The sequence below is a fragment of the Notolabrus celidotus genome, chromosome 8 (assembly GCF_009762535.1).
Source record: "Notolabrus celidotus isolate fNotCel1 chromosome 8, fNotCel1.pri, whole genome shotgun sequence".
In the NCBI taxonomy this organism is placed as follows: domain Eukaryota; kingdom Metazoa; phylum Chordata; class Actinopteri; order Labriformes; family Labridae; genus Notolabrus; species Notolabrus celidotus.
In genome coordinates this window covers 18,924,146-19,376,762 of record NC_048279.1, presented here as the reverse complement: position 1 = coordinate 19,376,762, position 452,617 = coordinate 18,924,146, and the positions used below count along the sequence as shown (strand labels likewise).

The window sequence follows — 452,617 nt, the reverse complement described above, 5'->3', positions numbered from 1 at the left end:
AAGCCGTTTGAGCATTTATTCCATATCCTTGATATCAAGCGTCAGTTCCCTGCACTAGTGAGGTCTTTTACAGCACTAGTTAACTAGTTGAATGTTGAAACCCTCACTAGTTAACTAGTCGACAGCAAAAACTCCTACATGTTGACTAGTTAAGGCCAAAATCTTTACTTTACTAGTTAGATGGATTTTAACATTACTAGTTAACTAGTAAGGGTTTCAACATTCAACTAGTTAACTAGTGCTGTAAAAGACCTCACTAGTGCAGGGAACTGACGCTTGATATCAAGGATATGGAATAAATGCTCAAACGGCTTTCCATACACTGTTAAACAACCTGTACACTGACTGCTTTACATTGTATCGAAGTGTCATTTCTTCAGTGTTGTCCCATGAAACAATATAATTAAATATGTGTAGGATTGTGAGGGGTGTATTTACTTTTGTGAGATACTGTATGTAGCTATTTCTCCCTCCTAAAAATCCACCTTTACATATTTAATACGCTGTGGATGGAAGAGTCTTGGACTTTTTACTCGAGGAACAGAAGTCATATCTCATTATAGAAATGTTCTGCTTGAAGTAGAAGCCATGCTTTTGAAACAATACCAAAGCTGGAGTATAAATTTTCATGATCAAAATACTATATATTCAAAAAGTGATTTTTACATTTAACAGAACAGCTGATTTCAGAATATACTTTACATTATGTGCAGTGGGTAGCGCTGCTGCCTCACAGCTAGAAGGTTGTTAGTTCGAATCCCTGGCCGGGCAGGTGCCTTTCTGTGTGGAGTTTGCATGTTCTCCCCGTGCATAAGTGGGTTCTCTCCGGGTACTCCGGCTTCCTCCCACAGTCCAAAAACATGCTCACCAGGTTAATTGATCACTCTAAATTGCCCATAGGTGTGAGTGTGTGTGTGAATGGTTGTCTGTATCTCTGTGTTAGCCCTGTGATAGGTTGGCGACCTGTCCAGGGTGTACCCTGCCTTCCACCCGAAGCCAGCTGGGATAGGCTCTAGCCCCCCGTGACCCCTAACGGGATAAGCGGTCAAGATAATGGATGGATGGACTTTACATTATTAGGTTTCAACAACTGATGCTTTTATGAGTTCATCGCTTCAAGATTGCGGCTAGAACATGAGGAGTCACCACAAGGTTTTCAATACATTTATATACAGTGAATCAAGACATTAGCAGCCCTCATGCCTTGACAGTCCTGTTTGAAGAACACAAAGAGACAATTATTTTAGGTTTAATCCCCTTTAACATGATTCATTTAAACTGTTCTTTACTTTGAGAAAACCTGTCCTATTTGGTAGAGCTAGTTTATGTCACATAAACTTTAGTCATAGTCGTATACTGTGTTGATGAAACCAGATTTCCTGTCTCTGAGATTTTAGCCTATCTTGGTTGGAGTGAATTTTGCACAGGGGGAAAATCCTCAGTCTGCCACAAAGACTTAAGCTCCTCCCCCTATTAGGAAGCCAAAAACTCTGAAATGTCTTCACTTCCTCTGTCCACCCACATCCTCCCCATTCCCGTTTGTCATGCGCTCTGCTTCTGCACAAGAAAATCAAAACAAGGTGGGTCACTTCATGTTTTTCTGTATTTCCCTACATTCTTTGAGATTTCTTTTACAATCATGCATACAGCAAGTTTTTGAACAAAACCCAGTCCCTCTGTTTCTTTATATCTGGTTAGTAGACTGTCATTTACAGACTAGGCTGTTGAAAAGATCTGTTTATATTAACTCTTGTTTCCTCTCACATGACAAACCCAGATTATAGTCTGCTGACAATGGAGGGCATTGAGTCAACAACTAGAGAGAGGACAACAACAAAGGATGGTAATCAGGATGCTGACAACAAAGTGCTCATGTCCAGCAAGCCTCTGCATCGCTTTGTTAGCAAGCAGCCAAGAGCTCTAGGGGTAATGTAACATTACATTCAAGCTCTAATGTTGGAAATAATTTCATGGAGATACAAGTACAATGAAACTGTGGGCACCTTAATCCATCCTTCTTCTTCTTCTTCTTCTCCTCTTAGGTTGTCATTGTGATCTTTGGCTGTGCAGAGCTCCTGGTGGGATTTCAGCTGTCCAGTGAAGTCATAAGGAACTCTAGCATGATCTACATCCCCTTTTGGCAGGGAGCTCTGGTACTTTATATTTAAAAGGCTGGTTAGCAGCTAGATATGTTGAATTTGGAAAAATATTGTACTTGATAGGCTGTATCACACACAATACCACACAAGCTCCTCAAAGTCCATACATACGGGTAACATGATGGGAAACATACTTATTCCCATTTGTGAAAAGTTGCATGCCAAAAATGATGCTATTCTCATATATGTATAATATGTGAACCTGCAGCTTTGCTTAGCAGCCTCAGCAGAGGAAAAGATCTTGCGGACTCAGTCTAAGGCAGGGGTTCCCAAAGTGTGGGTCAGGACCCCCTTGAGAGTCGCGAGACACAAATGGGGGGTTGTGAGATGGCATCCAGAATGTTTTTTTATTATTATTATTATTATTTAAAACAGTATATTTTACCCATTATAGTAAAAAATATTGACAAAAATAGTAGCTAAACTTGAAATAAAACCTTGAAAATAGAAAGTGTAATGAGTTTTCTGCCTTTCTTTTTGCCAGATGACTCCTAAGTTTAGGGTTAGTGAACAGGTAATTAAAGGAAAAAGCATCAGTAGCAGTAGGTTAATTCATAACGGCACAGGAAACACAGACATATGGTCATATAGGTAGGCAAATTTTCTGTAGACCAGCTAAATGAAGCCACATTAAATCCCTTTGAGGGACAGCGGGGGTCGCGAGTCTTTGGCACCTATATTTTGGGGGTCATGGGCTGAAAAGTTTGGGAACCCCTGGTCTAAGGTATCCAGCCCTATCCAAATCAGCAGCCCTTCTAAAGCTAACTTATTACAACATGATGTCCTGTTTTTTTTACTCAGTTCAGAAACTGAAACATTATAAAACAACTATTTATGATATCATGTTACATGGGTTATGAGCTGGACTGCTTCTTGGCTCTTAGCAGTAACTTCCACGAGTATTCACTTAATGCCTGTACACCATTGATTGTCAAGAAATAATTAAATCACATAAACTTTAAGGAGTACTGTTCACTGTCCAATTGGGGCTTTATTGGTTTCAATTGGTTACTCCTCACGCCGCCATGACAGCAATCTTGACAGGTAATCAGTGACACACATCTCAAGAGGTCATCAAAGTACGTGATGATCTTTTTTTTGTCTTTTTTTCAGTTTCTTGTTTGTGGAAATCTATCCATCTACACTGAGATACATCCATCCAAGAAAATGGTAGGTGTATTATGACTCTACTTTCCCGTTTCACTTTAATTCCCATCGCTCTCTTCCTTTCTTAATGTCCCGGTTATCCTGATGAACTATTTCTTGCCAGGTGACGGTGTGTTTGTCCATGTATGTTGTTTCCCTCCTGGGAATGGTAATCTCTCTTGGCTACAGAATAGCCTGCATCGACAGATACACTGACACGACCCTATGGCCACACCATTATGAGGATCCCTGGGAAATTGACAGAGTGGTGAGTGAGGTGCAGCATTTATATTAAGCTAATAGGGGGTGCAGGTTTTAACAATGTATGGCTAACTTTCCTGTCAACTTTTTTTGCTCTGAAGGAACAGATTTTAGGAGTTGAAATTGTACTGCTTCTCTCCTCGCTGTGTGTGACAGTGCTTCTCATCTTCCTGAGTGCCATTGCACGCTTGGCTCTGAAATCCACGCACACTCAGGTTAGATACATTTGACATTGATACCAATTCAAAACGGGCTTCTCCCACTGAAATCAAAAGTATTTTGATGGATCAAGCAATATAGAAATATGAAAGCGAATTTCAACGGTCTGTGGTGGACACCAAAAATAGAGGAGGTAACATGTTTTGCTAGTAACGCAATATCTGTTGTTGTCTCTTGACATCAGTTGTGTGTTTTTGTGGGTTACAATAAACTCGAAATAGACTTGTATGTCCCCAGTATTATCTTATATCTAACAAGAAAAGTCTTTGCTGAGAAGCCAAATTGAGGTTAATTTGTGAGACAGATGGCAGCCATAAATATACAATTAAATGGAAATGTGACCAGTAGAATAATAAAAATCCTAACAATACATATGAGATCTTGTGTTAAAATCCAATTTTATAGGAACTTAACCATCTGATAGCTGTTTTAAACCACATAAATATGTGTGTCATTGATGATTTTATAATTTTGTTGATTTTTCCCACACTTGTACCACTTTCTTATCCTCAACAGGTTATTATCCAGCGAATCCCAGCACCACAGAGAGACACAGCATCAAACTGAGATCAACCCCCTTTGGTCTGTTAAGTCTAACACTGGTTTTCATGCGGTACATTTACCCTGAAAATTATGTCGTATTGTACATTATATTACATGCTGGTGTTACAGTACCCAAAGACAACAGCAATATAATCATGCAGAAATGCCTCTCTTATTTCTTACACTTACTTCACTATTTTTAACTGTGATTAAAAAAAGCAAAACTTAACAAAAAAGTACAACCCTAATCCCTAGAAAGTTCAGCAATTCCAGAATAAAGTTCCTGAGTGTAAAATTGCAAACTATTTGGGGATTTCATCAGCTACAGTGCATAATATCATTAAAAGATTAAGACAATCTGGAGAAATCTTTGTACAAAAGGTACAAAGCCCAAAACCAATGGATGGTTGTGATCTCCGTGTCATCAGGCAGCACTGCATTAATAATAACAGACCTGGCTCTGCAGTGGAAATCCCTGCATGGACTCAAAATCACATCTGAAACACATTGTCTGTGAACACAGTTTGTTACTGCATCCACGAATGTATGTTAAAACTACCATGCAAAAAAGAAAACATATAAAAACAGAATCTACAGACTTCTCTTGGCCTGTGCTCATTTATAGACTGAGGCGAAGTCGAAGATTGTCCTGTAGTCGGAAAAAACAAAATGAACATTCTTTTTGGAAATCATGGACACTGCATCCACTGCTCTAAGGTGGACAGGGACCACCTAGCTTGTTATCAGCACCCTTTTCAAAAGCTAGCATCTGTAATGTTTTTGGGATCATGAAATGAAAAATACAATAAACGAGAGCCCAATGAGACAGAAACTGTGGAGCAGCTGAAATCCTCAATTAAGTAAGAACGGGACATATAATGAGACTGGTTTCCTTTGTCCCCTAACGTTAACTAAGTTTAAAAAGAAAACAAGATGCAACATAAACATACACTGTCCCAACTTTCTTGAAATATGTTTCTGTTATCAAATTTAGTTTTCATACAACAATAGCATTTAAAAGTTTCAACATTTGACTATTGCTGTTTTTGAATCTGAATGGTTAAAACGAGTCACAAACTATAAAAATATTTTTGTATTGACATTTTACACATCAACTTTTTTAGAATCTGGGATGTGACCTTCATTTGCAAGGCTTATGTGCCCCCACTGTTTGTGTCATTCAGTTGTCTCAAGCAAAACAACACTGTTTAAAGGTACTCATATAAAGAATAAGTCATCTAATGGTTAATATTAAATTGATAATTCAGTGTTTTTAGATTACACCGGTTAAGCCTTATGGTAGCCCACGCCTCCATATTTACATCAGCATTGCTTTGCATTAGAATGAAAGTTTAACAGGATTTTTCAGCCTGTCTATAATTTGTGTATTGTGATCACCTACTGTTGGCCTTTATCTCTTTTGTGATAATGTCTGATGAGTGCCCATGTCATCTGCATTATTATTACAGTTTGAGTAGTATAGCTCCTGATATTTGCAGTAACGGTTACCAGGGAGGTACAACACAGGTTTGGCTTGCACTTTTAGCTGTATGTGGTGCAATATATGAAATGTCTGTCTTTATTAAATAAAAAATGAAAATTTGCTTGTATTAATGATGTATCAGACACCTGCACAAGTGAAACTACTCAGATTTAGTATACTATAGATCTATCACAGTTACAACTTTACTTGCAGTCAGTCTTTCCCCATGACTGTTGTGCAAGCTTACTGGTGTTATGCAAGTTTTGTGATTTTTTTCCACAGAAAACCTCTACACTTTGACTTTGCAGATTGAACTGGCAGGTTTGAGTTAGGATGTTTACTGTTTTTAGAGGACTGCTGCTTTATGCCCACAACCATGCTGTCACTGATTTAATGGATTGATACATTACTTAAGTAGCAACTCTGGTGTATGGCAAGACATTTCATGTCATTTATTGTTGGATAAAAGCCATTAGGACTGGGCACTTATCCTAGAACTTCTCACCTTCCATGTAACATGAAAAACAATGAGATATGAAAACCAAAAAACTGCAGCAAAGCCAATACAATTTTGGTCTCTTAATTTATTTCCAGTCATTTGACTGAGTAGACAAACAGTAGTTCAACATTTCAACAAAAGTCTTCCCCTGGTGTTGGCAGCATGGGGAGGAAAATCCAGCAGAGGCATTTCTTTTGGTCCCATTTGGTCCTTGTGCATCGTTTATGTTCACATTATTTAATAGACGTAGCTAGGGGTGTACAATGTCTGCATGGAGGCCTGGTCAGCTGAGCCGGTGGGCTTGTATTCTCCTTTGGAGGCCAGACCATTGATCTGCAGGGGAAGACACAGGGGCAGAGTGAGGGCAAAGTCAAATCTGTGTTAATGATCAGCCAAGTTACTTAACCACATTAGTGGAAGACAAAGACACAAAAAGCTTTTAGAATAAATAATTTACAGTCGGTATAAAGCAGGGTAACACGAGATAAGACTCATTTAAGAGATAGGTTTGTGCACAGTCCAGAACTAGAACTTGATAAGCACGTTTTTAATGATTGTCTATTCATTAGTATAGCCGTTCACACCCTCTGAGATTACCTTGGCCCTGTTGCAGAAAACTTCCCGTGAGGCTTCCTTGTTGGCAGCTTTGCCCTGCCAGGCTGCAAGAGCAGAGGCCTGAAGTGCACGGCCATAAGAAAAGGTCAGCTTCCAGGGGCGATGGAGGGGCACCTGGTTGATTGCGTTCAGGTTGACGGAGGCCTCCTCCTCGCTCTGACCACCAGACAGGAAGCAAATGCCTGGAAAGACACAGAACATGCTGCCTCACAGTAGGAAATTGCAAAAGGTAAAACAACTCTTCACTTTTTTTAAAACACTGGAAATGTAAATGTGGTCTGTGAACGCTCACCTGGAACAGCAGCAGGAACAGTGCGCCTCAGAGCGGTCACTGTAGCCATGGCAACCTCCTGAGGGGTGAACTTCTTAGTGCAGGAGTGTCCAGCCATGACCATGTTGGGTTTGAGCAGAGTGCCCTCCAGGTACACGTGGTGGTCAGACAGAGCCTTGTACACAGCAGCTAGAACCTAGACATGAGTGGGCAGCTTTTATTAGAGCATTTACTTTAAAGTATCATGTGATGGGAAGTATTTTGACTGGTACACCAACCTTTTCTGTGACATACTGACAGCGCAGCAAGTCATGCTCGCCATCAGGGAGGATCTCTGGCTCCACAATGGGCACCAGTCCATTCTGGTGTTGAACACAAATGTTAATTCAAGATCGTTAAATCCCTACTAGAAATCTGCCCCACACTAAATTCTCAGTACGGCTGTGCACACACCTGTTGGCAGATACTGGCGTATCTGGCCAGAACATTTGCGTTCTCTGCAATGCCGATAGCAGATGGGCAACCATCTGAGATCTTCAGCACACACCTCCACTTGGCAAAGTCACAGCCGTCCTTCTTGTACTGAGCACAACGCTCTGACAGGCCATCAAGACCTGAAGAAAATCACACACAATTTTGTTACAATATTAAGACATCACTTGCTTGGCATCATACTGCAGAAATGTTTAGATATTTGAACTAGGAAAGCTTGCGTTGTTTCTTTTTACCCTGTGTGGTTGTCTCTCCATCTGTTCCATTCAGGCCAGCTGTGCCTTTGTCCACCTTGGAAAAACAATACAAAAAAATATCAATTGATAAACAAGCGTCAACAAGACCTAGCAATGTGCACATCTCAACTTGGCTCCTTACCTTGATGCCGACAACAATTCCCTTGTCCTTGATGACCTGGGGGAAGAGCTTGCCGCTGTCTGATTTCTGGTAGAGTGTCTCGTGAAAGAAGATGATCCCACCCACGCAGTTAGCGATGGAGGGATCAGAACCGAAGAGGATTTCCCGGAAGCTACGACGGTTCTCCTCTGTGTTCTCCACTTTGATATTCTGGAGACGCTTTCCCATGGTTCCTTGAGAGAAGAGGATATAGATAAGATATACTGTCAAACTTTGCAGCTACCTCTTTACACAGAACAGTATTTTTTTAGAATAATAGAGAACTTATGACGCACCAGTAGATTCATCTGCAGCCAGGATTCCCTTCCCTGGAGCCACGATCCTCTGAGCGATGTCAGAGAGCTCCTTCTTCTGCTCTGGAGACAAGGATGGGAACTGATGAGTCATCCTAAGAGAAAGGAAAAACAAGTTATTGCACAGGTGATTACAAACTACTCCATGTGGTAGTAAGTATGAGGAAGAATCTGTTTTTTTCCATAAAAACAATGAACCTCTGCCTCCTGACTTCCTGCTTCTCTTGCAACACCTCTGTAAATATTTGGCTTGCATGACAGACCTTTGCCCTCAGACTGATAAGTTCTGTAAGTTCATAGTTCAAAAAGGGGGTTTGCTGCATGATGACTTCCCAATAGTTTATGCAAAAGACACACACACTCAGCCCAATACATAGGCTAAGAATTAAAGTCACAAGCAATAATTGTACACTAACAGCAGGTTGACATAAATGGAGGTGTGCTCCCTCTCAAATATTTGCACAAACACAAAGACACCCACTGGCATTTAAGATCCTGTAAAATACACATGTAGACTTTTTAGGTAAAAAGCTTCCATATTTAAGTTAGAAAAACTAAAATCAGAATGAATCAATGTACCTCGAGCACATGGATATGACAACATGTTAACTTAGTTGTAAACTTGCACTGTAAATCAATCAAAAGTTGCAAGATTAATAAATTCGCTGCACACTTATACACATGTGCAACTCCGGAGACAAAAAGTCCTACTGTTTCAGAAACAATGAAAAATGCTCACTCCACTGTTTATTAAAACTGTTCAGCTACAGAAAACGTACAGAAAACTCAAAACTTCAAAAAGCACAACTTACTTGGAAGCTTGTTCAAACAGCGATGGCAACACAAGTGACAGATGGCCTCTAAAATCCTCCACACGGCGATGGGACTGATTGCGAAGGCCGAAAAGTCAGCACAAAGCTGTATTTATGGCGTGTCCCGAGCTGAGGAGGAGGTGCTCGTGATGTGGCGGGGCGTGTGTCGCCTCGGTAACGCAATTGGCCTGAACACGCAGACAGGGGCGGTGTTAGCAGCGTGGAGCTTCAATGCACTATTGTGGACTTTAAGCTCATATTCAGCACCACGGGCGGATGGGATAAAAAACAAGAGGGAACATTGTGTGTCGTCTGAAACAAGTTATAAACTCGAACTGTGCATTCGTGCACTGATCGAGCCCGCCCCCCTTTATAGATCATGATCTGTTGCTTGACTTGCTTGATGCAATGTGAAATTAAAGCCTGGCCTGCTGCAAAGTTGCAATTCTGGTTTCTTTGTTTCCTTTGTCCTGTTGAAAGTGTAGATTACAACAGATATGGCTGGTTGCTTCATATGGGTGAAATAAAAGCGCAAAAATGAGGATGTGATTTCATAACTACCACAATGCTAAAAAAAACTGTCATGTGTATTCCCTTTTCTCTGTGAAATGAAAATTTGCATTGCAACTTTTAATTCTGTTAAATGTGTCTTTATAATGTAGCTGTGACTATTTAGTTTTATTATGCATGTGTCCCATTTTGGCACTTTTTATTGCTGCTGCAGCAAAACCAATTGCCCCTTGCAGACAAAGTGCTAATAATGACCTTGAGGGTTACACTTGTTCATGTTCAAACATCAGACAAATAGGCTCTTACTTAAAGAACACTTACACTACAGATCACTGCTCTCTTGTTTAGATGAATTACATCACTCTGCTAGTGCTGCAGAGCAAGCACTGTATGTTTTTTCCTCAATGTGAAACATATTTTATAACAGCATTTATTCTGTTCTGTACCAGTGTCATATTTTAGATTTTAACCCATGTGAAAGAGCAAACTATTGATGATTTTAAAGTCTTGATAAGGTCTGTCTATATTTCAGCAGTAGAAAAATGTATTAACTTTTATTTCATTTCATTCTGACGTATTTGAATTCAGATTAAATGTAAATCAAATCATGCATTTCATCATTGTGTGACCACACTTCAACACATTTTTTTTTGCCTGGTTCATTTTAATGTAAAAATTGTGCCACACATTTTACAGCCTAACCTGCTTTTTCATTGTTTCTCAATTGCCTGCGTCACATTGCCAGCCCGTCATGTATAAACAGGATTCATATCGATTACTGAAAATGGCCAAAAAAAACAGGGGGACAATACCCTCCCTGGGTTGTTTGTAATGCTGTCACTCTTCCACGAGTGACCTCAGCAGGTATGGGTATTTGAACCTTTGGGCTGGAGTTGATCTATAACTCACAAATAATCACAAGCAGGCTTTTACGCAACTTGGACTCTGTACCATGTACTCTTTCTTTAATGGAGCTGATTAGACATCCGTCTCTGTCCATGAATTCTTTGGCACACAAACTGACAGTGAAAAGTCAAGACATTGCAAAATGTTGCCCAGACATGTTTTCTAACCTCCACCCATCAAGAAACTATGAGAACACTCTTTAGGGAGGTTGGTTTCTTGTTTGGTTTGATAAATAACATAATTTCTCAAAACACTGCAACTGTCAAAAATGTATGAACCAGTGCAAAATGCAATCCACTATTGCAACACTAAATATCTCGACAGTTAGGTGATGTTGCTTTGTTAAGGGCATTTTTGATTTGTCCAAGGAGTTTTAATAAAGTAAGTCATGCATGTGCATTACAAATGGCTGTCTCAACTTAGCTGCAGGACTTATTTAACATATTGAGCTATCCAAAATATATCATTTAACTCCCTCCTCCACATACTAATACTACTCAATGTGCTTTACATCAAAACATTAAAAGCATTGGAAACATTCAGACAAGCATAAAAGAGCACAATTAAAAGGACAAATATAATAAAACAGAAAAGAAAAGGATAATTAGAAATATATTAAAAGTACATTTAAAATTTGCATTTAAAGCGAGTTAAAATGAGCTAAGATAGGAAGGCAGGCAAGGAAGTGTTAATCTTTGATTTAAAAGAGGTGAGAGTTGGAGCGGACCTGCAGCTTTCAGGGAGTGTGTTCCAGATATGTGGTGCATAATGACTAAACACTGCTTCACCATGTTTCGTTCTGACTCTCGGGACTGAAAGCAGACCAGTACCTGATGACCTCAGAGGTCCATATGGTTCATAGCAGATCAGCAATGTATTTTGGGCCTAAACCATTCAGTGCTTTATAAACTATCAGCAGGATTTTAAAGTCTATTATCTGACAGACAGGAAGGCGGTGTAGAGATCATAAGAACTGGAGTTGATCTACTTTTTTTTGGTCCTTGTAAGGACTTGAGCAGCAGCATTCTGTATGAGCTGCAGTCGTCTCATAGACTTTTCAGGGAGTTGTTTTTTTTAAACCTATCTTGCAAAGTGTCCTGTTTGAAATTCTAGTTCTAAGACCAGTTGAGCTTTTGTTTACATTGTGCTCTACTGGTGCATTTGGCAAAAATAAGCAGCTTTTTTTATAGAACTAACAGAGCAGTAATCCATGGGAAAGTTGTAGGTTCGATCCCAGCTCCAGTCCTCCGGACATGGTAATACCATAGGGCAGGGGTGTCAAACATACGCCCCGGGGGCCAACACTGGCCCGCCAGAGGTTCCAATCCGGCCCGTGGGATGACTTTGCAAAGTGAAAAATTGCAGAGAAGACATTAACTGCAATTTTTCAATAAAAGTAACTACTATTTCAAAATTTGTCCTCTGGGGGGAGCGCACCTGAACAGCTCTCCAAGACTTTCTGTCTCAAAGTGAGGAAAAAGAATATTTGCAGTTTGCATAATCTGGTTGAATTTCCTAGATTTTGTAGAGCATTTCAAGATCAAATCAACAAAAAAGTTTACGTATATGTAGAAGCGGTAGATCCACCATTTTCAGAAGCAGCCTCATATCGTGCATGTGCTTACCATACATGTGGGTGCGCTCAGCAGCACTACACCCCTTCATAAAACACTGTCCAGCAAGCAAACTGTTCATGCTGGAGCTGAGGGGTCCAACATAGTCAACTTTACCTTCTTCATTATTATAATCTCTGTTCTTTTGCAGTAAACATTACACTCTGTGTCAGGTGATTAGGACACCTGTGTGCTCGGTGTGTTCGCAGCAGGTTCCAGTGCTTAAGAATATAATATTTGGCCCACTATGAGACTCATGATGGAGAAAAATACAACAGCTGTTTTTGTAGAAAGATAGTTCATGAAATGTGAACATTTTCAGAATGTACTTTTTTTTGCACTAAAACAAAGGCAAACATTTTTAGTTGTCATTATTTATAGGTTATTATGTTATGATTTTACTGGTCCGGCCCACTTCTGATCAAATAAGGCGGCGTGTGGCCCCTGAAGTGAAATGAGTTTGCCACCCCTGCTATAGACTGTTAATACCATATACATGTTTCCCTCCAGGCCTCCAGGGGGCGCATGTTCATCTGAAGACAGTCCTCCTGTCCGTTGGCTCTTCCGTTTCCGTGAGGCAAGAGCCGCAACAACACAGCCACAGACAGGTTTAGATTAAGATTAAAACCATTTGAAGAATAATCGTAAGTATTCAGTGAAGTATTGTCAAATCAAAGGTATTTAAAAGTGAACGCATTGATCTGTTGGATCCAAATCCTTCTCACTAAAGAATCAACGGCTGTTAGAGCTAGCATTAGCACCTCTGTTAGCTTGAACTGAAGGATTTGATGAACTTGTTCGAAACACTTTAAGTTGTTTTATTATCTCAGTACTCGGGCAATGGCCTGGGTTGCAGAGTGAACATATGTATTTGACACGTAGCTTATCATCCCTTCCTCTGAACCTCACAGTTCTCTTCATCCTTCACAGTCTGCTCCTCTCTCTGTTTCAGGTGTCTGAGGATGTCGGGGCAGAAGCGTCCTGCTGATCCGAGCGGTTCCTCGTCCTCCGGTGCGCCCCCCGAGAAGCGGAGGGAGAGGGAGGGAGAGGACGGGGGTCCCGGTGTCAGCGCCGGGGGGAGCACCGCGGTGGAGACAGTCATCAAACTGGGAGGAGTGTCCAGCTCAGTGAGCCCTGTTTTTATTACTCACCCTGGTTCTAATATGTCTATTCACAGATAAGTTTTATTTGTCTCTGTGCAAATCACTCATGTTTGAAATTTGTGTTTTCCAGGAGGAACAAGACATCAAAGCTCTTCAGGCAAAGAACCGAAAGTTGGGGGAAGCTCTTGATCAAAGACAGGTAAATCAATACTTCAGTATGCGTTCACTCTTCTTCACACACTCTTATTAGGGGTGTGTGATACCACACATTTGGGTTTCGATCCAATACCAAGTAATACAGGGCCAGAATCACTGATATCAATCCAGATACTTTCTATTATTAAAAGTATCTTATGTACTTCGATGTATTACATGCGTGTCAAACACAGGACAGTTTTTAAAGGCAAAAAACAAATACTCTGCCTGATGCATTTCCCTCCTCCTCCCTTCTTTTCTCTTGAAACTCAGAGTTCTTTTTTACATGGATTTTCATATGTTTTAACAAATTGGTGGTGTTACAGTAGCGAACAGCCTTCCTGCACATATCGCAGTTCGCTACATTTTCAGTGACAGCTGTAAAATAGCTCCACAAGATGCTCCTCTTACTTTCAGCCATCACGGCATGCAATGCATGTCTGATTGGCACCGTTAGTCAGGGTGTGAGCTGTGGCGCGATGCACAATGCGTTTGTTCGTTGTTTGAGGTCACAGGACAGCAGCAGTGGAGAAGCAAAGAGTGCATGCACTAAGTGTGTTCACGAGAACAGAACGTTGTTTGCACAGACAGCTCTACTCTTTGATGAAATGGATAAAATGTAGAAGAGAGAGACTGAAACTGGTATTGGTCCTATTGACGCTAGAATGGATCTTCAAAAACGAGGCGTAGTATCTGTAGTATCGATATTTTGGGATCGATCCCCCCACCCTTGACTCTTATGCATGCTCCATTACTGTCCTCCACAGACCCTCTAGTCCCATGTACAGACCCGGTGCTTGACTTGTGACTTGTAGCATGTATATATGATGGATGTGTTGTAGATGTTAAATGTTGTATGGTTGTTGTATGGTAAGCTATACATGAATTGCCTTTCTTGGGATCAATAAAGTTGTCTGAATCTGAATCTGAATTTTGTTTGGATAAGACTCATCTGAAAACATTTTGGTTTGCAGGTGATTGAGGATGAACTGCGAGAGCGTATAGAGAGGCTGGAGACCCGCCAAGCTACTGATGATGCCAGTCTGCTGATTCTCAATCGATACTGGAACCAGGTACACAAGTTTAGACAAGGAAGTAGAAAATGCTTGTTCCTCAAATAACAGGCTCAGATTCCCCTAGAGTTCAAACTGTCTAAATGTGACTCTATTCTCTCTGCTTCAGTTCGATGAAAACATCAAACTGACTGGCAGACGTTATGATCAAGCGAGTAGCGAGCCTGAGAAACCTCTGGCAAGTGAAGGACGGAGCCTGAAGCCAGAAACTCCAGAACCTGATGGCGACTCGAACCAGGAGAGAGCAAAGGACAGAGGTAAAGACAGAACTGAGGCATAATTATAACTGATTGTTTTATGTGATCAATAAAACAGATCGCCAAACAAAAATGGTCTGCGTTGTTGGTTCTCGTTAAGGCCACCAGGGAGAGACAACAAACTCCTTCTTAGCCACACTGGCGAGCAGCAGCAGTGAGGAGATGGAGGCTGAGCTCCAAGAGCGGGTAGAGTCCAGCCAGAAGCAGGCTAACCATGTGGTGGAGATCTACGAGTGTCTGAAGAGTATTGTGGATAAACTGAAGACTGAGCGGGACTCTGGAGCAGGTGAGATGAAACAGAGGAAAGGCATGATTATATTGCAGGAACAGGGCACAGCTGAGACAGAAAAGTAGTAAGGAAAAATGTGATAAAGCACCTAAAATGTGTTATTGTTGCTTTTCTTTCAGAGGCCAGTCTGTGGCAGATAGCCTCCAAACTAAACACACTCCTGACCAGTGAGAACGAGCGGCTGCAGCAGCTGACAGAGGACCTCAAGCAGAGGCACAGTCAGATGACGAGTGAGGTACTGCTGCACAATGTCCCTCTTCTGAGGTCAAGCTGACATTAACAGTTATCTGGAAATAACTGGGACCTGAATACGTTCCTCCTAGATCTTATATTTGTCTTTTTACCTTGTCCAGTCCCGGTCTCTGGGTCGTGCAGCTAACAAAGCAGACCAGCGTATCGGCGAGCTACAAGTTCTGATTGATGAGCTCCAGTGGGACATGGAGAAGATCCGCCGCAGAGAGAACAGACTGAATGCACACTTGAGTGAGATACTGGAAAGGGTGAGATAGTATTCTCTATTTTTATGTATGTGTCTCTTTGTAAGTGACAGTCATAGGCACGCTTCTTTATGCCAATGTGAAGGTAACACTGTGTTTTATGCTCCAGGTGAACAGCAAAGGCTATAAAGTGTGCGGGGAGGCCAGCAGTGTCTGTGGAACCATCACAATTAACAAGAGAAAGGTACTGTTTTCATTGAAGTCTTAATGGAGGGGGTGAAAGATGCGAGGTGATGTTGTAACTTTTCTTTTCACACCTCACTTCACACTAGCTTTGTCCCTCTTTTCCAGTTTGAAGAAATGAACAGTGAGATGGACGAGAGCAGAGAGCTGGCAGATAACCGTCTCATCGAGCTGCAGAAGCTCCAGCAGGACCTGCAGACTGTGCACCAGGAGAACAACAGCATGAAGGTGAGGGGTTTTTCAGTAGTTGGATCTTTCTAAAAAGATCTGTTATTGGGTTACTTTGTTCAAACATTTATTATGGCATCCTGTCAACAAATGTATTAACGCGTCACAAAACTAAGACCTTCATTCTTATGTTAGATGTTTCAGTAAACTACACACTGCTATAACTTTACCGCCATAACACTTTTTTTTTTTATTACCAAAAGTTAATCCAAGCTGGTTGAAGTATCACAAACATTCTGACTTCCTCAGTCTAAAGGGATAGTTCAGGGGTTTTTTCAAGTTATTTTTTTGGGCATCTCTGCCTTTATTGGATAGGAAAGCTCGAAAGAGACAGGAAATGTTGGGAGTGTTTTGAAGTTGGGTTGTATGAGGTGCCTGTCAGTAGTCAGTGTATCAGCCACAGGGGGTGCAGGTCAGCTCGGCCCCTTTGTTCAAAGAAAGAGTCCAGTGAACCGGAACAGAAGCTAGGCTATGAAGCTTTACCATCCTGCCAGAAAGCCCATTCATTTTTGCATTGTTCATGAACGCAGCACATAGGTGTTCTTCGCCTGCAGCACACTGATCAGCTAATTGGGTCTATAATGTACGAATCACTGATATGTTGGGAATTTTTATAGTATTGAACCGCAGTTTGACAGAATTTAAGCACCAAATACCTAAGATTATTGAGTGTGTTATGTCAGTGCAGTCTTCAACAGCTAGCATTGTGTATTTTAATAAGATAGTTGTGTTATTATGCAACAAATGGTTTTCTGATTCAACTTCTGAATATTGAAGAAAGCAGTGGTGTAAAGGAACAAAGTAAAAGTACTTTGTTACAGTACTTAAGTAGGTTTTGGGAGTATCTGTACTTTACTTGAGTTTCTATTTTTTTTGCAACTTTCACTTTTACTTCGCCACATTAAAAAGAAAAAAATAATACTTTTACTCCCCTACATTTATATTGTCACCGTCATTACATGCTACAAAATAAAATGTGAATATAATTGTCTCATGATGTAAGGATTAACAGGACTGTGCGTGTTCTAGTGCGAATAACTGGAGCTCTCAAATCAAGCTATAAGGGACAGAGGGAGCAAGAGGTGAAGTAGGGAGGAAGGGAGGGAGGAAGGAAGAGGAGAAGGGAGTTGAGGGAGGGAGAATTAAACTTAATAAAGCTTGTGAGAGAAAAAACTATTTCTAGCTGTTTTGTTTCTTTGTACTTTTACTTTTGATACTTAAATACATTTAATTTGAGCTACTTTTAAGACTTTTACTCAAGTGCTTTTTTTAATTGGTGACTTTCACTTTTACCTGAGCAGATTTCAAGTAAGATGTCTTTACTTTTACTCAAGTATGGCTTTCAAGTACTTTATACACCACTGGAAGAAAGTCAGTTAAAAAAACAGCAGCGATCAGTACGACAGGGAACTGTGGTTGCTGAGCGATGCAGACCGCAGCAGTCTGTGATCAGCTGGTGTGCTCTGATTCAGAAAGGTCCTGAGGTACTGCTGTTACCATTATTTGTGGGCATGGACTCAGAGTTTACACACCTGTACCACCAGGTAACTTTAAATCTCTCCTGCTCTCTTGTTAGGACAGAAGTGTCTCATTCTCTCTCTGTAAACTCCCACTCTTACAGGTGTTCCTCTTTTGTCCAGTACACGGCGTGTTGTCGTTGCTGTCATTCATTTTTTAGTTTGGTTGTATTTTTATCTCTTTCAAGCCTGCAGACCTGAACAGCTGATTGGTGCACAGCAGGCAGAAGAACACATAAGGTCCACTCCTGAGAATCGTGAAAAAAAACAAACGGGCTTTCTGATGGAAAAGTAAAGCACTAAAAATGTTCCAAATAGAGTTTACGTACACTTGCTCTGAGAAGTGCTTTGGCTGTAGTTTGTAGACAGAGTCGACCCCGTCTGCAGCGGTTGAAAACCTAGCTGAACTATCCCTTTAAATGCCAATCAGGAAGATCCCCCTGATCCATATTTTGGCACCTTATTGTACTCATTGTTTGTGTTGTGTCCCTGTTTCTTGCTTGCTGTCATCTCTGCGTCTTTATTTATTTCCCCTCTCTCTCTGTTCAGGCCGAGCTGATGAGTCGAGCAGAGGGTATGGTTAAAGACACTTCTGAGTACCGCTGTCTTCAGTCGCAGTTTTCTGTTCTCTACAACGAGTCACTGATCCTTAAGGCTCAGTTAGATGAGACACGCGCCCGACTTAACACTACCAGAACGGCGAGGCTTCGACAGCTGGAGCACATGGAGGTAAGTCTTTAGTGTTTCCTCAACAGGAGCATTCCTGTCAAGACTCGGTGTAACTGCCTACAAAGCTTTAAAAAGACTGTAAACTTCTTCACAGCATTTTTTTAATAAACACAATTTTGCTACTATTTGAAGTATTACCGTCACTGTTTCAGCCACATCGTTTCTTTTCTCCACAGTACTATAATGCCATCTGAGTGGAGCATTAGCACCACCTGCTGCTTTTCTATTAACCTTCTGTTTTATTCAAACAGCAGTCTGTGCAATAGAAATGTGCATAACTAATGCTTAACACTTAGTACTCTCTTTAATTTTTCCCCCACATTTCAATTGAGTTTTGGCAAGTGTCTGTCTTTGTGACATTTTCTCTCTCTCATCCCAACATGAGAAGAACGATGAGGTGGCTCTGCAGAGGAAGGTACGCACGGAGGTGTTTCAGCTGGAGGACACTCTGGCTCAGGTCAGGAAGGAGTACGAGATGCTGCGTATTGAATTTGAACAGACCCTCGCTGCCAATGAGCAAGCAGGTAACTAACACGTTGGAGCAGAAAATTCAGATTCATATCAGCTGTTTCATTACAAAAGAAAGTTCACATCCTGTTTTGCTCTGAACCCTTCCTCTACTCTCTCAGGACCCATCAACAGGGAAATGCGTCACCTGATCAGCACGCTGCAGACGCACAACCAGCAGATGAAGGGAGAGGTGGTGAAATACAAGATTAGACTGAGAGAGACTCAAACTGAGCTCAACCAGGTAGGTCCCAGAGATGGAAATAGAAATCATACAATCGGTGTAGCTCAATGCATGTGATGGTTAAAGACGGACAGAACACAGCAGCACATTCTTATCCTGTCTCTTTTAGGTCCGGGCCTCAAAAGGAAATGCTATTCTTCAGTCGCAGTCAAGCACGGAGATGGACGTAAAGGATGAGACAACCTCTCCTACTCCAGCCATCTCTGGAGATCCTGCGATCAAGACAGATCCTGACAACGGCTCCTCAACACCCAACAGCACTGGTGACTAACACCTATTTCACTCTGTTGGTGTTAATAAAAAGCACAATCCAGATTTTTGTTCCTCTCGTTTAGAGTGTCTTTATTCACCTGAAGACATACTCTGAATGTCTTTGTTTTATTTTCTTTCTGCAGGAGCCTCAGTGAAAACGGAGCCTGGACTAGAGCCTGAAGGGACAGTAAAAGAGGAGGACAAAGAGGAGAAAAAAGAGAAGGATGAAAAGAAAGACAAGGAGGTCTTAAAGAAAGAGGAGAAAGACCGAGAGCGAGAGAAGGAGAAGGAAAAAGAGAGAGAGAGGCCGACCCGCAGCAGTGGGAGCGGCGGCGCGATAAAGGAGGAGAAGGAGAAGCCGGGGAGCAGCGGCCAACCAGAGGAGACAACTGGGGAGCGCCCGTCGATGGTTGGAGGATCAAAGAGGAAGGAGATGGAGCAGCTGAAGATCGTCAGGGCAGAGCTCAAGTGAGTCCCATGTGTGGAGGTTGATACTGTTACCCTCTTTGATCTGAATTTTAATTTTTTTCACTCCAACAGGACTTTTACTTGTCCTGCAAGGGGACAAAATATGTGTCACATCTATATTAGTAATAGACCGATTATCGGCCGGGCCAATTATCAGTGCCGATATTCGGCATTTTGACGCATTTTTAAAAATCCGACGGCCGATAAGAGATCAATTTAAAACTGGGTTATTTTGGCTCTGATGCAGCCGCACCACCAGGTAACTCCAAGAAGAGCATACACCTAAACAGAAGTGAGTGCTCGGGTTGGAATCTTTCAAAATTCACCAAATCACGTGGCAGAAATGACACCGTCTGCAGAAACAATAGCCTAGCTTGTGTTCCATTTCTCCCTGCAGTTTCTCATCACAGGAGACGAGCTGAGCAGCATCCGTTGTGGCCCCTACAATTACTAGTGATTAAAAACTCAAATTACCCCACTTAAAAAAAACTGAAATATCCCTTTAAAACAAAGATAAGTGAAGGATTAACATTTCAGTTATATTGAAATTTTGGAAAACTTTATTCACTGTTGAAAACTTTAGGGAGCTATCTATTTTTTTAAGTTTTCATTTAACTTAATAAGACATGCTGCTGAGCCTGGGAGCTCCCTGCACTTTGTGTTAGAATTTTAAAACAAAGATGTTTATTGTCTAAGATAAAAAAAAAAAACTCAACATGTTGCAAATCCGAAAAGCTGTTTAATTAACATATGCTTAAAGACATTTAAAATAAGTTAAGTGTTGGAGTTTGTATTATTCAAGATTTTTACGCCAATATTTCCCCTTTTACTGCAAATGAATATCGGATCCAAATATCGGTTATCGATCTCCTTGACGACTAATAATCGGTATCGTATCGGCCCTGAAAACACCATATCGGTCTATCTCTAATCTATATGTTTTAAGACAATCAGGTTTCTATGTATATCACACTGGGCAAAGAGGACGCTTTTCATTTTCATTTTCATTTTCAACCCCTTGTTTTTCTTTCCAGTATGAGTTGTTTTGTTTTCCTTGATGCTATGGTTACAGTTTGTCAGGTTCTTGCGTCCAATAAAAATGCTCACCACAACACTTATAACAGAAAGCTTCTGTTCTCTGATACAGCGAGGCACCGGCAGTGACTCACATGGATTAAAAGACTCAACCAGTGTAAACAAAAAACACAATCTGTGAGAAATTGCTGCAAAAGACCTAACAGCCTGCAGCAGGATTTTCTCAATTATTTTTATTAAAGGTCTTTTCAAAACCAGTATGCTAAGTTCTCACACAGCTCTGACTCTTGTCTCTTTCTGTTGATGTCTGTTTTGTGATTCTTATGATGACCATGACTGCACAGAAAAGCTCAGGAGTCCCAGAGGGAGATGAAGCTGCTGCTGGACATGTACCGCTCGGCACCAAAGGAGCAGAGAGACAAAGTCCAGCTCATGGCTGCAGAGAAGAAGTCCAAGTCAGAGGTGATTATAAACACTGCAAGCTAGGAAATGTCTCTTCCTCAAGGAGGTTTTGTCTCAAAGTGTTCAGAATAATGTGTGATAATATGTTGATTCCAGGGGGAGGAACTGCGGCAGAGGCTGAGAGAGCTGGAGGAGCGAGAAAGGAGGGAGGGCAAGAAAATGGCAGATGAAGAGGCTCTGAGGAAGATCCGCTCTGTGGAGGAGCAGATTGATATCCTCAACAAGAAACTCTCTATAGCTAAACAGGTACAGTCGCTTGTCATTTTTGATTGAATGTACCTAAAACAAAAAGCCCTTCTGTGCTCTCTGACACACCGTCCTCCCCTCTGCAGGAGGAGGACGCGCTGCTGAGCGAGATGGACGTCACGGGCCAGGCCTTCGAAGACATGCAGGAACAGAACATTCGTCTGATGCAGCAGCTCAGAGAGAAAGATGATGCAAATTTCAAGCTGATGAGCGAGAGAATCAAGTCCAACCAGATACACAAGCTGCTCAAGGAGGAGAAGGAGGAGTTAGCCGACCAGCTGCTCACCCTAAAAACCCAGGTGAGCCTTCATAAGCTGCAATGTGTGAGAATGAGGGCTTGTATGCACTTGTTTTGTCACACAACAGTCATCTCTTACTTTTCTACTTTGCATTGTTTTTTTCAACAAAATCAACTTTTTGAAATAAAGGTCTCAAACAATTATGTCCTGCACAAGCTCTGCTTCATTGTACTCTACTTCCAGGCCTGCTCATTTACTTTATTTAATATGTTTTCTCCTTGCTCTTCTGTGTTTTGTTAACCTTTTTTTCATGTTTATATTTATGGGGATAAAGGTCGATGCCCAGCTGCAAGTGGTGCGGAAGCTGGAGGAAAAGGAGCGCCTCCTGCAGGGCACGATCAGCACTGCAGAGAGGGAGTTGGCACTGCGAACACAAGCCTTAGACATGAACAAGCGCAAGGTAACAGGATGTTCTGTAACAATCAGCCACAGCTGCAGAGTCACTTGTTACCCCCCCCAAAAAATGAACAGAATCTAACCTGCACAGACTTGCACTACTTAAGAAAAAGTGAACTAATCATGAGTTTACAAATGATTGCATAGAATGAGAGGACTAGTGTCCCTTACATTCTTGTTTGTCCCTCAGGCGCAGGACTCTGCTTTGCTGTCGGAGGAGGTGCGGACTCAGCTGGAGCAGGTACAGCAGAAACTGAACCTGGTCAGAGAGGAGGTTGTAGAGAACAGCATCTCCCGGGAAAAAGAGTCCTTCAATGCCCGACGAGCACAGGTGACACATGTACCCCCAAGTAGACTAAAATGATAGTTCAAATTGTGCTTGAGATTACAGCCCTTCTGTATCCTGACTGTCTGTAGACTGAATAGCTGTTGCCACTTTCTGCTTATTGTCCTCATCACTAATATTTTCATTGTGAAGGTCTGTGAAGGTCCTCAGTCATCCAGGTCATGGTAATCCAACGCTTGATCCGTAAGGCAACTGGACTGGTAGAAGTTCTTGAAGACGTTTCACCTCTCCTCCCAAAGAGGAACTGAAGAAGCCTTTTGGCAGAGGAGAGGTGAAACGTCTTCAAGAATTTCTACCAGTCCAGTTGCCTTACGGATCAAGCTTTGGATTCATTGTGAAGCTAACCTTTTCAGTTTCATGTTGTGCACTCACACTGTAATAGGAAGATACAGCGAGCTACTGCATAGACTGCTAAAGGGCATCCATAGGGTCTGTTGACAAATGACTGCAAGCTTAGGGAGAGTGACTGGTTTGACTTCCAGCTGTTTGCTGTGTTTCAGGAGGACATCTCCAAACTCAGGAGGAAGATTGAAAAAGCAAAGAAGCCAGCAGAGAAAATCAGTAGCGGGGATGACATCCTTAATGAAGAAATCAATGACTATAAGGTTAGTTTCTATGAAACTGAACATGTTGAAAACAGACCGATTCCTGTTGTTCTTCAAGAAAATCCAGAACCGGTTCCTGCAAAGCACCAGGGGGGCTTTCTCTGGAGTAAAGGGCTCAGTAAGACTGCAGAGGGTTTTCTCTTATTTGAAAGTTTTATTCTACAGATAATTAACTTCAAAGTCACTTTCAACACATGTTGCACAAGAGAACATAACACATTTGGTAACTGTGCTTATTTGCCCTCAAGATAAAAGTTGGAAAGACAAAAAAAAGATGAAATTTGGAATAGAGGATCCATTCTGCTCTGATGACTCTTGCTCAATAGAAGCTCGAGCCTGCAGCTTGTTTGCTCGGGACAACACAAAAACTCAGGAGCCGTTAATATGCTGAACTCTGTCTTGTCTGAGCAGCTGCAGTGAAACGTGGACTGTACAGGAGGTTTTGGCACCCTACAAAGAATTAATCCCACACATTATTATAGGAAGAACAGTTACTTAAGCACTATTCTTTGCAATAGTGTTTCTTCCTGTCTGTAACCTTTGTGATAAGACAACTAGTTGCTCTTTTTATGTTGCAACTTTTTTATTTTCAGAAAAAGAGAAAGGTGCATTACAAATTCACGGTCAGAAAAAATATAAAATCCTTCCCCCCAACACCCTGAACCCCATCCCAGTCCTCTTCTTTCATAATTAAGACATTAAGAGAGCTGTATACTTACATAAACATACCTACACACCTACATGTGAGTATTCATATGACATACAAACACACCAGTGTACCATGTTGAAATGAAAAGGTATAATTGTACATACAACCATGGACCCATTCACATACCCGCACTCACCCATCAGCCTACATACATATAAATATATATCCACGCCCACACAAAGGCATAGCTACAGATACCTGCATGTTCCCGTACAGTGAAAGAAATAAAAATATAAATTAATAAATAAATTAAATAAATAAATGGAAGTAGGGATAAGAGTTAAACAAAGTGCTGTTAGGCATTGCAAACACTCTGGGGGCTCAACAAACAAACAAAAAAATAATAACAATACATAAAAGCAAGATCCAGGCACCAGCAGCACCCCGCATCCCCATCCACATTTTACACTTACCGATGCAGCGAATCCCAATGTGGCTGCATGGCGGGCCTAGTTGCAGTTTTTAATAGACAGATATGGACCCAGCCTTTTCTTGTCAAACTACAATTTTCCAGAAGTTCACTCAACAAATACATCATGCTTGAATAATGTATTTGAAAGCATATAAATCAAATGATGCTAACATCAAAATGAAAGGGGTAAAGTCTGTCCAACCTTCTGTTATTTGATGTGAATACATGAAGTCGGTAGTTGCCAAAAAGCCTGTCGAGTGACACTTGGTCACACAAACTGCAAAGACAGCTTTCAGCAGGGCATCAAACAGGTTGATGGGACTTTGAATTAAATTAAAGGTGACATATCACGCTTTTTTCATCAATATATATTGGTCTAAGAGGTCCCCAAAACATGTCTTTAAAGTTTATGCCCAAAAAAACACTTTGAAATCAGATTTTGGCATGCCTGAAAAGCCCTCTTCTTCAGCCCTCCTCAGAACAGTCTGTTTTCTCTCTGACCACGCCCCCTCAGGAAGTGGATGTGCCCTCGGCTCTCCAGCACGTTGATCTAATGTTTACATGTTGGCTGAATAGACACGGCTGCTCACAGACCCGCGTTACTTCAACCCTCTGAATCTGATCCAGAATCTGGTCCTGACGGAGAGGCGCCTGCAGCAGGACCTTTCTGAAGGATTGGTTACAGATTTAGTGTTTCTTGTTGTTTTATTTATCAGTATGTCGACGTGTGTCTTGGTACACAGCTACGAACATGTAGCTATATGGCTATGCTAACTAGCGCTAGCACTTTTCCATGATAAATAAAAATCATCCACTAGATCTTCAAATCTGCAGACGTGGGGAGTAAAACCAACCTCTGCCAGAAAGGCAGCAGGACCTTTCTGAACGATTGGTCACAGATTTAGTGTTTCTTGTTGTTTTATTTGTCAGTATGTCGACGTGTGTCTTGGTACACAGCTACAGCTACGACATGTAGCTATGTGGCTATGCTAACTAGCGCCAGCACTTTTCCATGAAAAATAAAATCATCCACTAAATGTTCAAATCTGTAGGCGTGGGGAGTAAAACCGACCTTTGTGTTTATTAAGACAGCCTACAACTAGCATGCCTCCCTCCTAAGCTCCTTGTTAGCACACATTTGTGCAGGGAATGAAAAACGGAGGAGGGGTTTAGTTGTATTTTATACAGTCTATGGGCTTAACAAGCTCCGAGCTCTGACTCCGTGACAGACCGGATATTGTTGTGACGTAACAAAAACACAGAAGTCTGAAACGGCTCGTTTCACACACATTTACAGAAAGGTGGAGAAATCAAAACAGGGGCAGAATGGATTTTTTTCATTCTCGGGGGGGTTTGTAGACATGCCAGGGAAACATTTTTCAGGTAGAGAACCATTAAAAAGTCGATTTTGCATGATATGTCACCTTTAATGTAAATGTATTTGTCTGATTTTAAAAAAAAGAGACAGTGTGATCACACACTTTAACACTCAACTGTGTGGAGACTTGTCACATGAAGTGTTATTAAAGTCAAGTCCATACCCAGAAGTGTAACACCCTGCTGTACTGTAAGGATGTGTGTTTTTCTCTTAGCGTGGTCATGGAGATTCGGTCAAAGCTACATCTGGGTTATATTCAGCCTTTATCTCCCGTGTTGTGTTTTTCTGGACAGTTGAGCTTCAGGATATTTGAGTCCTGTCTTTGCAATCCATTCAGCTCACGTCCAAATGGCTTCTCAGTTTATTGTTCAACCACTCTCTCTCTCTCTCTCTCTCTCTCTCTCTCTCTCTCTCTCTCTCTCTCTCTCTCTCTCTCTCTCTCTCTCTCTCTCTCTCTCTCTCTCTAGATCTCTCTCTCTCTCTCTCTCTCTCTCTCTCTCTCTCTCTCTCTCTCTCTCTCTCTCTCTCTCTCTCTCTCTCTCTCTCTCTCTACGTCTCTCCCCAGGCACGTTTAACATGTCCCTGCTGCAACTCTCGAGTGAAGGATGCAGTCCTGACTAAGTGCTTCCACGTCTTCTGCTTCGAGTGCGTCAAGACACGCTACGACACTCGGCAGAGGAAGTGCCCAAAGTGCAATGCTGCCTTCGGAGCGAACGACTTCCACCGCATTTACATTGGCTGAAGCTGCTGTGATATTAAACACTGCCCGGAGCAGAGGACTCCCCTCTCTCTGAACATGGAACTCCCTCTCTCCTGAGTGTAAAAGACACTACGAGTGTGATATCTGCGGCTGCAGTGACCCTCTGAACTGAACACTTTTAAGTGTGTTCTTTAACAGTGACTGAATTCAGCTTCTTTATCCAGTATTCACCACTTTACTGTGCATTCTCAGAAACCACTGGAGAAGGAATGTAGAGACCTGAGATTCTGCAAATTTGCATCACATTCCAAGTGTGTGTGTGTGCGTGTGTGTGAGAGAGAAGCGAGAAAGGCAATTAAACAAACCAACTTACAAATAAGAAACATACAGTTAAAAGAACTGTAGTGGATGTATGTGTATGTTGACGTGTGTACTGTTTGTCATTGTTAAATTTTTTTTACTTGAGAGCTGCCTCTTCATGCTCTGAACTGTTCAGAAATCTGTAACACCTGACTTGATGCTGTTTTTTGCTGTTCTTCTAGGTATTAAACTGAATTCTGAAGGGACCATGCTGCTTTGAAATTTTCTTTTTATTTAGAATGACCCAGTACACAATTCATTTCCGTTGGAATTCAACACCTCGGTATCACAGTCTTCCTTTAGTCTGCTTCAAATATTTTCCATTGTAAAATCACCCCCTTCCCTGGGAATTGGGAAAGGTGATCGTACATAGTCTGACTGTTTTTTTTGTCCATGTTGCCTTTCCAAGGTTTTTTGTTCTTAAAATCATTCTATTGCAATAACATAAACAAAAGAACAGGGGAGCTTCCTTCTTGTGATTCTCAAAAATAAAGCAAAAGTAAGAGTAGCTGAAGAGAGCGGGCTGTCACAAAGTACAGATTTAAACTAAATCAGATCTTAGCAGTTTCTCATACTCGGAAAGTTTTACAGGATTTGGACAAAATGGACCATGTGGCACTCTGAGAGAAAATGACAGTTTTTCTATAATGTAAATCTAGTACACAATATTAATCCCATCTTCAACTGTGGGTGGTTCTATTTTCAACCATTTTCTTGTTATGGCTTTTTTACTTGCTGTCAATAGTATACCAAGTAATTTGTTGTCATTAATATTCTAATTTTCAAATGATATATCACCCAGATACAGAGTTTTACACTTTCACTAGCAAGGACCACACCAACAACAGAATGAGATTTGAAATATAGTTTATTGATTACGGATTATTGTATTGATCGATATTGAACTCGTCGCTTTAGGGAAGCTTCGTAGGGGATCCGCCGTAGCACCCGGGCACGACGAACCCCTCAGGGCCCTATGGATAAGGAGGAGAGGAGCAGAAGGAGAAATGGAAGGGAGGGAGGGATTCAGAAACGAGAGCGAGAAAGAAGGAAATGGTCAGGTTTGAATTTATGGGAAAACGGAAGAGGCGCGGTTGAGGTGTGGCCCTGCTCCTGAAATTTTTATATCATCACCACTAAAAGAAATCTTAACACCAAACACGTTCTGTATATGAATATGGATCTCTTCCCAATAAGCTTTAGTAAAGGTGTTTTTTGACAGCAGGAACTTTACCCCTGAACTATGTGTGTTTCGACTGGAGGAACCAGGGTCTAAATTTGGTTCAGGGGTAGATAATCTCCCCCCTGAAAAGCCCCTGCTTGAGGGGTAGTACTTTTCAAAGGTCCTGGGACTTTCAGTTGAACGTTACAGTGTTTGTGGAGTTTACACAGTTGTTGAAACACAGAGGGAGTTCCTGGGAATGCATACTAGTTTAGTTTTTTATTAAGATTTCAAAATATTATTTAATCTAATTTTTTTCTCCATATGTCACTGGCCTGATTTGCACTGGACTTCAGCCCACGGTCGAAACACAGACAACAATGGGGGGCCTTTTAGTTCAGGGTAAAGTACTTCTGGGGGCTAAAAGACCCCCGAACTCTTGGTCAAAATGCACCTTTAACCTTGCAGTTCCAGAATATATGAAAGTGGCTGGCTCCATCACTCCCACAATCTCTAACAAGCATCTCCACCACCCTACAGAGCCGTGTGAAGTGGCTTTAAGTTGGGGGTGCTGTAGTAAGAGGTGCTTTTTTTTTTTCTTTTTGGCTTTAGGTTACTTATGCAACTAATAGGCTATAGCGTACATACATTTTATTTTTGTTTATCTGGTTTGAATACAAGCTTTCAAGAGAACTTTTCATTTTAAATTCACAAATTGCAACTTCCATACCCAGTTGTACAGCAAAGTGCATACAAGTCAAACCTGGTAAAACAGGCCCAAAAGACAGTAAAGCGCATTGAACAGAACTTATCCAAATAGGTTTAGTTTTTAAGCAGGCACACACACAGGGCCCATGCATCGGGTTCTTTTAAAATGAATGATTATTTAAAATTGCTATAATTATTTCTCAAATCTTCCTCAGGCATTACATTTTCAGAAAATATACAATGGGGGAAAAAAAAGATTTATTGTGTTAATTAATGTATTTGTTTCAACTTATTCATGCATCCAGAAAAAAAAATATGTGATGCCTTTTCCAACAATGGGTGCTGCAGCACCCTCAGCACCCCTACTTCCCACGGCCATGCCACCCTATGTCACTTTTTAATCTTAAATATTTGCCAACGTATTAAAAAAGAATCTTAACATTTGACCAGGAGCATTAAACCACATGTCCCAGTGTGCAAATCTCTTTTTTATCCGTGTGCAGAGCGTCCTCCTCCTCCTCCTCCTCCCCCTCCCTGAAGATGTAGACGTGTTTGCACACTGGAAACTGTCGGTAGGAACGCTTGGAGGAAGGGAGCGTCATGCGGGAGCAGCGACAGGGGGTTTTATTTTTTTGAAACGTTGTGAAACATAATCCATCTCAGCAGCAGCAGCAGAGCATTTGATAGAAGCTCGAAGACAAAGAAGCAGCAGAGTTGCTCAGTGTGGAGCTCAGAGCTGAATAAGAGGCTTTGGGAGGACTCGTGCTCGGTTCAGCGTCACCGCGTGTTTTTTTTTTTACCGTTTTATTTTTTTTTTTTCGCGTAAAGAAAACATTTTTTGCAAACCCTCGTGCGCCCTATTTTTGCGCACGAACTACTTTCTGCTGCGTCTTCACTGACAAAGATCACGACCGCTTCTGGATCAAAGCCTTAAACAGTTTCTTACCAAATATAGACACTGTTAATGCTAGGGGGTCCTTGACGGAGCGGAACGGTCCTAGCTGCCAAAGTTTATAATTAAATTCTCAAACCATTTGGAGTTATTGGGTTTCTTTTGACAACTCAATTTGCGTAATTAGCAAATTAACTCTTGTGTTAGTTATTGAAGCAGCTGGAGTTGATCTTCCAATTTGTCTGCATATTGTGGTAGTACCCTGTTGAATTGAATGCGCTCTGACTGCTCTCCACAGAAGCCATTTTTAAGTCTTTAATTTCCTCTGTAGTCATTCACTACTCCACCAGCATCGGACTGCCGGTGCACATATCATTTTGAAGCACACGTATATATTTGTTCCTTTTTGTTCCTAAATCACCAACAATGACTCTCTGTGCGTCTGGGCGCGGTGGATATGCCATGGCTGGGTTTCTGTTGGTCCTTGTGTTAGTGGTTGGATTGGCTGCAGCTGAAGCTGAGCAGACCAAGTCGACCTCGCCGGTCACCCTCCGGACCCTGATCACCGGGTCCTGCCAGGAGGTGCAGCGGTATGCGGAGTCGGTGCTTGGAAGCGGGGTGATCCGTTCAGTGACTGAGGTACGAAAAGGGATTCATGGTTGTTTCTTTGCAACAGGAAGTGGCTTCCTCTCCGTTTTTCCTGTTATACTGGCCTTTTGGTCTAACGTCACTGTTTCTCTATTAATAACGGAACCTCACTAATCTTAAACTTCTAACCCTTTCATCTCTCGCCATTTCTTCACCCCTCACACACATTCCTCTCCTCGTGCCCCTCAACTTGTTAATCTCTCCCCTGATCCCCTCATTTACTCTGCCCTCATTTCATGTCTTCTTATATCCATGCATCACTCCCTTCAACCATACACACACTTTTCTGTCTCCCTGCTTCCACCCTGCTGTGGCTCACTTTTCCCCAGAGTGCAGTGTTGTATCTTGAGTCATTTCTGGGTCAGGAGAACGTCTATACAGTGGCTATGGTAAGGAAAAAAAAAACCTTCTGGGTGTCTCCATGTAGCCTGCCCTGAGTCCTCTCATGTGGCTTCGTTTTAGCTCGTGTCACCCTATAGTTTAGTGCTGAGAGCAGCAGCATGTCTGTGGTGCAGCTGTGGCCCTATGAGTTTTTCATACTGTGGTGATTGCATGAGAAGCCCTAGTATCATGCAGCTTCTGAGCTTGAAGTGATAAGAGTTTGTTTAGTGATGACAAGTTGACTGAAGTTGTTCAACTTGACTCACTTGGTAGCTGTGAATGCAAAGTATAGGGTGTGTGCATGATTTATGAAAGTAAAACCTATTTTATGACTTCTAAACTGAAACACAACTCTCATTCCAGATTCATATCTAGTATGATGCATCTTTCTAGTTTCTCACTATATCTTTCTGGGGAGAAGTTGAAGGACAAAATAGTCATTTAGTGACTTTAATGTTGCGCTTGAGGCAAAAAGTTCTGAAAAAACAGCCTTGTAACATTGAAACATTGTCTAACTCTACAGAACAACTTTTCTTTACTCTGCCTGTCAGGCTTTTAGTTGCTCTGTTTAACTCCTTGAAGCGGTCAGTGTGGTTTTCAGAGAGTTAACGACTTTTGCCTTAAGCTTTTTTTTTGATCCAGCACCTGGGAAAGTTTTTTAGATAATACTCTGCACTATTTCAGCATCATCAAGTTAGAGTTAAATTGCATCAGCAAGTATGGGTAAGCATAGTTTGACATGCTGTCCACACAAAGACATTCACAAAATGTTGCATTTTCAGAAAATATAAAGCTGAAAACAATTGTGGGAAAGTCATTACTTTTTCTTTTGCTACTTTACACCTTAAAAGTCTTTGGCTACATCTTCCTGCCTTTGATTCTAAAGGAAATCAGTCCAAATAAAATCATGAACTTGTTGCATCAGTTGTTAAATAAAGCCTCAAATCCTGAAATGATTTAGTGTGTCATCACTGCTACAGAGTGACAGATGCCTGACTCGTGCTCGGACATACTACTCTGTCCCCATGTACGTTCCAGCGTTTAGTGCAACAGGTGCAGATAAGAAACTTGTCCAACTTACTGGGATATCCTTGACCTTGTTTGACAAGGCTACAGTGTGTATGTGTGTGTGTTTTTTGTGTGTGATTTAGGGAGGTGGGGGGTGGTGAGTAGTGACTGTACAGGAATAGAGAGGGGGCACCGTCCAGCTGTCACTCGCATGCACAGCTGTTTGTTCAAGTCAACAATGCAGCACTTCTTCTGTCTTGAAGAAGAGTTGTGTTTACAGTAATCTTCTTTTTCTTAAAATATCAGTCTTGCTGCTCTTAAAGAAATGACTTATTTTATGCAATGTATTTGACTGTGCCAGCATACTTGTGTGAGATAAAATTCCTCTCTGCATGGTTGTTAATGTGATCAGAATGCTGCTCATTTGTATTCTCTAAAGTAACAAGCCTCTCGACCTTCACTGCAGTTTTTCGAGATGGTGATCCGATTCCTGGCTGAAGGAGCTGCCAGTGGCCTGAACGTTATTGCCGTATACGTCACAGAAATCCTCAGGGTCACAGGGTTCGATGGTAGGTATCAGGATATGTCTGTATTCAGACTTCAATGCATGCTCTACTATTATACTCCCTGTATGTGCAGGATCCTGAAAATAAGAGAGGATCTTTTGCAATATAAGTCTGAAGCACCAGTGAAAATATGCAGACTTGCCACTCCCTCAGGGAATTTGTCTGCCACTCCTTTTTCAGTGTCAGTAGTTGCTACTTAAGCTCTCTGTGTAACAAGGAGGTATTATCAAGCTTCAGTCCTTTATAAAAAGAAGCTTAGCTTTGACTTCCTCTCTCTCCCACAGCTGCAGTGCCCCGCTTCACTCCGGAGGGTGTAGCAGCCATCGCCCAGTGGGGTCTGTTGGCCCTCATTGGCTACTGGGTGCTGACCATCATTCTGCGTCTGTTCCTCTGCGTGGCAAAGCGGGTGTTCTGGGTAGTGAGAACCGTTTTGGCGCTCTGGCTTTTTGGACTGATTGTGACTGACAAGACCGCCACAGCAGAGATCACGGCGGTGCGAGTGGGCGGCCTGGTTCTTGTATGCGTTGTGTTGTCTCTGCTCACTTCAGCCTCTGAAAAGACTTCTACAGTTGAAGACCGCCTGAACTCCCTGGAGGGCCGAGTGAAGGCGGTGGAGAAAAGGAAAGGGGAGTAGTGACCAGAGAGGGTGGAGGGAACAGGCTTTAAAATGGACAAAGGTGATGGCAGTGTTGGATAAGAAAATAGAAACACTGATTGTTTCTGTATGTGTGTCAAACTGTTTTGGGAAATAAAGTAATCTGAGGGATTTTTATTCAGAAATTCTCTTTTTTTATTGCTTTTAGAAATTGCCAAATAATTATAATATATGCCAAATAACACTTGAAATATTTGAACTGATAACTGTAATAAATCACAAAGGTATTTGAAGGCTGCAATAGCAGGACTAGTGTTCAGAGGTCAGATCCTAAAGTGTCTAGCATGATCTTTTACACAAACGCACTAAAAAACGAAAGTTAACATAATTCCATCAGAACCTCTCAAAAAGTTTTCAGGCATGAGGCACTGTGAAAAACTTCATGACACATGGATGTACACTAAGTGACATGACCCGGGTAAAATTCAACTTTACTTTTACTCAACCTGGATAAGAGAGAACAGATAAGAGATGGAGCTGAGGTGGGCTTTAAGCACCCTGGCTTACACTTCCATTGCGCCTGTCATCACGCCTATAATTTAATAAATCTATGAAAAACTCTTAGCAGCAATTTCTTTAGGATGGATGGGTATACATCAAGTGGCAACCTCCGGTCTCAAACTATGAAGCCCATGTGGAAGTTTTATAAACTGCAAATCATTGAGAATCCGCTTGAGGCTGGCTGCAGAAACACCGGAAACCACATAGACACCCATTCAAAAAAGGACGATACTTGCAGCATTAATAAACATGTTTACAGCCTCTATCGGCACACACTGTACGGGGGGGGGAATTTTTTTCTAACGCGACGGTTCAGAAGATATAAGATCACAAGTTTTTACCCAGATCACATGACTGACTTGACTCCCGGTCAGGAACACATAGCTATTGGCTAGGAGGCTCAAACTCTGCCTCTTTACGTCTGGTGCCTTGTTGAGTTACGCATTACCAATATGGCTGCCACCGACGATAGGCTTCAAAACAGCGCTCAGGAACAGATGGGTGACGTCACGGATACTACGTCCATATTTTATACAGTCTATGGATATACATGCATAAAATCATCTGAAGCTGTTTGTATTAATAAAGACATTAATTATCCAACGCATTTTTCTAACAGGCTGTAACACGTTTAATTTTACTGTGAAAATTAGCGTTTTATCATGCTATTAGTTGATATTCGTTGTCTTTCTGAATCAGCCTCAAGTGAACACTCTAGAATCTGCAGTTTTTTGCCCTTCTGCACTGGCTTCCTTTTCTCCACACTATGGTTTCTGTCTGCTGTTTATCAACCATTGTAGTTTAGTTTAGTGTAACTGAGGTAGATGGAAATGTCACTAGTTTTGGACTGTTTGAGACATAAACAAATCTTTGGTTATATTAAAAAACTTTGACCTGCTGGTGGTGCCTGAGGAAAAACAGGACCCCTAAAATAATTCCTTGCGTTGCACTTTTAAGCACATGTAGGCTAACATTTGTTATCTTAGTTTGCACCAAATTGAGCTTTTAGGCAGCATGGCATTTCACTGAATGCTATGCTATGCCAGTGTATGCAAGGCTTACTATACTTTGTTTCAGTATAGAAAACATGTTTATGGCTGAAGGCATCTTAGATGAAATTAGGCTCTATCATAAAATTAATCCACATGAAAGCATTCAATCTCTCTCATGTATCTCTGTCAATTCACTACACAAATCCAGTATCTTAGTCCAGGCTGACCGGACTGGTGGCCTGTGTCTCTTCAGTCCTCTGTGCCTCTTCCCTTTCCCTGTTGCTCAGTCAGCTGGAAGCTTTTTTCATTCTCTGGGTTGACACTAATGATCCTCGCCCCCACTGCCACTCCAGCCGAGTGGAACAACCTGACCTGAGAGCCAGAATTATTCCTGCTCGCTCAGCCTGCAGCAGCAAATCTCTCTGCCCTCCTACTCTCTGCTGCTATGGAGCGCCAACTGAGCCAAATATGAAACAAACTATGTCAACATCTCCCTGCATCATCAAAATAACAGAGGGAGATGTTAGTTTTACTCTGGGCTTTAATTTTTGTTTGATTAGGGTTTTATGTTATGCCTACACATTTGTCAAAGAATTGTCGCTTGACTGCAGTTGCGCTCAGCAATGCAGAGATTTATACATCATTGTTTTGTTTTTCAAGCCTACACTGTTATAGTTTTTTTTCCCTCTCACTGGTTCACAGCTGGTTTAAACGAAGAATCCTTAAAAAGTAGTTGGCATACATAGTGAGTCATTTTGCAGATAAAGCACCAGTTGTTTCCCTCAGAAGTCAAGAGAAAAAAACCTCAGTAAAAAAGAGAGTACATAGGGGCGCTAGTGGCCTGACGGTCTAAGCGCCCCACATACAGATGCTACAGTCCTCGTCGCAGGGGTCGCAGGTTTGATTCCCAGCCGGTCGACCATTTCCTGCATGTCTTCCCCCGCTCTCTACTCCCCACACTTCCTGTCTCTCTTCAGCTGTCCTATCACATACAGGCAAAAATCCCAAAAATGTAACTTAAAAAAAAAAAAAAGAGTAAATTTTAGACATATGCTCATCATGTGGCCAGGAAACTTAGTTTTCCCTTAGCACTTAGCAAGTTCTATTTAACTTGTGAATTAAAAACTATTTGCTCACAAAAACCTGAAATAGGATTAACTATGTGAGGCATGAACATACACAAACTCATAAATCAGTCATTGTGGATTTACCTGTTTGAGTTTGTACGGGCCAAATCCAGATTACAATGTCAATGATAAATGCTGTTTGTCTTTGTCTTCATCTAACCTTCCAAAAGAAAGAGTAAAACACACTCATAATTGTACACTCATTACACTTTGCATTAAAATGTTGCTATTGGGGTGGTGACTTGGCCTAATGGTTAAATTGCGCGCCCATGTAGCGGGTGGGCTGGGTTCGAATGCGGCCTCCCCTCCGCATGTCAGTCCCCCAGTTTCTCACACTACCCACTATCCTCTCCTCTATAAAAAATAAAATAGATAAAGGTGTAAAATGTTGCTATTCCTCAGACTCAATTTAGATTAGGGTTCACAAAACTACAGCTCTAAATTAATCAAGTGAAAGCTTTCAGCTGCAGGGATCTGTTACTGCTTTCGCGCTGTATTATGTTTTGTACAGCTGCTCAGATTATTAGGAGATTTTATAACAACACCTAACCGTAAACCCCATATCTACTTTGATTTGAACCTGGTGGAGAGGATTACCAAATATGTAATTAATCAACTCAGTAATTAGATTAAATTAACTTCAGATTACTTAAATTTAAAGCTGGGGTTGGCAGTCTCGGAAAACTAGCATGAATTTGAATGTAGCATTTCCTCAGGACTCCGTCTAACCCCTCCTCCCTCAGAGCTCCTCCAAAACGACGCCCCCCCCCCCCCCCCCCCCCCCCCCCCCGCTCACATGCACGAGCGCCGCTGACTTGCGACCATATGATGGTGACTGACTCAAAACCGGTCCTCACAATAACATTATCATAGTGAAAGTTAAAAACACAAACAAACATGGCTGCTGTTAGTACTGACAACTGTCATTCTATCATTATCCAGTTGTACCGTTGAGACGATATCAGGAGAAAAGTTATAACACATATAATACTGTAACAGCTCTACTGTTTGTTGAACGTGTTCAGTGTAGATCCTCTTAGTTCCTACAGTGTTGACAGTCAGTGAAGGCATCAGGAGAGGTGTAGTGTGTGCACAGGAGAGAGGAGAGACAAGAGAAGTTCTTCATTCATTCAAACATTGATTGTTGCTTTGTTGGTTGTCGTGATCACGGCCGACAGTGACCGGTTATTAAAGATCAACGTGTTCACGAATCGGCTCGTCATCCCTACAGCGTCCGGACAGACGCTACGAGACATATACATTTTCTGTAGGACTTATTGAATGTCATTAATTCTTCTGCTTGTCAGAGCCCCCGTGGGGAGAGTTTTTTAGACTCTGATCCGGACTACAGTCCTGAGCAAAGCACCTCATCGGGTCAGAGGGGACAGGCCCGAGGTCGAGCGAGAGGGGCAGTCAGTAGAGTCAGGGGAAGCAGCGGCAGGAGACGGGGAAATGTACGCGCAGGAGGCGGGCAGAACGGCAGGACGGGATTTGAATGGTTTACATTTTGGGACCCAAAAAAGGCTGATTGGTTGGTGTTTTCCCAGGTTTACTCTGGCTGTAGATAGTGTATTTTTTCACTCTTTTTTAAGAACACATTATATATTGAATTCCATCAGGACATAAAGATCATTTTAACCAGTATAACAAAAAGTGTATCTAAATCTGATTACCAACCCCAGCTTTAATGTTTTTATGTAATAAGATAACTGATTCTTTATCACTTTTTTCAAAATATTGTTTTAGTTTTCAGTTCAGATTTAGTTTCCATGTTCAAAGCCTTTTTAAATGCATTTAGCATTTAATGTTTCACAGGCTTTTGTCCAATGCATGTGCAACCTACAGCACAAGAATGAGGACTTGAGTTTTTCAGGATCTCTATTGTTAGCAAATGTGTGAACAAATATCCAGTACAGCAATCAGATTTATGACTGCAGTTTATTTCTTGTTTTAATGTCTGTTGAGCTGACTGTCTTCAGTGAACTAGTTGGTATGGTGTGAAAGAAGAATCGCTGTGCTCGGATGAGCTTTTGGCTGTGTGGCAACATGTCGGCTGGGCGGAGCCTGTAACAATGTCACAGATTTACAAGCACGTTATGTTTTCTTACTCAGACATTGATACATTTGAGAAAGAAGTAGAAAGACAAATGATGTAGTAGTGGATTATTAGTTTTAATGCACTTGACACAGTCTGGATATACAACGATGTATATATAAAGTGCTCAGTTATCTAGAACATCTTTTTAAAGGGTTTTTATTATATCCATGTTTGTATGAAAGGGTCCAGTCAGTACTGAGAAAAAACTGTTCCTGTGTTATGTATACAACAGTCATAAACAACATGCAATTCAAAACATTCAAAGGACAGAAATACAATAAAAACACTGAAAACTACATATTTGAAATATGAAAACCTTCAAATGCAGCTCTGTTTGGTGCACGTGATAAAAAAAAGAGACACGCTGAAAGAAGGAAATTGCAGCTCTTGGAAGTTTAGAGGAAGTTTATGGCTTTCATTTGGTGTTTTTGTGACACATCGGTGTTACATAATGCACTTGAGGCACATTGTTGATATGAAACTGGAACTAGTGGTGTTTTATAATTCACAATCACTGTAATATAGTTGAAAAAACATACATACACGAGTGACTCCTGAGAAACTGAAAAGGTTTCAATTCTTTAGTGATATATAAATGTTAGGAAAGAATATATACCTTATCTGAAGTCTATTCTTACTGAAATACACATTACTACTAAGTGTTATGCAAGCAGACCACATTATAGAAAAGACTGCACCAAATTAATCTCAATTGACTTGTCTGCTAGTTAAAACAGTGAGTTTTGCAAAGTCAAGGCAACTTTATATTTATATCATCCCTGAAAGAAATCACAGTCAGCAATAAATGACACAAAACCCTTAAAGTAATCCATTCAGTACAATAAACAACTGAGGAGATTACTACATTTAGAGGTTTTACCTAGTCGCATGAGGTAGTACAATTTTTGAGACATCTCTCACCTCTGAATTTAGAGTGCTTACATTTTATCAATACTCGTCCTCTCAACCATGGCTTTGGCTCATGATCTTAAAGCAGAGTCTCAAGATCAGCTCATGACACTTGTGGCTTAACAGCTGATACCTTAAGAGATAAATCGACATTACAAACAATGAATCTGCTTTGAACGCTGTTATAATATTTGGCACAATGGACCAACATAGATTATGAAAAATATGGAGAACCAGATTTGTCAGTGCTTGAGGAGTAAATGTCTCTTTCTGTTTCAGTTTCCAGTTAAAATCGAGAAAATGTCAGGAACATAGTGTTGAATTTGGGAGAGCCCTTTCTGACACATTAGAAGTTGTTTGAAATCCCTCTCCTGTCTATACAGTAGATGAACAGGGAAAGTCAGCAGTTGGTTAGCCTTAACACTAGAAACAGGTAACTTGGCTCTCTACAGAAGTAATTTAATTTGTTATTATCACTTCTCAGGCTTGATATTAAACTTTTACATTATTTTTGTCTAATTAATTAAACATTAACATTTTCTGTTCACTCAAAATGTTGAAAACTATTCATTAACTTTCAGGTCGAAAATGACAAACAAATTTGAGTGCCTCTTGAAATCAAGGCTTTCAGCGGAAGTTGAGTTTGTCTGAAGTATAAACATAAGAGAAAGGTGACTCTGAACTGAGCGGGGCAGATCCGATGGAGAGCTCAAACCGTGGTCCAGGGTCTTCAGAGGGGACAGGGGGAGTTGGAGCATCCACCTGTGCTGCTGAAGCAGTGACCTGGAGAAGGAGACAGAGATTTTACTATGATTGATTCATTGATGGTATTTTATCTACATGCCTTGCCTACTTTCATCCCCAATTCTCATAGGTTTACAAGACACCATGGGTACAGTTGTACTAGTCCTACAACTCATTACAATGTTGCGTGTTCCTTTTACAAACTGGTCTTAAACACTGCACTTTGGCTTTCCTCCCAGGCTTTGCAGATCAAATCTGCAACAAAAAGGTTCCTCTTCTAAAGCACAACCACATATTTCATGATCATCCAACCAGAGAAAATCTACATTAAAGGGAAAGCATTTTACTAGAAAGTGCATCCCTGAGGCCATCATAGATGGGACAGTAAAACAGAAAAATTAATCTCATTCTCAATGTCACCTAACTCAGATGACAGACAATGTCTGTCTTCCCTGGAGTGGCATTAAACCGACTGGTCTCTAAAGCTAATGGTTAAGTTCCTGAACACAACTCTGCTCAGAACGATCTTTGTTTCCAGAAGGATTGCAATTGCCTGGATTAAAGGGTCGACACAATCCAAATGGTGGATTGTAGTAGCACAAAGTTCTGATTTCATTTTGGTGATGCTTTTGTCCAAAGTAATGTACCTCAGAGAGTGTAGAGCACACATGGAAGGATCTAGACAGGAGCACCATCAGTAAGTGCCACAGAGCTAATGCATTTTTTTTTTTCAGGCAGATAGTTATTATTTTTTTTTTTAATCACTATCCTCAATATCATCAATACCATCAATCACATTAAATACAAAGGTGTTCAGGAAAGAGCTGGATCTATAAGGCTACGTCCACACTGCAAGGCTTAATGCTCAATTCCGATTTTTAGTTAGCCTGTTCACATTACCATCTATAATATGACCTGTATCTGATTCCAGTGTGAACTGTTTGCGGCTCCGAACTGCCCCGCATGCGCAAAAGAACAGTAACAATGACGTCACATGCAGCTGTTTCACAAACATAAACATGGAGGAAGTTAGTATTTTCGCCTTTGTTACAAAGTTTTTGTGCAGAGGGAGCTGGAGAATGAATGACCAGGTGCGGTATGAACCCTCAAGCTTTGCTTGTATGGAAGTGTCACCCCATATATTTATAAGATGCAAGACCTCGCGGTCCCTCCATTGACTATCCTCCATTTTTGCAAGGCTACTGCCGCACAGTGGTGTTTCAAGACCAATTTTACTGGGGGCCAGGCTGGGACCAAGGGTGCTGTCAGAGGGACACATTCAACCCTGACAAAAGAGACTGAGAAGGGCGAGGACTGGCTGAGAACAAACTGGCAAAACATCAGTGCATCCCTCTGTACTAGACATGTATACTACTGTGTACTAGATCAAAATGCAGACTGACAGCAGCTGTTTGGCTGTTTACACTCAACATGAGTCCCTTAGCGCTCTAAGGAACTGGAACCAAGTGCCACATGCATGTGTTCCGTCTGTAACATCGGCGTGATACTGAAGCTTTTTTATTGTATAATATTATTTTGGTGTGGAGGGGGGGCCACAGGGGGGTCCAGGTTTAGTTTTACAGGGGCACTGGCCCCTGTTGGCCCCTCCCCAGAACCGCCACTGCCGCCGCGCAGAATTGTGATGTGTCTCGCTATAAAGTGGCGTGAAAGTATCAAATGCACATCAAATCCGCCTTGGCCGTTCACACTGAGCTCACATTAAAAAAAATCTGATCTGTATCTGATTCAGGACCACATATTGAAGTGGTCTAAATCGGATTTGAAAAATCAGATTTGGTCCAGATTTGAGTGTTCACACTGCCTCTAAAAAATCTGACCTGTTCACTTGACCCCAAAAAAAATCAGATTTGGGCCACTTTTGCCTGCAGTGTGAATATAGCCTAACTTTCTCTTGATGGTTGAAAGGGAATCTGCAGATTGAATGGAGGTGGGTAACTCATTCAGCCACCGGTGAACTACAGAGGAGACGAGTCTAGCTGGCAATTTAGGGGCCTGTTGTGATGGGAGTAACAGGTGTCTGTCTTTGGCAGAGCATAGTGGGAAGGAGGGAGTGTTAACATGAATAAGGGAGTTCAGATAGGCAGGAGCCAAAATTTGACGTGAGAGGTAAATGGCAAGTGGACGGCTACAATAGCTTAGTGGGAATAAACTATACTTTTCAAAGAGAATTCTTTTAATATGAAACACTCAACAACTGTTAATTAACAGACTGTATTATAGGATTCTCTTATCCCCAGGTGTCTCTGTGTTTTATACACTTTTAAATGATATCTTACATTGTGTGCTGCTAGGTGAGATAACTTTGGAAGTCTATAGATACTGGTATATATCTGGAAGGCCAGCTCCAACTTATAGATTGTTAAAAGTGCTTCTAATTTTGGACTAAAAAACAAATGGAGTGGCACTGACGAGGTGCTACATCACAACAAAATCTAGTGTTAAAGGTAACTTGTCCCTGTAGACACAACAGGAAAAGATAGCACATGCTTGATGCATACATTTATGTATACTCATATGACACTGCATGTTAAGGCGGGGAAGTTTGACGGCTAAAAAAGAGGTTTCAACCTTTTGAGGGGGGAAAAAGTTACTTTTTGAGCCTAAGCACTTTTTTGAAGCACTCAAAATGTCAGTTAGATCGTGAGAATAAGAACATTAAAGTCCACAGGGGGTTTGTGTGCATGCTCAGACTAATCAGGTCATACCTCGGAGTAAGCTGGTGGCGCGCTTGTTGGAGGATTGTGTATCTGCAAAGTCAAAGGACATGAAACTTGTCAATGGAGAAGAATGAAACCACCATAACTGTAACATGGCCCTTCTTGTTATTGGAAACCACTTGTATGCATCAAATTGTACAATTAATGCACAGAAATAGTTTGACTTTAATTTAAACATTGCCGTTCCTGCGGTAGAAATTCACTTGTCTTTGTCTTCAGTTAAGATAGCAGAAGAAGTAATATATATTGACACACTTTCAGATGCAGTAATATGCTAACCTAGAGGACTGTTGACTGATTTCTCTGATACGAGATATAGTAAAGTTTCAGGCATAGACTGTATCAATTATGGGTGTAGTCTTACATCACCTATTGGCATTTCAAGATGCACCCGCCTGTCAGTCAACCCAGCCACCTCCCCAAATGGGGAACTCTGCATAATGCTTAGCCCTTAATGGATGAGTTATTAAAGCTGGGGTTGGTAGTCAGATTTAGATACACTTTTTGTTATACTGGTTAAAATGATCTTTATGTCCCGACGGCAATCAATACATAATGTGTTCTTAAAAATGAGCGAAAAAGAGCTGCTATCTACAGCCGGAGTAAACCTGGGAAAACACCAACCAATCACCGTTTTTGGGTCCCAAAATTTTAAACCAACCAAATCCTGTCCTGCCGTTCTGGCCGCCTCCTGCGCCTACATTTCCCCGGCGTTCACTCCCCGTCCCCTGCCTCTGCTTCCCCTGACTCTACTGACTGCCTCTCCCGCTCAACCTCGGGGCCTGTCCCCTCTGACCCGATGAGGTGCTTTGCTCAGGACTGTAGTCCGGATCAGAGTCTAAAAAGCTCTCACCACAGGGGCTCTGACAAGCAAAAGAATTAATGACATTTAGTAAGTCCTACAGAAAATGTAGATGTACTGTAGTGTCCGTACGGACGCTGTAAGGATGATGAGCCGATTCGTGAACACGTGGATCTTTAATAACCAGTCACTGTCGGCCGTGATCACGCCAACCAACAAAGCAACAATCAATGTTTGAATGAATGAAGAACTTCTCCTCTCTTCTCTCCAGCTCACACACTCTGAGTCTACACCTCTCCTGATGCCTTCACTGACTGTCAACACTGTAGGAATTAAGAACATCTACACTGAACATGTTTAACAAACAGTAGAGCTGTTACATTATTATATGTATTATAACTTTTCTCCTGATATCGTGTCACTAGTACAACTGGATAATGCTAGCATTACAGTTGTGAGTACTAACAATAGCCATGCTTGTTTGTGTTTTTAACTTTCACTATGAGGACTGGTTTTGAATCAGTCACCATCATATGGTCATGAATCAGCGGCGCTCGTGCATGTGAGCGGGGGCGTCGTTTTGGAGGAGCTCCGAGGGGAGGGGAAGAGGGGTTAGATGGAGTCCTGAGGAAATGCTACATTCAAATTCATGCTAGTTTTCCGAGACTACCAACCCCAGCTTTAAAAGATGTATCCCTTACGCTTGGTTTGACTTTTCAACACTGAAAGTTGTAGCTTGGTTTTGGGCCACATGAACATTTTTTTTTTAGGAGACAAAGGTCATCATATGTTCAATTCGAAGCCTATAAACTTGTTAAGTTTTATCATTAAAATTAAAGCAGTGATATTAATAATGATTCACACACAAAAAAAGACCTGACAGCAAGTCTACAGTACAGGTAGAGGTTACTTCTTCAAAATACAAAACAATTGCTTACCAGCGGGCGACACGGACTATAAGAAGGCGGAGCGGGGTATAATGGCTCAGAGGGCTGACTGATCTGGTCTCTCCTTGGTCCTACAGGCTCTCTGTTATACTGCAGTTTAAATGAAACAGAAGCACAACAAGAGGTCTTTAGTTTACATTATCGTATTAAATAAGAAGTGTCAATGATCTTTAAGGCAGAATGTGTTCACCGTGGGGAAATTGGTAGCAGAATCAGCATCAGAATCAGGACTATCAGCATCAGGACTATCAGCATCAGGACTCTCAGATCTGTTCTTCTTAGAGGAGCCCTTCTTACCGTGGCACCTCTTGCAGCACTTCACGCAGCAACAGCAGAAGGCCACAACAAGGAAAGCAGTACCACCAATAGAAATGTATGTGGGTGTATCTAAAACAACGGATGCTGAAACAATTCAGAAGATGAGTGAATGTGTTAATAAGATATGAAACATCTGCTGCTTTGCTTTCTGCATCTCAGATCTGAGGTTATCCTGCATTTCTCTTTTTGTATCTCAGGAAATCTAATTCAGATATTAGAAATAAAGATGCAACCCTAAAAACTCCTGTGATGACACATTTTCTCAACTTTAAGACGGCTAAAAATTGATCAATGAATACTGGAGATATCAAAAGTTCCAGACCTGCTTACAGTTTACACAACTTGCAAAATAGGTGCACTTTTTAAAAGATAAGAACAAACAAATACCACAGACTGCATAAGTTTTCACTCATTGTGAGGTCAAAATATTTAGAGCTCCCCCTGCTGACTGGCTGCAGTATAGGTAAAAAACCCTGCCTACCCCACGTTAACAGATAGAACGTTGGGCAAGCTATAAAATTTAAGTACACACCAAATGTTTTTTTCTCAAATATGGTTTCCATCATTATAATTAGTCCTCAATATGCTGTTGTATGTTTATTTTTGTTTAGTTGGAATGAATCATTCAATTTAAAAAGGGGATGTGACGTCATGATTGACAGCTCTGTTGACCAATGTAGGCTCCTGCAGCATTCTTTACTGGATTAGCAGAGTAACCGAGGAATGACGACAGAAAAGGTTACAAAAACTAACACAAAGGTCACTGAACTTTCTGTAGCCATAGATGTCTGCTTCACATCAACACAAGAATCTGTTCTGAGGCAATGAAGTGACATGCATTCTATATACAGTCAATGATGAACACCTGTAAAAACATAGGCAATGTTGTTTTTCTGTCACTTAGCGGTCTTAATGCAGCTGAAAGAAATTTCTGAATCTTTGGATTGATAATGAAAGCATAAGCTATTAATAAACACAATAATGATTCAATCTGAGTCATCAAACACATATTTTGAAACGTAAAGGTTCCTTACATTCAACTTCCAGTGTCAGCACAGAGGCCTTGTTGTCGTGCTGATCCCTGATCTCAAAGCGGCCGTTGCAGCCTGCATTAACGTGTTCAATTGTAATCGAACAATAATATTGCCCCATGTTAATGTCAAACCCTGAACAATCGTGCTCATCTTCATACGTCATGCTCCCCTGAAGAGCTATTGGAATCTCATATTCATCGTTTGGATAGAAGTAAATGTTGCAGAACTCTTTTTTGAGATCGAATCCGAAGGTGAGGAGGTCACCAGATTTGAGAGTTTCAAATCTTGAGAGTGCTGGAAGAAAAAACACAAGACAGAGGATTTTAAAAAGATCTTTCAACCAAAACTCCCACCATCTTATCCCAAGTTGTTTTGTTCCAAATGTTGTCTTTTACAAAGCATGACAGCTCTCATCATGATTTGAGGAATATGCTTTCTTGTTTGATGCAGAGAGCAGGATGAGAAGATTGAAACATTTGAAAATAGCTTATCTGGCTTGATGAATATGGGTGTGAAGTTACAACACCGCCTAGTTCCAAGTTTGAGGTTTAGTCAGGAGTCAAAAAACAAGATAAAGCTCCTTTATGAGGGTGAATTTTCTTTTACTTGTACAGGCCAGAAGTTTCCAGTCTTTGTGCAAAGCTACGCTAACCAGTATGTGTTTATATTTACTGACTACAATATAGGAATGAATCAATTAATTTAAATCTCTGATAAAAAGAAAGTAAAAGAATATCAAAATGATGAGTTGTATCTATCAATTCACAACAATAATAACAGATTTCATTGACTGTGAGATCCTTCCATGTTCTAAAATGTGAGAATAATAACAATTTTCTTATTTTGGCCACATGCACTAAAACCTTATGCAGACTGGCTGAGAAAACTTGGAATCTGCCTCCTGTTCCTAAACTTCCACAATCTGAAAATGAGTATTAATAAATACAAGCGTCAAGTATAAACCTAAAGCCCCTCTTACTGTAACAGGGTGAATCTACGCTGGCTGCAGCTTCTGTACACTGAGAAGGAATACTTTGATTACAATAAACAAGATATGTGTAATGATTAAAGTGAATCTTTCAGAAAAAAAGTGATTTACTGTCATTTTTAATTACATGTGAGACTGTAGAGTGAAAGCCTACTATAGCAATTTGATCAGAGCTATATTTGATATTATAAAGTAAATCTCTTATGTAACATTTGATTTGTAATATTTTGAGTGTTAGTGGGCAGAAAGGATTCATAGACTCCATTTGGACCTGCACATTTTTAGGTTAGAAGTTTTAACTATCCCAGTCTTGACCCTCAAGGGCCATTTAACCAGGAAAGCTAGATGGACGAGACATAATCAGGTGATACTCTAGTGAAATGTTACTTTCAGCTCATAAAAGAGCAAGACTGTCTTGACATAGGAAATAGCAGGAAACAACATGAAAAAATAACTTTAAAATTAAGAAGTAGCCTCACATATGACCTCCAAGGTCTTGGTAGACATATGATTCTGATCTTTGTCTCTCAGTGTGTAGATGCCGCTGTCTCTCTGGGTTACACTATTAATCAAAAAGTATGAACCCTCCAACTTAGTCCTGCTGTCCCCAGTGGCTGGAGGGTCATCCCGGTTCCACAGGATCGTCACAGATGAGCTGTAAGGTTTAATGTGCTTAATGGTGTGAGTCCTCCTTTGTATTCTTATCCTGTATGTTTCCCCATAGTTCACCTCATCGTACGAGAGGCCTGCAGAGAACAGGGGAAAAAGAAAAAGAAACACTTACTACAACCTCGTAAATACATGTTAACAACATGATCTTGGTGCAACTTGAATTCCTTAAATTTGAGCAGAGCAACCTTGCTTGAAGTAACAAACTACAACATTTTTAAATGGATGTACTTAAACCACCACGACATCATATGTACTAACTTTACCTTCACAGTACTGCATGCCATAAATGAGTACCACAATCAGCTGTTTCATTAGTAATTTAACCAAGTGTACTATAAGTTTTAAAAACGGTCTTCTTTCTAACTGCAAACTATTTTTTTTTAATCACAAGAATAAAGATGGTGACCTTCGATATATCCAAGCATCCAATGTCCTGTACAACTCATAAAACTGTGACACCTAACCTTTTAGCCACAGGCGTATCAGCTAAGTCAATGTACACTTAAACATTTCCCACATGCATTATTTTAATAATATATGAAAGTGATAAATATAAAATGATATAGATAAACATTATTTTAGAAAACTATACTGACAGAGATGCTCAATTCCACTTGTTTTTTATGTAAGCAAGCTAGTTTATTATCCACTTTTCCAATTAGGGTAGTTATCTGTTATTTATATCTAAAAACTATTACCCTTAGATCCCTGCTTCAATATTTGTTCATTTAAAAAAAATCAAATTTAACTTTAAGCGGATATGGCAACCTTTCATTGTACATCTGCTTGGGCAGCTATGAGATTTTAGTACTGTAGCTCAATTCTTACTCTACCATAGGATTTTAGCATTAGTTACAAACAACTTTTGTATTGTTTATTTACTGATACTTTCTATCTTGCTCTGTTTTTGTTTATGTCCACTCTTTATCTCCCTTCACACTCATACTTGTCTCTTGGTCCACTTTAGACAATATGGGAAAGGGACATTGACAAAATATTAACCAAAAAAAAGTAGAAATGTGTATATTTGTATGTATATGTATTATTGTATGGTTATTATTATTGTTGTTTAATTGCTTTATTTGACTTATATACATTTTATTTTATTTTTTATTTTAACTCTCTCTATGTGTGTTTGTTTTTGTCTTTGTTTTTTATTTTAGGGGGGATGTTGACTGTCCAGTGTTATATCTCTATTTGTGCATTTGTACACGAAATGTTAGTTTTTTTATTGTAATTGTGAAAAAGCCAATAAACAAAGTTTAAGGTGGTTAGTTAACTACTAGAGGATTAGGGCCACTGAAAAAAATAAATAATTTAAGGTCAATTTTTTTTTATTATTATTATTCTGAGAAAAAAGTCAGAATTCTGACTTTAATCTCAGAATTCTGACTTCAATCTCAGAATTCTGACTTTTTTCTCAGCATAATAATTAAAAAAAAAAGTTTGCCCTTAATTTTTTTTTTTCAGTGGCCCTAATCCTCTTCCGTACCTAACAAAGATATTAAACACACAGCTAATGATTTCAAGAGTTAATAAATGTAAGACAGTAACTTGATCTATTTTATTTTTAATATACCTTAGATTTGTTTTCCACCACTCTTACAATTGTTGCATTTGATCAGCTTGATACATTGTGTAAAAAATACACTTTTAATTACCCCAAGAGTAGAGCTCTTATCATAATATGTCTTCTTACCCTGCCAGATGCCAAGATAAACACTTTGAAATCACTGATTAATTAAGGTTAGGAACCATTACACGTTATCCTCCCTGAAGCTCGTAAGGCCTAACTACAGCTATATAGTTGCCTTATTACTGCAATCTGTCAACGTTACCACAATGTATGAACAATGTTACTTACTTACCGAGTATTTATACGCGCACAATGTTATTTTCACTCACCTAAGGAAAGGGAGGCACCCAGCAGCAACAATACTATCATCTTCTGCAGTAGCTGTAAACACACAGCCTCGTAAAACGTCGTCGACCAGATCAACACACCATACGATACGTTTGTAGTTCTTTAAGTCATTCCTGTCACCAGGAGAATACACGCACTGTCCGACACGCACAATAACTCAAGGTCGCAGAATAATCCCCGTTTTGAGCACACTTTAGACCAGGTTTAGTCAAGACGTGGTCTGTAACTCGGACCATCCCAACAGGGCCAAATATTTTTTGTCTGCAAAGCCGGAAGCTGCAGTCTCAGGACCCGCAATTCAGGAACCGTATCTCGGGGACACACGTGTTGTATCAGCTGTTACTGTGAGGTAAAGGGTTGGGGTTGCAGACCCTAAAGATAGCACACTTACACACTTTGGACCACAAAAAGCAGCCATTGGGGGTCCGGTGCACTGGGGGTTGCCATCGCAAACAGTCTTTGAATTGCGGTCCCAGAAATGCGGTCCTGAAACTGCAGCGTTTGGTCTGCGGACAGATACGTCTACTCGTGGTGAGTTCAGGGACAGTCGGAAAACACTGCCATACGCCCTAAGAGATAAGAGATAAGATAAGATATACTTTATTTGTCCCCCATTGGGGGAAATTATTTTGTTACAGCAGCTTACAACATGGGACAGGGGAATACAACAATGTACTAACATATTTAAACATATAATAACAATAGTAATAGCAATGACAAGGGTAAAATATTATAAAATAAAATAAAATAAAATAAAGTAAAATAGAATCAAATGGAATAAAATAAAATAAAATAAAATAAAATAGAATAGAATGAAATGAAATAAAATAAAATAAAATAGAATAAAATATGGCAACTATTACAGATGTATACACACTATGTACACTTCTATCTGATAAATAGATAAGGTAAGTTATTGCACAATAAAAATTGCATCAGGTTATTTAAAAACAAACATACACAGTATGAAAAACAATGCGATTCAGATGGATACAGTAGTTATTTGTGAATGTGCCAAGTCACATAGTAACTTCCATGTAGTGGAATGAAAGATGAGAACAGATGATTAATGGGACATTGTAATGCTGGTGTTAAACAGTCTGATTGCAGATGGGATGAAGGACCTGCGGTAGCACTCCATCCTGCAGGGTGGGAGTCTCAGTCTGCTGCTGAAGGAGCTGCTCAGGGACCCCACAGTCTCATGCAGGGGGTGAGAGGGATTGTCCATGATGGATGTCAGCTTGGCTAACATCCTCCTCTCATCCACCTCTTCTATGGAGTCCAGAGGACAGCCCAGGACAGATAATCACATAAACGTGATGTAAAGTGTCCACCTTTGTGCTGGGCGATATCACACTTTTATGATTCGATACGATACCGATTACTTTTTTGGCAATTTATTCGATAACCGATACCAATACTTTCAGTCATTTTTTATTTTTTATCATATAAAATGCAACTATCGAAAGACAAGTCCCATGACAAATCAGAATCAGCTTTATTGGCCAGGTATGGTTGAACACACAAGGAATTTGACTTGGTAAGCTGTGCTCTCTTTGTACAAGAATAAGAATAAAAATAAAAATATAATAATAATAATAACAACAATAATAACAATAATAACAATAATAATAATAATAATAATAATAATAATAATAATAATAATAATAATAATAATAGGCTAAATACTGTTAATTTAAAAACTTTAATAAGCAAATCCTTTGGTGGCCTTTTTTAAACAATGAAATTAATTTAGAAAAACACATAAATAATAAATAATCATCATCCTCTATTTAAATTATCTGAGTGGAAAGCTTCAAACAGCCTCTTCACCATGACTACTGTTAAAATGACACTGATCATGATGTCTCTGAATTTGTCGGTACAAAACTTTGGAGTAAGTTAGCCTAAAATAATCAGAAGTGACACATGCGCTTTCATTTCGAATTTATCAATTAATATCAATATTTTATTAGAGTGATCGACACTCAAATGAGTAGCGTGTAAATATGGATATATCGATACCACAGAATCGATACGCCCACCACTAGTCCACCTGAGGCCACGTACACAAACTCCAAGGTATTCATCTTTACAGTAAAATTAAACCTGGCACAAAAAAAAAAGTCAGTTTTGGTCTGAATAACTCATGGCTTTACTCACACAAACACTGTTCAGGGGGTGTTTTTTGCTCTTATAACTTAATAGTTCTCTTAGGGATATGGTTAACTTCACTGATAGGCAGGCACACTGTAGTAACTAGAAAGTAGGCTTAAGGCCTGCCTCAATTTCCCCTTTGTGCCTCCTGCTTGCGTGGGTGATCGATAGACAGGCGACCACCAGCTTCAAAACTGTAGTCCATGGTGACCCACTTCTCACAACCTCACGAGAACTACCTTACATCGAGAGGTCTAATACAAATTCACATGTGTAATGCTCATTGTCATGTCAGTATTTTAATGACCCAAAATACACAATTATAATGAAATTACACAAACCCAAACTCTAAGTTATGTTGTACATCTAGGTCTATGTAGGCTATGTCATGGCACTGTGGGTAGACATGATTACAGTCCCTTTTTAAGGCTCAAATTGAACAGCATCCAGAAACTTTGCAAAAAGTGCTATAAAAGGCTTCACATGCTTTTCTGAAGTGACATTATAGGATCACTTCCCACATAGTCAAGATGTTTTATACTTACCCCATGGCTATGCTTTATGTATAGAAGGGCCATAGGCGGACCCTGAAGCATCCATGGTCTGAATTTCCTGTGGATTCATTTCCTCTCTTATCTTTATTTTACTTAGTGACACCATACCACATACTTTTTAAATCTTTTTTGAAATGTAAAGCTAATGTATAATTACTCATATTTAATTTCAGTGCACAGAGATAGCTGTCTCATATAAAACATGTTACATTGATTTAATTATTGCGTGATTTTTCATAAAAACAACTTTCAAAAGAAACTGAGACTCAGAAATCAAACAAATACGAATGTCACATCACTTCTTATAATGTAAAAATAAAAGTCATTTAGATACATTCATACATGGCCCTTGTTTTAAATGCACTTCTTAATGCCACTAAGCAGGTTTGTAGGAACTTATTCTCGTATGTGTGGATATCAAACATAGGCTGATATCACAGTTCATTGAAGGACTGAAATGTCTGTGTTCAATTTGCTCATAAGGCACAACGCTGACTTGATCTCACTTGAGTTTTCACAGTGCTCCAGACAGATAGTTGAGTTTGTCTGAGGAATAAACACCACAGGCAGTTGAGTCTGAACTGAGGGGGGGAGCAGAGGGGCCGGTCAGTCCTGTCAACTCAAACCTCGGCCCAGGGTCTGAGGAAAGACAATCAGAGCCGAGTGAAGGTGCTGGAGTGCCTCCTTGACCTCCCAAAGGTTCAACCTGGAGAGAGAAATGGACCAATATAAAGTTAATAATGTTTGTGTTGGTGAAACAGGCCCTAAATAGCAAGCATTTAGAAAGTTTTTATGTACCTCAGGCTGCAGGCTGTTCATCACTGTGTCGTAGTCCTGTACAGTAAAAGATGAGTATCAGTCAGGGGTGATTGAAAAGAAGGATGAAAAGCAGTATTACTGCTGAATCCATACTGACCATACTAATAAACCAAATTAGGGATCAAAGTTATACCACAGTCCCACACCTCTCCTACATCCCCTTGCAACTCTCAAAGTCCACCCACAGGAGGTGTGCCTCATAGTTTGAAAACTTAAGTTTTACACCTACTGGTGGCTCAAAGGAGTAAGCTGCAGTGTCTCCATAAGCACCCAGAGGCACTGGCTGGTAAGAGTGACTCTGGCCTGAAGATTGGTTCTGATTCTGCAATTGGAGCAAGGATATTGAATCCATAATGGCAACACATTATAAAAACACTTAGCCTGATTGCCTTCTTGAGGATGAACTTACGTGGTAATACACAGGAAGTGCTGTTTCAGTCTGATGAGCAGCCTGGGCATTATCAGAAGACCTCCATTTCTCAAAGCATTTCCACGCACAGCAGAAGCAGATAACAGTTAAAGAAATGTATCCAACAACAATGCCAAAAATAAGCAATGCAGAAAGAGGAGCTTTAGGAGACGTCGGAGCTGTAAGGGCAGGAGAAATGAGAGGAAGTGGAATTATGATTAGATTACCAGTAAATCTCTCATCTTACTTTTTCTTGCTGTGAGTAAAATAACTTGTGTCGCTCACCAGGCTGTACCTCCAGCAGCACTATCAGACCTAGGTTGTTTTGTGGGTCTTTGAATGTATAGGTGCCAGAGTCTCTGGTTTCCAAAAGAGTAATCTGCATGCCATCATGTAACAGATGAACTCTCCCATTAAATGCCCTGGCCTCTGGGTTACTCTCTGTGACCACAATGCCTGCATTTACCAGGTTTATGTATTTCCTCTCTTCCTCGAGTTTAACATCTACAGTCCAGGCTGAATCTGCTGAAGGATATCTGATGATGAGCACCTCACCCACATACTTTTCATTTCTTAGAATTTTCCCTGGAAGTAGTAAAGAGATAATTGTATAACAACAACATTTAACAGATATATAACAGTCTAAAGATAATATGTAGCATTGATTAAGATCCTGTAATCACCTTCTACTTTGATCAGCGTCCTGGACAGCAGCTTTCTGTCTTTTCCCCTGAAAAAGTAGTAACCACTGTCTTCCTGGGTGACACTGATTATCTCCCAAGAATCACCCCTAACTTGTCCTCTGCCTCCCTGACTGGTCTGAGGGTCTGAGCTGTTCCACAGGACTTTTGGCAGAATATCACTGAGATGGGGCGCAAACTCCAGGAATTCAGCCTGCCGTGGAATGTTATAGTAGTAGCTTTCTCCATAAGACTTGTTGACAGAGTCTGTACAAACTGAAAAAAGTCATACCAGGAAAAAAAACAGGGTGAAGTTTTCAGTAGAAATGAATTTATCAAAGATCAATACCCATTTTCTGGGTGAATAGAGCCTTTTAATACCCAGTACAGCTTAATGTTCTCACCTGTAACATCCAGTCCAAATGCATCAAATATAAAGTCATGAATGAAAGAGACAGAAAAAGTTCCATTATCTTCTTCTGTCAAATCAGTCAAATAAATAGAATTTGTGGAAATTTTAAGACGTGGGTCCTTTGCCTGTATATGTCAAAAAGCAAACAAGACCATTGATTAATTTCAAGTTCGGATTCCTCTATTTCAAATCTGTTTTGCTCTAAACGGGCGCTGAACGTTGTCAAACTTCAGATCTTTCCATGCAAGAATCTCATTCTAACAAGAAGTATATTTGAAATGATAGCACAAGATGCCACTCACCACACCATTATCCAAAACTAGTGTCCTGGATCCTCCTTTGCTTGGAGTGAAGTACAACTTTCCAGTGAAAGCAGGGGGAGTATACAACAATGGAAAGGCATACCTTCCGCCACGGCACACCTCTTTACGAGGAGTAGAGACAGATGAACCTTCAAAGGGAAAGATACTCATGAAGAGGCATGTCAACACAGCAATCAAAAGGGTAGGATAGAGTGAAGCATGACATTACATTCAACCCTGCCATGTTTTTGAGACACTTTACTACAACCCTAAATTATAAGATTTGAGATGCTATGTAAAATGTTGATAAAAACAAATGGTTTGCCAATATTCAAACACTGTTATTTAATAAAAAACAGTACAAATACAACAAACACAATTTAAAAACTAAAAGATTTTACTGGTTTTTTTTTATGAAAAATGTTTGCTAATTCTAATGTGATGCCAACAACACATTCCACCTTGAGAAACATCTCCCAACTAATTAGGTTAATTCTCAACAGCTTAGCTACATGGCTGGGTATAAAAAGGGGCATGCCAGAGAGGCGAGGGCTGTTTTCGAAACCACCTGCTACAAACTACGAATGTAGTATGCAGTACGTACTGCATGGCCAGGCTGATAGCGAAACTACTTATTTAATAGCATCCACTTATAATTTAAAAAGTAAAGAAGTGGTTTATAGTGAATTGAACATTTTTTAATGACGTGAACATACATTACTTATTCTTTTAACAACACCCTGTAAACGTTTGAAGACCCATGAGACCTTTTTTCTGGAATTTTGAAAGTCGAAAGTTGTCTCGTTCACGTTAGAAAATTTTAGCTATTCAATACTTTGGGTTCTCCTTTGTCTTATTTTCATGTCATGATGCGCCAGATGTTTTCAATAGTTGATAATTCAGGCCAAGCAGGCCAATTTAGTACCTGGACTCTTCCAGTAAAGAGCCAGGCTGTTATACAATCATAATGAAGTTTGGCATCTTCTTTCTGTATTATGCATGGTCTTACATGAAAAAGGTAAAAGGCGAAATTTGTTGCACCAGAACCTGTATATATCATTCAGCATTAGTGGTGCTTCCCCAGATGTGCAAGCTACCCAAGCTAAGAGTTTAAAAAACAACATTTTTTTATGGTCAGTATTTTCCTTTTCAAGACAAAATATAATTCTAGGATAATGCTTAAGACACAGTGGCGGTTCTAGACCAATTTTATTGGGGGGTCCTGGCTGGGGCCAAGGGTGTTGTCAGAGGGACACATTCAACCCTGGCAAAAGAGACTGAGAAGGGCCTGGGCCGGCTGATCAGTGCATCCCTATATACTAGACATATATACTACTGTGTACTATATCAAAATGCAGACTGACAGCAGCTGTTTGGCTGTTAACACTCAACATGGGTCCCTTAGCGCTCTAAGCTTTTTTTATTGTATGATATTTGTTTGGTGTTGAGAGGGGGCCACAGGGGGGTCCAGGTCCAGTTTTACAGGGGCACTGGCCCCTGTTGGCCCCTCCCCAGAACCACCACTGTTAAGAGAGTTAGTGTCTTGAAGAGAAACATATCCAAACATAATATTTTTATATATTAACGGTCAAAAAAAAAAATTAGAAAGAGACTAAAATTCGTTATTACATAGGCTATGTACAGTACCGGTCAAAAGTTTTAAAACACCCCAATTTTTCCACTTTTTTATTGAAATCCAAGCAGTTCACGTCCATTGAATAGCTTTAAATGGTACAAAGGTAAGTGGTGAATTGCCAGAGGTAACAAAAAAAAAAGGTAAGATCACCCAAACTGAAAATAGGATGTACATTTCAGAATTATACAAAAAAGGCCTTTTTTTCAGGGAACAAAAAATGGGTTGCTGTTCTGCAGAAATTTAGGTTAGTCAAGCCTTTAAAGTTGGTGCTACCAATTCTTACAGGTGTCCCAACTGTCCTTGATTACTTCCAAATCCCACTGTCTGCATAAAATTAGTCTTGGAACACACTGCGGTACCATACCCTCTTGAGCAATATGTGAACAGTCTTGTACTCTAGAAAGTAATGTGTTGCTTATTAAATGGCAAGAAAAAGGTGATAAGGTGGCTACTTCGATGAGCCAAAAGTTAAGACTACATTTTGGTTTATTAGTTGATTCCATGATTTATTTTTTTAATTCAATTGTTTATTTGTTTGATGTTTTCATTTCAGAGCACAATAGGACATTGAATTGCATAAAACTTGAAAAATTGGGGTGTTCTAAAACTTTTGACCGGTAGTGAATATTACATTATTATGCACATTTGTCATCATTGTCATCCCTGAATCCTTAGCACTGCAGCTGGACGGGTAGAGGACGTGCTTCAGGTGTGATGCAGAACAGAGCTAATATAAACACACACACAGAATGCGAGATGACACGCAGAGAAGCGCTGAAAACAGACGTGAAAATGTGCTCATTATATTAGGCTATAGCTTTGTGCAACAGTTAGAAAATAAAATCTTGTCCCCCTATGTTTCGCAACAATCTTCTTCCACTTCCTCTTCATTCAAATTGACCCCAGCTGCGTTTAAGTCACCAAATCTCCATCACTCGCTTAACAAGTAAAATATCATCACATTCCGTGGCTGATTCATTGACATTAAAGTTGACAGTGGAACTTTAATGTTACACTGTTTCAATCGTTGTTTGTTCTCCGGAGTGTGTCTTTAAGATATATCCACATCCACAGCGAGACATGCTTCACAAGTGACACACTTTGATTTTACACGTTGTATAGTGGTTACATCGGCCTATGTCACCTATATCATATCTGCATTGTACTATTTTTAAGTAGCTGCATGCGTTTTACTCACCGAGTAAGACACAGAGAATAGTCAAGCTCGACAGTAACATGTCCTGCAGAGAGAGCTGAGTGTGTGATCCACACAGCACTTTCACAGTCATCTACAGCTCTAACGTTGCTTTAAACCAGGAAACATTAGGGCTAAATTTAATGTTCTATACAGAAGGACTTAAAGTGAACTAATATCAGGTTGTCAAATAACTGCAAAGTCCCACTCTTCAACAATACGCTGTGTTTGAGTGGTCACAGTAAAACGAAACTGGGCGAGGTTTCTTGGGGCGTGGATTGTGCCCAATATGGTGTATAATATGAGCGGTGGATTATGGGCAAGCCATTTACTAATGGTGGTGGCCAACTGACAGGCATCCCAAAGGCATCCATAGCAAGTGGCAAGTGGTAAGAACTACTGCGGTTCTTCAGTGCCCGTGAAGAATAGGATAAGATAAGATAAGATAAGATAAGATAAGATAAGATAAGATAAGATAAGATAAGGTAAGATAAGATAAGATAAGATAAGGTAAGGTAAGGCAAGATAAGATAAGATAAGGTAAGGCAAGATAAGATAAGGTAAGATAAGATAAGGTAAGATAAGATAAGATAAGATAAGATAAGATAAGATAAGGTAAGGCAAGATAAGATAAGATAAGGTAAGGCAAGATAAGATAAGGTAAGGTAAGATAAGGTAAGATAAGATAAGATAAGGTAAGATAAGGTAAGATAAGATAAGATAAGATAAGATAAGGTAAGGTGAGATAAGATTATGTAAGATAAGGTAAGGTAAGATAAGGTAAGGTAAGATAAGGTAAGATAAGATAACATAACATAACATAAGATAAGGTTAGATAAGATTATGTAAGATAAGGTAAGATAAGATAAGATAATGTAAGGTAAGATAAGTTAATGTAAAGTAAGGTAAGATAAGATAAGGTAAGATAAGATAAGATAAGGTAAGGTAAGGTAAGGTAAGGTAAGATAAGGTAAGATAAGGTAAGGTAAGATAAGATAAGATATTACTCTATTGATCCCCCGGGGGGGAAATTCAGTTGTTACAGCAACCCAGACAGAAGTATAATCAAGAAGAAGTTTCAATAAGTAAAATAAAATAAAATAACATAAGTAAAAATAAAAATGGATAATTAAAACTAGAATACAATTTAGATATATACAATGTTACAATGGAATTTAGATTAAATAGCAGTAATTACAGGCAGTATTAAAAATGTTTCAGTAGTGACAGGTTGACATGGTGTGATTATGGTTGGTAATGACAGATTAAGCAATACATAAAAATAAATATGGGTATGTAATATGACCGTGAGTTGTAGTAAACAATAATAATGTAATATAATAATAATAAAATAATGTAATATGATATAGTATAATATATAATAGAATAGGCATTACGGTGAGAGGAACAACAGATTTTATATTGTCAAAATAAGAACAATTTGAAATATTGTAATGGTTGCTGCCCAATTGAAAATGACATTAAAACCCCACAGCCCTGGTCAAAAGACTTGTGTAAAATCACTGGTTGACTGACTGGCTCGATATCAGAACAATCTAGTGTGAATTTTTAAAAGCCTCCTGAAATATAAAAATGTGCAACAATCCTGGTAATCATTTATTTGACATTAAAAATAAATCGTAATTTCCACTGTAACATTTTGGACTCAGACTGATGAGAGAACACTTCAAAATGTGATGTGTTCCTATATCTGATGTGGGTTTTTTAAAATAAAAGCAATTCCGAGATAATTATCTGGACAATTCAGAAAGACAGAACAGATTTAGTTTAATTCAGATTTTTTTTCTCATAATTCTGAGATAAATACCTTGTTAATTCAGAAGAACAGAGTTTTTTTTTCCTCGTGTGAATGCAATACGCTACCGTAGAACATGGAGTATATACAGTACATCAAAATAACACACACAATTACACAATCTCACCTGCACACACACACATTTTAAATGTGTTTATACTGGTATAGCATATAGGTATAATAACACAGAGTAGGGCTTAACAGGTCACCTAATCTTACTTTCAATGCAAAGATAGTTGTTTCACATCTAAAGAATGTTACACTGTTTTGTTGACAGAGTGGTTTCACAAAGCCAACAGAGGAGCCTACAATAGAAACATGAGCTTTTACAAGACCTAGAAAAAACATATACAAAGATAAAAAGTTTAGAAATAAAATAGACAAATATCATATATATCACTTCTCATCTTGACAGTAAAAGGCACTTAGATACAATGCTTATAAATAAAGGTACATGCGTCATATTATTTTATACAAATGTATAACTAAAAGTAAAGCTGATATCAGTAGTACCTGTTTTTTCAGGTGAATTCAGGGTGTAATCAGGGAAAGAGTCCAGCTATTCAGTTTGTCCTTGAAGGAGAGAAATGTAAGGGAGGTATGCTTTTAAATAGGCATGAGTCAGGTCACTTAAAGGGTGGTAGTGATTGGGAGTTGCAGGTAGACTTGGGAGGAAAACTTATAGTGTCACAGGAGATTGTTTCCACTAATCTGAGGCCTGACATAGTTGTGGAGAGTTTATTATATAGAACTAACAGTGGCTTGGGAGGACTCACTGGAGGTGGGGTGTAAATATTTAGAAACAGACTCTTCTTGCTTTGTGTTGGGTGGTGGCAGCTGCTAGGGGCCAGCTAGAGTAGGTAGTATGGGTGTTGTCACTACCTGGAGCTTGCATATACGCAGTCTGGGTCTGTTGAGTGTGGCAATGCTGTATGGGTTGGGTTATTAAATTGGGGTGTTCTGCTAGTGATTATGAAGGACAGCGGGAGTGGCAATGATGGGGGTTGCTCTTGGATGCTAGAGCTGTTTGGCCTCTCCAAGGTGTTGTGGGCCCAACTAATCCAAACATCAGCGAAGGGAGGAGCCCACTTGCTAACCCCAGTGATGTGCTGGCTCTCGCTGCCCATCTGTCCTTTCAATCTCCGGCTTTCCGGGACATGAGGAGCCATGGGGTAGGCTATTAAATGTATCAGTAAAGTACATAGTGGGGTGGGTTTCTTCACTGAGCACTGATTCTTTCTTTCAGCACAAGTATCTTGTGTTTATCTCAAATTCCCAGAGCCTTAAGGCTACAGTAATTTTAGTTCAGTCAGACAACTCACGTTTACTTAATAAGTTTATTGCAGCATACAGTATTGTGTTTGGCGTGTGGGCTCCGAATTTCATTACTCCTCGTAGATTATTTAAATGCAGACATTAGGAGCAATGAGAGAGGACTAACCCCCCCGGAGCCCGCAGGTGGAAGCCGGGGAGGAGGTGGGGACAAACTTCACACAGCACTGAGCAGAACAGCAGGAGCACTGCAAGCAGAGGCAGAGACAGGAGGCTTGCCGTTTAAATAGACCGCCGAATGGGGATGTTGAGATCAGCTGATGGAGAGGTGGTGACGTGTCAGTATGATGAGCGCGGCTCGAGTTGTCTGCCTGAACTAGCTTGCAGGCAGCGCTCCATTTTAAGTCACCAAATCTCCATCACTCGCTTAACAAGTTCAGTTTCAACTTCTTTTACAGACTCCTTTCTCTGTTTTTCTATTTTCTGTACCCTTTTCTGGTATGATGGGGGGTGAGAGCTAGCATGGAGGGGGGTAGTTTGAGGATGTCAGAGTTAATTGTTAAGCCTCCCTGAGGATTTCGTGTCCCTTCACAGCCTCCCTATGAAGGGAGGAGCACACTTAATAACCCTGCTGATGCACTAGCTCTTGATACTCAATATATCCCAATCTTTTGTTATGTTTGGGTTGTGGGGGACATTGGGGGCCTTGTGGTATAGGTTACATAGCTTATGCCTAAATATTGGGATTAGGGCACAATGGGATGGGTTTCTTCACAGAGCTCTTATCCTTTTTATTAAAGCATGAGCACCTTAGGTTTGTTTCAGATCATCTTTGACAGACATTTAAATACATTCTCAACATTTAGTCAACACATTTTAATAATCAAATAATACAGATATTAATAACAGATGTTAATAAAAACTACAGTATAGAGTTTAACAGAGTGAACTTGAGTTTGTTTTTACCTGAGAACATTTTTTTTAAAATTGCTGCCATAACTTTTCAAGTTTGGATTGATAGACTTAAAAAAAACTATGTTCTAGTGTCAATCTTCACTTTTTTGCTCTGAACAACTTTATCAAAATGTGTTTAAAAAGGTAATACTTAAGTAGCATTAAACTTTTATCCCACTACACTTTGTTTAGGTATTTATATATTGAAGAGAGTCCCAACTTCACCCAATAAAACATTTGGTCGACCTAGTGTTACTGATGTCTTTAACAGCCAGTCCACATGATCCTTCTTAATGCAAACCTGGACTTATTTCCTATATCATACATAGGCTGATATCACAGTCCATTGAAGGACTGAAATGTCTGTTCCAATTGCTTACAAGGCACAACACTGACTTGATCTCACTTGAGTTTTCACAGTGCTCCAGACAGATAGTTGAGTTTGTCTGAGGTATAAACACCACAGGCAGTTGAGTCTGAACTGAGGGGGGGGGGGGGGTGCAGATGAGCCGGCCAGTCCTTTCAGCTCAAACCTCGGCCCAGGGTCCAAGGTAAGACAATCAGAGCCAAGCGTAGGTGCTGGAGTGCCTCCTTGACCTCCCAAAGGTTCAACCTGGAGAGAGAAATGGACCAATATAAGGTTAATAATGTTTGTGTTGATGAAACAGGCCCTAAATAGCAAGCATTTAGAGAGAGTTTTTATGTACCTCAGGCTGCAGGCTGTTCTTCACTGTGTCGTAGTCCTGTACAGTAAAAGATGAGTATCAGTTAGGGGTGATTGAAAAGAAGGATGAAAAGCAGTATTACTGCTGAATCCATACTGACCATACTAATAAACCAAATTAGGGATCAAAGTTATACCACAGTCCCACACCTCTCCTACATCCCCTTGCAACTCTCAAAGTCCACCCACAGGAGGTGTGCCTCATAGTTTGAAAACTTAAAGCTGGGGTTGGTAATCAGATTTAGATACACTTTTTGTTATACTGGTTAAAATAATCATTATGTCCTGATGGAATTCAATACATAATGTGTTCTTAAAAAAGAGCCCCTCTCGCTCGACCTCGGGCCTGTCCCCTCTGACCCGATGAGGTGCTTTGCTCAGGACTGTAGTCCGGATCAGAGTCTAAAAAACTCTCACCCCGGGGGCTCTGACAAGCAGAAGAACGAATGACATTCAGTAAGTCCTACAGAAAATGTATATGTCTCGTAGCGTCTGTCCGGACGCTGTAGGGATTACGAGCCGATTCGTGAACACGTTGATCTTTAATAACCGGTCACTGTCGGCCGTGATCACGACAACCAACAAAGCAACAATCAATGTTTGAATGAATGAAGAACTTCTCTTGTCTCTCCTCTTTCCCTTTCACACTCTCTACACCTCTCCTGATGCCTTCACTGACTGTCAACACTGTAGGAATTAAGAGGATCTACACTGAACACGTTCAACAAACAGTAGAGCTGTTACAGTATTATATGTGTTATAACTTTTCTCCTGATATCGTGTCACCGGTACAACTGGATAATGCTAGAATGACAGTTGTCAGTACTAACAGCAGCCATGTTTGTTTGTGTTTTTAACTTTCACTATGATAATGTTATTGTGAGGACCGGTTTTGAATCAGTCACCATCATATGGTCGCAAGTCAGCGGCGCTCGTGCATGTGAGCGGGGGGGCGTCGTTTTGGAGGAGCTCTGAGGGAGGAGGGGTTAGACGTTAGTCCTGAGGAAATGCTACATTCAAATTCATGCTAGTTTTCCGAGACTGCCAACCCCAGCTTTAAGTTTTACACCTACTGGTGGCTCAAAGGAGTAAGCTGCAGTGTCTCCATAAGCTTCAACCTCTTGATAACATTGATACTGACCAAAACGAACAATGTGATGATTGTCAGGCAAGCTGCAGAGATCTAAGGAGTGTCTTATTGCACATTTTCTTAGATGAGTTAATGATAATGATGTATTTTAAAGTGTCAATATGATCACATTTGACTAGAGACTGAGAGAGAGACACTGCAGGTATTTCTCAAAAATCCCCGTCCCACCTGTGTTGATTACTCTGTGTGTATTTATTTTCCCTTAGGATCACCTCTCTTGATCAATTAATTTGAGTTTTGTTTGTGACTTTTTCTGCATCTCCCAGTGTTCTTAATGATCTCTAGTGTTTCTTGTGAATCTCAGTTGAACTTAGGACTTTGTTGCAGACATCTTTTTAAGATCTGCAATTTGGGTCCTCCATCTCTGTTTTTAAAAAAACGTGAAAAATACCTCCATAAGAGTTGTTTTTTCGTAGTTTGCATACCTACATTGTACATCCCATACTTCTCCTACATCCCCTTGCAACTTTCAAAGTCCTCCCTAAGGAAGTGTGCCTCATAGTTGGACAACTTTAGTTCTACACCTACTGGTGGCTCAGAGGAGGAAGCTGCAGTGACTCTAGGAACACCACGATTTCTTGGCTGGGAGGAGTGATTTGGAGCATGTGCAACAGAGTAACCCGGGCCTGAAGATCGGTTCTGATCCTGCAATTGGAACAAGGATATTGACTTCATAATAGCAACACATATTACAAACACTTCGTCTTATTGCCTCCTTGAAGATGTTCTTACGTGGTAACGCACAGGATGTGCTGTTTCAGTCTGAGGAGCAGCCTGGGCAATATTAGAAGAGCTCTTTTTCCCACAGCATTTCTTCACACAGCAGAAGCAGGTAACCATCGTAAAGAAAATCCCAATGACAACACAAACAATAAAAAACGTAGAAGGAGATGCTGTAAGGGCAGGAGAAATTAGTAGAAGTGGAATTATGATTAGATTACCAGTAAATCTCTTGTCTAACTTTTTTCTTGCTGTGAGTAAAATAACTTGTGTTGCTCACCAGGCTGTACCTCCAGCAGCACTGTTAGACCTAGGTTGTTTTGTGGGTCTTTGAGTGTATAGGTGCCAGAGTCTCTGGTTTCCGAAAGAGTAATCTGTACGCCATCATGTAACAGATGAACTCTCCCATTAAATGCCCTGGCCTCTGGGTTACTCTCTGTGACCACAATGCCTGCATTTACCAGGTTTATGAATTCCGTCTCTTTCTTGAGTTTAACATCTACAGTCCAGGCTAAATCTGCTGAAGGATATCTGATGATGAGCACCTCACCCACATACTTTTCATTTCTTAGAATTTTCCCTGGAAGTAGTAAAGAGATAATTGTATAACAACAACATTTAACAGATATACAACAGTCTAAAGATAATAAGCAGCATTGATTAAGATCCTGTAATCACCTTGTACTGTCATCAGCGTCCTGGACAGCAGTCTTTTCCCCTGAAATCGTAGTAACCACTGTCTTCCTGGGTGGCACTGATTATCTCCCAAGAATCACCCCTAACTTGTCCTCTGCCTCCCAGACTGGTCTGAGGGTCTGAGCTGTTCCACAGGACTTTTGGCAGAGTATCACTGAGATGGGGTGCAAAGTCCAGGAATTCAGCCTGCCGAGGAATTTTACAGTAGTAGCTTTCTCCATAAGTCTTGGTGACAGAGTCAGTACATACTGTAAAAAAAAAAAAGTAATAGCAGGAAAAAAAAATAGTGAGGTGAACTTTTAGTTGGTTAGTTTAATGAGCCCATTAAATACCAAGTACAGTGCAATGTTCTCACCTGAAACAGTCAGTGTGATTACATCATATGCTAATGGGTAATCATGACCATAAGATATGGAAAAAACTCCATTATCTTCTTCTGTCAAATCAGTCAAATAAATAGAGGCTTTGGAAACTTGAAGCCGAGGTACCTTTCCCTGAATATGTCAGAAACAAAACAAAAAACATCGATTCAATACAAGTTTGGATTCCTCTCTTTCAAATTTGTTTTGCACTAAACAGGTGCTGAACTTTGTCAAACTTCAGATCTTTCTATTTAGGAATCTCCTTATAATTAAAAGTACAGTTGAAATGATAGCTGCTCACCACACTCCCATCCAAAATTAGGGTCCTGGGTCCCCCTTTGCTCGGAGTGAAGTATATCTGGTCCTTGAAAGCAGGGGAAGTATATGAATATGGAAAGAGATACCTTTTCCCAACGCACCCCTTACTTGTAATAAGAGTAACTGATGAACCTTCAAACGGAAAAATACACATGAAGAGGCATGTCAACACAGCAATCGAAAATGTTAAAAAGTTGTACAACTGAACCCACTCGGAAAATGGAGATAATGAGGCAATTTAGAGCTGGTATAAAGTTCAATAGCTCCTGCCACCAAGGTTGAGATGAAAATATACTAGCATGCAAATTAGTGCAAAACACAAAGCACAGCTGAGGTTGATGACAATGTAATTTAAGTATTAAACATTCAACCCTGCCAAGTATTTGAGAGACTTTACAACAACCGTAATTCTGTAAGATTTGGGCTGCTGTGTAAAATGTTGATAAAAACAGAAGGTTTGCAAATCATTAAAACCCTATATTCAATTAGAAGAATGCAAAGACAATGTCATATCAGAAAACAAATTTACATTTGTTTTTCTGTTGTTTGTCTGTTCTGCTTTGTCTTTTGTTTTATTCTATTTGTATTTTATTTTATTTTTATTTTATTGTATTATCATTATTTGTGTGTCTTTATTTGAATGTTTGTAAAAACGAATACATTTCAAATCATAATTTTTTTTTTTCTTAAATACACATTTCGCACCATTGTCATGAGTCGTATGAGTAGGCTCCCTCTTTCTCCGGATAAATTAAAAGTATAATTCTGCAGCTAAATAGCTTATTGTATAGGGAAAGCTTCAGACGCAGGACGGAGCAGACACAAACACACACAAACACACGCACACACACAGATGCGCAGAGAAGCGGAGCAAACAAACGAAATGTGTTAAACTCTGGGTCTGAAAATTAATTCATTACAGAGTTTCCTTTTGTGAAACCGTTAGAAAATAAAATCTCATTAGGTAGTTAATTAATTGATTAGTTTCTCTAAAATGACGCGCTCTTCCTCCCCTTCCTCTAAAACTACTCTCTCTCTTTCTTTTTGCTTGCAACCGCCTTCAGTAGACTATTTATTTTTTAATACCTATTTTTAACCTTCGATCGGACCCTTTCGATGCTTTCGATTGGGAAAATTAAATAATCATCTGACTCTGACGCTGACTCATTGCAGGAAACATCCACATCACACGCCCTGTTTGGGTTGGTCGCTGCCTATGGTCGCAGCACATGTGAAATGTGTAACTGAGTGGAGAGAAAGTCTCGATGTGATAGAGAGCGAGACATGCTGCAAAAGCGAGAGATGTTTGATGTTACACTAAGTACAGTACAGTGATAACATCGGCCTGGCTAGTCTGGCTTATGTCAAGTTAAAAGTCACCTGGGTTATATCTGCATTGCACTCTTCTATGAAGCTGTATGTATTACTCACCGAATAAGACGCAGAGAATGGTCATGCTCAACAGGAACATGTCCTGCAGAGAAAGCAGAGTTTGTAATCCAAACAGCAACAGCTCTAGTGTCGCTTTAAACCAGGAAACATTAAATTGAATATTGTACACAGCACTTTAAATCAGTTTGTCAACTCACTGCAAAGGAATTCTACTCAACAGTACGTTTGCATCTGTGTTTGAGTGGTCTCAGTAAAACGAAACTGGGCGGGGTTTACTGGGGCGTGGAAATGTGTGTGTGCGCGGGGGTTAAGATGTTCTTTGAATATTACATTCCAAACCTTATCTGTTACTTACAGGCACTATGGGGAGTTTTTAACCAGCTGAGAAACAGACTGGAACCGACACTCATGCCTCTTTGACCTTCAAAAGCAAACAAGACTATGAACAACAACACTGATACCTTCTGAGGGGGTAGGTGTCAGACCACATGCTTGACATTTGGCTTTAAAAACACCCTTTTTTGGGCTGTTTTTATGGCAAATAATCACATTGAGTGATAAATCTGGCTTTTAAAAGACATTAGGGTGAGTTTTTGTTGAAAACACTACTTTTGCATATACAGAACAAGAGATAAGAGGTATCACTTTGTCCACAAGGGGGCGCCAAAATTGTTATAAATCTAAAGTTCCTCACAGCAACTTTAAAGAATAGTATCACATCATCTGAATGTTAAAGACCAAATGTTCTTCTTTCATTGATAGCCTAGTTAACAAAAAATGATGTTCTTTGAATATAACACTCAAAACCTTGTCTTGAAACATAATCAGAACTTGGAATGTTAGCCAATGTGGTGGGAACATTCCCTGCTAGCTGGGATGTCCTGCAGAGGGCGAGCAGAAGTTTTTATTTACACAACATTGTAACAGGTATTATAGCCTACCGTGCTGGAACTGTAAACAGTATTCATAATAAACACAAACTTACACTATAGGTTGTCAACTCACTGTAGAATGGAGTTCTTAGTAATGACTGACTTTGATAAACTAGTCGAAGACAGAGAACTTGCTGGTCAAGCTTTCCCTGACACTCCCGGCGTCACAACTGCGTCACATTTGCGCAAAATACGCATACACCATCTGACCATGGGGCGCCGTTTGTAAAGTTGTGCACACCGAAAATAACGAGAGGCACCCTACTGCAGGCAAGATGGCGCCGCCACAACATCCACACCGGAAGTCCACACCGGAAGTCCATACCGGAAGTCCATACCGGAAGTCCATACCGGAAGTCCATACCGGAAGTCCATACCGGAAGTCCATACCGGAAGTCCATACCGGAAGTCCATACCGGAAGTCCATACCGGAAGTGATTCTTTAACCCCCTCTCTACCCAATGCCGGATGCTTCGAACTGGAAGTTTCTTCTTCGTGTAGCGTATTGATTGCATTAGTCTGTCGCTGCTAAATCAATTAGCAGAAAGCTAATTGTGATAGAGAGAGTGAGTGAGAGAGATCCCGCTGTGTATGAAGAACAGAATAATGTAGAGTGTTAGTGTGTGTGGGGGGAGGGGATGAGAAGGAAAAGACTGTAAGTAAGAGGGAAAATACACTCAAGCTGTACACAGAGATCTATATTCACCACAAAAACAACAGAGGCTCCCCAGAAATGTGTACTGTACATCTATCATCAGTGGCTGACAGTGGTGCCTCAAGTTGAAATATTTTAGTCCTAATATTTTATGTTGATTTGGAGTTTGTAATAGCAAAAGTGCATTGTTCTTTTTCAAGTACAACATTATCAATACAAAAGGGTTAAGACATCATACATATAACATTAAAAGAACATAAAATAAAGTATAATTCTACATTTCAAGTAGGGGTTGGATGGAAAGAAACAGTAGCTATGTATACATTTGCAGTTTTTCTAGTCATTCTAATTGAAGGTTCCAACTTCAATGTTTTCATGGACGCCAAATAAAGTGATCTTGTTAAGACATTGGTGTACATGCATCAAGCATTCAATCTGAATAAAACTGTTTGACAAGCTCAGTGTGTTTACGCCCATCTAATGTCTCAAAATAGAAGGAGAAACCATTCCCTCCGTTTGTTCTTGTGGTTAATGAACACCCCTGTCACTGTGTCATTGTAACGTGTTACAAATTATGTTAAAAAAGAAACAGTCACCACACACCTCTACATTTTCCTCCTCCACTCGCCCCTGCACCATAGATAACATTCTGCTCTTCTCTCGTGACTGTGGATCTACTCTGGATCTGTATTTCATTCATTCATTAATCTATACATGTGATCACATAGGCAGACAGCATGCAAGGTAATTTGGAACAAACACTACAGCAAACTGTACTGAGGTACAGTCAGGCTAACACAACATAAAATAGCATATGACCCAGACAAAACAAGAGAGGCATATGCAGATGTCATCACGGCAGCATCATAATCAGCTTTAAGTATTTCAACACACACTCGGAACAAAAGGCTGTGCATGGCTGAGACGTTAACACTATAACTTAGTGATTCGTGCAGGCTTCTAAGTAACTTCTCAAAACAGTAAATTCTCAACAGCCTATACACTTTTGGAGTCAATCAACTAGTCAATAATACTGATACGATTAAAATGTAAGTGCAAAAAAGTTCATAGAATTACGCGTAAACCTACCTGTTTTTGAAGGCTTTTATTTTGCGTTCACGTTCCTGTTTTTCAAGGCTTTTATTTTTGTAACTTTCGGTATGGACTTCCGGTGTGGGTGTTATTGCAACGTTTTTAGCTTTGTAACTTCCGGTATGGACTTCCGGTATGGACTTCCGGTGTGGATGTTGTGGCGGCGCCATCTTGCCTGCAGTAGGGTACTCTTGAAAATAACAGCAACATTTCTCCACATTTAGCTCCAAAACATCATAAAAATGTAGAGTGCATTTTTTAAAAGTTACTTTTTTGTCACATTTATAGGAATATTTTTGATCTTCTTCACATTTCATTTTGTTGTGAAAAATATATTAAGTTAGAATCATTGTTAAATCCAAATGCTAAATATAAATCTAAATATTAAATATAAATATAAATGTTATATATATAAATCTAAATGTTAAATATAAATCTAAACGTTAAATTTAAATGTAAATCTAAATGTTAAATATAAATCTAAATGTTAAATATAAATCTAAATGCTAAATATAAATCTAAATGTTAAATCTAAATGTTAAATGTTAAATCTAAATGTTAAATGTTAAATCTAAATGTTAAATGTTAAATCTAAATGTTAAATGTTGCTCTGCGATCCTAAATATTTAGCTAATATGCAGATTCAAACTGCCGACTAGCGGAAATAACAAAATAAAAGCTTCAAAAAGAGATACAGGCTTAGCAATAGCAACTTAGCTTGTCCGTACCATAGACTGGGTCAGTTCTGTCTCTGAGCGTTGATAAATCTCCCTATGGCCTCCAAAACTGCCTATCCAGCATTTGTACAGCGGGCAGTCCGGCTTTTATTTTGGTATTTCCACTAGGCGGCAGTGTGAATCTGCTTATCAGCTAAATATTTGGGATTGCAGAGCAACATTTAAAGCTGGGGTTGGCAGTCTCGGAAAACTAGCATGAATTTGAATGTAGCATTTCCTCAGGACTCCGTCTCTCCCCTCCTCCCTCAGAGCTCCTCCAAAACGACGCCCCCCCGCTCACATGCACGAGCGCCGCTGACTTGCGACCATATGATCGTGACTGATTCAAAACCGGTCCTCACAATAACATTATCATAGTGAAAGTTAAAAACACAAACAAACATGGCTGCTGTTAGTACTGACAACTGTCATTCTAGCATTATCCAGTTGTAACGGTGACACGATATCAGGAGAAAAGTTATAACACATATAATACTGTAACAGCTCTACTGTTTGTTGAACGTGTTCAGTGTAGATCCTCTTAATTCCTACAGTGTTGACAGTCAGTGAAGGCATCAGGAGAGGTGTAGAGAGTGTGAACGGGAGAGAGGAGAGACAAGAGAAGTTCTTCATTCATTCAAACATTGATTGTTGCTTTGTTGGTTATCGTGATCACGGCCGACAGTGACCGGTTATTAAAGATCAACGTGTTCACGAATCGGCTCGTCATCCCTACAGCGTCCGGACAGACGCTACGAGACATATACATTTTCTGTAGGACTTACTGAAGTCATTAATTCTTCTGCTTGTCAGAGCCCCCGTGGTGAGAGTTTTTTAGACTCTGATCCGGACTACAGTCCTGAGCAAAACACTACATCGGGTCAGAGGGGACAGGCCCGAGGTCGAGCGAGAGGGGCAGTCAGTAGAGTCAGGGGAAGCAGCGGCAGGAGAAGGGGAAATGTACGCGCAGGAGGCGGGCAGAACGGCAGGACGGGATTTGAATGGTTTAAAATTTTGGGACCCAAAAAAGGCTGATTGGTTGGTGTTTTCCCAGGTTTACTCTGGCTGTAGATAGTGTCTTTTTTCACTCTTTTTTAAGAACACATTATGTATTGAATTCCACCAGGACATAAAAATCATTTTAACCAGTATAATAAAAAGTGTATCTAAATCTGATTACCGACCCCAGCTTTAACATTTAGATTTAAAATCTAACATTCAGATATATATTTAGCATTTATATTTATATTTAACATTTATATTTATTTTTAACATTTATATTTAACATTTATATTTATAATTAGCATTTAGATTTATATTTAACATTTAGATTTATATATAACATTTAGATTTATATTTAGCATTTAGATTTAGATTTAACATTTAGATTTAGATTTAACATTTAGATTTAGATTTAGCATTTGGATTTAACAATTATTTTTAACTGAATATATTTTTTTCACAACAAAATTAAATGTGAAGATCACAAATATTCCTCTAAATGTGATAAAAAAAGTGACATTTAAAAATTCATTCTACATTTTTATGACGTTTTGGAGCTAAATGTGGAGAAATGTTGCTGTTATTTTCGGTGTGCACAACTTTACAAACGGCACCCCATATCTGACAAGCTATAGTTCTCCGTTAGAAGTGTATCTATCTATGAAGGTCCCTCACCTAAGCACCGAGTGTGTTATGACTGAAAATAACCCGCACCAGCCACAATATGTTTAAATTCATTGGAAAGAAAGGGGATGACCTTGTTACTATAACTTTATTATGAGGGAACACACGCTAAAGGCTGGGAACACAGATTGATAGTGTAGGCAGGTGGTATTTAAAAGAAATTTTCATTTGTTTAGGATGTGATGGGCTACCGTTTGTTTAGTAGATATTTGTGCAAACTATCTACTTTGTGTCATGATTTTTTTTTCTTTGACCTTTTTAAGTCAGAATCAGCTTTATTGGCCAGGTATGCTTGAACACACAAGGAATTTGACTTGGTAAGCTGTGGTCTCTTTGTACAATAATAATAAAAAAAAAAAAAATAATAATAATAATAATAATAACATTAATAATACTAATAATAATAATATCAACTATAAACACAAAAGGACAACAAGTAGGCATTACTAATATGTACAGGCTAAAATAATCTGATAATAGTGCAGTGGTGAGTAGTGCAGAGGTAGTTTTACATTAAAAAATGTATATGTAGATGATAGTTGAATAATAAAATAAATGAAATATGTGGAGAATTGTTGCATTGTACATTAACATTTATATTTACAGAGAGTATTGATCTGACAGATATGACACTGTTATGGTTTAGTATTCATCAGAGTGACAGCTTACTTAAACTTACTGAGCTTGTTTCTTTTTCACTACTTTACTTATGACTCTGATTCTGGTTGTGAATTTACTTTGGTTGATGGTCAATATAGCATATACATGATATTCCTACGCTGTGTTATTGCTTCTTCTTAAGTAACATAGGCTACATTTTCAAATTCTGAATTTTTATCAATACATTTTGGCATTTTTTTTATAGTTGTTGTCTAGGCTGTTTTGTTATTAAATCTGCAATATTTTCAATTCAATTTTGCTTTATTGGCATGAACAAGGACATGTTATTGCCAAAGCACATAAATTCATACACATACATTACATATATATCCACAACACACTACATATATAATAAATATATACAATAAATCTGCAATAACTGTGTCGCCCAAAAGTTTGCTTATCTTGGAGCTCTATGTACATCTCTCAATTTAGAATTAACTTAAAATTAAGATGCTGGAAAACAATGTTATTTCCACATGTGAGCACCTGTTCTCGTTTTTTGACCTCCGGACAACATCTAGCCAACAGTCTAATATTTGCAAACGGCTCATCAAGAATACGCCACTTTGCCACAGTGTTCTTCTTTGCGCCAAATGCGTATTTCCACCAAGACACCTGTGCAAGTAATGCAACATGTGACGCATCTTGCGTAGGGACGGCTGAGAATACAGTCTGCCATCACCATCAACATAAGAAGGGCAACCAATGCCCATGCGCGCTCTGCAGAGGACGTTGTTATCCTCTTTTACCCATTCACGCAAACATTCCTTAATATCTAGGAGTGGATTTATCCTTCACACATCCTGCAGGTGAGTTCAGACTAGATGCGTCACCGACTGTTATTATTGTAACAATATAAACAAATGGAGGCTGAGCGGTCTGCTTGATTGATGTATGTTGTTTATCGGCTTGGAAACAAATTTGACACCTGCGTGGACTTAAGACAGCCCACGGGGCGTCGTGAATCAAAGAATGTTTATTTCTCCATGGGTGTACATAATATATGTTCACGCGCTGCAGAAACATCACCACAACAGTGTTTGAGCTCCCCCTTGTGTGGTATGGTGACTGATTATGACTGATGATAAATTGGTTGCCTAGCGGGTTTGTTTTCTGAGGAAGGTGGGGATGAATGACTATCTCTCGTGTGGATCTGTGTCCTGTGTTCGTGGATGAAACTATGTGGTTTGTCTCCACAGGAGAAGATGTCCTCCTCTGTCATGTTCACTGCCCTTTATGCCCTTCCTCTCGCTTTGGGTGAGTTCTTGAATATGATAGTGGTACCCCTTTAAATAATGCATCCTCTGGTTGCAATGCATATTAGTCAAAGGCCAGAATAGTAATTCATGTGACATTTGAAATACAAATTTAAAATAAAAATAAAAAAATAATTAAGGTTTGTTTATATCTGAATGTCCTATATTATTCTGTATGGTTAGATGATCTATTGCTCTTTCAAGGAAGTCAGAGGTAAGCCAGGTTTTCCCACCCCAAAGATAATAAAAAATTGCACTCTAGATTTGGGAGTAGGGAACCCCCCCCCCCCATTTATTATGAGTAGAGCAGCCAAGCAGGATAGGTACAGCTATAGTTAGTAGAAGTGTGACTAACCTAAAGGCAAATCATCTGGAGTGGTGGAGAAAATCAAGGCATTTTATAATCGGCATTAGAAGAGAGGATATACTTGAAAATAAAAGAGGTCTGAGAATTAGTCCTTGGGGGAATCCGTAGTGAAATTGAACAACGAAAGATTATGAGATAAGAGAAAGTTACAGAGGAAGTTCTTTTTTCCCAACATTGTTTTTATTGATTTTCAACAACTTTAGACATACATTTATAATTATTATTATTAAATTAATGTCTCACGGAGAGATACCGCAGGTCTTTTCTTCCTGCAGTGGTCAGACTCTATAACCAATAATATATATATATATATGTGTGTAAGATATGCTTATTTTTTACCTCTTTAATTTTAATTCCTAATAACTTTTTAATAATGGGTACTTTATAGGCTTTTGTTTGCTTTATATATTTCTTTTGCACTGTCTACTTTGTTACTGTGACACTTGAATTTCCCCGTTGTGGGACGAGTAAAGGACTATCTTATCTTATCTTATGAACATTCATACACATATCTTCACATATATGTGCATAAATACAATACAGAAAACACACACAAAAATCCAGGGTGCATTAAGAAAGGACATAGAGGACTAAGCACATATTACATACACACAAAAAACAGAGGAAGTTCTGATAAATAAATATAACCACAGCAGATTTTCAGCAGCTCCTGGGAAATTATGGAAGTTAGCAGGTTATTACTGTACAACTTATCAACTCTTTACCAATGTAGTTGTTAACTTCACAAGTGTATTAACATGGTTTCCTAAGTTAAAATACATCAGTTTGAGCCAAGCAAAGATCTTGATAACACTGATTGTAATCACATTAATTCTGCTCTCCCCACAGGTTGGGTCGTACTGGGTGAGTCAGTTCAGAATTTCATTACTTATCCCACACCTACAAAACATCCTCATGAAGAGGTAAACAACTTTTTTGCTGATTTCAACAGGTGAAAGAGAAGAAGGACAAAGGCTATGTGCGGGGAAGGAATTTCGTCTGCCTGTCTACTCTACATCCAGAATAGTGACTTTTACACCAAACTCAGAGGCAGAGAGACGCACCTTGCTGGAAAAAACCACGGTGAGTGGAGGTGTGAATCCCTGCTTGTGATTTTGGTAGTTTTCCGTGTGTACAGATTACCAAAACCTTTGACTATCCAACTGCAGGTGAGGGACCCACGGTTTGAGTGGACCAGAGATAAGATGTTGGTCCTGAAAGAAGTGACTCATGATGACCAGGGACTTTATTCTATCAAACTGTCGTCAGGATTCACCTACGAGACTGTTCGCTTGACTGTTTCAGGTGAGGAGAGTTCCTACTGTTTTTAAAATCCATCCCTGTGTTCTGCACAATGCACCTGCAGCTTTTATTGGCCAATAGGTAATGTGATAACACTCTGTTGCATGTATGGTGTCTTTTATAAAAGTTAGTAAAAGTATTTTAGCAAAGTATATATTTTTGTGATTTATTTAGCATTTTTTTTATTTTTGGAGTGATCTTTCAATCATTGTTGCAGTTGGAGCTTGTTTGAACTGCCTTATTTTTAGTTACATAGGTATTTTAGTCTAGAGGTTTCTAATTTAAGGGTCCAGGCCCTCCAAAGGGTTTCAAGATATTTTTGTCGTACTGTAATACTTGCTTGGATTACTTTCACTCCTAAAACCTCAAACAACCATCTAAGTGAAAACACACAATTGATTAAGAAAGGATATCTGCTCATTGTGTCTCTCTCTCCCACTTCAGAATGCATTAAATCTTACTACAGAAACTATGGAGAGAAATTTGAATACAGCATCCCTGAAAATGGCTCCTTACTGGAGTTTTTACCCCGTGGTGCTCCACCTGAGGCCATGCCTGTTGTGCTGTGGAACAAGACAGATCCTGTGACCAGCAATGTGGGCCGAGGACGGCTGCTCCGGGGCGGAAAGGTCTGGGTTGCTGAGAGAGTGACACAAGCGGACCAAGGCAACTACACTATCAGAGACGACAGGGGCAAAGCCATGTCCCGCAGCACCCTCACTGTGCGGGGTGAGCAGAAACAGAGATCATGAGGACAAGTTTTAGGAGGCTGACTGATGAATGTCTGTCACTTAAGGACCCTGTCAACTGTAACATTAATAAATATGTTTTTCTCTTCCACCTGACACCCTCATTTTTCCGTCGTCCTCCTCTCCTGTCCATGATCCTGCTGCTGCGGTTGCAGGGCACTCCTTCAATGTAACTTGTTTCCCCAAGGAGTCTCTAAACCTGCCCCTCTTTGTTCCTGTCCCTCATGCCCATCTCATTTTCACCCCCACCCGATATCCTGACGAATCCTCCCTGGGCCCCTTTGACCCAAAGCCTCCCCGAGGCCCTGTGCAGCTGATCCGTGAGGGCCACATAACAGACTACGACATCCGCTACAGGGGCCTCATCTCTCTGGGCAGAAACGGCAGCATCAATGAGGTCGTCATAGCGAGGCTGACCTCAAGGCATGATGGGATCTACGAAATCAGAGACGAGAATGGCAATTTGGTTTCCTCCACCTCGTTGCAGGTGATTGGTGAGTGTCCAAACATATTTTTGGTTTTTGTATTTGAATTTATTCTTTGTCCTCTAAGTTGTCATTCACTCTGGTCTCTGTGTCTCTGCTTTCTCTAGAAAAAGGAAGCAGATGGCGAGCTCTTCTCAAGTCTATCACTGTCCCTTCTGGCATGTTTGTGTCACTGGCTGGTTTCATCCTCTTCATGAAGAGATATCCAAGCTGTAGCCTCTCGCATTTCATCGCTGGGCTCAGGTCAAATCGCCCGCCAGCAAACAACCCCCCAAGGGTCAACATCCAGGTGAGGAAATCAGGAGAGCCTGATAAGTGGCCCTTAGCCCAACATATGTTAGCCCTAGTCCCAAACCTATAATATGAGAGTTACTGATACGTTATCAAAATTGATATTTTTAAATCTCAATTGAACATAACTTTAAGCTCCAAATGCCTAAGATTACCCAACGGACACAGTAATGTCTGTAAGGTTTGTTATTTCAGTGTATTTTGATAAGGTAAACATATTGTGCAGACCATGGGTTGTGTCATGCAATAACAAAACATTAAAAACCAAAAACTTTCTTTGAAGACAGATTGGTTTTCTGATTTAACTTCTGAAAATTGAAGAAAGTCAGTAAAAAAAAAAAGCTGCGCTCAACACAGCAGGGTTCTATGATTGGTGAGTGATGCACCAATCATATGGTGAGTGATGCAGACTGCAGCTGTATGTGATCCACTGGAATCTTCTGATTCAGAAAGGTTATGAAATGCTGTTGGTACAAAGTCCCACTTGTGACAACAAGTAGTTTTCTCGGTTCATGGACATGGGCTTGCAGTTTATACATCTCTACCACCAGGTAAATTTGAACCTCTCCTGCTCTCCCATTAGCACATACATTTATATACCTCTTTCCTTTGGTCTGCTGAGTCATGTTCTTCCTCTGTAAACTCTTGCTCATGAAGGTGTCCACTTTGTGTCCACAGTAAACAGCATTGTATTGTCACTAATTGAATCAGTTTTTTTTGGTTTAGTTCTTTCGAAGCCCACAATCCATCTATCTGATCAGTGTGCAGTAGTTGGAAGAACATGTGTTTGCCGCATCACCGAGACTAGTGATGGCAAAGTAAAGCACTGAAACAAATTCCAGTTATCTACACTTACGCTGACAATAGTGCTTTGGTTCAAGTTTGTCAAAATTAGCCAAATTACGTGTAAAGCTGACCTCATCTGAAGGGCTTGATAGCCCCGTTCTGTTTTACTTCTCAAACTGCTTTTTTCACAAAGGAGCTGAGCTGGGATCCTCAAGAACCTTGTACAACCCCACTTAAAACAAACTGAACTACCCCTTTAATGTAGCCAGGTGACCAAACAAGTTTTCAACCTTATTAAAAATATTTTCAAAATCGTGTAAAAAACAAAAACTGTGGGTACATCCATGAAAAGGATGTATGATATAAATGCCTAAAGCATACAAAGAAAGTAGTGAATTGGTTCCACCAGAACAACAAACAGTAGAAGAACGTTGTTCTAAAGCTAAATGAGGGATGACAAACAAATACATAGTACTTAAATGTGCTCCAGAGTTCTCATTGTTTCCTCCGTTTTATTCTCTAAGGCTGTGTTACAAAACCAAATTACTGCTGTGAATTTTATAAGTTGTGTGTGTGTTCGTCTCTGCAGGATTACAGCCAGCCGAGCCCTCAGCCCTCAGGCTTCTACGGTCCTTCCCAGCATCCTGGAACACCAAGAAAGTGGACCCCGAGAGCCAGTCCTGCTCACACGGTTCGGCGAATGAACTTAATCAAATAAGTTAGCAGATTTTGTCTCCTCTCTCAAAACTGTTAAAACAATGTGTGATGCTGTTTGTATTTCAAGGTTTACAGCCCTGTTGCGGGAGAAAGTCCACAATCTCAGAACCAGGAAGCAAACAGATTGACACCAAGGAGCTCCCCTTGTCATAACACAGCTACAGAGGTAAAACTGCTATTAAGCTGTGTGTTTGTGTCGCAGGTTAAAACAATTCTAAACTTGTGCTTTCTTATCTTGGTAGCAGGACACATCCAATGAGGAAGAGAGAAGGATTTCCTTTTCAGTGCCCGGAGCTTCAGACTGCCTCCACTCCTCTGAGGACTGTGCTCAATTCCAGATCAAAAAAGATGGAAACAAAGAAAGATGGAGCAAGTCACAGGAATACTTCTCCACACTGCCCCTAGACACAGACACATCTGAATCTTGCAGTGTTTACACTTCTGAGAAACTGAACTTCTTATAAAAAGAAGAAATGGAGACGAACCAAGAAAAAAAGACAGATAAGAAGATGAGAAACTACAAAGACGATTCTCCGGTTGGATGACATTGATATGGAAAAGGAAGACCTTGCTTGTGCCTTTTGCATCTTGGCCTAGATTTACTGGTTTGGTACCAATATTGCATGCCATCTTAGCATTTGCCTTTCTGTCTCATGTTACATCATTCTTGACACTGCTGACGGTGCTCCTGAAATTTCCTGCTGTTTCCTACCTCCAGACCCTCAGGACCAATATTATATCTGCACTGTATTTACTGAGTATGTGTACGTTGGTGTGAATAATGTGATCTCTAGGGCTACATAGAAATCCGAGTTATCATACAGACATGTGCAAAAGGGAATTTTTACTGTACAGTTACAGAGTTGTATTTCTCCATCCACCATGACAACCATTCCTCACTGAAACAATGCTTGGTTATAACGTCTATGTTTGTACTGCAGTTTCATGAGTTTTGCAAAGAAACAGTGAATTATCCCCTCAAGCTAATCCTAGTACTAGAACCAGTTATATAAAGTGTTACATATTCCACCAAATACTGCAATAGCCTATTATTCACTGAACTTTGTGTACAGGATGATAGGATGACGACCAACTATTCTAGTGAAAAAAAGAGGTTCAACTGCTTCTTGTGATATTTTTGGATTAGCAATATGTGTTTGTTCTAATAATAAAATGTATCTTTAACACAAACATGGCAGACTATCTTCTTTCCCAAGGCACTGTATACCTGGCTTTCTCTAACATCTTTATCTGTGTTGTGTGATCTTTGATAAATATTCTTTTACATTATGCTGAGGAAAGTTGACAGCTTGCCATCTTAACTTCATTGCAAACTGTGCTTACTTCTTCATAAAGCACTCGAGAACCTGTAAAAAATATATTTATATGATTTTAGAGGTTGCAGACTACTCACAGAGGATACAACAACACCAAGAAGAATTCTGCCTGCCTCAGAAACAACTACAGGATTAAGGAATTCAAACTCACTTGAGGACCCTGCATCAAATCAGATGTGGATTGACGACGAATGGAAAGAGCTTCTCAACTTGTGTTCTGTTCTTATAAAACAAGTTCTGTGACCTAAACATATGAGAACAGACTGATAACCCCCAAAAAGAGTCTGGAATGTATCATGACATTATTTTATTTTTCTCCTCTTTTGGCCATGTTCATCTTTATATACTATTAACCATAGATTATTAAATCAAATAATACATAGGCTGTATACTTTTTTTAATCTGTTTTTTGAATGAAAGCTAGTATTAAAGAATCTAATGACTTACTTTTACCCACTGTCCTTTTCTAAAGCACAGTGTGTGCTCAAAAACTGTCAACTTTAATTTTAGATGAAAAAAAAAAGATGAGAAAGCTTGTTTGAACATTTTTTAAAGCTGTATAAGAATTCAGGATACAAAACTGAGGCAAACAAGCCTGCGCTCTCTATTCTTTTCTTCTTGATAATGGGTGTTGTCAAGGGAAACACAAAAAAATAGTAGTCAAAATCAGAACCAGAATCAGAATCAGAAATACTTTATTTATCCTGTGGTGGGATATATTTTCTCTTTTATAATTGTTTTTCTTAGTGTTTCATTGCAATATGAAAAATTTGCTCAGGGATAATGAACATTTTGTTATATATAAAATTATGTAAAATCTAAAATTGAATCATCCTCTTTGTGATTACAAAGCAGTTTGTTCACATTACATGATCTATCTTTGAAAAAAACAGCTGTTGTATTTTTCACCATGATGAGTTTCATAGTTGGCCGAATATTTGACTCTTTAAGCCCTGAAACCTGCTGCCAACACACCAAACACACAGGTTACCCAGTCACCTGACACAGTGTGTAATGTTTACTGCAGAGTAACAGATAGATTATAATAATGAAGAAGGTAAAGTTGATTATTTTGGACCCCTCAGCTCCAGCATGAACAGTTTGCTTGCTGGACAGTGTTGTATGCAGGGGTGTAGTGCTAGTGTTGGTAGTTAGTGGATCAACTTATAGTGCTCTCAAAAGTCTTTATGAATCTCAACCTGATTATGCAAACAGCAAGTAATCTATTTTCTCACTTTGAGAAAAAAAGTGCTGTTCAGGTGCGCTCCGTCAGCACTATGATTGTATGTTACCCCCAGAGGACAAATCTGAAATAGAAGTTACTTTTATTGAAAAAATGCAGTTAATGTCTTCTCTGTAATTTTTTCACTTTGCAAAGTCATTCCACGGGCTGGATTGGAACCTCTGGCGAGCCGGGTTTTGCCCGCGGGCCACATGTTTGACTCCCAGAATTAAAGAATTAAAGGACTTGTGTCGCAGCAGGATGCAGAAAAACTCGTCCATGCATTTATCTTTAGCAGACTAGACTACTGTAACGGGGTCTTTACAGGACTCCCTAAAAAGTCCATCAGACGGCGGCAGCTCATACAGAATGCTGCTGCTCGAGTCCTAACAAGGACCAAAAAAGTAGACCACATCACTCCAGTTCTTAGATCCCTACACTGGCTTCCTGTCTGTCAGAGAATAGACTTTAAAATCCTGCTGATGGTTTATAAAGCACTGAATGGTTTAGGCCCAAAATACATTGCTGATCTGCTACTACTTTATGAACCACCTCGACCTCTGAGGTCATCAGGTACTGGTCTGCTTTCAGTCCCGAGAGTCAGAACGAAACATGGTGAAGCAGCGTTTAGTCATTATGCACCACATATCTGGAACAAACTCCCTGAAAGCTGTAGGTCTGCTCCAACTCTCACCTCTTTTAAATCAAAGACTAAGACTTTTTTATTTGCCACTGCCTTCCTATCTTAGCTAATTTTAACTCACTTTAAATTAAAATTTTAAAGCTGCTGTGAGGAACTTTTCTTTTGTATCGATTCTGGCGCCCCCTTGTGGACAAAGTGATACCTCTTATCGCTTGTCCTATACATACAAAAGTAGTGTTTTCAACAGAAACCTCATCCTGTTGTCTTTTAACAGTCAACTTTAACAGGCAATGTGATTATTTGCCATGAAAACAGTCAAATAAAGGCTGTTTCTGAAGTGAGATGTCCATCATCTGGTCTAACACCTACACCCTCAGGGTGGTTTCAGGCATTAAAAATGTCAACAGAGAAGGTGTCAGTGTTGCTGCTGATGGTCTTGCATGCTATTGAAGGTCATAAAGAGGCATCAGCATCATTTTCAGTCTGTTTCTCAGCAAGTTCAAAACTCCTCACAGTGTAATTTTAATATATTTCTAATTTTCCTTTTCTTTTCTGTTTTATTATATTTTTCATTTTAATTCTGCTCTTTTATGCCTGTCTGAATGTTTCCAATGCTTTTAATGTTTTAATGTAAAGCACATTGAGTTGCCCTCGTGTATGGAATGCGCTATACAAATAAAGCTGCCTTGCCTTGCATTAACTGATCAGAGCAGTAGTGTACCTCCGCCGACAGTAGTTGGCAGTAGAGTGCCAGTTGAGCTTGATAGAGCCGAGCCCGGAATGAAAGCGTAGAAGAAGAAGAAGCCCGTTTGTAGCGGCAATGAAAGGACAGCGTGCCTCTTCTAATCTAAAGCAAACATAAGTAAAGTGTCCATCTGTGAATCTAACTATCAATACAGTACACCACTAAGTTTAGTTCATCTCCAGCAGAGACTCACTAGACTGCAGCGGGAAGATGTCCTTGTTTTGTGCAAGTAAGTGAAGTTGACTTCATTCATATGGCGGAGGCTAATGCTACTAGCTCATGTAGCTAACGTTAGCGGCCATGCAGTGCCGCCTTCTACACACGACACTCCATCGTCTGTCTACAGGGTTATTCTGTTGTTGGTATCATGGAGGTTCATGTTGTTTGTATTTTACTCAGTTTCCAACGAGGTGCCGGAGCACCCGTGCGTCTCTCCGGTGTCCAACCAGGTGTTTGAGCGAAGGCTGATCGAGAAGTACATCGCAGAGAATGGGACGGACCCGATGAACGGACAGCCCCTGTCTGAGGAGCAGCTCGTAGATATAAAAGGTAAAGGAGGAACACCTCTTCTTATTATGGGAGTTTGGTAGGAGTTACATCTACCAAATGTAGATGCAATCGTATTCAGTAACCCTGCAATAAGCACTCATATGATGGTTGTAGTGTTAATTCAGTTAAAGGCACTATGAGGAGTTTTTCACCAGCTGAGAAACAGACTGAAACCAACACTGATGCCTCTTTATGACCTTCAAAAGCAAACAAAACCATAAACAACAACGCTGATACCTTCTCTGTTGTAATTTTTAATGCCTTAAACCACTCAGAGGGGGTCGGTGTCAGACCACATGATTGACATTTGGCTTTAGAAACATCCTTTTTCATCTGTTTTCATGGCAAATAATCACATTGAGTGATACATCTGTCTGTTAAAAGACAGCAGGGTGAGGTTTTTGTTGAAAATACTACGTTTGCATGTACAGAACAAGAGATAAGAGGTATCACTTTGTCCACCATGGGGCGCCAAAATTGATATAAATCAAAAGTTCCTCACAGCAGCTTTAAGTTACACCTCCTTAAAAACTTCACGATTAAAGGGATGTTTTGTAAAAACTACTCGTTTAACTTTCGCTGGATATAATGGGAGGCAGGCAAAATTGATCAGTGCTGTATTCGTACTTTTAACCTGGATTGAAACAGTAATAGCTAAAGAAAGTAATACAACTGACGCCATTTTCATCACTGTGCAAACACTATGCACATTGTTGCTATCATTAAATCATCTAATAATGTATAGGTGTATTTCACCATCTTTAAGATAACTACTCCATCCTCCCACGTGATGCTAGAATGTATTTATTTTTTCTTTTAGAAAATTCTGTTCATTCATTTTTCTTCATTCTTAATCGGACCAACAGTTTACAAAACACCATAGAGTACAAAAACAAAGAACAAAACCATGCCATGACAAGGAGAGTTGCACCCACAATCTTCAATGTAACATACACATCTTCCCCTTACACCTTACTCACACATCAACAGGTGGCTGACATTTGAATACAGATGAAGTACGAGTATCAATAAGTTACATATTGTATTGACTGGACTCTAGATAGGCCATCCAGGGGTCCCAGGTCTTGTGAAACAGCTGTGGGCTACCTCTGATGGAATAGGTTATTTTCTCCAAAGGAGAACAGGAATTGACCTCATTAATCCATTGAATAATGTTTGGAGGATCTACATGATTCCACTTAGACGTTATACATTTCTTGGCAGCTGTAATGGATAGGCTCACAAAACCCTTTAAGCTTTGGGAGGGGAGCTTCAAGTCGGTCAAGTCCCCTAGCATTACTATCACAGGTGACAAGGAAATATTCTGCAATAATACTTTCTCAAGAATGTTCTCAATTCCCAGCCACCACTGTCTTAACTTATTGCAGGACCACACTGTATGTATTAGCATACCAATTTCCAGTTTACATCGAAGGCAGAGAGGGGATACATAGAATGCATATTTTGTATGAAGGCATCAAATACACCCAACTGAAAAGCTAACAAGTGAAAGCTGCCATCTTAGCGTAGAAAATATTCACTTTCAAGATATTTCCCCACTATATATGTACTTATTATGAATACTTACATGACACTGCTTGTTCCTAAGCATGAGCAACTTTTCTCTCTTTTAGTGTCCCATCCCATTAGGCCAAAGGCTCCATCAGCAACAAGCATTCCTGCCATTCTCAAGTCTCTTCAAGATGAGTGGGTAAGTGTTGTTTACAGTGAGGATTTTGTGGAAGTGAAATACACAACAAAACACACTTAAAGTTGCATGCGACTTTTGCCACCATCACCCTTTAAAAGATAAAGATGTTGGTGGTGGTAAAGCGTAGGTGTAACAGAATTAGGGCTGTCAACGAATATTCTAAATTCGAATATATATTCAAATATTTAAAAGAAACGGAGATTCGATTGTGAACATTAATATTCGACTGTGGAAAAAGTGGGTGCACTGCATTACGGGACAGGTCACAGGAGTCACACATTCACAGCGTGAAGCAGATGGCAGAGAGAAATCTTTCCGTCCCCAGATCCTCAGTGGGCTCTGAACGCGTCTTTTCGTCCGCTAGGAATATTGTGAATAAAAAGAGATCTGCACTGGCCTCTTCACATGTGGACTGTCTTGTGTTTTTGGCAAATAACCTGTCAGGCTTAAGACCTTACATTGACAGTGGACTAAAAGAGCCCGACAATCAGTGACACTGGGATAAAATGCAGTTTTCCTCTCTTTTTTTATACAAGCGCCAAGAATGTAAGTGGACTACTTTTTCGTTTTTACTTTAACTTCAATTAATGTTATTAATATTTGCTTCAATCACTGAATGAAGCCTGCCTATATTAGGGACAAGAGTCGGGACCTTTAATTGCTCACACAAGTCTTGCTCAGCACTCACTCAGCGCACAGAGAGAAGGGGGGCGAGCGAGCGAGAGGTCTACGGTCTTAAAAGTGTAACGGTATAGGCCATTAGGTCATTTACTTGTTTTGTAATGTGTAGGTATGTTTTAGGCATGTTAAATATGAAATCAAAATACCTATACAAGTAGTTATGTCTGCTTGTATTAGTTTGTCCACCTGTTATTGACATAATGCGCAAATGTAGATATTCGAATGGTTCAAACCTATGTTGTTTTTTTTGAGGGAATATTCAAACGTCATTTTGGAGCAATTTTGACAGCCCTAAACAGAATATAACTTTATTTTAAATGGAAAAAGTATTTGTTTTAGAGAGTTGATCATTGCAAAAGGGCCTGTAATGGTGAAGTGTTGCTTACTTTGTTTTGTTCTTGGAAGATATCTGTTCAATTGTAAAGGAGGTTTCCTCACGTAGTTGTCATCTTTTCTTCTGCTCCAGGACGCTGTTATGCTTCATAGTTTCACTCTGCGGCAGCAGCTGCAGACTACTCGCCAAGAACTGTCACATGCCCTCTACCAACATGATGCCGCTTGCAGAGTCATTGCTCGACTTACAAAAGAGGTCACTGCTGCGAGAGAAGGTGAGTTAACAGCAGTTTGTGTCTGCTATTGCAGGGCACAAGTCCAGTTGTAAAGCACACTAAACAGTTTTATATGATCATCAGCTCGCTGCAGAGTCTCTTATAAGACAACACAAGTGCATCTTGTGAGGTCATGTTTTTATTTTGGGGTCTGTTTCTCCTCTACAGCTCTTGCTACGCTCAAACCCCAAGCTGGATTGGTTGCCCCTCAGGCAGTCCCGGCTTCCCAGCCTGCTGCAGCCGTGAGTGACAGACTGTTGATTAAAGTTGACAAGATACTGCCAAGAATTGCCCATCATAAACCTTTTAACAATACTCTATCCAACATTTGCTGTGTTTGCTTCTGTGTCTCAGGGTGCTGGCGGAGAACCTATGGAGATCAGTGAACAGGTTGGAATGACCCCAGAGATTATCCAGAAGGTAAGATTTTGTGCTTTTCCTTCATTGTTATCTTTATTTGGCTTTGTTTACAGTTTTTACTTTAATATTGAGATGTTTCAAAGCTGTTTCTGTTTCCTGTTTGCAGCTCCAAGACAAAGCTACTATCCTCACCACAGAAAGAAAGAAGGTATTATTTCCCCCTTTTATCAGCTACATTAAGTGCATTTCTGCTGTAATATTTTTATGTTGTTTAAACATTTGTTCAGTTGTTGTTGTCTTATGCTATGTAATGCCATATTTAACCGCCCCTGTCCCTTTTCAGAGAGGAAAAACTGTCCCAGAGGAGCTGGTTAGAGCTGAGGATCTCAGCAAATACCGCCAAGTGGCTTCACATGCTGTAATTATACATTTCTGTCTATCTGAGTAAAATTGTTCATCTAATATCACATGGTTTGAACAATATGAAGTTTGTAGAGTACACATTTTCACGGTGGTCTCTCTTTGTTGCCTCCAGGGTCTTCATAGTGCCAGTGTTCCTGGTATCCTGGCTCTGGATCTGTGTCCCTCAGACACCAGCAAAGTTCTCACTGGTATATTGATTCTACCCAAGGCGTAGCTCATTTTTCAGTTTCTAAAAGGTTTCATGAGCCGCATTAAAATGTACTTGACGTTGACTCTTTTTTTTTTTTGTGCAACAGGTGGAGCTGACAAGAATGTGGTGGTGTTTGACAAGAACGAGGAACAAATTGTGGCAACACTCAAGGGTCACACCAAAAAAGTCACATCTGTCATTTACCATCCATCCCAGGTAAGCTTTGTTTTTAGAAATAAACCAGCCAGTCTCTCTTTAGTAAATAAACTCTTTTACTCTCCAGACAAAGAAAGGTGTGTGAAAATGTCAGACAGCTGTTATGAGTGATCTGTTATTCATATTTTTTCTTCACTCTCTTTTCACTTGCTTTCCTCTCCAGTCCGTGGTCTTCTCTGCATCTCCAGACAACACCATCCGTGTTTGGTCTGTCACCGGGGGCAACTGTGTGCAGGTGGTTCGTGCCCATGAGGGAGGTGTCACTGGACTCTCCCTTCATGCTACTGGGGACTACCTACTCAGTTCCTCTGAGGATCAAGTACGTGAGCAGGATGAAAAACACAGGCAGACCTTGGGCTTTATTTCAAGCGGATAGTTCACATTAGTTTTTAGTGGGGTTGCATGAGTTACCTGTCTGAGTGTATTACCCTGGGGGGATCAGAGCAGATACGTCTCCAAAAAGAGCGTACACTTTCAATTAGAAGGCAAACTGATGTGGTAGAGTTGACCTCATCTGCAGGGGTTGGTGGCTTTGCTTCTCTTCTTGTTCTTTAGCCACGTTTTCAACAAAGGGTCTGAGCTGATCAGTATCTCCTGTGTGTAATACAGACAGTTACCTCATACAAAACCACTTAAAAAGGTCCCTCTAACACTAAAATACATGCAATTTTCTCTGAGTTATTGAGCCACTACAAGAACTTCTTCCAACTTTGTTATTCACCTCTCTGCAGTACTGGGCCTTCTCTGATATCCAGACTGGAAGAGTCCTTACCAAAGTCACTGATGAAAGTGCAGGCTGTGGTGAGTGTCTATGTAAACATGTGTCTTTTACAGTGTGAAGAACCCTCCTCTCCTTTTTCTGGTGTTAATGTGTTTTTGCTCCATGCAGCTCTCACTTGTGCTCAGTTCCATCCTGATGGTCTCATTTTTGGAACTGGTACGGCTGATTCTCAAATCAAGATCTGGGATCTGAAGGAGCGCACCAATGTGGCCAACTTCCCAGGCCACTCTGGCCCTGTCACCTCCATTGCTTTCTCTGAGAACGGATACTACCTGGCCACAGGTAAAGGATACTAACAGCACTTTTACGCACAGTTGCTGCCTACCTGTCCTCTAGGAGTGGAGTACCTGCAGTACAACGGTTCTAAGGACTTTTGGGAATACCAAAAGACACCAGACACTAGCCTACAGCTTCTTTAAATACTCCAAGCACCTTCAGCTCTTTTTTTTCACCAAATAAACCTAATATTGTATATTTATGTGACTATATTTTAAATGTGGTGACATACTTGGCTGCTTTTGTGCTCCAGGTGCCCAAGATAGCTCTCTGAAACTGTGGGATCTGAGGAAACTGAAGAACTTCAAGACCATCACTCTGGACAACAACTATGAGGTAAGAAAATGAGTTACTTTCTCTTACAAAAGGAGTAGTTGACTGTTTTGGGAAGTAATTTTGTTCCTCAAAGTTCGATGATAAGATTAGTAATGTTTTCACTGATACACACCAAATTATAGGCCAGAACCAACAAACAGTTAGCTTCATGGAGCAGACACACTGATAGCTATTTGTTGACTGGTTACAGTCACATCATGAAGTCTTACTGTCAAGAGAGAGACTCCTAAAATCTGCAACTCTTTCAAACTTAAACTTTGTGCATTTAAATATCTGTTAGTGTGAGGATTAAACAAACAAGATTTAAAAAATATCACACTGAGGTGCTGAGAAGTGACTGCATAGAACAGGGGCTAGCTTTTCTCCACTGTTCTTTTTTCATGCAAAACTAACAACCCTCTTGATAAAGCCTCATGTACACAGACATGAGGAGGTGTTTATCAATACGCCAGCAAATAAACACACCATGTGACATCACTGTTTAAATTTCTTAAAGCTTTAGTCTATTATATCTTTATGGAACACAATTGTGCTTGACCAGCATATTAAGTTGATTCTCCTAAAGCATGTCATCAGACATAATTGCAATACCAACCATTGGGGGAACACTCACCTTTTGACACTTTGAATCCCTTTTTCTTTAACAGGTGAAGTCCCTTGTGTTTGATCAGAGTGGTACCTACCTAGCTGTAGGAGGATCTGACATCCGTGTCTACATTTGTAAGCAGTGGTCTGAGGTCCTCAACTTTACAGGTGAGGCGAGGGGGTCATACTACTTATATCTCTTTCCACTGTGAAGTGTGAATTTCATAAGATGTCGACTCCTGGAAGTAGCTCATCTATTAAGTTGCTTTTTCTCTCTGATTGCAGACCATTCAGGATTGGTGACCGGTGTGGCCTTTGGAGAGAACGCTCAGTTCCTGTCCTCAGCAGGGATGGACAGAAGTCTCAAATTTTATAGTTTGTAGGAAAGGGTAAATCTAGTGTGAAGACAGGAAGATAAAGAGGATGATTGATAGTGGCTACCCTATGTCTGAACACTTGCTCTGTGTGAGAGTAACTTGTCCCCAAAAAGAAGAGAAAAAAAATCACTGCTAACTTTTCTTCATTAGTGTGTCTGTCCTTTTCCAGAAAAAAGATCCCATTGAACCGTCTGCTTTATAAAAACCACAGCTGCATGATAAGAATATCGTGTTTGTTGGCATTGTTTGTCTAAAGTGTAAATGATGTGAAATAACAAACAAAAGCCAGTCCAATGCTATGGTCAGATTTTCCAGCAAATACAACTATATTGTAGTATTTTCTCTAAGGTGTGTGGGGGTCTCAAGTTGAAATAAAGCTCCATAGTGGTGGTGTACGCCATAGAGAGCTGTAAGTGGTATGGCCATAATCAGCTTTGCTTCTTAATGTAGATCAGTCACATTACAGATTCCTTAGTTTAAGATGGTGGTAACAGTACAATATAGTTAAAACAGGTGTGAGGTTTTTGTTCCTCTGTGAAAAATATTCTTGTTTTACCCCCCCCCCCCCCTAATTTCATTTCCTGTTTCATTTGTTCCATTTGAGGTTTTTTGTTTCTTTATTCAATTGTATATTTCTCATACTTGCTATTTTATCCTTTGCAACTCTGCCCTTTTACAATAAAAAATCTTTTGTATTTCAATTGGTTGTTCTCCTACTGTATGATTTACGTATGCCCTCTTTAAAATAATTCCACCAAATAATTCTGTATGGAACTTTATAGGATGTGTGGTAAATCACTGTACTGTTGTGCAATTTGACAAAATAAGTATTCATAAGGGGAAGCAGCTATTTTTAGACATTCAATTCAACACTACTTTTTAGAGAAAAGAGAAACCTTATTCTAACTAGTTCAAAGAAGCTCTCCTCTCCTTTGGTTCTTCCACATATCACATACGAGTAAATAAATACTTGGGGGGCTCATCAGATGCAAAAGATTAGGAGCTAATTTTGTTAGGGTTTAAAAATATTTTCACATTATGGATTAAGGAAGTATTTAACAACCTGAAACTTCAGGGGATTAGATGCACAGTAAAGGGCTCTTCTGAGAGGTTTCATAAGATGTGGGACCCTTTCCTGGATCATGCAAAGACAATTATCTTCCTGGTTATTCCCCAATGAAACCTTACTTTGTTCTGCTCAGTTCTTGACCCGGCCCGTGTCCTGTTGTATTCCTTCAACCCTGATTGTTCGAACATGAGACGACTCGCTCACTGTCACATATAAGGTTTGACCAAGCCGACTTATCTCCTCTTCACTTATTGTTTTATTTTATTAACACCTTTTTTTTGTTGAGTTCTTCTTCTTATTATTACCATAGTATGTTGTATATGTGTGTATGTGTATAGGTATGAATGTATTTGTATACATATATATTCAAGATTCAAGAAAGCTTTATTGCCAAGTGAGCTTGCACACAAAAGGAATTTGACGTGGTGAATGGAACACTGGTACTTAACAAGACAGTAAGGACAATAAATATATAAACCTAAACATAAATCCAAAAATTGTAAATAAAAATAAAAATACTATCTGTAAAAATAAAGATATGGAAGTACTTTTAAAGACATGAAATAAGTTAAATTAGCCTAAGCCAGAGTGCACATGTGGTAGATGAATATAATAATAAAATATGTTATGGGATAAATTACAATATTGCACATGGTTATGAGGTATTGCACCGGAAATCAAGGATATATCAGGAGTCTGTAGTGTTTTACAGTATTTTACATTATTATTATTATTGTTATTATTATTATTGTTATTATTGTTATTGTTATTTTTTTTATGATAAGTGTCATGATATGATATGTCATGATATGATATGTCATTATGTGTTCCCAGTGGCGGAGCCAGGGAGTGGCCAGGGGTGGCCATGGCCACCTCTGAAAACTGATTGGCCATGGCTGTGGCCACCCTGAAATTCTGAAACATGATTGGCTATTTACCATGTCAGAGGCATTACTCATTATCAAATCAGCTATTGTGTTTCAGCAAGCAGCAGAGACAGTAGTTTCTGTGAATTTGAATATTATTTTTGTTGATGCTTTGACTTTGCACAATCATCTTCATTTTGAGTCCTTAAAGAGTTCAGTTCAGCAGATTTAAATGTTTACACTCTGTCAAGTTACATTTTTAATGTTAACGTTAGAAATCTACAAAAATGTAACATTTGTTAAATTATTTTATAAAAAGAAGTTAAAGTACATGTGATTATTGGAGATCACCCTCCTAGGTTTGGGGTAAGCCCCTAATGTTTTCCACGCCTGGGCAACACTTCAACAGTCAGTGCCCCAGTTTGGCCACCAAAGTCAAAACTGTGTTGCTCCACCACTGTGTGTTCTTGCACATGACAATATGACATTGTCAATTACAAGGTTTTACAATGTTACAATGTAACAATGTCATTTAGCAGAAGCTTTTATCCAAAGTGACGTACATACGAGAACAAGAACAACACAAGCAAAGATCTAGACAAGAGGAAACAAGATCAGTACGAGTAACAAAGTGCTTCAAGTCCATGTGGGTGCAGGTACTGCCAAGCAGTGTAAAGGCAATGCACAAAAGTAAGTAAGGAATTTTTTTTTTTTTATATAATAATAATCAAATAAGGAACATCTACAATGAAGCAATCAAACCATTTAAGACCTTCCATTATCTTCATCAACAATTAACATCACCACAATAATGACCAAAGTACCAAGTGCTGGGTCACTCAAGAGCTGAACACAGATTCCCAGAGTAGAGCAGGACAGTGAGAGTCAACTGTAGCTGGAAGTCAAGTCAAGTCAACTTTATTCACATAGCACATTTAAAAACAACCAATGTTGGCCAAAGTGCTTTACAAGGTATAAAGTAAAAAGTACATGAAGACAACAATAAACAACAACATAGCAGGATATTACTGTCCGCTTCACGAGGAGAAGGCCAAAGAGAAGAGATGGGTCTTCAACAAAGATTTAAAACACTCAACAGAGGGGGCCGATCTTAATTGGAGTGGCAAGCCATTCCAGAGCTTGGGGGCCGCTGCTGCAAAGGCTCAGTCCCCCCGGGTGTTAAGCCTTGTTTTAGGCACATCCAGGAGCAGCTGGTTTGTTGACCTCAGTGCTAGGGCTGGGTTGTGAACATGGAGGAGATCAGCCAAGTAGGATGGTGCCAATCCATTTAGGGCCTGGAAGACATGATCTGCCAGTGGGGACAACAGTGGAGAACAGTCTAGCTAAGTGCATAGTGCTTCCTAAAGAGCTGGGTCTTTAGCTGTCTTTTGAAAGTAAAGAGGGACTCTGCAGATCGAATGGAGTTGACCAATTCATTCCTCCATTTAGGGGCAACAGAAGAGAAGAGAAGTTTTAACATATTTGTCAAATTCTGTCAGAAAAGTTCTAATAAACAAAGTCCATTATAATAAATAAATAATGTTTTCACATTAGCCATGTTATCTGTTGTGTCCTACACATGTACAGTGACTGTAATGTTATTAGGACTTGTTTTTCGTGAACCAGACATGAGAACAGCCCTACTCAGTCTTAAATGAGAGTCATGCCGCGCTTCATTACTGTGTTTTGACAATTGTTGTTAAGTAAACCAGTAACTGCACACGTGATATCTATTAACCGAGCGTAGGAGACAAACATACTGTAACATGTATCTAATGTCGGACATAGAAAGTCACGAACATGTAAGTGTTTTAGGTTATAATCGGTTATACTGCCATTTAATTCAGGGACTCTGGGGCTCAGATAGACAGCGCTGCGTCAGCCGCCGTCACGTGAAGACCCAGTAACGTGACTCAAACAGGAAGTAAAGTCGAGCTGATGAACTTCTCATAAACACGTCTGGTTCTCCGGTCATCAGTCACCGGTCTGACCCTCGGTGTGGTGCTGGACGGGCTGAAATACTGCGGTTTGGAGTCCAGTGGGATTTAAGAGGCAGACAGGTGAGAAGTTTTAGTTTTTAGAGACATGTTGAGCTCAAATGTATCTGATTTGTACCTCTGTCCACTTTGGACGGACCACAGTTAATGAAAGCCCAGCTGTGGTACTTCTTTTCCCTTCTTAGAGGAATCCTCCTCACCAGACCAGACCAGACTACTAACACAGAACTACTCCTTTGGTTTGGTGGACTATAGTTCAGCTTTTATTAACAGTGCGTGCAACTAAAAATGAAACTTAAACCTATGTCGTCCTCTTATTCTGAAAACCTCTTATTGTCCTTTTAATGCTTTTATTTACTTATCAATTTTTATTCATTTATTTATATTTATTCATTGTATTTATTTATCCTTGAAAAACCTCTCAACAATGATTTACTGGTCTATTGTCCCACCACTTCATTCTGTTTAATTGACGTGTATTCCTCTTAACCCCTTGCGTTGCATTTTGTTTTGCATTGATAAAGTTCCTCCTCCCTGTCGTTCGAAATCTGTGCTTTGTTATTTGTAAACATTTATAATATAAATAAAGTTATTGTCTATTTCTGATTATTGCCCGGTATGCTTACACTGTTGACTGTCATTGGAGAGTGAAAACAGCACAAGCAATGTAACAAAAAAAGAAACATTTAGAGGATTGATCATCTCCAAATATTATTTAGCTGTTCTCTATTAATTAACAAGCAACACCATAGCTTCATGACAGTTATGGATAGACAATGATTTAGTTTATGCACAGATCTATCTACGCTGGAGTCGATAGAACACAGACAACACTGCTCATATATAATAAAACTGTATTGTATTATGTTTTATTGTATTTTATATTTAAATTTTAGATATTTAAAAGCTGGAAGAGAGAAACAGCATCTCGTTTTTCCTGTATGTCTAGTGTATATACAGTGAAAATTGACAATAAAAACCTTTGAATCTCTTGAATCTCACAGAAAATGAAAGTGTTTATTGAAGCTCGTGGTTATCTTTTGGGTTTGGAGTTTTTGGTTGAATAAAATATCAAGAGGTTTTGCTTAAAAAGCAGTTTTAAAAATGGTAGCTGAACTGACTGGATATTTCTTTATATTGCCATATTTTTGAAGTGTACTGTCAAGGTATTTCACCCACAGATGAAAAACTGATCTTTAAAAAAAGCAGAAGCACTCCTCTGCAAGACTGGAAACCCCACCTGGTCTACATAGTCAGGAGAACATGATGCTTCCCCTTTTTACAGTTTCCATTTATGACCTTTTGTTATAAAACCCAGAACCTTTTTATGTTGAGACTAAAAATAGGTGCTGTCTGTGTCGCCTTTTCCTCCACAGTTTGCTGCCTCTCTCCTCTGACCTTCTCAATAATATCCCTCCATTCTACTTTAGCAGCTATGGGCTCCATGTTTCGCAGTGAGGAGGTGTGCCTGGTGCAACTCTTCCTGCAGTCCGGCTCGGCCTATAACTGTGTCAGTGAGCTTGGAGAGCTGGGCCTGGTTGAGTTCAGAGACGTGAGTAGTGTAAACTTTTGCTCAGCTCATGATCTTGTAGAGAAAAACTCTGATTCTAATTCAAATTAGTCAGCTGATGTGTAGCGAGAATGTTTTTCATGTGCTGCCATCTTGCCCACATCAGTGCAATTTTCCAAAGGTGACACTGGATTGTCTCTTTTTATCCTTTTGGCTCGTATTACAAACCATGGATCATTATTATTACTCTCATGACAATCATCTGCCCTTTATTTGTACCAGATACAAGATAACCAACTGTGGTTAATATCTTGTATCTGGTAGAAAAGACACCTCATTAGTCACTTTGAAACCTGCTGCATGTATAAATATAAGCATAGATGATATGGTTATTTTGAATCTCTGTGAGCCACAGATACATTTTCCATTTCTCTCATTGTCATCAGGTGATCATGAGTAACTGTGTCCCTCTTCCACCCCCCTCTCTTGTCATGTTGTAGCTGAATCCTAATGTGAACGCCTTTCAGAGGAAGTTTGTTGGCGAAGTTAGACGATGCGAGGAACTTGAGAAAACTTTCAGTAAGTGTTGATCCATTCCTCCCTTCCTGTAGTTTAGTGAGTGTTACTGTGTTCGTTATGATTGCATTCTAAATTTGCTCTCTCTGACCTCCTTTATCTACCCTTCAGCATTCCTGGAGCAGGAGATCAACCGCTCCCTGTCCCCTCCATTGAAGGGCCCCCTCCCTCCTCCTTGCCCTACACCTTTGGCCCCCCAGCCGCGCGAGCTCATCACCATTGAGGAAGAATCTGAGCGGCTGGCCAGAGAGCTCAAAGAGGTGAGTGCCTAATACAATCAAGGCTGATGTGATGAATTGAAGAAGAGCCTCTGTTGTCTCATCAGTACACTATCAGGGGAGGTTATCCTCAGAGTGGAGGACAGATTTTTCTAATGAAGTGTGTCTGTGTGTCATAAGGTGTCCAGAAACAGAGACAGCCTCCGGGCCCAGCTGACCCAGCTCTGTCAGTACCGAGGAGTCTTGACCAAAACACACTCTCTCACAGCCTCACAGGTGATAAAAAAACTACATTGATGCAACAATTCCTGCATCCATTTTTGCATATTCCATAATTGTTGTGCTGTAGAGAAACAAGTGCAAATGAAAACTGCTTCAACTTGTTATTCTTCCTCTCCAAGGCTCCGCCCCCTGTATTGGAAAGTCAAGGCCTGTTTGATAACCGCCAAGATGTCCATCTGAGGTAGATTTCATTTTCTGAAATGTTTATTCAGGACCTTTTTTATGTTCTCTCCATTAAACACACATTTCTCTTTTCTTTATCTGTTCACTCTCAGTTTTGTGGCAGGAGTGGTCCATCCTTGGAAAGTCCCTTCCTTTGAACGGTTGTTATGGCGGGCGTGTCGTGGTTATATCATTGTGGATTTCAGAGAAATGGAGGACCGACTCGAGCATCCGGACACGGTGTGAACTAGGAGACAGAGTCTCTGATGTTTGATCACACATAATGAGTTTTCTTGTAAGTGTTTTATCACATTTGTTCACTGATTTTTCTTTTGCAGGGTGAAATGGTGCAATGGACAGTGTTCCTCATTTCTTTCTGGGGAGATCAAATTGGACAGAAAGTCAAGAAGATTTGTGATTGGTGGGTAAACCTCTGCATCAGTTAGATTTTTGTTGGTGATTTCCACACTGCACCTATGTGTTGAATACGTTTCATTTCCCCTCATTGCAGCTTCCGCACACAGACATTTGCCTACCCTGAGAATCCTGCTGACAGAGAGAAGATTCTTCAGGGGCTTGAAGGTAGAATTGAGGATATCAAATCAGTAAGTGTAGTGCTTATTTATTTATATTTATGTATTTTATTATGAAGTAAACATGGTTTCTACAAGCTCAGCCTCACTCCTTTCTCCTCCAGGTGTTGTCACAAACCGAGGCCTTTCTGCAGCAGCTGCTGATGAAGGCGGTGGCTGTCCTGCCCCAGTGGAAAGTGCGGGTGCAGAAGTGTAAAGCAGTTCAGATGGTACTGAATCTCTGCAGCCCCTCAGTCACTGACAAATGCCTGATCGCAGAGGCCTGGTGTCCCACCGCCAAGCTGCCTGAGCTGCAGAGTGCTCTCAGAGAGGGAGGGGTAAGACAGACACAGAACTGTAGATGTAAAGCAACAAAAGGAAGTAGCCGGTTTCACTTTTACTCAACCTTGTTCTCCGTCCTCAGAGGAAGAGTGGCAGTGGGGTCGACTCTTTCTACAACCGCCTGCCGTCCACCACCCCTCCCCCCACACTGTTTCCTATCAACTCTTTCACAGCTGGTTTCCAAAACATTGTTGATGCTTATGGAGTGGCCAGCTACCGAGAAGTAAATCCAGGTTTGTGGGCACACAACTGAATAAAAAAGCTTCTTCATTCAGACCTTAAAGATGTTCAAAGTAGAAACCAGAGCATGTATATCTTCATTAGAGTTAAGTCTTTCCTCTGAATGATTTTGCAGCGGTGTACACCATAATTACATTCCCATTCCTCTTTGCTGTGATGTTCGGGGATGTGGGTCATGGGTTACTGATGGCGCTGGCTGCCCTCTGGATGGTCCTCGAGGAAAAGGACCCCAAACTGAGGAACAACACTAATGAGGTAATTTCGTATTTTCTTTAGAGAAAGTTAAGAAATGTTCCCCTACATATCCTACAGTTGCTCCCTAGGTATATTAAGTTGACTGTAATCAGGTTTGCTTTTGTAAGTAGCATCATTCACACACTTTAACCATGTTTTCCAGTGCTCAGTGAAATAAGTGAGACGTTTCAACACAGCTTTAAAAACGTTTTTAACTCAAAAAGCCGTGGCAGAGATCGCCAGTTTTTGGGTTTAAACCGCGACCCTGTTAACTGGAGACTTTCAGCCGGATGCATCCCTCATAAACGTCTTTACATGATCATTAAATATCTGATGAGGATATTGAATCTTAAAACTCCCTCTGTGTTTCAACAACAGTGTAAACTCCACAAACACTGTTACATTCAGCTGAAGGTCTCCAGTTTACAGGGTCACTTTTAAAACGGTAACACCGGGAGAGACGCATTTGCGGTGGGCTGAGAGAAGACTACTGTTACAAGCTGCTAAATCAAGTGAATCACAGCTTCTTCTTTTGAAAAGTACATACAAATACAAAACAGATAGAACAGATTAAAGAAAGAGAAATCAAGTGAATCACAGATGTGTGTGATGTTATTGTGGACGACAGGCTGAATAAAAACACTGCGGTTAATCTACCAATCAGACACGTTCAGCATTGCAGGCCCTGCCCCCCAAAAGCCCCGGGCCTTTGAAAAGTACTACCCCCCCCAGGAAAAAAAGCAGGGGCTTTTTAGGGGGGAGATTATCTACTCCTGAAATACTTTTTCGCCCTGGTTACGTCGGTTGAAACGCACGCTGTTCCGGGGTGAAGTTCCCCCGGATGAAAAACGCCTTAAGAAACAAATGCTGCAGACACGGAGCTTTATAAGCTACAACAGATTTTTTTGTTGTGCCACTTTAATTTTTAAAGACCAAAAACCTATGTAAGACGTTTGATGAACGAAAGGGTGGAAGTAATGACATGCAAGAAATAAATCCTTCTGTGTGTCCAGATCTGGAGGATGATGTTTGGAGGACGGTATCTTATTCTGCTGATGGGACTCTTCTCAATCTACACCGGGGCCATTTACAACGAGTGCTTCAGCAGAGGCCTCAGCACATTCAGCTCTGCATGGCATGTCGGCCCCATGTTTGAGAAGAACATATGGAAGTGAGAACATTACACACCTTTATTCTGAACTTAAATGTGTTTGTTGTCCGAAATCTGCAGATCCTTCTAACCTCTGTGTTTTATTCCTTTCAGTGCAACAGTCCTCGCAGAAAACCAGTACCTGTCCATGGATCCTGTTGTTCCAGGTGTTTTTAACAGCCCCTATCCATTTGGCATTGACCCGGTAAGCATACCGTTCAAACATTTGTCACCTGTCCATTGTCTTTAATGCACTTACCTTGATTGACACAGCAGCTATCTCAAATGTTTCATGTGTTTTATTGTCTCAGGTCTGGGGTCTGTCCAACAACAAACTAACTTTCCTGAACTCATACAAGATGAAGATGTCAGTCATCATTGGTGTCATTCATATGACTTTTGGAGTCTGCTTGTCATTCTTCAACCACTGGTTTGTAATCCCCTATTACTTTTTTAATCTTCTTCTTTAAGTGTTTCTTCAGACTTGCTTTTACACGTCTTTTGGCCTTTGTCTGCTTCTTGTTTGTGTTTTTTTAGGCACTTTGGGAAAATAAGAAACATCTTCTTTGTGCTGATCCCCGAGCTCTTCTTTATGGTCTGTCTGTTTGGCTACTTGGTGTTCATGGTGGTCTTCAAATGGATTGCCTACACTCCTACCCAGTCCAAAGTCGCCCCCAGTATACTTATCCACTTCATAGACATGTTCCTCTTCACAGACAACGCTGAAAACCAACAACTCTACACAGGACAGGTGTGTGACTCGTATCTCTAAAGGCAATATCACTCTTAAAAATCTTCTTGTACTTGCTGGACTTAATTTTGTGTGTTAGTTTGGTGTAGTAGAATACCCATTAAGATGCCTGAAACCTCATTTAAACTTAGAAGTTACTGGAGTGCCTGCCATCCATTTTCTGGCATTACAGCCTGTGAATGCAATGCTGTTTGGCAGATTTCTTTCAAGCCTAAGATACCAAAGCTTCCTGAAACAGCACCTCATGTAAACACACCTTAAAAACATCATCTTAGTGTGACACATCAATCTTGAGTTTGGTTTATGTCTGAGGCTATTTTTTTACACTATATTATTGGAAGCTGAAACACCTGACTGTCAGAAGCTTAAAGTAGTCAAACTGTATCACTTACATGCTTTGGAAAAAGCTCTTCATAAGTTTCAGTATATGCGATTTGCTGTACTCACAAACATTCAAATCAGAATCAGCTTCATTGGCCAGGTGTGCACACACAAGGAACTTGACTCAGAACTCCAAATTAGCTTGCTCAAGCTGGCATGTGTTTATTAAAAGCATAACAGCCTGTCCTATAACTCTTCTGTCTCCTTGTGTAGCTTATAGTGCAGAAGATTCTGGTGGTTATGGCCCTGTGTTCTGTCCCAGTCCTCCTGTTTGGGAAACCCACTTGTGAATACATCACATTCAAGAGAAGGCGGCGCTACATGGTGAGTTTGTGTTTGACTGAACCCTTTTTAGGATTCTTTTAAAGTTTGGTTTATTTCTGACAGATTTTTTATTCCCTGCAGCAACAGGAGGAAGACAGACGTCCGCTGGTGGCTGATGATGGCTCCATCAATGCTCGCCAGGGAGATGTGGAGGGAAGTGCAGTTGAAGAGGAGGTAAGAGAGTTAGAATGTGTAACTTTATTCTTCAATCAAATTAATTACAGCCATGGGAGTTACTGCCATGATTCATATGTTTGAACTGGTCATTATGCAGGAGTTTGATGCTGCAGATGTGTACATGCATCAGGCCATCCACACCATAGAGTACTGCCTGGGCTGCATCTCCAACACTGCCTCTTACCTCCGACTCTGGGCTCTGAGTTTGGCTCATGCCCGTAAGTAGCACACACACGCGCGCACGCACACACACACACACACACACACACACACACACACACACACACACACACACACACACACACACACACACACACACACACACACACACACACACACACACACACACACACACAAGATACAGGCACAGACAGACTTCCTCTTTGGTGATGATATATTTTCTCCAGCCAGTTATTCACACACACATGATATACTGTGTCTATATATATATATATATATATATATATATATATATATATATATATATATATAATTTATTTTTTTGTCTGTCTGACAATGAGTAATTTGTGTCTTCACAGAGCTCTCTGAGGTGTTGTGGGTTATGGTGATGCGCATTGCTCTGAAGTGGGAGGGCTATGTCGGATCTGTTGTTCTCTTTGTGGTCTTTGCCTTCTTTGCAATGTTGACCATCTCCATCCTCCTGGTGATGGAGGGACTCTCTGCTTTTCTGCACGCTCTCCGTCTGCACTGGTAAGGACGGGAGGGGGGGGGGGGGGCAACAGGGGAAAAAATGTTTACAAAAAAACAAAATCAAATTACTTAATATTTGTAAAGGCCTTTAAAATTGTATTAATTGCCTCTAAACCTGATTAGCTTTGAAAAAGCCGGATTAATAACTAGGCTGAATATCTGTTTTAAAGTGGAGGGGGTTTAAGCCCATTATTTGATTTATGAGCACACAATAACATGACTTCTTACATACAACCCTTCTATTGAAACTGAAAAATGTGTCTGCAAGTTCCCAAGGCTTCCTTCCTAAAACAAGACTAAAGATATACATTTTACTTGAAGATGTTGTTCATGAACAACTTAATATGAAATGCAGTCTCAACTTAATCACCAATGAAAAATACACCTGTGTATTTCTAAAATTAACAGCAGCTTAAGTAACCTTAACTGTACATATAGAAATCTTCATCTTATCACTTAATTCTGCTTCACATCAGGCTCTATGCTATAATTTAACTTTTTTAATTTAACATCTACACATTACATGTTGATACAACCTGTGAATGAATAAACAAGTGAATCTAGATTCCGATTCATTATAGGACTTTTCTGTTTTGTGTTTTATTGTCCACTCATAGATCACAATGTTTGTCAAAGGGTCTTTTTTCCTGACAGTAGTAACATGCAAAATGAGTATTTTCTCTTCAGTAATGTCGATATGAAGTGTGTGTTGAACGTTGTCTTTGCCTTTTTCTGTTACAGGGTGGAGTTTCAGACCAAGTTCTACAGTGGAACAGGCTACAAGCTCAGCCCTTTCTGCTTCTCATCTCTTATTAATGCATCACCTGCTATATGATCAGCCAAACAATTACTTAGGATTGCCAAATGGTTATGTTAACTTATGTTTACCTGACCCACACACATCAGATTTACTGCCTATCTTAATAATGGTCCTCGTTGAGATTTGAAACTGTTAAATTCACTTGTTAAGTGATCATGATGATATCGACTGTAGAATGAGAATGTGTCCTTAAATTATGAAATTATAATGGCATAATATGAAATGAACAAATACACTTTTGTACCCCCTTGCTCAGTTTTCACTATCAGTGTTATGAACTGTTTTCTGATGACTCTTTTGTAGCTCAAACAATGGTTGGTAATTATTCAGTCACCTCATGAACATTTATATTTTAGGACTGAATTATGAAAAGGGAAAGCACATCAATGAATATGTTGCAGTTTAAGGGATTATTAGATTGTTGAACCGTTTCACTGTGCTTTAATAAGTCAGTCCGAAAGGTTTCTTCATATGATGGCTGGGAATAATCTGAATGATCTTCATGAGCCAAAGATACTTCTCTTTCATTGTCTTGTCTTCCGAACACAGCAGATCTTTAATGCTCATTTTTTTCATGTGCCTTACCTAGGCTGAGTGCTTGTATACATTCAGCCTTTTGGACGCATCTTAACATCCATTGTTGTGCCATTATGATTAGGACATGAATCCTTCTTTTCTGACTGCACTGTCAAATGGAACAAATATGAACTGAAATTAAATATGATTTTCTTGTTTAGTCTTTTGTGGAAAGTCATTTAATTTATTGTGTGTGTTTGACTAATTGATGAAATGATGATAGAAAATGTGTATTCAAATCCTTAACTTGATGAAAGTACAATCAGTAATGCCCCAAATGTTACGGTTACAAGGCTGAAACCGAGCATTCATAGACTTGCTTTAATTTAAGTTAATCATTACCATCAACATATACTAAATCTATGAAGTTAGGTGGTGTATGTTGTTTTTCTTATTTTACTAATTTATCAAGTAATGCACTTGGAGGGTATTTAAATGTATAAACCCATGTTAAGCTAATCTAAATCACAGTGCTATTAGGTAATCTGGTTATACATACAATTTTTACACCGGTGGATCTAAACCAGTGGTTCCCAAAGTGTGGGTCAGGACCCCCTGGAGGGTCGCAAGACACTAATTTGGGGTTGCAAGATGTCTTCCAGAACTGTTTTTCTTTTTTAAATGAATTAAAGTTGCTTATTTTACCCATTATTCTAAAAAATATTGACAAAAATGGTTACATTTCAAATAAAATCTTGTAGAGCTAAAACTGTTTCATTAGTTTTCTGTCTTTCTTTGTTGCCTGATGACTCCTAAGGTCAGGGTAAGTGAGCAATGAATTAATTGAAGCATCAGTAGCAGCAAGTTAATTCACATCACCACAGGAAATACAGACAGGTGTGCATGTCGGTGCTTAATTTTCTGCAGGCCAGCTTAATGAAGTATGAAACAACATTTAATCACTTCGAGGGGGGGTCGCAAGTCTTTGGTACCCATATTTTGGGGGTCGCAAGCTGAAAAGTTTGGGAACCCCTGAACTAAACAATAGGAAATACAGTTGGGGTAGCATTCATCATACCTGTGTTAAATTGAATGTCAAATGAAAGGGTGAAAGGGTTAGTAATAGCCATGCAGTATATACAGGGGAGCTCCTGGCTATTCTGCTTGCTCTAAACCAGCCTTAAGCTGGATAGAGGAAGAAAAGCTAAGTAAGGTTTTAGTTGGTTCTCAATAGTAGCCTACACTTCCATAAGTACAGAATGTGCCACCAGGTACCAGAGATGATGTAGTCCTTGAAATAGAACTTCATACAGTATCTAGAATCAAGAGATCTACGGGGTAGAGCTCCAGTATGGATTCATGTGTACATTGGAGTGAGAAAATAATTAGCAGATAATAATAATAATAATAATAATAATAATAATAATAATGATCATTTTTTTTGTAGATCACTTTTCAAAAAAACAAGTTCCACAGTGCTTTACATGGGCAGCAAAATAAAACAGGCAGATCATAAAAACACACAAGTCAAGATAAAGAAATAAAACATATTTAAAATACATAAAATTCCGCTAAAAGAACTGCAAAGGAATACAATTATTTTAAAATATATTTCTTAAGACGGTTAAAATAAAATAAACTCAAATAAAATTCAGATAAAATCCGGGAAGGCTCTGCGATAAAAGTATATTTCAAGAAAGGATCTAAAAGAGCTCACTGACTCAGCAGACTAAGATAAATTTGCAAAAATCGCAACAAAGAAAACAGAAGTGTGTATGGTCTGAAAGTACAGCAAGACTAAAATAGAAAATAAAAACATTTAAAGCTGCTGTGAGGAACTTTTGTTTTGTATCGATTCTGCTGCCCCCTTGTGGACAAAGTGATACCTCTGATCTCTTGTCCTATACATGCAAAAGTAGTGTTTTCAACAAAAATCTCATCCTGATGTCCTTTAACAGTCAACATTATCAGGCAATGGGATTATGTTCCATGAAAACAGTCAAATAAAGGCTGTTTCTGAAGCGAGATGTCCATCAGCTGGTCTGACACCTACCCCCTCAGAGCGGTTTCAGGCATTAAAAATTACAACAGAGAAGATGTCAGTGTTGTTGCTGATGGTCTTGTTTGCTATTGAAGGTTATAAAGAGGCATCAGTATCATTTTCAGTCTGTTTCTCAGCCATTTCAAAACTCCTCACAGGGCCTTCAAGGCAGATGAAAAACTGGCAGAATGTGTGGGATAAAAGACATGATGGAAGTATTTCATTTTACAGAATACACGGGACTCTATGGGAGGCTGTAGTATAGTAAAGCCATACGGATCATACTCCAGTCCAGCAGGTGGCGGTGATGCACCTATGAGATGTTTGTTAGTGAGGTAGTTGTTGTCAGAACCTTTGAATCGCTGGTGCTTGTTTCTGTCAGTGCGGTTTTGACTGAGGCACCAAATAGTAAACCGGATGTTGTCCGAGCCTCAAAGATGGCGCTCCACATGTAACGGTGAATCCTGAAAAGATCCCGAATTAAACAGTATGTTTTAGCAGTTAGAAGATTATATGACTTCCCCTGGTAGTAAATAATATAACTAAGTTTATTAGTTAAACACCCGAGGAGGAGAGGATGGCATTGAGTGATATTTGTCGCAGTGCGCGTCTGGTTCTAGGTCAAACTCTACGATGTCGTTCTCTGATGTCTCCAAAGCAGACAGGTGAGTTCAAGGGAGTCACACTTAATACTGCATGGCTGACCTTCGCCCCCTTAAACATTTTGGTATTCAGATAAATGCACATTTGTTCAAACCGTGACCTGGTTTGACACAAATAGCGAAGATATATATCTGGACTACAATAACTATCATCAAGGTTCATCATTTTGTTTAGAATCCTTCATTTCTTTTTGTCCCCAGCTCGTTGTCTGAGTCAAGCAGCCACACAGCCGAAGCCCAGTGCGGATGAAAATGAATCCGTGAATCCGACCTTTGAGAACAGAAACCCCCGGAACCTAGAGCAGCTGGCTCTGGCGGTCAAGGACCGAGGTTGGAAGACCTCCTGGCCCCGCCAGGAATTCTACCACAGGTCTGTGTGCTGAGAGGATACATCTTATTTATTTATTCATGGTTTATTGTTCGGGACTAGGGTTGCAATATTCCGGAAACTTTCCATAGGAATAAACCCGGAATTTATGGGAATACACTGAAATAAATCAGGAATTTACTAAATTGAAGGTTGGCTCTTAATAGTGAACTCAAATATAGTTGGGGAAAATATATTTTTGTATAATCCTGACTAAAACCCTCTAATACAAACAAATGTAAGGCCTTTGGGGTCCAGAAGGTGGAGTGGAGGCGTAAAACTCCACAGCCACCCACTAATTATACTATAAAGAGTAGACAAACTAAGGAAAAGGCCTCCACTAACTGTAATCTGAGAAAAAGCTCTCCTGAGAGATCAATCCTCTTTTTAATTATCCTTTTGCCACCCTCCTTTCCTCCACAATACATCCACACTCTCTCACAACACACTCTTCAAACAAAACCCTGAGGAAACAACTGAAGGTGTTGTCTTCTCTGTTGCACACACCTAAGTGAGGAAAAGGAGCTCATTTTATTGAGCAGCCAGGCTGATGAGCTCAAGCTGGCTGCAATGAGGGCAGGTGCTCTCAATGATGGGCTCGTTAGGAGCCCTGGCGGTCACAGACTACCTCCATCTGTAACACTTGGATATGATACCTTTCAATTAAATTACCCTCAATTCCCATACATTTCTGCAAATTCCCATAATTCCCATAATTCCCATGGAAAGTTTCCAATTTGGAATATTTCCAAAATTCTACAGCTTAACTTTCCATGGAAATTTACCTGAAACTTTCCGGAAATTTAACGGAAGTTTTCCACCTCTTTGCAACCCTATTAGGGACAGATACATTATACATAGACAAACTGTGAACAGCCATCCCATGCAAGTATCATAGTGTTTGTAGCAAATCCTAATTTGCAACACCCGTCCCTTAATGTGACAGCTCTGATCATGACATGAAGTTTGGACATGGAGATCTCTGCAGACATAGACTGAATGTAATGTAAATAAAGCCACCAATATTGTAGTTCATTGGATAGAATATTTAGAATCGTTACACAGGGTATTGCTAAGTCCACCTGATACTAATATATTAATATTAAGGGGGACCTGGTAATCAACTACAAATATTAGACGTTTTATAAGTCTTCCATGCCAGACTTTAATCTGGACAGCCCAGTATTCTTTCAACAGTTATTTCTCTCTTCTCTGCAGGTTGGTCTTTTCTCGCACCCAGCACCATGTGACCGCAGAAGTTTTTGCCAGCGGCTCCACAGACCCAATTGTTTCCTGTTCAACCAAGGAGTGGGCGGTGAAGAAGGAGCTTCCCTCCACGAGCTGCGTGGCTGCGTGTCAAGCTGTGGGCGAAGTGCTGGCACAAAGATGTCAGCAGGCGGGCATCACCAGGATGGTGTACAGGGCAATACCATGGACATTTCGCTCTGATGCTGTGAGTTCATACTGCACTGATTGATAGGCATGTCTGTTTTCCTCTGATGTCATCACCTGCAACATGTTCCTCTCTCGTTCTTTCACAGGTTCAGTTTTTCAGGACCGCAATGAAAGAGGGAGGAATAACCCTCAGTGAGCCCAGAAGAAAATACATTGGTACCTGAGTATTAGTGGCATCCATCACTGCACCTCTTTTGTTATGTTGTCTTATTTTTCCCTTCCTGTTTATTTTTTGCAAATTATGACTATGCTGATACTCACACAACCATTACAAGACTCTATGAAGAAAATCACAATGATAATAAAATAGTTGTCTGTGGAGGATTAAATGTTTGTGAACAAAATAGTTCTCTTGTGTGTTATTTTATTAAGAAAGAAGACTGTTTGTTTGTGTATGAATTTTTAATTTTTCTCTCTGTGTTCGTCGTAAACAGGAGAGGTGCAGACAGTGCAGAGCTTAACATAGACAGATGTGGATGAGAATTTAAAAATGGATCATTTTAATTCTAACACAGCATGATGTTGGCTCAGGCAGTGTGAACCGTGTGAACAGTGTGTGTGTCCTGGGATTATAAAGTGCATGTTTTCTTCAAAAGTGATCATGCAGATTAAATGTAAACTAGCTTGGGGTTTATCAGTTTAAATTAAAAATATTCCACATCAGCATCTCGTGATCAGATGTCTTCTGACAGTATGTTGAATAATTACCTGGACCCATTAAAGGTGAATATAAATACATGACAAAAACCCTGAACAATTTGCTCCCACATTTGTATAAAAACATAACATGCACCAGAGTCCCCAGCAATTATGTGTCGGTACATATACTGCATACATATATAAATGCATTATGCATACATGCAAAACCTTGGGAATCACATTATGCTGCAATCAAACTGAGTGAGAACAGCAGAAGGTACAAACAACATAGCCTCCAAGGTGGAGTTCAATCGTTAAAAACTGCGATCACAGAGTCATGTTCGTTTCTCAGGTTGAAGGCACTCATACAGCCCTGGTGGATTAAAAAGAAGATACATTGGTTCCTAATATACTGATACAATAACATCTTTTAAAATTACATATAATCATCAGCACATTGTAATACATTATTTGGCAAACAGACTCATGCCACAAAACTGGCCCTGACTTGGTCCTCAACAAACACAGCTTGGATACAGAGAAATCCTCATCTCTGGGAAATGAGCAGAAGACTTCTGATAAGAGAGAAAGAAGACATTAACAACTGTCTACCCTGAATCAGCAGCATACAGCATCACATTCTCAGAGGAAAGTAAAGAACAACAGTTGTTTGCATAGGTATCTCTGGAGTGGCAACATGAGCTGAAGAGGAGAACGAAGAGAGCTGCGTCATGAAGGGAGAGAACGATCGGACATGTATGTAGTAATATATATATTCTGAAAAAAGTTTATATAAAACATAACACTTTGATCAGCAGTGAACCATCAGTTCTATTAATTATGAACAGTGATATGCTAAACATAAATTAAAGCTCTTATCTGAATAATGTAAAACATTAAGCCAGAGCAACATCAGTGTACAAAAAACCTTGGCATGTTAGCGGAGCACATTTTTCAGGTGTGTTCTCCTTCATCAAAGGTGTATTCTCTCCTTCCTGCTCTCCTACTGCTTTGTTCTCTTTAGGGTTTGCTTTGTCCACTCTTTGGCAGGCTTCTTGGTTCAGGGGAAACATCCACACATGCTCTCTGGTGAATCAGACCCCGTTTTCCCTGGCTACGTCTCCTCTGCATCGGAGACCGCCTCGGACTGCCAGGGAGCTTCAAACAGAACACAATGTAAAGGATTTCTGAGTTAAAAGAGCTCAGCTGGAATCAATGTGTACTGATAGTGAACTGAAAGCAACATTGCAACATTTTGTGAAGAAAATATCAAAGAAAATCAACAGGCAACTATTTTGATAACCAATTGTTCATTGGCAGTTATTTCTTTCGGAGAAATTGAAGTAATTTTTCATTTTGTACTCTGTGGACACACAAAACTGAAACACTGTAAATCCTCCGAGTCCGGACCCTTTAGTACGACCAGGATGACAATCCACAGAGTCAAAGAAGGACTTCAGAAGAAGTCCTTCTTTGACTCTGTGTAGGCATCAGCCATCTTCTTTGGAGTAGTCTGCTAAGGGAGCAGCATCTCTGCTGCTGACAGGAAGAAGCTGAACAGACTGGTGAAGAAGGCCAGCTCTGTCCTGGGCTGCCCACTGGACCCTGTGGAGGTGGTGGCTGACAGGAGGATGATAGCAAAGCTATCTTCTCTGATGGACAACACGTCACACCCCCTCCAGGAGACCATAACAACACTAAGTAGCTCGTTCAGTGACAGACTTTTTCACCCGCGGTTTCTCACGGAGAGATACCACAGGTCTTTTATTCCTGCAGTGGTCAGACTCTATAACCAATAATATATACTGTGTGTGTATATATATATATATATATATATATATATATATATATATATGTGTGTGTGTGTGTTGTAGATATGCTTATTTTTTACCTCTTTAATTTTAATTGCTAATAACTTTTTAATAATTTTTACTTTATAGGGTCTTGTTTGCTTTATATATTTTTATTTGCACTGTCTACGTTGCTACTGTGACACTTGAATTTCCCTGTTGTGGGACGAGTAAAGCACTTTCTTATCTTCTTATCTAATCTTTTATGAGTGCAAAAAGGGCTGGGCAGCGTGCCCTCATCCTGATGGCACTAAATCTTATCCACATACAGTTGTGCTCATAAGTATACATACCCTGGCAGAACTTATGGTTTCTTGGGTAGTTTCTGTTGTCTTTATGATATAAAAAGAGTAAACACAGTTGTTTGATAAAATTTTTGCTTCACCCAACCACTAACCATGAGTGAAAAAAAAGATTTTTCTCGTATCATTCATATTCTCTGAAAAATGGCCAAAAAATCTAAAATTCTGCCAGGGTATGTAAACTTATGAGCACAACTGTATATGATGAGCTTGATGAAAAGGAAGTGTATTGTGGAGTCAATTTGCACTGGTGTTAGTAAATTAGGTGTCTTTCGAAATGAGGTTTGCATAGAGAAGGACATTTTGCTCCTAATGAATGCATAATGGATCAATCAAATATATGCAAAAACACTGGTGCACAGAGACGCTGTCTACTCGCAGGGCAGTTTGTGGAGCATTTAACCCATAGAGCTTCCTCTTCTGAATCAGACCCTCACTTTTTACTAAAATATGAACAATAATACATCTCAAGATAGAGAGACTTTGATAAAAAGGTCTGCCTCTAAGACAAGCTTGCTTTATATAAAGGTTCATCGTAGAGGAGCAGTCAATAGTTTGTTCAGCACAACTACAAAGAGCTTAAAAAGCAGACTCAGCATTATTTACCTGTCCTTTATCCTCATCATCCAGTTCACTGATGGACTGCATGAGGGAGAAGAGGTTCATTCTTCCGCTGCGATTTACACTCGAAGCCACCTTGAAATTAAAGACAGAAAATAAATTGTAAAGTAGAAACAAAAAAAAGACTGAAGTGGTTCAAAAAGCTTTAGATGCAGTGTTTGTTTGTTTCTGTGTGCTCACCTTGTCTGGGTCATTTACTGTTATAACAGGATTTACGTCCACCTGCCCAGGTCCCTGGTTGGTATCTGATTTTGGTTTTGGGTCTACAAAGACCTGGACGTGTGTAGGAAGACACAACTATTAAAAAAGATCTACAGGGTGTAAAATACTGGTAACATATCATTGGTGTATTTATATACCTCTGTGTCTTCTGCTGAATCCTCTTTTTCATCTGAAATCTCTACATCCTCCTCTTCAGAGTCAAGTTCTTCATCCTCATCCTCATCCTCATCCTCGTACTCCTCTTCTGGCTTTTTTTCCTCCCCTTCCCCTTCCTGATGCATTGACCTTTGCCTTTGTTCTCGAGACTTTCGCCTCCAGAGAACACTGTGACGCTGCTGGCTGGAAAGATGATAAAATAGAGCACAGTCATCACATGAGCCAAAATGTCTGTTTATTTAAAAAAAAAGGAAAGTACATGTCCCCCTATGTCACATGACACATCCCAGCTGATAGATAGAAGCCTGACCTTGCACTGAGGATACCATTGTAGGTCTGGAGCTGCTTCATGAAGCCTTCATTGGGCTTGATGATGGAGCGGCGGTCTTTGACATAGGACAACGCAACATCCAGATTCCAGCGCTCCTGCTTCATGGCGTATGCTATAACCGTGGATGAAGAGCGAGAAACGCCCATCTTACAGTGCACCAACACTCCCTGTCCACTCTTCCTGTGAGTCACACAGATAAAAAGATCACTCAGGGGTTTCGGTGACTTCAGTTGAAAGACAAAGTGAAAGGATGAGGGTGGAAAGTCAGCTGATAACCTGCCTGTATCTGCTGAACAATAAAAGGGGCATTTCGACCGGAGGATCTTAACCCCTGAACTATGTGCATTTCGACCGACGGACCCAGGGTGAAAAAGTACTTCAGGGGTAGATAATCTCCCACCTAAAAAGCCCCTGCTAGGGGGGTAGTACTTTTCAAAAGCCCCTGCTTTTGGGGTAGTACTTTTCAAAAGCCCCGGGGCTTTTGGGGGGCAGGATCTGCAATGCTGAACGTGTCTGATTGGTAGATTACCCGCAGTGTTTTTATTCGGCATGTCGTCCACAATAACATCACGCACATCTGTGATTCACTTGATTTCTCTTTCTTTACTTTGTTCTATCTTTTCTGTATGTGTGTGTACTTTTCAAAAGAAGATTGATTTAGCAGCTTGTAACAGTAGTCTTCTCTCAGCCCACCGTGAATGAGTCTCTCCCAGTGTTACGGTTTTAAAAGTGACCCTGTGAACTGGAGACCTTCAGCTGTATGTAACAGTGTTTGTGGAGTTTACACATCTGTTGAAACACAGAGGGAGTTTTAAGATTCAATATCCTCATCAGATATTTAATGATCGTGTAAAGACGTTTGTGAGGGATGCATCCGGCTGAAATTCGGCAGCTAACAGGGTCGCTGTTCAAACCATAACACTGGCCGATCTCTGCCACGGCTTTTTGAGTTAAAAGGATTTTAAAGCCGTGTTGAAACGTCTTTGCTACTCGCGCTTATCTCCTCTCACGTGTTGATTCAGTGAATCCATCTGTGATGAAATATAGCACAATCTAAAACAGCGCGAGTTGAGTCTCTTCCATGCTAACAGGCTAACTGTTGTGATACCTGCCTGTCCGTCTGCTTCTATGGTGTCATCTGTGATGAATGGCATTCGTCTTGTTTTACTGCCCTCTACTGGTCTGGTGGTGTACTGCCTTTGCTTTTTTTTTCTCCATACGTCACTGGCCTGATTTACCCAATCTACCCAAACCTTTTAGTTCAGGGTAAAGTAGTTCTGGGGGCTGAAAGACCCCGGAATTCTTGGTCGAAATGCACCTAAAGTGAATCTTGTGTGTAAATGTTGTGTTCAAAAAATGCGATCAAATAATCTAGAAGCACTGTTAATCAGTTTTTTCTCAGCTGAAATACTAATATCAAGAAGTGTACTACTTCCGTTTGCAAACTAAGTGACTCAAAAGTGTAAAAGTAGAGGTGAAATAAAGTGAGAGTTTCAGGACAACCTTGCACTGTTGATGAACCTGTATGTGTGTTCCCAGTGAGGCAGCAGGTCTGTGGCTTCAACATCATACACTCTGATGTTCATATAATTGAAGGACTCTGGGAAAAAGTTGTCAATCTCCCTCGTCACATTCAGGATATAGCCAATGCTGGAAAACACACAGACATGAGAACAGAATTATGAGCTACCAATGCCATGAGTTGACGCACAGAGCTTCATGAAGTATCACAGGTGGAAACACTGACTTGTTTTTCTGCAGCTCCTCAAAGTTAGCTGCGTTCCACTCAGAGCCCTGAAAGCAGACAACGACAGAGAGGTTCAGTCGAGGGCACAGATGACAAAAAGGAAAAAAAGAGTCCACAGTCATCTTCCCTATTGCTGTCAGCACACATCCCTCACAAAGAGGAAGTCACAGTCACATGAAAACATCCTGGTGAAAGCAAGATTCAGCCTCGAGTTGAGTGAAGCATAAGGAAAGATTCTCACCACATAACTTTCACTGTCTTTAAAGCCAAACAATCGCTCACCAGGTAAAGGTAGTCGAATATTTTGGAGGGTTTGTCCATCTGAGCCATGGTGACCAGGATCTCATTATCTATGTATTCCTTATAGGGTCTCATGTCAAAACCAATCCTGGTCTCCAGGGTCCTGTGCACCTACAGCAGCAGAGGAAGGATCAGATCAATACTGGCTTGCAAACATTTTATCATTCACTTACTTCAGACATACTCTAGTAAACTCTTCTAGCAGCCAACTTCCCCTTTCCACTAGCATGTCTCACCATTTTAGACGTGAGGTTGTCCAAGTCTTCAGTGCTCATGATGTCTCTCAGGTGCTCCTTGATCAGCATTTCATTGGAAACTCTCTCTGCAGACCTTTTCAAACAAGAAAAAAAGAAAACTTGGCACCAGAAGACGTGTGGAAACTTAAAAAGGACACATTTATTTGATTTCAACTTTGGGGCATTTCTCTCACGTCTGTCTATCACTGTCCTTGCGGACCGACTCCAGGTCGTTCATGACCTCCCACTCATTGAGGCAGAAGCGATCCGACTCGATATGTTGCTGGTAGTGTTGGGCCCATTCAAGGCCATTTCCTGGGATCACTACTGCCCTCACTGCCCGCTCACAGCAGCCATGCAACGCCTGCAGCACTGACCTTACAGCCATACAGATGGTAAGTGTTAAAACAATGGATAAAGCATTTTTAAGAACTTTAAAACAAGTTTCAAGAAAGTTTGTACTTTTAAAGTTGGGCTAAATGAGGCCTTATTATTAGTCAGTGTATTCATACAGCTGATGACAGTCACTACAGGACCTATTGGAAAAGCCGACTGCTATGGGGCGCTGTTTGTAAAGTTGTGCACACTGAAAATAACCGCAACATTTCTCCACATTTAGCTCCAAAATGTCATAAAACATAGAGGGAATTTTTAAAAGTCACTTTTCACATTTAGAGGAATAATTGTGATCTTCTTTACATTTAATTTTCTTCTTCTTAAATGTTAAATCTAAATGTTAAATGTTGCTTCATGATCCTAAATATTTAGCTGATAAGCTGCAGTGTGAATTTGCATATCAGCTAAATATTTAGGATCGCAGAGCAACATTTGATATTTATATTTAACATTTAGATTTATATTTAACATTTAGATTTATCTTTAAACCTTTAGATTAATATTTAACATTTAGATTTATATTTAACATTTATATTTATCTTTAAACCTTTAGATTTATCTTTAAACCTTTACATTTAGCATTTGGATTTAACAAAATTTTTACTTAATATATTTTTCAAAAACAAAATTAAATGTGAAGAAGATCACAAATATTCCTGTAAATGTGATAAAAAAGTGACTTTTAAAAATTCACTCTACATTGTTGTGACGTTTTGGAGTTAAATGTGGAGAATTGTTGCTGTTGTTGTTTTGTTGTTTCAGTGTGCACAACTTTACAAACGGCGCCCCATAGACTGCTATGTAAAGCTGTACACAGGATTGTGACAATAGGTACTTCAGTCACTTAGAAAAGTCACACTTGAAGAATTAAAATCACTGTAAAGGTAATGTGTAGTATTAAAGGTGACATATCATGCAAAATGGACTTTTTAATGGTTCTTTACCTGAAATATGTGTCCCTGGCATGTCTACAAACCCCCCGAGAATGAAAAAAATCCATTCTGCCCCTGTTTTGATTTCTACACCTTTCTGTAAATGTGTGTGAAACGAGCCGTTTCAGACTTCCGTGTTTTTGTTACGTAACAACAATATCCGGTCTGTCACGGAGTCAGAGCTCGGAGCTTGTTCAGCCCATAGACTGTATAAAATTATACTGAATCCCTCCCCCGTTTTTCATTACCTGCACAAATGTGTGCTAACAAGGAGCTTAGGAGGGAGGCATGCTAGTTGTAGGATGTCTTAATAAACACAAAGGTCGGTTTTACTCCCCGCGTCTGCAGATTTGAAGATCTAGTGGATGATTTTTATTTGTCATGGATAAGTGCTAGCGCTAGTTAGCATAGCCACATAGCTACATGTTCATAGCTGTAGCTGTAGCTGTAGCTGTAGCTGTAGCTGTGTACCAAGACACACGTCTACATACTGACAAATAAAACAACAAGAAACACTAAATCTGTGACCAATCCTTCATAAAAGGTCCTGCTGCCTTTCTGGTAGATGTCGGTTTTACTCCCCACGTCTGCAGATTTGAAGATCTAGTGGATGATTTTTATTTATCATGGATAAGTGCTAGCGCTAGTTAGCATAGCCACATAGCTACATGTTCGTAGCTGTGTACCAAGACACACGTCTACATACTGATAAATAAAACAACAAGAAACACTAAATCTATGACCAATCGTTCAGAAAGGTCCTGCTGCAGGCGCCTCTCCGTCAGGATCAGATTCAGAGGGTTGAAGTAACGCGATCTCTGAGCAGCCGTGTATATTCAGCCAACATGTAAACATTAGATCAACGTGCTGGAGAGCCGAGGCACATCCACTTCCTGAGGGGGCGTGGTCAGAGGGAAAACAGAGTGTTCTGATGAGGAATGAAGAAGAGGGATTTTCAGGCATGCCAAAATCTGATTTCAAAGTGTTTTTTTGAGCATTAACTTTAAAGACATGTTTTGGGGACCTCTTAGACCAATATATATTGATGAAAAAAGCGTGATATGTCCCCTTTAAGAGTCAGTTGGCAGAACAGAATTGGTAGAAATGCAATATATTAATATTCATAGTTTGGTTTTAGAGTGAGCTTTTTGTATCTACACAAGAACCAGGTCCCGGTGCATGGAGGCTGGCCTTTTAAACGTTTTTGTACTAAGTGAGTGGTTGACCAAAATGCACCAGTTAGAAGTCGAAGAAGAAGAGAACTGTGCGCTAAATAATTTGTATTAGCAGGCATTTTTGATAGTGAAAACATGACAAATGGAAGACCACACTTATCATGCAATACAGCAGCTATACGGCACACACTGTACGTGGGGTGACTTTTTTTCTAATGCGACGGTTCAGAAGATATTAAGATTACAAGTTTTTGCCCAAATAAGGACATGATTGACTTGACTCAAACTCCGCCCCTTTACGTCACACTCTGCCTGGTTGAGTTCCGCATTTCCAATATGGCTGCTGCCGTCAATCAGCTTTAAAACAGCGCTCAGGAACAGATGGGTGATGTCACGGATACTACGTCCATTACTTATACAGTTTATGGTTTAAAGGTGAAAGATTATGCTCTTTTTCATCAAAATATATTGGTCTAAGAGGTCCCCAAAACATGTCTTTGAAGTTTATGCCCCCCTAAAAAACTTTGAGATCAGATTTTGGTATGCCTGTAAACCCCTCTTTTTCAGCCCTGCTCAGAACAGGCTGTTTTCTGTGTCTGTGCCTTTAAATGAGAATGAGCTCTCTGACCACGCCCCCTCAAGAAGTGGATGTGGCCTCGGCACGTTGTCTAATGTTTACATGTTGCATGCATAGACATGGCTGCTCACAGACCTGCGTTACTTCAACCCTCTGAATTTGATCCAGAATCTGATCCTGACTGAGAGGCGCCTGCAGCAGGACCTTTCTGAAGGATTGGTCACTGATTTTGTGTTTCTTGTTGTTTTATTTGTCAGTATGTCGACGTGTGTCTTGGTACACAGCGACGAACATGTAGCTATGTGGCTATGCTAACTAGCGCTAGCACTTTTCCATGATAAATAAAAATCATCCACTAGATCTTCAAATCTGACATGGGGAGTAAAACCGACCTTTGTGTTTATTAAGACAGCCTACAACTAGAATGCTTCCCTCCTACGCTCCTTGTTAGCACACGTGTGCAGGTAATGGAAAACGGAGGGGTTGAGTTGTATTTTATACAGTCTATGGGCTGAACAAGCTCCGAGCTCTGACTCCGTTACAGACCGGATGTCGTTGTGACGTATGAAAAACACTGAAAACTGAAACGGCTCGTTTCACACACATTTACAGAAAGGTGAAGAAATCAGAACAGGGGCAGAATGGATTTTTTTCATTTTGGGGGGTTTGTAGACATGCCAGGGACACATATTTCAGCTAGAGAACCATTAAAAAGTCGATTTTGCATGATATGTCACCTTTAAGCTCAGTGCTGAGTGCCATAACATGGGCATTGGTGTTTTAACATTGACACATGGTCGTCAGCGTTTTCACTCACCACATGGTCTGCATGGAGACAGGCTTAAAGATTCTGGTCTCCTCAGCTGAGGTCACACTGAAACCACTGTGAAGAATCGGAAAGAGATATGAGCAACAATAGTGTGTCAGAGGGAGATAAAGGAGGAAGTGAGAGTGTACTACTGATAAGAAGCTTTGCTGGACAGACACCAAGATTATTCATGTATTCAGTGTAAATTAGCGACGTTCTTGTGAAGAAAAAACGAAGGATGAACATGTGAGGGAGAGATATTAGCACGGTACGAGGTGTGAACTAGCTTCATGTGGGTGTACATGCTGAGTGTGTCATACATGTCACACCAAACTATCACAGCTCATTAGTTGAAACAAGGCAGATCAAATGCACTGGGTTAGCCTTTATGCTTTCACAGCTGTTAACTTCTCACTGTCACAGCTCCTTTTCTATTTCCTCCACCCAGAAGAGACAGAAAGAAGGAGTTTCTGCACTTATAGCAAACACAGTGGTGAGAGGCCACGAGCCAATGAACATCCTCGACCATTTCAGTCAAACAATAGGCAGTGCTAAACCAAAAGTAACTCTAATAGAGGCTTGTAGTGGACATTTGGGGACACATGGTTGAACTGAACATCTGGTACTGAAACAGAGAGAGGGGAAAACTAAGTCACTTTCATTGCATTGCAAAAACACATGATCCCCTGCTTATGTAAGGGTTCTGAGGGAGCGATAGGAGCAGTTGTAATTTATTAAGAATGATTCGGCTCCATAAATAGACACATTACTCAGTCACGTTATCTCTGGCTGCTGTCCCAGACATCAGACTGCGCCGTCTGTGCTGCAGCCTTTTAAAAACCTTTTGCTTGTGCTTAGATCTTTTTTTTAAAAATGACTTCTTACCCATCCCCGTCCAGATAAACCTGTGTGTCGCTCCATACCGGCAGGACCAGGCCGATGGTGCATTGATCACTGCAGAGAGGAGAGGGTGACATAGTAAGACACAGAAAGCTGTTTATCTTGTCAAAGCCGAACCAGAGCTTATTAACCGAATGGACTTGTCTTATCTTGTGTGTTCTTTGTGATACATTACACCAGAGTCTTGGTTACACAAACCTGTCTGAGTTGGGGAAATCTATGCCCAGCAGGATGCTCTCCTGTTTGTTTCCAAGGGTGGAGATGACGATCAGATACCTGACTCTGACTGGGCTGACAGACTCCAACTGCACCGCCTGCATGACAGAGTGCAAACAGCAAGCGGGTTAGAGACTGAGAGTAAAATAAGGAAGGGCAGACATTTAGAATCAATACAATCTAAATGCAACAAGTTTTCTCTGAAGTTTTCCATTAAAACAAATAAATCTGTCTGATTACACACACTGAACAAAATCCTGTCCCTGGTGTTTTTCTTGGTCTTCCAGGAAAAGTAAAAAAGTAAATATACTTCCAGAGAAACATATACATATTACACTGAAACTCTGATACTGACTAGAATCCACTTGAAGGACCATAACGTTATCCTTTTGACATATTATATCCATTTGGCCCCACACATAATCTTCTGACATCCATGAAGCCTTTGCGTTCAATTCATCTCTGGGTCATCAATTACATTTAAGCAGGGTTACATCAGGACATGTTCCCTGACTTTCAGAGCTGACTACATTACCTGGTGCATTGTCAGAATTGGTTTTTATGACATTTGCTGCCTTTTTATATTATGATTTAGATTTTGTAAATAATTTCAGCACATGCAATAATACAATACAAGGCACAAAAGACAAAACCTGACTCCAGAAACTGCCTACAAAACATACTGGTCAACATCATAATGAATAAGAGGCTGTGGACAACAACAGTTAAATGCTGCTTTGTAGTTCTAGCTGAAACTTGCAAAGCATCCATCGTAACTCACTGATGTGGAGTGAAAACTTTTAATTATGTTGTCATGGTCATGTTGTCATACATATCTCGGAATATGACTTTCTACCAGTGATGTCCCTGCCACATACTGCACTTCAATCTGCATAAACAGTATCAAACAATAATAAACTGATATTAAATACACCAGATGGGAGATGGTAAGCATGCTGCGTGCCTGCTATAGTGCATTAATACAAGCGAATTGTATACACAATTACATTTTTTTTACGATAGCTTAAACACGATTTTGAAAACAGGGCCCATTTTGTCAAAACACTACACACAGTTCACACAACCACACACACAAGTAGCAGAACACCTCAGATCCTTTGCAAAATGAAACACTGTTTCAAAAACTATACACTAATTTATCAAAACCATATTTTGTTATCATACGAAACACACATGTTTCATAAAATGTAAATGATGAACATATCATAAAATAAATTATAGTTTCATCAGTCTGCAGCGTTAGTCTTGTGTAGTGTTTGGTGAATTTGCACTTTCTCTGTGCACTTCACTTACAGTACTCTTATCACTGAGAAGTAGGATTGCTAAAATGAGAATGAAGTCATATGACTTCATTCTGTTTGAACCAGTTACACACTGCTGTTGACAACCTAAAACACTTTCAGCAATTCTACTTCTCAGTGATCATAGTACTGGAAGTGAAGTACACAGAGAAAGTGCAAATATACAATAAATTCACCAAACACTACACAAAACCAACGCTGCAGACTGATGACAATATCATTTATTTCTCTCTCTATACTCAAATCAGTCAACATGTCAACATGGAGAATCACAACAAAACATGTCACAATTATCATGCTACTACACGTGCATAACACTGTAAGCTCAGCAAATATCAGACAAACATGAAATACTGGATCCAGTTGCAGGTGAACTCACCTGCTGCATTGTTATAATGCTTAAACCTGATTGGTGTGTCTACAATTAACTAATCGTGTGTTTGTGCACCGGATGGCTGTGTTTAACCAATCGGCTCATAGGTGTGGTCATTTGACAGTCAGTGCTTTGGAATTGCAAGGAAGTGACATCATGATATACTACTGTGTCTAATGTATACAAGTGTGTTTAGTGTTTTGCAAATCACTGTGTGAAGCTGACATTGTGCTTATAGTGGTGCAGATCTGGGCCGATGTTTTGCTCGTTGAGTGTAAGGTTTTGATAATTGTATAATACTTTTGATTTTAGTGTTTATTCAGTTGTAAAAAACTGTAAGACTTTATGAGCAATGGTAACCGCCTACATGTGTAACTATCTGGACTCTGCTGGACGTATAAATGCTGCTACCTCAGGGGAACCTCTCCAACAGTCTGAACCAAGCCACAATGCCCTTTGCCAAAAACTGTCAACTCAGCTTTGCAGGATGGAATTCATGAAATGTAAGGAAGCGTGAGACCAAGAAGAATGTGGGAATATAAATTACTATTGGTGACCCGCTGAGCAAATGAATGACTGTAACTGTGAGCAGAAACTATGAAACTGATCAAGCCACAAATGAAGAAACATCATCTGCATGTTGCACCATTGCAGATATCTGATCCACCACAACAAAGAAGTATCAACACCAGTGCTTGAGTGAACTCAGCGTTGTGAATTTATGACCTTTGTATGAGACATGCTAAAACATGCTGATGGAACAAAGTTACTCCATTAATAAAAATTATTTCTGCACAACAGTTCAGAAGCCTTCCTGATCTTATTATGCAACATGCACACAAACGTAAGTCCTTACCAGCTTGATGGTATCTTCTGGCCTGAGCAGTTCCACCATGGCATGAATCTGCTGGTGTCGTTTGTCGGATGCTACATCACCCTCCTCTGAAGGAGACGTTAGAGGAGGAGACGTCTCCTCATGGAGGCGCTCCCTCTCACCTTCTTCCAGCAAAAGGACAGCCCCCTTCACGAGGGCAAAGCTCTCCCTTCAGATGGGAAGAGATCAGTTAAGGAAGGGTGGACTCACTTTGACAGACAGCAATATAAATACCAGACAAATGCACATCTACCTTTTCTGGAGTCTTCCTCGTCTTTCAGCGCCTTCATCCTTCATAAATAACATTTAAAAGAAATACAAGAAAGTCTCATTAATAAGACGCAAGACTTAATGTAATGTGATTCAATTTTAAGAACAAACCTACATTATGCTATGCTTTTTCTGTTTAAGGCTGATCATTTTTCAGATATATTTTTTAGGTCTCAAGGCCCAACTGCCCCTAAAATGTCTATTCTGCAGTAACTGACAAGGAGTTGACACATCACAATAAAACCTCTCACTAAGCTGATACTGGAGTTTGAATGCACTAATCAAGTGGGAGAACTTTTTAAAATATTTGATCTGTTGCTACCAAGATGATTTATTCATTATTTGTTTACAACTTGATAAAGACAAAGTGTTGAAACGCTGGAATTAACTTTGTAGGAGCGTTGGAAAGAGTGTGTGTGATGTTTTTCCTGTTGAAAAATGTTGACACAAGAGACCGGAAAACATGTTCTGTAATTTCTGGGGTGAAATGTGGTGCAATATAGATAAGATGCAGTGGAAGAGTGAAGTGAGGAGACAGATATAGAGTGACATGTGAGCAAAGGGAAGAAGGCACTAAGGAGGGAGAAAAAAATATATTGAAGTCAAATTATAAAGTAGTTTGAGTGCAGGAAGGGGTGGGAGAAAGAAAGAAGAGAGAAGTAGCAGCAGTAGTAAAAAAAGGTTTACAGAGAAAGAAACTGGAGACAGTAACTTTACCTGTTACGCAACTGACAAGTCCAGACAGAGTCAAGAAAAAAAAAGAAATTAAAGAAGAGAAGTGGGCAGGAGACAGTAGAGGAACAATGAGGGTTCGAAGGAGAAAAAAAAGGAGAGAGCACAAGTTAAAAAATTGAGTGATTAGAATTTGTGACAAAATATGCAAAAATGAGACCAACATCTGGTCATTTATGGTTTAGTTGGCAATGATGACAGCTGTGAAGAAAAGCCAGTTAAAGTCATGACAGAGACAGTGAAATGGTGAAACTGTGTTCATGTATGTGTGCATATACAACTACAGTGACAGTGAGAGTTTAGAGTCACACAAGATGATTAAATCACCTTGATGACCTCATATCTATTCAGTCTGTCAGCTCATTAATGCAATCACATTCCTTAACACAACAGGCCCTTCATCCTTAAGGTGACAATATAACAAAGGCACAAATTAGGATCCAACTGCTCTTCGTACAGAACTTGGGTCCTGTTAAAGGCTTTTATAGTTCTGCATTAGTCCTTTAAAAAAACAAGTTCATAATTTCACATCCGATTACATGATATATCATGTCCAACTTGTTTGTGTACAACAGGGCTTCATGTGGCTGAACTCACAGGAGCGCTGGAGATAGAAGGGAGCCTGTGCAGGGTCAACAGAGCCATGGCACAGTACAGGTATGTGTCCAGGAAACCTGCAGCTGCAGGCAGGCTCAGACAAGCTCTGCAGGTTCCTGAGCCAGAAGTGTGGTGAGGGCGGGGCCAATGCTAGTATTTTTTTCTAAAAAAAAAAACACATGGATATTTGATTACACCCAAGAAATAGGCTTAATACCAGAGATTCCAACTTATGAGTCATTGAATGTGAGCAGGGAATCTGATGAATGGAAGGTAATAGTTTGCATTGTTGATGTTTGGTCCAGCAGGCGTAGGGAAGGGCAATATAACAACATATTACTGAACGTGGGATTTATACACGCATACTGTGTATCACATTAGCAATTTGGCCATGTCTATTTTTATTAAACCAGCAATACTTGTTGACATCACTGGTTTATCAGGCTCAATATATGTCTTGGTATTTAAGGAATTGAGCTCCCTCCCTTAATAACATAAAAATAACACATTGGATCCAGTCATCTAATATCTAAAGGGGTTACTCAATAGGCTTTCAGGATTTATATGAAGACATTTTCATAACACATACCAAGCAATCCTGATTCAGGATATTGGAGATATTAGACAGTTTGTTTATGAAGTAGGTAAAAGAGTGTGTCTTAAGTTAAAGTGTAAAGAAATGACACAAACTTAGAGACATTTCCTTCCTGATTAGATTTTTAAATCTGCAGAATCAAACATGTTGTAATATGTCCATAAATGGTTTCTTGTGGACTGCTGACCAGCATTATGGCATGCGTGGTGTGGTGACGCCTTCATTAGCAGCCAGTAGCCTATATGATATGGTTTCAGCTCACTACCTGGAGATAACACGCTGGTTTGTATTACAGTTTTTAATAACAGATGAGCAAACATGAAAGAGTGGTTTGATCCCGTAAAACCGGCTGAAACAAACCACGGATCGCTTCAGCAACAAACCACATACAACAAGCTGTGTCGCCTGTTACACGCAGTCCAAGCTAACAGCTGACGCCTCTGCTGAGTCCAAAAAGACAACATCCGAACAAGAATTTCCACCAAATCTCGATTTCTCACCTCTCTTGAAGACGGTCCCCGCTCTGATTTCCTGCTTCAGGAGGCGACTTGTTTGTTGCCAAAGCCGTGAGAGCTTCTTATTCCGCCCTCTTGTTGTTTTTGAGGGTGAGGACTTCACCATTTACAGCTCAGCGCTGCCCCAGAGGAGGTGGAGAGTTTACACCACCACACAGAGCTGAAGCACGAGTACTGAAAAATGAAGAGCAATGACGTCATACGCAAGGCAAGCTTAAGCTACGTCGACCCGCAGTGATCACACAAGTGAAAGTAACACAAGAAGATTCTCCTAAGTAAAAGTACAGTTATTTTATAGTAAATACTGGAGCATCATTGTTTTCTTAATAAATATCAATATACAGTATATGATTCATTTTAAACGTGAGTGGTGAACTTCATTAAAATAATGTGGCTGGTTGATGTTACTGTAATTCGTATTACTTTAGGCGGATATGAAAAGTTAGCTAATAATTTTACGTTCAATTAATGAGTCCTATAATAAGTTTTTTTTTTACTATTGATTAAAAAAAAACTCCTATCAGTATGGAAGATGATTAGATGCCACTGGAAAAAAAATAAAAAATAAGGCCAAATATTTTTTATATTATTACTGTCAGAATTCTGGGATTAAAGTCAGGATTCTGGGATTATTATTATTATTATGAGAAAAAAAAACAAGGTCCAATTTTTTTGTCATATTTATTATGACAGGTACCGGGGTGTCTGGAGCACACAGGTGTGGTCACCCAGCTAATCAAGGAAGCCCGGGAGAACAAGGGGGACCTGGTTGTGCTGTGGCTGGACCTAGCAAACGCCTATGGGTCTATACCCCACAAGCTTGTTGAAAAAGCACTGAACCGGCACCATATCCCAGGCAAGTTTAGGGACCTCATTTTGGACTATTACAACAGTTTCAGCCTGAGAGTCTCTTCTGGGTCAACAACCTCAGAATGGCACAAGCTTCAGAAAGGGATTATCACTGGGTGTACCATCTCAGTGATACTTTTTGCGCTCGCCATGAACATGCTGGTGAAGTCCGCAGAGGTTCAGTGCAGAGGGCCCCTCACCAAGTCTGGACTCCGACAGCCACCCATCCGGGCCTTCATGGATGATCTGACAGTGACCACTACATCTGTCCCAGGGAGCAGGTGGATCCTGAAGGGCCTCGAGGAGGTGATCACCTGGGCTCGCATGAGTTTCAAGCCAGTGAAGTCGAGATCACTAGTGCTGAAGAAAGGGAAAGCCATCAACAAGTTCCACTTCACACTGGGGAGTACTCAGATACCATCTATCACTGAGAAACCTGTGAAGAGCCTGGGAAGGTCTTTGACTGCAGCCTGAGAGACACTGCATCCATTCAAGCCACCAACCAAGAACTGGAAGCCTGGCTAACTGCAGTGGACAAGTCCGATCTGCCTGGCAAGTTCAAGGCCTGGATTTACCAACATGGCATCCTCCCACAAATTCTCTGGCCCCTCTTGGTCTATGATGTCCCAATATCCACAGTGGAGGGCTTTGAGAGGAGGGTCAGCAGGTTCCTACGGTAATGGCTCGGACTACCACGGAGCCTGAGCAGCATCGCTCTGTACGGGCAGAACAACAAGCTGAAGCTCCCGTTCAGCAGCCTGAATGAAGAGTTCATGGTGTCCCGTACTAGAGAGGTGCTGCAATACCGGGAGTCCTGTGACCCAAAAGTCTCCCAGGCTGGGATTGAGGTCAGGATGGGATGGAAGTGGAAGGCTGTCGATGTCGCTGAGGCACGGCTAAGGCACAGGGTGCTGGTGAGCACAGTGGCTTGTGGAAGAGCTGGCCTGGGTAGCAGCAAAACACCTCGCTACAACAAGGCACAGGGAAAGGACAAGAGGTCGCTGATCCAAGAGGAGGTGAGAGCAGCAGTGAGAGCAGCAGTCGAAGATCAGCGAACAAGCAGGATGGTTGGTATGCGGCAACAGGGAGCCTGGGCGAGATGGGAGCAAGCCATGGAGCGCAAAGTCTCATGGACCGAGCTGTGGAAAGCTGAGCCCCACCGAATAAAATTCTTAATCCAGGCTGTCTATGACGTTTTGCCAAGCCCATCCAACTTGTTTTCCTGGGGCATGGTTGAGTCACCAGCGTGCCCTTTGTGCCTGAAGAGAGGGACCCTGGAGCACATCCTCAGCTGCTGTTCAAAAGCCCTGGGCGAGGGGCGCTACCGCTGGCGCCACGACCAAGTTCTGAAGGCCATAGCGGACACCATCTGCAGTGGAATTAACCACTGCAAGCGCCTCCACCCAGTGAAGAAAATCTCTTTCTTCAGAGCTGGGGAGAAGCCTAAATCAGCTGCCAGGACCACCTCCTCTGGCCTGCTAGCAACGCCGCAGGATTGGGAGCTGAAAGTTGACCTGGGGAAGCAATTGAAGTTCCCAGAAACTATTGCCAGAACATCGCTAAGGCCAGACATAGTGCTGATCTCGGAAACCTCCAAGCAGGTCATTCTCTTGGAACTCACTGTGCCCTGGGAGGACCGCATTGAGGAGGCCAATTAGAGGAAGAGGGCAAAGTACACCGAGCTGGTGGAACAATGCCAAAGCAACGGGTGGCGAGCAAGGTGCGAGCCCATTGAGGTGGGATGCAGAGGGTTTGTGGGCCAGTCCCTATGCAGGGCCTACAATATGCTCGGCATCACAGGGAGCAGTAGGCGAAGGGCCATCAAGTCGGCCACAGAGGCAGCAGAAGTTGCCTCAAGGTGGCTGTGGATCAGGAGAGGAGACCCGTGGGTGGGGTAGAGCTACCTGGACACAAGCCGGGGCTTGATCAACCCCGGCTGGGTCGCCTGGTTGAGGGTGTCTGATTGTTGAAAGACCCGAAACACCCAATGACCCCAGGTTACATCACTGATGATGTGTCCAGGTGCATCACAAGTTGATGTATTTCACATTATCAGAAAAAAAGACAGAAGAAAAAAGATTAAGGTAACATTTTTATTATTATTATTATTATTATTATTATTATTATTATTATTATTATTATTATTATTATTTTGACTTTAAAATTAGAATTCTGACTTAAATCTCAGGATTCTGACTTTTTTCTCATAATAATAATAGTAATAATAATAACACTAATAATAATAATAATAATAATAATAATAAAAATAAAATAAAACCTTCTTTTTTTTACTTCTCCTGTGGCCCTAATCCTCTTCCGTATATCAGGATTTAATTTTGAGCGTCTATAATATTTCTCCTGGTCGAAACCATATTTTCACCTATGATTCTCACAAGGAAGACTTGTAATTATGGATTTACAAAATACACTCAGGCAGATATTATATTTCTAGAAATCTAGAACTTAATTTCTCCTTAGCAAAATTAACAGATAGCCTATGCAATTTTAAAATAACCACTTATACTTTTGGGGATTTCCAAAAATAGATCTGACCATAAGAAATGCTATTATGGATGTCTACAATATATGCTTATTTATGATAGGTGTCTGCTTGGAATGAGAAATAAAATAAATCAAACCATAAAGCTTCATTTTACCCAGTCGGATGATAGCAATTTTAAGGTATTTCACAACTTTACTTAAATAGTTACATTCCATGCTACTTCACTTCATTAATTTGATACCTTAGGTGATTTTTCTAATATTTTAACTCATGGTACTATATATATATATTTTTTTTAATAATTTTTAAATTTCAAAAAGCAGGTAGAAATCACAGTGTAGTTACATACAATGGTTTTTGTTTTTCCTAAACATACATGAACAGGAACATCCCTCCCTCCCCCTCTCCCTCTCCCTCCCGCAAACCTGTTGTACAGTGAGACAGACAAGTAGAAACATACATATATATATACATAATAACCACAGTGACAGCGACTTCCAAAAAAAGGAAAAAAAACAAAAAACAAAAAACAAAGAACAACCAGTAAAGACCGACATGTTTAAAATAACAATCATAATAATAATATAAAATAAATAAAATACAATCAAAATAAAGTAAGATACCTTAGGTATAAATAAAAAAACACATGCAAACAGTGATGTTCTGTGCAGAATAGTTGTGCAAATACAAAAGGTTACTAATGTATGGCATAAACTACTACCGAAAACAGTGGGAGTTGATTGTTCATGCCTTGGTTGACAGCATGCTTGGACCTATTGGACTAGGTTCATGTTGGGTCAATTCGCCGGCGGACGGGCCGAAGTGAGCTCATTGTACAAAATTTTGATTAAAAACAAATTATTATTGTTCATTTATTTAGTAATCCATGATATGAAATGGTAAGGATTGGACTAATCCATTGGTTACATAAATATAACACAACTTTCCTAAAGATTCAACTAGTAACAACTCCACGCATGCGCAGTATTGTGTTTATAAAGAAGTACTTCCTGATGTCTGCAGCAGCTTGTGAAGTGTAGTTTCTCCATCAGTTATCGTTGTGTAGACGCTGAAGGTTAAAACGTGGCGGTACCTGTGTGTGCAGAGTGTGTAGACGTCTTACCTTTCCACAAAGTAACTTGTTTTCTGTCCGAAGAGGATTTTAATCAACTGTTCTCCGTTAAAGTGTGATGCAGACAGTTGCGAAACTTATGAAGGTTTTCGTAACGAGGCGCATCCCGCAGGAGGGGATGAAGATCCTGTCAGCCTCTACAGTGTATGTGGTGTCAACTTACTGTTTGTAGTCTATGGCATGGCAGCATTTCATCACTTACAGCAGACATCTTGTCACAGTGGGGCCCTGTCTAACCATTCACCTGACAGTCCAGGAGTCAGTAAAGTTTTGAGATCTTCATAATGAAGCACTGCCATGCCTCAATAGTTAAAACAGTTCATACTGCTTGTCTTATTGACTGAATCTGTCCATCCCATTTATTTTGAAACAGATGTGAGGTGTCTCAGTGGGACTCGGATGAACCTGTGCCCAGAGAAGAGTTTCTCAAAGGCGTGCAGGGTGCTCATGGTATCCTGTGTATGCTGTCAGAGAAGATTGATGTAGAGCTTCTGGATGCTGCAGGTACTCCTCATCCTTGTACGGTGGCCCTGAAGTGCAAAACAAAACGGCAAATCAGAAAATACTACGGCAATTCAGAAAACACTACGGCAAATCAGAAAACACAACTGCAATTCAGAAAACACTACGACATTGACATGACCGGACCAAGATGGCGGCCCCATAGCTCATCAGCGCCAATAGGTAGTAGCGGTCGATGCGGCGTCTACTCTTTATTATGTCTATGGCTGATTGGACTGGTCTATCCTTTGACCTGGAATGACATGGTTTACATGTTTTCCAAATATGATTTGCTGTGTTTTCTGATTTGCCGTTGTGTTTTCTGAATTGTCGTAGTGTTTTCTGAATTGCCGTGTTTTCTGAACTGCCGTTGTGATTTGCACTTCAGGGCCACCATATCCTTGTGTAGAGCTCTATCAATGAGCTGATTAGTCATTTAATCAGCCAATTTATTTAATTGTGATTGCAGATTATTAAGAGCAGACAATTAAACTAGTGCTGGAAGTAAGAATTACTTTATATTCACTGTTGATTTAATTGTTTATTATTTTGTAACTAAATGATTGGATGAGGAGCATAATATATATATAGAAATTGAACATCTATATTTCTTTGATCCAAGGAGGAAATGTAGAAGTTGTTTTTTTAATCAAAATAACAGTCTAAATTGCTTTAGGATGTACACAGTGAAATATTACTCACCACTTTTGGAAGTTTTATTGAGATATTTCTTCATTATACGTTAAGGGTTGTGTTCTGTTAAAGACGATCAAAAGAGACACATTTAATTGACTCGGATTTGAGACAAAGTGAAGATACAAAAAATGGTGGGATTGAAAGCAGGGTGTTAGTCTTTTTTTCTTGCTTAGCCAGGGTTTAAACTCTAATTTTAATCACTTTGAAGAGACATGACAACTCACAAAACAAGCTTTTTATCCACACTGAAATGAACAGTTCTGTGACACAGAAAATTATTTTAATTTAATGATGATCAATCAATATTAAGTTTTTTATTAGTTTTGAATAGATTCAATTATCAGTCAAACCATAATCAGCTCTTATTAAAACATATCAAGCAGCAGTAAGACCTCTCAGTCATTGTTTGTTTCTTTATGGCTGTGTTTTTGCTGATCTTTCTATAATTCCAGGGCCAAACCTGAAAGTCATCAGCACCATGTCTGTGGGATTTGACCACTTGGTTCTTCATGAAATCAAAAAACGGTAAGTCAACCTTAACAAACAAACAAACCTTTGACCAGCAGCATGAAGAGTGTAACACAGCTTTTAAGTTTTATAACTCTGTGTTTATAATCAGTGGAATACGTGTTGGATACACTCCTGGTGTCCTGACTGACGCCACAGCAGAACTGACTGTAGCGCTGCTGCTCGCCACCGCTCGCAGATTACCAGAGGCAGTGGAGGAGGTCAAAAAGTCAGTAGCATTAAGTTACACATTTACCCAAATTAGCATCTACTTTGATAGTGTTTGTGTTTCTCTGGTTATGATTGATTTCACTTTGTTTGTCAGTGGTGGCTGGACCTGCTGGAAACCTCTCATGCTGTGTGGTTATGGACTCTCTGGCAGCACCGTGGGAGTGATTGGGCTGGGACGCATAGGTTAGTGCTTCATTTACTTTGGAATATCCAATTTATGATCATAGGATATTTAACTAATAGATGTTCTTGTCTAGTGTTCTTGACAAGTATTGTCTGATATTATTTTCCAGATCACATGGTAAATAAGTTGTGGGGTATTTACTTTCTTTAGGCATGGCCATTGCTCGCAGACTCATGCCATTCGGAGTGAAAAGGCTGCTGTACTCTGGGAGAACAGCCAAGGCCGATGCTGCTGAATTGAATGGAGAGTTTGGTAAGAAAAACTTTAAACCTTAGGGGAAGATTAAAAGCATCGTAGGAAATAAAGAACGTGCAAGACGAAGATGTGAAAATACAATGATTTGATGAGAATATGAAATAAAAAAGGATGACACTTCTTTTTATCCTCTTTTCTCTCTTTTGAAAAGTTCCCCTGGACACACTTGTGGCTGAGAGTGACTTTATTGTTGTGTCCTGCTCCCTGACACCAGAGACTCAGGGGATGTGTGACAAGGCCTTCTTCAGCAAAATGAAAAAAACAGCAGTCTTTGTCAACTCAAGCAGGTAGACTCTCAAACCAATGCAAACCTCAGTGTGCAATATGGGAAAGGCAGAGATGTTTTGACATTGGAATACTGAGTAGCCCTTAGACCAGTGCAATTGATATCATGTAGCAGCTGTAGGCCATAGTACAAACACTGAGTGGATGTGTAATAACTGCTTTCATTGTTCCGTGGTCTGGCCCAGTTTACTGAAGAAAACCTAACCTTGAAACAAGTTGAGCAACTCAAATGAAGCCTAGCTAAAATAAGCTGCACCTTAACTTAAAGAATGTCCCAATGTGCTGCATTCAGAGGTGTTTTACTTTCTGCTTTCATCAGCTTTAATAATATCTATCTAAACAAATAAAAAATGACAGCCTTTAAGTTTGATTGAAATGTTCTAGCTATGCCTGACTTCACTCTGCTCGCAGACACTGTACTTCTTTTCCGTTCAAAACAGCTGTTGCTAGTGGCAGCCTTAACATAAGTTGTATATTTTATTGCTTGCTTAAGTGTATTATTTGAAAACAAAGAAACACACATGAAATCTTTGGTGAGCTAATTAATTTCCTAGTTAGGTTGGTGCATTGACAGGTGTGCTGCCAGTACTCAATGACTCAGATCCATCTTAGGCAGTGTTTGATGTATTTCTGATACTGGTACATGTTAGTATAACTTCTAGGAAAAGCAATTGGTTTTGGAAATATTTCCGCTGTCATTGATTTCTACTTCAAGCTTTACTGTTAACATACTCATGGACTCAGATGTATGGATGTGGTTTTAGGGGAGCTGTCGTGAACCAGGAGGACCTGTATCAAGCTTTGAGCAGCGGACAGATTGCTGCCGCTGGGCTGGATGTCACAACACCTGAGCCACTTCCAACAGACCACCCTCTTCTTACTCTTAAAAACTGTGGTGAGTAGGAAGGATGTGAAATATTTAGACATGACACTTTTCTCACTTTGCCTCCTGATTTGACAAACCTTGTTTTCACTTGTCTTGTGCAGTGGTGTTACCACACATCGGCAGTGCCACCTACTCCACCAGAGGCGTCATGGCAGCTCTGTCAGCTCAGAACCTGCTGGGGGGTATACAGGGCACAGAGATACCCACTGAACTCACTTTCTAGTGCCACAAAACCCTGCAGTATGTCAAAAACACTATATAGGCTTTATTTAGGTTGAGAGCTGTATTTGAACCCCAAAGCCTTACTAAATGTGTAAGATTAGCCTTTGACTTCTTAATCCACACTTTATTCTGATGCTAATACTCCATGTTTACTGTAACAAAACAGTTTAACACTCCAGTTCTGTGTCAAATTAGAAACTATGAACAATAAAAACTGATGGCTTAGCTCTTTCATTTTCTTTTAAAAATTCCTCATGCTCATAGATTTAAATTTATTCTCATCACTCTTGATACGGCAGTCAGATTATTCTCCATTCAAAGAACATTTTCAGTCTGTTCACATAGAGCTGGGTGATATTAAAAATGATGTTATCACGATAACATTTTCCTTATCAGTCGATATAGATAATTACCATGATAAATATCAAATCATTATTTCATTTAAATTTGAAGGCAGATTTTTACCCTTGAGTGAAAGTTGAAGACGGCTTGTTAGCTTGTATCTGGATTTAGTTCTCTGATAAGCTTCATGAATCCCTAATTTTTAACGGTGCTAAAAGGAAGTCTTTAATGTAAGATAAGACTTTTTTGAAGTTTTAGTTCGTAGATTCTTATTTTTCTCAGGTTGAGATCATTTGATTTAAATTTACAACAAACATCTTTAAACCCACCAACCTACCTCTTACTCTGCGACATGATTGGCTGTTCAATGCCATCGTCTTAGTCTGTTTAATGTTAGGTGGCAGCTAGCGTTTAAGACACATTAGCACCCCCTCTCTTTCCAGTGGTTTGGGGGTGTAACTATAGGTTTAAATACATCACATTTTTATCAAACAGTTGTTATATGTATATTGAGAAAAATTATATCACAATACTTATGGTTATCGATTTATCGCCCAGCCCTACATTTACATCAGTTCGGCTACATATGATTTGTTTCAGTGCCACAATAAGAATTTAAGAATTCAAGTCTTCAATTAAAGAACATTAAAAAAAACATGTTAAAAGCAAACTGCACATCATTTCAGAGTGAAATCAATAATTAATAAAGTAATTAAGTTTGATGGTGAGTTCATAAATTTGCAGATTTTTTTGAGTTTTTTTCTCAAAGTGAATGAAATGTTTGTCAAGTAAGTGCAGGTCACAGCAGGCTGTCTGGGAATGACTGATCGTCCTTCCAGTTTAAGCAGGTGTTCTTTGAGTGTTTGTACAGATGGGAGGACTGACTGAAGCGTTTGCCACACTTGGGACAGGGATACGGCTTTTCTCCTGTGTGGACTCTGATGTGCTTCTTGCAGTCAGTTAGGTTCATGAAGGTCTTACAGCAGATTTTGCAGGCGTACTTCTTGTCTCCTTCCACCAGCAGCACATGGTCTTCAGCTGCTGCTTTCTTGCACTTGAACAGAACATCGTCTGAAGCTCTTGTCAAAGACGGTCGCTCATCTGAGGGAGAACTGTCTGTGCCTGCTTCAGACCCGGGCAGGACTTTAGGGGCAATGCGACGGAAGGTTGTCGCCCCTGAGCTTTTCCCGGCCCAGGGTTGGACGTGGGAGGTTTCTAGTCCGAGGCTGGGCCTGATGCCACTCAGAAACCCTGCAAGGGAGTTTGGGCTGGGCTGAAGGATTAGTGTGTCACTGAAACTAGGGCCCTGAGTTGGAAGAAGCTGCTGCAAGGGGACAGGGAAAACAAGTGAGGAGGAGGAAGGATCAGAAGACTGAGAGGAGGTGTTTGCTTCTTCTGAGTTTTGGCAAAGCTGGTCAGCATCTCCAGCAGTAGTTGTCGCATCACTGGCGGTGGCAGCAGCAGTCGCAGCAGCAGTCGCAGCAGCAGTGAGGCTAGCTAGACTGTCATCTTCTTCCAGAGCTCCCATCACACTCTCTGCGCTGGGATTAAGGAAGCAGGAAAAGGCAAGTTCTGACAGGCTGTCAAGGCCTTCACCGACTACTGATGTCTCACCTAAATCTCTCTGCGAGTCAGACTGAAGATCTGAGCACAGCTGGGATTGTAAGGAGCTAACATCTGCCTCTGATGGGCAGGCAGCAGCCATTTTCTCCTCATTTAGTTGTGTAGTCAAACTTGCATTGCAGTGTTGTAGAGGAGAGGGAGGAGAATTAAGCGCGATTGTGTCTAAATCTGGGGAGTATGTGCTCAGATTCTCCCTTTTCACTTCAATTTTCAGCATCATTGGCTCCTCTCCCTCTTCAACCCCTTCTTCTCCCACCTTCACTTTGACTACAGTGTCTCCATCTGTGTCTCTGCCCTTCTCCCACACACCTACACCTCCTGTGCTGCTGTCTGACTGGCTCGGTAGCTGTATCTCCTCCGCTTCTCCCTTTGTAGCTTCATATTTCTCCTCGACTTCCTCCTCTGCTTTACCTCGGCCCACCCAGAGATCATCAGACAGGGACAGAAGCCCCTCTCCTCCATCCCCTGAACTGATGGTGCTTCTTGTCACAGTTGGTGAACACTCTTTGTAGTTCCCCTCCTGCAGTCTGCAGGACCTCTTCCTGCCACTGATCCAGTCCTCATTGGACTTCCTCTTGTGCCTTGTGAGTGCTGAAGTGCTTTGTTCTCCGCCGACTTCTCCTCTCATCATCAGGTCTTCAACCCCACCAGACTGACTAACCTCCACGCCTATTTCATCCTCATCATTGCCCTCCTCCATGACAGATGTGACCTGCTTAAACAAACTGGCCATTTCAGAAGGATTTTGATGCTGTTGCTGCTGCATTGACCTCCATCCTTTAGGTGGTGATGCAGGGAAGTTTTTCCTGGACAGGTGGAGCTTGCAGGCCTTTACCACAGCGTTGAGGTGCAGGTGCGATGCTGCTAGGAGCACATCCATAACGTTAGAGGCCTTCAAAGAGAGACTTGATGTATAAATCATGTCCAATAAAGTGGAGAAGGCCTCAGGTGTTACCACTTCTGGATCTAGGTTCATTACACTAAGACCACCGTCTCCGCCTGTGTCAGCTCCACTAGGTCCTCCAACTTCATCATCACTGTCACTAGAGCTAAGCAGAGCCCTGAAGTGGGAGCTGCATGCTGCAAGGATGGAGCGGTGAGCCTTGAAGCTCTGAGGTCCAACCACCACCAGACAATCACATAGCTGAGCATGGAGGCGCTGGTGGTTCAGTTGCTTGAAGATATGCTGGAAATGACCTGGAAAGTCCATACTAAGAGGTGGACAATATAGCTTTTAAATATTTAGCTTTATTTGTGTTGCTGGCAGCACAATAGCACAATGAAGGTCTTGCCAAAAACACACAGGCTATTAATGGTCAGCTTCCTGTTGTCCTCGTCTCATCTGGCAGACTGGTCTGTAGCATTTCACAAAGCCTACCTCTGGTGCGATGTGGAGCCGCTCTATGCCTGTTGTTGCCGGGTGTCCTAGAGATGCTCTCTAGAGTATGGGCGGGCCGGTGCAACAATAACGCGGAAGGATGCGGAGCGGGCTCGGGCTTTGTCTCCACGAAACAGCCCGGAAATCTGTGCAGCTTTTCCCCCCCACTGCGGGAGCTCAAAGGTAATGTTGTGGAGCGTTTCTAATGGGCAAACTATATTACTAAATCGGAATTTACACAAAAGAGGACCGGTTGAGCAATGACTATCAGTGCCTCCATCACTTCACGTCTTTCCAACCCTTGAGAAAAACAACACTGCTCCCATGTGGTAATCTTGCTGAACTGCATCTACTTTTGAAGTTAAGACCTTTTTATTTACAGTCTATGGTTAAGACAGGGGTGTCCAAACTTTTTTCAAAGAGGGCCACATATGATGTTGTAAGAATACCTCAGGGCCAGTGGCTCCTACTGTGACTTAGCAATCATAAAAGTTATATATGAAATCTCTATTTAAAGGCCCTGTGAGGAGTTTTGAACTGGCTGAGAAACAGACTGAAAATGATACTGATGCCTCTTTATGACCTTCAATAGCAAACGAGACCATCAGCAACAACACTGACACCTTCTCTGTTGTCGTTTTTAATGCCTGAAACCGCCCTGAGGGGGTAGGTGTCAGACCAGATGATGGACATCTTGCTTTAGAAACAGCCTTTATTTTACTGTTTTCATGGAAACTAATCACATTGCCTGATAAAGTTGACTGGTAAAAAAACAACAGGATGATTTTTTTGTTGAAAACACTACTTTTGCATGTTTAGGACAAGAGATAAGAGGTATCACTTTGTCCACAAGGGGTACCAGAATTGATACAAAACAAAAGTTCCTCGCAGCAGCTTTAATAACAATTATTTTGATTTTTTTCTCAAAAAAACATTATTTAGGAAGTCCTCAGTTCTCCACAAGCCATGTAAAAATTAGCAAACTTTATCTTCTTCTGGAGGAAAAAGTTTTTCATTCGGGTCGGGCAATGTGGGAAAAAATATTGTATCATTGTTTTCCTACGGCAGGATCACAATCTGGATTTCATCACATTTCTTTTTCATGTTGTTTTTAAGACTTTTCTGACCAGCAGACAACATTTTAAGAACAAATAATTATTTTCCTGAGTTCTGAACAATTTTTATGCACAAAGTTTTTCCCTTTTCTGTACAATTTCATAATTTTGACATAAATTTGGACATGCCAGGGTTAAGACATCTTGTGTCAATCTTTTAATCTAATTTAATCAGCTATCATATTAAAAAAACGACAGGCTATATTTATTGGGTTATATAATAACAAATGAGGTAAATAACACTTGTACATTTGGAAGGGAAGTGCCTAGTGTCCAAATATTATAATATACTGGTCTCAGGTAGCACTGAAACCACTTCAGATAAATTAGATGTATGGAAGATAGATATAAAGGATCATATTGATGAGACTGAATGGAATGATGCGTGTCTGAAAGCACAAAATCCGACCATAAATACAAGATATAAACTACTTCAGTACAAGTGGTTACATAACCCCTGTCAAACTTCATTATATGTCTGCCAGTATACCAGACGGTTGCTCTAAATGTTTGGATGAGAGAGGAACTTTGCTTAATTGTTTGTGGGAATGCCCAAAAATTCAGATGTTTTGGAGGGATGTTGTTGAATGTTTGTCAGAGATGTTTGGTGTCAAGGTCCCTTTGAATGTTAAACTTTGTGTGCTGGGAATATATACGAGGGACTTTGGGCAGAGTTCAGGACAGACCAGGCTCCTGGACTTTGGACTTCTTCAGGCTTGAAGATCTATGAAAATGTGGATAGAGGAGCTTTCGGGCAGCGTTGGACTGGGGAGACTGACATGTATTGTCACAGGCAAACTGAAGGACTTTATTCAGCTCTGGGAGCCATACATTGCTATCATCAAGGATGTACATGTGGACTTTCTCTAAAAGAAACTGTGGGAAACACAATTGGCTAATTTAATTTAATTTATTTTGCACACTTGCCAATTGATTTTGGTACAGGCAGATGGGGTAGGTGTTTTTTGTGTGTGTGTGTATGCTGGATGAGTCTTTGTCTATGTTCTTGACTGCTCATGGGTGTCAAAAATGTCAATACACATATTGTGAAAAAAAACCAAATGAGGTAAGTAAAACCCAGTTAAAAACGTGTTAACCTGGTATAAAATTACAAATCGTTCATGTATGAGAAAAGGGCTTTGGCTCGATCGCTTACCAACGGGACCTTTAGTAGTTCAAATGTTAAACTTAATATCATCAGGATGCTTACACCAGTTCAGGATTAAATCCTGAGCTGTTTTCTTGCAGATCTATGCTTCCTTAGCAGCCATGATTGGTGTGCAAGACTGGAAAAATTAGTATGATTTTACTGCAGACAGCCTCATTACAGATACAATAACAAAATGAAACCATCTTTGAGAACTGTTGGCTCTGCTATAAATTTGCACTAAGTGTTTTATATACTGAAATTAAGTTAAAAGCAGGAAAAGGACACTTTGTTCTCTTTGTTTCCTTTTTTTATTTGTGGTTGACTATTTATGAAAATCAGCAAAAAGTTGAAGCCTTCCAGTGTTCATTGTTGTTGCAGGACTGAACATTTTCAAATGCAGTTAGACAGTTTCCATTCAACGTCTGGAGGACTGAGCAGATTTTCTTTCAAGTAAAAAAAAAACATAAGCATTGAGTCCCATTATTGTGGGAGCATGGCAGGCATACACAACAGTCAAACTTTGCATTTCACAGAATGTTGAATAAGACAGGCAGACACACTAAACAGATCAAGACTAAATATATGAACAAGATGTTTCCCCAGGTGCAGAGATGGACAGGTGCTGGTTGTCGTCAAATCATTTTCAGTAATGGCTCCTGCTGTCTGCCAATGATGGCCCATACTGTGTCTGATGGAGCAAACTCAGTTGATGGAGGAAGAACGAAATGAATGCTCTGCTCATATGCTGTCCAGCTTCTTTAAGACATATGGAGCTGTGAAGGCAAACAAAAGACATATACCATTAATTTGTTACCATTGCATCAGGTTAATCAGAACAGTCTGTCACAAGGTCACAACTTACTGGAGCCTATGAGTGTATAAGATTTCAGTGTGTATGGTCAGTTTTCTTCTCTGTACTTAAGGTAAGACAGCTGTTGTGATGTTTGTAGACTAATGCATATTACTTAATATACCATAACCTACATGTAATAGCTCATCTTTCCTCTCTAGAGTGTAAACTTATCAGATGCATGTAGTGAACACACAATGCCCGAAAGGCTCACAGGGCACACTTTTCAATGTCAGTACTGGTGTTGTTAGTGATCAGATAAACGTGAATGTCATATGGTTGTGTCGTTACTCACTGGCTCTGAGAAGGGCGACGTAAATAAGAAAGTTTCGTACAGATGAGATGACGTCTTGTCGCATTTTCTTCTTCATCTCCTCTGGGTCCATTTTAGGACCGAGTCCTTCAAGTTTGAACATTGTAACTCTGGTTCGTCTGTCTGCCTTTCGTGAAGCAGAGCGTACCGTTCCAAGAGCGTGTATGAAATAATCTCAACCGGAAATACATACAACGGAAGTGACGTTTACCTGCGGAAGTGACGTTTACCTACGGCATACGCAGATGGACAAACCGCACGAGGACACTAGAAAGCGAAAGCTAAATTTGGCATCGTGAAGGCTAAAGTAGGAACCATCCCAGCTAGAAGGGAATGTTCTCACCACATTGGATAACATTAAGTTATGATTATGTTTCAACACAAGGTTCTGAGTGAAATACTCAAAGAACATCTTAAGGATGTTTATGGATTAAAATAATGTTCCTTTTTTGTTAACTATAAATGAAAGAAGAACAGTTGTCTTTAACATCAGAGGATGTTTTGATAATATTCTTTAGGTAACAGACAAAGGTTTTGGGTGTAACATTCAAAGAGCATCTTAAGGATGTTTATGGATTTAAATAATGTTCCTTTTTTTGTTAACTATCAATGAAAGAAGAACATTTTTCTTTAACATGCAGAGGATGTTTTGATAATATATTTTAGGTAACAGATTATTTAATGTTTTCTCTTAAATGCTCCCATAATGTTACTTAATAACAAAGATGCACCATTCTCAAAGCAACATGTAAAAAATGTTTCAGGATGTTTCTGATGCCTCAAATCACAAAATGTTTTATTTAAGAATATTCTGGTGATATTTAATTAGAACAGAGATAGAATGTCTTTAAAATTCAAAGGATGTTTTGACAACATTCTTTGCGTCACATATTATTGAATAAAGAAAACTTCCCCCTGAAAATGTTTCAAGAACATTAGGGCACTGTTGCAACTTCACATTTTATGAACGTTTTTAGAGAATGTTACTAGAGAGCATTCTTTGAACACAAAGCAAACTTCCTGCTGAAAACATTACAGAAACATTCTCTGTAACATTAACAGAATGTGTTTAGAACAGAACATTGCTAGCTGGGATGGCAAAACGGCTCAAATTTAGAGCCATAAATAGGAAAGTGTTGTAAAATGTGTTCGTTTTGTAGAATTTGGCACAAGTTTAGTATTCTACTTTTAAAAGTTGTTTCATATATGTCTTCAAATATATATTTAGTTGCAACGGAATCCCAGGTCATATCCCTGTATAATAACTTTTCACTTAATTTTTTTAGCAGTTCGTGCAGTTCAGACAACAGGCGTTGCTTTGAAGCCTGATCACACCGAGCAGATGTTAAAAAGATAAATCAAAGCAGAAAACAGTTTTTTATTGACCCACTTTTCCCGATGGTTAGTTTTGATGGTATCCCTAAGCGTGCACCATGACAGTTTGACACAGGGATCAAAGTTTGGTAGCAAGGTAGCAGGAATACTTTGATTTGATATTGTAATTTAGTGATGCTGACTTGCTGAAGGTGTCAATTAATTGAATTACATCAAATTGAATGCTGAAACAAAAACTGGGCCTTGGGGGACCTTTCAGCTCAAGAACAGTGTCCCACTTTGTGGTATCCAGCCCTGTTTGTCACTGGCTTTTGAATTATGGTGGTCATTGAATTGCACATGTAAATTAGACTGTAAATCTCACTGAGCTGTATTCAGGGACATTAAAAATGAACAAATTGGTCAGAGATACGCAAAAAAATATTTAAAATGCAGAATAGTTCATTTTATTTTGGTTTTAACAAGCATTAAGCATTCAATGTATAAAATTTTAACTGTGGAGATAAGCACAAGACATAAATAGTTAAAAAAAAATACTATTAAGATAAGATAAGATATTACTTTATTGATCCTGGGGGAAAAATTCAGTTGTTGCAGCAACCCAGACATAAGTTCAATCAAAAAAAAGTTCCAACTAGTAAAATGAAACAAGTAAAAAATAAAATGAGGTAAATAAAGATAGAATACAATTTAGATATATACAATGTTACAAATAGAATTGAGATAAATACAAATGTTACAAATGTAATTTAGATAAATACAAATGTTACAAATGGATTAAATAGCAGCAATTTGGTTGACAAGGTGTGATTATGGTTGGTAATGACAGATTAAGCACTATAATAAATAAATATCGGTATATAATATGACCATAAGTTGTAGTAAACAATAATAATATAGCATAATATAATATAGCAAGATTCTACTACTACTACTACTACTACTACTACTACTACTACTAAGAAGAAGAAGAAGAAGAAGAAGAAGAAGAAGAAAAATTGTAATAAACATGGGCTAATAATTATTTATTTAATTATCCATTCTATTTTTTTGGGATGTCTCTCAGTGGATGAAGCTGTCCTTGCGGAGGAGGGGGCTGGGGTCCACCGGGCTGACAGTAGAGGAGGCAGAGAGCAGCGCGAGAGAGAGAGCGCAGCGAGAGAGAGAGACTTATCGAGGGAGGAGGGGGTGGGTTATTTCTGAGCTCAGGGCCGAGGATTAGGCAGAGAGCAGTCCCTGTACGATGACAGCATCCAGCACATAGTCAAACCCCCCACACATCCACATCACCATCACCATCCGGCCTGGGGAGGACGCCGCGGATATTTCCCAGAAACAGACGTGATTCAGCCTGAAAAATCTCTGCAATCAGTGACATTTTCTGGATTCACGTTGCCATTCTCCCGGTCCGTCTTTCTCCTCCTCCGGACCACGAGGTGAGTTTTGTCGGTGTATCCCGGTGTTATTGTCTGATGAAGGAGCGCCCGGTTGTATACTGAGCCGTCTGCCTGCACCTTGCATCGTTTCCTGCCATTTGATTTTCATCCCATCGAAATGAATAATTGAACCGATGGTCGTTTTTACTCCGCCCGCAGCCCATAGGCTACTCGTGTCTGAGGGAAGCGGTGGGGAGATTTAAATCCGATTAAAATTAAATTTAAAAAAAATTGAAGCAACAAAAGACTGACCTTTTTCTTTGTTAAGCCTTCTGGTTTCACTAGCATGGCTGCGGTCACTGATCAGAATTAGTGTTGGGTCAGTGCAATGCTGAATATTGATTCTTTTAAGGGCATTTATAAAGCATTTATGACCGATAGACACAGTCGATTGCTGTTTTTTTCCACTTTCACACCCTTTATTACTCTTGTTTGGCAATATTAATCAATATTTTACACAAACACAGCCTGGAATTGGGTCAATTTGGCACCATACTGAATGCGTTTCATCTACGTGTTCACTAACTCATGTCCTATGCTGTGGTAGTGGAGATCCATGCGCAGTGAAATCTCCGTCACCGGCTACAGTGTGGAAATGAACGGACTAAATCCTGACGGATCAGGGGGATGCCAGGAGTCTGGGTAGTAAAACACGCACATCATGAATGGGCGTAGGCGATGTGCAGACACGTCGGGACTGTCCTCGCTCCCTGTTTTCTGTGCGCGTATTCTTTGGCCAGCAGTCCTTTTTTCCTGCGCCCTTCCATGCCGTGCCAGGCATGACAAGCTCAACACAACTAGACCGGAACAATGCGTTTTGCTGTTCTGGGGGCTTCATTTAATGCATGACATGATTTAATATGATCGCCTATTGCGGGTCCATCACCACGTGTATTTACCACAGCCTTTACTGTGCATGAAGACATCATTTATGATCATCATTCAGTATTTTTTTGCAACATCTTATGCAGCTGCTTTGTGTGGTAGATACAGTGAGACATATGACTGAATGAACGAATGAATGAATGAATGAATGCATGCAAGTGATCTGCAGCTTATCTGATTTTGCTTTTGGATGCTCAGTGTTTTGTTTTCACTCTTAGTCTGCACAGTATGTGTGTGCCTATACTGCTCAGCCCCTGCTGCAGGCTCTGTGCTATGACTCAGGGATGTATGCTACTACAACATGTGATGAGAGATACTGCTCCGAGGTCAGTCTGCCAGAGGAGACACACGCCGGCAGAGTGTCCACATCAGGACAGACTTGATGCCTGGCTGCGTTAGCCTCGATCTGCCCTGCTGACTGCTCCTCTGTCCCACTTACTGCAGCCAGCCAGCCAGCCAGCCACCCAGCCAGCCAGCCAGCCAGCCAGCCATCCTCGTCCTCTCTCCTCCTCTTTGGTCATGTCTCCAGGGCACGCTGTGTTGCTGGGCTGGTGTTCACTCGATCCAGTCCAACGCTTTGACCCCTTGATCTTTGGGGTCATCAATAGCTGCTCAGGTGATTCGTATTGTTGCAGTTATTGGCTATTGGAATCTGTTGATTTTTCAGTATTGGTTTGTCTCTGCATGTGTAATCAATGGATTGGGGGTGTTGGATGTATGAATGTGCAGTAGATATCAGGGTAAAGGAAGGATGTACATGTGTGTTTTTCTCTGAGACAGCACCCGTATTTCTCTAGCAGAGGAAAAAGGAGACGTGACCTCATTGATGTGACAGCTCCATGGTGATGGCACAATTGACTGGCAATGACGCCATAATGTAGGCCAACTCTATTTCTGCACATTGCTACTGTAAAATGTTAAGACAGTGGAAAGAATTGGCCTAAGCAAAGCAGCACTGCAGAACCAGGTTTATCTTCTTCCATTCTTTGCTGTAATAGAAAATCTATAAAATCATACTGCAGCTGTATATGTAAGTATTATTCCAGAGCCCAGAGGCCTTCTGTAGCTGCTGGCTTGCTGTCTGCACTCTTATTACTTTTACTTAAAGATAAGCCTACTATTGTATGCTTCTTGAAGGATCACTAAGTTGAAGGAAATTGGCTCAGACAGCACCAGAGGAGGCAGACAGTTTTCCAGACTTGCAACATCTATCACTCTCTAACATCCAAAGACTTTTCCCAGACATCAAGATGTTCCTCAAGCTCACTCTGTCTTGCTGTCTGTCTCTCTCCAGAACCATCAGAACTATTGATAAAGATCTGTAACACAATGAAGGGAGCGAGCGCACTATTAATCTTCAAAAAGACTCATTATTTAACAGTTCACTGGGGAACTCGAGCCTTGCCAGGTCGCTGATGAAAGGGGAAATAAAATGAGCAGTGCTCAGTAAGTCCTGTCTTCATAATGCTAATGGAATGAGATGACAGGCTCAGTGAAAAACAGGAAATGTGCTGAAGTGTGGGAGACATGTCACAGTGAAACAACCAGAAAAAGACAACAAGCATGATGACAATCAATGGACTAAACCTCATCCAAGCAGCGGTTTGACATTTGACTTTGATAGAGCTTTTATTATCATTTATTAGCATCTGAAACCAGATTTTATCACCCAGCACCCCTTTAGAGACACAACAAATACCTGTACTATAAAAACATTTAAGCTGTACCAGCTGTTTTGCCTAATAATAAGGAATGAACAATCCGAATTAGTGATGATGTAGTCTGTGAGATCAGGCCTTAGCATTGCACTGTTATATGATAATTGAATGTCAATGTGGATGCTTTGTGGAGATCTTGTTAACCTTAATAAACATATTGAAACAAAAAAAGCTGTACCAGCTAACTAGAGAGACTTTGCTGAGGCACAGCATTGCTTTTGGCTGAATGCTAACTTCAGCATCAAGCGGCAACCTCCGGTCTCAAACTATGAAGCCCATGCGGAAGTGTTATAAACTGCAATTCATCGAGAATCCGCTTGAGGCTGGCTGCAGAAACACCAGAAACCACATATACACCAATTCAAAAAAGACAATCTTTGCAGCATTAATAAACATGTTTACAGCCTGGTACAAAAAAAGGCTTGGGTCTATATAGCTAATTTCTCTATGGCCACACACTGTAGGGGGGAGTGAATTTTGTTCTGACGCGACGGTTCAGAAGATATTAAGATTACAAGCTTTTGCCCAAATAAGGACATGACTGACTTGACTCTTGGTCGGGAACACATAGCTGTTGGTTAGGAGGCTCAAACTCCGCCCCTTTATGTCACACTCTGCCTTGTTGTGTTCCGCATTTCCAATATGGCTGCCGCCGTCGATTGGCTTCAAAACAGCTCTCAGGAACAGATGGATGACGTCAGGGATACTACATCAATATCGTATACAGTCTATGTTCAGCATGCTAATACATTAGCTCTTGGTAATTAGCCTAGATGTAAATATGTTGAACAGCTAAGGTCGATGGAAACGTTACTAATGATGCAAAGGATAAGTAAATGGATTGCTAAATTTAGCACAGTTTAGCCTTAAAGAGAGAATTGGGGTTTAAAATCAAATGACAGAACATCCAATAGTTGTCAAGAACTTTCATTAGAAATCATAGATTTGAACCTGCTGCTGGAGAAAATCTGGATCCCGATTACATAAAGATACATTCTCTGGGAACCATGAATGTCAGCTCCTCAAATGTTGTGACAGTCCTTCATGTAAATGTTGATGATTTTACTCAATGAATACAATATTTTATCCAAAGCTATTAGATTTCAGACCAGAAATATCTGTTTTAAATGATGAGCTCTTAGAAGTGAGAAAAGAGTGGGCAATCCAGAATGATGTAATGAATCAGCTCTATGAGTCGTCACCTTCAAGCTGATGAAAAACAGAAGTTAACTCTCTCATGCCAATGCACAGAGATCCAATTCAACAATTCCTTGTGTTGTGCTTTAGATTTTTGATTTATAGTGATGTTGCTGTGGGGGAATTATGATGTCTGACACTGTGGAGTAGTATCCTTTTTAACGTCCTTATTTTGATGTCTGACAGTTAGAACAGATGCTAAAGAAATCTTCATATAAGAAGTAACTATCCGACTGATTTCATGGCAGTCCATCAACATGCAGATCACCCCAACACTAAAAACTCTGTTTTAGAATAGTGGCTTTCTGAAAAGACACTTTATAATTCCACACCCTGAGTTTCTGAAAGATGAATCTGTGTCACTGAGAACCCGAGGAGTCTGGTTATTAATGCATAAAGGAGAAGTCTCAAATCAGCAAGTTTTTAATATCTTGAGAGCAGTGGTATGATCTTATGATTTTTCTTTCCCATTCTTTCAATGTTTCATCAGTTGATTATTGTATAATCTGTTGGGATTATACAAGTTCCTGTTAAGCGTTAATGTAGGGTTGTTTTTGTTACCCTCTTCTAAAGACTGTGGTACTATTCATCTTGAGTATAAGTTATGGTACAAAGAGGAATATGAATGTATGGAGTATTAATCATCTGCTCTACTTGTTGTTCTTCACTTTTACAGCTTTCACATTCATGAAATCTGAGGTAATCCAGCAGCCTCACATAAACCTGAATTGCCCCCCGACAAACACACACAAATCATCCAGACATTCACACACTGTATTTTTTTGCCAAGTGTGCTGCTGTCGGACTGAATGTCCACTGAGCTGTGTCCAAATTTGTCGGTAGCAACTGTGAGCCAAAATGAATTGTCGAGTTGCTTAACCAACGCCTGCTGCTGCTCCTGCTGCCGCTGCTGCTATGCTCAGCCACGTTCAGTGCAGCTGTGCACGGTGTGTCATATTCAACTTGAGGGGAGTGTGTGTGTGTGTGTGTGTGTGTGTGTGTGTGTGTGTGTGTGTGTGTGTGTGTGTGAGAGAGTGAGAGAGAGTGATTGGAAACAAGATGTCGAAAGCCGCCAACTGGTCCTTTCTAAATAAAAGCTGTTGTCCTGTGAGTGAGTGCGGCTTCTGCTGGAGTCTGGTTTCCAATTGTGTAATGCTCCACTTCTTATCATATTATGGTGAGTGTGTGCATGCGTGCTTTAGTTTTTGTAGAAAGCCCTGGCCTCCAGTTATTAATGTGAACAGCTGATCGACAATACTTTACAGACAAATTCCCCCCTGTCAATCAGATTGTCATAACCATTATCTTGGATTATATTAACAGCTGTATCTGGACATATTTTCCTTCTGTTGGGCCTGGTCCAGGTGTGTGTGTGACCTGCCGTGGCCCGGCCTGGTCCAGCAGTGCTAATTGGTCTGTTTTCTATCCAGCTGGCTGCACAGAAGCTGCCAGTTCATTGGCACCTCTCAACCCCCGAAGAGAGAGAGAGAGAAAGAAAGAGAGAGAGAGAGAGAGAGAGAGAGAGAGAGAGAGAGAGAGAGAGAGAGAGAGAGAGAGAGAGAGAGAGAGAGAGAGAGAGAGAGAGAGAGGAGGACTGCCTCTATGAACTGCATGCAGGCTCATACCAGGAGACAGGATTGAATAACTGACTGTTTGGACCGAGACAGAGAGGCTTTGTGTGGGGAAATGAGAAGGGAGGTGGGAGCATTGTCTCAGTAAAATGAGACATATATATTAAAAAAGAAGGATTGTTTACCGAATAGGTCTTCAGACATAATCTTTGTCACAAGTGGATGAGTAAGACGGTGAAATAAGGAGAGGAAGTAGGGTGAGTGAGAGTCCAGGCTGTCTGTATGGCCTGTTGATGAGCTGTGTTTGTATGCTGGCAGCTTGGGGACGAAAAAGGCAGGACAGGATTCACGATTGCTATTGATTCTGAACCAGATTAGGAGCAGACTCATCACCAGTTCACAGACACTCAGGCTTTACTGCCAAGGATCAAATGAAAATGCTGTCAGGGCCAATAGAACGAGGGAGAGCAATCTCTTAATTTAAGGCAGCCTGTATTTCAGGAATAAAAGCAGCATGAGAAACGGGAATATTGCTACACGTCCAGTGTTTCTTTAATTCATGGAGAGTCGACCATACATCAGTGTCCGCTGTGTGGCTTTGTCTGCCCTCAGTTGGTGGAGGAATGAGTCATTGATCAGATTTTTCTCCACTCCCCTTTTACGTCTCACTGTAGATACTTTTGTTCCTTCTTTAAGTCCCCCTGCAGCTTTACTCTGCGATTCTTTGCCGCTGCCCTCTTCACCCTTTTTAAAATTCTCCCCTTTCCTTCCCCCTGCAATATCCTGCCTTTTCTCTCTTTTCTTTGCTTTGACCAGTTTTCTTTTCAGTATCCCTTCCCCTTTTCTCAGCCCCCTTAAGAGCCCCCTCCCCTCTCTCCACCCCCATACGTCTCTCCTGTGGCTCTCTCTTCTTCTGCTCTCCGCTCTTCTTCTTGCCTCTGTTGGCAAAGTGGCAGAAGGCCTAGCTAGCTGCATTAGCGCCATGCATTATTCATGTGCCTTGCAGTCTGTGTGGGTCTAGGTCCTCTGCTGGCTTTTCACCGGGACACATGGGCCTTGTGAAAGAGCTCTGTGTGCTGGACACTGGGCCTGATGGAGGAGCTGCACAGATGGGACTATCAATTCCTTGATTTGTGCTCCCTCTCTTAGATGAAAGCTTCAGGGAGTTTAGAGTTTACTTCACAAATCAACATTCAAGTGCACAATGAGGCGGTTTCCTTATACAAGATCAAGACTGTTTATTCAGTGTCTCTCCTGATCCAACAGCAAGGCTTTTCACAACAAAGTGTGTTTTTCTCCCCAAACCAGAGGTTGGCTAAGGTTTCAGCCATATCTGCCCCTGATGTTCATATGAAAGACTTGGCCTCGATTATTATTGGCTGAGATCTCCGTCTGCCTGGCAGCGTTTGTCTCTCCCCCACATCCGGATTCACAGGCTGTCCTCTGCTTTTAGAGCGTGCCCCAGTAAAAAATGTTAACTGAACTGGGCGGTATGAAATTTTAATTTAGACAACCAGACAAAGATGGAGTGCCTTCTCTCTGCATTGCCATGCAAGAGAGAGAGAGAGAGAGAGAGAGAGAGAGAGAGAGAGAGAGAGAGAGAGAGAGAGAGAGAGAGAGAGAGAGAGAGAGAGAGAGAGAGAGAGAGAGAGAGAGAGAGAGAGAGAGAGCCTTGGGGACCAGAGGAGGGGCCTCTTGAAAAACCACAACCACATAGCTGGTTTGAACTCGCATCTGCTCTGCTTGACATACTTATGTGCTCCCTCCGAAAACATCAACAACTGGAGCAGCCCTCTCACAATAAAGAGGTTAAAAAACCACGGCAGATACAGCTCATCGGATGTAATCACATTAGAAAGCCTGTCGCTCACACCTCATTCCATTTATATACCTGCCGTGTGGTTATGGTGAATCTTGTTTATGGGATGTGATAGGTCTCCCTGATAGGGCTGCTCTGCTCTGCTCTGCACAGGTGGCCGCAACCAGATTGGGATTGGCCCTGATGATCACAAGGAGCCCCCTCCACCTCTTTTCAGCCAATCCTGGAGGGGCTGCAGCGCTGATGTCTCAGAGGGCGAGAGGGTATTTGTGTTCAGGAGTCCTGAAGAGACAAGCCACATCACGGTGAGTCACACTCTCACAGTCTTTAGATAAAAATGGAGGAGATTGTGCTGCTTTCTGAAAAAACAAGGGGGATGATTTGAGCTTCTGAGGTTAGATTGCATTTTGAATCTCATAAAGGCTTTTACAAATGTATTCTTTGAAGCAGTAACATACATGCCTGCCTTTATATCTGCTTTCTAATATGTTGTAACAAATTAACAATGAAGGGTTGTTGTTGTAAAGTGTAAGAATAGTAAATCTCTTGAACATTTCTTGGTTGTGCATGTGCATGATATTAAAAAAATGTCTGTCTGCACTACCCAAAGAGACTGTCATTTGAGAGGACTACCTGACTCGGCAAGGACAGTGAGGTGAGAGAGAGGGAGAGGAGAAAATGAAAGACTGTAGACAGACTGAAGCAGAATAATAGCAAAAACTGTCACCTGACTCAGCACTAACTACAGCCATACAACACATGCACACCTTTACACCTGCAGGCGTTGTGCACATCCAAAATGACCACACCATCAGCAGTCCAGACAAGCTTTTGGTTCTTAATGACGCTGATTGCTCTCAACTATTGAACCAGGGGGGTTTATGTCAATATTCAGACTCATCTCCTCTTGTGCAGCTGTCAGCTACCTCCCCTCACTCATCCCTTGTCAATCTGTCTCAATCCAGATCAGCGAGAGGTGCTAAAGTGACACCCTGACCAGTGTGAGCCTATGTTAAAGGATGGGCTCTAATCCTCTTAAAGGACAGACCTACAGTGTTTGCTTTACTAATACTGAGAGAGGTTAGTCATCACAGTGAACAGAAGCAAGATGAAATCATGCTGTATTAGCTGCTGATCATTAAAAGAATCTCACAAATGTGATTTTACTCACAGCAGCACTGTATAACATACTGCATTGATCGCAGTGCAGGGTGTATTGTTTCCCCATAACTCAACTCTTTAAGTACAGTGAAGTAAAAGTGCTCTAATGAGTTTACCATCCTCATTTATTGGACACCAGCATGTTTTAAGATGCCCCATAGAGCTGTGGCAGGTGGCCAGAAAACTGTTCTGTTTATAAAAAGTCTGCATCCTGCAGAAGTTTCCTCTTTATTTCAGAGAGCTGATCAAACTCAGCTCCCTGCAGCTGGCTGCCTGGGCCAAGTTACGAATCATTAGGTTTCAGGAGGTGATTCATCATCATTAACTGTATTGATCAGGTCTGGGTCACAACTTTTCTCATTCCTGTTAAAGTTTCCTTCACATTAATCGGCTGTATGGGATCAAATTGTCCAATACAGTGGTGGAAAGGGGATGAAAAACATCACACAAACAGATTTTTTTTCAAAAAGAGGATATTTCAAATGATCCGAAGAACCTCCGAGATCTGATTCTGAACATGATAAAACTCTGTCAGAAAATCATCAGAGGCTCTACAAGCTCAAAGCCAGCATATAGATTGGCTGACAGAAACAAAACACAGTTGAGCAGAGTCGTAAGTCTTGAGATTTTGGATGCAGTTCAATGCTGACTAGCTTTGCCTCTCTGGGGTCCGACTGAACCCACCATCCTTCATTATGTCCTGAGCTCCTGCCCAATAAAACAGCAGCATAAGCAGAAATTTCACAGCTGCAGAGTTGTGGGAAACATGCAGATTTTAGCATATTTAGGCTAAAGTTCTTCATGATTTTTGTTTGTGTGCTATGGTGCGGTTATGTTTTGGATTTAGGTCATTTATGCAAATGTGTGTGACATGTGTTGTTGTTCCTTCTGACTACACTCCTCCCCTCTCTTTTCCTCCCTCTGGCTTGTCTGCTCCCTCTTCACATATCTGATTATTCATCGTATTCAAGGCTGACTACATGCTCTGAATATAAAAACACAGCAGATGAGATGCTAATTCATCCTGAATGCACAGCCCCAAAATACCAAGCTAAACTCTGAACAATTTCTTACTTGTTTTCTCCCTCCAGATCCTTTCATCTTTTTTCTCTGTCTTCTTATCGCTGTTCTCTTTTCTTGTCGGGATTATGTCTGTTACTCATCCTTCTCTCTCTCTTTTTTTGTCTTTTTAGATAAATGGAGGAGAAGGAGCGATGTAGGAGCAGGTCTCCAGCTCGGAGGGCCAGTCGGGTGCAGCAGGTGGTGGGCACAATAATACGTCGCACCAGAGAGTCATTAAGCAGGTAAGTTTAGGACATCTTTGTCAAAGTAAAACATGAAAGATAATCCCTATGAAGTGGTTCCGAAAAAAATTCTGTATTTTACATTTGATTACATTTTGTTTGAACTCATGCGTCATTTCTTCTGTCAAGAGTAGGGAATGACTAGAGAGTCCTAAGGGAGAAAGTGAAGTAGATTTTGATGAGGAAACAACTGAGTGTGCAGTAAAAAAAGTTGGCACCACACAGCTAACAGTAGCAGAAAATGCCAACCCCGCACAAACTGCTGTGTCAACAACAAACAAAACATCTTATATAGTACAAAACTAGACTCAAGTTTGGGGTAGAAAACAGCATCATCCATTTCTAGGACTGCTGCCAGATTTTGTTGCAGGGAAAAGAAGAAATATGGGATGTGTGCTGTATATTATACCAAACCCTTGCTTTTCTATTGAGGATTGTTGTAGCAGCGAAAAGTTGTGTTTAGTCCTCAAATATAAACAGCTTCTCAGGGAGATGAAAAAAATATATGATAAAAGGTGAAAGAAAAAGTAAAAACTGAACAAGAGTCTGTTTCTTAGCTTGGCTTGATAACCATTTTCCTTCCTCACACCCACCAGAGGCTTAACACATAACTAAGTACATATTCAAACCTGACTGTCCTTCTCTCACACGCAAACACTCCCAACACTCAACCACAACTATGCGTTTAAGAACCCTTCAGTCCCTTGTTGTCCACTGCATGGTTACTCAATCTCAGCAGACGACGCAGTGCGCAGAGAAGCACTGTTATTCAATCTTGGGAAAAAGTCTCAGAATGTCACAACCAGCTGAGCAAGACAGTAGGCCTCAGGGAGAGGAAGTGACTGGTAGATTTAAACACAGTATGTACTACACAGTGTATATACGTTCCCAGGGTGCATTTGATACATAGGGGTTTATATGAATGTGACTTTTCTCTCCCTCTGGAGTTGACCTCTGTAGAAGAAATACCAGTAACGGCTCCTTAGCATGGTAATACATGTTAGCAGCCAAGCTAACAAGAAGATAAGATATACTTTATTTGATCCCCCATTGGGGGAAATTCATTTGTTACAGCAGCTTACAACACGGGACAGGGGAATACAACATTGTACTTACATAGTTAAAAATATAATTACAATAATAATAGTAATAATAGAATAAAAATAGAATGAAATAAAATATGGCAAATATTACAGATATATACACACTATGTACACTTCTATCTGATGAATAGATAGTGATGTAAGTTATGGCCCCGATATTTGCACCAGGTTATTAAAAAAAACCATACACAGTATGAGAAAACAGTGCGATTCAAATGGATGATTGACAGAATAGTTTGTCGGTGTGAATCACAAACAATGACCTGGGAAGACAGAGACATATTGCTAAGTCACACAGTAACTTCTAATGTAGTGAAATGTAGATGATAGCAGATAATTAGCGGGTAACTTAACGGGACATTGCGGTGCTGGTGTTAAACAGTCTGATTGCAGATGGGATGAAGGACCTGCAGGGTGGGAGTCTCAGTCTGCTGCTGAAGGAGCTGCTTAGGGACCCCACAGTCTCATGCAGGGGACGAGAGGGATTGTCCATGATGAATGTCAGCTTGGCTAACATCCTCCTCTCACCTACCTCCTCTATGGAGTACAGAGGACAGCCCAGGACAGAACTGGCCCTCCTGACCAGTCTGTTTAGTCGTTTCCTGTCCCTGTCTGTGCTCCCTGCTCCCTAGCAGACCTCTACATAGAAAAGAGCAGACGCTACCATATTGTCATAAAAAGTCCGTAACAGAGTCCTGCACACCCCGAAGGACCTCAGTCTTCTAAGCGGGTGCAGACGACTTTGGCCCTTCTTGTACAGGACGTCGGTGTTATGTGACCAGTCAAGTTTATTGTTGAGGTGAACACCCAGGTATTTGTAGGTCTCCACCCTCTCGATGTCCAACCCCTGGAGGTTAACCGGTGCAGTCTGGGGTGTCTTATAACATGAATTAGAGCTATTGCTGCTCAAACAATATGGTGGCTTCCTATAAAACACCAATTTTATGTCTATACATGTGGAGATAATGGTCCTCGGATCAAATTATTTGGTGTTTTTTGAATTTTCCTCTGGCATCGGCATCAGAATAACTCTTTTTTTTTTTATTTAGGGAAAGATGTTGCCGTCTTTTAATATACAAGTCTTAGAGGATAAACTGAATGAACTTTTGATATAGCTCCTGTCTACGTGTGAAAAGCAATGATTAATATGCAAATGTTAGCATGCCATGTACAAATGTGCTACAAAATAATTATGTTATTAATATAATTTTGAGCTTGTTAGCATACTGTGCGCATGTTAGCACGTCAGCATATCTTTGCCAGTGCATAACATCTGTTTTTGCATCCCTAAAGACTCATTAAAAACAGTGTGTTAAGATTGTTGTACTGGAGGAATTATAACAAACTGTAGAGTTTTGATGAGTCTTAGAACTAACATGCAACTATTTTCTTTACTTTGGAGTAAGATTTTCACAACAAAAGCAAGATTTTTTGTGTTTCACAGCAGAGTAATGAAAGTTGACAGCTAGGAACACATGAGTCATCTATTATGCTCTGCATGATTTTTCATCTCCTGTTGACCAGAGTACTGTAGTCTTCTGTCAGGTAACCTGTGACTCTCTCTGCCCTTCTCAGAGAGCGCTTACTGGGTGATGGGAGGTCACAGCGCTCCAACAGTCTGTCCAATCAAAACTTTGTGGCCAAGCTGTCGCTGCAGATCACCAGGGACCCGGTCCTGGACAGCAGCACGGGACATGGCTTCACCCTCACCACAAATGCACCCCTGCTGGTCAGGGACGTCGTTGCAGGTACACGAGGCGTGTCTGTGTTTGGGAAATGTTTTTCTTTGCAGATTGGTGCATTTTGTTGTCCTGCTTCCTCTTTAAATAGCAACCTGCATTATGCAATAATGGAGTGGTTTTGATCCTAATCCTGCTTTGTTCTTATTCAGGATATTATTTTTATATCTACCAAGAAAAATACAATTATTAACTACTTCTACGTAGACGAAAAAATGTATTTATGTAAGAAAATATCACATCATCGTGACTTTTTCAAGTGTCTGATCATTTGTCTGCATTTGTTTTTTGATTTCTCATCATTTTAGATTCTCTCACACACACACACACACACACACACACACACACACACACACACACGCACACACACGCACACACACACACACACACACACACACACACACACACACACACACACACACACACACACACACACACGCACACACACACACACACACACTGAGTCTCTCCTGGCATTCAGACTGTAGGGCACAGTGCCAGAGAAGCCCTGGATATAACACAGCCACCTGCTCATCCTTTCTAAATTCAATCACTTTTCATTTATGCAACAGATACATGACAGAGAGCAAGAAAAAGCTATAATGAGAGAGGGAGGGTGAGAGGGAGAGAAAGAGGGAGAAAGGGAGGGAGAGAAAAATGCTGATCCATTACTTTTGAATCTATCTACCTGTAAAATAAGCTTAAAATGCTCCGAGGACGGTCCCATCCTGCCAACAGCTCTGTAATTGGTATATGGTGCCAAAATAGAGAGCGAGAAGGGGAGAGAAGGAGAGAGAGAGAAAGGTGATAACAGAGGACGAGATTTAATAGACAGACAAGATGCCAGCAGGCAGACCCAGCAGGGAATAGACCAAAGACCAAAGTGTAAACATGGCCAAGGAGAGCAGAATAATGAGTGTGAACAAGTACACAGTGCAGGAAGGTAAAGGTTTAATTTTGTGGGGGTGGGGATGTAGGGGTGATGCCTGGTTGGGGGATGAGTCCTGATTGTGTTAAAGCGAATGTGATGGGGACGTAGAGGAGAAAACGAAGAGAAAGGAGGAAGGGCAGGGGTAGTGAAAAACGACATGCATCAGAATATTGGCCGAGCTGACATGAAAGCTCGATAGGGAGCTGGGGGTGGGGTTGGCATGTCTGGCAAGAGTCAGGGAGTGTGCAATTGTAGCATATGTGCATGTGAGTGCATGTTTGTGTGTATGATGGTGTCAGTGGGTCAAAAATCAGGGACAGACGGGGCTTTGCAAGGCAGACAGTTTGTGTGAACGTATGTGTGGGCGTAGGTGTTTACACATTCAAACATTTTGTCTGTTTATATAGTTCCTGTGTGTTCATGTGTGAGTGTTTATGTGAAATAAAGTAGCTGAATGTGCTGTGCTTCAGCCTGTCTCTTCAGCCTGAAGACAAATGAGTATAAATAACTGGAGAAAGAAGAGCAGAGCTGAGCTGAGGTGGACTAGACCCAGAATATCTGTAACCCCTTGCATCCTGGAAGGCTCAGCAAAACACTGCTGAGTCAACCATGTTGAATAACCATATGTGACATATTGATGTGTGTGTGCGTGCATGTATGCATGCATGCCAGTGTGCCCACGTTGGTGTTGGTATCTCCTTTTATGTGGCTGAAAGTGAAAGCCCACGCGTGTAGCTGCATTTTGGTTTTATGCAAGCAAACACTGTTTTCATCATGTTCATATGGTGTTTGTGTGTGTTTGTGTTTGTGTTTGTGTGTGTGTGTGTGTGTGTGTGTGCAGGTAGTCCTGCAGATGGGATACTGTACCCTGGGGACCAGGTGCTGCAGATTAATGATACAGTGCTGGAAGATTTGAGTGATGAAGAAGTGGAAAACATCTTAAGGTGAGGAGAATCTTAACCACCATATCTATCTATCTATCTATCTATCTATCTATCTATCTATCTATCTATCTATCTATCTATCTATCTATCTATCTATCTATCTATCTATCTATCTATCTATCTATCTATCTATCTATCTATCTATCTATCTATCTATCTATCTATCTATTATTGAACCTTGCAGAAGAATGGTTCTCAGTTTCTACACCTGGGTTGGTAGTTCCTGTGTGCCCGGTCGGTACAGTCACTAAATGCTCTGTCATGGCTGTTTTGCATTTCTCAGAGTGTGAGAAGATGATTAATGTGTGAGAGGATGTGTGTGAAAGAAAGGATTAGCAAGTTAAGGCCAAAGGTCAGAGGAAAAAGTGCTTACTTGACAGCAGGAAAGAAAGATAATGATCTATGTTCTCTCTCTCTCTCTCTCTCTCTCTCTCTCTCTGTCTCTCTCTCTCTCTCTCTCTCTCTCTGCGTTTTATTTTGTTTCTCCACCTAGGGACTTGGAGGATTGTATCACTGTGACTATCCTACGGCATATGACAGTGAGTACAATGGAGACATTGATAGCCTGCCTTAACACACAAGCACACACACACTCACATCCATCATTTTAACCTCTCTGTGGGTTTTCAAGCATGTGACTTTAAGCTCTGTGAGGATCTTCTGATTGGAATGGCTGACAGAGTTTTGCTGTTTTATTGCATCTGGGGCCCTCAGTGTCAGAGTAACTTATACTGTGCCATTGCACTGGTTTGAGTCCAACAACTGTGGTTGATATGGTGTTTGTCTTTGTTTTGAAGAACCCCAAGTCATCCATCATGTCAGCAGAGAAGAGAGCTCGTCTGAGGAGTAATCCAGTTAAAGTGCGCTTTGCAGAAGAGGTGGTGGTCAACGGGCACACTCAGGTAGGGAAATCTTGTTAAACACAGAATAACAGGAGTTGTGATCCACTCGTGAACAAATCTGATTTCTGGATCTCTCACACTCTCCATCAGTCTTTATTTGGTGTTATAATGTGAGCAATCATGTAGTCTTTTTATGTTTTATATGTCCTTGTTTGATATTGATTCCTGTCCAACCACACACTGAAAACTCGCTTCTCTCCATTAGGGAAACTCTCTTCTCTTCCTGCCAAACGTCCTCAAAGTCTATTTAGAGAACGGGCAGACAAAGGCCTTCAAGTTTGACAACTCAACCACTGTTAAGGTAATTTGACTGACCAGTGAGATTTGTGTGTTCATCACAAAGCTTTGCCCGTTCCTTTGTTTCTCATTTCAGGCCCTCACTAAACTCCAGTTTCACCCTACATGAGTCTCATGTTTCACCTGTAAGATCCAAGTTTATCAGAATTTTCTACAACACGGGATGCTGGCTTGACATTGAACCCTTTACAGCCAACTTTTTCCTCCGTGTTTCAAGTAAAGTCACTGTATTTTTTTAACTATTGAACTGGATGAGAGGATTCTAGTCAGATAATGAGCTAAAATTAGCCACAGCTTAAGCTTCGGCCCTCAAAGAAATTATGTGGAGTGTGTGGGTTTGTTTAGGACAGGAGGACATCTCTACAGATAAGTACGCCTCCAGTATAAAACTTATGCTGAATGAAAGAACCAAATACACAAATAAAGCACATAGAATCAGTCTCAGCTCTCCCACTGAAGGGTCACACAGAGGACATACTAAGGCTGTTTTCGAAACGGCCTACCTACGAATGCAGTATTTTTTCAGGCATTTTTCTGTGAGTCAAGAGAATCAAAATACAGTCTCAGTGGTCACATCAAGAATGTTTTCTTTTGACTTTTTAGCAGGGACAGGCTAAATTATTTAACTTAAGATATTACACAAGCAAAAGTGTTAAAGGAGTGAAGGAGTGAAATGTTGACGATTTTAACACTTGGTATAACCCTACTGACATCTGATCGACTACATGAATTATTTAAAGACTGAAGATGTTTTGGCAAAAACCAAAGACTAGAATGTTTTGAGTTTTGTCGACTAAAACTAGACTAAAACTATAAAGGGCTGAAAAGACTAAAATGTGACTAAAACTAACAGGCATTGTCGTCTAAAGACTAAGACTAAATCTAAAATAGATGCCAAAATTAACACTGGTATGTAGTATGACTGTTCTGTTGGATCTGTCATGCAGTATGCTGGGCCAGACGTCACTGGAACAGTTTTGGAAAGCGGAAGTAAACAACGGCCAAGCTGATTCAGAAACTGCTTCTTTATCATCCACTTATGATTTAGAAAATTAAGAAGTTGTTTATATGTAATCTATTAATTTTCACAGTACCTAAGAACTGAGTTCCCCACGTCAAAAAAGAAGAAAAAAGAAAAAGCGGAACGAGACCTGTGCATTATGGGAAACAGTACGCGAGGCAGACTGGTCCAATACATACTGTGTACTCATCCGGGTAGCTTTGGCATACTGCAGATTTTGCTCTTGTTCACTTACTGCTTCCTACATACTGGATTTTGGCCAAATCAGTATGTACTGCTAGTATAGTAGGCGGTTTTGAAAACAGCCTTAGTTTATACCCCACAATGCTATTACTGCTGCATTTCTCTCTGTATACAAAGATGCAGAAGTAAAGAAACTTTGAATGATATATTTTTGACTCATATAAAACCACTGTCCTTGAAGAGGCAGGCCTTGAAATTGGATGATGCATCTTGTTTTGGTTTGGCCAAGACATGGCAGCATCAATCTATGCTGCTGACATGTTTGTCGATACCATTACCATACCACTGTTTAATCATTTATATGACAAACACAAGCTCAATAAGGTGAACACACTTTGGTTACTGGAGTAAATTCAAACTGTGAAATAATTTTATTTCCTCTTCATTCTCCCTCCAAAATGTTTAAAGCACTGCCTGCATCATTTTCCTCTAAAGATTATGTTTATTGGCCTCCTCGGTTTGAGCATTATGAGAGCAAGTAACAGAACAAGTCGTGAAAGGTTTCCTAGAAACTAGTGGGAGTATTTTTCAGTTAAGCACACCACAAATTATGGTGTGATTGCCGCAAGGCTGTGAGGATGTGGGCTGACTGTTCTTAGTGGTTCTTTATGGTGGAGTAACACAAAGTTATTAATTATAATACCTCTGGAAGCAGAGTTATGAAAGATTTAAAAGTAAGCGAAAGAGTTCACTGCAGAAATCCAAAGCAGCGTGATTTTGTAAGGAATGCAGAGCTGGATAAGATGATTCCCTCTGGATATCATCTTTAAGTCCAGGAAGATACATGCAGAGAGGAATATGTATTGTACTCAATTGATATCTTAATGAAACATAGGGTATGCCACGGAATCATGACTCACTACCAGTAGGCTCATGTCTAATATTGTCTACATTAGGCAGGTTTTATATTTGTGTTTCAGTGTATATTCACAGTTGGAGAATCAGAGAGGAATCAGACTAGACCACCTGCCATCTGCAGAGTGGAATGAAACATGTTTGTCCGAGGGGGTCTGAACTGTTGTTTTTCCATCATTCCAGGACATTGTTCTGACGCTTAAGGATAAACTGTCCATCCGGGCCATTGAATACTTTGCGCTGGTGCTAGAGCAACAGTACAGCATCACCAAGCTACTGCTGCTGCATGAAGATGAGCTTGTACAAAAGGTGAGGAAAGACTGATATGTATACATTAACCATACTAGTGGACAGTGGTGGACAAAGTACACAGCTTCATTACTTAAGTCAAAGTATAGATACTCCAGGTCAAATATTACTCCAATGCCAATGAAAGTTGCTCTGTCAGATTATTACTTGAGTTAAAGTACTGAAGTACTTGCTTTTAAAAATACTTAAGTATTCAAAGTACTTCTTAAAAATCTCAAAAAGTTGTATTTTCTAAATGCAGTCAAGAATACATAGGAGTACATTCTGTTACATTATGTTTATCTAAAAACCATTACTTGAAATCTCTAAAAACTATACCATGGAATAAAAACAGAAACTAAGTTACTCCAAGCACAGACAACTTAGTTTGAAATGTTCATCTGGAATGAAACAAATGTTACGTAGCTCAACACACTTTCTCAGGTTGGACAGTGAATTTTTGTATGTTTGGGCAGAGTGGGAAACAGGGAGAACATTTCAAGCAATACGTATCATTCTTCATTTCAAAAACCTCTAACACGGGCTGAAGATATGGTCATGGTTGCTCAGGTGGAGAATTATAGCCATCATTACCACCTCTAAATGAACTGCCTGATCTGAGTGAAATGTGCTCTGTGTTTGCTCCACGTTCAACCGTGGAGACGCACGATATACAGGTACGACTAAACCACTGAGACAAATAGAACTACACAAACACATTTTACTGTCTTAGGGATCAGATTTCAGAAAAGAGATGGAAATTCATGAGCTGACTTCAAAGCAAAAGTAATGAGTAACTAGAGCACTGGTAGAAATGTAGTGGAGTAAAAAGTACAATAATTATCTTCTGAATGTAGTGGAGTAAAAGTAATAAGTATCCCCAAAAAAATAATACTCAAGTAAAGTACAGATACTTAAAAAATTTACTTAAGTAGAGTACTCAAGTAAATTTACTCTGTTACTGTCCACCACTGCTAGTGGATGACTGTCTAACAGTTGACTTTCTCCCATGCTAAGAATGGATGCAGCGTTGTGATCTTTGTATCTCTATTTCTGTTTTCATCAGGTGGTACAAAAGAAAGACTCCCATGACTACAGATGTCTGTTCAGGGTGTGTTATATCCCGAAAGATCCCACAGACATGCTTCAGGATGACCCCACTACTTTTGAGTATTTTTTTTTACAGGTAAGATAAGATGAATCCTTGTATTTACGGTCCTTCTTTCTAGACATTATTTTTCTGATTTAACCCTCAATCAGAAGTTGATCCTGTGCTCCTGACACACATGTCGGAACCAGGACACTCATTGAGTGTGAAAACTTCAAAACTTGCACAGATGTTTTAGATATGATATTAAATGAATGTCCAAATAGCTGGTGCATCCCTTGAACCTTCCCTGAAACAGAAAATAATCATGACCATTTATTTTCCTATGAACATATTTTGGTTAAACAAGGACCTTAGTCACCTCCTGCATACACCTGACAATGTTTTTTCATTATAAAAGCCTAGAGCAAAAGCTTGGCTAATGTTTTCTCATACAGTGAAGAATGAGAAGCCACTCATGGCATATTGATTTGTTGTTTCAAGAGAGTTCTTGGCCTCCAGCTGCTTTTGTTGTTTTGAAATGGCAGTGAGGCTGTCCCATTGCTGTGTCTTATAAAGATACTTACAATCTATGCATACTGTAATGATGAAAAATTATGAATTGTTCAAGAACATATTAAAAAACATAGCTCTTTAGCTGTAAATTGGCTTTTTTAAATGCTCTGAAGTGCACTACTATAAGTTATTTTTGATGTCTCTGATGTTTGATGTCTGTTTCCAGAGCGTTGGGGACGTGCTGCGGGAGCGTTTTGCAGTCGAAATGAAGTGTAACACTGCACTCCGCCTGGCAGCCCTGCACATGCATGAGAGATTAGATAGTTGTGGACAGACCAGGGCCTCTATCAAGAGTATAACGTGAGTCAAGTTTGTGTGCACATTTCACTTGAAAGTCAGGCAAGTAGGACATTTTGTGTAGGACATTGTGTGTAGAACATTGATTCCTGCACTCCTCTTTTAAAGGATTTGTGTAATTGTGATCATCTTGAGATTTGAGCTTGTTCCACTGCTGCAATCATTTTAATTAGAGATAAGTGGACATGCTTTGTGCCTAATCTGTTAATGTGATTGGAAAGTGTGTGTGTGCACAAGAGTCTGTTTTTGCCCAAATCCATTTTTCCAAAAAAACACATCCCCAGCATACCATAGATAAGTATATGAGTCAACAATACTCTTTATTAAGGACATAGGCTTTCTTCACCTCAAATTAAACTAATGATGTACTCAAAAATTAAATAAGAAAGCATTCAATAACAGCTGTTTTTGTCACAACTATTGACTGTGAGGAAATAAGTTATAGCATATGTCTACTATTAAATACTTATTTTTCATTTTCAAGCTTAAGTACTGTTAGCTGGCCTCGCTACCTAGAAGACAAGGCCTGAAACCGAGTAGTGTGTACATCTGTCATCATCATTCTTCATTTTACCATGGTGAAGCTCCCCAGTCCCCACATTACAAAGTGCACACTACTGAGCCCAACGCTTGATCTAGCGAGCTAGCAGAAAGCTATTGTTAGTCTCATCCTCAAATCATTATATTTGTATTTTATATTTTTTATAGAAACCCAACAAAAGGCTGGGAAGGCATGACACATTTGGATAGTAGTCAAATGTTAGATCTAAATTTTTGTTGTATCTGTTGGCTAGGGTTGCCAACTTTCTCACTATTAAATAAGGGACAGGTGCACGGTACCATGGTGGTGTGAGCATGATGTGTGAATTCAGCGTATATTCATATTCTGATTCAAGTGGAAATGCAGAAAGCCTGTATATTCGCTTAATCCTTACTGTATCATTATGTAACCTCATATGAATAAACCTCAAAGAAACCACAATTTGGCTCTTTACATCAAAAAACAGGCAAAAGAAAAATTAAATGCAAAAGAGGAGGATGACTCGCCAAATGTACTTTCTTTTTGCTCTTGACTGACTCAAGCAGTCTTTTGTCCTTTTGCACAGCCAGAGAGAAGTCCTTACATGACAAGTCACAGTTTACAGATATTTGAAGTTAATTTTTGATCAGCTCTGTGCTGCATCTGTTTCTTCAGTCTGACCATTTAATGGCCATCAGAAAAAAATATCCTCTCCACACTGTTTTGCAGGACTCGGCGCATTTGCGCTGTATACAACTGATGCGCGTGAGGGGGCCTGTGATTGGATGACAGCCGTGTGATTGGCACATGATCTGCCATTGCCATTTTATCTGATCTGGGATCTGTAGGCTGTAGTCTGCTCTATTTACAAGAGTTAATAGTCAATTGAGCCAATTTAGCCCAATATACGGGATGTCCCGGCTAACGCAGGACAATGCAGGACAGTTGGCAACCCTACTGTTGGCCAGCGTTTGCTATAATGTATCAAAAAATAGCTTGCTATGAAGCTAACATTAGCTTTGTCACGCATAGCGTACAACAAATCCACACAAAATTTGACTTTTAGTCCTCCAGGCTCCCTTCACCTTTTCCTCTCCCTATGTAATAGGGGTTACATGGGGGATTGTAGTTCTGCTCATTTTCAGTTTAAGCATATCATAGCATGGTTCTTGTGTGATGCTATTCCTGTGTTGGTGTGATTTCAGGAAGGAGTTTGGCCTGGACAGCTTCATCTCTCCAACGCTGCTGAGTAACATGAGGGAGAAGGATCTGAGGAAAGCCATCAGCTACCACCTCAAAAAGATCCAATCCCTGCTAGAACCGCGCCAGAAGGTAGAAACAGGCCGATTAATACGTGGATTGAGAGATGTAAAGAGATTCATCATGACAGTTTTGTAGAAGCCTTAGGGTACTTTTTAGATGACACTAGCAGTGACTGCTAAGCTCCCTGAGGTTTAAAGTGGTGTAAGAGGAGAGGAGTAAAGAAACTGGTGGGTAGGAGGGTAATTATAAAGTAAATAGTTTATGGGCCTGGATAATGTTTCTTTGAAATTGAATGGAGCATATTTCCCTGTTGAGAGCATTGTTTTGGATAGTGAGTCAACTGTTTGTCTCTCTGATTCTCATTCTCTTTTTTATTATGTCCACTGTTGTACTGTAGGTAATATCTGCTAGTCAGGCTCGCTTGGCCTACCTCACTCAGCTAGGAGAGCTCATTTCATACGGGGGACGATCATATACAGCTACGATGATGGTAAGGGTTAAGAGGCATTAATCATCATACTTGTTCGTGTTGCTTTCCTTTTATGGAATCTAATGTTATCCTCTCACATTCTCACCCACTCAGCTTCAGGACAGGGAGGTGTTGGTCAGCCTGCTGGTGGGAGCCAAGTACGGGATGAGTCAGGTCATCAACCACAAACTAAACGTCATTTCTACACTGGTGGAGTTCAGCAGCATCAGCCGAGTGGAGCTGCTCTCAGAGTCGGACAAAGTCAGCCTGCTGCGCATCTCACTGCATGACATGAAGGTATGGAAGACACTGTATTCATTGAAGTATTCTTTATGAGCGTGGAGGCACTTACAAACTGACACAGATACAAAAATCTATATTCACTCACAACATCTAAGCTGTAACTAATGCTTGAGCAAAAATAGGTCAACCATTTCTCCTCCAATACACAAACCAGTCTAAAGCCTAAGGGGGAGTGTGGTATCTATATAAAGCTAATTCACTGTACTCAAAGGTGACTCTCTGCCTTCTTTCTCCCACTCCATCGCCTTTCCTCCTCTACCCTTTGGCCTTAATTACTGCCACTTTACCTTATCCTCTGAAATGCCCTCCCCCTTTCAGCCATTTGCCTTACTGATGGACTCTCTGGCAGCCAAAGACTTAGGGTGTCTGCTGGGAGGCTACTGCAAACTCCTTGTGGATCCAAGTGTCAGTGTCTTCCGTCTGGGGCGCCCAAAAGTGAGGGTGCACCGGATACCTGCTGAAGAAGGTGTGTGTGGGAAGTTCGCCGTAATAGAGGGCGTGTGCTATGAATCCCTATCAAGTGAGCAAAAACTGTTTCACTTAAAATCATCCTTTTCTGGCTTTGGCCTTTTGATAGACATTTATCACATCTCATGTTGATACATGTCACCAGCCAGTATGGGTACGGATAGAAAAATCAGACCATCATTTCATCAGAATTCAAACTATTCTGTTCTAATGATGGACTTACTTATTAACATTTGTCTGGTGTTTGTGCTTTTTTATGGTGTTATTAGGTTATGTGTCTCGCTGCTGTAGTGACTCAGATGACTCAACAGATGAGGATGACCCGATGGATTCTCAGAATTACAAACGCCCAGACCCAGCAAGTCAGGACTGGGAAGAAAGGAGGAGAGAGGAGGAAGAAAAGAGGAGAGAAGAAGAAAGAAAGGAGAGAGAGGACCATAAAGGCAAACAGGAAGTGAAGATAATTGTGACAACGGAAGGTAAGGAATATGAGGGTGAAGAGGAAGGCGGAGCAACAGGAAATGGTCTGTGTAAATTCAGTATTATGGATGAAGAAATGAACCTCGAGACCACCTGGTACCACACAGACCCACGGGTCACCAGCAGCTTCTCCAGCTTGTCCAGTGGCTCCTTGAGTGCTGCTCTGGAGGAGAGCAGTGCAGCAGGAAAAGCCCCTTCTCGTCTAGGTGCACTCCGTTCACAACCCACAAGTGAAGATTTACCTAGTTTGGATGTTCACCACCCTTTCCTCCTGGAGCCAAAACGCCACCAAGGGCCCCTGCGACCCACTAACCTCAATTACCGTGGCAATGACAACTCTTGTCTTTGCTTTGCGGAGCTCTCCAAGGCTGATTTCCTCCCTAGCCCGCCTGAGGCTACTAGTGATGATGACGATGACGATGATGATGAAGAAGAAGATGATAGAGGAGTGCAGGAACTCAGACGCATTTCTAAGATCCCAAGTTCAAGAGATTTAAGAATGATTGACAGCGAGCCTTTTGACAGATCACCCATTAAACAAAAGAAAAAGGTCCCTCCTCAAGTCCCATTACGTACTAGTTCAATTCCTGGACACAAAGGACAGGCTGAAAACCGTCTCTCCAAGGATGAAGAGGCTCTTTTCCTGACACCGTCACCAAATCCCAGACCAGGTCTTTCGATCAAAGACAATGTTTCGGACTCTGACGATGAGTTTTTTGATGCCCAGGAGAGATTTACTCCCCCAGTTCCCGATCTATCAGGTTTGTTAACATGATTGCTATGACTTTATGAATGAAGTCCTTTATGTTTTGTGAAGATCTTATGTCAATGGTAGTTTTGTCCCAACATTAAACATGACTGGGAGCTCAGGTTATTTCATTAAGTGAGGGAAAGATTTGCATAAATCCATTGATGCCTTTCTTTTTCTGTCCTTTCCTCTTCATCTGTCTTTCTCTCTTATAGATGCTGAGCTTGCTGACCGGCGTAATGCCAACCGGTTAAGTGGAACCTGGAATGGTCTTCCAGTTGTCCCAGGAAAACAGCCACCATCACCCCTTGCCAATAAAGTCCAACCTTCCAAAATCAAGACGGAAGTCAAGACAGGTAAAGGTCCCACAAATCAACCTACCAACCAACAACCCAGTCCACCAAAGGCACCTCAGAAAGTCGAAGTTAAGGTCAAACCACCGTTGGCACCTAAGCCCCAGCTGCCTCCCAAACCTCAGATCATTCCTCCTAGATCCCCCCAGCATGGGAGATCATATGCCCACTGCAATGGGGATGCCTCTGGATGCCTGTCCTCTGAACTCTTGGAAATGGAGCCAGACACCATGGAATTTAAGTCTGTCACATCAGGGGCGGGTGGACTGCCGATCTCGTCACCCTTGATCACAGCCGTGCGATGCAGTAAGCAACCAGCACCTATTAAAACATCATTAACTGAGGAAAAGACCAAAATACAAGATAAAAGCCCCAAAAAGAATAAAGATCTGATGCATAAGAATGGCACACATCTTGTTTCTGATGATAAAGTGTTCATTACTGATGAAAAACATAGCCCCAAAGTTGAGAGGAAGAGCAATGGGACTGCCCTACCTACAAAAATGTCTCCAAACCTTTCATCTATTTCACGATCAAATTCAGGTACAAAGCTTTCAGTTCCTCCTCCAGTGCCCCCCAAACCCACTTCTCCTATGAATTTCCATCCACTATCACTACCTGCTAGTTCACCTGTGTCCCCAACCGATCCAAACAAAGGGATCTTCAAGGACAGTGCCAGTCCACCAAATGGACTCCATCCTTGGAGCAGCCGCAATGGCAATATCCAGTCAGCACCCCGGAGGGTTTCCCTGAGTCACGAAAGCCTGTCCCCCAAAAATACAGATGCACCTCTCACACTAACAACCTCTCTCACGTCCACCAATTCCAAAGGGGTTGGGGGCTTACAGAGCAGAGAACCTGGAAGGTCTGGGTCCGGGTCGGATCTGAGGACGAGTTCTTCCAGTCTTGGCGGCAGACTACCAGCTTCTGCTCTGAGAGGGAAGATCCAGGCTTTGCCTTGGTACATGACCCGTTCACAAGAGATTTTAGGAACTTTGGACTATCCATCCACTAGCTCCATCAATGGGGATACATCTGGCTTTGGCTCTGGTTTGTCTGTTGCCAGTGGTTTATCAGACCTAAACAAGACGCCTGTTAAGGAAAAAGAAAACGTGACCTTAAAATCAGGAGGGAAAGGGAATATTTTAGAGGATGGGGCTGCAGTTGTCATAGCGACCATCAAAGAGGCCCAGGAAGTGACCTCACACATGAAAAAGACCAATGGGACAAATGGCTCCAGCCCTGACCTGAGTTTTAAAGACATTAGTGCACACCGTGGTAGTGTTTCATCCGAGCAGCCACAGTCACGGACCCATTCAGCAGTGGGGGTGGGAGGTGTGTCCAACATGCAAATTGGAGGAGACTCCCCAACCTCTTCGCTTGCAGATAGCACCCCTCCAGAGCAGCACCGGGAGGCATGTGGCTGCCGCACTGTTTATGCCAACTGTTTTAGTGGAGACATTGAGGATGGTATAAGCTTTGACGAAGAGCTTACCGTTTACGAGTTCTCCCGACGCACACGCCCAAAACCTGCCAAACCCGCACCAGCCCCTTCTCCTACAACACCTCCACCAAATCCAAACCTCCTGTCATTGCTGAAGGACAACCCTCGCCCACTCTCCACATTCTCCACTGCCTCCTCTGAACTCAGTCCTCTAGTTTCCCGTCCAGTGTCACCAACAAATTCACTCGGTTGTCCTCTTCGGTCACTTACCAATAAGAACTATGGTGGGCTAAAGGGCGGATTTGCCTCCCTACGCCAAGATATAGATCAACTTCTACTGGTTTTAGAAAGGGGAGCACTTGAGCAACAAACATCAGGTCAAGACTCAAAGCAGGGTATCACAGGCATACAAGTAGGGCCTGACCTAAATCACAATGGAACTGAAAGCAGTACAACCCCAGCACCCGGCCAAAACTGTACTGGGACAAACACTGCTGCTATGACGGAGGCTGAAAGGAGTCTTCTCCAGGCAGAGGCTCGACGATTGGCATCTGGTTGTCAGCGGGCAACACGTGTCGGTTGGGCTCCTGATGAAGCACTACGTTCGTTATCTAACAGCTTCAGTGCCCTAGTTCAGCTGTCAGCAGCTTGCCTGCGAACAAACCCGTGCCCTGGCTGTGACATCTGTCAATATGAGAGTCTGGATCAGAGGGATGAAGATGTTGACAACCTGGAACCCATGGACAAGCTAAAGGAGATCGTGGGTCTTTACCGGGAGTTTGTTGGGGCTGTTGAGACAGCTGGGACTGGTACGGGGGTTGGGGGTAAAAGCATGGGCTTCATTGGGTCAGGACAGGGTCAGGGAGAGACCGATGGGGTGAGGCTACTCGCCAAACGCTGCACAGTACTCATCTCTTCTGTATTCGCACTCACACAGCTCTTCCGGACACGTACACTAGACACCCCAGACACGCCTGGACATGTACCTCTCAATTTTTGACCTGTGAACCTTACCCACTAACTCACTGACTCTAGAAGTGATACAAAAGGAAACAGCACAGAGCAATCTGGTGTGTAACCCCTGTGTTCTTGTACAGTAAGTGCCATGCACACCACAGCACACGAACTTTAACCTGTGTTACTGTATTACTCACACGGAAACACTTAAAACAAGCAAAACCCTGAATGAAGAGAGGAAACTTCATTGCTTTTTCTCTTCTTGGAAGGACTATGCATTTGTACATATGGATTTTATAACTGTCTTATAGTTATCTTATTTTATGATACTATATGTGTATGTATGTAAGGATGGTTTACCCATGTACGTATTTATTTATTTATTTTTACAATATTTGCACCATGGTCTGTGACATGCAGGTCTCTCTGGTGGAAAAGAAACTATGGATGTCACTGGATTTTTGTTTCTACCTTCTCTTGGAGACAGTATTAAGTTATCTTTTGCTGCTTTAAAATTTTCTCTACTCCTCAAGGTGTAATCTGTAAATTGTCATATTTCAAGTTTAGTAAAACGGTATGTTTTACTGACCAAATACAGATGATACAGTTTACTATACACTTACAAAATACAGTAATTAACTGAATTGTTTTTTATGTGCATTTATTGCACCTTTTAAAGGATTTAGTTTTTCAACACTGCAGTCAAATATGAAGGGGATATAAAACTTTACCACAACAAAAACCAGGGAGCGCACTTTGACTGTTACAGATTGCACCTTTTTATGAGATGTACCCTTGTGTACTGTGTTTTTTCTATCCCTTCTCCGGTCCTGAATCACTTTGAGTGAATGCTTTTTGGAAATTTCTCCCATTACCCAAATGTATGCAGTATTCACATTAATCTAGTTTTCATCCAAAGGACATAACACATACACTATATTTTCTGGGAATGCCTGGATGAGGCCCGGGGAGCCAAACAGGGGACCTTACTTATGTAGTTAAAAAAGGTTTTTGACTCGGCACAAGGGTGACTGTTAAACTATGTCCAGATGTAGCAGAGATCCAAAGTCTTAAAACACTGAGCCACAACTGTTCCCCACAAGAAATTCCTCTTAGGTCACACTACCGTATTAATATCATACTGACTGACAGATGGACTGACTGCTGTATGCTGGGGTTAGAACTGTAGATATATATTTATATCTTTGTGTCCTATTCCGTCTCTACTTTCATTTATGGCTATGCAAACATTAACTATTCACCCCCACAAACTGTATATGTTTTTTGTGCTAACATTGAAAACAACTATGGCTGCATTATGTTTGTCTGAATATAATGGGTGCTTTCTTTGTTTGGAATGTTGGCCTTTGTCTTGTTTTGGGAGAACTTAACTGCATTTTGGATTGCAACATTTTGCAACAAGTTGCATGGCATTTGTCAATATGAAGACTCCTGTCTATACTGATGTCTGTGAATTGTTTGTAAAAGGATGACGTTGCTTGATCAGTTTGCTGATGTACAGTGTTCACTAATCAGCTTGTCCATATCACATGAAGCCAAATCATTTAGTGAGTCATCCTATTTGGAGGATTTACATACGCCATCTCAGACATCAAGAAGGTAATGAAGACTCAATGCATGTATGATAAAAGCATTAGCTGAAGAAGGGACTGATTTGTGACGAGGTATATTTAATCCTCCAAATAGATGACAGTTGGAAAATTTGTGGACGTGGCCATGCTACATAAATGTGGAGAGTCTGTCTTTTGAGATTTCAGAGCTTCCAGTTTCAAGTCCAGCAGCAGTGTCCTTGACAGCACCAACATCAAGACATAGGTCTCAGGAGCATCTCTTGTCGTTCACCATGCAGGCCCAAACAGGGAAGAGAGTGCCTGTGTCACCTATTTGTTCTGTTTCTGTATTTTTAAATTGTACCAACAGCTGTTTGTTTTCAAAGAGGACATTGTGTTTCTACAGTACATGAGCAGTCACTTTTCCATACCCTCGTACAATAAAGTCTATGTACCAAGAAAATGTATTGTTTGGGAATAAATTACACATTGACCCAAACAATGGTGAACGTCTGGATGTCTTGGTTTAGTGTATTCACTACTTTGATATACCAACTTCAGGTTCTTATAAGCCAATCCTCTGGCCAAAAGAAAAATAAGACAGAGATAGGAAGATAATTTACAGCCATCACACTAAGGGGCTAAAAAGGAAACAATTTGTACACAACACTTGCATGTCGTAGATTAGGATTGAAGTGAGATCTCTATATTTCCACAAAGTCAAGGGCTGTTTTCAAAAACCGTCTACTATACTAGCAGTACGTACTAGGGATGCACCGATCCTACTATTTAGGTCCCGATACCGATATCCATACCCGGGCTTTGGTATATGCTGATACGGGTACTAGCCGATCCGATCCTGTTATTGATTTAACAATCTCTATTCCTTAATGTGAGGATAGAATCATGATTTGGCAACTTCAGGCTTTTCTGACTTGATGGTGAACTGTACCTGGGTTCCAAGTGCTAAACCAGAGGCTGGAAATTTCAAGGATCCGGAACAATTAATCCGATAACCTGTACGTTTCTTCACAATTTGAATCCATTAATAGAAGGTGTCTTCCTTCTTTGCAGTAGGCTACAGCTGACATAAACTTCTTCCTTTGGGCTTCCATTATATTTTTAAGCGTGACTGCCATCCGTTGAAACATTACCGATGCACATGTTGCCAGTTTCCGGCAGGGTTGTCAGCTAAAGAAGCATTCACCTAAACTGCAGAGTCTCTGTAGTTATCCTCCATCATGCTCTACTAGGCAAAAATGCACAGACCGGTCATCGCTGATGACGTAGGAGACGCACATAGCTGATGTAAACACAGAAAAGCATCGAACTGAGATGAATAGATCTACCATATGGATCGGCACTATATATCGGCCCCTTGTCACCGATATCCGATCTAGCTTTTTTAGCCCAATCTAGCTGATATCCGATACCAGGATCGGATTGGTGCATCCCTAGTATGTGCTGATTTGGCCAAAATTCAGTATGTAGTAAGCAGTATGTGAACAAAAGCAAAATCTGCAGTATGCCAAAACTCCCCGGAGGTCTACTGATTCTGGAAAATTTCACGGTATGTATCGGACCAGTCTACCTCACGTACTGTTTCCCACAATGCACAGCGCTCGTTCCGCTTTTTCTTTTTCTTCTTTTTTTGACGGCAGGGAACTCAGTTTTTAGGTGCTGTGAAAACTATTAAATTCCATATAAACCACTTCCTAACTTTTTAAATCATAAGTGATGATGATCCCAATGATTACATGTAACAATGGGGCCTCTTTTCTTTCTCATCTGGCACTGGGAATGTCTCAAATAATAACAGACCCAGCTGAATTACAGCAATTTATGCTATTCCTATTTAGAAAAAAAAACATCCTTTTGAGGAGCAAAATTCAAACATTTGAAGTAAAATGGTGCTCCGAAAGATGTTTGTGAGGGTTAAAAGTAACAGTGGGTGAGTTGAGGCTTTGGAACTGCAGCAGCTCAACTCTGCCTGATCCAAAGTCCACATGTCAGATTGCCCTTAATCTGATCGTTATATGCAGGCTGACTTTCTTGACACAGAAATCTAGAAACTCAGAATCTGCAATGTTGCAAATGTAGAAAAAGACGGGGTCTGACAGCATAGTGCTGCTGTGTTAGATATTTCCATAATCAAATATATAGTGGAAACAACACAAGGGGGAGTAAAAAGGGCAGTATGCAGGTCAGTGCAACATACTGTGTTAGATTAAGTGTTAAGATAGTTCAGCTGGATTTAAATACATTGTTCTGAAGGTAATTTTGTGTGGGTGTGATAAAGAAGGGGATTATGGTGCATATTAGGTGAAGGTATGGTCGTACAGAAGAGAGAGTTCAAAGTGAAACTGAGACTTCAGCTTCAAATTAAGGTAACTCTGTTACTTTTATAAAACATCATGTCTTTTTGCATTAAATTTAACTTATTGAGGAAATTGGTCAATTGAAAAATATAATCAGTAACACCCCCAGTACAAGTACATCCATATCAACACGTTTTAATGGGTTGACTTAAACATTTCATTTGTTTGCAACTGTAGATGAAGTCAGTGACTTGTGCTTTTGAGAAAAAAAAAGGTTAAAATAAACAGTGTAATTTAATATCTGTGAGGTTTCCCCCTTTCAAAGCCTCCCTGAATACAAAGTTCTTCCCAGATAATCCTGAACACATTTCATGAAACAGCACACAGCGGACTGACAAAGAAAAAAAAGAATTGAAGAAATAGGCCAAGTGATCCATTTACATGGCAGCTTGAGCTTTTTGTGCCAGTGAATATTACCCTCTGCGCCTGTCTTCTCTCAGCACCATTACTGTTCAGTCTCTCTCTCTCAGTGTCCAAGCAGCATGCCTTTCCTCTTCGGGCTGTTGTACCCAGCCAGAGCGGCTGCGTGGTGACTGCGTCTACTCAAGCTTGAAATCTGAGCCCATTATGTCAACAGATGTTACAGACAGGGAGGAGAGCAAGCGTGAGATAAGGAACATTATAAAAGAGTAGGCAGTGTGAGAGAGAAGGATGTGTAAATCAAGGTGTAAGATTTCTTTTTTTTTTTCTTTTAAATGGGGGGACTCAATAACTGAACAATAACTGAGAATTGAACAAAAGCAGAGGCAGCTCAATGTCAAATTTACAGGATCTTTTTCTGAGACTGCAAGGGTTTGTTCAAAATTTTTAACCCAACACCAAAAGCAAACATTTTCTGTGGGATTATTTTCGTTCTACAAAAATCAAAATTGTTTCTCTCTTTCACAATAAATTATAAAAACAGACAAGACCTGGGTGTGGCTGTTTGTTTTACTGACATATATGTATATATATACATATATATATATATATATATCAATGGGCACTTCTCAAAATTCAAATAACACATACATCCTGCCACACAATTCATAAAATAACCAAAACAAAAAGCTTAGACAAAACATTTAAGTTCCAATTGGCAAAGATGAATCACGTGACTGGAGAAACCATTGAAAACAGCCAGCCTTTGTCTGATACTCAGCATTAGCAAGACCTATGATCATTTCAGTAATTATTATTAGTATTATCTTTTTGATCTCAACAACGTATGGACCAACTAGGTAAGGATGAAGCAAAAAAAAAAGCAAAATAAAGCAACCAACACCTGACTTGAGAGTAATACGTGGGGTATTTAAATGGTCAAAAAGTACAAAAGTGTTTTGAGTTAAGTGGCAGAATACAACCTCAGAGAGAGTGTGCTCTTGGTCAAATAGACACACATACATTGTCTACAGAACATCACAGCACACGGCAAATATGAAGAAACAGCATCTCCTACAAAACACTTTATCCAGTCATGTAACCTTTGCTTGTAACTGTGGGAAAAAAAAGCACTGGAGTTCAGTTTGTACTCCTGAATTTTTTAACACAGAGCAAACAAGGGTGTTTCAATTGGACCCCGGCACAAGTTTTATGTAGGCTAAAGCGTATATATTGTGTTTTAAACAGGAAATGGTTACGGTATGTGGCAGGTTAGTTTGACTCAAATTGAGTGTTGGCCCCCAACGGTCAGAAGTGCAACTTTGCTGCTCTCTCTCAGTCACAGAACCTAGCATCCACAACACAATGCAGATACCAAGTGTATCTACTTTACTTTATGATATCCTTTCTTCACAAGACGGACACTATCACTCTGCACATGTTTTCCCTTTAAATACTCTCTTTCTTTAGATCTTCATTTTCTCATCTCCAACCCCCGTCTCATAAGAGCTTTAACAGCAGCTCGTAGGTGGCGTTGATGATCCCCCAAGAGAGCAGTGAGCGGTGGTAGTTGAGATGAGCTCCTCTGAAGAGCATGACCACACTGCTGCCTCTTTCTCTCCACACTGTTAGCAGCACCTGTCCACAAGGCTGGAAGGCTCCACCCACCTGAGACTGAGCACGGGACTTAACAACATTTAATGGATAAAACATGATGCCAAGGGCCGCCCCGAGCAACCCTCCACAAACAAAATCATTCACCATGTGACCTGCCCGGCTCTTGGCTTCTGGGAGCTGCTCCTTAATGGGTCCACGCAGCCCAAAAAAGAGCACATTGCTCGGGCCATTACGGAGGAGAATAGGCACGAGGCCACGGTACCACTCCCTGATACCATGCTCTGTCAGAAGAGTTCGGAAGGTGTGAGCTGTGTTGTTGAAGCGGCCGTGGTGTCGATGGTCTTGTAGGAGAGTCTGCACACGCTCAAACGGTGTCAAAATTGCCTCTGCAGTTCCAGCTAACGCTGCAGCAAAGCTTCGTGTGATCAGCTCTGGCACGCCGCTGCCGCCTGCATAGTCCAGTAAGACTCTGGAGAAGTCCTGGTACAGACCAAACATGATGGCCACTGTAGTGCTCTTTTGAAGCAGTGGGGGCAGCAGGCCCCGGTAAAGATTTCTCAGCCCATCCCTCTGGAGCTGTCGTACCGCCTCAGTGGCCAAAACACCGTGAAGCTGCTGGCGGAAAAGCACCTTCTGGATGGGGAAAGTCACCATGATGTTGCTGAAAGCTGCAACAGAACCACAGACATAATGCTTCCCTTGAGGGCCCAGCTTGGCACTAAGGGTATCAAAAGGCAGCAGGGAGCGCCCTCCTTTGGTCAGGGCAGCCTGAGGCTGAGGGGTCCGGGCTGACTCGGAGTCCATGGTGCTAACAGCCATGGAAGGCTAAGTGCCCTACAGCCTATTCCTCTAGCATTACATCAGCAATGCACCCTGCAAAAGAAAAAGGAAGCATCAGATCAACTTTAATTCACTTAAAACATGTTCCTTCCATTATTTGCCTTCAGGTAAAAGTATCACAGTACGAGGAGACAGAAAACATAAAACAACAAGAAAGTGATGACTTAATGTCACAAAGATCCCAGAATGAAAAGAAGAACAATTTGGTCAAGAACAAATGAAATTCAATTTGGAGTCCATTTAACACAAAAAAATACATTTCAAGTAAAAAAAAAAGCGATGGATACAATCGTCTGATTGATATTCTTAAAAAAATATTGAACACATTTGCTCAATTGAAAAAAAAATCCATAAATAAAATGAATGCTTATTGCTACTAAATTAAGCAAGTATTTTCTTAAATCTCAATTGATACATATGATTTTTTAAACAAGTGTGCTTTTGTTTGAATCTCTGCCAAAGTATTTTTTTGGTTGAATTTATCATATAATATTTTATTATATACATTTAACGGTTTGTATGTGCTACATATCGTCAACAGGTTTAACTTAAACCTCAGCTGTCTGCCTTCGTGTTACATAAAAAAAGCTGCCCGCACCAGCTACTGATAAGAGTTATTACACAACTTAATGGACTAAAATGGAGGAGGACGAGTAAGCTGTTGGTGGTAGAAGACAGCAGGACTCATGATTTAACATGTAAAAGTACTGTGCTCTGATAGATGCAGTGTTTAAATAGTACAGAAAATGTGGGCTCTATCTCCCACATACATTTAAAAAAAAAAACTTAAACAAAGCAACCAGCAATTAGAATAAAAACAGGAATCTTGCTGATAGATTGACTAATTGGCTGGCCTCATTGTCCACCTTGGTTAAAATGTCTCATAGACTATCAAAAGTACAACAGTATGTTTACTACATACCCTAGACACTATTAAAAACGAAGTAAACAACACACAAAGGTGCAACTTGGCAGTCTAATACAAAAAGCAAGTCATCAAAGAGTTGACTAAATATAGTTTAAGAAGGTGTCCATTGAGGCAAAGCAGTGAGGTCATTAGAGGTCACAGTACGTGACCCAATCCCAATATAACACTCCTGGAGTTCTTCAACACAATTCCAGGTCAGTGTGACAGAGCAGACGCCTCATGGGTAATAATAATGTGTGAGAGCTTGTTCTTGAAATGAAGAGAAGATAAAATATGTAATAATACAGTTGATGGGGACAACTTGAACATTTCAAGTGTGTCCTTATTTAACTTTAGGAAAATTAGTCATCTTGTTTTTTTTAAACACTGTTTTATTTTGCTGAGTCATTTCAAGAAGCAAGGAGAAAATATCTAATCTTCTATATAATTCCAAATAGAGAACAATTATGCAGTCCTAAAACAACGCATAGGAGTACAAGAAAACAACCCAATTACATAACCCAATTATTTCTCAATGGCCAAATCTGAAGCACACACGCCCTCTACACCGCTCACTCAGGACTCAGTTGTCATGTCATGCCTCTTGTCCTAGCATGACTTCGGTCAGTAATCTGAGACAGAGATTAAGGCATCATTTTTATTAACCGGTTAGCTACAAAGATAATATAAAGTACCTGATATGAGTCACTGAAAACACAGCCAGGAGAAGATCAACAAACATCGATGGGCTTGCACGCTTAATGCATTAGCTAGACTAGCCCGATTAGCCCACTGAGCTAGGTCAACAGTTCGTAGTCATCGGGCCTCCTCGGCTGTGTCCGGAACAATCAGCTATCTCTCTGTTTCACGTAAACAAGCAGGACAGGCAGGAGAAAGGGGTCATATTTATTGGCTGCTTGCTACTGTTTAAGATGCTATAATTGTTAGCTGTCTAGCATGATCAGAGTCAAAACGGACAAGCCCTGTTGGATGATTGGTTGGAGACTTCCTTGACAGCCTCCTGAATGTCAAGAGGCAAACAGCGCCATATAATTTAGGTTACAGTTAAGCTCAGAAATCAGTTTTACCTGCTTTGTACACCCGTCGCTGTCCCGTCCCTAGACAGGAAGACTGCAGGATTTCACAGGGGGGAAATTGAGACAACACTGTAGGTCGTCTCTGGTCTGCAGCCCCAGCAGCAGCAGGTGACAGAAGCAGTGCATCTTGAGCGCATGCGCTGTACTGCAGATTTGAAAGTATCCGGATGGGGTAAAACTGATTTCAGAGAATCAGAATCAGAATCAGAATCAGCTTTATTCGCCAAGTATGCTTGAACACACAAGGAATTTGACTTTGGTAAACTGTGCTCTCTTTGTACAAGGCAGAATAGGAATAAGAATAAGAACTACAATAAAAAAATAAAATGAAAATATAATAACAATAACCTTAGCTATAAATACAAAGAAACAACAAATAGCTTGACTAATATGTACAGGCTAAAATAATATGAGAGCGTCTTTCAGAATATTATCTTTTTTCACGATATTTACAGAGGATTATATAGATAGGGAAACTTTTTCAGATGTATGGGACTTTAAGAAGTACGCTTAAATGAATGTTTTACGCCTTGTTGTGATGCAACTCGCAATCTAGTATTGTTTGAACGTTGGTCGTAAAGCAGGTTCAACCGTCGTTTTTACGACAACGCTGTGACGTGATTGTCGTAATTTAAGATGTGTGGGTAAAAGGGGGTTTAGCTTTAAGCAGTATTTTTAAAATGCTTTAAAAAACTCTCATTTCATTTCCTATTACACGCCTATTGCATGATTTAATGTAAGGGAATAATGCTGTGATTGATTTTAGCACAGACGTCAATTTAAAGGCATATAGCCAGCGCTAAATCACTGAATAGCCATGTAACTAGCTAACTAATTCTGCACATCACGGATAGCTTTAGCTTAACGTTAACCTATCAACAGAGACTTTTGCGTTTATCTTTTAGCCTGAAGTGTTTGGCACTGAAAGCTCACTCACTGTAAAATGTCAGCTCAGAAGGACTGCGAGTTTTTGGTGAAAAGAGCCCGGGAGCTGGTCTCAGATGATCCCTGTGCAGCGAAAGCCTGGCTCATAACTGCACGAACCCTTTACCCTGCTGATTTCAACATACAGGTAAGGTGTTATGTATCCTGATAAGGAGGGTGGGACTAGGAGAGTTAAACTGATGTCCCCCCATATATTTAAGTACTAAGTATTAAAAAAAATTATACTTTTACATTTCACAGTATGAAATGTACATAATTGAACGCAATGCAGAGAGGACCGCTTCTGCAGGGAGGCTGCTGTATGACATGTGAGTTTCTCTCTGTACCATTACTGCTAAAGCCAAGTGGCTTCTATGGAGTTTGAGCTGTCAGTCAATTATTTGTGAATCTTTCAGGTTCATCAACTTTCCAGATCAGTCTATTGTTTGGCGAGAGATCAGTGTTATTACTGCTGCCCTGCGGAGTGACTCTCAGGACAAACATGCACAGTTTTTACGAGGTAAGTGGTTTTAGTGCCTTTTTAGTAGAAAGAATTCACAAGTATACATTCCCGCAAACATGGTGAGCATGTATAATGAATATCTTGTAAAGCTGTCTATTGCATGACATTCTAAACATGTGGCTCTGGTTTTTATTGTTGAACAAGGATAAGATGGATCCAAAGGAGGATCTAAAGAGGATCTAAAACTGTCTGACATGATATCTTTGAATGCTTTTAAGCAGTCCTTAAACGACTTGGAGGCTGAAGCATCTGTCTGTAGATGTTTTGTTTAAATGTCACTCATACTGTTTTTCTGGAGGTACCTGTTGTGTAGCTGTTGTATGCGTCTGCTATTTGTATTTATGTCTATTGTCTATTTGTAACTCTGTAACTGTGCTGCTGCCTATCTTGGCCAGGACTCTCTTGGAAAAGAGATTTTAATCTCAATGAGCATTTCCTGGTTAAATAAAGGTTATAAATAAATAAATAAATAAATAAATAAATAAAAGATGAGCACAGTTGGTCCTGTTCAATTTTTTGTAGGACATTTTGGACACTAAAATCTGCATGGCCCACTTCATCTTTTCCTTGTTTCATCCATCTAGCTCCGTGCCTTCACAGACAGTCGTGATGATCTGTCCCTCGGTCATGTAGTGGTGCTCTTGCACCACAACTGGCCTCAGGGCGAGATGTTGTTCTAAAAGACAGTAGATAAGATCTGTCAGCAAGCAATCTTGTCTATTTTTCCCTAAGCATGAGTGTGTTGCTTCCCCCAGGTCTTTTTGAGACACTTCCTGGTCGAGTGCAGTGTGAGATGCTACTCAAAGCCACAGAGCAGTGTTTCAACACATTGGAGAAAGCAGAGATGCTGCTCCTCCTGCTTAAACGCTTTCCAGAGTCTGTGGTCCAACATGGCGTACGTACCAATAACATAGCATGTTTACATTGACATTTGAACCTGGAGTTAAACAAACTAAAACATTCACACGTGATTTTCTGCTGTATGAAAAGGTAAACCTAGGTGAAACCTTGTTAGAGGCGGAGGCTTCAGAGAATGTGGAGACACCTGTTAACTGCTTCAGAAAGCTTTTTGGTGAGTAAATTACCAGATTAAAACTTAGCAGCACTTTCTATGTCTATACTCTACGACTCAAACATCTTTCTCTCTCTCTCACTATAGTGTGTGATGTCCTTCCCTTGGTCATAAACAACATGGACATGCGCTTGCCTGCCAGTCTTATGCAGAAGTACATGCTGAAAGCAGCTGAATTCTACATTGGCTATGTCACCCGTGGACCCTCACCTGATGGGCAGATACAGGGTAAAGCATCACTTAGTGCTTACCCAGTGATATCACTTGAAACAGCAGTATTTATACTTTTCTATCAGTAGAGTCTTCTTCTACATTTTCTTATTTTTCCTGCCTGCCCATTGCCCAACAGTTATTTCCATTCCTCTGCCATTCCTTTGTTTAAGGATCCCAAGAGGGCGGTTCCCTGAAGTCACCCACTGTGTCTCGTGGGTCCCAAAGATACGTGATTGACGGCTTGTCGGAAAAGTCGTCAGTTGTAGGAGAACCTTGGGAGAGGCTGTTAGATATCCTCGCTGTGGTTGGAGCACGCTGCGAGTGGCAGGGAGACAAGGGACAGAGGTAATCTATAATGAGCTTGTCAGTCAACCAGGGCAATACAGCAATGTTTTACAGGCAGGGGAATTCTGCCACAACCATTCATTACATCATTCTAATGAATTATTGTACAGTATATTATGTGCTCTTAACACATATTACTGCAGTCTTATACAATATTTGAGCATTAGTTCAACAGTGCAAGTTTGCTCTTATTGTATGTTACAATATATCAGATACGTTAGATATAGGAATAGAAAACGTATATTTAATCAAACATTTCTAACAAAATATTAAATTGAATGATTTTGGTATTGTAAAATGTGTAAAGACAATTCCTTCATCATGTCTTTGTAAATTAGGGAGATTGTTACTTCATGTTTTTAAAAGGCCTGTATTTTGTTTGTTTATTTGTTTGTACATTTGGCTCTAGGAGTTATGTTGACATGCTGCAGAGAGTGAAGGAGCTTTGTCGCTACCTGCCTGGTCTCGAAGGAGACACAAGATCCCGCTGCTGCAGTCAGGTGGTCATCTGTACAGCTCTTGTCCTCTTCCGGAGCGCCTTCCTCTACGTATCGGCTATACAGCCTGCATTGTTCCAGGGTAAGACAATATTTGCACGCTCATGTAGTTTCAGCCTGATTTCCATCTCTGCTATCTGCACGTTAGGGCTGTCAAACTGTTAACATTTAATTCACATTTAATTGCAGAGTTTCCATAGTTAATCGAAAGGTAAAAATGTCATTCTTTTTTAATTTTAGTGTGTTTAGTGTGAACCCCTCGCATAGTTCTCGGCCATAGTCGCAGAGGTCGCCAGCTCAACTCCCGGCCGGTCGACCATTCGTTGCATGTCTTCCCTCACTCTCTAGTCCTCACATTTCCTGTCGCTCTTCAGCTGCCCTATCATTAAAGGCAAAAATGCCCAAAAACATAACTTAAAAAAAAAAAAAAAAAAAAAAGTAAAGCGCTTCTTACCGTTGTCTTGATTAAGGAATCAAATGATCTTGGTCATAATGGTTTCATATATGCAGTTGTTGCATGCAGTGAGAATTATTTTAAGCAGACCGTCGTCCTCCACAATGTTAATCAACCTGCAAGTTCTAGCCGCCAATTAAGCTTTCCCTGTTGAAAGTTTGTTGCTTGTAGAGTTACCCAGGCGTCTCCATTGCAAACTATCAAGAGTGGCCTTCATTTGGCAAGGGGAAGGAGGCCTCTGCATCAGCTGTGCCCTTGGCCAGCAGGTGATACTTTAGACTCTATGTACTCTGGTGGTTACTCAGTTCACGTGGACAGTAAATGTAAATATCCTTGGTCTTGTCGAGAGAACCATCTGACAGAGCTTTCAAGCTGATCTTCCCATTTTAAAGGACCTGTTTTTACTCAAGGTGGTTTGTTTCTGTTTGCCATCCACAACATTACTGCTGCATCACTTGCAGAGAATTTGAAATTTGCATTAATGTGTTATTGACGCGTTAACTTTGGCATTCCTACTTTAAATGAAAGATTATATCCAATGATGTGATTATGCTTTTCAGGTGTAAACGCGTTGAGTTTGGGGCCGTGGATTCTTTTGGAGGATCTTAGTTTGGTGTATAATGATTTGGAGGTGGAGAGGGGAGCAGCCAAACATGCTCATAAGAAACGCAAATTGGCCGATGGACGAGAGAAAGCAATGGTGAGCACGGATCAGGAATGATTGAGATGATTTTACCTCATTATTGTGAGAGCTAGAAAAGGTTGATTGATCACTTAAAGTGTGCTTCACTTGTGCCGGTGAGTTTATTCAGTCTGTGTGTCTGTAGAGCTCAGATGACGAGGAAGGGTTGGGAAAAGGTCGCGGCCGACACATTTTAGTGAACAAGACTGAGATGCCAAGCTGGTCAGAGACTCTTGACAGCTTCCGCACTGCGAGGGAAAGCTGGGACCTTCTTCACTCGCACGATGGCTTGGAAACAGGTTAGTACCTTCTTTTCACACCGTTGCTGTCCTGCACTCATAGACAGGATCCAGTCATCCCTACAGAACTGTATAAACTAGCAGTGCATAACTTATAGGAATGACTAACGGTGTGGGTCTTAATCATATGAATGTTTCATTATACTTCTGCAGAGTTCAAAAAGATCTGTGGCTCCTGGAAGACGGACAGCTGGCTGTGGCTCAGAATATTCCTCACAGACATGATCATATACCAGGCAAGAAAGAGTTATGATGATTCTATTATGCTTTTGTGACAACTCACTGTATGCCATTTTGTCCTTAGACTGTATTTTTAAAGTTTTTCATTCACTTATGTTGATTGCATAAAGCTTAATATGTCATTGAGGTGAAATGAAGAAATTACAGAAGAAGCCAAGAACCCTTTGTAGCAATTCACACGTCTTATATTAGTTGTAGGAACAGAGTAGGTAAACTTGTTGAAAATTGCTTGTGGATACATTTGAAAAATTTAATGTAACAGTGTAATAGAATAGAATAATATGGTGCATTTGGACCAAGAGTTCCGGGGTCTTTTAGCCCCCAGAACTACTTTCCCCAGAACTAAAAGGTTCCTGTGCCCCCATTATTGTCTGCGTTCGGACCGCGGGCTGAAGTCCCGGGTAGATTGTGCAAATCAGGCCAGTGACGAATGGAGAAAAGAAATTATATTAAATAATATTTTTAAATCTTAATAAAAAACTAAACTAGTATGCATTCCCTGGAACTCCCTCTGTGTTTCAACAACTGTGTAAACTTCACAAACACTGTTACGTTCAGCCGAAAGTCCCAGGACCTTTGAAAAGTACTACCCCCCCAAGCAGGGGCTTTTCAGGTTGGGAGATTATCTACCCCTGAACTAAATTTAGACCCTGGTTCCTCTAGTCGAAACACACGTAGTTCAGGGGTAAAGTTCCTGAGGTGGAAAAACACTTATAGAACAGCAATGTATAATTGAGTTTACCGATTGGGAGAAAAATGTTCTAAAAAAAAATCTTCCAAACATGCCATCTTAAACTGTGTGTGTGTGTGTGTGTGTGTGTGTGTGTGTGTGTGTGTGTGTGTGTGTGTGTGTGTGTGTGTGTGTGTGTGTGTGTGTGTGTGTGTGTGTGTGTGTGTGTGTGTGTGTGTGTGTGTGTGTGTGTAGGGACAGTACCGTAAGGCCCTCTCCAGCCTGCATCAGATGGCTGCAGTTCAGCAGCCTCAGCCTGGGCAGCAGAGCCCCTTGGGTCAGGCTAGTCTGGAGCACCACAGGGCTCTCATACAGCAGGCCTCCTGCCATTATGCACTGGGAGAGCACAGGGTAAACAGCACATACACATGAACACACATAACATTTCTGTTAGCTGTGTGTCAAAAGACATGCATACATTTTCTGTCCCTAATTTTGGTTTTTTTTTGCTCATAGTACATTGTGTTTTCAAGATTGTTTTGAGTTTAACTCTCTCTTCTTCTTCTGACATGTTGAGATTTATAGTGTCTCATTAATTCCAGCTCGATAGATTGATTTTAATAAATTTGGCAACTGTGTGTTTGCTCAAGCTATGTTGCTACAACAGTTTAAGGAAGAGTTATTGTTTTACACAAGAAGAGTTTGCTTTGTGTGCCATGCCTGAAAAATACATTAGTAGCATCAACTGGCCTGCAGATGGCGTAGCAGTTCCAGTGAAGAAAGATTTAATTTCAGTTGAGTAGTAAGATAAAATGCTGACTTTTCTTAATATAATGATCAATACAATCCTCCTGATTTTCTGATAACTTGATTTATATTTTTATGGCTACATTTGTCGAATATACAGTATGTTGCAAAATATAAGCCGAAATGTTTGTAAACAACAAGTTGTGTGTGTAACTGACCTGCTTTGTTTACACACATGATGAACATTGTATAATGTGCTGTATCAATTACTCAGATGGCCTGTGAGAAACTGCTCGATGTGGTCAGTGGAATAGTGCCTCCGAGCCAAGAACCAACAAAAACCCAAGATGATCAGAGTAGAGTCAAAACCAAATCAAGGAAAGGTAAAACAACATTCAGTTGCTTATTTTGGACTTTTGTCCTATTTCAATGTGTTTTGTAATATTGACCTAACTTAAAATGTACTTTGTGTATAAGGTGTTAAATGGTTTAATTTGGACAAAAAAGTGGATGTTGTGTATTCACATTGACAACCTGTAAATCTGTTTCAGTGTTACAAGAAAACAAGTTCTCTTTGCAAGTTAGATATGAACGAGAAACACCTGCCTTTGTTTAACCTGCTTGTTAATAACATCATTAATCACATGACAAAGAAACATATATCTGAACAGCCTGGTTTTTGTCATCCAGGTAATGACCTGAGGTTGTTGCCCTGCACCAGCAAAGCTGTGTTACCTTTCTGCCTCCAGCTGATGCTGGCCTGTTTCAAGGTAATGTAGCTATTGAAGTCTGTGTAAATGCATGACATTCTGAGCATGTGTCTCTGGTTTTTATTGTTGAACAAAGATAAGATGAGCACCGTTTGACCTGTTAAATTTTTTGTTGGACATTTTAGACACTAAAACCTGCATGACCCATTTCATCTATTCCTTGTTTCATCCATCTAGCTTCGTGCCTTCACAGACAGTCGTGATGATCTGTCCCTCGGTCATGTCGTGGTGCTCTTGCAGCACAACTGGCCTCAGGGCGAGATGTTGTTCTTAAAGGCAGTGGATAAGATCTGTCAGCAAGGCAGCTTCCAGTATGAGAATTTCTTCAACTATGTCACCAGTATCCTTTTTTGTAGCCACCCACACAGCAGTATTATTGTGATGTGTGCTGGAAATCTCCTGCTCTCTTTTCAGTTTTCTTCTACTGTACATCCAAAGCTTGATCCGTAAGGCAACTGGACTGGTAGAAAATCTTGAAGACGTTTCACCTCTCCTCTGAAAGGCTTCTTTAGTTCAAGCTTCAAGAATTTCTACCAGTCCAGTTGCTTTACAGATCAAGCTTTGGATTACCATGACCTGGATGACTGAGAATCTTCACAGACTTCTACTGTACATGTGCAGAGAGTAAAAAAAGTGAAGCAAAGAATGATTTACATACAGATTGGTTCATCTTGCTAACTTTCTTTGTATTCTCTTTCAGTGGATTGTATTTTCCATAAATTTATGATTGTTGTCAGACATCGATATGCTGGAGGAATTTGCGTACCTACGTACTCCAGAAGGAGGGAGGATTCAGCTGGAGCTGCTGCCCAATCAGGGAATGCTCATCAAGTAAGATTTTCTCATTCCAAAATGTTTTAGTTTGCATCGTGACTCTGCACACTCCCGTTTTTGTTCCTGTTTTCAAAAAGAACAGTGCAGTTTTTTGATAAACTAAGTAGACATGGCCTGTGGGGAAAACTGTACTTTGAACTGAAAATGCTGTACAGGAGTGGGCATAATAAAGAGAAGGGCTTTCTGCTCAAAATAAACCTTCTATTAAACTCCTTCATTCAGTGCTGTTTAAGTAAAAACAGTTCAATGCACCCTGACTGACGGAGAGTTGTTGAATGTTGCTGTCCCTCAGGAACCCTAGTCCCGCCCTGGGGGTGGAGTTAAATACCCTTCTGCTACAAGGGGTGCAGACCATGGACAGGTACCCCAGGCCCCTCCTCCCACAGTCCCATCCCTCCTCCCTCCTCCCTCCCCCCACACCAGTCACCCTTTCTTCATTCCCTACTTCAAGGCTTGTCATCCCCCTGGTTTTGATTTGGGCCTGTCATTTTACATCAAGAGTTAGTCGTTCTTTGATTTCCTGTTGGCGTTTGTTTCTTTGAGCCATTGCTCGTCTTTCTGTGGTCATCACTGTTGTTGTTGTTGTTATTTGCAGCTGATGTCAGTCTTTTTGTGCTGTCGATTTAGTTTTCTGCCTGTTCATAACACTTGATCTCATTTCATTTGTGGACATAATGTGTGTGGTTTTCTTTATGATGTTGGAATTTTGTTGTTGTGTTATCCTGCCTGGCAGATTTAAATATATGTAGATAGCATCACTATGTTTTTGGAACATTGTACTATAAGTCTTTGTATATGATAAATAACACATTTCTGACATTCTGTATCTTTCTGTTTACATTTTTGACTTGTTTTATTTTTTCCAGACATCACACAGTGACTCGTGGAATCACCAAAGGAGTGAAGGAAGATTTCCGTCTGGCCATGGAGAGACAGGTGTCGCGCTGTGGAGAGAATCTGTTTAGTGTGCTTCACCGTTTCTGCATCAACGAGAAAATCATCATCATCCAGTCACTGCCTTGATGCTTGCCCTGTGACCTTTGAACTCTTACATAAATGATATTCTAGATATGGTTTGAATACAGCTAAACTGACTTCATGAGGCTAATGGTGACTTTTCAACACAGGACACATTTCCATCTCTCATCTTCACCATCCTACACTTATGTAAAAGAAGTCTCAATGCCTTAAAAGAGTTCATATCTCTTTTGAAAGAATCGAGAAGAATACTCTTACAGTTTTACTGTATGTGTTTTTGTCTTCACCAGAACAGGTGCTAAACCTCATTTGGAGTGGTTTAACCATATTGCGACATTATGTCTGACTCTGTGTTGACAAAAAAAACCCGTTCATTTTTTACTTTGTTCAGTAGAGTTTATTGTTTTTGTTACACACTTGAAAAATGTATTAGTTTATTTACATGTTTGAATTAAATTCCCACTCAGTGATTTACAACATCGGGTTTATTTTATTACAAACTTACAAGAAAAAGTAGTTATTTTATTACTTCTGTGTTCCCTCTCAAACCTTCCCCTCTTTTCCGTTCACACTTCCTCTTATCATTTCACATCTGTGTGAACCCCCTATCAAAGTTAACCCTCTAGCTCTCTGACGGGTGCATCTGGCAGATCAGCCTGCAGAGCAACCCTGAGGTTAGCCCAGAACAGCCTGTGCTTAGCTCTATCCTGAGGCCACTCCAAGTATGTGTGTCGGCCCATCATGGACTTGAGCTGGTTGTACTTTGATGGGATCAGATATTGAGGCAGCGGCTCAAGCAGCACCAAGACAACACTGTCCAAGCCCTGAGTGAGGCGCTGGTGACTGGCGAAGTACAGCTCATAATGGCACCACTCGCTTTTCACAAAATGGGCAGAGAGCACAAACACGGAGCGCCGGCTTTTCTCCACACAGGTGATGATATTCTCTGTGATTGCCTTTCCAGGCACAAAGTGTTTTTCGTGATGGCAGATTCGAAGCCCTCCAGCAGGGCCCTCCAGGTTGGGGAGAAGAGAATTGTGCACCCAGTTTGCATCATGCTGGCTGTAAGACACAAAAGCATGAAACTCAACGCCCACCAGATCCTCAGGTCGCACTTGTCTTCTTCTGGCACGGTGTTTGGCTCTGGTCCACTGCCAGATCATGCCAATATACCAGGGAACATCCAAACGGTGGCAGAGGGTCATGACTCCAATAATCAATGCCACTGATGGGCACACAATGGTGGCAACTAGAAGGCTGACACTGCAGGAGACCGCTGGGAATGAGATTTGTTTCAAGGTGGAGTTTCTGTCAACCTCTGGATAGGTGCAGAGATAATGAACTGGCCAGCCCAACAATTCGATTCCTGAGTGACTTTTCTTCTGTTCAGAATTGATACCGAGACTTATGAAACTCCTCAGAGCGCAGGTGCAGGTGAACGGGTTATGACTAACATCCAGATATCTCAGTTTGGGGCAGCTCTCCAGCTTGTTTACAGACGGTGCATGGAGGGAATTAAACCTGAGAAGAAGCATATTTAGATTGGGGAAACCGTTGCACTCTGGCAGGTCCCGCAGCCTGTTCAGATTCAGATTCAGATACAACAGCTTTGACAGATTCATGATGGACAGTGGTACCACAGAAATTTGGTTGTTCTGGAGGTCCAGTGACTCTGTTCCTGTTGGTAGACATTTAAAAACAGAGTCTGTTAAGCCATTAGAAGAAAGATTCAAACCGGTGATGTTTGGTGGCCACACACATTTTTCCAGACCATCATAAAGTAGAGAGTTGAGGCTGAGATCCAGATCTTTCAGTGATGTCATGTGTCTCAAACGTTTGCTGATCAACCCAAGGCTCTTCAGATTGTTTCCTGGCAGAATCAGTTCACTAACTTTTTCCAGATTCTCACATTCGATAGTTTCTTGACCCTCCACTCGGGAGAAGATGGAGTCAGAGAGAGCACAAAATGAGCCGTCCAGGTGGAGGAGATTACTTTTGGACTGTGGGCAGGTAATGTGAATAATTGGAGTCTCAGTGATTGCTAAACTCTCCACCGGCATGTTGACAAAGAAGTTGTATACAGCTTCTTGTGAAAAGAAGAAAGACGTCACCTCTATCCGCCTCGCTGTGAAGGACTTCATCTGAGATGTCTTGGCCACATCAGTGTCTTTGTTTGGCAGATCAGACATGGTTGCATCACAGAAAGTAAAATAAGAAATAGATGTATTAAAAATTATATTTGCAGCTTCAGTAAATTCTGTCCAGGTGATTGATATTTTGGTAAAATGAAGACGAGACGTGAGGATTTTTGATCTATTTCCCAGCTCACTGCGTATAATATCATAGCCTTTAGACAAATTTATCAACTCCAATTCACCAAAAAAGGACAGAGCATCAGCTAACAGACCACGGTCAATTGTCGTATGACCAGCGAAGGTTATCTGAAGCATTTGGGCATCAACATATCTCAGGCTACCAGCCTCATAACTCAGTTTATCCTCCAAGGAAAGGCTCAGGGTGTGTAGTTTTACTGCAGTGATGCTTTTAAAATCATTCGTACGGATGTTCTTTGCGCCAAGTGCTAATCTCTCCAGATGTACCAAGGAGCTGAACTCACTCCCGAGTGTCATTGTGAGAAACTGGTTGGAGGTCAAATTTAGTACCAGGAGATTCTCAGTGTGGAGCAGGTACCGTTGACACGATAGGTTCTGCAGCCTGTTGTGTGACAGGTCCAGCTCTTCCAGGTGAGGAGTGTCCAGGAACGTCTCCAGATCGATATTCTCCAAACTATTCCATGACATGTTCAGGTACTTCAGCAGAGAGGTGTGTTCGAAGTCTCCATGGTGAAGCTGCTTTATGTGGTTGCTTGAAAGGTCTAAAAACTCAGCAGTGTATGGAAGATCCTTTGGGACTGAGGAGAGGTTTTGGGATGAGCGGTCAACGAAGATGTGTGGGAAAGAGCCGCCAAGCTTGAGACCCACAAGGATGGCTGCTGCACATAGGGCAGCAGCCACAGGCTTCATGTTTGCCTGGATAAAAATGAGAACATAGGTGTTATGAATGTCACAGTCTCTTAGGTCTCAGCTTATTAGGTAAAGCAGTTACGTTGCGGGTCAAATTGATCCATTTTAAATAAAAATAAAAATAAAAAATGTTAAAATTATTTTTTCGCTATGAAACTTAGCGTGAACAACATAGAAAATGAAAATGGTTCATTTCACACATTTGCAACCCCCCCTGCATGTTTATATAACATAGTTCGTGGGTCAATTTGACCCTGCAGTCAAAGTGAAGGATAAAAGGGGTCAGAATTGTTAAATATTAAATGTTTCTTTGCAACTGTGTGACATATTTCGACCCAATCACTTCCCAATGTACATAAAAAAAGTTTTAACATGAATTTTCATAAAAAACGAGTGAATTATCCTCATTGAACCATGATCTGTGAGAATTAAAGAACACCATTGCACTAAATATTGATTTAAATGGTTAGTAATGGAGTTAATAATAAGATTAAAAAAATGTTTATTGGGATTTTTTGGGGTTCTGACACTTTTGAATCATTAAATATGCCCCGGTTCAAGTTGACCCAGGAACATTATTGTTGTCCCTAAGAAACAAACATAACAGGAGGGTTAAGCAATACAGATGCACCTCATTTTTTGACAATATTGTGAAAAACTTGATTTTTTCCATCAGTTATTTAAGAAAAAGAACGTTTTCACAATATTCTAATTTATTGAGATGCACCTGTAAAGTCTGATTCCAGTCCTGAACAAGTGATTTTGTTTTAAATTATCAATCTGAACTTATAACAAACAGCAAAACAGTAAATGAAGAGCAGTACAAATATTAACTCCTCTGATTGCATTGGGTGGATTAGCTAAACATTTTAACTAAAATAGAATCAAATAGATGTACAGACTTACTTTCCACCACTGATCATATCGTAGGGTTCAGGCTGTGCTGTGTTTGAACATACTACGCTTTAAGAACACGTGATGTGGACAAAATAAGGGTAATAGAATCATTTTTTCTGCATGAGTGTAGATTTTTTGCTCCACTTTAAATCAAAATCAAGTAAATAAAACCCCTAAATAAATACATAAAAATAGCTAAATTTAATAAAAATCCAGTCACAATACAATACTTAGAAGACCTACTCACCTGATCTGAAGTTTGAATTTTTTTCAGCAGAAGATCTGAAACTGATAAGCTGACTTTTAAACAGCTGTTTGCTTGAAGTCCATCAAATTGGAAAACTGTCAGACTGAATGGTCTCTATTCATAGCTGAAGAACTGTGTGCTTTAAGTCCATACAAATAACTGTTGTACAAATTGTTAAAGGTTAGAAAAGGTTAAAAAAAAATTGCACCAAAGGCAACCAGCAGCTTCTGCATTTGTTCCTCTCTTTGTCTCATCATATGAAACCTCAGTATATGTTTAAACTCAGTGCTGAGGGGGTGGAGTGAAAGTAAGTCCAGTCACATTTTTATCTTCTACATCCTCTTTTCACTTCCCTTCTAAGGAAACGGCTGCACATCTTCATGTTTGAAACTATGTCAGTGTAGGGAATGTGAAATATTACAGTGTAAACAATGATTCTGATTTATAGCCAGAAAAACTCAAACATTTGACTGTTTTTCTTTTGATCTCTTATTTGGTTGACTGCTTTAAAGATGTCTATTTTACCACCATGATGAAGACGCACTGTTTGATTTAACCTAAACCTATTTTATAAAGAATTTTAAAATGTTTATTTGTGTGGATGTGTGTGTAATAGACATATATCCTCCTCACAGTCTCCATACATTTCAGGTCAGTTTATCCTTGTGGTAATCACTTTATAATTTCAGTGTTTGAAATTGGTTTGAGTTGGTGGAGGAAGGGCCTGTACCTGGCCCCTCCTCAACCAACTCTCTACTCAGGAAATATAAGATACCATGGCCTTTTTGTGTCCTCTTTGCTCATGCTTGGGATGCTGGCTGCTGTGGTTGTGTAGCTGTATTCAACGATTCTGGCCCCTCTGTTCCCTGATAAAAATATTCCTCTTTAAAGCCTCAAGATGATTGGCTGTTTGCCTTGTCAGAGGTGGGGTTTCTGTTAAAAATCTATAATTTGGGATGAGTTAAAATGCTGACAGTCCTTAAATGAAGAAATGTATTTATTGGGATAAACCCCTTGAGATGTGCCATCTCGTTTTAACTGGGGGGTAAGCTGTTTTAAGTCAAAAGGAATATAACAACTGTTTAATACTTTAATGAAAGTAGGTTGTGAAGACAGAAAGTGTAAATGTTATTTATGAGTAAATGCCCTGGCCCCCCCTACCTATGTGAGAGCCTCAGTTGGGCCACCCCGGTCAAAAAGTTCTGGACACATCCCTGCTCTCTACGTGTGGCCTCAGCTCAGTTTTCTTTAGTGTTATTTGGGGGAAATGGCAGTAATTGTTTTTTTGGGTCACTGAACATTTTCAATTTGATCCTAGGCTTTTTTTTTTTAGATGATATGTTATAATAAAGAACCATTTTAATTCCACCATTAGTTTGGTTTAGTTTTCAGTTGTGTAACCATTTTTCTCTTTCTTTATGGTGCAATTCACATTATTCAATTCAATGAAATATTGCCTCACAGTTTTACAAGAATCAAAGTCTGTCCAGTACTTCTTGGGGTGAAAGTTGCTTGATTTGGTTGTCCGTTCAACTATTTAAAATCCCTACCACCCTTTGTCACATCTGTATGAATGCAGTTATGAGTTACATAAATGACAAGTTACAAATGAAGCTTGTTGCTCTGTGGGCGGTAGATGTCCGTTTCCAAACTCAATTACCTTAACTCCATAACCATGTGAAGCCCAGCGTTTCCAAGACAACCACATTGTTTACTCCAATCAGCTGTAGACCCCGCCTTTAATCACTGAGGATGAGGAAGGAGCTAATTGGTGGTGTTTGACCTGCTCTAGGGTGATTGAGAAGCTTCAATAAAAGACAGACACACAAACGCGTGTGCACACACTTCCCATTAATGTGTGTGTGCTGGCAGCACTTCTATTTCCTCGGGGCAGTGCTCGTTACTCACCTGCCAAGTGGAGCTAAATCCAATAAGGCGAGATGTGCTGGTGTCACTGCTCTCACCTGGGGTTGTGTGATCAAATACTGGGAGATTGATGTGAACCTGAGAAGCTTCTGGCTATAAGATAATGATTAAAGGCTGCACTACATTGAACTGTCCTTACTTCTTTTGTAACCAAACGCTGTAATTATTACACATTTAATAGATTATATTTCTTAACTCGGAGAGGGAACTTCCTTAGTTTCAACATACAAAAATAGGACAAACAATCTGCTTGTGTCTGCAATGTGAACTTCTTCTTAGTTATGGAGCCCAGATCAGAGTACAAGCTAATTATTGACACAAGAACTTTCTGTACAGCAATCAACAGCATGTTTATAGCTGTGTGTGTCCTCTCAGGAAAAATGCATAGATAACCTGTGTGTCACTGTGAGTGTTGTTTCTCTCCTCTTGTATACGATTGAATATTCCTGATATAGCTAGGTTAAATAATTCTATAGAAACTTCTTAAAAGTATGATTTCATTGTACAGTTGAGTGTGGACAAGAATCAACCTTTGTATGTGTGAACATGATGTAGGGAGGGGCTGAGTGGGAACACAAGTACACTGAGGGAGAGATAGTGAAGTCTGAGCAGATCGTCACATGGATTATGCGGCACCTCCAAGCTTCAGATGTCGTTGCTTTCTTCTTCGTCCATGGACCTCTCACTTTCCAAAAGAAGATTTCTGATACTTATCAGAGAGATTACTCTGGCTGACATTAGCTAGCTCCTTCAGGTGGATTTCTAAAACAAGACAGGCTCCTTCAGTATGCTGGACCATCCTTCACCTCCTCTTCAGCTCCTCTCACTCTGCCTCCTGTTTCTGGTGTCTAGTGTGAACAAGGCAGCCTGTTCTCCTGGAGAGGGCAGGAGGATTTGGCAGCAGCCCAAGACGGGCCTCTTCATCAAAGACCAAGCTTTCCTTCATGACAATTTCCCTTCAGAATTTCTCTGGGGGACAGGAACGTCTGCTTTCCAGACTGAGGGAGCCTGGGATCAAGAGGGGAAGGGTGCGTCCATCTGGGACCATTTCACCCACTCAACTGCCGGCAGTGATTTGGCAACTGAGACTGCAAATGTGGCAAGTGACAGCTACACACGCTGGGAAAAAGATGTAGAAGCGCTGGAATATCTGGGTGTAAGATCATATTCTTTTTCTCTCTCTTGGCCCAGACTCTTCCCTGATGGGGATGCAAAAAATCAGCCTAATATAGAGGCCGTGGAGCATTACAGCCGCCTAATAGAGAAGCTTCTGGAAAAGAAAATTGAGCCGATTGTCACTCTCCATCACTGGGACCTGCCACAAGTGCTACAAGAGCGCTATGGAGGTTGGAGAAATGACACACTGGTTGACTTGTTTAAGGAGTACGCTGCATTTTGTTTTCACACATTTGGGAGCCGCGTTAAATTTTGGATCACAATGCATAATCCATACCTGGTGGCTGTGCAGGGGTACGGGACAGGTGGGCATGCCCCTGGGGAAACAGGAGGTCCAGCTGGCTCTCTCATTGTGGCCCACAACCTGATCAGGGTAAGTAAGACAGGGTCAGTCAGGGTCTGTGAATCTGCAGCTAAATACAATCTATGTTCTGCAGTATTTCTGCAACCTTTGAACCTCTACAGCACTATGATGTATGATAGTGAGTGTTTGCATCTTGCAAATGATTTTAGGTCCCATGACAGCACAGCAAAGACAGAGTTCACCAATGTTGCTCTGATACTTTGTTGCAATAAAACAATAATACATTATTTCGTACACTGTAATATATAACAGATGCAGCCTAAACACTCCGTTTTTGTATCACCTCCATTAAAAGCAGGTCATATTTTTACTATATGACAAGCTTGTGATCAGTAAACAGAACACTGAGAGATTGAGGTCGGAGTCCACCACATCAGCACTTTTGCACCAGAGGGAAACAGTGTTCAACAGGAAGTCGTGGAGATATGCTTCAGTGATAATCACTCATGTTTATACAGCATAGCACAGGTGGTGTGTTTACAGCTAATGCTGTGCTGATTGCATGAGCTATTTCCTATTACTCAATGTCTTTATGATTTTACTGTCTTACTTCAACAAGAAGAAGAGGCATATTTGGCCTCAGGGGTTTGTTTCTGCTTGTTAGTTTGCAAAATATCACTACACCATAACTGAAAATAAATTAGGATAAATGATTTCAAATCCAGGTAGAGCATCAGATGCTCCATTTCTTTTGTAACATCTGAGAAAATCGTAACAAATTGCAATAAAGCATGCTTGTCTCTCAAGCTTTCATTTCAAGTGCATCTTGACGAGTGTGTGCACTGTAAGACTTTTCAAGCTGGTTTAACTTGGAAATGTAAGTTCCCCTGCTACCTTGAAAATGTAAGTTCATTCAACTTCAAAAGTAGCTTTGCCTTAAATCCAAAATTAAAGTTCAAAAAGTTGATTTAACTATAATGTACTAGTTGTCACAATATTGTAGTTTAAGTTATATATGTTAAATCACTTTTGATATTTCATTGATTCAACTTTATACTGCAAGTTAAAACAATGAATTATAGAGTTTTATTGAAGTTATAAAACTTGTCTTACCTAGTTGAAACCACACACATTTCTCTGTTGTTTCAATGTAAATTTCAAGTTTTTCTTAAGGTTAAATAGCTTGACTAATTTTTTTCTTACTTGTCTTTATAAGCTAGGATAATTTCTGTTTCTATTTTTTTTTTAACTTAGCTGCATCAGCTATTTTGAAAAATGATTGTAAGTATGTATACCAGTAGGCTATTTTAAAATCCACGAACCACCAACATTGTGGTTTCCAAGCTAGCATTATTGACCGTGCAAACTAGCTGGTATCAGGTAAAACAGAGATAGCTTCACAAAGAAAATAATATTGTGCACCCTTTAACGTTTTTTTTTTTCATATGATACAAATGTTAAAGGAACCAAACCAAAAAGGTTGTGAGCAGGATGGCAGCCGCAGAAGAATTGGCTTAACTTAAAAGCCTCCAACCTTTCCATTCATTAAACTATCAACAGCACAAATTGCATACTCCTACAGCCAAATGAAAAGTGTAAAAGAACATATTAGAGAGAAAATAAATTAACCTTAATAAATAGATATAAACTTATATCAAAATCCCCTATTCCCGCTTCTTTTGTTGTTTTATTTTTTAAACTTAGAACTTGAAAAAGCTAGTTCATTGAACATGACAAAATATCTAAATCATCCAAACAATTAATTCTTGCAATTTTTATATTCTAAAACTCATATAGCCTAGTTCAAAGTTTAAAACTTCTTCAGGCTCTTTGAGTTAAAGAAAAAACATTAATGGATATAACTTATTGGGGCTATAATATTTTACAGTGTGTAAAAGTTAGACACATTCAGAACCTTACACAGTGGCTAAATGCACAACACCACAACTCTAAAACAAAATTCAGTCATCATTAACTCATTTTTTCATACATGAACTTTCCTTACTGTCAAGATGCAAAAGTCCTGTGTAAACAAAATGCATTGTACTGTAGAAAACTGTGTCTGCTGTGATTTCCAGGCACATGCTAGAGCATGGCACACCTACAACACCCACTTCCGTCCGGCTCAGAAAGGTCAGGTATCCATTGTCTTGGGATCTCACTGGGTTGAACCTGAAAGGGGGAAAGCTACGGTCGATAATGTTGAGTTCTGCCAGCAGTCCATGGAAGCTGTCCTGGGCTGGTTTGCCAACCCAATCTTTGGTGACGGGGACTACCCGGTCTCTTTAAAAGACAAACATGGAACCCTCCTGCCCTTATTCTCCCCTGAGGAGAAGCTCTGGGTGCAAAACACTGCAGACTTTTTTGCTCTGTCATTCGGGCCGAATAACTTCCGTCTGGGCCAAGGCATGGTGCGGAATGGGCAGACGGTGACCCCTGACCTGAGGCGCATACTGGGCTGGATAAAGCTGGAGTATGGGAGCCCAAGGGTGATGGTTGCTGAAGGAGGTTGGTTTTCTGAAGCCAGTGTGGGAAGAGAGGACACGGTGATCATTTATCTGATGAAGAGGTTTATCAACCAGGTCCTGCAAGGTAAACAAAAAAGGGTAAAGACATAAACATAAAAAAATAGAAATGAAATTGACCTCTTGTTTTCATGTATTTTGTTTTTCAGCTATCAAGCTAGATGGTGTGAAGGTGTTCGGGTACTTTACCTGGTCCTTGGTGGACGGATTTGAGTGGAGTTATGGATTCACTGTCAGGCGTGGCCTTTTCTACATCGACTTCAGCCAATCAAACCGAACAAGGATCCCCAAAACCTCTGCTCTGTACTACAGAGGTGTTATCTCAGATAATGGTTTTCCCAGGGATGACACCTCCAGAGAGATCACAGGCCGTTTCCCCTGTGAATTTCACTGGGGAATCGCTGACTCTACTTTACAGGTAATAAGACAAAATCTGCCACCACTAGAGAGGAATTTCCCAGCAGAACGAATGCTAAATCTATAGCGGTGTATTTGGACTTTGACTTTCTTTTTTCTCGTTGTTATTGTAGGTCCAGTTCTACCCTTTATCACCACAGTTTATTGACCCACGTCTGTACATCTGGAACCTCACAGGAGACAACTTATTGTATCCAGTCCCAGGGGTGACAATGCCAACCAGACCAGCCCAGTGCACAGACTACCTGGCTATTCGTGGTCGTCTTCGCTTGTTTGCATCCACTGGGGCTTCTCATTATAGCTTTGCCCTCAACTGGTCTCTGATTTTACCCCAGGGAGACCTCTCAAATGTGAACGCTGCAGGTCTGAGGTAGAAATACACAAACATGGACTGTTTCTATTTCCGATCTTTTCTTACAACTAACCTAAAACATGTAAAAATATCTGAGTCTGCTTCTCATTTTGTCGACAAACATCATCCCCTGGTTGTATAACCCGTTATCATTTTATTATTGCATCTCAAAGGTACTACCGCTGTATCCTGACCGAGCTCAAGAAGCTAGACCTGGTGGCTGTCGTCATCCTCTACTACCCCACACATAGGGCTCCAAATCTGGGCTTGCCTGGGCCTCTGCATGCCTCCGGTGGTTGGCTTAACTACAGCACAGTAGAAGCCTTTCAGGACTATGCCGCACTGTGCTACAAGCAGCTAGGATCCTGGGTCCCTTACTGGATCACCATCAATGAGCCAAACAGACTAGTAGATGTTTATTCCAGTGAGAAAGAGAAGCATCAGGCTGCTCATCATCTACTTCTGTCTCATGCAAAAGCGTGGAGGATGTATGAGAGGGAATACTCATGTCAACAAAGAGCAAAGGTATCTCTTGCGCTACATGCAGACTGGGCTGAACCTGCTAACCCTTCGCTGGAGTCACATTCAGCAGCAGCACAGAGATTTCTTTTGTTTGAACTTGCTCGCTTCTTAGACCCATTGCTGGGGACAAAATATGAGGAGGAGCATCACAAAGGGGACTACCCACAAGAAATGAAGTCATACCTGGAAAAGAGAGCACAAGTAACGGGCCTCCCTGGATCCCCTCTTCCTAATTTTACCAAGACAGAGAGAGAGGAGATTAGGGGGGCATTGAGTTTTATCGCACTGAACCATTTTACCACTCGTCTTGTTTCTCCATATCCACACACACAAGCTACGTTTCAGCACAAACAACCCCCTGATCATGGCTGTCTGACACTTACTGATCCCACCTGGCCCTCCTCTGATCGGGGGCAGGCCATAGTACCCTGGGGCCTGAGGAAGATCCTGAGCTGGGTGAGCCAGAGATATGGAAGAGAGCTGCCTATCATCTTCACAGCCAGTGGGGTTGATGACCAGGCTGCTCTGGAGGATAAAGTCCGGCAACGATTTCTCAGGAGCTACCTTCAGGAAGCACTAAAAGGTGGGACGCTGGGAATTATTCACTGGTATCACAATATCCCACATAACAGGAATATTATATTTATTTAATTTAACATTCTTGCATTTTTTGTTGTTTATTTTTGTAATTTTGCAATTTCTCATATTCTGTATCAGGTTGTTCTAATATTGTATTGGTGTATCCTCCAATATAGCCTAAAATGGAGGTATCAAGTACACTAGTCTTTAGACTAATTCAATACAATAATAAACTAGAACCCAACAGATATTTTGTTTTGAGTCCAGAAAAAACACAACATCAGCCACCCTAGAATAAGAGTCCAAAGAGGGTAAGGTCATAGACCATGGAACAGATTTCGTTCATCCATTATGGTGTCCACACTTCTCTGATAACTTAAATTTCCCAGCAATTCTGAAAAAGAAGCCATTATAGTGGATACACAATGACCTCTTATGGCACCTGACAATTTGCTCGGAACAAACTCTGCCAGATAAGGATCACTTATTCACTTAAAAAGAACTCTGTTACAGCTAATTAAAGATAGAACAGTGTACATGGAACTATGAACAAGAACCAGGGTGGTCACCTGCCACTGCTGTCAAAAAAACATCAATAACCAGTCAGAAATTAAATAGTTAAATTACAAAACAATATTACCAGTGAGATCAAATAAAATCTGCTCTTTTGGGGGTAACAAATATAATCCAGTTGTTCTAGAACCCAAAATTAAACCAGTGGAAGGTAAATTATCATGTGACAATAACAAGCAACACAATAGCAGTCTGGAGGGATACTCGGTGAGGGCCCATAACAAAGCATAGGCAAAAGAACTGAAATTAAACAGAGATGTAACTCGTCTAATCGCAGCAAACCCTGAGGCAAATTCATTGCATGTGAAAACCTTCTTGGCATTAAATCCTATTCTGGATCTGTTTCTCATAGGAAATGTGCCCCTGCTATTCAGTCTCTTATTCATCATAGATTTTCAGTGTTAACGGAAACAGGCCCCTGCACAGGATGTTGACACAGAGGCACAGTTTTACAGGCGATACAGGTTTTATAACCATAAAGGATCAACCATAAAAGCCGGACGTAATGACAAACCATAAACAGTAACAGTTCCAGTGTTAAGCTCAAACTTGACCTTTTATTGCCCTTGGCTTACCTGTACTTGTAAATGTGCACACAGTGTTTGAGTGGAGAATGAATGAATTAACTGTATGTCATATGTCTCCTTGTGTTTGTTTTCAGCTCGTCAGTTAGACAGAGTTAATCTCCAGGGCTTTTACATATGGAAACTGCAAGATCGACATATCCCCCAGTATGGCCTCTTTACCTCACAGCAACACAACTCCAAAGCCAAAGCCTCCATCACTGTCTACAGAGAAATCATCACTCGTGGAGGTTTCCCCGAGGATAACACCACTCAGACCTGCAGGCTCAGAGAGCTGCAGGAGCCCTGCTCTGTCTGTGTATGGATGTTCAAAAACAAAGCGTTGCTGGTGTTTGGTGGCTGCCTCCTGATAACAGCTGTTATGTTTGTAGCACTCGTCATCTTTGTCTTAATCACCAAGAGAAACCAATCAAGAGTGAGTGGGATGAACAGGAAGAACAGGAGAAATGAAACAGTCTCTGTGTGCTCATGTCCACCTGTTAAGTATAAACTGTATAGACACTGACATTGACTGAAAGAAGTGGTGCATGTGGATCAATAATAGAGAAGATCAGTGGTCTGTAACTATGGCTGTTCTTGTGCTTGTGACAAATATATAATCAGTTTACAAACAGTTATTGAGTGGAAACTCCCCCCATCCATTTTGCTGAAAATAAATAATGAAATGAAGGGTTATAGGAAAAAACATTTGTAGAAGCTAGTGATAACAGAAATAACTGAGCCAAAAATAGATTTTCTGAATAGAAAAGACATTTTGCTGGATCCTATATTTCCTTTATTCTTTTTTTTTTTTAAGTCAACATTTGATCAGATGAGTTTTATGGTTGACTTCATAGGTGAAATGTTTTACAGAACTGCTCATATGACCTATGAAGATAATATGTCCATGCCATCATTCTTAAATGGTAACAAAATGAGTCAGTAATAATTACACTAAAGTATGTATTCAATATAATAAATGATATCGACTTGTGTTTTTAAATCTATGGTAGTTTGCACAGTTCAAAATATATATTGTAATTTCAAGCAGTGAAATGGATGGATGGATAGATCCACATCATTTAAACTTGAAACATATTTTCTATTTGACAGATTATATACATCTCCCTGTGACAATGATGCCCCCTAGTGTCATAAAATAAAATAAAACATGGTTGCCCTCATCCAAAAAAGAAGAAATATGTGATTTTGTGTTTCTATGTTATTTTGAGGACCATTAAGATAAGTTTGCATTTTAATAAATGATACAGTGTTGCTAGGTGTTAAGCCGACTTTAGCCTTACAAATGTGGAGCTGACAACTGCCTACATCTTCATTATTTTGAACATGTAGCTGTAAGTTAATTGTTATTCTCAGGTACTTCTCTCCAGGTTTCATGGTCACTTAATAATGATAATAATAATAATAATAATAATAATAATAATAATAATAATAATAATAATAATAATAATAATAATAATAATAATAATAATGCATTTTATTTACCATGCACTTTACATTCTGAACAAATCTCAAAGTGCTACAGGACATATTAAAAAGGCAGTAAGAATAAAAACAGGGTTAAAAACAGACAATAAAATGCAGACACTTGTTAAAAGACACTGTGGTTAAATAAAACAAGTAAAAGCAGCAGGGAAGGTCAGATAAAAACTTAAGAAAAGGGGATTTTCTCTTAACGTATGTTTTACCCTTGATATTTTCAAACCACCAATGCCATGATTTCGATCATTTATTTTATTAAAGTGTATATCACTAGCAGACCCTGAAAGGAATTGTAACAGCACAGACACTGGTTTTACTGGGATCATTGGATGGTAAGGGAGCTTTAGTTTAAATAGCCAAGCAGGGGCGTTGTAGTGGGGGGAAAAGTGGGACTGACTACCTAGGGCCCAAGAGGGGAGGGGGGCCCTTAATGGGACTGAAATAAAATATGTTTTCTACAACGCTTTTCTTTTGCTTTGTTATAACTGCAATAAGATAACTAAAATTGTCTGATTAAATAAACAAACATTCAGAATTCCTTTCTGGAAAAAAGGTGAGTCTCTACGTTTGGACCACAGCTGTCTGTCAGCAGCAGGCAGCTCCTGGGGGGCTGAGTGGACAGCGGCTGCGGAACAGACCGTGAGCCTTGATCAATCAATGTGGATGCACAATTGATAAGTTAAAAATGCATATACAATGGGCTCATAGTGTGATTTAAACATATGTCTATGCATAAAAACGCTTGTCATTGTCATATTTTCATAGCATCAAGTGTGGCTGAATCTGATTGAAAGTAAACTGTAGGTTTTTAGAGTTTTATTTGACTTCATGAGGTTAGATTATACCAAATAATGCCCCCTTGTTGTATTCAACTAGTCACTTGGCTTCAAATAATCTTGTCAACAGAGGTGGTCAATATTGTGCAGTTACATTTGGAGAAATTGTAAAAAAAAAAAAATTTTCTTTATCTATGCATTTATTTATTTAACCAGGTAAGAGAATCATTGAGATTTAAAACCTCTTTTTCAAGAGTGACCTGGCCAAGATGGCAGCACAAAATAGGTTACAACCATAGACTGTAAATAAAGGTTACAATACACAAGCACACAAAACAACACAAATAGAATACGGTCACAGTTTCACATGGTTACATGATTACACAGTGCAATCACAAGATCCAATAGAGCATGTTTCTCTGTTAATATTGATATGCAGCTTAGATTTGAGTCAGTTAACCAGGATAGTTTTAAGCATATATTTTTATTTAATGCAAATTAATATTATAGCAGCAATGTTATATTGTGTAGGGTTGGCTGTGGTGATGGGGACCACTGAGATATCTTTTCAGGGGGCCCAGAATTCCTGGCAACACCCCTGTAACCAAGTCCTGCTGCTTACAGAGTATTAATAATAATAGTATTGCATTTTTGCAGCATGAACAGATGAACCAATAGGAACACAGTATTCAGGATGGCAATACAGATCACATGACCCCATCTCCTCCAGACTGCATGCAGTTTGGTATTAAAATATTTTAGTTACATATTTGAGATGGTACATGTAAGATGATCTATCGTAACGATTTAATCCATCACTACTCCAAGAGGGACTGACAGCGAACATCGTTTCAGCTCCAACTCAGAAAGGACACAACAAGACAGTAAGGCAGTATAAGGACACAACAAGACATTAAGGCAGTAAGGACACAACAAGTGTACACAACAAGACAAGACAGTAAGGCAATAAGGACACAACAAGACATTAAGGAAGTAAGGACACAACAAGGCAGTATGAACACAGCAAGACAAGACAGCAGGGACACAACAAGACAGTAGGGACAGGAAATGACAGTAAGGACACAACAAGACAGTAAGGACACAACAAGACAGTAAGGACACAACATGACAGTAAGGACACAACAAGACAGTAAGGACACAACAAGACAGTAAGGACACAACACGACAGTAAGGACACAACAAGACAGTAAGGACACAACAAAACAGTAAGGGAAATAAATATATAAACCTAAACGTAAATCCAAAAATTCTAAATAAAAATAAAAATATTATCTGTACAAAGAAAAGTATATAAGTACTTTAAGACATGAAATAAGTTAAATTAGCCTAAGCCAGAGTGCACATGTACAGAGCATCCCACATTAAGCTACAGCAGCAGCAAAAAGAACATGAGCAATGAAAACAACAACAACAACAACAAACACAACAACATCAACAAAAACATAAACAAAAGTAACAATTACTACAACGACGATTCTAGAAATAACAATGATTGTAGTTATTTTTCATTATTGTTATTATTATTGTTATTATTAGGAAAACAAAAAATATGCTAAGTAATAATAGTAGTATTGCATTTTTTTACAGTCTATGATTTTTGCAGCATGAACAGATGAACCAATAGGAACACAGTATTCAGGATGGCAATACATATCACATGACCACATCTCCTCCAGACTGCATGCAGTTTGGTATTAAAATGTTTTAGTGCCATCAACCATTGTGTTGTTACATATTTGAGATGGTACATGTAAGTTGATCTATCGTAACGATTTAATCCATCACGATTCCAAGAGGGACTGACGGCGAACATCGTTTCAGCTCGTTGATCTCAGGTTGTGTCCAGAAAGTGCAGAGAGCTACTGAAAGCAAAACAAGCTAGCTGCTCACGTTAGTCAGGTCGGACGGACGGCGGCGAGGCCCCAACCGGACGGGAACACGGGGGAACCATGGCCAACATCGCAGTTCAGAGGATAAAACGAGAATTTAAGGAAGTGATCAAAAGCGAAGAGGTCAGTTCTCCCAGTTGTCTTGTATTGATACAGCTCTACTTTTATCTTTCTTCAACTACGAGGCTGAATGTGGATGACGCGTCCCTGGCTCAGCTGTCAGCTTCCTAATCACCAAGCTGCTAGCTTTCTGCTAACTGAATCAGACACGACAGTGCATCTAGCTTTATAGATTGCTGTTTAAGTTGGCTGCTGTGATACCACTGTAGAAAAGGCAAAGCGAGGATGTCATTGTTGGCAGCAAAGCACTTGAGAAATGAAGATAAGTAATGTAGCGTCGTAGTGCTGCTAACATAGCTTTCTCGCTTGTTATGCCACCAATGGAAACCAAGCTAGCTGCGTTAGCAAAGACAGATCACCGTGTAATACTTGGTGTTTACTCTCATATTTGTCCTCCTGGATCGACATTATTCTTTACAACCATGTCAAATTACGTTACACTGCCTATTATATGTAATCCGATGTTTGCAACAAGTTGAGGTCAACTTTTGGCTCATGCCGCGGGGGGTGTCAACTTATGCTGCATCGGCAGGTTTGAGTTTGACAGCAAGCAAGCTTAACACTTCGTAGTCTGCCTGTCTCCTTAATCAGGATTCAAGATTCAAGAAAACTTTATTGACCAAGTGAGCTCGCACACACTATAAATATGACGTGGTGAATGGAACACTGGTCCTTAACAAATAGACAGTAAGGACGCAACAAGACATCGAGGATGCAACAAGATAGTAAGGACACAAAAAGACAGTAAGGACACAACAAGACAGTAAGGACACAAGGCAGTAAGGACACAACAAGACAGTAAGGACACAACAAGACAGTACGGACACAACAAGACAGTAAGGACACAACCAGACAGTAAGGACACAACAAGACAGTAAGGACACAACAAGACAGTAAGGACAGTAAGGACACAACAAGACAGTAAGGACACAACAAGACAGTAAGGATATCAAGACCGTAAGGACACAACAAGACAGTAGGGACACAACAAGACAGTAAGGACACAACAAGACAGTAAGGACACAACAAGACAGTAAGGACACAACAAGACAGTAAGGACACAGCAAGACAGTAGGGACACAACAAGAACGTAAGGACACAACAAGACAGTAAGGACACAACAAGACAGTAAGGACACAACAAGACAGTAGGGACACAACAAGACAGTAAGGACACAACAAGACAGTAAGGACACAACGAGACAGTAAGGACACAACGAGACAGTAAGGACACAACAAGACAGTAAGGACACAACAAGACAGTAAGGACACAACAAGACGGTAGGGACACAACAAGACAGTAGGGACACAACAAGACAGTAAGGACACAACAAGACAGTAAGGAAACAACAAGACATTAAGGACACAACAAGACAGGAAGGAAACAACAAGACAGTAGAGACACAACAAGACAGTAAGGACACAACAAGACAGGAAGGAAACAACAAGAAAGTAGGGACACAACAAGACAGTAGGGACACAACAAGACAGGAAGGAAACAACAAGACAGTAGAGACACAACAAGACAGTAAGGACACAACAAGACAGGAAGGACACAACAAGACAGTAAGGACACAAGACAGTAGGGACACAACAAGACAGGAAGGAAACAACAAGACAGTAGGGACACAACAAAACGGTAGGGACACAACACAACAGAACAAGACAGTAAGGACACAACAAGACAATAAGGAAACAATAAGACAATTAGGACATAACAAGACAGTAAGGAGACAGTAAGGACACAACTAGACAGTAAGGACAATACATATATAAACCCTTAACATAAATCCAAAAATAAAAAAACTAAAATACTATCTGTACAACGAAAGGTATAGAAGTACTTTTAAGACATGAAATAAGTTAAATCAGCCTAAGCCAGAGTGCACATGTAGTAGATGAATATAATTATAAAATATGTTATGGAATAATTACAATATTGCACATGGTTATGAGGTATTGAACCGGAAATCAAGTATTGCACATGTATGTGATATGTCATAATGACTCTATCCCATTTCCCTTCTACAGACTAGCAAAAACCAGATAACAGTGGACCTGGTTGATGAGAACTTCACAGAGCTCAGAGGGGAGATAGCAGGGCCACCTGACACGCCATATGAAGGTAAGGAAATGCTAGCTTAACCTTCCTCTGTCTGCCTACCAACAGGCGTGGTTGCACAGTTATGTGATTTTGGAAATCACTGCAAGCAACTTTTGTTTTTATAGCAATAAAGCCGTACGAGTTAACTGTTTATATAGCCTTCACATACTCTTTCATTTTCATCAAAGAAACTTGGATGAGTCATCTTTATTTTGCATGTTTGATAATTATGATGCATCTCCTTTTCTTCCAGGGGGTAAATATCAACTAGAAATTAAAATTCCAGAGACGTATCCATTCAATCCTCCTAAGGTAGGAAGTCATTACTTTTTAGTCACTGATAACCAATCTGTTTTCTTGTGGATATTGGCTTCATAATTTCACTTGCTAATGATTTTCTTATCTCTCAGGTGCGGTTTATCACAAAGATCTGGCATCCCAACATCAGTTCAGTCACAGGTGCGATATGTCTGGACATACTCAAAGACCAGTGGTGAGTGAATGTGGGCCAGTATTCCTTGAATTCCTTGTATACCATACCTCCACTGTAAAATACTTTCTAGTCCTTCCAAGACTTCTTTACAAAAGACAAAGCTTTATCTGAGTTGTTGTTTTCATGCTGACCTCTGACTACAAAGCAATTCTACTGTCTGTAATTTTAACTTTATATCTGTGCCAATAACTTGTGTGTACTTATACAGAGTCATCATTTTAATTATGAAACAGACTTAGTTAATCTGTGATTATTATTAGACTTTAAGATGATGTAGTTAGCATTGGTTGTTATTATTAACCCCTCTTGTCAAAAACAATGATTATTGTGTTCAAACACATTTAGATGGAAGGTATTTAAACCTCAAACCATCATAATAAATACTGAACATATTCCCCTGCCACTCACAAACAGAACTATAAACACATCTGTATGAGTCCATGAGGAAAGTCGGCCCTAACTTGGTGCTCCATTAATCAGTCGCCTGTATGTTCTTAAAGGGCGGCTGCAATGACGCTGAGGACGGTCCTCCTGTCACTACAAGCCTTACTGGCAGCCGCAGAACCAGATGATCCACAGGACGCAGTGGTAGCCAATCAGGTTGGTGTGCATTCATGATATTTGGGCTTTGGTGGTCTAAGTTACTTCAGATATGTATTTATAGTTTTACCAGGGGGGAAACAAATTAGGCTCCAAATTCATAAAATTACAATTTCTCATTTATTTACATTTTTCAGCGCGACTGCCATCCGTTGAAACATTAGCGCTGCACATGTTGCAAGTTTCTGGCGGAGTTGTTAGCAAAAGAAGCGTGACATGCACCATAACCGCAGAGTCTCTGTAGTTATCCTCCATCATGCTCCACTGGGCAAAAATGCACAGACTGGCTGTAGCTGATGATGTAGGAGACGCACATGGCTGTTGTAAACACAGAAGAGCATAGAACTGAGATGAATAGATCTGCCATATGGATCGGCATTATATATTGGCCCCTTGTCACATATATCTGATCTAGCTTTTTTAGCCTGATCTAGCCGATATCCGATACCAGGATCGGATTGGTGCATCCTTTATTTCAGACTCTCATAAACTCTCATAAATTGGTGTGACAACTGTTTTTTTTTGTTTTTTTGCAACTTTAAAGCTCATTTTTTTGTTGATATGTAAACTATGTGTGACTCACTTGTGTTTGACCCTGAACTGTCACCTGAAATTCCCTCATACAGGTGCTGCAGTGCATTTTGTGCTCTTCACTTGTTCCTAGTTTCACGTAAAGCAATAACGATTGCATTGCTGGTAAAGACATGTTGTGAAATATCATGTGTAGGCAGCAAGTGTGGCTGTTTGCCCCACTCCACTGGACACATTGTAACACCTACATACTATTTGCTTAACTCACAGTGTAGTAACAGTCATCTGTCACTGAAACGGCCCACAGCCCGGTGAAACACATTCAGAGGAGTAAAACAAGGTTAGATAAGATTAAGTGGGTGATGGTTTTAGTTTTTTTTAAATAGCCCTTCTGGAAAGAGGTATTTTGAATCCAACTGGCTATGAAGCTGCAGGGTTACCACGCATCCTGGAAAACCTGAAAACTGGTCAACTGTTTTCCAGTACTGGAAAATGGGAGGAAAAGTAAAATGGCCTGGAAAATCACAGATTGTCCTGGGGAATTATTCCAACATGACTGCGTGCGACCTGACAAGGTTAAAAAAAAAGAAACACATCCCCATTCAACATTTGTGGCCATTTTTGTCATTCAGTTATATTTCAGTCAATTTATGCACTGATCCTCTTAATATTATTATTTAATTATTTCAGTAAGGCAGCTTCCAGAGTCCTTTGCTGGTTCTTTTGTTTTTTACTTAGCTCATTTTATATTTTTTGAGAAAAGATAAGCTGAGATGAGAGTTGGCCATCATTGTTACTTGGTTGCACTAATAAAGTGCTGTACATCTGTGGTTGCATTGTTCTATAATTAATTTGCCATCATTTTTAAGTATGTAAGCAATGATTTCATGGATAGCCATAGACTGCACATCTTTCAATGTAGACTTCCACTGAGAGGAACATATTAGACTATTTAGGAACTAAATTAGGAACTCAATTTAGACTGTCATACCAGCTTGATCATCACTGAAAATGTCCTGGAAATGTTTTGGAAAATGATCTCTGGAAAAGAGTGGGAACCCTGAAGCTGTGTTGTTTTTGTTTTCAGAACTGTTTTAATGCTAGTAGCTTATGATAATGGAAAATCTACACCTGCATTACATTTAAAAAAAAAAAAAAGTGCAAACACAGCATGGAAACAAAAAGCTGGGCCTGGCAAACTTCAGCTCTACAATTTTTTTCTCTCAATGTAGCAGCAGCCTGAACATTTTGCAGTTATTTTATTGCCATCTGTTTTGGAGCCACATAGACAAAATGGTCTACATAATGTAAGTGAGCTACTTTTCCGGTGCATGTGTGCAGGGAAATCTAAACTCAGTGACAGACACAATGTTTACTATGCAGACTAACTTGGAGTTTTTTTTTTACATTTGTTCACCGCACAGTACAAGCAGAACCCAGAGATGTTCAAACAGACAGCGAGGCTCTGGTCTCATGTTTACGCAGGCGCTCCCGTCTCCAGTCCAGAGTACACACGTAAAATAGACAAACTCTGTGCCATGGGCTTTGAAAAAGTAAGAATCTTTTGACTTTGTTCTCAAGTTTTGTGCATTTCACACAGCTGAATTCTGCAGCATATTCAAATTAAACTGTTGTTTCATCTCTTCCCAGAATGCAGTAATAGTGGCGTTGTCGTCAAAATCCTGGGACGTGGAGACAGCAACAGAGCTACTGCTCAGTAACTGATTCTCAACACCCTATTCATCTTCCTCTTGATCCCTATTTCCCCCCTCTCATACATACATACATGCCCTCTCTCCTCCAAATTTCCAGCTATCTCAAGTCGTCTCCCCCCGTTTGCCCCCTTCTGTGACAAGGTGGAGTCCTCACCTCCACAAACTCCCATTCATCCCCTCAGTGTGGCATCTCTCCTCCATGCTCATCATCTCTGCTGTACCACACTCCAATCAGTCGCTCTGTGAGCTCTTATCTGTGGTTTTCTTAGGTTCATTCAACATTCCACTCCGTACTACAATCAGAAGTGTCACAGGCATCTCTCTCTCACCTTCAAGAGCAAATGCCAGACTTAACGACCCTGCCCACACCCGCCAGCCTGCCAGCTTTTAGGCTGCGTCCAGGAAGCTGCTGTCAGCGGCTTATCCTTGCCTATGCAGTGCATTTACTTTTCATTCGTGGAAACCTTTAGTAGGAGATAGTAAAGACATTCTTGGAGGCTCTTTTTGGCCTTGGTCATGATTTTAATGCTCTGTTGGGCTGGTTAACTAAACAGGAATTGAGCCAAGTTCTAGGAAAATTGAATTTTTAAATTAGTATCGCTTGTGAAATGTTCTTCCATTGCGTCAAACACTACAGAGATAGAGTGTGCATAATTAGCTACTAAGTGGAACCTTTTGAATCGTTTTTGTTACTATGTCACTGGGAGATTTTTATGGCACAAAAGAGGGCATATATTTTCTTTAATGATGTGGACATTGAAATACAATTTTGTAAAAGTGAAGTGAGTTTTATTCAGGCACCAAATGGGATGAGGCTCCTTCCTTGTTCTGTAAACCAGCTCGTAAAGTGTCACTGAGGTGTTCAGACAGTACCAGTTTTAAGCCACTGTTGTAAGATAGTTATCTTACAAACACAAAGCTCTTGCAGCAAACTCCAGCGCCCATCCCTACACTTGTCATCAACAAAGCATTCTTCACTCATCCCTTCCTCATATTTTCAGAAAATAAATCATTTGTTTTTGCCCTCCTGCAGGAACACATTCGGATTCTTGTTTTTAAACAGAAAGCGAAACAAAAAACATGTTCAGCAGTAACAAAACTTGTCAGAAGTCTGGATGGCAAAAGATCAAAACCAGTTTGAAAAATATTGCAGCATCTTAACGACGCCAACGGATAAATATGTCAAAATGATTCATCTGTAAATAAAGATATTAAAGTCTGTGTAAATTAAAACATTCTACCTTTGTGTGACCTGTCTTTACAGCACTATGTGAACTGGAATAGTTTCTGAACAAAGGAATGCAAACAACGACAAGATATATAATGTCCATGGTTATGAAGTCAATTATGATACATTTATTGATGATGGTTAAAATATTAATAAGAGAGAAACAGTTTTTGGATGTGGGGGTTTATAACAAATGTGGTTTGAATAAATTTGAATAAAAACTAGGGCAACACTTTATTTTTCCAAGACTAACAGAAATTGAATCTATAAGGAATAACTTTACCATTGAAAATGGAGCAAGCAAGCCAGGTAAATAATGTGCATGCTGAAGAAGTGGAGGACAGATTATATGTATGGGGAATAAACTTTGCTGTACATTTGTACTTTAACTTGGTACAGTGCTAATACTGGCTATTACATAATGTTCTGGTTTAGAAAACACTTTTTAGAGCCTCAAAAAGGAGGTAACACAGGCTCTTTTTGTAGCGTTCAGATCACCTTGTGTACGGTTCAGCATGCTGAGAATGAACAACAGACAGATGGCCTGTTTGGTAGCATGTTGTGTGATTCGGAACCTCTCCAACAAACCCTGGCAATAATCGGGACACCTTTCTGTCCATACACACGTACATACAGAAAGAACAAACACATGTATGTTAATATTTTTCCAAATAACTCAGGAACAACTTAAATACATGGAAGGACTAACAGTATGGCTGGTGATTTTACTAACTTATGCTGCACAGTGAATCAGTCTGTGTGACATAAGCTAATTTTTTTATCCGTCTAGATGTTGGCATATCTTGCTTGTTTATCTTCCATCTGGAACTCCTCCAAGCACCCCACAGTAGAGGGCTGTTCTACACAGGGCAGAATACATTAGACTACAAATTATATAAAGTTAACTTGTTGCATTATTAAAGCACTGAAGGTCTAACAGACTTCACTACATGATATCTACTTTGATGCACTTTGTTCAAGCCATGATACAGGATATTTCTATACTTTGACCCACTGGGAGATAAAGATGACACCCACAGTGTTGCTGCAGGGAATTATGTCATCTGTGATGCAACAGCAGAGTTAAAGTGGCCTTACTCTAAATTATTTACCATGATGTAACTAAGACTCCTAAATACACCTCACTTATATGTGACTTTGTTCTTTTGGAATATTTACAGGGAACACATAATCTTAGGGAATTATCTCCTCTTTTTCCCACTCTAAATTTCTGTTCAGAAACTAAATGACCCATGGCATGGTTTTTTATACCCTTGTAGGCTTAGAGAATCCATAGAAATCCAGGGTAATTTATAATCAAACATTTATTGGTATCAGTCATACACCTCATCCTAAAATCATCTATTAGTGTTACTCTGTAATCCTTGTGATTGTTCTCAGTCTATAAAGTTTCAAGTTTCAAGTTACCTGATAGAAAATATTTTAAACCATTCCGTCTGATCAAAACTAAGGAAAACATTTCTAAACGAATAAAAAGTACATTTATTTCAGTGAAAATTACCGTACTTTTTAGTTTAGTTTTTTTAGTTTTTTTAATATATATTTTATTTTGCTTTTCATATTTAAACACAAACAGAAAATAGATTTATATAAAGGACAGAAAAGAAGAGAAGGAAGCCTTCTGTATGAGGGGAGTTAATATTACAGAATAAAAACAGACAGTAGGTAGTTCCAAAATAACAATAAAAAATAGAAAAACAAAACAAAATATTAAAAATAAAAATAAAAATAAAGGTACAAAAATAGACAAGAGACAAAAATGCATCTTCGTCTCAAAGGTGATATTCAAGACATTCTCAATATGGAGATTACTTATAGAGATTTTTAGTCAAGGTTACATTTTTTTATTTATTCTGGATTTAAATCTAGTCAAGACTAGAGTGCCTTTGTTTGGCAAAAAAAGAAGAAAATGTGTCTTTGTAATTAAGGTGTTGTTAGAGCAGGTCTACCTTTAATTTATTTCCACATCCAAATGCTTAACCACACTCTTAATTAGACACAACTGCATTTTATATAAGTGAGTTATCATTCCTCATCTTTTCTCCATGTCACTCTGGTATTACTATTTGTGGAAGCAGCCCAGCAGCCCACCTGTCCTCAGGCGTTTGATTGACAGGTAAATAGCCCATTGTGAGGTGAGACGATGGTTCGCGGTTATCCTGTTTCTCTTGGTCTGATGCTGTTACGTGATAGCCGGAGTTTTATTCCGTGTCTGCAGACATGTTGCCTCCCCTGCCAAGCTGTAAGAGCTGCCTGACCGCAAGGACGACCGGATGAGATGGTGCCCTGCTATCTGCAGCTGAGTTCAACTGGGGTTGAACGGGCATCATGTCAGGCCTGATAACGGATGAAACCAAAGGACCATTAGATTGCTAGACGCAGACATCTTTTACTTCATCTTAGACGTTTTTTTTAAGTGCTGAAGATGATTCAAATGATCTGTCTGGTGATGCTGCTTCCTGAAGGTGAGTCTGACAATCTTTGTAAGTTGCTTACAGACGAAGGAGACACATTAAGATGTAATGATGTAACTTGTTACTCAAATTTTAATCTTGTGCATATATGCCTTTCTTTCTCTTACAAAGATATGTAGGAGTTGTATCAATATTGACTGTGATACTGTGTGATTACTATACTACTCTGTCTTGTAAGTAAAGAGCTGCATGTATCTTTTGCTAAATGTTCCTAAAAGGAAAAATACTTTTGTTTTGTACTTATTTTGAACTGTTTAGCAAAACAATTTAAAGAAACTTGTGAAAGTTTGGACATTCTTATCAATACATCAATACTATTAGCCAGCCAACTATCAAGATAAGGGCCATAACCACACTGAAACAAAGTTCCCATGCACTTCACCGACTGAACTTTTTCTCCAGGGTCAGCCAAACAACAAAAAACTACTTTTATAATAGTTGGGGGTTTTTTTTATAAGGAGAAATATATTCCTGCACATTTTAGATTTAGATTAGATTTAGATTCAATTCATTGTCATTGAGCATGTCACAGGTACAAGCAATGAAATATAGATTGCATCTAACCATAAGTGCTTTAGCAGTAAGTTAAATAACATGCATAATACAGAATATACAAATATGACTGAAGAATAAATGAGATATAATATGTATCTACATGAATGACTAGACTATATATGTACAGTAGTGCAATAGGGATTAAAAGAGATTTAAATTTTAAAGTTTTTACATTTTACAGTTTGCGCAGAATGAATGAATGAATGTACAGGATGGAAAGTGCAGTTAGTGGTGCAGTGGTGGTTCAGTCTGGAGGTGGTTGTTAAGCATGTTTGTGTGTATATGTTAAATTTGGCATTTATAGTCTTCACATATGACATCAAAACAAGCGATAACAAATAATCATATATTTTATACAATAGTTGAGCTGCACTATAGGACGTGTAAAGACTTTTAAAATAAAGTGTATTCTTCTTGGTTTTGCCACACAGCAACAGAGTTATATTTTTACACTTCTGCATGTATAATAAGTACAGCTGCATAACTATTTTTAAAGACCTTTGTTTGCTTGTCACAATGACTAATGAACCCACCTTTCCCCTGCAGTGGCTCACTCTGCTCAGGGTCACTTTGCTCACAAGCTCCTGAACGATTTGATGGAGAATTATTCCAGTGCTCTGCGGCCTGTAGAGGATACAGACAGAGCGCTCAATGTCACCTTACAGATCACCCTCTCTCAGATCAAAGACATGGTGGGTACCTGCACATCGGCAACATCCCTAAATTTAAACTCTTGCAGCATTTCATCATAAACAATTTATACTATGGTGAGAAATTAATCATTGAAATAACACGTTCTTCAAACATAACTTTCCCTACCCTCATGAGATATTTGCTGATTATTTTTCCTCTTAGTCATAGATCTTGTAAATGATCACTACAAAAACAAAGTATATTTGCTGTAGTGTATGACTGACAGACCTCCTGCTGTACAGGTCAGGGCAAGCCTACTGTTACTCTGCCGTCTCAGGTTCCTGTTCAGGTTCAGTGCTGTGCCATCCCACGGTGAAGAAGCACTTGTTTGTGCACGTGAGTTTGCAGTATGTGGTTGAAAACAGGATGCGGTACACAAGGCTGTCAGTTTGTCAGGTTTGAGGAGACAGACAAATAACAGGAAAACATGTTAGCGTGCTGTATTACCCAGAGTGCCTGTGCTTTAAGTGAAGCTCTGGAAGCCGTCTCCTCCCACCTCCGCCAGCCTTCAACTGTACTTATCCACCTGATATTGACAGACAGGTCTGGATTTCAGCTGTTGTGATAATCTGAAGCCTGTTAGCCCCAGTGATCCTCCTCGGGAGTTAATGAGCAGCAGATTGGAATCCAAGAAGATATGTGCTATATACAATAATACTAGTGTGTAGGTTTCTGTGACTATAGTCTTGTTATGTAAAGTGTGTGTTTGTGTGTGTGTGTTTATGAATGAAGGATGAGAGGAATCAGGTGCTGATTGCATACCTCTGGATCCGGCAGACGTGGCATGACACGTACCTGAGGTGGAACAAGGATGACTATGATGGACTGGAGGTGATCCATATCCCAAGCAGTCTGGTGTGGAGGCCCGACCTCGTCCTCTATAATAAGTACGCCCGTACGTCAGACACACATGCACGCACACACACACATTCAATCTATAATGATCAGATCTTTCTGTTTCATATCATTTTGTTACTGCAGCATCATCTTAAATTACTCAGCATGCTCACCCTGCCGGTGTTTCACTCTTCTATAACAACCTGTTCCCTATACATCCTCCCTTTCATAGAAAAGTCAGGGATTAGAGGAGTGTGAAATCAGATCTATTGTACTTTTTGAGGCTGTAGTCTGGATACTATAAACCTCTGAGGTTTAGGTTTTGTTGCAGGACTGTTACATCAGCCCATACTAGAGGGTAAGGTGTGTCAAATACAACTCAGTGTCTCATGCATACAACATGAACAATAATGAACTCTAACGAAAACCACTCTCCCCTCAGTTTCATCAAACAGACTTCAGGTCCTTTTCTTCTTATAATAACACTGAGACAAACAACACATGACTTATTGATCTATGTGAACATTCTCTCCTCCTTCAGAGCTGACGATGATTTCTCAGGGCCAATGGACACCAACGTGAGACTGCGCTACAACGGAGAGATCACCTGGGATGCTCCTGCCATCACCAAGAGCTCCTGCGTGGTGGACGTCTCCTACTTCCCCTTTGACAGCCAGGAATGTAACCTGACATTTGGCTCCTGGACCTACAATGGAAACCAGGTAAGAGATCGGATATACATTCAGTCTTTCCATGAGACTCTGTCTTTGATAATGTTTATGTGTGGAGGCGCTTTTCCTCCTCTACACCTACTCATCCAGAACCATGTTCTCAGGTAGACATCATCATGGGCATGGACAGCGGTGACCTGTCAGACTTTGTGGAGAACGTGGAGTGGGAGTGCCACGGCATGCCAGCCACTAAGAATGTCATCATGTATGGCTGCTGCTCTGACCCATATCCAGACATCACCTATACCGTGCTCCTTCAGCGCCGATCCTCCTTTTACATCTTCAACCTCCTCCTCCCATGCTTCCTCATCTCCTTCTTGGCTCCTCTGGGTTTCTACCTGCCTGCAGACTCTGGAGAGAAAGTTTCCCTTGGAGTGACGGTTCTTCTGGCTCTTACTGTGTTTCAGCTGATGGTGGCAGAGAGCATGCCTCCATCTGAGAGTGTGCCCCTCATAGGTAAGAGTGTTCTAGATAGATAGATAGATAGATAGATCGATCGATCGATCGATAGATAGATAGATAGATAGATAGATAGATAGATAGATAGATAGATAGATAGATAGATAGATAGATAGATAGATAGATAGATAGATAGATAGATAGATAGATAGATAGATAGATAGATAGATAGATAGATAGAAAGAAAGAAAGAAAGAAAGAAATGAGAAAGAAAGAAAAATACTTTATTCATCCCCAACAGGGGAAATTTGGGTGTCCAGCAGCATACAGCGTGTGCCATGCACAACCAAGCACTCTCAAAGTCAGGCAGTACAGTAAAAAACATCAACAAGGTAAAGTGAATAAAATAGGTTAAAAGCTACTATCAGTAGTATTAATAAAGTGGAGGAGTCGGTCACTGCGGCTGCTTTGCTGAGCGACCACAGTGTCATGCAGGAGGTGACTACTGTTACTGAGGATGGACTTTATCATGCTCCTCATTCTGCTCTCCACCAGTTCTCCAACAGAGTCCACCACTCTCGACAGGGTGTTAAAGCTAGCAGCTTGGCTTTAGGAGTGGCAGCATATGGCGGTTGTTCCTCATTTAGAATGAAATCTGTAAACAGCAGTGAGACAACTTGTCATAAAACTTTCTTGACCTTAAGGCTGACTACTCGCCATATTACCATTGCTATCATTTTTCATGATGTCATACTCGTGATGAGAAGCTAAATTGCTGTCATGATGTTGTGCTGCTTAGTCCCAGAGTTGGAAAAATCTATATCATTTCAGTTCCTCTTAAATAATCAGCAGCTTAAAATACAATGAAAAGATTAAATTTAGAAGGCTGTATTGAGCCATTTTCCACATTATATCATTATTAACCCTCCTATTATGTTGCAGGTCAAATGGACCCTTTTAAAAGTCTATTTTAGGCAATATATGTCTCCAAATCAGCTAAATGCAGCATAAAAATCTGGGCAGCATGTGACTAAGAAAAACAATGTAAACAGTTGATTTGCAACAGCTAACATTAACATTCAGCCAATTAACATAACCTGGACATTTTTAGCCAACATCTTGAATCAGAACTCTTGCAGCACTTTTTAATGACAATGTTAGCTATATATATTAATAAATACTGACCTTAACCTTTGTCTTACGGTGGTTTATGGATTATTTTAAATGCTGTTTTACCTTAAAATCTGGCCTAATGTCCTAACCTTTCACTTTCTATGGTTTAAAGTGGTTTTAAGTTGTGGTAAATTGAGAAACAGTGAAATCATACACATTTGGATTATCCCTTACAAATTTAAGATTTAAAACCATGAACACATTGGTTGAACATCATAACAGTAATTTAGCTTCTAACCCTTGACATTGGTCACAGTACATATGCTGCTGTGTGAATATGGTGGATTTTCTTTTTCAAAGGAAACCCCCCTTTAGGATTAACTGCCATAACTTTGTCAGACCTTGTGTCTCCATTAAGTTTTTGTTTATAAAATATGTAAGACAATCTCCCAAAAAGTAATGACTGTGCCCTCACTTCAAGCTGCACCTTCACCTTTGTGTTATCATTCATTCTCAAACACAAGCGTGTCTAGACAGCCAGCAAAGATAGGTAGAACCTCTTTGGTGACATTCCTGGCTAAACCAGTTGTTCAGAGTAGGATTGTGGTGTCTATTAAAATACATTGAAATGTTGAGAGGTCAATTCTTCAACAACAAACTCCTCTCCTGTCTGTTTTTTGTTTCTACACAGGGAAGTACTATATTGCCACTATGACCATGGTCACAGCCTCCACATCCCTCACCATCTTCATTATGAACATCCATTTCTGTGGTGCAGAAGCAAAACCAGTCCCTCACTGGGCTAAAGTCCTCATCATTGACTATATGTCCAAGATTTTCTGTGTTTATGAAGTGGGCGAGAACTGCGCCTCTGCATCCTCCTCTTCCTCTACTTCTTCTTTTCATTCCCCCCAGGATGACACCCGTTACCAGCACTACAGCTCCCACATTCATGCCAACGGTAAACCAGGAAACCATGCTAACCGACAAGACTGGCAGAGTCAGAAATACCCCAGACATCAAACCCCGAAGCCACAGCAACATCCCAGGGTGAGAGCACAACACCACATCACAAGAGAGGAGAAGAGCCACCTCTCCAGCTCTGCACCTGGAAAATATAAAGGCTCTAATGGGAAGATCCCTACAGGGGACTGCTGCCCTGAAGACCAGAAGGTCCCCTGTTACCCTGAAGACCAAAAGCTCCCTTGCTGCCCTGAAGACAAAAAGCCCCCACCTACAGGTACCGCAGTTACCTTCGGCCCCTGTGTGTTCTGTAGCTATGGAACCGGATTCCCTGGGGTGGACACCAAACTGGTGCGCAATGTTGAGTATATTGCCAACTGTTTCCGAGAGCAGAGAGCCACGTGCGCCAAAGGAGCAGAGTGGAAGAAGATTGCTAAAGTGATGGACAGATTCTTCATGTGGATCTTCTTTATCATGGTTTTCCTCATGAGCATCCTCATCATCGGCAAGGCACCATGACGGACCAATGATGCTGCAAAGTTTTTTTTCCTCCATTTCATCATGTAAAAAAGAAGAGGGACTACAGTTTGTTTTATAAATGGACTTTTTGGCGTTTCCTTTATTAATAGCCATATATTCAGGAGATTTGAAAAATACCACATTTGGATTTGCAAACACTGTTTCATGTTATCGCAGGTGCAATATTATGTTGAAACACCATTCTCTTGTACACGTGCTAATGTGGTCACTTATTCACAACAGCATTACATTTTTTGTTTTCAACTAAACGTAAAAATGGACCACATTATGGCTACGTTCACACTGCAAGGCTTAATGCTCAATTCCGATTTTTTGCTCAGATCCAATTTTTTGTTTGCCTGTTCACATTACCATCTATAATGTGACCTGTATCCGATTCCAGTGAACTGTTTGCGGCTCCGAACTGCCCCGCATGCGCAAAAGAACAGTAACAATGACATCACATGCAGCTGTTTCACAAACATAAACATGGAGGAAGTCAGCATTTTTGCCTTTGTTACAAAGATTTTGTGCAGTGGGAGCTGGAGAATGAATGACCAGGTGCGGCATGAACCCTCAAGCTTTGCTTGTATGGAAGTGTCACCCCATATATTTCTAAGACCCCACTGTCCCTCCATTGACTATCTTCCATTTTTGCAAGGCTACCGCCACGCAGAATTGTGACGTGTGTCGCTATAAAGTGACGTAAAAGTATCAACTGCGCATCAGCCTTGGCCATTCACACTGAGGTCCCATTGAAAAATATCAGATCTGTATCTGATTCAGGACCACATAAGGAAGTGGTCTAAATCGGATTTGAAAAAAACAGATTTGGGCCAGATTTGAGTGTTCACAGTGCCTCTAAAAAAACCTGACCTGGTCACTTGACCCCAAAATAATCGGATTTGGGCCACTTTTGCCTGCAGTGTGAACATAGCCTATGACAGTGTATGCAGGCAAAACAATGAACTAAAAAAGGATTATACCTTAGATGTCTTTTCTAAACTCTTCTCATACGTTTTGGCTACTTTGCTTCTGACACAAACTTTACCATATCCGTTGAAAGCCAACTGTAGCAGTCATCTGACCGTTAAATACAGGTTAGGGGATATGCCGTCATGTGAAAATTTGACTAGTTAAGACAGCTGGTGTCTTATTCACTACAGTGAAATCAGATGCGTGGGGGCTGAGTGACAGAGGGTCAGCACACACTCAGAATCATTTTCCGTTCAAAATCATCCAGTGAATAGTTCATGAAGAGGCTTTGTTTGTAGCGCGACTAGTGAGGATGTAAGGTAATATGGATCATCAATAATGAAGTGCTAGGAGCAAACTCTGACACCCCCCCTACACACGAACCTTGAACTTGGGAAGTCAAGTGCTTGTGAATGTTTCTGTGTGTATGCCTGCATACATATTAAATGCAATGTGGGAGGAAAAGAATATGATATACGTTTTTGTGCACATTTGTACTTCCACCCTAAATAATCTACAGTGCTCACTTCTGCTGTGATGGTAAAGGATATGAGTCTGAATCATTGTGGCTTCTTGTTATATGCTATTACAAATTAGCTGCATTGGACTCCAGCAAAAGAAAAACTTGCTCGTAGGACCTGTATTGGTCTTCTAATATATGTAACATAATAATTACAAGGAAGATTTGCATCACTTCTCCCACTACTTGAAAACTCTAAAAGCGTATTTTTCCTCCTCTATTCTTACCTTTCATTTATTATATCAACACCAAGGACAAGTCAAAACAGTGCTTGAGAAAACAGGATGTTAGTCCAGTATCTTCCAGAGTTTTTAACACAATGCCTTTATCTTACAGTAGAGGGCACTCATTTCTCATAAACCGTACTGGTGGTGGATTCCCCAAAGCTTACTGCTTGAAACTGCATGTAGCAACAGGGATGCACAACATTTGCAGAATTGTTATCCCCTGTCATTTCATCATCCACTGGACAGTGATCCTCTCTAACTGTTTTTCTCCTGAGAAAAGAAAATATTTTTTTGGTCATTCTGTCATTGTAGGGTAAGAGATGATGTGTTTTGCTTGCTGGAATTCCATGTTTAAACATGCAGGGTAGTATTAAATGTGAAATTGTCAGATAAAAAAAATATTGGGGCAGCAGACAGTAAGCATGTTGATTGCTATTTTGAGTCTCTCCACTCTGGGCTCCTATACAATGGGCAGAGGAGTTTTAAAAAAAAAATCCATCTCCCCATAGTGATTGTCATGTTGAGGCACGATATGATAAAAGTGAGAATATTATATGCTTTGTGTCTGAGGGAACTGCATAGCCTTCCATTAGTGCCCAGTGAGCAGCAAGAGGCCACAGAAGGCTTTATTCACCATGGCAGACCAGGGGGGGTGTGAACCATGTAATTTGGACAGGCATAGCAGCTCAGAGACTGCTGGGGGAATTATCAAGTGCTTTCTAAAACTCTTTGTGGGAGTATTATCTAATGCTACTTACATTTGTAAAGGGAATGGGAAAGATGATACAATGACTTATATCAGTGACTAACTGGTGAACTACTGAACATCTGCACCACATTTATCTCATCTGAAGCTGTAGTTCAAAGTTTCTTTGTATATGACCGATAAAACAGAGTATCTCAAAGTGCTCAATAGTATTCAAAACAGTTAGTTAACTTTAACATGCTACCTGTATGTGAATTAATCCCGCAAAATGATCCAATAAAATCATCATTTGAGGGGGAATTCAGGTAATAAGTATGCTACTTTTACTCTCCATGGTTATGCTTCACCTGTGATACTCCCTTACTTTCACTTATGTGTTTACTATTTCTTTTAAGTTTATACTTCTAGGTAATCTGTCCACCAGTGTGACAACGTTTCTTCTAAAAGCTTGGGTAGGAAATTTTTGGAAGCATTTGTGTTTTCTTTGTTGATTTCTCTCTTATAATATTCTCAGAGGAGCCTCTTAAAGTCCAAAGCTAACAGACTAGTAGCAAAAGAAAGACAGTGACAGGCAGTTGGATACCGTTGGCTAAGCAGCAATGCTTTCTCTCTTACTCTCTTCTCTTTTTCCTAACAAGTCAGGTTCCTATCACATCATTATCTAATACAAATAATTTAAAAAATTGACAGATTTTAAGGTTTTTATCTGACATTCATAACAACTTTTGATCTATAATGTCAAGCTAGCTAAAGTAATTTCTTTATCTTGATCTTATTGATTGCTCTTTACAAGAGAAAGCAGAGGTGTTTTGCATGTCTACCTACTATTCACTTCCATGCTCTTGAATCCATGCACATAAAGCTTAACTCTAAACACCAATGAGCTAGTTAAGATGATTTGGCTGTACACTGTGTCTTTGGATATTTAATTTGAACAACCTTACCCAATCTTACCCTATCTACAAAACAAGCAGCAAATTGAATACATGTTTGACAGAGCACTGTGTGTAAAAGTATGATAAAGCCTACAGTTAATTCTGCTTTTGCTTGAAATGTGTCGGGTATAATGTGTGTACACCATACCGAGAGTATCGGATATGTTTTTTTCAATTGTTGTGACTAAATGATAAAATGTCATCACCAGACATAATGCTATAACGCTATACTATCCGTATGTAAAAAACACTAAAAGCCAAGCTCAACATGGCACAGTTTGGCGTATTGTGGTATATTAGTTGAACAAACAGAGGTAAAGCTGTTTGTAAGCAGTGTTTGGTTAACTTGACCAAAACACTGTAAAAAACACAGACGTGGACATTAACCTGCAAGGAGGAGCCAAGTGGTGGTACAAGCTCTGCTTACGTTAGCCTCACTCAGCAAATACATTTTATAGAGTTACATACAGACTCTCTGATCTGATGCAAAGTTATATTAAATACATTTTGCTTAATTTTGACTGCTTTCTGTTTTTGTCTTGACTAGTCCAGTAGTTGGAATTTAAATTTCTGTTTAAATGACAGGGAATTAAGTCACTACAGAATAGGGTTGCAAAATTCTGGGAATTTTCAAAGTTGGAAACTTTCCATGGGAATTAACGGGAATAAACCAGGAATTTACTAAATTGAAGGTTGGCTCTTAAATATAGTTGGGAAAATATATTTTAGCATTATCCTGACTAAAACAACCACATAGGACATAGCACACTGCTTACTGCGGGGCTATTGAGACGACGTCCCCTATACATTTCTGTAAATTCCCATGGAAAGTTTCCAATTTGGTATATTTCCAAAATTCCCCAGCTTAACTTCCCACGGAAATTTACTTGAAACTTTCCAGAAATTTAATGGAAGTTTTCCACCCCTTTCAGGAGCATGTCCAGAACTTTTTGACCGGAGTGGCCCAACAGAGGCTCTCACATATGCAGGGGTGGCCAGGGCGTTTACACATAAATAAAATGTACCCTTTCTGTCTTCACAACCTACTTTCATTAAAGTATTAAATAGTTGTTATATTCCTTTTACTTAAAAAAAAACATGACAAATTGCCATAAATCTTCTAAGCTTAAAAAATATGTTTTTTCAAAGTCACATTTGAGGGCACTAATGAAGAAATCTACTGTCAGCCTTTTAACTCATCCCAATTTATAGATTTTAACAGAAACCCCACCTCTGACAAGACAAACAGCCAATCATAGTTTAGGATTTTGGGGTGTCCCCATGGGTGGCCAATTGGATTTCAAGGGGTGCCAGTGCCACCCTTGGCCACCCCTCTGGACATGCCACTGACCCCTTTGCAACCCTACTACAGAATAGCCCCAATTATTTCTAGTGGCAATTAGCAAAAAGTACAGAATAATACATATATAATACATTTGGGACTAAGAGTCACCTTCTGTGCACAGGGACCCCAAACCTCATTGCTACCTACGCCCGTGCAGAACAGCCTTCACGCACCCTCACTTATAGAAGCTGAATCTGTAAGTGATTTAATTGAATGCTTCTCTGTCGGGCTTTGTTGACGTTGCTTTCCTTTGACATAATGCTCCGTAAAACATTAACAAGCCTGCGATGTTGCAGAAAGACACAGAGGACATCCAGAGTTAACGGGATTAATAATTCTTCATCCGTGAAGAAGAGCAGGACCTTCGAGATTAGCATGCGGTTGTCATGGTGACGGAAGAACGCTTATCCAAAGTGCTCCACAATGTTGACGAAAGAAAGTTTGTTTTCAAGTGGACACACAACCCTGTGTATCTTATAAAGGTGGTTTAATAAATCAACGATAAAGAGCCTCAGGGGCAGGACTGGTGGGCAGCAGGAACAACATCAGTGGAGAAACGCCCCTCGTCTCCGAACAGACACAGATTTATTGTGGGGAGTTTATTGGCAGTCAAAAGTTTTCTTCGAGTCAAGGTTAATATAACCACCAGCAGCACCTTTAAACGACAGGCTTACACCATGAAGAAGGGTCCCGTTTAGGAGAGAGCTGGACTCTGGAAAAACAACACTGTCTTCTCTGAAGGTAACATACACTACACAGAATAACTTTGTACTGCTGACATGCAAAGGCAACTCTTCTAATTTAATTTAATTATAATTTTTTGACAAAAGAATGTGGAACCATAGCAGAGAGCAACTAGATTCAGTCAGATCAGTAAGCCAATATTAACATGCAACTATAGCCAGTAGACAGTGATGGACAGTAACAGAGTAACAGAGAATTTACTTGAGTACAGTACTTAAGTACATTTTTTGAGTATCTGTACTTTACTTGAGTATTATTTTTTGGGGTAACTTATTACTTTTACTCCACTACATTCAGAAGACAATTATTGTACTTTTTACTCCACTACATTTCTATCAGTGCTCTAGTTACTCACTACTTTTGCTCTGAAGTCAGCTCATGAATTTCCTTCTCTTTTCTGAAATCTGATCCTAAGACAGTAAAATGTGTTTGTGTAGTTCTGTTTGTCTCAGTGGTTTAGTCATACCTCCATATCATGAGTCTCCACAGTTGAATGTGGAGCAAACACAGAGCAAATTTCACTCAGATCAGGCAGTTCATTTAGAGGTGGTAATGATGGCTATAATTCTCCACCTGAGCACCCACGGTCATATCTTCAGCCCGTGTTAGAGGTTGTTGAAATGAACAATGATAGGTATCGTTTGAAATGTTCTCCGTTTCCCACTCTGCCCAAACATACAAAAATGTGACAACCTGAGAAAGTGTGTTGAGCTATGTAACGTGTGTTCCAAATGTACAAAAGTACTTTCAATACTTATTATTTTTAAAAGCAAGGCTGAAAGTTCTAAGTTTTTCCACCTAAACAAAGCAAAGATACAAACCCATTTCAAGACAGTTGATCATTCCCCAAATTGTTACACCATAGAAATAAAGCTCTGACTATCAAAACTACTAACATGGTGGCAAAATGGTGGCATTATGCTATATTTTCTTTGAAGTTTCTTAATTTATTCCACCTACCACCAAGGTATGGCATTAACATTGATCAGTTTGACTTTTGTTGCCTTGAATCACACATTTATTTTTAAGCAACCTAAATTGATTGTGCTTTTTGCTGATAAAACTTTCTGACATTTTTCAGCTCTCTGTGAGAAAACACATCTCTCAGAATATGGTGAGAAATAAAAATACAGATGGACGCCACAATCGCTCCTCCGTGGGTAAGACAAAAAAGACTGGCTTCCCGAGTGCAAACAGTGAAGAGCAGACTCCTCTTGATACCCCAGCAGGCAAGGACTGTCCTGCTGCTTCTGCAGACCGCCAGACCACCGCTGAAGGTCAGCTGGGTTTTCCAGACAGAGTTTACCTGCTGGCATCTATCATCTTCCAAAATCACCACCTGGAAAAGCCTCCTGCCCAGCGGTTGGTGAATTATGGCAAAGAGAGAGGGCTTCCAGTACCAGCAGTCAAAGATGAGGAGACGCAACGTACAGCTTATGAGCTTGCCTTTAATACACTCAAATGTGAGTTATTTTACATCATCATTACTCTTAACTCTGTTGTAATTGTTGAACCTTTTGCCTCTGTTATAGCACCTGAAGACATCATCAGAGGGATTTTCAGCAGCTTCTATTTGATTAATTTCAGGTGTATTAAATTACACGTTAAACTTATTTGCTCCCAGGCAAACAACAGCCACTTCAAACAAGAATGAATAACCCCAGAGACATTAATTGACAGCCAGAATTGGATATAGATTGATTGATGAAGGGCAAGTAGAAGAGGAAAAAAGGCTGGAATGACCAGTGGGAATACTGTGCGTTGCTACAAATCAATTTTGCCCATAATCTGCTGTCTGGAACTAGGGTGGGGTCTGGGTGGCTGAAGTCATAGGGCTGTGTAATCACCATGGCAATAAGGGAGGGGAGGTGAGCTGGCTGTCAGTGCAGGGGAAGATGGCTGGAATCGATTTATGTATTCTTAGTGGATGGAGAGGTCAGGGTGCAGGAACACCCCCGTAGCCACAAATGATTTTGTTCCTTCTCACCATCCATCCACTGAACTTGGATAAGCCTTGGGTCTACATGTCTGACAATTAATGCAGATCACCTCCAAATTTCCATTATCACAAGCCCAATTTCCTTGTTGCAGTAACCTACATTAGTTTTACAGCTGTAGGTTGAAATACTTGCAGGGAATTACAAGTATGGAGATATTTGAGGATTGTAAGAGAGAAATTATCAACCTATTTTTCTCATTTATCGAGAGGATGCCTGTACACTCACCAGGGTCAAGGCTGTGCATTTACTTTATAATCATGAAGCAGTTTTTTTGTCAGTAATAAAAGTAAGAAATACGCAAAGCAAATAATGATCTGATTGAGCTTAATATAACTATGATGTACTCAAGTTCTCAAGTTAAAGCTCCCTTTTATTAAGAGCTAGTCTTAAAAACAAAAATCCTGTCTTCTCAATGCTATGGAAAAACAGTTCCTCTCTCTGGCTCCCACCCCCAAGCCTGGCTCCTTAGAAATAGTTAATTTGTTGAGTTTAAGCCAAGTGGCAACCTCCGGTCTCAAACTATGAAGCCAATGCGGAAGTGTTATAAACTGCAATTCATTGAGAATCCGCTTGAGGCTGGCTGCAGAAACACCGGAAACCACATAGACACCAATTCAAAAAAGACGATCTTTGCAACATTAATAAACATGTTTACAGCCTGGTTAAAAAAACGGCTATGCTAGAGTAGCTTATTTCTCTATCGGCACACACTTACCAGCTTTTGCCCAAATAAGGACATGACTGACTTGACTCCCGGACGGAAACACGTAGCTGTTGGCTAAGAGGCTCAAACTCCGCCCCTTTACGTCACACTATGCCTGGTTGAGTTACGCATTTCCAATATGGCTGCTGCCGCAGATTGGCTTCAAAACAGCGCTCAGGAACAGATGGGTGAAGTCACGGATACTATGTCCATTACTTATACAGTCTATGGTTTTAGCTTATAAGGGACTTCAACAGAGATAGCGCCTTAAAGAAAGGAGGTACATCAAGAGCCGCTACAGGGATTAGAAGTAGATATATGCACTCGTAAGATGTTTGCATCTTTGGTGAATAATCTGTGCAGCATAAACTGTTATAACATAATTTTAACACATAGAAACACAGTGATGACTGTTGTGTATGTCAGGCATCGCCTTCATCACATACGTATTTTGGCCACATGCTGGATTTACTCAGGCTGCCTGTGCAATAAAATTGGGTGCAGATGAAATGACACGGCCCGCAAGCTAATGTTAATCTGTACTTTTCCTCCTCCCACCAACTGCCTGACTTGTGGTGCAAAAATTGATTTGCTGGTGACACACACCCATACTGGTAGTCACACATACACACACATACACACAAGTCACTCCATTCGAGGAGTGGCTCGGAAAGGACCCGTAAAGGAGCAATGGTTCAGCAGTGAAAAAATAATAAAACCAGGCAGAGTAAAATGCCAATGAGGTCTTGTATTGATCTTGTGATTATAACTCTTATCTGCTTAAAACAAGAAAGTCGCTGAGTTAGCTCCATAATGGTGGCAGAGGACACAGAATTGTCTTGCGCTGTCAATGTGGTTGAATACTGAAACATGGAGAAGCAGTTGATGATGTTTTTTCACAACAGTGTAGATTTGACATTTTATAAAGAAAGAATTAGCTCAGATGAGAAATATTGTGGTCTATTCGTTCTCTGTTATCCTTTTTTATTCAACTGTCTTGTAATTTATATCTCTAGGGCTCTTCTACTCTGTTGACCTCCCTCGTCTCTCTTCAAGCGTTTTATTCATATCCGACTGACTGCTTGATCACTGACACAGAGGCGGTTAATGTTCTCAGGGTTTCTTTACTTGTCAACTCATACCTGGTGCTCTCTGTTGTAGAGGTCTGTGAGTTGTGTAACAAGTTTTGGTGTGAATTTCTATGTGTAAAAATTGAGGTGATCTTGTCATCAGCCACAAGAACCCTCCTCCTCCTCTTCTTTCCTTCTTGCCTGCATTCTCTTTGTTCCACTGGCTACTCCTCTGAGTGTTTCTGCCTCATTGTCCATACTGTCTGGCCAGGCAGCCTGACGCCCTTGTCGAATGACTGTGGCCGCTGTAGTCTCTGTGTAGAGCCAGAAAGGTTCTTGGACCACTTTGCGTTCGGCTGGATTTAGAGCTTGAGGGAAAGGCTTTTTTTGTCCTTGACCACGGTCAAAGCAGTTACCACCAGTATGCCTCAGCAAATATGAAATTGTCCAGGTAGTTAGAATATAATAAGTGAGATAGATCTGCCATTTATGTGAAAGATGGTTGTATAACTCATGGCACATACTTCTTTTGCCTGGTCCCCCGATAGATTAATGTGCAACCGTGTGTGCTGATGCACAACAATGTAAGACCAAAAGCGAGCTGAAAGAGGACGAGCCTGGGTTCAGGTTTGGCTCTTTCACAAAGGATCTGTTTGACTGCAGTCACCATCAGTCACTGCTCATTGTGTAATACCTGGTTGGGTGCCACAAAAAACACTCAAATCTCAACACAGGCCTGCAGTGACTTGCACCTTCTGCTGGTACAGGACTTGTTTCTTGTATGACTGATTCTTTAGTTTCTGTGTCAGGAGTTCTGATTTGAGAAATCCTGTCAACTGTGTAAAGATGTTTACAAGAGGTGATTTATAGCAGAGTTTGCTACGTGTTTTACTCAACCTGCTATGTGTGATTTATAGCATGCTGAAGACTATGCCCTCTACAGACCCAAGCATCATGGTTCCCTCTGGGGCCTGTGCTGCTCTGTGTGCACTAAGTGCTTATCTCTTCAGGGCTTATCTTTAAGACCTTCTGCAGTAATGCCTACTATTAAAAGCCCCCATTGACCTGCATGTGCTATAAATTTGACCAGTGCTGATGATATGCATTTGTCTTCACAATTAAAGATAAGCGTTCTCCTTTAGTGTGAACATTTAGTTGTGTTGTTGTATTTTGTGTGTACACATGTGGATGTTAACCCACACAGAGGTGTGTTTGCCCTCCTCTAAGTGGTTTCGACCCAGTGTGCATTTGGCCCAGCACCAGAGTACAGTTTGGAATGATTTGTGATGTTGTGATAAGTTAACAGCAGTGTCTGTGGTTTCCATGGTGTCTCAGTGGAAAGCTCTATCCTGAGCTTACCTCTAATTTGAAGCTTAAGAGGTGCGCCTGTCAAGAATGAGAATGAACCATAAGAGGAACCACCCATAAGGTTGACACATACTGCACATTAATATTAATGTCAACACTTGTTTTTTTTACACCTGCATCATAATTTCCTCCTTTTGTTCACACCTCAGTGGTAGCAAAATGAGGCTATTTCCAACCATGTTTAAAGAATGTACACGTTGGTGAAATTATCCTTTTACCCATTTTCAGCATGCAATGAGCAAACACTACCTGCAATGTGGCAGCTGTTCTGAAATCCCCACCAGGTAAATTGGATATCGATAGTGTCTCTCAGTGGATCTCTTCTATAAAAGGGAGAGCCCACTGTTCACAGATAGAAATGGACGGAATATGTTTATCTGTGCTCTTATGTACTGAGTATTATGGAAGAAAATATCCTGTTGGCTGGCAAGATAGTTGCTGCCTTCATGATATGACAGCCAGGGCACACAGACGCAGAACTCTTTAATCCATGCAGTGATACCTGATAGGCAGCTCTCACCTCTTTACCTACCTCCCCTTTTCAGATTTTTGTTCAGATGTGATAAAAAGGTCAAGCAGAGTTAAAGCTGGGGTTGGTAGTCAGATTTAGATACACTTTTTGTTATACTGGTTAAAATGATCTTTATGTCCTGATGGTATTCAGTACATAATGTGTTCTTAAAAAAGAGCGAAAAAAAGCGACTATCTACAGCCAGAGTAAACCTGGGAAAACACCAACCAATCACCGCCTTTAGGGTCCAATTTATTAAACCAATCAAATCCCGTCCTGCAGTTCTGCCCGCCTCCTGCGCGTACATTTCCTCGGTGTGCACTCCCCGTCTCCTGCCTCTGCTTCCCCTGACTCTATTTACTGCCCCTCTCACTCGACCTCGGGCCTGTCCCCTCTGACCCGATGAGGTACTTGGCTCAGGACTGTAGTCCGGACCAGAGTCTAAAAAACTCTCACCACGGGGGCTCTGACAAGCAAAAGAATTATGACATTTAGTAAGTCCTACAGAAAATGTATATGTATTGTAGTGTCCGTCCGGACGCTGTAGGGATGACGAGCCGATTCATGAAGACGTTCATCTTTGATAACCGGTCACTGTTGACCGTGACCACGCCAACCAACAAAGCAACCATTAATGTTTGAATGAATGAAAAACTTCTCCTGCCTGTCTCTCCTCTCTCCGCTCGCACACTCTACACCTCTCCTGATGCCTTCACTAACCGTCAACACTGCAGGAATTAAGAACATCTACACTGAACACGTTTAACAAACAGTAGAGCTGTTACAGTATTATAGTTTTCTCCTGATATCGTGTCACCAGTACAACTGGATAATGCTAGCATGACAGTTGTGAGTACTAACAATAGCCATGTTTGTTTGTGTTTTTAACTTTCACTATGATAATGTTTGGATTAGGACCGGCTTTGAATCAGCCACGATCATATGGTCGCGGGGGCGTCGTTTTGGAGGAGCTTCAAGGGGAGGGGGGAGGGGTTAGATGGAGTCCTAAGGAAATGCTACATTCAAACTCATGCTAGTTTTCCGAAACTACCAACCCTAGCTTTAAATTGTATTAGAAAAAAACAAACTCACCCAAACATGACAGACCCTAGACTTGCTGTAAATCTTATTTTTGATTTGTAGTCATAATTGTGAAAGAAACAAATTTATTTCTTGTCAAGTCAGTACAACTTTAATTATAAGTGACATGTGTTACATTTAAAAATAAAGATAACTAGATACATATAAACATATCTCACCAGTAGAGTTGAGATGTAGATGTTTATTACTCCAGATGTCATTAATATTATTAGCTCCTGGATTTCACACACCCACTTACCCAAGACACAATGAATGAAAGAAATTAGGTAAATGAAGCATCAGATTACCTCTAATTAAGCACCAAATAAGCGTTTAATCACGCTAAATTTACCCCCCTCATCTAATTGAATTATCGTTCCAAATTAAATCTGGATCATTGAGGGTGCCTCTAGGAGCCTCTCTCTGTTCATCTTAATCTCTTCTCCCTCTTCTCCTTTCTGGACACGTTCTCATCATTAGATATGGATTTGTCCTTGGTAGCATATATTTTACCAGTTAATGGATAGGAGTAATTTCTTGTGCCTCTATCTCCTGCTCTAAATGAAGGAGTCAGGATTGGTTTCTAGGGATAATTAGATACTGATTTAAAAGATGGGACTAATTTGCATCACTATGAGTCACATACATGATTAGTAATTGAAATTCTCATTACTACATTTCCATCTACCTTACATTGTTTGACTCTGTTTCTGCACAGATCAAGAGCTGCTGGAGGACATCATGATTGACAGCTGCCTTTTCCTATCACAGCAAATGGTGAGTAGCAGAGGTGCAGTGTTTTTAAACATAGTAAAGAGAGAAAAAACACGTTCAGTCCCTTTGTGTGTGATGCCTTCGGAGGCACATCTGTGGCATTCAGTTTGCTGCTGAAAATCAAAGTCCTTTTGTTTCTGTGAAAAGCGAGACTTATTTTTTTAGCGTTAACCTTATTATTTTGTGTATTGCTTTGTTTACTTCGTGCTGTTTTCTTTTATGCTCACTTCTGACAGTGTTTTCCTCAATACTCATGTCCTGCCATTCGTACTCCATGCAGTCTTTGTTCTGTTGTCTAGACCTCTAATATTGATGTATCACACTGATACACTGCTTTCATCAACTCACAAAGCACCTTGTGTCTTTGATATTCCCCACCCTAATCAATGACTATGGCTCCCTTTGGAGCAACACATGTAAAGGGTACTTTGTGGCAGTAGTTGCCTGGATTTGTCTTTTCCTTTATTGCTTTTCTCAAACAAAGCATGCCATTAATTAGGAGGAAATCTAAATGCCGTAACAACCTCAGGACAGTGTGTTTGGATGTGGTGTCTGTGAGCTGCAGAGTGTCTGTTCTGTATATGACTTGAGTCTTAAGCGGAATGTTAATAGGGAAATTAAGGCTATGTTGTATAAGAAAGATTGCCAGAACAGCAATGAACAGCAGGCTATTACACAGTGGAGAAACACTCTGCTGCTTAAATGCAGAGGTATCCTCAGGAGGAGATTGGTATGTACTTTTGCCCTACTTTTAACACTGCACATAAAAGAAGCTGTGGAAACAGGAGGGTTGCTAGCTGCCTCTCTAACAGTGCTGATGGTGATAAAACATGCACAGAGCCAGTCTGTGTGCAAGAAGCTGGTTGAGAAGGAGAGTAATGAAGCAAGAGGTGTTGAATGTATTAGAAAATAGAGCTGTCATGGAGCATACAGATTTTAGACATGTACTGTAATGTGTAGAAACATATATGCAGTCTTATTATTAGACAACAGTGTGTGTAAGTAGAGCAACCTCATCATTAACACATACAGTACACTCCCACTGTAGCCTTGTGAAATATGTCCCATGGGGAAATGAATGGGTCTCCCTATGTGTTGGTGGCAGGTCGTTACTCTGCATGCTTCTGGCGAGACAATAAAGCCCAGACACAATGAGACAGTCTTTAGAACTCACTCTCACCTCCTTTTACACCGCTGGCATCTATAAAGTTCAACCTTGATAGGGAGAGGAGAAAGAGAGAAGAGGGAACACAGTGAGAGGGAATAGGCAGACTGGATAAAAGGTGTGTGTGTGTGTGTGTGTGTGTGTGTGTGTGTAGGGGAGGGTGTGTGCATGAGGGTATTATGAAAAAAATGAGAGTGAAAAATGAAGATATAGATAGACTTGAATGCTGAAAGAGCCTAAGGCACATATGATCACAATGGAGGGGGGAAATGAAGCTTAAGTGTTGTGGAGGAAGGAAGGAGTGAGGACATAAATGTGAGGCAAGTGTGTTATGTACACTGGCAGATTTGACATCAAATATGTATAAGTCCAAATGAACAGTGTGAAACTTTAATCACAGATAAAGTCTTACTGGAAAAAGTTAACAGAGTTGTCTTATATTATAAAATCACAAAACAAATTAGAAATGATGATGTACAGTGTATTGAAATTGTGTAGCCTATTTCAATAATGCTTATAAGACTAATGCCTCTTAATTCAACCGTTGGAGCAGATCAGGATAATCAGACCAGGTCAATCTCTCTCTGTATAGACCTTCACATGAGGTGACAATGTTATAGTGACATGTTTACTGTGGGCTAGTTTGCCATCATGGGGAGCAGTTGCCAGGCTAATTAATGACTGGGAATTTTACCACACCAAAGGGTTTAACCTTGCTAAAGGGCAAGTGGAACTGAGGTGGGAGTGTGTAATGGTAATTTCTTGTTCAGGTCATGATGATGTGATCAACGTGATAGAAGAAATAAACTCATGGAGAGACAAATGATTGTCTTTTGTCAAGTTTTATTATCAGCACTCTTTGCAAAGAGGGAGAAAACAAGTGTACTTCTCTCAGTGGAAGTCAGATGACTTCTGCCCCCTGAAATGGGAGCTCAAACAGCATATAGAAAAGAATCAAAACAGGTGTGGTACATTGACAGGAAGCTTCTTCCAAAAAAGGTAAAATCCTGTGGTCTAACAAAGATCATTGATGGGTAGAATACAGAATCTGTAAAAGAAGGAGTTATGGGAATACAGGAAACCTTACTTCTTATCAAACAAAAGCCTTCTGTGTACGACCTTGGAGAACTGCACCTGCAACAGTTCCTATCAGTCTTACACGAGCACAGAGAAACACAAATCACAACAGTTTATTCATTCATTTTTTCACCACAAGTGACACAAGCAAAAGTGTACAACTCAACCTGTCTCTTAAACTGACCATTGCAAAAAAAAAATTAAACCAAAGCTCCTTGAAAGAATATTAAGTGATGGCTAATTCCTCAGCAGCAGCATAAACCCTGGTAGTTTACTGGTGACACGGCCCATTAGCCCAGTAGTGTGGATGTTGCAAGCTGTTGCTGCCGTGGAACACCATCTGCCACTAAAGTGGCCCCCACCCTTAGGGACAGAAAGGTGAAGAAGGAGTGGGAGAGAGAGGGAGACATAAGATGAGATAAATAGTGAGAGACAGTAGAGAGCTGAAGGGATCAAAGTAAATGTAGAGGAGGAGAGATAGAGATATCACTCGTTTCCTCTTATGTTCAACTCAATATTTGGCTGCAGTGGGGTCTTGTCAGGACAACCTTGAGCTGGTGTGTGTGTTTGTGTGTGTGTGTGTGTGTGTGTGTGTGTGTGTGTGTGTGTGTGTGTGTGTGTGTGTGTGTGTGTGTGTGTGTGAGTGAGTGTGTGTGTGTGTGTGTGTGTGTGTGTGTGTGAGTGTGTGTTTGTGTGTGTGTGTGTGTGTGTGTGTGTGTGGATAATTTAGTCTCTAAATTAAAGCAATAGTATTGCTACTTTACTTCATAAGAGCTTGTTTCTCAGTCTTGTGATTTATATTATTGTATTATTATATTATATTATTATAACATTTGTTGTGAATTGGTGCTATATAAATAAAGATTGATTAATATTACAAGTAAGCCTCTGTCTTTGTTCCTCCATTATTATTGTCCTCTGTTGTTAAAGTTAAAGTCACCATTTAACTGTACATTTTGTTCTTATACTCTAGCCAGATGATCAGATGAGCCTTGTTGCCGTTATGCTCTACGACTTCCAGGACAGAAAGTTCCTCCCTAGTGAATGCCAGGTGAAGGATGAACTCATACAGGAAGTAAGAGATGTGGAGAAGTACCTCCTCAGGTAAGGGACAAAAAAATAGAAAGAAGGCAATGACAAAAAAAACAGGTTAAGTGGGACTGTACGAAAAAGGGAAGAGATTGAGAAGAAGTAAAAAAAAAAAAACTAAACATTTTCCCATAGGAGTAAAACAAAGCTGGCAGCCTCTCTGGCCCGCTGCAGGATCAAACATGATCTAGTGTCCATCGAACGTATTCTGCCAGAGAGTGTGAAGAAGAAACAGGAGAGATCGAGCAACCTTCCACTTTACGCATGGGTAAACACACAGAAGAGCAGGTAAGCACACACAAACACATACACCCCTCACTCCCCCAGATAACATCAACCTGTACATGCACACCTGCATGTAAAAACAGGAATGCAATGTAAGCATATTTAGTGTGTGTAAGCCTCTACACACACACACACACACACACACACACACACACACACACACACACACACACACACACACACACACACACACACACACACACACACACACAAACTTACTGTACATATATACGCACAGACCTTTAAGTTGTGGTGCTGCCCAATGTTTTATGGTCCAGGTGCCTTGCTGACATCCAATTAAAGTACTGGACTATGTGCGTATGTGTGTGTGTGCATGTGTGTGTCGTTGAGTGTGTGTGGGTGCTAATATGTGTTCTTGCACGCCCCCTGACAGGCTGATTCAGTTAGGTGTAAATCCTGCTGCTGTGGACAGATTCAATCAGCAACAACCCTCAGCAAGCTCTGGGACTGTAAAGGTCACCTGTAGGGACTATTGGTGTGCATGTGTGTGTCTGCGTGTGTGAGTGTCTGTGTGTGTTTGTGTGTGTATCTCAATGGCCTTTTTACTGCCTATTTCACAGTTCTATAAAAGGCCACATAGCAGTTCTACATGATTATTATCTATGATGACAGTGCTTCTCTTTTTCCCACCTCTCACCTTCTTCTCCCTTCTTCTGGCATCCCTTCTCTGGGGTGTTCACTAATCTGCTCTATCCCTCTCTTTGCTTTCAGTCTCAATGAGGTCCAAAGTGTGCTGAAGACAGCAGGCTTCTCACAGGTGGAATCGATTGGGCAGCTGGAGGGCCGGACCTTCTGCCAGGATCCCCACTGCGGGGATGTACTGGTATTCCCTGCTCAGCTGAGGGCTCAGCTGTACTCCACCGAGCTGCTTAGCAACCACAAACTCATCATCCAGGTACAAGCTGCACAGAGAGAGGAGCTGTCGAGAAAGAGCAGCCTCCTTCTGGTAGACTCTAATATAGTGACTGAAATCTGCGTGGCCCCATCAATCTCTGATATTCATCATTTCACTTTGGCAATAGACTTTCTCAAAATTGATTATGAGACTGAGATCCCATATGCCAACCAAGATTAGTTTGCCTGGAAACAAATATTTCACACCACTTCCTCTCATCTGGCCATACTTAACTCTGAGCCATAAAGATTTCTTCAGCTTGGGGGGGGGGGGGGGGGGGGCAGTTTAATCATTTAATTTCTACTCCATTAAAGTCAAGCTGCCGTATAAACTGCGAGCAGAACACAGCACCACAACACAATTAAATCAGATTTTGCAGCCAAATTCAATCAAATATTCAACACTGCTGCCTAATTCATCAACCCTCCCTGTCTCTGTTTTATGAGCTTTCATCACACTTTCTCCCCTCCTTTTCTCTTTCCCTATGTCCTTTTTCTTCTCCTTGCTGGTTTGTCCTTCCTTAAAACCTTGTGATCTGGATGTTAACTACAGAAACTCAAGCCAACCCAGTGCTCCCACTGGGATACATACAGCACTATTTTCAGAGGGGACCCCATTGATTGAAGGACATCTTTCTTGTAACTTGACTGCAATGTTACTCTCATTCTTTCACTGTCTCTTCCTCGTACTCCCCCTTAGAACCTGCTTGGCAACAGCTGCTCCAAACTCCCTCTCCTGTCTCATCTAGTCCTGCCTTGATACCCTTCTCATACTGTATTGAACTCTTACATCTACTTTATCTTCTCCTAGCTTGTTTTTCACCAGTTTACTGAGCAGAAACTTGAAACAAGAAGTCTTGGGTTAGTGTGTGTTGGTTTGAAAAAGTAATGCATTATGCTCAATGTGTATCCAGGATAAATCTTGCAGCCTCGGCCCAAATGCAGTGTGTTCCCTGCTAACAGAGGAAGGAGATGTTCTGATGGTGGGATGCTTCTCCAGCCTAACTGTCTCCCACACTGCTTCCCTCATTATCAACAAACATCAAGCCAACTGCAGTGTCCAAGGTCCCACCGTCTACGTTTGTGTCAGCGACCGCACAAACGCTCAGAGGGAGGAGCTACATCAGGCCGTCACTGCCATGGGCTGCAAGAGTATGCATAAGATGAATAAGTGTGTTTTGGTCATGTCTTTGTGAGGGACAAAGGAGGAGGAGGAGATGGAATGAGAGAAAACAGATGTTTGTCACCAGTCAGGTTTCTGTCTTTGTTTTAATGACTTCAGAGATCATCTTGGTCTTTATTTTCTTGGTTAAATGATTGAGAGAATGTGAAACTTAACATTGGCTGTTGACCTTGTCACACTGGTACAACATTTTCAAAAACTGACAGTGAGCTCCTTTTTTAAGAAAATGGTTGGTTTGGCTAAAGTACACTACCGGTCAAAAGTTTTAGAGCACCCCAATTTTTCAAGTTTTTCATTGAGAATTATGCATTTCAATGTTTTATTATGCTCTGAAATGAAACATCGAACAAATAAACAATTGAATTTCAAAAACTAATCATGGAATCAATTAATAAACCAAAATGTAGTCTAAACTTTTGACTCATCAAAGTAGCCACCTTTGGCACCTTTTTCTTCCCATTTATTAACACATTACTTTCTGGAGTACAAGACTGTTCAAATAATGCTCACGAGGGTATGTTCCACAGTGTGTTCCAACACTACTTTTATGCAGACAGTGGGATTTGGAAGTAATCAAGGACAGTTGGGACACCTGTAAGAATTGGTAGCACCAACTGTCAAGGCTTGACTAACCTCAATTGCTGCAGAACAGCAACCCATGTCTTGTTCCCTGAAAAAATGTTTAGAAACAATGTTTAGTTGAAAAAAAGTTGGAAAATTGGTCATTGCTGTCTGTGAATCCTCAGAGATTTGTGTATGCAGACTGAAACCAGACTATGTCTGAGCTGTATGTAAATATTATATGCTGTTAGTGGTTGCCACATTAGTGAGTCATTAGGGAAACATTAAGCGTATGACAAGGCTGTCATTTTTTTAATTGCTAAAGACGCCCTCAGGCTGGATATTTTCATAACCGACTTAACAACTATTAAATAAACTCTACATGTATCCTGCTCAGATGTGAAGCTGATACCAGAAGACTTCCACTCTGTAGACGGAGGTGATAAACGACTTCAGAAGGTGCGCATCATCCTGTTGACCCCCAAGTGTTCTGTGTCTGCAGTCAGCAACCCAGTCGACTTCATACTGCAAGAGAACGGAGGTACATAGTGAGCAAGACATTTTTACACAGCTGTAAAGAGGGAATTTAAGAACTACATTGTTTGACCTTGTTTCCTTTATGCCCTGTTTTGTCCATACTGAAATATGCCTGAGGATGGTAAGTCATCTAAATTCAGGGTGCTATGTGTTACTGTGAACTCCAAACAATTGAAGTTCATCATGTGTGACATGTAGAACATAAGATAATATTCCTCAAATGCAAATTAGGACATAACCCTGCACTGATTTTCTCTACTGTTTGACAAAAAGGCCATAAATCTAACATGAAGCTATTTTACATTAAACATATTTGTCACTGACTTCCTCGTTACCTTAGTACCTGTACCTCATTTTCTCAGACACAGACCTTCTGCAGGACTTATCCCAGGACTCCATTGCCCAAAGCAAACTGGAAGCTCTGGTAGCCCAGCAGAGGAAGGATATTGATCATTCCTTGAAGTGTGAGTGTTGAAACAACTGCTCTTATGTTTAATGCACACAGACACGCATACACCAAACTCAGAAACAGACACAGACACACTCACACGGTATGAGCTCAGTCTCCAGCGTGAAGCCTCTCTCACCTCTCTGACACAATGAAGCCCATACTTCCTAATTATCTAATCTGGTTTACCATTAGACTGAAGCCTGTTTTGGCCCTTGGAGATGGTCTGAGTCTTAATTAGGAATGCTGATGTTGCTTTGCAGCGAACAGCCACAGTCTGATGAAAATAAGTGATTGGTGATACTGCTTTGCGTTGCGTACTGTCTAAAGAACTGAATATATCAGAAAGACCTACTTTGTCAGAACATAATATTTTATTTGACGCTGATGTTACAGCTCTATCTTGCAGTCAATGATTTACTGCTAAGTTAGATTCAATATCAGTGTATTATATTCCATCCCTCAGCGTGTTAATTGGTGTCCATGAGCTTCACTCATTAGCCTCGGTCTGTCGTGCTTTCTGTGTTGCTCAGGTCATTCTCATCGAGCAGGTGTAGTCTTTCTGTTAGTAATGAAAACCAGCTGCTCTAATCACACTGCCTTCAACATTTTTGCCAGTGTATATACTTTCTAATAGGACTGTTAATTAATGGTGGGTGTGTATCGAGTGCCTCGGCTTGGTTGAGTCGATGGTTTCATTATAGTGCTCCACACAGGCACACAGACAAACAAATGTTCACACATACCGATACAAACACACATCTGTAGCTCTTAATGTCTAAGCTTTGAGGTGGATGTCTTGTAATACAGGACATCTAAGTGAAAAATGGTTCCTCCACATACCTATGTGATCTAGTCTTCCAAACTAAGGTGCCTCCTTACGTGCTATATTTCACATTGGTTTGAAACCGATTTGTCACATCTGAGCAGGTTTTATTTGTTATCAGCTCAGTCTTAATGGTTTCTGTCTGGCTATAATTAGCGAGCAAGAAAGAAATCAAAGCTTCAGTAAAGGGAGCCAAATGACCAATAGTTATACAAATCAACAAGCCAGCAGCAGTTGAATAAGGAGAGCAATGTAAATACATAAACAAGTATACACATTAATATTCAGGGGCACATTTCTTCTGAGGCGGTGCATGATGAGAAAGATGGCTTAGTATTAATAGTCTCATTAATTGTAATGAAATAGGAGGAAGAAGCTTCAGATGTATGTATCCTCTTTTGCTCCTGTTTACACTGAACATGAAGTGAATTTCATGTTTGGATCTGATGGATATGAAGACTTTCAATGTCTTGAATTGTTTTTTTATTTATTTTGTCAGAGATTATTTTGACTTATACATACTTCAAATTTCAACAACCATAAAGTATGACCTTTATAACATTGACATGCAAACATTATGTTTTGTACAGTTCCTAAGGTTTCTGCAGTAATTTACTCCACCTGCTCGTCATACCCTGATGAAAATGAGGTGGTGGTGAACAGAGCCCTGGAGCAAGCCAAGGCCTGCTCTGAGCAGGAGGGAGAACCAAGACAAGCAACCTTCAGGTCAGCCTCACTCCCCCTGCTCTTCAGTGCCTTGGTGCACGTTATGTATCTGTCTTTGCCCTTGTCTTTGTCTTTGTTTGTTTGTTTACCTCGCTATCTGTCAGCCTGCTGAGGTGTTTGTCTGTCTTCCTATAAAGAGGCTTCTGTCAAAGGCTCAGCACACCTCAGGCACACACCGAGGGAGATTCTGTGAAAATGTAATCAAAAGTGCCATTTATGTCTCTAAGTGCTGTGAAAAGGGCAGGTACGAGGCTTTCAGACAGCTTGCCCTCTCATAGACAGACTCTTTTTTCTGTTTTCAATTGTTTGTGCGATTGTTTGTTTGAGTGATTTAAAGACTTGCTGAAGTTGACAATTCCTGTAGAGTTGAATATACCAAGCCTGACTCCTCTCTGCAGTAAGCTTCCTTGGTGTGCTGGCGATGCCTCAGGCTAGCATAAATAAACATAAGTGATATTATCATTGCTATGGATCAGAACCAGATATATTATCATTTACTGACTTACTCAGTTAACCCTCCTGTTAAGTTTGTTTCTCAGTAACAGCAATAATGTTCCTGGGTCAATTTGACCCAAAGCATATTCAATTATCCAAAGTGTTAGAACCCAAAAAAATACCAATAAAAGGATTTTTTTAAATCTCATTTTTAACTCTATTACTAACCATTTAAATCAATATTTAGTGCAATGGTGTTCTTTAATTCTCACAGATCATGGTTCAATGAGAATAACTTTCTTGTTTTTCATGAAAATTAATGTTAAAACTTGTTTTAATGTATATTGGAAAGCCCTAAATACAAATACAATACTCTTACATGACATATATGTTTGTTTACTTTATTTTACATTTTGATTTTTTTTCTTCTTATGAAGTGATGTTGATAAATTAACACGAGACACCTCTTCTGTCACATGCTGCCCAGATTTTTATGCTCTATTTAGTTACTTTGGAAGGCAAAATTTTACTGCCTAAAATGGACTTTAAAAAGGGTCAATTTGACCCATAACATAACAGGAGGGTTAATGTAGCCCTTTTTGCTGCTGTCTCTATACGTTCTTTTCTGCTTGTGTCCCTGTGTTTAGGATCAGTCCATCTCCATTCAGCAATCTAGACCATGCCGAGGCCCTACAGGAAACAAACCCCTTCTTAATGTTGGAGCCTTCAGCACATAGCAATGGTTGCTTTCTGGCTGTTCTCAGCAAAGAGGTAAGCATCGCTCAAACAGAACACCTTGCGAAGCAAAGCGGTGGTTAACGTGATGAACTGACAAATGAGTTGATTTCTGCATTCATTATTAACACTGCACTAGAATAATCAAACATATGGAGCCCAGGGGCAGTTCAGCATTTTAATATTTTATCAAGTAATGACAATGAGAGAGTATCAGTGACCGATAAATAAGGGGTAATGTATAATTATTTGGTGGTTATGTGAAATAGAATCCTGAAAAGGTGAGGTAAGACACCCCCTGCTGTGAATAATCACCTTCCAACTATACAGTCATGGCCAAAAGTTTTGAGAATGACACAACTATTAATTTTCACAAAGTCTGCTGTTTCAGTTTTTATAATGGTAATTTGCATATACTCCAGAATGTTATGAGGAGTGATCAGCTCAACTGCAATTAATTGCAAAGTCCCTCTTTGCCTTGAAAATGAACTTTATCACCAAAAACACATTTCCACTGCATTTCAGCCCTGCCACAAAAGGACCAGCTAACATCATTTCAATGACACACAGGTGTCACACACATTAACACAGGTGTGGGTGTTGATGAGGACAAGGCTGGCGATCAATCTGTCATGATTGAGTGACTGGACACTTTAAAAGGAAGATGGTGCCTGACACCATTGTTCCTCATCTGTTAGCCATGGTTACCTGCAAGGAAACACGTGCAGCCATCATTGCATTGCACAAAAAGGGCCTAACAGGGAAGTTTATAGCAGCGAGTAAGATTGCACCTCAGTCAACCGTCTATCCAATTATCAAGAACGTCAAGGAGAGAGGTTCAATTGTTGCCAAACAGGCTCCAGGGCGCCCAAGAAAGTCCAGCAAGCGCCAGGACCGTCTCCTGAAGGTGTTACAGCTGCGGGATCGGGCCACCACCAGTGCAGAGCTTGCTCAGGAATGGCAGCAGGCAGGTGTGAGTGCATCTGTACGCACAGTGAGGCGAAGACTTTTGGAGGAAGGCCTGGTGTCAAGGAGGGCAGCAAAGAAGCCACTTCTCTCCAGTAAAAACATCAGGGACAGACTGATATTCTGCAGAAGGTACAGGGACTGGACTGCTGAGGACTGGGGTAAAGTCATTTTCTCTGATGAATCCCCTTTCCGATTGTTTGGGGCATCTGGAGGAAGGCTTGTTCGGAGAAGACGAGGTGAGCGCTACCATCAGTCCTGTCTCTTGCCAACAGTGAAGCATCCTGAGACCATTCATGTGTGGGGTTGCTTTTCGGTCAAGGGAGTGGGCTCTCTCACAATCTTGCCTAAAAACACAGCCATGAATAAAGAATGGTACCAGAACGTCCTCCCAGAGCAACTTCTCCCAACCATCCAAGGGCAGTTTGGTGATGAAGAATGCCTTTTCCAGCATGATGGAGCACCTTGCCATAAAGCAAAAGTCATAACAAAATGGCTCGGGGAACAAAACATTAAGATTTTGGGCCCTTGGCCAGGAAACTCCCCAGATCTTAATCCCATTGAGAACTTGTGGTCAATCCTCAAGGGGCGGGTGGACAATCAAAAACCCACAAATTCTGACAAACTCCAAGCATTGATTATGCAAGAATGGACTGCCATCAGTCAGGATTTGGTCCAGAAGTTGATTGACAGCACGCCAGGGAGAATTGCAGAGGTCTTGAAAAAGAAGGGTCAACACTGCAAATATTGACTTATTGCATGAATTCTGTGTAATTCTCAATAAAAGCTTTTGATACTTATGAAATGTTTCTAATTGTATTTCATTATACCATAGAAACATCTGACAAAAACACCTAAAAACCCTGAAGCAGCAGACTTTGTGAAAATGTAATATTTGTGTCATTCTCAAAACTTTTGGCCATGACTGTACTTTATACTGCTTATTACCCAGTCAACTAAATGTAAAAACACGGTCACAATAATTATTGATCTCAATATGATTTTATTGATTTTAAAATTATTTATTTAAACAGCTAAAAAAGGTCCCTGAGCTCCGGTGACAACAGGCTTCTTATTGGAAGACTAACGGGTTGAATTCACCTTAAAGTTTACATTTTCAGTCACTATGAAGTCTAAAAATTAGCATTTGTTTGTTGGCATTCTTTTTTTTTTTAGTTATATTTTTGGGCTTTTGTGCCTCTATGGGAGCAGAGGGCATGACATGCAGGACAGGGTCCCGGCTGGGAGTCGAAACGGCGACCTCTGCAAGGAGGACTATAGCCTCTGTATGTGGGGCGCTTAGACCGCTAGGCCACCAGCGTTCGGTGGCCCTGAAGGACAAAACAAATTTACAAAAGATGGAACACTTTTACAAAGTTGGAGACAAATTCACAAACGACGAAACACTTTTACCGTTAAGTCTGACTCCTTTTAGCCTGACTCCGTTTAGCCTGAGGCGATGTGGTCTGAGGCCGTTTCATCTGAATCCTGACACATGATGAAGGTTTTGCGGAGATATGACGGAGCTTTTACAGAGACATGATGCTTTTTCATCTGAGGTCTGACACCTCTCTCTGAGACCTGAGGATGTCCTAATATGTAAACCATGTCGCTCTGTTTGGTTTCTCTCCATCAAAACAAACTAAATGACCCCTCACTCGATCACTTCCAGATCACTTCCGGTATTTGATACATTCCTGTTCCGTAAAAATGAAATGTTAATTTGTTTCAGAAATGGTAAAAGTGTTCCGTCGTTTTTAAAATTGTTTCCAACTTTGTAAAAGTGTTTCATCTTTTGTACATTTGTTTTCTTAAATGTAAATTTGTTTTGTCCTTCAGGGCCACCGTACCAACGCCCCTTTGTTGGCATTCTTAACAGATTCAACAATAACAGCAGCACCTGTATAAGGTTTCATTCCTCTTCACTTTTACAGACTATTGGCATTTATTTTCCCTCAATCAGTCCTGTAACACTGCCTAAGCCCACACCGGGTTGCAGTTTCTCATTGCTTCATATTTGTTTCCAATTGGTTAACATCCCTGTCAGGCAGCTGCTCCTTGTGTATTCTAAGATCTCCGTTGTGTACTGATGCTATGGGAATGTACTCATTTCCGAGGATTGATATGTGAGTTCATAACTGTTGAAAGGGGGTTCTGACCAATCAGAATCAAGTATTTAACACACCAAGGTAATTAGAAGAAATCCGGGTAATGAGCAACAACAACAGCTCAATGCTGGAGTTTCTCCAGGTGTGACCTTAACTGTTGTAAGGAATCTCTTGTGAACTGTCTGACATTTTGTACAACTTTTCTCTTAAGTTCAGATGTCTTTTTTGTGTCAAGATGTCATTGTCTTTAGGCAAGGCAAGGCAAGGCAGCTTTATTTGTATAGCGCATTTCATACACGAGGGCAACTCAATGTGCTTTACATTAACACATTAAAAGCATTGGAGACATTCAGACAAGCATAAAAGAACATAATTAAAATGACAAATATGATAAAACAGAAAAGAAAAGGAAAATTAGAAATATATTAAAAATTACATTAAAATTTTAATTTAAAGTGGGTTAAAATAATCTAAGATAGGAAGGCAGAGGTAAATAAAAAAGTCTTAATCTTTGATTTAAAAGAGGTGAGAGTTTGAGCAGACCTACAGCTTTCAGGGAGTGTGTTCCAGATATGTGGTGCATAATGACTAAACGCTGCTTCACCATGTTTCGTTCTGACTCTAGGAACTGAAAGCAGACCAGTACCTGATGACCTCAGAGGTCGAGGTGGTTCATAAAGTAGTAGCAGATCAGCAATGTATTTTGGGCCTAAACCATTCAGTGCTTTATAAACCATCAGCAGGATTTTAAAGTCTATTCTCTGACAGACAGGAAGCCAGTGTAGAGATCTAAGAACTGGAGTAATGTGGTCTACTTTTTTGGTCCTTGTTAGGACTCGAGCAGCAGCATTCTGTATGAGCTGCAGTCGTCTGATGGACTTTTTAGGGAGTCCTGTAAAGACCCCGTTACAGTAGTCTAGTCTGCTAAAGATAAATGCATGGACGAGTTTTTCTGCATCCTGCTGAGACATAAGTCCTTTAATCCTTGATATATTCTTAAGGTGATAGTAGGCTGACTTTGTAATTGTCTTAATGTGGCTGCTGAAATTAAGGTCTGAGTCTATGACTACACCAAGGTTTCTGGCTTGGTTTGAACATTTCATCATTGCAGATTGGAGCTGAGCAGTAACCTTTAACCTTTCTTTCTTTTATATGAATTCAATTTCTTTAAAAGTCTCTGTGGCAACTTTGTGGAGAACTGACACCATCAGTCCACTCATACTGCCTCTGCTTTCAGGGAGTGCAGCCAAAGAAGCGAGCAGGGACTAATTTAGCTCATTTAGCATCATTCCCTGGCAAGCTGGCTGGTCCTCAATGACAGAAAAGTGCCAACAATAGACAAGGATCTGATCACAGACATCCACAATATAAAACCAGAGGGATATGTGGCTGAAAAAGAAAAATATGTCTTGAAATATGAATATAATAAACTCAAGGACTAAAAAATGTAAGTCACAATTTGGTTTCAAACTAGGAACCCTGCCACCGAAGTTAAGATCATGGGAAAATGAGCATCACAGACTGGTGCTTGGTCAAACCCAAGAGAACGAATAAAGCAGAGGACAACAGAGCGGGCTGCTTAAGGAAATGGGAAATGGAAAGCTGGGTCACAGATTCAGGTGTCTTACCTGAGTCCAAGAAAGTTCATGATGTCTGAGAGAAGGGGGGTTTGGACGAGTGGGAATGCTTTCTGAAATGCAGAAAAATCAGCTTTGGAAATAAAAATTCGGGGAGTCAGGATAAGATGGAAGGATTAGTTGAGTGAGAGGGGCTGAAGTTAGTGTCAGAGAAAGGATTTTATTATCCACAGTAGGGCCCAGGAGATTAGGGAGACACTGGATCTTTTCGACTTTTGTGTGCAATCTGTCTCTGTGCTGCATAATAATTCTACCTGAAAATGAAACACAGCCGGAGGATCTCTGAATCGGTTGGGGTTTATTGTATGAATTTCAACTTTTGACAAAAGCTTTTGGTACTTTTTCAGACTCTTTTCTGAACACTAAGTATGAGGAGGCACTCTGGCTCTGTTTTGTTGTCCTGTCACAGGCTTTTATTGCTTTATAAAGTCTCTACTTCAGACTCCACGTTTTGATCAAACTGACCCTCTCTCATTTCTATTATCATCTGATCTCTGTCTAAACCTCTCACCTCCTCTTCCTCCGCCTTTTTCATGTATTTTTTGTGGTGTTTAAGTAACACTGTAAGGCTTTTTCAGGAGGTAAGCCCAGCTCTCACTGGTTATGGCTGCAGTTTATTGGTAGAGATGCACAAGTAAGTCTTTGTCACCGTGTTTCCTCATAATCCACAACATAGCCACATTTATAACATACTTCGCACATTATGAAATCTGCTGTTACGCTTATTAGACCAGTGTGGGGTTATTAAGCCATTTCCCCCCCACAGGGTGTGACGGAGCTCTCTTACACTGAAGCGCCTGCTCCTCTCTGGCCATCCATCATGTTTTATTCCTCCACAGATAGGAATGAAAAGATAATCAAACTGCAGTAATGGGGCTGCAAGCAGGACTTTTTTCTTCCGACCTCCAATAAACTCAGCTAATCAAAAGTTATTGTAGCACTCTGAAAAATGCTATAAAAATAGCAACTATATAAGTGTTTGAATGCTGGCTGGCTTACATTGACTTTGATAAGAGAGTCCTGTAAAGTACATTTATGAGCACTCCATACTCCAAACATCTGGGGACAATAAAGTCAGTAAAGTAATGTATTTCTGGCCTAATTTTCAGAAGCACCAAAGCACATCACATGTGAACTTTTGGGATTAAAAGGGAATTCTACAGCTCTGGCACTTTTCACTTTGACTTTGTTTTCTTTATTGTTTAGGGTGTGAGTTTGATAAATGTGGACACAGGCACTAAAGAACAAGGAGTTCAGCTCCAGGGTGTAAAGTTGCAGCTGAGTTTGGCATATTGATGAAGGAAATGAGAGATTAACAGAGTATGGCAGAGTTGGTTAGTGGAGATGGAGAGGAAGAGAGATTTACAGAAGTGAGGGGGAAGAAAGGGAGGCAGGGGAGAGTGCCTGTTGAATAATTCAGCGCCCCCTGTCTGTATGAGTTAGCATCAATGAAGTTCAGGGCGTCCACCAAAGACTGCATTACAGTGCAGCTTCTGAAGAATGTTTACCTGTGCGCGCAGTGTCAACACTTAAAGGCAGCAGATCACTCTATGTATGCCCATGCACATCACTTTACAGTGCGCATGCACACACCTGTGTAAACAAAGTTACAGATAACTTATGCAGGCATATAAAGATTTGCATTTAAGTGCGTGCGAACACTTGAAAACAAAATATACACTTAAACCCACACAAGCTGTGTGTCCCAGCAGTGTACACAGTGCTTGTGAATAATTCAGGCATTGAGGAGCGCAGTAGGCTGCTGTGTGGGATGCTGCTGAGACAGCAGGTGACCCTGCAGCCAGCAGCAAGGACATGGTGGCCCTCTCCTCATTCCCTCTCTCCATTCTTCTACTTCCCCCTTTGTCCTCTCTTTTGCTTCCCTCGTTTCCTTTTGTCTTGCCTCCTTGCCTCCTATCAACATGTCCTGTGGTGTACAGCACCAGAAGTTAAACTTGCATTTTTTAAAGTCAAAGAAACACCTAGTACATCTTATGCTGACTATGGGATTTTAATTGTGAACCATTTAGACATATGACTGTGTGCTTTTTATGGCTGTAGGTCATTGTTCTCATCTGGTGCCCAGAAGCTTGTTGATATACTTCAGTATTCAGTATTTTTCATTACGAATACATGTTTTAATACAAAAAAAATTTGGGTTGTGACTGAAAAACTGAAAGATGATACTTTCTCACTTGTCAACAGCCAGAGCCAGTGGTTAAAGAGGCGCCACAAGAAGTGCTTCGAAGGGCAAATGCCAAAGGCATATTAGATAGGATCGGCTTAAAGCAGCCTACCAGAAAAGAGCATCACGGACATACTAACAGGATGATCAAAACAACCAACGCTTGCAACTCGACACCCAACATTGCTGTCAGTCTGCAATCGAAAAAGAAGGAGACCAAGGGCAGCAGCAGTTCTACTTTATGTGGACGTCAGGAGTTCACTAATTGGCGGCCGTCATTACAAGGTGGGCTTATTTGCTTCATTTCAATACCTCAAGTTCTAAGCAGTAAAGGGCTAAAGATAGATTTTGGTTAATACTTTATTTCTGACAAATGGCTAATAAGCTAAATATATCCTGGTTGTAGCTTCATATTTGTTCTATATTAACACAAATGAAACTAGTGTTGATCTTCTCCTCTAACTCTCACTAACAATCAAATGACCACAGTATCTCCAAATGACAAAGTATTTATTTGAGATCCTGGTTTAGAGGAATAGCACTGAGAGATGTAGTTCAGCATCTACGACATGGAATCATAGTTTAAGACCCTTAAAGACAACATTTATCTGGCTTTAATTTTCTCCTTTTTCTTTAACACTGTCTGCTCTTAAGTAAAAAAATCTAGTCTTCTTCTGAACTGTGTTGTTTTTGTCTTTTAGGAAGAGTCAAGGCACAGGCTTCAAAGAACTCAACATCCAGCCCCTTCCCCTCTTCCAAACCAGAAAGCAACAGCTCCCCCTCCTTATCCAAAGTAGAAAACATCTCATTAAAGAAAACCATTGTGCCTGTATTCAAGACTTCAACTTCCACCACCCCTCTGCATCTGGCCCCTCCCCCTGCCCCCCCACCGGCCATGGTTATCCGCCCACGTAAAGCTCAACAGGAGGTGCTGAAGCCTGTTGTGCTCGTCTTTCCTCCCGTTCACTTCCCCAGCTTCTTCCCACCTCAGCACAGCCGAACAGAATACAGCCACAGCTTCGAAAACCGCAAGTGGAGAACCCCAACTCAAACTATGCCCCCTTCCCGCTCCAGTGGAAACAATCCCAAGGATGCTTTGGCTAAATCTCAACCTTTTTTTTGAATCCCAACACCGACATCATATAAACTTTTGTGCCAAATGGTTACCCAAATAAAACCCGAAGCAACTAAATCTTCATTCTGGAATGTGGACATTATTATAGAAGTGCCACATTGCACAGAGCATGTGATAATGTAAGTTACCTTTGAGGTTTCTTGAGCCATTCTTACCCGGAACTATCACAATGTCATTATCACAGAGTCTCGGTGCGCTGCCTCAGCCAGAATCTAATCAAACTGCATTTACTCAAAGGGCTGGGCCAATGTCACTTCAATGTCAGTATTATGAAAAATAGCTTTTACATGGGGTTCCACTTGCCTGCAACATTAAAAGGACATATTCAAGAAGCTAGCCCTTTTTCCTTTTATAATGCATTTATTGACACATCAGGTTACATTTACATGGTGAAGAGATGAGTGAGATAACAGAACTGAAATGTTTTTACAGCATATCTCTTGTTTGTTTTGTGTGTGCATCTCTTTCATTCAGATCGGACAACGTTCACTGAGTTCATGTCGAGTGCAGGTGATGGCCCCGAGCCATAAGAGCAGTGTTAAGGTTTTGATAGCAGTGACAGGAAACTATTACTGCTGTATGTGCGTATTTGTGTGTGTTTGTGTGTATAATTTGTTAGTGAGTGGGAGTAGTCTGGCTGGATTTACTGAAAAAAAAAAAAGATAGTGAGCCCTCACTGTCTGGCACTGATTCTGTCTTTTCTATACTGTCAAGCAAGCTCAACACTGCTGTGAACTACTATTCATATAGCCCTGAGCGCTTCTCATCTGCCAAAGTCATAGCCTGGATCTGGATTCTCTTGCTACTACATAAACCTTGGGTGTATGCAAAAAAGATTCCTGAGGAAATTGTAAAGTTTGAACAGAGGCAATGTGACATTCATAAGCTTTTAAAATCTGCTTTTGAAGCATGTATGCAAAACAATTACAATCTTTAATTTAATGATTAAAATACATTAAATGATGCGACAATTCTTTGCTGATGTCATCCAATCAAGGAATGTAAAGTAAATGTTTCTGATTAATTGAATTTTCTTCATTCTGCAAAGCACAGAGAAACCTTTTAATTAGAAATGTGTTAGAAATAGGCCAGATTGTTTGTGCAGGTGTAAATCCAGTCATTGTCAAGGGGAGATGACTTGTGCTGACAGCATCTATTTCTTGTGTTTTCACCACTTCCCCCTCCCTCCATCATTTTTTTTAAACTCACCCCGAAGAAAAACATATCCCATCAAGAAAACATGCAAAATCAAAGCCCGCATCTCTCTTTTTCTGATCCTTCCCTCACTTCTACAAGTCTTGTGCCCTTAATTCTTTCTTCCTACTTACAATCATTTACATATGCTTCATTATTAAAATCCTGTCACTCATCCTCAGAGGATATTTTATCTGTTACAGGTCTGTCACACATTGAAGGGATCAGTCAGTTGTAATGCCTTTTTTTTGATGGATGACAGGTTTTGCCTGTTTTTTCTCCACCTGTCAAAATTTGATGACAGCAGGACAACACATTCTCTGTCCTTGAAGGCTCCCCTTCGCTTGGTGTCTCAGGGGTCCAGTCCAAGAGCTCTTAATGTGCTGATGACTGCTTTTACAGAGGAGACCAGAGCATGAGATGAACCAAGTAACCAGTCTGTTACTAGAAAACTTTATCCTTTCCGGTAATCCATCAGCCCAAGATATCCACATTCCATCAGGAGCCAGCAGCGTTCACAGGTCAAAGTTCAGACAATGACACGGGCATTTCCAGTCCTCCTCATCACACGACTTCTTGTCATTTTATCATCATCAGGAAAAACTGGATGAACGCCTCCCATCCCCTCCTCTGCAGTGGTGTTTGCTAATATATATGAACATCATTAGTTACCATGGCTGGTACTGCTATTGTGTTGTCTTGGTGATTGTGTGTGAGTGGTTTAGGGTGCTGCTGTGGTCACTGGTGACGGTCATTGCTGGGGGAGTTCTGGCGGCTGTTTCTTGGGTTTCAGAGTGTCTATAAGAGACTGAACGCCACGTTTCACGCTGGTGGTCACCCGGCGGGTCACTGTCTCCGAAGAAGGTGAGGTGGAGGAGCCAGCGCGTTGGGAGGGCGGCCGTGCCACCAGACACTTCTGATACCGCAGCTGAGGACACAAGAAAAAATTGGGTTAGATGACTTTTAATTGTTTTGGTTTTGGGTTAAAGGAAAGAAAAAGGTTAGCTTAGCTGACTATAGATTTTGGGTCATCTATTAAATTAATATCTTGTGACACTACAAATTAAATGTCTATGGAGGAAACATAAAGATACCAGCAGCCAGCTAGCTCATGTTAAATTGTCATAAAAACAGGGAAAAGGTTAGCTTAGCTTCGAATAGGGCAACAGCTGGCATGGCTCAGTATGAGTTTTAAACACCAGCTCATAACCTCTTAATAAAACAATACCAGCTAAATTTTCACACCTTGGCCATGGTCCAATCCCCATTTTTAGTGCTTAGCTTGGCTAACTACCCTCATATTTCAGTGACCTGAGGCTGTCATCTATTCTGGGCAACAAAACAAAAAGGCTGTTATAAACAATCTTCACACAGAATTGTATTTTAGCATTAATCACAGACAATTGGCTTAATACAACAACAAATCTAACATCATCATCATCATCATCATCATCATCATCATCATCCTCATCCTCATCCTCATCATCATCATCATCATCATCATCTTAACAATGCTTGATTTTGAACCTACCACACATGCTGCCTGCACTGCCTCAGACACACTGCCTGCGTTCGGGTCGCACCAGAAAATATGACACTGGAAATGCTGGCTGCCAGTGTCCATAATGAAGGCAAATGTGTGCACATCCCGTCCAACGCCCATAAAGGACAAGAAACGGACACGGCACTCCACGAACACCTCCTCTTCCTCCTCCTGCACAGAGAACCAAGACGAGGATAAGATGTGTGTCCTATAGCTCTGCTCAATTATATCTTTCCTTCTAAATGACAAGCACATTCCCATCTTTTATTTATCTGCTGCTCTGCTGCACAGAAACATGAAGTCCCTTGCCTTTTCTTTAATGACAGCCAGAGTGGTGTCAGCTATACTTAGTATGACAGGAGTCCAGTCCTCTTTGCCTGTGGAGGTCACGAGGTTGTCTATGGCCCCATTTATAACATCCATACCTGAGGACAAAACACATGCATGTCTGATCATTGAAAAGAAACACTTCATTACGGCAGACTGGATGTGTAAAGGCGTCAGTAATAGAACTGGTTTACCTATGGGGCGAGACACAGATGTCATACCCAGATACAGAACATGAAACTTCTGCACCAGCTCAGTCTTTGGCAAGGGAAACTCTGCAGAGAAAACACACACACACACACACACACACACACACACACACACACACACACACACACACACACAAATTAAAGCACACATATACACACATATTGCCTGCAGGGGAATTTATCACAAAACAACATCTAACGCAAAACTCCAAAGAGAAGTCCACACATGATAATTGGTTTGAAAGTAGAAAATAAACAAACACTGGTGAATATTTTAATATTTCAAGATGTTGTTTACATGATTAGGGCATGAAAAATATATCTACACCAACATGCAGGATTTTGGAGTTTTCTGCATGAAAACATGAACATGAGCTGTTCCTCTCCCTGCTTCAGTGAGTAAGGATGATCAGAGACGTTCCTGCATTACAATCAGTATAAAAGTAAACACAGTCGCTATCAACACACAGTGCTATTAATTGCATAAGCTTGAAATAAATTCTGACAAGGTTAAATACAAGAGTAGTTTAGTGAGTAACTTCAGCGTTTAAGGATTGTTTATACTTGAACAGGCTGAGAGAAAAAATAATACAAATTTAAAACTCATAAATAGAAATGTCCATCTCACAATCATGGCGTTGTTTATTAAGTAGGTGCTGATAAATTAATTTAAAGTCTCCCAAGTACTTTGTTTTGAAGAACTAATGATTACCAGATCAATTTATTCTACAAATTGCTCATAAAAATACCACAAAGAGCAAAAAATGAAAGATTTATGACTTTACATGATCTCAATATCCTCTCCTATACTCTTAAGACACTGCCACAGGAGATACAATTTCATGTAATTATAATCATTGAATAATTATTTACACATAGATCCTAAAAGCATCATGCTGACGCTCCACTGGTGGAGGGAAAAAAAACATTTTTTTCACCTCTGGCCACATTGACTTTGTTTGCTTGGAGAACTGTAAGGTCACTACCCACCCTCTCTATTCTGACACTGCCTTGATGATAACCAATGTTTATGGGTAATTCATTTTTGAGACAACTCAGTGAATAGTATTGGTGAATCCAAAGTCTAGACACAGATAAGTGCTTTTTTACACATGTAACCACATCTGGCAGCGATGTCATGGTGCCCTAGAGCAGTGGTTGTAAACTGGTCTAGTCTCAAGACCCACCACCTCTTTAATGACAGCCGGGACTTACATTTTTAGAATTTGTCATTTAATGGTGTGTTAAGGGGCATTACTGCCACCCACTGTGCTGATGTGTGACTGAACTGCCCTTCACCTGCAAGAACACTGTCATGGAAAAAAACCTGTCATCTGAATTAAAGTCAAAGCAAAGACTTCTAATTAGCACATCCACAACCTACTGATATGTCTCTGCAGCCTACTTTTAGACCCTGACCCAACATCTGGGAACCAAGGTCCTTAAAGAAACTTCTACATCAGGCATGTCCAAAGTACGGCCCGGAGGCCAATCGCGGCCCAAGGCCCATTTATTTATGGCCCAAAGCTTCCATCTTAAATTGTTATTTATAGCAAATAAATTAATCACCTACTGAATCATCTGTACATTTGCAGTTTCTTTCAAGCGCACACACAAAACTAAAGTCAATCCAGAAACGTCTCAAAAAGCTTTATATGGACTACTTGTATAAAACCAAAGCTCTGGGGAGTCGGCAAGACGGCAATAAAGAAGAAACACAAGAACTCTTAAAGTTGACAGGTTATCAAATTTATGTTTTCATCATGATGTAAAAATTTTCTTGATGAACACTAAAAGTTCAGAAGACACAAAAGAGGACACAAGACAAGATCGAAATTATGAAATTGTGCAGAAAAGGCGCAATTTTGTGCATAAATATTGTTCAGAACTCAGGAAAATAATTATTTTGTTCTTAAAATGTTGTCTGCTGGTCAGAAAAGTCTTAAAAACGACATGAAAAAGAAGTATGATGAAATCCAGATCGTGATCCTGCCATAGGAAAATAATGATACAATATTTTTTCCACATTGACCGACCCTAATGAAAAACTTTTTCCTCCAGAAGAAGATAACGTTTGCTGATGTTTACATGGCTTGTGGAGAACTGAGGACTTCCTAGTCACTGTTTTATTGAGATTTTTCAAATAATTGTTATTAAATAGATATTTCATATATAACTTTTATGATTCTTAAGTCTCAGTAGGAGCCACTGGCCCTGAGATATTCTGACAACATCATATGTGGCCCTCTTTGAAAAAAGTTTGGACACCCCTGTTCTACATCATCCAGCAAAAGGAGAAGAACTTCATGTGAGGTATACAATTGAAATGACTGATAAACCAGCCCCTATAAGAAGTCTTCCCGATGCAGAGTTTAATGCCTGTTTTTCTCCATCCACACCTTAATTACTGAGTTCCAAAGATTAACAATTCATCATAAGCTCATCTCCATGTGATCGGTATGGACTCAATGAGGAGAATCAATCAGGGATAATTGCTTTTGCCTGGATTCACCTCATCAGCGTGCTCCATTACAGATGTCCCTAATATCTCGCACTTTCAGCATTAGCTGCTAAAGCTCTGAAAAATGTGGTTTAGTGAGTTATGACCAGTTTTATTTTCATTCATTAATTCCATATTTAAAGCAGAGCTCAGACAGGCCAGATCCAATGAGCACATCGGGGCCATTATCCTGATGTTGGCGCTCATCCCAAATCATTTGGTACTAATCTCCTTAAATGTGTCCCAACACAGGATAGAGCAGTCCAAGCTACCCTGAGGAGATCTAATCCTGAGTAGAACAAGGACTCTTTTCCATACACTGGTTTTGCTGTGAATGGATGAACTGGACACACATTTTTTCAACTAAAAATACTACGAGCTCCAGCTTTTTATAGCTTTAAAAGATGTGACGGCTGTTTCTCCAATAGATTCTTTGATCCTGAGGTTGGGATGGGTGCTGTGGAGCACCAGGCCTCGCCTCAAAGAAACACTAATTAGGCTTTAATGAGGTTGGCTGTCTCTGTACATTAAGAACAAATATAGTTCTTTTATATTCTGATGTTGGAGCTCCTATCCCCCTCGCTCAGCAGATACACACACCAGCTGAAGTTACAGAGTAGGATGAATTGTGCTTGTATTTTTTTCTCTGTCTTCACATAATTACTTTGGACTGAGAGGAACAAGCAATGGGATTTAACGAAATAGGAAACAGTGAATAGAATTAGTGCTGGGAGGATAAAGCTCAGAGATTGTGGAGCGAGAAGTTGTTCTGGAGTCAGCGTTATCGGGGTGTGAGTGAACCAAACACTGCTATCTTTTCTATTAACAAATGTTCACAGTCACTCCTGGGGCAGTAAGGTCATTAAAAAAAACATATACATGCTTTCAGATGAAAAAATGTGTAATGTGAGACAAGAAATCTCAGTGGAGAAGACAGCTCAGTGCTGACAAATCCAATTCTCTCACGGGAAAACTACAAAAGGAAATTCAAACACAAAATTGTGTGTGCTGGTGTGTGTGAGTGTGTGTGTGTGTGTGTGTGTGTGTGTATGTGTGTATACCTTGTAGGGGTACATCTGAGCCTGTCTGGGAGGAGCTGCCAGCTGCAGCCTTGGCACTTTTCCTCTCAGCCATAATCTAGACCATAAGGGAGGGAAATGGAGAGAGGGAAGGATAAAAAACAGAAAGAATGGGAGAAGTATGAGAAGATGATGATAAAGGGAGAGAAAGGCAAGCTTTCAGAAAACATGGGTTTAAATGTGACAAGCTACATAAGTACAAGTTATATCAGATTGTTTTGGTTGTTGATTGTTTTCTGTATACATCTCCTTCCTTATCCCCCCCGCTCTGACCCATTTCTTTGTAATTAGGATGTAAATCTTTAAAATGAGGTCAGGAAAATATGCCTCCATATTTGAAGGATTATTTTATTATAAAATAGAGAAACGCTTGGCACTGTAGTTTTAAGCAAACATTACTTGGGGACTACTTTCAGCAATAAAGTGTGCATTCAGAGCAGCAGGGCAGGAAATGTGGGGCTGCGTTTTTTAATACTCATTGGACAAATCTGGAGCTTTGTGTCACAGAGGAATAAGCCGTCTCAAAGGTAATACTTGTCACGTTCAATTTATAGTTTCCTCTGGTATTTTCAAGAGAATTTCTTGACAGGGAGAAAAATAAGGAATGTTACCAGCGCTGTCCTTTAAATACTCTCTTTGCAATGATACATCTGAGTTTTACAGCCTCAAAGGAACCTTTCATTCTTGTCTTTTCTTCTGTTCTCCTGCTGCAGTGTGCACTCACTCCCCCTCTCTCTGTCTCTCTCTGCGAGTCTGCATGGCCCCTGCACTGAGCTGCTGCACTTTCCTGCTACAGATACTTGATTAATTGTAGGTGTCATTAATCAAATCCTGAGGTGAGTCTGCATCTCTGCACACAAGGGAACATGGGACATATGCACACAGGCACACACACACACACACACACACACACACACACACACACACACACACACACACACACACACACACACACACACACACACACAGGAAGGAAGCCCGCTCAGCAGGCTGCGCAGCTGCAAGACTCAGGTCACCAAGTTCCTCTGCTGCAGCAAAGACAAATAAAAAAATAAAAAACTACTACTAGTATATTTAACATAGGTAGTGTGAAATGTTGTGGTTACACAGGCATAATAGATACACATTTTCCCTCCAGTTAGAGGTGGGAGATAAGAAATGAACAGAAAAAAATCTCCACTCTAAGTGGGTCAACGTTCCTCTGGGGGAGAAGATCTGTTGTTTCAGGGAGATTCATCCCTTACAAGGTCACTGCTGACCTGAGGACAAACTGCTCTCTCTTTGTGTACAGAGGGCTGTGTGTGTGTGTGTGTGTGTGTGTGTGTGTTTGTGTGTGAGGGGGGTGTAAGTATCAAGAGTTTTCTAGTTTTTTAAAAATGACAATGATTCTGCAGTAGTTTACATTGGCTTGCAGTCAAAACATTCATCATATTCCTCCACTGCATTGGTTTTCCAAACTGATGTTGTAAATTAAATTTTCATACAGATGATACTAATCAGTACGGATAAGAATCTCAGATAAACACTCTGCCATCTCCTGTAGCTCCTGACTGCTAAAACAATTTCCTCTACTGTCTGTTGCTCAGGAGTTAAATCGGCTCGCTCATTGTTTGCACGCCCATCAATAAGAAGCATCTATCACTCAGTGAAGTTCTACCTCTTCCATGAGTGATAAATGATGTTATTGGTTCTGGGGAGAAACAGATTCATGGACTGAATTCTTCCACAGTCCACAGGGAATCATTCTGCAACAATACATCAGGGACAAACTGGGACAAATGCAGGACAGCATGCGCACAAGGCAGGTGAGTGTACCATTCTTAATTGGTCTAAATGAGGATGTAATGTTAATGTTATTCAAGATTAATCTTTTATTTTGCTATGTACAGGAAACAGTGGGCACTATATATATATATATATATATATATATATATATATATATACTCTCGTTACACTAATCTTACAAGTAATGGATGAGAATGACATTTGAAACCATGGTTACTGTGCACAACAAGGATGGCAACAGCTGCAGCCTGATAATGCTGGAAAAACTTAGAAGTGACACAGACCTGGTAACAGCAGCGACACAAAGTATTGTGGGTGGGTTTTGGGGTCGGGCTGGGGTGGGATTAGGAAGGGGGGGGCTTTTTCATTTTATTTTTTTTGTACAGCACTTTGTGTTACAATATCATTATATGAAAGGCACTTTATAAATAAATTCTGATTGATTGATTGATTGATTGATTGATTGATTGATTGATTGATTGATTGATTGATTGATTGATTGATTGATTGATTGATTGATTGATTGAAAGTCAGCACAGGAGGGGAGCAGACCCTCCAACAAGTCTGCACTGGACTTAGACTGAGGAAAGTTTTTGGACAGTGTCTGAATTTAAAAAAGTCTGACATTGTGTCTGTCAGGAGGCACAAAAAGAAGGGAGATAACACTGGTCAATGAGAAATGATAATGCTGGAGACAATCAGGGCTTTTGGCCCAGGGAAGAAAAAAGGAAATTGTAGTTTAATAAGCGGTTAAATCTGTATGCACACAATACTAAGAGAGCAGCATTAATACATTCATGGCTCCCAGGCTCCTGAATTGAGTTTTCTCTGTCAGCACAATCATCGGATTGTTCTCAGACTCTGTAACCTTTGGTCAGAAATTGAACTGGTAGTCAAACTGATTTGCCGGATTCTTAAAATTCAACAATTTATTTTCAAAGTTTGATTTTATTGGCTTCCAAACTGACTCTTACGAGACAAGGTCATTGAGAAAAGAGGGATTTTTTCTCTTTTACACCCTATAAGTCTCTTTACAATTTAATTTCAATCCCATTGTTCAGACACAAAGATTATTCTATCTAGAACCAGGCGCATAGACATCAAAAAGAGAAGACAATCGGTCCTCCTGTAATCTCTGCGCTCAGGAGGTAGACGGGGGATAGCTGATTGATTAGTGTGTGTGTGTGTGTGTGTGTGTGTGTGTGTGTGTGTGTGTTTGTGTGAGAGTATGAGTTTGATTTTACAAACCAACACACACAGAGTGAAAGCTCCCTGCATGTGCTCTGTAACCTGAATCTTATCTCCCTCTACTATAAAAGCACTCAGACTTCCTCTCTCTGTCTCTCTCCTCTGCCCTCACTTCCCTGGAAAAAGATAAGAGAAACCTGTCAGGGCACTGCCTCTGTGCTTTTCACTCCTGGCTGTTTATTTTGCACAACATACAGTACGTGTAAAAGCAGCATTTAAGGTACAACCTTGAAAAGTAGTTGAAGTTAACTGCTTCAGCTGTAAAACATTTACTTTCTCTCTTCAGTCATCTCCCTGATTAAAGTCTGATAGCTTGAGAAGCTCATTCATGCAGAGGCGGTGACGATAAGGACACCCACCTTGGAGCAGATTTCGTGGAGACTTGTTGCGATGGCTGCGGCAGGAGTATCACATCGGAACACGTGGCACTTCAGCACCCGTGTGTTTTTGTCTCTCGCCACGTAGGCAAAATCCCTGAAACATGAGCGGAAGACACACGAGAATCATCACACATGAATTTCTGAAACCAAAAAGTAACTTTCATGCGGCTGTCCATAAGATACAACAAACATTTTGACCTGTTAAAGGGGCAGTACGGGACTTTTCTGTAGGTGTCTGAACACATTTTCAAGCATAATTAAAGTGAAATGAGTCATTTTGCAACAAAAGCAAGAAAAAAGAGGGTAACTAATATGAGCATGTAGCATAAGGGATCTGTGTGTATACACTATGTGTCTAATAAGGGGAACAGGGTGGAGTAATTCTGCGTTATTTACGGGTTGATAAAATGTAACAATAATAAATAACCTCTTTGCTTTTATAGGCCCATCACAGAATCTCATCATTTTGTAAATAATCACTTTCTCTGAGCTTTAATATCATTTGTTCATCTAACAACACTCTTTAGTTCCACAAATTGTATGAGGACAGAGGTTTTATCCACTTAGTTTTAATACACTGAATACTTGCTTGTTTTTCAACAAACAGGAGTAATTTCCCTCCCTAAGTCTCCCTGTATTACTCCTTCGAGAGCCACTTTCGACTTTGCTGCATATTAAGATTAAATAATTCTTTCAGGGCTTTAAACATTTCTTCCCAGTGGACATCTTTTTCAGGGCCAATACATGGATATGATTGCAAATTTGTATTATACATTCCCCTCAGCACCTTTTGCTTGTGTTTGCTGGGGTTCACTTTTGGTATCATCAACAGCCTTATGATTACTTTCCACTTCAAATCCCTCCAGATGATTTTTATTGAAATGAGTTTGGTTTGAGTTTGTTTCACATCATTTCTGTGTTGCTCTGTTGGTGTTGCCAGGAGGTGACTTTTTGACAACATACAAAAAAAGTCTGTCCTTGGAGCTGTCACAGCAAAAGCTTTCCAACACATTTTTCTGTTAAAGGTAAAATTACAACAGTCACTATTACTCCAATTTGCATCATGACATGTTTACCTACTCTCTTTCTGAGCTCTTTTCTATGACTGCAACTTTATTTTAAAAATGTTCCTTCATTATTTGGTCTCTTTGCTGCCTCACACTTCACAGTTGTTGCTGCAGTGCTTTCAGTATTTTTTCCAGTGTGGAACAGATCACTGAAGATTTTTTAACGTGTCAGAATTGACAGTTTTTTCTTTCCTTCACTGAAAATGGTACGTGCCAATTTTGGCTACCATGACACATACACACAGAGGCAGATGTGTGTCTCACTGCCTGAGGAAACACTGTGCCAAACGCTCCACATTTGTGCCACACGGCAGAGAAACGTGATGAGTGTGAGGGGAGAGACTGAGGGGAGAGTGGGTGAGAGATGAAACACAGCAACTTTTGGGAGATGAAACCTATTTACACATATAATTCGCACGCACGCACACGCACACACCCACGCACACACACACACACACACACACACACACACACACACACACACACACACACACACACACACACACACACACACACACACACACAATCACACATACACACACACACACACACACACACACACACACACTAGATGAAAGGGAGTCATTTCTTCCACATTAACAGGTGCTTAACAAAAGGAGTTCATGAGCCATAACTGACAAATTAAGATTTGATTCAAATTAAGCGTTGACAAAAATCACAAACAAGAAAAAATATGGAAAGATGTCACAAATGAAAAGAAATGCTGGAGAAAGCAAAAAAACATGTTTTTGACAAATGCAGTGCAAATCATTAACGATGAAAAGTAAAAAAAATCATTAGAGTGAGTCAACAATTGCAGCAGAATAACAAATCAAGTTGACACAACATAAGTGCTCCAGGACTGCAGGGGGCACTCTGTGTTTGAGTAAAGCATAATTAATGGAAAGAATAACAAAGGTGGTTTTGGTTGCTTTGTTTTCTGGGTTCGTTTGTTTTTGACGCAACATTCTTCATGTCTTTACAGCTGTGCGTTACAACTTTTATTTTATTTTATCACAGCTGCTGTAGAGTATTCAATGTGCTGTGAAATATTCTAGTTTTCTGATTCTGTCTTCAGTTTTTCCTTATAAAAATCATTTGTGCCATTCCTGTGTGTTTGCTCTGGTCAGCCACTACAGTGTTTCCACTCAGGACTGAGAACATTGAGAAAACAGATAAAGCAGACAACAACTGGTGGTGACACCAGATGCCACTGAACGGCTTCATGCACACACACACTGCACACTCCTAAATCACTACAGACACAAACAGAAATATGACAAACACAGGCAGCATTTATCACAGCAGGTTTTTTGTGTTTATGAGTCCATTATCCGGTCCGTCTCCTCTGCTTAATTGTGTGCTCACATACTTAGGGTCGATAATGCTCACTGCCTGTGGCCAGAGAGGAAAGTGCAATGGTCCTGTTTGTGTGTGTGTATGTGTGTGTGAGAGTGTGTATTTGTGTATGTGCGTTCATTCAGGGACACTCAAGCAGTGTGTCACCAAAGCAGCATGAGTGGCCTTGCTTCGCATACTACCAATGCTTCTTTTATGACTTCTGCACCCTCTCTGGGGGATCAAAATGCTATAAAGCAGCATGCAACTCTTAATAGGAAATAGCCTATGGCCAGTGTGGCTCGCCGATGATTTAACACCAGTGATTTAGACCTGGAGTTACTTCTGCTGCACTCCTACAAAGAGCAACAATGACTCTGGGCGGAGCAGAGCCACTGATTTGGTGCCTGATGTGACGGATGTGATTGCACGAGGGAGAGCTGGCGGTGGTGGTGTTGGGTCTTGACACAACGATTACTGAAAACAATGGAGAAGCACAATCACACTTGAACACACCACAAAGAGCAATTACCTTTCTCTGGGTCCCGGGAAGCAAGAGGAAGTGAGAGGGGAAAGTAGGGAACAAGGGGGGAAGGATGAAGGAGGCAAGAGTGGAGCAGAGTGGTGGAAAAGTAAGGAGGGAGATACAAGTTGAAGAAAGAAAGTTGATGGGAAGTTGAGAGATGACAAAGGGGAATGAAAATAGGAGAAGAAGGTGGGATAGAACAACAAGAGAAAAAGATGATACATGTTAATACAGGCAACACACTGAGTCAGAAACAGATGCATCACTCTTTCACCTCAATCACTATCTTTCTGGAAGGTGTGTGTGCATGTGTGATTTGTCTGTACGCACAGGAGCTCAGTTTTGTGTGCTTTTCATTTCGCAGGCTTAGTATGCTGCTACTTTATGACACAGCACAGCTTTCCTGTTAAATATGCCAACACACACATACACACACACACACACACACACACACACACACACACACACACACACTCACACTCTCACACACACACACACACACACACACACACAAACACAAACACACACACACACACACCGTGTTACTGCAGCTTTTCCTCTCCCCCTGCTCCCCATTTCCCTCCATCGTTACCTCCTCTCAATCTCTCTTTCATCCTCCTTTTCGCTTTCACTCTTTAATCTTCCCTACAGCTCTCTCCATCTCTCACTTCTCTTCTCACTCTCTTTCCAAAACTGGGGAAACTGAAAAAAAGATGCAACACTGAAGAATTCATATCAACAGTGTAACTTATCATAGCCGCTCCCTCCATATATTGAGCGACGCTCTGTTATCAGACACACTACAAAGGAGGCACAGGCTGAATAAAGAACAGAGCGCTGATTCAAACATCGACTGCCTTTGATTCTTCCATGATCCACTTAGTAAGAAGAAGGGTGTGTGTGTTTGTGTGTGTGTGTGTGTGTGTGTGTGTCTGTGTGTGTGTGTGTGTGTGTGTGTGTGTGTTTGTGTGTGTGTGTGTGTGTGTGTGTGTGTGTGTGTGTGTGTGTGTGTGTGTGTGTGTGTGTGTGTGTGTGTGTGTGTGAAACAGCAGGTGGCAGATTATTTCAAACAGGAGTCTTCAGAGTTGGTTCTGCTGCTTCAATTTGTTCTCCAAACAGCTGGTGGTCGCCCAAATGCATCCACACTGACATACAAACATACTCTATACATATTGATGCTAATCAAACACATTGATATAAAAAAGCTTAAAAACTCCAACCAGCCACATGTAAATGTGTCAAACCTGTCATATTAATATGCATCTCTGCCCCTCTGATTTGAATTTCATTCATGTTTTCTTTTTTTTCTGACTCCATTTACTTCGCATTCTGCTCCATTTACTATTCAATTCCATTTGTTCAGTCAGTCACTTTAGTGGAATTGGATTTTTTGTATCCAAACTCTTAATGCCCCAGAAGCGTCTGCTGTCCATTTTACCTTGCACCACACCCTTTTCTTCTCTTGCTGCCACTCATTTCCATTTGACTGTCAGATGGAAAGTGTTGCAAATGCTCCCGTCACGGGCATAAGCATAAAATCAGACTGATTTTAAACCCAGAAAAGACTCAACTGAAAAAAGACTCAAGCATTACAATAACCATGCTGACTTTATTTCACTATGACGGCACATGACTGAGTTAACAAATGTGTCTTTATCCCTTTGTTTGCCCCTTTATTAACAATGACCCAGTGACATAACTTACCTGAGCAATGAAAACAGTAAATATCAGAGTATGGAGATTAACAATGGCTACTTTCGAAACAGCCTGCTACATACCACATACTAATGTAGTAGGCAGTAGGTATTGCCTACTACATACTGCATTTGAATTTAGTCTGTAGTATGACTGTTCTGTTTGATCTGTGTTGTAGTACGCTGAGCCAGACGTCACTGAATTTCCGGTTTTGAAAATGCGGAAGTAAACAACGGCCAAGCTGATCACAAAACTGCTTCTTTAGCATCTATTTAAGATTTAAAAATTTAGGAAGTGGTTTATATGGAATTTAATAATTTTCACAGCACATAAAAACGGAGTGCTCCCCTCAAAAAAAAGAAGAGTAAAGAAAAAGCGGAATGAGCGCTGTGCATTGTGGGAAACAGTACGAGAGGCAGACTGGTCCGATGCATACTGGAATATTTTCTCGAATCAGTAGACATCCGGGGAGTTTTGGCATACTGAAGATTTTGCGCTTGTTCACATACTGCTTACTACATACTGAATTTTGGCCAAATCAGTCGTACTGCTAGTATAGTAGGCGGTTTTGAAAACAGCCAATGACTAACCATCTAAGTTACCTTTCACTGATTAGTTAGTACCTTTCACTGAAAAAGTTAGTATCATTCAATAATCAGGCAAAAAGAGACCAACATGTATTGAGAGACCTTCCAAAGTCTTATGGCTACATTTATGCAGCACTTTTATCAGAGGCACTTTAAATGCTCATCTATCATTCTGTCATTCACCCATTCACACACACACTCAAACAGAAGGTGAGGACAAGCAGAGGTTGGGATGAAACCTGGGAAACACATGATCAGTGGGCATCACATGTGGGCCATAGCCCTGTATTATAAGTCTGGCTGTAGTGCAGTATTATAGGGATTGTATACCGGTGTTAGGTTACATCAGATAGAAGAGCATCATCTTTTTAGTAGATCCACATAGGAGAAATATGCAGTGTTAAAGTAGCAACATTTTTAGCACAGCAGAAAAAAAAAAGATATCATTAATAAGTGAACACACTAAGAATAAGTAAACAGACCGTAACTGGAGCTATAACTGGATGAAGAGTAGGAGAGGACAGAATTAAAATTTAACAAGCTTAAACCCAGTGCCTCTCTGTCTGCAATGTGTCTGTCCAAACCTCAGGCTGTATTTTAGAATAATCTATGGCATAAATACATCAAGTTTTGAATAAAAATTATGCATTCACCCAAGTTATGTTTTCAGACTGATGTTAATAACCTTCACCACGCTGCTCAATCAATGCGTGTCATTCTGCAGAAACAATGCCAGGGCAGCCAGGCCCTCAGTAAGAGGTGGCTGCTCAGAAAACTGATTTTGAACGATGATCATTTTCAGTGAGAGCTGCCCATCCCTATCAGAGACTGAACCAGCTTCATTTTCTCTGAAACAAATTTGAAACATGGCTTAAGGCAAACCAATCATGCAACTATACCGATGTATGGAACAGTCTTCTTTTCTTAATTTACTCTTGTAATGTAAGTTTTTTTAGGGGGGTGATATGGTGACAGAACTAATGAACTAAAATAAACTTTAAAAATATACTGCATGGGCTCCGATTGACCTGTAGGTGTGAATCCCATGTATACAGGCTATGGTCTTCGCTGGTTCAAGACACGACCCTTCCCTGCATGTCTTACCCCGCTCTCTGCTCCCCTCATTTCCTGTCTCTATTCAGCTGTTCTATCAATGAAGGCCACCCCCAAAATTTGAAAAGAACAAAAACCCTGTATCTTCCCAAAAGTCTGTTGTGGTGGCGGGTATATAATTATGTAATGCCAGTTATCTAATTCTGGTGGGAAATGTGGTATGTCTTTTCATCTGTCAATTTATTTGCCTGCAAAGGAGCTTGAGACTTAGCCTGAGGAGCCTTACGTGTGTGATGTGTTTCGTTATGGTCTATGAACTCTTCAACAGTTAACATTTCCAGAAAAAATATCAAGTACTTTTCAACATTGCCTCGCTGGTCTACACACTGACCTACAGAAACAAGCCCTATAGGTCGCCCACCAGCACATTAGGCATTTAGGTTTTTCCCATGAACTCTTGTAGCTGTAGTTCTCATGTCTTGAGTATAAGAAGAAATCAGGAAGTACAAAAAGCAAGAAAGTCTTTCCAGGGAGGAGGTCGGCTTTGATGGCTCTGCTAAACACAGTGGCCCTCATTTATCAAACGTGCGTCGACCGAAAACAGGGTGTAGAATTATAATTACTTATATTAAAGCCTCTAAAAGTTTCATATCAAGGATGAATAAGTTCGTTTTTTATCAAAGGATCTATAAATCAAATGTTTAAACTTCAGCTGAAGTTCAGATTTCAAACCCACGCTGCTTCAGTGACTATCACCCAGACTTGTTTTTTCTGACTCCTGTAATGCCTCTTTTCTGCCAAACAACACAGTTGTATGTTTCTACCTCCGTTGCTATGTTGTCAATCTCCAGATCAGACATGTTTCCTGTTTTTTTGCCGTAGAGCGTCCCTCCATGTCGAAATCCTGTGGGCTATCCCGGCTGAACTGTGAATAATTAGGAGCGTAATATTTAAATGACGATTGTTTTCAGCCACCACATTTATCAAGACCCGATCATTCGTACGCTGGGATTGGTCAGATACGAATGTTTCATAAATCACACGTGTGTCCTGTCGTAAGACCAATTCTGCGCTCAGATCTGCACCCGTTTCACACAAGATTGATAAATGAGGGCCACTGTCACCCAGGAGAGCCTTGTCAGTGTATCGTGTGTAAACATAAAGTCAGCGCTGACCTCCTTTTGTTAAGGTAAGTTAAGTTTCAATATAACTGACTTATTTCAACACAAACTGTGATCTTTCACCACATGCTACAGAGTAGGTTGGTACCTAAAACCAAGCAACTGCATCCATTTCACAACATTAACATGTCCCAGGTGTTATGTTATCTTGTGTCATTCGGTGAGGCATTTCCAGCCCGCCTCATGTGTCATTTAGCAAGGAGAATATATTGGTCTACATGTTTGACAGACTGCAAAGGAGAAATAAAGAAATATGTTAATATTTCAATGATTTCGCATGTAAAGTAGACAGAGCCGACGAGAGGTGTGGAACCACTGAACACTATCTTTGTGAAGGCAGGAAAAGAGGAGAGATATGATAGCTCGCAGAGACATTAAGGTTTGTTTCTCCCTGACCTCAGCTAACACACAGGGGTTACACGAGGTAAAGACAGACAGGCAGTAAATCAGCCAACATCTAAAAATGAATGACACATGGACCTGAGAGATGTTGGAAGAGTTTTTGGCAGGAAAGTGAAGAGACATAGATAAAAACGTCGAGAGAGAGGAATGATGGAGGCAGGAAGCCAAGGAGCCAAAAATCAAAAAATGGGAGTGTAGCAGAGAGGAATGGGAACAAGGTGTGAGACTCAGGGGGGCTGGATGGAGGAGGAAGAGGTGGAGAGAAGAAAAGGAGAGGTAAAAAGAGGTATGAGATGAAAGGTATGAAAGCTCCAAAGCAGAGAGATGAGTTAAAGCAAGACTCCCACCCCTCATGTTGTTCTTTTTCTCTCCCTGTGTGCTCCACATATTTCCAGAGCTGAGAAAGGAGGACTGACTCACTACTACCCATCTCTCTTTGATCCTGATGGCTGTGAGGCAGGAGAGGATGCGTACGACTCACAGTTTGAATTAGTTCATGGCTGTACTTGTATCGTGTTGAACCAGGGTTTAAGTAAGTGGCACAGAACCGTCAATGAGAACAGGTCTGACATCAGACACCCACTGCTGTAGTAACATTAGCATATGTACCACTGAATGAAAATCCCACCCTCACATACCTCAACTCTGTCCCAGTTTGTTGTTTCAATGCCTCGTTTTGATCCTTTTTTTATTTCATTTCTCGTTTTAGACGCCTTTTAACTGCAAAAATTCTGTCATTCATCTAAGTGCAAAACAAGTCTTTGTGTAAGGTGTATAAATGTCAAACGATGATACTAAATGGAAAAAGAGAGAATGTGTAAAGAGAATCTATAATGTAAAACAGCCGATCACTGATGCTGAGTTTGCCTCTCTTGTACTGGTTTTCTGCATGATTAAGACAATTGGTTGTTAGCATAGATTCTAAAAGGCTGCAACTCAAACCCGATTTACTCGTCTCACATTTCAGCAAATATTCTTGTGGTTTAATGCAGGTTGTAGAAATGATGAGCTGAAGTTAGGATCTTCCTAAATGTGCATGCCAAATAGCAAAGCAAGCTTCTAATGCCGATGAATGCAGAGTTAAACACCACGCCACAGGCAGATGGGTGAATGTGCTGCTATTTTGTATTGTAGTGACAGCACATCATGCCTCGTCACATCAATTTGTGTGTATCTGTATTCTCACTTTAGTCTGAGCATAAATGAGCAGACTGTCAGAGTTAATGTCCCCTGCAGTGTTTATTCTCAGTGTTGCAAGTGCAAAAAGCTAATCCCTGTCTTTTTTTTTCACGAGTTAGTAACTGCAGTATCTTTTCTGCATGTCTGCACTGACTCATACCTCGATTAGTGTCAATACCAGAAGAATATACTCTGACACAGAAATCTCCTTCTGCAAAAATATTGAAAATAAATACATTCTTCATGCTAGCTTGATGTTGATGTACTCCAGTTGATGTCACATTGTTTATTTTTGACCAGCTAATGGCCCATCTAATAGGTTTAAGTCATTTTGAGTACTTTCTGGGTGTCATTTCACACAAATTGCCTAAACTGGTTTGTATCCTATAAACATGTTTTTCATTTTCTTTTAAGCACAGATGTGACTGCCTTCATACTGCAAGCCTTAATGCTCAGTCCAGATTTATTGCTTGGATCTGATTTTTTGGATTGCCTGTTCACATTGCCTTTCAAAAGTGGTCTGTATCAGATTCCCATGTGAACTTGTCACAGTCCTGATCTGACCTGAAAAAGAACAACAACAAGCACGTGACATGCAGCACAGCATAGGTGTTTCTAGACCATTTTTGGGGGTGCTGAAGCATCCCTAAATTGAATCCCAGCACCACTAAAATTTGAGAGATTTTATTTTATTACTGTATGTCCTTTTTAACAAGCTAGAAAAGTTTCAAAACCATACAGTACTTGGTTGAAACGTAATATTTTAACAACAAAAAAACAGCAGCACCAAAACTTATCAAATTATATACTACAGACAAGAAGGAAAAAGGCAGAGAAAAGCATTTAAAGGTACATTTATGTTAATGTGAATTAGATGTTGTGCATTGCATTCCAAAAAATAACTCCAATGCCAATTTTTTGTATTTTTGGTACTCACTATAGGGGGCTGGTTTACTCCAGAAACATACATACTGTTTATGAATATGTTGAGGAGCTGCTGTATCAAAATGAGTTGTCTTTCCCCAGAAATTAGTGTTACCATATGTTTCTTTTATGATTCCAATCCATTTCTCTTTTGCTGTGGCTCAGCATTTAAATAACCTTCATCAGATTTGATGGTTTAGTCACAGACTTTCCCAAAAAGTGTTAGACTTTTCTTTCTCAAATGTGGGAAAGAAATTGCGTTAAAATGTACAAAACAGTGAAATGTATCTTGCCTGGCCGGGCAGCTCTCTGTGTGCTCAGCACCCCTAAACATCTGATCCTAGAATCGCCCCTGTAGCACAATGTTTATTGATGGAAACACAGCCACTAGCTGAGGTTTATGGTTTCACCCAGAAATTGATGGTACATTAATGAGCAGAGAGTAGTGAGGAGGAGGAAGAGGAGAAAGAGAGCCACAATTTAATGACGACTATTATTGTTTTTCATCGATTGTAAGTGATTCCCGCTCATGCTCCTGCATGTTCCGCCAGCGCAGAACTGAGATGAGTGTCACTCAAAAGTTGCAAAATAATCAACCTGTGTTTGATGTAGACCTGATTCTCATATGAGCAAAAAGAGATGCAGTGTGAATGGAGTAATAGAGACAAAATGTCAGCTGACATAGAATAATGAGAAATGAGAGTTTGCTTTAACATACAGAGGACAGCAGTCTGTCACCCATGAGAGGTCAAAGGTCAGTGTTGTCCCTTATGGGTTTACTCTTTACTGAACTTCACCCATAGACTGTATAAATAATGGACGTAGTATCCGTGACATCACCCATCTGTTCCTGAGTGCTGTTTTGAAGCTAATCGACAGCTGCAGCCATATTGGAAATGCGGAACTCAACCAGGCAGATTGTGACGTAAAGAGGCGGAATTTGAGCCTCCTAGCCAACAGCTATGTGTTCCCGTCCGGGAGTCAAGTCAGTCATGTCCTTATATGGGCAAAAACTCGTAATCTTAATACAGACCTGATCAAAATCTTAAATCCAGTTGAAAAATTGCTAGAATTTGCATTTTGCACATTTGGATCTTAATGAGGTTTTAAGTAGAGCTACAATATGCAAAAGCAAGAAGGGGGAGTGAAACAAAAAGCACTTTGAAAAAGTAATTTATTGAAAACAACAATTAAACTGAAATAGGCTGTTTATCAGCTGATCAAAAGTTTAAGACCACAGGCTATAAAAGCCAAGCAAGGCCTCTCGCAGCGTGCCATTGCTGCTGAGGTTGGACGCAGTAAGACAGTCATTCTAAATTGTTTGAAAGATACTGAGCATTATGGAACAAAAAAGTCAAGTGGTAGACCCAAAAAAATTACACCAGCGCTGAGCCGGAGGATCCGATTGGCTGTCCGTCAAGACACAGGGCGGTCTTCGACCAAAATTAAGGCCCTTACTGGTGCCGACTGCAGCGCAATAACCATCAGACGGCATCTGTGGGAAAAGGGTTTCAAAAACAAAAAACGAATTCAAAGACCTCTTCTCCTTCAACGCCACAAAACTGCCCGTTTAGACTTTGCCAGGGAGCATCAAACATGGGACATTGAAAGGTGGAAAAAAGTTTTATTCTCTGATGAGAAAAAATTTAAACTTCACGGTCCAGATGGCTTCCAACGTTACTGGCATGACAAGGAGATCCCACCTGAGATGTTTTCTACCCGGCACAGTGGAGGGGGGTCCATCATGATCTGGGGTGCTTTTTCATTCAGTGGAACACTGGAGCTTCAGGTGGTGCAGGGTCGTCAAACGGCGGTTGGTTACGTACAGATGTTGCAGCGGGCATCCCTCATGACTGAGGGCCCTCGTCTGTGTGGTAACAGCTGGGTTTTTCAACAGGACAACGCTGCAGTTCACAATGCTCGCTTGACGAAGGACTTCTTCAGGGAGAATAACATCACTCTTTTGGACCATCCTGCATGTTCCCCTGATTTAAATCCCATAGAGAACATTTGGGGATGGATGGCAAGGGAAGTTTATAAAAATGGCCATCAGTTCCAGACAGTTGATGCCCTTCGTGAAGCCATCTTCACCACTTTGAGCAATGTTCCCACTAGCCTCCTGTAAACACTCGCATCAAGCATGCCCAAACAAATTTTTGAAGTGATTAACAAGAACGGTGGAGCTACTCATTACTGAGTCCTACTGAGAACATTTTTTGTTCTGGTTTGGAGAGTTTTTTGTCATTTTTTGAGCGATGGTCTTAAACTTTTGATCAGCTGATAAACAGCCTATTTCAGTTTAATTGTTGTTTTCAATAAATTACTTTTTCAAAGTGCTTTTTGTCTCACTCCCCCTTCTTGCTTTTGCATATTGTAGCTCTACTTAAAACCTCATTAAGATCCAAATGTGCAAAATGCTAATTCTAGCAATTTTTCAACTGGTCTTAAGATTTTGATCAGGTCTGTATCTTCTGAACAGTCGCGTTAGATAAAAATTCACCCCCCGTACAGTGTGTGTACGGGGCCAAGCCGTTTTTTGAACCAGGCTGTAAACATGTTCATTAATGCAGCAAATTGGTGTCTTTGTGGTTTCTGGTGTTTCTGAAGCTAGCCTCAAGCGGATTCTCGATGTATTGCAGTTTATAATACTTCTGCATGGGCTTCATAGTGAGACCGTAGGTTGCCGCTTGACTTCATCACATAGCAGAAGTAATCTAATGCCACCAAGCAACATCTGGAACTGCAAAACTGAGTCACCACAACAGAGCCAAAAAATTGCCAAAAAATTACTTTAACCAAGCATCCTAATCTTATTGCGCTTTTATAGTCTGTCTGACTACTCAAAGCGCTTTTACACTACTCGTCACATTCACCCATTCATACTCATTCACTCACTAATAGTAGAGGCTGCTATGTAGTGAGGGATCATCAGTGTTAGCTACTCTCATTCATACACATTCACACACCGCTGAACAACAGAGGGAGCAATTCGGGGTTCAGTGTCTTGCTCAAAGACACTTCGGTATGTGTCCGCAGGAGCTCGGATCAAACCGCCAACCTTCCAATTGATAGACAACCAACTCTACCCACTGAGCCACAGCCGCCCCTGAGCCGTTGTAGTCTAACTCAGGTATGTCAGTGGCATTAAAACAAAGCAGACAAGTTTTATCGTTATCAAACAAACACACCAGTCTGATCACGACACCACGACAGTTTTTCCATAGGGGCTAAAAATCGACTCAAAATGAAAGTTATAGAAATCTTTAAGAACATCTAAAAATTCCCAGGGACTGAGAAACATCTGGAAAACTGCTCCCTTTTCATTTCTTACTCTGTACGAATTTCAATTTTCAAATGTTGTGCTCTTCAGCTTTAACATCTACTTTCCTTGACAACAGTGTGATTTAAATACAAGCGTTTGTGAAACCCTGTAAAAAGGACTTCTTCACTCTGAGTCTTCAGGTGCTTATATGGTGAGATAAAACACCAGAGAAGCTGTGCTAAAAGTTTTAAGAGGCAGTGAAAACAGCACAATTGAAACTCGTCCCCCGTCCGCTCTGCTGTATTTTCTATGCTCCGTAACTTCCAGTATCGCTCAGCAGAGACTCGTGTTCTCTCCCAACCATCTGTCACGCTCACACCAACACACAGAGCACCGTGGCATCACACACACTTCACTCAGACTTCAATTATCAAACAGCTTTACAGAGTGTCTGGGTAGTGCTTGGCGATATGCTAATGCTCTTACATATGCTAATAGCTCAGCCAGATGCTGATTAGAAATGTCTGAGGAGGAAGCTCCTGTGACTCTGCTGTCAGTGGATAGCAGACAGCCAGGTGTGTGTACACTGTGCGTGTGTGTGTGTGTGTGTATGTGTGTGTATGTGTGTGTGTGTGTGTGTGTGTTAGACTTATTGACTGAAAGTATATGGGTAACTCTATGACTGCTGACAGGGTTGTGCCTTTGGCTTAAGTCCAAAGTGGATGTTGACATGATCTAGTTTCAGAGTGAGATTCATCACAAAAAAGAGAACAAAAGCTGGTGTGTGTGATTTAGAGGAATGCCCCTTTCATCGCACTGCAAAGAGAATACCAAAACACCTGGCAGGTTTTTTTAAACTCACCAGCTTTCCCTTTTTGAATTTTTCTTCTTTAACCCTCCTGTTATGTTCGTTCCTCTGGAACAGCAATAATGCCCCTGGGTCAGTTTGACCCGGGGTATATTCAATTATCCAAAAGTGTCAGAACCCCCAAAAAATCCCAATACACATTTTTTTTATCTAATTTTAACTCCATTACTAACCATTTAAATCAAGATTTAGTCCATTGGTGTTTTTTAATCCTCACAGATTATGGTTCAATGAGGATAACTCACATGTTTTTTTATGAAATTCATGTTAAAACTTTTTTTAATGTACATTGGAAAGACCATAATATAAATACAATAGTTTTACATGACATAGATTTTTGTTTATTTTATTTATTTTCATTTTTTATGAAGTGATGTTGATAAATTAACACGACACCTCTACTGTCACATGCTGCCCAGATTTTTATGCTGCATTTAGCTGGTTTGGAAGGCATATATTGCCTAAAATAGACTTTAAAAAGGGTCAATTTGACCTGCAACATAACAGGGGGGTTAAAAAGCTCTACCTTTTTTGCACCAGCGTGAGACTCTTTGTTTTTAAGTCTATTTTAAACTCTAATGCAGCATAACATTATCATCCCTGTAAAGAAAAGCACTGTGCAATTTCCTTAAGTTGATAATTAAAATCAACACAAAGGGCAAAGTAAACACATAAAATGCGACAGTAATATTCATAAAGATTATAAGACGCAGTAAATCCAGCCTACAGCTCTCAGTTTAAGTGCGGGAAAAGAAACATTTATGCCGTCAAAGCTTGGAATATTATTTGTTATTACCTTACTCTGTTGATGGTCTTTTGTAATCCAAGCGTTTTCCCCTGGGAAATTCTTTAGATTTATTTGTCCAAACCTAATAAACATTGCCAAACACTGCTGTGAGTGTTCCCTTTTTAAAATTGGACCCCTGAGTGCTGATAATTGTGTTTGCAGGAAGCAGCATATGTTGCTGTTGATTTAAGTTAATTGTGGTTTATTGTAATGGAATGTAGAATATAGCGATAAAAGAAAAACAATAAAAATCAACAATAAAAGTAGATATAAAAGATGCAAAGTACACACTTTAAGGAGCCATTAGTTGTGCTGTACTGAGCTGCTGACAGATATCGATTCAGTTTTACACTGCAGCACTATTGATGATATGTTAGCGTCCACTATCTGGTATTTATAGAGCTGTCTGTAGTGTGCTTAGATATCCAATATGTTAATTAGAGCCTCACTAATACTGGGATCTTGAGGACTTTACCATTACCAATATTCTTGAATAAAAAAATCAAACATTGATACATAGTGGATAATTAGTTGTTCTATTAACACTTTTGGGGGGAACTCTTAACCCTTTTTGCTCCAGGACCAAAAAGTGTTAGCATCTTTGAATCAAAAAAGGAGGTGAGGTACTTTTTATTGATTTGACTCTACATTGGATCAAAAGTCAACTATTGAAAATGAAGTATTTGCAAAAGCATCATAAGTAATACAATAAGAGAAGCCACTACTCATTGATGATCCATAACCTTATGTTGACGCTCACATGTTGACTGGTTTGTGAAGTAGACGGTTTGCCATCAAGGCTGTTTGCTTTGTTAACAACTTGTCATTAACAAGGTAGACAAATGTAAAGTCTATCTTACTCTTAAAGGTACAGTGTGTAGAAATGGGAATATTTAGTGATGTCAGATTCTAGATTGTACCGTCTCTCCCTTCTGTGGGAAAAGCGACAGTGGCCTTTGAGTACAAAGAACACCTGTGCTCCATTTTTCTATCAAAAACAACTATTAATACGAAGCCTTTTGCACACAATAACCATGCTCTTTTTTTCAACTCAACAGTGTATTTTGAATACAAAGGTGCGTATAGTCTGTCTGTTCTGACAAACTTATGACTTCAAACTGACTCAAATTCATCACAAAAAATGTTTAATGAGTTGATGTATCAGCTTTTTTTTTATTGGCTTCCTTTGTTTGGTCATTAAGGCAATGTCCCCTCCCTTCTTGCAGTCCATGGAAAAGTATAATAAAAAAACAAGGAGTGGTTACAAGCAGGTTAATTAGCTCAGTCTACTTTTAAGACTGAGAGATGTTATGTTAAGTAATAGTGAGATAGCCTAAACATCACAAACCTTTCAAGTCAGAACCTAGGTTGTCACTTTTTTTCTAGTGTGTTGATCAAACAAATGAGATGTGTGGTGAACTCTGTGTTGGTGGTCTTTTTTTTATTTCAGACGGAGCCAGACAGATGGCATAATGTTTCATGCACAGCCAAAGTAATACTCTCCCAGCTCCAGAAGCAAAAATGCAAATTTGACATAAGCAGCCGTATTTTTATCTAAGTTTTAGCAAGAAAGCACATTTCCTAAAGCTTCAATTCTAAAATGTTTAAGTATTCCTAAAGTCGTGGGGCGGCACAATGACGACAAAGAGTCTATGGAGAGGGATTTTAGAGTTCATTTGGATCCAACCAAACATTACACCACTAAAACCTCCACAATCCTCAGCGGCTCTGGAGTACTTACAGCCTGTGCGACAATCGAGCGAGGTAAACCCCTGTGCGACCTGATGAATAAGTCATGGCCCATAGTCATTTGGTCTAATGTTGAATGTTTGTGCGTAATTACCTCTCTTCACTGTAAACTTGTTTACAGCACCAAGATGAGCAGCAAAATGAGCATTCAGAGCCAGAAGGCACATCACAGGAGGAGGAGGTGGAGGAGGAGGAGGAGGAGAAAGAAGAAGCCCTCTTTGCGTCTTTGTATCACATGACACATTATTCACACCCACAGACAGATAAAAACACAATCACAAGCATCATCATACCCTAAGGCAGCAAAGAAGTAGGACAGAAATCAAGTAGAAATGAAAATCAAACTGTTGTCTACGGTGTATTGAACAGCGAAAGTAGCACACAATGCTGCTCGTGTCATTTGACAGACAGGTGATGTTGTTTACAGCAGCTAAACCTCGGCTTGATTAAACTTACAGCACCTCTGAGCATTTTCTAAGAAAAGAGTCTTAAAGTTGATGGTGAAAATTAGTGTTAAACTAAGAGAGAAAAACACACTTTATGTTCACGCAGCTTTGTGACCCAATTCCAGACGTTCAGAGAGAGAGGGAGGGGCGACAAGCTGAGGGATGGGTGCACACACACCGTACTCATGAGTCAACACTTGTCGTATTTCATTACATATTTAAGAGCAGTGATAGGCGGGTGGGCGAGCGAATTGGAGAGACAGCAAGTGCGTGCATGTATGTGTGTGTGTGTGTGTGTGTGTGTGTGTGTGTGTGTGTGTGTGTGTGTGTGTGTGTGTGTGTGTGTGAGGGCGGGGGGATGAGGGACGGCACTGAAAAATAGGGATTCTGGGTGGGTGAGTGAGGGAGAAAGATGATGTCCTGCTGTTCTCTCTGCTCTTGATCATTAATACATCACACTGCACTGCACTGGAGTGTGCAAGTGTGTGTGTGTGTGTGTGTGAGTGTGTGTGTGTGTGTGTGTGTGGGGGAGCTTCCATTGGTGTGTCTGTGTGTGATTTGGCACGCAATCACCAATATTCTCAACTGAGACAAAGCTTCAGTGAGATGTCACATCAGCAATATGCTCCCATTCATGTATGTTACTGATGTGTGAGTGTGTGTGAGAGAGAGAGAGAGTGAGAGAGATAAAGAGAGTGTGTGGGAGAATGCAGGGATTGGTGTTGAGTTAGCGCACAGCTCAGCTCACAGTGCAGTTGGGACCATGCTGGATACATGTAACCTAATTAGCTGCATTTGCCATGAATCATTATGTTTCAGGCGCATGGTAATAAGCAGCCTCTCTTTACCTCTGCTGGGAGAGATTCTTCTGGAAATTCACCAAAACACTGGGAAAAGGCATGTTTTTTTCTGACTAATGCTGAATGGCAAGTTCATTAACTGGATAGATGATTTATAGAAAATTAGTTCAAAAACTTTTTGATAATTAGAGAGCAAAGATTTGAAACTTTTGCAGCTTTAAGAAGCTTTTCTTGTCTTGTGTGGCAGCAGAAGGATCATTCTTGGAGTAAAGACTGTCTCTGGATAAAAAGAAGCTCTTCAATGGTATCAACTTGGGCCAAGGGATACAGAAATATTTCATTCATTGAATCATTTATGTTATGGGAAAAATGTACTTTAAAAAATTATCTGCAGTTTCAGAGTAGCTCTGTTCAATACACAGAAAAATAACAGTACATGGCGGCTTGTTAAATTATTCCAAACTGATGACTTAAACACACTGTGAGGATTTTTTTGACTGGTTTTGAAACACACTTAAATAAATTATAATGCCCCTTAATGACCTTCAAAAGCAAACAAGACCATCAAGAAGAAAACATATTTCTTTACACACCAACCAGCCACAAGATTAACACCATGCGTCTAATATGTTGTGGCCACTTCCTTAGTCCTGGCCTGATGAGACATGGACTCCCATTCGATCTCTAAAGGGGTGCTGTGGTATCTGGCACCAAGAAGTTAGCAGCAAATCCTTTAATTCCTGTAAGTTGCGAGGTGGGGCCCATGTGAATTGGAATTAATTGCCCACATTATCCCACAGATGCTCCATTGGACTGAGATCAGGGAATGAGGAAACTGCTTCCACTGCTCTGTAGTCCAGTTCTGATGCTTTCGGTGATGGAGAGGAGTATGCATGGGCACCCTATAATTACAAAGCCCAATCAGTGGTGGACAGTAACAAAGTCAATTTACTTGAGTACAGTACTTAAGTAAATTTTTTGAGTGTCTATACTTTACTTGAGTATTATTTTTGGGGGAAACTTATTACTTTTACTCCACTACATTCAGAAGACAATTATTGCTCTTTTTACGCCACTACATTTCTATCAGTGCTCTAGTTACTCACTACTTTTGCTTTGAAGTCAGCTCATGAATTTGTGGAGCAAACACAGAGCAGATTTCACTCAGATCAGGCAGTTCATTTAGAGGTGGTAATGATGGCTATAACTCTCCACCTGAGCACCCATGGTCATATCTTCAGCCCCTGTTAGAGGTTTTTGAAATGAAGAATGAAACGTATCATTTGAAATGTTCTCCCTGTTTCCCACTCTGCCCAAACATACAAACATTCACTGTCAAACCTAAGAAAATGTGTTGAGCAACATAACATTTGTTTAATTCCAGATGAACATTTCAAACTAAGGTGTCTGTGCTTGGAGTAATTTAGTTCCTGTTTTATTACATGTTATAGTTTTTAGAGATTTCAAGTAATGGTTTCTAAATAAACAGAATGTAACAGAATGTACTCTTTTGTATTCTTGCCTGCTTTAATGTATTTTGAAAATACAACGTTTTGAGATTTTTTAAGAAGTACTTTGAATACTTAAGTATTTTTAAAAGGAAGTACTTCAGTACTTTAACTCAAGTAATAATCTGACAGAGCAACTTTCACTTGTATTGGAGTAATATTTGACCTGGAGGATCTATACTTTGACTTAAGTAATGAAGCTGTGTACTTTGTCCACCACTGAGCCCAATACACAGTAAACTGCAATGCACTTTGTGTCCTGACACCTTTCTTTCATGACCAGCATTGACTTTTAAAAAAATGTGAGTTCCAGCTGTTATGTTTATTGGACCACACAGGCCAGCCTTCTCTCCATATGTACATCAGTGTACTCATGACCCCTGCAGACTGGTGGGACACAAGAGCTGCAGTTTTAGAGATGCTTTGACAAAACTCAGGGCAGAGATGGTCTGGGGGATGAGGGAATCTTTGCCCTGTTGACACTCTAATTTAATTTAATAGTTAAAGTTGCATCAATTAGGATCTATTGATTTGGACATCAAAATATGATCAAGAGCTGCAGAAACATTTTGAATAATAATCATGAAAAGGGATAAATTCATACCCTTTGCTGTCACTCTGTTGATATTAATCATTAGAATAAAATGTGATATTGATCCTGAAATAACTAAGGGGAGATTTATTCGTCATCTAATATATCTATTCTGCTAGGTATGTCAACAGCTGCCTAACTGAAAACATGCTCAAAAATCCTCCATCCAGCACATCCAGACATGTTGAGTATTCAAATAAATTCAGCTGGAGCAGTCTGCGGCCACCCCAGTTGCCTGAATAGATTGACGGGCTACAGGCAGCACCAAGTGTCCCGCTGTGTTCAGCCCTGTGTGATCAGTGAACATCAGCATCACCTCGCATCGCTGCCCGCCGCAGCCTGGACCAACCAGGAGTTTATCGGGGGGAGATTTATCGGCTGGTGGGCCCAGGGAGGGAGGGGATCTATAGGTGGACCGGGGGGAGTAATCCGTCAGAAAGACAGGGATTACAGCAGGTGTGCCTAACAATGCTAATGTAAGAGAGAGGGGGAAGAAGGAGAGGAAGGAAAGGAGATAAAGAAGAAATGTTGTGGGCTTTTTTTAGGCTTCTTGTGTACCTGGGTGTCTTTGTTTGTAGTTCTGTAAGAGTGTGTGTCTGAGTGTGTGAGACATATGACTCCTCGCCGCAGAGTGAGTGCGGGGATACTACTATAGCTATAATGACCCTTTGGAGAGTGAGCTTTTCTGGGTGGCAGAGTGGACACATCTTGACACAAAGTGCGTGCATGTGTGTCGCAGAAGTAGGAGTGATGGATTGTGAGTAGATGTAAGGAGCTGACGTGGAGGAGCGATGACTTGCAAAGGGGGCGAAGAGGGAAGAGGTTGGGTGTAGGGCTCAAAATCAGAGCAGGAGTGGGAAGGAAAAAGCAATCAATCACTTTGGCATCTATCGAGTGGGTCGAGGTGTTGGGGCTGCGTCCCGTCAGAGGGGGCCATGCATGTTAATTAAGCTGACTGGAGGATTGACATGAGCAGAGATGCTGTGACTGAACTGGAAGGACTGGGAGAGTGACAGGAAAGACCAAAACATGCACATACAAACTCAGTTAAGTTGACATAAATGGAGGTGATTGCTGAAGTGTATTCATTGTTAAAATATTAATGATACTGGAGGCTTGCGTGTCCCTTCCCCTCTCTTCTTTCTATCCTCTCTCATTGTTTTTTGCATGCCACAGCTGTCCACAGACGGTCAACATTAGGGGGGAAAAATAAGTGAGGGCTGTGGGGAATAAGCAAGCGGAGTCCCATTGCTGCCCGCTAATGAATATGAATGAAATGTGTGTTTGCAGTGTGTCTTTTTGTGCACCCATCACTGGTGTAAAAAGCTCACCATAGTTTCACTTTGATGGCATGAAAAACTCACAGAAATCAGCGTGTATAAATGGCGTATATCACAGTGGCACTCACCCAGTGTTGTCTCAATCCTAATAAGTGTCAAACGCCAAGGACGAGAAAACAAGCTGCAACTGCCCTACTGATGCTGTAAATCATCTCACTCTGGCTTTTTGTTCTGCGCTTAGTGTTCCCCTGCTCATTCCTCATAGTTTAAAAACAAGGAGAGAGAGAAAGAGATGCCACATACGGGTACAAATATGTATTTATCTCACACATACACACACCTTTACATAGGTGTGCATCCTCGGTTTCACAAATTCTGAAAGCAGCACAAGATGGATGTGTCAGAAATAGTTATACTTTGGCTCTGCAGAATACACACAGACACACACACACACAAACACACACACACACACACACACACACACACACACACACACACACACACACACACACACACACACACACACACAGGCATGAACCAAGTGCAATATCAAACCGCTCAAAACAGCCGTCACACACACACTTTGAAAATCCCTGCAGCACATTCAGACTCTTTAATCCTGTCTTTCTCAATCCCTCTCTTTGCCTACTTCATCCCTCTTTCATTCTTAACTCTTATTTTGTGGAAACCTGCTGCTGCCTGCTTGCATCCCTACACCTGACACACACAGAGAGGGGAGACAAACAGGGAGAGATCAAGGAGGGAACAGCGAGAGAGAGAGAGAGAGAGAGAGAGAGAGGAGAGAGAGAGAGAGAGAGAGAGAGAGAGAGAGAGAGACAGAGAGAGAGAGAGACAGAGAGAGAGAGAGACAGAGAGAGAGGAAGTACACAGCCTGAAGCCAAACACACAGCAGGGGGCCGTGAAGTTAATGAATGTAAAAATAAAAGACAAGCTAATAAATGAAAGTAGGGCTGTGAGATGCAGATAGAAATCAGCAGAGGGGGGGAAGACGGGGGCTCATGTTGAGACTCAGACAGAGGCAGTAATGGATGGTTTAAAGTTGAGGGATGGATGGATGGATGGATGGATGGATGGATGGATGGATGGATGGATGGATGGATGGATGGATGGATGGATGGATGGATGGATGGGTGGGTGGGTGGATAAGGAGAGCTGGAGGAGTGAATAAAAAGATAGGGGTACTCACACAGGCAGACATCCTCACTCGGATACAGACCACTGCTTCCCTGCCTTGTTAGCTCCTCCGCCCCGGTGACATTGCTTCAGCCCCCTCTAACCGTGATACCCAGGGGTAGATCTCTCACTCCTTTTTTTCCCTTCTTTTTCTTCTTTTTTTTAGATCCTCAAGAACTCATTTCCCTCTTTTCTCCCCTTCCCCCCTCTTAGTCTCTCTCTCCTCCTTCTCCTTCTCTTCCCTCTGCAACACCTTTTCCCTCCTTATCTTCCTCTACACTCGGCTTCCTTTGCTTCTCTCTCTGGGTCCGAAGAGTCTCCTGCAAAGTCCTGTTCAGCACCAGCAGGGAAGCATGCGCTGCTTCTTCCTCTCCCACCACTCTCTCTCTCTCTCTCTCTCTCTCTCTCTCTCTCTCTCTCTCTCCCTCACTGTTCCCTCCTTGCTCTCTCCCTGTTTGTCTTTCAGATTCTTCCACCCTATTTCTCAGTTGCTGCCGTATCTTTGTCTCTCCCTCTCTTGTGTTACTGAAGCAGAAAAAAAAGGGAAGGCTCATGACAGGACAAAAAAAGAAAGAGAGGCAGAAAGAAGAGAAGAAGAGAAGGCAGAGCTGTGCAGCCAATGGTATGAGAGGGGTGCAGAGAGGGCGCTGGAGACAAAGAGTAGAAATAGCGAATGCGTTACAGACAGAATAGAGGGGATGGGAAGTGGGGTAAAACAACAGACACACCCACTCATTCAGCAGCATCGCACACACACACGCACACACACACACACACACACACACACACACACACACACACACACACACACACACACACACACACACACAGAGTGCTCCAGATTTAGACCTATGACTTCATCAGCTTCAGCCCACGTGCACACACACACACACTCATGCAAACATGTGTACACGCACACACAGGTGTGCACATTGTCGGACTTGCTGAGTGCTCCAGATTTAGCCTCATGACTTCATCGAGGAGCAGAACACCCCCACCCCCCACTTCTCCTCCTTCCTCGCTCAGCTTAAGAGACAGGGGGACTCATTCATATTGAATCAAGCAGGAGGAGAGAGAGAGAACATCCAGGACAGGACGGGGAATACTTCTCAGAAAGATGGAGAGAGAAATAGACAAGATGGAGAGAAAGATGGATGGAGAGAGCAAAGGGAGCTTCAAGATATCCTCCATGCACGCATGCAGATGTCCTATCTTTAACTCTCTGGTTTCAATTCTGTGCTCACTTTTTTCAATTTCTTCATCTTTCCCCCCTACATTTTCAGCCGAATACTACACACACACACACATACACACACACACACACACACACACACACACACACACACACACACACACACACACACACACACACACACACACACACACACACACACACACACACACACACACACACACACATTGTTCAGGCTAGTCATTCTGTCACATGTCAGCACTCTGCTTCTGTGTTTCACACCCCGGTCATACACTTTGCAGTTTGAAGAAGTGTCAGCTGAACACCTCTTTTCTACAAGATTTATGAACCTGGCTTCAGGGACTAGCTCCCATTCAGGGGTGAACAGTCTGTGTTTTTAGATCATTGTTGAAGGGTTGAGGTTACATTTTCCCTAAACCAGTAAACCAGTGAAGGTATATAGTAAAGATCTGTGTGATAAATAAATTAACACAAAACAACTTATTAAAAAAAACTATCAGCAAGACATCCAGCACATTGTACTGTGAGAGATTGACCTCAGAGAGTCAGCTAAACCTAACTACACACAGAGACTGCACCTTTCACATTTTATAAAGCTTTCCAAGGGGGCAGATCTGTCCAGGATAATTTCACACACCCTTCGCAAAGGTTATTTTTTCTACTTAGATAAAAGACAAAAAACTGGAATGAAGGAGCTTATATTTTTGTAATGTGGAAGATTTTGTGAAAGTTCTTTTTCAGCCTCCATATCAAAGGACAGTCAAAGAGAGACAATATGGTTGTAAGAAGGCAGCAGGGAATGATATGCAGCAAGAGGTGATGCAGGAAGTCAAACCTGTGGCCAGTGTGACCACGGCTGTAGTTTCTGTGTATGAGGCATTCGTTTCTACCACTGAGATCACACAGATATCTAAATGTATAGAATCTTTACAACAGAGGAGATGAAAATCAATGGTTAAAATCGTGTTATTCCTGTCATTAACTTCTTTTACACTCGGGTCTAAAATAATCTTTTATGATTTGGCTTTGTGAATGGGGACAATGTAAAAGTAGAGACAAGAAGCTGAGAAGTGTCCTCATACCTTAGTTTACTAAGATGCACTCTGTCAGCAAGATGCACAGACTTTGATTATAGTGCACTCTAGTGGCGTGTTTATGGTATTCCGACCTCTAGGAGAAAAACATCTTCATATCTTGGACATACATTACAGTTTTTCTCGATTGTTTCCACACAAATACTGGTACTTGAGACGCAATGACCACAACATGTAACCCATACAACAACCCCCTGAACCAATGCTGCTAAACTACAAGCACAATTCCTGCTTTAAACTCAAATTGTGGTTCTAAAACACACTTTTTTTCAAAACACTATTCACAATTATTTGCATTTGGCACAATTTTCATGAAGAAAATCTCTAGTTTTCACAAGGAACACACTGTCATTCAAAATCTAAGGTTAATTGCCCTACTATGCACAGACTCATTACATGGGAAAACATGTGATGTGGATGAGGTGCTGTGGCCAGACCGAAACAGAAGAGAGGACGCAGCATAGTTTTTTTTTAACTGTAACTGTAGACAGTAAATTCTTATGTTGTTTTGTATGTAGACCACTGTATGTGCAACTTTGTGTTGGATGGGATGTACACTGTTTACACTGTTCTTTGGGGGGGAATAAAATATATTTGTTACCGTGTATTTGTGTGTTTTGAATATAAAAACAATATCTAAAATATTTTACAACACACTTATGTATCTACTTTCTGTAGTAAGTGTGACACTGAGCATAAAAAAGGCCTAAGTCTTTATGATGAATGGAGAAGAAGTGTTTTCCATTCAGCATTGTGTTTTACATGGAGCAGATCAGTGTTCAACTGGTTCTTATAATTGTCTATTCATGTGGTGGTTTGTGTGTGTAATTTGAAAACAAAATACTATTTTGAGAAGAAATAACATTGTTTTGAATGTAAAGTTTCATTTTGCAGGAGAACTGAGGGGTTTTGCTCATTGTGTGTGTGTTTTTTTATTTGTGTGTAGAGTTCTGAGAGTATGAGGCATGCTTTCAGAAAATGTGTGTAAACAATCAAGAAAAACTGTAACACACAAACACACACGTGGGCCCTCCTTAGATGTGGGATACAATAAAACAGTTAACAGCATATGTGGAAAGTGTACCCTGGTTTTAAAACATAAAATCATGTTTAAGTCAAACACACAGTGTAATCATAATACATTCAAAGTCATGAGATGACTGCAGACTCTAAACTGGAGATATGAAAGTGGTGCTGTGAGAAGAGAGGAAGCTTTAACACTGTAAGAGAGAGAGAGATATGAAGTGAGAGAGAGAAAGGATAAGAGGGAGAGCTAGCCCGGGCCAACCCTCCCCTTTCCTCTCCACTACACGCTTTATCCATTACCGCTGAGACAGACACACTGAAAAGTTTCTCAGTCCTCTGAGACGGGAGAGGGTGGAGGGACTCTCCTTTTTTCTATCCCTCCTCCTCCTTCTATTTTACATCTATCACACACACACACACACACACACACACACACACACACACACACACACACACACACACACACACACACACACACACACACACACACACATACATAGAGCTAGCAGTAAAAAGGGAGGAGGCCAAATGGGAGAGAAGAGGAGTGCATCCCACTTACTATAGCAGCACTTAGAAGGCAGGGAGAAATAAGACACTGAGAAAAAACAAGGTAACAAGAGCCTGCGAGCAGAGTGAGATCAATCCTTTTGCACAGAAGCTATTTTAAACTCCATTTTCACTAAATCTCTTAACAGCTGATTACACTTGTCAGAGTCAGACAGCTTCCTGGACTACAGACTTCAGGCACTCCTCTCATGTGTGTGACACACATCTCCATAGAGGATCTCCCAGAGTCTGAGCTCTTAGAGGTTGAACATTTTGTATGGAGAAAAGATTTTCACAACAATTATACCAGGGTGTCAAGACGATGTGAGCGTGTTATGTCATTGAAGGCACAAATAGGCCTACATTTCCTGTACATATTTAAATTATGCATGTATGTGTTTTCTATATTAGCAGTCAAGTGTCCTGATGTGTTTTTGGCCTTGTGTTTAAAGGGGCTGCTGCATGTGTTAATGGAACCCCTGAGGGGCCCATATCAATAAGGGTTTAGTCTGCCCCACCATCCAATAAGCAGCTGTGCTGGCCTCAGCACACTGTCAGCTCAATGGTGAAAGGTTAAGACCATGGGACACTGCCAAATGACTGAATGCCCCAAAGGTCCTCATTCTGCAATGGAAACGTGCAGCAATGAGAATAATTATGGAGCTTTGAATATAGTTGGTGCAAATGTGCATTGAATAATAATGAGGCTGATTCCATTCACTGATGATTAGTTAAATCACTGACTCAGCCTTTTACAGCAAGAAAAATCTTACACATGCAGTTTACAGCGTTTAATAAGCTGTGTGTATGCAGGCTTACTAGGAGCTTGTTTGGAGTATATTATGTGTTCATGTATTTTCTTCCTCGTGTGTTTTAGTAGTTCAAGTTTAAGATTAAACATGAAAGACAAAAACATTTCCACCTACCTGTCGTGGTCTCGACCAACACCCCAGACACGAATGCTACTGATTGGCTGTGAGTGCAGCAGGCTGCGATCATCAGGGTCAACCAGGGTCAGCATGCGGTCCTGAAGCACTAACAGCATCCCTTTACCCTGCAAGACCACAAACCAGGGCACACTATCATTTCTGCTGAAAACAAGGAGGGTCAGGATATACTATATACAGGATATAAAAATATATATTTATGAGTCTCTCCCGGAAGAAAAAAGGATTCACAAGCTATTGCTGGTCCAACCCAATTCAAGAAATTTAGTTTCAGACTTTGTGAAGGTATTTTCTGAACAAGTAAATTGTGCCACGTTCCACCTGAAAAAGTGCCTGGGAGGAGGATCTGGGGAAACAGATGATGACGTGTGGGAGGAGAGCCTTAGCAGAATCCGATCATGTTCCATTAATACTCGGCACCAGTTAATACAATTTAAAGTAATACACAGGCTCCATTATTCTAAATCTAAATTGCATAGGATTTTTCCCACAATTTCTTCTCTGTGTGATCGCTGTAAGTCTGCTGAGGTCTCCCTGGCCCCCTTTTTTGGACATGTCCAAGGCTGTATACCTTTTGGTGTGAGATATTCAACTGGTTTTCTGGAATGCATGGCTGTGTATTCAAACCGGACCCTGAGATAGCATTATTTGGGTATTCTCCATCTTTGTATAAGTCTCTCTGTGCAGAGCACTATCATGTATGGTATGGTAATTGCTAAGAAAGTGATATTAAATCTCGGGAAGTCTGACACTGTGCCCAGTTCAAGTCCTGGCTATCTTACCTCACCTGTGTACTGCACGTGGAGAAAATCTGGTCTGGCATGATGGGCAATCTTACCAAATTTTTCAACATCTGGCAGCCTGTTTCTGATTATCTTGCCCAATTGGACAGAGTTCCCGGACAGTGACTGATTTTACTGCTCACCGCTTACCTCTCTTTAAACATTTGTCTTAAGAAATATTGTACTAGGGATGCAATGTAGCATAATGTCCTGCAATGTAAGCCCTGTTTTTTTTGGGGGGGGGGGGGGTTGGTTTGTTTGTTTGTTTGTTTTTCTGTCTGACTTTATTATTTATACTCTGTAAAACTTTCTGAAAATCTTAATAAAAACATGGTTTGAAAAAAATATATACATATTTATGATACACTGCACCAAAACCCCAAGAATACAGAGATATTTTTTCAATTCTTGCAATGATCTGGATCATATCAGGGGCACATATAGAGATGTATTGATGTGCTTTGCATCGGGACAAATACTGAGCAGGATTTCCCTCATGTAAAATAATGAGTTCACGTATGTCAAATGTTACATGCACATTAAATAAAACATCCAAATGTGCCTCCATTCCTTATCTTCAAATTGAAAGACTTGGGATTAAATCATATATGGGTCCTACTTTATGATATCCAAGCTAAAACTTCTCCAGATTGCGAAGTATGACAATTCACAATTTTAACTCATCCTCATTTTAAGTCAGTCCAAAACATTTAGACTGTATTCAATTCAAATCAAGATCATTTGAACAAATATTCAGCAAAACATTGTAGGTGACTGACCTCTCCCCAGACCCCGGCTGAATCACGTATGTCTCTCCTGCAGTATGACAGCTGTCTGATGCAGTGGTGGACAGCCACACTGCTCCTCCCCTCACACAGGTCCTGCTCTGCCATCTCCACCCAGCCCAGAGAGCGCACAGGAAATGACTGGAGAGTACAGAACACACACACATATTTGTTTTAGTTGATTCTAAGGTTCTGTTAGTTGTGAGAACACTTTGCAGTCTAGTTTGGAAACAAGAGACAAGACCTGATAGATGATTTGACAAACCATCGTTATGAAAGATAGACTCAAAATAGTTTGTAATAACTAAAGTACTGGAATAATAAATAATTGATAAACCACATTTTTTCAACCATTTCATCTGAAACATTGAAGTGACTGAAAATTGTTTGTAAGGTCGGGTCAAAATGGTGTAACTCTGAAAACTCTGATGATGATGATGATGATGATGATGATGATTATGGTGATGATGAGCAAACATTTTAAAAATATGGCCGTTTACTTTCATTATTATATTTCTAATAATTCAAGCAGATCTGTGGGTTTGTTTTTAACCTACTATTGCTCACTATCCTCACAAACTGCAATGTTGCCACCATCTAGAATTACAGAATGTAATTTATCCCACTTGGTTGCATGGGGTTATGTGAGTTGTTGTCTTCATTGTTAAATAATCTGTGTTTAAGAAAAAATTAGGCCCTGTCATGTTTTTTTTTAAGTTTTGTCATTTGATTTTAAAACAATACTTGAAGAAACATTGTCTTACACTAACAGTTTGGGATAATCTAAGTACATTTATCAATAAAATATATAACATACTGTAGGTTTAACTGATTTTAGACTCTTTAATGTGGGAATGTTTTCTTTACCTTGTAATTGTGTGGCTGTAGACATCACTGGCTAAAAACATGACTCAAAAGGAGTAGGGCAAAACATCAAAACAGTATTTTATCATTGTTCTGGCTCCTGAAAAAAGAATTATTGACGAGCTAGTTTCAAATATAGATGTTTTAAATCAGAAAATAATAGAGCACTCTAAACACTTTTCCCATCACCACATCTCCCCTTCATGACTCCAAGAGGTTGCCACAATGGCATCAATCCTGCACTTTACATTTACGGGGTTTCGTATTCTTCACTTATCCAGATAAAGTAATCTGTCAATATACAATTGTCTAGAAATTCATATGAAATGACGTTTAATGATGCAAGTTTCTCAGTAATTACTATCTCTAAATGAACAAAATGAGACCTACATTAGATGACACTTGAATTTTCTTTCAAACCTTCAAGGACCTAACAACAACTCAGTCCTCCTGAACAGTTTTTTATTCTAATCTTAAATGCAACACAAGTATAAGATCACACACACTTATATAATAACATATGAGATATTGCGTCAGAGTACAGTATGCAGCAGTGACAGCTACATTACCAACACATTCCTCCCACCATAACAGTAACCATCTAGATTTCCTCTCTCCTCTCTCATTTTTTCTCTTTCTCTTCCGTCTCTGTCACACATACACACATTATTTCTCTCCCTCTGCTACTCAACAAGATATTCTTCCTTGTTTTTTCATCACTAAACTTTCACACATGCCTAAAATAATATCTGAGTTCTTACACCCCTTCCCAGTGTGACTGGATCCTCTGAGGTATACTCCAGCCTTTCTTTCTCTTGAGTCTGACTTCAAAAAACACGTAGAAGTCGTTGCTATGAGGTGGAAACACCCGGATAGGCTGACAGTCAAGAGCTGGATCCTCACTTTCCTAGATATAGTTTACTTAGAGCTTTCCACTGCTCGGATGATCATGGTTAAAGAGTTCAATGTTCAAATGTGGGCTTCTTTTGCGGAAAAACTGAAAGAACAGATCTAGCCTCTCTTAGGATCTGTGTTGTGGTCTGATGCAGCTGGTGGTCTCAGTTTGTTCTGGGGTGGGTTTTTATTTATTTCAATTTTGTTATTTTATTTCATTTACTTATGTATTTATTTCATTTTATGTGTGTGTACATGTATGTATGAATACCCAAATTTAAATTTATGTGCGGCTGCTTAGCCAATGTACTTACTTGACTCTATGAGTGTGATTACAATGTACACTATTTGTCATTATTTGTCATTTTTCTAAAAAAAAAGAAAATAGAAAGATTTGATAAAAAAAAAAAAAAAACATGTAGAAATCTCATTTTTTGAAAATTGCTGATGAAACTAGGACATTTTTGTGTTTTTTCTAGTTTTTTTAATCTAAAATATGATGCAACATTTGGTTTAATGTTAAGCCTACTTAGTACAAAGAAGGCGGCATGTTAACTTTTGAAGAGTTTAAATGCTGAATTAATGCGTCCTCTGCAATGATTTAGATTTTTTTTATTTAATCAAAGTTCACCAAAATATTGAACAGACACAACAAACTTCCATATTTTAACTTTGTTGTGGTCAAAGTTGATGCACGGCTGAGAAAAGATTACTCTCACTGTCTGAACGAAAGAGTTTCCTCTTTTTCTCCTTGGCTTTATTCTGCTTCATGGTTCAGTGCAGTAATGCCACATGTTTTTCTGTCATCTGTTCTTGTAGCATAAGCTCATCTGGCTGAGAACACATTCACCACAGCTCAGTTCACAAAGTTACCACTGTGTGGCAGTGCAACCAAGAGAAAGAGAAAAAGAACAGGATGCTGGAGAGCAGGTTCATTACATCATGCTAACAGATCAGGGCGACTTTCATCAACAAAAACAAGGGTTTCTGAAAGGATGTTATGAACCTAATAACATTAATGTGCTCATCAACAGTTCAAGATGCCATGCAGTGATTGATGGGTGTTATTGTGTTTTACTAAGCACTAAAATTATCTGAAGAGGACTTAAATTCAACACCCAAACAGAGCTGAGGGTCTATGGAAAACATGCTTTAGTAAGGAAAAGAGGACGTTCATTTTTTACACTCTGTTTTTGTTCAAGCTACACACACATAGTCAAGAAATACACACACATGCTTAACAGGATCCTGTGAACATGCCCTGATGGAGAGATGTCAGAGTGAGGGGGGCTGCACATGAATGAGCAACCCGAGCAGTTGGGAGGGGCGCCTCAGCGTCTTGCTCGAGGGCACCTTGGCAGTGCACAGGAAGTATACATGCATCTCTGAAGACATCAATTCCCATACTTTGGGCTGTAAAGGGACTTCAAATTCATATGGATAGAGCTACTGTGCATCTTAATTTGGAGGCTACACTTCACAAGCTGGTTACTTACTAAATGTGTTTGTGACTTTAAAGATGTAATATTGAATTGTATTTGGATACTGTCTGTGATTGTAGCTTGCGGCTATTTACCTCAATGCAAACACAGAGTGAAAAAAAAGTCACCATTACAAGTATAAAGGAATGTCTGCCTGCTTGAGCATAAAACTGGATTAAAAATCTTTAAAAAATAAATCATCTTAGAGTGGAGGTGTAAGTATTGAAACCCATTATTAACTTAAAAGTACTGCATTGTAAAAATACTGTATGAAAAAGCTCCTCACAGTATCAAAAGTAAAAGGCTGAATTAAGAGACATAATGAAGTTAAGCTTGGGCTTAAATTTATAACAATTATTTATACAACCAAATAATGAACAGCCAGCTTCTGGCTTTACATGTCTTGTCTTCTAAATCATGAGATAAAAAGTGAAGCAACGTTAATGTTTCATGAATACCCAGAGCTAAATATGACACCCATGAGTGTTTTTTTTGTCTTGACTCAGTCTAAATGACATAATTATTTCATTTATTATGATATAAATCCATAAAAGTGACACGTTTTAAACTCATATCTAAATTTTATAATCTGTTTGACATATTTTGTTTGTTAAATCATGATTTATAGTTTATCCCGAGCAAATTGTCAGGTCTGTTCATAAGAGGTCATTGTGTATCTACTATTATTGTTTCTTTTTCACAATTGCTGGGAAATTTAAGTTATCAGAGAAGTTTGGACACCATAATAGATGAACAAAATCTGATCCATAGTCTATGACCTTACCCTCTTTGGACTCTTAATCCAGGATGGCTGATATTGTGGTTTTTCTGGACTCAAAACAAACAAAACTGGAAGGAATTTTGTTTTTACTTTTACTAATGTTGCTATGCTGTTGTATCTACCTGTCCATTCCAAATAAAGATAATAAAAAAAATCTAAAAGTATCATGATTTATAAAATAACTTGTAAATCTAGCTGCAAGATAAATGTAATTAAATGCTACAATAGAATAGAGTGGAAGTATAATTTGACATAAATAAAAATGCATAACAGTACCAGAGTATATTGACTTTGACACATTGCAGCACTGGTTCTGTGTTACATGCAAGGAAAGTATGTTTTTATGAACTTACCATTTCCTCTGAATCAGAGACAGTGTTATTGAGGTCCACTGTCTCCAGCTGTGCTGAGGGACTGCAGAGAAAAATCAGAGATAACAAACAGTCAGAGTCATGATGTCATATTTTATAACTGGTTCATGAATAACACATCATGACCTCACTGCTCAGAAAAACATAACATTGTTCATATTCCTCTGTTGTAGAATGTGTATTACTTGAGTTTAAGTGAAGCATAGCGGAGAGTCGCCCCTTCAAACGCCTTCAGACTGGGGTCTGGGTAGACTGGATAGTCCTTCAGATCCTGGAGCAAAAAAGACAGATACCCAGAAGAGAAGAGTAACATTAGTGGTTAAATATATAAGAAGATGGATTCAAGCACAATTCTTGCATTGATTTCTCAGCTAGCTTGATATATATGGTAACTGAAGAGGATAATACTGATTATAACTTATTATGAGAGATATTAATCTTTGTTAAATTAGCACCTCAGTGTGGCCTAGGCAGAGATTAACATGTGCTCCTTAAAGTTTAATAAAAGCTGCAGAGATAGCAGAAATATATCTATAACACCATCAAGCTTTAAGGGGAAGAGCTTAACAAAGACAGCCATGCATATGCAAGTCTAATGAACCAATTTTAGTCGAGACTGTGATGTGAGATAATGTAGCTTTATACTCCACATTCACTGTAATGATGTAAAATGTCACCCTGTGCAGTATGCTTGACTCTTTAGGTTTCAGACAGTTATTGAAAGATGATGGAGCAAATATTAGTCTTTGATTTCTTTAATTACAATTACAAGAAGACTAAAACAGGTGTTCTCCTTCCCCATTAACAGCAAAATATAAGTTACAAGCCAACAACAACTATAAACTATCAGACAATATGTTTTAACAAGCAAAGGAACAACATAAATGTGACTGTGCCTCACGTTGGCTGTGCAGGTGGTAATATTGAGATTTGGTCCAGAAGAGGTGACATCATTGGAGGGGGTGGAGGAGGAAGAGGGGGAGGGGGTGGAGGAGGAGCCAGTGGGTGAAGGGACTGGCTCCACCGAGCTGTCAGATATCAGACTGCTAGGGCGCTGTGGGAGAGAGAGAGAAAGAGAGAGAGAGAGAGAGAGAGAGAGAGAGAGAGAGAGAGAGAGAGAGAGAGAGAGAGAGAGAGAGAGAGAGAGAGAGAGAGAGAGAGAGAGAAACAGGGACAGAGAGAGAGAGAAAAAGCATGAGAGAAAAAGCACAGACAGACTGAAGATGGTACATTATTCATCACAAGTAGCTCTCCAAAATATTTGACTAAGATTACACACAGAATGATGCTCAATGGGTTCTTCAAAGTTTATGAGAGCTATTTTGTTTAATGCTTGACTGAAAAAAGATGTCAGATTTAGACTGAACTTACTTAATATGAAAATACTGATAATACTGAAATACTTAATATCATAAATGAGATGTTTTGAAATTTTGCACATTTTCCGTGGCTTCCATTGATTAGCTTCTATTAGAGATCTCAGTAAAGAGCCCCAGGGTTTAAATGCAAATAGTCCGTAGAGGTGTCACCATAACAACATATATGATGATATGACCTTTTCATGTCATGAAGTTTACCTTACATAATAACGTGGGTTAAATGTGCCTCCCTCGCAGATACACATGTGCAAATGTGCAGGTGTCCTAATCACTTAAGGTACATTTCAATCAAGAGTTCCGGGGTCTTTTAGTCCCCAGAACTACTTTCCACGGAACTAAAAGGTTTCTGTGCCCCCATTGTTGTCTGCGTTTCGACCGCGGGCTGAAGTCCCGGGCGGATTGTGCAAATCAGGGCAGTGATGTATGGACAAAAATTATATTAAATAATATTTTGAAATCTTAATAAAAAAAAAAAATACTAGTATGCATTTCCAGGAACTCCCTCTGTGTTTCAACAACTGTGTAAACTCCACAAACACCATTAAGTTCAACCAACAGTCCGAGGACTGCCCCCCAAGCAGGGGCTTTTCAGGGGGGAGACTATCTACCCCTGAACTAAATTTAGACCCTGGTTCCTCCGGTCGAAACACACGTAGTTCAGGGGTAAAGTCCCTAGTTCCGGGGTAAAGTTCCTGCAGTCAAAAAACGCCTTTACACAACACAGATCACTCATTTGAATAATTAATGAAAGTCAGTATTAAAAACAGATGTTCAGTCTTTATATGCCACCAGTTTGTTTGTTGACTATTAAACCTTTGAACAAATAGTACTAAGTCACAGATATTCAGTGAGGGGAAAAAAAATCCTCTTTTCTTGTACGGTATGAAGTGAATGGACATAATACAGCCAACTAAAAGTAGTTGAAATTTATGAAAAATAAATGGAAAGGCTGAAAAACCTTGCCCAATCTACCCCTCTATTTGTTCACCTGATGGCTTTCTTTGTTTGTCACTCCTCCACTGCTGTCTGATAACTTCTATCCTCCATTTCTGTTTAGCTTCCCCCTCTCAAAAAGAAGTAAGAGTGACAAATAATCTGCAGCTTTAACCAAAAAGGACATACCTGTTGAACATGTGCATGTGGCTGTGTTCGTAAACAGTGAAACGTGAACATGTTAGACTAAGACGTGTGTGAGGTCGGTGTGTCCTCTCACCTCGTTAGGGGGCTTCAGGCAGTCCTCTGTGTACTGGTGTGGGTCCTGCTCTGTGTCTGGCTCAGCGCTGGGAGAGGTTTGTTGGTTGCCAGCTGCAACAGGTCGGTGGTACTGTGTAGTGCCAGTGGGGACATGCCAGAAATACACCTCTGATGAGTCCGAGATCTCTCTCCAGCCGGGGGGCAGATCCCCCTCGCTCCAAACATCTGCTGACCGGTGACAGAGACACACAAACACAAACATACTGATACAAACCTGGAAAGAAACACATATGATAATGACATATGCGCATAGAGAGGCTACACAAACAAAAAGGTATGGACAGGGAACATCTCAGAGATGGTCAGCCTGTCCTTACTTCGTGTCCGTTGTCATAGTAACTCCAGGGCTCATCCCCTGTGGTAAGACAGCAGCTTCTCCAGCTTCCTCGCTGTTTTGGAGTCTATTTTCCTGTCTGCTTCCTTATATTTCTCTCTATGACCTCATTGTCTAACTATTGCTTTGTCATACATTCTTGGTAATTACACTTTAATAAATCCAGCTCTCTTCTTTATCTCTTTATTCATTTTTCACACCCTTCTCTGCAGTATCCTCTTCCTCCGTCCATCCTATTCACTCTCTGCGCCATAAGGTGACTCACAGGGGCCTTAAAGTTTACAGCAAGATTGCTGTAGCAACTTGCTTGCTTAAGAAAAAACCTTTTGGTACACTTCCAAATAAGATAGTCTGAAGGAGTTGGAAGAAGGGAGAAAGAGAGAGAGAGAGAGAGAGAGAGAGAGAGAGAGAGAGAGAGAGAGAGAGAAAGCAGAGCAGAATAATTAAGAAAAAGGAAAGAGATAAAGGAGAAACACATATCTGACCCGCTTCCTTTGGAGTCTGGGGAGAGGGCGACTCCTGGGACAGAGTGGTCCAGCTAGAGTCTTCGTCCTCTGAAGGAGTGTCAGGAGTCAGGTCCATCCTTAGGCCCACCTTAGGGAGCCCAGTCTCCGATTCAGGATCAGGGAGAGCAGGGGGTGCCTTGTTTCTGGTTGGGGTGCTCCTCTCTGCAGCTCTAGCCTGCTTAGGGGAGGAAGGGGGAAACTGCTGCAAGAACTGGTTCTCATTGTTTGGATGCAGCTCCACCTTTATTACCCTCGGCTGGGTGCTGCGAGGAGGCTTTGCAGGACTGCGTGGACTTGCCTGGACCGGGACACAGAGCTCTTCTTTGATCTGGACTGGAGCCTGGTTCTGGTTGTCTAGGACCCACTCTGGGCTATTTGAGGAAGAGGAGGAGGTGGAGGTGGAGGAGAGAGGGGCTTCCATCACCACCGGTAGCAGGGGTTGTCTTGGTATTGGTGTGGGGTCATCTTCCTCTTCTTCCTCCTCCACCACTGGCTCCACCTCTTCCTTCTCCTCCCTCACGTCCTCGCAGGTCTGCTTAATGCTGGGCTTCTCCTCCTTCTGGCTCTCCTTGTCTTTGTCAGGACTGGCCTGCTCCTTCTCTGGGGATGGCTGCTGCTTCTTCTCCTCCTTCTCCTCCTTCTTTCCCCAGCTGAGGTCTAGATCCCATCCCTTTTCGTGGTACCCCAAAAAGCTCTTGGTCCTTCTACGAAAGGGGGGCAGCTGTGAGTTGTCCAGCCAATCAGAGCTGGGGTTGTTAATGACATCATTGTGGATCTTGCCCTCTGTGGTGGCCCTGCTCAGCTCCAGCTGCTGGCTTTCAGCTCGTCTCTGCATGTTGGCCCCGTTCTTGGCCAGTTTGGGATTGGTGTTGTTGAAGAGCGAGGATGAGGAAGAAGAAGAGTAGAGGGCAGAGCTCGAGGAGGACTTGGTGGGGAGACCCCGTCCTCTAGTAACAGGCTGGTTTTTAGAGAGGTTGTCACTGATCCCCATGACGCTCCGCACACTGGTCATCGTGTACCTCTGACGGCTCTTTGGCAGGGTGGCTGAACTTCCTGTTTCCATGGACTCCTTGATGACATCACGCCCCAAAAGCTGGTTGTATGATGAGCGAAGGCTGAGGGAGGTGGGAGGGGTGGCGGACTGGCCGCTGCGATTGGCCATACCCACATTGGAAGGGGAGGAGCCAGAGCGGGAGAGAGGGGGCGTTTGTACTGACATCATGACTGACTGGAGAAACTCTGCAGTGATGGAGCTGAAGGGAGAAGAGACAAACTCATAAGTTTTACAATCAAAAATAAAAACTAACACTGATCATGACGTAATGAAGAACTAGATTTACACAAGTCATGGAGTGGTCACCTCCGCTATGGTTGATGGTGCTGAAACAGGAGCCCATTAATAGTATCATATGTGATAAGTTAGATTAGAAATATTTTATTCATCCCGGGGAGAAATTCAGTCATTAAAGTGGCTCCTATACATAATAATTAGGAATATCAAATAATATTAATAGAATAAGTTATATTGTGATTTAACTTCTTTCCCCACATTGTTGATCATTTATTTTGATCCAGAACAATATCAGAGCTTTCTTAGAAAACTAGAGTAACTCTATCCTCTCTTTTGCCTTGTATGTAAGAGAGTACAGTGCAAATGCTCTTGTTTCTTTTTGACTACAGACATAGTAACGAGCAGCCCAATGTTGCAACACTAATGCTTCTCAAATGTGCATCTGAACTACAGTTTCCCTCCCTCGCAAAGATACTGGCTTAATGAACTGACATCATACTGTACTCCAGAGAAGATTCTTTATAATGTGAGGGGAAGACCTTTAATGTTCAGGCTGATTTGGGGAGCATTTATGGATGCTCTACCTCGACTAAAATGTGAGGACTGATGCTGGATTATGCTTTTATTTTTTATTTATTTTTAACTTTTAAATTCTGAACTTGAATATTATGTTATTTTGTATTATACTGTTCTGTCAATTATATTGTACTTTTTGACAACAAAAGAAATGTGTATGAAATGTAGGTAATGAGAACCAAACCAAACCAAGGGTTGGGGTGGGGGGTATATGTAGTTGTTTCTGTTCTCTAATTTTTCTTTTGTTTTGTATTTTATTGTTGTTATATAGTTGTTTGCTTTCTCTTTAATTCTCACTGTGAAGTTAGACTACACATTTTTTTTCACTCTTATCCTCTTTATTTAATATTCTTATTATTGCTATTATTATTAGATTTTTTACTTATTTATTTTCAAACTGTGAATTTTAATTTTATTATAATTTACATTACTTTTTGTGTCTTTGTTTCCTTTATTTGCATTAAATGTTAAAATATAATAATAATAATAAGTGAGCACAAATGATTTACTTTGACTGTAAGAAATAAAAATAAAAATATCATTATCTGAACTACAGTTTTATGTTACTGATTGGCAGATGGTTTCAAAGAGACCGATCGAGATTCTCTTTTGTGAACTAATATCATCCAACATCTACGACCACTTTATCTCAACGTTTGATGCTGTAATACTTTTAATCAAATGTATTCAGTCTACGGAGTTGTTGTTCAGCATGGCATGCCTATAAGAAATCTTGTTAAAATTATACACTGCATAAGGAGAGTAAATGTATCACAACAAATTGATTGTGTAATATTTTGCTGAACGATGAACATTAAAAAAAATCTAACTGAATAAAAGAAAAGTTACATAACCAATCTCAGGATTTTTTGACTCTCACACTTAAACCTTTTTTAGAACCCTAATGCTGAGGTATTTTGAGAAAAGTAAAAAATGGTTTCAACAAGGTTTTTGGAAAGCTAAAGGTGTTAACTTTACCCAAGACAGCCAGGGTCCAACATGTTCCTGATTTTTCTCTTAGTTGCAAACATTTTATCCTGCTGCCTGCTTCTCTCTGAGGTTGTCTAATGATTGATAACTGAGTTAATACACCTTAGGGAACCTTTGTTTTATTTGCCTCTTTGCTCATGTTAATCTTAACTAATGGGAAGAATATAACAAAACATAATATGATATCATGTAAATTAATATTTTCTTTAAATGCTTTAACCCAATACTCTGAATGATTTATTTGTGTGTGTGTTTGTCTGACATCACCATAGATGGATGACATCATCAAGCTGAGACGTTCTGTTCTCTGCTGCTCATCTCCATTTCTCTGATGTTACAACTGAACAGTAAGCTTGCAAAACTTTGATCTCTCTGAGGCTTTTATTTGTTTTCCAGCCTTGTGCCCCTTTTACACATAAGGTGTCACTGTGCTTATGTAGAACACATAAAAAACACTGCATCAAAGTCATTAAGATGGATTACATTTGCATAATACTGGGAGTGAGTCAGAACCTTGGTGTATTCATCCAGGACTGACACTCAAAGCTGAAGCCGAGCAGTGAGCCAGAAGCCAGATACAGCTAACTAGCTAGCTGCGTGTCTTTTATCTCTGGGCGGATCAGCCCTGTGATGCTGAAAACAGACAGATGGATGGAAACAAAAGATAGTGGCAGAGAAACACAATGATGTGAACACGGTGCACATGTCACCTCTGTTTCTAAATCTCTGGAAGAAAAGAAGCTGCTGAAGAAAGATCCAGGCAAGCATAATGTATAAATATCCTATCAACAAAATCATAAACACGGTGCACATACACATATCTCAAACAATGCTGCAGTCATCATCACCGCCTTTTCTCAGAAACATGGAAAATACAAACGCAGCAGATCTTAAAGCACGACAAGATCTTGGGAAAAGACAGAAGCAGGATTTTGGAGAAAATAAAAATCCCTGGGCAGTGCACTTTGCCCATGCGGGTCCCCTATCCATCCCCTCCCCTCTCTCCCTGGGTGGCTGTCTTGTTGCCCTTCTGTCACTGAGCCAGGCAACCACAACAACCTGTTTGTGCTGAATATGCACTCACACTCCAGGCCTGTGACTCAGACACAAAAACACTGTCAACAGGTACAAACTACCTGCACACAGCGATGAGGCCATATCAGCTTTTCTCAATCAGCAGCGCTCATCACTTGTGTCCTCTGTAAACCATATTTTTACGCTGACTGATGGTTATTTGGGTATCTGTATGCACAAATTGATTTTCTGAAACCTTTCACAATAAGATGTCCAAGCTTAGAGCCTGACAAGATTAGGCCTTCCACTTGACAGCACAAACTGTCATGAGCAACTGAAGCGGAAAAACACAGCTAATGATTGGATGCATGACTCAGAGGACGAATTACACATCCTGATACAAAACCCAAAACTAGAAATGAGTAATATGCAAACAAAAATCTGTGAGTATTATCTTAATTGCAGAGAAACTGGATCATGGACACAGAGATAGCCGCCTTTACTTGCTTCCCCTCCCCAACAATGCAGCAAGAGCTCCATTAGTTAAACATCATGGGCCTGAGAGAGGATGTGAGGGGGGGCTGGGGAGGAGAAATCTCGGTTATTAGAGGGAGAAAGTGGAGAGAATGACACAGCAGTTTGCAGGACAGTGGGGGCACAGTGAACACACAGAGGTGGTTAAGCTGTTAGTCCTCAATAAATCTGTTGTGCTCTTTAACAGCAGAGGTCATTCATCAGAAGCACGGGCTACAGCAGCTGGTCACAAGACAGCAGGAAGTTAGATTGTAATTAGACAGTTTTGTCTCTTTAACTACTCTTTTTTTCTGCTGTGTTATGCTCTTTTTAAAGCAATCTCTCATTGCTTAGATTTGAAACACATTTATGGAAACATATTAGAGAAGATCATGTAAGTAATGTCCTCTTCTTAAGATTTACATACATGAAAACCCCAAACAACAAATGTTTCCTCTGTATTTCTGGACCAAGGTTTTAAAGCATGATACTTATCTGCTCTAAGTTGATAATGTCTGCTCACCTGAAGGTCATCATAAACACACAGATTATATTTCTTCAAATTAAAATAAAGCTTTAGAGTCATATTCAGATAAGAGCTAGCTATTTCTAGCTAAGATTTCAGGCTGTCAGATGAAACCATCCTTAATAATCTTCCTCCCTAGTATCAAGGCCTCTTTTTCCCCATCAACTCTGAGCTGCACCCACTGCTTCGAAGAGGAAATGCAACAGATGAAAGCACGAGCAAGGGAGAAAATGAACTTGAAAAAGTCGATGATGTCATGGGTGGAGTACCCTCGCCCCTCGTTTCTTGCTGCCACCTTGATAAACTCCTTCACTGAAATCTCAGGAACAGCGTTTGATCTTTAAATCTCGCATATCACCGAGGACGTAGAGGTGGAGTTGCCAATATTGCTGGAGCAAGGCTGTCGATACGTGAGACGCAGTAAATCTTCAGCATCCAGCTCCATCACCAGCGCCGCACTGGGAGGGGAGCGCATCCCATCGAGGGCATCTATTTACATCCACTCACCGCTTCGGTCAGCCTCCGGGCTTCTGCGCCTCCGCTCCTTCGGCGACGACACACACACACACACACACACACGCACACACACACACACACAAACAAACACAGTCAGAGTAAAGAGCAGGGTCCACGTCGACAACCGCTATTTAAGTGCCAGTCCGCCCGTAGCTGCAGCCGGCCACCCGTGTTAGATCGCATCACATCATCTAAACCCTCCCAGCCGGCTCGGTGCTCGCTGGCTGCCAAGCTGCGCTTTCTCTCTGCGCCAGAGGATCCCGGAGCGGAGCGGCGCTGTGGAGCTCTCAGCCAGTTGACCAATCAGGGCCGACGACGCAAGACGCTGAACGCGAGGAGGAGACGCAACCACAATAAATCTACCGGTGTTATTCTCCAACTCAGGTAATGAAATCACACATCATCGATTCATACGTCATTAGGCAGTCTGGAGAAATATGAGTTGTGAAGAGCTACACCATCCTGGTCTCATCTGTCCTTCAAACATAGACTGTTTACTAACATAAACATTGCATGAAGACGGGCTCCCAGTGTCGAGAACTGTAGATGATACCATCTTAAAGTTGTACTTCCGTGCAATATCAAAATATATAACCTATAACGTGCTCAAGTTTTACCTAAATAAATAATATTTAATTCCACTCAATACAATTGGCCCCTTTAAAAGGTTGGATTTACACATCAATAATTTCAATAGTGATTACAAAGTAACCATGGCCACTACACAGATTTTAAACATTAATCTTTTTTATTTCTTTAACAAACATTTCATTTTAACAATCAAACAAATTCCAAATAATGCATCATAATTCACATTGGTAGCTACAGCCTAATTAACAAACTGATGGCACTGAACTGTACGATCCACTCAGAAAGTGTATGATTAAAGGTTAATTATGACATCTGATGCAGAGCCATTTTTGAGTTAAAGACTTATATATAGTTTACAGTGGGGTACAAGTATTCCCTCATGTGAGAGAGAGAAAGAGAGAGAGAGAGAGAGAGAGAGAGAGAGAGAGAGAGAGAGAGAGAGAGAGAGAGAGAGAGAGAGAGAGAGAGAGAGAGCAGCGCTTGAGATTTGAGGCACCTCTATCACATTTTTACTCACAGGAGGAAAACATTTTTATAATGCACTATTATGTAGAAAACCAATATAAAAGCTTCAGAACCACACACCATAAATTATATTACAATCTTGTATCCAACCACTCTTTCAGACTTATACAAAAACTCCAACATAACCCCATTTTCTCTTATAAACAGTATAAAATCAACTCGCTCTCACCCAGACTTCACATAATGTACACATCTTTGACCTTTCTGCAACTTTACATTCACACTGTTGAAGATACATTCCTCAGTTTGACCCGTGCTGGTTACCCAGAGAATTATCCAATCCCAACAGTCCACTGGCAGACTCCTCCCTCACTGCTGTGAGGGTGTAGGTGAAGAGGCATAGTGGAGAGCGCTGAAGGGACACACAGGCTCCCAGTGCTCCAGGAGTGAGGCAGGACCGGAAAGGTGACTGGTTGATGGACGGAGAGGGGATTTTGACTTGCCTGAGTGGAGACAGGCTGCTGAAGTCGACATTCAGCTACAGAGAAACACGGCGCTGAACGGATCGAACGCAACACTGCATCTTCTCCTGAGAAGAAGAGAGACAGAGGAGAAATAAATGACCCACTTTTAAAGATCATCACTGCTGTCTCGGCTCATTGAAAGCTCATCACATGCAGTGTCATCATTACCAAATGCACAGAAATGCAATGACTCATACAAATTTGAGTCTGTCCAACAAAGCATGTACGCCCACCCTTACTGTCTGTGTCCCCAGCAGGCCTCAGTAAGCTCTTAGCATGCTTGTTGCCTGCTCGAGCCGCTCGTCTGTAGTATTCCATCGCAGTACCCAGATTCTGCTGCACCCCAAAGCCGCTCTCAAAACACTGACCAAGGAACAGCAGGGCCCTGTTGTCCTAGACACAAATGAAACACACATGTGATTTTGTCAAGTCAACGGCATCTGCAATATGTATAAGGACTTCACTTTGTGGCAGGCATTTTCATGTTAGAGTTATAAATGAGGACAGTGATAAAAATAGATATGCACAGAGACATGGAGATTTACTACTGAATCAAAGTCAATAACTGTGTGTAACTTAGCTCTGGGACATTTAGCTGGGCTGTAGCTCTAAAGCTATCTTCAGCAAAAGCAAATATAGAGTGTTATTTTCACACAACAGCAGCAGGGAGTTTCATAATGTTTAAGTAGGGCAGGTGGGACACTGCTGCCTAATAAAGAGTGACTGGGATGTTACACTGGGAGGGGAGGTGAAAAGAAAGCGATGAAGCTGTAAATAAAACCCTCGAAGCATCTAGAAGGGCACTCACTCTGCTCTCTGCTGCCATCCTCAGGTACTGCACAGACTTGCTCCCGTCTCTCACAGCCTTCTGAGAGTAAACCGAGGCCAAGCAGACCTGAGCCTGAAGAGGGAGAGAAAAACAGAAAAGGGTTATTTCTGTGAGAAAACATTATTAGTATTGCATAGAAATGTTTAAATCAAGGGACAAAGTTCCTAAGGCTTTTATATATGGTATCATCTATGAAAGTGATTTTAAAGTTCTTATAAATCAAGATGGGAAGATTATTTTTGCTCTCTGTTATAAGACTGATTCAAATTAAACTGAGATAATAAAATGTTTTTTCTATCTATGATAAAATGCTGTAAAGTTGGAGGCCTCTTTTAAGTTTCATTTTATCTACTCTTATCTTATCATTTTCATTATTTACATCTGTGATTTTCAGACTGTGACATGTCAAAATCCCCTCTGGCTAAAGGTCTTTACATAGAAAGATTTTAAAATAATTTTTGAATGTTTTTGGGAATTTGTGTATCAAAATATACAGGGTTCAGTGGATGTTTCACTACATTATGATCAATATCATAATTATTTTACCATATCTAAGTGCACGTTCATCAGAACTGCAAAGTCATCACATGAAAGGGAGGGGATGTTTACCTTGGTGATTCCAGCTGAGGCGGCCTGTTCCAGTAAGTCTATGGCCCTATTCAGCTCCTCTAAACTCTGGTGCCCCCTGGTGGTCAGTAGCAGTTTTGCGTAGCGATACTGAGCCTGTCTGTGACCCCCAGCTGCTGCCTGCTGGTAGTATTGCAAAGCCTTAAAAAGAAAACACATGAGAACTGGTTAAAGATAGATTTTTGATGTAGAAGAAGAGAACAGGGTTCACACTCTTTTCCAGAGATCATTTTCCAGGACATTTTTATTGATGATCAAGCTGGTATGACGGTCTAAATTTAGTTCCTAATTTAGTTCCTAAATAGTCTAATATGTTCCTCTCAGTGGAAGTCTACATCGAAAGATGTGCAGTCTATGGCTATCAATGAAATCATCTCTTACATACTTAAAAGTTATGGCAAATTGATTATAAAATAATGCAACCACAGATGTACAGCACTTTAATAATGGGCAACTCTCATCTCAGCTTTCTCTTTTCTCAAAAAATATATAATTAGCTAAGTAAAAAAACTAAAGAGCCAGCAAAGGAATCTGGAAGCTGCCTTACTGAAATAAATAAATAAATAAATAATAATAACAATCAGAGGATCAGTGCATAAATTGACCTAAATACAAAAACAAAAATGACCACAAATGTTTTTCAACTCAACTCAAACTCAAAATATACCTGCTTTATCATGGTTTAGTCATGTTGGAATAATTTTCCAGGACAACACGCCATTTTCCAGGACATTTTACTTTTTCTCACATTTCCAAGGTGTTTTTCAGTACTGTAAAACTGGTCAACTGTTTTCCAGGTTTTCCAGGTCGCATGGGAACCCTGAGAGAAGCGTGAGGATAAGTGGTGCTGTCATGATTCTCACCTTCTCTTTGTCTCTGGTGACTCCTCTGCCTTTCTCATAACACACACCCACATTAAACTGGGCCTTGCTGTATCCTTCCCGAGCTGCAGCTACAAAACATATAAAAGCTTCTTCATAGTTCTCACTTTTGGCACTTTCCAGACCTTTCAAAAGACACAGAGAGATGAAGGTACGAGTCAGAGGACAACAAGTACATCTCATTTTTCACATACTTTTAGGAGATAATTCAACATTTGATTTGCATCAGTTGGAATTATTGAGTAAGAATGAAACTGCAAACATGTGGTGTCTAGCGGTCTCATTTAAGTATTACCAATGATGTTGAGGACAACAGGAATGCTGGTGTCCCCCACGTGTTTGAGGTTCAGTGCTGCTCCTGCCAGCCTCTCCTCATCAGACAACACTTCCTGAAAACATGCGAGGATAAGAAACTGCAATCAAAAAAACTCTGGACAAGTCTGCCAGCTTTATAAAAATGTACACAAACTGGAAAAAGGTAGACGTTCACCTTGTCATTTGCATCTTGTATCCCTATGTTGTCTCTGTTAGCATCATTCTGCAGAGGACAGGATGCAGACAGAAGGGATTCCTCTGTTGGTAAGGCGAGAAAAAACGTTTATCCCTCAACATAATTAAATCTCAATGTTGCCAAAATCAGAAGAAAAAGAAATATCTTGAAACATTTCTTTTACTATGAACATTTAGAGAGACAAACGAACCACGTAAAGAATCCTTGTTTAAGAGTGCCCTCTGCTGGCCAGAGACTGAGCAGCCAGCAGCAACATGGTCCTGCTCACTGCTGCTGCTGTGCAGACTGGTGTCACTGCTGTTGCTGCTGGTGTTCTGAACTGCAGACTGATCTCCAGTCTGTCTCCCTGGAAGACATGCCACACTCCTGCCTCTGGGAAGGACATCGCGTCTGGACACTAGAGGAGCCAAACAGTAGCACGACACAACAAAGTCAGGATTCATGGTGAAAAGAAAAAAATATAGCATAATGGCTAAACTTGTAGAAAAAAATATCAGCTCATATGGTCAAGATCAGTCATCAGTTAACCTATTGCTCATGTACCCGGAGGCAAAGGGGACTCACAAGTCTCTAGCAATATGTGATAGCCACACTTGTGCAGGGTGGAGGGTGTCGTCAGTGCTCCGGGAGAGGGACTCAGCTCAGAGCCTGAAGAAAACCGGGAGTGAATCCTCTTGCAGATCTGCATGAACAGAACTGTTGCAGCTCCCTGTAGAGATCACAGGAGACATCAGTGACACTGCCATGCGATGAAAAATAAGACAATCCATTTAAACTATCTCAACCTTCTCTTTGAAGGAGATCTATGCAGAGGGAAACCTGCGGGACAAAATGTGTATATGCTCGTTGTTGATTGATGTGTGAATTATTAAACTGATTGAATGATTGTGTCTTCATGAGTAATAATTTCTAAAACACTTTGCCTGGTCTCAATCTAAGTTCACTTTCTCAAAAAATGTTCTAAGTGTTGAGTCGTCCTTGAAGAAAAAATGTTTAAGTTCAAATCACTCCAGGAGTCCAGCTGAAGTTCATTGCAAGAAAACTTTATTCACCCATGCATCTGAACAAAGTGAGCTGATCCTCTGCCGCAGACCAACTGAAGAACAAAGACGTTACAGTGATTTTTATGGGAAAGAGTAGTGGGAATGTTTGGCACAAAAGGTCTCTAAGACATGCAATAGCTTCATTTTACAACATTTTGATTGGACATCATGACCATAATTCTTCCTATGGTACGGGCAAAAACGTGACAGGCACGTCATCCCACTCACTGGGAGATATAGGTGCCGAATGTTGGTGAGTCTGAGTCGAAAACAACCGTGACCGAGTCATGAACCCTAATTGAAAACAGCTGTGACTGGGTCACTGGACCCATCTCTCTGCATCTTAGTAGGGAGAGAGGTTGCCCTTACAAAACTGCTGACAGGGACTTTCCAATGTACCATTGGAGACGTGAGAAGGTACAAGTGCTTCCCCAGTCACAATTTGAAACTGTGCACAGATGCATAGGGAGATTTACATCCCTTTATCTTGCAATGGGCACGTTTGGCCTCCCCAATGCTCACACTACTGTGTGTGTGAGAGGAAAGGGAGAGAAGAGTAAGAAGAGAGGTTTAAATGAGAATAAAGAAAAATACACTACAATCTTTGATCAATTTAATGTCATGTTTCCTTAACCCTAAGGTGGCTTTCTTAAATGCCTTGTTTTGTCCACAACTTAAGGACATTCAGTTTACTGTCACAGAGGTGGAGAGAACCTAGAAAATATCATATTTAAGGAGCAGGAATCCTTTCCTTCAAAATGTATTTAGAATTTGATGAATAATAATCAAAATAATTGCTGGCTGATTTCAAGATTATCAAATAATCAATCCATCTTTGCTGCTCTAGCCTGGGGGTATACTTTAAGACAGATGCTGGTTACCTTGCTGTTTATATCAAAAGCAGTTCACATTGAGACCCTGAGCTGTGTTACAAGAATTCATCAAGGATTTGGAACTTAAAATTGTATGAGTGTGATAGTGGATGTGAACAGCAGTGATCATTCTAATAAAAGGCACCAGAGTAATGTGTGTTAAATACAAAGCATTGAGAAAAGCTGAAGATGAGAAAAGTGACACAGCTTAGTGTGTGGACTTAGTGTGCCAAGTCCTAATGATGCCTCAACAGTCCACATATTATCTTTTTGGCACTTTAAGTGTTAAACCAATGCAGCCCAAAAATGTTTAGTAAATATGTGAATGTAACAACAAACGGAGCGTACCAATCCCACAGCATCAAGAGCAGTGTAACGTGGAAGTCCAGTGTAGTCGAACTGAAAGGATCTCTGTTTCTTCCTCCTCTCTCCATCCTCCTCTCTCTGAGAGCTGATGACAGAAAAACAACCACAAACATAATTAATAAACTGTTGCATGTTTCTATTGCCTTTCCCTTGAATTAAGGTTTCACAGAATGTTTCTCCTCTAAGGCAGATGATTTTTGTTTCAGCCCCTCGACTGAGAAGGCTCATGCTCACAGCAGATGTTGCTGGATGATGAAAGGGAGGCAAGAGAGAGCCACAAGCTCTGAATAGGTTCAAAGAAGGGGTAAAAAATCAAGAAAGAAGACCTGAAGTATGCTTTAATCAAAGTGTTTTTTCTATCAGCTGTTGGCCAGAAGTTTGAAGGTTAAACTGAGACACTTTCTTTTTTTTCTAAGCTTTGGCAACCGGACTGAGACAGAAGAAACAAAGGATGGAGCTGTGGAGGATACCTGCTGTCAGAGGAGTGCCGAGAGGTGGAGAGGACAGTCGAGCTGTTGATGACCTCATCCTCCACATGGTGGTTTTGGGACAGTCGCAGCGGAACACTGCCATGGCAACGATACAAAACTGAGGAGCAGAGAGAAAACAAAAATAGCAGAAATCAGACACTGAGGTCAGGTGTTTGTATTTTAGGGAGTGATACAAGACTGGCCCTGCTCAGAACTGCATAACATAAACCACAACAACAAAAAAGTTAGAGCCTGTGCAAAATGTTTTTGAAAACAGAAGAAGAACCCTGTGTTAAACATGAAATAGTTCAAAGACAACATATCAATTATTTGAACTGAAAAATGTTAATGCTTCATGTAAAAAAAATATATGCACTCATTTAAATTTGATGCTACCAACAAGTTTCAACAAAGTTGAGGTGGGGCATGTTTACTGTTGTGTTGCATCACCTCTTCTTTTGACAACACTGTGTAAATATTTGGGAACCAAGGAGACCAGTTCCTGGAGTTTTAAAAGTGAAATGTGTGCAATTGTTGCATGAAATAGGATTTCAGCTGCTTAACAGTTTGGGTTCTCCTTTGTCATATTTTTTGTTTCATGATGCCCAATATGTTTTCATTTGGTGACAGGGTGAGACTGCTGGCAGGCCAGTTAAGCACCCAAACTCTTCTACTACTGAACCCCATAGTTGTAACATGTGGTTTGGCATTGTCTTTCTGAAAAAGCTGAGATTCAGCCCCTCTGAAATGCCATTTTAATACCAAATCAAGTTACAAATGTACCTGATATGTTGAGAGATGTTTCTCCAGGTGTATGTTTTTAAGCATTACAAAACTTCTTCAGTGTTTTGTTGTCTTTGTCCTTACTGTTTTGAAATATGTCACTGTGTTCAGTAACCTTTATCTTTCATTAAAAAAGTGTTGACACCTGATATGTTGGCACTGCATTATATTTAACTGCATATGGAATTTAAATCATACCAAAAGCTCCTTTTAACAACATTTTACACAGCATCCTGATTGTTTTTGAATGTGCGTTGTACAAAATGTTATTGTAGTTAGATATTTCAATTAGATTACTTTGATGGCTTGAAAGCAATTATAATAATTATGCCAGAGAATGGTATGATTCAATATCAAATACACATCAATTAATGCCATTTAATTTATCATTTTAATGGTTTTTAAGTGGATCCTTATTTTGAATTGATGTTGAATTATTTTCTTGACTCTTGAGAAATTTCACAGTTTTTATATTTTCTTAAATCCCTGTGAGTTATTATGAGAAACTGGAGCTTATTACACTTTATTAACCTAAGAAACTGTCTCAGAACATTACCTTTCAAAGTAACCTAGTACTCCATCATCCTCTCAATTCATTAAAAATAATATTGAAAGTTAGTTTTAAAGGAAATTGTAGGGAACTATAGGAGCTGAATAAGTTTTGTAAGACTGCAGTTCAAGACTGTCTAACAGCAGAGAGCACACTACTATGGCCTTGTGCAAATACATGTTTACTATGAACTAATATATGATGATCTGCTTGATCAAAGCATTTACATGTCATCATTACAAAGACTGGTAAGGTAATGCAAAGACAGGTGCTAAGTTTTTCAGTTAAACTGTACAAGTTTTGAATATTAGTTTAGAACAGGGGTGTCAAACATGCGGCCCGTGGGCCAAAACCGGCCAGCCAGAGGTTCCAATCCGGCCCACGAAACGTCTTTGCAAAGTGAAATAACTACAGAGAAGACATTAACTGCAATTTTTCAATTTCATATTTGTTCACTGGGGATAACATACAATCATAGTGCTGATGGACACACCTCAAACACACTTTTTTTCCAGGATTTTTTTCTCAAAATGAGAAAATAGATTACAAGCTGTTTGCATAATCTGGTTGAGATTCAGAAAGACTTGTTAGAGCACTATAAAATGATCCACTAACTACTAACACTACACCCCTGCATACAACACTGTCCAGCAAGCAAACTGTTCATGCTGGAGCTGAGGGGTCCAAAATAATCAACTCTACCTTCTTCATTAGTATAATCTCTGTTCTTTTTCAGTAAACATTACACTGTGTGTCAGGTGAATGGGTAACCTGTGTGTTTGGTGTGTTTGCAGCAGGTTTCAGGGCTTACAGAGTAAAATATTCAGCCCACTATGAGACTCATCATGGCAAAAATACAACAGCTGTTTTTGTAGAAAGATAGTTCATTAAATCTGAACATTTATAAAATGTACTTGTACTTGTTTCACTAAAACAAAGGGACACATTTAGAGTTGTCGTTATTTATAGGTTATTATTTCATGATGTTACTGGTCCGGCCCACTTCAGAACAACTACACCTGTATGTGGCCCCTGATCTGAAACGAGTTTGACGCCCCTGGTTTAGACAGACTTACCATACGAATCAATGATTTCCTGCACCAAATAATAAACCTATGGGATATACGCGCAGGTCTTTCATGCAGTGTAGGTTATGTGTATGTGTGAGAGTAAATCTGCTACTTCTCTCTGTTATAATACCACGGTAAGGTCAGTAACAGGAGCATCCTCACCGTCATGAATCATAATAAACAGGTTGATGGTTTGAGCTGCACCGATCAAGTCACATAACATTACTTTTTCATGCATGAAATGGGAATCACAATAAACAGCGTGTATCTATTACAAAACACTGTCCTTGGTAATAAATAGCCAGTGTAAAAATAAACAGCACTGAGGGTGAAATGGCAAAGGTCTCACCTCTTCCAACAAAACCATGAACTCTCCACATGATGACGCCTCGACCTCACAGCAGGTTTAATTGAAACGTTTCCAATGAAAACTCATAGTCGGGTTCATGGTGGGATCGCCTGGTCCTGCAAGTAATCACAGTTGATGGTTCTTCTCCTCTCTGAGCTGATGGTAAATGTAAACTATCACGAGTTCTGTCGGCAGAGCACCAGACCGGAAGTCCAGCAGTTGACGCAACTAACTTAAGGGGATGGAAGAGGTGGGTTCAATGAATCACAGCGCCCCCGTGTGGAGAAGAAGAAACAACTGGAGACGAGCAATTCTTCTTTTTACAGCCACTTTCAGGACTGGAGTGTGGATCATTGTAGCTGTCCCATACTCAGTGGTGGACAAAGTACACAGCTTCATTACTTGAGTCAAAGTATAGATACTCCAGGTCAAATATTACTCCAATACAAGTGAAAGTTGTTCAGTCAAATTACTTCTTGAGTTAAAGTACTGAAGTACTTGCTTTTAAAAATACTTTAAGGGATATTTCAGTTCTTTTGAATTGGGGTAATGTGAGTTACAGAACACTATTACTCCTGTTAGCCACAGTGCATGCCGGTGAGCTCTTCCCCTTTAATGAGAAAATTCCCAGAGGACCTGCAGGCAAGCTAGGCTATTGTCTCTGTGGACGGGGCCTCCTATTTCGCGTTGTTTCGCCAAAGTTAAGAAAATATGGTCCAGGCACTCATCACGGTGCAAATGCATGTACCAGTAAAAAAAATTGTACTATTGGCACTATTTTTGGACACACCTCGCAGACCGGTGTTCTTCCGCTGCATGAGCAGGGATACACGCCGATCAGCTGTTTGGATCAACAAGCACGAAATAGGAGGCCCCGTCCGCAGAGAAAATAGCCTTGCTTACCTCCCGGTCCTCTGGGAATTTTCTCATTAAAGGGGAAGAGCTCACCGGCACGCATTGTGGCTAGCAGGAGCAATAGTGTATTGTAACTCATACGACCTCACTTCAAAAAAACTGAAATATCCCTTTAAGTATTCAAAGTACTTTTTAAAATATCTCAAAATGTTGTATTTTCATAAAGCATGAGTGCAGTCAAGAATACATAGGAGTACATTCTGTTACATTATGATTATCTAAAAAGTACACCATGAAATAAAAACTAAGTTACTACAAGCACAGACAAGTTGGTTTAAAATGTTGATCTGGAATAAAACAAGTGTGTTAGCTACAGGCCTCCACATGCTTTCTCAGGTTAGATGGTGATGTTTTGTAGGCTGTGATGAAGTTTGTGTGGTAAACAGATCAGAGATTTACAACAATAAGATCATACTTTATTTCAAAAACCTCATACGTGGGTTTAAAATATGGCCGTGGTGCTCAGGTAGAGAATCATCATCCTTCTCGACCATAGTAATCATCACCATGACTAAATGAACGGACTGATCTGAATAACTTTGCTCTGTGTTTGTTCTACGCACAACCGAGGTACGGCTACACCATTGAGACGAACCAAACACAAGTACACAAACAGTTTATGGTCTTTACGGCAATATAGATGACGACGAACCTGATGAAGAGTTTTCAGATTATGAGAGTACCAATGCTTTATACATAGCGTTTAAAATTTAAAGGAAGTAACAAAATACATTTTTCTTGCTCATACAGCAACAGGTGCCCCTAAGATGATTTAACCGACCCAGTAGATCACTTCTCTGTCATTCCTCAAAATAATCAAAGCCAAACTCAAATACAAAGAGAAACTCGAACTGGAATTCAGCACCATGAACACTAAACAAGCCTTCGACAAAGTCAGGTCACTTACTGGTTATGCCTCCAAACCCAAGCTGTCTGCAATAACCAACCCCATTTCATTTGCTGAAGATCTGAACACCTTTTACTCAAGATTCGACACCATCAACTACACACAAGAATGCAATACCCTACTACAATCCATCCCCATCCTGGAACCACCTCACTCTGCTCCATTCACAGCGGAGGACGTGCGCCGGCAGCTGTGCAGATGCAAACCAGGCAAGGCTGCAGGACCTGATGGTATCCAGGCCCGGGTTCTTAAGAACTGTGCCGCTGAACTATCCCCAATCCTCCACTCCATCTTCTGGGAATCCTACAGGACCGCCTTGGTACCAACATCATGGAAAATCTCCACCATCATACCAGTACCCAAAAAACCTCGCCCTTCTGAACTCAACCACTTCCGACCTGTTGCACTCACTTCATTAATCATGAAGTGCCTGGAGAAACTGATCCTCAACACCATCCTCCCAATTGTCGGACCGCAATTGGACCAGCATCAGTTTGCCTATAAGGCCAAAAGGGGGACTGAGGATGCTGTGGCATGCCTCCTTCACTCCCTCCTGCAACACCTCGAATCACCCCATAACTTTGCCAGACTCCTCTTCATTGACTTCAGTTCTGCCTTGAACACCATCCAACGTCACCAGATGATCAGTAAACTCCACCATCTCAACGTCTCTCCACTTCTCATCCACTGGATACACAGTTTCCTCAGCAACAGACCCCAAGCAGTCAGAGTAGGCACAATTACATCTACAACCACCATCACCAACACCGGTGCCCCTCAAGGCTGTGTCCTGAGTCCCTTCCTGTACACCCTCTACACCAGCGGTTCTCAACCTTTTTGAGTCGCGACCCCCAATTTAACATGCACTGGTGTCCGCGACCCCCCCCCCCCCATATTTTCTCTCCATGCAATGCTCTTGTCATCGCTACGGCTGCGGGGCGGATGAGACTCTCCGCGATCGTGTGAGTCTTTTTCGATTGAGCCACCAAATATGCCACCTCATATGAAGCTGCCAGGGCCTTAGCTGGGACTGTAGCATAGTCACTGACCACCGTTTTTTGGCTCCTTAGTTCTTGCTCCCTGCGCCGAAAAAAATCAACTGGCTTGTCAATGAAGCCGCTGTGTTTTGTCTCCAAATGTCTCTTAAGTTTTACTGGTTTCAAGCTCTCGTTTGCCAGCACTTCAGAGCAAATGACACATTGTGGGTATTCTGCGTTGTTTTTAGTCATGTACGAAAATCCAAATTTAAGAAAGTCGGGCTGATATTTACGGAGCCTCGAAGCTCTGGAGTCAGCCGGTGTCGGCCCCAGTGCCTTCCGTTTCTCAGGGGGTGGTCCTGCTGTCAGACTGTCTGGTGACTGACTCTGAGACCCCTGCTGCTGACCCAAGTCTCGAGCTGGAACACTTTTTCTCTTAAGCCATCGCTCCATTTTACAGCATCAGAAAGCTAGCAAACTTGTTGCAAAATGTAGCGCGAGGTTAATGGTTTGTTTTTCTTTGTCTTTTTTCCCGCCGTGGGTCACGGAGCATGATCTCACGCGCACAGGTCAATTCATACAAATTTAGTTGATACAATGCATTTTGAAAAAGTAATGAAGCACAAAGCAACTAGAACAGCTCCCTGACTGAAATTCTGTAATATAATATTAGATATATTTTTCGAAAATTATTTGGCGACCCCCAGAAATCATCTCGCGACCCCCATTGGGGTCGGGACCCAGGGTTGAGAATGGCTGCTCTACACCAATGACTGCATCAGCCCCTCAACAACCACAACATATTTCAAATACTCTGATGACACTGCCATACTTGCCCTCCTTAATGACAATAACTCTGTTCTAAATTACCAGGATTCCATCTCCCACTTCACATCATGGTGCACGGACAATCACCTCCAGCTGAACATTTCAAAAACAAAAGAACTGGTCATTCACTCCTCCAGCACTCACAGCCCGGCTCACAACCCCATCCACATCAACAATCAAGCAGTCGAAATAGTGGATCACTTCAAATATCTCGGACTCACCCTGGACAATAAACTCAACTTTGATCAACACACCACTGACATTCACAAACGCTGCCAACAAAGACTCTCTGCCATCCGCAAACTCAAAGCACTTTCTGTCGCCCCCCACCTTCTACTGTTACTGTACCAAAGCATCATCCAACCCATTCTCCTCTACTGTTCCCCCTGCTACTACAACATGCTAACTGTCTCCAACAAAAACAAACTCATACGCACCACAAACACTGCCACCAAAATCATCCGCCTCCCCACACCCAACCTGTCTGACCTCAACAACAGAGCCATCATACGCAGAGCACGCACTATAACACTGGACCCCCAACACCCCCTCTACCCAGTCTTCACACTACTCCCCTCCGGTCGCAGGTACAGATCCCCTTACTGCAGGCGAGCCCGGTTTGGCAGAAGCTTCATCCCATCGGCCATAGCACTGCTAAACAGAATGCCACTGTAATGTGTTCGGTGTGTTTATATGTGTCCGGTGTGCATATTTGTGTCCAGTGTGTTCATATGTGTTCGGTGTGTTTTATATGTGCCCAGTGTGTGCATATGTGTCTGGTGTGTATATTTGTGGGATGCGGGGCACCATTGCTGTGAGGCTGGGTGGATGGTTATGGTTATTGTATTCATACATGTATTCCTGTACAGACGGTGGCAACAAATCTCCTTATTAAGGACAAATAAAGATCTATCTATCTATCTATCTATCCTGCTGATTTCTGGCCATTGACATCAATTCAGCCTCATTCTGGTCGTCATGCTTCTCTTCATTTGTTCTGCCCATCAATGTAGGGCTCTGTCCTGGTTTGTGTGTTTTGACTTTAAGTACATCCCACCTCTCAGAAATCAGTCCTTTCTTGAAGAGCACAGAGGCCAGGTAAGAGAACAACACAGTGGCAAACATGTTGAACAACATGCAGATAGTGTTAACAGGAGCACGCTGGACATATTTGTTGTCCTCCAGAGTGCAACCTGGGAAATGAAGAACAACAGGCAACCCTATGGATGGCTCGCCACTTAGCACCCTCAGCAACACCCCGATTAGCAAACCCATTATGGATCCATAGCCATTACAGATGTTGAAGTAAAGGACGCAGATTAGCTGAGGGATCATGATGGTGTATGCTATAGCTGAGCCCAGGATCCAGAAAACCATGATGCTGTTCTGTAGGAAGGTGAGAGATGTGCCAGCCAAGCCCACCAACACCACAGAGATGCGGATCACCCACTGGAGCTCCATGTCTGATGCCTGCAGGAGATAAAACACTCAAGCTAAAAAAGAAATAACTGTTGAGCCTATTTTCTTCCTCATGTCTCCTCCTACCTTGGTCCGCAGGATGTTCTTATAGATGTTGGATGTGAAGATAGAAGAGGCTGCCAGTAAACCTGAATCTGTTGAAGACATCACTGCAGCAGCTACAGCTCCAATACCAATGATGGAGATATAGGGTGGGCTGAGGTACTGCAGAGCAATGGGCAGAATCTGTCCAGGTTCTCCACGCTCATATGGAGATGGGGAGCCATACGCTGTCATGTTCCAGTCTAACAGCAAAAAAATGTGACAATAAGCTTTGTCTTTTGAGTCTATGGACATTTGTAATTAAATTATTTTATTTAATTTTGAATTAAAAAGGTTCAGTTCCATTTTATCTCAGTACCTGTTGATGCTGCGACCGCTCCAATCAACACAGATGGAATTCCGAGTACGAAGACAAGTGGTGCAGCAATAAAGCAGGTCATCCTGGCTGTTGCTGATGATGAGGCTGACAGGGTCCTCTGGTGAAAGTCCTGATATCCAATGTTACCAATGGTCTTTGAAAGAAAATCATTATTTATCTGCTGCAATCTTTTTAGTTTTTAGCAACAAAAGATGGTGATGGTCATCATTCAGTTTCATAGATCCATAGTTAAAGTCATAACTTATGACTCATTTCGACCTTACTCAGACTGTTACTAGGGTCTTGCCTTGGACGACTAGTACCAACAGCTTCAGAAGAAATGGAGGACTCCACACCATCACATCCTCGCCAGATGGGATAGAGCAGAATAACAGAGCCTAGATGCACAGGAGATGCCAAATTGACGCTGCAACAAGACAAGTGCAGGTAGTACTCTATGTTGCTGCTACAATGATTTCTGCAAGAGGAACTCCCCTTAGAGCAGCCCAGGATGTGACAACACTTCAGGTGGAATGAGCAACGATATTACCTGGAGTTTGAAAGATCTGGCCAAAATAATCCCCAGAGATATTGTTAACGATCCAATGGGATAAAGGCTGTCTAAACATCTGTAACCCTAATTTCTTCTCTGAGCAAGAAACAAATAACTGAGAAAGAGAGCACCTCCGAGTAAGCAGATCTACTCTGGCTGAGAGGGGCCAGGGCCTTTTGTTTTTCAGGTAAAGGATCAATGCCTCCTTGGTCACCTAGGGGGTATTAAGAGCACTTTTTACCAGCTCAGGATGATCATGAGGAGCACTTTGGGAATCAGAGGGAATGTGGGGAAAGCATTCAACAACCCCAGGGGACCCACCTGACCATTGAGGGAGAATACATCCACCAGTTTGTTGTCTCTGCTTAAACCAGTGTTATAGTACTCGAGTCCAGGACTCGAGTCACGTTTTGCTGGACTCGTGACCCGGACTTGGACTGGAGCACTGATGACTCGTGACTTGACTTGGACTCGAGCGCTGATGACTCGGACTTGGGGTCGGACTCGAGCATTGACTGCAAGAGGCCCCGGATGATAGAGAAGAGGACTCGGGCTTATATTTTGATACGGACTGTTTTAATGTTCATGTTAGATTTTGTATGTTTCATAAAATGTATTCCGTTCAGAGCGAGGGCTGGCATGAGCGTTTGCCTGCATGCGCATTCACGTGACTTCTGCCAGGATTAAAAGTTGTTTTTTTTTTCAAAGATTTCACAGTAAATGCAACGAGAGCAGAGCAACATGTTGGATATTTAAGAGACCCATCAAGGAAAGAGACCAGCTCAAACTTTAACAAAGTTTCTTGAGACCGTTCATCACTTTACTTTGTTAGTATAACAGTAATATAAGCAACTAAAGTAGCTAAACCATAGTTATTAAGTTGTTTGATTAGTCAGAATTCTGATTAATAGTGTTAGGGCTGAGCTTATTGGTAACCGGATCCCAGCAGCAGAATCTCTGAGCGCGTCCCCTCATCAACAGAAACGCGGCGCGCATTTACGCACGGCACACAGCACTGTGGCTTCATTCATAAATTAATCTCCAGACACACCGGTCGGATATCATTAGAATCTCACTGCAGTGGCAGTTAGACCTCGTCAATTTACTAAAATAAAAACAACATGAAAATCAAACCGGCCACAGCGCGGGGGGAGAGCGGATCGTACAGAATCAGACACATTTTAAAAGCCCAGGAAAAACTGCAGATTCTCTGATGTCATATTAAACAAGATAGTTTTATCACCAAACAGTCTGCAGCGTCCTCGTTCTCTGGCTCTAACGTCTTCTGGTAAAAAAAAGAAAAGAAAAAAAAACATCACCTCTCCCTGTGTCCGCCCCTCCTATCTTACCTGCCCATCCAAGTGAAAATCATTAAACTATCAAAATGCTTAGTAAAATTAAATAATAATAATGCACATGACATTGCCCTTAATATAAACAACAACAAATAAATGACATAAAGTAAAATGATTATGAATATATTAGAATAATTCATATTTATGGCATAAAATGATGGAAATAGCTCCAACACTAATGTTAATGAAAGAAATGTGTTTCCTCCACATCCAAAAGGTCCCACACAGCCAGTCTAACAGTCAATAGTTTGGATTCAAACGGCTGCCCTCCTTGTAATATATAATATTACCGGTGAGGACTCGACTTGGGCTCGGACTCAAGTCATGAGGACTCGACTCGGACTCGGACTCGGATTTTCCTCTGGTGACTTGGACTCAGACTCGGATTTGGGGACTCGACTACAACACTGGCTTACACAAATGGATCCTCTTGGGCCTGGCAAAAACTGGGTACAAAAAAAGGCTACTACTTCTGGATGAAGCCTTCACTCTCCTGGGGGAAGACCAGACTGGACGGGAGGTCTGCTGCCTGATTTGCAAACCCTGGAAATCACCCTGAGTGAAAAAAAAGTAACCGATAGGCCCAAAACAGGAGCCTCAGTGCCACCTCGAGGCAGCACAAAGACTTGATACCTCCCTAGTGATTCACATGATAAACTGCAGTAGAGTTGTCTGTCTTATCAAGACATGCCTGACTTGAATGGAGGGGAGGAGCACCTTCAACTCAAGTTGAATTGCCCCCAACTCAAGGACATTAGTGTGTTCTTTATGGGGTTCACTGTACCATTCTACTATCCCACAATGCTTTTTGGCATGTGAGAAAGAACGACCTGGGATCAAATCCCTGACCTTCCAACTGAGAGGCGACCAAATACCACAGCTGCCCCCTCTGTGGCTAAAGGCTCACCATCCCCTGTAATGGTGGTGTCGGACGCCCCCTCTCCACAGTAACCTGTCTGGAGAGGCCATGCTTGAGTGTCCAGGCTGTGAAGCCGGTGTTGCTGCCTGACACCATCAACATCTACTCAACCCAACTTCTCAGACATGCAACGTACGGCAGCCAGGATTTGCGGCTGAGTGTCATCCTGCTGACATTGATCTTCCAGAGATTTCTGCAGGGGCTAGGGAGTAGGTCTTTTCTTGTGACCCCAGCCTCTCAATGTCCTGTTATAAATGTGCCATGCCCAAACATGAGGGACATTCGTGATGCCCATAAAATAGGACACATTTTACAGCCAGCACTAACCAGAATCAAGCAACAAGTTTCTATCAAACTTTAAAAGGTGCAACAAAGTAGGTCACATGACAAGAAAAAATGGTTCACACAAACTCAGCAATACCTCCCATGAACAACATGCTTCTTATTTCAAGAACAACAATGCAGAAATGGGAAAAAACGACATGCATCCTCAGGAATTCATAGTGGCGAATAATTAAAAGTGGAGACCCCAACATACATGTCTTGCCTATAGGTCTCTGATGAGGCATGGTCGCTGGGCTTTATAGACTGTGGACCCAGGCTTTTAATGTCAGTAACCTGCAATTGTTGATATATGGTCTAAAAGGAAGGTAGAGGATGGCATCATTCAAGGTGTGAGGTCAGAAGATATGAACATATGCCTTACCAATATTAAAACATTATCAATCCACCTCCATGCTCTGTCTCCATCCACTGACCCAATCCAGGGGGCCTGGTAGGTATAGTTAAAAGCAGTCTCAGTTATGTCTGCTGAATGGGGGTTCATCAGGATGAAGGGGACACATAACCACTGCAGAAAACACACATAGAACTCTGACTTCAACATTTGCAAAACAAACATGTTTATTGTTATACAATGACATGGAAAGTTTTTCATTTATCGACTGTGATGAAAAGATAATTGAATCCTTTCAGGATTTGAGGGAAGCACCATAAATATTTCACATATTCTTTAGAAAGGTATAAGTTCTACTATCCCTTAGGGGAATTCTTTTCTGTGCAGTAAATGATGAAGACCAAACTTTCTGAAACAAGCTCTGAGATGTTTCATAATAGTCCTGTGAAAGACATTACTCTTCATGCAGGTAAAGAACTCACCAAAAAGAAGAATACGAGGGTCAGCTGTATGATGTCTGTGTAGGCTACAGAGTACAGGCCTCCCATCAGAGTGTAGATGATTGCCACTGCAGCAGAGATCCAAATGCAAAGAGTGTAGGATAAATCCAGGATTACACTCATTGTTGTGCCTTTAAATATAACACAATTATATAAATTCAGACACATGAAAAATGGGAAAGTATAACTTTGTGAGAAAGCAGACATGAGTGTCTCTTACCTAAACCAATGAGAGTCGCTGTAAGCCAGAATATGTCACCTATCACCAGTATCACAGACAGAACTCCACTTATTGCATTTCCATACTTGATCTGGAATGGGTCCATCATTGTCACATATTTTCTGTCTCTCATTTTCTTGGCGAAGAGAATTCCACCTGAATGATGTAATCACAGAAAGGATTTTATGTCTCTACTTTCTCTGTTTATAAGAGTATTATACCAGTTTAGCATCACACTGCTGAAATTTCCGAATTGGTACCCTCTACAGTCACAAAGTGAATTTCAGTTTTAATCTAAACTTGAATGTTAATGTATGGAAATTAATAGGGATGCACCGATCCTACTTTTTAGTTTCCGATACTGATATCGATACTTGGGATTTGGTATCTGCCAATACCGATACTAGCCAATCCAATCCTGGTATTGATTGAACAATCTCTATTCCTTAATGTGAGGATAGAATCATGTTTTGGCAAGTTCAGGCTTTTCTGACTTGATGGTGAACTGTACCTGGGTTCCAAGTGCCAAACCAGAAGCTGGAAATTTCAAGGATCCGGAACAATTAATCCAATAACCTGTCCATTTTTTCACACTTTGAATCCATTAATAGAAGGTTTCTTCCTTCTTTGCAGTTGGCTACAGCTGACGTAAACTTCTTCCATTGGCCTTCCATTATATTTTTCAGCGCGACTGCCACAGTGGCGGTTCTAGACCAATTTACTGGGGGGGCAGGCTGGGGCCAAGGGTGTTGTCAGAGGGGCACATTCAACCCTGACAAAAGAGAATGAGAAGGACGAGGACCGGCTGAGAACAAACTGTCAAAAAATCAGTGCATCCCTATAAACTAGACATATATACTACTGTGCACTATATCAAAATGTAGACTGACAGCAACTCAACATGAGTTCCTTAGTGCTCTGGAACCAAGTGCCACACGCATGTGTTCCGCCTGTAACACCGGCGCGATACCGAAGCATTTTTATCGTATAATATTTGTTTGGTGTGGAGGGGGGCCACAGGGGGGTCCAGGTTCAGTTTTACAGGGGCACTGGCCCCTGTTGGCCCCTCCCCAGAACCGCCACTGGACTGCCATCCTTCGAAACAATAGCGCTGCACAAGTTTCCGGCGGAGTTGTCAGCAAAAGAAGCATGCAGCGAAACTGCAGAGTCTCTGTAGTTATCTTCCATCATGCTCCGCCATGCAAAAATGCACAGACTGGCCGACGCACATGGCTGTTGTAAACAAAGAAAAACATAGAACTGAGATGAATAGATCTGCCATATGGATCAGCACTATATATCGGCCCCTTGTCACCGATATCCGATCTAGCTTTTTAGCCCGATCTAGCCAATATCCGATACCAGGATCTGATCGGTGCATCCCTAGAAATTAATGCAATGGCTAATGTGCAAACACAAGCATACTTTATGCTGTGATGCATGCCTCTGAAGGAAAACCTGTTTACCTTGTTTATACCACATAGCAAGCTAAAAAAAGACGACATCGATCTGTCCTTCCACCCACCGTTATGAGGAATGTAAGATCTATCTACGATAAGGTGGACGAGCTAACCCAGCACCAGAGGGAATACTGACAGAGTAGCATCATGCTAACTGAACTCACACCGAGCTAACACCGGACCCGAACGCCACATTGGAAGGATTTCACCTGCTGTGGGCGGACAGGATACAGGAGAGCAAGACTGAACTAACTGGTAAAGAAGGCCAGCTCAGACCCTGTGGAGGTGGTGGCTGACAGGAGAATTATCGCCAAGCTGTCGCCTCTGATGGACATTTTTTTTCTATATGTATTCTTGATGAAATTCTTGTACTGTACACCTCCTTGTTTGCTGCTGTAACTCCATGAATTTCCCCGTTGTGGGACGAATAAAAGAGTATCTTATCTTATCATATCTTATATTACTTAATTAGACTACACATCATATCAACAGCTCACAGAGAAGCAGTGCAACCCCTGATGTCACAACTTGGGGAAAAAATGTTTGAGTGATGCGGTTTCTTACCAACAATGAGAGAAATCGGTGAAGTTATTGGCATGACAGCCCAGGCCAGTCCCATGGTTGGATTGTACACTGCCTCAGTTAGACCAACAATGTAACCCCCGCCAACAAATGTAGCTGTGGGAAGGGCACAATAATACATTTAATAACAGAATATTCTTGTTCTTTTTTCTGCATAGTTCCTAAATTGCTCTATAGTAACTTTAGAGCAACATTTTAACCTATGGGAAGAATATTAACCACTATACAGCAAATACTAACAAAACATCCGAATAGATAATTCCACTTTGCATTGAAAGAAAATGTTTGAAAAGCAGGTGTCTGGAGTCTTTTTCTTTAGCTTGTGTCATTAAAAGTGTACATACATGTGTTAATACAGATGCAGAGATGTCATGTAATTAATCAGAATTCAGTCATTGCAGTTGCTCCTACACAATAAGTAAGAATATCAAATAATATTAAAAGAAGAAAGTAATTGATAAGATATAAATACAAATACAATGAAAAGGGCGAACCTCTAAATGATGTCAACAGGTGTACAGCAACCATTTAGCAGAAAACTATGAGTTCTCCATATTATTTTAACGTCATGAAGCTTCATACATGTTGAACTTATATTGGGTTTGAGAGGTGGTCATTGTGACAGCTTGTTAAAGTAATCTTATTTGTGGGAGTTTTCTCTACTGGTGAATAATGAAATAGAGATTCCTGGTTTTATTTTCTTTGCAAAGAAAAGGTCATTCAACACACGAGTGGTCAGAATGAAGAAAGACCCCAAGCATGGGGAGAACTAAACATTTATACCTAAGGGACGCCCCTTAAGGAATGCTTCACACCCTTTGTCTGCAGGTATCAGCACCAGGACAGGGCTGTGCATTCAGACGGGAGGTTTAAGAGGTCTACGCATCACAATTTAACACATTGAACACAAAGGAACTGAAATTGCCATTACAAACCCCACCCCTGTGTCATGTCATACAACCTGCCATGGTGAAGACTCCCACCACCAGGCTGATCCCTCTGTTGCCCAGCAGAGTGATCTCTGTCCTGTTCCCCTTGCTGCTGTCCTGGACTTGTTTTGACTTCATGGAAGCCCAGATCCCAGTGCCCAGCACCAGCAGGTAGAAGAACACCATCACCACAAGTCCTGGGACGTTCAAGCTCATCGTTTCGGGCGTGCTGACTGACTGAATGAATGTTTTGGTCTCCTTCTGCCTGTGAGAACATCGGAGGAAACAAGAACAACTGGATTTCAGGAATGAGAAAAGATTATTCATCTTGACAGTGCCCTACACTGCTCAGTTACAGAGTGTGAATCAGATCAACATCTTGATGTTGTTTGGACTTAATAAAATCATCAGATTACATTTTAACAACAACAGCTCATTGTGCAGGGTCTGACTCACTGTCACTTTTCAGAAGATTTCAAGCTGCTGCCTGTCGTTACTTTTGTACTGCTGAGTTCAGAAAGGGCCAGATCACAGTTCATGTACAGAGACGATGTAGCAGGATGCCAATTAAATGAACTGAGGAAAAACAAACAAAAGACATATGATCAAGTCAGTTTCTGCTCTGCAGATTAAATTGCTATCATTGTATAGGCGTATGCTTTAATGCAGCTCTGTAGAAGAATATACAAAGCTATCATTAACCACCTGCAGTTTTCCAACAGAAAAGGCAGTAGTATATGGATAATACTGTTACCTGTGAGACTCGTCTTATCAGCAATCCTCAAGGCTTGTCACAGTCTGCTCACCTCCTCCCCTCTGTCAGTAATTCTCCACTCTCCTTGCCTCTGCTCCACTCTGCTGGCCAGCCACGCCCCCTCATCAGGCAACCCGGTTCACCTGCACACTCACCTGCTCCTCATCTGCAATCAAGCCGGTATATAAGCAGCAGCCACTCTCCACTCCACTTGCCAGATTGTTCTTTGACCTCATGCAAGACTTTCCAGCGTTCTTCTCCGGACTGATCTCCCGTTGCCGACCCTGCCTGCCCGTGACCATCCCTCCTCGCCGCTTCCCAGGAAAACACCTATGCCTTCTGTCCCTGACTACGAGTTCTGCCTTCGCCCTTCCGGGGTTCTGCCTGTCCGTCCTTGTGGCCGTTTGGTGTCCTGTCCTCCTGCGGAGTACGAGTGAGTCTGTTCTTCAACTCCCTCCGGGATCTGTCTGTCACCGGTGCTCAATTCGTCAGGCTGTCATCGAGCCCTGAGAGACTCGATTCCCTACCTGTGTTCGAGGTAGAGAGACTATTCACCTGTTGCCCGTGTCTATTGATGAACTGTTAAAAAAAGGTCTTTACCAACTGATCTCTTGGCTTCCGGTACTGCTTGTGGGTCCTAACTCAACCTGTTACAAGGCTATGCCCAAAATATAAACCGAGCAAAAAGGAACTACAAAGCTTAACAACTTAACAGACAATACGAGAAAATGTCCACTACAACAATAAATCTGGTAAATGTTTGGCAAATCAAATCAAACACAATAAAGAAAAAGTCACCATCTCTACCGTCAAGCCGACAAACTCGCCACAAGAAATCAATAAAATATTTAAGGACTTTTATGCCAATTTATACTCTGCAGAAAATTCACCAAAAGGAGAAGACATCAACTCATTTCTGAACACTATTCACTTATCTCAAATCAACATTGAACAAAATATACACTGGATTTACCCTTTACTCTGGAAGAACTGTTCACTGCCCTCAATCAAATGCCAAACAATAAATCACCAGGACCCGAAGGCTTCCCTGCTGAGTTCTATAAACACCTCTGGCCCATTCTTAAACAGAACTCCATATTACCATCCAGCATGAATACAGCTTGCATCACACTCCTCCTTAAGCCAAATAATGATCCGACCTTCCCTTCAAGCTACCGTCCTATCTCACTCCTAATCACCAAAGCACTCTCTCAGAATAGAAAAAAATCATTTCTTCCCAATTACAACCGGACCAAACAGGATTCATCAGAGGCAGACACTCATCCAACAACTCATGTTGATAATTCAATTTAATACATTACTCTTTTTGACAATAAGAAAACTCCACCATAGCCACCGTAGATTCAGAGAAAGCCTTCGACAGAGTAAACTGGTCATTCCTCATAAACACGCTTCACAGATTTAGTTTTGGAGAATAATTTATTAACTTGGTAAAGACATGATATATCACACCTTACGCCACTGTCATCACCAATGGTCAACCATTTATAAACTGACCTTGCTAACAATTTCTATGGCAAATATTTACAACAAGTGATATGGTTGACTACCAAAAAAAACAGCAGGATAGGATTTTTCATCAGAAAACACTAGTTGCGCATGACAGAAATAAGACGTACCATTTTATCCACAGGGGAAGCCCTAAGCAACATAAACTGAAACTTCCTCACAGGAGCTTTACAATTTGTTATCTACAGTTATCAGCACTTGTTAAAGGTTGTGTTCTCTCACCTTTGTTGTTTATACTGTGATGACTGTGTTCACTAGCAGGATGACAGTAATGATTCAATTTGCAATCAGCACCAGGACAGGGCTGTGCATTCAGACGGGAGGTTTAAGAGGTCTAGACATCACTATTTAACACATTGAACACAAAGGAACTGAAATTGCCATTACAAACCCCACCCCTGTGTCATGTCATACAACCTGCCATGGTGAAGACTCCCACCACCAGGCTGATCCCTCTGTTGCCCATCAGAGTGATCTCTGTCCTGTTCCCCTTGCTGCTGTCCTGGACTCCTTTTGACTTCATGGAAGCCCAGATCCCAGTGCCCAGCACCAGCAGGTAGAAGAACACCATCACCACCAAATTACACACTTTCCATGACTCCGCATTTCTTCAGATTTTCTGCCCGCACCACCCACTTAATGACCTGAGGATGTGTTTGCCCAATGAGACAAAAAGAATCAAAACACAGGAATTGCTCAATATATCTTGAGTAAGACTGATGGCACTGAAGGGTGGAGAATATCAGGTAACAACACATCTGTTTATTCTGGGAAAAATAGAGAGGGAGGAGGAACAGTAGGAATAACATGGTCTGGCAAGAATAAGGCATTGACCAGGAACTTAGAGCATAAATAAATGATTCAAAGTGCAAAAAAACAAACGGAGAACCAATGGAGGGAGCTGCAACACCTTCCAATATCTTGTTTTTTGATTGTTGGACAAATATATGTAAATAGCAACACTGTGCAATAAAACTGCAATGTAAAAGTGAAAATCCTGTAATTTTGAAAGACTACAAGCAGTAAAGTTTGTTGTTTATTGTAAGAAATGATCAAAACCTTCTAATAACTTGCAATTTAATTTTCTAAAAAAACTGATTCATGTTTAAAAACAGCTCTCAAATGTAGACAAAGGAGGTACTTTGGATTATTGAAATACTTATATAAAGAACAAGTGCATTAGTGCAACTTCACTATTAACTCTAACATGCACACCACTGATGAATATTTGTATCATACCATGGACTAAATATCAACTTGGTAAACAACCTAGTATGAAACAGTAGACATGATAATATGGTTCAATACAAATAATATTAGCACCCCATCAAGCATTTCTCTTTTAGTTCTGCTGATTTCCGTCCATTAATGTCAACTCGGCTTCATTCTGACCTTCAAGTTGTTCCTCCACATCAGTTTTTGTGCTGTCATCGCTCATTAAAGTTAGCTTCTGTACTGGTTTGTGTGTTTTCGCTTTGAATATATCCCACCTCTCGGAAATCAGTCCTTTGTTGAAGAGAACGGAGGCCAGGTAAGAAAACAGTAAAGTAGAAGAGATTGTAAACAGCATGCAAATTGTCCTAACAGGAGCACGCTGGACATATTTGTTGTCCTCCAGAGTGCAACCTGGGAAATGAAGAACTACAGGCAACCCTATGGATGGCTCGCCACTCAGCAATCTCAACAACAACCCAAGAAGCAAACCCATTATAGAGCCATATCCATTAGAGATCTTGAAGAAGAGGACGCACACGAGTTGAGGGAACATGATGGTGTAGGTTATGTCTGAGCCCAGGATCCATAAAACCATGATGCTGTTCTGTAGGAAGGTGAGAGATGTGCCAGCCAAGCCCACCAACACCACAGAGATGCGGATCACCCACTGGAGCTCCCTGTCTGATGCCTGCAGGAGATAAAACACTCAAGCTAAAAAAGAAATAACTGTTGAGCCTATTTTCTTCCTCATGTCTCCTCCTACCTTGGTCCGCAGGATGTTCTTGTAGATGTTGGATGTGAAGATAGAAGAGGCTGACAATAAAGCCGAGTCAGTAGATGACATCACTGCAGCAGCTATGGCTCCGATACCAATGATGGAGATATAGGGTGGGCTGAGGTTCTGCAGAGCAATGGGCAGAATCTGAGCAGCCTCTCCGTGCTCAAATGGAGACGGGGAGCCGTACGCTGTCATGTTCCAGTCTGATAGCAAAACAATTTGACATTAATCAGCATTTTTTTTTAAATCCATCTTTTCTATTTAATATTATCTCAGTACCTGTTGATGCTGCGACTGCTCCAATCAACACAGATGGGATTCCAAGTATAAAGATGAGAGGTGCTGCAACAAAGCATATGATTCTGGCTGTGTCTGATGAAGAGGCTGACAGGGTCCTCTGGTGAAAGTCCTGATATCCAAGGTTACCCAAAGCCTTACAAATAAGTAACAAGAACCAAATCAATCCAGCAAGTAAAGAGTACTACTCCTTTTGTGCCTCACTGATGATAAGACAGCTGATTAGAGACACTCGCAAAGAAGTAGGAGTTAAAGAGACAGATGAAAGTTGAGGTCCAAACTATTTCTGAAATTACAAATGTTAGGCGCTAAGTGGGAGAGAAGGCTCTGCCACCTTCCTTTCATTTTGACCTGCCAAAGTATTGTCTCATATTTGCTCAGTTTGTCATTCTCTACAACAGAAGCCTGTACAACAAACACATTTATGCATTTCTTGATCTTAATTTAATCTCAATATTTGGCAAGGTTCTTAGTTTTTGGTAAAGCGTGTGTTATCATTACTCATCGTGCATTATCATACCACCAAACAGTGACTTTCCTCTGGTACACCATGATTCTCCTGATCTACATATATTAATTTAAACATGCACCAAAGTGTAAAATCACACCTGTTTCTGAGCTTTGGTGTGGGAACAATTTGTTAAATAGAAATATAATTTGCCTGCAACTTCATTGCAGGGAAAAGCACAGGTGTGAATATATGCCACAGAAACCGCTCTATTCCCTGTTTGTCCTGGCATTGTGCCAGCAGCTGCAGTCAAGTGGAGCTAAGCTCATTTTAAAAAATCCTTTCTTTTAAGCAGTTATTAAAAGGTACATGTGAGCAAATTTACTGAATATATTTCTTACCAATAGTAAAAAGTTATCAATCCACCTCCATGCTCTCTCTCCATCCACTGACCCGACCCAGGGGGCTTGGTAGGTAAAGTTAAAAGCAGTCTCAGTTATGTCTGCTGAATGGGGGTTCATCAGGATGAAGGGGACACACAACCACTGCAGAGAACACACATATAACTCTGACTTCAAGGTAAAACAAAATGTGTTCAATGTAATATTATTACATTGTGAGAAAGTTGTTATGTTTCTAACTATCCTTATTAATATACAGGTCTGATGAGCATGTGTTGGAAGAGAGGTAGTCACACACAAACATTCACAAAGGTATGAAGAATGTTTTAATGAAAAAGGTGTGATGTTTTGTTTCTTGAGGGCGAGATGCACTCAATCTAACTAGACAGGTTTTCACATGCCTAACAATGTACTTTCTAAGTTTTCTCAGTCTATGTTTTTTGTGGGAGTAATTTTCCATGTGAGCATTGAACTCACCAAACTACAGAATATGAGGCTCAGCTGTATGATGTCTGTGTAGGCTACCGAGTACAGGCCCCCTAGCAGTGTGTAGACGATGGCCACTGCAGCAGAGATCCAAATGCAAAGAGTGTAGGACAAATCCAGGATTACACTCATCGTTGAACCTATGAAATAAAACCCATCAATTATCATTAACATTTATCATCTACGTTTTAAACTGTGGATCATGCATCTTATTTGCTAACAGAACAATAATTAACTGTGCTCTTTAAAAATACATATTTTTTAATCAAATTATATATATTTTTTATCTTAATCAGCAAAGGTCTGTCATTCTCCATCTGGAGAGTGCTGAGGCAATGCCCAGCGCCCTGAATTGATAAGCCTCCACTGTTCAGAAATGAAAGAGAAAGTGGTCCTGGGATGCACATGAACTGGCCAGACATGCAGTGTGTACCAAGAACAAGTGTAGCCTCAACATGGTTGGTTTATTTTGGGCTGTTTATGGGGTAATTAAGTCTTTTGATCTCAACTACAATTCTACTACAACTTGAAAGAAACAACATTTTTTAAATATAGTTGTCTTTGTTAATAAATTATGTCGAATTTGACTGGGGTGATGGGAAGAACCTCAAGTGCTCTCTTGGTTTCTTGTCTTTCAATGCTTTATTGTTAGTGACTCGGTTTAATTCTATTATATTCTATCTGCAATGAAGAGTCAGTATTTGCCTCTGAGGCTTTCAACAAATTGAGAACTCCTTTTCTGGCATATCCTCCGTTCTTTGAGGAGCGCAAGGGAATCACGAGACCACTACTTTTGGTCAGTAGTGGTAAGGAAGCAGTGGGCACTTTGAGTTACTAGCAGTATAGTGCCACTTTCTTCTTTAGGGGGAGGGTCTCCACACTCGCTGACACTGAAATAACTGGTTCCAGACAATCTTGGCTGTCAGAATGAAAAATGAGCATCTGATGAGGTATTGCCTTAAGACACAACTACACAATTTGAAATAGGAGTATTTAAAACCAGCATGTATAATACTTAAACCATAAGCTACTCTTAAAATGTTACAGTAAAATATTTTGCTAAATTGAGACAACTCAAAATGTGTTTTTTGTTTTTTTTTTGTTAAAGTAATAACGTTTTTTTTTCTTGGCAGTAATCCATTACACAGACTGACATGTGACATGTTCACAGGCTTTTAATTTGTTATTCATTCGTATTTCATAAAGGTATAGAAAAATGTTTCAGTTTCACTAGGGGTGAGTATTGGCAAGGACCTCACGATATGATAGTATCACAATATCACAATATTGCGATATTCTACACAGTTAACTAAGGAAAAAAAAGAGATGGTGTATATGTAAATCACACAATTACTCAAAATTGAAAGGACAAATTAAGTCAAAACTATTTGATTGAAAACATCTTTTCCTCTTTATTGTTTTTGAAATACTGAAGTCGTATTTTAGTTCCAACTTGGCTAAAAAATGAATTTTTATTTTTACAAAAAATTGATATTAAGAGTTCAAATATCGATATTATATCGGAGGTCAATGTATCGCAATATATTGCTGTATTGATATTTTTTCACACCTCTAAGTTTCACCTTGTGTAACTGAAATGTAGGAACTCAAAGCATATGTGAGAAATAGCATTGTTGCACACAACACTTATTGCAATGAGTACTATTACGATTTTAATCACAGAATTGTCAAAACTCAAAAAAAAAGAGAAAAAGAACACAAGTTTCTTACTTACCCAGGCCGATGAGAGTCCCTGTAACCCAAAGTATGTCAGAAATCAGCAGCGCCACAGACAGCACTCCACTGATTGAATGACCATACTTGATCTGGAACGGGTCCATCATTGTGACATACTTTTTGTCTCTCATTGTCTTGGCAAAGAACAGTCCTCCTATATAATCAAATCACACAAAAAGAGACAGATTTGTGTCATAAAATGTGTCATTTTAAGTTCCTGTGGGTAGTTTTGCACTCCTTTTACATTGTCTCATTCTTAATAAACTTACAGAGTTGTTTGTTTACTTTTCAAACTTGGTGTCTTAAGCTGCCACCAGCACTGACTGAAAATCCACCATGAAAGGCATTTTATAAAAGGATCCTTCAAGAACCACTAAAGGTTTGTGCAACTTTTTCTTCCAAATGCTTTTGTACCACCTCCCCCAACAAATGTTGACTATTTTGACGTGCTAAATTGGTGGGGTCTGCTTTGATCTAAATTTATAATGCTCCAACTAAAAAAGTATTTAATAAGTCCAAATCTGGAGACTCTTTTCATAAACTGCAAACCCTTCTATTCGCCGCGGGAGTTCTCCTCCTTTATTCTGGTCGGCGTCTACATCCCACCTCAGGCCTGCGTAACGGAGGCGTTACAGCACCTGGCTGACCAGATTACAGACGCGGAGAAAAAACATCCTGACTCTCTGCTCATCATTCTCGGGGATTTTAACAGAGCAAATTTAACCCACGAACTACCTAAATACAGACAACATATTAAGTGTCCCACCAGGGAGTCTAACACTCTGGACCACTGCTACACAGTAATAAAGGACTCATATCGCTCTGTCCCCCGTGCAGCTTTAGGACTATCTGATCACTGTCTGATTCATCTCATCCCGACCTACAGGCAGAAGTTAAAAACGGCTAAGCCTGTAGTTAGGACTGTGAAGAAGTGGACGGAGGAGTCAAAGCAGGAGTTACAAGCCTGCTTTGATTGCACTGATTGGAGTGTTTTTGAAGCTGCATCAGGAAACCTCAATGAACTCACTGACACTGTGACTTCATACATCAACTTCTGTGAGGACATGTGTGTGCAGACCAGGACCTTCTGCACATACAACAACAATAAGCCCTGGTTCACACCTCAACTGAGGAAGCTGCGTCAGGCCAAAGAAGAGGCCTACAGGAGTGGGGACCGGGACCTGTTCAAGCAGGCCAGAAACAAACTGACGAGAGGGATCAAGGTAGCTAAGAGGAGCTACACTGAGAAGTTAAAACAGAGCTTCTCTGCCAACGACCCCTCAGAAGTTTGGAGAGGCCTGCGTGAAGTTACAAGCTACAGGAGACCCTCCCCCCACCCTGAAGGTAACAAAAGACTAGCTGACGACCTGAACAGCTTCTACTGCAGGTTTTCACACCCCACACCCGAACACTCTGATTTACCTGGCCCCCCCACAAGCCCCTCCCCACCCCCCTCTGACCCCCCACCTGCGCTGACGATCTGTGAAGATGAGGTAATCCAGCTCTTCCAGAGACAAAAGACCAAGAAGGCTCCAGGACCAGACGGCGTGTCCCCCTCCTGCCTGAGAGTCTGTGCTGAGCAGCTGGCCCCCATCTTCACAAAGATCTTCAACACATCGCTGGAGCTGTGTGAAGTGCCCTCATGCTTCAAAAGCTCCACCATCATCCCAGTCCCAAAGAAACCCACCATCACAGGACTCAATGACTACAGGCCCGTCGCCCTGACGTCTGTGGTCATGAAGTCCTTCGAGAGACTAGTGTTGAGCCACCTGAAAGACATCACAGGCCCCCTGCTGGACCCCCTGCAGTTTGCCTATCGGGCAAACAGGTCGGTGGAGGATGCAGTCAATATGGGTCTGAACTACATCCTGCATCACCTGGACTCCCCCAGGACCTACGCTAGGATCCTGTTTGTGGACTTCAGCTCTGCGTTCAATACCATCATACCAGACATCCTGCACCAGAAACTCACCCAGCTCACAGTGCCGGCCTCCATCTGTCAGTGGATCACCAACTTCCTGACGGACAGGAGACAGCAGGTGAGGCTGGGGAGCATCAAATCCAGCACCCGGACCATCAGCACTGGCGCCCCACAGGGATGTGTTCTCTCCCCACTGCTCTTCTCCCTCTACACCAATGACTGCACCTCAGGAGACCCCTCGGTGAAACTCCTGAAGTTTGCAGATGACACCACCGTCATCGGTCTCATCCAGGACGGAGACGAGTCTGCTTACAGACAGGAGGTGGAACAGCTGGCCCTCTGGTGTAGTCAGAACCATCTGGAGCTGAACCCGCTCAAGACGGTAGAGATGACAGTGGACTTCAGGAGAAGCCCCCCCCCACTCCCCCCCCTCACCATCCTGAACAGCACTGTGTCTACTGTGGACTCTTTCAGGTTCCTGGGATCCACTATTTCCCGGGACCTGAGGTGGACCTCCCACATAGACACAATCAGAAAAAAGGCCCAGCAGAGGATGTACTTCCTGCGTCAGCTCAGGAAGTTCAACCTGCCCCAGGAGCTGCTGATCATGTTCTACACCTCCATCATCCAGTCTGTTCTGTGTACCTCCATCACTGTCTGGTTTGGCTCTGCAACCAAACTAGACAAACACAGACTGCAGCGGACTATAAGGACTGCAGAGAAAATCATCGGTGTCGACCTGCCCCCCATCCAGGACTTGTACCGGTCCCGGGCCAGGAAACGGGCAGGGAGCATTACCGCTGACCCCTCACACCCTGGACACAAATTCTTCAAACTCCTCCCCTCCGGCAGGCGCTACAGATCACTGTGCGCCAAAACAACCCGCCATAAGAACAGTTTCTTCCCCCAGGCTGTCACTCTGATGAACACTAAACCATAACAGTGTCATACCTGTCAGATAAATACTCTCTGTAAATATACATGTAGATATACAATGCAACAATTCTCAAGCAGAATTCCATATTTCTATTTTTGTATTATTTAACTTCTATTTTATAATGTAAAACTACCTCTGCAACTCACCACTGCACTTTATCATATTATTTTAGCCTGTACATATTAGTCATGCCTATTTGTTGTTTCTTTGTATTTATAGCTAAGGTTATTGTTATTATATTTTCATTTTATTTTTTATTGTAGTTCTTATTCTTATTCCTATTCTTATGCCTTGTACGAAGAGAGCACAGTTTACCAAAGTCAAATTCCTTGTGTGTTCAAGCATACTTGGCGAATAAAGCTGATTCTGATTCTGATTCTGAATAACTGTAATCCTCACTGTATTTTTCAAAATGTGGAAATATCATAAATATCATATATTTCTCTTACCAACAATGAAAGACAGGGCTGCTGTTGCTGGCATGACAGCCCAGGTCAGTCCCATGGCTGGAGTATACACTGCTTCTGACAGACCAACAACGAAGCCCCCGCCAACAAAAGTAGCTGTGGGAAGCAGATATAAGTATCTGTGAACTAGTACACACACATAGTCACACACATTCACACCTATGTTTATAGATCTGGTTTTCCTGCCTTTACAACAGCACATAATTATACCATGCAGTTTTCAGATGCCATAAAATAGTAGGGAGTGTTACCAGCAATCAATCAAGGTTTCTGAACCGCAGCTCGAAATTTCCTATCCTCCCCTATTAGTGACAAGACTGTAAACAAAAAGCAGCTTTTAGTGGCTTCATAGGAACACTTTGGGTTTAATAGCTGATAGGGAAAATCACTAAAAGTTTTCTACATATACATAGACATAATCAGCATCATCGAACAAATACATCCATTATTAAAAATGAAATGAAACAGTAGTTGCCTCAGTCCATCCTTTTGAATGTCTCTCTCTACAATTAGTGATGTAAAAACACAGGATTTTCACACTTTATGGGAAACCCGACAGCTTACTCCACTCACAACTCGTTATAAAACTCCAGTGGGACATCTTATCTGCTTTGTTTTTTTTCATCACCTTTGGCCAAAGTGTCGGGTGACAGCAGAACTGGATATTTTGCTTGTTGACATTTTTATGTGCCATTCTGAACAGTTACAGTCTGTCCTGGGCTGGACTTGTTTTGGTGTGGATACACAGACACAGCCAAGGGAAGTTTAGAGACTGGTCTAACCATTGACTCGTGATTCAACTGGCATTAGTTCAAAACATTAAATGTCCTTTAAAAAAATACTTAAAGTTAAAACACAGTTTTTTCTGACTGAAAAAACATTGAAACTATTCCTATCCCTACCAAATACAAAGCTAGCTAGAGTTAAAGTGTCATAAATAATTCACTGATAAGATCTCTAGATATTGGTGTTTGTAAAATGTTTTCTCTTGATGTACCACATTACTTTCTAATCCACACATTCATTAGAAATGCCCAGTGAAACAGCATTAAGCAAACAGTATTTAAAAACAGAAGGTCAATTAGACCAGTAGAAAATCAATGTTTCTTTTTATGTTTTTTTGTATATAAACTTAGAAACTATTTCAATATTTTATGGCTAAGCATTAAAAAAGTTAATAAAAGTGCTTATACAGATAAAGATTGATAATGGGAAGATAAAGATCGATTTATCATACGCAGTTGCACCATAAATGCCCAACCCCAACAGTTTCTACCAAATTACAACAGAAAGGAAGTAATGGCTTCAGCCTGAAGTGAACAATATGAGGAACCTTTTGCCCAACAACTTAAGCTAGGGCCCCAGACACAGAGGCTATTGTTCATGCTGCAGTGGTTCCTGGTTTGACTCCCTGTTACCACCCTTTTCTGCATGTCTTCCCCCTCTCTCTATTCCCCATGTTTCCTGTCTTTCTTCAGCTGACTTTAAAAGAAAGGGCACAATAGTTTAGTATTTATATATATCTTTTCTATTTTTATTTAATTCTAATGTCTTTATTTCTTTCTTTCTTGATAATTTTAAGCACTTCAGCAATTGTTACAGAGTATTCATCAGGCTGAATGCTATTCAGCATCTCATAAAGTGAGAGATAATTGCTTAAATGGTAGAAGGCAATAAACTAAGGTATGCTACATTTCCTCCTAAAAAAGGGTGCATCTTCTTGGACAACTTTATAAGTCCCTTTGTTGAACTAAAGACTCACTACAACACGCACCAATTAATTAACAACTTTGTGAGAAAGCATAGGTTTTAAAATGTTTGAAAATAAACTTTTAATTACAGTACTGTGAAGCTAAAGGATGCCTCTAAAGCTGCTAGTTGCAACATCTGATGTATTTTGACTAATTTTATTTTAATGCTTATATTTAGCCCCACCCCTTTGCCCCTGACCAACCTGTCATGGTGAAGACTCCCACCACCAGGCTGATCCCTCTGTTGCCCAGCAGAGTGATCTCTGTCAGGTCACCCTGACTGCTGTCTTGCAAACGTTTTGACTTCATGGAAGCCCAGATCCCGGTGCCCAGCACCAGCAGGTAAAAGAACACCATCACCACCAGTCCTGGGACGTTTAAGCTCATAGTTTCAGGCAGGCAGCAGACTGAATGAAGGTTTTGGTCTCCCCCTGCATATGATAACATGTGGATTTCATTGGGAACAAGAAGAACTGGATTCCAGTAATGAGGAGATGAGTCATGTGCGCTGTGTGAGACGGCAGCATCTCCAGTAGCTTCGTAACACTGAGTTGGTTTTATCTTCTTTTACTCTTTCTTTCTGCTATTTCTGCTACCTTCGTGCAGGAGTAAGGCATTGTTTAATATATATCCAATGGATATAGCTGACTTTGCAATAAGACCAAGCGCTTTTCCTCGTGTTTACTTGAGAGAAGTGCTGTTGGCTCTCAGGACAAAAGCCCAAGCCGGAGTACGGCACCACTTGCCGGCGGAGCTGAGGAGGAGATATCGGGGCTGCAAGGCTGGTGCTAAGGTAAAAGCTAGGCTAGCGGACCAACGGAGGCGTTTTAAACCATCGATTCCCTCCGTCAAAATGGGGAATGTGAACTCCTTACCGAACAAAATCGACGAGCTGTCTGCACTCAACAACCAGCGACTCTACCGGGAAAGCAGCCTGCTAATATTCACAGAGACGTAGCTAACCCCCCACATCCCCAACGCTAACGTGGACCTGCCGGGTTTCATCGCAGTGAGAGCCGATAGAGACACAAAAGCCTGTGGGAAAAGCAAGGGCGGGGGACTTGGGGGTGTAACCCAGGACATGTCCATGTGAAGATAGTACTATGCTGCCGGGACCTAGAGCTGCTAGCAGTTACTCTCCGCCCATACTACTTACCGAGGGAGTTTAGTCACGTGATCGCTGTGTGTGTTTACATTCCCCCCGAGAGCCGATGCAGCCACTGCCTGTGAGAAGATCCACACAGTCACAGCAAGGCTGCAGACACAGCACCCTGAGGCCTTTTTCATCATCTCAGGTGATTTTAACCATGCCACCCTGGACTCTACTCTTGCTTCTTTTTACCAGTTTGTGAACTGCCCGACAAGGAAAAAATAGGACAATTGACCTCCTTTATGCTAATGTCAGGGATGCATACAGGGTCACCCCCCTCCCCCCACTTGGGAAGTCGGACCACAACCTGGTTTACCTGCAGCCACAGTACACCCCCCTGGTGCAGAGGCAGTGTGTCACAACACGCACCTTCAAGAGATGGACTCCTGAGGCAGAGGATGCCCTGAGAGACTGCTTCGAGACCACTGATTGGAGTGTACTACAGAGCCCGCACGGGGAGGACACAGTTAGGATCCTGTTTCTGGACTTTTCGAGTGCCTTTAACACAATTCAGCCCCCTATGCTATAGGAAAAACTGACTAACAAGCAAGTGGATCCCCATCTGGTGTCTTGGATCTCCAGCTACCTCACTGACGGACCACAGTATGTACGGATGAAGGACATCACGTCTGACATCTTGGTCAGCAGCACAGGGGCGCCCCAGGGAACCGTGTTGGCCCCTCTCCTATTCACTCTGTACACCTCAGACTTCGCCTATAACTCCAAATCGTGCTACGTCCAAAAGTTTGCTGATGACACAGCCATCGTGGGATGTATCAGGGGTGACCAAGAGGAGGAGTACCGAAGTCTAGTGAGGGACTTTGTCACCTGGAGCCACACAAACCACCTGCAGCTCAACACCTCAAAAACCAAAGAGCTGATCATAGACTTTGGGAAGTCTAGGCCACGCCCCCAAGCTCTGTCCATCGAGGGGGCTGAAGTGGAGGTTGTAGGCACCTACAAGTACCTTGGTGTGTGGCTGGATGACAAACTGGACTGGGCAAACAACACAGACCATCTGTACAGAAAGGGACAAAGCAGAATGTACTTTCTGAGGAGGCTGCGCTCCTTTAACATCTGCAGGAAACTCCTGTGGATGTTCTAACAGTCTGTGGTCGCCAGTGTCCTTTTTTACTTGTGGTGTGCTGGGGGGGCAATACATCAAAGAGGGACTCTTCCAGACTGGACAAGCTGATCAGGCGGGCTGGCTCTGTGGTCGGCATGAAGCTGGAGTGCCTGGTGACAGTGGCAGAGAAGAGATCCATGAACAAACTGCTGGCCATCATGGATAACACCAGCCACCCTCTGCACACTGTCATCAGCAACCAGAGAAGCTTATTCAGTGACAGAATGCTCCTCCCCAGATGCAGCACAAATAGACTTAAAAACTCCTTTGTTCCTCGTGCAATTAAACTGTATAACTCCTCACTTGGAGGGAGGAGGGGGGGCGGGAGGAGGACAGAGGATTGGGGGGGAGAGAGAGAAAAATAGTCTTAACTGAACTGGCTGTGCCCTATGCTGCTTAGTTACAGAGCATGAATCAGATCAATATCTTGATGTTGTTTGGACTTAATAAAATCATAAGATTACATTTGAACAAGCTGATGACCGCGAGCTTTGTAAAAATGAATGGTTATTGTTGTGGAATTTTCGTAGTCTCATATACCCATGTAAGAATGTTTAAAACGTATATCTTTCCAGTCCAAGTGTCAGTGGCAGAGTAACTTCCTCTATGTCATCAGGCGCCACTGTGATAGGGGAAACAGGGTTACTGTGTGGTTAAGGTCCTTCTTCTGGCTCCTGTCTTTATATATATGTTTTGATAGATGTAGTGTCTCCAGGCTAGGGCAATGCTCTTCTACAGTACATTGTTTTGGTAATTGTAGTCTAAATATGAGTATCTAACTTAGTGTCGTCTTTGGGGACAAATACCACACCTGAGGGATTGTCTGACAGAATTGACTTGGCATTGCACTGCACTCTCCTGCCTGTGTATTGTTAAGTCATTTTTCCTTGATCAAGTTCTACATAAATTCTGTCAATATAAGCCACCAGAGTCTCCTGAGTCTCCTGTGTACACTGTTCGGTTTATTGATCATTTCCATCACAGTTATCACATTGGACCTGTTGGATTGTTCTGCATAATATGGATTGCTTTCCATTGTATGTACCCTCATCTTATTTAAAAAACATATGTAGAGGCAATGTACATTCTTTCAAACATTTTATATAGTATTAAAAAGTGTGAAGCCGTTGGCCTTGCGGTCAGGCGCGCCCCATATACAGAGGCTAAAGCCCTCGTCACAGAGGTTGCAGGTTCACAGGTTCGATTCAAGCCTCGATCAGGTACTGCATGTCCTCCCCTACTCTCTACTCCCCACATTTCTTGTCTTTCTTCAGCTGTCCTATTTAAACATTAAATGCAAAAATGCCCCAAAAATACAACTTAACAAAAAAAAATGTAAAAAGTGCACGGATACCTAGAATACTAGATTAACAATATGAATATCAATACTGTCTAACTTACCAGGCAACTGTACATCGGTTGCCTCCTCTGCTCTTTCTCTGTGTCTGTCAAGGTCAAACAGTCTTAACTTTTATGGTGAGGGTTAAGCATCATAGTGCTTGATCAGAGTTTTGGGCAGAATATTCCATGTAACTGCTCCTCCCACAACCCCATGCATTCATTGGGTACTAGGGCATAGGGAGAAAAATGTTTGCTTTTTGCTTAGGTGTTTGTTTGAACTCAGTTTGTTCTTGCATGAGGGATTCTTAAAGGCTGAAAACAGAGGTTCTTTGTTTAAGACTTAGACTGTTTTAGAAAAAAAATATTTGTTTGTTGGTGGTCAAAGTAACTAGTCCTTATTTTTATAGATGGACTCCAACACATGAGTCCCTGGGTGGGCCCCCTTCCCAAACTTTTTTGGAGTGAAACTTGCTGTCAAAGCGTTCAATTTCTGACAATTTTTATTTATTTTTTTTTGCGGTTGTTTCATTTCTTCAAAATTGCTTTGTGTCTTGGTGATGTAAATGAAGAAATGACATATTGATCTTCCTAACACTGGATAAAGAAATGAAGTAAGAAGGTAATATCAGGTGTTACAACAGCTCTTTTGCATGAAGTTTGAATATGAACTCTGATGTGTGTGGCATGTTAGGTTTTGCTTACTTAAAAGAAAACTGAACAGATGTCCTCTCTGTGCCACTTGATATTTGTATGTTTCATCATCTACATTATGCATAGGTTGTCTGTGGCCATGGCCACCCCTGAGATCTGATTGGACACCCTAACTATTTCTTGAATCATTAAGTATAGCAGATTTATATGATGCCACCCTGTTGAGTTACCTTTTAAAAAAAGGTACAAGCATTTAAATTGTTTTGATTATTTTCGATATTCAAGTTAGTTAAAGTGAAAGTTGATGGCGTAGGCCCTACTGTGTATCACACTTGGCCAACCCATGCATAAGTCAGTGCCCCAGTTTTGTCACCCCAGTCAAAACAGTCTGGCTCTGCTACAACCCCCTTTATAGTAAGTTTTAGGCAATCCCAAGTGTGTCTATCTCTGGTAGGTTGACTGTTCTTTTTTGAGGTTTTTAGCTTGTCTTGTGATTCTTGTGTTTTTGAGATTCCCTGATGGTCATTTTGAATATGTTTGTAACAATTTTGTTTCATTTTGTGGTCGGTTGGAATTCCTTTGGGATGTGCAGGTTATGTTCTGTTGACATCACAAGAGGAAATGTTTATAGTAACTTTTGCGGAGGCTTTTGTCTCGTGGCTTTTTAACCCCTTTTGGCCCCTGAGCCTTTATCATAAAGGCCTGGTTTGTTATTCTGTTGTGCTCTAAAATGTAAGATTGCTGATACATTTTTACTTAACAAGGTCTTATGAAAACGTGCTCATGGGCGAGATGCCATCAATTGGGATTTTGTAGTAGCTATTTTATGTTTTTATAAATGTATGTGTTGCTTAGCTGATTTAGAAAATGAAATTTTAAGGGAGCTCACTCAGCCCACAATTAGTGGCATATGGTATTTTTCTTGCTTTTTATGCTTTAATCAAAATGAATGTGTAAATTGTTGTCATATGATCTTTTTATTTCTTGCTGGACATGTATTCTATTTATTTTTTAACCTTTTATAATACTCTTGTGCTGATATAGACCTATGGGCCTGAATTAAAGTATATCTATCAAATTCTGCCAAATTTAGGTGAACTGAATAACAATGTTAAACCCTCAGCCAAAAACCTTGGTGTAATTTTTGACCCAACTTTGTGTTTTGGACCGCAGGTGAAAAAAGTTGTCCAGTCTTGTTTTTATCGGCTCAGAAATATATCCAAAGTCAAGTCCTTAATGTCAGCTAAAGATCTACAGAAACTCATTCATGCTTTTATATCCTCCCGTCTCGATTATTGTAATTCCTATACTTATGTCTGAGTCTGAAATCAATCCACCATCTCCAATTAGTTCAAAATGCAGCAGCTCGTCTTTTAACAAGAACTAAAAAATGTGCCCACATCACCCCCATTTTAGCTCATCTACACTGGCTGCCTGTTGATTTTAGGATTGATGTTAAGATTATTTTACTGGCTTTTAAAGTGCAACATGGACTTGCCCCTCTATATATCTCTGAGCTTTTCCCTGTCGCAGTCTGAGATCCTCTGGCAGTGCTGTTCCAAGGACCCGACTGAAAACCAAAGGGGACAGGGCCTTTTACAGTCAGGGCTCCCACACTCTGGAACAGCCTGCCAGAGGAGATCAGACTTGCAGAATCAGTCCCGTGTTTTATGTCAGAATCAGCTTTATTCGCCAAGTATGCTTGAACACACAAGGAATTTGACTTTAGTAAATGTCATTACTCAAGACATATTTTTACAGAAAAGCATTTACTGTGTGATTTTATTTAATTTTAACTATGTTTGTAAGGGTCTGTTTTATAAGCTTGCAGGCTTTTTAGTTTTTATTTCATTTTATTTTTATCGCACCATTTTGCTTTGCACTTCTTGTTTTTATTGCTCACTGTGAAGCACTTTGTTACCTGTATTGAAATCTTCTATATAAATAAAGTACTATCTATCTATCTATCTATCTATCTATCTATCTATCTATCTATCTATCTATCCCTCCCTCCCTCCCTCCCTCCCTCTATTTAACCTGTAGTTCGTGTTTCTCACCTTCGGAGGCAGCACCGGTCAGTTACGTGTGTGCGCAGGCGCAGTGGCACTCCACACAACCGCAATAAGCAAACATGGCGGCGGCCGTCGACAGTGTTGTGAAAGTGTAAGTCTATCTTTTTATTGTGAGAGTAAACTGAGCAGCAATATAGATGTGAATGTAAACTATGTTAATTTGAGTCGTGCCCTTACTGAACCTGTAAAGATGTGAACACAGCCTCTTTGATCCTGGTACAATGTTTGTCCCTGGAGAATAACGTTATTCACTCAGCTAAGGTTAGCATGTTAGCTTTGGGCAAATGTGAACTAAGCGAATCAATTGTGGACCTCTCTCTCTTCTCAGCCTCTTGTTATCCTAAACTGAAGTTCTTGAATGTCTGCAGCGGTTATAACACACACAGCACTTCCTCGCTTGCTAGCCAGCCGCCTGCAGATGTAGAAGAGTTAATTTTACCAATACATTGTCAGCTTGGCGGGTGCCTTGTTGACGAAAGGCTTGCTAACAATCAACCTTTTGTTCTGACTCCCCTCCATCGTCATGGTTTAGTGAGGCTTTGAGATGAAACGAGTCTGGGTTATGTGTGTCTGTTTAACACATAGAGGGGTTGTACATCCAAAGCAACAGCCTATTGCAATAACGCAACAAAATTGATTAGAGAATGAGATCGAGAAAATATGTCATCTTTGTTGTTCAACAGCACCCATTCACTCGAGTTAGTTACACAAGGGATGGCCGTCACATCATTATTGTCTGAATGAAGACATATGATGGGATGAAAACGGTGGCATTATGTGCGCTAAATAAAATTTAAATCCAATGTCATTTGCCGTGCCCCACTGCCTGTTTGGTGCAGCTAAACAAACACCACGCCGCAAATGTAATGGTGGATAAGTAACTAGATATTGTATTAGAAAAACCAATAAGTTGTGTCACTGGTTAATGTTTTTTTTTTTTACCACATACACTACCCGTCAAAAGTTTGGACACAACTTCTCATTCAATGCTTTATAATTATTTTAATTATTGTCAACATTGTAGATCAATATTGAATACATCAAAACTATGAAATAATATAGTTCTGCCATGATATGGATTACAACAGTACCCAAATAGAGCTATCCATTGTGTGCAAAAGGTGCATGTCGACCAAGAGTTCTGGGGTCTTTTAGCCCCCAGAACTACTTTACCCTGAACTAAAAAGTTCCTGTGCCCCCAGAGTTGTCTGCGTTTCGGCCGCGGGCTGAAGTCCAGTGACGTATGGAGGGAAAAAAATGATATTAAATGATATTTGGAAAACTTAATGAATAACTAAACTAGTATGCATTCCCAGGAACTCCCTCTGTGTTTCAACAACTGTGTAAACTCGACAAACACTGTTAAGTTCAGCCGAAAGTCCCAGGACCTTTGAAAAGTACTCCCACCAAAGCAGGGGCTTTTCAGGCGGGAGATTATCTACCCCTGAACTTAATTTAGACCCTGGTCTTCTGCTCGAAACGCACGTAGTTCTGGGGTAAAGTTCCTGCGGTCGAAGAACGCCTTCACCCTACCTCTGAACAACACAACTGATGGTCTCAAACACATTAAGAAGGCAAGTCATTCTAAAAATGAACTCTTGACAAGGCTCATGTTAATTAGAAACCATTCCAGGAGACCACTTCATGAAGCAGACTGAGAGAATACCAAGAGTGTGCAAAGCTGTCATGAAGGAAAAGGGGGGCTACTTTACAGAATCTAAAATATAAAACATATTCTGTTTTTTTAACACTTTTTTGTTAATTAAATAATTCTATATATGTTCTTTCATAGTTTTGATGTCTGGTATTAATCCACAGTGTTTCAAATCATTAAAATAAAAACAAACCCTTGAATGAGAAGGTGTTTCCAAACTTCCGACTGGTAGTGTATTAAAGATTATTCCCACCTTAAGAATATATCTATTAGTACTTACATGTAGCACAGTCCTTTTAAAATTAATTTAATTTAAAATCACTAGTCAATAAGTGACTAAATTTGAAAGCAGTCTAAATGTGGATTAAAACTCCAGAAAAATCTAATATGTTGCTTGTCATTAGTCAACAGCTGATTATGAAGTTGGTTGCCATTATTGAGGAATACCTTTTTGTATGTAATCATTGAATAAAAAAAGCAACAACTTAATTAAGATTAGATAAATCCAGTAATTGAATAGGATGGTGATGGAGAGTGGATTATGATAGGGTTAGAGTGCATGTTATAGAAACTACTGTTTGTACAATTCATGAATGGCTTGTAACAATTTAACTCTGTTTCACTTGCAATATGTATTCGTCATTCATTATTGACCATTGATCCCAATCTCTGTTATTTATCTTGGTAGTGTCCCACTTTCACATTTCAGGCTGGGAGAGCAATATTACAGAGACGCCATGGAGCAGTGTCATAGTTACAACGCTCGTTTGTGTGCTGAGCGCAGCATCCTAATGCCTTTTCTGGATTCTCAGACTGGTGTAGCCCAGTCCAACTGTTACATCTGGATGGAAAAGAGACACCGAAGTGCAGGTATATACGTATCATTCATGTTGACGGTGCTTCAGTGATCTGAATCCTGTGCAAAACTACTGTTACAAACAAAGAACTTTCATCTCACAAAAAACAGGCTCAGTCCAAAGATCATGTCACGAGTCTCCTCACCTGCTTGTGTTTGTGTTTGTACTGTTCTGTAAAAACATTAGGTGTAGCTCCAGGACAGCTTTACACCTACCCTGCTCGACGCTGGAGGAAGAAACGGCGTTCTCATCCCCCTGAGGACCCACGCTTGGCCTTCCCTCCTCTCAAAGCAGGTATCACATCAGAAAGATCACCGTATCTTGCACTGCAATCACAGTCAAAGGGATAGGTTCATTCATGCCGGAAAAACAAGAAGGTTTTCCATAGATATTTAATGCAATACCTGTTTTATCCAAGGTTTCAGGCAGGAGGTTCTGTTTATTAGTGAAAATTTGGGTTATGTTGGTTGTTTTTTTTGTCTGCAATGACCTTGCATGCGTTACTGTTGTCCTTCCTGTGTAGCGGATTTGGAGATAGGGTTGAAGCGTGATACACTGGGGCCAGTGGATGGCAGCAGTTTGGAGGCCCTGCTAAAGGGTGAGCCCATGGACAGGAGGAGTGGAGTGTCGGACATCCGGGGTTCCGAGGATGACACGGCAACCGTGGAGCCTCCTGCCTCCTCTGCGACCTCCCACACTTCCTCTGGGCGTATTCGTAAGGTCTGGTTCAAAGATCGTTGAACACTCGTAGCTGCAGCTTAGATGTACAACAAAAGTGACAACATAACTGTGATTTGATGTAAATCATGTATAATTATGATGCAACTGCTGAATCAACATCTCTTGGTTCAAATCCAAACCAACAACACAGCTACAGGTTACAACACAGCATAATTTGTGAGCTACAGGCAGACTGCCTCAGGGATTTTAAACCAGATTGGTGGGATTGACATCTGAAATAACCAGCAACAAGTTGTTGCAGCCACATTTTCCTCAGTCAAGATATTTTACACAAACAATATTACACAAAGCCCTGTTTATTTTAGTAGATTATACTTATGATGGTCATAGATTCAGTGAAGCCAGACTTAATCTGAAACCCTGTCATTGCAGAGAGTCTTGGACCATGACGACTACTTGGACGACCTAGATGATGAAGACTTTGAGGACGAGACCCCTAAGAGACGAGGAAAGAGTAAATCCAAGGTGTGTGCCTTTTTCTGCGTGCAGTCTCCTGTCAAGGAGGATTTTACACATGATATTTTTAAACCCAGTTTGGGGTTAAGTGTCCAGCTCAAGGACACTAAGCTATTCAATTTAATGTAGTAAAACTTGCATATAAAATCAAAATGCTTTTCAGATTGTGTAATAGTTATAATTCAGTCACTAAAATATATCACAAATCCACTTAGTGCTGTATTATAGTACATTACGCGGATTCAATAGCTCCAAAAGTCTATGGAAACCTGCTTTCTTAACCACAGAGATGGGGTGGTTGTCCAAAGTGATGAATTCAACTCTTTCCTCTGTAATCTTTTTGGCCTTGACACCCTTACTCGAAGATATTTCTCCACAGTTTATTGCGTCGTGTTCCGTTGCATGTTAAGTTTTAAGATGTATCAAACAAATGGTGTCACTGAGCGTGCTCGGTTGACCTAACTGTATATACTTAACAAGTCAATAATAAACAAGACATGATGTGGAACTCCAGCCCTGGCTTTGACTAAGTTGCACAAATATGTGCATATTGCAGCAACAACATCTGCTTTATGGCAGCCTACAGTAACTCTCCAGGGACGCATTAGGCATTTAAACATGTACCAAAACTCAGAACAGTCTGTTACAGTGGTATTGAACGCGGCACTACTGCTACTGCCCTTCAAAATTATCATACCACATATAATGCTAAGGTATGTGTGTTAACGCTTTTCTACGAATTGTGCTCAGTTTACAACGGCTGACCTAAATGACTGGGGTGAGTGGAGCGGTCAAATTGCAGATCCCAGATCAGTAAAAAAAAAAGGCCTGTATCGGCTCCAGTCCAGTAGTTAGGATTTGGGTTGCAAAATTCTGGGAATTTTCAAATTTGGAAACTTTCCATGGGAATAAACGGGAATTTATGGGAATAAATAAATAAATGAATAAATAAATCAGGAATTTACTAAATTGAAGGTTGGCTCTTAATAGGGAACTTAAATATAGTTGAGGAAAATATATTTGAGCATAATCCTGACTAAAAAAACTGGATTTCAAGTACAGTTGAATATCTCTGCTATTCCTCAATCACATGCACATAGCACACTGCTTACTGCAGGGCTATTGAGACCACGCCCCCTACATGCACTGTGCATTCCTCCATCACATGCAGACATGATTTCTATTTTGGATGGATGTCTGCTTATAACAAAACTAATGTTTATGCTCGGATATACCTTTCCATTAAATTATCCTTAATTCCCATAAGGGGCGGCTGTGTCTCAGTGGGTAGAGTCGGTCGTCAATCAATCGGAAGGTTGGCGGTTCAATCCCAGCTCTGGCAGTCACATGCCGAAGTGTCCTTGAGCAGGACACTGAACCCCGAATTGCTCCCTCTGTTGTTCAGCGGTGTGTGAATGTGAATGAATAAGATTAGCTAACACTGATGGTCCCTCACTACATAGCAGCCTCCATCAGTGAGTGAATGGGTATGAATGTGTGAATGTGACGAGTAGTGTAAAAGTGCTTTGAGAGGTCAGAAAGACTAGAAAAGTGCTATGTAAGTACAAGTCCATTTACCATTTACCATAATTCCCATGGAAAGTTTCCAATTTGGAGTATTTCCAAAATCCCCCAGTTTAACTTCCCATGGAAATTTACCGGAAACTTTCCAGAAACTTAAGAGAAGTTTTCCACCCCTTTGCAACCCTAGTTAGGACTGAGATATTATTTAATATTTTGTTCTGCACTTCATTTAAAAATGTAAAAAGAAAACTCAAAGGTGTTCAATGACTCTTGCAGGGTCGCAGTGACAAGAACGGCAAGAAAAAACAGGAAGCAGCAGCTGCTGCGATGGAGGAGAGAGACAAACCATATGCCTGCGACAGTGAGTACAAGCTTCTTTTGCATCCCCTGTGTGTCATGCATGTCAGCAAGAGAGGCTTTTGCTTTTTCGTCTGAAAGACAAAAACAACCCTTCTGCCATGCATGGTTTGATCTGAAAGACCCTTTCTGGAACTTCACTTTGACAACAAAGAAATTGGAGAAATGGCAAACCGCCTGAAAACATTTTTTCAAATTTTTTTTTTTTTCTGAGATGCCGCGCCATGTGTGCTCTCTAACTTCCTGCTGGCTAAAAAGCTTATTGTGCAACTGCTCACCTCAACCAAATGAGTTCGCTGCTAGCGCGTCAGCTGTAAATTTACAACTTGAAAATAACTGGGTAAAGTCGGTTGTGGGGCGATGAGCAGCGTTCCTTTGTCGTTCCACCATGGGCCCTTTTGGATGGTAGCTAAGCTTTGCTGCCATCACTGTAACACTTTTGTATGACCGTGTGTGTGTGTCAGTCTGTGGGAAGCGCTACAAGAACCGTCCTGGCCTGAGCTACCACTATACACACTCTCATCTGGCCGAGGAGGAGGGCGAGGACCGCGAGGAGATCGAGGCACCACCCACTCCTCGCCAGCCTGAAGAGCAGAAGAGTGAGTCACTCTCTTGTGCTGAGAGAGAGATAGAGAGAGAAAGAGAGAGGAGGGGAGGTTTGGTTGCATGCTGTGTAGCATGTGTGTGTTTTTACAAAGGATATCTCTCTCTCATTCTTCTTTTTTTTTTATTCCGCACCTTTCATTTTTTGATTTTCATGATGACTTTGGATCCCAAATGTGGGATTAGTCTCAGTGTTTCTAACTTGAAACCTGCTTGGGGATCCTGTAATTTTTTAAGCATATCCATCTTTTTTTCCCCCAACCTATCATCATATTTGTCTTTCATCTTTTTTTTTTTGAGTAAAATTTTTTAATTTTTTGCACGTGACATCGTGTTAGCGGCTTCATTCAGTGAGTGCTTCTTGTCAGTTGCCACTCATCATTACTTTGGGTCATATTTCATCATCAGACAGTTATTGTAATAAAAAGCCCTCATTGGCCACTGTGACTCAAACAGGTTTGTAAAACTTTGCATTAGTTTTTAAATCATTTGATTAATGATTAAAATGTTACTAAATACATCGTAAAGAAGTTAATGGTATTAGATTCATCTTCCTTTATAATTTAGCTACACGTTTCATATCAATGTTCAACAAATGGTTTTTTCACTCGTTTTCTCCCTCAGCAACAAAAAAGGGTCCCAATGGGTTGGCACTGCCCAACGATTACTGTGACTTCTGTCTGGGAGACTCCACCTTAAACCAGAAGACTGGCCAGTCAGAGGAGCTGGTGTCCTGCTCAGACTGTGGTCGCTCGGGTAAGCCCATGTCATGATTGACTGTTGACTACGCTCTGCTGCCCATAGTTGTTCCATGTACTCCAATGCAAAACCAGACTTATGAACTTACAACTTGGGGGTCCATGATGTTAAACAGAACTAGGAACATGCAACCTTACACACATTTTATGCTCAAGGTATCTTAAGTTTTATGTTTTATATTTTTAGTTCATAAATCTGACAGTTAAGTAAACATGAACAAAACACCAGAACATCTGTCAGGACTAGGGTTGCAAAGGGGTGGAACATTTCCGGTAAATTTCCATGGGAAGTTAAGCTGGGGAATTTTGGAAATATACCAAATTGGAAACTTTCCATGGGAATTTGGGAATTTATGGGAATTAACTGGGAATCGAGGGTAATTAATTGGAAAGGCATCATATCCAAGCATAAATTTTTTTTTGTTATAAGCAGACATCCATCCAAAATATTACAATTAAAAGAGATTTATTTGTAGAACTTTATCAAGTGTTAAATATTTTATTGAACAATCAGTTATTTCATTGAAGAACAAAAACATGAATGTTGAGTTAAATATTACTCATCCCCACGACCCAACCCATTCAAAAATTAACAAAAATGCAATCCCAACAAAGTCCCATTCAAAATGTTAAATGAAAAGAGCCGCTCTCCCTCCAAAAAAGTCTCATTCAACATGCAAATAAAAAAGCATCTTCTTTCATTAAATCTGGTTGTTTTAGTCAGGATTATGTTAAATATATTTTCCCAACTAAGTTCCCTTTTAAGAGACAACCTTCAATTTAGTAAATTCCTTGTTTATTCCCGTTTATTCCCGTTAATTCCCGTGGAAAGTTTCCAGCTTTGAAAATTCCTGGAATTTTGCAACCCTAGTCAGTACAAGGATTTCAGTAACACTATTTTCTATCTGGGTGTTAATGGTTGCAGCGTATGATGAAGTAGGCAAACAAGCTCTTTCAGCTCACTCCTTTCTCTCCTGTGATTTTGGTTTTGAAAAAAAGGCTAGGCAGACAGATACCACACCTCAAGATACTTCCTCTTACTGGAGCCACATCTTAGAAAATCATCAAGTTGTTCGTCATGCAGCTAGAGCTAGAACACTTTAAAGTATTTTTTCTTCTTCTATCTGACGACATCACTCTTATGTCTTCTCTCCCTCCTGCAGGCCACCCAACATGTCTGCAGTTCACCCCGGTGATGATGGCTGCGGTGAAGACCTACCGCTGGCAGTGCATTGAGTGCAAATGTTGCAACGTTTGTGGCACCTCAGAGAATGATGTAAGCCTCTTTATGATACTCTGACATACATGCCCTAAAGTTTTTTTTCCAACATAACATTTGGGACAGGCTTTTAGCTAAGACATGGCTGTACCCATTCCTTGAACATTTACATTTTGTCCTCTAAAGCCGCGTGTTTTTCAGTCGGCTCTGTAGCCTCAGAAAAACTGTAATATTCTCGTGCATCACACTCGTTTGCAGCACTTAGGAATGCATTCCTCACTTATGAATAAAATGGGCAGTTCTCGTCTCGTGGGACTCTGCAGGCCATTTCATCCACTGAGGGAAACTCTGTGTAAACTGGAGTGCACTCTCCATCATTCCTCTAGTTTCAGCCTAAAGAGCTGAAGCAGCTTTTTCTTTCTTCTTGTTGGTTTTAAAAGCACATTGTGCATCTCTGAGCTTATTATCAGCGCTGTCTGACATCCCACTGTTTCTTCTGGTATTCTGCAGCAGTCAATTTGCTCTCCTTTGGCAAGTTAAATGCCGTTCCCATTCCCCTCATTCATGTAACTAGCACCACCATGTGGAGCTAGTTGAAGTAGCACCTCAGGGGCTCAAAATTGCAAGGGAAATCCTTTTTTTTTTTTTTTTCAATTGAAACATCAATATTTAGGCCCGGCGTATTAATACTTTTTCACGTGTTTATTTATCACTATACGGATAATTTGTCTTGGCCCTATACTTCTATTTAGATTTTGTGTGGCAACAACCTAAAAACTGAGTCTCAGGTAACACCGACTGGAAGTATTGCAGCATATTTTCACTGCTTTTATAAAGCTTATAAGTCCAGCTTTAGCCTGATGTTTAAGGAGCGACTGCCCCTCTTGTTTCTCTTCTTGTCTAATCAAAAAACTGAACATGATGTTGTGTCTTTGTAGGATCAGCTGCTGTTCTGTGATGACTGTGACCGAGGCTACCACATGTACTGTCTGAGTCCCCCCATGACTGAACCACCAGAGGGTAAGCCAACGTGACTGCAGATGTTAACAGAATGGGGGGAAACAACATCACTCTGCCAGTAACCCTTAGTAATCTTAAAGGGGAGAGCACAACTCGAAACAAAAAAAACACAATTTGATAAATCAAATTATGGAAATAACCCCAATCTGAGAAAAATAGGAATGTACAAACTAAAACTTCACAAAAATCTAATTTTACACAAAAGCCCTGCTTCCTATTAGCACCATCAGAAATGATGGATTCAAGAAGTTCATCAAAAAAATAAATCCAGATACAAGCTAACAAACTGTCTGGTTTCTTCAACTTTCACTCAGGACCAAAAATCTGCATTTAAATTTAAATGAAATAATGATTTGATATTTATCGTGATAATTATTGATATCAATTGATATTAAATTTTTTATTGTGATAACATAATTTTCAATATCGCCCAGCACTAGTGTAAAGTGAAAAATGATGGTGACACATAAGCTGTGTCTAAACTTGGGGGCTGCAGCTTTTGAAGGCCGATTGCATCAATGTGATGTGTTAATGGCTGTCCCATTATGAAGGCTCTTCCAAATGCAGCCAACATATTACTCCCATGATTCTTTGCATGCTGATGCAAAGGAAATGGGATACCCTCAAACAGCAGAGTTCAACTCAGTAATAAGCTGTACAAAAATCTGAAAATGATCATTAAAAAGTTGGTGATGGTGTTTAAGGATACAGGTTAGTTTGCTTGGTAGTTAGTTAGCTACTTACCCTCGCTTAGGCAACAGAGGCAAGTGATGTGACGCCTGGATAAGGGTGGGGACGTTGGGGTGGGGAATCCTCTCTAGACCAGACGTCTTAATTTGTTAGGCCTGACAGGTCTATGCAGGTTACAAAGCTGGGTCCCTTCAAAGGCTCCAGACCCTGGATTGTGTCACATCTATAAAGAGTGGTGGCTGGAAACACACAAAGTCCTTGCAGGCTTGTGAGGTACAAGTCCAGAACAACTGGGAGTTAAAAATTAAAAGTTTGGTGTGGTGCTGAACTTAAAATGAAGGAGGAATGAAAGTTTGACTTTTGGGTTGAACACAAAAAATAGATCCAAATCATAGAAATTGTATAATAAATAAAATGCATAGCCCTAAACTATGATTCTAACCTCTGTTATTATGGACTTTTTATTCCCATGTTGTGAGTTCAAAGACAAAACAGCATAATGTGTTGAATGGATACTGTACTTCTTTAAATGTAAACTAAACAAAGTGTTTTCTCAGAGTGCTTCATGAGCTAATGCTGTCTTTCCACACACAAGCCTCATGATTCTCTTGTATCTTACAGGGAGCTGGAGCTGCCACCTGTGCCTGGCCCTTCTCAAAGATAAAGCCTCCATATACCAGCAGAACCAGAACAATGTCTCGGAGTGACATCACAGCAGCTAGTCCCGCCCCTTCTCCGTACAAAAGCACCCCACCCCAACACCCTCCTCTCCCTGATGGGAAAGTCAGACCTCCTCTCAGTTCGGAGCTCCAGGCTCTGTCCGGATGTAGCCAAGCCAGATCTCAGATCAGCTTCACAAGTCTTAATATATCTACAGCATCAGTGGGGCGATCAGTCAACATGGGGTTAAAATATCACTACCGACCTGCCTGTAAAGCCCCCCGGGCTTTCTGTCAAACACATACACATTATGCACAATATACCTTATAGACACACTCCTTCAACTGGACTGTTACACATAATAGATGGAGAGACAGAGAGCATGCAGTAACTATAGTAACTGCTGTCTCCATGGGAGCTCCCAGGAACAAATAGATTAGCATCACAGCTAATTATCCTTTTACACTCAAAGACACCGTGCGGACTGTCAAGACATCACAGATTCTCCTCTGCCAAATCATCTATTTTTACTCCCTGAATGAGGAAGAAAGAAAAAAAGTGACCACCCTTATGGTCAAAGATTATTATTATTCTTACTATTGTTATTGTTCTGGTTACTAGTGGACTTTTGTAGTGGCATTCATCTGTGTACTTTTGTCTGATTGGAGCGTTTTGATTCAATGAAGTTTCCCTGAGGGGAGCCAGTCAGTGCCAAGGTCCAGCATCACTTTCAACTAGTTTGACTGTAAAAAAAAGACCCCTGGAGTTAATCATAATCTGAATATCATTGTGTCGTTATAATCCAGTGTGACAAAGACAGACAGTTTTAATTTTTTGCCAACATAAATACTTTGCCTTCGACCCATTGAGAGGTTAGCACAGAATATTTGGACTTGCCACTTATTTAATTAAAGGTTGCACCAAAACTACCTTTCCTTTTGCTGATGTTGTTCAATCACCTGAACACCAACAGCTCACGTATGAACGGTATTCTCATGAGACCAAAACATTTCAGCTTACTGTCTCTTACTTTAAAAAACCCTGACTGAATTAGTCAGATAACACTGCTCTCTTTGGGAGAACTCTGCTGCAAGTCCCATTTAAAAATAGTAACCATGACGGTGCATCGTTTTCTCAAAGATTTCTTGTGCAAGCTTTTTAGAAACTGTTTGGGGGTGATATCCAAGTTATCGCCACGGTCAAACAGAATCATTCAATGTAGCTGCTTTTTATGATTTGTCACTCTACGCTGGATTTGCATGCAGATTGCACCAGTACGAATGCACACTCACTCATATCACATGTTTTTTTTTGTTGCTGTTGTTGTTGTCTTGTTTGGACTTTTTGTTTTTTACATTTTATATTATCTGATATTCCATTGGTACTGGGAGTTTTTCTAGTAGAATTTTGTAAAGTCTATGGTATTCAACACTTCCAAGTATATAGCTCCTGATACATTTTATGTACTGTATTGACTTTTTCTATTTTTGTTATGACTGTGACATGTTTGAATTTATTTGATTATTCTGATATGTCAGACCTCCATTATGAGTATTTGTAAAATGATGTACTTTGTTGTACTATTTTTATTTTTACATTTCTTTGGTATCAAAGCTGAATTAGCCTGACTCAAATAAAAATCACTTGGAATTTTGTTTCCTTTAATTGCTTTACATTCTTATTCATTGTCAAAGGTGCAAGTTTAGATCAGATGAGCCAAGAGTTGACTGTCAGTCCTCTGAGAGTAAGTCATGAGTTTTAAAAGTGGCAAAAGTGGACCGAGTAAAGTTCAGAAGAAAAAAAAAGGGGAATTGAAGTGGGAAATGACAGAGAAAAGTTGCATGAAAAATGAATTAAATCTTGGGATGACCATCTTCGTATCCTTGTGAACTTGTGTTTAATGCAACATTTTAGGGGTGATTTGGCTGATGTTCACTGGTCGTGGTGGACAGTAACAAAGTCAATGTACTTGAGTACAGTACTTAAGTACATGTTTTGAGTATCTGTACTTTACTTGAGTATTATTTTTGGGGGATACTTATTACTTTTACTCCACTACATTCAGAAGATAATTATTGTACTTTTTACTCCACTACATTTCTATCAGTGCTATAGTTACTCACTACTTTTGCTTTGAAGTCAGCTCATGAATTTCCTTCTCTTTTCTGAAATCTGATCCCTAAGACAGTAAAATGTGTTTGTGTAGTTCTGTTTGTCTCAGTGGTTTAGTTGTACCTGTATATCATACGTCTCCACGGTTGAATGTGGAGCAAACACAGATCAAATTTCACTCAGATCAGGCAGTTCATTTAGAGGTGGTAATGATGGCTATAATTCTCCACCTGAGCACCCATGACCATATCTTCAGCCCGTGTTAGAGGTTTTTGAAATGAAGAATGATACGTATCGTTTGAAATGTTCTCCCTGTTTCCCACTCTGCCCAAACATACAAAAATTCACAGTCCAACCTGAGAAAGTGTGTTGAGCTACGTAAAATTTGTTTCATTCCAGATGAACATTTCAAACTAAGTTGTCTGTGCTTGGAGTTACTTAGTTTCTGTTTTTATTCCATGGTATAGTTTTTAGAGATTTAAAGTAATGGTTTCTAAATAAACATAATGTAACAGAATTTACTCCTATGTATTCTTGACTGCACTCATATATGGTGAAAATACAATGTTTGAAGATTTTTTAAGAAGTATTTGGAATACTTAAGTATTTTTAAAAGCAAGTACTTCAATACTTTAACTCAAGTAATAATCTGACAGAGCAACTTTCACTTGTATTGGAGTAATATTTGACCTGGAGAACACTTTCACTTAAGTAGTGAAGCTGTGTACTTTGTCCACCACTGTTCACCGGTAGCATATTTTACAGCTTTGTGTGCAACACAAAACCTTTCAATATTCTTTGTAGTCTAAGACAAAAGGGTGTCTTGTGCCTGGTGGTGTGTGCAGAAAATACTGTGAAATGAATCTCATTACGTTTTGTTAATGCAGTTTTTAATTTTATTTTGAGGTACTTAATAGACATGTTTTAATGCTATTTTATGCTTTAACTCATCTTTGCTTAAGACAAAATACTGTGCTACTATTCAAATACATTTAATATATATTTTAAAATACTTGTCACTGCACTGCTCCTTAACAAACTCACAATCTGTCTTTGTGTAAAAAAACCTTCACCTCAAGCTGCATCAGTCAAATGAGGCATAGACTTTGCATAACAACACAATCTGATAAAGTTCAATATTCTGAATTGGAGCATTTTTCATAAAGAAGGTTAGAGAAAAAGTTAAACTTCACAGGATAAAACATTTTATTACACTCAACAACACACACCCAAGGACTCTCTCCAAACACGGACATTCAAAAAACACCTTGAAGCATACAGTCCTTCATAAAAACACCTCAACCTACACTGCAAAGCTTTTGGTAGAACGAAGAGGGGCTTGTTATGCAAAAGACTAAGACAACAGTGGCTTAAGTGCAATTGTCTGGAGCGTGATGATCAGCCATGCTATGTTGTTTACAACTGCGTGTTGAAAACGTGACATTAATAAACTTGACGAAACTAAAGTGCACGCACTGAGAAGCAACAATATAAACTTACACGTATAATCATCTGGTTTCTGAGGTTACTTGTGGCAGTCATTTAGTATTAATACGTAAACTAACACTCTGGGGTTTCTTGTACAATAATCTTAATTTCAGTATACAAATCCAATGCTTTTTACATTTTTTGGGACATAGTGCATCATCTGCTGGGTTTGATTTTAAAAACTCGTCTGGAGGCGCTCAGTACAAATCCATGTCAAATACTCTATTTATCAAAAGTAAACAATGCAGCTTTCAGGATGTGAAACTAAGTGGAAAGTCATCTGTCCGTACATGTGATCAATAATGGCAGCAGTGAATGTGACAGTCAGATGGCTTGTTTTGTGGTACTTTGTATGTGGGGAGCATGTGTCCTCTAAAGCCTCTCAAAGGCGATGGAGCAGAGGAGGAAGATGGCATAGAGCAGAAGAAGACAGAGTCCAAGCCTGCGGTCCAACCTCCAGCAGTTCAAATGGACACACAAGACCTGAGGGAGAGAGATGGAGAAAGCTTCACCCTCAGTCGCACAAACACAATCTCAAATCTCCTGAGTTCGACATATTTCACATGTCACGGAAAATGTGACTTCTACAAAAACGATCAAAGACAGTGGAGAACGGATTTCTACTCACGGTGAGAGTGACAGAGGCTAACAGCAGAATCACTGAGTACACCAAGCCTTTGCTGTTTATTGTCACCTATGGAGCAAAGACAGCAGGGTTAAAATGTTGATTTCAAACCTCTCAAGGACTTTATCGTACAAAGTTTTTCAAAGGTGTGGAGTGATAAGACAAATGCTATAATGTTTTTCTTTCCAAGAATCACTCTATGGACAATTTTGGGGGGTTACTTAAAATACAAGAATAGGATAGAGAGAATGGTACACATTGACAAACAGCTGATAGTCTCCTGCTCACAATAGTTAATTGTCCTCCTTGGAAACAGGACCAGTCAAATCAATGACAATAAACAGTAAACAGTAGGTGTTTTACCTCTGATCCATAGCTGACTATGAGAGTCCTCAGCGCCCAGGGGAAGCCCAGGCCAAGCAGCACATCAAAAATATTACTGCCAATGGAGTTTGACACAGCCATGTCCCCCATCCCTGCAACGTACAATCACATAGATAAATATACACAAGACAGAACTCATACAAGAGGATAAAATGCATATTAAGCATCCAGTCAGACAACTTTGTGTTCATGTTCTAATTTTTAGTCACTTTTATTCTACTTTATTTATTTATGTACTTATTTATTTATTGTAAGTATATAATCTTATGTTATTTCAATGGTTTAATATTTTAGTGTTTTATTATCTTAGAAATTCATTTTATTTTGGTGGTTTTAATGTCCTGTGTTGAGTTTTAATATCTTATTTTTCCTCCAGTGTTTCCTCATTAATATATCATGAGAGCATTTCCTCAGTTCGTTTAGCAACTTATTTTTTATTTTGTATTTTATTTTTATTGTTTTTATTATTATTGTTGCATATATTGTGTTCTTAACCTTGGGATTGTGGGCTGGGTTTTGGTCTGGGCTGGGGGTGAGATCTTTTTCTTAATTTATGTATGAAAAGCACTTTATAAATAAAGTCTGATTGATTGATCAATTACATATAAAGCTACTTAAATGCACAATCCCATTTGACTGTTTCAGTTTGTGTTTTAATGCTATTTCTACAAGCTACATCTAAATATAGAATAAAGTCTGCAAAGAGATTTCTCCCTTTTTTATGTTTCAGTCCATGATGTCCATAAAACAAGTCAGACACTTGTTTGATTAGATGAGCAACAATGGGTTTAAAGGTCAAATTTTAGCATCACTAAACAGAGGAGCTCTACACTGCCATACAAACTAAGAACAAACTTTTTGTTATATGTTGTTGCAAAACTGTTTACCAGCAGTGAGGAATAAAAAAGTATGCAAACTATTATTCTGACTGTTAGAATGACTTTGTAAGCATTTTTGTATCTCTTCTCTTTTCAACAAAGGCTCTAGATGGCGTCTAAGAAATCAATAACACTCCACTAGCTGCCTTTTTCTAGTGCAGACGTGTATTTCACAGCCGTATGCACACACACCTTGTCGGGCAACGATTAGGCTGGCCATACAGTCGGGGACACTAGTGCCTGCTGCCAAAAAAGTGATGCCCATGAGGACTTCTGGGATTCCTAATGTGTAGCTGATGATGGTCACCTGGACAGAGGAGAGAGCCTGTGTGTATGAATATGTTTCATTGTGTCACTGACTGTTTAAAAGTGGGCTGGCAGATGATCGTTGTCCTACCATCCAGACCATGAGGTAGGAGAAGAGGGCTATCCAGAGTGTGGACGCAAGGAAAGTGAGCAGGTACCAGCGCTCCCACCGCGGCAGGTTACAGTTGGGGATGGAGCAGTGAAGCAGGAAGCTCAGCGGCCACGAGAGCAGCCACTTCACACGCATACACCAACCAACTGAGGAAACGCACGCACACACATATACACATACATTGTTCACACAAGTTTCCTAACAGAGATCACTGCAAAAAGCCAGCCTTAAAAAACAAGAAAAATATACAAAAACTGGGAATATATTAGTTAAACTAAGCAAAATTATCTGCCAACAGAACAAGAAAATTTGGCTTGTCAAGACTTTCCAAAACAAGTAAAAAGATATCTAACCTCAATGAACCCAGAAATACCTTAAAATAAGTGTATTTTCACTAATAACAAGTGCATTTTTCTTGATAGAAATAAAAAGATATGAGACTTATTTTCTCAATATGTTGAAAAATATTCTTAAATTAAGTAAATGCCAAAACTGCCATCATCTTTTTTTTCATTTTATTTTTTGGGGGGGCTTTTACACCTTTTATTTGTAGAGGAGAGGACAGCGGATAGTGCAGGAAAGTGGGAGAGAGTGCGGGAATGACATACAGGAAAGAGGCCATAGGTTGGATTCAAACCTAGGCCAACCGCTTCATGGGCGTGCAACTTAACCATTAGGCTAAGTCTGAACCCAGATGCCATTAACTTGACATGATGACATGCACTGGGTATTACATTTCTTGAAACCAGGAAAGATATACTAAAAACTAATTTAGTTTTCTTGATGGACAGACAAAAGTTAAGAATATATTTCTCGTTATGTAGGATCATTGTCTGTCTTGTAATTTGGAAGAACTTTTCTGAATGTATATTAATTATTTCTATTTGAAACAGTTTGAAATGTTAAATGTTTAAATATTAAGTGTCAGTTCACAGTACTGTGCCAACTGTACTAATATATAGTAGCACATATTTTCTATTGTTTCATTAAAAATAAAACAGTGGATTACATTTGGCTGTCATTTGTTTTAATTGTTGGAAGAGATACAACAGTGTCAAAGTAATAATTTCTAATTTCATGCTTGAAATAAAAAAATATTACTTTGAAAAAGTAGTTTTATACTTGTGAGTGTTGATGAAACAGCTTTGTAACAGTTGATATTCTAGTTTCAAGCATGTATTACTCAACATAGGTCATAAAATCTCAGTAACAAGCTGTAATATCTTACTGAGATCATTTAGGACCAAAACACTCAAAATAAGTGAAACACTCTAACATAAAAACTGCTTAGTGACAAATCTATCTTATCAGGCAAACAATAAGCAAATTTCACCCTTATCTGAGATATTCAATCTTACTTAGATTTCAGTTTTTGCAGTGTATTCATCTAAGCTTCTGGATAATTCATGTGGCACAGCCTCTGAGTATCATCACTTTTTAATTAGCATCATCAGCAACAAAGCCCTGAATAACCATTAGCAGTGAAAATGGCCAAAAAGGAATCAGTTCTGTTTGCTACATTATCATCCATGACAAACAATTTCTAAGATGGATAAACAGCCATCTTAGAAATGTCTTTCACAATTCTTTCCTGAGTTTGACAAGAATGATTCGAAAGAGCTGTGCATCATTTTCTCACGTACTCTCAAAGCAGTTATTTTTAATGTTTAAGATGGAGAGTATAAATGGTGATATCATTTCATACGGCTGACTAAGTTTACTAATTGTATCTATGATCATCAGGGGAACCACAAATCAGAAGGGGTCAGGAACTATATCCACATTCTGTCAATGAGCTCTTACATGTACAGGACAAACTCAGCAAAGGAATAAAACATACATGCTTTGTCCACAGGGGGCGCCCAAATCAACACAAAGTTAAAGTTCCCTGCAGCTGTTTTAAGGAGCTTTCTCTGTGGAGTTTTGACTACATAAACTAAACGTCCGCACATTAGGATAGTTTGCCAGATTTTTTTAAGTGTGAAATTGAGTCAGATCATCATCAGCTCCCTGGCTACCAGACTCAATCTCCACCTGTCTGTGTATATCTGTTGTGGTTCACCACCCACCTGGTAGGACGAAGGGTTTGAAAGGAGAGTTTTCTTCATCTCCTTCCTCCTGCTCTTCCTCCTCCTCCTCCTCCTCATCTTTTGGTTGTGCTCCCCCATCAGACTCCCCCACCGTCTCTTTATCCCTCTCCCTCTCTCCCTCTGGCGGCTGCTTGTTTCCCTCAGCCACAGTCCCATTAGCACCAACACCTTCATCCCCTGAAGCTCCTCCCTCCTCTGAGCCTCCCCGGGCTCTAATCAGCCTCTGCCTCTGAGGGAGAGAGCAGGATGAAGTCAGAGAAATAAAAGAAGGAAACAAAATTAGGTGGGGAGCACTGCAGCAAGCTTATGTAAATTACTTTGTCTGATTGTAGCAACGATATGAGTAGCAGCAAGGAAGGGGAGTGATCAGGCAGCCAGTCACATTCAGCAGAGGGGAGCAGGGAAGCATTGATCAGGGGCAAGGCACAGAGCAGGAGCAGCACTGGCACATGCACTTTAACTTGGATTTGGAAATGGCAAGCACTTATGTAGGAGAGCAAGGGCTGCCAGGAAGCAGACTGCAAGCTAGAGTCCTCTGTTGCTTTTGTGTTTTGAATAACACTATGGATGAAAACAGCTGTTTCTTTGTGGGCTTATCAGAGGATACAGGAGGAGATCTTTGAGTTTACCTGAGGAGAATCCTGCTGTTGATAAACTGTTATCAAATTGCAACTGAGTAAGAGCTGGAGAAACGGATGGACTCATGCCAAATAAATGATCATGATGTACAGATGTAAGAACGGTTTCCTCCTTTGTTATTAACTCACAAGTGGTTAATAATCTAACGGTAAAGCAGATCCTTGGGAGTGAGCATGCTGATTCTCACCAACATCCGAGCTGATATAACCAGGGGGACTTGATGTTATGTGAAAGGTGTAAGCCGCGTGCAGGGTACCTCGTTGATGACCATGCGTCCTGCCATGCGCAGGCGGGTGAAGGGGGGGAAATGCTGGGTTATTAGAAGGCGGAGGCTTGCCTCTGAGAAGGAGAGCTGGTGGGGGTGCCTGTTCAGCAGCTCATCCACCATCACCACACCTGAATCCTGTCCCGCCACCACACTGGAATCTGGGAGAAGTGTTAGTAGATGAATAAGTGTTAGCAGGAGACAAGCATTGGTAGGGGAGAGGAGGATTTTGGAAGACAAAGAGGACAGAGTGATGAAGTGATGGAGTCAGTGCATCACAAATCTTGTACATCAAAGAGGTCTACTTCTATTTCAGAGTTTTCGATGTCCACAGGGGCACAGAAATGGATTTGGAAGGCAGCACTAACTGTGTCACTAGGTCTGTTGAAAGCTGCTCAAAGAATGAGGCACTTTGTGATGCCTTGGATGAGCACATACACACGTACAAACACGAGCTCCAGCACCTGGCTTCAGTGGCACCATGTCGTTGTCACAGTCTCCAATGCTTCCGACAGCAGTTGTCCTCCGCAGACTGCTCAGACACGGCTGACCTGCTCTGCTGCAGTGTCTCTCTACCAGGCTTTGAAGAGATCTGTTGAACCTTGACAAGAAACAACACGTAAAAAAGAGAATGTGATAATGTGGAAGTCAAGTCAAATGAATTTGTATACTGCACATTTAAAAGAGCCTGATCTGACCAAAGTGCTTCACAGACAAGGGAAAAATAAAGCAGTGTACAAAGACACACAGTCGTAGGTTAAGATGAACACATACAAACATGACAGCACTGTATAATGTCAACAAACAAAGAAGACAGAGGCTTACTTCATGATGAGTATGTAGAGACCATACATTGAAATCAGGATAATGGTTTCCCACCTGAAACACCAGCACAGATTCAGTTATACTATTGTAAACTGATCTGATAAACAAACATTATTTTATTAGTCTTACCATAGGACTTTTTCATCAAAGATAACCTGTAATTAAAATGAAAACAGAATTCAGTCACACCCTGAACATGTTCTTTTACCAGGTCACATTAAAGCAAAACAAAAAATGTTGATTGTCTGACATCAAACAATATCTTTACCAGTACATATGTTGTTATATATTGACTGATGTTAGACAATCAGTTTATATCTACTAGCATTAGTTTATCATTAGTTTACTGTGGAAAATGTTGCAAGAATAATAGTGATCCGCTCCAGTTGTGGCATTACAGTATATAAACCATGAGTGAAGTACACAATCATAAAATAAAAATGAAAATAGATGTCATTTCTTCTAGTCTTTGAATTGTTTGGTAGATCAATCAATCAATCAATCAATCAATCAATCAATCAATCAATCAATCAATCAATCAATCAATCAATCAATCAATCAATCAATCAATCTTTAATTGTATAGTGTCAAATCACAACAAACGTTATCTCAAGACGCTTTTACAAACATAGGAGGTCTAGACCACTCTGTGTCAAATTATGAACAGAGACCCAACTTCAAGACAGGGTAAGACTCAGTCTGACCCCACTTTAATCCATCATGAGCATTGCACATCACAGTATTGCGTCGCTCTTTTTATTGATTTATCAAAAGCATTTGACACAGTAGACCACAGCCTGCTGATCCAAGCTTTACATCAAATTGGCTTATCTAAACATGCAGCTGCCTGGTTTGCCAACTACCTATCCAATAGAACACAATGTGTTCAGGTGGCTGGAACTACCTCTTCTTTTCTGGACATTACCAAAGGGGTGCCCCAAGGTTCAGTGCTGGGACCCATTTTATTTTCAATTTACATAAACAATCTCTGTAATAACTTGTCAAATGCAATGTATCATTTTTATGCAGACGACACCATTATTTATTGCTGTTCAACCTCATTTACTCAGGCGTTTCAGTCTTTACAGGCTGCTTTTAATGTTATCCAGTCTCGTCTGAATGATCTAAAACTGGTTTTAAATACAGATAAAACCAAGTTCACGGTTTTCTCTCACTCAAAGGCGCTACCACAGACCACTACAAATATTGTTACATCCAAAGGAAATCCTATAGAGCGGGTTTTAAATTACAAGTACTTGGGTTTTATCCTAGATCAGGAGATTTCATTTAAAGCCCATATTAATAATTTGCGTACTAAACTTTGTGTGAAGCTTGGGTTCTCTTTTAGAAACAGAACCTGCTTCTCTCTCAGGGTCAGAAAGAAACTAGTGACAGCGACCTTCTTACCCATTCTTGACTACGGGGACGTGCTTTATCTGAGTGCGTCATCCAAATCTCTCCAGTCTTTGGACACAGTTTTTCATTTGGCACTGAGATTTGTCACTGGCTGTAGTCGTCTCACCCACCATTGTGATTTGTATGTGAAATCAAATTTGCCTTCTCTGAGGGCATGTAGATATAAACACTGGCTGACCCGAATCTATAAGGCTCTTTTAGGCTTGATTCCTCACTATTTGTGCGCTTTAGTGCAGAGAAAAATCAGTTCCTATACCTTGCGTTCCAACACTACTCTTGTTTTATCTGTTCCTCGGGTAAGGACTGAATTCAGAAAAAGAGCTTTCAGCTGTGCTGCCCCCATGGCATGGAATGCTCTACAGACTACATTGAAATTCTCTGAACTTATTACACTTGGAGCCTTCCGTTCTATCCTGAGGGACAGACAGCATGAGAGCACTGAACAGTGCCTGTGTTTTAAACCTTAAATTATTTTTTGTTGTTTTGTTACAGCTTCCACACCTCTTATTCATACTGTAAAACACTATGTATTTATAAGTTGTACGTTTTAATTTGTGCTGTCATTTTCGTGTGACTGTTTTTATGACATGTGCTGCTGACCTCTTGGCCAGGTCACCCTTGTGAAAGAGATCCTGATCTCAATGGGTTTTACCTGGTTAAATAAAGGTTAAAATAAAAATAGTATATAGCAAGTTACAGTGGCGAGGAAAAACTTCCTTAGATATACGCTATGATTCCATTATTGTTTGATCCAGTAAAGAGAAAAACATCAAGTGTGATTTTTTTTCTTTGACTGGAGGATTTCTCACCAGAATGAGCACCACTATGGACAGGATGTAGAATGCAGCATCACGAAACAAAGGCCACCAGCTGAGAGAGATCGTCTGAAGAGAGAAAAAACATTTTCATTCATTTAATCGAGCAAATATTGTAAAACACAAGATGCACTCACTTGATCATTTTCTGAGACAGAGAGTATTTCTTTCAGGTCCTGCCATGTTTTTTTTTACCTGTCCAGAGAAGATGCCACAGATGCCAATGATAACCAGGATGTTAAAAACAGCAGATCCAACAATAGTTCCAACACCTACATCTCCCTTTGTGATAAACACCCCTAAACACACAGGACAGGAAAGAGGGGGATGAAATTATCAGCAAAGTAAATCTGATGTGACGACCTATAACAAATAAAGGATTCTATCCTTCCCTAATTTGGAATGTACAGACTAGAGTTAGTTATGGTAAGTTTTTTCTTTGAAAGGAATAACTCATCTTTGTTTCATAACGACAGGGGTTGTGCAGATATCTTTTATCTTATGCAGCTATTTAATGTGCTGCTTAAAGATGCCTGAAGTCACCATGGAAACTTTTCACAGCCAGCATTTGTACCTCTGTGAGTAAAATAGATTATTTCAGAAGCAGTAAGCATCACAGCTTTAGAAACAAGTTTTCACATTTCTAAACAGTACATCTATTTTGATGAACTGCAAAAAGCAATAACAACAACAAAGCAGTATTTGAGTGCCTGTTTTCTATTTGATTGTTTTTGAGATACATCTTTTGTAGGTTTAAAGTGTCTCATATTTGAAATTTGTGTACTCCATATAACATTCTGTTATCAGCAAGACTTTATTTGATCAGTATTTTTCCCCAAGAAATTATTTTTCTCTAAAACCTAAATTTTGATAAAAATAAAAAAAATCTGATAGACTATTGGTGAGCTAGCTTACAAATACGGTAACTGTAAATGCTAATCTCTGTGCCTTTGTTTGTGTCTATAAAAAGCCTTAGATAGTGAAAGTGGCAAATCAGTGCCTCTGCCTACACACACTTGACTTTTTCTGCCCTCGTAAGGTGAATGACGGATGATTGTCTATGAATGCAGGCAATCAGTGCTGATGAAGCAATCAATGGGAAGAACTATTTTTAATGAGTAGTCGATTAAATGAGCGCCATACACACAAACAAACAAAATAAGAAGTGTTTACTTTTTTTTGGGGGGGGGGGGTGCTGCTTCAGTTTTATGCACAGTAGTTCTTGTTTTTATATTATTTTTCTATTTTGTATTTTATTGTTTATGTCTTGCTCTGTCTAAGTTTGAGATTAGAAATACTTGCAAAAATGGATTGTACTAATTCTAATTTGATGTACATAACTCTGATTTAAATATATTTATTCATGTTTCTTTTGTATAACACATGGTACAGTTTCTTCCCCCAGGCTGTCACTCTGTTGAACACTAATCCATAACAATGTCATACCTGTCAGATCAATACTCTCTGAAAATAAACATGTAGATATACAATGCAACAATTCTCCAAGCAGAATTCACATATTTTTATTTATTTTATTATTTAACTATCATCTACATATATTTTTTAATGTAAAACTACCTCTGCACTACTCACCACTGCACTATTATCATATTATTTTAGCCTGTACATATTAGTCATGCCTTTTTGTTGTTCTTTTTGTGTTTATAGTTGATGTTATTATTATTATATTTATATTTATTTTTTTATTTGTATGCCTTATTCTTATGCCTTTGTACAAAGAACGCACAGTTCACCAAGTCAAATTCCTTGTGTGTTAAAGCATACCTGGCCAATAAAGCTACTTCTGATTCTGATTCTGGTATGCACAATAAAAACAACAAACAAACAAACAAACGCCATACTGACCAATCAGAGAGGTGAAGAGCTCAGGGGCAGAGCTTCCAGCTGCCATGAAGGTTGCCCCTGCAACGTCCTCACTTAGCTGTAGGTTCTAGAAAACAGACAAGTGTTTAACAGACTGAAGTAAGAGGCAGGTGAGGTTATATGTTTATCTTATTGTCAGTGAGGAACTGAACTGATCTTATGAACCAGTTTTTGTAGCCACAGCTTGATATAACCATGGACGTTAAAGTAACTGTTTACTAAATCATACTAAAATCATACAAATCAGCCCCACTATAGCACAAACTTCTAGTGTATGAATTGTGTTGGTCCCACATGCATAAATAATAATAATTTGAAAAATAATTATGTTATTTCCGACTATACACAGTTACAAATGTTATTAGGGAATACCTCCGATACTTTTTCCAGGGATGGCACAAAGTAAACATCACACACGATGGCAAGTGCATGGAACATATAGATAGCCTGGAAAAAAGAGAACAGAAGTATATTTGTGTTTGTCTGTGAGTTAAATGCAACCAAGGAGACTGTCATTTAAAATGCTGACACTTACACAAAGAACATGAAGGAGCACCGCTCCATGTCTCCTCTGCTGTAGAGTAAAGACGTCGTCAGGAAAATCACCGATAGCTGGAGAAGACATGAACAGAGAGTAACTTAGTATTCATTTAATACCTGTTTTTTATATATCTAATCATATTTCTTACCTGTGTTTTTAAAATGAGTCATGCTTTTAATTTTGTTCCGTTTGAACCACTGATGTTTTTGTGGAATGACAATAAAGGTAATCTCCAATCTAACTTCAAGATGTGTTAGCTTTTGAAATCCCTGAACAAAAGCTGAAACTATTAGCGCATCGATTGGGGAGTGGATCCAAGGAGAACGAGTAGTTGATGAGATGGGCCTCAGGAGATGAAGATTAGCATTTCTTTAAGAAATAAGAGGAAGAAAAATGAGCAGATTGCTTGGCAAGAAACATAAGTATAATGTAAAGCTTTATTTCGAACCTCAAGTAACCTAATGTGTGTGCACATGTACGTCAAATGTCGGTGTGTGTTTTGTTGAATGTGTGTGACCAGCGCCGGTAAAGCTTGAGGTTAAAGTGGAGCAACAGTCATGAGACTATACCAGCTCCGTTGCATTAGAATTGACTCTCAGAATGAATGTCCTAGTGACTTCATGTCAGTTCCACCCAGGTTGTGTATGATGACATTCTTTGCATTTTTTCTGTGAAGTCAACCTTCAGAAGCATCTAGTGTTTTGCTAGACTGTGCCTTCTTACATACAAGCTCAAACAAATGCCACAACTCACTGAATCACAAAAAAAAAAAGCTTATATAATGAGGCAGTGCAAAACAGTAATGTGGAACGCTCCCTCCCAGGTGACTTACCCAACAAGGTTGTCTGATTGAGTTGGAAGTCAGGATTTCTGAAACTCCCTCTTTAAAAGGTCACAAACCGTGCGAGTGAAAGAGGTGTGACGAAAGTGGATAAGATGCTCCACAGGGGCATCATTGTGCAGTTACAGACATCACGTGTGGGGATAGTGTGATGTTTTGACAACCTGTCACATGGTCTTCTTTGCACACTCATCAAACTGTGTATTTATTATCATCAAAATCATGATGCTGCTCTGATAGGAAAATGAAATGATATATTTCTTGTAAAATGTCTCCAAAGCAGTGAGATTTTTCTTATACAATACATGACTCAAAGTGTTCTCCCTGACTGGCTATAAAATCAGATGATAACATGCTGTCAAAGCCTCTCTTCTAATGAGCTGAAGAGATCCAAGCACACACACACACACACAGGTTTAAGAGACCACTAATCAGGAGGTCATTACGGCAGGGCAGATACTTTGAACGGCTTCACGTGCAGATGAGTATCCAACCTCAAATTCAGCATTCAGTTTCCTAGCAACCGGGTCCCCTCTAAGGCACAGCTGTGTTTAAAGATGTAGATGTGCAGAGTTTGAGGTAAATGAAGGATGAGAAGATGGACTTGGTGAAAACATATTAATGGAGAATTGGAAGCAAAACTTTTCCAATGAACTAGCAGACACACTAGTAAAATGATTGCACTCACATCTGCATTTAAACCTGTGAATGGTTTCAAATGTCTTCATGATCTCAAGGTACTTCATTTCTTATTTTGCTAAAGCTGCTTTTGTTAATGATTCGCAACAACAAAAGTAACCCTCCTCCATGTTTATCTTATTATATAGACACGTAGTGGTAAAACGTCTCACCGGATGAAGAAATAGTGTTGGTGTAGTTGGCCTCTTTTTCCTGGATGAGCTCTCTCTCAGATAGAGAGATGTCTGATGAGGGTCCATGTGCACCTACAGGGATTTGCACAGAAGTATATAAAACTGATAATGACATACTATCAAGAGGCAATGTTTTTGTGAATTTAATTTGAGTTAACCACTAAACAACTGTATTATCAAACATTTGAAGTCTGTATTTTGCATGCTTGCTTTTTGTAAGCAACTGACAGAAATAATAGATTTTTTTTTATTTGGAGCAGCACCTGTTTTATCATTTAAGTGAAGGATCCAGGCGGCTGCGAGCAGACCGACCCCACAGACGCAGAACCGCGGGAGGAGGCGCGTCTGCCTCGGTCTCCTAGGCGCCTTCATCCCGCCAGACGCCGCCGCTCTCCGCTCAGAACATGTCGTCGATGCTGCCTTCAGTTCAGTCAGTCAGTCCGGTCGCTGGAGCACAGACTTGTCTATCGGTCTGTTTCCCTTTATATCACTAGTCACCGTCTTTGATGTGTTTTAGCCCTGAGTTCCATCCACGATACACAAGTGTTTTATCAATCCGGCCTGTCTCCAGCACCTCAGCATCCAGCGGTAACGCAGCATCCACTTCCACACATACCAAGTGACACGCCAACACTATGCATCATCACAATAAAATAAATCTTGATTCAGACCGTCCTCACAACGCCTTGGCCCCTGAATATGATCCACTTTTCATTGCACCCCCCGTCTGGGAGGTGGTGTTTTCTAGATTCACAGATAAGACCACCAGAGAGCGCCTTCAGATGGGTGGGGCGAGGAGAGACATGGCAGAACGGGAAGAATGGGAGACCCAGAACTAGTGCTAGTTATTCAAAAGGTGGAAAAAATAGCAGATGTTCATTGACAGACTGACCTGATTTTAAGAATTATAGACTTTATTGTTTATTTATATGAGGCCACGTGCAGTGGGATTTATTTCTAAACTATGTATATCCTTCTTTCTCTCTGGTACATATTAAGAAATCAATGACATGTTACAGGTTTCTGTAACTGTTCCTCTTTTCAAAGATTTTTCAATTCTAATGTGTAATTGAAATAGAAATAAAACTGCAATTCCCCTCTTCAGCAGGAGACAATTATATCATGAGATAAGTTAAGGCAAATACAAGGATGTGTTTAAATAAAGGGTATAGTACTGGAAAGCCTTTGAATTAAGGGGTAAAGAAAGAACATAGAATGACTTTGATGCAATTTAAGAAAAATAAGTTCTTCTAACATCTGCTTGCCCTAATAATGATAGTGAAGACTTGTATGAGTGTAGTAAAGAAGCAGCTCCACATTTAATCTAGTTATAAACACTAACTACGTTGATATATTCTTTCAATTCATTCTTCTCATAGCCCTGCTGATTGAAGCTGTTACTGTATGATTTCAGTATTTCATCTAAAGATCAGGGAGATACAGGCAGACATGGCTGCCCAGAGAGGAGCGTCTATGGGCTCACTGCTCTACAGGGGACATAGAGACAGAGATGCACTTCCTCCTCCACTGTAGCAAGTTCTCTTTACAAAGAGATTCCCACCACAGGGAAATTACTAAAATGGTACCAAATATCCCAACATTAACCCCAGAAGAGAAACTGTCAGTTCTCCTGGGGGAAGGGTCAGCAGCTCCTTTGGCTGCTTAACATGTGTCTACCTGTCACAGCCTGAGGGACGCACCATCCCATAATATTTGATTTTAGGTGAAGGTTTTATGAGCATACTGCATCAAGTGAGGACATTGAGATATGCTGTATGGGTGACACCACTGTTTATTAATGCGTATAAAATATGTAATAGATATGATATGTAATGAATATATATGGAATGTATGTGTATGAACTGTATGTGCTTTGGCAATAACACGTCTTTGTTCATGCCAATAAAGCAAATTTGAATTTGAATTTGAATTTGAATTTGATAGGCTAAAATGGACAAAACTACAAGACAGCAAACCAAATTCTTAATAATGTAAATATGCAAATTCATTTTAAGTCCACAACAAATTGTATTTGGCGATTAAAAGACAATATAAGTACACCTTCAGCCTTATCATCTACTAGATACAGTTTCAAAATATTTACAAATCAGGGTATGGTTTGGATTAAATCGGAGGTAGGGCTTCATAACGCACACCCCAGTAAGGCTGCAACATGAGACAAGCACTGTTCCATATGATATCGATTGAAAACAAGTTTCCAACATGGTTTCTTGAAGCTACAAACAATAACACAGTGAGAATGAAGATGAAGAGCAGAAATATTCCTGCTCTCTGGAGGGCAGTCCCCAAGGTACATGCACACCTTGGACTAAAAAAAAAAAACAAAGGCACAAGGATGAAAAAGGAAAGAGTGAGTGAGTCAATCCTCAAGTCATGAAGGATAGAAGCTTGTAATAGTCTAACATTTTACATATACTGGACACAAGTCAGTTAGAGATGTTTGTGATGTCAAACTGAAGTACCTTTTAGTCTGACAGTCTACTGTGAAACTCTGAGGCATCAGCAGCTCTTCAGCTCCAGTTTCCTCCTGCAGGCACAGCATCAGATAAGATTAATGTCCAAATGTCTACATCTACAGTCATGGTCTGACATCAAGGCTTTGAATCTGGGTCTTGTAGTGGCACACTCTAGTGGTCACTTTTAGAAGTATAGGCTAAGAAGCTCAATTCTGCAACTGCCTCAAAAAACAATTCCTCTCTTAAAAGCTAAAACACAGACAGGACATTATCTCCTCCCAAAACATAGAACTCATGCAGGGTAGTTATATTAGACTGCATTACTTTGTGCTATGGATGCCTACTCTACACACATGCTCGATATCTGTGGAGTCTGAAATGATGATTTCCTCTTCAGGCGAGGAGGCAAGCAGCCTCATTTCCTCTGCAAAGGACAGTGGGGGACTGAGCGGTCCTTCTTTTTCTCTGACCACATCCTTCAGAACAGCACTGGTAAAACACAACAGGAACAAAGTGCAGTTCAGTTACAGATGACTCAGGGTACGTTGTAATGTTCTTTCACAGAAACAAGATTTTATTTTGTCACGATATTACTATGAGGCCTCATCCATCCTGTCCTCCAACTGCATCCTCAGCTCCTGATTTGTCAGCCTGAGCTCCTGGAACAGATTGAAGACAGCCTATGACATTAAGATTGCATGTGGCATGTGTGTGCATGTGAACAGTGACATTGTGTTCATTATCACCCTGAACAGGAAACAGGCTGTTTCATCTCTTGTCATTTGTATTTATTTTTTTCTTTTCTAGCTGTAAAAGAAGATCTTACCTTTATGATGCTTGAACACTCTTCCACCGTTTCCTCAGAGAGCTGTAACTGCATGTTTTTCTATCACAAACACACACATGTAAAAAGATGCTGCGTTAATATAATGAAAGACAAGGACTGTCAAGATGGTGAAGCTGATCTTTGAAGACTTAACTACATATTAGAGAAACTCTTGAGCTTTTGGTCACTCATTCATCATCATCACTGCTGACTACCTGATCAATAGCCTCATCCCTATGCTGCAGGCCAAGCTGAGAGTCTTCCAATCTTAACTAAGGAAATACACAACATAACAAATGTCAATTTAAATGAGGAACAAATGGTTTGTTATGAATAAAGGAGAAAATAATTTGATATCTCCAAGCTGAGCCTATGGTGTCACCTCGAGGCTTTGAAGTTCATCCTTTAACTGACTGAGGTTGACTTTTTCCTTGTATCTCTCCTGTTTGAGGTTCTTTAGCTGGAAGCCAGGATGATATTTTAACATGAAAAGGGTCTTGAACTACATGGATTGTATCAAACTGTAGTGTATGATGAAAGACTTTAATTATTAGGGGATAAGTAAACAACATCATACCTCATTGGATAGTTCTTTATATTTTTCCTGAATCGTCGCATACTCCTCCTCCTGCACAAAAAATGATAAATTAAAACCCACAGCGAGGGTGGTTTAGAGACGATGAAATGTCAACCATCAGTCTAATTACTGTTTCTATTTATTTGCCTTACAGATATAATATAGTGATGTGATTTCTATTTCATGCTGGCATTTTGGAGGTAGGGGTTAACTGAATTCTGTCACAAAGACTGGGAATGATCTAAACTATGCATTGAACTACCTCTTCTATTAATAATACTAAGTGTTAAAAAAACACATCTTACATTGTTTACAATAGTAGCCTTTAGAGAGAAAGACCATTCATTTACTATGTATACCAAACCTTCACTGAGTAGGTTTTAAAGTACTGTACTATTGAGAATTTTGCTTTGATTACATTACAAGTGTGACACTATCACTGAAGCCAATTCACTGTTATTACAGGGAAAACCTGACACTGGATGTCATATCATATCCACAATCTTGAAATTTATATTAACCATCCTTTTATGTACGTTTCTCTGGAACAGCAATAATGTTCCTGGGTCAATTTGACCCGGGGCATATTCAATTATCCAAAAGTGTCAGAAACCCAAAAAATCCCAATAAATTTTTTTAAATGTCATTTTTAGCTCCATTACATTTAAATCAAGATTTAGTCCATTGGTGTCCTTTAATTCTTAGATCATGGTTCAATGAGGATAACTCAGTCGTTTTTCATTTAAATTCATGTTAAAACTGTTTTTAATGTACATTAGAAAGCCCTAAATATAAATACAATAGTTTAACATGACATAGATTTTTGTTCATTTTATATTAATTTTTTTATTTTTTATGAAGTGATGTTGATAAATTAAGATGACACCTCTTCTGTCACATGCTGCCCAGATTTTTATGCTGCATTCAGCTGGTTTGGAATACATATATTTTCTAAAATAGACTTTTAAAAAGGGTCAATTTGACCCACAACATAACAGGAGGGTTAAAGATATGTTTCTTAAAAACACCAGTTATTTATTAATATACATCAGTCTTTTGGATACCTACAAGTGCCTGGATCTCTGTTTCACTCCATCTCTTTGCATAAAGTTCATCAGCCAGCAGAGATCTGCAAGGCTCTGCTTCATCTTTCTCTGCTTCACTGATGATCTTCTCAAGACTGCAGACAACAAGCAAACATACACTATCCTGACAGGTTTTTTCCCAGCAATGTTGAAAGCACAGATTAAATAGCACAACACAAAAAAGAAAAGCACCGTCATGCATAAAAAAAATCACTATTTTGAAGGAAGCAGGGAGATGAAGCAAAATAATAGAAAATGAATACCCTTACAGGTCATTACAGTATTTAGTAGTAGTGGCAGTAGCTTTTTGATAGTCAGACAGTTTAGGAGAGATAAATCATGTGTAATGAGTTACTTTTTCACTTGTTGACTTAGGGCAGCGTTCTCTGAGCGCAGCCCTGCCATGTCATCATCTGCAACATCCAGCCAGTGCCTCATCTTAGCATTCAGGTCCCTCAAGTGGTTTCGACTGTAATCCAGCTCAGCTATTTTCTCAAGCATGTCCTTCTGTGTCCTGCAAACACAAGAAAAAAAGTTTAACATAAAGCTATGAAGCATTCCAAACAATCTATTTATTAATGTGTGGGTTTGTTCAGCAGACATCACTCACGTATTTTCCTCTCTGAAATCCATTCTGCTGGCCTGCTCCTCGCTGATGTGATCAATAAACAGCCCCATAAACATCCTTACTCATTTCACTACACCAGTTCACTTGCAATAATGGTAAAGCATTTTTTCTTGAAACATCTAGAATGAGATGTGCAAGATGTGATTATTTTTTTCCGCCATTAACAACATTCATTTGAAGACTAATGTCCAAAAAACATAAATTTTCCATGTTGCAATAGTGTTTCTTTTTTTAAATATATAGAAATGGCCATAAGTCTCCCAGTGTGTCACTTATAGCAGTAATTAGCAATTGTTAGCAATTATTTAAATCAGGGGTTCCCGAACTTTTAAGCCTGTGACCCCCAAAATATAGGTGCCAAAGAGTTGCGACCCCCACTGTCCCTCAAAGTGATTTAACGTGGCTTCATTTAGCTAGTCTGCAAAAAATTAGCCTACCAATATGAGCATGTGTCTGTGTTTCCTGTTCCTTTATGAATGAGCCTGCTGCTACTGATGCTTTTGATAATTAACTGTTGACTAACCCTAAACTAAGGACTCATCTGGCAACAAAGAAAGGCAGAAAACTCATTACATTCTCTATTTTCAAGGTTTCTTTCAAGTTTAGCAACTATTTTTAGTGTGGATATATTTTTTAAATGTACTATTTTTAGATAACTTAAGAAAAAAAAATTCTGGAAGGCATCTCACAACCCCCCCATTTGTGTCTCGCGACCCCCCAGGTGGTCCAGACCCACACTTTGGGAAACCCTGATTTAAATGACTGAAAACTTATTTCAAAGGAGTCTAGCTTTGACTTGTGTCTACTGCTTTACACTGCAAATGTGTACTCATTTAGGAAAGTGGCAATTACTTTGTAGGTACTGGAGCATATGTTGTTCTTAAATTGTGAAAAGTAACACACTTGAAGTGGGAGCCACCAGGCCCTAACACTAGACCACTTGAGGCAACCTTCGCGGGGCTTTTATCAAAACCAGCAGCTTTCATCTTTTCACTGTTTCACTAGCTAGCTAGGAGGCTTACTCTAAACTACGAAAACCAAGCGTTAAAAATACTCAATAATAAGTAAACAAACTGATAAAATGTTTCACAAACGAAGATGAAAACAACTACTTACCAGTTTCTGAATCTAAAAACACTGAGGTTTAAGTGGCTAACTTGCAGCGCTAGCTCCCAAACCGTACGAAGCGGTCCAGACCTGATCCAGACCCTTTACCATGAAGAACCAATCAACTGCTCGGACCTCAGAGGATCAGAAACAAATTCACATGTGGAAAATATTTGTATGAGAACGAGTAAATAAGGATTCTTCTGCATTAATTACATTTACATTTAAAAGCTAAAAACAGCATGTCTAAGAAATGAGTTATTCTTTGTCAAAAAATTAAATAGAATAAATATATATATAAATATTACACATTGTGGAAAAATTTACTAGCTACTATAACTGAAGCACCCAGTAAAGACCGTTTTAAAATCCTTAAAGGAACATTCTAACCTTAACCCTAACATTACTTAATTTTAGTGAACACTTATGATTAGTCTTAATTTGATGTGATGTTATGTTGGTAGTGGTATATTCAGTTTTTCTATTATATTTTATGTATGTAGCTTTTTCTGTTTTTCAATTGCATTTCTATATAGCATTCACGTTTTTTCTTTAAGTTCGTAGCATTTTTAGTTGTTGTATTTCCTGTTGTGCATTTTTTTTGTTCATGTTTGTAGCTTTTTTTTGTTCTTGTGTTTCATGTTTGTAGTATTTTCTGTTTTTGTTTTTCATGTATATTTTGCATGTTATGTTTGTTTTATGTGGACCCCAGGAAGAGTAGCTGCTGCGTTAGTGTCAGCTAATGGGGATCTGAATAAAGGATAAATATCTCTCATGGTGATTTAACCATACTTATTAAATATAGTTTGTTGAAAAAAAGGTTATGTGAATTAAAACAAAATGATCAGGTATGAAATGATATAATTATTGCTCATTACTTATCAAATGCTCCATTGACACCATTTATTAAAGTACATTCAAATAGCAAAACAAAGCATTCAATGGTGTGACCCAAATGCCAAAGCAAGAAAAAAAAACAGAAATATATACCATGCAAACAATTAATAATGATTTGAAACAATATTTTTGGCTGTCATTAAAATATATTCACTACATTTTAAGGCCACAGGATAAGAATGACAAAAGCAACAGCAGAATAAAAGGGGGGTAGGATTGAGATGAGGTAACTGAAGAATTTCTCTTTCATGAAGGTTACATCAGCTGTGTCCATAATCCATAATACATACTAATCTATTTGCGGTCTGAGTATAAGGAGTGTCACAAAGTGTCACATAATGTATTTTAAACACAGGCTGGTAAAAAAAAAAAGACCAAGAAGCAGCACAGAAAACAAAATAACTTCAATCATTTTTGGAAAAATAGGTTTCCTTTGTTCTCTCTCTGTTGAATCAATGATCAGTTACAGTGCAAAGCAAGTTTGATAGACATATCTCACTAAATGTATTCTACTTTACACATTGTACAAAACAGCATAATCCTCAATGAGTTCTCAGTGCAAAAACAGTATACTATAAAAGTATGAATACAGTATATACAGCAGCTGACTGAGTCAGAGCACATCACGTTGTACAGTAGATATGGTTTGTAGTTTTCCCTTTCTGACTGAAAGGACAACATTAATATAACTATAGGGAAAGACTGCTGATTTGATGTTTTAATTGTGTATTCACAGCACAACATCACATTAGTCTGTGAGCTGCAACTCTAGACCTCAAACCATGTTTCTGTCATTTGTTCTCCTACAAATGTGTCCTGTAGATTTTAAGACATCACCTTGACCCTCCCTAAGTACATGAGAAATTGATAGCACAAGCACATTTCACTTTTAGGTTAGGCACAACTGTAGATATGAGGCAAATGGTGGTGTATTTCATACTCAGGAACAGTGCAAATCTGTATCATCTTCATATTCAGGCAACATTAACAGCATGAAAAGGCCCATTAAAGTAGTCCCTATATCCAATCCCAGTAGAATAGTTACCCCAGAGTCATAGATGATAACTGTGAGTGCTTGTTTACAAGGATTTAAAATTCTCAACTTTTCAAAATCAACTAAATACATACTTATTTCAGTGTTGTTTTAATACTTTTTCATTGTTAAATATTCCACAGGCGACACTTCAAACTTCATGTTTTATATTCTGAGGCCAGCCTGGATAAGGATCGATGTACCCTCCACAGTAGACCCAACATATTTTTGCCTCAGCACAGCTAAAAGGCTGCAGAGAGATACTGGTCGACAGTTACAATGTTGTACACCAAGTAACATCTCATATTACCACATACACTCTTTTGGCATCCCAAGCTACCTAGATTTGAACTGAGGTGATCCCCCCTGCTGCTCCCAATTACATGAACCATCACCATAACTGTAAAGACACAGCCTGTCAATTATCAGGCTTTCAGATGTTACCGCGTGGGATCCAGGGATCCTGTGAGCTTGAAGTTTATCCCATCTCCAGGTAGAGGTGATGAGATAAGTGGGCAGAGCCAGCACATGTACCAGCGAGTGCCCAGAAAGTGGCGCAAGTTACCAAGGAGTCCCAGGCTGTAGGGCTGGCGGTTCGAGTACCACTCCCTGGTGCTCTGTCCTCGAAACATGAGGAAGAGATGAAAGAAGAAAAAGGCAGACACCAATAGAAGGCCTACGACGCATGTGTCAGCGATAAAGGCAAAGGCAAAGGCACGTGCCGAGACCTGGCCTGGAGAGAGAAAGAATAGCATTAGTGGTTTAATAACAGTCAGTAGTGCTTGTGTAATTGTGACAATCAATAAGGTACAAACTAGATCCTACCTGAAACTAGCATTATCCAGGGTATGAGGAGCAGAAGCACGCTGTGCAAAGTCACACCCTCCTTCAATATGACGATGAAGACCTCTGCATTCATTAGAGTGGCATACAGGAGTCCAGACCACATAAATAACAAGCAGCTCATGAAATAGCGGTAGTTACGGAAGCCCACACAGCGACCAAAGAAGACGCAGTGGTGATCTCTCCGCAGCACACACACATTGCAGTCATAGCAGTGGGAGCAACGAGGAGGAGTGTGCGTCTCGCAAGTATAACAGTACCTGGTTGAGAAAAAGAAAGGAAATACATAAATAGAATTTATAGTTGGAGATGCTCCTAAACATCATTGATGGAATAGATGGAATGGGCCATCTCGGATCTGTCCAAAGTCATCCATGCTTTTATTTTTTCTCATCTAGATTATTGTAATGCACTTTTAACAGGTATCAGTCAGAGCTCCCTCCACAGACTCCAACTAGTCCAAAATTCACCCGCTCGGATTTTAACAGGCACAGCAAAATATCAACACATCACTCCTGTTCTCGCCAGCTTACATTGGCTGCCAGTTTTTTATCGTGTCGATTTTAAGATCTTATTGATTACTTTTAAAATGTTAAATGGACAGGCCCCAAACTATTTAGGCAACCTTTTAACCCCATATGTGCCTGGGCGGCCCCTCAGGTCTGTGGATGCATCTCTGCTGCTTGTGCCAAGATCCCGCCTTGAAACAAAAGGTGACCGGGCCTTTTCAATCAGAGCTCCAAGTTTGTGGAACTCCCTGCCACTGACAATTAGACAGTCCACAACCTTGACTGATTTTAAATCCTCACTAAAAGCATTTTTATACAAGAAGGCATTTCTCACCCCTAATTCTTGAACTTGCTCTGCATTCAGATGTCTTGTTTTGCTTCTGTCTTTTTTCTTCCCCCTGTTTGCACCGTTTTTTGTGCTTTGTAATTCTCTGCTTTTTTGTTGTGAAGCACTTTGTAACCTTGTTAAGAAAAGTGCTATATAAATAAAGTGTATTATTATTATTATTATTATTATTATTATTATTATTATTATCTAAGAGGGTTTTTTTTTTTTTTACAAACCCCAAATAAATTGACAGTCTACGAAAACAGCTGGTCAAGTTTCTGAGATGTGGTCACTTCAAAAACAGTTTTTTGTTGTTTTGTATTTTTAAAGTAATTTTAATCCAAGAATATTTAACATTGCAACACACATTCAATAGTTTCAGAGAAGAACAGACTCATCAAATGCCATATTCTGCCAAATGTGCTGCAGTCACGGCTGAAGGTTTGGTAAACAAAGGAGTCTTGTGCATACTCTGCTGGACAAACTACATAACATTTGAAAATCCAGCCCTTTCAACGTTCTCTTCATTATATTGTATAAAAAGAGGGTTGATTGGAAACTTTACACTAATATGAAACATCTCCCAAAGGCTCAAATGGCAGATAACATAAGACAGTAGATAAATATCAGTCAGGCCTCTGTTAAACTGAACATATCCAGCATGTGAGTAATGTTATTGACACACAGTTAAATGATCACTAAGGTGTAAAATGTTACTGCTTGTTTCAGTATAAAGATTTCTGTGACAGGCCTGGTCAAACTACTGAAAAAACACCCTGGTTCAGAAGCATTGGAAAGTTTGTAGACCTTGTTCTGGTCTTTGTTGTCCACTTTTGGCCATATAAAGTACTGTGCAACAAGAAACAAAGCATTATCTGTAGAATTCTCCTTCACTGTAATTCTACCCTCAGCCTTCCTCACCTCCATCCCTGTCCCATGCCATCTCCTCCCAGGAACACCCCCTTGATGCTCGGGCTTGTCCTGAGAAAGAGCAGGGCGTTCCAGCAGATGTTGACCAACATGAAGTACTGGGCCAGAAGGTGGGTGGCTTTCCACCTGGAGGACCACTCCGTTTTCTTCTGGTCCGGATCCAGAGGAGCCTCGACCAGCACCAGGTAGCTCACCTCCCCGGTGATAGAGAACACCAGGAAAGTGTTGAGAACCACGGGGAGGTGGTGGCACAACCTCTCGACCCTGCAGAAAGCTTTACTGGCAAAACTAGTCATGTTTCCGGTCCGTCCACCCCTCTGCAATGAATAAACACAGAAGGCGATGAGCTCACTGGAAGGACTGGTTTGACAGACGCACGCAGGTTAGCTCCTTTAACAAAATAACATACACGTTATCTAATTATACTTGCTGACCAAAACATCATAACACAGCGTATACATACTTTATCTTCGGGTTCAAATTTGATGTAATTCAAAAGTTGATTTGAGGTGCTGTCACCTCCTCAATACCACCCTTCCTCCCACTGTGCGCGCTGCTAGTGGACGGAATCAAGCTTCTAGTAATGGGTGTTACGTGAAAATACGTCCGTAGTTCAACAACATACATTGGTTCCTAGAATAGCACATCCGTTTACAAATGAAAAAAACAAGCACATTTTCATTACTCCTAAAATGGGAAAATATTCTGCATCTAGAGGTCACCTATAAAGCTCTCCACAACCTGGCCCCCACTTAACATCATCCAAATCCCAACTCAAAACTCACCCGTTCAAACTGGCATATTCACTCTAACTGGACTCTGTGCACTTCACTAGTTTTTATTTTTGTATTTATTATTTCTTGTTTGTATTAATGACGTTGTGTTTTTATTATCTGTAAGGTGACCTTTGGTGACTTGAAAGGCGCCCCAAATAAAATGTATTATTATTATTATTATTATTATTATTATTATTATTATTATTCATGTTGGAGGAACTATGGGAGTGAAGGAGCGGATCACCACCATATTTTTTGGAACTGTCCAAAATTACTACAGTTTTGGTTAAATATTTCAAATTTTATGAAAAAAATTCTGGGATTGTCAATTCCATTAACTTTTGTTTTTCTTTACTTGGGTGACCTGCCAGATGACTTAACAGGAGACATCAAATATCTCTTAAAAATATTTATTATCGGTGCTAAAAAAGCAATCACCCCTGCAAATGGTTACAGGCAGATCCACCCACAGTACAAAATTGGTTTGAAATCATCACAGAAATCCATGAGATGGGACAAACGACTTTCCTGCTAAGATTAAGAAAATATTTGTACATTACAAGGTGGGAAAAATGGACACTATATTTTTTTGGAATAGAGGATGTGTGTGGTGGCTGCTCCCCTTCTTACTGTTGAAAACATTACTAACCTCCATTTTACTTTAAACATAAAGTTTACAAACATACTGTACAAAACCTATGACTGTGGAACTTATTAGAAACTGTTAATATTACAAAGTCTGGCTATAATGTTGATGTTTTTGTTCTGTATTTGTTTTTGGTTTTTTTGTTTCCTCTGTCTTTTGTTGTGCTTAAATTGAAAAAATGGAAATACAATCTAAGTGATTCTTTTTTTCAGGGCAAAATGCATGGATGCCTATGAATATTTTACTCTATACGAATGAACCAATTTTATTTTGACTGATTTATTCATGCACGAAAAATGTTTTTCTTTCACGTGAAGGCTGAATGCCATACAACAGTGAGTGCTTCACTTCTGGCCATTCATTTCTATATTACCCACCACGGCCTGCATCTGTTTTACTGCACTCAATATATGATTTAATTATATGCATTGTTGAAAAGAAAAATGCCAAAGCAAATTTTATTGCAATAGCATGAAAAGCATGTTTTACAAAAGAAAAATAGCCAACGTACAAAAATGCCAGTGGTAAATTAAAAGTCATTACCAGATTGTGTTTTCTTCTGTAAAGTAAGGATCCTGAAATAGCAGGGTACTAATGTTTGCTGTACTCCTACGAATAATAGAAGTTGTATATGTAAAATTGAACATGTTTTTAGACCTATATATATTTAAATGTATTTACATTCTTAAAAGTTATCTGCATGGCATTAGAAATCTGTCAGAACTATTTAAAAACAATGTCATACCCATGTGTGGATGACAGCATGCCTTTGGTCCCTCCCCCCGAAAGCACAGACCTTAATCCCTGATAATCTCAGCGTTCACTGAAAGCCTGCAGTCATGGCTGCACAGAACGAAAATGTTGTGTCTTTTGGAAATCTGTCCAATACAGAGAGAAACACCTTTACAAGACAGCACGTTCTAAAAAAGAGGTAAGATAACTATATGGGGCCATGGAGTTATGGAGTGGTGGACACTGGTCTTTGTTATTATACAATACAAATTGATTATAATCTGGGAAGGGTGTTGTGAAGAAATAACCCCACAAGTTTTTTCCATTGTACTTTTTCTGAATTACCTTCAGCGTAAGTGTTTTCATCTTGACAGTTTGTACTGAAAAATTAGGAGGTTGTGTGTGGATACCTGTGTCTGTTGCATATGTAGCTGAGACATATGCACTTTATCTCACATTCTCAACAGGCCAGTGCTGTTGCAGGCTGGCTTTCCAACTCAACAGAGTCATCAAAATCTGTAAGTGCCCAGAGAAAAATAATGTGAAGTTTGCAATGCATGTCTGCAGGTTCAAATGTTTTTAAAACTTGATTTTCTGCGTGTGTTTCATGCAGCAGGGCGATGAAGCTGCAGATGCGTTGGCAGGAGCTGAAGGAGAGAGAACTCACAGCCCAAAAACACAACAGACAGCTGCTGCAGCAATTTGAAGAAGCCCAGGACACACTGAGAGAGATGTTGACCCTCAATGCTACCATGAAAACTATTCGGGTACTCAGAAATAGAAACATGCAGAGCAACATGCACAGGAAGAATTACGAAAGAGAGCTTTACTATAATGTCTCTTACCTTACAGTTCTCATCTGTACTACAGTCTTACCTTTCTTGAACCTTTCTCTTGACCCTTGACCTCTACAGAAAGAGTATGAGCGCTACCTGGAGGAGAACTCCCCACGCTGGGAGCAGCAATTCAAGGAGCAAACACAAGCTGCTCAGAAAAGGGTACAAAAATCAGAGCTTGCAGTTATATAGACCATCATAACTGTCTGTCTCATCTTGCTTGATGTACACAAGATTTACATTGTCACTGCTTTTCAATAAAACAGTAAGAAAAAGACTCATCACCATAAATGCAACAGTGTCAGTATTGAATAAAACCATTTTTTCTTTAACAGAGGATGGAGGATTGTTTGCGGTCATGTCTAAAGAACCCAGGAGGATCAGATCGACTTTTACTCTCACAGGGTTTGTTCTTCTCCTTACCTCTCAGCATTCGAATCATCAATGAGACTGCTTTCAGACTTTGTGTCTCAAAAATCAATCAGCAAGTAATTTTGTCAAGAAAACATTGCAGCTCCTTTTTAACATGTATTTATGATTGCAGGGTCGACTGCAAAGACACAACACATCATTGCACCTCAAAGTCACAACAACCAAATCCACTGCCCAGATTACAACCAAGATGGCTCCCCTCACCTCCCCTACATGCCCTCTTCCTGGCTGACCCACCCTCAATCCCAGACTGCTAGGTTTCCCATCAGAGCACCCTATCATCCTCAGCCTTCCTCTCATGCCTCCGAGTCTGTCCCACCACCACCACCCTTCTCCCCACATCCTTGTCCGTTCCCTCTCCCCCACCTTGCCTCCACATTGGTCCATCGTCCGCCAGATTGGGGATCCCTGCTGCCTCACCACCTCTGGTCTCCAACAGCAGGTGTGGCTGGACACCCCTTAGACTCTGGGGCTCTGTGGGGTCAGCTCAACATGGAGGAGCCTCCTCCTGAGAGGGGAGATGCACTTGTCGTAGGAGAGGGGTCAAGAACAAGCAGGCCATCCAGCTCAGTGAGAGGAGGAAGTGGTGGAAGCAGGAGGAGTCATGTATCCCAGGACCTGGACATCAAACCAGGTGAGGAACAAAGATATGAAAAGTTTAACTTGAGTGTGTTTTTCTATCTTACTTTGACCATGATGGGTTCTTTCTTTGGATTCTTGAATAATTTGCGTGTTTGTAAATATTGTGCCCACAGTCCGTCTGCCCAGTGGCCATGCAGAGAGCAGTGAAAGCAGCAGGGAGTCTGATCAGGCAACCCGAGAGAGGAGGAGGAAAAAGAGGAGGGAACAGAGAGAAAGATCACAGAGTTCCTCCTCTGGAAGAGAGGCACCCAGCTCTCAGGGGTAAGAAACACTCTGAACCGAGGACATCGTATGGTTCAAACTGATTCAGTGACCTCTCCGCACCCACGTTAACTTAAACAGCGCACCAAGCTGTGAAATGTCTCTGTACCTGCTTGTCTACGTTAAATCCTGCCTAACAGGAGCAGCCCACAGCAATAATTCTTTAAGCAGTCTTTGCAACACAATGTAAATAGTTTATTTAAAGACCCCCCCCCCCTGAAAAAGCCAACAGCCAATCAAAATTTAAGAATTTGGCGTGGCCCCAGTGGGGTGTCCAAGTGGATTTCAAGGGGAGCCCATGCCACCCCTGGCCGTGCCCCTGACTAAGTCATGTCCACAAGAAAACAAAAAATATTTCAAAGTACATCAACTCTTGTAAAAGTGCATTTGATCATTCTTCTCAGGTACAAACAAATTCAGTAGTTACAGCAACCCAGACATAAGTACAATTCAGTGGTCAGCGTGGTGCAGTCTGTGTTCATTTGTTCTTCTTTGTGTCCTACCCAGTTGACATTCTTGAATTTTCCTAACCACAAGGATGGAAATTACTTGTATCTTCTACTCCTATTGAAATCAACCAATATACTTTATCATCACTCAAATGATATCACTATATCATTTTTCTTCAACCGGTTCCTCTCACAGGTCATCTGGGATTTCCAGTGCTATCATCTTTGCTGCAGCCACAGCAGCCCAAAGCCCAGAAAGTGATGCCTCATCAAAGAGAAGCAGCAGTAGAAGGACAAGGAGAAGCGGGGCTCTTGCTGTTGTGTCACCAAGGCCTGAGATGGTGATGAAAGAAGGGAATACAGGAAGAGCAAATAACTCAGGAAGTCATAAAGAAGAGAATCCGTCTACTGAGAGTCCTATTGAGGAATCAGGGAGTGAAAAAGCAGGAAATCTAGAGTCTGGATCCCAGAGGGAGGATGAATCTGGGAGCGTAAAAATTGAAGAGGGCAGTGAACATGAAAAAGAAAAAGAGGAGAGTGGAAGCTCTGGATGTAAAAGTTTAGCAGAGAAGGATGAGGAGGAAGAGGAGACAGAGAGAGAACTAGATGATGGGGATGGAGAAAATGATGTTGAAGAAAAAGAGAACAGTGAAAAAAATGAAGAGCATGAGGAGAGAGACGAAGAGGAAAATGAGGCTTCTGAAAGAAAGAATACAACCGAGGAGGAAGATGAGACAGGAGCAGAGGATGAGATGCAGGAACAGGAGTCCGTGGAAGAGGAGAAAAACTTAAAGAAGGGAGACAACGAGGAGAGGAAACAGGATTCTGAAGAAGTGGATGAGGATGGCAGCGAAGGAGGTGAGGACGAAATGGAGGAGGATGGGGAGTCAGATGAGGAAGGAGGAGAGAGTGGGGAAGAAGAGGAGCAGAGAAGTGATGAAGCAGTAGAACCAGAGCAGGAAGGAGATTCAGAGGACAGTATCATCGCGCTACAAGACAACAGGTAAGATGGTGAAAAAGAAACAATCTTATTTGCTAACAAGAGCACCTGATTTGATCTGATCTGTTTTTTCAGAACCAAAAAGATCTACAGTATTCCTGAGGGAGTTGAAGATGAAGAAGAGGAGGGAGAGGAGCATGGAAGTACAGCATCTCAGGATGATGATGACTCAAATGATTTCAGTGAGGAGGGTATTGAGAATCTGCTGGCCCCTCACGGCCAATCACAGGAAAAAGAGTGAGTGGTGTCTGAATGTCTCTGATTGTAAAAATGTTGTCTGAAACACACCTCATGTTTTCTTTTCACCATTTTTCAGAGAAAAGGAGAAGAGTGCCGGTCAGAAACCCAAAGGTACAGAATGATTTGACATAACAATCATTAGATGCTCTGAATTTAAAAAAAAAAAGGAACAGCTTTTTTTTACAGCTTTTTTTTCCTGAAAATTACGCACATTTTAAAGTAAATAATTCCCTTTTAAAATAAAATACTAAACATAGCAATCAATTATGATTTAAGCAAATGTGTACACTCTTAAAATGAATTTATGTTTATAAATAGACATAAAACATGTCTTCAACAATTATCTGTTTAACCACAAACCAGTCATTATTGCTCTTTGTTTTATTTTATCCTAATAAACAATGACAGGAGTGCATCAAAAGAAAACCAAACTATCCTAACATGAAGTACACTTTCATTAACCTCTCCCACCGCTAGTTAAGGTTGTTTGGTAGTATGTCAAGCCGTTATAACATTTAATCCAAACACACTCCTATCAAGACTACATAGTAGATATTTAGAACATCATTTCTCTGTGTCAAAACTGTTTCACATTTGTCAGTTCAGATTCAGCCAAATTCTTCCTTTCTATGATGAACATTTAATATACATGCAATATTTTTCTTTCTAGGAAAACTCAGATTTCACATATCTACAATCAAGTTGTTACTACTAAAAAAGTAACCCTGAATCTTCAAAATGTGTTGACTTTTCATTTTGGGTATCTGAAATTTAAATTACAGCTAAGTAACAAATGTATAGCAAACAAAGATTGACCTGAACTGTTGATTGTAGATAGTAAGAATGTCATTGAGGATGTGCTTATTTTAACGAGAAATAATTGAATATCAGTTTTACGTTTCTAGTCTCATTTAAATGTCAAACAGGCTTGTAATAGTGTCCATAGAACCAGGATAATTGTATTTTCCTCGCCACCAGTCAAAGTGGCGGGGAACCATATGAACTTTTCTGTTTTCAAAATAGGCTGTATAAATTAAGTTTTCCATAGCTCCCTCAGAGAATGCACTCACAATGTAATACTGAAGTTCTCATGGTAAATCAACTATCTGAATTTTTTATAAAAATAAGTGTTTGAATAATCTCATTTCCTATTTCCAGTGGAATTATTTTATTATTAGGTACTTGACTCATCCCTGGCTCCAACCTTTCTTTTACACTAAGAGACTTCCCTAAAAACTTAGCCTGCAATTATTATTTATATTTTTTTAAATTGTCATAATAGCCATGTTCTTTATCACAAATTTTATGAAGATGTAAATTCAGATGTTTGTTTTTGTGTTGCAGCAAACTGTGACGAGGTGGAAATGTTTCAAGTGGAGCAGTGCAGATCGACTAAAGATTACTTCAGTGACTCTGATGAGTTTGACCACTTCTATGACTAAATATGTAGAACTCAACTGACTTAACAGAGAATGAAAATGTGGTTGTCGATATTTAAATGGTACATATTTCCAATCCAGCAATGATCAAACTCATCTGGAATAATTGCACTTTGACAGCATGACATGTGCATTTTCATTTTATTTTCGGATACAGTTTTTCATACAAATATGGAACAGGTTTTAAACAGGTTTAATCTCTTATCAGAAAGAGAAACTGCAAACAGACTAAAAGAAATTTTACAAAGTGTGACAATAATTTATTGATGAGTTTGTCGTTGCTGTTGTATCAGCGTGACTGATATTCAAACAGTCATGATAGACCCTGCCAGAGAACGATAAACTCACAACAGTCTGTCACAACAATAAACAGGGATGATGTTTCAATAGTACAGAGTTTTGGCTTCTTTTTTTTTGCCTATTTTACATCAGCACACCACTTCCAAAGCTGTTGGCAAACTGTTTCTGGATTAGTTTGCCGTGTGTCTGCTGACAATGAGCGCTCCAGCCTTTATTTTCTTTAGATTTTCACCACCTGAGCAGTCAAACAGGGGCTCACTTTTTTACTGTCTTCTGTGGCGTCGCTACGCTGAATGAGCAGTCTGCCATACGTCCCGCCTACCTGGCCTTTGGTTAGCCGCCCAGGATTCACACACACGCAGTTAACAACATCCTATGCACAGGGAGAGATGAGGTTTACATCAGTTCATATACAAATAAAACAAAAGACAACCTCTATCAGAAAGTTGAGTCCTTCATCCTTTAACATCCAGTGAAATCAATTATGTTTGGAGGTTTCTGTTCTGTGCCGAATTCTTTACAGGAGTCAACAGGTTATGGTTTTGTTTGTACAGAGACAGAAGGTGTTTACCTTCACGAAATAGCGCAGTTCAGAGGGAATGATGAGAACATCAGGGGTTAGCGGCATCTGACCAAAGCTCTGAAACTTTTCATAATCCATGTTGACGTCTTCCACAGGTGGGTATAGTGGGTAGTAGCTGGAGAGTAATAACACAAGTATGAGAGTTACCAATGTTTGTCGGTACTCAAATACAAAAATATGAACTCTTCAAAGACTCCTACCTCCTCTGGGTGAGTATGTGTTTCAGGATGCGCGAAAATCTGTCTGATCCAGTACCGCTGTAACACAATCAATTGAGAATTTGAACACGGTAATATTGTAATGAAATAAAACATAATACAATGCAACTCCCACTTTAAAAAGTTCATCATAACATTTCAACTCAAATGAATTTTCTAGTTGAGCTCCATTGCTGGATGAAGGTATGTCATAATAAAAAAATAGTGATCTACAAACAGTCCCCACCTGCTGATCTCCTCTGCACCCATGTGGAACAGGATGTCTGTGGACGTCAAGCCAAAGGTTACACCGTCAATCAGCAGGGTGCAGGGGTCGGGGACAAAGGTGACGCGCTACAGGGAGCAAAGAGAGAGAGAGACTGTATGAGCAAACATGTTGTGTGTTTAAATAAGACTTTCCACTTGTGTCACTGTAACACTACAATGAGGATGTTATTTCTATATCCCCTGAAGGGATGGGAATTGATAAGATTTTATCAATGTCATTGCCATTGTTGATTCTGCTTATCAATCCATTCCTCATCAATTCTCCTAATGATTCCTGAGTATTTTTTTGAGGGGGAAAAAAGTAGTTCTACACAGTCTTCCGCACCAAAAGGAACCATTTTATTTTTTCCAAAGTTAAGTCTACACAAGACTGAACATGAACATATTCAACTTGAACATACTGAACAATAGGTTGACCTCATTCTCGGCCGCGTGAGTCCGGACTTGGCCCCACGAGCCTGGAGGAAAAGACTTTGAATTTGGAGACGAAAAACGCTTTTCCTATCCATGTTTCCTCGAAGTTGAAAGAGTTCTGCGTCATAGAGTGTGTGATGTAATGCAACGTACCGTGACGTGACGTCGTGGTGGGAAATGAATCATTAAGAAGGATCGATGATGGAATTGATCAATTGGAACCGTTTCTAAGTCGGATCCGGTTTTCGATTCCCACCCCTACACACCTGGCAAATTGTGTTGTTTACATACTTTATGAAATACAAAGTTTAGGTCTGACCTGGAGCTGGTCCTTGCTGAGGTTTTGTGGAGGGATGAAGGGAGGCTGTGGGTAGACGAAATGATGATGGATGTCTCTCTGGGACGGCACAAACACCAATCGACAGCCAACACTGGTAAACAACAAAAGTGGAATAAGCCTTCATTATTCCTCATTAGGGTGCATCTAAAGGAAATATGGTTCAGGCTACTCAGGAGCTTTAACAATGTATCCACAGTGAGGGGAGACAATAGGCTTACCTCTTGGTGCCATCCACAATGCTTTCAATACATCTTGAGAAAATGGCCTCAAACGTCTCAGTCACTTGGCCTTTCTGATTGAGAGAACAGGTGGAGATAGAGATGGTCACAAATACAGAGCAGTGAGTTTGATGAACAAAAGGAAATCAAATTGCCATGCATGGACTTTTGATGATCAAATTAGATTTTGCAGTGCAGAAACAGATTTAGGAGAGGTGAGTGTTTTGGGATCAATACACTAACTATGCATGCCTGCTGTTAAAACTGACCTCAATGTGATCATGTTTGGAATCCAAAAATGGGCCGAGCTGAAAAAGAGAAGGTTTCATTAGAAAACTTTAACACAACTAAGAATGATATAATTGTTTCTGTGAACTACATGCTACTACAGAGAAGAAGTTGTGAGCAGTTTGTCTGCAATGAAGCAAAATTAGTATATAAAAAATAATCTTTACCAGTAGGCAGACATCAGGACGATCTCTGACAATCACATTGATAAGGTCCACCAAAGGGTCAAAGCTCAGGCTGTCAGAGGGAGTGTATGGTCCACATGCTACCAGGACATTTAAAGGCTCTGCAACCAAATGAGATCATGAGTGAGTGTGAGGTCAACACAAAATATGCAATAAACTGCAACTAAATTTGATCAAATCTGCTCTGAAACACCTTACCTTCATTCATCTCCATTTTCACCTCAGATGTGTAGAATGGCAGAGGAATTCCCTAACAAGACACATCACCATTAAACACATGTTGCTTTTACAAAAATATGATCTTTCCATGCCAGCACTTAGAAACGTGTTCACTTGTGTCTGACCTCGTACAGTTTGGAAGCCATCAGTTTTCTTCCTGTTGTGTTCATACCGTCCATCAACACCACCTGAGGAAGTGGAAACAGACAAGGGCATGAAGAAAAATGCCTAAATGCATACAAAAGATTTTTATGCTTTGAAATTGTTGAACACATGTAAGAGTTCTCGGTCAGACACTGGGTGAGACTCCCGCCCAGGTCCTTGGCATGCTCTGTTACTCTTGGTGGCCTTGTATCCTGCAGCACACACCTCAGTGCACAAGAAAAGGAGAAACCACCTCATGCATGCAGCACATTCTAGTCTAGTGATTTACAGCAGCTGAACATATCAGGAAGTAGTTCCCAAAGAGCTGCACAGCTGGATGCCACTCTAGACTTTTGAAGTTGACACATATGTAGTTTCATGAAAACAAAAGGCGTCCTTCTGCTCACCTGACCAGGAAACAGGGAGTATTCTTTAAGTTCTGATAGGTCAACAGGTACTTGTTGACCACCTTGCTCTGGTCCTGCTTCCAACAGTACAGACTGTGCGTTTAGTTTGCCATTGCTGTCACAGCAAACCTGACCCAACACTGTGATACTGTCCTTCAGGTGAAAAGATTCAAACAAATAATGATTAGTCACACAATGATCAATCCTACATATATATCACCTTGCAGGCCAGGTCAGCTGAAGTAACAGATGTGGAGCCATGTTTATTCTAGGAACTACCAAAGATAAATGTATTTAACTTGCAGGGACCAACACCAGGACTATTCTATGAGTTCTGGGAGTTTTGTACTGGTCTGCTGTCATATTTGTCAGTAAGTAAAACCGTAATCTGTTGGTTTGGGTAAAATAAAGTTGGTAGATCTCTCAGCTTCCAAGCTAAACTGAACATTTTTGTCATTAAAAATCCTTAATGATAACTTAATATAAGATTGGTGGTTTTGCTCTGCTCATCCTCACTGCTTAAAATGCTATTTGACTACATTTCATTTCCTTTTTTCTGATATGTATGCAAATTGTAGGTACTTAAAATAAATTCTGCCAATGTTACAGCACCTAGCAGTGATGTCACCCTTTTGTAGTGTTGTTTTTTTTAAGTAAAAATTAAAAAAGTCTTAATACGATTGAAGTGGCAAAAACAACAATATCCATTTTGTTTGCATGAAGCCTGTGTACCTGGGCGGGCAGAGAGACAGGGGAAAACTCTTCAATGTTGAAGTGGGACCTGAGGCCCTCGCCAAGCTCTTCTATCTTCTCTGTCAGCACTGGGACAGAAAACACAGATGTAAATTACATGTAAACTGTTTAGAGACATTTGCTATTGTCATTTGAGTAACTATGGCCTACAGCTAAAAGCTTTTATCATAACTTACTGTCTAAACAGAATAACTACCATGTATCTCTTAGTCTAGTTTAGTCCATGTTACCACAATCATGGGGGAGACTGCTGACTCGACAGTTGACATTGTTGATGACAATCATGAACCTGCCATCAGCAACAATCGTCAACTTCAGCACCTGACTACAGTGCCAAAACCCCTACAACATGGCCATGATACTACTGTATGTAATCTGTTGAGTAGAGAGATAATCTGAAGGCTGCTATCAAAGCAACCTGGACTTCAATGACACCTCAGCAGTGCCACAGGCTGATTGTCTCCATGCAGCGCTGTATTGATGCAGTTATTGGTAGTAGAGGAACCCCAATCATGTATTAGGTGTAAAAATGTACATACTTTAAAAAAGTTGCACAATATTGTATTGTGTCGTATTGTAAAATCATTTTCCTGATTGATCTTAGGAAACATTCTAATAATTTGAGACAAAGGATTTCTGATTTCCCTGAATTAAAGGTCATCTAAAAATTTAAACAAAGAAAGTTTGAAATATTTCACTTTGCATGTAATGATTGCAGAAGATACAGTATGAAGGTTTTTGGCTTAATAATGAAAAAAAGGACTCTTTCACAATACTCTAACTTTTTCAGAAGCATCTTCAGTTGAATAAATAAAAGTTAGTTTCTCTTACCGTTTCGGATATCCCGTAGCCTCTGGAACATGTACTTGTAGCTGCAGCGGAGGGAGTCTTCAGGCCCTTCCAGCAACTCGAGCTGGACACCTGAACCTGAAGCCTTCCTGCCAACCCAGCGAGTTCCCTGCACGGTCCCAAATGTAACAACCACCTCCCCTTTGGCTCCTCGCTGACTGTACTTCTGTGATGGTGTTGCACTGTCAAAAAAAAAAGAGTGGAGAAAGGAAATAGTCAGATCAGAGTGGAAAATATCCAACAAGCACAACAAGTTTGTAACAATGTAGTTTTCTTTTTTTTAATTTCAAATATTATCTGAAATTTGTTTACAAACGTATAATCTACTCTGAGAAAGATTTATTGTGAGTAGGGTTAATGTCTATTAATATAAGATTAATGAAAAATAGTCACAGGGACATAGAAGCAGATGTTAACTCCTTAGTGGATTTGAGAAAGTTATTTTAAGATGGTTGTATGGGTTTGTTGATCTTTTTTGAAAAGATTGAACCAACATGAAAACAAAAGAAAGACTCTGTGAGTATCATCTGTTTGTCCTGCAGTATAATGACCGGCTGTCTGAGTTGTTTCTGGATACCTGGGGGAAAAGCTGGCAGGAGACAGCAGCAGGCCTGGGCTGGTCAGCAGAGCTGCTGTTCTTTTTGATTGTGGGTGTTCAGGAGTGGTCAGTGCCCGCTTCTGAGAGCCCTAAAAACACACATCCAAACTCACAACAGGCCCTGCATCTTTTTTTATCTAGCTTATAAGTGTACATCTCAACAATACTACCTGGATTCAAGAGTGGAAGCTTACCTTGCCAGGAGTAGAGTAGGCATCCAGTAGATTCTCCTCCTCTTCTTCAGCTTTGATTCTGAACAAACAATGTCAGGGACTATAACTAATAAACAATTCTGCACAACAATAATAGAGGTCACATATAAGAGACCACTGTGAAGGATACAAGTCCTGTAATGAGTTGATGTCTCTGGTTCTGTTAAAATTGTCTTCTTTTCTGAAGCTTGGTTTTGGTTTCTTTTTCTTGTTTAACACCTGCAAACAAAAGTTACAAACTGTAAATGAGATACATAAGCCCCATAGTGCTCATTAAGGACTTTGATGCACAGTAAAGGAACTTCTGTGAATTGTTTGGTAGGCCTATTACATAAATAACTTCAAATAAGAACAGGCAGTACTGTGGTTCATGTTTACCTCATGTTCGAACTGCTCCAGGGTGACCAGTGTGAGCTTGAGTCCTTTTTTTGTGGTGCTGTAGGCCACCCACTCCAGTACCACTTCATCTGCCTGAATCCTGTTACAGATACACAGCTCCACCACTGAGGGACACAACAAAACAAGAGGAAGGGGAGAAGGTGGAGAAATGTAAAATGTATCTAACAGAAACAGCAAACTGAGGAATCAGTGAATAACACCTCCAATGTAGGGTTGCCAACTGTTCCGTATTAGCCGGGACATCCCGTAAATTGGTTTGTTTCATACAGGACCTCAATTGTCCCTATATTGACTATTAACTCTTGTAAATACAGCAGACTGCACCCTACAGACCCAGGATCAGATAAAACGGCAGATCATGTGCCAATCACACCGCCTGTCATCCAATCACAGGCCCCCTCACAAGTCCTACAAAAGAGTGTTGAGAGGATTTTCTCTCTGATGGCCATTAAATGGTCAGACTCAAGAAACAGATGCAGCACAGAGCTGATCAAACTGTAACTTGTCATGTAAGGACTTCTCTCTGGCTGTGCAAAAAGGACAAAAGACTGCTTGAGTCAGTCAAGAGCAGCAAAAAGTATCCATGGAAAAAGTACATTTGGTGAGTCATACTTGTCTTTTGCATTACATTTTTATTTTGCCTGTTTTATTATGTAAAGAGCCAAATTGTAGTTTCTTTGAGGTGTATTCATATGAGGTTACATAATGATACAGTAAGGATTAAAGGGAATATACACACTTTCTGCATTTCCAGTTGAATCAGAATATGAATATAGGCTGAATTCACACATCATGCTCACACCACCATGGCACCGTGAACCTGTCCCTTATTTAGCAGTGAGAAAGTTGGTAACCCTACTTCAATGACACATGACCGTACACGGGCAAAGCGTTACAGGCAGTTTACTTGTAAGCTGTTTTTAGCCCGCAGAAAGAAATAATAGCCATTTGTTAAAAACAATAAGGTCACAATAACTTACTCTTGTCGAGGATGGACTCATCTTGGCAGGGTATGTCGAACACTTCCAGCTCCGACTGTAGGCTTTCTGCTGTTACTGTTGCCATTGTTTTTCTCTGCTGTCTACAAAACCTTGTTTTGATGAGACTTTGCTAGCTTCTGTTAGCTTTTCTCCCACTTCATAACATCGTGAAAAACCTTCTTGTTCTTTTAAAACGACTTCTGAGCACTTACTGCAACAGGTAAACAGCACGTTAGGTGATAGATAAGAGAACTCGTAGCTGACATTAGATGTCTCTATTTCATTTTACCGCGAAAAAATGCTTCCAGTGTTGGCGGCCGGAAATTGCGTCACAGCAAAAGAAGCGGAAGTTGATCGTGCCAACAAAATAAAAGCCTTTAACGCTTCAGTGTTTAACACAACAATAGCAACAGCAATAACAATTTTGTTTATAAAGAACATTTCATTACACATAAGTTCAATGTGCTTTACATGGAGAATTAAAAAAAAATAAAACAATTTTTCCAAATAGAATAAATAAAAACAGAAAAACAATAGATACATCCAACATACATCAGACACAGCAATCAAACAAACAGCAATTGTTGCTGCACATGCATCCAGTCACAACAGTCATTATATCACTTATATGCTTGAGAAAATCAATATGTTTTGAGTCTTTTTTTTTAAAAGTGGAGACAGTAGTGATGGACCTGAGGTCAGCAGGCAGGCTGTTCCAAAAAGATGGACCACAGTAACTAAAGGCCCCTTCACCGGACCTTGATTTGACTCTGGGTACATTTAAAAGACTTCCACCTGCTGACCTAAGGATCTTGGTCGGGTTATACACCGTGAGCAAGTCAGATATGTACTGGGGAGCTGAACCATTGAGTGCTTTATGGACTACTAATAGGATTTTAAAATGGATTCTGTATTGAACGGGTAGCCAGTGAAGTTTTTTGAGGACAGGGGTGATTTGGTCATATTTTCTTGTATGTCAGGATTCTAGCTGCTGTGTTCTGGATGAGTTGGAGCCATCCTATGGAGTGTTTGGATTAATTTTTTTTAAATTAGTTTCTTCATGTAGCTTCCTATTACATTATCAACATATTTTTTAACCCAGCTTGACGTCTCTAATAACCACAAACAGACGGCGTGATTTACAGAACTATTTTTTATATTGAAACCTCACAATTTCAATTTTGACGTACACATGAATTGTAGAACATTTTAGAAAACAAATTCATAGTTTTGTAACATACAATATGTTTTAGGTTGATACATGAAAGAATATAAACACAGGATAATCTTAGATCATTAAGCTTTAAACAAACTTATTTTGTTATGGTTCCCCTTTTTAAATCTACTGTAACAATCAAGCAATAAATACAGTGTACCTATCCAAAAGAAAGTTTAAACAAGTATTTATTTTGCTTGCACAGTCACAACACACTGTGCTTTAAAACAAATAACTAATGTAAACTGCTTCAGCAGCCTTCACCCATAACAGAACTCTTTCAAGACACACATTCTCAGATTTCTGTTCTTGTTGGCTCGTCATTCTCCAGATGTTCTTCCATCTGTTTAAAGAAACAATGATTTCAGATTATGTATTGAAAATGAGATAGGTTAACTCACAGGAAGTGTGTCTATAGTAGCAGATTAGTTTCTACGTACAGCAAACATCCCACTTACCCTATTTGAGTAGCATCCAACCCTTGAGACAAATTTCCACACTGTGACTCTCCGCAGTGATTCACGTAGGGAGGCTGACAAGTCATGAGTGTCACGCACCTGACAAACACATACATTGTAGTTGCACATGTTTTTTGTCCTTCCATCAGAACTTGTAAATGTTTAGTCCTCATTGTATGTAATAAATGAATGTAAAATGTGGTATGTGGTACAAGGAAATTACCAGTTGTGTCTTTTAAAGTATGAGTTGCAAAAGTGAACCTCTCGCATTTAAATCCCTTCATCTCTTACCTTCATGCAGTTCAAACAGGTGTTTCTGAAGTCCACGTTACTGCTGCTACTCACAATACTGATGGATGAACTGAGAATCACTTCAGCAGCTGAATGCAGCTTATCTTGTTGCTGACACACCACACAAAACACACATAAACACAACATTAAAACAACTTACATTCATTAATGTGTTTTTTTTCCAACAAAGCAATGAATTGATTAGGCAAAATAAAATAAAAAACATGATTATTGAATCCCCAACATCTCAAAGGAGTGTTTAAATGTTTTGTCAAGCAACAGTATTAAACACAGATGTTATTTTTCTAAGTATAGAGTGGTCAAAGTGCTAGAAAAGCATCAAATCCTTAAAATTTGACGAGTTCTTCGTTTGATAAAAAAAAGACATTTGTACTTAAGTGATCATCAAAACTTTTGTAGGACATTTTTACACTGATAGATAACAAAGAAATCTCACCAAACACCATCAAAATATAACCAAAACAATGAAAAACAACAACAACAACAACAACAGTAGCACATGATAAAAGAGAGATGTTTCTGGTAGTTCAGTATGTATCTCAGACTTGCTTTTTGTCTGCGCTCTTGGGCTTTCTGTGTGTTCCTTAGCTCAGTCTGCAGGACTGATGTTAACGCCTGCCTGTTGTGCTTCAGAACATCCTCCAGGTGGTGCTCTATCAGTGCCTCTGTGACTGAGATTTACAGATAGACATCAAAACAGTAATAGTTATTAATGCCATTGTAGCGTTTTGGATGATACATGCGGGCTGCCCCTCACCCATAATATCAGAGAGATGGCTGGTGAAAGGGTCGCTGTGCTGCAGGAAGAGGAGGAGCAGGAGGCCTTGCTGCACTCGGGGAACATTTGATTCTTGATCTGGATCTGCACAGTTTTCTTGTTGTACAGTGTACACAGTGCCACTGCTGTGCACAAGATCTGCAGAGGATGTTAAATGATATATTTTGTGAAATAGAAATGAGAGAGGAAACAAAAAGAGAGCATAATTACTAGTGATGCTTTCCACTTTAACAGTAAACACACGCAAGTCTATACTGGTACAGAAGTGGGTTGCAAAATCATGAAATATGCGTCACATTGAGGATGTGAGGGACGCACCTAAGGATTAGGCAAGTGATTGCTATAAAGTTTGTTTTTATAGCTCTAACTATAAAACTTGAAATTACTTAGAATTAATTTCCTGGACATGCAGTAACAACATCAGCCTGATGGGATCCTGTCTTCTCACGTCTGTAATGTGAATAAGGATTACAGGGCCTATAGCTTTTATTGTGTCTTGTGAATGAACAAGATGACTCTGATGAGCTGTATGTAGAAATGGGGTTTCAGTTTTGGTTGTGATTCATCGTGCAGTCTGTGTGAAAAAAAAAAAAATCCTATGATGCAAGATAAGACTCTAAGAAATCGTCCAATTCTTTATTTTATCATGAAATGACTAATATGTTGTGTCTTAGTGTCTGTGGCATGAAGTGATGATCGGTGATGAATGAGTCTGATGTCAGGAAAAGCATTTAACAGCAAGTTAGATAAGGATTCAACTTTAGAGCTAGTCTTAAAACAACTTTACTGACTACCGGGAAGAAATGTATTTCAGGGTCAATTTAAAAGTTAATTTATGAACTAGAGGCTGGCTGATTGTTGAATGATTGTTTGAATTATTCAATACAAGATCAAACTCCTGTTTATAGAGTAAATTAAGAGAAACCACTTTCATATTTAAATACATATGATATTTTAAAAAACTAATGCAGCTTAAAATTGAGGTTTGGGACAGTTAAATCAACATTGTTGATAACAGCTTCTAAATGTTTTCAATGTTCTTGTGAAAACTAAATGAAAACTCAAGGTGTGCTTATATGCTGGCAACTGGCAACACTAAGCCACTATGGTGGAAGTAGATATATTACAAATTGGAAGAAGTGAAATGAAAACTGGAGTGTAGTGTCAAACTCAAAGACGGTTCAAGAATGTTCCGACATCCCAACTTTGCTCTGAGAACTGTTTACTGCAGATGCTACACTACTTTTTGCATCAGGGCTAAATGTTTGCAATCAGCATAAACAACTAGTGCAGATTAGTAACATGTGGATATAATCTTTTCACCACTGAAGCCCAGATATGCAGTACTGAAGTCCTTCCTCTTCAGTTGTTGTCCCTCTAACTTATTTTCCTGGATGTTTTCTTTGCGTGCCCATTGTTCTTTTTAGTTTTATTCGTCAGTGTTTTCCTCTAATTCAAATTACTAGCTTTTGTGATCCATTAAAAGTTTTTATAGGATGCTTCAGGACAGGGCTGTGTGTATATTCTCCAATAAACAAACACAGGTGGTAAGAGTTAGTGTTTTTCCATTCAGGCCTCACATTAACGAGGTAACCAAGGTTTCAGGGTGTCTCTTTTCAGGACAGGATTAACTGTCCTTGACTTCAGACCAACTTCAAGATCAACATATATCCCATCCAAGAAAACTGGCCATGTCTGCTACAGATACTAACGCAAAAGATGTGACCCTGCAATCAGTGTGTGTTGTGGTTATTGTCTACCTTTAGAGAAGGAGCAGTGGAGGCTGTGCAGGCCCATTTCCTGACAGTCCAGATGTGCAGGAAGGTTCTGGAAGAAGATGGAGGGGCCTGCGACAGGGACATTACTGGGGCCGTATACCAAAACCTGAACACAAGAAGTCAAGGAGGACTAATACATTTTAGATACCTGAACATGAAGGAGGAGCGGTTTTACTGATTTCAGCCCAGATTAAATAGCTCCTCACCTTCCTCCCTCTCTCTCTCTTTCACCCTTTTTTTAGCTCTTCAATTATATATTTTTGAATGTCATTTTAAGGTTAATTTTCTTTGTATGCTTTTATTTTACTTCACAAGCTCCAACTGAAGCCTCTAAGAAACTGCCTCCATCGACCCACAAGTGTCAGTATGTCTGACCATTTTTATTTATTTCCAAACTCTATCATGACATTAACAATCGTGTTGGTACACAGGGTTTTAACTCCTCTCTAGTTCCTTTTTTTTACCCTAATTCTCTAAAGAACTATGTAAACAACTTTTTCACAAGAACAAATATTTTCCAAGAATGAGCACACACTAAAACAAATAAAAAGATAGTTTTTATCAGCCCTTCTTCACTCACAAACAGAACCCTGCTATATTTCAATATCATCACTTGGAGGATGAACTCAGCCTCAGTCCAAGGGGACTAATACACTGTTTTCCAGCTGCGTCCCATGACCACAGACTTGAAGGTGTTGACCCCCATCCCTGGTTTCACATTCAGCTGGAAGCCTCGTCACAGTCCCATGATGTGAGCTCAACCACGTCCTCAACTAAAAAATAAGAAAGGCCACCCCCACCACCACACACACTCTCAAAATATCTGTTAACTTGAAATTCTTTCCACGTTTATCAGCAAAGGATATTTGGATGCGAGTCAGCTGTGTTGACAGATGTGGGTACTGCAGCACACAGGGGCTCAGGAGTGTGACAGGCTGGACGCGGAGTTCCCCAAACAGGCCCTGATCCATGGCTGCAGGAGGGATACTGAGTGGTATCTGGCCTCCACAGACAGGGTGACCTCCCAGACACCAGCATCCTTTCTTTACACAATCTGGAGGCCTTTAAACCCAGGAAGAGACAATCACTTTCAATATACAACATTCAACACACCTGCTTATGTCTCCTTAAATCTTCAATATTAATCTGTAACAAAACTAGATGAGTATTCTTTTTTTTTTTAGCTTCCATTGTTTATTTACTGGAAGGAAGACAACTTTGATCCACACAAAAAACTACACATTACACACAAAAAAGATAGTATTACTGACTGTGTAACACAAGTGACATCCAAGACTGGGGGTGGATGGCCTGCCCATGCAACTCTCCTCTTTATCTTCCCTCTACAAGAGCAAAAGTGTAGCAGTGAGCATTTGTGTTTGTTTTAATGTTACTATTACTAAAACGGACACATGAAGGGTGCAACTGAAAAGCTGATGTCTTTGTATTCTAAATGTGAAGGATGAATTTTTCCTTTAAAGTTTAAAGGGAGGTTTTTTTTATGGAGTTGTATGAGGTACTTGTCAAAAGTAATTGTATTACTCACAGGGAGTCCTGGTCAGCTTGGTCCCTTTGTTCAGAAACCGGCAGGTCGGTACGCCCTATTGGGATACTTTTCAGTGCTTTACTTTGCCGTGAGAAAGCCAAGTCGTTTTTGCACATGTGTTTGCTGAGCTGACAGGGATCCCCTGAGGGTCATACACTGACTATGAAAAATACCTCATACACCTCCCCTTCAAAAAACCAAACTATCCCTTTAGCTTATTTTCTAAAAAATACAGATACATTTTGGAGTGACACAGAACAAACCAATGACTCACTAAAAAACACATCAGCCAATTTTTTTGTCATGAAGTCATCTTAAAGGAGTGGGAAAGTGCTAGATTCATCATAATATACAGCTTTGAGCTGTGTGAGCATAGTTAGCAGCCGTACCTAAATTCTCGCTGGAAGGTATTCTGACCGAGTTTGAATTTGAGGTGGATTTTCACCTGTGATTCAAAAAGAAAAATAGACAATGAAATGTTTGCTACCTACACTACCGTTCAAAACTTTGGGGTCACTTAGAAATGCCCTTATTTTTGAAAGAAAAGCACTGTTTTTTTCAATGAAGATAACATTAAATTAATCAGAAATACACTCTATACATTGTTAATGTGGTAAATGACTATTCTAGCTGCAAACGTCTGGTTTTTAATGGAATATCTACATAGGTGTATAGAGGCCCATTTCCAGCAACCATCACTCCAGTGTTCTAATGGTACATTGTGTTTGCTAATCGCATTAGAAAGCTAATGGATGATTAGAAACATCTTGAAAACCCTTGTGCAATCATGTTAGCACAGCTGAAAACGGTTTTGCTGGTGAGAGAAGCTATAAAACTGGCCTTTCTTTGAGCTAGTTGAGTATCTGGAGCATCACATTTGTGGGTTCGATTATACTCTCAGAATGGCCAGAAAAAGAGAACTTTCATATGAAACTCCACAGTCTATTCTTGTTCTTAGAAATGAAGGCTATTCCATGTGAGAAATTGCCAAGAAACTGAACATTTTCTACAACGATGTGTACTACTCCCTTCAGAGAACAGCACAAACAGGCTCTAACCAGAGTAGAAAGAGAAGTGGGAGGCCCCGGTGCACAACTGAACAAGAAGACAAGTACAGTAGAGTCTCTAGTTTGAGAAATAGACACCACACAGGTCCTGAACTGGCAGCTTCATTAAATGGTACCCGCAAAACGCCAGTGTCAATGTCTACAGTGAAGAGGCGACTCCGGGATGCTGGCCTTCTAGGCAGAGTGGCAAAGAAAAAGCCATATCTGAGACTGGCCAATAAAAGGAAAAGATTAGTATGGACAAAAGAACACAGACATTGGACAGAGGAAGATTGGAAAAAAGTGTTATGGATGGACAAATCGAAGTTTGAGGTGTTTGGATCACACAGAAGAACATTTGTGAGATGCAGAACAAGTGAAAAGATGCTGGAAGAGTGCCTGACGCCATCGGTCAAGCATTGTTGAGGTAATGTGATGGTCTGGGGCTGCTTTGGTGCAGGTAAAGTGGGAGATTTGTACAAGATAAAAGGATTTTGAATAAGGAAGGCTATCACTCAATTTTGCAACGCCATGCCATACTCTGTGGACAGCGCTTGATTGGAGACAATTTCCTCCTACAACAGGACAATGACCCAAAGCACACTTCCAGATTATGCAAGAACTATTTAGGGAAGAAGCGGGCAGCTGGTATTCTGTCTGTAATGGAGTGGACAGCGCAGTCACCAGATCTCAACCCCATTGAGCTGTTGTGGGAGCAGCTTGACCGTATGGTACGCAAGAAGTGCCCATCACGCCAATCCAACTTGTGGGAGGTGCTTCAGGAAGCGTGGGGTGAAATTTCTTCAGATTCCCTCAACAAATTAACAGCTAGAATGCCAAAGGTCTGCAATGCTGTAATTGCTGCAAAGGGAGCATTCTTTGATGAAAGCAAAGTTTGAAGGACAAAATTATTATTTCAAATAAAAATCATTATTTCTAACCTTGTCTATGTCTTGACTATATTTTCTATTCATTTTGCAACTCATTTGATAAATAAAAGTGTGAGTTTTCATGGAAAACACGAAACTGTCTGAGTGACCCCAAACTTTTGAACGGTAGTGTACTTTGTAAGAATATTGTGAATGAGTATCAGAGGGGAAAAGATCCTACCCTTGCATTGGTCAGACTGAATGTGTGCAGGATCGCTTCTATGTGAGCACACCACTCTGGGCTAAAAAGAGTGACATCTTTCATCTGGACAGTACACAAGATAGAGACATACACAAAAAGTCACTAACATCCATAAAGCATCATGTTCTGAATTATTAATATAACATTTAAAACCAATGCTGAATTTGATATAAATTAGTGATGGGTGATTAGTATCTTCTTTTGATGACTGTAAAGTAACCCAGTGCAGATATCTTGTGACATTTATCCAAAACACCATTTTATAATTGTCTGGTTTCAGTATGAGTATCTTTATTTCAGTATTAAGGTATTAGTATTATTTATAATGACTTAGTATGCTAGTAAAGGCTAACTTTTTTTTTTTTACCTGAAAAGACAGAAGCAGTCTGAGAGAACCGTACAGTTCAGTAAATGCACACAGCTCCTCAGGGTCGGGCTGTGGACATGACCAGTCACAGTCAATCATGCTCTCTTTCAAATCTGTCAAAACAATGTGTGTAAATGAGTTGATTTAGTGCATTAAAAGCTCCTGTTGTGTGTCCATGTAAGATGGTTGAATATATACATACCAGGTTGTAGTTCTTCCATTTTAATCCCTGCGCACCATAGACCAGCGGCTGCAACTGTACCACAAATGTTGACACAGTTATGACAATTCGGGCGATATGTCATTTGTCTTACCATGTCATGAAGGGAAATCATCAGCTATTATAATAATAATAACTTTGCATTGTATTTTGTGCTAAATGAGAAAAACAGCACCAGTTTCAGATTTAGTTTTTTCTATCAACATTTAAGTAGTAAAGTACAGGCTGAGTTGAATGCAAGTAAACCTGTACTCTTGCCTTGAGGTGACAATTTAACTGTTTATTTTTCCTATTAATGATGTCTTCTCTCTTTTATTTGTCAGATTCCTCTGAAATTCAGTCAATACCCATGGTTCCATTACACAGTGCTTCATTTTCAGCTGTTTTTTTATTCACAATGGATGGATGGCAGAAGACTGTAAGAATTTCCATTTTGACTGAAATAATTTGAAGTTGAATATGGATAGTTAGCGCCTCCAACCATACACAGTAAACACATCACTGAACAGTGCTGCAGCGACTTCTTCCACTGGGATAATCCGCTGTCGTTAAAGCAAGACTGGTTTACAGGGGTGTGCCAGGAATTCATGGACCCCTGAAAAGATATCTCAGTGGTCCCCATCACCACAGCCAACCCTACAAAATTGAACATTGCTGCTATAATACTGGTTTATTTGCATTAAACAAAATGTATGTTTAAAACTAACCTGGTTAACTGACTCAAATCTAAGCTACATATCAATATAATTTATTTTACAATTTCCCCAAATGTAACTGCACAATATTGACCGTCAGACTGTCCACCTCTTTAAACAAGATTATTTGAAGCTAAGTGACTTGTTGATTAACAACAAGGGGGCATTATTTGGTAATCTCACCTCATGAAGTCAAATAAAACTCTAAAAACCTACAGTTTACTGTCAATCAGCTTCAGCCACACTTGATGCTATGAAAATATGACTATTCCCCACTTTAGGCATGATACGCGCATCTCACGGAGCTGGAAAGAAATTCCTGAAAGGGATTCTGAATGTTTGTTTATTTATTCAGACAATGTTAGTTATCTTATTGCAGTAATAACAAAACAAAAAAAAGTGTAGTAGAAAACACTTTTTATTTCAGGCCCATTAAGGGCCCCCCTCCCCACTTGGGCCCTAGGTAGTCAGTCACACTATTCCCCCCACTACGACGCCCCTGCTGGTTTATACTTGGATAATTACTACAATGTGACTAAATGGATGATCAAACTTTAGGACACTTCATTGGTAGGTTGGATGAGAAGAACAAGGTGAGTTTTACCGGTGCAGTACAAACTTTGAACAGCATCTCCTGTATCAGCCCAAAGAAGTACCAAAAGCCCTCCTGTCGTCTTTAGATCGTGCTGTTGTTTCTGCTTTCTCAGACACATGATCAATCGCAACACCTGCGACCATTTAAAAGAAACACACCCCTTTAGTAAGCTAATGCTAGCATATAGGATTCACAGTCAAATAGAACAAGGATCATTTAGGTAACAATTAATCAGACAGGGACTTTCTGTGAAAACATGTTTGAAAACTCACTGTTAAGAGATTACCTGCTGTATTTCTCTGAGCATCTTTAGAGATCTGTCACAATCGAACTGCCGCGCGCTAAATCGAATTTCACCATGCGCATGCGCGTTGTGCTCACCGAACCTGTGAAGTACTCTTATTCCATACTATATCATATCACGAGACATCTCGCGGCATTAGATCCTCGAGTGGGACATTTTTGGTCGTTCCAAAGTCGAGGCTCAAATCCAAAGGAGATCGTGCTTTCTCTGTCAGAGCTCTTCGACTTTGGAACGACCTCCCTGAGGAGATGAGGCTCGCAGAGTCAGTGACATCTTTTAAATCTCTTCTTAAAACCCATTTTTACAGACTTGCTTTTATGATACTTTATCTTTCTAACCGCTTTAACTTCTATTTTATTATTAATTTTATTTTTTATCCAACTAATTAATTGTTTTAAATTGTATTTGATTTATTGTTTTAATTTAATTTAATTTTTTTCATGTATTATTTTAATGATCCTAATTTATCCTGAACACTTTTCTAATATTCCCGATGTGATGTCATCCTCTTATTATTTTATTGTCCTTTTAATGCTTTTATTTACTTATCCATTTTCCAAAAAACATTTTATTTTATTTATTTATCCTTGAAAAAACTCTCAACAAAGATTTACTGGTCTATTATCCCACCACTTCATTCTGTTTAATTTATGTGTATTCCTCTTAACCTCTTGCATTGCATTTTGTTTTGCATTGTTAAAGTTTCTCCTCCCTGTTGTTTGAAATGTTTGCTATGTAATTTGAACCATGCTTTGTTTGTCAAAGCACTTTGTAAACATTTGTTGTTAAAGGTGCTATATAAATAAAATTATTATTATTATTATTATTATTATCATTATTATTATTATTATTATTATTATTATTATTATTCCACACCCTTTATCAGAGCTGACAGCGAAAATAATTAATGTTGTTTACATTAGGACATATCCTCTATAAAACAAAAGACTATTAAGTTAAAATATAAAAAAAGGCTTGCTTTAAGTTTGCCTTTACAACATATTACATATTTATATTAAAAAGGTGGGTTCCTTCAGAACTTCACTGTATCAGAAAACTTATTCTCACGGCTTAAAACTTTTCCATTTACAGAAGTTATTGTTGACATCATACTGAAAGTCCTCTTACTACCTTTTTCTTAGGTCTTCACTTCACATACTGCTCTCTTTTATTGAAATATAGTCTATCTATTTTAGGCAACCACTTTGTAAATCGTATTAGTAGCAGTGTTTGTTTATCCAGTATTTACATTCTCATGTATGAACCATAAAACCCCGAAAAGAAGAAAAAAAGAAAAAAAAAACAGCTCAGAATGAGTAGATAAAGTTTTATTTTGTTTGTTTTTAAACAATGATAAAGCTTATGAAAAAAAATGTAAAAAAATATTGAATTTAAAACAAAAATGGTACTCTAGTTTTGCTTTCTAGCTTTCACATTGTTTTTTTAAGAAATAAACAGAAATCTCAATTAATTTCCTTCTTTGGCAGACCACTCCTTGTATCCTCCTTTATAATTCCGTGCACTGAAACAGAAGACAAAGGAAAACACTTAAAAACAATCCTGGAAAAGTAAATACTAAAAGCCAATAAACAATGCAGTAATTATTTGAAGACATGATTGTATGGGCATTCGACACATTTTAAAACAGTGAGGGCTTGTAATGCCGTAGACTTAGACTGTTTGTTTAAAAGAAAGGCTTGGTGTGTTTATTATGTACAGTTGCAAATATCTTATTTACTTCACGTATCCAAGTTCCTGGGCTTTGCTAGTGGCCCTTCCCCCTCGCATTCCCATCTGGCAGTGAAACACCAGCTCGGGGGCATCTAATGATGGCTTGGTTACTCCGTACTTGGCCTTGAATTCTTCAGGCTCCATTGCAAAAGCAGCATCCACTGCATCAACTGAATGAAAGAAGCAGAAAAATAACTTTATTAGATCTATGATGAATTCACATCAACATCCACTGCAATACAAACAGACCTCACACAGATGCTGATGCGGTATGCACAAAGAATCAAGAACAACTTTGACCTGATTGTGTGTGATAAATACATAAAAAAGGCCTTAATTCAGTTTTCAGCAGGAGTCAATATTGTATTTTTTTAAATTGATGTAAAGATTACCATGGATGTGAATTGCCCCTGGAATACCTCCTTTGTCAACTTCCTCTTTGCTGCGGACATCAACAAGCAGGAGATCCTGGCTCTTTTCCAGAAGTGCTTTCAGATCCTCATAGGAGATTTCTGCATTGCCTGACAAAGATAAAGAGAGCACATTTAAAGCTTTGCAAAGTCAGATAAAACTTGTTGAATATCCCAATAAAACTGAACCACTCACTTTTTCTAGACACAGGTCAGTCCTAAATTGTTAAACAGCCTGATTCATACATTTTTTGTCCCCATCCCATGACTGATACATACCTTTCCAACAAAAACAACCACTGTTGATGTGATGCAGTAACTTACACCTTCTGTGTGTATCTGCATAGTTAGCATACACTGAATCATAAGGGAAATGCAGGCAGAGGTGTCAAGTAACAAAGTAAAAATACTTCGTTACCTTATTTAAGTAGACATTTTGGGTATCTATATTTTACTGGAGTAATTACTTTTCAGCCAAATTTTTACTTCTACTCCTTACATTAACACGCAATTATCAGTACTTTCTACTCTTTACATTTTAAAAATAGCCCCATTACTCCTATTTAATTTCGGCTTGTTTTCATTCCGGCTTGTCATCTTTAAAAAAAAAACACACAAAAAAACCCCAAAACCTATCCCGATAAATCGCACCATCCGGATAGATTGAATTTGATTGTGGTTGGATGAGAAGTACAAACATGATACCTTAACATATTAATATAACATTATAGTCATTATGGCCTTTAGAAACATGTTTTTATTGGGAGGTGGGCCTACTATTACACCTTTACTTGAGTAAAATGCTTGAGCTGATACTTCAACTTCTACAGAAGTCTTTTTAAACTCTAGTATCTGTACTTCTACTTGATTAATAAGATAAGATAAGATACTCCTTTATTCGTCCCACAATGGGGAAATTCATGGAGTTACAGCAGCAAACAAGAAGGTGTACAGTGCAAGAATTTCAACAATAAAAAATATATATATATATATAAAAATAAAAAAATAAAAAGAGCCAAAGCAGAAAGTTAATACCTTATGTTCCCAACTTAGTTAAAATAAAAGGCCTTTTAAGGGAAGTATTTTCCCTTCAAAAAACCTTCAGTTTCACATTTACTCTCACAGCAAGTCATCATCTTACATACACACACACACACACACACACACACACACACACACACACACACACATATATATATATATAAAATGTCCATCAGAGACAACAGCTTGGCCACAATTCTCCTGTCAGCCACCACTTCCACAGGGTCCAGAATGATGAATACTTTTGACACCTCTGATAACAGGAGAATGATGCTCATGATGTGAAGTAATACAGAATGCTCTTGACTGCTACACAGTAAACTTGAGTGTTTCCACGATTATCCATATTCACTTAGTCACAATGGCATGAGTCCTGTCTCCACCTTCAGACACAGTCTGATACAGTCAATGGCTAAAGTTATGAAACCGGTTTGTTAATGTTACTTGGGCAACCAGGAGGCATTCCCTCAGGGCTCAGGTAGCATCCGCCTTGATCCCCACCTTTACCGTCTGCTGAGTCATTCTTAGTATTACATCATGCATATTAAGAGAGGAAGAAGTGAATGATACTGTTTTTGTAAATGAATTATTCCCTCACCAAACACGCACCAGTGCTATGAACATTTTAAACCATCATGGGTAGCCAGCTTGAACAAAAAACAAAGTAAATATACTATCATTACAGTTTTACCTGCGCTACTGTAGGAACTGACTGATAATAATAATAATAATAACTCAATATGTGTTAGAGAACTGTTCAGCGGACACTAAGGGTGAAGTCTCAGCGAGCAAAGAGGAAGTTATTCGAAAAGTGAGTCTACAGTTCGTAACAGTTTACCTGTTTCATCATTCAGTGGAATATTGAAGGACTCACCTGTGTTTGCCATTTCGGTTGTTTGGAGATGTCCACAGAGTGCTTGATTGTTACGTTAATAACAGACGTCTACTTCCTCATGTTGTTCAGGACGAATCATTGGATGAAACGCAGATGGAGGGCGGGACTTAACCTGACAGACTTGAGTCCTCAGCCAATAAAAAACCCTGCCACACTTATTAGCTCTTCAAAGTAAAAGCTGGGAAATTAAAGTTAAAGTTATGAATAAGGGCAGTCATTGAGGATTCAGACCTCTTGAGCAAAATCAGGGGTTATACAAGATATAAATATATTATCAAAGCATATGCAACATTATTTAGTCTTTGACGAGAAGTATGACTTTATAAAAAAAGTGGATTTAAAAAAGGTTTTCCTCATACATATGACCCCTTTCAAGGTGATAAATTTATTATGACCACAACCTTTTCTTACTACTACTATTACTACTACTACTACTACTACTTCTACTACTACTACTAATAATAATAATGATAATAATAATAATAAAATAATAATATAGGCAATAATTATAACATAATTTTTTTTATAATTAGGATTTTTGTGATGACATACCAATTATTAAGATTATCATCATCATTATTATTATTATTATTATTATTATTATTATTATTATTATTATTATTTTTATTATTATTATTATTATTATTATTATTATTATTGTTATTGTTATTGTTATTGTTATTATTATTATTATTATTATTATTGCTATTATTATTATTATTATCATTATTATTATTATTTTTATTATTATTATTATTAATATGATTACTATTCATATGATGATGATGATTCTTATTATAATCATCATTAGCAATAGTAGTCTTGTAGTTTGAATAATAATAATAATAATAATAATAATAATAATGATAATAATGATAATAATGATAATAATAACAATAATAATAATAATAATAATAATAATACAAAAAAGTAATAATAATGATTATGATGATGTTTATAATTCAGAATAAGAATACGATTGAGAAAAATAATAAGAAAACCTTCAAATAATAAAATGTTAATTTTGTGTTAACATAAAATCACCTTTATATTGTTCGTAAACCGAATTTGTTAAATTCAAGTACTTTCCATGACTTTTGATAGATAGATTACAGATATAATACCCACTTAGTGCAAGAAAAGTATGGCTATGCAGATGCTTCCATTCCATTCATTTGAAATTGAATTGAGACATTTTACACATTTTTTATTAAAATAAGTTTTAGTTTATTTAAAAAGTTCAAGTCAGTATGAAAATAGTCAAAATTAATACAATTAAATCATATACAGCCACTGTAAAATAAAACAAACACTATATTAAATCTACAAGGGTTCATTTGCCAGCAAATTAACCTGTAGTGCGTACCATTAGTGTAAAGAATGACCCATCTGTTTGTGTTATTCAATGAATCCCACTCATATTGATCCCATTAAATGTACCTAGACTCAAGAGTGTGAACAATTTTTTTTTTCTTAATTCAACATAAAACCAGCCCCAGCATCGTCCTCTTTGCTTTAAGGCCCCTTTAGATCCGGTCTAAAAGGGCCTTTTCAGTTTGACTGGGATGGATTGTCTGTGCTGAAGTCTGGATCACAGAGTTCCCTCTGTGCTATAAGAAGGGTTACCCAGTCCATCAGTAGAGTCACCCTTTGCCTTTTTATGCATTTTATACTTCCAAAGGATCACAGCTGCTATGATGAGAATTAAAAGGAGGGCGACTCCTCCTCCAATGACCCCGGCCAAAAGTTTACGGTCAGATGATTCAGAATGGTCAAACCGCATACAGGAGAACTCAGAGGGACTGCTGCTCCCTGCCTTGTTCACTGCCTCCACACAAACCTTAGTCCCAACCTCCACAGATCTTATCACTCCTCTTCGTGAAACATCCTTAAACTCCATGCTGTCTCCTTCACTTCCCTCAATCACCACCCTATACCGTGACACCACAGAAGATGGAGCGCACCACTGGATCTCTATCTTCCCCCTGTCAGCCCCTGCACTGACTGGCTTTAGCGCATGGATGCGAGGTGCATGAGGAGGCTCATCTGCCCTACTGATCCCAGGACAGAGGCAACCATTTCGTTCTGCAAGGATTTCACATGGCTCCTGTTTCTCTGAGCAGGCGTCGTACTTGCAGGGCTGCTGAGGTTTGTGTTGGAGAACAGTGGTCCTGCTTTGGGACACTACATCAGGAGAAGAGATATCCTCATCATAGTCATCTGGACCAAAGTCCGTGTATTTGATACGAGAACGAGTGACGGGAGGGGATGTAGAGGCAGCATTAGTGAAAAGGTGGATGTGGAGGGCCGGAGAGGCACACAGAAAAAGGAGAAGTGCAGTCAGGTTCCTACACGGTGGCATCATGTCTATGAGCAGAAATGACAAATGATTAGAAATATTACACAGCTATGAATACATCACAGACAATTCTCATAGGTGTCAACATTGGTCCTTTCAGTCCGTAAGACAGGAGTTACTTTGTCAGGGCTCATCGTTTCTTTAATGACTATGTGTGGAAAATTACACCAGGACATCAGTCACATAAACTTTAAAGTGAAATAGAGGAACTGACATCAAGAAGCTGAAATAACTGTAGTAGTGACCAATGCATCATAACATAAAAACAGAACTTGGATACAATAATAGACAAAAGTGACGCAACAAGGATTCAAAGTGTTACTTAGCACAACAAATAAGGTTTACTAGACACACAGCTTGTTTTTTGACCTAAGATAAGAAAGGTTTTATTTCATCATAAAACTTATTCCTCAAGCTTGTTGACCAGGATGTTGTTTAATCAAAAGTTTATGGCTCGGAAATGCCTCTTTGTTATTAACTAAATATTTGTGGTCTCCTGTTTTCCATCCTGTGCTTTAGATAAATAAATGCTGAGTGCTGGAAGAAAAAACACAACTATTGGGGTGACCCCATCAGCACATCTATTGTCTCCTGGATACGGGCCAGAAGAGTTCTGTGGGAACTGCAGAACTGAACCACAGAACTGAACCACAGAACTGAACCACAGAACTGAACCACAGAACTGAACCACATAACTGAACCACAGAACTGAATCAAAACACACATGGATTTTCAGTACTCATTTCTTGTTGAAATGAAGAAAAAATATCAAGTCAAAGGGGTTTATCTTGTGCATTTGAACCCTACAAATGAACAACTTAACATTGTTTTTCAACTGGCTACCCTACATCAGCATTGCAATACATACATCAAGGCAGAAGTAGAGAAGAAATATTTAAAAAGGCATACTCTACCTGTTTGTCGGTGATTGATAGTCTAAGTCTCACGTCTCTCTTCCTCCTCGTTCCCCTCTATCTGCTCTAAATGTGTGCTCACTCTGTTCTCACCGACTTAAGTTGTTTCCCTCAAACTCTCCTCCTCCTTCTTGACACCCCCACATTTTCTCCCCTCACTGCCTCTCCCACCCCTTTTTTACTTTGTCATTCCTTTCTTCTCTGTTTTTTTTCCAAGTCATGCCTCCTTCTCTTTCTCAGTGGTGCCTCCAACCAGACATCGTTGGACTTTTTTTTATATTCTTCCTTGGTGTGGATTTTTTTCAGTGAATGTTTGTTGGGAAGCAGTGGACTGGGGGCAGACTCACCATGTGCCTGTGTGCTGCTCAGCATATTAATTTGCTTGGCAGCAGCAGGAGGCATGCATGTGCTTGTTTCAGTATGCGTTTGTGTAATCTGTAGGTGTAGCTGCCTGTTTTTGATTACTTCTTTGAATGCTAAACTTCCTGCATGCTCTGCAGGTGATGTTGTGGGAATAAACAGCACATAAGGTCACTTCAGTGTGCGTTTATGTGTGCCTTTGAGAGTGGGGGGTCAAGAATGCGTGTGTGTCTGTTTATTATGGACCCCCCCCCTTCCAACCATAGTGGCCCCTATTGTGACAGGCTGGAGGGGAACGATGAATGATTTCTCCATGCTCGTCCTTTTATGGGGTGAAGCTGGCAAAGTGGACAAGTTCTTTCTTTTCAAAGTGCCCGTGTTGTTCAGATGAGAGGAAAAGTACCAAGCTAGAGGCCACTATCTTTTCCAAACATCAAAACCCAAGGGAATTTCTTAGGCCGCATCAATAAAATCCTGATGGTTCCTTTTAGATTTTACTCGAGTTGAAATGGAGGCTGTTTTTTGTGAAGTCTATGACATGTGCATATACAAGGAATGTCTTTGAGGGCTTCTCATCATATATAAGGAGCCAAAGTAAACCATAAAGCAGAGTACACTATAATGAGGTTGTGAGAATTTGAACTTGGGTGTACAAATCACCTTTTAATGTTCGAATAAAGGCTAAATGTTTTTTTAGCATGATAAACAGATAAAAGATTAAGACCCTAAAAAAAATCATGATTTGGGAGTTGATAAAAACTGAAGAGACATGAAGAAGTACAGCAAGTTAATGAATACAGCACAAAGTAGAGAACAAGTTTATTGGCTGTTAAAAAAAAGTTTTACGTCCTCAGATGGAAATGAGTTCAGATCCATAAACATTTTCTACATAGTTTTGTTCATGCATATAAATATAATACAGATGTCTGGAAAGTAATATTACACTTACACTAAAACTCAGCTCTATAGAAACTCAGCTTTAATGGAAATTAAGCCCATTTAGCTTGTGAATATAACTGTACTCTTACTCTGTCTCCTATTAGCCAGGATAATGAAGCTGTCCACATTCTTCAGTCACCTTGATTACATTAATTAAAACACAAAATTTACAAAAACAACTAGGTCAAAGGTAGAGCTTTGTTATGTTGCAACAATGCACAGCGTGAACACTTATATTTTGTCTCACAGTATGTGCCTGCTTGGAGGCATTGCCGGTGAGTCATAGCTGTAGAACTTATAAGCTCCCTGTTACAAGCTAATTGTAAAACGTGTTCTTCATGAGGGAGGTTGTGGGGTAGAGGCTCTCATTGATGCATTCCATGTTGTGGGGTAATGAGAAAAAGAGGAGCCCAGGGCAGAAGACGACAGTCATAGCGTTTTCTAGATTGGCTCTGGCTCTGGAGGACACACTTTATCCAAAAGATAATTCCCTTAGAACTGATGACATCTGATTTTGATAGATTCAGATCTATTAATAATCCATCTTCTAAGTCTGATAACATTCCCCATATTGTAAATCATAGAGCGTCGCAGTTCTCAGGAACTATAAAGAGTGTTCACTGATGGGACATCATATTGGTAACTGCTGAACACCCTGGACTGCATTCCAGACTAATAGTTCTTCAACCTCAATGACCCTGGGATATGGCACATAAATTCATGGTCTCATGAGGATAGAGACTGCTAACTTTGGGAATACCCTGACTTTTATTGGACCATTACCATAAAAGTCTTTAGCTTTGCATTCTTACTGAAATACCTCTGGTGCCACTACTTTGATGTCATAAAATGTGGGGCAGGTATCGGCAGTGCTCTGAGGAAGCACTCATTTTTCTTTTGATCATGGATTATAAGTATAGTTATAAATTCACGAGGGTTTCATCTTTACCCAATATATATATATATATTTTTTCTTTTTTTTTCTTGATACTCAACGGAAAACAAAGACGTTCATGTGTTTTCTCACACTTCAGGTCTTTCTTCATCTCTGAGTTTTTTTTAACTCTGAGTTTCAGGTTGTTTTGGCTGCATGAGACAACCATCTCATCCACCCCCCTCTGTCCCCCTTTTTCACAGTCAGGAGCTGATATGTTTCAACAACCTGCCCGGAACTGGATGGTACAGGTTACTGCGACTTATCAGAAGTCTAAATGATTCATGTCAGCTTTCATTCCTGAGCCACAAAACCCATTTTCAGGAACTTTGAGTTCCAAGTCTTTGTTTGTGTCAGGCACTCTTCTCACATTTCCAGCACAGAATGTGTTAGGTTTAGTTAGCTTGTATTGCATTATCCGAATACTTATTGTCCTTTTGCTGTGAAAGTGCACAAAAATGCATGTTATCAAAAGTGAGTAACTGTAACTGAATGACTGAGTGATCAGAGAATAAGTCCGAGACAAATAAACATTGTGTGTGTGTGGCCCACTGAAGAAACAAACATAAGAAACAACAGCAGGCTCACATACTATTTGAATTAGTGGGCTTGTGAAAATTTATGGGCAGGATTCAGGAATACGTCATGAAAGAGCATCTCTCTAGTTCAAATAAAGAAATACAATTAGAAAGAGGCGACCAATAACAAGTTCTCAAATTTTCTCTAAAACCACCAACTATGTTATTTTCAACCATAAAACCCTTATCTCTTATCCATTACAAAAACAGAAACTCTCATCATTTATTTTTGGTCCATGAAAGATACTTTTAACCTCTACAAAACCACTAAACTGTGCAGTTAATGACTAACAGGCAGCTCTTTGTTTAGTCATACTCATGATTATGAGCATGTAGGCCATCCCTGATGAATTTCTGGAATCGGCTTTCAAGTGTAACCAAGCACAACGCAGGGGCAGACACCTACAGTCACGACGCTCAGATTGTAGCATTGATATTCCAGTTCCATCTCCAGTTACTAAAACTTGAGCCCAGTTCACATTCAAACCAGTAAACAGATGTCTTCAGAGTGGGCGACATCACCAAGGAGTCAGGGGTCTGTATATCATTTCCCTCTGTCAGTGACATGCTGAAGTTTTATACACACTGTGATTCCAAGGCCCCCGAAGAATGAGGGAAACAAGTGAGTGTGAGTCATACTGTACTACTTTAGATAATGACTCCGTGCCAGTGCATTTCTCTCTCCCACCACCACAGCCTGTTTGAACATGCTGCTGAGCATGTCTCTCACAACCAGCTTGTACCTTTTCCGTCATCACCTGGTTGTGGATATCAGGGCCGTTTAAGATAAGATACTCCTTTATTTATCCCACAACGGGGAAATTCATAGAGTTACAGCAGCAAACAAGAAGGTGTACAGTACAAGAATTTAAAAATAGTAATAATAATAAAAAGAAAAAAAATATATATATATATATATATATATATATATATATATATATATATATATATATATATATATATATATATATATATATATATATATACATAAAACAATAAAAAAAAAGCCAAAGCAGAAAGTTAATACCTTATGTTCCCAACTTAGTTCAAATAAAAGTCCTTTAAAGGGAAGTATTTTCCCTTCAAAAACCTTCAGTTTCACATTTACTCTCACAGCAAGTCATCATCTTACATTGTGGGACTTATTACATCTACTCTGAAATGTGTGGGCCTCGCACAGATGCTCATTCCCCCTGCCCACACCTCTCTGAGGATTTAACAGGAAGTACTACCATTGGCTGTGTCCCCCCTCACCTTTGACTCCCACTCTATTCAAAAGGAATCCAAGGGCAGTCTCGACAAACCAGACTTTGTGAAGTTGTGCAAACTTCTATTTTTAGTTAAAAAACACAGTGGAGCCAGAGTAGGCAGTTAAGTCTTGCTGTTTCTCAAGGGGGCAATTTGAAACAGGCCAGTGATGATGCAGCAGCTCCATCGGATAGTATACTGATGATGGTTCGCATTCCTACCCCCATCTTATGTCTGTGTGATTATAAACAATGAACACTGGTAAACAAAGAGGTATTGTTTTTCAGGCAGAGTATAACATAATTCAATCCAGCTGATATCCAGTTGAAGGATATAATTTATGGGCAAGGGATAATTGTTAAATGTTCACTTATGTATCCACGACGCCTCAGACTCCATTATTTTGACTTATGTAAGTGGGGATCACTATTTTCACATGGCAGCCACTTTCCTCTGACATTACCCTCATTATGGGTTGCTCAAACATTACTGTCAAAAGGGATAATCCTGCACTAGTGGGTTCTAGTTTTCTAGCTGTACAGGAGATATATCAAGCATTCCTGAGGTTGGGTCAGGTGGCAAGTAAGGGATAATGTATAGTTAGCAGGTAGTAATGCAGATGAGAGTCATGACAGGGTGAGCAATACCCTGACACAAAGTTCAGGGGACTTGTCTCACCCTGAAGGTAAATGTTAGACAAGGTTCAAATCATCATTGCTATGATCATGACCACTTATGGTTTAGATTTTTTTCAATGATTGGCAAAACAGAGATTCACTCACCAGATGTTCTGCTGCCATTGCTTAGATCGCAGGACAGGATCTTGCTTCACTTTTTCCCAGAAGAGATACTTGGGAGGCACATTTTTTGCCACATTGTTTACCAGTTAAAAATGCTAACATAAACTAATGTGTTTGCCAGGTTGCATCAGAGGTGGACTCATTTCCTCAGATTGTTTGAAATTATGTGTGTGATCAGGTTGTCCTTGCATTTGATGTCAGAAATGAATAATTGTAGTCAGAGGTTTAACTAATCAGAATCAAGTAACACAGCTTGGAAATAATGGGTTATATGTTGCTAACTTTGCATATATAGGCCTTTCATGATTCCGGTGGTTGAAATGTCACCTGCTCTAAATAAGATTGAAGAGTAATGTGTTCTCAAAGCGTAACTTGGGTGAATATGAGATAAAATAAGGGAACCTATACAATTTATAAAAAATAATTAGATCAAAGTTGCAGTTGCCTACAACCTACAAGGATCAGGTTTTAAAGGTAACCACAGATCATCTGTGGCCCTAACTTTTTCTGCAATATAATGGACTTTTACACATCACATTTTTACTGGTCAGAAGGAAAAGCAAAGGTGTTTATCACAACCCGGTTTGGTTTTAGGTTTTTGTTTTAGTGTCACAATTGAGTCTGACAGCAAGACAATGAGCCAGAATGAAACTTACCCCTGACAAATGAAGCAGGTAAATTATGTTAAAACTGCACAACTAGCATCAAGACATAAGAGAAACTACTGTTGAATAAACTAAACTAAATGTAACATATTCAGTACAATTCATTTCTATGCAGCTCCGAACAAACACAGAGTTGTAGCCCCACTTAGTGGTGAAAACTTGTTCATGCCACTTTTGCGTGGGTTGAAAAATAAAAATCCACAGAGTCTCTGGAAAAAAAACAACTGTGGTTTTTCCTATTTTAGGTTAACTGATGAAATGTAATGACCCATTAAATCAGTTAACTGGGTTTTATTTATTCATCGTAGTAATAAAGTATAAATAGCATCAACACACTCCATCTGGATGGATTGCTGTTCTTTGAAAGTCACAATTACAATGTACAGTTGAACTATTCCTTTACATCTTATACACTTTAAATGTCAAGATTACAATTTAATTGCTTTTTTTTCTGTCCTATCACTTTCATTTAATGAAGTTGTTCAGTACAATACAGCATTGTTTGTTATGACTGAGCATTTGACTTATAAAACTAGAAACAGTCATCTTATCAGCTGAATCCAGACTATAGATTGTACAATCTGTTATCATGCACTACAACCACTTTATTCATCCAGTATAAGCTACCTCATACAGCTGTTACATATTATTCACTGTGTATTTCTGTTCTGTGACCTCTTTATCCACTATATTTACTCAGTATTAGTTTTCTTTTTCTTTTCTTTACACACCGTTTACATATTTTTTTTACAGTATGCTTGATTTCTTTATGCACTGGGTTCATTTGACCCCTTTACCCACACAGTATTACTCCCTTATTCTTTCTGTTGATAAATATGTTTACCTCAGTTAATTTATTCCCACTCTTCATTTCTAATTTGGATTTTAATTTTAAATTTATATTTCAGGATAAATGTATGTATGTATGTATGTTTGTTTGAATGTGATAATGTCTATATTGCTGCTGTGCAGTTATCGACCAACTGTGTTTTATACCTCTGCTCTCTGGCCTTTTAATTGCACCCTGGGATAAACAAAGTATTTTTTTTTTAAACCAAATTTTATTCATTTTAACATTTAATAACTGCAGTAAAACAAACAGAGACAAGCAAATGAATACATTAATGCAAAGTGTAGAACAGAGAGTGCACCTAACAAAAAATAAAATAAAATAACAATAATTAAATAAAGTATTTTGAATTGAATTGAATTGAATTGAATTGAATTGAATAAGCAGCCACACCATTTGTGTGAAATAAACAGTGACATTTACATGGTCATTTGTGGATCACTGTTTTTTTAGATAAAAAAAATATTTAATGGATTCTTAGATATATCACATTGTTGTGGATTAAACATTCAATCACAAAGTTGTTGGAATTGTCTCACCTGCAGTTTTCTTATAAAATATTCTGAAGTTTCACCTGTGTTAATTTAATCAATTTGACAAGCAGGATAATTTTACTGACAGTTCTATTAACCATTTGTAAGTACATTAATCTAATTTACTGAATTAGAATAATATAAAAATAACTATCATAGATGCATGAATTTTTTTAGCTATATTGAAAATAAAATTGCCTGGGGCTAGGGGTGTGACTAATTGTAGCTTCTTTAGATAGACTACCATTTGTTGGTTGACACAAAAAACTTGTTTTCATAAAAACTAATCATACTGTTGTTTGAAAATAATTATCTACAAAGTTAGCCTGCCTGAAGAGTGTAATAAGATAGCCTGTAATTTAAGTAGGTTTTTTTTTTTAGATTCCAGCGCATTTTAGTTTGCTATACCAAGTCCTCCAGGAAGTATTAATCAGGATAATATACATGAGAAAGGGAAGTAAATTGGTATTTAGAAAAAAAAACTACGTAATAGCGGCCTTCCTTGAGCATTGGCCTACATTATTTTTAGACATTTACAAAGTGTTTGTCAGTTTCCATCTACATAAGACTACTATTATAGCAAAGTCATCAGTAAATACACTTTCTTATTGTGTTGGTATCAGTGCAGCTGGCTGAAAAAGTACATTTTCTGTTCTTTAAGAGTCATTTTTTTCAGCATAAAGCAGACAGAGAGATATCAATCTGAAGCAGAGCCAGCCCTAACTGACTTGGTGCCCTATAGGCAGATTTTAACTGGTGCCCCTTGTATTGTAGCCAACTCCACCAACAATCACATCATATATGCACATAAAGAAAACTGACACACATCCTTATGTTTTACACATTTTCTTATTTTAAAATGACCTCTAGAAGAACATTAATGAAATGGTAACAACACTGATATTTAGCAGGGGGGGAAATACAATTTCAAAATGCATAATGTAATAGTGGTAGAATTTATACAGTTATTATATAACACAATCATTTACACAGTACAGACACTTTAAACAAAGCAACAGTAATAGATTAAGTGAGGACTGAAGGCAGAAGCAAAATGCTTATTTCAGCCTAGCCTTCATTTTCTATCTAATTAGACTAACAGCTTCCAAAGTGTAAAGAAAACAACAACAACAAAACAAAAACAAGTAAATCATGAACACCTGAAGACTTCAAAAACTGATTTGGAAACAATTTTTTTGAAAACCAAAAGTGAATCCCAAGCTTTTTAATGTTTACTGGCATAACTCCTCAATTTAACCCAAAATTAAATTAGATAGAACAATATTTTTTTTCTTATTATCTTCAAATTTTCTTACTCACTCATTTAGCGGCGCCCCCTATGTACGGCCGGTGCCCCTAGCATTTGCCTATATTGCCTATGCAATGGGCTGGCCCTGATCTGAAGAGTAGGAGTTCTTTAAAGCAGCCATGACCAATCCGTAATCATAAGCAAACTCGTCATTAAATACGTCTTCAACGGTTTGGGGCACGGTCTTAATGGTTCAGTCCAGTCTGGGTCTCGCAGTCTCCATAGAACAAAGAACATAACAGAAGCTGCCGAATTGTTCGCCGAAGTCTGAAACCGTGAGACAGTCGGGCTTTTCCGTGAATCCGATGAAACCCGAAGTCTAAGCTTGTCCCACAACCCTGACGTCAGAACAATGCAGCTCCAACATTGGTCGCAGCCGTCGATCCGCCAGGAGAAGGAGGCGGGGTCCAATCCTTGAATGACGGCTCCAGCTATCCTGACACTCGGGAGTCTAGCCAGCCTCCGGGACTCACACGGGCCTTCCTATTTAACGTTGACTGCTTGTTCAGATAGCAGATGAAAGAGACGGACTGCCTAATAAATTCTCTTATCACTGGGGGATGTTGTGGATCGTGTGCGGACTGTATGAAAAGGAGACACAGGGTCGAGGCGGAGCGGACGTTTCACAGGTTGATGATCCTTTCTGGCACGGAGCGGGGAAGCCAGCAAAAGTAAATACATGGTCTTGGTCTCTATAGGCTGTTCCTAGACACAGCAGCTCACATGTAAAGGAGAAATAGGCGGTGCCTGATGTTTCCTGGAAAAATACAGACCCCAGAATGACACATTTTGCGTTTGCAGGTTTTGATACATTCGCTCAAGTTGGCGCTCAGACTTGGGCTACGATCCGCATGTGGGAAGCTTGAGGACCGTCTGTCTAGAACATTTTGACAGTTAGCCAATCAAATCTGGTATTCAAATTGGTTCTCTTATGTCAGTGACCTATATCTCATGCATGTGCGCCAAAAGCCCACAGTAAACTCTCCACCAGAACACACAGAATGGGGATCAACGGGATAGACAACCAGACGCAGCCCTCCAGCGGAGAGTCCCGAACGGAGGAGCCAGCTGCAGATCTTCAGATGGAGCAAAGAGATGCTCCCCAAGAAGCAGGACAGAGGAAGGAGGACCAGGCGGCTGGCGACCAGTGCAAAATCGTGCAAGAGGACAGCACCGTGCAGCTGATCGAGGCCGGGTCCAAGCCGCCTCTCTCCCCGGTGTCTGAACCCGAGGCAGGGGTCCAGGTGGAGAAGCACGGACATGGAGGCGGGTTCGTCCCACCAGAAGGAGGCTACGGCTGGCTGGTGGTTTTTGCGGCAACCTGGTGTAATGGGTCCATCTTCGGGATCCAAAACTCTTTTGGCATCCTGCATTTGATGCTGGTGAAGGAGCATGCCAACCCAGAGGACAAGACGTCTCAGTTCAAAGTGGGTGAGTAAACATACTGTCTAGTTAGAGGAGCCTCTCAACGAGATGAAAAAAGCATCAACTAGTGGACACAAGTGCTTTTGTCCTGGATGACTGCTTGGTATGATGATTAGAGGGTGGAATGTGGAGGTATAAAACATCAGCATAAACATATTGCACCCATCAGTATAAGAGTCGTTTATGATCGATAGGTTACTATGTATAAACATCCCTTAAATAAACATGTAGGTCAGCTGAAAGTTCAAGTGGGTTTATAAGTTAAAAGTAGCACACTAAACTTAGTGTTGCATGCCTCTTCTCACTTGTTCACATGTACCTTTTAGAGAAAGTTCAATGATTGACATGCATTTAGCAAGCTGTGTCCTGGCCATCCATTCATGAACACTACTGTTATTCCAACTCTTTAGTTAGCTGCAGCAAATCCATTTGAGTTTGTCACAACTGGTCTTTTATGAAAAGTCCCCCCCCCCCCCCAGCGCTCAAAGTTATAGAAATGTGCTTTACACTGTTTAACAGTCTGAACCTCACACACTGTACAAAGTGTAATCCAACAAAGTAGGACTTGTGAAAGTCATAATTTCTGTTTCCATTTAATGCTCCACAGATTGTGAAATACCCAGTATTTAGTTTACTACAGCAATGTTTTTCTGCCCCCCTCCCCTCTCTACAGAACTGGGACACAACAATCAAATATAGCATAAGAAGCTAGTAGACCTTGTGACCAGATAGTGAAATAATTTTATTTCCCTGTGTGACGACACAGCTGCTGTTAAGGACTTATTCTTGGGTATTGGATGAGAATGAGGCCAGTGGTCAGCCCTCTGTCTGCTGCATGTTTACTTTAAACCATACTGCAGGATGTTACCATTAGCTGTCATTGTTGAATGTTCATATCATTTGTTAAACTAAAGTGGGTGGGTGCGAGGTAGTGATCAAGCCTTAAAGCAGGCAAGGACATAAATCTAAATAAAGTAATCAGGGATGCTGCATACTTTCCAGGATTTGTCCGCTCAGTCTTGTTTAAAGGAGATGAATAAGTTCCTAGAAAAGGTTTGACAACAATGGGTGCAAAGACTTACACAGCCTGCAGCTCACAAGTGAATAAAAAACTGATATTTTCTTGGTTTGGCTTATAACTATGGTGGAAGTGTTGACTTCAAAGTATGAGATTTAGCATTTAATTGTTCACCAACTAGGAGGGCATGCAGATTGCAAAAGTCTGCAAAGACTAAAGTCCAGTTCTCAATTTGCAAGCACAACTGCTGTAAACATCTGGAAATATAAAGATGAAGTTCCTTTGCATTTATCATTTATCCTTAAATTACAAATATTTTGCAACCAATGCATTCTTAAAAACAACTTATTTGATCATCATGTACAAATATATTAGGATTAGACTGAAATCATGAGCTCAAAAGTCATTAACATGGCTGCTTGTTATCAAAACAATTATAAACAAATTATTTCCTCAATGATTGATGCAGACTCTTGTATGCTGTTACAAAGAACCCCCCCCCCCCCCCCCCCTTTTTTTTTTTCTACATCCAAATCCAACAAAAACAACAAAAACCTCCTTAGTGGACATAATGAGGCATCAAGGGAGCGCATCGCTGGGGGTTTAGCCCCTTGATAGGTTTATGGACTCTATATTTTGCTTTAGGCTTCCTCATATTAACGATCACTGACTTAACAAGTGTTTTTCTTATATGTGGTCTCTTTCTTCGAACAAACACTGTGAAAGGAGGATGTAACTGTAGTGGATATTTTTTCTTCTTCACATCTTGTCAAGTTCCACTATCACTCAGAAATGGTTTAAGGTCAGGATGTGGGAAGGGATTATGCCTCTAAGACTGATCTCTGGAACATGTTCAATCATTTCTCATCCGTATGAAAAAGTTACAGAAAGAAAGGCTTTGACATGATCAGGGTCATTTAAGTTGTATATTTAGGATTAATGCCTTTCATAGTGTCTTGCATTTTTCCATCTATAAGGAAATGTCTGCTTTATGAGGCATCACATTTCTTTGATAGAAAACCTGAAATCTGGTGTAACTGGAAAACAGATACTGATTGTTAATATTAAAGAGTCATTTGGAGTATATTGCTTATATTTTGCATTCAACAGAAGTCAGTTTCTGTCTAGGTATTTCTAAAAGGCCCCCTCCCCTTGCCTTTCTTTTTGGCTCGTTAAGGATTTCATCCCTGTTCCCGTTCTTTGGATTTGATCCCTGCTTGTTCTCATATGTGAAAGGATTAAGCTGAGCCCTGACCCCTTCCCCTCAGCAGCAGAACAAAACAAAGGGGAAAAGCTTAAACACAATAATCACATTTGTAATGTCTCATTTTGAACAATGTGAGAGGGCACAGTCAATAAAGGCCATATTCACATGTGTCTTACAGCGGCTTCTTCTAAGCAAGAAAGGAGAAGTGAGATGTGATTAAATGGTGGTCAGAGATTGCTGTTAGGTCTTTATTTTACTGGGTATTAAGCCTTCGGGGGTAAACAAACGTTTCTGGAGTATCAAGGTAGGGGATCAAAACAGCATTTATTCCTATGTTATGAGTTGCAGATGTTTTGCTCAACGAGATCAGCATGGCACTGCGAGAGGTTCAATACAAAACGTCTGGCATGTCGAGGGTGTGTAATAAGTGTAGGTATCTGAAAGTAAAAATGATTAAGAAACTTAAAAGAAAAGACTGTGGCACTATTACAATCAGTGGGGGAGAGGCATATGTGGGAGAAAAGTTCCAATTACAGTAGAAAATGATTGAAGGCGCTGGAAAAGAGGGTCTGAGTGTGTGAGTGATGAATTTTTCATCGACCCCTGAAATGAATTCCACCTATATGCCACTGGTGTAAAACAGATCAGTAGGGAAGGCTGTGATGGAGGCAGAAAAACCCCCAGAGGCCTATTCCAGAACAGTGTGTCCTATTTATGTCAAATGAAGACATCATTGAGTAATGACAACATATTTTCTGTTGCTTTTATGCTTTCTTTTAAGGGCATGTTCAAAAGAGTAAATGTATCAGTGATATTGCAACACTAACTCCATTAGCAGTACTGCTCTGTCCTAATGGAGATGTGTTTTTTTTCACTTAATTCAGATCCTAAGTGAACTGTCTATAAATCTCACAGCAGCAAGGCATTTGCCATTACATTTCAAAAGACTCTGATAATTTATAAGTGACCAAAACAGACTAATGGTCTGAGACGTACACTGAGTAAACCAGGTTGTAAAGAACATATGTGGTAAATAGAAATCCATCAAAAGACTACATCTCTTTGCTTTTCCACATTGATACAGTTTCTTTCAGAATAACACATGAAGACTACAGTAATCTTTCAGAGCTGGTAACTGTTGGGACGTGATCTTACTGTTTGAAAACAACTTAACTGTGAGTTCAAATGTCTAGTTCTGTGTTTGATCATGTCACTGCCCTCTTTTTGTGACCTTGTACTGTGTTGTTTGGCTTGGCAGTCATATTGGGGAATGATCAATATCCCATTTGAACATTTTTATAAAAAAGCTGCTGCTGGGCTCTGTTAAGCTTCCATGTTTAACTTAAAACAGCAAGGGGATTTTATGTCGATACAGGAATTAAAATTTTGTCGGAGTGGAAAAGCTGTAACAGCACAAACAACATAATTTCTGTAAAATTTGCAACAAATTAAAACAGCTTAAAGTGAACAATTTTAATTAATTGTCGTCACAATTTTAAAAAAAGATATGATCAACACATTCATGGCTGACATTTGTCAAAAGCCAAGAATAAGCTCATTAAACTGAACACTTTAACTGTGATTCAAACAGGTGTCACTTCTGTTGTTTGCACACTGCTATGCTTTGTGTTATGCTGCATCTCCCAGCATCTCCAGGGCAGCTGTAGCTCCCAGGTTGGCAGATCAGGGTGTACTTTGGCATTTTTGGCATTCCAGAGGGCAGGGGAATGGGTTCAAGCTGTATAGAAGTCTGCAAAAGGCTCCTCACGCTAACAAGCAGGTACATTGCAAGAAGAGCGCACAGACTTGGATTATCTTTGTTAAAATTGGTTTGTTTGAACACCAGTAAAAGAAAGCAATTAATAGTCAGAAGGAAATAGTGATGGAAAAAGAACACTAATCACCCCAAGCTGACACAAGGGGGAAGATAAGTGAAAAGAAGCATTATCCTTTTTAAGAGCCATCGTTTCTGGGAAGTCTTATCTTTAAGAAACAAAAGCTCAGAGAAGCCCACCAGTATCAGATAGAGGCTGATAGAAAAGAGTAAGTGCTAGAGTGGCGCAGTAGATAATATATCAGGAGCTACAGTCTCCATGTAACACACTGTACTTACTGCATGCTATAACCAATACATATATCAATGTAATCCTCCTGCATTAGTGTTGAGCAGTTTGCATAGCTATGAATATTAATAGCTCGGAGCGTGGTATGAAGAGCAAACATCAAAAGGAGCTGTACCAACTTAACACGTCATGGAGCACCCAGAGACTCAGGCTGTCACAATACATTTGAGGGCCGTCTTGTTTGAAGACACTCCTCTTGCATCTGCGACTGCTGATTCCCCCAATAACTTGTTCTACGTTGTCAATCCTCTGCAACTATGCCGCCTGACCTGATGTACAGTAAAGTAATTATCCAGTGGTTCAACTAATGCTAAAGTAACACTTTATCTTATTATGCAGTGGTAGAACTACATTGTTTACAGTATGAGAAACTGATGACTAAGTGAGAACCCTTATCTTCCTAGCTGTTTGGCCACAATTTACTTGATGCAACACTATGTGAGCTAGGTGTTGTTAGCATTATGAGCAAGCTAATTTTGCACTTTGATAATTTTAGTTATGGTATAAATGCCGTTTCTTGACAGTGAAGTGCATTTTCGAAAAATACCTGATCAAAAATTAAACAAGGCACAACAAAATCGAAGAGAGGATTTAGTGAAAATAACATGGCTCTTTGACCATATTCACATGGGCGCCATCTCCCTCTGATGCCATTATATTAACATAATGCTGTGTTTAAAGTAACTCGCCATGACCGATTGACCAGCATGAAGAAAGGGAAGCAATTGTGAAAATCAGAGAGAAAATTGTGATATTTTAAGTTCAAACAACGTAGCCTATTGGCTAAGTTTTTAGTGTCAGTCAGGAATTAGGTAACATTAACATTCAGCTTCTTACTACACAATATTAATTTTAGTTAGGAAGTAGGTGATAGCTATTTTGTTCTGTTTGCTGATATTTTATAACACAGACTTAATTCTTAAATAATAGTGATATTAGCCAGTCATTGGCTGAATGCTAGCATTAGCTGTTGTCTAACAGTAGCTAGCAAATTCAATTCAATTCAATTCAATTCAATTCAATTCAATTCAAATCGTTTATTTATTCTCGAAAAGACATTGAGGTTTCCCTCATTTCCAATGTCGTAGAGATCACAGGCACATTACAGACAACAAACAAACACACACACAATCATTCACAAAATAATATATTAATTAAAACAGATACAATTTGAGACACAGTGGTCTGAGATCAAGGTCTTAAACTCTGGAAAAGAGGGAATGGATGTCAGCTTTAAAGTCTGTTGAAGGGTATTCCATGATTTAGGGGCATCAATGGAAAATGCTGATCGACCCAGTTCAGTGTTAACTTGGGGGACTTTCAAAATGAGCTAATCAGAAGAGCGAGTCCCATAGGATACATAATTCCATTCCAACAAATGATGTTTTTACTCTAAACATAGTTGAAGTCTCTCTGTTTATTCACTATCAATTGCCTTTTCAGTTGCTCATTAATAGAAAAGCTATTACAAATACATATTTAGATGTCTTAAAACCTTAACACAGCACTTGGTTTCCTAGCCCGTGTTACATTTCAGAGTAACTGTATGTCTGTTGTAGTGTTTCAGACACAGTTTCATTTTTCACACAGAGCTAACATGTCAGTACCAGAGGCTTTTTGTGTGGAACAACATGGTAATTTTACAGCTCTTGGTATACTCTTGAAAATCATTGTGGTTGTCCATCTCCATAGTACAGTTAGAATATTGGCTTGACTGTGTACATCATATAACAACACATTGTTCAATCCTACCAGCTGCTCAGGGTCATTAAATGAGGCCTTGAAGATATGGACCTTCATATCAAGTCTATAGTTTTGTACCCCAGCCTTTCCGCTAACTTTCCAAAAGTACTTATGGCTATTGTTCATGGAACAGAGAGTGCCCCAGGCATTTTCGGGTGCATTGTTCAGTTGATGGCACATTTCCGCCCTGTGTCAAAGGAAACATTGTGTGGACATGGATATGTTTTTGATGGTTTTGGAACATTAGGTTTTAAATGAAACACTGCCTGTGAAGTTAAAATTATTTTTTTACAACTTCAAACAGTTGGGTCAGTTCCAAAACAAGAATGGTATCTACTGCAGTGGCATCTTTGTTGTTTTTCCCAATAGCTTTTCCATTATTATTGCCAGTTTAGCAATGATAATACCCTGAAATCAAAGCAGGAAGTTGGCACTTCGTAAAACACCTGGGGTACAAGGCAAACATAATAAATTGATGCAAAACTTTGTGTCTTTTACTCTACATAGTGACAGCAGTGCAGAGATAATTCAGCTTTAAAAACCTTGTTATATGACTTTGTATTTCAGAGCTAATAGTAATGGAAAAATGTCTATGGGATTGGTACAGGTGTAGTATTTAGCAATTTTTTCCATGCTATTTAGCTCATGTGTATATGGTTTTAATTCTCACTTTAAAAGACAAAAGGTCGATAGTTCTCAAAAAATATGAATGCTGACTTTAACAAAACACTCTTGTCTTGCATGTATTCCCCATAAAAGCTGAGAACCCTACGAGGTCGTTCAAGAGCCTTCAGTGCAACAAGTTTGTTCCCTAGATGTACAGACGCCTCCTATACAGTCTCTCTGGCTGTCACATTGAATTCATCACTTAAAGAGAGGCGAGCCTGTTAAGCCCCCTCGGTATCACCAACATAAGCACATGCATGCACACACACACACACACACACACACACACACACACACACACACACACACACACACACACACACACACACACACACACACACACACACACACACACTTAGAAGCATGCACGCAAATCTTTTCAATTTGTGTTCTTTTTTTTGCAGGGAAGTGTCCAGACCTAATCATCTATAATGAGTACACTCCACTTACTCTATTCACAGACCTTTGCTTGTGCCAAGGGCTGAGGGAGAATGGATATTTGGAGGAGAAAGCACAGGAAGGACACTTGTTTCTGTTGCTTTGTCAGCCTCTGATTGTTGGATGGAAAGTGTTTTCTGATGACAGCATGGTTTGGTGTTTTGTTTTACACAATACTGCGGAGCGTAACTGGTACATTCAAACAGTTCCACCCCTTAGCTTGCAATCTTCTTCTCCTTCTTGGTTTAGTCAAGAAAGCCTCTTGATGGAGGCTTGGGTGAAGTAATTGAGCAATTTGTCACAACATGACAACAACTATGAATTTACGGTCCAGCTAGTATTGCTGGTACTCAAGTTATTATATTCCCACAGAGCCGGAGTGGTGCAATTTTATTGTGAGTTTTTTTCTTCTTAACCATTTTGTACTTGAAGAAAGAGAAGTCTGAGAGCGGAGAGTGAAAGTAACCCTTTATTTCTAGTGCAGTGGCCCTTAACTACTGTATGTGCTGCCTCTTCTGTTTTGTTTCTATAGGTTTACCAACGTTACTCTATACTGTCTGCCTATAATATAACTCCCCTCAGAGAATGACCTAGATGGAAGAGTGTATGCAAACTGTCGGTCTTACTTCAAAGTAGGACTTTTTGATTTTGTTAACTATTGCAGTTAGTTACAGAGTGTTCCCAGTAAATTGACATATATGAACATGAGTTTCTGTATAGTTCACAATTCTTCTGTCAGGGAACAGTATGCCTCCCTCCTCTACAAAGAAGCAGCATAACATCTATACAGCTGCAGTAAAGCAACAAAGCAAGTGCAATTCCATCTGGAGAATCAAAATAACGGCATAGGAGGAGTATATGGAAAAATGCACGTAGAAAAGGCTCACCGGGCAGTAGGACTGCCAAACCTGATCACTGTTCAACAATTTATGACTCTGCAGGTTTCCGCTGAGAGGGTAGGATAAGAGCAGAGACAGGGGACCTATAGCAGATCATAAATCCTGCTGGGAGACACCACAATGGGTAGCTGATAATGACAGAGCTGAAATGCTGTGGTTCCTAAAGACATCAGCAACTGGACATGTAGTAATGGATGCGTAAGAGAAAAGACCTGCTGGTGGTTATTAAAGAGATGGAAACATGAGAGGCAGGAGAAATACTAATGAAGGAAAGGTTTTTTTTTATTTGTAGAATCATGTACGGGTGTTTCTGATATTCCAGAAACTAGGACTGCAGCCTGGTTACCAATTATCTGGATGGTTGACTTTCAGGGCTAAGTAACCACATCATTAAATTTTAGGGATCTATATGTTTAATTTATGATCACACACACACACACAGCTGAGGTTGCAGTCTATTTTAAAGGATCATATTCTTTCAGTGTTCTTTCCACTGAACTGGGACCCTATAGTCATATGTGAGTTATTTAATAACTGCTGTGGCCTTGCTGTAGCCCCAGGCTTCATCTCCCCTCCCTACATGCATGCAGATGTTCTGTCATCTACACACCCCATAGTCCCTAACCTAAGAGATTATTGGTCAACTCCGTGATTCAATGTGGTTCTTAATGAACTGTATTAAACCCCATAGAGAACTGTCTAATGTTGTTGCCCTTTACATATTGGAAAGCCACATGTTCAGCCTGCAGGGCAAATATGTTTCGTTAATGAAGCACAGTATGTGTATGAAGCATGACAGGACTTCTCACTAAAATTGTTGCATGAAGATCTGCCATGGTAGTTATATAAATGCCAACTATTCTCAGTATTTTGTATCATATGGATCTAATTACTGTGTGTAATGTAAAAGGGGTAAGTTGCATATCAGAAGAAACAAACTACATAAATCAGTAGCTCTATGCTGCATTTAACATCTTTTAGCTTTTACAGTACATAACTTTACAGTTATCCTCATCAGTCTAATTTTCGGTCCCAGCAGGTAGCTGTTTTTGCCAAGGCAAAAGAAGTGTCTTCCTGGTGATGAAAGTAAAAAGTTAAGAAGCTAAATATTTCCCTCAGGGGGATCAAAACAGGCAATACAAAGTGGGGGGAAGCTGGCCCCAGACGCCTCAGACAACCTGACAAGCTCTTGAGTTTAAAGCACTCTGAGCCCCCTAGGAAAAAGGTTGTTAGCTCTCTGGATCAGCTGTACAGTATGGTGCTATAGTATCACTAAGGTGCTTAAGAGGAAGCTAACCAAACACCTTTGCTTATTAGTTAAAGTGGGTTAATCTGATCCTTTGCAACATAACTACTGATTACTCTCTCAATAGTGCATCTTTTTAATGTTTTACTTCCAACGGGTTGATGTCCACTTCTGTATGTAATCAGTATCTAAGTTCCAAGATGGTGGGTGTTCATGAAGTGCTTGTAAAATAGGCAAACCCTCTCTTTTTTGTTCTCTGAATAAATAAACTATAGGAAGGCTTGGGTGCAGTCCCACCCTTAAACTATACAAAATTGTACTCAGTAGTACAATGTGAACCAGCCAATGTACACATGTCTAGTACAGAATGTTTAGGTCAACTTCTAAAACAAAGACTGTTTGTATAGAGCTGTATAAGTTATGTTTCACTCTGAACTTTGAGTGTGTGTGTGCGTACATGTGTGTACATGTGAGTGTGTGTTAGTAGATGAATCAGACCGTCTACCTGTTTATCAGGCTCTCTGGTCTTGTTCTCTTTGACTGTGACCTGCATCCCAGACACCACAGCAGACACTAAAGCTACCTTTGCTCCCCAGATGACTGAACCCAGACGGTTGCATGTTTGCTCTCCAGGGTACGCAGTGTCTCTGTTGGATCGCTCGGATTCGTAATGTTTTAACATAGAATGGATATTTCACCACAGGCCAGACTTATCTGCATTGATCCACTTTTTTAAAATCATCATGAAAGTTCCTGTAAAGGATGTGTGATGAACTAGTAGCCAGTTGAGAGGATTTTACAAGGAAAAGTAAGGCATACAAGAGTTTTCTGTTTTTTCACAGCTTCTGCAAACATGACATCCATGGCTGCATGAGCCAGCAAGAAATGCAGCTATACCTCTGAGAGTGGCCTCTAATGAGATCACATGCAGCACATATGGAAATAAATCCAAACATAGTGACCTGAATTCAAGTTCAGGCACTCATTCATAAAGAATGTGTTGTTGTTATTTTTTTTTTCCGCACAATAACTTCCATAAGAAAAAGGCATATATTGTAAAATGACAAAGAAAGTGTCCTTCTGATTTCTAAATTCTTATGAAGTATTTATTTCCCTTATATTAAATTAAAGAGGGATTTTATCTCCACCCCAGTTTTTCATGTCCAAAGGCAACTGAAGGAGAGGAGTTATAAGAGCTGTAGAAACTGTTAAATGCTCTTGTTATTACTCATGACGAAAGGAGAAAGTGTTACTTACAACCCAATCCTAATTTTTTTGAGTTGTATTGAAAGCTACAGTCTCCTGCTCATGGATTATATGTTGATTTACAGCTTAGAGTGATAGCCAAAGTCATACATTTGACATTTAGAGTTTTGCATGATTTTAACAACTAATTCTTCTCTCTCCACTTTCTCTCCAGCCTGGGTCGGAGCCCTCGCCATGGGAATGATCTTCTTCTGTTCTCCCGTTGTAAGCATGTTCACGGACCGGTTCGGCTGTAGAAAGACAGCAGTCTGTGGGGCGGTAGTGGCTTTCATCGGGTTGCTCAGTACATCCTTTGCAAAGTAAGTCACTGTACAGTTAAGCTCCACTCATGTGTTTGATGTTTAACTAAGCATTTCTGGGGCACTGGTTTACCTCAGAGGTTATGTAGTGCCATGTAAAGAGGCTACAGTCCTACAGGGGCCTCTTGCTGCATGCCATCCCCCATTTCCTCCTCCTCCTAATATTTCCGGCCTCTCCTCCACTACCATGCAACAAAGGCGGAAATGACCCAAAAATAGTCCATAAAAAACAACAGTAATAATTATTTTTATGAAACATAAATATTCACAATGTTTTAATAATCAAAAGTCCATTTTACCAACTCTCCCCGATGTCCTTAGGTAATTGGCAAAATGTAATTAATCTTAAATTAGTCTGAATGAAGGACACAGATTCATATTTTTGTCCTTCCTCAAAATGCAGCTGGAATCCAGGACCAGTAACTAAAGCATGTCCTTGTTCTGTTAGCACAAGAAGAACGGCATTCTTTTGTTTTGTAGTATTAAACTTTTTTTTTTTTTTAACATATATTTTTTTAATAAATTGGTTGTCCACACCTCATAATAAGCATTGCCTTAGCATTAACAATCTCTTCTAATTTAATTCAAACACTTTCATATCTGACTGTACAGTAATGTTATTCTAAATGCATCAACGTATTGACTCAAAAGTTGCTTCATAACATTATTTTGTATTCCACTCATATACAAAAATCACAATACTCTATTAAACTGCAGACAAGATCTGATATTAACTCACTGCATAGCTTTACACCAGACACAGACTAACACTTGTTTAGATAAGATGTCTAGTCAACACTCTGATATAAGGAAAAAAATGCTGCTCTTAAACAAAAAAAGAAAAGTTAAGTTTCAAGGAGAGCCTTATACCCACTCATTCATTAGAGATGTGAGGGGAGTCCTACTGTGCTTCCCACTGGCGTCTGGAGTGATTTTGTTTCACTGTTTTGAGTAGTACATCTTATTCCCCTCAATAACACTGCTATAGCAGCTGCAAATGGCAGAGGTAACATAAACAGCAAATGTAGCAATGAAAATAAAGCCATGTTACCAGCTTAACAGTATTAAATAGCTGAAGTCTTTCCAAATGTTGGATGTGTTATCATCTTTAAACTCTTATATAAGTGACCAGAATAGCATGCTACATCGTGGTTAAAGCTTATTTTCTTAGTACTCCTTATTTTCACACTCACATTGTACATTAATCAGTGTTACAGTCTGCTAGTTGAATAATATTTAAGTAATTACAACTTTTTGCTTCACATTTCTTTTCCATTATAGCACGCTGAGTCTCCGCTATTTCACATATGGCATACTTTTCGGCGGTGGCTCCTCCTTCGCCTTCCAACCCTCGCTGGTCATCCTCGGTCACTACTTTCGTCAGCGGCTCGGCCTGGCCAACGGTGTGGTGACTGCTGGTGCCAGTCTGTTCTCCATGGGCCTCCCGGTGTTCCTCAACAAGGTGGTTGAACCTCTGGGCCTCGCCAGAACGTTCCAGATCCTCAGCATCTTCATGCTGGTTCAAGCCATGCTGGCACTGTTGTTTAGACCTTTACTGCCTCCCGGAGGAGGCATGGGGCCCCCAGGTATGGGTCCCAGCCCTACCAAACCCCAAACCCAGCCAGGTGCTACCGCTCAGGCAGGGAGCAGGTGGAGCAAGGTCGTGGGCGAGGTCAGGAAGTACTTCAACCTGCGTGTTTTTCACATTGTGACTTACCGGGTGTGGGCCTTTGGAGTAGCCACAGCTGTGTTGGGCTACTTTGTGCCGTATGTCCATCTGGTAAGAACAATAATGGGCATTCAAGCCTGAAATCCACTCACTTCATTTTTTGAAGTCTTCTGTCCTAGATCTAGATCTCACTATTTTATATATTGTTTAAATGTATTGGATTTTGATCAAAGATAGCGTGCAGACACTAAGCTACTGTATGTGTACTTTACAGCTCTCCATTCACCTAAGGCTAAAACATGACCTAATATGGAATACATACCATAACTCCCTAAGCTTTTTGGTATGTGACTGTGAGTGTCACAGAATTCTGAACTATTTAGAGATATTAAAGGGCTATACAACCATTTATAGTGCTTTTCACTTAGAGTGTATATCAGTTTGTTTAAATTCTACACTGTGCTGTCACAGCTAGACTATCACACTAGCAACCTGCTACAAAACACACATACGCTTTGAATAAGAGTACAGACAAGCTTTCCATCCAAAACTTTGTCTGCAGGTATCAAGCATATCTGGCTTATGAACACAGTTTTTTTCTGCGCCTTGGTTTTATGAATGATTATCCACAGAAGCAAGTGAACAGCTAACATTAATTTATATGCTAGATTGTGAATAAGCTTGTCAGTTTGTTAAGTAAATAGGCAAGGATTCTGACTCTTTGATACAACTGCTGACAAAGTGTCTGTGTCTAGGTGACTGTCTTTTCAGTTCAAATGTCATCTTTTCAAGTTGAATTAATCTTGAAATTTTCTTTCATTTTAATTCCTTTGTGTTTCCCACCCTGCCTTAGCTGAATACCTGATATCAGATCTCCACTGATCCAAATAAGAGAAGTCACTCAAAATCTGTTAACAAAGACATTCCTAGTGGTGGCCCAGAGGAAAAGAAGTGCTGATATTTCCCCAAGAACAGGTTTTATTACTTTTTTACGATAACAATAGGCTATTTGCTTAAAAGCCACTACTTTTGATTGTTAAAGAATGATGAGAAACTTTGACTTTTGCTGGAGATGAGGAGGGAAAATGAAGTCACCTGAAACTCAGCGAAATTTTCTCCCCCCATGATTATTAAAATTCAGAGTATCTTTGCAAAACTGCACATGACCTTTGTCCAACTTTGGTGTGAGATAGTGTGAGAGGTAGTGAAGGAAGATGATGAAGTGTAAGACCCGCAGCTTGGAGCTGTGAAGTTGATCTCCCTCCATCCAGATGTCGGATGTTCCAGCTCCGGCCTCCCTCTGTCAGGCCTGTTGTTTCAGGCCCAGACCCAGATGTAAACACAGCCCCGGCCTTTGTATTGGCTCAACCACTTCAGGAAACCTCTCCTGTATGGGCTCCCCGTATCCCTAAACATGCCTATCCTATGGCCATTGATGAATGTAGAGCCCTTCAAAGGAGAGAAAATATTTCACAAGTTCAGGAAAAGACTTCATAGGGCGGTTTACTGTTTTGGATACGATTTTAGGGGGTCAGAGGTGAGGGGAGTGGGAGGGTCTGACCTATATGCATTGGCTCTTCCTGCCCTGCTGTTCCTAAGGTTCTGCAGATGAGGACATTTTGTTATTGTAAGACCTTAGCTGTGGGATCCCAGAATCCCCACACTCCCCAGAATGCACACCCATATGCCAAGTTGATTGACATCTGAGGAATGGAGCACAAAAACATAGCAAAAGTTCAGCAGCAGGTTGTGGGAAATATTTATAATCATCCGGAGAGTTTTTTTATACGGCACAGTTAAACCATCAGTCACACAGCCAGACCTCACACTGTCATGTGTCTGTTTTTCTCTCTGTGTCTCAGATCAACTTTGTGGAGAAGCAGTTCAAGGAGACAGAGAAGGAATGGGTGCTCCTGGTTTGTATAGGTGCTTCATCTGGGTTGGGACGCCTTGCTTTTGGCAAGATCGGAGACCACATTCCTGGTCTTAAAAAGATCTACATGCAGGTGAGGAAGGCTCTAAAGGCTTCAGATGTGTGCTGTCTTCTTTTCTTTACTCTCTAATGTTTTTGTACGTGAGACCTTTATAGAAAAAGAAAAACACAACATAAATTATTCACAGCTCTTTGTTTTACGATGTCTACTCTAATATGTGCACTTTCCACTTTTTCCTCCCTCCTTCTAAACGATATACTGTATATCTATCCTTTGCAGTTCAATGTTTACAAGGGTTATTGGACAGTTAGGCTACAGATCATGAGTTCAGCATAAAACATAGAATGTTTTTTATGGACAAAAATACACTGTAACAGATTTTATTTTCATCACAAGATTTGTATTCAATTTAAAAGCTGTGACCAGTATGATAGGATGTTTAACACCTAATAATATGATTTAAATTATAATAAGTTAAGTTAATAGACAGAAAAACATTCTCTGTTTTCCAATGTCTGTTTTTAAAATTTCCGTGGTAAGAGGAAAAAGTTAGGATTCAAGGATTCAAGGTTTTTTATTGTCATACCAACACAAGCTGTCGCATGATATGGAACGAAATTCTGTTTCTCAGGTCCCGCATTAAGCCAAAAAAAGAGCATACAATTAAGGGAAGACATAGTAATAAATGTAAAAATATAAATACAAATATAAATATAAAAATATTGTGCATAGTGCAATTGAATGTGCAAATGTACAGTGTGCAAGTTTTGAGGTAGTCCATTTTCTTGTACTGTTCATGTCAGAGTCTGTATGGCTGGGAGCGGCCAAGACTACAGAGCACCACCAGAGTTCAGCAGTCTTACAGCCTCAGGAAAGAAGCTGTTCCTCATTCTGGTGGTTCTGCTCTTGATGCTCCGCAGCCTCCTGCCTGAGGGGAGAGGAGCAAACAGTTTGTGTGCAGGCTGGGAGGTGTCCTTCATGATGCCAGAGGCCCTATTTCTGCATCTGCTGGTGTAAATATCAGTGGTTGGTGGTAAGCTGTTTCCTACAATCCTCTGTGCGGCCTTCACCACCCTCTGCAGAGTCTTCTTCTCTGCAGCAGAGCAGCTGCCATGCCACACAGTGATGCAGGAGCACAGGACGCTCTCCACCACATCTCTGTAAAAGGAGTTCAGAGCTGAGCTCCCCAGTCCTGCGCGCCTCAGCTTCCTAAGAAAGTAGAGGTGCTGATGGGCCTTCTTTACCAGTATTCCCAGGTACCTGAAGCTGGGGACCACTTCCACAGTTGCTCCTCCGATGTGCAGGGGAGGGGGTTGGTGTCTGCCCTTCCTGAAGTCCACGATCAGCTCCTTTGTCTTTTTGGAGTTGATGCAGAGGTTGCTCTCCCTGCACCAACCTCCAGATGTTCCACCTCCTGTCTGTACTGGGACTCGTCGTTGTTTGTGATGCGTGCCACCACAGCTGTGTCATCCGCAAACTTAACAATGTGACAGCTCGGGTGTTTTGCTGAGCAGTCATATGTCAGTAGGGTGAACAGGAGGGAGCTCAGCACGCAGCCCTGGGGGGAGCCAGTGTTGAGAGTGACAGAGGAGGAGGAGATGTCGTGGATTTTAACAGCCTGCTTCCTGTTGGAGAGGAAGTCCAGGACCCAGTTTCCGATGTGGGGGCTCAGTCCGAGAGTTGAGAGTTTTTGTACCAGAGTCTGTGGTATTATTGTGTTGAAGGCGAATGTGAAGTCCAGGAAGAGCAGTCGAACATAGGAGTCTTTGCTCTCCAGGTGGGTGAGGGCCATGTGCACCACAGACGAGATGGCGTCACCAGTGGAGCGATTTTTCCTGTATGCATAATGATGCGGGTCCACAGTGACGTTGATAGTTCTCTTTATGTGGGCCATAATCAGTCTCTCGAAGCACTCCATGACTATCGGGGTAAGAGCTACTGGTCGATAGTCATTCGGGCCTGTCACTGTGGAGGCCAGCACAAGGCTAGTACTGTTTCTCTTTTCTGGTTTTGTGGCATTGTTCGCTGGTGGCACCAGCTCTGTTCAGTCATTGGTTTGCAGAAAAATAGGATATGTAAGTCTATGTGGAGGTAAAGCCAAGAAACATGTGTGTGTTCTTTTCACACCATTGCATCATGACTGTGCAGACATAACGCTTTTCTGTTGGTAAAGAGGGTGTTTCAGCATACTGCAAAGACACACCTATCCTGCTGTCACAGAACAGCTGCTCCAAACTTTTTCTGCAGGGACATGAAATCATATTCAAGCCCCACTTTACCCTCACCATATACGTCACCACATAAACCTACATCCATATCTGACATGTCCTTTGTAAACAATTCCTGTCGCTTAGAATTATTTGGAATGTTGTCTGCAAAAAAAATTGAATTCCAATTTCAGTTTATATCGTGGAGCTCAGAGAGAAATTGAAAGTGACACTGTATCATTCAACTTCCAAATTTTTGACATGTGGGCGACCCACCAGTGATGGAGATAGAGGCATGGTGACATATGACTCATTATGACTCATTATAACTTCTTGTCTTTGTTTGAGTAGTTGTGATGTTTCAGCCTTATGTTCACCTGGCAGTCTTTCCACAAAACTGGCCATGCTTTGCTAGTAGAACAGAATTGTATTGTTTTAAATCTAGCCCCTCCTCCCCCTAGGTCTTAACTCTGCCCTCCCAGTTTTGGAATCACTGCAATAGAAACAGATTGGCTTTAAGGGAGTCTTTTAATGACAACTAGGCCTGTTGGTTCTTTTATTCAGTGGTGAACACACTTTTTTATGAGTCCCTTGCTTGCTTGCACAATGTGGTATTTGTAAGGGTTTTAGGTAACAGCTTTTTGCATGTTTTTAAGGTACAGAACTCTGCCTCACAGTTCACAGGATTAAACTTGTGAACTCTTAGCTCAGTGTAATGCAACAATAAAAGCTGTGTGTTAAGATTTATACCAACAGGCAGGCAGCCCTGAGCAGCTGCTAACAAACGCACAAAGCCCTGGCCTTTATTCACTGATCAGCCTATAAAAGAGATGATGTGGTTAGATTTTGTACACAATCCTCAGCTTTTATTTTCATTTGGTTTAGTTATAATCTCCACATAATTCGTAATACATGGATTAGATGGAAGATCATAATTGCCTCCTGCCAACTCCAGCTAACTCAGCTAACCATTCTTGTGGAGAACAGAAGCAACACACTTCTTTGAAATGTAACTTTCAAAGAAAGGGGAACAAATGACAAACTGCTCCTACAAACAGCTATACTATTTATATTTTGTTATGTTAATGTCAGAAGATGTTTTCCACTGTACTCTTCTGCAGCTTTCTGTCCTTTTATTAGCCTGAGGGTAATCTCTGTCACACAAGTAACAGAGTGTTCACAGTGAAGGACCCAGAGGCCAGATCTTTGTGTACAACAAGGAACCACAATAACAGAAAATAATTACCAGGTTCCACATTCTCCCTTTAATTCCTGCCTCCAGCATTACTGGAAATGCAGATGATTAGTAATGGACATGTGACATTTGGAAGTTTGATGTGCTCTACATGTGTTTAAAGAAACAATTTATTTCACTCTGAAAACATCTACTACGCTTAGGCCTATGGAAAAGCAGCCATGACATTTACCGGATACAATTTTCCTGTAACTTCATATTCAAGGTTGCTGTCATTTCATACTGCTGTGTCCCAGGCTATAAGTTAGAAATATTTGGCTTCTTAAAAATCATTACTATTTAAAAAAAAATCTCATTAATTAGCAACTATAAGTTCAATAAAAAGTGTAAATATCAACAGAAATCTGGCCATACTTTTAGCTCCAATCAGAAAACAGCTAACATTAACTAAATGAATAAGATAAGTGTCAGCTAGGAAGTGATTAAGAGCATGTATTATTAGTTGGTTGTTTAACATAATACAACAGTAAAAACAACAAGTCTTAGCTAACTGTAGTCCGGGAGTTATCTTGTTAGCTAACATCATATTAGCTGTAGGACTATTAGCTATAGGGGTCCAATGTTAGCTAAAGAGCTAATGGTTGTTTGCCTTATTCTTCTACAGAACTTTTATGATCAGTTGTATTTTCAGTGGCTCATCGATCAAGAAGCAGTTCTGAAACAAATCTCATAGTGCTAATTGAGAATATTTGTAACCTAAACCTACTTACCTTTTATCCAGTAGTTTAAAATGATACAAATATTTTAGCTGTTAACTCTGACTGTATGTGACATCACACAAATAATTGTTGCAATGTGAATACAGAGAACAGATAAAACTAAAGGTATAGCGTAGGGATAGACTGGTTATTGGCCGGGCCGATTACCAGCGCCGATATTCAGCATTTTGACACATATCACATATTGGCTCAAAATTCACTAAATCACGTGGCAGTAATGACACCGTCTGCAGAAACCGGAGCCTAGCTTTTGTTCCATTTCTCCTGCAGTTTCTCATTACAGGGGACGAGCTGAGCAGCATTCGTTGTGGCCCCTACAATTACTAGTGATTTAAAACTCATACAACTCCACTTCAAAAAATACCCCCTTAAAACAAAGATAAGTGAAAGATTAACATTTCGGTTATATCTACATTTTGGAAAACTTTATTTACCGTAGAAAGCTTTAGGGAGTTATTTATTTGTTTAAGTTTTCATGTAACTTTATAAGACATGCTGCTGAACCTGGGAGCTCCCTGCACTTTTCGTTAGAATTTTAAAACAAAGATGAAAAACCTTTAACATGTTGATAATCTGAAAAGCTGTTTAATGAACATATGCTTAAAGGAATTTAAATGAAGTTAAGTGTTGGAGTTTGTATTATTCAAAATTTTGACACCAATATTTCCCCTTTTACTGCAAATGAATATCGGCTCCAAATATCGGTTATCGGCCTCCTTGACTACTAATAATCGGTATCAGTATCGGCCCTGAAAAAACACATTGGTCTATCTCAAGTATAGCATGTAAAGTTGTTACAATAAATTGAATCTAATTTGTTTGCATGTATACAAAGGGAAAATGGCAAACACAGTGATGAAGAAAGCGGGCAAACTATTTATGTTAGCTTATATAACATTAGGTAGCCATTTAATGAGTTTTGTACACAGGCAAACATTTTCAGAATTTAAAACCCCTAAGAAGTCATTTCATGTTAGCGTTGCTGGGAACCATTTGGTCGCTTTTCCCAGTACAATAGCAAACATCAAATGATACATGACAAAGGAAGTTTAAAAAGTGTACAAGTTAGTTAAGTTACTTAGGCTTGTTTGATAAGCATGAAATACAAGTGAAATAAAAATTATGTAATGAAACTTGAACTTTTAAGATGCCTTGTCTGTTAACCTTGTATCTGCCTGAGCTACACCACAGAGATTCTCTGTGGTGGTTATTTGTATATTTTGAGTTAAAGTAAAAGTGCTGTTGCTCTTATTTTTAGGTGGTATCATTCATGGCTCTGGGCCTGATGTCCATGATGATTCCTCAGTGCAAGGTGTTTGAGGGCCTGGTGGTTGTGTGCGTGTTCCTGGGGCTATGTGACGGTTGCTTCCTCACCATGATGGCTCCCATAGCTTTCGAGCTAGTTGGGCCCATGCAGGCCTCACAGGCCATAGGCTACCTCCTTGGTCTCATGGCACTTCCCATGACAGCGGGTCCACCCATTGCCGGTAAGATGCATGCTCTTCTTTTTTGTAGCACTCTTTTGTACAATTCAATTCAAATTCAGCAACAAGTGATCAGGTCCATTGCACTGTCTTCAGAATCTGTACAGTTACTGCACACAACACGTAGATTGATATAAGCTTTTTGAAACAGTCAGGTATAGGGGGCAAAGAAAGAGTGAGACAAATCCAGGGCTGGAGTATGGGCGTGTGGCTAATTTCAGGCTGTCTCTGGGGGGATTTGTCTTCTGGCAAACACACTGGCTGTTCACAACTCTCTTTGTGAGTGTTCTGCCTCCTCCTTCCCTCTTCTGACATTCCTCTCCCCCGCTTGATAGTAGGGATGTATTGGAGAGAATTGAAGGCAGAAAAATAATTTGATGGCTCAGGCGATGCCATGCCTTCTCTATGCCAACCTCTTTTAGATCTTCTACATACCTGGACTACTATTACCACAAAACACTCAATCTGTGGCCTCCACATGGAAACTAGCGAAGCCTGGAGGTTATTATTAACACCTTGAGACATTTCTTCACACAGAGTTTTTTAGGCTTTTGAACTAGAAATGAAAACAAAGAAATATCGTTTACGATATACATAGCTGTTTCAGTTTATTCCTTCAGATGGAGCAATTTACTGTTAAATATTTGAAGCCTTGTACAGTTTTCCTTTTATACTTAATGTAAAATGTATCTGCGGATATTTTGAAGAGTAGCACAACTAAAGCAATCTGAAGATGTCCTTTTGGACCGTGGGAAAATTCATGTGACACTTTTTAAGCATTCTGAGAATTTGTATACTTATGACTGTCTTTCGTGAATTGAGAAAACAGTTTAACTTTATTGACGACAAACAGCTGTTGTACAGCATATTTAACTGTTGTTTATTCTCTGTAGGTCAGTGAGTCTGTTTTTTTTTGAATAATTTTGTGTATTTTTGAGGGGCATTGTTGACAATTTTCTGTATTCACAGATTTTTAATTTTGGTGATACTGCTGGTCTCCACATTAGAGTACGAGTGAAACATCAGAGACAGCAGAAGGACTTATAAATGTCATGTCTTGTTGTTCCTCAGTATCCCAAGCTGAATGCATTTAGACACAGCGCAGTATATATGTAGGAACATATGGTTTCAGTTTTGTTATGCACTAACCACAAATGCAAACATCATCTACTGCAGTAAATAAATGAATTTCAGACATAATATAGAGATGGTTTTGTTTATAATGCCTATTATATAAGAAATTAAGATATCCTATTAAACCACCACATGTTATCAAGTCTGAAAAGGAATTTATTTACTTAATATCCAAAACAAATGCTGCAGGGCTCCTCGAAGTCTCAATGGTGTTATCACTGGATCAACATGTGTTTTGTACAGTACAGCCTGTACAGTTCATGAGCAAGAATGCATACGTTACAGGAAACAATGTACGCACACACCCCTCCTACCTCTGTCGTGTCACAAGCTCCGTGGCAGATTAAATATTCAGTGCTGTGTGTTGAACTTGCCGACCCTGCTTTGTAACCGTGATACAGCTTGTTTGCTTCAGCTCACATACTGATAAATATAGATTGTGTATATAAGTATGTACCAGACAGAGTGTGGCTTGTGTGCTGTACTGTATCACAGAAAAAAACACACACAATATACCCCCACCTTAGAGGGTGGGGTTCCGGGTGTTTGGGCACAAATTAGTGATGAAGTAAATAGTTTCATTGAACATAAGATTAATCTATGTTTTGAGAACTCATTGGTGTCTACTTTAGATAAAAAATGTATATTGTGGCCTTATGCAGTGTTATGCTACTGTTGCTTTAAGACCCTCTGTAGTGTTTAATAGGGCATCATCAACCAATGAGGAAACTTTATTATATTCACTGCAGAAAATGTCATGTTGTACTGACAGAGCAAGCAAAAGATCAGCAGCTTAACCTCTTATCACTAAATATATCACTGTTTACTTTTGTCTGAGGTAGAAGTTAACATTTCAAAAGGTTTACTGTCTTTAATATTGATGTTCCCTTATGTCTGTGCGTGAAGCTAAAACTGGCACATTATTGGCCTTGTTTGGCTTTTAGGATCTGAGGACTGCTGTCCAGGTTATTTCCAACTTCAAAAATGTGATACTGTTTAGGCAGTTGTTGCAGAGATGTCCTTTTTGGGGGTGGGGGAATGCTGGATTCTGACTCCCTCTACAATGTTACAATGTTACAATGTCATTTAGCAGACGCTTTTATCCAAAGCGACGTACATACGAACACAAGAACAACACAAGCAAAGATCTAGACAAGAGGAAACAAGATCAGTAAGAGTAACAAAGTGCTTCAAGTCAATTTGGATGCAGGTACTGCCAAGCAGTGTAAAGGCAATGCACAAAAATAAGTAAGGGATTTATTTATTTATTTGTAAAATAAGGAACATCTACAATGAAGCAACCAAACAATTTAAGACCTTCCATTATCATTATCAACAATTAACCTCTAAAAACCAAAGTAACCTTTTTTCAAATTTCTGTGTGAATAAGGCCACATGTAGGTTCTCACAACACATTTAGAGAGCTAAAGAGGTGCAGGTCAAGGGCCAAGATGTGTTAGATTTATGGACAGAGTCATGTGATATGTTTCCCGCTGCTTCCAGACTTCAAGTAAAGCCTAATCACCTCCTGGCTCCACTTTCATACCAACACAAAAATGATCTACCGACATAGCTCTTAAGGAAAACACAAATAAAGGTTTTCGAGGACATTAATCAGAAAGTGCAACTCTTTAATAGACCTCTGGACTTTAAAACCATGAGTCAACTTCTCTCTGAGATACTATATATTTTAAGCAGGGCATTATCTTGAGAGACATTATTTGCTTCAGTGGTGCCCTATGTTGACAGCAAGATAACATGAACTGTGTCTTTCTCCCTCCATTGCCCAGGTCTCCTTCATGATTACTTCGGGAACTACACAGTGGCCTTCTCCCTGGCGGGGGTGCCACCTATAATTGGAGGAATTGTGCTCTTTTTTGTTCCACTGATACACCGTAAGCTCCAGAGAGACCAGGCGGCAGGGTCCCCAGAAGAAACGTCCACAACTGCCCACATGTTGCCCCCCACCCAACCAGCAGAGGAGCCCAAGAACTGCTCTAATGGAGTCATCCTACCTGGCTACACTGACATAGAGACCCACATCTGAGTCGCATTGTAAAAAGGTGAAATATTTTTATAAACGCCACACATGTCAACGAGTAGCGTTTTATTTCTCACATTTTTCTCTCCTGTGTTTTTTTTTATCACCAGGGATTCAGCCCACCAGCACTTTTTCCTCATCTTTAGATTGACCTCCTCCCAACCATGAACTTCCTGTTGGCTGACCTTTAACCCTCTAACCCTCCTGGACTCTCATCGTTAGCTGTTTTCATGTGGAGAGAAATCTAGAAAAGGGGCGCTCTGACTACGAGCCACAGAGAGGAAGAAGAGAAGGACTTCGGAGTAGGACCATGGACATGCTAATGGAGGATAAGCACAACACAGTCTCAGCTATGATTGTTTCATGAGTGGGGACTCTGTCGTAACATAAACCTCCAAGAGGAAAGAAATGAAGAGATTTTATCCCACAGTGGTAGTTTCTGTTTTCACAGCTTTTATCTCACTACCAAGCTGTTTAAAGCAGCAAAGTACTAAGCTTTCTTTTTTGTTTCTGTGCAGACACATCAAGGTAAGAGGCATATGAAAATAAGACTTAATGAAGGGATACATTCACACTTTCTTTACTTACTACTTTATGCATCTAATTTCCTAACACATCACACAGCACCCTGTTTAGTTTGAGTAGCTGAAAAACATCTTTATCTCAAATTACTTTCATTGTTCTTCTTTTCTGCTGTGATGGCTAGAAGGGTAACATTTTAAATGTCATAGGACAGACAATTTATCTGAGAGATCAGCCACCTGACGCAATCACCTCAGCTAAACCGCACACTGTAACACACAGTCCTCACACCACCCAGGCTCCAAAAACAAACTTCACCAAATGTACCACTCTACCAGCCTGCCTGCCTGGGATTTATACGCCATAGACCCTAGAGTTTTAGATATGTCCATGGTTTGAATATACAGGTCAGTGACCTTTTAGCTTAATGCAGGGTAAAGTACACAGTCAAAGTCAACAAGGCAGAAAGCTGCCCGAAGTGATGAAACTTAAGACTACTTGATAGGTATTCTCTCCTCAGCCTTTTACAGCCTTAACTGTCAGTGTCATCATGCTCTACTGTTTTAACCGGCATTCAAAGGTTTTAGCAGGGTGCTTGACAAATCCGAGTAAACTGTGTTTGTTACAACTCTCAATCAATGTTTTTGTATTGTGAACACTGTGTACTCTTTAAAGCGGAAATCATGCTATTGTGAAGATTCAAGAGATTGGTTGCTGATGGTAGCATCGATCTTTGTCAACCTCAGAGAAGGCATATTGTATCATTTTATCCTGAACTTTTCCTCTCTTTGAATGTGTGTGTGTGTGTGTGTGTGTGTGTGTATGTGTGTGTGCGCATGTGCATGCGTGTGGGGTTGTGTGTAGCACCTGCTTTTTTTTAGTAAATACAGTGGTGTGTTTTTATGCAACTGTGTTACAATCTATGGATAAGTAGTGACTACTGAAGCTGCCAAATGGCCCGAGCCCTCATCATGCCATCTCACGGATAATCAAACAATTTTTGCTGCTTTAGTTCGTGTCATGAGGGCGTCACTCACTGTGTCGGTAGTAATGAAACTTAAACGTCTCAGCTTTATTGAGACATTCTTTTTTTTGAGTGGATAGTTGCAGTTATTTTTATATTTCACAAACACTTGGACCATGTGGTTTGCACTCTCAGATTTGGAATTCTCTTAGACAGTTAGTTTTAATAGACAGATCTGAAGTAGAACTGCAATAATTGAGTGTTTGACTCTCTGATTAAATGCGTAACCGAATAGTAGCAAGAGGGGAATTTTAGCGAGGTGTTTTCCTTTCTTTCCGTCTCCCTCTCTGCTCTCACTGTCATTATTCAGTTGGCTCCTGTGTCACTGCGCTCACAAGCCTACAATGCTACACGAACCTCACTGCTGAGTGTAGCCACTTTGAGGGTATTACTATAGGACAGTTCTGGACAGGTGACATACACCAATACCTCAGTAATTAAACAATCCTCAGCAGCCCAGCTGAACGCATCAATACTCTGCATTACTTTTTAGCGTGTTTGTTCCATGTGTGTGGTGTGTTGTTGTAATGTAAATCAGGTCTCAGAGCCACAAAGCTGCCAAACATCTGGTTTCAATCAACTTCGCTTCCTCAGAAACCTCACTAGTGTCCGTTCGGTGCCACAGTTTTGGAAAAGTCAAACTGACATCCCTCATACTCTAACAGTCGGTGCATTATCAGTTTAGAGATGGACTCCTCTTTATTTTTCCTTCATAACCTTTTGTGTCTTTGTTCTGAATCCACACCATTCCTTCATTAGCCTCTCTTCATCATTGAAGCTGTTACATAGACGTGTAATATTCTTAAGTAAAGATAATAGAGACACTGAATGGTCATAGTATGGAACCATACAATGGTTACAATATAGGCCTCTAGTTGACTAAGGCAGTGTTAGGCTGTGCAAAAAATGTAGAGTAAGGAAAGTTTAAGGGAGCGGTGTATTCACTGGGCCAAGCTAGTACTCTGTTGAACTCAGTAATATTTTTTGCAACCAGCCTCAAAATCTACACATCGGCTTGAAGCAGTAGTCCTATAAAAGCATGGGTACATCACTCAAAGTGACTCATGTGACAGTATTTTGTTTCCAAAGTGATTTAATGGAATCAGTGTCCTGCCTAATAAATAAGTGAACTGTGAAATTATATTTAATTGTTGAATGTTATGAAGGTTGCAGGAGAAACTTTCTATAAAAAAAATGCATTTAAAATGTCCAGTTAGACAGCATTGATTCAAAATATAATTTTGACATATTTGCACTTAAAGTGTTGTGTCAAACTGGCGGCCTGTGGCCTCTAAATCTAAGAATATAGCGAATTAATTTAAAAGACCACAGAGGGCTTCCCCTCTGATCTCAGCATGGCTGAGAATATTGAATGTGTTTCCCAAACAAAACGTGTCCGTCTCTACAAAATGTAGTAGAATTGTTTAGTTTCTGTTTCTGTTGTTTTTTTTGTTTGACTGTGAACTAATTTTTCACCCCCAGTTTTTACATGTTAAATACGTTGTCACATTGCTAGCCAGCAGCTTGACATTGTTTCGTGATGTAAACCGTATATTGACAGAGTGAGACATGACAGTAACCTCAGTTGAAAACATATCTGCCTTACAGTTACTGAACAGCTGTGATACATCAGAACCAGATTAGAGACATCTCATGTGTTGTGACTTTATCAGATTTAATGTGATTTTTTTTTTACTTCTGTTTCTTTGTTGTTATCTGTAAAGTCATTATTAATCTTAACAACCTCCTTCATTGATTTCCAACTCATGCAGTTTCTGGTCAGAACCAGCTGGATGCTTCTTTTTTATTAGAAAATATATCAACATGTGTACTTTATATGTTTTGTAATGATTTTTAATCAAACTAAAACCGTTTTTAATGTGTTTGTTCGTTTGTTTTAAATCATTGATATTTTGTTTAGTGTTGTTAGTGATACATTTCAATGACTACTGGAAAAAGAGGAGATGTGAAGCTAGTTGAATGGTTCACAATTGAAAGAATATATGTCAAAGTGAAGGAGCTGAATGAATGAAGAATGACACATTATACCTGGATGGTGAATCTGAACATTTGTTTAGCCACTAAAGTCCTTTCATCTATGCAGCATCACTGAACTTGTAGTCCACTTCTTTAAAGCTCCTGTGAGGAACTTTCAGTTTCTGTTGATTTTAGCGCCCCCTGTGAAGAAAGCAGTACCTCTTATCTATTTGCTGATTTTACATTATACATTATAATTAGTTTATCTGACATCTACCCCGACAGCATTATAAATGATTACATAGAAATACTCAACCTTTATGCTGATGATTTGATTTGCTTTAATAGGTCATACAGAGGTAATATATAAGTCTGTTTCATGCCCAGTTAAAAACTCCTCACAGGAACTTTCAGTCAGAACATGTCAAACTCTAAAAGATTCTCGTTTGCTCTCAAATGTGCATTCATCTTCTCAAGGACATTCTCAAACAGCCAAATCTTCAATGGAGCCCATTACCCAAACAATAACTTCTTATACTACATGTTTTATTTCTGCATGTTTCTGATGTTTTTAAGACTTCCTTCTTCTGACTGTTTTGGGACTTTTCCCGGACATTCAAAATAGTGGGAACTTGAACATTCCCCTCCAGGGTTTGTTTTTCTTTATCTTCTGGTGCTTTCCTGTGTCAAACAGTGAGCAGGTCAGAGCTACAGAGATGCACAGTTGGAACATAATTAGGCATAGGCTTGTACAAAACCTCATGTCAAGATAACACTTGCAGACATTATTTGGTTTTCTTTCATTATAATAAAAGACAACACTTTTCTACTGCTTGCGGTCAATGTGTCATTCACTCCTTAATTAGTTTTATTCAACTAAGGCTTTTCATCTAGCATTCTGGCTGCTGTTATCTGTCAGTAAGCTGTCAAAAATCAGAGCTCCGACTCTCTCTTTAACCTTATTACAAATTTCCTTTGGCAGAAACAACAACTGACTTGAAACAAAGCCAGACTACTACAACATTGAACTTTGTCATTCTGCTCTGCAGCGTGCCATTTCTCTGCTCCTCTGACCTCAATCTGTTTAACTGGAGTGCTTTTTTCCAGCCATAAAAACAATATGTGAAATAAGATAGCTGAAGGTCTATGTATCGTGAAGCTGAGCCGTGATTTGCAAAAATTCAACATGCAACAGTCCTCTTTTAGTATCAAACTGTCTCAGCTGTTTGAAGAAAGCATCATCTTTTTAATGGATGTATAGACCTTTATATGCTCCCCATGTTGTAATCTCTGTATTATTCATGCATAGTTTCCATTAGCTGGACTATAGGCAGTCTGTTTTCACAGCTCTAGCTGCTCCAGCTTTTTCTGGTGATAAATCTCATTTATGTCTCTGTATGGTCTCAGGGCATCTCTCCATCCGGGCTTTCCCATAGCCTTACATGTTCATAGAAGAGAAAAATGTCAGCGCTGGGCTCTGCTTAACTTTTCTGCTGCAGTTAAACCTCTTTGGCCTGTCCTTCCTACACAAGCTATACCTTTTTATAAAAGTACCTGTCTCTGTTTTAGTCATTTTACAAAACATTCTAACAAGGCCAGTGATGCCACAAAATCTGAAATCAAGTCATGCTGCTAGAAGAATTCATGTAATTTTGTGTTTTTGTCAGAGTAATTTTGGATCTGTATCAAAAGAGGCACATTTTTTTCTATTCAACTGACAATAAAGACGTAATATGAAAACCACTCATGCTGTCGGTTCCAGTTGCTCCTTTTTGTTGTCTTTGTGCTTTTAGTCCTTCAACAGCTCAACTTCCACATGAGATGCCGCAGGCTCAGGTGTTCTTGACATGCAATCATGTTGGAGATTAACCCCCAGACACCTTTGAATGCATGACGAAGAGGCAAGTCAAAGGAGAAACAAAATACTCTGTGGAACATTCAGGGACACGCTGAATAGCTCCTCAAACGTGTGATGTGCTCATAATCACCACAGCAACGTGGCTGAGTTTATTCAGTCATCCAGTCCTCCTCTGACTCTGTGTTTCCCTGTTTCACCTCAGTATCTCAAGACCAGGCAGCCTATCATTCTGAATCCTATAAACCCTGGTTCACTGAATCAGTTACCGGCAGCAGAACTCTTACATGTGCATGAACACATGAGGAATTGTGTACATGTCACTGGATGCAAATTAGAGTCCTTGTGAGGCTGACATTTTTGATAAAGATAAGCACTAAATTACGGTGGACTTGTTTTTTTTGCGTTCAGCGAAACGTTTGCCTCCATAAAATGTTTTTGCATTGGACCTTCAGGGCCACCTTACTGAAAGCACTGAGATAGTATTTTTTTACCAAGGCATATAGGTCATACACAAAAATTGCAGCACTTCAGCTGTTTATTAAAATGAGGTCAGAAACAGCAGACAGAGCTGCTACATCAACTTTGATTGATAAAGGTTTGGAA

At 40.3% G+C, this 452,617-nt stretch overlaps 37 protein-coding genes and 1 pseudogene across 69 annotated transcripts; 18 read left to right on the top strand and 20 right to left on the bottom strand.

The window, feature by feature from the left end:
* Positions 1 to 1,507: 1,507 nt before the first annotated feature.
* Positions 1,508 to 5,931, top strand: LOC117816945 (membrane-spanning 4-domains subfamily A member 4D-like). Its single transcript, XM_034689343.1, has 7 exons — positions 1,508 to 1,580; positions 1,778 to 1,926; positions 2,043 to 2,153; positions 3,273 to 3,329; positions 3,430 to 3,573; positions 3,668 to 3,781; positions 4,302 to 5,931. The coding sequence occupies exons 2-7, from the start codon at positions 1,795 to 1,797 to the stop codon at positions 4,350 to 4,352; spliced, it is 609 nt and encodes a 202-aa protein (XP_034545234.1). The 5' UTR covers positions 1,508 to 1,580; positions 1,778 to 1,794; the 3' UTR covers positions 4,353 to 5,931.
* A 444-nt stretch (positions 5,932 to 6,375) lies between these two features.
* Positions 6,376 to 9,342, bottom strand: aldob (aldolase b, fructose-bisphosphate). The gene is made up of 9 exons (XM_034689341.1): positions 9,211 to 9,342; positions 8,381 to 8,493; positions 8,067 to 8,278; positions 7,925 to 7,979; positions 7,650 to 7,810; positions 7,475 to 7,558; positions 7,218 to 7,392; positions 6,908 to 7,107; positions 6,376 to 6,643 (listed from the first exon to the last, which is right to left on the bottom strand). Exons 2-9 carry the CDS (start codon positions 8,490 to 8,492, stop codon positions 6,548 to 6,550), a joined length of 1,095 nt encoding a protein of 364 aa, XP_034545232.1. The 5' UTR covers position 8,493; positions 9,211 to 9,342; the 3' UTR covers positions 6,376 to 6,547.
* A 3,406-nt stretch (positions 9,343 to 12,748) lies between these two features.
* Positions 12,749 to 26,936, top strand: rnf20 (ring finger protein 20, E3 ubiquitin protein ligase). 2 transcript variants are annotated; one of them, XM_034690511.1, is made up of 22 exons: positions 12,749 to 12,883; positions 13,192 to 13,366; positions 13,473 to 13,541; positions 14,512 to 14,610; positions 14,720 to 14,867; positions 14,968 to 15,153; positions 15,276 to 15,391; positions 15,510 to 15,656; positions 15,763 to 15,837; positions 15,945 to 16,064; positions 18,131 to 18,310; positions 18,696 to 18,834; positions 18,940 to 19,061; positions 19,171 to 19,324; positions 19,457 to 19,781; positions 21,161 to 21,278; positions 21,375 to 21,524; positions 21,611 to 21,823; positions 22,098 to 22,223; positions 22,410 to 22,550; positions 23,066 to 23,170; positions 26,235 to 26,936. In XM_034690511.1, the coding sequence occupies exons 2-22, from the start codon at positions 13,202 to 13,204 to the stop codon at positions 26,409 to 26,411; spliced, it is 3,075 nt and encodes a 1,024-aa protein (XP_034546402.1). In that variant the 5' UTR covers positions 12,749 to 12,883; positions 13,192 to 13,201; the 3' UTR covers positions 26,412 to 26,936. The 2 variants fall into 2 exon arrangements, with proteins under 2 accessions (XP_034546402.1, XP_034546403.1); XM_034690512.1 differs by having other exon boundaries at positions 12,750 to 12,883; positions 18,699 to 18,834.
* A 2,183-nt stretch (positions 26,937 to 29,119) lies between these two features.
* On the top strand, positions 29,120 to 32,874 carry LOC117817437 (transmembrane protein 109-like). The gene is made up of 3 exons (XM_034690151.1): positions 29,120 to 30,130; positions 31,995 to 32,097; positions 32,379 to 32,874. Exons 1-3 carry the CDS (start codon positions 29,918 to 29,920, stop codon positions 32,726 to 32,728), a joined length of 666 nt encoding a protein of 221 aa, XP_034546042.1. The 5' UTR covers positions 29,120 to 29,917; the 3' UTR covers positions 32,729 to 32,874.
* Positions 32,875 to 37,522: 4,648 nt separating this feature from the next.
* LOC117817987 lies at positions 37,523 to 48,881 on the bottom strand. Of its 2 annotated transcripts, XM_034690816.1 has the most exons (7): positions 48,525 to 48,877; positions 46,427 to 46,693; positions 44,960 to 45,253; positions 43,798 to 44,009; positions 43,599 to 43,697; positions 41,847 to 41,888; positions 37,523 to 39,159 (listed from the first exon to the last, which is right to left on the bottom strand). In XM_034690816.1, exons 1-7 carry the CDS (start codon positions 48,562 to 48,564, stop codon positions 39,004 to 39,006), a joined length of 1,110 nt encoding a protein of 369 aa, XP_034546707.1. In that variant the 5' UTR covers positions 48,565 to 48,877; the 3' UTR covers positions 37,523 to 39,003. The 2 variants fall into 2 exon arrangements, with proteins under 2 accessions (XP_034546707.1, XP_034546708.1); XM_034690817.1 differs by lacking the exon at positions 41,847 to 41,888 and having other exon boundaries at positions 48,525 to 48,881.
* Positions 48,882 to 50,983: 2,102 nt separating this feature from the next.
* LOC117818093 lies at positions 50,984 to 69,558 on the bottom strand. The gene is made up of 11 exons (XM_034690960.1): positions 69,519 to 69,558; positions 66,151 to 66,193; positions 64,703 to 64,851; positions 64,395 to 64,533; positions 64,062 to 64,287; positions 53,166 to 53,212; positions 52,768 to 53,067; positions 52,483 to 52,661; positions 52,303 to 52,395; positions 52,053 to 52,088; positions 50,984 to 51,960 (listed from the first exon to the last, which is right to left on the bottom strand). The coding sequence occupies exons 1-11, from the start codon at positions 69,519 to 69,521 to the stop codon at positions 51,769 to 51,771; spliced, it is 1,407 nt and encodes a 468-aa protein (XP_034546851.1). The 5' UTR covers positions 69,522 to 69,558; the 3' UTR covers positions 50,984 to 51,768.
* LOC117818094 lies at positions 60,112 to 64,136 on the bottom strand. Its single transcript, XM_034690961.1, has 6 exons — positions 64,022 to 64,136; positions 63,624 to 63,923; positions 63,356 to 63,516; positions 63,152 to 63,268; positions 61,457 to 61,492; positions 60,112 to 61,362 (listed from the first exon to the last, which is right to left on the bottom strand). Exons 1-6 carry the CDS (start codon positions 64,032 to 64,034, stop codon positions 61,126 to 61,128), a joined length of 864 nt encoding a protein of 287 aa, XP_034546852.1. The 5' UTR covers positions 64,035 to 64,136; the 3' UTR covers positions 60,112 to 61,125.
* A 2,974-nt stretch (positions 69,559 to 72,532) lies between the features above and the next one.
* Positions 72,533 to 78,999, top strand: LOC117817903. 2 transcript variants are annotated; one of them, XM_034690698.1, is made up of 11 exons: positions 72,533 to 72,664; positions 73,055 to 73,112; positions 74,328 to 74,342; positions 74,431 to 74,561; positions 74,648 to 74,783; positions 75,225 to 75,509; positions 75,685 to 76,023; positions 76,122 to 76,303; positions 77,681 to 77,782; positions 77,876 to 77,974; positions 78,054 to 78,999. In XM_034690698.1, the coding sequence occupies exons 2-11, from the start codon at positions 73,061 to 73,063 to the stop codon at positions 78,270 to 78,272; spliced, it is 1,560 nt and encodes a 519-aa protein (XP_034546589.1). In that variant the 5' UTR covers positions 72,533 to 72,664; positions 73,055 to 73,060; the 3' UTR covers positions 78,273 to 78,999. The 2 variants fall into 2 exon arrangements, with proteins under 2 accessions (XP_034546589.1, XP_034546588.1); XM_034690697.1 differs by having other exon boundaries at positions 78,051 to 78,999.
* Positions 79,000 to 81,753: 2,754 nt separating this feature from the next.
* prpf19 (pre-mRNA processing factor 19) lies at positions 81,754 to 89,415 on the top strand. The gene is made up of 16 exons (XM_034689872.1): positions 81,754 to 81,984; positions 82,155 to 82,304; positions 83,939 to 84,015; positions 85,163 to 85,304; positions 85,473 to 85,546; positions 85,659 to 85,724; positions 85,831 to 85,872; positions 86,008 to 86,082; positions 86,200 to 86,275; positions 86,384 to 86,493; positions 86,657 to 86,812; positions 87,225 to 87,294; positions 87,383 to 87,556; positions 87,804 to 87,886; positions 88,534 to 88,639; positions 88,757 to 89,415. The coding sequence occupies exons 1-16, from the start codon at positions 81,966 to 81,968 to the stop codon at positions 88,852 to 88,854; spliced, it is 1,518 nt and encodes a 505-aa protein (XP_034545763.1). The 5' UTR covers positions 81,754 to 81,965; the 3' UTR covers positions 88,855 to 89,415.
* Positions 89,416 to 92,682: 3,267 nt separating this feature from the next.
* Positions 92,683 to 101,966, top strand: tcirg1b (T cell immune regulator 1, ATPase H+ transporting V0 subunit a3b). Of its 2 annotated transcripts, none has more exons than XM_034690031.1 (21): positions 92,683 to 92,843; positions 94,214 to 94,332; positions 94,791 to 94,869; positions 94,978 to 95,126; positions 95,265 to 95,360; positions 95,486 to 95,547; positions 95,642 to 95,768; positions 95,867 to 95,949; positions 96,040 to 96,133; positions 96,226 to 96,438; positions 96,525 to 96,675; positions 96,798 to 96,937; positions 97,930 to 98,087; positions 98,181 to 98,271; positions 98,378 to 98,496; positions 98,604 to 98,817; positions 99,412 to 99,522; positions 99,604 to 99,696; positions 99,797 to 99,917; positions 100,239 to 100,410; positions 101,152 to 101,966. In XM_034690031.1, the coding sequence occupies exons 2-21, from the start codon at positions 94,216 to 94,218 to the stop codon at positions 101,243 to 101,245; spliced, it is 2,484 nt and encodes an 827-aa protein (XP_034545922.1). In that variant the 5' UTR covers positions 92,683 to 92,843; positions 94,214 to 94,215; the 3' UTR covers positions 101,246 to 101,966. The 2 variants fall into 2 exon arrangements, with proteins under 2 accessions (XP_034545922.1, XP_034545921.1); XM_034690030.1 differs by having other exon boundaries at positions 94,211 to 94,332.
* A 2,190-nt stretch (positions 101,967 to 104,156) lies between these two features.
* On the top strand, positions 104,157 to 106,617 carry mrpl18 (mitochondrial ribosomal protein L18). Its single transcript, XM_034690984.1, has 4 exons — positions 104,157 to 104,452; positions 104,651 to 104,819; positions 106,035 to 106,269; positions 106,358 to 106,617. The coding sequence occupies exons 1-4, from the start codon at positions 104,365 to 104,367 to the stop codon at positions 106,433 to 106,435; spliced, it is 570 nt and encodes a 189-aa protein (XP_034546875.1). The 5' UTR covers positions 104,157 to 104,364; the 3' UTR covers positions 106,436 to 106,617.
* Positions 106,618 to 106,654: 37 nt separating this feature from the next.
* si:ch211-203d1.3 (protein phosphatase Slingshot homolog 3) lies at positions 106,655 to 123,146 on the bottom strand. Of its 3 annotated transcripts, none has more exons than XM_034690977.1 (17): positions 122,943 to 123,146; positions 121,848 to 122,010; positions 120,502 to 120,539; positions 120,231 to 120,417; positions 117,662 to 117,777; positions 117,449 to 117,517; positions 116,573 to 116,638; positions 112,870 to 113,052; positions 112,676 to 112,769; positions 112,422 to 112,550; positions 112,140 to 112,186; positions 111,896 to 112,042; positions 110,372 to 110,572; positions 110,043 to 110,244; positions 109,864 to 109,956; positions 109,669 to 109,758; positions 106,655 to 108,068 (listed from the first exon to the last, which is right to left on the bottom strand). In XM_034690977.1, the coding sequence occupies exons 2-17, from the start codon at positions 121,893 to 121,895 to the stop codon at positions 107,931 to 107,933; spliced, it is 1,848 nt and encodes a 615-aa protein (XP_034546868.1). In that variant the 5' UTR covers positions 121,896 to 122,010; positions 122,943 to 123,146; the 3' UTR covers positions 106,655 to 107,930. The 3 variants fall into 3 exon arrangements, with proteins under 3 accessions (XP_034546868.1, XP_034546869.1, XP_034546870.1); XM_034690978.1 differs by having other exon boundaries at positions 111,914 to 112,042; XM_034690979.1 differs by lacking the exon at positions 121,848 to 122,010 and having other exon boundaries at positions 122,943 to 123,145.
* On the top strand, positions 121,894 to 125,732 carry LOC117817606 (annotated as a pseudogene).
* A 1,555-nt stretch (positions 125,733 to 127,287) lies between these two features.
* Positions 127,288 to 131,442, top strand: grhpra (glyoxylate reductase/hydroxypyruvate reductase a). 3 transcript variants are annotated; one of them, XM_034690982.1, is made up of 10 exons: positions 127,288 to 127,415; positions 127,496 to 127,585; positions 127,815 to 127,945; positions 129,091 to 129,163; positions 129,258 to 129,374; positions 129,471 to 129,559; positions 129,711 to 129,812; positions 129,967 to 130,102; positions 130,865 to 130,995; positions 131,088 to 131,442. In XM_034690982.1, exons 2-10 carry the CDS (start codon positions 127,500 to 127,502, stop codon positions 131,207 to 131,209), a joined length of 987 nt encoding a protein of 328 aa, XP_034546873.1. In that variant the 5' UTR covers positions 127,288 to 127,415; positions 127,496 to 127,499; the 3' UTR covers positions 131,210 to 131,442. The 3 variants fall into 3 exon arrangements, with proteins under 3 accessions (XP_034546873.1, XP_034546871.1, XP_034546872.1); XM_034690980.1 differs by having other exon boundaries at positions 127,306 to 127,585; XM_034690981.1 differs by lacking the exons at positions 127,288 to 127,415; positions 127,496 to 127,585 and adding an exon at positions 127,590 to 127,699.
* LOC117818106 (zinc finger and BTB domain-containing protein 5-like) lies at positions 131,103 to 134,863 on the bottom strand. Its single transcript, XM_034690976.1, has one exon. The coding sequence runs from the start codon at positions 134,381 to 134,383 to the stop codon at positions 132,350 to 132,352; it is 2,034 nt and encodes a 677-aa protein (XP_034546867.1). The 5' UTR covers positions 134,384 to 134,863; the 3' UTR covers positions 131,103 to 132,349.
* Positions 134,864 to 137,105: 2,242 nt separating this feature from the next.
* Positions 137,106 to 138,175, bottom strand: tomm5 (translocase of outer mitochondrial membrane 5 homolog (yeast)). The gene is made up of 2 exons (XM_034690775.1): positions 137,962 to 138,175; positions 137,106 to 137,589 (listed from the first exon to the last, which is right to left on the bottom strand). The coding sequence occupies exons 1-2, from the start codon at positions 138,080 to 138,082 to the stop codon at positions 137,555 to 137,557; spliced, it is 156 nt and encodes a 51-aa protein (XP_034546666.1). The 5' UTR covers positions 138,083 to 138,175; the 3' UTR covers positions 137,106 to 137,554.
* Positions 138,176 to 140,628: 2,453 nt separating this feature from the next.
* On the top strand, positions 140,629 to 169,727 carry frmpd1b (FERM and PDZ domain containing 1b). Its single transcript, XM_034689200.1, has 17 exons — positions 140,629 to 140,750; positions 148,094 to 148,245; positions 150,295 to 150,405; positions 153,084 to 153,256; positions 155,020 to 155,122; positions 155,616 to 155,661; positions 155,920 to 156,024; positions 156,230 to 156,325; positions 158,624 to 158,749; positions 159,795 to 159,914; positions 160,558 to 160,691; positions 162,414 to 162,540; positions 162,869 to 162,961; positions 163,055 to 163,237; positions 163,562 to 163,709; positions 163,981 to 164,952; positions 165,155 to 169,727. Exons 3-17 carry the CDS (start codon positions 150,299 to 150,301, stop codon positions 167,734 to 167,736), a joined length of 5,115 nt encoding a protein of 1,704 aa, XP_034545091.1. The 5' UTR covers positions 140,629 to 140,750; positions 148,094 to 148,245; positions 150,295 to 150,298; the 3' UTR covers positions 167,737 to 169,727.
* A 2,034-nt stretch (positions 169,728 to 171,761) lies between these two features.
* Positions 171,762 to 176,648, bottom strand: slc25a51b (solute carrier family 25 member 51b). 2 transcript variants are annotated; one of them, XM_034690954.1, is made up of 3 exons: positions 176,455 to 176,648; positions 176,062 to 176,226; positions 171,762 to 174,492 (listed from the first exon to the last, which is right to left on the bottom strand). In XM_034690954.1, the coding sequence occupies exon 3, from the start codon at positions 174,436 to 174,438 to the stop codon at positions 173,503 to 173,505; it is 936 nt and encodes a 311-aa protein (XP_034546845.1). In that variant the 5' UTR covers positions 174,439 to 174,492; positions 176,062 to 176,226; positions 176,455 to 176,648; the 3' UTR covers positions 171,762 to 173,502. The 2 variants fall into 2 exon arrangements, with proteins under 2 accessions (XP_034546845.1, XP_034546844.1); XM_034690953.1 differs by lacking the exon at positions 176,062 to 176,226.
* On the top strand, positions 175,582 to 186,188 carry ints10 (integrator complex subunit 10). 7 transcript variants are annotated; one of them, XM_034690948.1, is made up of 19 exons: positions 175,582 to 175,610; positions 177,414 to 177,535; positions 177,649 to 177,716; positions 177,804 to 177,907; positions 178,666 to 178,805; positions 178,901 to 178,982; positions 179,070 to 179,210; positions 179,366 to 179,540; positions 179,950 to 180,119; positions 181,052 to 181,191; positions 181,319 to 181,472; positions 181,626 to 181,708; positions 182,638 to 182,793; positions 183,404 to 183,512; positions 183,820 to 183,899; positions 184,077 to 184,239; positions 184,637 to 184,730; positions 185,026 to 185,094; positions 185,600 to 186,188. In XM_034690948.1, the coding sequence occupies exons 1-19, from the start codon at positions 175,607 to 175,609 to the stop codon at positions 185,754 to 185,756; spliced, it is 2,211 nt and encodes a 736-aa protein (XP_034546839.1). In that variant the 5' UTR covers positions 175,582 to 175,606; the 3' UTR covers positions 185,757 to 186,188. The 7 variants fall into 7 exon arrangements, with proteins under 7 accessions (XP_034546839.1, XP_034546837.1, XP_034546840.1 ...); XM_034690946.1 differs by lacking the exon at positions 175,582 to 175,610 and adding an exon at positions 176,584 to 176,635; XM_034690947.1 differs by lacking the exon at positions 175,582 to 175,610 and adding an exon at positions 176,890 to 176,967.
* Positions 186,179 to 190,125, bottom strand: tlr1 (toll-like receptor 1). Its single transcript, XM_034690955.1, has 2 exons — positions 189,879 to 190,125; positions 186,179 to 188,740 (listed from the first exon to the last, which is right to left on the bottom strand). The coding sequence occupies exon 2, from the start codon at positions 188,732 to 188,734 to the stop codon at positions 186,326 to 186,328; it is 2,409 nt and encodes an 802-aa protein (XP_034546846.1). The 5' UTR covers positions 188,735 to 188,740; positions 189,879 to 190,125; the 3' UTR covers positions 186,179 to 186,325.
* A 2,279-nt stretch (positions 190,126 to 192,404) lies between these two features.
* klb (klotho beta) lies at positions 192,405 to 200,002 on the top strand. The gene is made up of 6 exons (XM_034690479.1): positions 192,405 to 193,353; positions 195,363 to 195,876; positions 195,959 to 196,227; positions 196,340 to 196,596; positions 196,752 to 197,683; positions 198,914 to 200,002. Exons 1-6 carry the CDS (start codon positions 192,592 to 192,594, stop codon positions 199,339 to 199,341), a joined length of 3,162 nt encoding a protein of 1,053 aa, XP_034546370.1. The 5' UTR covers positions 192,405 to 192,591; the 3' UTR covers positions 199,342 to 200,002.
* Positions 200,003 to 202,757: 2,755 nt separating this feature from the next.
* Positions 202,758 to 209,806, top strand: ube2ka (ubiquitin-conjugating enzyme E2Ka (UBC1 homolog, yeast)). The gene is made up of 7 exons (XM_034690090.1): positions 202,758 to 203,127; positions 205,155 to 205,248; positions 205,481 to 205,539; positions 205,638 to 205,720; positions 206,221 to 206,320; positions 208,276 to 208,404; positions 208,502 to 209,806. The coding sequence occupies exons 1-7, from the start codon at positions 203,065 to 203,067 to the stop codon at positions 208,574 to 208,576; spliced, it is 603 nt and encodes a 200-aa protein (XP_034545981.1). The 5' UTR covers positions 202,758 to 203,064; the 3' UTR covers positions 208,577 to 209,806.
* Positions 209,807 to 212,037: 2,231 nt separating this feature from the next.
* Positions 212,038 to 218,414, top strand: LOC117817735 (neuronal acetylcholine receptor subunit alpha-9-II). Its single transcript, XM_034690492.1, has 6 exons — positions 212,038 to 212,280; positions 213,391 to 213,536; positions 214,270 to 214,424; positions 214,916 to 215,096; positions 215,210 to 215,561; positions 217,309 to 218,414. Exons 1-6 carry the CDS (start codon positions 212,241 to 212,243, stop codon positions 218,097 to 218,099), a joined length of 1,665 nt encoding a protein of 554 aa, XP_034546383.1. The 5' UTR covers positions 212,038 to 212,240; the 3' UTR covers positions 218,100 to 218,414.
* Positions 218,415 to 223,213: 4,799 nt separating this feature from the next.
* On the top strand, positions 223,214 to 249,402 carry LOC117817322 (putative methyltransferase NSUN7). The gene is made up of 13 exons (XM_034689965.1): positions 223,214 to 223,548; positions 224,633 to 225,014; positions 231,002 to 231,060; positions 234,273 to 234,403; positions 234,524 to 234,676; positions 235,406 to 235,589; positions 236,503 to 236,740; positions 237,730 to 237,873; positions 238,232 to 238,333; positions 239,734 to 239,869; positions 240,952 to 241,075; positions 247,956 to 248,220; positions 248,637 to 249,402. Exons 2-13 carry the CDS (start codon positions 224,663 to 224,665, stop codon positions 249,056 to 249,058), a joined length of 2,310 nt encoding a protein of 769 aa, XP_034545856.1. The 5' UTR covers positions 223,214 to 223,548; positions 224,633 to 224,662; the 3' UTR covers positions 249,059 to 249,402.
* Positions 249,403 to 249,410: 8 nt separating this feature from the next.
* LOC117817321 (amyloid-beta A4 precursor protein-binding family B member 2) lies at positions 249,411 to 301,687 on the bottom strand. 2 transcript variants are annotated; one of them, XM_034689963.1, is made up of 15 exons: positions 301,448 to 301,687; positions 296,010 to 297,283; positions 295,150 to 295,355; positions 293,459 to 293,611; positions 292,743 to 292,828; positions 292,540 to 292,600; positions 288,161 to 288,307; positions 286,579 to 286,706; positions 262,273 to 262,278; positions 259,315 to 259,429; positions 255,905 to 255,980; positions 252,329 to 252,409; positions 252,117 to 252,232; positions 251,796 to 251,978; positions 249,411 to 251,192 (listed from the first exon to the last, which is right to left on the bottom strand). In XM_034689963.1, the coding sequence occupies exons 2-15, from the start codon at positions 297,250 to 297,252 to the stop codon at positions 251,016 to 251,018; spliced, it is 2,778 nt and encodes a 925-aa protein (XP_034545854.1). In that variant the 5' UTR covers positions 297,253 to 297,283; positions 301,448 to 301,687; the 3' UTR covers positions 249,411 to 251,015. The 2 variants fall into 2 exon arrangements, with proteins under 2 accessions (XP_034545854.1, XP_034545855.1); XM_034689964.1 differs by lacking the exon at positions 262,273 to 262,278.
* Positions 301,688 to 302,185: 498 nt separating this feature from the next.
* Positions 302,186 to 311,619, bottom strand: dele1 (DAP3 binding cell death enhancer 1). 2 transcript variants are annotated; one of them, XM_034690516.1, is made up of 12 exons: positions 311,388 to 311,619; positions 308,636 to 308,753; positions 308,148 to 308,250; positions 306,449 to 306,593; positions 306,075 to 306,281; positions 305,864 to 305,946; positions 305,669 to 305,762; positions 305,356 to 305,498; positions 304,475 to 304,633; positions 303,845 to 303,937; positions 303,270 to 303,429; positions 302,186 to 303,101 (listed from the first exon to the last, which is right to left on the bottom strand). In XM_034690516.1, the coding sequence occupies exons 1-12, from the start codon at positions 311,416 to 311,418 to the stop codon at positions 302,845 to 302,847; spliced, it is 1,593 nt and encodes a 530-aa protein (XP_034546407.1). In that variant the 5' UTR covers positions 311,419 to 311,619; the 3' UTR covers positions 302,186 to 302,844. The 2 variants fall into 2 exon arrangements, with proteins under 2 accessions (XP_034546407.1, XP_034546408.1); XM_034690517.1 differs by having other exon boundaries at positions 303,276 to 303,429.
* A 4,278-nt stretch (positions 311,620 to 315,897) lies between these two features.
* Positions 315,898 to 324,952, bottom strand: LOC117816818 (high-affinity choline transporter 1-like). Its single transcript, XM_034689175.1, has 10 exons — positions 324,842 to 324,952; positions 324,544 to 324,663; positions 324,120 to 324,352; positions 323,141 to 323,254; positions 321,117 to 321,272; positions 320,879 to 321,027; positions 320,427 to 320,570; positions 316,894 to 317,047; positions 316,560 to 316,777; positions 315,898 to 316,484 (listed from the first exon to the last, which is right to left on the bottom strand). Exons 3-10 carry the CDS (start codon positions 324,301 to 324,303, stop codon positions 315,936 to 315,938), a joined length of 1,668 nt encoding a protein of 555 aa, XP_034545066.1. The 5' UTR covers positions 324,304 to 324,352; positions 324,544 to 324,663; positions 324,842 to 324,952; the 3' UTR covers positions 315,898 to 315,935.
* A 2,161-nt stretch (positions 324,953 to 327,113) lies between these two features.
* On the bottom strand, positions 327,114 to 337,362 carry LOC117816819 (high-affinity choline transporter 1-like). Its single transcript, XM_034689176.1, has 8 exons — positions 337,013 to 337,362; positions 335,041 to 335,154; positions 331,732 to 331,887; positions 329,988 to 330,136; positions 329,511 to 329,654; positions 328,644 to 328,797; positions 328,350 to 328,567; positions 327,114 to 328,274 (listed from the first exon to the last, which is right to left on the bottom strand). Exons 1-8 carry the CDS (start codon positions 337,254 to 337,256, stop codon positions 327,714 to 327,716), a joined length of 1,740 nt encoding a protein of 579 aa, XP_034545067.1. The 5' UTR covers positions 337,257 to 337,362; the 3' UTR covers positions 327,114 to 327,713.
* A 5,761-nt stretch (positions 337,363 to 343,123) lies between these two features.
* On the top strand, positions 343,124 to 355,353 carry dpf2l (D4, zinc and double PHD fingers family 2, like). Of its 4 annotated transcripts, none has more exons than XM_034689829.1 (11): positions 343,124 to 343,240; positions 345,513 to 345,673; positions 345,847 to 345,954; positions 346,184 to 346,380; positions 346,774 to 346,866; positions 348,658 to 348,742; positions 349,203 to 349,337; positions 349,966 to 350,097; positions 351,263 to 351,375; positions 352,257 to 352,338; positions 353,650 to 355,353. In XM_034689829.1, the coding sequence occupies exons 1-11, from the start codon at positions 343,209 to 343,211 to the stop codon at positions 353,733 to 353,735; spliced, it is 1,224 nt and encodes a 407-aa protein (XP_034545720.1). In that variant the 5' UTR covers positions 343,124 to 343,208; the 3' UTR covers positions 353,736 to 355,353. The 4 variants fall into 4 exon arrangements, with proteins under 4 accessions (XP_034545720.1, XP_034545723.1, XP_034545719.1 ...); XM_034689828.1 differs by having other exon boundaries at positions 343,125 to 343,240; positions 345,492 to 345,673; XM_034689832.1 differs by lacking the exon at positions 349,203 to 349,337.
* Positions 355,354 to 356,982: 1,629 nt separating this feature from the next.
* On the bottom strand, positions 356,983 to 371,279 carry slc24a6a (solute carrier family 24 member 6a). 5 transcript variants are annotated; one of them, XM_034689223.1, is made up of 18 exons: positions 370,045 to 370,160; positions 369,761 to 369,853; positions 369,370 to 369,454; positions 368,063 to 368,139; positions 367,900 to 367,974; positions 367,510 to 367,594; positions 365,839 to 365,942; positions 365,638 to 365,712; positions 363,542 to 363,567; positions 363,413 to 363,466; positions 363,034 to 363,188; positions 362,579 to 362,748; positions 361,663 to 361,912; positions 359,573 to 359,739; positions 359,368 to 359,482; positions 358,277 to 358,389; positions 357,917 to 357,982; positions 356,983 to 357,771 (listed from the first exon to the last, which is right to left on the bottom strand). In XM_034689223.1, the coding sequence occupies exons 1-18, from the start codon at positions 370,054 to 370,056 to the stop codon at positions 357,661 to 357,663; spliced, it is 1,833 nt and encodes a 610-aa protein (XP_034545114.1). In that variant the 5' UTR covers positions 370,057 to 370,160; the 3' UTR covers positions 356,983 to 357,660. The 5 variants fall into 5 exon arrangements, with proteins under 5 accessions (XP_034545114.1, XP_034545113.1, XP_034545115.1 ...); XM_034689222.1 differs by lacking the exon at positions 369,370 to 369,454 and having other exon boundaries at positions 370,045 to 371,279; XM_034689224.1 differs by lacking the exon at positions 369,370 to 369,454 and having other exon boundaries at positions 363,052 to 363,188; positions 370,045 to 371,279.
* Positions 371,280 to 371,757: 478 nt separating this feature from the next.
* LOC117817374 lies at positions 371,758 to 376,641 on the bottom strand. Of its 6 annotated transcripts, none has more exons than XM_034690056.1 (12): positions 376,491 to 376,638; positions 375,357 to 375,493; positions 375,102 to 375,260; positions 374,730 to 374,841; positions 373,662 to 373,712; positions 373,467 to 373,544; positions 373,300 to 373,356; positions 373,085 to 373,144; positions 372,853 to 372,917; positions 372,603 to 372,747; positions 372,265 to 372,329; positions 371,758 to 372,110 (listed from the first exon to the last, which is right to left on the bottom strand). In XM_034690056.1, the coding sequence occupies exons 2-12, from the start codon at positions 375,428 to 375,430 to the stop codon at positions 371,906 to 371,908; spliced, it is 1,071 nt and encodes a 356-aa protein (XP_034545947.1). In that variant the 5' UTR covers positions 375,431 to 375,493; positions 376,491 to 376,638; the 3' UTR covers positions 371,758 to 371,905. The 6 variants fall into 6 exon arrangements, with proteins under 6 accessions (XP_034545947.1, XP_034545949.1, XP_034545948.1 ...); XM_034690058.1 differs by having other exon boundaries at positions 375,357 to 375,398; positions 376,491 to 376,637; XM_034690057.1 differs by having other exon boundaries at positions 372,612 to 372,747; positions 376,491 to 376,636.
* Positions 376,642 to 377,355: 714 nt separating this feature from the next.
* On the bottom strand, positions 377,356 to 381,619 carry zdhhc24 (zinc finger DHHC-type containing 24). The gene is made up of 4 exons (XM_034689579.1): positions 381,485 to 381,619; positions 381,013 to 381,338; positions 379,237 to 379,514; positions 377,356 to 379,144 (listed from the first exon to the last, which is right to left on the bottom strand). The coding sequence occupies exons 2-4, from the start codon at positions 381,315 to 381,317 to the stop codon at positions 378,852 to 378,854; spliced, it is 876 nt and encodes a 291-aa protein (XP_034545470.1). The 5' UTR covers positions 381,318 to 381,338; positions 381,485 to 381,619; the 3' UTR covers positions 377,356 to 378,851.
* Positions 381,620 to 383,338: 1,719 nt separating this feature from the next.
* On the top strand, positions 383,339 to 388,866 carry tcof1 (treacle ribosome biogenesis factor 1). The gene is made up of 11 exons (XM_034689577.1): positions 383,339 to 383,374; positions 383,643 to 383,693; positions 383,789 to 383,942; positions 384,090 to 384,173; positions 384,347 to 384,416; positions 384,556 to 385,077; positions 385,199 to 385,346; positions 385,992 to 386,798; positions 386,871 to 387,032; positions 387,112 to 387,146; positions 388,380 to 388,866. Exons 3-11 carry the CDS (start codon positions 383,796 to 383,798, stop codon positions 388,475 to 388,477), a joined length of 2,073 nt encoding a protein of 690 aa, XP_034545468.1. The 5' UTR covers positions 383,339 to 383,374; positions 383,643 to 383,693; positions 383,789 to 383,795; the 3' UTR covers positions 388,478 to 388,866.
* pola2 (polymerase (DNA directed), alpha 2) lies at positions 388,599 to 396,183 on the bottom strand. The gene is made up of 18 exons (XM_034689578.1): positions 395,849 to 396,183; positions 394,848 to 394,972; positions 394,600 to 394,688; positions 394,452 to 394,509; positions 394,237 to 394,346; positions 393,642 to 393,841; positions 392,790 to 392,878; positions 392,058 to 392,210; positions 391,632 to 391,694; positions 391,486 to 391,537; positions 391,270 to 391,388; positions 391,084 to 391,122; positions 390,815 to 390,888; positions 390,576 to 390,687; positions 389,802 to 389,908; positions 389,558 to 389,614; positions 389,346 to 389,472; positions 388,599 to 389,147 (listed from the first exon to the last, which is right to left on the bottom strand). Exons 1-18 carry the CDS (start codon positions 395,931 to 395,933, stop codon positions 388,995 to 388,997), a joined length of 1,812 nt encoding a protein of 603 aa, XP_034545469.1. The 5' UTR covers positions 395,934 to 396,183; the 3' UTR covers positions 388,599 to 388,994.
* A 1,051-nt stretch (positions 396,184 to 397,234) lies between these two features.
* Positions 397,235 to 406,496, bottom strand: zgc:195212 (DUF4554 domain-containing protein). 4 transcript variants are annotated; one of them, XM_034690942.1, is made up of 14 exons: positions 406,277 to 406,496; positions 406,015 to 406,123; positions 404,683 to 404,736; positions 404,481 to 404,593; positions 404,093 to 404,176; positions 402,326 to 402,381; positions 401,662 to 401,733; positions 401,257 to 401,452; positions 400,373 to 400,496; positions 398,592 to 398,750; positions 398,384 to 398,505; positions 397,814 to 397,924; positions 397,523 to 397,621; positions 397,235 to 397,407 (listed from the first exon to the last, which is right to left on the bottom strand). In XM_034690942.1, exons 1-14 carry the CDS (start codon positions 406,295 to 406,297, stop codon positions 397,360 to 397,362), a joined length of 1,368 nt encoding a protein of 455 aa, XP_034546833.1. In that variant the 5' UTR covers positions 406,298 to 406,496; the 3' UTR covers positions 397,235 to 397,359. The 4 variants fall into 4 exon arrangements, with proteins under 4 accessions (XP_034546833.1, XP_034546834.1, XP_034546832.1 ...); XM_034690943.1 differs by having other exon boundaries at positions 406,000 to 406,123; positions 406,263 to 406,490; XM_034690941.1 differs by having other exon boundaries at positions 406,000 to 406,123; positions 406,277 to 406,489.
* Positions 406,497 to 407,739: 1,243 nt separating this feature from the next.
* si:dkey-34l15.1 (thiosulfate:glutathione sulfurtransferase) lies at positions 407,740 to 410,480 on the bottom strand. Its single transcript, XM_034689087.1, has 4 exons — positions 410,351 to 410,480; positions 408,418 to 408,546; positions 408,033 to 408,195; positions 407,740 to 407,816 (listed from the first exon to the last, which is right to left on the bottom strand). Exons 1-4 carry the CDS (start codon positions 410,361 to 410,363, stop codon positions 407,762 to 407,764), a joined length of 360 nt encoding a protein of 119 aa, XP_034544978.1. The 5' UTR covers positions 410,364 to 410,480; the 3' UTR covers positions 407,740 to 407,761.
* A 1,102-nt stretch (positions 410,481 to 411,582) lies between these two features.
* LOC117816767 (LRRN4 C-terminal-like protein) lies at positions 411,583 to 413,782 on the bottom strand. Its single transcript, XM_034689086.1, has 2 exons — positions 413,645 to 413,782; positions 411,583 to 412,738 (listed from the first exon to the last, which is right to left on the bottom strand). Exon 2 carries the CDS (start codon positions 412,734 to 412,736, stop codon positions 411,963 to 411,965), a length of 774 nt encoding a protein of 257 aa, XP_034544977.1. The 5' UTR covers positions 412,737 to 412,738; positions 413,645 to 413,782; the 3' UTR covers positions 411,583 to 411,962.
* Positions 413,783 to 422,172: 8,390 nt separating this feature from the next.
* slc16a2 (solute carrier family 16 member 2) lies at positions 422,173 to 451,899 on the top strand. Its single transcript, XM_034690794.1, has 7 exons — positions 422,173 to 423,291; positions 434,046 to 434,190; positions 435,472 to 435,970; positions 437,722 to 437,865; positions 443,233 to 443,461; positions 446,383 to 446,655; positions 446,744 to 451,899. The coding sequence occupies exons 1-6, from the start codon at positions 422,862 to 422,864 to the stop codon at positions 446,637 to 446,639; spliced, it is 1,704 nt and encodes a 567-aa protein (XP_034546685.1). The 5' UTR covers positions 422,173 to 422,861; the 3' UTR covers positions 446,640 to 446,655; positions 446,744 to 451,899.
* The last annotated feature ends 718 nt before the right edge of the window (positions 451,900 to 452,617 follow it).

Coding starts and splice junctions, on each gene's coding strand:
- LOC117816945 (XM_034689343.1), top strand. CDS start 1,795: ATGGAGGGCATTGAGTCAACAACTAGAGAGAGGACAACAACAAAGGAT. Junction 1,927..2,042: donor AGCAGCCAAGAGCTCTAGGG/GTAATGTAACAT, acceptor TTCTCCTCTTAG/GTTGTCATTGTGATCTTTGG. Junction 3,330..3,429: donor TACATCCATCCAAGAAAATG/GTAGGTGTATTA, acceptor ATTTCTTGCCAG/GTGACGGTGTGTTTGTCCAT.
- LOC117816819 (XM_034689176.1), bottom strand. CDS start 337,256: ATGTTATCATATGCAGGGGGAGACCAAAACCTTCATTCAGTCTGCTGC. Junction 331,888..335,040: donor AGCCCTGTCTTTCATTGTTG/GTAAGAGAAATA, acceptor TTGATTATATAG/GAGGACTGTTCTTTGCCAAG. Junction 329,655..329,987: donor GCCTCATATTCTGTAGTTTG/GTGAGTTCAATG, acceptor TGTTCTCTGCAG/TGGTTGTGTGTCCCCTTCAT.
- slc25a51b (XM_034690954.1), bottom strand. CDS start 174,438: ATGGCTGTTAGCACCATGGACTCCGAGTCAGCCCGGACCCCTCAGCCT.
- LOC117818093 (XM_034690960.1), bottom strand. Junction 52,662..52,767: donor GCTGCTGGAGGTACAGCCTG/GTGAGCGACACA, acceptor CTGCCCTTACAG/CTCCGACGTCTCCTAAAGCT. Junction 51,961..52,052: donor TGAACAGCCTGCAGCCTGAG/GTACATAAAAAC, acceptor TTCTCTCTCCAG/GTTGAACCTTTGGGAGGTCA.
- tlr1 (XM_034690955.1), bottom strand. CDS start 188,734: ATGAAGCCTGTGGCTGCTGCCCTATGTGCAGCAGCCATCCTTGTGGGT.
- prpf19 (XM_034689872.1), top strand. Junction 86,494..86,656: donor TCATTTACCATCCATCCCAG/GTAAGCTTTGTT, acceptor TTTCCTCTCCAG/TCCGTGGTCTTCTCTGCATC. Junction 88,640..88,756: donor TGAGGTCCTCAACTTTACAG/GTGAGGCGAGGG, acceptor CTCTGATTGCAG/ACCATTCAGGATTGGTGACC.
- LOC117816767 (XM_034689086.1), bottom strand. CDS start 412,736: ATGATGCCACCGTGTAGGAACCTGACTGCACTTCTCCTTTTTCTGTGT.
- dpf2l (XM_034689828.1), top strand. CDS start 343,209: ATGGCGGCGGCCGTCGACAGTGTTGTGAAAGT. Junction 343,241..345,491: donor GTCGACAGTGTTGTGAAAGT/GTAAGTCTATCT, acceptor TTATCTTGGTAG/TGTCCCACTTTCACATTTCA. Junction 352,339..353,649: donor CATGACTGAACCACCAGAGG/GTAAGCCAACGT, acceptor TGTATCTTACAG/GGAGCTGGAGCTGCCACCTG.
- dele1 (XM_034690516.1), bottom strand. CDS start 311,418: ATGTGGAGAGTTCATGGTTTTGTTGGAAGAG. Junction 305,947..306,074: donor AAACAAGGATTCTTTACGTG/GTTCGTTTGTCT, acceptor CCTTACCAACAG/AGGAATCCCTTCTGTCTGCA. Junction 304,634..305,355: donor TCACCAGAGACAAAGAGAAG/GTGAGAATCATG, acceptor TTTCTTTTTAAG/GCTTTGCAATACTACCAGCA.
- LOC117817374 (XM_034690056.1), bottom strand. CDS start 375,430: ATGTTTATGGGGCTGTTTATTGATCACATCAGCGAGGAGCAGGCCAGC. Junction 373,545..373,661: donor ATAAAGAACTATCCAATGAG/GTATGATGTTGT, acceptor CCTGGCTTCCAG/CTAAAGAACCTCAAACAGGA. Junction 372,918..373,084: donor AGTGTTCAAGCATCATAAAG/GTAAGATCTTCT, acceptor AATCTGTTCCAG/GAGCTCAGGCTGACAAATCA.
- LOC117817903 (XM_034690697.1), top strand. CDS start 73,061: ATGTCCTCCTCTGTCATGTTCACTGCCCTTTATGCCCTTCCTCTCGCT. Junction 74,784..75,224: donor TGTTCGCTTGACTGTTTCAG/GTGAGGAGAGTT, acceptor CTCCCACTTCAG/AATGCATTAAATCTTACTAC. Junction 77,783..77,875: donor GAGCCAGTCCTGCTCACACG/GTTCGGCGAATG, acceptor TTGTATTTCAAG/GTTTACAGCCCTGTTGCGGG.
- LOC117818106 (XM_034690976.1), bottom strand. CDS start 134,383: ATGGACTTTCCAGGTCATTTCCAGCATATCTTCAAGCAACTGAACCAC.
- tcof1 (XM_034689577.1), top strand. CDS start 383,796: ATGAAGCTGCAGATGCGTTGGCAGGAGCTGAAGGAGAGAGAACTCACA. Junction 384,417..384,555: donor TCGACTTTTACTCTCACAGG/GTTTGTTCTTCT, acceptor TTATGATTGCAG/GGTCGACTGCAAAGACACAA. Junction 387,147..388,379: donor TGCCGGTCAGAAACCCAAAG/GTACAGAATGAT, acceptor TTTGTGTTGCAG/CAAACTGTGACGAGGTGGAA.
- LOC117818094 (XM_034690961.1), bottom strand. Junction 63,517..63,623: donor GCTGCTGGAGGTACAGCCTG/GTGAGCAACACA, acceptor CTGCCCTTACAG/CATCTCCTTCTACGTTTTTT. Junction 63,269..63,355: donor CACATCCTGTGCGTTACCAC/GTAAGAACATCT, acceptor TTCCAATTGCAG/GATCAGAACCGATCTTCAGG.
- ube2ka (XM_034690090.1), top strand. CDS start 203,065: ATGGCCAACATCGCAGTTCAGAGGATAAAACGAGAATTTAAGGAAGTG. Junction 206,321..208,275: donor ACGCAGTGGTAGCCAATCAG/GTTGGTGTGCAT, acceptor TTCACCGCACAG/TACAAGCAGAACCCAGAGAT. Junction 208,405..208,501: donor GTGCCATGGGCTTTGAAAAA/GTAAGAATCTTT, acceptor ATCTCTTCCCAG/AATGCAGTAATAGTGGCGTT.
- LOC117817735 (XM_034690492.1), top strand. CDS start 212,241: ATGATTCAAATGATCTGTCTGGTGATGCTGCTTCCTGAAG. Junction 213,537..214,269: donor TCTCTCAGATCAAAGACATG/GTGGGTACCTGC, acceptor TTATGAATGAAG/GATGAGAGGAATCAGGTGCT. Junction 215,562..217,308: donor TGAGAGTGTGCCCCTCATAG/GTAAGAGTGTTC, acceptor GTTTCTACACAG/GGAAGTACTATATTGCCACT.
- LOC117817322 (XM_034689965.1), top strand. CDS start 224,663: ATGGTGAGAAATAAAAATACAGATGGACGCCACAATCGCTCCTCCGTG. Junction 231,061..234,272: donor TTTTCCTATCACAGCAAATG/GTGAGTAGCAGA, acceptor CTTATACTCTAG/CCAGATGATCAGATGAGCCT. Junction 238,334..239,733: donor TATTGATCATTCCTTGAAGT/GTGAGTGTTGAA, acceptor TGTTTTGTACAG/TTCCTAAGGTTTCTGCAGTA.
- mrpl18 (XM_034690984.1), top strand. CDS start 104,365: ATGGCATTGAGTGATATTTGTCGCAGTGCGCGTCTGGTTCTAGGTCAA. Junction 104,820..106,034: donor CGCCAGGAATTCTACCACAG/GTCTGTGTGCTG, acceptor TCTTCTCTGCAG/GTTGGTCTTTTCTCGCACCC. Junction 106,270..106,357: donor GGACATTTCGCTCTGATGCT/GTGAGTTCATAC, acceptor GTTCTTTCACAG/GTTCAGTTTTTCAGGACCGC.
- klb (XM_034690479.1), top strand. CDS start 192,592: ATGCTGGACCATCCTTCACCTCCTCTTCAGCTCCTCTCACTCTGCCTC. Junction 196,597..196,751: donor GTGAACGCTGCAGGTCTGAG/GTAGAAATACAC, acceptor TGCATCTCAAAG/GTACTACCGCTGTATCCTGA. Junction 197,684..198,913: donor CCTTCAGGAAGCACTAAAAG/GTGGGACGCTGG, acceptor GTTTGTTTTCAG/CTCGTCAGTTAGACAGAGTT.
- tomm5 (XM_034690775.1), bottom strand. CDS start 138,082: ATGTTCAAACTTGAAGGACTCGGTCCTAAAATGGACCCAGAGGAGATG. Junction 137,590..137,961: donor CGTCGCCCTTCTCAGAGCCA/GTGAGTAACGAC, acceptor TTGCCTTCACAG/CTCCATATGTCTTAAAGAAG.
- LOC117817437 (XM_034690151.1), top strand. CDS start 29,918: ATGACTCTCTGTGCGTCTGGGCGCGGTGGATATGCCATGGCTGGGTTT. Junction 30,131..31,994: donor TGATCCGTTCAGTGACTGAG/GTACGAAAAGGG, acceptor CCTTCACTGCAG/TTTTTCGAGATGGTGATCCG. Junction 32,098..32,378: donor CAGGGTCACAGGGTTCGATG/GTAGGTATCAGG, acceptor TCTCTCCCACAG/CTGCAGTGCCCCGCTTCACT.
- si:dkey-34l15.1 (XM_034689087.1), bottom strand. Junction 408,196..408,417: donor AGGGGCAATTCACATCCATG/GTAATCTTTACA, acceptor TCTTTCATTCAG/TTGATGCAGTGGATGCTGCT. Junction 407,817..408,032: donor CAGGAACTTGGATACGTGAA/GTAAATAAGATA, acceptor CTTCTGTTTCAG/TGCACGGAATTATAAAGGAG.
- aldob (XM_034689341.1), bottom strand. CDS start 8,492: ATGACTCATCAGTTCCCATCCTTGTCTCCAGAGCAGAAGAAGGAGCTC. Junction 7,980..8,066: donor GAATTGTTGTCGGCATCAAG/GTAAGGAGCCAA, acceptor TGTTTTTCCAAG/GTGGACAAAGGCACAGCTGG. Junction 7,559..7,649: donor ACGCCAGTATCTGCCAACAG/GTGTGTGCACAG, acceptor GTTCAACACCAG/AATGGACTGGTGCCCATTGT.
- slc16a2 (XM_034690794.1), top strand. CDS start 422,862: ATGGGGATCAACGGGATAGACAACCAGACGCAGCCCTCCAGCGGAGAG. Junction 423,292..434,045: donor GACGTCTCAGTTCAAAGTGG/GTGAGTAAACAT, acceptor CTTTCTCTCCAG/CCTGGGTCGGAGCCCTCGCC. Junction 437,866..443,232: donor TTAAAAAGATCTACATGCAG/GTGAGGAAGGCT, acceptor TCTTATTTTTAG/GTGGTATCATTCATGGCTCT.
- rnf20 (XM_034690511.1), top strand. CDS start 13,202: ATGTCGGGGCAGAAGCGTCCTGCTGATCCGAGCGGTTCCTCGTCCTCC. Junction 13,367..13,472: donor TGGGAGGAGTGTCCAGCTCA/GTGAGCCCTGTT, acceptor TGTGTTTTCCAG/GAGGAACAAGACATCAAAGC. Junction 22,224..22,409: donor TAGACATGAACAAGCGCAAG/GTAACAGGATGT, acceptor TTTGTCCCTCAG/GCGCAGGACTCTGCTTTGCT.
- ints10 (XM_034690945.1), top strand. CDS start 177,407: ATGTCAGCTCAGAAGGACTGCGAGTTTTTGGTGAAAAGAGCCCGGGAG. Junction 181,709..182,637: donor CAGACATGATCATATACCAG/GCAAGAAAGAGT, acceptor GTGTGTGTGTAG/GGACAGTACCGTAAGGCCCT. Junction 182,794..183,403: donor ATGCACTGGGAGAGCACAGG/GTAAACAGCACA, acceptor TCAATTACTCAG/ATGGCCTGTGAGAAACTGCT.
- LOC117817321 (XM_034689963.1), bottom strand. CDS start 297,252: ATGATGTCAGTACAAACGCCCCCTCTCTCCCGCTCTGGCTCCTCCCCT. Junction 293,612..295,149: donor GCCTGAAGCCCCCTAACGAG/GTGAGAGGACAC, acceptor TCTCTCCCACAG/CGCCCTAGCAGTCTGATATC. Junction 292,829..293,458: donor TTACCACCTGCACAGCCAAC/GTGAGGCACAGT, acceptor TTTTTGCTCCAG/GATCTGAAGGACTATCCAGT.
- LOC117817987 (XM_034690816.1), bottom strand. CDS start 48,564: ATGATAGTATTGTTGCTGCTGGGTGCCTCCCTTTCCTTAG. Junction 46,694..48,524: donor GGGTGCCTCCCTTTCCTTAG/GTGAGTGAAAAT, acceptor TGTTCTCTGCAG/GCCTCTCGTACGATGAGGTG. Junction 43,698..43,797: donor CTGCTACCAATTTCCCCACG/GTGAACACATTC, acceptor TTTAAACTGCAG/TATAACAGAGAGCCTGTAGG.
- pola2 (XM_034689578.1), bottom strand. CDS start 395,933: ATGGCAACAGTAACAGCAGAAAGCCTACAGTCGGAGCTGGAAGTGTTC. Junction 394,510..394,599: donor ATCAACTCATTACAGGACTT/GTATCCTTCACA, acceptor TTGTTTGTTCAG/AATCAAAGCTGAAGAAGAGG. Junction 390,889..391,083: donor CCAAACATGATCACATTGAG/GTCAGTTTTAAC, acceptor TCTCTCAATCAG/AAAGGCCAAGTGACTGAGAC.
- zgc:195212 (XM_034690941.1), bottom strand. CDS start 406,297: ATGCTCAGAGAAATACAGCAG. Junction 400,497..401,256: donor CACAGCTGACTCGCATCCAA/ATATCCTTTGCT, acceptor TCTTGTGTTCAG/GTTTTGGTATACGGCCCCAG. Junction 398,506..398,591: donor CCATCTCTCTGATATTATGG/GTGAGGGGCAGC, acceptor TGTAAATCTCAG/TCACAGAGGCACTGATAGAG.
- slc24a6a (XM_034689222.1), bottom strand. CDS start 370,153: ATGAAGGCGCCTAGGAGACCGAGGCAGACGCGCCTCCTCCCGCGGTTC. Junction 363,467..363,541: donor TTTGATGAAAAAGTCCTATG/GTAAGACTAATA, acceptor CTGGTGTTTCAG/GTGGGAAACCATTATCCTGA. Junction 361,913..362,578: donor GACGCATGGTCATCAACGAG/GTACCCTGCACG, acceptor TCTCTCCCTCAG/AGGCAGAGGCTGATTAGAGC.
- si:ch211-203d1.3 (XM_034690977.1), bottom strand. CDS start 121,895: ATGGCTCTGTTGACCCTGCACAGGCTCCCTTCTATCTCCAGCGCTCCT. Junction 116,639..117,448: donor GTTTATCTGGACGGGGATGG/GTAAGAAGTCAT, acceptor GATTCTTCACAG/TGGTTTCAGTGTGACCTCAG. Junction 113,053..116,572: donor GTCTCCATGCAGACCATGTG/GTGAGTGAAAAC, acceptor TATGGCTGTAAG/GTCAGTGCTGCAGGCGTTGC.
- tcirg1b (XM_034690031.1), top strand. CDS start 94,216: ATGGGCTCCATGTTTCGCAGTGAGGAGGTGTGCCTGGTGCAACTCTTC. Junction 95,950..96,039: donor GTCAAGAAGATTTGTGATTG/GTGGGTAAACCT, acceptor CCCTCATTGCAG/CTTCCGCACACAGACATTTG. Junction 98,088..98,180: donor TTTGAGAAGAACATATGGAA/GTGAGAACATTA, acceptor TATTCCTTTCAG/TGCAACAGTCCTCGCAGAAA.
- grhpra (XM_034690982.1), top strand. CDS start 127,500: ATGCAGACAGTTGCGAAACTTATGAAGGTTTTCGTAACGAGGCGCATC. Junction 129,560..129,710: donor GATTGGGCTGGGACGCATAG/GTTAGTGCTTCA, acceptor TACTTTCTTTAG/GCATGGCCATTGCTCGCAGA. Junction 129,813..129,966: donor TGAATTGAATGGAGAGTTTG/GTAAGAAAAACT, acceptor TCTTTTGAAAAG/TTCCCCTGGACACACTTGTG.
- frmpd1b (XM_034689200.1), top strand. CDS start 150,299: ATGGAGGAGAAGGAGCGATGTAGGAGCAGGTCTCCAGCTCGGAGGGCC. Junction 155,662..155,919: donor CTATCCTACGGCATATGACA/GTGAGTACAATG, acceptor TTTGTTTTGAAG/AACCCCAAGTCATCCATCAT. Junction 156,025..156,229: donor TGGTCAACGGGCACACTCAG/GTAGGGAAATCT, acceptor TCTCTCCATTAG/GGAAACTCTCTTCTCTTCCT.
- LOC117816818 (XM_034689175.1), bottom strand. CDS start 324,303: ATGAGCTTGAACGTCCCAGGACTTGTGGTGATGGTGTTCTTCTACCTG. Junction 317,048..320,426: donor TTGATAATGTTTTAATATTG/GTAAGGCATATG, acceptor TTTCTTTCAAAG/ACCATTGGTAACATTGGATA. Junction 316,485..316,559: donor AGAACATCCTGCGGACCAAG/GTAGGAGGAGAC, acceptor TATCTCCTGCAG/GCATCAGACATGGAGCTCCA.
- zdhhc24 (XM_034689579.1), bottom strand. CDS start 381,317: ATGACTAGTTTTGCCAGTAAAGCTTTCTGCAGGGTCGAGAGGTTGTGC. Junction 379,515..381,012: donor GGCATGGGACAGGGATGGAG/GTGAGGAAGGCT, acceptor TTTCTCAACCAG/GTACTGTTATACTTGCGAGA. Junction 379,145..379,236: donor CTGGATAATGCTAGTTTCAG/GTAGGATCTAGT, acceptor TTCTCTCTCCAG/GCCAGGTCTCGGCACGTGCC.